Source organism: Doryrhamphus excisus, linkage group LG7 (assembly GCF_037039965.1).
Source record: "Doryrhamphus excisus strain RoL-2023G ecotype Guam linkage group LG7, RoL_Dexc_Guam_v1.1, whole genome shotgun sequence".
Taxonomy (NCBI): Eukaryota; Metazoa; Chordata; class Actinopteri; order Syngnathiformes; family Syngnathidae; genus Doryrhamphus; species Doryrhamphus excisus.
In genome coordinates, this window is record NC_136363.1 from 19516831 (window position 1) to 19978530 (window position 461700).

The 461700-nt window shown below is 40.2% G+C and overlaps 15 protein-coding genes and 3 long non-coding RNA genes across 39 annotated transcripts; 8 read left to right on the top strand and 10 right to left on the bottom strand.

Annotated features, from left to right (window-relative positions):
* Positions 1-598: 598 nt before the first annotated feature.
* eya1 (EYA transcriptional coactivator and phosphatase 1) lies at positions 599-60304 on the bottom strand. Of its 5 annotated transcripts, XM_058060169.2 has the most exons (19): positions 59780-59795; positions 53909-54059; positions 53718-53753; positions 46618-46745; positions 41070-41147; positions 38840-38906; positions 38396-38541; positions 37736-37873; positions 31839-31921; positions 31354-31540; positions 29055-29197; positions 28424-28507; positions 23365-23454; positions 9402-9460; positions 7101-7261; positions 6862-6976; positions 5521-5642; positions 5147-5247; positions 599-1688 (listed from the first exon to the last, which is right to left on the bottom strand). In XM_058060169.2, the coding sequence occupies exons 4-19, from the start codon at positions 46739-46741 to the stop codon at positions 1608-1610; spliced, it is 1779 nt and encodes a 592-aa protein (XP_057916152.2). In that variant the 5' UTR covers positions 46742-46745; positions 53718-53753; positions 53909-54059; positions 59780-59795; the 3' UTR covers positions 599-1607. The 5 variants fall into 5 exon arrangements, with proteins under 5 accessions (XP_057916152.2, XP_057916155.2, XP_078648480.1 ...); XM_058060172.2 differs by lacking the exons at positions 53718-53753; positions 53909-54059 and adding an exon at positions 44945-45010 and having other exon boundaries at positions 59780-60304; XM_078792354.1 differs by lacking the exons at positions 53718-53753; positions 53909-54059; positions 59780-59795 and adding exons at positions 44945-45010; positions 49109-49127.
* A 6201-nt stretch (positions 60305-66505) lies between these two features.
* Positions 66506-76287, bottom strand: LOC144899565 (uncharacterized). 2 transcript variants are annotated; one of them, XR_013627801.1, is made up of 3 exons: positions 76211-76287; positions 74909-75021; positions 66506-66582 (listed from the first exon to the last, which is right to left on the bottom strand). It is a non-coding gene; the product is annotated as an uncharacterized LOC144899565 (long non-coding RNA). The 2 variants fall into 2 exon arrangements; XR_013627800.1 differs by lacking the exon at positions 66506-66582 and adding an exon at positions 74507-74649.
* A 394-nt stretch (positions 76288-76681) lies between these two features.
* LOC131108830 (uncharacterized) lies at positions 76682-132742 on the top strand. 4 transcript variants are annotated; one of them, XR_013627799.1, is made up of 10 exons: positions 76682-76954; positions 80948-81212; positions 81697-82089; positions 82843-82918; positions 83164-83249; positions 95463-95610; positions 104310-104446; positions 118593-118667; positions 121035-121171; positions 132157-132337. It is a non-coding gene; the product is annotated as an uncharacterized LOC131108830 (long non-coding RNA). The 4 variants fall into 4 exon arrangements; XR_013627797.1 differs by lacking the exon at positions 82843-82918 and adding an exon at positions 132529-132742 and having other exon boundaries at positions 76690-76954; positions 132157-132344; XR_013627798.1 differs by lacking the exons at positions 82843-82918; positions 118593-118667; positions 121035-121171; positions 132157-132337 and adding an exon at positions 111571-111664 and having other exon boundaries at positions 76690-76954.
* On the bottom strand, positions 106550-108996 carry msc (musculin (activated B-cell factor-1)). The gene is made up of 2 exons (XM_058060185.2): positions 108609-108996; positions 106550-107269 (listed from the first exon to the last, which is right to left on the bottom strand). Exons 1-2 carry the CDS (start codon positions 108993-108995, stop codon positions 107186-107188), a joined length of 471 nt encoding a protein of 156 aa, XP_057916168.2. The 5' UTR covers position 108996; the 3' UTR covers positions 106550-107185.
* On the bottom strand, positions 113482-135100 carry trpa1b (transient receptor potential cation channel, subfamily A, member 1b). Its single transcript, XM_078792359.1, has 28 exons — positions 135017-135100; positions 134775-134901; positions 132904-133066; positions 132520-132695; positions 132338-132445; positions 132147-132255; positions 129041-129186; positions 128490-128626; positions 126912-126960; positions 125337-125436; positions 125154-125254; positions 124742-124917; positions 122681-122845; positions 122475-122589; positions 120985-121151; positions 120836-120926; positions 120692-120751; positions 120533-120625; positions 118860-118930; positions 118584-118740; positions 116726-116815; positions 116482-116651; positions 116282-116411; positions 116027-116209; positions 115875-115943; positions 114046-114147; positions 113856-113974; positions 113482-113768 (listed from the first exon to the last, which is right to left on the bottom strand). Exons 2-28 carry the CDS (start codon positions 134868-134870, stop codon positions 113540-113542), a joined length of 3372 nt encoding a protein of 1123 aa, XP_078648485.1. The 5' UTR covers positions 134871-134901; positions 135017-135100; the 3' UTR covers positions 113482-113539.
* A 23341-nt stretch (positions 135101-158441) lies between these two features.
* On the top strand, positions 158442-246968 carry kcnb2b (potassium voltage-gated channel subfamily B member 2b). Of its 2 annotated transcripts, XM_058060161.2 has the most exons (3): positions 158442-159173; positions 159645-160341; positions 242815-246968. In XM_058060161.2, exons 2-3 carry the CDS (start codon positions 159757-159759, stop codon positions 244699-244701), a joined length of 2472 nt encoding a protein of 823 aa, XP_057916144.2. In that variant the 5' UTR covers positions 158442-159173; positions 159645-159756; the 3' UTR covers positions 244702-246968. The 2 variants fall into 2 exon arrangements, with proteins under 2 accessions (XP_057916144.2, XP_057916145.2); XM_058060162.2 differs by lacking the exon at positions 158442-159173 and having other exon boundaries at positions 159445-160341.
* Positions 246969-248777: 1809 nt separating this feature from the next.
* Positions 248778-251941, top strand: terf1 (telomeric repeat binding factor (NIMA-interacting) 1). Of its 5 annotated transcripts, none has more exons than XM_058060177.2 (11): positions 248778-249109; positions 249189-249284; positions 249348-249475; positions 250195-250281; positions 250350-250499; positions 250846-250949; positions 251008-251078; positions 251134-251227; positions 251354-251403; positions 251508-251551; positions 251644-251941. In XM_058060177.2, the coding sequence occupies exons 1-11, from the start codon at positions 248818-248820 to the stop codon at positions 251803-251805; spliced, it is 1278 nt and encodes a 425-aa protein (XP_057916160.2). In that variant the 5' UTR covers positions 248778-248817; the 3' UTR covers positions 251806-251941. The 5 variants fall into 5 exon arrangements, with proteins under 5 accessions (XP_057916160.2, XP_057916159.2, XP_057916158.2 ...); XM_058060176.2 differs by having other exon boundaries at positions 248781-249109; positions 251351-251403; XM_058060175.2 differs by having other exon boundaries at positions 248785-249109; positions 251354-251442.
* Positions 250939-260564, bottom strand: sbspon (somatomedin B and thrombospondin type 1 domain containing). Of its 4 annotated transcripts, XM_078792358.1 has the most exons (8): positions 260440-260564; positions 259889-259921; positions 259642-259811; positions 255061-258352; positions 254180-254709; positions 253543-253737; positions 253401-253479; positions 253033-253213 (listed from the first exon to the last, which is right to left on the bottom strand). In XM_078792358.1, exons 5-8 carry the CDS (start codon positions 254406-254408, stop codon positions 253033-253035), a joined length of 684 nt encoding a protein of 227 aa, XP_078648484.1. In that variant the 5' UTR covers positions 254409-254709; positions 255061-258352; positions 259642-259811; positions 259889-259921; positions 260440-260564. The 4 variants fall into 4 exon arrangements, with proteins under 4 accessions (XP_078648482.1, XP_078648481.1, XP_078648483.1 ...); XM_078792356.1 differs by lacking the exons at positions 259642-259811; positions 259889-259921; positions 260440-260564 and adding exons at positions 250939-251757; positions 252821-252966 and having other exon boundaries at positions 253037-253213; positions 255078-257692; XM_078792355.1 differs by lacking the exons at positions 259642-259811; positions 259889-259921; positions 260440-260564 and adding exons at positions 250939-251757; positions 252821-252966 and having other exon boundaries at positions 253037-253213; positions 255061-257692.
* Positions 260565-261253: 689 nt separating this feature from the next.
* zfhx2 (zinc finger homeobox 2) lies at positions 261254-273154 on the bottom strand. Of its 3 annotated transcripts, none has more exons than XM_058060157.2 (5): positions 273014-273154; positions 270074-270232; positions 269243-269297; positions 263678-267606; positions 261254-263575 (listed from the first exon to the last, which is right to left on the bottom strand). In XM_058060157.2, exons 1-5 carry the CDS (start codon positions 273056-273058, stop codon positions 263186-263188), a joined length of 4578 nt encoding a protein of 1525 aa, XP_057916140.2. In that variant the 5' UTR covers positions 273059-273154; the 3' UTR covers positions 261254-263185. The 3 variants fall into 3 exon arrangements, with proteins under 3 accessions (XP_057916140.2, XP_057916142.2, XP_057916141.2); XM_058060159.2 differs by lacking the exon at positions 273014-273154 and adding an exon at positions 272353-272478; XM_058060158.2 differs by lacking the exon at positions 273014-273154 and adding an exon at positions 271744-271949.
* Positions 273155-273350: 196 nt separating this feature from the next.
* thtpa (thiamine triphosphatase) lies at positions 273351-275925 on the top strand. The gene is made up of 4 exons (XM_058060183.2): positions 273351-273511; positions 273939-274008; positions 274731-275234; positions 275564-275925. Exons 2-4 carry the CDS (start codon positions 273939-273941, stop codon positions 275662-275664), a joined length of 675 nt encoding a protein of 224 aa, XP_057916166.2. The 5' UTR covers positions 273351-273511; the 3' UTR covers positions 275665-275925.
* A 946-nt stretch (positions 275926-276871) lies between these two features.
* On the top strand, positions 276872-285812 carry dcaf11 (ddb1 and cul4 associated factor 11). Its single transcript, XM_058059556.2, has 15 exons — positions 276872-277074; positions 277674-277893; positions 277982-278109; positions 278187-278305; positions 278456-278520; positions 279183-279283; positions 279404-279550; positions 281643-281697; positions 281982-282050; positions 282312-282369; positions 282570-282755; positions 283359-283512; positions 283706-283858; positions 283948-284054; positions 285138-285812. Exons 2-15 carry the CDS (start codon positions 277688-277690, stop codon positions 285207-285209), a joined length of 1620 nt encoding a protein of 539 aa, XP_057915539.2. The 5' UTR covers positions 276872-277074; positions 277674-277687; the 3' UTR covers positions 285210-285812.
* Positions 285813-286673: 861 nt separating this feature from the next.
* fitm1 (fat storage inducing transmembrane protein 1) lies at positions 286674-289846 on the top strand. Of its 2 annotated transcripts, none has more exons than XM_058059561.2 (2): positions 286674-287632; positions 288717-289846. In XM_058059561.2, the coding sequence occupies exons 1-2, from the start codon at positions 287415-287417 to the stop codon at positions 289354-289356; spliced, it is 858 nt and encodes a 285-aa protein (XP_057915544.2). In that variant the 5' UTR covers positions 286674-287414; the 3' UTR covers positions 289357-289846. The 2 variants fall into 2 exon arrangements, with proteins under 2 accessions (XP_057915544.2, XP_078648488.1); XM_078792362.1 differs by lacking the exon at positions 286674-287632 and adding an exon at positions 287646-288019.
* Positions 289450-293515, bottom strand: psme1 (proteasome activator subunit 1). Its single transcript, XM_058059563.2, has 11 exons — positions 293296-293515; positions 293025-293057; positions 292084-292146; positions 291899-292009; positions 291784-291829; positions 291517-291614; positions 291204-291272; positions 291062-291129; positions 290938-290992; positions 290758-290844; positions 289450-289647 (listed from the first exon to the last, which is right to left on the bottom strand). Exons 1-11 carry the CDS (start codon positions 293332-293334, stop codon positions 289567-289569), a joined length of 750 nt encoding a protein of 249 aa, XP_057915546.2. The 5' UTR covers positions 293335-293515; the 3' UTR covers positions 289450-289566.
* Positions 292310-295187, top strand: LOC144899566 (uncharacterized). Its single transcript, XR_013627802.1, has 3 exons — positions 292310-292935; positions 293016-293067; positions 295129-295187. It is a non-coding gene; the product is annotated as an uncharacterized LOC144899566 (long non-coding RNA).
* Positions 295188-295751: 564 nt separating this feature from the next.
* On the top strand, positions 295752-306649 carry pck2 (phosphoenolpyruvate carboxykinase 2 (mitochondrial)). Its single transcript, XM_078792361.1, has 12 exons — positions 295752-295917; positions 296010-296232; positions 299393-299596; positions 299667-299851; positions 301751-301821; positions 301897-302032; positions 302304-302491; positions 302565-302727; positions 302819-303034; positions 304087-304224; positions 304410-304505; positions 305829-306649. Exons 2-12 carry the CDS (start codon positions 296201-296203, stop codon positions 306296-306298), a joined length of 1899 nt encoding a protein of 632 aa, XP_078648487.1. The 5' UTR covers positions 295752-295917; positions 296010-296200; the 3' UTR covers positions 306299-306649.
* Positions 306650-317456: 10807 nt separating this feature from the next.
* Positions 317457-453919, bottom strand: tmx3b (thioredoxin related transmembrane protein 3b). 3 transcript variants are annotated; one of them, XR_009120479.2, is made up of 18 exons: positions 453778-453918; positions 453472-453529; positions 453278-453317; positions 452607-452730; positions 452480-452525; positions 450382-450462; positions 450001-450100; positions 449819-449896; positions 448922-448988; positions 446116-446214; positions 444953-445010; positions 444710-444763; positions 443041-443097; positions 439698-439827; positions 438540-438608; positions 419653-419707; positions 416769-416923; positions 317457-317514 (listed from the first exon to the last, which is right to left on the bottom strand). XR_009120479.2 is itself a non-coding variant. In XM_058059557.2 (16 exons), the coding sequence occupies exons 1-16, from the start codon at positions 453917-453919 to the stop codon at positions 435819-435821; spliced, it is 1449 nt and encodes a 482-aa protein (XP_057915540.2). In that variant the 3' UTR covers positions 434004-435818. The 3 variants fall into 3 exon arrangements, 1 of the variants encoding a protein (XP_057915540.2); XR_009120480.2 differs by lacking the exons at positions 317457-317514; positions 419653-419707 and adding an exon at positions 327704-327836; XM_058059557.2 differs by lacking the exons at positions 317457-317514; positions 416769-416923; positions 419653-419707 and adding an exon at positions 434004-436064 and having other exon boundaries at positions 453778-453919.
* On the bottom strand, positions 339974-344205 carry dselb (dermatan sulfate epimerase like b). The gene has a single exon (XM_058059551.2). It carries the CDS (start codon positions 343560-343562, stop codon positions 339990-339992), a length of 3573 nt encoding a protein of 1190 aa, XP_057915534.2. The 5' UTR covers positions 343563-344205; the 3' UTR covers positions 339974-339989.
* Positions 453920-454156: 237 nt separating the features above from the next.
* On the bottom strand, positions 454157-460318 carry pxdc1b (PX domain containing 1b). The gene is made up of 5 exons (XM_078792363.1): positions 459738-460318; positions 456658-456749; positions 456476-456593; positions 456281-456392; positions 454157-455518 (listed from the first exon to the last, which is right to left on the bottom strand). Exons 1-5 carry the CDS (start codon positions 459991-459993, stop codon positions 455407-455409), a joined length of 690 nt encoding a protein of 229 aa, XP_078648489.1. The 5' UTR covers positions 459994-460318; the 3' UTR covers positions 454157-455406.
* Positions 460319-461700: the final 1382 nt, after the last annotated feature.

Consider the following 461700-nt stretch of genomic DNA (forward strand, 5'->3'; position numbering starts at 1 on the left):
GACGTGCTTCCTGCAGGGATTAGTTAGACCTGTGACACGGCGCGCCACTTCATATTAAAAATATAAAAAAAAAATACATGAACTAGCAAAAACCAACATTGTGTACTACTTCACAAATCAGTTTTTATTAATTTAAACACAAATAATAATGTCCAAAAAAAAAAAACATCTGTACACATATATTGCAGACACAACAATCCGTTTCACAATGAGGCCTGTGTCGCGCGACGCATTTCCAGTTTGCAACATTTCAAAAAAAAAAAAAAAAAAAAAAGTGGTGTTTCGCTATAAAATGTCCCTCGGATTTCCTATTATTTTGATCTAGCAGCAACATGTGGTTGTTTCAGATCACACAGACGGAGGGAAGGTAACATGTAAACAACATGTGCAAAAAGAAGAGATAACTGTTTTAAGAAATTCACAGTGGATAGCACATGTATGTTCACCTCACAGACGGGGGCGGGGGGCAGGGGGGGGCAGAATTATATTTATTATTACGCTACATCATACAAAAAAAGAGTGCTTCTATTAAAAAAAAAACATTTTTAAGATGTTGTTTTATTTGTTTTGCCTGATCCAGATGTTCATTTTTTTCGTGTGCAATTTTTATGTTCTGATTTTTACTAAAATAAAATTCCGGTGAGCACATCGGATATTTTTTTTGTACCATACTTAAGCAAGTGTACCAAAACCCCATCTTCAAGTGCTTGAATGAAACTGGATCGAGTCAACGGCGCTAGTAGAAAAATTGCGCCAGGTTTATGCTCGTGCATAAACATTGCTCGTTTGGTGCGCTAATGATAACAAACTGCGCTAGTGTAGAAATGGCACCTGAACATATCTTAGGCTAGATTTATGATACCGTGTTTCAACACATTCTTAGTCGATTCTATTATAGTTTGAGTTATGAAGCGGGAGGAGCGTCCATGATTGTGCTTCTGCGTTAGCAAGCACTTATTTTGGTCTTAACAAAACACACAAAAAAAAATCATTATCTACATTTTTTTTTTTTTTTTTTTACTGAACAATCCTGGAACACATCAACACTTTGCAAGCTTTTTTTTTTTTTTTTTTTTTAGTTCCGTTAAAAAAAAAGCCACCTTTGAAGAAGAGCACATGGATATAAGTCGGAAGGAATAGTCCAGTGATTACAAACTTTTACACACGCACAAAAAAAAAAAATCCTCTGTACATGATTGTCTCAGTTTAAATTATTTTGTTAAAAAAAAAAAAAAAGCCCCCGTTATTCCTCCAGCTGGAAAAGTCTTGCTGCCGTGGAGTCCATAAATAAGAAGCAATGGAGGAATCACCAGTAGTTGCCGTCAGTAGTCCAGGTGTCCATTCACAGTTAGCATGGCTGGAAAATCACCTCTTGTCGTCGACAACAACAACAAAAAAGCCTTAAGACAAAGTGTGTGCGACAAAGTCTGCCAACACATTGATTGTTCCTCGTCCTTGGGGAAGACAAGACGCAGTGGGCCTTTTGTTTTTATTTTCCGCAGAACCATCAACGGGGGGGTCGACGTCTTCAAACAAGCGTGGTGGGACGGGTTCCGGAAAAATAAGCTGGATCGGTTTTTGGGGATTTTTTTCGAATACGATGTTGGCTACAAGTACTCCAGATCCAGGGCGTGATGGAGGGCCATGAGGTCTGAATGGCTGGAGATCCTCCAAAAGGGCATGTTGTGCTGAAATCACACAGGAAACCGTGTCATTCCGACAATATAAATAAACTTCCATACGGAGTGAGGTTCCCCCGTGCATGCAAAGTTAGCGCATCAAAACATCCGCATCTTCTCCACTTCGCCGCCTCCAGAGATGCTATTTTACAGCAGAAGTACTTGTTTATGATGTTGCGTTGCACTTTAGCTCTGAGCCTCAGCTTCCTTCCTCCAGTTAGTTAGGTACATCCACAATAGAAAAACCCGAGTAGCAGCAGAATGAAAGGTGCTCGTCACAGGTGGATTGGTGATCTCAGTCCCGCCGTGGAGACCATTAAGCCCCCTAAGCTTCATGAGAGCTAAGACCTCTCTCAGGCACACGTTCCGCTTAGGAGAACCTGCATTGACCCTTAAAAGCTCCTTGGCTTTTTTTTTTCTTCTTGTTTTGTAAATTGACTTTGCTTTTAAAAGTTGAAAAGGCAGATTTTTATCTTGGCCGCCTTCGTCTCTGCTGAGTCTATTCAAATTAAATGAAGGCTTTTTTTTATTCCCATGATTTAACCAATAATAAAAATAATAACCAAAAATAAATAACAATCCACTTAGAACTACTGCTAATAAAAATTCCATACATGCATTTTTTTGCTGCTTATCCTTACTAGGGTCATGGAAAAATAAAAATAAAAAAATATATAAATATTATATATATATAAATATATATTATATATAATATATATAAAAATAAAATAATATAAATAAAATGATATATCTAATTTATATATCATCCAATATATTATCCTGACAAGGGTTGTGGAATTTTTAAAAAAAAAAGTATATATATATATATATGAATAAAATAATATAAATAAAATAATATATCTAATTTATAGATCATCTATTGTATTATCCTGACTAGGGTCATGGAAAAATGTAAATAAAAATATATATTATATATAAAAATAAAATAATATAAATAAAATTATATATCTAATTTATATATCTTCCATTATATTATCCTGACTAGGGTTGTGGAAAAATTTTAATAAAAATATATATTATATATACACAAATAAAATAATAATAAATAAAATTATTTATTATTATTATTTATATATTAGATATATAATATACAAAATAAAAAATGAATAAAAATGATCAAACCATGCATATGTTATTATTGTTATTATTAATAAATTATTATTATTATTATTATTATTATTCTGTTGGTATAAGACTGCTGCCCCCATGACCCGGATAAGCAGAGGAATAATAATAATAATAATAATAATAATTATTATTATATACTATTTACATAAATATCCCAATTTGAAACATATTTTAAATTAATATACATATATATTATATTTCATATTTATATTTATATGAAATATTTTATACTACAACTACTACTATTATTACAAATAATATGTGATTTATTATTGTTTTCTATATGATATATAGGTATATTATTACTATATAAATATGAAATAGTGTAAATATATATAAATATGAAGACATGAACCAGTTTGTCTCCATGTATGTTTTTCCTCCCAGTGATTGAAGTGTCCTTTATGTGGAGGCCTTCAGCATGACTCAAAGGGTCCGGTCTAGTGTTACATGTGCAGCTTTCACACAGCTGAGGGTACGGAGCAGGAATATATAATTATGTCACATAGCCCCCCCCCCCCCCCCACTCCTCTGTAAACCTGAGATGGCGGAGGAAGAGCGCTGATTACACACTACTTTCTCTCCTGTACTGGGATGCCCTGTAGGAGGATACGTGAAGGGGAGTCACGTTGGAGGAGGAGTGTTGGGGACAGCAATCTGACAGCAATGGCTGCCGTCTCATCCGTCATAAGAAATTCCTAATGCTGATTTTTCCACAACACGTTACAGGTTCTCCACTTTGGAACAACAATGGAGGAGAACGAGGATCTCCTCTATTTACTTTAAACATTTTATTCAAGGGGAGATTAGGGACTGTGAAGTATAAAAATGCAACAAATGGTAAGCTAACATCCTCAAATGTTACATTTTATTCAAATGGAGACTGAGGGCTGCTAGAAACTACAGCAAAAAAGAGACTGCGGAGTCTAGTACTCCAGCATCCACAATGTAAGCCAACATATTTATTTTGGGTTATTTTGGTTATCCTCAAATGTTATGGCAAATATATATACAGTGTTTTATTCAAAATGAGACTGAGGGTCGCTTAAAAAAACGCAAGAAAGGGGAGATTGTTGAGTATAAAACTACAGCATTCACAGTATAAGATAACATTTATCTTGGTTATCCTCAAACGTCTCAGCAAAGAGGGATTTTATTCAAAAGGAGACTGAGGGCAGCTAGAAAACGTAGCAAAAGAGACACTGTGAAGTCTAGTACTCTAGAAATCCACAGTTTAAGCTAAGATTTATTTTGGTCATTCACAAATGTTACAGCAAGGAGATGCATTTTATTCAAAAGGAGATTGAGGGCAGCTAGAAAACGCAGCAAAGGGAAAACTATGGAGTCTAGTACTCTAGCATCCACCGTGTAAGCTAAGATTTATTTTGGTCATTCACAAATGTTACAGCAAGGAGATGCATTTTATTCAAAAGGAGATTGAGGGCAGCTAGAAAACGCAGCAAAGGGAAAACTATGGAGTCTAGTACTCTAGCATCCACCGTGTAAGCTAAGATTTATTTTGGTCATTCACAAATTTCACAGCAAAGAGATGTATTTTATTCAAAAGGAGACTGAGGGCAGCTAGAAAACTTAGCAAAAGGGAGATTGTGGAGTCTAGTATTCTAGAATCCACCGTGTAAGCTAAAATTTATTTTGGTCATTCACAAATATTACAGCAAGGAGATGTATTTTATTCAAAAGGAGACTGAGGGCAGCTAGAAAACTTAGCAAAAGGGAGATTGTGGAGTCTAGTATTCTAGAATCCACCGTGTAAGCTAAGATTTATTTTGGTCATTCACAAATGTTACAGCAAGGAGATGCATTTTATTCAAAAGGAGACTGAGGGCAGCTAGAAAACTTAGCAAAAGGGATATTGTGAAGTCTAGTATTCTAGAATCCACCGTGTAAGCTAAGATTTATTTTGGTCATTTTTGGTCATCCACAAATGTTACAGCAAGGAGATGCATTTTATTCAAAAGGAGATTGAGGGCAGCTAGAAAATGTTGCAAAAGAGAGACTGTGGAGTCTAGTATTCTAGAATCCACCGTGTAAGCTAAGATTTATTTTGGTCATTTTTGGTCATCCACAAATGTTACAGCAAGGAGATGCATTTTATTCAAAAGGAGATTGAGGGCAGCTGGAAGTGGAGACTGCCGAGTCTAATACTGCAGCATCCCACAGTGTAAAACAACATGTTTATTCTGGTTATCCTCAAATGTTACGGCAAGGATACATTCTATCCAAAAAGAGACTGAGGGCAGTGTGAAAAAAGCAGCAAAGTGGAGACTATGGAGTCAAATACTGCAGTTATTTCTCACCTTTTTTGAGCCTTGCTCCTCCTCCACGCCGTCGCCGACCACGATGTAAACAACTTTCCTCCCGAATCGTTGAACGACTCTTTCGAAGCAGCTCTCTTTACCTGCAAGGGCAAAGCGAAAAGATGAGTTCAAGGGGTGCTGTTTATTTTGTATTTGAAACAGTGAAGCAGGGAGGATGGTGTAGGAGGGGGTGGAGGGGGTTGGGGGGGGGGGGTTGGAAGGACATAAATGTCTCCAAGTGGTTTCATATGCAGAAGAGAGGCCTGAGGAGGCCCGGCTCCAAGAAAATAATCCCAGACTGATGAGGGCGATTTTTTATGAACATAAATCCTGTCCTTAAACGGGACAACACATCATGAAAGAAACAAATGTACCTATTTTGGTGGCGCTATAAATATTCTCGATAGGAAAGACGATGCCCAGGCCGTAGAGCAGGACCTTGGCCAGGGCGGGGATGAGCTGCGTGGTGGTCACCAGGATATTCACGCAATTTGACCTGCAAAATAAGAGCGCAGACGTCAGTGCTATGGTTTCTTGGGGGACATTTTTTGGGAATATAATTTCACAAGAAACAGAAAAAAAAACAACATCAGTAATTTTACAAAAAATTAAAAAAATAATATTAGTTATTACTATTAAAGTTGAAATATTACTTTAAAAATTAATAATATTACTTTAATATTATATTATTATTTTTTTCTCATTATTATAAATATTATACTATAATATTATAATATTATTTTTTACAAGAATAAAGAAAAAAATGGCAATTTTACAAAAATAACAAAATATTAGGAGGAAAAATAGCATCATATTAGCAGCGTGAAGTTGAAAAATTAAAGAACAAAAATCGTAATATTACAAGAACCAAACAATAATTTTCTGGAAAATTACGATGGCAGAAAAGTTATAATATCAAAATATAAAGTCAAAATATTATGTCAATAAAGTTAGAATATTCAGAGAATAGTTGAAAATAGTTAAAAACAATGAACCAAACAAAACAAAATAAAGTTAAAATTACTATAGTAAAAAGGTTATAATATCACGTAAATAAAGTCAAAATATTATGTCAATAAAGTTAAAATATTCTGAGAATAGTTGAAAGATTAAAAACAATGAACCAAACAAAACAACATAAAGTTATAATTTTTTGGAAAATTACAATGGTAGAAAGGTTATAATATCACGTAAATAAAGTCAAAATATTATGTCAATAAAGTTAGAATATTCCGAGAATAGTTGAAAGATTAAAAACAAAAAAAACAGCAAAAATAGGGGGAAAAAATCAAATTTTATGAGAATAAAGTTATTGAAGTATTAAGAGAAAAAAGAGAACAATAATGTCCTTTTAGTAGCATAAAAATGACGTATTGTTTTTTTTTAAACAAACAAAACTAAATGCTTTAATTTTTTGAAAAATGTCTAAAAATACGAGAATAAAGTCAAAATATTATGGGAAGAAAATTGTTCAAAAATTACAAATATTATTGAGGAAAAAAGTAGATATATTTCAGAAAAAAAAACCCAGCGATGCAAAATACATACTGCATAACTGCTTAGCAAATGTACATGTACTGCTTTATGAAATATCGACATATCCCTTGTACCCTTTTCATGTTTAAGTATGTGGCCCACAGTGGAAAAAGTTTGGACACCCCTGATTTGTGCCACATGTATGCGTGGTATGGCTACAATTTCCCTCAGACTTTTACCTTGAGTGGATTAATGTTAGTGCTTTCAGTGCCAGTGTTAACCAGGAGTCCGTCAAGGCTTCAATTTCTGCTCGCAATTGCAACCAGGCTTCCCTCTTGGCCGGGCCCAGGAGACCTGAAACGTATGGGAACATTGTTTAGCTTGGACCGCCCCTTCAAATACCCCCAAAATGTTCAAAGTACCCACGAAATACACTGAAGGACGGCTCTTTTTCGACTTATTGCAGGGGGGGATTTACCTCCGACGTTATTTTTGTAGGTGGTGTAGATTTCTTTCACTCGTCTGTAGCGGAACGCCAGCTTTCTCATCCAATCGACTCCGCCCCTCACACCTGTGGCCAGGCAGAGGTTGGCGCTGGTCGCCGCTGCGTGGAAGCCGTCTGCGCCGAAGTTGTACGTACTTAAGTGAAAATTAGAGAGAGGGTCTGTCAGCGCATTCTGTCTTATAGCGGAGTGATATGAACACCAAAATAAAACTAAAATAAAGCAAAACTGCTCACCCTTTAGTGACACATGATACAAATTTAAGGTCAACACTTTCTTTAGATGACAATGTATATTCCAAAATCTGAGATTATACTTCTTAAATAAGAGCAGAAAAAATATTACTTAAATACTGTACAATAAAACTAAAATAAAGAAAAAACTGCTCACTTTTTAGTGACACATGATACATAATTAAGGTCAACACTTTCTTCAGATGACAATGTATATTCAAAAATCTGAGATTATACTTCTTAATTAAGAGCAGAAAAAATATTACTTAAATACTGTACAATAAAACTAAAATGAAGAAAAAACTGCTCACTCCTTAGTGACACATGATACAAAATTAAGGTCAACGCTTTCTTCAGATGACAATGTGTATTCCAAAATATGAGATTATATTTCTTAAATAAGAGCAGAAAAAAATATTACTTAAATATTGCACAATAAAACTAAAATAAAGGAAAAACTGCTCACTCTTTGAGGGCAACTGACTAAAAATACAAGTCAAACACTATGTATTTTGACCTGACAATGTATATTCTAAAATCCGAGATTATACTTCTTAAGTAAGAGCAGAAAAAATATTACTTAAATACTGTACAATAAAACTAAAATAAAAAAAAAACAGTTCACTCTTTGAGGGCAACTAACTAAAATGGAAGTAAAAACTATGTATTTTGACCTGACAATGTACATTCTAAAATCTGACATTATACTTCTTAAATAAGAGTACAAAAAATATTACTTACATACTGTACAATAAAACTAAAATAAAGAAAAAACTGCTCACTCTTTGAGGGCAACTAACTAAAAATGCAGATGAAAACTATGTATTTTGACCTAACAATGTATATTCAAAAATATGAGATTATACTTCTTAAATAAGAGCAGAAAAAATATTACTTAAATACTGTACAATAAAACTAAAATAAAGAAAAAACAGCTCACTCTTTGAGGGCAACTAACTAAAATGCAAGTAAAAACTATGTATTTTGACCTGACAATATACATTCTAAAATCTGAGATTATACTTCTTAAATAAGAGTAGAAAAAATATTACTTAAATACTGTACAATAAAACTAAAATAAAGAAAAAACTGCTCACTCTTTGAGGGCAACTAACTAAAAATGCAGGTCAAAACTATGTATTTTGACCTGACAATGTATATTCAAAAATATGAGATTATACTTTTTAAATAAGAGCAGAAACAATATTAGTTAAATACTGTACAATAAAACTAAAATAAAGTAAAACTCCTGGTCCTTTCAGGGCACCTGATTCAAAATAAAGATATAAAAAATTACATATTTTCAACTGACAGAGAGAAAAGATATGAATAAATAGATGTTAAACAGTCTACAATAAAAGTAAATGAAAGTAAAAAGAAACCTTAAAATAATATGCATTTTCAACTACTAACATAAATACTATATTAGACAAATTTGCTTATTGTAAGTCCTATGTAGTAATATGAGATGTATTACTAAAAATAAGCAAAACAATCGTTCAACAGAACCATTTTGATTATTGTAATAGTAATTATTTTGCTTATTTTACTTAACATAATCCAGATTTCCTTTATTGAAGTACAATTAGTTCACATTTTATTATATATGTACATTGTTGAAAGTACATTTTTTTACTTTTTATTTGTGTCAGGTGTCATTATTTTGACTTTATTTTAGTTTTATTTTACAGCATTTGAGTAGTTTTACTTTATTTTAGTTTTACTGAAGTGTGTTTAACTTCTGTTCTTCTTTCTTATATCACACATTTTAGATTATAACTTTGTTTCATGTTATTAAATATTAATTTTGATGACTTTTGGTATTTAATTTTGCTCGGATTTCAGTGTTTGCAGTACAGGAAAGCGACCCGTGATATGGCTAGAATCAGTGAATGCTTAGTAAAATGAGTTTATGTATGTAATAAGATGTAAACACAGCCAGAAATTCTACTACAAAGTGCTATGAAGTTCAGTTTGTGGCTCTATGGTTATCAGCACAGTATTCGAATCCCATGTGTAAACATGTGTAATGTAGTGTTTTACCTTAGATCCTGGCCGTTATCATCGGAAGAAACATCGTCGATATGTACCTGGTCACATTCCTGGAATATAATGAAAGAAAACAAAATGTTTAGTGGGACTCCCCACTTTAACCACACCCGACCGGAGAAGGGTTCTATTTAAAAAATTTGCAAAGGCTTCATTTTTTGCGTGGAAGAAAATTGGCACTCCCGAGGACACATAAGTCATTTTTCACCAGAGAAAACACAGCCTGGCATCGCTCGGACGCCTTCATGTTGAAAGGCCCCCCCATCCAAGAACGTTCTGAATCAGCACATGCCGTAATTCTTCCCATGTGCCCTCCTTACCAGCGCCGTCTAAACAAAAACTAACCTCATCATCAGTCAAGACGGTGCTGAAACGCAGCTGTCACTAGGGGGCGGTGTAGAGGGCGACCGCAACTCTTAAGAGCATTCTCCGCGTTTTAAGTGCGCCGCTGATGTATATAAATATAGAAAACCGTACGTACAAAAGGACCTTGGATGGAACGGTCCAACATGTGCGCATGCTAAGTCTTTCCCTTTTGGCTCTTCTTGGAAAGCTCCACGGATTCTTCAGCTCCTCGCTGATTCCTCGCCGGCACGCCGTAACACAATCCAGACTTTCTGGTAAATGTAACCTAGTAGAAAAATTGAACCTGATGCTAACCGCCCAATGAAATTATGACCTCTGATTGCTGCCGCACACCACACACCATCACAGCCCCCGGGGGCGGCCGGCCAGCCAGCCAGCCAGCCGGCTAAGGAGTTCAGACTAAAAAAATCTGCTATTAGTTTTCCATTTATAGGAAAGTGCTGTGCTCTGGCCTCCATTGCCCCCCCCCCCCGCCATCTTGGTATATGTCCTTGTCTGCTTTCTAGAAGTGACACAGGAAGTGAATCAGTAAGTGACTCGGAGAAATGGTAGGATTAAAAATTTAAATAAGCTCTGCTTCTTCCTACTCCTTTCGGACATGTTGAATGGTAATAGTGTAAATATGTGACAAGGTAACTTGACTAAACATGTTCAATAATAAAGTAAACCATGACCATTAATTACTGAAAATAAGCTCAGCTTCTTCCTACTCCTTTCGGACATGTTGAATGGTAATAGTGTAAATATGTGACAAGGTAACTTGACTAAACATGTTCAATAATATACTGAACCATAACCATTAATTAGTGCAAATAAGCTCTGCTTCTTCCTACTCCTTTTCGGACATGTTGAATGGTAATAGTGTAAATATGTGACAAGATAACTTGACTAAACATGTTCAATAATAAACTGAACCATAACCATTAATTAGTGCAAATAAGCTCTGCTTCTTCCTACTCCTTTTCGGACATGTTGAATGGTAATAGTGTAAATATGTGACAAGATAACTTGACTAAACATGTTCAATAATAAACTGAACCATAACCATTAATTAGTGCAAATAAGCTCTGCTTCTTCCTACTCTTTTCGGACATGTTGAATGGTAATAGTGTAAATATGTGACAAGATAACTTGACTAAACATGTTCAATAATAAACTGAACCATAACCATTAATTAGTGCAAATAAGCTCTGCTTCTTCCTACTCCTTTTCGGACATGTTGAATGGTAATAGTGTAAATATGTGACAAGATAACTTGACTAAACATGTTCAATAATAAACTGAACCATAACCATTAATTAGTGCAAATAAGCTCTGCTTCTTCCTACTCCTTTTCGGACATGTTGAATGGTAATAGTGTAAATATGTGACAAGGTAACTTTGCTCAGCATGTTCAATAATAAACTAAACCATAACCATTAATTAATGCAAATAACTTCAGCTTCTTCCTACTCCTTTCGAACATGTTGAATGCTACTAGTGTAAATATGTGACAAGGAAGCTTTATCAAGCATGTTCAACAATAAACTAAACCATGACCATTAATTACTGCAAATAAGCTCTGCTTCTTCCTACTCCTTTTCAGACATGTTGAATGGTACTAGTGTAAGTACACGACAAGGTAACTTTGCTAAACATGTTCAATAATAAACTAAACCATAACCATTAATTAGTGCAAATAAGCTCTGCTTCTTCCTACTCCTTTTCGGACATGTTGAATGGTACTAGTGTAAATATGTGACAAGGCAACTTTGCTAAGCATGTTCAACAATAAACTACACCATGGCCAATAATTACTGAAAATAAGCTCTGCTTCTTCCTACTCCTTTTCGGACATGTTGAACGCTAAGAGTGTAAATATGTGACAAGGTAACTTTGCTAAGCATGTTCAACAATAAAGTAAACCATGACCATTAATTACTGAAAATAAGCTCAGCTTCTTCCTACTCCTTTTCGGACATGTTGAATGGTACTAGTGTAAATATGTGACAAGGTAACTTTGCTAAGCATGTTCAACAATAAACTACACCATGGCCATTAATTACTGAAAATAAGCTCAGCTTCTTCCTACTCCTTTTCGGACATGTTGAATGGTAATAGTGTAAATATGTGACAAGGAAGCTTTATCAAGCATGTTCAACAATAAACTAAACCATGACCATTAATTACTGCAAATAAGCTCTGCTTCTTCCTACTCCTTTTCGGACATGTTGAATGATACTAATGTAAATATGTGGCAAGTTAACTTTGCTAAGCATGTTCAACAATAAACTAAACCATGACCATTAATTACTGCAAATAAGCTTCTTCCTACTCCTTTTCGGACATGTTGAACTTTGTTAAGCACATTCAAAAATAAACTATACCCATTCATTACTGTCGATAAGCTCAGCTTCTTCCTACTCCTTTTCGGACATGTTGAATAGTACTAGTGTAAATACGTGACAATGTAACTTTGCTACACATGTTCAACAATAAACTAAACCATTAATTAGTGCAAATAAGCTCTGCTTCTTCCTACTCCTTTCAGACATGTTGAATAGTGCTAATGTAAACACGTAATGTTCAAAAATATACCTTTGTTGAGCATGCTCAAAAATAAACTAATCCATGAGCATGAACCGCTTTAAATAAGCTCTGTTTCTTCCTACTCCTTTTCGGACATGTTGAATTGTGAAAATGTAACCATGTGATGTGCTTCAAAGTGACTTTGTGAAGCGCATTCAAAAATAAACTGAACAAATTTTCAAAACACTAATTACTGCAAATAAGCTCTGCTTCTTCCTACTCCTTTCAGACATGTTGAGTTGTGAAAATGTAACCATGTGACGTGATGTGATTCAAAGTGACTTTGTGAAGCACATTCAAAACAAAACTGAACTATTATCAAAACACTAATTACTGCAAATAAGCTCTGCTTCTTCCTACTCCTTTTTGGACATGTTCGAAGTTATGTGCAAAACGCTCATTTTGCATGTAATCCAGAAAGGAAGGGAAATCATTTCCTGCTGATTTTGTACGCTTTTTAAAAAAAATGAGTTTCATCCAGCTGTTAGGACACCCAAACACTTCCTTGTTTTAAGTCAATCTATGTGAGACCCGACGCTGACGTTATTGCATTCCTTGCTAATGCTAGAGCAGGGTAAGGGTAAAGGCTTTCGACCGTAAACCTTTTTTATTTTACTGGTTCCCCTCCGAACAAATTTTTCATCTCCCTGGATTTGTGGGGAGAAGAAGAGGGAGGGGGGGTGGCGAGGTGAGGAGAAACTCAAACCAGCTGTTCTTTAACAGAATTAAAATCTTGACCCCCACCAACCCCTGCTCTAATGCAGCAGTTCTCTCGCCAAGCCTCTCCCCGGCAAGATCCAAAGAGGAAAAGACTTTGACCCCGTGACCCCCCCCCCCTCCTCCTCCTCCTGCTCCCCTCGTCCTCTCTCTGGGGCTCCCCGCACCCCGATAAGGTATAGAGGTGGAAATGGAGGAGAGGAAACCCAAAGTGACCTCACATGGAGCCTTGCGATCCACAAGAAGGACTACCAATAGAGATGTATGACATGGACCTGTTTCACTCCACCTGGCAACTTGTGAATTATAAAATAAGGGGAATGTTTGGAATTCTGTAGTTTTCCAACAAAAATGGGAGGGTTGATTGATTCATGATTTCCTTTTTTGTTGTTGAAAGACATGCTCAAATTTAAATAATCATTGGACAAACGGTCAGTGATTCGCAAAGACATTTTGGTTCGTGGCGGCCATGTTTTTCTACCAATCTTGATCAAATTAGACAAACAAGTGCTTGTCTGTTGCCTGAATGGGTTTACCAATAATTGACATAATCGGTACTATAGTAACTGTCAATATAGTGATTGACAGTTACTATGGTACCCATTATGTCATTGTATGGTCATATCACCTTGTACTTTGGCACGCGACAAAAAAACCCCCAAAAATATAATAGGAAAGCAGGAAGTGAACAAATGTAACAGTATATTGTTACTGTTACAGTATACAGTTACTCTAGTAACTGTCAATATAGTCATTAACAGTTACTATGGTACTGATTATGTCATTGTATGGTCATATCACCTCGTACTTTGGTACGTGACAAAAAAACAAAAACAAAACTTAAACTATATTAGGAAAGCAGGAAGTGAACAAATGTAACAGTATGTTACTGTTACAGTATACAGTTACTATAGTGACTGTCAATATGGTCATTGACAGTTACTATGGTACCGATTGTGTCATTGTATGGTCATATCACTTCGTACGTGACAAAAAAACAAAAAAACTATATTAGGAAAGCAGGACGTGAACAAATGTAACAGTATACTGTTACTGTTACTGTCATTGTATGGTCATATTACCTTGTACTTTGGCACGTGACAACCCCCCCCAAAAAATATAATAGGAAAGCAGGAAGTGAACAAATGTAACAGTATATTGTTACTGTTACAGTATACAGTTACTATAGTAACTGTCAACATAGTGATTGACAGTTACTATGGGACCGATTATGTCATTGTATGGTCATATCACCTTGTACTTTGGCACGTAACAAAAAACCCCAAAAAACTATAATAGGAAAGCAGGAAGTGAACAAATGTAACAGTATACTGTTACAGTATACAGTTACTACAGTAACTGTCAATACAGTGATTGACAGTTACTATGGTACAGATTATGTCATTGTATGGTCATATCACCTTGTACTTCAGTACGTGACAACCCCCCCCCCAAAAAAAACACTTAAACTATATTAGGAAAGCAGGAAGTGAACAAATGTACAGATTATGTCATTGTATGGTCATATCACCTTGGACTTTGGTACGTGACCAAAAAAAAAACTTAAAAAACTATATTAGGAAAGCAGGAAGTGAACAAATGTAACAGTATATTGTAACTGTTACAGTATACAGTTACTATAGTAACTGTCAATATAGTGATTGACAGTTACTATGGTACCGATTATGTCATTGAATGGTCTTATCACCTTGTACTTTGGTACGTGACAAAAAAAACTTAAACTATTTTAGGAAAGCAGGAAGTGAACAAATGTAACAGTATAAAGTTACCGTAGTAACTGTCAAAATAGTGATTGACAGTTACTATGGTACCGATTATGTCATTATGGTGATATCACGTGACAAAAATGAAAAAAAAAAAAATATATATATATTTGTACAGAAGGAATGCTTCCTATGCTGGCTATGAGCGACTTAGGATCACGTTCCATGCCCACAGATACGCCTCCCTGCCGGGCCGAGCATAAACCTCTGCCCCGGCTCCCTGGGAGGAAGCAAATTCAGGAGGTGGTGTTGGGTAATGTGGTACAGTAACCCCCTCACGCATACTCATTAGGAGCCACTTCTGAAGGCCTCGTAAACACCACGCAACCTCGGGACGCATGCATGTTCTGCCGGCCAGGTTCAGCAGGCCAAGCTAAGTTGAGTCGTATGCTGGGAATTTTACTGAGTGATAGCCTCGGTGAAATGTCAGGCGGACTCTGAAGGGAGGTAAATGCCTCCCTGGGTGTAAATAAAAGTACCACATAAGCGGCCTCAACAATGGCCGATTTTCTCCAGAGTCTTTTGAACATCTCTTTTCCATCACCGAGATGATGAAATCCTACAATCACTTTTAACGTATAGCAGATGTTCCTACTGTACTCCACTACCTTGTGCTCGGTTCTTTGTGTATTAAAAAAAAAAAAACGCAAAAGGAACAAGGGGAAAAAAAAAAAAAAAAAAGGACTAATCATTGACGGCGGGATTCCGAATCCGAATGAATCAGTCAACTTCTAGTCTCGTCTCCGGCACTCTGTCTTTCCACTCGTCTGCTCAAAACTTTTCAACAAGGAGGAAGCCATCAGAGGCTTCTTTGTTCCCGTGGCGTCTGTCATCGAGCAATCAAGCGATGACGGCCCGAGTCTTCCTGGAGAGAGAGAGCTCCGAGTCGGGAACTGCGGGAGCGCCGAGACCAAAGCGAAGGTTAATCACCGATGTGTGTCAACAAAACACTGAGCCTATTTGTTTCCTGTTTCCTGTCGTTATCCCGCACAGATTTCCTAATAAATTTCCTAAGTCTTTGTCCTCGTTCGATTCCTTCGGTCAGGTGTGCGATGACCGATCCGTCAACGCAGGATTCCGACGCCATTTTAATGCCATGTGAAAAAGCCTCATCCGCGGTTCGCAGCTTCTCAATGCCGACACTTCAACGATAGAGCCTGTCATTTATACCGACCCCCACTCGGTGACCCCCAGCACCCCCCCCCCCCAAGCTCTTCGTTCCCACAGCAGGTATAGCAAGGAGGCGGGTGGAGGGGTTGTGATTATACCTAAGGGGTCAAACACAGGATGTGGGGGAACAAAGGGAGAGTTCTTCCAAGCTATTTCATTCCGATCTGTGCTTGAACAGTTACGGAATTCAAACAATGGGGCCAAACAAAGTATGGGGGCGGGTGGGATGCATGCTGGTAGGACAAATATTCACAGAATCACAGGAGAAGAATAGAAACATGGATTTTTTTTTCTGCATTTTTTTTCTCACCAGGTGAGCTCCGGACGGAAAAACTTGTTTTTTCCAAGCACCCTCGAATCTTGCTGGTGCCTAAATAAACAGTAACCGGGGGCTGAGATGAGGGGGGTGCGACGAGGTGGGGCTCCTTGTTATGAAAACCCTGTTTTGTCTCTTTGTAGCCGTTCCAGTGGTTTAATTAGACCAGGGGTCTCAAACTCCCAAATTTACTTGGGGGGCCACTGGAGCTAGGGTCTGGGTGAGACTGGGCCGCATCAGGTTTTCCGAAAAAAAACAAAATTTATTAAAAACAAATTTTTTTTTTAAAAACTTCGCTTTGGTTCTGATTTTCTACAATAAAAGCTCTGATAAAAAATTCCACTGTTCTCAAATATCTTAATTTTTATTTTTCTACACAAAATAAGATGAAAAATAAATAAACAAATCAAGAATAAAGAAAATCAATCAGTAATAAATAAATATAATAATAATAATAAAACGGCAAATAATAAAAACTTAAGAAACCACATATAGTTGGTGGGTGGACAAATTATTTTTTTCAGATTAAAATGAACAAAGCATTATTAGAGCCCTGTAGACATGACAAAACACGACTATAGTCACTTATACTTTTTTTTATTTACAACATATTGCGCAACTGCAGGGTCTTGAGACACATGCTAACTCGCAAACTAGAGAGCTAGCGACCTAAACGGTAGCCTTCAAGTTATTTCCTTTAAACTTAAATAGCCAAAAACTTACCACTTCCACACGGATAGAGAGGATAACTATTAACAGTTATTTAACCTTTAACATGAACATGAATCAAACGTAATAATTTTTTCTGGGTAAAAAAATTAGGCTGGGCCGCATCAGGTTTAAAAAAAAAAAAAAAACAAACAACGCATTTATTAAAAACAGAATAGCCAAAAACTTACCACTTCCACACGGATAGGGAGGATAACTATTAACAGTTATTTAACCTTTAACATGAACATGAATCAAACGTAATAATTTTTTCTGGGTACATGATACCATACAGCATCCATATCAAACTTTAAACTTTCATATCAAGGCGGGGCCTCAAACTAGTGTCCTGCGTCGCATGTTTGAGACCCCTGAATTAGACATGATCAATTATGATACAAAAAACTAATCTACTCCAGAACCGCTTCATATAGAAGAGTGAAAATTGGTCAAAACATGCAACTCTACTGTGTTGCATGTGCTATTATTTTTCATATTAATACACCACATGGTGGCGCTGTTATTAAACCCTATCAATCTGATCTTAGCTCAAATACGCTTCACAAAACACAGACTGTAACTTTAAGATGTTTAGTCGAATCATCTCGAAATTCGCTACACATCTTTAGGGAAGTGACAAGCACATGGATGTCGAATTTCAGTGAGATTGGTTAACAAACATGGCCGCCATGAAGAAAAATGTATCCGCAGTAGCACCTAACTTATTACCTGTAGGTTAATGTTTATTATTTAAATAATTAAAATGATATTTTTGTGTTACGCAATCGAATCAATTCACGGAAAAAATTCCCAAACAAGCCCAAAAAAAACCACAAAAAAGTTTGCTACGAGACTTCGGAGGCCAGTAGAAAAATTCCCAGCATCCGTCATTAACAAGGCAGAGCGCAGGTTTCAAGCTATAAAAAGCAGGCACTTCCACGGACGCCACCATAGGCCCCCGGGTGTGCGATGCATGTTTCGGAGAGTGTGAAGGGCTGAGGCATCGGCGGACTAATTGAAAATGTTCCCACCTTTGGAGACCTCTCCCTGCCCCCCTTTTTTTCCACTTCCCCGTGAGTGGTTTGCCCCCGTGCCCTTTTATCCTTCAGACCGGGAGTTGTTTTCTCACCCGGGGACCCGGGGAAGGAGGAAGGGGGGGGTGGCCGACCGTGTACCCCACTGAGAGGAGAGCTCTGGGGGGATTGGCTGACACGAGAGAAGCCCCCCCCCCCCCCCCCCGAGTTCCCACACAGAACACTCACACCCCAAACCAATGAGAAATCACAATATTTTTATTTTATCTTTAATTGGGCCAAAATGTTACTGATTTTAAAATTCATTTTTTGGTTTAAGTTTTTTTTTAATGACATATGGAACAGTCTAAAAATATAATTTAATAAAAAAAAACAACAGCAAAACTGGAAAAATCTGCAGTAATTTTTAAGAATAAAGTAAAAAAAATATATCATAATTTTATGTGAATAACTGTGATATTATGGATATATATTAAAGTAATAATGCATAAAAGAACAAATAAAGTTTGCAGAAAAAGTTTGTGTAATGACAATAAAGTCAAAATATTATGGTAATAAATTATGAGCAGAAATTCTACAAGAAGAATGTTGAAATAGTTGTGAAATTAAAAAAAAAATCAAAGACTAATGTCAAAATATTCAGGAAAAAGTTGTATTCCAACAAGAATATTTTACCAGAATAAACTTCTAATATTATCAGGAAAAATAAGTAGTATAAGGTTGAATTATTATTATTATTTTTTTAAGGTTGTAAGCTTGGTAATACATTGTAATATGACACGTAACAATTAAAAATATTATAAGAATAAAGTAATAATTATGACCAAAAATTCTACAAGAAGAATGTTGAAATAGTTGGGAAATAAATAAAAAAAAATCAAAGACTAATGTCAAAATATTCAGGAAAAAGTTGTATTCCAACAAGAATATTTTACCAGAATAAACTTCTAATATTATGAAGAAAAATAAGTAGTATAAGGTTGAATTATCTTTTATTTTTTAAATTATTATTATTTTTAATTATTTATTAATTTTATTTATTTTAGTTTTATTTTATTAATATTATTTTAAGTGTAATTTTCACAAAATTAAATTTGGTAATACATTGTAATATGACCAGGAACAAGTAAAAATATTATGGGAATAAAGTCATAATTATGACCAGAAATTCTACAAGAAGAATGTTGAAATAGTTGTGAAATAAAAAAAATGTAAGTTGTAAGTTTGGTAATACATTGTAATATGACACGTAACAATTAAATATATTATGGGAATAAAGTCATAATATAAAACAATCAATAAATTAATTAATAAGTGCATATAATGCAAATATTTTTTTTTTATCTGAAAAAAAATGTAAATATCAGAGTAAATTTTTTGGGTGAATCAGAATAAAAATGTGTGAAACCCCGCCCCCCCAAAAAAAAATGTTGTAGAATAGATTACCATTTTCTGAGCCACCAGTCAAACATGAAACCGCGACCAAACATGAGCGACGTCAGGCTAAAACAGATCCGTGTTCAATCCTTTGTCCCGCCCCCTTTCTTTTTATGACTTTCCTCTGCATCGCCGCTCACCAGCTCCATCAACACACACACACACACACATGAATGCACACCGGCTAAAAGTAGACTTCCGCATGCCGACTACAATGCCAGTTATGCTGTGCCCATGGCTAAAATAACACCCAAACAAGGTTTAATGGATTTGATTTGTGCACCGGCCATATTTAATGTTCCTCTACATTGGCTGGCAGGACACCGGTGTTAAGACTTAGATGGACCCCCCCCCGACCCCCCCACTTCACGCTGCACTGTTAGGCCACTAACTCTGCACCTGTGTTTCTGCATGGCCTCCGGGGTCTCCCTTTATGGCTCCGACTAAATTAGATGGACCATATGCATTTCTGCACATGCTTAAATACATAACTGCTGCTGGCCTCCGTATTTATAGTCGCACTCCGTTTAGCTTCGATGGATGACTGTAAATCAGTGGGAGAGGAAACAGAACTGGTTAGGCGTTGCTGAGAAGCGCCACTTAACACTCGGAAGGAGAGGTCCATACGACTTCCAAGGAACGTCACAGTGTTGTTGGTGACAATCGGGGTAAAAGTCCCACAAGGAAACAAGAATTAATTCATCCCCCCTCATTCATTTTCTACCGCTTTTTCCTCACGAGGGTCGCAAGGGTGCTGGAGCCTATCCCAGCTGTCTTGGGGCGAGAGGCGGGGTACACCCTGAACTGATGGCCAGCCAATCACAGGGCACATATAGACAAACAACCATTCACACTCACATTCATACCTATGGACAATTTGGAGTGGCTAATTAACCTAGCATGTTTTTGGAATGTGGGAGGAGACTTCCTTCCTTCCTTCTTTTCTTTCTTCTTTCCTTGCCTCCTTCCTTCCTTGCCTCTTTCCTTCCTTGGCTCATTGCCTCCTTGTCTTCTTCCTTCCTTGCCTCCTTTCTTCCTTCCTTCCTTCCTTCCTTGCCTCCTTCCTTGGCTAATTGCCTCCTTCCTTCCTTCCTTCCTTCCTTCCTTGCCTGCTTCCTTCCTTGCCTGCTTCCTTCCTTTGTTCCTTCCTTGTCTCCTTCCTTGCCTCCTTCCTTCCTTGCCTCCTTCCTTCCTTCGTTACTTCTTTCCTTCCTTCCTTCCTTCCTTCCTTGCCTGCTTCCTTGCCTCCTTCCTTCCTTCGTTCCTTCTTTCCTTCCTTCCTTCCATCCTTCCTTCATTCCTTCTTTCCTTCTTTGCCTCGTTCCTTCCTTGACTCATTGCCTCCTTCCTTGCCTCCTTCCTTGGCTCATTGTCTCCTTCCTTCCTTCCTTCGTCCCTTCCTTGCCTCCTTCCTTCGTTCGTTCCTTCCTTGCCTGCTTCCTTGCCTCCTTCCTTCCTTGGCTCATTGCCTGCTTCCTTCCTTCTTTCCTTCCTTCATTCCTTCGTTTCTTCTTTCCTTCCTTGCCTCGTTCCTTCCTTGACTCATTGCCTCGTTCCTTCCTTCCCTGCCTCCTTCCTTCCTTCCTTGCCTCCTTTCTTCCTTGTCTCCTTCTTTCTTTGCCTCCTTCCTTCCCTCTTTCCTTCCTTGCCTCTTTGCCTCCTTCCTTCCTAAATGCACTGGAGTTGAATATCCCAGCTGTCTTGGGGCGAGAGGCGGGGTACACCCTGGACTGGTGGCCAGCCAATCACAGGGCACATATAGACAAACAACCATTCACACTCACATTCATACCTATGGACAATTTGGAGTCGCCAATTAACCTAGCATGTTTTTGGAATGTGGGAGGAAACCGGAGTACCCGGAGAAAACCCACGCATGCATGGGGAGAACTCCACACAGAGATGGCCGAGGGTGGAATTGAACCCTGGTCTCCTAGCTGTGAGGTCTGCGCGCTAACCACTAATCACAACATTTTTTTTTTTATTTAATTTTAGTTTTATTTTACAGTAATTGTGTTTTGCTTGACTTTAGTTTTATTGAAGTGTGTTTAACTCCCAAATGGAGCCGTTTGGAAATGAGCTATTAAAGACAGGGATCAACTTAAGCATGATGTTCCGACTCTCGCGGTACACACACACCGTCGTTTGTCTTCATGTAACAACATCCCCACGCCACGCTGAGTCATGAGACCTGGCACGGCGGCCCGCACATCTCTTCGCACTTCAGTATCAAAGAAAACATTTCCTCTCCAGTGAGGTCAGCAGAATGCGGGGACGAGATCACATTCACTAACCCTCCATAAATCACACAGAGACTACTTTATTAGGTACACCTGGGTGGGATTATGCAATCCAGTGCAATCAATATTATTCATTCATTCATTCATTTTCTACTGCTTTTCCTCACGAGGGTCACAGGGGGTGCTGGAGCCTATCCCAGCTGTCTTTGGCCGAGAGGCGGGGTACACCCTGGACTGGTGGCCAGCCAATCACAGGGCACATATAGACAAACAACCATTCACACTCACATTCATACCTATGGACAATTTGGAGTCCTTTTAAGGAGTTGCTTTTTTAATATTCATATTGGTACATGTTTGTATATTTGAGTGTGAAGTTGCTGTGTGATGACTTTAGTGACTGTTATATTGTTGTATACAATATTTTTATACACTATACTGTTATATACAATCACAGGGCACATATAGACAAACAACCATTCACACTCACATTCATACCTATGGACAATTTGGAGTCGCTAATTAACCTAGCATGTTTTTTTTGGAATGTGGGAGGAAATTGGAGTACCCGGAGAAAACCCACGCATGCACGGGGAGAACGTGCAAACTTCACACAGAGATGGCCGAGGGTGGGATTGAACTTGGGTCTCCTAGCTGTGAGGTCTTCACGCTAAGCACTCATCACTAACACCACAAAATGTTAGTATAATTATGTTAGAATGCTAACATGCAAGCATTAGCATGTTCACACCTAGCATAATAGCGCAAAGATCCTATCCCTGAAAATGCTAGAAATGTTTGTATAATTATGTTAGCATGCTAACATTGACGTGCTAGCATGCTAACACCAAGCATGATGGCGCTAAGTGTCTGCATAACTTCATATTTATGAAAATTGTTTTTCATAGAACCCACGCATGCACGGGGAGAACATGCAAGCTCCACACATAGTCGAGGGTGGGATCGAACTCGGGTCTCTTAGCTGTGAGGTGTGCACGCTAACCACTCGACCACCGTGCCGCTCGCAATCAATATTAATTCTGGATTTTTATGGAGTGATTGCATGTAGAAATGTGCTGTAATGCAGTAATTTTGCACATTTTTTATATAAATATTACAGGAATTATGCCTACACTAAGCTAACAGACACATAACAAAATAAATAAGCTGGGATAGGCTCCAGCATACCATACCAATTGTATTTAGATTGATGGATTACTTCTAATGCTACTAGCATTACAATTCACTCCTAGCTCAAATTCGAGTCGGTTCCGTCTTTGCTCGTCCGCAGACGAGACATCTAACGACACACACATGCACCAAGCATGAGCGAGGCCAAGACATGTGGGAAGCAACATGTGGCGTAGGTGGACAGCAACACCAAAACACACAGCATGACATGCAGACAGACAGACGGGGCGGCCGCAGAAAACACTAAAGCCTGACAAATTGCACTGAGTGGGAAGAGAAAAGGCAGGGGGGGGGGGGGGGGGGGGGGGTCGGGAGACTGACAGCACGTGTAAAAGTCACGGTGTCCCTCGGGGGATGAAAAGGTAATGCGTCTCCAATATGAGAGGCTTATGGGCTTTCATAAAAATAAATCATCATACGTCTTACCTCTAAGTCGTTGAAGAATAAATGCGTGTCGGCCAAGTTGAAGATCATTTCTTCCATACGTAGTCCTAATGATACTGACGAAGGTGGATCCTAAGGGGGAAAAAAATACATAAGTAATCATCCCATATGTGTCTTATCACATGTTTTTTTTACATTTTTTTTCCAACACAAGCAAGTGCATACTCCTTGTAACTCATTCAAATAATTTCCCAGCAGGCCTTTCTCATAAAAGACTTGAAAGTGTGTTTACGACGCTGCAGAAACGGACCAGGAACGTCATCAGAAAGGCCACAGACTGGAATGAACGCAGTAAAAAAAAAAAAAAATCATAAAATCTTCCTCGGTATACTTCAATCATTCATTGATTTTCTGGTGCTGGAGCCTATCCCAGCTGTCTTTGGACCCTGGACTGGTTGCCAGCCAATCACAGCGCACATATAGACAAACAACCATTCACACTCACATTCATACCTATGGACAATTTGGAGTCGCTAATTAACCTAGCATGTTAGCAACTAGCATGTTTTTGGAATGGGGGAGGGAGCCTATCCCAGCTGTCTTCGGGCGAGAGATGGGGTATATACACCCTGGACTGGTTGCCAGCCAATCACAGGGCACATATAGACAAACAACCATTCACACTCACATTCATACCTATGGACAATTTGGAGTCGCTAATTAACCTAGCATGTTTTTTTGGAATGTGGGAGGAAACCGGAGTACCCGGAGAAAACCCACGCATGCACGGGGAGAACGTGCAAACGCCACACAGAGATAGCCGAGGGTGGAATTGATCTCGGGTCTCCTTGCTCCTTGCTGTAAAGCCGTGTGCTGACCACTCGGTCGCCGTGCAGCCAAAGTTAAACACACTTCAATAAAACTAAAGTAAAGCAAAACACAAATACTATTAAAATAAAAAAAATAATAAAAAATAAAAATAAAAATAAAAACAAAAATAAAATAAAAATAAAAATAAAAATAAAAATAAAAATAAAAATAAAAATAAAAATAAAAATAAAAATAAAAATAAAAATAAAAATAAAAATAAAAATAAAAATAAAAATAAAAATAAAAATAAAAATAAAAATAAAAATAAAAATAAATTTAAAAAAGTAAAATTAAAAGTAAAACATCAAATACTTCAATCACTGATTGCCAAAAATATATCAATGTATTGTAAATGGAAATATATAAAAAAAAATAACATGATTAAAAACCCCTTCAAACTCCAATTAGCACAAAATACCGAGATGCAAAAAAGTTCTCATGGACTTATTTCTTGCAGCTGCATCGGGAGTGAAACCAGGCCTGCCAGGACCAGAAGCAGGGATTACCGAGCTAAACCACCTGAAGACACACCTGAGCTTTCTACTGATTAGCCGTCGTAGCCTATAGCGCTTAGGTTTTCACTAAAGATGACAGCAGGGCAGCCACACAAGAAGCTCAATCCCCTTCCACTTCGGGGGGCTTTAGGACATGGGGTGTGCAAGGGGCGGCCCATCTGTGGCCCTCAGGTTATTGGGTTAAAAAATGAGGGGCCATACGTATATACTGGAAACTCGGTTCTTCCTGTCATATTAAATCGATAATAATACCGTAAATAAACAATAACACACACAATGCTACTTGCAGATAGTACTATTTACACATAACAATACTCACTAATACTCGCAAATAACACATTTTTTCCCCTCTAACCTAAAAAAAATTATTACATACAGTAATGCTACTAGCAAATCATGCTAACTTCAAATACTTGAATGAAAAACCCAAATGCAAAAAACTTTGGCCCCATGGCGGGTTATTTCGTCATTAATTTATTGGGCACTCCAGTTTGCGGATAGGGACGGGTTTGTTGTAGTCGATTGAGACATTGCCAACAATTTTAAATCCTCTCAATTAGCATGAATTTTTAGCGCCATTTTTTTTCCAACAAAAAAAAGAAATACTCGCTGAGATGAAATCCAAACAATCAGCGAGGAAATACAAGCCGGTGGTCCTCCGGCACCACCTGCCTCGAGATGTCAGTGCCATCCACGTAGGCCGCCGAGCTGACCCCCCCCCGTCATCGTGTCCAAACACCCCCACATCTCCACCTCCTTTAAGCTCCGGCCCAATGGCATTACAGCTGGCTTTAGCCGTCAAAAGCTTTGTGGGGGCGGGCTGCTGCCTTGATGCCAATTAAAAGAGCTGATAAGAACAGCGTGGTGTTTATGTGGCTGGAAGAGAGGCGGGGAGTTGGGGTAGAGTGGGGGGGGGGTCACCGAGTGTTAGGGAAAGTGAGGATACGCGCCTATTTATAGTGATTACAGGGAAAATGTGTTTTGTTTACGCCACTGAGACAGGGATGACACCCAGACGGGGTCAAGGGGGTGGATGTCGGGTTTATGCTTGCCTCCATTATTATTGCTGGAGTGTAATTCTGTTCAAAATGGTCAAAAATGTCAAAGCAGTGAGTGGGACTCTTGCTGCTGTCACATCCTATATACAAGCAGATGAAACGGGGCCCTTATGGAGGCGGGTGTGTTTCCTGCTTCAGACGCAGGAGACCCTCCATGTGTGTGTGCGTCCCTCATGGGCTGCTACTTGGCATAAGCTCGTTCTCTACCCAGCATGCCGGGCTTGGGAATAAAGTAAATAAACAGTGGAGGGTCGTGGGGCAGCCCCTTCTTTCACCCCCAAAACAAAACAGTGCCCCCATCATACCAGAACAAAGGCGCACAGCGATGGGGCTGCAGACGCTAAGATCTTTGACATATGGAGGAGAAATATGTCAAAAAGCAGACACCTCCATAGTCAAAACAAGCCGTGACTAAATAATGTCAATTCGTTCAGGGTAAAAAAAAATAAAAAAAAAAGTAAATGAAGGAGAGGAAGTCATGAGAATAAGATTCGGCCTTATTTCCCAAATCAAGTTTGTTTGCAAAGTTTAAATATGGAGACGCAATTTACATGGAATAATAAATATGAGACTAGAAAAGCAAACATATCATCTTATGAGAATGCATAAGGAAAATAGCTTTGCTGTATCATGAATAAATACAGGAGTTCTAATGGACAGGAGACATTTCAAAGCAACAAAGGAGGTCAGATATTGGCTTTTTGGACAAAAAACGATATTCTCTAATATATCAGTCGATACCGATATGTGTCACTTCTTTTTACCATTGGGAAAAAAACTGACATCGATATCAACCGATATTGCTTTTTTTATGATGATATCGGTAGTCTGTAATCTGTGCAATATTAAAATCACCAAATCAATATGTGGAGTCAAATACCGTATTTTCTGGACTATAAGTCGCTCCGTAATATAAGTCACACAAAGTCAAAAATGCATAATTAGGTAGAAAAAAAACATACATAAGTCGCTCTGGAGTATAAGTCGCACAAGGCCAAAAATGCATAATTGGGTAGAGAAAAACATACATAAGTCGCACTGGAGTTTAACTCGCACAAGGCAAAAAATGCATAATTAGGTAAAAAAAAACATACATAAGTCGCACAAGGTCAAAAATGCATAATTAGGTAGAAAAAAACATACATAAGTCACTCCGGAGTATAAGTCGCACAAGGCCAAAAATGCATAATTAGGGAGAAAAAACATACCTAAGTCACACTGGAGTATAAGTCGCACAAGGCAAAAAATGCATAATTGGGTAGAAAAAAACATACATAAGTCGCTCCGGAGTATAAGTCGCACAAGGCCAAAAATGCATAATTAGGGAGAAAAAACATACCTAAGTCACACTGGAGTATAAGTCGCACAAGGCAAAAAATGCATAATTGGGTAGAAAAAAACATACATAAGTCGCACCGGAGTATAAGTCGCACAAGGCCAAAAATGCATAATTAGGGAGAAAAAACATACCTAAGTCACACTGGAGTATAAGTCGCACAAGGCAAAAAATGCATAATTGGGTAGAAAAAAACATACATAAGTCGCTCCGGAGTATAAGTCGCACAAGGCCAAAAATGCATAATTAGGGAGAAAAAACATACCTAAGTCACACTGGAGTATAAGTCGCACAAGGCAAAAAATGCATAATTGGGTAGAAAAAAACATACATAAGTCGCACCGGAGTATAAGTCGCACAAGGCCAAAATTGCATAATTAGGTAAAAAAAAACATACATAAGTCGCTCCGGAGTATAAGTTGCACAAGGTCAAAAATGCATAATTAGGTAGGAAAAAAACATACATAAGTCGCTCCGGAGTATAAGTCGCACAAGGCAAAAAATGCATAATTAGGTAAAAAAAAAACATACATAAGTCACTCCGGAGTATAAGTCGCACAAGGTCAAAAATGCATAATTACATAGAAAAAAACATACATAAGCCGCTCCGGAGTATAAGTCGCATGAGGTCAAAAATGCATAATTAGGTAGAAAAAAACATACATAAGTCGCTCCGGAGTATAAGTCGCACAAGGTCAAAAATGCATAATTAGGTAGAAAAAAAACATACATAAGTCGCTCCGGAGTATAAGTCACATTTTTTGTAATTTATTTTCCAAACTACTTGACCAAAACAGACATTACGTCATCTTGGAAGGTAAGTTCTAACAATAAAAGAATAGAGAACAGGCTGAATAGGTGTAAGATATGCTAACACAATGCTAACAGCTACACAAAAAATAAACATGAACAGAAAAGGTGTCCAGTCTTTATGTAACATAAACAGTTTTTTGATTTATAAGTCGCTTGAAGTATAGGCAGTTTTACTTTCTTTTTGTTTTATTTTACTGTATTTGTGTAGTTTTACTTTACTTTAGTTTTATTGCGTTTATTGAATTGTGTGTTTAACTTCGGCTGCACGGCCGATTCAATCCCACCCTCGGCCAAATACGGTTAAAAATTTTCAGAGAAAGGCTCACTTAAATGTGTCACTAGACGCCCATGCGCAACTGGTGCAAGGCCCCCTGCAGCCGTGCCCCAAGCAGCCATGCACGGCTGCAACAGCTGCACGGACAAAGCACCGCCAAAACCCCTCCAAACGCTTTTGTGCCTTATATATATATATATATATATATATATCGTCATAAAAAACGTCCACTCACCCGTCCGTATCTGTTGGCGTAAGAGCCCGTGAGCAAGGAATGGAAAACGATGATTGTTTCATCCAGGTCCCAGATGAATACTCGCTGGAGAAGCAAGGGGGGAGTTTTCGGTGTGCAAGGAAGGAGGGAAAGAAAAACAAAAAAAAAGAGGCAAAATCAATGGTGCACTCTGTCGGGCTTGCAAGGTGATCCTCCTGGTCAATAAGGCCAGGAGCGTGTATTCGCGCACCCGCAGGGACCGTCGGTCCATTTGCTCGGCACCGCAACACTCCTCTTCCACTCCTTGCCCTTTACATTAGCGTGATCAATAATGACAAACTAATTAACTAGATATGTTAACATGCAATGATGCAATCGCTTCAAATTCATATCCTATTAATGAGGAGGAATTTTTTGACAATAAATATACATAATTCACCCCAGGGATGACTTCACTTAATGACTTATTAATGAAGCAAGAACTTATATATAAAATATATGTGAGTCATTATCCACAATGCATTCATTATTGATTCTTCCCTTTAATGAATGAGCGTCCATCATTAAAGGCAAAGTGTCAGCCATATTCTAAGTAGATTAATGTCCCCCGGTGCCTCAGCCGTCTGTCGCCAAGGTAGCCACCTCACCCTACCTCAAGGTCGGAGTCGGGCGGCGGTGATGGGTTGTTGTTTCTTCTCCCCCGGCCACGTGACTTTCCATCCGAGGCCCGGCGCAATCGATCCGAATCTGAATCTTTAATGGGGGTTGATGGACTGTGGATGGTACTGTACTCTCCTGGAAGGGGAAAAGGGAAGGGAAGACGGAAGAATGATGGCGTGCTTTTTGGCAAGGACGTTTCAATCGTCCGGAAATGCAACTTTTCATGATGTTCTAATAATAATATGTGTCACTCAAGTCTGATTATGAGCAAAAATGCATAATTATTAACTTGTTTGATTGACTTTTAGGAGACAAGATGCTCAAACGCTTGCTTTTTAAATGAACCAGGCTTCGCTACACACCTTAAAAAAAAAATTCATCTATAACATAGGATGTATGTAAAAAGTGTAGAAACGGGTACATTAATGCTTCTTGGAGGCACACACAAGCATGGATAATCACAGCTCATTAGCATTATAGCTACAGACATTTTGAAGCGTCCATTTTGAAGCATGACTGTTCTGGAAAATACTTTTTGCCCAGTAGTTAGTATGGATTAAGTATTTTTTTTCCCACGCCAACCATCCGTGACTTTATGGACCTTGCTTTGCACACCGGGGAACACAAGCTGGAAAATTAAATGCATTTTCCCCACAAAGCTGCAAGCATAGAATATAATTTTTCTTAATGCCTTGTAATAATGCTATGCTGAATAATTAAGATCCAGGTAAAGCCACTGATGTTAACTCAGTATCTGATGTACTTTTATCCATATCTTGTAATTTTGCTTGATGGCGGCCATATTTGTTATTTTACCAAAATTTCTGCCTTTTATGTGGAGCGTTTCGGGAGTAGGAGCTTTCACATGGTCAAATTAGACCCGAGGCAGAATGTTATTTGAACCTGAATTTAATTAGATGCATGTTTTGGACTCATATGAATCCATGGGAAACTAATTGTTCAATAAAGTAATAAAATGTAAAAAAAAAAAAAAATCCGCCTTAGAAGGCAGCAGCTGTACCATTACACCACCAGGGACTCAATGAGTAGGTCACTTTTGCCGACGTATTCACCTTAACATAAATTTTGTATATAAGTAATGCTCAGATTTTGCATCAAATAGGCGTCCTTTACCTTATAAGGCAGCAGCTGTACCATTACATCACCAGGGACTCAGTGAGGTCACTTTTGCTAACGTGTTTTCTATAACACCTTAACATAAACTACACAAATTAGTGCTCAGGTTTGGGGTCAAACCAGCGCCCTTTACCTTATAAGGCATCAGCTGTACCATTACACCACCAGGGACTCAATGAGTAGGTCACTTTTGCCAACGTATTCACCTTAACATAAATTTTGTATATAAGTAATGCTCAGATTTTGCATCAAATGGGCGTCCTTTACCTTATAAGGCAGCAGCTGTACCATTACATCACCAGGGACTCAGTGAGGTCACTTTTGCTAACGTGTTTTCTATAACACCTTAACATAAACTACACAAATTAGTGCTCAGGTTTGGGGTCAAACCAGCGCCCTTTACCTTATAAGGCAGCAGCTGTACCATTACACCACCAGGGACTCAATGAGTAGGTCACTTTTGCCAACGTATTCACCTTAACATAAATTTTGTATATAAGTAATGCTCAGATTTTGCATCAAATAGGCGTCCTTTACCTTATAAGGCAGCAGCTGTACCATTACATCACCAGGGACTCAGTGAGGTCACTTTTGATAACGTGTTTTCTATAACACCTTAACATAAACTACAAAAATTAGTGCGCAGGTTTGGGGTCAAACCAGCGTCTTTTACCTTATAAGGCATCAGCTGTACCATTACACAATCAGGGACCAAGAGGTGTATATGTATAGTTTGTCAGCATGTTTTCTATAACGAATTAACATAACTCAAATATACTCTCAAGGAATGGGACTGAACTAATACTTTCTACCTTAGAGGGCAGCAGCTGTACTGTTACACCCACGGGCACTGACAAGTGAGTAGGTCAATTTCGCCAACATAGTTTCTATAGCAAATTAAGTGAATTCTAAAAAGTGCTCGGGGATGGATTAAACCTGTGCTCTTTGCCTGAAAAGGCAGCAACTGTAGCATTACACCACCAATGACTAGTAGATGAGCAAATACTTTCTTTTTTGTGTTTACATGTTTTCTACAACAAATTAAGATAATTTTGCTGAAAGATGATACTGGACTTGCATCCAATGCCTTAGAAGGCAGCAGCTGTACCATTACACATCGCACATTAATGCACACAAAACGAGGGCCCTAATACCTGGAGGGTTCTCTGTGAGAGCCTGGCTGGTGATGCCGGCAGGAGGTTCCTGGAGGGTGTAGGTGGTCGTGGTGGAGGGCGTGCTGGGACTGGTGTTGTTATTCGTCATGTAGGGCGAAGTGTAGGGCGAGCTGTTGTAATACTGGGCGTACTGACCCTGGCCGAAGGCTGGGTAGCTGGGATACTCCTGTGGGAAGAGAGATTTTGATCACAGGGGTAAAAAAAAAAAAAAAATGGTGGGGTAATGTAATGTGAGATATGCCCTTCACTATAGTTGCTACTTTACAGTGAGGCTTCCAAAAAACATAAATGCAAACATATGTCAGTTCTGTCCCACATCTGGACTACCATCCCTTGTGGGTTTTGTTGCCCTCTGTGCCACTCCACATACAAAATAGGAGGTAAACTTGACTGATTTATGCTTTATGGATTAAAATATAACATTTTAGCAAACACAACAACCGATAACAAATAGTCACAAGTACCTGTTGCGTGCTGTTGAAGCCTGTAGAGTTTGTCAGGGAGTTGTTCCCTCCGTACAACCCTGACGTTGTTGTGAAATTACCACCTGGAACAGTTCATGAAGATGAAAAGTTTATTTTGCACATGCTTAAGTACTGAAAACTTATTAAATAATAGAAATAATAAAAATAACTTAATATAGATGATATTTGAAAATAAAATAAAATACAAAACAGAAGAAAGAAAGGCCTAAGGCAGGGGTCTCAAACTCAATTTACTTGGGGGCCACTGGAGCTAGGGTCTGGGTGAGACTGGGCCGCATCAGGTTTTCAAAAAAAAAAAAAGAAAAAAATTCATTTATTAAAAACAAAAATTTTTTTTAAAAACTTGGTTCCGATTTTCTACAAGAAAGCTCTGATAAAACATTCCACTGTTCTCAAATATCTTACTTTTTATTTTTGTACACAAAATAAGATAAAAAAAATAAATAAACAAATCAAGAATAAAGAAAATCAATCAGTAATAAATAAATAAATATAATAATAATAATAACACGGCAAAGAATAAAAACTTGAGAAACCACATATAGATTATTAATTATATAAATTATTTTTTTCAGATTAAAATTACCAAAGCATTATTAGAGCCCTGTAGACATGACAAAACACGACTATAGTCACATTTATACTTTAATTTACAACATATTGCGCAACTGCAGGGTCTTGAGACACATGCTAACTCGCAAACTAGAGAGCTAGCAACCTAAACGGTAGTACTTCAAGTTATTTCCTTTAAACTTAAATAGCCAAAAACTTACCACTTCCACACGGATAGGGAGGATAACTATTAACAGTTATTTAACCTTTAACATGAACATGAATCAAACAACATTCAACTTTTATATCAAGGCGGGGGCCTCAAACTAGTGTCCTGCGGGCCACATTTGGCCCGCGGGCCGCGTGTTTGAGACCCATGGCCTAAGGGGTATCCCTGAATGGTGACTTTATCTTTCCCCTCTTCCTCTCTTATCAGCGCTGATGAATGAGAGTGGGGAGAAAATGTGGCACAAGGGGCTGTTGTGTGGGGAGCCACTGGAGGGTAACGTGTGGGGAGGTTGGGGGGGGGGGTTGGGGGGGGACGGATCTGAATGCGATGAGAGGAAAAGGTGGGCAAGGCTGACATCCAGCCTGAATTCATATGTATGTTTCTCTTTTTCACTTGCTCAAAAGGATGATCCCTCCTGGGTAATTAAGTCATTCAAAGAGGGGCGACTGATAGCATCTAATGGCTTAATAATATACACGGCGTGTGTTATATAGAGTTGCTGTGGGCGCCTCCGGGCTCGAGCCTTTCAGCCGCGCTCCATCTGTACTTCAGTGGAAAAAGGAGCCGACAAAATCAAATGTCACATAAAAGGATATTTCTTGTATGTGATTTGTATTCAAGTGAAAAATTATACATTATTTGGGTTGTGGAGTTTGGATGTGGCATTTTTATACCCGGCATAAGAAATGACAACAATAACTTCTGACATATAAGACAAACACCCCTGAGTGGAAACAGTAATAAAGTTTTAATAAATAGAGCCTGTGCTTTATTTGTATTCATATCCATTTAGCAGGATTTATATGCCATATTAGTGTGATAAATAATAAAGTCATACATGAATTTTAAAAAAATTATAGTAGTTTGATTTATTATCATTTTCATTGCATGTTTAAACTTTATTTGTTGTGAATTTTGTAAATTTTTTACAAGGGGTTCTCGCAAACTGATGGTGTAATGGTACAGCTGCTGCCTTTTAAGGAAGAAGTTGCGACTTTCATCCCATGAAAAAAATGCTAGTTAGTTTGTATTTCTATAACATATAATACATATAATAGTTATATATAATAGTTTGATTTATTATCATGAAAGGGCATGAAACTCCCTCTTGTTTGTTGCCGGGTAGAAAAAAGGTGTAATTACACCCACGTGTATTATATTATTTTATTTTGAGGCCAAACTAATTATCCTTATTTTTTAGTGCCAAATACAAACTAACAGCATTTTTTTTCATGGGATGAAAGTCGCACCTTCTGCCTTAAAAGGCAGCAGCTGTACCGTTACACCATTATTTACCCCTTGTAAAAGCATGAATTTAAAAAGAAATGATAGTAGTTTGATTTATTATCATTTTCATTGCATTTTAAAACTTCATTTGTTGTGTATTTTGTAAATTTTTTTGTAAATAATGGTGTAATGGTACAGCTGCTGCCTTTTAAGGAAGAGGTGCGACATTCATCCGATGAAAAAAATGCCGCTAATTCGTATTTGGCACTAAAAATAAGGATAATTTTATTTTTAGTGTCAAAATAGTGCTAGAAATAAGGATAATTTTATTTTTAGTGCCAAATACAAATTAACAGCATTTTTTTCATCCAATGAAAAAATTAACAATTTTTACAAATTAAATTATTTTTTTTCATTGGATGAAAAAAATGCTGTTAATTTGTATTTGGCACTAAAAATAAGGATACATTTATTTTTAGTGCCAAATAAAAATTAACAGCATTTTTTTCATTGGATGAAAAATATGCTATTAATTTGTTAATTTTGCCAAAATAGTGCTAGAAATAAGGATAATTTTATTTTTAGTGCCAAACACAAATTAACAGCATTTTTTTCCATCGGATGAAAGTCGCACCTTCTGCCTTAAAAGGCAGCAGCTGTACCATTACACCATTATTACACCAGTTTGGCTTTAAAATAAAATAATCTAATACACGTGGGTTTTTTTTCTACCCGGCAACAAACAAGTGGGAGTTCCTTTCATGCTCTGACCATTGGTCCCATCAGTAGTGCCCTCCCACACCGTGACAAACATGAATCAGGTTTTCAGATGAAACAGGAAGGAAGGAAGTAAATGACGAAAAAGTAGGAAAGAGCAACGCTTTGGTTACGTTTCCAGCAATTAAAACACAGGATCTTTTCACCTTTTTTTTCCATTCTGGGCCCTTGCCGGTTATTTTGTTTTTCAAGGTCTTTCCAAGGGTTGGGGGCGGGGTGGTGTTTAAAACCGAGTTCAAAATGGAGTGAAAGTCTGACAGAACGATCAGGAAAAAAGTCAGAGAGGCTGCAAAGGACAACAAATTAGCCCCAAGCGCGGTTCAAACGGTCATAAAAGTTCTCGCTGGCAGGGTTTTGAGGCTTTCTCCGCGGAGAGCGAGGAGCCACATAAAAGCCGAGGGGGACCCCGCTCGGGCCCCGGCGAGAATGGACTCATGCTGTTCGGAGTAGTGGTGCTGGGGAGGAGAGGGGGGTATTGTGGTTCCCCCGGGGGCATGTTTTCTCTCTCTCTCTTTCTCTCTCTTTCTGTCCTGCTCCAGTTAGTTCACTCAGTCAAGACCAGACATCCACCCCTCCCCGACTGCCTTCTGGCTCCACAATTGGAAGTCCATTTGCTTTGCTTGATCAGTCCCCTTGCCATGGGCTATGTCTATCATCAGCGCACAATATTTGTAGCAGAAGTTTGTATGCCCCACTTGGGAATACCCGATCAAGTCCAGATGGGGTCTTTTTTTTTTTTTTTTTAAAGAGGCTTTGGCTTGTGGCTTGCACAGACAGAATGCAGGAATCCAATTATTCACCAAATTAGCATCTGTTCAAACCCTTCTTACATGTACACTAGACCAGTTGGGCAGAACCCCCCGACTTAAGGCGACTTTAGCACCCACCGTGGGCATCGAACATGAAAGCAAAGAGCAGAAACATGAATCTAATCGGTCAGTCGGTCGCCTTGACAGCTGGTCACAAGCTGAAAAACATATGAAAAAAAAAAAACGCTTCTTTGGTTTGGGGCACCACGGTGCCTAAGGCACCTCACTCCAGGCGGATCAATAATCAGCCAATCTGTCACGCAACATGGCAGCCAATAGTCGCAGATAGCGGCAAAAACCCAGACCAGGCAATGAGCGTAATACTTGGAAGACAAATGGGCACATAATGCTGTCAGCGGGAGTAAAACCGCTAAGAACTGCGAGCACATACCCCCCCCCCTGACCCCCCTTTCTCGGTTTGCTTGTGATCCACTGAAAAAGGACCCTACCCCCGCATCTGGTATTTACTGGAGTATCTTCAACGACCAATACAGGTGGAACTTTTGTGGTGTGGTGACTCTGAACTCCATTCCAACTGACAAAGAAGCGGGGGCTCGTCTTTATTAGCTTCAAGGCTATAAATCTCCGCAGTCCCGATGCTTAAACAAATACAAATATGATCACAGGGAGAGGAAAAACAAAGGCTGGGGAGTCGGGTTGAGTTGGGGCCGGTGCCTCCTAAGTGCCGGCCATTTTTCCATCTGTGTTGATTCTTCTAAGAGGGGAGGGATGTGAGTCTTTTGGGGCCATGTTGGGAAGGAGTGGGGTATTAAATCAAAGGCAGGGAGGTATTTTCTGTAATCGCCTACGAATGGCGCGAATTCGCCTGATATGGACGAGGCGAAAAGTTGGTCCCCGTAAACCAGAGCCAAGTCGTCCTTGATTTATATGTACAAACCAACAGGTGCCACAAAAGGTTTTCCTCCGATCCAAGTCCGAGCTTAACATTGGATGACCCTGCGAAACCTGGTTCAATCCCTGGGAGTTCGATCCCCAGGAGCTGACGATGCGGGTTACATCGGTGAGGTTTAGAGGGGTGGGTGTTACGGACTCGTAAGAGTACGTTGGTAAACCTCAAACATTGACATCTTAAGGGTCGTGCTGGACCTCGAGTTGACAATCAGTGTTTTTAGCTCATGACTCTCAAATACTGGTTCGATCCCTGGAGATACAGGTGGGTCAGGGACGGACAAGGTGGGTTACATTGTTCCCTGGACCCGGATAAGAGGTTGAGTATAACGGATGCTAGCTGTATATGTTCGTAAACCTCACTCCATGACAACTGAAGAGTTGGACTTCTAGTTGACAGTCTGCATTTTTAGTTCTTGAACCCTGGTTCGATCCCAGGGTGTGTGCAAGGACGGACAAGGTAGGTTACATTGGTCCCCGGACTCGGATAAGAGGTTAAGTGTATGTTCTAAACGTCACTCCTTGACAACTGAAGTGTTGGACTTCTAGTTGACAGTTGGTGTTTTTAGTTCTCGGACCCTGGTTCGATCCCTGGATGTGTGCAAGGACGGACAAGGTGGGTTACATTGGTCCCCGGACCCGGATAAGAGGTTCAGTATATGTTCTAAACGTCACTCCTTGACAACTGAAGTGTTGGACTTCTAGTTGACTGTCTGCGTTTTTAGTTCTCAGACCCTGGTTCGATCCCTGGATGTGTGCAGGGACAGACAAGGTGGGTTACATTGGTCCCTGGACCCGGATAAGAGGTTGAGTATCACAAATGCTAGCTGTGTATGTTCGTAAACATCACTCCTTGAAAACTGAAGAGTTGGACTTCTAATTGACAGTCTGTGTTTTTAGTTCTCTGACCCTGGTTCGATCCCTGGATGTGTGCAGGGACCCACAAGGTGGGTTACATTGGTCCCTGGACCCGGATAAGAGGTCGAGGATCACGGATGCTAGCTGTGTATGTTTGTAAACCTCACTCCTTGACAACTGAAGAGTTGGACTTCTAGTTGACTGTCTGTGTTTTTAGTTCTCAGACCCTGGTTCGATCCCTGGATGTGTGCCGAGACGGACAAGGTGGGTTACATTGGTCCCTGGACCCGGATAAGAGGTTGAATATCACAGATGCTAGCTGTGTATGTTTGTAAACGTCACTCCTTGACAACTGAAGAGTTGGACTTCTAGTTGACAGTCTGCATTTTTAGTTCTCGGACCCTGGTTCGATCCCGGGATGTGTATACCATTCGGGTTACATTGATCCGGTGATCCGGATGGGGGTAACAAATGCCAGATACAACCCAAAAAAACAGTGTCTTCACACTCCTCACCTTGCATTTGGTAGCTGTAAGGCGCCTGCCCCGTTTGCGGCGTGTTGAACCCGGAACTGTAGCTGAGAAAACCGGTCTGCCCTGGCGACTGGGACTGGCTCAGGCCACCTTCTGTCTTGATGCCTGCCCACAATGGACCTAAATCGGTTAGCGACACCAGATCGGTTTGATGCACTTATAACAGTTGTCAGTTTAAATGACACTACAGTATGTTTACATGCAGTTTTGGACCTTAACTAGATTGTGTTGGACTTTTTTACGATTAAATACAATATGCTAACATTAGGCAGCAGCTGTACCTTTACACAATGACTACGAGTCTCACAAGTCACTGGAAAAGTCATACATTTAGCAGCAAACAACGTTTCGGAGGCCAATGATCGAGTTAGTGTAGAAACATAAAAGAAATCCGATTAATCCGATTAATTTAGTGCATGTAAACGTAGTCAGTGAGCTCAATGAGGACAATGGAATCAGACTGATTCAGCATTGTTTTATTACAGCTTGTGTTTATCAAAAACGCACACGTTAGTCTCCTCAGGAGAACATCCAGGGAACTAAACAGCAACTCAGCACATTTGCAACTCAAACAGCTGAAATTACGGGAATATTGTCATGTCACTTTCAGGGGAAAAAAAAGCGGAGAGATGAGTTTCTTACCATAAGCCGAGATGCCATAAGGCTGGCCGGGCTGGGGGTAGCTAGCATACGCCGCGGCCTGCTGCATTCCTGTGGTGTACTGCGTCTGTCCGTACGCCGCCATATTTTGGGATGAAGGAGTTGGAAGAATATGCGGATATGTCCTGCTGTTTGAAACAAAAAAAAAGGAAGCAGCTGGAATTTTCTTCCCCAAAAAAACAAAAAACACTCAAACTAACTATGCTGGCTGACAAATTCGAACGATGATATCGCATAAGTTAATATACATCATAAAAAAAACAACCACTTTTGCAAGATAAAGAACATTTGGAGGTACACAAGCTGCAGACATCCCGGCAAACAAACCCGTATGAAACTTCACAATCTGGCAGAAGGATCGAATTAAATCCCCAAATGAAGTTAGACGCTGCTTATTTATTTGAGGAAAAATAAAAGAAGCCTTACTTGGAGGGGTAAATCTGCGGAGAGAACTGGTGAGTTTGTCTTGGGCTGAAGCCACTGCTTCCAATTGCTGGGGAGAGTTAAAAAAGACAAGAGCGCGTTTTAAACACTAAAGAAGCAAGGTAAATATTTTTTTTTTTTGCCAACAGGACCTCGGCTTTTTCCAAGGAACCAGTAATTACGCCGCACGGCTATTTATTTGGCTAACCTTGCTAAAGGTTGACAAGACGGAGCGTAATAATGAAGTCAAATAATCAGGTTAGGAAGAGCGGGCTTTTTTTTTTTTTTTTTTTTCTGACTCATTTTGTGGAGGAGATTGTGCTACCATGGCAACCGCTGGTGTAAACACTCACCAAGTGATCGGACCGCCCACATGGGCGTAAACTTTTGATACACAATTATAGTAATAAAAAATATAGAACTTAAAAACAACAACAACAACAACAATAATAATAATAATTCATTTTCTACTGCTTTTCCTCATGAGGGTCGCAGGGAGTGCTGGAGCCTATCCCAGCTGTCTTTGGGCGAGAGGCGGGGTACACCCTGGACTGGTGGCCAGCCAATCACAGGGCGATAATAGTAATAATAATAATAATAATAATAATACATTCATTTTCTACCGCTTTTCCTCACGAGGGTCGCAGGGAGTGCTGGAGCCTATCCCAGCTGTCTTTGGGCGAGAGGCGGGGTACACCCTGGACTGGTGGCCAGCCAATCACAGGGCGATAATAATGATAATAATAATAATACATTCATTTTCTACCGCTTTTCCTCACGAGGGTCGCAGGGAGTGCTGGAGCCTATCCCAGCTGTCTTTGGGTGAGAGGCGGGGTACACCCTGGACTGGTGGCCAGCCAATCACAGGGCGATAATAATAATAATAACAATAATAATAATAATAATAATAATAATTCATTCATTTTCTACCGCTTTTCCTCACGAGGGTCGCAGGGAGTGCTGGAGCCTATCCCAGCTGTCTTTGGGTGAGAGGCGGGGTACACCCTGGACTGTTGGCCAGCCAATCACAGGGCGATAGTAATAATAATATTAATAATAATCAAAAATGCTTCTAAGCCTGCCAGTAAATAGTTAGATTTCTCTAAATAAATTGTTTGATTAATTAATTGGGTTTTCCCAATTATTTAATTAATTAGAAATAATAAAATTATATAATAAATAAATAAAATTATTATTATAAATTAATTATTAATTAATTGTTTTTTTTTACCAATTATTTAATTAATTATAAATAATAAAATTATATAAATAAATAAAAATATTATATATTTTAATTTATAAAAAATCTTATACATATTTTTATGTATGTATTTATTATATTTGTATGTATATTTATTAGAGCATTGCTTTCTTTCAAAATTAAGAAAAGAGTATTTTCTTGTTATTTTTTATGCTAGAAAAAAATTCAAACCATTTTTTTTTGTGGAATAAAATAAATTAATTAATTTACATTACATTTTTAAGATGTCCAAATGAAAAAAAAAAAAGACAATAATAAGACTAATTCTAATATTAGAATTCTCACTTCATGTGAGAACATTTGAATGAAAAATGTAAATAAAAGTAACAATCCACATGGCAAAAATGTCTCCTTCATTTGCTGCGTTGTCAGTTTTGACTCTTGCGTGTCATCGCTTGAAACGCACAAAATAATATGGCTGTACTTAATGTAGCGTCATTAACATGGACGCCATGCAGCAACTGTCACACAGGATGCATCCCCGCTCGCCCCGGTTTCCCCCTCGCTGGTGGTGGAGGATATGGGATATAAGATTACTAAACCCTCCAACAAAGGGCTGTGTGTGTGTAAAATAGTGACAAGATGTACGCTTTTGACTTGTTATTCAGTTTTAGAGTGTGTGTGTGTGTGTGTGTGTGTGTGTGTAGCGCTTCAGTGTGGGGAAGGAAGGTGTGAAAAGTTCGCTTAACGGCCCCCGGAGAGCGAGGGGCCAATGGGAGGCCTTGTCATTCCACCGCATGTTAGAATTCAGCTCTCTGTGTTCGGCATGGGAACACACACACACACACACACACATATATACAAATATATAAAAATGCTGACGGAAGCAAGGAGCAGTGTCTTGTTCTTAAACACACATACACACACTTTATTGGCAGGGACACTTCCTGAGCTTATCAGGCAGCCATCTTTCACTAGTCGCTTCTACACAAACACACACAAACACACACACAAAATGTACACAATCCTCACCTGATCCAGAGAAGCTGTCCAGAGAGGTGTCTGCTACTGTGGCGGCTATTTCGCTGCTGCTCATTGGCTCGCTTTTAACTGCAAAAAAAGTTGGGGGGGGGGGGTTAAAAAAAAAAAAGCCACGTTGTCACAAAAAAAAAAAAAGCACAACATCTGAAAGTGATTGGAGTTGCACACACACACACACACACACAACACACAAAGTCTCACATTTTCACATTTAGCAAAGGGATTTTGGGAGAATGTAAAATAAAAACAGACCTGTCAAGGAAAAGGGGCGGGGTCAGGGGGGGTGCATTTTCCAATTAAGCGTGTACACAATACCGTTATCATTTTAATATTACTTGGTTATATTGTTATTTAGGGATGTCTGATATTGGCTTTTTTGCTGAATATGCCGATATTGCCCCGATAACGATATCACCGATATCGATATATGTGACATGACACATTTCCTTCGGTGGAATGAAGACGTATTAAATATCGGTTTTCATTATCGGGAAAAAAAAAATCCAATATCAACCGATATAGCATTTTTGTGCTGATTTCAACCCGATACCGATAATTATCAGACATAATTATCCCTATTGTTGTTGTTTTAATGTTGCAAGCTAGCTAGGTCCTATTGAAAAAAATGAAATATCGGTTTTCATGGTCGGGAAAAAAAAAATCCAATATCGACTGATATAATATTACTTGGTTATATTGTTATTTAGGGATGTCTGATATTGGCTTTTTTGCTGAATATGCCGATATTGTCCCGATAACGATATCACCAATATCGATATATGTGACATGACACATTTCCTTCAGTGGAATAAACACATGATTTTCATGATCGGGAAAAAAAAATATTATTATTATCGATGATATAACATTTTTGTGCTGATTTCGATCCGATACCGATAATTATTGGACATCCCTATTGTTGTTGTTTTAATGTTGCAAGCTAGCTAGGTCCCATTGAAAAAAATGAAATATCGGTTTTCATGGTCGGGAAAAAAAAAATCCAATATCGACTGATATAACATTTTTGTGCTGATTTCGATCCGATACCGATAATTATCAGACATCCCTATTGTTATTGTTTTAATGTTGCAAGCTAGCTAGGTCCCATTGAAAAAAATGAAATATCGGTTTACATGGTCGGGAAAAAAAAAATCCAATATCGACTGATGTAATATTACTTGGTTATATTGTTATTTAGGGATGTCTGATATTGGCTTTTTTGCTGAATATGTCGATATTGTCCCGATAACGATATCACCGATATCGATATATGTGACATGACATATTTCCTTCGGTGGAATAAACACATGATTTTCATGATCGGGAAAAAAAAAAATCCATTATCGACTGATATAACATTTTTGTGCTGATTTCGATCCGATACCAATAATTATCGGACATCCCTATTGTTGTTGTTTTAATGTTGCAAGCTAGGTCCCATTGAAAAAAACGAAATATCGGTTTTCATGATCGGGAAAAAAAAAATCCAATATCAACCAATATAACATTTTTGTTCTGATTTCGACCCGATACCGATAATTATCGAACATCCCTATTGTTGTTGTTTTAATGTTGCAAGCTAGCTAGGTCCCATTGAAAAAAATGAAATATCGGTTTTCATGATCGGGAAAAAAAAAATCCAATATCGACCGATATAACATTTTTGTGCTGATTTCAATCCGAAACTGATAATTATCGGACATCCCTAAAAACAAAATATCGGTTTTCATGATCAGGAAAAAAAAATCCAATATCACCAATATCGACCGATATAACATTTTTGTGCTGATTTCGACCCGATACCGATATTTATCGGACATCCCTAATGTTGCAAGCTAGCTAGGTCCCATTAAAAAAACAAAATATACCCGTGCTATATCAAGGAAGGCACACGATAAATTACAACCACAGCAAAATCCGTTGTCGTTTTACGTTACCAAATATAGTCTGACATAGTACTCAGGTGATTTAACGAATCTACTATAAAGATTGACACATGTCATCCATGGCTGGATTGTTGGAAAATAATAACAATTAAATTTTTTTTCAGGGTTCATTTATTTGGTTTTGTTTGAAATAACTTGAAACGTTCAGAATGGATTCGGATGAAAATTTGGAAAAAGGAACTGTCAGAAATGGGATGTAGAAGAACTTTTGAACTCAAAAATTTTGGCGGTGATCCAGATCCCCTGTCTGGATTCAGGGATTTTTTTTGAAAGGATTCTTCAACATTTTTGCTTGTAACTCCATAAAAAATTCTTAGAGCGCTTGGACAAAAGTTGACTATGCAACAGGCTATACAAAATATCATAGACTGATCCAAAAAAAAGTCTTTATGTCCCCAGACGCGTGGCTTTACATAAAATAATTGGGAACCACTGTATTTGGGATCTATATAGTCATTTGTTGCATGTAAAAGTAACACGCAACGTTTAAGTCGACCATCATTCTTAAGATTCATGTGATGATCCGTAGGATTTGTTGACAACCAAGCGTAACCGAACTGTCAAAGATTTTCCAGGGTTCATTTATTTGGTTTTGTTCGAAATAACTTGAAACGTTCAAAATGGATTCGGATGAAAATTTCAGGAACTGTCAGAAATGGGATGTGGAAGAACTCAAAAATTTTGGCGGTGATCCGGATCCCCTGTCTGGAATCATGGATTTTTTTGAAAGGATTCTTCAACATTTTTGCTTGTAACTCCATAAAAAATTGTTATAGCACTTGGACAAAAGTTGACTATGCAACAGGCTATACAAAATATCATAGACTGATCCAAAAAAAAAAGTCTTTTTGTCCCCAGAGACGTGGTATTGGGAACCACGGCATTTTTTGCTTGTAAAAGTAACATGCAACGTTTAAGTCGACCATCATTCTTAAGATTCATGTGATGATCCGTAGGATTTGTTGACAACCGAGCGTAACCGAACTGTCAAAGATTTTCCAGGGTTCATTTATTTGGTTTTGTTCGAAATAACTTGAAACGTTCAGAATGGATTCGGATGAAAATTTCAGGAACTGTCAGAAATGGGATGTGGAAGAACTCAAAAAATTTCCGGATCCCCTGTCTGGAATCATGGATTTTTTTGAAAGGATTCTTCAACATTTTTGCTTGTAAATCCATAAAAAATTGTTAGAGCGCTTGGACAAAAGTTGACTATGCAACAGGCTATACAAAATATCATAGACTGATCCAAAAAAAAGTCTTTTTGTCCCCAGAGACGTGGCATTGGGAACCACGGCATTTTTTGCTTGTAAAAGTAACATGCAACGTTTAAGTCGGCCATCATTCTTAAGATTCATGTGATGATCCGTAGGATTTGTTGACAACCGAGCGTAACCGAACTGTCAAAGATAACGCATTCGCGTGTAAATTCACTTTAAATGCGTAGCGGCCGATTTGTGACCTCGGCTGTCTGGCTGAGCTCACTGATAGATCCGTAAAGAACAATTTCACAGCTACCTGACAGCTCGGGAATCTTCCAAATCATTCCACTTTCGTTTTTCTTAGAGGCTTTGTTGACAATGTGGGCAAGGCGGTCATGCTCAACGGAATCCCGCACGGCTGAAGAAGCCATCGGCTTGTCATGTTCCGTATGTTTCCGTTGTGCTTGTTCAGCACGGAAAACATGCTGACAAGCGGAGATGCTTTTTGCAAGAAGACGCGGGTGGAAAAATAAAAAAAAAAAAAAATGGAAGTGCATGCATAAAGTAGCACACACCAAAAACAGCAACTGAAAAGCAACGCTGGCAGTTCAAACCATGCTTGCAACACCACTAAAAATACCACAGAGGTTCTGTATGAAAGGCACAACAGTCCAAGCAATGTATTGTCCTTCCATTGCGGCATCAAAAGTACACAAACCTGCGGCGGACTGCGAGTTAGAACCTAACAACCAGTCTGCTGTGGTAAGCATTGTGATGCTGTCACCTATGGGAAAGACACACCACGTGAGTCTACAACATGTCCGTCCCTCATCAAAAAGCAGCAGCATCAAGATGTTTTTCGGGACTCTTTCCCTCTGCTTTGGGACACGCATGTGAATCACCTGAGTCAATAACGAGGCCCGTGTTGGAAACCTCATGCAAACTGTGACGTCTAAGCGTGTACGGGGATTTGAATAATGACACGCCGGCTTAAATAAACGCAATGGAAAACATCAACAGCAGCAATGGTGTCCGCATACAAAGTCAGGGGTGTCCAAACTTTTGTTACATAATATATAAGAATAGTATATAATAGTATCTCAGTAAGTTATATATATATATATGTATATATACTTGAAGAAAAAAAGTGCATCTCAGATTTGTGAAAAAAATTTAAAAAAAAATTTTTAAAAATTAAATCTACAAAAATATAAAAGCTTCACTTTTTGCTTTTTTCCCATTTTTGCGATTGTTTTTAAATATTTTCCAAATATTTAAACTTTCTTTTAACATAGTCTTTGTACGTTTTCAATTCAGAATATTATGACTTTATTCTTATAATATTATAAATTTTTCCCCATTTTATTTCTTATGACTTACATTTTTTTTATGTATTACATTTTTTAAATATTATGTAATATTTAAACTCCATGCTACTAAAATTGCATTATTTTTCCTCATTTTTTCATGATATTATGAGTAAAATTTAGACATTTTTTCTCTAAATAATTAGATTTTATTCTCATAAAATTGCAGCGTTTTTTCCATTTTTGTTGTTCCAAAAAAAAATTTTAAGTTGTTTTTTTTTTACAATTTTCCAACTATTTCTTCCGATAAATTTTCTCCTCATAATTACCACATTATTTTTACTTTATTCTCATTACATCATAACTTCTTCCACCACCTAATTTGCCCTCCAAAATATAATAAAATGTGTTGTTTGTTTTCCATAATGTTACAACCTGAAAAAATAACTTATTTTTCTTGAATATCTCAACTTTATGCTACAAATATGATGTACTCATATTCATACTCATATTCATCCAACCAGTAACCGTAAACCTGAGCCATGCCACCACGTACAGGGTCAGGCAAAAATGATCTGACAGGTTTGTAGGTTAAATAAAAGGCAAATAAAGTAAAGAAACTAAAAAAAAATGTGTTTTTACATATTTTCTTTATAATGCCATAATTTTTCCTTTCTTTTTCAGTTGCTGCCATGAATTGGACCGGTGAGCATCGCTCTTTTCGTTGTGGAAATGTTTATAAAAAAAAACGAAATTGTAACTGCAACACAACGATCGTTCAATCTTGGTAGACATGACCCTCTACCAGTTGGAAACGCCATCTTGTTATGGGTTACCGACTTCAGAGCTACTGGATCTGCATTGAAACCAAAATCAACCGGTCGACCTAAAAACACTTTTTAGTATCTTTACTTTATTTGGCTTTTATTTAACCTACTGTATAAAACAAAGAAACGCAAAATACGCCATTAGTGCCATAGTCCTTGGACTAGGCTGCGACCCAACCACTACAACACCTTTCCGACTTTCCGACGAGACCGTGTTAACCGAAGTTAGAAAAAATGTCTAAGCCAAGCGTACATACCTTCAGTGCCATTGGGTGTCATGGAATTGTTATTGATGTGGGAGTTATCAAGGCTGGCACCGGTTGGAGATTCACTGCTTCCACTAACTCGGCTGTGAGGACTGGCTAGATCCTGCATTTCCATAGACCTGATTGACGAGAAAGAAAAAAAAAACAAAAAAAAAAACGGGAAAAGCAAATGATTACATATGGATGACAAGAGATGTCCGTTTGACACACAGTCTGTAAGAAAACACTACAATTGTCAGAGATGAAGTGAACAGTAAACATTTGTGACAAACAAAGCCGTTTGTCATTCCTTACGGTCACGCCGAGTCTCCACTTTGCACCCACACCAAACGGCTCGGCTGTCAGTCGCAGCCGTGATGCATCTCCAAACAAGAAACGGCCTTCGTTTTTCATGACTGCTAACAGATGTTCGCTGGTTTGAGTGGGTGCTGGTAACGGGGGAGGTGGGGGGGGGGGTGATGGTTTCAAAGTGAAGCGCTTGATTGTAAGAGGCTGCTCGCCTCGACTGACGGGCAGGCGAGGAGGCTCGGGGAGGCATGTGTTTGCTCTGGCGAGCTACTTAATTGTTGCTGTGTTTACACCAAAAGACCAACACTGCAGAAAACAAGTGTGCGCTCAAGGGATTTGATGGAAGAGAGACAATGGGAATGGTGAGTTCATGAAAACGGGACATAGTGTTGCAGATTTTGACTGCCATTTGACTTTTTATGACACGTCGAAGCACCGGAGTAACCCTGAAAGATGCCTTCAAGAAATGAATGGACTTAGCAAACTATAATGACAAGGAAGAGAACCATCCCAACCATGTATTTAGACATGTTTTACATGTTTTTTTGTGCGAAAGGCAAAAAGAGTTGATGATGCACCTCTCCACTAATGCATTGTATTTATAATGCATTAAATTAAATTAAATTAAATTAAATTAAATTAAATTAAATTAAATTAAATTAAATTAAATTAAATTAAATTAAATTAAAATTCATTGCATTATAAATACAATGCATAAATTAAATTAAATAAAAAATTGGAAATTTTTAATTTATTTATTATATTATATTTATTATATTTATTATATTTATTATATATTATTATATATTATATTATATATTATTTATAATTTTAAATTTTTTGTGTTGTTTTGCTATGCTTGAAATGTATCTTTTCACATAAAGCTCTCCCGCTTTTAGTCGGGAACTGATATTTCCCTGAAATTTACCTATGTTCTACTACTGAGAACAAAAAAATAATTTTTTTTTTTAAATGAAAGACAGAAGGGTGGGTTCCAAAAAAAAAATAAAGGCTCCAAAATGTACCACAAACGTACTACTGTACATTTAGTATGGCCCTCACCACTGGAACAAGTACTTTATAGTTACTTGGCTTAAATTGTACTCAAATGCAAGTAAAAGTGTCTGAAAATCTAATATATTAAAAGTGAAATCGGTCTCGGTAATTGACAATATTGCTATTTATTTACAATTAAATTAAATTAAATTAAATTAAATTAAATTAAATTAAATTAAATTAAATTAAATTAAATTAAATTAAATTAAATTAAATTAAATTAAAATTGCTATATCAGTTAAAAGAGCCGATATCGGACATCCGTACACACTCAGTTCAAGACCAGCTAACAAGCTAGACAAGACAAGATTTTAACTTTGCTTTGAATAAAAGTACAATGATAAATATATATGACAATAATATATTACAATTTCTACTACATGACACTCTTCTACACTCTGTGTGTATGCTAGCGGCCCCGTCTCCACCCACCGAGACAAAAAGACTGAATGACTGCTGACATGCATGCACATCGCAATAGAATGAAGCTGGCATTATTCCAGTTAATTTTAATTTACCGTGTGATTAATTAATTTATTTAACATAATCCCAGAAATTGTGTCACTGACAATTCTACTCATTTATGTCTAATATATTTTATTTTATGTTATTATGTGTACTATGTTGGGTAATGTGAGTGTAACAGTGACTATAGGGGTGTTATTTAATATAAAGGGCTCTAATAATGTTAAAACAGGTTTTCTATGCCCTAACTGTAATGTAAATATGCCATAAGAAGGTTTATTATGATGGAATTATGACACTTTGCAGCACTAGCTTGGAGATTCTAGCTTGCTGTGTCTAACTAGATACATATTTTGATTTATATGAGATTATAAACTGTTGTCAACAGTTTTGGCGTTACGTAATGCAGTACATGTCTCTACTTTTGGATTAAAGTGAACAAAGACATGCATTATCGTCTTTCTGCAGAATATACCGTACTACCCATCAAGTAAAGTACTTTAAAGGCAACATACTCAAGTAAAAGTCCAGGTGTAGATTTGAAAAATTATTTTAAAAAAGTAGAAATAGTTACATAAACATAAACATGTGTAAATGGGGGGTCTGTGGAATGATGGGAAAAAGGTTCCCCATCCTTAAAACGAGCCTTCAGGAGGTCGGTTCTCACTCTTACCTGCACTCCAAAAACCCTGTTCCTGTTCCTGCCCCCCACCCCCCCCAGGGAGAAACAATGTCACTCCTTGTTCCTGCATCTCTGTGTCACAGTCCAGAGCCATCCATGACACAAAAAAGCCCGCTCTCTGAGAAAACATTATTGTTGAATGGGAAGACAGGGGGGGGGCAAGCCAGGTCCAACAGAGGCGGACATTGTCTCCCCGAGCGAGAAGCAGCAGCCCGTTGTTTCCTCCTACAGGCCCCCCCCCCCCCCGAGCAAAGTGGGGAGTGCAGCCAAATGACGGAAAGGTGATTCATCATTGGTCTACGACAGCTGCAAACTGGATTAGCCCTCCCCCAATCAACATGCAAAGCGACTTTAGCTAAGGTAAGCGGGAGAAAAAGGTGAGGGGGGGGGGTGAAGGTAGGCAGAAGGAGATCACACAGTCCTTTTTTTTTTTTTTTTTTTTTAAGGGAAGTGAGATGGGACTTGTTGAGCGGCGACAAGTGGAGCGTGACAGCGCCGAGCATCCCCAGCACATCTTTCATGTGCAATTGACACTATCTGAAATTTATCAGCACCCCCCGCACCCCCCCCCCCCCCCCCCAACGCCGCCGGCCTACTGACAGCTCCTAATGAGCGTCAGGGCTGCTTCCCCGCGGGCCTGCCCCAGCCTGGGGCCCCGAGTTGCAGGGCACACAAATACACTTCAAAGCCCCATTCACTGTGAGCAAAGACGCAATAACATACTATATCAAGATCTCTCTCTATATGTATATATATGCATTGTAAAATCATGCTTCAGAGCCCCCTCCCTTCATAATGCACACACACACTCAAGGCACTTAAGAGGCCCCCAGATCAGCGGACAATGCAGCAAAACACATCGAGCATATGGAGCCACATATGTTTCCTATGACAACACCAATGCCTCTATTACTCTCCTTTAGCTGACAGTTAACATTCTGCCCGGTCGCCTCCACAACATCAAGCCAGGCACCGGCCATAATACTATATTAGACCTGACTTGCGCCCACCGGGGGGGGGGGGGGGGGTGAATACAGGGGGGTCTCAAAAGGGTCAAGAGCATTAAAAAGTGGGGAAAAAATACAAATGATAGATATAGATTGAGAATGATATGTTTTTAAATGTGTTAAGACTACGCCAAAACATCATCATTGATATTCATTCAGGTCATAGAAAGGGGTCAGCAACCTGTGGCACATGGGTAAGGTATGGGTGCTTGAGTGTTAGATCCGGCCTGACATTTTTTTTTTTAATAATATTTGTCTTCAAAATTGTACAACCTTTAGGGTGTTTCCACTTCATCCTTAAGTCATTTTTTTTCATTAATTGAAGCATTTTTTTAAATCATAGTAAATATGAAAAAAATAAAAAAAAATAATAATAAATCTGTGCAATTTTTAATGAATTTATTTAGATTTAGTTGATTATTTGTTTTGGAAATCGGTATCTAAATTGTCCATTTAGAGAATCGTATTATCCTTAAAACTGCAGGATCCATACAAAATGATAGTAAATATGAAATACATTAAAATGAATGTGTGGATGTGTTTATTGCAATTTTTAATGTATTTTGGGGGTTCCAAATTGTACAACGTATAATATGTGTCCATTTGGAGGTTCCACTTGATCCTTGCTTAATTTTTTTTTTTACCAGAAATTTGAGAAATAATTAAAAAAATCATTATTTTGATTAGTTTTTGACATTGTTTTTGTTTTTAACATACAACCTTTGAAGTGTGTGCATTGGGACGTGGCACTTAATCTTTGCGTCATATTTTATATTTTTTTCCATAAAGTGGAGGATACATTTTTTTTTTAAAGGAATTAATATATTTATTGCAATTTTTTATGTATTTATTTAGACTTAGCTTAATATTTTTCTTGAAAATTGGTGTCCGAAATGTTTTTTTCCCCATTAAGTGGAAACGTTTTTAATTGTTTGTGTACGTTTTTCTTGAATACGGCTGTCAAAAATTTTCTAACTTTTCATCATGGGAGGTATAACATAGAGAAAGGATGCTAAAATGTAAAACATTAATAATTAATAATGCATTTACTTTTTTTCACTGCATTATAATACATAGAATAGAAGCAATATGGGTGACAACCATCGCCATGCATTGCAAGGTGAAAGCATGCAGGTGAGGCGTGAAAAAAAAAGAAGAAGAAGGGATTAAAAAAGTCTTTCTTCTGTGCCGCTAAATATTTGTTGCTGCTGGGGGTGGAGGTGAGGGAGGGGGGGCAAAGGGGGGGGGGTTAAGAAGCATCTTTCATGTGCTTCCCACTTCAACCTGAACTGCTGGTGTGTCTTTGAAGAGAACAAAGCGGGTCCTGGATGTGTCACCATGACGGTGGGAGAAGAAGAAGAAGAAGAAGAAGAAGCCGTCACGGTTGCTTTTTTTTTTGTTTTTAAAAGCTAAACAACCACTTTCATCTTAACGTCACGACGGTGTCCACATTTTTGCACGTGTGTTTTTTAATGACCGCCTCCTTAAAGGCCGGCGGCGGCTGAATCAAAAATGGAACCTTGAAAAACAACTAATCCCCCCACTTAAGCCGGTCAGCTGAGTCCACATGGTGGCCCAGGAAAAATAAATCCGCTGGTAGAAGAATGTAGATGCGCATAACAATTGGACACAGATGTGCGTGGACGGTGACGGCGGGCACGGTTTACGTGACGCTTGGCTTGGCTGGAAACATGACGCGGAATGGCGCCTGTCGATGCAAATTCAAATCGCTGCCCAGAGTGACAGCACCTGCACACGGGGGTTTGGGGGAATCAAATAAAGCCTCACATGCATATTTCAACGTAAATAATGACTAATTAGCACATATTTGCACTTTAGGGACCTTTCGTGACTTGTGTAAATAAACGCCGGCAGCTGATTAAAGCGTGGCACGGATAAAAAAGCGTGCTCGCCCGTGCTTTCAGGGTGGCACCACGAACGGGGTCGGCGGCTTATTAAATCTGTTAATACCGTGCTCTTCAACCTTCAAAATCACTTCCAGGAGGCCCCGGCCTCGCTTTGCTTTTCAGGGACCATCAATCAAAATTTAATGTGCACGTTTTTTTTTTTAAAAATCCAATCATCACTCCGAAAATTTTAATTATATGTCAGTTTTGTTATATTTATTAATTGTAATTTTTTAAAACACTTTTAGACATAAAAAAAAAAAATCTAATTTCGGCTTCTTCCTGCTCCTTTTCGGACATGTTGAATTCCCAATGTCAGCATTATATCAGCACCACAATAAACAATATGTGCAATGTTTTTGCAGCACTTCAAGCTCATTTCCTGCTTTGTCAGCCCCAAACAGTGATGTGTTCATAAAATAACCCCCCCCCCACACTATTTAGTAAACAACCCCATCCCACTTTACAAGCAAGTAAAGTTATATTTTGTTTATATTTTTTAATATAACAAATATAACTTTAGAAATTTGAATTATGTGTCAGTTTTGTTATATTTATTAATTGTCATTTTTTAAAAACACTTTTAGACATAAAAAAAATTCTAATTTCGGCTTCTTCCTGCTCCTTTTCGGACATGTTGAATTCCCAATGTCAGCATTATATCAGCACCACAATAAACAATATGTGCAATGTTTTTGCAGCACTTCAAGCTCATTTCCTGCTTTGTCAGCCCCAAACAGTGATGTGTTCATAAAATAACACCCCCGTTCCCCCCTTCCACACTATTTAGTAAACAACCCCATCCCACTTTACAAGCAAGTACCCCGCATCCTACCTACTCCCATTCTCGGCCTCCACCTTTATCTCCATGAGCTGCAACAAACACTTTAGCACACAGCAGGCAGCATCAAACAATGGCACTCCTGCTTGTGTGCATCCAGCAGCATGAGGGCAAATACGCAATGCAAACAACCCTCCTAAATCACCCCCCCCTGCTTATTATGGCTTAATGGGATAAATAAGGTTATTGTGCGAGTGAATGGAAGCAGGCGCTCGCACACACGCCGGGCATGTTTGTCCACGCAGAAGCTCCCGGTGTGTGTTGTCGTACGGCAGCGACACACACCTTAAAGCATCCTTCAATTTAGATTTAAGTCATTTTTATTGCGGTGGACGGCGACCGGGGAAGCGGCAAGTCCGGCCTTCTGTCTCGGGGGCCCAGACGTCGAGGTCTCCTCATAGCATTCCATGGCCGCAGCAGATGGCGTAAAATGTCAACTGGGAGCTTTCAGCTAAACAGTTTTTGCCATTTAAATATTCTCTTAACTTTATTGATTGCATTTAAATTACAATTTTTGCAAATTATAATATAACAATTACATAGTATAGCATATATTGAATTTATCACGAAAATCAAATTGAGTATTTGTTTAACATTTTAAAATTCAACTATATATTTTTTTATATTTTGTGCTCATCGTTAAAATATTTTGTACTTTTATTGCAAATAATTAAAAATATTTTTAGATGACGACTGATTTTTTTTCCCTATTATTTAATTCCATGCCAAGATCATTGGTACTATTTTTCATAATTATAAATAACCATGTTGCTTTACATTTTTGCACATTTTGCACACTTTAAATACAAGCAATAACAATCAAATCATAAAAAAGTCATACTCACTGCAATTATGGTTGAATCCCGGTGTCTTTATCCCTTCTTCTGTCTTTAAAAAAAAAAAAAAACACAAAAAAAATTTTTAAAAATTAAAAATCTGCAGAAAAAGAGTGCAGTCCAGGAAATTGGACTGCAAACTTTCTTTAAAAAACTTTTTCCGGATTCTCTGTCATGGTAGTCTCAAAAAACTGCCTTACTCGCTTTCATTTTACGCCTCGGAAAAAAACCCCACTGGAGCCCCCCGTGCTGTCGTATATCTCAGGAGACCCAGTCCTATGGTGAGGAAAAGAGAGTTGTCCGATTCTGCTGCAGGCGGTGTGTTGTCTGAGAAAGTGGTGGAAAAAAAAGCTAGAGAGAGAGAGAAAGAGAGAGAGAGAAAGAGAGAGAGAGAGGGAGGGAATGGACTAAAAGGGAGGGAGAGGGAGGTAGTGGGCAAAAAAAAAAAAAAAAACCCAGAAAAGTTGCTCTCTCACTACGGGGGGAGTTTGTGGCTGATCCCTCCACCAGCTCCCTATATGTCACCCACGGCTTTAAGCTAGCAGGTCTTCTCCAGATTGTATCAGCGGACCCTAAGACCCCCGAGGGCGGCCACCACTAACACTCAACCCCAATTTCTTTACTTTTTCCCCCATGTTGGATTTCTCTTTAAACAAAGCTTTGGGATATTAACTTCTCTGGGATGGGGGAGACGGCGGCCTTTCGGTGCGTCTAGTGCAGGGGTCTCAAACATGCGGCCCGCGGGCCCCCGCCTTGATATTAAAGTTTAATGTTTGATATGGATGCTGTATGGTATCATGTACCCAGAAAAAAATTATTACGTTTGATTCATGTTCATGTTAAAGGTTAAATAACTGTTAATAGTTATCCTCCCTATCTGTGTGGAAGTGGTAATTTTTTGGCTATTTAAGTTTAAAGGAAATAACTTGAAGGCTATCGTTTAGGTCGCTAGCTCTCTAGTTTGCGAGTTAGCATGTGTCTCAAGACCCTGCAGTTGCGCAATATGTTGTAAATAAAAAAAAAAAAAAAAGAGTATAAATGTGACTATAGTCGTGTTTTGTCATGTCTACAGGGCTCTAATAATGCTTTGTTTATTTTAATCTGAAAAAAAATAATTTGTCTACCCACCAACTATATGTGGTTTCTTAAGTTTTTATTATTATTATTATATTTAGTTATATTTAAGTTCATTAATTTTTCTGTTTTTAATAATTTATTTTTTTTTTGGGAAATCCTGATGCGGCCCAGTCTTGCCCAGACCCTAGCTCCAGTGGCCCCCAAGTAAATTGAGTTTGAGACCCCTGGTCTAGTGGAAGTCTTCCCTCAACACATCTGTCGACTCCAGTGGGGGTTAGAACTCGAACTATACGTGCAAACATGGCCTCGCTGCTACTGACCAGCGCTAAACTGATGATTTCTTTGCTGTTTCTTATCAAAAAAGAGAAACATTTGCTGATTAAATCCATACATACTCATTTAACACTCATTAAAAATGCTAATGCTAAAGAGGTGGTGACAGAGGAAGAACACCAACGGCTAAAAGAATGGAACACTGTGTCGGTCGTCGGACTGATGATTGGATTCAAACTGAAGGCTTCTAACACTTTACATCAACTAAAACCGAAGAAAAAGAGTGTAAGAGGTGGTAAAAACATTTGTTCTAGGTGTGCAACGAGACAGGTAAAACATGGTACGGTCCAGACCGGGCTACACTCTGGACTGGTCGCCAGCCAGCCAATCACAGGGCACATATAGACAAACAACCATTCACACTCACATTCATACCTATGGACAATATGGAGTCGCTAATTAACCTAGCATGTATTTGGAATGTGGGAGGGAGCCTATCCCAGCTGTCTTCAGGCGAGAGGCGGGGGTACACCCTGGACTGGTCGCCAGCCAATCACAGTGCACATATAGACAAACAACCATTCACACTCACATTCATACCTCTGGACAATATGGAGTCGCTAATTAACCTAGCATGTTTTTGGAATGTGGGAGGAAACCGGAGTACCTGGAAAAAACTCACACATGCTTGGGGAGAACATGCAAGCTCCAACCACTCGACCACCGTGCAGCCGAAGTTAAACACACTATAAAATTCAATAAACTCAATAAAACTAAAGTAAAGTAAAACAACAAAAATACAGTAAAATAAAACTAAAATAAAGTAAAACAGCCTATACTTCAAGCGACTTACAAATGAAAAAACTGTTTGTTACATAAAGACTGGACACCTTTTCTGTTCATGTTTATTTTTTTGTGTAGCTGTTAGCATTGTGTTAGCATATCTTACACCTATTCAGATTGTTCTCTATTATTTTATTGTTAGAACTTGCCTTCTAAGATGACGTAATGTCTGTTTTGGCCAAGTAGTCGTAAAAAATGCGACTTGTTTGTTTTTTTTTGGTGTTTTTTTCTACCTAATTATGCATTTTAGGCCTTTTGCGACTCATAAGCGACTTATAGAAGCGACTTATAGTCCAGAAAATACGGTATACAGTCCAATACTCTTTTTGTCCACATTCAGCTACATTATGGACAGGAACAGTATAAAATCTATTGGAAAAACCGTCACATGACTCCCATAACTCAAATTCATAATTATTTGGACATGCTAGCATAAGTTTAATACAGATATCCTGAATGTTTTCGAATCATTGGACAACTGGTCATTGACTTAAACGAAACGTATACTGTATATGTTTTGCTCAGTGGTGGCCATGTTTTTTTTTTTTAGCCAATCGCAAATGTGCTTCTCCTTCTCGTAAAAGATGTTTACAAAATTTCATGACTGATCAAGTTGAGTTTTGTTGAGTCAAGTCGTCTTATAGAGTTTAACAACAGCGCCACCATGTTTTGACAAATTCCCACCCTTTTTGTCAGCGGTAGTTCAGAAATAGAAAAGTTCTCCCATGACCGGACAGACAACTGACAAAAAACCAAGTCGGGATCACACGGAAATAGATTCGAGTGACAATGTGGACTCGCTGGAAGTGCAAAGGCGCAAAACGACCCCCCCCCCCCCCTTGTTTCCGTTTCAGCAGCCGGCAGGTGAATCCATATAGGCTCCGGTTTCTGTGTGCGAGTAAATGGCGTTTATTGCGTACTGAACAGGCTCTCGATAACTCAATTGACTGATGGAAGCTCTCAAGTAACTAGGCAGCACACGAGCCAAATGAGGCGCTGGTTTTGGACTCCCCGTGTTGGAAGGGGGAGCTTGTACCAAAATCACTGCGGCGCAATTAGCCGTTTGTTTTAATGACTTACAACAGATGCTAGGAGTGCTTGGACCTTGTTAATTGAATGCTAGTTGCAAGTGTGATGAACAAAATACAGTGCTACCTCGGTTTTCATTATTAAGTCGCTCCAAAAAACCTACACAAACCAAGGCAGATTTTCCCCTAAGAAATAATAGAAACCCAATCATACTCAACCTCACTCTATTGTAATTTTTTTTAAAAATCACAAAATGTCGTTAGCTTCTAGCAAAGCAGCTAGCTGGCATAAAACTAATAAACAAACATTTAAGGTTACTTTTACCATCACTGAAGACGTGATTCTTGATGCGAGTGTTCCAAAAGACACGATACGGCAAGACGCCACACAGACACCACCTTCTTGTTTTGCCATGAGTTTTTTTTTTTAACCTTCCTTATCCAAAATACTGGCACTTTATTTGGTGTCATTTTAGTTTATTGAGCTGAGAAACATTGTATTCAAGAAATTGTATTCAATTGTATTCAAGAAAAAAAAAAAATCACGGCAAAACAAGAAGGTGGTGTGCGATTTTATTCTCATAAATGTACGAATTCTTGTAAATTTGCAACATTTTATTTTGTACATTTTGGACTTTTTTCTTGTAAATGTGCAATAGTTTTCCCGTAAATGTACGACTTTATTCTCATAAATGTACGACTTTTATTCTTGTAAATTTTGGACTTTTTTCTTGCAAATGTGCAATAGTTTTCTTGTAACTTTACAACCTTTTTTCATGTAAATTTACATCATGAATTTACAAGAATAAATGTCGTAGATTTGTGACGTTTTTTCTGTAAATGTACGACTTTATTCTCTTTTTTTTGGTAAATTTATTTTCTTGTACATGTGCAACTTTTTTCTCTGAAATTTGCGACCTCTTTTGCTAGTGTAATGGTCCAGCTGCTACCCAGACTGCACAGATTCAATCCCATCCTTAAATTGTATTAATGAGTCCTGAATGTGTTTAAATGTTGAAGTGCAATTCAAGAATTTGAAATATTAGATTGTGAAAACGAACATGTTGGCGCTGACTAGCCTTGACAGTGTTTACATAAAATGTGCAAAAACACACAAAAAAGCAAAAAACGGTGTGACAAGGGATCAAAATAGTGCGAATGAAGCGAAACGCTAACACCCGCCAGCGACACGGTTGCAATATTTTCTTATGTATATGCTGCAAATCTGTTTGCTTAGAACCACTGCTGTGTTTGTTCAGTGTCACACACATCGAGTGGGTCGGGGGTGGATTTTGCCCCCCCCCCCCGAACCAAGAGAAGCCGAACTCAGGATGAAATAATGATCTATTTACACAGACATTACCTGGTTAAGGAGAAGGCCCGAGTGAGGGTGTTCAAGTCGCGGGGACGGGCAATTTGTCTAAGTGCTCTGCAAGTGCGAGGTACTGGATATTCCCGGCGTATTTAACACGCTTCCTAATGAAAACAACGACTCCGCACGGAATGACACATCCTCGGTGAAGCAACGCAGCACTGATGACAAAGGTGAAATTCAAAACCGGTTCCAATTCGATGTCGTAGCGGTTTCGAATTCTCTCCTGCGGATCATTTTGATGACTCAGAATAAAAGGCAGCACGAGGGTATACAAGCTGTTATTAGATTCTAAAAACGTTGGAAGGGGGAAGCTTGTACAAAAATCACTGTTGCGCAATTAGCCGTTTCTTTTAATGACTTACAACAGATGCATACAAAAAGCTCAGGACCTTGGACCTTGCAAGTTAATTGAATGCTAGTTGCAAGTGTGATGAACAAAATAAGTCGCTCCAAAAAAAGTCAGTCAAAAGCCGATACCTACACAAACCAAGGCAGATTTCCCCTTAAGAAATAATGGAAATCCAATCAAACTCACTCAACCTCACTCTATTGTATTTTTTTTTTTAAATCATAAAATTTCGTTAGCTTCTAGCAAAGCAGCTAGCTGGCATAAAACTAATAAACAAACATTTAAAGTTATTTTTACCTTCAATGCACAAGCTGTTATTAGATTCTAAAGACGCTCTTTGATGATAAAATGCATACAAAAAGCTAAGAGTGCTTGGACCTTGCAAGTTCATTGAATGCTAGTTGCAAGTGTGATGAACAAAATACAATGCTACCTCGGTTTTCATTATTAAGTCGCTCCAAAAAAAGTCAGTCAGTCAAAAGCCGATACCTACACAAACCAAGGCATATATATATTTTTTTTAAATCACAAAATTTTGTTAGCTTCTAGCAAAGCAGCTAGCTGGCATAAAACTAATAAACAAACATTTAAAGTTATTTTTACCTTCACTGCACAAGCTGTTATTAGATTCTAAAGACGCTCTTTGATGATAAGCTGCATACAAAAAGCTAAGAGTGCTTGGACCTTGCAAGTTCATTGAATGCTAGTTGCAAGTGTGATGAACAAAATACAGTGCTACCTCGGTTTTCATTATTAAGTCGCTCCAAAAAAAGCCAGTCAGTCAAAAGCCGATACCTACACAAACCAAGGCATATTATTTTTTTTTAAATCACAAAATTTTGTTAGCTTCTAGCCAAGCAGCTAGCTGGCATAAAACTAATAAACAAACATTTAAAGTTATTTTTACCTTCACTGCACAAGCTGTTATTAGATTCTAAAGACGCTCTTTGATGATAAGATGTCGCCACAAAAAAAAGCAACGACAGATCATTCCGACGTCCTTCAAGGTAAATTAGAAGCAAGTCAAGTGCTTTCAAGTGGCGAATGAAAGTTCACACCGAAGCCCATATGCTCCCCCCGCCCCACCCACCACCAAAAAACATAAACATCAAGTCGGTCTACCTACCTCCCGATAAAAGTAAACATCTCTTCAGCTCCGAAGGAAATGGTTAACCTCGCACGGACGTCACAAACTCTGTTGCAGGCATTTTGCTTCCAAATAAAACAAGGAGAACATGTTCTGAATTAAATCCGTTTCAACTGAATAATGTGTCGGCAGAAGCTGACACATTTATCCAGCGATGAGGCAGGTTCTACTTTTACGACCAAGGAGAGACGCACTTAGGAAGAGTCTATCAGGGCCTTCTGACACGTGCTTTATTGCTCTCCGATGGCTCTAAAAAGGCTAAACAAGCACAGTGTGGAGAGCCATTACTCACAATGAGCCAACGCTATGACGGGAATTATCACTACAGGCACAATATTACCGCAACATATCATAACGTATCGCCTATTAGACCGGGAGTCTACAAAATTGTTACACCAAGGATGCAATTAAGGGACACAAAACCTTCTCAAGAAAAAAATAACCCATCTCAGGGGAAAAAAGCAGCATGGATTTTGGTCCCCATTTTTGCAGTTTTTCTTTATCTCAAATAATATTTGTGAATTTATTTTAATTAAATTTTAATTAAATGTTATTTTTATATTTTTATATTTTTATATTTTTATATTTTTATATTTTTATATTTTTATATTTTTATATTTTTATATTTTTATATTATACCATTTTTTATTATATTTATTTTGTATTTATATAAATTTATATGAATTATTTATATTATATTTAATTATTTATTATATATATTTGTTTTTTATGTATTTTAAATTTTGCATAAAATTAGAATTATTATTATAATAAAATACAATTCTTAATAACTAATTTTTTTCTTTTTTCTGCTGTTCTTCCTTTAAGTATTAGCTATTTAACTATTTCATTTTTTGTTAAATCTTTTTCTCACAATTATGACTTTATTCCCACAATATTTTTACCTTATTCTTATTCTCTTTTTTTTTTAAACATAATTTTCCAAAAATTACAATTGTTCAGTTTGTTTCTCACAATATTATGACTTTTAATGCATTTGTTTTATTTTCTTTAATATTTTAAGTCTGTGTTGCAACAATTTTTTCCTTCTGAATATTACAATTTCACTGTCATAAAATTGCGACTTTTTTTGGTTCAAATATTACTTTTTTATTTTAATATTTTTTTCAATTTCTGCTATTTTTTTTCAAATTTTTCAACTATTTCAACTGATGACTTTATTCCCATAATATTTTGACTTTCTTTTTGTCATATACCGCAACCTAATATTCAAAAACAACTTTTTTTGTTTGTTTGTCATAATATTACAACTTTAAAAACATCTTTAATATTTCAAATTTATGCTGCTAAAATGATGTTAATTTTTCTCATAATATTACAATGTTTTTCTTGTAAAATTGCAACTTTTTCTTGTTAGATGACAATTTTTTCTCTTAATATGTTGATTTTATTAATAACATTAATGCTGTTTTCTTGTTAAATTGTATTTTTAAAATGTGCGGTGGGCCAATAAAAAAATAGCCCTGGGTTGCAAACATGAATCACAATGTCCTGTCCCATTAATAGTGATTATAGTGCATTGCCTTTTTTGGTGTGACTTGGTTTACAACCTTTTTAGTGTGCTTCCTGATATCCCGCATTAAACATGCATGGAATTTTGGTCAGGAAAAACAGTCATCAGCTATAGGAATGCCTCTAAAACCAAATAAGCAGCACGCTAAAATACAAAATATGTCTGGTCATAAATTGTCAACACCCCTCTAATGGCAGCATATGCGACCCAACTGGCTTTTGATTTGTGCAACGAGGACGTCCAGCAATGCGCCACTCCCCGTCGTCTCGCCCACAGCTGCCTGCGCAGCAGTTGGGCCAGGGTCAGCAGAGCTCCGGGGGCCCCCCCTTCCCGAGTCTGGACATCTCCAGTAGAGTAGACTCCTCGGGGTGTCCACCCCCCCGCCCCCCGAGCCACCAAAACCCCCAGTAGTGCAGCCACTGAGTCCACACAACAAAAACACATTAGGCAAATGTCTGGGGTCAAACGTCTGTTTGAATTGGCCTGATGGAAGCCACGCACGTTGGGCTTCAGCCAGTCTGCAGTCCACTGAGGCTTTTTTTTTTTAGCAATAATTTTCTTCTTTTTATTTATTTCTTCTTCTTCTTTTCTTCTTTTACAACCTTTTTTTCTTGTAAATTTACATCACGAAAAATTGCCTGTAAATGTACGACTTTATTCTCGTTAATTTGCAGCATTTTATTTTGTAAATTGACTTTTTTCTTGCAATTGTGGAATATTTTTCTTGTAAATTTACATCATGAATTTATGAGAATAAATGTTATAGATTTATGACATTTTTTCCCGTAAACGTACAACTTTATTCTCATAAATTTACAAATTTTATTCTCATAAATTTGCAGCATTTTATTTTTTTTGTAAATTTTGGACTTTTTCTTGTAAATGTGCAACAGTTTTCTTGGAACTTTACAACCGTTTTTTTTTTCTTGTAAATTTACATCATGAATTTACGAGAATAAACGTTGATTTATGAAAATTTTCCTGTAAATGTACAACTTTATTCGCATAAATTTACAACTTTTATTGTCGTAAATTTTGCAGTATTTTATTCTGTAAATTTGAGACTTTTTTCTTGTACATGTGCAACTTTTTTTCTTGTAAATTTACGACTTACGACTTTTATTCTCGAACTACAATAACTATAAACACAAACATGACAGAACAATATGGAACAGGTAAGGTAGTCTACACTGGTCACTAGGTGTCAGTAATGTTACTGGAATGTTCAAAGAGACACACAAGCACCAGGTTTTTAGTGCTATGTAAAAGTGGGGACTTATGTGACCTTTGGCCTTGGTCAAAGGTAATATTATGACTTTTAGATGTTTAATATATTGTTATAATATATAATAATATATATATTTAATAAATTTGCAACATTTTATTTTGTACATTTTTTTTACTTTTTTCTTGGAAATGTGCGATAATTTTCTTGTAATTTTACAACCTTTTTTCTTGGAAATTTCCGTCATTAATTTATGAGAATAAATAGATTTATGATGTTTTTCCCGTAAATGTACGACTTTATTCTCATAAATTTACAACTTTTATTCTCATAAATATGGAGCATTTTATTTTGTGATTTTTTTTACTGTTTTCTTGCAAATGTGCAATAATTTTCTTGTAATTTTACAACAATTTTCTTGTACATTTACATCATGAATTTACAAAAATAAATGTCGTAGATTTATGACATTTTTCCCGTAAATGTACGACTTTATTCTCATAAATTTACAACTTTTATTCTCATAAATTTGGAGCATTTTATTTTGTAAATTTTGGACTTTTTTTTCTTGGAAATGTGCAACAGTTTTCTTGTAACTTTACAACCTTTTTTCTTGTAGATTTACGTCATGAATTTACAAGAATAAATGTTGTAGATTTATGATGTTTTTCCCGTAAATGTACGACTTTATTCTCATAAATTTACAATTTTTATCATCAAATTTGTAGCATTTTATTTTGGAAATTTTTGACTTTTTTCTTGTACATGGGCAACTTTTTTCTCTGAATTTTTTCTTGTAAATTTACGACTTTTATTCTCGTAAATTTGCCACCTCTTTTTTTGTAAATTTATGACTTCATTCTCATAACTTATTGTCAGAAATTTGTAGCTTTTTTTTCTTGTAAATGTGCTGGTAAATTTCTGACATAATTTTTTTTTTTTTTTAAGTTTATGTGTTTTTTTTGTCATTAACTTTCTACTTTTTTTCTTGTAAATTTATGACTTTATTCTCAAAATCTCCGCTTTTTGAATACTCCGTTGTAGGCTAGCTACTTAGCATATCCAATTGTATTTTTGTTTGTTACCACATGAAATACATGCATGTCATAGAAAGCTTCATGTTGTCACCTAAATGGCTTATTTACTTTTATTATGACTACTATATTGGATAATAAGAGTGTAAATGTGACTATAGGGGTGCTACTTCATGTGCAGAGGGCTCTAATAATGTTAAAAAAAAACAGTATTTAGAAGGTCGTAAACAGGATTTCTATGCTCTAGCTACAAAAATATTCCATTCATAAATAATCTTACTTCTCACGGCCAGTTCTGGAACCAATTAACCACGATGAACGAGGGTTTAAAGTACGGCCCCCAGTTAAGTCGAGTTTGGGAAGGGGTCCCAAAGCAGTTAAAGGAATCACTCCATAGCCAGAAAGGACTGAAGTGATGCAGATGAAGTCGAATAGAAGTTAGCATGTCATATGGAAGAGATCCTTGTCAATTTCGGACATGTTTTTTTTTTTTTTTTTTTTTCCAAAGTGTCATGATAAATAATCCGTTTAATACAGAAGGTTCGCTGATGGACCTTTTTGATACGGACGCCCGCTACGAGTTTGATTCGCTTTGTGCCAGAAGCTCAGTATGTCTTGTGCTTAAAAAGAAAAAAAAAAAAACACGACTAAAACCACAACAAAGAAATTCCATTTGCCCTATATTCCAACATAAATATAACATTTGGTACTTTTTTTTTACATTAATCAACTGAAATGCTTTAATGGCTTGGGGGCCATTTATGACTTTTACATTTACACTGTAAAGACATAATTTCATTAAAAAATATTTTTTTTTAATTATTGGTAATTTTACAATAATAAAATCATTTAAAAAAATTATTGTAATCTAAGTTATCTAAATTGTAATTTGCAACAATAATATAATATAATATAATATAATATAATATAATATAATATAATATAATATAATATAATATAATATAATATAATATAATATAATATAATACAAACAAAACAACAAATAAAGTTGTAATTTTAGGAAAGTTAATATTATATAATATAAAAGTTAATAATAATATTACAAGAATAAATCAAAAATATTCATAAAAAATTTAATTAAAAAAATTATTGGTAATTTTACAATAATAAAATCATTAAAAAAAGAAAAATAATCATAATGTAATTTATCTAAATTGTAATTTTGCAACAATAACATAATATATTTTAGTAGCATTAAATTCAAATATAATTTTTAGGGGAAAGTTTGCAATATTATGAGAAACAAACGAAACAACAAATAAAGTTGTAATTTTAGCAAAGTTAATATTATATAATATAAAAGTTAATAATAATATTACAAGAATAAATCCAAAATATTCATAAAAAATTTAATTAAAAAAAATTATTGGTAATTTTACAATAATAAAATCATTTAAAAAAAAAGAAAAATAATCATAATGTAATTTATCTAAATTGTAATTTTGCAACAATAACATAATATATTTTATTAGCATTAACTTGAAATATAATTTTTAGGGGAAAGTTTGCAATATTATGAGAAACAAACAAAACAAGAAATAAAGTTGTCATTTTAGGAAAGTTAATATTATATAATATAAAAGTTAATAATAATATTACAAGAATAAATCCAAAATATTCATAAAAAAATTAATTAAAAAAAATTATTGGTAATTTTACAATAATAAAATCATTTAAAAAAAAAGAAAAATAATCATAATGTAATTTATCTAAATTGTAATTTTGCAACAATAACATAATATATTTTATTAGCATTAACTTGAAATATAATTTTTAGGGGAAAGTTTGCAATATTATGAGAAACAAACAAAACAAGAAATAAAGTTGTCATTTTAGGAAAGTTAATATTATATAATATAAAAGTTAATAATAATATTACAAGAATAAATCCAAAATATTCATAAAAAAATTAATTTAAAAAATTATTGGTAATTTTACAATAATAAAATCATTTTAAAAAAAGAAAAATAATCATAATGTAATTTATCTAAATTGTAATTTTGCAACAATAACATAATATATGTTAGTAGCATTAACTTGAAATATAATTTTTAGGGGAAGTTTGTAATATAATGATAAAGTTGTAATTTTAGGAAAGTTAATATTATATAATATAAAAGTTAATAATCATATTACAAGAATAAATCCAAAATATTAACAGCTGTAATTTGACAATCATGAAGTCATTTTTTTGCATTTTCCTGCTTTCGGTTAAGTTCAGTCCAGATGAATGAATAATGAATAAATATGATGTTTTCTCTTGTATTTATATTTTATGACCGATAATAATTGAGAAGATATATTGAATGTGCCAGTCCTGTCTCTTGTTGAGCCTTAGGACATGTTAGCGTTTCTTAGAAAGTGTTTGGGTTTCCTGTATATGAGGTAATGATAGGATATATTTAGCTCCACCCCCCTTTATACCGTCTTTCCAACTCCAACTCCACTGCCGGTTTGAACTTTTCTTTTAGCGACACATAAAACTTGCAGGCAGGAGCGTGCCGGTCCGTTGCATGATGACTATGCAATTTACAAAATTACAAGCTCGCTGAAACCCGGCCCCGGCAGAATCCCCGGACTCTGTCTGAATTATTAATGGACTATTGATGAGGCCCCTGATGCACTGTGCTCGCAAACCCAATGACATTCTTGTCAGGCCGTCCTGCAGCTTTGGCTTTATGCAGCACCGAATGTCAGTTAATTACAGATTCACGCTGCGCGACAGCCCACAAACGGCGTCCATTTTGTCTAGGAAGAAGCACACACACGGGTTCCTAAGCCCATCCAAGATATATCCCTGCATGTATCTTCCCAGATTCTAATTAATCAATACCATGCAAAGTGTCAAATAACTCTCAAGGCATGCACTTCCGACTCACCTCAACCCCCCCCCCCCGCGGGGGTACGTTCCTCCGTATCTCCACCGCCATCAACTTCGCCAGACGCAGAACCACTTAATAAATTGCACCTTGAACAAAAGGAAGAGGTGATGAATTGAAAAAAAAGGCCTTCCATGCATTATTTATGCCGCCATCTCCCTCAAATTGGCCACTGGTAAATAATTAAAATTGATCTCATTATGGGAGTTTTCATTATTGGGTAATTGAATTAAATGGAAACCTAAAGGGACCTCTGAAGGCCTGGAGACTCACTAGGGCAAAACATTCATTGGGAAATTAATGTATTCATACTGCAGAAATCTAATATTTTGAAGCATTTTTAAGGAACAAATAGTCATTGTAATATTATAAAAAGCATTTGAAGTCATAATATCATGAGAGAAATATAAATTAAAGTGTCATTTTATTCAGGGATGTCCAATAATTATCGGTGCCGATAATTATCGGTATAATATCAGCATAAAAATGCAATATCGGTTGATATCGGTATCTAATTTTTTCCCGATATTTAAAAAACAAACGTGTTCATTCCACCACAGGAGATACGTCATCGACTAATATTGGTATCGTAAATTAAGAATTGGACAAAATCGGTTTTCGGCAAAAAAAAAAAAAGCCAATATTGGCCAACCCAAATTTTATTTAACAAAAGTTGTACTATTATTATTATTAGACTATTTAGTACCATGATATTATTAGCAAGTTGTAAAAGTTTAAAAGGCATTAAGTCAAATTAAAGTGTCATTTTATTCAGGGATGTCCAATAATTATCGGTGCCGATAATTATCGGCAAAATATCAGCATAAAAATGCAATATCGGTTGATATCGGTATCTAATTTTTTCCCGATATTTAAAAAACAAACGCATTCATTCCACCACAGGAGATATGTCATTGACTGATATCGGTATCGGAAATTAAGAATTGGACAAAATCGGTTTTCGGCAAAAAAAAAAAAAGCCAATATTGGACCCCACTAATTTTATTTAATGAATTTGTACTATTATTATTATTATTATTATTATTAGACCATTAAGTACCACAATATTATTAGCAAGTTGTAAAAGTTTAAAAGGCATTAAGTCAAATTAAAGTGTAATTTTATTCAGGGATGTCCAATAATTATCGGTGCCGATAATTATCGGCAAAATATCAGCATAAAAATGCAATATCGGTTGATATCGGCATCTAATTTTTTCCCGATATTTAAAAAACAAACACGTTCATTCCACCGCAGGAGTTTTGTCATCGACTAATATCGGTATCGGAAATTAAGAATTGGACAAAATCGGTTTTCGCCAAAAAAAAAGCCAATATCAGACAACCCAAATTTTATTTAACGAAGTTGTACTATTATTATTATTAGACTATTTAGTAGCATGATATTATTAGCAAGTTGTAAAAGTTTAAAAGGTATTAAGTCAAATTAAAGTGTTATTTTATTCAGGGATGTCCAATAATTATCGGTGCCGATAATTATCGGCATAATATCAGCATAAAAATGCAATATCGGTTGATATCGGTATCTAATTTTTTCCCGATATTTAAAAAACAAACACGTTCATTCCACCGCAGGAGTTTTGTCATCGACTAATATCGGTATCGGAAATTAAGAATTGGACAAAATCGGTTTTCGACAAAAAAAAAAGCCAATATCAGACAACCCAAATTTTATTTAACGAAGTTGTACTATTATTATTATTAGACTATTTAGTAGCATGATATTATTAGCAAGTTGTAAAAGTTTAAAAGGCATTAAGTCAAATTAAAGTGTCATTTTATTCAGGGATGTCCAATAATTATCGGTGCCGATAATTATCGGCAAAATATCAGCATAAAAATGCAATATCGGTTGATATCGGCATCTAATTTTTTCCCCATATTTAAAAAACAAACACGTTCATTCCACCGCAGGAGTTTTGTCATCGACTAATATCGGTATCGGAAATTAAGAATTGGACAAAATCGGTTTTCGACAAAAAAAAAGCCAATATCAGACAACCCAAATTTTATTTAACGAAGTTGTACTATTATTATTATTAGACTATTTAGTACCATGATATTATTAGCAAGTTGTAAAAGTTTAAAAGGCATTAAGTCAAATTAAAGTGTAATTTTATTCAGGGGTGTCCAATAATTATCGGTGCCGATAATTATCGGCATAATATCAGCATAAAAATGCAATATCGGTTGATATCGGTATCTAATTTTTTTCCGATATTTAAAAAACAAACGCGTTCATTCCACCGCAGGAGTTATGTCATCGACTAATATCGGTATCGGAAATTAAGAATTGGACAAAATCGGTTTTCGGCAAAAAAAAAGCCAATATTGGACAACCCTAATTTTATTTAATGAATTTGTACTATTATTATTATTATTATTAGACCATTAAGTACTACAATATTATTAGCAAGTTGTAAAAGTTTAAAAGGCATTAAGTCAAATTAAAGTGTCATTTTATTCAGGGATGTCCAATAATTATCTGTGCCGATAATTATCGGCATAATATCAGCATGAAAATGCAATATCGGTTGATATCAGTATCTAATTTTTTTCCGATATTTAAAAAACAAACGTGTTCATTCCACCACAGGAGATATGTCATCGACTGATATCGGTATCGGAAATTAAGAATTGGACAAAATCGGTTTTCGGCAAAAAAAAAAAAAAGCCAATATCGGACAACCCAATTTTATTTAACAAAGTTGTACTATTATTATTATTAGACTATTTAGTACCATAATATTATTAGCAAGTTGTAAATGTTTAAAAGGCATTAAGTCATCATATTGTGGGAAAAATAAGAAAAAAATAAGAAAAAGTTGCAAAATTATGAAAAAAAAACGAGAAAAATTGCTTAATTCTTGTATTTTTTTTAAACATTCTTGCAACTTTTATGATCAGGACATTCATATATTCATCAAACATTTTCACTGTTTATTGTGTCCAGTCAATGCACTGTTTTTTTTAATCAATATATCACTGACTTTTCTCAAAATGAGTTTCTGAGACAACTATCGTTAGTGGTTTCACCTGGTTTTGTCAGCCAATCAGCTGCTTGCATGTCGTCCACCACCCCAGTTGTGCCTGATGAGTCTATTTAGCTCCTCTGCTCTGCATGGTTTTTTTAGCGTGCATGTTTAAATAAGAGCCACATCAGCTTTGCATCTCAAAGCAGGATACCTTCAGTATAAACATTAGCATTTTGTGGAAACAAGCCGGTAATTAGTTTAAAGTGTAATAAGCTCGGGGGGTAGGCACACAATGAAAGAAAGCATTCTGCCTTTAAAATGAATAAAAATTGATTGTGTCCCAATAAAAACCGAATTGGCGGAGTGTTAACTAGATTGCGCATAAACGTCCGTAGCAGTCCCGGGCCACGTTATTGTGTGCTAATGCAATAGAGAACACTTAGCAATAAATGCTCCTCTCTGATGAGCTCACAGAGGGCTTTCCAAGATGGCCTGATGAAATTGGAAAAATTAGATTTCAGCGAGCTGCTAATGACTCCTAAAACAAAGGGAAAATCTCCAAATAGAATTAGCCTGGCCTCCTCCACTCTAAATACATCATATGTAAATTACTGTCATTTGGAGAAATATACTTGCCTGGAAGGTAAAGCCTTCATTAGAGAGCTCGGTGGGTTTGGGACTTGGACTCGAACTCCTCCAGGACGTTTCGGGAGTTTTAGTGCAGAGAAGCTAAATGTATTGTTCACTTATTGCTGCAGTGCAGACATGCTCTGTAATTTACAGCCTTACTGCATATCCAAGTAGGAGTATATATGTAGTATATATATGCACAGTATTCATTGTTTGTCATTCAGAATTATTATTTTAAAAAGTGTTCAGATATTATTCTAGATATTTTTAAAATATGTTTTAAATATCCAGATATTCAAATATTGACTCTATATATGTATATTTTTGCACAGCCCTGCTTTCAACATAATATCAGTAATTGTGTGTAATTTTGCACCACCATTCTCAGCTGATTTAATCACGATTAATTAATTGGAACACTGATTAATTTGATTACAATTTTTTAAAGCATTCGACAGTCCTACTTTCAACACAATATCAGTATTTTGGGTATTTTTGCACCACTACTCCAAATGCAATTCTCAGCTGACTTAATCATGATTAATTAATTTCAAAACTGATTATTTTGATTACAAATTTTGTAATCATTCGGCAGCACAATATCACACAATACACACAACATCAGTATTGTGTGTATTTTTTACCACCACTCCTAATGCAATTCTCAGCTGACTTAATCGTGATTAATTAATTTGAAGACTGATTAATTTGATTACACATTTTTAAAGCATTCGACAGTCCTACTTTCAACACAATATCAGTATTGTGTGTATTTTTGCACCACCACTCTAATGCAATTATTAGCTGACTTAATCATGATTAATTAATTTGTACACCGATTAATTTGACGACAATTTTTTAAAAGCATTCGACAGTCCTACTTTCAACACAATATTATCAGTATTGTGTGTATTTTTGCACCACCGCTCCTAATGCAATTCTCAGCTGACTTAATCGTGATTAATTAATTTCAGAACTGATTAATTTGATTACAAATGTTTTAATCATTCGGCAGCACAATATCACACAATACACACTATCAGTATTGTGTGTATTTTTGTACCACCACTCCAAATGCAATTCTCAGCTGACTTAATCGTGATTAATTAATTTGAACACTGATTAATTTGATTACAATTTTTTTAATAATTCGGCAGCACAATATCACACAATACACACTATTAGTATTATGTGTATTTTTGCACCACCACTCCTAATGCAATTCTCAGCTGACTTAATCATGATTAATTAATTTTAACACTGATTAATTTGATTACAATTTTTTTTAATAATTCGGCAGCACAATATCACACAATACACACTATCAGTATTGTGTGTATTTTTGCAATTCTCAGCTGACTTAATCGTGATTAATTAATTTGAACACTGATTAATTTGATTACAATTTTTTTAAATAATTCGACAGCCCTAGTTTGCACACAATATCAGTATTGTATGTTTTTGCACCACAACTCCTAATGCACTTCTCAGCTGACTTAATCACGATTAATTCATTTGAACACTGATTAATTTGATTAAAAAAATGTAAATAATTTGACAGCACTACTTTCCACATAATATCAGTTTTGTATGTTTTTGCACCACCACTCCTAATGCAATTCTCAGCTGACTTATTGGTTCATTTTAACCACATTTGTTCAACTTCTATTTTGCACCATCACCATTTTTAATTATTTAATCTATATATGTTTAACAGAAAAAACTCTCCTTTGGTTAACATTAACCACATTGTTTATTCTTCTATTTTGCACTTCCACTGTAATACAATTTTTTAGACTTAAAAGAATAAAAATGTCAAATCCAAATCTCTCCACAAGGAACAATGCCACTTTGTGGAACTAACGGTTCCAGACACAAATCCTGCAACCAATTATTTGCCCTCCTGGAGGATTCTCCACTTAACCACTGCATGACCTTTCACGCTCCCCTCCGCTGTTTGCGTAGGGCAGCAAAAACAGACATTATATGACAACTGTGTGGGAATTACACACCAATTAAACGGGGTAAGTCGCTGCGTTTGCAGGGGGGGCTGCTTCCGAATGCAAACAATGAGCCTGTCAGTTGTGTGTGGGGGGACACAAGGCCTTGTATGTTTCTAGCAGGTAGGTAATTGACTTATCTAGGCATTGTTCTGGCTTCATCCCTGTTGAATAACATGGCTTTGCTGTGAGATTTGCGGAGCTTTAGGTAAACCTCCGATAAATATATGCACAGACCTCACAGGGTTTCCCGAAATAACGCACGCAAAAGGTTCTGTTGTGTTTTTAAATGCACGTTTGCTGTACATCTGATGCCCCCCCCCCCCCCCCCGTCCTACTTTCAACACAATATCAGTATTGTGTGGATTTTTGCACCACCTCTCCTAATGCAATTCTCAGCTAACTTAATCATGATTAATTAATTTCAAAACTGATTAATTTGATTTTAAAAAAATTAATCATTGGGCAACACAATATCACACAATACACGCTATCAGTATTGTGTGTATTTTTGCACCACCACTCCTAATGCAATTCTCAGCTGACTTAATCGTGATTAATTCATTTTAACACTGATTAATTTGACGACAATTTTTTCAAGCATTCGACAGTAATACTTTCAACACAATATCAGTATTGTGTGTATTTTTGCACCACCACTCCTAATGCAATTCTCAGCTGACTTAATCGTGATTAATTAATTTTAACACTGATTAATTTGACGACAATTTTTTCAAGCATTCGACAGTCCTACTTTCAACACAATATCAGTATTGTGTGTATTTTTGCACAACCACTCTAAATGCAATTTTTAGCTGACTTAATCGTGATTAATTAATTTTAAAACTGATTAATTTGATTACAAATTTTTAAATCATTCGGCAGCACAATATCACACAATACACACTATCAGTATTGTGTGTATTTTTGCACCACCACTCCTAATGCAATTCTCAGCTGACTTAATCGTGATTAATTAATTTTAACACTGATTAATTTGACGACAATTTTTTTAAGCATTCGACAGTCCTACTTTCAACACAATATCAGTATTGTGTGTATTTTTGCACCACCACTCCAAATGCAATTCTTAGCTGACTTAATCGTGATTAATTAATTTTAAAACTGATTAATTTGATTACAAATTTTTAAATCATTCGGCAGCACAATATCACACAATACACACTATCAGTATTGTGCGTATTTTTGCACCACCACTCCTAATGCATTTCTCAGCTGACTTAATCGTGATTAATTAATTTGAACACTGATTAATTTGATTATAATTTTTAAAATAATTCGACAGCCCTAATTTCCACATGGTATCAATATTGTGCGTTTTTGCACCACCACTCCTAATGCAATTCTCAGCTGACCTAATCACAATTAATTAATTTGAACCCTGATTAATTTGACTACAATTTTTTTTTTTTAATAATTCGACAGCCCTACTTTCCACATAATATCAGTATTGTGTGTTTTTGCACCACAACTCCTAATGCTATTCTCAGTTGACTTTAACCACATTTGTTCAACTTCTATTTTGCACCATCACCAATTTTTATGCCCCCCCCCCCGCATGCATGCATGCAGGCTGGCTACTGTACGGCAACTTAGAGCTCGCTCTAAGTATTTTCTGAGCATTTGACAGGAGGCTCACATATGGAGCGACGGCTCTGCTGCAGCTGTGGGGTATTTCCACTATCCATAAGCACCTTCCTATTAATGGGCTGGGAAAAAGCCAGCATGCATTTAATTCGCTCGACAGTCACTCTGTTGTGTTTTGGCTGCCATTAAAACCGCTTCGATACATAGCAGAGATATCAATATAGATATTTAATGTCATTAAAGAAGCAAAGATGCCACATTTTGCTTCTTGAAGGCGGCGGGATTATAGTAATTGAAAGTCCATACTGCGACATAAATAACCGTTCTCCCACACCAGCTAGGCTAGACCCGCTGGTGCCGCTTGCTGTCTGTTGCCGAGAACTAAATATAATTTTCTGCATTCTGAATCGCATTCCGCTCCAACGCAATACATGCCAGTAGTTAACAGCGCATGTGAATAAATAGCTTTCCTCAGTCCGGGACCTCGAGACGTGTCAAAGTATGATGCAAGTGATTTGTTTGCGCGCAATTAAGACGTGATGTACGTTAGCAGCTGCGGTATTCTTTGAGCGTGATCTCCATTTTGGTGGCTTTATCACACGAGGGAACAGGTCGAGGGAAACACAGCGAGGGCCCGACTCCTAAGGAGCCAAACATGGAGCCAGAATTATGTCACTCCCACCACCTGTTACTGTGGAAAAAAAATAATAAATTAAAAAAAAAAAAAAAAAGAACGTCACCAAGCCGTAAGGAGTTCCGGCATGCATTGCATCCAAAATGTGAACTTCTGAACCGTAGCGCTTAACTTTCTCATTTGTGCACAAGCAGGAGGGGTAGCGGCGTGTAGCAACAGCCCATCTAATTTTGTAGGATGTCGAGACGTGCCCGTCACTCAATCTGCCTCCGACATTGTTGTCTTGTGACTATTAATTCATTGAGGAAGACGGTTTGCTGCACCCTCATTCATATGTAATCATATCAAAAATAGGCTCCAAAATTATCAATACTTAGATATTTTCAGTCATTTGAGGTAATGCATATCATTCACAGTGGAAGACAGTGGAAACTATGTACATTATTGAGTCCTTGTATAAATAATAAGCGGTTGTTTACATAAATAAATGTACTGTATATAGTTTATACTATGCTATCATTTGAAATACACTACTTTCAAAAACTTACCCTTACTTATCGGATTAGCATCCGGTCACCAGCTCATTCTTCATCAGACTTCTCCGGTTCTGCTCCCAACAGTGAACGCTATACATCATCCGGCTCGACAATACCTCACCTGTCTGTAACAGAAAAATCGATATTTATTAAAATTTTGCTTTTGTTTTCATTCATTCAGTCATTTTCCACCGTTTATCCTCACTGGAGCCTATCCCAGCTGTTTTCGGGCAAAAGAGGTGGGGTACAGTCTGGACTGGTCGCCAGCCAGCCAATCACAGGGCACATATAGACAAACAACCATTCACACTCACATTCATACCTATGGACAATTTGAAGTCGCTAATTAACCTAGCATGTTTTTGGAATGAGTACCCGGAGAAAACCCACGCATGCACGGGGAGAACATGCAAACTCCACACAAAGATGGCCGAGGGTGGAATTGAACCCTCGTCTCCTAGCTGTGAGGTCTGCGCGCTAACAACACGACCGCCATGCAGCCTTAATCACAATTAATTAATTTGTACACTGATTAAATTTGACAACAATTTTTAAAAGCATTCGACAGTCCTACTTTCAACACAATATAAGTATTGTGTGTATTTTTGCACCACCACTCCAAATGCAATTCTCAGCTGACTTAATCGTGATTAATTAATTTCAGAACTGATTAATTTGATTACAAATTTTTAAATCATTCGGCAGCACAATATCACACAATACACTCTATCAGTGTGTATTTTTGCACCACCACTCCTAATGCAATTCTCAGCGGACTTAATCACGATTAATTAATTTGAAAACTGATTAATTTGACAACAATTTTTTCAAGCATTCAACAGTCCTACTTTCAACACAATATCAGTATTGTGTATATTTTTGCACCACCACTCCTAATGCAATTCTCAGCTGACTTAATCATGATTAATTAATTTCAGAACTGATTAATTTGATTACAAATTTTTTAATCATTCGGCAGCAAAATATCACACAATACACACTATCAGTATTGTGTGTATTTTTGCACTACCACTCCTAATGCAATTCTCAGCTGACTTAATCGTGATTAATTAATTTGAACACTGATTATTTGCCGACAATTTTTTTTAATCATTTGACAGCCCTACCCACCACATAATATCAGTATTGTATGTTTTTGCACCACCACTCCTAATGCAATTCTCAGCTGACTTAATCGTTATTAATTAATTTGAACACTGATTAATTTGATTCCAATTTTTTAAATAATTCGACAGATAATATCATACAATACTTTTGTTTTTTTTCCAGTAATGAACAAGACATAGACCTCACCTGTTTTGAGAGTTGCCGTGACGATAACAATTCCTCCAAGACCCATGAAAGACTGATCCATTGTCTCCTGTAGTCTACAAACAAAGGTCAAAATTAAACAATCATAGTTTTTAGTAATCCCACAAAATGATGCATTTTGAGGTATAACGTGCCTCTGCATGCACTTTAAAATGTCTGTTGCAATACAACTACTAATACTCCTATAATAATAGTGAAAATTTGCTACTATTTTAAACCGAGGTAGCATCAGATACCCCAAACTCATAATCCAATCAAATCGGGTGAAGTGTTTGGATTAGGACGCAATAGCAGCACTGCTAAGCGGCCTGTTTCTGCACAACTTTGACTTCCTATTTGTTCAACAAATAACCCCATAAGCATAATCCTACATAACTTACAGTAGCTTGGGCATACAAGAGTGATTCAGCGAATAAAAAAATAGAAAGTCATTGGCATAGACTCACAAATGATGTAACTGGCAGCGCCACCCCACCAACAGCTGTGCGTGTGTGGTCTACAGATGCTGGCTCAGCTATTTAAGCAACGTCCAAAAGAAAAATACTGAATAATTTAGCTCTCCACACCAATAACAGGCAACGTTACACTGAGCATAGCTGTTACAGGAAAGACACCTAAATGAACAAAACACTATTGAATAGCGGTTTTGGTGGTACTAGTGTATTTATATGCTAAAAGGCTCAACACTGCGCGAATAGCGTTAGCACGTCAATGGCGAGTTCCAAGGTAAGTTACCATTATGCTAATGGTTTCAGTTGTGGCCTACACTTGTCTTGCTATCTGGCGACATATTTTACAACGAATAGCTCAATCAATCATCTGATTCTGGTGTTTATTTTTGTATCTTGACATTGTTAGCTCCGTGTTATTCCTGCGAAGTGTGTTTTTGTATGTGTAAACACGACGCTAATCGAATTAGCATGTCAATGGCGATTTCAAGGGTAAGTTAACATTATGCTAATATTTCAGTTGTGGCCTACATTGTCTTGCTATCTGGCGACATATTTTACAACGATTAGCTCAATTAATCATATGATGCTAGTGTTTGTTTTTGTATCTTGACCCTGTTAGCTCCGTGTTATTCCTGCGAAGTGTGTTTTTGTATGTGTAAACACGACGCTAATCGAATTAGCATGTCAATGGCGATTTCAAGGGTAAGTTAACATTATGCTAATATTTCAGTTCAGTTGTGGCCTAAATTGTCTTGCTATCTTGCGACATATTTTACAACGATTAGCTCAATTGATCATATGATTCTAGTGTTTGTTTTTGTATCTTGGCCCTGTTAGCTCCGTGTTATTCCAGTGAAGTGTGTTTTTTTGTATGTGTAAACACGACGCTAATCGCATTAGCATGTCAATGGCGATTTCCGGGTTAAGTTAGCATAATGCGAATGGCTTCGTTTGTGGCCTATATTTGCGTTGCTATCCGGTGACATATTGTACGTCGAATAGCTCAATAAATCATTTGATTCTAGTGTTCCTGCTATTCCTTTGACGTTAGTTATTTGGATGTTTAAGCATTATGCTACTCGAGTTAGCATATATATGTTAGATGCTAATGCGTCAATTGCGGCCGTCACTTATGTTGCTATTTGGTGAGTATCTCAACGAATTAATATTATTGTTCAATAATGAAGCCAACTATATTTGATTATAGAGTTTGTTTGTTTGTTGTATTTTTGTTTTAAAATAAGGAAAAATAACCTAGCTAGCTGCCGCCTGGTTGATGTTAGCTACCTACCGTGCAAGCCACACTTCCATTATGCTTCATATTGAGGGCAGAATATAGACTAATATATACTTTTTTTGTGTGTGTTTAAAGTTAATATAAACTGAGTCAGTTGTAAAACCAGCTAAGTTTTTCATTGGAAATATTCTTGCACTAAATGGGATAAATGTCATAGCCCTCCAGTATAATACATGGCTTCTATTTGCACCATAGGTGTCTATCATCTGCGAAACAAGCTTATTTTTCCACAGCCGTGCCTTTTTGACTCTGGTGACATAATACTAGAGAGACTCGGCAAATATTCCCTCATTTCAAGCAGCGAGTTCAGCAGGAAGACGTAGTAAAAACGAAATAGGCAAGACTGCCAATGTTTCATAAATAATAGGTAGCTGGGAGTTCGCAGTGACGTCAAAACATCAACACGGTATAAAAAGTTGATCGTTCATTCCCGGGGAGAAAAAGCCAACGCTATAAGTCACATGCCTTGCGCAAAAAAACAGAAATTAGATAAATAAGCACCGAGCTTTTTATAGTGGCTGATTGCGTTGCTTTATTTGGACCTCATTTGTGACTCAGGTGGTCTGCAGCCCACCTGCATGCATACTGTAAATTACTCGCCGGGCCTAATTGCCCGTGTTCGCTGTATTCCTATAACCCACCAGTGCAGCGTTAACTCTATTGTCAGGTACTTCATCAACGCTGCTGGATTTATTTCCTTGTAGCCCCTCTCAGTAAAAAAAAAAAAAAAAACACCAGAAGAAAGCAGAGTAACAGGATCTTTTTATTATTTTATTGAAAACCCTGCAATTAAAGACCTATTCTTAACGAGAGCCAGGCTTTTGGAAATGATAACATAACCGTGTTATCAACCAACACCATATGAGACCAAGCCTTGCATTGTGGGAGTTGCATAATGCATTATAGGCCCAGATGTTGCCCTCATGTGACCTTACCTGGGGGGTGCGGTGCCATTACGCCAATCAAACACTGTAACACTTGATCGGTCGCAGGCACGAGGAAATCAATTATTCAGTTTAGCATTACATATGCACGGCAGAGCGCAGGCTAACTTGTGGACATAAAATGTAGCTTTTTTTTTAAGTTGGTGCTAACTGCATGTGTCTCTACTGTATAGTTGTATTTTTTTTAAATTTTGAATCCCACTGGATAAGCTACGGTCATATTTTACTTTGTTGCCCTGCAGCACAATTTATTGACTTGACCTTGTACTGATTTATTTGCTATTTTCATAAATTTTTGCATAAACTATGCATTTCAACATTGTAAAATATTTGGATTCAAGATATAGACAGAGGATTAATCATTTTTAAATTGTTATATCTCAAGCAAAATGCAAAAAAATGTTTTAATGTATCTTTTTTTCTGTATATATTTTTTCTTTTTTTCTTTAATTTTTTTAATTTCATATTTTATTTTTTCAATGCAACAAAATTATCTATTTGTGGAATCTGTATATGTTTTACAAATTTTATATTTTGACTCAAGATGTATGACTTTTTTTTAGACTTCATGTCAAGCAAAAAAAATTATTTTGTGTATTAATTATGTTTTTCTTGTTTTATTTAACATTTTTAAACGTTCTCTTTTTTTACATATATTACATATATTTTTTAAAATAAAAATATATATTTTCACTCAAGATTTGAGCAAAGTACAAATAATTTTTACACTTTTATATTTCAAGGAAAATGCAAAAAATTAAAATATAAATATTTGTCTATATATTTGAGAATATACATTTTTATTTTACTCCTTTTTCTATGAAATTTTCTTAATTAAAAAAGTATTTTAATCAAATTTGGACATGATTTTCATTTAATTTCCATTTAATTTAGCAGAAGTTACACTTCACTACAATTGGAGGAGTTTGTGAGCATGACACCCAATTGTTCCTTACTGGTGCTTTCAAATAGAGATGGCCTATTTGTTGCATGATAAGCAGATTTCTTTTAAATCTTAGTACGGACATATTTACGGTCATATTTATAAAAATGAATGACTTTCTTGGTCCAGCAGAGGTGAAGTTGTTAAGTGGTGAGGGCTGACATGTGACTTCCATGGAGGGGGGGGATGAGGTCTACATGTCAGGAGCATAATGGCCAGCTGAGTCATAGGTTATAAAAAGCTGTCATTGGGGATTTCTTGTCTTCAACAGCTCATCATCACATATGACCTGCAAATTATTTATTACACTAGAAACTGAAGTGGCCTGTTACCACCTTGTGTTATGGTCTTCCTTATTAAAATATCACTTGGGGTAAATAATTAGACCACTGCATTAGCTACTAACTGTTTGGCATTAAGTTTTATCCAACAGGTTTTTCATGTTTTAGTGCCTCAGAGTCCACATTTTTGTTCGCAGACTCCGTGCAGGCATTTTTTCCCCCCATGTTGTTTTGTCCTCGCTGTATGAAAATGGTTAAAAATCCCAAGGGTCAGGGAAAACGATCCCTCCTACTTGAGTCGCCTGCTCAAAGTCAGCCAAAACATTCCAGACTTCAAACAGAGAGTTTTGCCATTTCTGTGCCCAACCTCCATGGCCCAGGAGGACTTGGTTATTTGGATAAATTAATTTCTGGAGTCTGCCCGAGTTGCAAAAACAACCTCCTGCTTGACAGCAAATTAGTCTCACTGAAAAAAAAACCTTAAAAGTGTAAAGAAACACACCTTCTGACTTAAAAAAAATATTAATCTTCTGTTTCATGTGTTTATTTTGGTAAACATAACTCTGGTCATAAAATACAGTGGAATTGGGTTTAACTACCTCCATGCAGGTGAGACTCTCAAACATAGCACAAAGCTGCCAGGTTGCAGCAGTGCGTCGTGTGAAAAAACATGACACAAAACAGAAACCATGCTAACATTTGCGTCTGCTAAAAAAAAAAAAAATCCCAGACAGCAAATCTAATAGCAAATTATCCAAGCAGATGAAGACAATCCAGATCTAATGGTCCACATCTTTTTCAGGCACTCCGAGACATCCAAGGACACCTTTTGGGGGAGACTGCTCGTGTAATTGTAGGAGCACGGAGCTTCAAAATGAGTCTGGATGCAAACATGAAGCATGTGTTTTGTACAGTAGGTGATATGTGTGAATGGAGCTGGTTGTGGTCGTAGCGGCGAATGTAGCGGCGGCTAACAAACAAAACGACAACAGCCTCTTTCACACAGCTTGGAAATGAGAATGGCAGCTGGCTGAAAATATTCCATTCCTATGAAAGGCCACACAAGGGTAGATAAATGCTGAATTTATTTGGTTTTTATTTATTATTATTATTATTATTACATATTTATTTTCTTTATTTCTTATTTTCTTATTTATATTTTATTTCTTTTTCCGCCAGCATTGTGTGTTATCATTATTATTATTACATATTTATTTTCTTTATTTCTTATTTATTTTTTATTTCTTTTTACGCCAGTGTTGAGTGTGTTATTATTATATTATGATTATTATTATTACATAATTATTTTCTTTATTTCTTATTTTCTTATTCATTATTTATTTTTTATTTCTCTTTCCGCCAGTATTGAGTGTGTTATTATTATTATTATTATTATTATTGCATATTTATTTTCTTTATTTCTAATTTATTTATTTTTTATTTCTCTTTCTGCCAGTATTGAGTGTGTTATTGTTATTGTTATTGTTATTATTATTATTATATATTTATTTTCTTTATTTCTTATTTATTTTTTATTTCTCTTTCCGCCAGTGTTGAGTGTTGCGGCATCTTCGTGTGAAATAGGCTCTTGAAAATAGAGGTAAAGACACGAAATAATTTGGCTCAATAGTCTCTATATGTAACTATATGGCAATATTTTGCAATCTTCCACTATGTTACACGCTTCTGCATTCTGCGTATGTATGTATGCTATGACCCCGCCTCTTCCCACCGAGACAAAGTACTGGACACGGGTTGGACGGCGCCATCTGCAGGGGGGAAAAAAAAGAGTACCGCTGTTGTGAATCTGGAAGACGGCGTCGTCTCAGAAGTCCATTCACTCAACATTTTCCAGCAGGAAGATGCTTTGTCAAGACGTGATGTTGAGGAACTCTAGCAGCAGCACAGAGCCATTATACAAGAATGTGCAACCACTAACCAGAGGTGAGGAGCTTCATATGATGTAACAAGGTGCTTACATATACAGTAGAAGCATCTTGAATGGACATTAAAACGGTTGATGGACTTCTATTTGACAGCCTCTTCCTCCTTTCGGACAAAGAAAACATCCAATCAGGGAGGTCCAGCATTATCCAAGCTGGACGTATTCGATGTACGACGGCAATCTTAATGGCATATCTTCAACAAAAGCAACACTTTTGCAATGCATCACTCCAGACGAGCAAAAACTAAGTGTATCACCTCAGAATGGGAAAAGCAGAATAGGGGGGAACACAATCTTTCCAAGGTTCTTTTTGGTTTAGAGCGAAGAACACCATGTGCGCTTGACTCCATCCAACATACACGCAGAAGAAAATGTTCATTTTTACCCTGTTATCCATCACTGTCAGCTTGCGGTGCACTGTAAAAAAAAAAAAGGAAATAATTAGACAGAAAAATGACGGCGGTCGCCGGCAGAATGAAAGAGCAGAAACTCCTAAGCTCCCAAATTTGTACATTCAAAGGCAAATCATATTAATAAATCACAAGTTGCGCATGTTTACACTTGCACAACTTAAGCCCTTCTCCATGACTCTCTACAGTGTCATATTTGTTATGCTGTATGTCAGATATTTATCATAACCAGATGCCTCAAGAGAGGAGAAAAACTGCATTCAATTTATTTTTGTGCCTCCATACCTCTATGGAAGTGTATATAAGACACAAAAGATGCAATAGTTTTTTTTTTTTTTTTAGGCGAGGGGGTGGTGCTCCATCTGTCGAAATGATCAAGTGCAGCCATGATAGAGAGCAACAAGATTAAATTAATCAGGTTTGTCCATTACAGGGCTGCAGGCCCTTCACAGATTGCAATTTCTCTCAGTCCATTATTGAGAGATGCGTTTAAAGGCGTGATGCGATTAAAGCGTGCCTTTAATGTAAATGCAACAACACAAAATAATAATGTTTCCGTGGAGCAACGTAGCCATTTTTAACTGCAAACAAAGAACACGTGTTATCTGATTACCATGATCAATAACTATGTTTCATGTTTTTGTGTTCCCCGGGATGTCATAGGATCTGGTTGCAGCCGACCACCCTTGTCTGGACACCGGTCGGCAGGCAAGAACACAACACCATCCACGGGGGTAATATTGGAGGAGGTGAGTTTAATGGAGACGCTATTAAGCGTGTAGGCTTATTGTTCATGAATGTCACGGCACGGCGGTCAGGCAGAATTTATTAATAATACAGAGTCGATGTGATGCGTTTCTGATTGGTTTCTTCCTTCCTGTTGGATCGGATCACTGCCAGCGAACAAAGCTGGACAGGATGTGTGGTTAGCAGGAGGGGAGCATCTTTTTAACACAGGAAACTGCTTTTTATTCATGCCGGAAAGTTGTATAATTTGGAGTTTGCACAAAAATATGCCTCAAAACTTCTTCATTATTGAGAATTAGTCAGCTAGCTTAGCACATATTCACCTACATAGGATTGGTTTTAACATTTTTAACGCACAAAATGTATCAAAATGGCGTCCTTGTATGCGATAAAGTTAAAAAAAAACAAAGTACTTTATTATGTTTGTCAGGCCTCTTCAAAAGGTGAGCAGTTTTACTTTATTTGAGTTTTATTGAGTTTTTTTGTTATACAGTTTTTATCTTCTTCTTATAGTGGAAATCTGGACATCAACCAGCGTCACATAACAGATTGTAGACTTCTGATTCATTCCATACAGTAAAACATAACAATGCACTAACGCTTCCTCCGAGTAGATCCGCTTCCCTACGCATTTCTTTTTGGTCGAGGAACCATTTTTCATGAAGCTGTCCGCAATGTCAGAGCCACATCTGTTTTTAAGTGTGCTTACAGGTTTCGACGTGGCTCGGGCTTAAATGTTCTCCCGGCACGACTGAGTGAATAAATGAGGAATTACCATAACCAATCAGACAATACTCTTTCTTGCATTTTTTCTCAGGTGTTTTGCATTAGCTTCCTATCACGTTTCAAGCGAAGTGAAAAGAAGGAATTTTCTTATCACACAATGAGATTTAATTCCAACTGCACCGCCCCTGGTAACGCGAGTCATTGTGTTTGTTGGAGGCGCTTTTCATACAAGGTGCATTCCTGCGGTCGTGACAGGCCAACGACGACGAGTCAGTCAATCAGGCTCATTTAGCAGCTCGGACAAAACACAATCGCTTTTGTTAGCCGTAGAACGCAAAAACGGCGGCAGGAAAATGAAAGGGCATTCCAATGCACTTGACCTCTATCAGCAGTTATTAGCAACGGATGCAGCTTTGTGTCAAAAGTTTTGGGATCGGTCAAGGCAAAAATACAATGGATTTTGAGCGGATGGTCAAGTCAAGATGTTCATCGATTTTTAAAATTATGCCAATCGTTGGTCAAGGCAAGAGTCGGATTGGTTAAGGCAAGATTTCCATTGATTTTTGTAAAATTGTAAGACTGATTAAGGCAAGAGTCCTATTGATTTAGGAAGGTTTTAAGATTGGTCAAGGGTAAGTTTTTTTATTTTTCAAAGATTTGCCAATTGGCAAGGCAAGATTACGACTGATTTTAGACCCACTGATTATAGGATTAGTCAAGGCTATATACATTTGGTGATTGTTTGCCAAGGCAAGGGTCCCATTGATTTTGGAAAATTTTGAGCTTGGTCAAGGCAAGATTCCCATTTTTATTAGAAGATTTTTGGGATTAGTCAAGGCAAGATTTGCTGAGATTTTTGAAAGATTTGGCGATTGTTGGTCAGGACCAGAGTCCTAATTCATGTTGGAATATTTTGAGATTGGTCAAGGCAAGAATCCAACTGTTTTTAATTACTGGTCAAGACATGATTCCAATTAATTGCACTTATTTGACTTATGTCAAGGTAAGAATCCAACTAACATTGTTTCATTGATTTTGGAAGATTGTAGGATTGTCAAGACAAGAACCAAACGGATTTTGGGATGGATCAAGGCAAGATTTGTATTGATGTTGGTATATTTTTAGATTGGTGAAGACAAGAGCAACTTTCTTTGACCTTACTTTGGAAGAATTGGGTCAAGACAAGAGTCCCACTGATTTTGAAAGGTATTGACTGAGAATTATTGGTTAAAATTAATTTAGATTTAATTTCTCAAATCGAGACCCATTTGATTTTGAAATATTGTGGACAAGACAAGGCTCACTGTCATACTGTACATAGGCATAGGTCAGCAGTAGGTGTGGCTAATGCAACAGATGAATGGCGATCATGTGGATTCAAGTGTATTCAGACACACTTGACTCCTGGGATTTTCCTCTGGCTACATGCGGGCGGACACCGAGCCAAAACCCCGGCTTGCTATTTTGACAGCGTAGCCAGAAAAAACAAAAGTGTTTTGCTTTTTCTTTAAGAAAAAAAAAAAACAGAGTGAGAGAAAGAAATGAAGATGTAGTGGAGAGAAACGGTAGTCCCTCAGCCACCGCCTCACTCGATCCATATGCAAGGCTTAGAGGCAGGAAATACCCACAATTCAGTGTAATCACGGTAGAGGCTGCATACCCCATTAGAAGAGCCCCGGTGGAACTGATTGGGCACCATTAGAAATAGCTGAAATGTTATATTTTCATACATCTATGGAATGAATCAAAGTAGCACATACAATGTTCCATCTTGAAGTTTTCCAATGTTATTTGTGAGACAATGTTGAACAAATCCCTTATCTCGGATCCTCAGTTTGGGAACCCCTACATCAGTGATGCATATTCAAGTATGTAAATGTCTGACCACCCGCAAAAGCACCAAAATCTCCCATGTGTGCTGGAAACCGCAGAGGAATAGTTATATTTGTTACCCGTTAGGATATGCTAATTCCCCGAACCCACTCATTTGGTTTGGACCGGAGCAAACAACAAACGTTGTTTGACAAGCTAGTGGCTTTGTTTCACGTCGAGAAGGAGAACTGCTGGCATGTTTGAAAACCATAATCACACTTTCCCCCCACCTTCAAAACTAGCGTGCTAGCTGTAGTCTGGTGTCACAACCAGCAAAAGGGGGATTCCCGGTTATAAAAACAGATGCCAGTTGCAGCTTCTTGGCCCCCCGAGCTTGTGGAATTTTTAGGAGTCTGCATGCTGGGTGATAGTTGGTTTTTGGTTTTGTCCCTTTTTTTGGAGAAATAATTGGAGAGGGAAAGAGGAAACAAGATGAGCGACAGCTGATGTGGTTTGGTCAAAACGGGGAATGAACATCTGAATCTCATTTACTTGTGTGGCCAAAAAGACAAAACCAATGGTGTTGTTGCAATATTTTCTTTTAATTTTTATTTTTTATTTTTTTTACATTGTATTGTTTCTATTCTGACTCAATCACTGTTTGCCACATGAGTTTGGATTCAGTGGGACAGTCATTTGAAACTTTGTCAAAGATCCTGAGGGTTTTGGTTAAGAGGTAGACCCAAAAAAAATGTCGGAGGATTCAACTGGCTGTCTTTCCAGACACAGACCATCCTCGGCCCAAATGAAGGTTGTCACTGTTCGATAACCATCTTTCCCTTTCATTCTCTGTGAGGAAAAAATATAAACTTGACTTCCAACATTACTGGCAAGGAGATCCTACCTGGACAGTGAAGGCAGCAGCATCATGATCCGGGGTGCTTTTTCTTTAATGGAACAACGGAGCTTCAAGTTCTGAAGGGGTATCAAACATCAGCTGACTGTGTGGAGATGTTACCTGGGGCAACCTTCATGACTGAAGGCTCTCGTCTGGGCGGTAATGACTGGCTTTAATCAATAGGACAACTCTGCAGTTCACAAAAACGTCTTCCAGGGGAATATCCTCAATTTTTTTATTGTCCCCCTGATCTAAATCCAACGGAGAACATTTGGGGATGGGTGGCAAGGGGCGTTTACAAAAATTGACATCACTTCCAGGCGTGCCCACGAAACTCCCGGAAACTCTACCCAAACCATTTTTGAGGTGATTAACAAAAATGGTGCATCTACTCAATAGTGAATCCGTTTTTTTTTTATTTTATTTCGGTTCTGGGGGTTCTCCAACTGTCTCCAAGAGCGCAAAATGTAAATTCTTATATTTTTCATCTGCTCTTAAATTTTTTAGTCAAGGGGATCTCGTGTCTGTTAGAACCACAGACTTATTTTGTGTAGGAGAAACCTTGCCGGAATAGTTCAAGTCCTTGATTTGTACCTTCTCCTAACTCTCACAAGTCCCCCTTTCCCTCCCCTTCGACAAGCCTCTCCGCCTCCCACACAATTCCCAGGTCAAGGGGAGCTCTCGATATGAAGCTATGAGGCATGTCTGGTCTGCTGTGACGCCATATGGTTATCCACTCAAGGTGTTCGCATACATGTCCAACAAACAATAGGCTTACAAGACGCTTGTTCACTCTCTGCTTGTAAAAAAAAAAAAAAAAAAAAAAATGTCAGACTGGTGAGTAATTTTGGATTGTTACTCTCTCTTTCTTTTTATTACTCATCCACTCCGCTTCACTCGTACACGAGCGAAGAGTAAACACACTAAATGAGATGCTGATTACATCACAGGCGTCTGGAATGGTATCGCTTGACGTTTTATGAGCACTGTCAGCTACCTTTCAAATAATACACTCGCCACGGAGATGATGTTTACTTTTGGGGCGAGTGTTGCCGTTCTTCCTTAAGTGGTCGTGCGCAGATGTTTATACTGTAAACACTGTATAAAAGCACAAAAAAATGAAATAAGGCTGCCACTCCACGGTTTTTTGTGTAATTAACCACGCTGGAGATGCTAATTTGATGACTTCATGCCGCATCCACTCCCATCAGATGTGACTGATTGTCCGCCGAGGATGGCGGACAGTTTTGTGCGGTAGGATGGATAGCATCTCAGAGAGGCAGCTCCCCAGAGTTAATGGGGGAGTTTATCCTATTAGAGGCCCTTCACTGCTCCACTCCTCCTTCATTGTTCTGTCTCTCCAGCAAGTAGTGCAGGCTAATGGCTTCTGAACACAGCAAAGCCGTTTACTCCCTTTCCCCGATTGCCACCAATTCCCTCGGATCGATAATTCTCAGCGGGGGGGTTCGTACATTTCCTCTCTCTGGACATCTTTACCTCGTAAATCACACTCATGGTTCTCCGACCGAGCCTAGAAAAGTGTCTCCAGCCAGCTCAGGTCAAGCGGAAAGGTGAGGACAGCTTTAACGGACTGTCCCAATAACATGCCATCCTCTATTGCTTTGACCAAAGACATTTTGTTCCTCAGTGCTGACTTAAAGGATGGATTGGGAGGGGATAAATTAAGAAGAGGCATTAAGCTGTCACCCCATTGCGCAGATGGACTTTTCACATGTGGTTCTCAGAGACGGGGCGCTGAGGAAGCGGGTGCATCTTGAAGCCATATTGATACAAGACAAATACAATACAATCGTGGAAGGATGCGTTTCAAGAAGTCTATCCTGTACTGTGTTTCCGCAATACAGGCCTCTTTTGCCCACACAATTAGGAAACAAATGTCATTAATATACCCAAATAAATAATAAACAACAAACAAAATCTGTAAACCCTTCATCCCTTGTGTTTCACTGCGTACCCAAATTGTACATAAATCTGGAGCTCATGACCAACATATTTTTATTGGGGTAGGCTGTGTGAACAGGACCGACACTGGTGGCAGTTTTCTGGTTTTTGGACCTGTAACCAAGGCAAAGTAGTGACTATATGAAAGTTTGGGAACCAAAACATCTTAAAAGAAGGCACAAGGGAGTAGTATTGTAGATTATTTGTAAAGAGAGGACAGACAAAGCGGAAAAAGAGAACATGGTGATAGAAAATAGGGACGGTCACATTAAGTCTTGTTGGGGGACTCTGGGGACGGACAGGAAGGAAGAGTGCAATACAGGAACAGACAGTGATAACATCGACTTCGTTGCCTGTTTGTGGAGGACTGGTTGAGCTGGTTAGGTACTGAGTGCAGGAGTAGCTGGAATCTGCGAATGAAGACCCGATTCTGACTCAGTATGAGGATCTACCAAACAATTTTCAAAATACCGTATTTTCTGGACTATAAGTCGCTCCGGAGTATAAGTCACACAAGGCCAAAAATGCATAATTATGTAGAAAAAAACATACATAAGTCGCATTTTTTGCGGGTAATTTATTTTACAAACTACTACGACCAAAACCTACATCCTCTTGGAAGGCAAGTTCCAACAATAAAATAATGGAAAACAAGCTGAATAGGTGTAAGATATGCTAACACAATGCTAACAGCTACACAAAAAATAAACATGAAAACAATTTTCGAAATACCGTATTTTCTGGATTATAAGTCGCTCCGGAGTATAAGTCTCACAAGGCCAAAAATGCAAAATTTGGTAGAAAAAAAACATACATAAGTCGCATTTTTTGCGGGTAATTTATTTTACAAACTACTACGACCAAAACCTACATCCTTTTGGAAGGCAAGTTCCAACAATAAAATAATGGAGAACAAGCTGAATAGGTGTAAGATATGCTAACACAATGCTAACAGCTACACAAAAAATAAACATGAAAACAATTTTCGAAATACCGTATTTTCTGGACTATAAGTCGCTTCGGAGTATAAGTCCCACAAGGCCAAAATTGCATAATTATGTAGAAAAAAACATACATAAGTCAAATTTTTTGCGTATAATTTATTTTACAAACTACTAGGACCAAAACCTACATCCTCTTGGAAGGCAAGTTCCAACAATAAAATAATAGAGAACAAGCTGAATAGGTGTAGGATATGCTAACACAATGCTAACAGCTACACAAAAAATAAACATGAAAACAATTTTCGAAATACCGTATTTTCTGGACTACAAGTCGCTCCGGAGTATAAGTCGCACAAGGCCAAAAATGCAAAATTTGGTAGAAAAAAAACATACATAAGTCGCATTTTTTGCGGGTAACTTATTTTACAAAGTACTACGACCAAAACCTTCATCCTCTTGGAAGGCAAGTTCCAACAATAAAATAATAGAGAACAAGCTGAATAGGTGTAAGATATGCTAACACAATGCTAAGAGCTACACAAAAAATAAACATGAAAACAATTTTCGAAATACCGAATTTTCTGGACTCTAAGTCGCTCCGGAATATAAGTTGCACAAGGCCAAAAATGCATAATTAGGTAGAAAAAAACATGAATAGGTGTAAGATATGCTAACACAATGCTAACAGCGACACAAAAAATAAACATGAACAGAAAAGGTGTCCAGTGTTTATGTAACATAAACAGTTTTTTCATTTATAAGTCGCTTGAAGTATAGACTGTTTTACTTTATTTTAGTTTTATTTTACTGTATTTGCGTAGTTTTACTTTACTTTAGTTTTATTGAGGTTACATAAACAGTTTTTTTTCCTTTATAAGTCACTCTGAAGTCTAAGTCGCAGGAACGACCAACCTATAAAAAAAAAAGTGCGACTTATAGTCCGGAAAATACGGTAATCGTCATAGCTCAAGAACAATAAAGTCCAAAATGTCACTAAAGACAATGCAACATGTGAAACGACGACTCTCTTTCCACCCCCCCCCAACAAAAATCCCCTTTAAGAAATGGCACCCTGTTGCTTTATAGCAAACCCTGCTGCAGTGTGATTTACACAAGCACAGATCTGACCAACATATAAAGCATTTTTACTGCGCATCACTTTGGTAGGGAACGTCATGGGAGGAATCTTTGAAGACCGACGAGGAGTGTCCGCATCTGGGTTCCTCTCAGATCGCCGACTCCCTCGAAGCGGAGCCGCCAGTTATTTCCCCCCCCCATGGCTCCTGAAGACGGCAGAAGACATTGACCCAGGCCTCCGTAACGGCCCCTTTGTGACCGAGCTGGCTTGCAATGTTCCGTGGACACGGACTGAAGCGCATGACAGTTTAAGCCGCTTCTTGCCTGGCGATACCATTTCAACAAGGGGGCAATAGGAAGATACTACAATAACGGACGCGAGGGGAGTGCTGTAAAGAAGTTGGAAAGATTAAAACAACGGCATACATCAGTGTATGTCAACAGGGCTCCGCTAGCGTCTGCTTTTGCAAATACTTTTTCACCATCAAAACATCGAAGGTGAACCGGGGGAGGAGAGTCACCCTACGGACATAAGAATGATGAATGTTCTGGTGAGGGGAGGGACGGACAGGGGGTTTGAGGGGGCTTCAGGCTCATTGAGGGGCTCATGTGGAGCGTTCTTGGACAAACTCTCACTGCACCGTGTTTTCCCTGGAGAGGGCCCATTCATTTCCTGATGTTTTCCTTACAGAAGATGCTCAGCCGTAGTCGGCCGTGGATCTGGCAGTGTAAACATGACAAGGCTTTTACCGCATGTTTATGAAGTTATTGTTTTCAATGGGGCGTGAGCTGTTTTGGCTTTTAAAAAAAACACCCTACTGTTGTAGTAGTACTTCATAGCTGTGGGGTTTAGTTATTGTTGAAGTTTAGTGTATTATTTTTGTTTGTCGGCAACTTCCTGGTTTGTTTGCATGCTTTGCTCCAAAACTATTTTCCCGATTTCTGTGAAACATAGGAATAAACGCCATTTTTTATGTACTTGTTCTGGTTTGCCGCAACTTTCCTGACCTTGTAGTTTATTTCAAGTCATTCTGTTATGCTAGGTGGTAGTTATCATAACATAACTAGCGGGAGGACCGATCCAACTCTGCTCTGTGTATGATTGAGTGTCCCTTGGGCTTTGACTTTTTGGATTATTTTGAGTCATTCTGTTTATATGATGCTAGGTGGCGGTTATTATTAATAACTAGTGAGCTTTACTTGTTCTTGAATACCATCACTTTGTCATACAACACTGATTTGCTGCAACTTTCCTGACCTTGTAGCTTATTTCAAGTCATTCTTTTATGCTAGGTGGCGGTTATTATTAATAACTAGTGAGCTTCATTGTTCTTGAATAGCATCACTTTATCATACAACGTTGGTTTGCTGAAACTTTATGGACCTTGTAGCTTATTTCAAGTCATTCTGTTATGTTAGGTGGCGGTTATTATTAATAACTAGTTAGCTTTACTTGTTCTTGAATATCATAATTTTATCATACAACACTGGTTTGCTGCAACTTTCCTGACTTTGTAGCTTATTTCAAGTCATTTTGTTATGCGAGGTGGCGGTTATTATTAATAACTAGTGAGCTTTGTTCTTGAATAGCATCACTTTATCATACAACGTTGGTTTGCTGCAACTTTCCTGACTTTGTAGTTTATTTCAAGTCATTCTGTTATGCTAGGTGGAAGTTATTATTAATAACTTGTGAGCTTTACTTGTTCTTGAATACCATCAGTTTATCATACAACGTTGGTTTTGCTGCAACTTTCCTGACCTTGTAGCTTATTTCAAGTCATTCTGTTATGCTAGGTGGCGGTTATTATTAATAACTAGTGAGTTTTTTGTTCTTGAATACAATCACTTTATCATACAACGTTGGTTTGCTTCAACTTTCCTGACCTTGTAGATTATTTCAAGTCACTCTGTTGTGCTAGGTGGCGGTTATTATTAATAACTAGTGAGCTTTACTTGTTCTTGAATATCATCACTTTATCATACAACACTGATTTGCTGCAACTTTCCTGACTTTGTGGCTAATTTCATTCTGTTATGCTAGGTGGCAGTTATCCCAAAATAATACATGCCGGTGCATGACTGGGCGTACCATGGGCTTTGACTTTGTGGATTATTTTGAGTCATTCTGTTTGTTTATAGTATGCAAAATGCTAGTTAGCAATAATAACTGGTGGGTGGAGAGATTGCATTTAAACAATTCTACTTCTACAGTCTGCATGGGCACCATATGCTTTATCGTTGTGGTTTATGTGGAGACTAATGGTCTAAAGGTTGTCCATTACTACAGCACAGGGAAGTGCATTATGCCCATAAAAGTGTAAGACTCCAGAGACAGTGACATTGCTACTGCATGCGTGTCTAATTGTCCCGTGAAAGGAGGCCCTGCGTTTTGGCAAATTGCACCAGATTCATCTCACTATAAGCATCCCCTTTCCTGCCCCCGTCTCGGCTTTCCTCCACCTCATCGTGAAGCCCCGTTCTCAATAGAAGCCAGGGAAGGAACCTCACAGAAGGAACAGGTGTCCCCTCTGTCCGCCTGCAGTCGAGGTCCCGCGCTGGAAGCCTGGGAAAGGGCATGAGCCACCAGTGCAGGTTCTACCCCAGCGGGCAGGTAACAGTGCGCCTTTCAGGGGAAGCTGAGTTTAGCTAAATTGTCGATGCTTTTAGGAAAAAAAGGGAAAGCAGTCGAAGGTCCGTGTTCTCACCACTGGGAAGTGTTTTGATGTGCAAATCTGCTGAGAAGGAGACCGTGGGCTGACCTTCTTCGTTGATCTGCATCCTCATGTTTAAATTAATAGCAATGCTGTTATATTTTACCTGCATGCTGCCCTCAGTCTCCTCTTGGATAAAGTTTTGTGCCAATTAAGATGGCACATGAAATACTACACACTTTTTTTTGCTACCTTTTGGATACACGTGAGGGCGGCACGGCGGTCAAGTGGTTAGCGCGCAGACCTCACAGCTAGGAGACCAGGGTTCAATTCCACCCTAGGCCATCTCTGTGTGGAGTTTGCATGTTCTCTTCGTGCACGCGTGGGTTTTCTCCGGGTACTCCGGTTTCCTCCCACAGTCCAAAAAAACATGCTAAGTTAATTAGCCAATCCAAATTGTCCATAGGTATGAATGTGAGTGTGAATGGTTGTTTGTCTATATGTGCCCTGTGATTGGCTGGCCACCAGTCCAGTGTAAACCCCGCCTCTCACGCCGAAGACAGCTGGGATAGGCTCCCTTCCACATTCCAAAAACACGCTAGGTTAATTAGCGACTCCAAATTGTCCATAGGTATGAATGTGAGTGTGAATGGTTGTTTGTCTATATGTGCCCTGTGATTGGCTGGCGACCAGTCCAGTGTAAACCCCGCCTCTCACCCCGAAGACAGCTGGGATAGGCTCCCTTCCACATTCCAAAAAACATGCTAGGTTAATTAGCGACTCCAAATTGTCCATAGGTATGAATGTGAGTGTGAATGGTTGTTTGTCTATATGTGCCCTCTGATTGGCTGGCGACCAGTCCAGGGTGTACCCCCGCCTCTCGCCCGAAGACAGCTGGGATAGGCTCTAGCACCCCCCCCACCACGACCCTTGTGAGGAAAAAGTGGTAGAAAATGAATGAATGAATACACGTGTCTCCTTTCCAACAAACACATCTGAGAAGTAAATACAGGAATCTCGGCCGACATTGTTCCTAGCTTGTGTGGTTATAACTGATGCGTTTTCCAGCGGTACTATCATAAAATGGGGAGAAAAAAAAACAAAATCCAGCTCAAACAAAGGCAAAAAAAAAAAAAAGAATCTGAGAGAATAGTCATTTTTATGATTTAAAGCAGTGAAGATGACAAAGTTGTCGGATAACGCTCAAGCACCGGGATGGATGTAGCTCCCACAGGGAAGAAGGTCATTTGGGAAAAGACATGAAAAGAGCTGAAGTGTGCGCCCCGCAGCATAAAGTGAGTGATCAATGGCGCAGGTGTGGAGGAGGAACAGTAGGGCAGGTAAATATCTCTGAGGCTAACACCCTAAACACCTCATTAGGTACAAATTTGTGCGAACCCTGACGGATGGCTGTATTATTACACCATTCCCAGCATCCATTCATAAATATGGCGGAGCAGCTAATCAGTCAACATGAAGGATTCGGTTCTACGCATGACCCCCTTCAACACGAAAAGTCCACCGAGTGATAATATATTGATGGGGAGCGCCATTAAAAACGGTTTCAAAACCCCCCTCTTGCAATCATTTGCGCTGACCCAGAATGCAGTATTTTCTTAACGCAAGCAGCAGGCCGCTTTGATGTTATCTCCCTATCCAAACAAGCGGAGGGCCGGCTGCCCCCGCCGCCTCGCCGCCCCACGCCTGTGGCCACAGAGGATGGCGTCGATTAATCACCGTGAAGCCTGCGAGGGCCCGCTCATAAATCGCATCGCCGCTCCTTAAACAGGAGAGCCCCAGGGCGCCGAGGCGTCATTCATCAACACTCCCCCTTCTGGAGGAAGGGGTAAATAAAACTGGGCGAAGCAAATCCCTCACTTGTGATTTTAGACATTTTTTACTCTGTTTTGTTTGTTTAGGCATTCATCACAATGTATACTGAATTTTGTTTTTAATTTGAGGCACTAATCTCCACAAAAATAAAAATAAAATTGAAGCAAAGTGACAATTTTTGATGTTTCGCTATGTTAAAAATTACATCCAGGCATCCGCACAATAAAGTAAATCAAATTCAATGCATTTACAGATTACCTCCATTTTGTTTCTGACCCCTTCTTTTTTTTTCTCCCTTTTTTTGAGCAGTTCAATCTCCATCATCAGGCTTGTGACCCCCCACAAAAGGCCTGCCTGGAGACACATGACAGCGCCACAAAGACAACACAGGTGGCTGCTTGAGGACCACCTGGAGCAAGACAGGGCAGGAGAGCTGCGACATCTGGGAAAATCACCCGTAAGTATTCCTGGAAGAAAAGACACGGATGCATGCACTTTTATATTCATTGATCTTAGTTGTCATAGTTTGTATTAACAATCGTCAAACTTAGTCATTTTTAAATCTCTTTATTTTAAAATCTATCATTATTTTTGAGATTATTATATATTGAATTTATATTATCTACATATCTATAATCTACATATTTAAAATCAATGTGCATGGAAGTGTCTGAATGACTTAAAAAAGGCGAACAATATTAACATGCTAACATTAGCATGCTAACACCCAGCATTCATTTATTCATTTTCTACTGCTTATCCTCACGAGGGTCGCGAGTGGTGCTGGAGCCTATCCCAGCTGTCTTCGGGCGAGAGAGGCGGGGTACACCCTGGACTGGTCGCCAGTCAATCACAGGGCACATATAGACAAACAACCATTCACACTCACATTCATACCTATGGACAATTTGGAGTCGCTAATTAACCTAGCATGTTTTTGGAATGTGGGAGGAAACCGGAGTACCCGGAAAAAACCCATGCAAACTCCACACAGAGATGGCCGAGGGTGGAATCGAACTCAGGTCTCCAAGCTGTGAGGCCGTTTGCGCTAACCACTCATGCAGCCTAACATCCTGCATAATAGTGCAAAATATTAGTATAATTATGTTAGAATGCTAACATGCACTCATTAGCATGCTCGCACCTAGCATAACAGCCTACCTCTGAAAATGCTAGAAATGTTAGTATAGTTATGTTAGCATGCTAAAATTGACATGCTAGTATGCTGACACCTAGCATGATAGCGCTAAGTGTCTATAACTTCATATTGATGAAAATTGCAAAAATGCTAGTGTGCTCATGTTAGCATGCCAGCAATGCTAACATGCAATGCTAACACCTAGCATGATAGTTAATTAATATACGTGTTTACCCATGAAAACAGCAAGAAATGCTAGTATGCTAACATTAGTATACTAACAATGTACTGGAAAGTGCTCTGACCATTTTGTAGTGGCGTTATATGCACACATTACGACAGTGGTCCTATCCCACAATGTTTTTTTTTTTAATCCTTTAAAAAAAATTCCTGGATCCAAACGGGTGAGCCAGATCGCCCCCAAAATTGTATCTTCCATTTTTTTCTTCCGTATCCCATTTCCGACAATTCCTGAAAATATCAGCCAATTTCATTCATTGAACACAGACAAACAGATAAACTTATCATTGCCTTTAGAGTTGTATAAATGTAATATAAATATTAATTTTAGATGGTTTTCAATATTACTTATGTTATTTCAGGTGGTGGATATCATCATTAAGATTCAACAATCAACCTGTATCTATCTATCTATCCATCCATCTATCAGCAACATCTAAATTTGACCTCTTTCTCCCGTTTCCTCCACTACTGCAGTTTCCCAATGAGATGCTGTGTCACGCTGCATAGTGAGATTACATGCCCTCCTTTCATGACCATGATAAATCTCTACCGTCCATGCCCACCTTTTGAACCGTCCGCTCCATCCAGGCGACACAACCCACATTTGTCATCCATGATGGAGAATTAGACTCCAAATCAGCGGAGATGTAAGGGGATTCCCAAGGAGAGCAACAGAGGGCTAGAAAATGGAATCAAAGGACATGAATCGCCTGCTTTTATCACGCAGACTTACTTGCTGGAAGAGCATAGTTGGACCACGATCAAGGAGCAGTCTCCCCATTAAGCCACTTCGCAGGAAATAAACACAATAGTAAAACTGTGGAAAATACTCCTCCCTTTCTTCTTATCAGCTCCCAACATCCTTTTTCACCTTTATTTTCATCCTTTTTGCCCTTTTTCTTGCCTTCCAGCATAAATCTTCATTGTAATATTTGCATAATTCCACATTGAAGAAGGAGGAAATAACTTAACTGGAGTGCCAGTGGTGCCAAGAAGCAACGGAAGAAGAGGTCAAAAGGTGACTTAGCTTGATGCTATCTCACTTTTTTTTTTATACTGCAAAGCTCTAAAGGGGCTAGAAACGTGCATGACTGGAATTCCAGACCGGGAATTCTATCACTACCACTACCACTGACCTATAGGATACAGCTAGTGAGAATAAAAAAAAAAAAAAAAAGACAAAATAGTACTTCTGTGGCCAACAAACAGGACGATAAGAGGAATGGACACATGACCTTTCACCCCACCTGACCCCCCCCGAGCACCTCCTCCTTCCTTCCTCGTCTGCCACCAACATCACAAAGAAACACACACATGGTGGAGGGGGTGCTTTAAGTACCCAAATCCTTCTCGGACCCCCTTCTTCTTCTTCTTCTTGTGTCCGTCACATCAAAGCTGCCCAGGGGTTGAGAGGGAGCTGACCCATGGGAGAGGTAGCAGGAGGACCCTGCTGTTTGCCTTGGCGGCCGTGTGGAAAGAGACAAACAGGCAGCTCCCAGGCAAGGCCTTCTGATGCATTAAATCCACGGAGGCTTCTCAAGGCCATGCGTGACAGAGCTGATTGTTTGTTCTCTGATCACACACACACTCGAAAGGACTTTAACTACACACACTGTAGGCACACACTTGTCATTCACTGTCAGTCTGGGCCACTGACACTGATTCATTTGCACTAGGGGCAAGTTCTGTTGTGCCCCATATTTTATTGATTATATTTAATTGTCATATTTTATGTGTAAGCAACACCATCCATTCATTTTCTACTGCTTATCCTGGAGCCTATCCCAGCTGTCACTAACACCACATAATGCATAGTTCAAAATGTTAGAATGCTAACATGCAAACATTAGCATGCTCACACCTAGCATAATAGCGCAAAGTGTTTGTAAAGATCCTATCCCTGAAAATGCTAGAAATGTTAGTATAATTATGTTAGCACGCTAACATTGACGTGCTAGCATGCTAACACCTAGCATGATAACGCTAATTGTCTGCATAACTTCATTCATTCATTCAGTGTCGCGGGGGTGCTGGAGCCTATCCCAGCTGTCTTCGGGCGAGAGGCTAATTAACCTAATTAGAGTCGCTAATTAACCTAGCATGTTTTTTGGAATGTGGGAGGAAACCGGAGTACCCGGAGAAAACCCACGCATGCACGGGGAGAACATGCAAACTCCACACAGAGATAGCCGAGGGTGTAATTGAACTCGGGTCTCCTAGCTGTGAGGCCTTCGCGCGAACCACTCATCACTAACACCACATAATGCATAGTGCAAAATGTTAGTATAATTATGTTAGAATGCTAACATGCAAGCATTAGCATGCTCACATTTTTGCAACAAAGTGTTTGTAAAGATCCTATCCCTGAAAATGCTAGAAATGTTAGTATAATTATGTTAGCACGCTAACATTGACGTGCTAGCATGCTAACACCTAGCATGATAACGCTAATTGTCTGCATAACTTCATTCATTCATTTTCTACCGCTTATCCTAACGAGGGTCGCAGGGGGTGCTGGAGCCTATCCCAGCTGTCTTCGGGCGAGAGGCTAATTAACCTAATTAGAGTCGCTAATTAACCTAGCATGTTTTTGGAACGTGGGAGGAAACCGGAGTACCCGGGGAAAACCCACGCATGCACGAGGAGAACGTACAAACTTCACACAGAGATAGCTGAGGGTGGAATTGAACCCGGGTCTCCTAGCTGTGAGGCCTTCGCGCTAACCACTCATCACTAACACCACATAATGCATAGTGCAAAATGTTAGTATAATTATGTTAGAATGCTAACATGCAAGCATTAGCATGCTCACACTTAGCATAATAATAAAGATCCTATCCCTGGAATGCTAGAAATGTTAGTATAATTATGTTAGCATGCTAACATTGATGTGCTAGCATGCTAACACCTAGCATGATAACGCTAATTGTTTGCATAACTTCATATTTATGAAAATTGTACCGGGAGAAAATCCACGCATCCACGGGGAGAACATGCAAACTCCACAGAGATGGCAGAGGGTGGAATCGAACTGGGGTCTCATAGCTGCGAGGCCTGTGTGCTAACCACTCGCCCACCGTGCAACCCTAGATCCAACATGAGTAAAAATGAATTCTCCTCCTATTCTGTGTGGAAGTGGTACATTTTACGCTTTCTTAGTTTAGATTAGAATAAGTTTAGAATAAAAGTAGTTAAAATAGGTGTTATTTGAAGCGTACTAGGCAAGTCATAAATGTTTACATATATATTCTATCTATTAACATTAAGTAAGTAAGTTGCCCCTAATGAGGGGCTACTGTACTGTATGTACAGGCTATTTATACAACTCACTACATCCTTTGCACATTTGCAGAGAATGCGCCCCCTTTATTTTACTTGCGGCTGTGCAGTTAATTCCTGTAAGTGCTAATACAGACACGGATGCGGTGTGTGTTTTCATAAAGACGTGTATTTAATTCAACTGCTGTACACACTAATGACCCATAAGGAGGAATATTGATGGGAAAACTTAACAACCGGCAGCTCCGATTTCACCGGCGAGATGGACAAAATACACCTGACGCTCGTTTGAGCTACTTCTCATACTTTTTTATGAAGTGTCTCCATCTCTAGAGTGCAACTAAAATACATCAGCGGCGTTCACAGACTCCACGCATCTTATCTTTGCTTTACAAGGTGACAAAGCTGGCTGCTGTGTCCGAGCACAGCTGGCATCCGAGCAAAGGGGGGGGGGCTTCCATGTGTTCTATCGTGTTATGTCCGGCGAGGGCATTTAAATCTCGATGCCTTTTCCACATGGCTAGTGGAATGACGATGTGGGAATCGTGCAGGGATGTAAGAAAGACGGTGTCTGATACGTCTTAATTCACCGCCTCAATGATAAATATATTGACGTGTTAGCCTCACAGAATAGCGACGGAGGCGGGGCTTAAGTGTCCATCCGCATGTCCATTATCCACCACGCCTTTCCCCCCCCCGCCTCTGACCACTAAACCCTCTCCTCCTCCTTCCCTTTTGAAGGCTGAGTAATTAACACGCCATCTGATCCATCATCCTTCCACAGAGCCTCTCTAGGGTAACACACATAAATCTATGAACTCACACACACACACACACTGACACACACTCGCATGAACAGGTGATCCATCACACGGCGTTAACTGGACCGGAGGAGCTGTCAGTCGCGTCTCTGGCGCATGGCGGTGACCCTGAGGTCAGCACGAAGACACCGTCATCACGATCCTGTTAGAAATGGGATGTATCATAAAGCCCTCGTGATTGGCTGATATTATTATTAAGGAAATCAATAACTTAACATCCAATCCTAAGACATTTGTTTTCTAAAGGGGGGAAAAAAAAAGATTTTATTAATTTGCATGCATGTGAATATTCTTTTTCAGGCTACGCAGTTATTTGGTGTTAATCTAGAGATTAACGTTTCATAATAATGCACAGCAAGAAAAGAATTAATCTTTATTGTGAATGAACAATGATGATTTCATATGTATCCACAATAAATGTAAGCATTATTAGTGCACATCATATTAATTTTGTTATTTTTTAAATATTATTTGGCATTTTTATTGCCTTGTGAAAGTATTTATATTAAAAAAAATAGAATTATTTAGAATTTATTTATGTAAAATGTAATACATTTTAAATTAATAATATTCAATGACATTATGAGTAATTGGGTTTTAATGAATGGTAATTAGAATTTTTTTTTTTTATTAAATGTTGTGTATGATTGTTGGATGTGTATCCATGATAAATGTAAACATTATCAGTGCATATGATGATATTAATTTTGTTATTTTTTAAATATTATTTAGCATTTTTATTGTTGATTTTTATTTATTTTATTGCCTTTGGAAAGTACTTATATTGAAAAAAAATATAATTAATTCTTAGATTATTTAGAATTTATTTAAGTAAAATGTAATACATTTTAAATTAATATTAATTAATATTATTAAATGATAATATGAGTAATTGGGTTTTAATGAATGGTCATTAGAACTTTGTTTGAATGAAATGTTGTATATGATTGTTGGATGTGTATCCATGATAAATGTAAGCATTATTGGTGCATATGATGATATTAATTTTGTTTTTGTTTTTTATTATTTAGCATTTTTATTGTTGATTTTTATTTATTTAATTGCCTTGTGAAAGTCCTTATATTAAAAAATATATTAATTATTCTTAGATTATTTAGAATTTATATATGTAAAATGTAATACATTTTAAATTAATATTAATATTATTAAATGATAATATGAGTAATTGGGTTTTAATGAATGGTAATTAGAACTTTGTTTGAATGAAATGTGATGTTGGATGTGTATCCATGATAAATGTAAGCATTATTAGTGCATATGATGATATTAATTGTTATTTTTTTAATATTATTTAGCATTTTTATTTATTTTATTGCCTTGGGAAAGTATTTATATTTAAAAAAATTATAATTGATTCTTAGATTGGATTTAGAATTTATTTATATAAAATGTAATGCATTTTAAATTATTATTAATTAATATTATTCAATGATAATATGAGTAATGAATGGTAATTAGAACTTTGTTTGAATGAAATGTGGTGATTGTTGGATGTGTGTGTGAAAGGTTGAATAATGTAACGTTAGAAGGAGCGATAACCTCAATAAAAGACGGAAAAGGGCGACTATTTGTTCGCCATCAAAGTGTCTATTTAGTGGCACCTGTGCCGACTCGACGCTCCCACATCTCCCGTTAGTTTTAGGACATCACGTTCTACACAAAGAGCGTGAAATCGCTTTGATTTCCGATGTGGTCAGGAAAAGTTCAAGCCTCTTAAAAGCAGCAGAAAGAGAGAAAAGGGGGAAAAAAGGTTGGGATTTAGTTGCTTGGGCCAGGTCATCAAAGATGTTTGACAGAATACTTTCTCTCTGAGGTCAAAGGTGAGGCAGGCTGTCCAAAATAAGACTGATGCACCGACTGATTTATTCTCTGACATTTATTTGGGCATGTCCTCCATTTGATACCTTTATCTGATTGGCTTGCCATCAGATACTCATGTACTCATGTGTGAGAAAGTACATTGTGAGATTTGTGCTTTCTTCTGTATTCATTTCTATGATGCAAAGTGGCGGTTATCGTAAATAACTGGCAGGAGGAGTGACCACTTTAGTTGTAAAGTTGCTTGTGCATGAGCAGGTGTACCTTGAGCTTTGTTGATTCTTTTTGTTGAGTTTTTCTATTTATTTATATTGTAGAAGGTGGCAGTTATCATTAATAACTGGCTTGGGGAGTGAGTATAATTATACAAGTTGCCTACCACGCATGCACATGTGTTGTTATAATAGCGAGTGCATTCTTATTTCAGGTCTCTGTGCTAATTTCTATTGTGGAAGGTGGCATTTATTAATAATAACTGGTAGGAGGAGACAGCAAAATAATTGCAGAACTCATCTACAGAGGACACACATGTGCTCTTGTATGAACGAGCACATCGTTATTTCAAGTCTTTTTGAAAATTTCTTTTGTGAGAGGCGGCAGTTATAATTAATAACTGGCAGGGGGAGTGATTATAATTATACAAATTGCCTACCACACATGCACATGTACTGTTATATGAGCAAGCGTATTCTTATTTCAGGTCTCTGTGCTAATTTCTATTGTGGAAGGTGCCAGTTATTAATAATAACTGGCAGGAGGAGCCAGCAAAATAACTGCAGAACTCATCTACAGAGGACAGACATGTGCTCTTGTATGAACGAGCACATTATTTCAAGTCTTTTTGTACATTTTTTTTGTGTGAGGCAGCAGTTATCATTAATAACTGGCAGGAGGAGTGAGTATAATTATACAAGTTGTCTAGTACGCACATGTACTGTTAGATGAGCGAGTGCATTATTATTTCAGGTCTCTGTGCTAATTTCTATTGTGGAAGGTGCCAGTTATTGCAAAATAATTGCAGAACTCGTCTACAGAGGACACATGTGCTCTTGTATGAGTAAGCACATTGTTATTTCAAGTCTTTTTTTAAATTTCTTTTTGTGTGAGGCGGCAGTTATCATTAATAACTGGCAGGGGGAGTGAGTATAATTATACAAGTTGTTCAGTACACACGCACATGTAGTGTTATATGAGCGAGTGCATTCTTATTTTGGGTCTCTGTGCTAATTTCTATTGTGGAAGGTGCCAGTTATTAATAACTGGCAGGAGGAGCCAGCAAATTCATTGCAGAACTCATCGACAGAGGACACATGTGCTCTTGTATGAGTAAGCACATTGTTATTTCAAGTCTTTTTTTAAATTTCTTTTTGTGAGAGACGGCAGTTATCATTAATAACTGGCAGGAGGAACAGGGAAATAATTACATGTGCTCTTGTATGAGCGCGTTGCTATTTAGAGTAATTTAGCTTATTTCTATTGCATGTGTTTCGAGCCTTTCTGTTGTATTTCTGTTGCGCAAGGTGCTCGGTATCGCGGATAACTGGCAGGGGGGGAGCATTGTGACTATCGCTATTGCGTTTGGCTGTCGCCCCACAGAGTCAGGGACTTTTGATGTGTTCCAACAGCGCCAGAGGCAAAGTGTCAGCACAGAGAAAAGAAAAGAGGTTCTAATCCATAGTTTGCAGGTGTGTTGGACTTTTGTAGGCCAGCAGAGGTTGATGCCGACAAAGAGCATTGTGGCCTGGAGAACAATGAAGGCAATGTCTAATCCCTCTGCGGCGCTGACACTTTGGGCCTTCAAGCAACCTGACCGCTCATTTCTCTTCTCTTCTCCAGGATGACACGCATGGGAAAAAAGCCACTGAGAGACTTAGCCTTCACCTCCTCCTCCTCCTCCTCCTCCTCCTCCCTCCATTATCACCTTAGAAGATGAGAGCGTGCCACTCTCTGAGGCTGTGTGATCTTGTACACAGGTATTTGTTTTATGTACATTTTAACCATGGAAAAACACATGCTATAAATGCTAATATGGCATCAAACAAAAAGTTATTTTTAAAAGGACAACTAAGCTGGCAAGAATAACATCTTGCAGGGTGAACAAAATGTTTTGGTAAAGAAAAATATGATTTATTTATGCAGTTGCAGCTCTTAGTCATAAGTCTTAAACATATATAGTCATATCTAGTTTTTCAATGAAAACATTTTAAAAGAAAAAAGGTCATTTTTGAAAAGAAAAAAAAGAAACATGGAATAAATCTGATTAAAAATCGATACAAAATTAATTCAAATTATTTTATATAATTTTTTTCCCCAAGAAAAAAATGTTAGGAGAAAAAAAAATTAATCATTAAAGAGAGAAAAAAAATCTAAACCTTGACAATCACATTTTAAAGAAATGAAAATCAATTTAATAATCATGTAAAATTAAAATATAGATTTTTTTAATTTCCAAGAAAATGTTTTTGTGAGAAATAAAAACCTTAAAAATCACTTTATATAAATATTAAAAACAGATATTTTTAAAGGATTAAAAAAATTATCTTGAGATATTTGGGGGAAATAAAATGTTTTTCAGAAACAAAATTATGAGTAAAATGTTTTATTTTTTTTAAAGGTGGCATCATAAACCTTGAATACATATAGTCATAAAAAAAATTCATGAAAAAATATTTTAAAATGAAAAAAAAAGCTTTTTTGAAAGAAAAACTCATAATTTTGCATGAATTTATCTGACTTTTTTAGTTCAAAAAACATTTTTAATTTTAAAAGAATGTCTTATTATTTTATCTTCACATTTTTTCAAGAATATATATATATATATATATATATATATATATTTTAATGGGGAACAAGGTCATTTTTCTAAAGGGGACGTAGTATGATCATGTTGTGTTTTATTTTTAAATGGTAATTTTACATGATTAAGGTCATTTTTAACCTCAGTTGCAGAACTCATTCAGCTAATTCCTGTATTTCAGACGACCGTTTCCCTCCTAACAAAGAAAGTATCTTCTATTATTATAAACAAAGCTGTGAGGAACTCATCTGACTCATAAGGGGAAGTGTATACATGAGAGAAAAAAAAGGTGATTGAAATAGTTTGGGATTCCTCATTAGCGCCATTTGAGTGAGAGGATATGGAATAACAAACATTCTCAAAGTGCTTTTGGAAAAAATCTTCAGCGTCCATCCAGTTTTCAGGGCGGTCGGTCGGTCGCAGAGGCATCCTCGCTGAACCTCCTCATGTTGGCTTTGGACCTAACAGCTCCTTTCTGTTCAAGGAATGCTGCAGTCATACCAAAAAAAGCAGGACAAATTTGCATTGTGCTGATTTTTCATAACTGATGGCTCAACTGAGCTTTATTTTTTTTTGCTACCATACATAGTACGCGTTTGAAATAACTTGCAAAAATTGATACCAGAATTATTGGCAAATTTTTCATTGTTTTTTACTCAATAGAGGAGAAAAAAAGAAACATGACAGAAAATCTTTATGTAGGGTCAAACATGTGGACACACTGCCATCTGCTGGACGTAAAGAGTTATTGCTCGTAAATATGTCACTACAGTAAAATTGTATACGTCAATTTTTATTTTGTTAAAAAAAATGAATTACCATTAGTAATTTAAAAAAATTACCATTGATATTTGTTTTTTTTGGGGGTCTATAATAATAATAATAACAATAAAAATAACAATAATAATATTATTATTTTTATTTTAGCCTTTTTTTTACAAAAAGTAATAATAATAATAACAATAAAATAACAACAATTATTATTATATTATAATTATAATAATTATTATTATCATTATCATCATTTTACCTTCCTGAAGTCTGCATTTTTCTAGAAATTTATGTTTTTTTGTAAAAAAAGGCTACAATAAAAATAATAATTATTATTATTGTTGTTTTTTGTTAAAAAAAGGCTAAAATAATAATAATAATATTATTAATAATAATATTATTATTATTGCCTTTTTTTTTTTTTACAAAAAACACACATTTCTAGAAAAATCCAGACTTCAGGAAGGTAAAATCTGTTGCTTTATTCTTGTTTTTTATCTATCTTTTTTCCTCTAAAAAAACATTTTCATTGAAGAAAAATGAACATAATTATTTTAAGAATGAGTTATGGTTATAATCTGAATATAAATGTTAATACATATTTATTTTACATCATACAAAGTGTGTATTTTAACCGGCCATACATGCGTCTGTTTTATGCGTTCCCTACACATAACAATGTAGGGCTTGCAGTTCTATTTACAACCGCTAGATGGAGCCAATGTAACACTATCAAGTGCTGCCGTTTTTTTTACCAAACGTCAACTAGCGTCAACGTACTGTATCTAATTCATATGAAAAACACAACGTCACGCCACCCACATCATCACTTCGTCCCCACGATTGATGGCCCCACTTAAATACAGGACACTTTGTCCTTGACGAGTGTGAGAAGGCAGCTCATTAGACGTCCCCAGAGAGTCCCTGAATGCATGCTCGGAATTCTGGGAAAGTCACCAACATGAACAACAGCTGCAACTTTACAACAACCTGATGAAAAGTGCTCTTTTTGTGGGATTCTCCTCTACTGTTGGTCACAATATTAGGCACACCTGTACCCTCATTTGCATGGACGCTAATTGAATAGGACATGTTTATTATTGTGACCTTGAACAATCATACATGATAAGGTCATGGCGAGGCCTCAGCAGGCGGTAGCTCCATAAAGTCTTCCAGTGGTGGACAAGTCTTGGTCCTCTGAGTGTCCTGACGTCACAAACGGCCATGTCTGTTCCAAAGACAACACATGGACATGACAGGAAGTACAAATATGGGCTCCTTCCTCCTGTACTTATCACCATATTATGGACAGTAGCACGTGACTTCCCAACAGCCAATAATAAAATATTTTATCATGAAATTAATGCATGAACATTTTTTAAAGATATGTTTTCTATAAAAACATTAAAATAAATACTAAAAATATACAAAAAAATATATAAATATGTTTGAATACTTGAATAGTAATAAAATAAAGCAAAATTAATTTAATTTAGAAAAAAATAAACGTTTTTTAAAGTATGGTTTTAAGAGCAAAAACATTGTTCAGTGATGTATTTTAATTTTAATAGAATAAATAAAATCTATATAATTAGTAAAATTAGTTAATTGGTTAAATAATTACTAAAAATATTTTAAATAAAAATGTCTTCAAACAACATGTTTAATCTTTAAAATAATAATTTGTTCAAACACACTTTTGACAAAACATATAATTTTTTTTCTTTTTCATATTTTAATATTTAAAAATATATATATATTTTACAGAAGTGGGAAATAGGGGTACATAATTTTATTTTATTTTAACACCATGTTTAATCTTAAAAGAATAATTTGTTTAAAAACACTTTTAACAAAACAGATAATGTGTTTTTATTTCTTCATATTTTAATAATATTTAAAAAAATATATATATATTTTACAGAAGTGGGAAATAGGGGTACATATTTCTCAGTGAAAAAATATATTTATTTTTATTTTATTTTAACACCATGTTTAATCTTAAAAGAATAATTTGTTTAAAAACACTTTTAACAAAACAGATAATGTTTTTTTATTTCTTCATATTTTAATAATATTTAAAAATATATATATATATTTTACAGAAGTGGGAAATAGGGGTACATAGTATTTCTCAGTAAAAAAATATATTTAATTTTATTACAATAAATAAATAATGTTTAAAAAGCCATAAACAAAAAACATGTTAATGATTTATTTGTAAATAATTGAAAAATACTTTAATTAAAAAAAACTTATTAAACTTGAAATTAAAAATTTAATAAAATTGTATTTAAATATATTTGTGAAAAGTTTTAAAACAATTTTTGTTTATTTAATTATATTTTAATATATTTATATAAACAGGAAATTGATTGTAAATTATTTAAATCATCTGTAAATATTATTTATTGTTTGTATTTATTATTAATAATATTGTAATTATTTTATGATTTAATTTGAATTATTATGGGTGAAATAATGTTATTTTTAAGCCATCCAATATATGAAGATTGTGATGGAGCCCATAACTGTATTAAGTGATGGAACTACAGTAACTGTCATACCAAAGCAGACGGCTGCACAAAGCCGTCCTCCAGTCGGTCCTTCTGCAGAAGCTGCCTCAGATGTGAGATGTAGTTGGATGCCAGACGCAGTGTGTCCAGTTTGGACAACTTGGTGTCCGCCGGCACCCACGGCAAACTGGTCTTAAGTCTGGAGAAAGCTTTGCTCAGCACCCTCATCCTCGCCCTCTCCCTGGCGTTGGCCGCGTCCCTGTTCGACTGGCGAGCATCCTTCTTGGACCTTCGTTTGTCTTTGGGTCCGCCGTTCCGGTCCGAGTAGTCCTCGGCATCGCTCGCCGACGAACCAGTGGACATGACGAGAAGTCCAACTGGCTTCACCGGGCGTCCTCTGAAGGCAAAACATGCCCATGGCCTGGAAATCCTTGTCATTTAAGACGCATTCTGGACATCTGGGCGCTCTTTCTCCATAACATTCCTCCTCCCACTTTTCCCACTTGACGTCACACAACAGTAGACTACGCTGGGATTAGGCTACAAGCCATATGACAAGTGAACGCATCACAGCATATCATAGCAAAACCACGCCGCCCCCCTTATTTATATTTTTGATTTTCAACGGAATCGATCATAGATCCGCTGGAATAGGCTCCAGCTTCCAACGGTTCTGAACTAGAGAAAACATCAATGACATCAAATGAAGGTACTGATAGTGTAGTGGTCAGTTATGGTAGGCTCCAGCTCTTTTAACAGGATGAGCGGTAGACTCTGATGGCGTAGTGGGATAGGCTCCCGCTCCCCAGGCATTTCTGAATATCGGCATTGGTCCATAAAATGTATGGATAGTATGAAGTGAAATAAAATGTACAAATCAAATGAATGCCCTGATAGTGTCGTGATCGGCTGGGGTAGGCTCCAGCTTTTTGTTGCTTTCTGCTTGAACAGAATAAGTCGTATAGGAAATAGAGGGGCTCATACATGACCACCTGGGATAGGCTCCAGCTCACTCTCTTAACAGTATGAGTGGTAGACCCAGTGTAGTGTAGTGGGATAGGCTCCAGCACCCCATGCATTACTGAATAGTATCACCAGGCCATAAAATGGATGGGTAATGTGAAGTGAAATAAAATGTAAAAATCAAATTAATGCCCTTATAGTGTAGTGATCAGCTGGGGTAGGCTCCAGCTTTCTGTTGCTTTCTGCTTGAACAGAATAAGTCGTATAGGAAATAGAGGGGCTGATACATGACCACCTGGGATAGGCTCCAGCTCACTCTCTTAACAGTATGAGTGGTAGACCCAGTGTAGTGTAGTGGGATAGGCTCCAGCTCCCCATGCATGTCTTAATAGTATCACATACCATAAAATGGATGGTTAATGTGAAGTGAAATAAAATGTAAAAATCAAATGAATGCCCTGATAGTGTCGTGATCGGCTGGGGTAGGCTCCAGCTTTCTGCTGCTTTCTGCTTGAACAGAATAAGTCATATAGAAAATAGAGGGGTTGATACATGACCACCTGGGATAGGCTCCAGCTCACTCTCTTAACAGTATGAGTGGTAGACCCAGTGTAGTGTAGTGGGATAGGCTCCAGCACCCCATGCATTACTGAATAGTATCACCAGGCCATAAAATGGATGGGTAATGTGAAGTGAAATAAAATGTAAAAATCAAATGAATGCCCTGATAGTGTCGTGATTGGCTGGGGTAGGCTCCAGCTTTCTGCTGCTTTCTGCCTGAACAGAATAAGTCATATAGAAAATGGAGGGGTTGATACATGACCACCTGGGATAAGCTCCAGCTCACTCTCTTAACAGTATGAGTGGTAGACCCAGTGTAGTGTAGTGGGATAGGCTCCAGCTCCCCATGCATGTCTTAATAGTATCACATACCATAAAATGGATGGTTAATGTGAAGTGAAATAAATTGTAAAAATCAAATGAATGCCCTGATAGTGTCGTGATCGGCTGGGGTAGGCTCCAGCTTTCTGCAGCTTTCTGCTGCTTTCTGCTTGAACAGAATAAGTCGTATAGGAAATAGAGGGGCTGATACATGACCACCTGGGATAGGCTCCAGCTCACTCTCTTAACAGTATGAGTGGTAGATCCAGTGTAGTGGGATAGGCTCCAGCACCCCATGCATTACTGAATTGTATCACCAGGCCATAAAATGGATGGATAATGTGAAGTGAAATAAAATGTAAAAATCAAATTAATGCCCTTATAGTGTAGTGATCAGCTGGGGTAGGCTCCAGCTTTCTGTTGCTTTCTGCTTGAACAGAATAAGTCGTATAGGAAATAGAGGGGCTGATACATGACCACCTGGGATAGGCTCCAGCTCACTCTCTTAACAGTATGAGTGGTAGATCCAGTGTAGTGGGATAGGCTCCAGCACCCCATGCATTACTGAATTGTATCACCAGGCCATAAAATGGATGGATAATGTGAAGTGAAATAAAATGTAAAAATCAAATTAATGCCCTTATAGTGTAGTGATCAGCTGGGGTAGGCTCCAGCTTTCTGCTGCTTTCTGCCTGAACCGAATAAGTCGTATAGAAAATAGAGGGGTTGATACATGACCACCTGGGATAGGCTCCAGCTCACTCTCTTAACAGTATGAGTGGTAGACCCAGTGTAGTGTAGTGGGATAGGCTCCAGCTCCCCATGCATGTCTTAATAGTATCACATACCATAAAATGAATGGTTAATGTGAAGTGAAATAAATTGTAAAAATCAAATGAATGCCCTGATAGTGTCGTGATCGGCTGGGGTAGGCTCCAGCTTTCTGCTGCTTTCTGCTTGAACAGAATAAGTCGTATAGGAAATAGAGGGGCTGATACATGACCACCTGGGATAGGCTCCAGCTCACTCTTAATAGGATGAGCGGTAGACTCAGTGTAGTGGGATAGGCTCCAGCTCGCCGCAACCAACTCCTATTTTGTTGTTGTTGTGTTTTTTGCTAATAGAAGTGTCTCGGGGTCCTCATCAAACGTGTGTAATCCTTTTGGAGGTTTCACAGAGGGATTGTGTTTCCGCACACGGAGCGCCTCAGCCACAGCTGTTTGCCGTTCCCATGACATCTGGCGCGTTGGCATGACGAGGGGTAATACCGCCGTTTTGCACTTTGCCGTACATCCCACCTTCTTTCACGCCAGTCCGACGTTTGTAAAACTGTCAATTTGGAGAAAGGACAAGCGTGTATCTTGTAAACCTGCAAGTCCAGCCTGAGGGAAAAGCGAAGGATGATTTAAGGTGTTGGCAGACTGTGGGAAATAGGAAGCTTTGGGCAACTTCCAATACTTGGAAAGCAGTGTGTCCTTTGTTAGGTGTTTATAAACAGCTCCCTGTTGATGTCACATGACACTGGTCTGACTTATCGAGGTTCCCGTGCATGTAAAAGCCGAAAATATTCCCCGGAACGCCGTTTGCTAATGGATGGTTAGAGGCTTGTTATGATACTTGCCTTGGGAATAATAACATTCCTGCAATAAATACCGCATGATGCTTCACTTAAAGGCATTTGTCCGTCAGCAATGACTTTTTCTGGGTCGTGACCTCTGGGTGGAAGTTGGAGGGGGTCTAACGGGGACAGGTGCAAGCCTGTGATGATGTCAGAAGCAGAAGAAGGCAGGGTACACCCCGGACTGGTCGCCAGCCAATCACAGGGCACATATAGACAAACAACCATTCACACTCACATTCATACCTATGGACAATTTGGAGTCGCTAATTAACCTAGCATGTTTTTGGAATGTGGGAGGAAACCGGAGTAAACCTCCACACAGAGATGGCCGAGGGTGGAATTGAACTCGGGTCTCCTTGCTGTGAGGCCTTCAAGCTAACCACTCATCACTAACATCACATAATGCATAGTGCAAAATGTTAGTATAATTATGTTAGAATGCTAACATGCAAGCATTAGCATGATCACACCTAGCATAATAGCGCAAAGTGTTTGTAAAGATCTTGTCCCTGAAAATGCTAGAAATGTTAGTATAATTATGTTAGCATGCTAACATTGACGTGCTAGCATGCTAACACCTAGCATGATAGCGCTAAGTGTCTGCATAACTTCATATTTATGAAAATAGTTTTTGGAAACCGGAGTACCTGGAGAAAACCCACGCATGCAAACTCCACACAGAGATAGCCGAGGGTGGAATTGAACTCGGGTCTCCTTGCTGTGAGGCCTTCACGCTAACCACTCATCACTAACACCACATAATGCATAGTTCAAAATGTTAGTATAATTATGTTAGAATGCTAACACCTAGCATAATAGCGCAAAGTGTTTGTAAAGATCCTATCCCTAAAAATGCTAGAAATGTTAGTATAATTATGTTAGCATGCTAATATTGACGTGTTAGCATGCTAACACCTAGCATGATAGCGCTAAGTGTCTGCATAACTTCATATTTATGAAAATTGTTTTTGGAAACCGGAGTACCTGGAGAAAACCCACGCATGCAAACTCCACACAGAGATAGCCGAGGGTGGAATCGAACTTGGGTCTCCTAGCTGTGAGGTGTGCACGCTAACCACTCGTCCACCGTGCAGCCCATAAAAAAACATAATTATTCTTATTAGTATTTTATTTTATACTACATTCCCTCATTCGGTGACCACATATGTTTATTTACTCAACTGCAGAGGGTACCAGGCATCATTTAAGTAAGGCATTGGAAGGGGAAACAAATATACTGTATGTCAAATTCAACTCAACTGCAGAGGGTACCAGGCGTCTATTAGCGGTCAGGTTGATTTGGACAAATGAATTTTGCTATATAATTAATTACAATCATAACACATAATTGGAATATTAAGTTGTATGAGGTGATTTACTCAACTGCAGAAGGTAGCAGGCATATATAAAAAATATAAAAAATGAATAATGATAGATGAGATGATGCCGTAAGTAACCTAGCAACCAAATTAAAGGACTAAAGGATGTGGACAAATCCAGAGAAACTACAAGCGCTTCATTTGTGCTTGGACTCGATGGCCTTCATGAGCGGCACCCAGCGAGACACTGTCCCGCCGCTGCCGCTGCTGATGGAGCGTTTGGGCGTGCACACTCGAGGCCACATGCCGCCCCGCTTGTTCACGGGACCGTCGTACTCGTCCGCCTCGGACGTGATCTCCATCTTCTGGATGATGAGCTTCAGCAGGGTGTGCTGCTTCTCCAGCATGTTGGACATATCCTTCATCCTGGGGACGCAATGATGTTGCTTAGCATAAACACTAGGGGGCACTAATGCATCACTATTAACACCTTTAGATTACAGTTATTATTACCTGCACTTCTGCTTTTTCAGCTCGTTCTCTAATACCGTGCATCTTTGTGAAGCGGCCTGCGTGCGCTTCCACGCGTCGTCGCCGTCCTCCCCGCCTGATAATAGTTGCATTATGAAGTGCTGCAATTAAAAAATAAGAAAAAAAAATAAGAAAATTAAATGTATTCCCAAAAAAGGCGTTAATATCATACCTTGGAGCACTTGCGGTTAGGATGAATGACGATGGAGCGTTTGTCGGCTCGTTTGATAAACCAGTAAGGCAGCTTGTCTTCCAGAGCGGTGTGGAGGTCGATCTACAGCGGGGCAGAAAGTGCATTTTTCACCCTAAATAAACATTCACAACAGTGGTCGCCCCACAGGGTTGTGTTTATTAAAGACTACCTCCACAAATTGGGAGTAGAAAGAACGCCATTTTGGCTTTAATCCAACACGGCTGTGGGATCGGCACCACCACGCTGTCTGAATTACTGGTTGGTGTGTTAAATGCCATCCCACAACAGTGTGTGACCAGGATGACTCATTTGAGTCGTTCGGTTTACTTGCTGTTTAGCTGTTCATTTCAAAAGGGATTGAACGAACATAGGGGAAATTTCCATTTTATTTATTTAGAATTTTCATTACTCAAATTAGCGTGATTGGCTAGCGACCAGTCCAGGGTGTACCCCGCCTCTCGCCCTCGACCCTCGTGAGGAAAAGCGGTAGAAAATGAAAGAATGAATGAATGAATGAATAAACATTCACAACAGTGGTCGCCCCACAGGGTTGTGTTTATTAAAGACTACCTCCACAAATTGGGAGTAGAAAGAACGCCATTTTGGCTTTAATCCAACACGGCTGTGGGATCGGCACCACCACGCTGTCTGAATTACTGGTTGGTGTGTTAAATGCCATCCCACAACAGTGTGTGACCAGGATGACTCATTTGAGTCGTTCGGTCTACTTGCTGTTTAGCTGTTCATTTCAAATGGATTGAATGAACATCGGGGAAATTTCCATTTTATTTATTTACAATTTTCGTGACTCAAATTAGACAAAAAGCAAGACATTTGTTCCTCATGACAATACATGACTTATTGAAAACTGTTTCTGATCCCGCATTCATCTTTAAATGTACCTTTTTCCTCTTTTGTGACCTATAAATATAGTTTAAAATGTTGTATTCTTGTGTTAAACGATGCTAAAGTTTCAGATAATGAGGTTTGGACATTCAGAAGTGAGCCCTAAAAAAAGTTTGGGATGGCTCAAAACGCTCAGTTTCAAAAGGCGTGGTAATACCGTTCCTTTTGTGATGTCACAGAGGGGCAGTGTTACTTTTTTAAAGTAACACTACAGTAATTAGTTATAGTTGCTAGTTACTTCTCAAAATAAATAACTGAGTTACTACACTACAAAAGTAACTAGTTACCAGTAGAAGTAACTATTGTGACACCCCCTCCCCCCCCCCCCACAGCAAAGACGGGTACCATTACAGAGGTTTAATCCTCATTGCTTATGTGCTCTAAACAACCACCAACTCAACTTCTCTGATTGGCTGAAAACGCAATCCTACTAAACCTTAGCCAATCCTCATTGCTTATATGCTCTAAACACCCGCCCACTCAACTTCTCTGATTGGCCGAAGACGCAATTTTACTAAGTAATTAGTTAGATCGTAACACTATTAACCGTTATAGGTTCATAGGTAGGAAGCACGTTGGGCAGGTGACCAATCACAACAGAATCCGCGTTTGTGATTAGCAGGTAGCACAAATCAAAGGAAATACAGCTGGAATAGGTGCAGATTCTGGAAAATCTAAAAGGTTTTCTGTGCAGGTTATTGTGTGTAGCTGCTCTATAGGAGACCACAACTCAATATAAAATGTAAAAACATGTAGCATAATATGTTCCCTTTAAATATCGGTATCGGCTGATATCGGAAATTGAGAGTTGGACAATATCGGAATATCGTTTTTTGGCAAAAAAGGCAACATTCCTAATAATCATAATAAGCAAATAATTGGACATTAAAAGCATGACATACCTGCATGGCTATTCTTTTCATTGCAGCGTTTTTCTGCACTTCGGCGATGTCTCCAACCGCCAATCCGATCTGCAAAGCGACACAAAGTGGCCGATAAGGTGAAAGGACGGGGGGAGGAGCCTGTTCCGTTCCCTTCATCGGGTGGCGCTCACCATCAGATTGACCAGCAAGATGGGCATGAGCAGAACGAAGGACATTAAAATGAACAACGTCAACGCATCGAAGGGAAGCTCGTTGTTCAGATAAGCATCCAGGAAGTTGTTCTGGTAGTTGAGCTCTCCCACCATCATCACAAAGGATTGCATCAGCGCCAGCGGCAGGTTCTCAAACTCTCTCTGTGGGGGGGGGGGCGAACTCACCAGTGATGTTTGAAATCAACTAAAACAATCAGTACGGCGTTTCCGTACCTGGTTGAGCATCAACGCATGGAACGCCAACGCAAACGCCAACAAGAGATAAAAGAAGAGCATTACGACTCGATACAGCGTCCGCATGATCTCGCCGAACATCACAACGTAGATGCCAATACCCTCAAACCTGCGGGAAGAACAGACCCGGTCAGACGGGCGGCCTCCATTGATGCAATCAACAGAACTCTCCAAGGTACCTCTGGAGATAGAGAAGAAATCCAACCCAGGATTGTAAAACCGCCATGGCGCCGGCTTGCCAGTGCAAAGAACCTTGCGCGTTTGCCATTAGAGGGATAACGAACAGAAGCGAGAAGATGGCGGAGAACCAGTCGTTTTGGTTGGAGGAGTCCTTGAGGTAGTTCCAACGCTGACAGGAAGAAAACGTCAGAAGGATCCACTTTGTTTGTTTGGGTTATTATTATTATTATTATTATTATTTACCTGCTGTATTATCTGCAACACTTCCTTAACTATGGCGTAGATGTTCATGACCAACACCATCACCATACAGAAGGACAGGAACAGACTCTGCTACTCACAAAAAAAAAAAAAATAGGGGGTCATGACAGAAAAGGAGAACCAACTTTGCTTAAATTTGAATTTTCAAGCATAAAAATGGTGAACGGTGGTCGAGTGGTTAGCGCGCAGACCTCACAGCTAAGAGACCCGAGTTCAATTCCACCCTCGGCCATCTCTGTGTAGAGTTTGCATGTTCTCCTCGTGCATGCGTGGGTTTTCTCCGGGTACTCCGGTTCCTCCCACATTCCAAAAACATGCTAGGTTAATTAGCGACTCCAAATTGTCCATAGGTATGAATGTGAGTGTGAATGGTTGTTTGTCTATATGTGCCCTGTGATTGGCTGGCCACCAGTCCAGTGTGAACCCCGCCTCTCACCCAAAGATAGCTGGGATAGGCTCCATCCCACATTCCAAAAACATGCTAGGTTAATTAGCGACTCCAAATTGTCCATAGGTATGAATGTGAGTGTGAATGGTTGTTTGTCTATATGTGTCCTGTGATTGGCTGGCGACCAGTCCAGTGTAAACCCCGCCTCTCACCCAAAGATAGCTGGGATAGGCTCCATCCCACATTCCAAAAACATGCTAGGTTAATTAGAGACTCCAAATTGTCCATAGGTATGAATGTGAGTGTGAATGGTTGTTTGTCTATATGTGTCCTGTGATTGGCTGGCCACGAGTCCAGTGTAAACCCCACCTCTCACCCAAAGACGACTGGGATAGGCATCCTTACACATTCCAAAAACATGCTAGGTTAATAAGCGACTCCAAATTGTCCATAGGTATGAATGTGAGTGTGAATGGTTGTTTGTCTATATGTGTCCTGTGATTGGCTGGCGACCAGTCCAGTGTAAACCCCGCCTCTCACCCAAAGACAGCTGGGATAGGCTCCCTTACACATTCCAAAAACATGGTAGGTTAATTAGCAACTCCAAATTGTCCATAGGTATGAATGTGAGTGTGAATGGTTGTTTGTCTATATGTGTCCTGTGATTGGCTGGCCACCAGTCCAGGGTGTATACCCCGCCTCTTGCCTGAAGACAGCTGGGATAGGCTCCCTCCCACATTCCAAAAACATGCTAGGTTAATTAGCGACTCCAAATTGTCCATAGGTATGAATGAGAGTGTGAATGGTTGTTTGTCTATATGTGTCCTGTGATTGGCTGGCCACCAGTCCAGGGTGTATACCCTGTCTCTCGCCCGAAGACAGCTGGGATAGGCTCCAGCATCCCCCTGCGATCCTCATGAGGATAAGAAAATGAACAAATGAAAACCCATTTAAGGACGCTGTTATGATACTACAATAACTACTGGTGTCAGTAATGACACACAAGCACCAGACTCAATCACCAGAAGAAGCATCTCACAATAATCCCTGACACAGTCTACTGTTACAGCTTATTTACTCTTAATTTAATGGGTAATAGGAATGTAAATGTGACTATAGGGGTGCTATTTCATGTCTAGAGGGCTCTAATAATGTACAATTAAAGACAATTGTAGAGTGGGTTAGGGTGTACCCTAACTCTCGCCCAAAGAAAGCTGGCATATTAGTCTTGGAGCACACGGCTTAATCAATATCTATCAAGTGGTTGGATGCCATTCAAGTGGAATTAATCCACGGCTGCTATATTTATTGAGCAAACGCTCGTTAGGGTCACTTGATGGCTTGTTTAAAAAAATCTGATGCATAAAAATGGGAGAACCAAACCCAGCTAATGTGTTTACCCGAATATAAGACAACAGGTCCTGAGTCTGTTCTAATTTCATTGTGTTTTACCTTCTTCAGGGACACGGGCACCATGATGAGTTGACGCTCGCCCGTTTCTGTGACGTTCATGGACGGCCTCAGAGCAACGATGAGGTGAGTGAGCGGCAGCAAACCAAGGAGGTACAGGAACATGTTGAGCATGTGGGCCGTGCTCCCGTACGCCTCCCTGCATAGCCACACAAAGACCAGAGAACCACTTGTGGAACCACAGGACTACAATCTAGCTGCGTCTTTGAGTACCACATGTACAGTATCTGAGGTGTCATAGTGATGGTGAGCACTCACCACTTCATGGAGAGGTACTTTTTGCAGACCGGATGGTTGAGGAGCTCAAGGCGGTTGTATTTCACCATCGCCTGCAAGGAGATGCATACTTTATGTTTTCGGGACACGATTTTCATGACTTTTGATTCAACTTGACAATAAACATAATTCAAGACTTAGGACCTGACTCGGACTTTAGTCTGATGACTTGAAAATACTTCTCAGTGATTAAAACGTGTCCCCATTCAAAGTATTCAACTTACGTGATTGTAATTATGTCATTTCCAGCAAAACAAATAAAAAGTCATAAGCAAAAAAATCTAATTGCATTGTGTAAAACCTGCAACGGTTTTTATATACAGCGCTTTAACACATAGTGTCAAATGGTGATTAATCATTATTAATTTGCACTGTGTGATTGATGAGATTTAGAAAAATGTGTCATCCCTTTGACATCCCTACTTTTGTTTTGTTTTTGCCAAATAGTGAATAAAATGGTGATTAATCATGATTAATTCATTTGAAAGCTGTGATTAGATTTTTTTTTAAATGTGTCCTTTGACATCCCTACTTTTTTTTGTTTTTGCCAAATGGTGAATAAAATGGCGATTAACATTGATTAATTAATTTAAAAGCTATGATTAATTAGATTTTGAAAAAATGTGCCCTTGACATCCCTACTTTTTTGTTTTTGCCCAAAATGGTGAATAAAATGGCGATTAACATTAATTAATTTGAAAGCTGTGATTAATTAGATTTTTTTAAATGTGTCCTTTTAATCATGATTAATTAATGTGCCCGCTGTGATTAATTAGATTTTATGTGTCTTTTGATATCCCTACTTTTGTTTTGTTTTTTGTTTTTTGATTAATCATGATTAATTAATTTGAACGCTGTGACTAATTTGATTTTTTAAAATGTGTCCTTTGACATCCCTACTTTTGTTTCGTTTTTGCCAAATGGTGAATAAAATGGTGATTAATCATGATTAATTAATGCACCCACTGTGATTAATTAGATTTTATGTGTCTTTTGATATCCCTACTTTTGTTTTGTTTTTTGCCAAATGGTGATTAATCATGATTAATTAATTTGAACACTGTGACTAATTAGATTTTTTTAAATGTGTCCTTTGACATCCCTACTTTTGTTTTGTTTTTGCCAAATGGTGAATAAAATGGTGATTAATCATGATTAATTAATTTGACCACTGTGATTAATTAGATTTTTAATGTGTCTTTTGACATCCCTACTTTTGTTTTGTTTTTGCCAAATGGTGATTAATCATGATTAATTAATTTGAACACTGTGACTAATTAGATTTTTTAAAATGTGTCCTTTGACATCCCTACTTTTGTTTCGTTTTTGCCAAATGGTGAATAAAATGGTGATTAATCATGATTAATTAATTTGACCGCTGTGATTAATGAGATTTTTAATGTGTCTTTTGACATCCCTACTTTTGTTTTGTTTTTGCCAAATGGTGATTAATCATGATTAATTAATTTGAACACTGACTAATTAGATTTTTTTAAATGTGTCCTTTGACATCCCTTCTTTTGTTTAGTTTTTGCCAAATGGTGATTAATGATTAATTAATTTGAAAGCTGTGATTAGATTTTTTTTGTTTATTTTTTGCCAAACGACAGCCTTAAAAAGGCTCATATTAGTTAAAAGAAGAAAAAGACGCTTACGTTAAGTGAAGCTAGGGGCTGAATCCGATGGGACTTGTCCACGTCCTTCTGCATTTCAAGGGGAGCTTGGAGCCATTTGAAGTCATACTCAATCTGTTGAGCACAGAGGTTGCCTTCACTTCCTTCCGTACACAACGCAATCATGTGTGGCGAGCTTACATTGTAGTTGGGGCTGTTATGGTCGTCCTCAGACTCCCTCACGCAGCAGTCCAACAGGTGCTGAAGAGCAGAGGAGGAACAGAGAGGGACTTTTAATGACTTTTGGAGGAGCCGTAGTGGCTGTGATACACCACGGAGGCAAACCTTGAAGGTCTCAGGCAGATATTCGATCATGTCGAGTATGGGGTTTCGCTGAGAGGAACCGGGTTTAAAGAGTATCAGAGCATCCTCACACCTGCCGGGACAACATAAATGATGGCGCTGCTCGGTCGTGCCGCTTCCGCTTGGCATACCTTTCGCTGTCAATGACAGAATTGACCACATCTTGTCTTCCGTTCTGCAGCGCCTCGTGGAGGAACGACGTGTTGTTCTTGTTCAGCGTGAACTCCGCGGATCGATTCACCAGCACCATGACCGCAGCCACGTGGCCCATCCTCGCCGCGATGTGGAGGGCGGTGTTCTGAGGTGGCACACATGGTCGTAAGTCAATCTTTTCATGCATATTCACACATCCATGCAAAACACTCCACCAGGGCCGTCCAAAGTGTAGCAAAAATGGAAAAATCTGCGGTAAAGTGAAAATATTCAGCAAAAAAAATTTATAAGAATAAGAAATAACATCATTTTAGTAGCATTAAATAAAAAGATTGAAGAAAGTTATTTTTGTAAAACTTTGGTTGAGGTATAAAATTTGTTAAAAATAAAAAAAATCTATTAAAATTGTAATAAAATTAAACAACAGTAAAGGACAAATTGTCGTAATTTTCCAGGAGAAAAAAAATAATATTCTAACAAGAGAAATGTCCTTTTAGTAGCATAGAGTTAAAATATTAAATACAAATATTTTTGAGAAAAAAATAAGGAAAAGAAAAGATAAGTTATAATATTTGTAAAATATGGTTAGGGTATAAGTTATATTATAGTAATAAAGTCAAAATATTACAGTAATGAATATGACTGTAATGGAATAATTTATATTATAAGAAGTTATAGCAATAAAGTCAAAATATTACAGTAATGAATATTACTGTAATGGAAAAATTTACATTATATTATATTATAAAAAGTTATATTATAGTAATAAGTCAAAATATTACAGTAATGAATATTACTGTAATGGAAAAATTTACATTATATTATATTATAAAAAGTTATATTATAGTAATAAAGTCAAAATATTACAGTAATGAATATTACTGTGATGGAAAAAATGTATATTATATTATAAAAAGTTATATTATAGTAATAAGTCAAAATATTACAGTAATGAATATTACTGTAATGGAAAATTTTTTATTATATTATAAAAAGTTATAGTAATAAAGTCAAAATATTACAGTAATTAATATTACTGTAATGAAAAAATTACATTATTATATTGTATTATAAAAAGTTATATTATAGTAATAAAGTCAAAATAATACAGAAAGGGAAAAAGTATTTTATGAGAATTTGTTTTACTTTTTTTTTTATATTATTTTTTAAAGTTGTAATATTAAGAGGAACAAAACAAAACAAATAAAATTGTAATTTTTAGAAAAATTAATGGGACTAAATGGGAATAAATATTCCATAATATTCCAAGAAGAAAATATTTTGAAAAAATAAAAAATAATAACTGAAAAAATGGCATAATAAGTTCATAATAATAGGCTTTTTTTTCCAACATCACAAATATGAGATGCAGTTTTCATGAAACATATCTACGTCATCCAAATGGCCATTGCACACACACACACCAATATGTGGCCCTCTGAAAAATTTTGGACCAATAAATGTATACCCCATCTTCATCCGTTTTATCTAGTAGCTTCATATTGGCCGATAAGATAATCTCCATGGTTTGAGTGAATCCCTCGGAGGCGGCATGGTGCAGGCAGGTCCAGCCCTTATAATCACTGCAGACAAACAAACATTAAGCATGTCCCTTTCGGTTGTGTACATAGGACTGCACATCAGCGGATGTGATTAAATGTGTTGGCGTTTTACCTGTGAAAAAGAGCACCTTTACGCAGCAGCAGCTCCACCACCTCCGTGTGCCCCCCTCTGGACGCCAAATGAAGAGGTGTCAGGCCGCGTTCGTCACCTTCGTTCAGCAAGCGCGAGTCTTTGATGGTCTCTAGTAACCTGTGACACGTATTAACACGTCCATACCTGCAAAAAAAAAAAAAAAAAAAAAAAACGATAAGCAATACCTGTCAGGGGCGCTCAGGGGTCCAGGAGCACAGGTACGGCGTCTATAACTCATAAGTGGTATTATGAGCCTCCTTGGCCTTTAAAGCAGTGCCACGCTACGACTGGAAGAGCTGTCGAAAAGATTTAAAGCATGATATCATAGCACGGCTTTTTATTCGCCCCTTAGCTCTCCTGGAATGATTGCGCCTAACGTACAAGTCAATGACAAAAAAATGGTGGATGTCCACTCATTTCACACTCTTAGTTAAAAAAAAAAAAAAAAAAAAAACTCACATATGCCTGGCTAATTGAATTCTATTCTAGTCCTTTGAGTCACTGCGTAATGGAGATGTCACGGACGATTAATCCTCAAAAAAGCTTTTTTTTTTTTTCCCGCACAAAAATTGCCGCCTGGACTGAAGCGACAGAACATTGAGGTATCTTCTAAAGAGCACTTATGTTGATAATTTGTTCTCATCACGCTGTTGTTCAATTATATAGATGAAAGATTTGGCTGGTGGAACATCGTGACTCAAGCCTCAAGTCTCCCAGGCCCCATATTTTAACGGTTATGCTTCTGCCGAGTCACTGATCGATAAGCAATCTTTTTTTTTTATTTTATCATATGGCGTTAAAGTGCCACAAAGTGATCCGCAGAGTTTTTGATTATTGATTTGCGCTTAAAAAATAGCACAGCGAGGAAACTGTAAAAAGATACATGCTGGGTCTCCTGTGTTTATATCTGAAATTTTATCCAAGGGGAGACTGAGGGCAGAAGGAAACTGGGCCTCTGCAGCTAAGAGGCTACTAAGGAGAAGCACAAAAGTAGGGCAAGAACACTTTTTTTATGTGTTGGTGATAGGGCTGTCACTTGATTAAACATTTTAATCAGATAAATCCATTTTCAAATTAATCATGATTAATCATTTGAAACGATGTCTGAAACTCATATAGAGTAAAAGTGATCCAAGGAATTTTTGAAGATTGATTTTCACTTTAAAATAGTTGAGCTGGAAACTGTTAAAAAAAAAGATGGTTCTCCTGTGTTTATTCATACAATTTTATCCAAGAGGAGACTGAGGGCAACTGCAGCTAAGAGGAGATTTTGGAGTGTAATTTTGCAGATTCTTTTTTAACATGTGTTTGAGATAGGGCTGTCACTCTATTAAACATTTTAATTGGATTAATCCGTTTTCAAATTAATCATGATTAATCACCATTTTGAATGATTCCTGAAAAAAACAAAACAAAACATTTTTTAATACTGGTTCTCTTGTGTTTATACTTAAATTTTATCCAAGAGGAGACTGAGGGCCACGGCAGCTAACAGGAGACTTTGAGTGTAATTCTGCAGAATACTTTTTTTTTTTTTTAAACATGTGTTCGAGATAGGGCTGTCACACGATTAAACATTTTAATTGGATTAATCAGTTTTCAAATTAATCATGATTAATCACCATTTTGAATGATTCCTGAAAAACAAAACAAAACGTTTTTTAATACTGGTTCTCCTGTGTTTATACTTAAATTTTATCCAAGAGGAGACTGAGGGCCACGGCAGCTAACAGGAGACTTTGGAGTGTAATTCTGCAGATTACTTTTTTTAATACATGTGTTCGAGATAGGTTTGTCACGCGATTAAACATTTTAATTGGATTAATCCGTTTTCAAATTAATCATGATTAATCACCATTTTGAATGATTCCTGAAAAACAAAACAAAAAGCAAAACAAAACATTTTTTAATACTGGTTCTCCTGTGTTTATACTTAAATTTTATCCAAGAGGAGACTGAGGGCCACGGCAGCTAACAGGAGACTTTGGAGTGTAATTCTGCAGATGCCTTGCTGAGTAGAAACGGTGCAAACCGACTCACTCTGCAGCAAAATGCAGGGCGGACTTCTTATCCTTGGACTTGCACGCGAGGCCCATCTGCCCCGAGAGTCCCAGCATGTTCCGCACCGAGTCGTGGATGCCCAGCCTGCACGCGTAGTGGAGCGGGGTGCAGCCCTCGTTATCTTCGCAGCTCAGCAAGGCCTTGACGTTGTTACGCTAACAACGACACCATAGGAACATGTATGAATAGAAGCACGGCGTGTGCTAAAGCAGTCATGCGGCTTATATAAATAAATACGATGCTATAATAAACAAGAAGATGCAGACCACAAACTATGCTATACACTATATATGATTCGCTTTAAGTGCATGAAGGTCAATATAGAAATAAGATGCTAATCTTTTAATGGCAAAAACAAACGCAGGACGGCATGCATATTTAAAAAGTATACCTGCAGAATGTCTTCTGGGAGGTTTTTCAACCCCTTAGGTTGCAGGATGGCCAAGTGGAGGAAGTTGCAACCGAATTTGTCTTTTAGATTGACGGTCGCCCCTATAGTAAAAATAAAACTGATGAGGCTATCTCGTATGAATGTCCGTTTTGGCTATGCATGTACGCACGGCGTTACCATTACCTTTTGATAGGAGCAACGCCACGGTTTTCCAGGCCCCGCAGCTTGTAGCCACCAGCAAGGGGGAGTTCCCTTTACAGTCAATGGAGTTTACCTCGGCGCCCTGAGGAGACAATTTGGCACATGACCTTAAAATATGTATCCCCACATCTCTACTTTCTGTCAACTGGCATTTTGGAGTACAATAATTAAAATAGTTGAGCTGGAAACAGTAAAAAAAGATTGTTTTCCTGTGTTTATAGATAAACTTTTATCCAAGAGGAGACTGAGGGCGACTGCAGCCAAGAGGAGTGTAATTCTGCAGATTACATTTTTTAATTTTTATTACATGTGTTTGAGATACGGCTGTCCCATAATTAAACATTTTAACCAGATAAATCCTTTTTCAAATTAATCATGATTAATCATCTTTTGGAACAATGTCTGAAACTCATAGGGAGGAAAGTGTCAAAGAGGTCCGAGGAATTTTTGATGATTTATTTTCACTTTATAGTTGAGAGAAAAACTTAAAAAAAAAAAAAAGACAGTTCTCCTGTGTTTATAGAAATATTATCCAAGAGGAGACTGAGGGCAACTGCAGCTAAGAGGAGATTTTGAATTGTAATTCTGCAGATTACTTTTTTTTACGTGTTAGAGATAGGGCCGTCACATAATTAAACATTTTAATCAGATAAATCCTTTTTCAAATTAATCATGATTAATCATCATTTGGAACAATGTCTGAAACTCGTAGGGAGTAAAAGTGTCAGAGATCAGAGGAATTTTTGATGATCGATTTTCACTAATAGTTGAGCGGAAAACTGTAAAAAAAAAAAAAGAAAAAAGATGGTTCTCCTGTGTTTATAAATGTAGTTTTATCCAAAAGGAGACTGAGGGCGACTACAGCCAAGAGGAGATTTTGAAGTGTAATTCTGCAGATTACTTTAAAAAAAAAAAAACATGTGTTAGAGATAGGGCCACATAATTAAACATTTTAATCAGATAAATCCTTTTTCAAATTAATCATGATTAATCATCATTTGGAACGATGTCTGAAACTCATTGGGAGTAAAATTTTTGACGATTGATTTGTACTTTAAAATAGTTGAGTGGAAAACTAAAGATTAAAAAAATTTTTAGATACAATTTTATCCAAGTGGAGACTGAGGGCAACTGCAGCTAAGAGGAAATTTAGAAGTGTAATTCTGCAGATTACTTTTTTTACATGTGTTAGAGGTAGAGCCGTCACATAATTAAACATTTTAATCAGAAAGCCTTTTTCAAATTAATCACGATTAATCAAGTCACCTGGCCTGTGGTGCATCATTGATTTAAGATAAACAGCCTGCAGAGCGTTATTTCCTGTTGCGCTGTTTGCTCATGTAATGACATGACAGCCCCCCCCCCCGCCCCCCCCAAACAGCAGATGGTCAAGAAATAATTAGTTGCACCCTTTAACATTTACACAGCTAATAAGTGACTAATACAATGCAAATGTATTAGTCGCTATTACCATTCATTAAAGCAGCTCGTCTTCATTTGGAATTAATGACGCCAACATTATTGCCGTGTATATTTGTACGTGTGAACCTTGTTTACCAAAGATATGAGGTAGTCTGCTAGCTCCACGTGGTCAAATATTGTAGCCCTGCAAAGGAGGAGAAACAGGCGTTGTGTAATGTAATAATATACATGAGTCATATCATTCATTTCACAAGCAGATGGTGTATTGGTTTTCATCTCATAGAGTGACGTGAGGTACAGAACGATTCCTGAATAGATGAGGACATGAACTCACCGTGAGACTCATTGGTCTCTCTTTGACCACCAACCTTTTATAAAAGTACATTGCACAACAGAACCAATGTTGGAATAGCGGTAAACCAGCATTTGGGTGGAATTGAACCTGGGTCTCCTAGCTGTGAGGTCTGCGCACTAATCACTCGAACGCCGTTCCCCTTGTTAAAGAATCCTTTAAAAAAATTCCGGAATCCAGACGGTTATGCGGACAAATCACCCCCTAAATTGAATCAGTTATTCCATATCCCATTTCCAACAATTCCTGAACATTTTGTCCAAATTTATTTAAATTTATTTTATTCCAAAGTTATTTGGAATACAAACTTCCAGACTTCCTTATATAGTTCATAACCAATTACAGTGGAGTGGGCATGCCCGAGTGGGTGGAATAAATGAAAACAGACTGTTTTGTAAGGAAGCACAAATCCACGGAAATACAGCTGGAATAGGTGCAGATTCTAGAAATACTAAAAAGTGTTCCTTGCGGGTTATTGTGTGTAGCTGCTTTATAGGAGACCACAAGTCAAAACAAAGGGTCTAAATATGAAGGGGTGTAGATTCTGGAAATTCTAAAAAGTGTTCCTTGCGGGTTATTGTGTGTAGCTGCTCTATAGGAGACCACAAGTCAATACAAAGGGTCTAAATATGAAGGGGTGCAGATTCTGGAAATTCTAATTGTGTGTAGCTGCTCTATAGGAGACCACAATTAAATACAAAGGGTCTAAATATGAAGGGGTGCAGATTCTGGAAATTCTAAAAAGTGTTCCTTGCGGGTTATTGTGTGTAGCTTCTCTATAGGAGACCACAAGTCAATACAAAGGGTCTAAATATGAAGGGGTGTAGATTCTGGAAATTCTAAAAAGTGTTCCTTGCGGGTTATTGTGTGTAGCTGCTCTATAGGAGACCACAAGTCAATACAAAGGGTCTAAATATGAAGGGGTGCAGATTCTGGAAATTCTAAAAAGTGTTCCTTGCGGGTTATTGTGTGTAGCTGCTCTATAGGAGACCACAAGTCAATACAAAGGGTCTAAATATGAAGGGGTGCAGATTCTAGAAATACTAAAAAGTGTTGCTTGCGGGTTATTGTGTGTAGCTGCTCTATAGGAGACCACAAGTCAATACAAAGGGTCTAAATATGAAGGGGTGCAGATTCTGGAAATTCTAAAAAAAGTGTTGCTTGCGGGTTATTGTGTGTAGCTGCTCTATAGGAGACCACAAGTCAAATCAAAGGGTCTAAATATGAAGGGGTGCAGATTCTGGAAATTCTAAAAAAAGTGTTGCTTGCGGGTTATTGTGTGTAGCTGCTCTATAGGAGACCACAAGTCAATATAAATATCTAAATATGAAGGACTGAAGAGGTAAATAAAGTAACCCCACCTGTGTAGAGGCGTCTGACAGGCCCCGTCCTTGAGGTTAATGATCTCCTCCACTCGGCCGTAAGAGCATAGCATCAGTTTGACCACCTCGATGGCGCCCTGGGTGCAAGCCAAATGAAGCGGCGTGGACCTGTCGTGCTGCACGCCAGCAAACATACAAACACCACAATTAGTCCGCAATACATGCGGTTATTATTCACATTACACCAGTCGCTGTGACATATTGGGTTTGACAGAGCGGAATGTAGTACACACACATACATACATTGACAAAACGTACTTAGTAAAGTATCTCCCAGACTTGCCTGGGATGTGTAACACAAGCCTTTAATGAGATAACCAGGACCGGCAGGAGGAGGCCAATGATTGTTCCACAGTGTAAGTGGAGGTCATTTGTAACAATTTAGCCAGGCCGCTACGCGCTCTATGCGACTGATCCAAACTCTGGATGCTAGCCCAGAGGATAGACGTGAACATCCCCCACCAGATGGACGCCATTATACCGCTGTGCAAAGCCAACATGTTATAAGCAAAATGGATGGATTTAGAAACCTGTCGCTGGTCCACTTTGGCTCCCATGGAGATGCAGAATCGGATGGTCTCGATGTTCCCGCCTCTCACGGCCAAGTGGAGAGGACTGCTGTTGGATTTGTCCACATAGTTAATGTGGTTGTCAGTGAAGTAGCCCAGCTCCTCCCCTATTGGCAGATAATTCAATAACATAGGATTAGAGCTTCAAAAATATTATTCCAAAACGAAAATGGTAATGGTTTTAATTTCATTTGAACATTCATCAGATTACACTTGAATGCATCACATAATCAGTTCACAGTTCCACATGTCCAAAAGGAGTAGGAAGAAGCAAAGCTAATTAAATCCTACCCCTCCATCTGGTACTTTTACAATCAGTAACTGTTACATTTGTTCACTTCCTGCTTTCCTAATATAGTTTAAGTTTTTTTTTTTTTTTTTTTAATTTATTTTTGTCACGTAACTTAGTACGATAAGACCATACAATGACATAATGGGTACCATAGTAACTTCCTGCTTTCCTAATTAGTATTTTTTAAATTCATTTTAATTTTATTTAATTTTATTTAATTTTATTTAATTTTATTTAATTTTATTTAATTTTATTTTTTGTCACATGCCGGTGTACGAGGTGATATGACCATACAATGGCATAATGGGTACCATAGTAACTTGTTGCTTTCCTAATTAGTATTTTTTTATTTTGTTTTAATGTCATTTAATGTCATTTAATGTCATTTAATGTCATTTAATGTCATTTAATGTCATTTAATGTCATTTAATGTCATTTAATGTCATTTAATGTCATTTAATGTCATTTAATGTCATTTAATGTCATTTAATGTCATTTAATGTCATTTAATGTCATTTAATGTCATTTAATGTCATTTAATGTCATTTAATGTCATTTAATGTCATTTAATGTCATTTAATGTCATTTAATGTCATTTAATGTCATTTAATGTCATTTAATGTCATTTGCTGGTGTAAGAGGTGATATGACCATACAATGACATAATGGGTACCGTAGTAACTTCCTGCTTTCCTAATTAGTATTTTTTATTCATTTTAATTGTATTTAATTGTATTTAATTGTATTTAATTGTATTTAATTGTATTTAATTGTATTTAATTGTATTTAATTGTATTTAATTGTATTTAATTGTATTTAATTGTATTTAATTGTATTTAATTGTATTTAATTGTATTTAATTGTATTTAATTGTATTTAATTGTATTTAATTGTATTTAATTGTATTTAATTGTATTTAATTGTATTTAATTGTATTTAATTGTATTTAATTGTATTTAATTGTATTTAATTGTATTTAATTGTATTTAATTGTATTTAATTGTATTTAATTGTATTTAATTGTATTTTATTTAATTTTATTTAATTTTATTTAATTTTATTTAATTTTATTTAATTTTATTTAATTTTATTTAATTTTATTTAATTTTATTTAATTTTATTGTTGTCACATGCCGGTGTACAAGGTGATATGACCATACAATGACATAATGGGTACCATAGTAACTTGTTGCTTTCCTAATTAGTTTTTTTATTTATTTATTTATTTTTTATTTTATTTTGATTTAGCAAACATCAACTGCTTGTATTGTTTCTTGAATTGGCTCATCGTTGTGCATTGTTTGAGGGTCTTACTCAATCCATCCCATAGTTTGATTCCACATACTGAAATGCTATGGCTTTTTAACATAGTCCTAGCATATAAGTGTTTCAAATTTAGATCATATTTCTCCTCTCTTGTAGAGAAGTATTGGATGACATTTTTAGGTGTGACAAAGTTAGAATTCATCACTTGTTCCTATTATTATTATTATTATTATTGTATTATTGTATTCAGTGGAGTAATGTCATTGATAATAGTGCTATATTAATCCAAGCTAAATTGGGATTCAAACAGGTGTACAGAGTTCGTCTTACCTGGGAATACTTACCAACGGAGTCACCTGCAGGAATGTTTGAGGAGGAGCCGCCATGAGTCTCTGGGTTTTATAGGTTTGGTGATGTCATTAGTGACATCATCAGACCATACCATGTAAGTGGGGATGGGGGTAGGGGATTGTAAGGTTGGATGGGTTTTTAATCTTGGGTTCGGATAGGGAAATATGTGTATGGGTTAATGTTTTATGGAGAGTTGTGGTAGCGGCGGGGTCGCATCGGATGATGGTGTTGAAATCCAGTTTTAAGAGTTTCATGATTAGATGGGTTTTGTAGACTAACCTATGGATGAAAGTGGGACATTCTGAGCAGATTGGGAGCCCTATAAGAGGAGCAGCTGGTGATGTGTGGCAGCAGAATACATTTTTTTTGTTGTTGTTTTGGGAAGTCAAGTCTTTTTTTTTTTTTTTTTTTTTCAATTTATTTTTTTTCATTTTTAGTGTTTTTCTCTGCAAAGCTAAATAAGTGTGCGAACTGCAAGTCTTCCTCCTGAATTGTTTGGCCTTCGGACGCCACATTACAACATGAGGTAATTGGTTATTTTTAGCCTTATGCATTATTTTAGCTGTTTGAGTATGAACTATATCAGCAAGTTGAAGTATTTGTGATTTTTTTTTTTTTTTTTTAGAAATAAGGAGTTAGTATGTTCTCTGTAGGCGCCATTATGAATTATCCTTACTGGCCTTTTTTGCAGTACATTTAGAGAGTGACGATTGCTTTAGTAGCTATTACTTCATATTTCCACACAATAAGTAAGATATGGTAGAACCAGAGAGCAATATGCGCATATATATAATATATATATATATATATATATATAAATATGAGCATATAAGTGTTTCAAATGTACTTCTTCCCTGAGATCATATTTCTTCTCACATTACAACATGAAGTAATTGGTTATTTTTTGCCTTATACATTATTTTAGCTTTTTGAAGATGAACTATATCAGCAAGTTGAAGTATTTGTAATTTTAGAAATAAGGAGTTAGTATGTTCTCTGTAGGCGCCATTATGAATTATCCTTACTGGCCTTTTTTGCAGTACATTTAGCGAGTGACGATTGCTTTAATAGTTATTACTTCATATTTCCACAAAATAAGTAAGATATGGTAGAACCAGAGAACAATATGTCATTGTAGATCTCGTTTTTCTGTCCTACCGGCTTTCAGGATGACTTCCATGGCCTTCCTTGCGCCCGCGAAGGCAGCAGCGTGCACAGCAAAATGGCCGAGTTTGTTCTGCTGGCAGAGCCGAGCTCCGTGTTTTATCTTCGACAAACAAAACAAAGACGCTTCTTTGTCAGAAGATAACTGCGATGGACGTGCAGGGGCCCGACTCTCGGATGCTCACCAGCAAGGTGAGAGCGTCGCAGTTGTTGAGGGAGCAGGCCATCATGCAAGGGGTGTTTCCGAGATCTCCTGACAGGTTGTAGTCTACCGTGCTGTAGGAGAGCAGGAGCTGTGAAGGTCCAAACAGTTAACGTCAGTAACGTGAGGGGGGGTCAGTCATGGCGTGTTCTGTCTTCTGCTCACCTCCACCAGGTTGTTGTGTCCGAGACTGATGGCCAAGTGCAGAGGACACAGCAAGGCTTTGTTAAGGATGTTGGGGTCGGCTTTCAGGTCCAGAAGAGCCCTGCAGCTCCCCGCCTGGTTCTTGTCCACAGCCAAGTGAAGGGGCACGTTTCCGTGGTCGTCGCAGACGTTGAGAACTGCAGAAGGCAGATGTGAACGTTACACAAACACCGCCGCCATGAAGGTAAACACACTGAAGAGGTTTTCATGATCAATGAAGGCCAGTGAAGGGGCACGTTTCCGTGGTCGTCGCAGAAGGCAGATGTGAACGTTACACAAACACCGCCGCCATGAAGGTAAACACACTGAAGAGGTTTTCATGATCAATGAAGGCCAGTGAAGTACCACGAGAGCCCATGACGGCGCTGATGAAGTGGATGAGGCCGACATGGCCGCCGGCGGCGGCGTGATGGACGGGGCTGGCTCCGCTCTCATCTTTCTCACTTAGGACCTCAGGGTTCTTCCTCACCAGGTTCTCCAGCAGAGCCTGGTCACCCTTCTCGGCCAACTGACACATAGAATACAATTAGTTAGTATTGCTCAATTACTATTTTTATATTGTAGTTTTTTTGTTTTTTATTCTGATAAAATTTCAACTTTTTCGCATTCGAATACACATTTTTTCTTTTAATATTTCAACTTTATATTCAGAAAATTATGACTTTTTCTGATTAGAATATCCCTTTTTTCTCGTAATAAATTGGCTTTTTGCCGATTTTGTCCAACTCTCAATTTCCGATACCGATATATATGTAACATGACATATCTGTTGTATACAACATTTTTATGCTAATATCAGGCCGAGAAATATCAGTATAAATAATTATCTGACATCCCCATTTTTAACTTTATTCTCAGAAAATTTCTGCAATTTTTATTTATTTTCCACTTGTTAAAATTTTTTTTCCTGTAAAAATTACAACTTTATGGCCATAATATTTTGCCTTTATATTCTTATCTTAACTTTTCTTCCCATTTATTGTTTCTCATATTAGGATTTTAATTGTTTTTTTGAATACTAAAAAAATACTAAAATTACTTTTTTTACAAGTTTATTCATTACAGGTTTATGCTCGTAAAATTGCAATTTTTTTCTCAATATTTTGATTTTCTTATTATTGATGCCGATTTATGTGTATACAGCAGTTTTATGCTAATATCAGGCCGGGAAATATTGGAACCAATAATTATGACATCCCTATTTTTAACTTTATTCTCAAAACATTTCTGCTATTTTAATTTAATTTTCCACTTGTTAAAATTTTTTTGCAAAAACAAAACAACTTTATGGCCATAATATTTTGCCTTTATTCTTATAATCTTAACTTTTCTTCCCATTGATTTTGTTTCTCCTATTAGGATTTTAATTGTTTTTTGAATACTAAAAAAAATACTAAAATTACATTTTTTTACAAGTTTATTCATTACAGGTTTATGCTCGTAAAATTGCAATTTTTTCTCAATATTTAGATTTTTTTTATTATTGATGCCGATATATGTGTATACAGCATTTTTATGCTAATATCAGGCCGAGAAATATTGGTATTAATAATTATCAGACATCCCTATTTTTAACTATCCTCAGAAAATTTCTGCTATTTTTATTTATTAATTTTCCATTTGTTTAAATTTTTTCTTGTAAATTTTTTTGTAAAAAATACAACTTTATAGCCATAATATTTTGCCTTTATTCTTATATTTTTACTTTTCTCCTCATTGATTTTGTTTCTCATATTAGGATTTTAAATTTTTTGAATACTCTGATACTAAAATTACATTTTTTTTACGCTCGTAAAATTGCAATTTTTTTTCTCAATATTTTGATTTTCTTATAAAATTACTGCTTTTTTTCATATATTTTCTTGTAAATTCTCTTCTGGTGATTATGACTTTATTCCCAAAATAACCTTTTTTCTTGTAATATTACAACTTTTTTCATGTGTATTTTCCCTTATATTATTACGATGTTTTTTTTGCTAGCTTACAACATTTTCTCTTAATATTTTGACTTTATACTTGCAACGTTATTACTGATATTTCTATTTTTTCCTGTTTTTTTATTACAAGGTGCCAGGGACCAATGATTACAAAATATACCCAATTGTAAATAATCCGTATTGACGTTGTATCCGATCGATACCGAAAATTGTCTGTATCACATACCTCTTGTAGAAATATCCTTCCGATGACAAAAAAAATGTGGATATCAGTCTCACCTCAAACACATTTAGACACGCCAGGGTTGGATCCTCATCTCCTACGACGTACGTATAGCAACTGGTCTGTCGAGCCACCTCCCTGCCAAAGTTCATCACTCAGCTGCCGATCAGCGCCGTCGGGGCCCTGCGTGTACACAAATAGAAAAACAAATCAGGATGTATAGCGCAGTATCTCCAGAACAGATAAGGCCTTAAGCCCATCCTTGAGGGGAAATTGGCCCATATGACATTGTATCTACCAGGAAGGGCATTCAGATCCAGGAGTCAGGGTGTGGGGGGTGGTTGCTAGAGAAAAGCAATTATGTCCCCTGCAACTCCTGTCCTTGAGTGGTCCTGGGTGGGCGACATGGAAGTAGGATATGGTATTATTTATAATAATTGATATTTCACTCTTTTGCAATGTGTAGTAATGATATGATATATGAGTGATATGTAATCAGATACATTGTTTTCCAGGACGCTCCATCAATATTTTAACACTTAGCATTTTATCAGCTTCCACGCTTAAGACCGCAAAGCGGAAACGCCCACTAAGAACTTCATGCTTTCGTGATAAGCCGGGAAATGTGCGGTCATTTTTTATTCAAATTAAATGGCGTGATGATGCTCATGATGATGGCGGCGGTGGTGGAGTGGTCGTTTTTCCAGGCAGCGTCTACAAATGACTCCCATTTGCGGTGTTGCTGTTGTAGTATTAATAATAATAATCATGTTATATTGGCATCAGGATGTATAGCAAAAGAGTGCTGCTGTAATGCTATTAGGGTTTTTTTTTGTTTTTTGCAAGCAGTGCTCATTGAATCCATATGCTAACCAGACAAAAAATCTTTGTATTTAATTTTTAAAAATATACATATATATAAAATAATATTATACAATATAATATGGAGTTATTATTTTTTCTGCTATTATTATTACCATGATACAATAAAATATAAAGTCAATATATTACATGAATAAAGTCACAATTTTATCAAAATATATTTGTAATAATAGAACAAAAAAATGTGAGTATACACAAGTATACTCACAAATAAATATTACAAGAAAAAATATAATTTTCAGGAAAATAAATTGCCTATTTGAAAATTGTAACATTACAAAATAAATGTAAAAAAATTATAAAAATTATAAATTGTGAGAATAGGAAAAATGTGACAAAAGTTCAAATATTGGATATATATATAATATAATATTTATAATAATATATAATATTTAAAAAAGGCATCATTTTCCAAGAAAAGGTTAATAATATAACCTGATGAATACTGTATGTATCAGGGATTTTAACTGTATCCAAAAATTTATAAAAATTATAAATTCCGAGAATAAAATGGTGATATTACTAGGAAAAATTTGACAAAAGTTCAAATATTGGATATATATATATTATTGAAAAAAGGCGCCTTTTTCCAAGAAAAGGTTAATAATATAACCCGATGAATACTGTATGCATCAGGGGTTTTAACTGTATCCAAAAATTTATAAAAAAATATAAATTGTGAGAATAAAATGGTGATATTACTAGAAAAAATGTGACAAAAGTTCAGATATTGGATATATATATATAATATAATATATATAATATTATATAATATTGAAAAAAGGCATAATTTTCCAAGAAAAGGTTAATAACCTGATGAATACTGTATGTATCAGGGGTTTTAACTGTATCCAAAAAATTATAAAAAATATAAATTGTGAGAATAAAATGGTGATATTACTAGGAAAAATTGACAAAAGTTCAAATATTCTATATATATATATAATATATAATATATATATAATATATAAAATTGAAAAAAGGCGCCATTTTCCAAGAAAAGGTTAATAATATAACCTGATGAATACTGTATGTATCAGGGGTTTTAACTGTATCCAAAAAATTATAAAAAATATAAATTGTGAGAATAAAATGGTGATATTACTAGGAAAAATTGACAAAAGTTCAAATATTCAATATATATATATAATATAATATATATAATATTATATAATATATAAAATTGAAAAAAGGCGCCATTTTCCAAGAAAAGGTTAATAATATAACCTGATGAATACTGTATGTATCAGGGGTTTTAACTGTATCCAAAAAATTATAAAAAATATAAATTGTGAGAATAAAATGGTGATATTACTAGGAAAAATTGACAAAAGTTCAAATATTCAATATATATATATAATATAATATATATATAATATTATATAATATATAACATTGAAAAAAGACGTCATTTTCCAAGAAAAGGTTAATAATATAACCTGATGAATACTGTATGTATCAGGGGTTTTAACTGTATCCAAAAAATTATAAAAAATATAAATTGTGAGAATAAAATGGTGATATTACTAGGAAAAATTGACAAAAGTTCAAATATTCAATATATATATATAATATAATATATATATAATATTATATAATATATAAAATTGAAAAAAGGCGCCATTTTCCAAGAAAAGGTTAATAATATAACCTGATGAATACTGTATGTATCAGGGGTTTTAACTGTATCCAAAAAATTATAAAAAATATAAATTGTGAGAATAAAATGGTGATATTACTAGGAAAAATTGACAAAAGTTCAAATATTCAATATATATATATAATATAATATATATATATGTTATATAATATATAAAATTGAAAAAAGGCGCCTTTTTCTAAGAAAAGGTTAATAATATAACCTGATGAATACTGTATGTATCAGGGGTTTTAACTGTATCCAAAAAATTATAAAAAATATAAATTGTGAGAATAAAATGGTGATATTACTAGGAAAAATTGACAAAAGTTCAAATATTCTATATATATATATAATATATAATATATAAAATTGAAAAAAGGCGCCATTTTCCAAGAAAAGGTTAATAATATAACCTGATGAATACTGTATGTATCAGGGCTTTTAACTGTATCCAAAAAATTATAAAAAATATAAATTGTGAGAATAAAATGGTGATATTACTAGGAAAAATTGACAAAAGTTCAAATATTCAATATATATATATAATATAATATATATATTATATAATATATAACATTGAAAAAAGGCGTCATTTTCCAAGAAAAGGTTAATAATATAACCTGATGAATACTGTATGTATCAGGGCTTTTAACTGTATCTAAAAAATTATAAAAAATATAAATTGTGAGAATAAAATGGTGATATTACTAGGAAAAATTGACAAAAGTTCAAATATTCAATATATATATATATAATATAATATATATATAATAATATATAATATATAAAATTGAAAAAAGGCGTAATTTTCCAAGAAAAGGTTAATAATATAACCTGATGAATACTGTATGTATCAGGGGTTTTAACTGTATCCAAAAAATTATAAAAAATATAAATTGTGAGAATAAAATGGTGATATTACTAGGAAAAATTGACAAAAGTTCAATTATTCAATATATATATATAATATAATATATATAATATTATATAATATATAAAATTGAAAAAAGGCATCATTTTCCATGAAAAGGTTAATAATATAACCTGATGAATACTGTATGTATCAGGGGTTTTAACTGTATCCAAAAAATTATAAAAAATATAAATTGTGAGAATAAAATGGTGATATTACTAGGAAAAATTTACAAAAGTTCAAATATTCTATATATATATATAATATAATATATATATAATATTATATAATATATAAAATTGAAAAAAGGCGCCATTTTCCAAGAAAAGGTTAATAATATAACCTGATGAATACTGTATGTATCAGGGGTTTTAACTGTATCCAAAAAATTATAAAAAATATAAATTGTGAGAATAAAATGGTGATATTACTAGGAAAAATTGACAAAAGTTCAAATATTCAATATATATATAATATAATATATATATAATATTATATAATATATAAAATTGAAAAAAGGCGCCATTTTCCAAGAAAAGGTTAATAATATAACCTGATGAATACTGTATGTATCAGTACTAATATATATATATATATATATTTATAAAAATAGTACTTACTCTATGAAGAGGGTTGCAGACGGTGTCGCTCAGCCTTGCAAAGCTTCCTCCTTTCTTCTTCCCTCCTCCAGCAGACAAGACGCCGTCCCCCTGCGACCCAATCCCTTTCATTATGTTGCAGTGGGCCATGCCCATTTTGGAATGGGAGGAAATACGAGGGAATTCGATACCCCAAGTAATCTCACTGACACTTCTCGTCAAGCACGGCCACAGCAAAGGGAACGTGGCGTGATTCCGGACTTTGTTGTTGCGCCGGAGTGGAGGGTGGGTTGGGTGTCTGACATTTGAACAAAGGCGACCACCTGGCGTATTACACCGTTGTACTGTATATATTGTATACACTGTATACATTGTATACACTGTATACATTGGCATCCATCAAAGCATGAATCCACTCATGGAAGAAAGCAATTTCCTTCTTCATTCTGCTTTTTTTCTCCCATCATGTCTGAAAACAGAAAGAAGCATGACCTTTAAGACCTCCGTGTTGACGGTGGGATTAAGGAATTCTCTTCTGGGGAATCTTTATCAGGCTGGATTATCAGATAAGGTATATCATTAACAAAGGATTATTCAAGTATTCCCGCCGGTATCATCAGCGGAATTAGTATCATCTGGGATCACCGCATTGTCAAACATTGCAATTACTCAATCCCCAGTCAGTCAGTTATTTTTTTACTTTACCTCTCAAACATGACAATAAAGCCAATATATTAATCAATAAACATGACAAAATATATTATCTTTTATGAAAATATATCAGGGCACATATAACCTTAAATATTACATAAATAAATGTGAAATATTACAAGAAAAACTCATCAGAATGATTATAAATAATACAAATAATATAATTCAGAAAAATACGTTACATGTTACAAAACAAAACAAAACAAAATGGTAGAAAATGAATAAAATAAAATAAAATAAAAAACAAAATAAAACAAAAATAAAATAAATAAACACTAGAAATTATTCTGAAACCAAAGCTGTGTTATTATGATGGGAAAAGAAGTCTAAATATTCATGAATTTACAAGAAAACCTGTAAAACAATAGAAAATGAATAAAATAAAATAAAATTCATAATTCAGAAAAATATGTTACAAAACAAAATAAAATAAACACTAGAAATTATTCTCAAACCAAAACCGTGTTATTATGATGGGAAAAGAAGTCTAAATATTCATGAATTTACAAGAAAACCTGTAAAACGGTAGAAATTTAATTTAATTTAATTTAATTTAATTTAATTTAATTTAATTTAAACAAAACTAGAAATTATTCTGAAACCAAAGCTGTGTTATTATGATGGGAAAAGAAGTCTAAATATTCATGAATTTACAAGAAAACCTGTAAAACGGTAGACAATTTAATTTAATTTAATTTAATTTAATTTAATTTAATTTAATTTAATTTAATTTAATTTAATTTAATTTAATTTAATTTAATTTAAACTAGAAATTATTCTGAAACCAAAGCTGTGTTATTATGAATGAAAATAAAGTCAAAATATTGCATGAATTTACAAGAAAACCTGTAAAACAGTAGAAAATGAATAAAATAAAATTAAATAAAAATTAAAAAAATAAATAAAACATAAATTAAATTAAATAAATAAAATAAAATAAACACTAGAAATTATTCTGAAACCAAAGCTGTATTATTATGATAGGAAAAAGAAGTCTAAATATTGCATGAATTTGTTATTACAGCAATGGCCGCTGGTCTCACACTGTTGTGTTTATTTGCGTGGGAATATTTAGCTTCTCTTTTGAAAACATGTCTTTTTTTTATGTTTATTCCGCCATTTCTTTCTTTGTAGTACATGGAACTCATATTCCTTTGTAGGCTTCAGTCGTCAGATGTTGTGTGTGTGTGTGTACATTTTTTTTTCATTTTTTTTGTGTGTGTGTACATTTAACCACTATAAACTAATATTTGCCCGGTTATTGTTCTCCAACCTCACATGCTGCAGAAGCCAAGCAGCATGACAAAGCAAACATGCTCATGTAGGATGAATAAGCACGGCTGCTACGTGTGTGTGTGTGTGTGTGTGTGTGTGTGTGTGTATGGCGGGGGCCACGTTTTCGGCAAATGAGTGTTGCTGTTTGTGTAGGTAATGGCTACGTAAACATAACACCATTTGAATATTGCCCCATTCACTGCCATGCGTGTGTATTGTCTTGCAGGGCTCCGCTGCACCTGTCGACGGCTTCATCCTGCGTGCAGAATCCGAACCCAACGCCATTGTCCATCCATGCGTATTTCCACTTATTTGCACATTTACAGGTGAAGTACTACCTCAAAACTTCTTCCTTGCTCGACAAACTTGTGTAAATGTTACATAAAAGAGGCTGACGGCAGCAATATGCCAGGGCTGTCAATCAAAAGCCTAAGTGATGTGTACCGTATGTCCCATCACTTATGAATGAGATTTGCACTTAGGAGCAATGCGGCGTTCCTCAGGGGACCGTGCACTTTTTTTTTTTTTTTCACATCGGTACATTCGCCAGGTACAACTTCTTTCCCCGACACTGCGGAGATCCTATAATACGAGTACATGTATTAATTCTCCCACGGCAATTAAACACACCACGGTGTCATTACTGTATAATGAGAACACATTATGATATATATGACGACATGTAATGAGCACAGTCGCTTTTTTTTATGCGCTACATAAAATCATAACTCACACATCTATTCTTTACATACAGGCAGGGGGAAATAATATTCTTAAATAATATTAATAATTGTTGTAGAGCGTAGAAAACCTGTTTCGAACCTTCTAAATACAGTTTTACAGACATTATTAGAGCCCTGTAGACATGAAATAACACCCCTACAGTCACCTTAACACTTTTGTGACTCAATATAGTAGACATAATGTGTGTCAGAGGCGGACAGGAAGTGACATCACAGGGTTCAGAGTTGAGTTTTAGCCCTGTTTAGCCGGTCATTCATTCACATCTAACACTACAGTAGCACCGCTGACACCTAGTGACCAAAGTGGAATACTACATTGTAATTAATGTCTCAATGCATAATTGTTAATTGACATTTTTATGCTTGAAAATTTTAATTTAGGCCTGTCATTGGCTGGGATAGGCTCCAGCACCCCCGCGACCCTTGTGAGGAAAAGCGGTAGAAAATGAATGAATGAAAATAAAATAAAATAAAATAAAATAAAATAAAATAAAATAAAATAAAATAAAATAAAATAAAATAAAATAAAATAAAATAAAATGTTTAATTTAGGCCTACCATTGGCTTGCCCGAAAACAGCTGGGATAGGTTCCCGCACCCCCACAACCCTTGTGAGGATAAGCGGTAGAAAATGAATGAATGAAAAATTTAATTTAATTTAATTTAATTTAATTTAATTTAATTTAATTTAATTTAATTTAATTTAATTTAATTTAATTAAAAAAATAAAATAAAATGGGGGGCCTATTTTCTCCACATGACCCTTGTGAGGATAACAGGTAGAAAATGAATGAATGAAAAATAAAATAAAATAAAATAAAATAAAATAAAATAAAATAAAATAAAATATTTGAAAATGTTTAATTTAGGCCTACTATTGGCTTAAAGGGGGCCTATTTTCACCCCTTTCTATTGTGTCGTCTCATATTGCATATAAAGCTGTCTAGATCTTCCAGATTCTGCACCTATTTGTGCAGCGTTTCCATGGATTTCCTGCTTCCGACCCAAATGGTCTATTTTCATTTATTCCACCCACGGCCCGCCTCCAGGCACGCCCACTCTGCTGTGATTGGTCACACTTCCGAATACATAGGTCTGCGTAAACTTGACTTGACTTCCAAATATATATATAAAGTAAACAGTTCTCTGTTTGGAGTGTTTCACCCACTCGTCCACCGTGCCAAACAGAAAGAAAAGAGCAAATAGAGACGAGCGTGACCTTTTTTTTCTTGGCCCTATTTAGCGGCAGAGGACGTATGAGATTGTGGACGGGTAATGAACTGTCTCCACTCCATTGCAGCTATTATTTTGAAGGTCAACAGACGGGTCCAGACTGCCGTGATGACCGTTTGGCTTCCTGGTCTCGCTTCAGCGGGTCGCTCTCTCGCTCACTTTGGGATCACAAGAATTCAGTCATTCATTTTCTTATCACCGCTTATCCTCACGAGGGTCGCTTGGGGATGCTGGAGCCTATCCCAGCTATCTACACCCTGGACTGGTTGCCAGCCAATCACAGAGCACATATATGTATACAGCATTATTTAAAAATATCGCATTGTATTGCATTTTTATGCTAATATCAGGCTAAGAAATATCAGAATCAATAATTATTGGACATTCCTATTTTTAATTTTATTCTCAGAAAATTACAGCTGTTTTTATTTATTAAATTTCCACATGTTTAAATTTTTTTCTTGTACATTTCTTATAAAATTACAACTTTATTGCTATAATATTTTGCCTTTATTCTTATAATATTATACCTTTTCCCCCTCCATCAAATTTTTGAATTTTATTTGGTTTTGTTTCTCATATTAGGAGTACAAAAATGACAATTTTTTCCATGACATTACAAGTTTATGCTTGGAAAATTGTGACTTTTTTCTCATTAGAATATGACTTTTTTCTCAATATTTTGACTTTATTATCATAAAATTATTGCCGTTTTTTAAATTGTATTGCATTTTTATGCTCATTTCAGGCCGAGAAATGTCAGTATCAATAATTATTGGACATTCCTATTACAGCTGTTTTTATTTGTTAATTTTCCACATGTTTAAATTTTTTTTTTAAATAAAAAAATATTTTATAAAAAAATTATATATAAAAAATTTGTATTAAAAAATAAAATTACAACTTTATCGCCATAATACTTTGCCTTTATTCTTATAATATTATACCTTTCCCCCGCATCAAATTTTCTAATTTTATTGATTTTGTTTCTCATATTAGGAGTACAAAAACGACATTTTTTTCAATGACATTACAAGTTTATGCTTGGAAAATTTTGACATTTTTTTCATTAGAATATGACTTTCTCAATATTTTGACTTTATTATCATAAAATTATTGCCGTTTTTTAAATTGTATAGCATTTTTATGCTCATTTCAAGCCGAGAAATGTCAGTATCAATAATTATCGGACATTCCTATTACAGCTGTTTTTATTTATTAATTTTCCACATGTTTAAATTTTTTTTTTTAATAAAAAATTATTTTATAAAAAAATTATATATAAAAAATTTGTATTAAAAAATAAAATTACAACTTTATCGCCATAATACTTTGCCTTTATTCTTATAATTTTATACCTTTCACCCCCCATCAAATTTTCCAATTTTATTGATTTTGTTTCTCATATTAGGACTAATAAAATGACATTTTTTTCCATGACATTACAAGTTTATGCTTGGAAAATTGTGACCTTTTTATCATTAGAATATGATTTTTTTCTTAATATTTTGACTTTATTATCATAAAATTATTGCCGTTTTTTCTAAGTATTTGAGCTATCTTCTTGTAAATCCTCTTTTGGTGATTATGACTTTATTTGCATAATAATAACTTTTTTTTTGTAATATTACAACTTTTTTGTGTGTATTTTCCCTCATATTATTACTACGTTTTCTTGCTAGCTTACATCTTCTCTTAATATTTTGACTCAATCGGTGCAATGTTATTGCTCATTCATTCATTTATTAATTTTCTACCACTTATCCTCAAGGGTCGCTTGGGGATGCTGGAGCCTATCCCAGCTGTCTTCGGAGCGAGAGGCGGGGTACACCCTGGACTGGTGGGCAGCCAATCACAGGGCACATATAGAAAAAAATGCAAACTCCACACAGAGATGGCCGAGGGTGAAGATTACAAGAATTACATGAGCAAAATATGACATATTAAATATTTATACATACATACATACATACACACAGGCTGTAACTAATGAGAATGACACCCCCTTGTGGCGAAAACAAACTCTTGCCATACAAGATATAGAACATCAGCAGCATTTCTTTTTCCATCACAACCCACTTTGAACATGAATTTGATTTTGGTTGTAAATCTTTACAGCGTAAAAGAAGCGAGGAGCGGTGTCAGTCGTTTCCAGATTTATCGCCGCTCCTTCTTGTTCGGGCTGCTGAAAACAGCCTCGTAAATGTTTTTGATGCTCTGAAAATAAATTCCACGCCGTGCGTCTGCTCAGCAAACGATAAATTATTCTCAAAAGTTCCATCATTCTTAGTCGTTTAGATGTATTTATGGCTTGGTGGTAGAAACTAAGCTTGTAGTACAGGTGTGTATACTTCCTTATGGGCGTGGCTGTAGGCCTGCTACACTCTTCAGTGACGCTAACCAAGGTTCCGCAGTCAAAGACCGCCCACAAGCTCATTGATTGGCTGTGCCGTGACTCCATGAGACTTCCTCGCCGTTGTTTTATTAGTTGGTCCGTGTTCATCTGCCAAATGTAAGATGATAACATGTCGGGTGTTTGTTCTGCTTGGGTCACCTCAGCTGAAGTGATTTTAATACCACAGGTTTGATTTCCATTGACATTTGAATCTGTGTGTGCGCGTGTGTTTAGTGGAAAAAAAAGTGGAGGTATCACTAAATGGTTCGGAACGCTTGTTTAACAGCCTTGTGAACTTTATCCAAAATAATACATACGGTGTGTACAAATTCTGTATTATGCAGATGTATTGTCTATACATTATGTTGGTTTATGTGTTTGTATGTGCATCAATGGGGCGAACCAAAACATCCAGGGCTGAAAGCACCCTACATGTTGCTGGCTCACTGTCCACACATTTTGTATTGAGTGTGACTGTTAAATAACCCGCCATGGGGCCAAAAAACTGCCGAAAAATAATTTATAATTATTGCAGAGCTAGAAAAACAGTTTAGAACCTTCTAAATACAGTTTTTGACATTATTAGAGCCCCGTAGACATGACATAACACCCCTATAGTCACCTTTACACTCATGTGACACGATATAGTAGACATAATAATTATAATCATAATTATTTATCATCGGTTAGCACACAAGCCACACAGCTAGGAGACCCGAGTTCAATTCCACCCTCGGCCATCTCTGTGTGGAGTTTGCATGTTCTCCCCGTGCATGCTAGGTTAATTAGCGACTCCAAATTTTCCATAGGTATGAATGTGAGTGTGAATGGTTGTTTGTCTATATGTGCCCTGTGATTGGTTTCTTCACCTCCTTTTCATAATCTCCATTGTTTTGTTCGGAACTGCTGACCCCAAGTAGTTAAGATTATCCACCTTTTGTATCTCTTTTCCCTGTAACCTCACTCTTCATTTTCGCTGAAACTCTTCTATCACATGTTTCTTCACCTTCTTTTCATAATCTCCATTGTTTTGTTCGGAACTGCTGACCCCAAGTACTTAAGATTATCCACCTTCTGTATCTCTTTTGCCTGTAACCTCACTCTTCATTTTCGCTGAAACTCTTCTATCACATGTTTCTTCACCTCCTTTTCATAATCTCCATTGTTTTGTTCTGAACTGCTGACCCCAAGTACTTAAGATTATCCACCTTCTGTATCTCTTTTGCCTGTAACCTCACTCTTCATTTTCGCTGAAACTCTTCTATCACATGTTTCTTCACCTCCTTTTCACAATCTCCATTGTTTTGTTCTGAACTGCTGACCCCAAGTACTTAAGATTATCCACCTTTTGTATCTCTTTTCCCTGTAACCTCACTCTTCATTTTCGCTGAAACTCTTCTATCACATGTTTCTTCACCTCCTTTTCACAATCTCCATTGTTTTGTTCTGAACTGCTGACCCCAAGTAGTTAAAGATTATCCACCTTCTGTATCTCTTTTGCCTGTAACCTCACTCTTCATTTTCGCTGAAACTCTTCTATCACATGTTTCTTCACCTCCTTTTCGCAATCTCCATTGTTTTGTTCTGAACTGCTGACCCCAAGTAGTTAAGATTATCCACCTTTTGTATCTCTTTTCCCTGTAACCTCACTCTTCATTTTCGCTGAAACTCTTCTATCCCATGTTTCTTCACCTCCTTTTCATAATCTCCATTGTTTTGTTCTGAACTGCTGACCCCAAGTAGTTAAGATTATCCACCTTTTGTATCTCTTTTCCCTGTAACCTCACTCTTCATTTTCGCTGAAACTCTTCTATCACATGTTTCTTCACCTCCTTTTCACAATCTCCATTGTTTTGTTCTGAACTGCTGACCCCAAGTAGTTAAAGATTATCCACCTTTTGTATCTCTTTTCCCTGTAACCTCACTCTTCATTTTCGCTGAAACTCTTCTATCCCATGTTTCTTCACCTCCTTTTCGCAATCTCCATTGTTTTGTTCGGAACTGCTGACCCCAAGTACTTAAGATTATCCACCTTCTGTATCTCTTTTCCCTGTAACCTCACTCTTCATTTTCGCTGAAACTCTTCTATCACATGTTTCTTCACCTCCTTTTCACAATCTCCATTGTTTTGTTCGGAACTGCTGACCCCAAGTAGTTAAGATTATCCACCTTTTGTATCTCTTTTCCCTGTAACCTCACTCTTCATTTTTGCTGAAACTCTTCTATCACATGTTTCTTCACCTCCTTTTCACAATCTCCATTGTTTTGTTCTGAACTGCTGACCCCAAGTAGTTAAAGATTATCCACCTTTTGTATCTCTTTTCCCTGTAACCTCACTCTTCATTTTTGCTGAAACTCTTCTATCACATGTTTCTTCACCTCCTTTTCACAATCTCCATTGTTTTGTTCTGAACTGCTGACCCCAAGTAGTTAAAGATTATCCACCTTTTGTATCTCTTTTCCCTGTAACCTCACTCTTCTTTTTACACTTGTATAACTGTTAATCATGTTAAAATAGTCTCTAAAATTGCCTTTGAAGTTCAGCAATTTGCAGTTTATTTGAACGAATCAAACCTCGACTCCCGAAGCGGTTGTCACGGTAACAACAAAGATGCTATTATTACAAGCCATATGATGATTTTGAAGACAGAACGACTTCCTGTGTGTGCATGATGCTTAATACTGCTCTTTTGTGTGGGGAAAAAAAAAATCACTCACGGAACTCCCACAGAACACTGCAGCCCACATGCACAGGTCAGTGTAAAAAGTACCTTTGTACAACTCACTACTCATTATAAACACGCTTGTCTTATGAAAAGGACACGGCGTTAATGCATTCACACATGGCTAAACTCGCCTTTGTCTGTTTCTGTGTGTGTGTGTGTGTGTGTGTGTGTGTGCAGTCGTGCGGGAAGCTGAGCTGCATTTAAATGTTTGTGTTGGTGGAAGGTTTTCCCCCCCTGGAGAAAAGACCATGAAGTGAAAACAACATAAAACGAAGCAATTTGTTCCTGGGCATTGTAGGAAACCATCTATATTAAGCATCTGTATTGATTCATTGCTTTTTATGTCTTTTATCAAACATAACAACGTCTTAAATTAACAAGCTTTGTACATAGCATCAGTATATAGACCAGTGGTTCTCAACGAGCGGGTCGGGGCCCAAAAAAAAGTGGGTGGGCTTCTTTTGGCTTTCACCACAGGAAATCAATCTCCTGTCTTCTCACACCAACTTACCCTCATGTCCTCCTTAACTACATCCGTAAACCTCTTCTTTGGTCTTCTTCTACGCCTCCTACCTGGCAACCATCCTCTGGACAACCATCCCAAACATCTAAGTCTGGTCTCTCAGACTTTATCTCCGAGGCCTCTAACATGTAATATCATGTATCATGTACTCGTTCCTGATCCTATCCATCCCGGTCACTCCCAATGAGAACCTCAGCATCTGTATCTCTGCTACCTGTACTTCTACTTCCTGTCTTTTCCTCAGTGGCACTGTCTCTAGACCAAAACAGCATGGCCAGTTTTGTATACTATGATATACTTCTTCCTGATCCTGTCCATCCCGGTCACTCCCAATGGGAACCTCAGCATCCGCATCTCTGCTACCTCTAGTTCTACTTCCTGTCTTTTTGTCAGCGGCACTGTCTCTCGACCAAAACAACATGGCCAGTTTTGTATACTATGATGTACTCCTTCCTGATCCTATCCATCCCGGTCACTCCCAATGAGAACCTCAGCATCCGCATCTCTGCTACCTCTAGTTCTACTTCCTGTCTTTTTGTCAGCGGCACTGTCTCTTGACCAAAACAACATGGCCAGTTTTGTATACGTACTATGATGTACTCCTTCCTGATCCTATCCATCCCGGTCACTCCCAATGGGAACCTCAGCATCCGCATCTCTGCTACCTCTAGTTCTACTTCCTGTCTTTTCCTGAACTCTTCCATCACATGTTTCTTCACCTCCTTTTCACAATCTCCATTGTTTTGTTCGGAACTGCTGACCCCAAGTAGTTAAGATTATCCACCTTCTGTATCTCTTTTCCCTGTAACCTCACTCTTCATTTTTGCTGAAACTCTTCTATCACATGTTTCTTCACCTCCTTTTCGCAATCTCCATTGTTTTGTTCTGAACTGCTGACCCCAAGTACTTAAGATTATCCACCTTCTGTATCTCTTCTCCCTGTAACCTCACTCTTCGTTTTCGCTGAAACTCTTCTATCACACGTTTCTTCACCTCCTTTTCACAATCTCCATTGTTTTGTTCTGAACTGCTGACCCCAAGTACTTAAGATTATCCACCTTCTGTATCTCTTTTCCCTGTAACCTCACTCTTCATTTTCGCTGAAACTCTTCTAGCACATGTTTCTTCACCTCCTTTTCACAATCTCCATTGTTTTGTTCTGAACTGCTGACCCCAAGTACTTAAGATTATCCACCTTCTGTATCTCTTTTCCCTGTAACCTCACTCTTCATTTTCGCTGAAACTCTTCTAGCACATGTTTCTTCACCTCCTTTTCACAATCTCCATTGTTTTGTTCTGAACTGCTGACCCCAAGTACTTAAGATTATCCACCTTCTGTACCTCTTCTCCCTGTAACCTCACTCTTCCACTCGGGTCCCTCTCATTCACACACATATACTCTGTGTTGCTGCGGCTAATCTTTATTTTTCTCCTTTTCCAGGGCAAACCTTCACTCTTGTAGCATCTCCTCCACCTGTTCCCTACTGGGTTAGGGGAGGGGGGGGGTCAGAGTCAGCGACAAACTAAAAACGACCAATGTCTGACTTTTTTTTACAGTAAAAGGGCCAAAAATGTTCAATAATGTTGAATCCAAGTGCTCTAAAAATGTTTTTTGTGGTTTTACTGTGGGCGGGGGGGGATTGTGAGGTATCTGTGAGGTACAAGAACATTACACCCAGATCCAATATCAAACAGGCCTCTCCAGTGAGCTCCATACTGGTACGTACTTGTGTCAGGGATCCCGTTGAAAGATTCATTGAATCCTACTCCCCGTAATTAAACTGTACTGCTTTAATTACCTCTACGCCTGACAGGGTAATCAAACAGATCGGGTTCAGCTCAGACGCTAGCTAACCTTTCCCTCAGGTGTCCCTTACAGTACGCAGTCTTCAGTCAGGGATAACGTTACCCCCCTACCCCCCGCGTCTGTCATTTCTGTCGCTTGCGTCATGGCTTTTTTTGTTTCGGATGGGATTTGCTGGCCGTACTGATTGTACTTCTCCACCGGAGTCAACCAAAAAGCTACAAAGTTATTTTTAGAACCATGACCCAAGCTCAGTCCCTGGTAAAAGTAAGCTCGTGATCCCTCTGCTGGAAGGTTAATATGGCTGCAATGATCCAAGGACCGCCATCTGCCCGCATGGGTTGTCCTTTATGTTGACAGCAATAAGTTATTGTGATGCGTCTCAACATGATTTTCCCTTTTGAACCCGCGCCGCGTAGAGGGCACGCTGCAACCGAGGAGCGGCTGCCAGGAACATCCTCATGATCGATGGCAGGACGGTACGCCTCAATTCGGCCTTTGCGTCGTCCGCCGGGGACTCGCAAGAGCGAGATGCTTTGTTAGAGTCTTTCAGGGCATTAATTCATTTACGCCCTTGTTCCCCTTCCCTCCCCCCCTGAGTTGATCTCAGCTTCTCCCTCACCAATTTTGTGTTCGGATTTGTTGGATCAACTGAGCTCGGACACGAGCACAAAAATGTATCCACTGGGACTTTAACTGGCTTAGAGTGGATTTACACTTTTGCATTAGCGGGGGTAAGCTTCTATTATGCTGCCTGTGTGTCTCGGGAAAGGTAGAATTCTTTATTCTTGTGTTCATTCGGGATCGGGATCGGGACACCCCTAAGTCCAGTTGTCGCATCATTGGCTTTATGATGCTCAAAGGTAAAAGACATCCTAACGAGCCAGATGGAGCGAGAAGGCCAAAAAAAAAAAAAAAAAAGAGCAAAGCCTTAAGGCTAGTCTGCTGTCCTAAATGTACAGATGTTGCTGAAGACCCTGTTGACTTTCCTGCGAAGTTGTGGACCAGAAATAGAAACAGTATTTTTATTTTTATTTTTTTTTTGTTTCAGACTTTCATCCACATGGAAACGGCGATCTCAGTTGCTGGCCCCAGCATCTTTTAAAATAAATACAAGCACAGTCAGCAAAACACGTTAATATTTTTTTTTCCAGTTCATTTCTCGGTGGATGACAATTATCCCCCCACCCCGCCCCACCCACCTCACCATGGCCGAACTCCTACGAGGGTGTCAGTTCTGGCTTTTCTGCCCATATGATGAATCGTTGGCTGTGTGAAAACCCATTCTACTCGAACAAAGAATTTGATTTATATCTTTTATAGTATTTGATGTGGAATTATAATTTTATAGGCTTTGTTTATTAGAAGAAAAAAACAGTAACAAGTGCAATGTTTTTTTTATTATTTTTTAATTATTTTTTTAATAATTATTTTTATTTTTATTAATTATTTCCTGAATTTAAACTGATAAATAATCTAAAATAAAACCACATTTCAGATTGATTCAAATTGATAATGCGTCCAACTATTTAAAAGTATCTTATCTATATCGCCGAATCCGGCGTTGTATTTACTTGGTATCGAATCGATACCAAATCTAGCTGTATCGCACACCACTAGCAAAGATGGCTACTCTTACATTGTTTTGCCTGTCGTCTTCTCACTGTTTTCTACCACTAAACAATTAAATCTAGGCTAAAATCATTATTAGTATATAAAATAATAACATTCCACGAAGTAATGTGAATTACTAAATGTGAAAAAAATACGTTTTGTAATTTTTTTAAAACAAGTTTTAGTCAGGCGTATGTATAGACGACCTGTTTTTGCTGGGGTCCTGTTTGCTAGCAAGAGGACGCTAACCGGTAAGTGCTAAAAATAACAGCTAAAGTACTACTTTCCCGTGCCTTTATAGAATATTTAACTATTATATGAGGAGTTGAAACTCACTATATACATCTTTATTCCTAATTTAGCAAGTCTTTTCACAATGTTAAGTGCTAAATGTGTTCTTTTATTTCATTCAAGGTAGCGTTACCCAGCGAGCAGTTTCAGTAGGGATCCAAATAAATACCGGACTTTTTCCAATTAGGCATCTGAGGCTTGTATGCATTATTCAAACCCAAGCAGCAGGACTGAGCAGTGATCAATCATGTGTGTTTGTCCCCCTGTTAGCGCTGAGAAAACACTGAAGCCTAAGCACCATGCACACACGTAGAAAAAAAATGTTTTTTTTAAATGGCTGCAGCTACCTTGCTTTGATTGATGGCACTAGGGAGATGACATCATCAAAAAAGGTCCTTGGTGCAAGCGGGATTCTGTGGTTGTGTGATTACTAAGTTAGACCGCTAAGAGTGTATATTTGTTGTGTTGTGTGTGTATTTTTGACATCTAAGGTGCTGTTGGCAGTGTCAGAGGTGAACAGGTGTTTGTTGCTGGATGAATGAAGAGATGACATGGATTTATGACCGTGGGGCTGTGTTGGACCATTATATTGAAGGCCTCTGCTGCCCACTGTGGGTGGATGGGTGCGTTGTGTGAACCTTGACATGGCCGCCACCTATAAATAGCCATAAGGAAGAAGGAAAAAAAAAACATGAACACACTGGTGCAATCATGTGTTTCCTCCATTTTATTGACCACACTTGAGTCCCTACGCTCACACTTGGTGGGTTCTGCACCTTCCCCAAATTTGAATATAACAAATGACACCTTTTTAAAATTGCATTATCATAACATAGAAGGAGAAAAGTTCATTAGTATTTTGCACATCTTGTATAGGAGTTTTCTTTTTATACAAAAGCATCCCCGCGTGTATCGCTACATCAGTATTCAGCAATACTGTCCAATATCAAAGTACAATAATGATGCCTTTTTAATTGGTTGTGTTGACAAGCAATATAATGCCTCTGCAATAATTGAGTCCTTGACGCTCTGTTCATTTTGTTTTTTGTGCAGAGTGAAGACACCGCAATGAAGGGCACCAGTCATCGCTTCTTTGCTTTTATAAAGTGCTGACAACTTTGGGTAAGGAATGTAATTTTAAGTGAATTTTAAGTTTTAAAGAGACTGACTGTTTTTCACGTGACATTGTAATCTAAGAAAAGGGAATGTAGTTGCAAAATTATTCACATTTTACAGTCCACGTTGTAATATTTTGTAGATATCATGACATCATCGCCATAAAGATGTAATAAATTTGTTGGCAATTAAAAAAAACATGCACTTCATCCTATTCAGCAGAGCCAGCCCATTAGATAACTGCTAAGAATGTCATGGCCTCCAGGGGGCACCAAAAATTCGCAAAAAATTGTTTATTCATTAATTCATTTTCTACCGCATATCCTCACCAGGGTCACTAGGGCTGGAGCCTATCCCAGCTGTCTTCAGGCGAGAGGCGGGGTATACACCCTGGACTGGTGGCCAGCCAATCACAGTTCACATATAGACAAACAACCATTCACACTCACATTCATACCTATGGACAATTTGAAGTCGCCAATTAGCATGTTAGCAACCTAGCATATTTTTTGAATGTGGGAGGGAGCCTATCCCAGCTGTCTTCAGGCGTGAGGCGGGGTACACCCCGGACTGGTGGCCAGCCAATCACAGTGCACATATAGACAAACAACCATTCACACTCACATTCATACCTATGGACAATTTGGAGTCGCTAATTAAGCTAGCATGTTTTTGGAATGTGGGAGGAAACCAGAGTCGGAAAAACTGTTGTGGAATTGGCGTTTGTGACTTGTATTTCCTTCTAGGCAATTTTTACTGTCTGTGAAACATTTGGAGCGTTTCTTGAAATGCTGCCTTATCAACCCCATTATAGAGCAGCATTTTTTTGCGTGTTTTTTTTTTTCTAAGTGGAAAAATAAGCGTGCTGGATTCGTTCGTTTTGTTGCCACTACTTTCGATCAAATTCGGTAAGAAAGCTAAGAAAGCGACTACATGACTGTCATGAGGTCTCACGCCACGCAGTACAGTTATATACAACCACAACAATAAACATATTGTTAAAGTAATACCCTTATGAGAGTACAATGTTCGATAAATGAAGACTACCACAAGTGCCCTTTGGTGGCGAACGGCGTGGTGTACTTTCTACGAAAAGGTGACACCGATAATGATGTGTCTCTCTGATGTGCTGACAGCGTCAGAAGGAAGGAGCTGCCGGGGCCTCAGACTATGTCCACGCTGTTGTTGGGATGATTGAGCGGACATGTTTTGTGACAAATTGGAAAAGGGAAAATACAGCAGCAGGCAGTGACAGCTCAGGGATGAGGCAGCTGCTCGAGTCAATCAGCTCGCTAACTGTCGGGACTGGGTGACAGTAGTACAGCGCTGGAATACTTAAGGACTCTTAAGTGCAAAGCATAGGATTGATATATAAAAGTACTTTGTAGGACTAAATCCTTCATACACTCACTGGCTACACCCATTGTATCTGTACCGAGCAATGGCGTGGTCTGTTTATGTACTTCACTGGAAAGGCTCAAACCCGGATTATACTTCTGTGTAGTCACCAGGCCGTCCCCTCGGATGCCGTTTTGACGCTTTTACAGCTCTTTGTCCGGGTTGAGTGCAACTATTGTCGACCGTTTAGCTTGTTAGCTTCCTCCATCACAAGCAATTGTCACGTTTACTGCAAATGTTGAACTGAAATCGGTTGTAGAAGCATTCGGAAAAGTGGGTGGGGTGACAACAACCGGATATGACGTCACATGAAACCTTTTGAAAGGGTACCAGAAGCTACCCAGCATGCCTTGTGGCATGGGTATTGCACGTAGATACTTAGTCAAGACTTATGACTTGAAAATACTTTTCAGTGAACATGTCAAGTAAAATGCGTCACCTATTCAAAGTATTCCGCTAAGGTGATTAACTTAAAATAGTTTTTTCCTAATGCCCGCAAGGCATGCTGGGTAGTCCAACCGCAACAACACTATGAACAATAGTAATTATAATAATAAAAACAATAATAATCCAGACAAACATGGCAAAATGTTGGGAGAAGGGGTACCGGAAGCTACCCCGCATGCCTTGTGGCATGGGTATTGCACGTAGATACTTGGTCAAGACTTATGACTTGACTTGAAAATACTTTTCAGTGAACGTGTCGAGTAAAATGTGTCGCCTAGTCAAAGTATTCCGCTAAGGTGATTAACTTAAAATTATTTCCTAATGCCCGCAAGGCATGCTGGGTAGTCCAACTGCAACAACACTATGAACAATAATAATAATAACAATAGTAATCCAGACAAACACTGCAAAATGTTGGGAGAAATGGTACCGGAAGCTACCCAGCATGCCCTGTGGCATGGGTATTGCACTTGGATACTTAGTCAAGACTTATGACTTGACTTGAAAATACTTTTCAGTGAACGTGTCGTCTACTCAAAGTAGTCTGCTTAGGTGATTAGCTTAAAACTGTTATTTCCTAATGCTGCAAGGCATGCTGGGTAGTCCAACTGCAACAACACTATGAACAATAATAATAACAATAATAATCCAGAGAAACACAGCAAAATGTTGGGAGAAAGGGTACCAGAAGCTACCCAGCATGCCTTGTGGCATGGGTATTGCACTTAGATATTTAGTCAAGACTTATGACTTGACTTGAAAATACTTTTCAGTGAATGTGTCGACTATTCAAAGTATTCCGCTAATTTGATTAGCTTGAAATTATTTCCTAATGCCCGCAAGGCATGCTGGGTAGTCCAACTGCAACAACACTATGAACAAAAATAATAATAACAATAATAATCCAGACAAACACTGCAAAATATTGGGAGAAATGGCACCGGATGCTACCCAGCATGCCTTGTGGCATTGGTATTGCATGTAGCTACTTAGTCAAGACTTAGGACTTGACTTGACTATGACAAAGTGAGTATTGGTGATGCAAACTGATACCACACAACAATTCCAGCTACCATATAAATGTTTTCTTTTAAATATCACCCAGGCTTGATGACTTGCTGTATGCCACTCATGATGATAATCGACCCCCCCCCCCACATCGCTCCTGTGTACCGTAAGTCATCAACTTTCAGGTCAGTCAGTTCATCATCTTTGCATAAAAAAAACCCTTTTAAAAAAGAACATTTCACACAGCTTCCTGCCACTTTCAAATCAAATTTGCATGTCCAAGCCCACATGCTGGACGCGGTGCAAATAATTCATCATCTCCATATGCGATTGCCATTAAAGGTGCATGCGTATGTACACGCATAACCATACGCGACACCTGCGTATGAAGTAGTGCGGCTTTTTAACCTTCACGCAGTATTGCCTCCGCACAGGTTTAAAGCCCGGTATTTGTGCGGCAAAGCCTCCCTTTAAATCAATGCGCCGCTATTGATCACTCGTCCCTGGGAGGAAGGGACATGGCAGGGAAATCAATTACACATATGCAGTGCATAATCAAATTTCTGAAAAACGCTTGGCTAAGGGGAAATGTTCAACCGACACACACACACACACACACATGCTCTACGGGGAAATATCATTGCTCTCATTGCTCTTTGAACAATATTCACTACAAGCAAGAGCTTAGTGAGAGTGAGAGAGAAACTAGTACATCAGTGTAGGTAATGATCTGGGAGATAATAAGGGATACATAATTTAATATCTCTATTTATTCATGTAAGACCAGGGAGTGGGTAGATCATTACATATTGATAACGGATGACTAAGATGGGTTTTGATTACTTGGAGGCATGCAGGTGTGTCAGGTGGTTTTAGCGCTCTCTATCTCGCAAGTGGTCCAGAAAAAGGGTCAAGGTGTCTTGGTTTCGAACCGGGATCAGGTTGCATAAAAGCGGGTCGGATTATATGTTATATGTGTGTGAATGGACAAAACAATGTACACTGACTTATTTGCTGCCCACCATTGTAATGTTAAACAGAACTACGGTGGCCCTTAAGGTTCATACTGGGTCAATACTTCAGTACTGGTGGACTGAGATGGAGATTGATGAATTAATTTGATTAATTAATAACTTATTAATTCATTTTTTTACCGCTTATCCTCACAAGGGTCGCGGGGAGGGGTGCTGGAGCCTATCCCAGTTGGTACACCCTGGACTTGGTCGCCAACCAATCACAGGGCACATATGTGTTGTGTACAGCATATTTTGATTGTATATTGCAATTTTTATTTCGAGAAATAATTGTCGGACATCCCTATTTTTAACTTTATTCTCAGAAAATTACAGCTGTTTTTATTTATTAATTTTCCACGTTTCAAATTTTTTCTTGTACATTTTCTTCTTATAAAATTACAACTTTATCGCCATATTTTGCCTTTTTTTCTTATAATATTATACCTTCTCCCCCCCCATCAAATTTTATTTGGTTTTGTTTCTCATATTAGGACTACTAAAATGGCTTCTCGCCCCAGCTGTCTTCAGGGCGAGAAGCGGGGTACACTCTGGACTGGGTCGCCAGCCAGCCAATCACAGGGCACATATAGACAAACAACCATTCACACTCACATTCATACCTATGGACAATTTGGAGTCGCTAATTAACCTAGCATGTTTTTGGAATGTGGGAGGAAACCGGAATACCCATGCAAACTCCACACAGAGATGGCCGAGGGTGGAATTGAACTCGGGTCTCCTAGCTGTGAGGCCTGCACTCTAAACACTCGTCCACTGTGCAGCCTAATTAATGAGTTAATTAGTAACATTTTATGTTGTGTATAAAACAGTCACATCACATGGTTGTTTTTGACGTGTATACTAGGTGCAAAGACGGCGTGCTAGCATGAATTAACTTGAGGTTATGCACCGCTCGAACTCAGCACAGGCGTAAACGCCATCAAACCTCGCTTTTATGCGTTAACACACACACACACATAGCATCAGCATTTGGAAACAACAATGAGGTGAAAGAAGAATAGAGGGGAAAATAGCCTGTTTGCGGGAGATTGAGAAAGCTATACAGAGCACACAAGTATGGTGCGTTCAAGGACGCCGAACAACATGGGAGAATGCTTGGAGAACAATGAAACTAAACAACATAATCATATAATTGCGAGATATTCAATAGCCAGGTTTTTCACTTCTGGATGTTTATTTTTAAAATTAAAAAAATATTTAAAATTATTAAAAATTGGTAAAAAAATATATATTAAAAAAATCATTAAAAATAAAAAATATTTTAATAAATATTTTTTAAATTATGCATATATATAAAATTATAGCTAAGTTACTTAGTTATGGGATCTATACCCATATTTGCATATATTTGTTTGCAGTGCAGGTGTGTGGCGTCTTCCTAGTTACAAAAAGTGAAATATTCTGTGGTTATCATCACACTTTTCAACTTGACCAACACTGGCACCTGTCCATAAACTCCAACAAAAGGATCTTTTGGTGTGTGTGTGTGTGTGTGTGTGTGTGTGTGTCCTGCAGCTTTCACTACCCACACAAATCAGTGTTTACGCAATGGAGCAAGCCGCTTGCATTCTCCAGCCTGTAGCAGCAATAAGACCGCCGGTGGCCACTTCACCTCTCCTCCCCTCTCCTCTGCTCTCGTCGGGAGGTGCCGCAGCCCGAGTGCGCCCCTCTGCTCCTTATGTAGTGTGCAGCGGGACGCTCCGTCCACGCACTTGCCTTTTACGCGCACGACGCGATCGCAACAAGCGAGCACTTTGGATGGAGGCGGGACTCTCTTTATTTCCCCCCCCCCCCCTTCTCTATCTCTCTCTCCGTGTTCCTGAATGATGCCTTGACTCCACTCCGGTGATTATTTGAAGGAATGACATTTTTCTGAACCCCCCCACCACGACACCACCAACCCCTCCCCGATACTTCCTCACTCGACTCGACAACATGAGGAGAGCGCGTTTTTTGCGCGGCGTCCGTGGATCGCTCTCGGTCGTGGCCGCTTGACTACACTGGATTTTTTTTTTTTTTGGGGGGGGGGGGATCCCGGGTCGCTTCCTGCTTGGAAGAAGACGACTTTTCATGAACAAATGTGAATTATATCGGCAAGGTAGGACTACACTTTGTTTACATTTAATATTGCATGTGCAGGTTGCTTTTAATAAAGGTGTTATTGACAGCTAAAATGCAGAATGATAGTGTAATGTAACAGGTTTGCATTTTATACTATTACTATTATACTATATTTTTTTACAGAAATGTCACTTTTATGCTAATTATCAGTCATCTTAGTGAAACTGTTTACACTTTATTATAGCATGTAATTTATAAAGAAAACCAGGAACTCATTTAGTTCCTGTTTATTTTTTGAGCATGTATACACCATAAATTGTCTTTTAATGTGTGTGATTATTCGTTGCAAAGCAGCATATTGACTTTTAAAACAAAATGATTGATTCCGACCAACACCTTCCCACAGAGGTGATGAAGAGGGGCCATTAACAGTAGAGTGAATTTGTAATACCTGAAATGATGTTTCATGTTTCCGTCATCAACACAACTCTTTGCTCTATTTCCTCAGCCATGGAGGGACTTGCCTTAAGAGGACCGAACGACCATTTTTAGATTTTTTTATTTTTATTTTTTCACCATCGTAACATCAACGTCTGCTCCCTTTTGGCCTTTCCATCGCCATGGCTGAGAAGCTGGGATCCGCAGGGGTCAAGCCCACCAACATCCGCTCCACTTCCACAATACCCCCAGAACCTATCGACATCATCCGCACCAAAGCCCGCTCCCGCCGTGTCCGCCTTAACGTCGGGGGTCTGAACCATGAGGTCCTGTGGCGGACTCTGGATCGGTTACCCAGGACTCGGCTCGGCAAGCTGAGAGACTGCAACACTCACGAGTCCCTGATGGAAGTGTGCGACGACTACAGCCTGAACGAGAATGAGTATTTCTTTGACAGGCACCCGGGGGCCTTCACTTCCATCTTGAATTTTTACCGCACGGGTAAATTACACATGATGGAGGAGATGTGCGCCCTTTCATTTGGCCAGGAGTTAGACTACTGGGGGATTGATGAGATCTACCTGGAGTCCTGCTGCCAGGCCCGTTACCACCAGAAAAAAGAGCAGATGAACGAGGAGCTGCGCAGGGAAGCGGAGACCATGAGGGAGCGGGAGGGAGAGGGAGAGTTTGATAACACCTGCTGTCCGGACAAGAGGAAGAAGCTGTGGGATCTCCTGGAGAAGCCCAGCTCCTCTGTGGCTGCCAAGGTAGGGCAACAAAACCGGGAGTGTGATCACACCACTACATCTCCCGAGTTCACAGTTTTTCCCGTGGGAATCATGAAACTGGATCTGGTTCTTCATCTGTTTGGAGGTCAAGCTTATTATTATTATTATTATCAGGCGATAATTAGGACTAATAAAATCAATAGCCATGTATAGATGGACCCAAATAGTCCAATTGCATTCAGTTTATTTGCTCAAACAGAAAGAATCGAACCTTTGTATACACCTCATTCCGAAAGAAAAGTGCCAATCCGAATGACCACACAATCGGATTCACAAGGGTGGAATATTCCTTTCCGATATCCGATCGAGGTATCTTGTACCCGCTCAAACGGAAAATTGACAGGGTGCGTTCTTCTTCTGTTGTTTATTGGCGGTTGTTTTTGTTTTTTGGTGTTTTTGATCCTAACTAAAATTCAAGACTGGACGAACGGGAAAAACTAGCAATACGGAGTTATTCCAACAAGGGAAAGAAAAACTCGGGGAAACCGGTATCACGTGATGTTGATGTTTACGTTTTACTGCGCATACGCCATTGACTATTCCGTTTGATTATACAAGATATTGGAATATTCCTTTCTTTGTATACCATTGTTTTCGGAAAAGTCATTCGGAAAGAGGAAAAACTCCTCATGTAAACGTATTTATATCTGCCACGGAGGTGTTTTCGCTCCCAGTATGATTCCCTAAGTCGCCAGTCTCCGCAAACATGAACTGTCGCATTTATAGCTAGCTCGTGGGTCATTGTGTAGCAGCTACCATTTATCGTACATAGGATATTCCTATGAACCGCTACCATATCCTAATGTTTATAATGGGTGAATCCCTTAGATATCAACAACTGCCACTCAAAGCATTGAAAATGTTGTTGATCGAATATGCAAAAAAATAAAAATACTCAAAAAAATACTCAAAAAATGTCTGCAATCTCAACAAAGTTTTGAGTATGCTCTTTAAAAGCTCATGGAGAGTCTGTATGACTCTGCAGACAGATTTAACACCTATTCATTCCGAGGATCAAATGAGTGTGCAGCAATGTCAAGGCTACCCCCCCCACACCCTCCAACCCCCCCATCCTGATAAAAACAGTGACATCTCCTTCAACTCCTTCCTCCGACTCATTCCATCCGTGCTCTGACTCACTTCTCAATTAGGTAGGTCAGCCTCGATGAAATCCAATCACTGGTCATTTACGTTGGGTCTCCAGTGTCCCGATCTCATCAGGGCAGGGCAGGGCAATGCCGGACGGGATTATATTCCATGTCGGTGGATCATAAAGGCAGGGTCACACGCGCGGTATAGTGTGTTTGTTTATGTAACTAAAAGGGACACGCCGTGTTGGTGCCGTGTTCTATTGTGGTGTTGGGTTTTGTACATAGAACATGGGTTATGTTATGTTCACTGTACCACTCATCCTGCATGTGATATCCCTGCACACACTATTTCTCTTCTCGGTAATGCTAACAGGAAAGGGAAGCTAAGGGAAGCCCATGCTAGCCTCTGAAAGGGAAATCCCACCCTAATTCAAATTGCATTGACATTGTTCTGAGTGCTTTGGGAGGAGGAATCGGAACGTGACTTCAATGGCTCGGTCATGTGGGCGCACAGTGGAGAGTTTCAAAATAGACTGCGATGGCTGAGGTCAGGGAAGCCTTTTTGGGGACACGGGTTGAACCCTTGGAAAGCTGTTGATGGAAACCCACCAGTGATATGCTCAGGAGAAATGGTTCTGATGTAGAACCGTATATTGGATGTGACTATAAGTTCAACGATTCTTGAACATAATAGTACATGGAGAGATGCATTGGTGGTAGCTGTACCCCAGGATACGGAATTGGATCTTTGCAAGTCATTCTTGATGAACTGGTCATAGAAAGAGACACAGGCTTTGAGCATCCAGTCATGTCTTAGCTTGTCATCTTAGTAGCAGATGGAGCCAGTCCTAGACATCCAGGGGCCCCCAAAGCAGGATAAGCTCAGGGGTTGGGGGGGTCTGCTGTCGAGAATAATTTAAGTATTTCTAAAATCAGATACAGTTACCAGGTTCTGGTAACTCTTTATTGACAGCTTAACCGATAACGGATTTGGGTAACGATGATGTTCTGTTTGGTGGTATCCCAATTCGGATGGTTTGGCTTTGCAGTGATCTGCACCGCCGATCCCAGTTCAAGTTCCAACCACATTACTGGAGTCGCAGGTTACGGTCACATAATAATAAAATCGATTTTGTAGTTCAAGGTGATTCGGTGTTGACCACTGACTTTGATCTTCGTTCGGAATTTCTACCAATTCCTGTATGATTCAAAACATTGTTTTGAATTCCCTCAGCCAAGCCAGGAAAAACCTCTTGTAATCAGTCAATATCCCGGAGCGTTTTTAAAGAGATTATTGTTTATACTTGACATTTCAGCTTGTTGCTTTTGAATTAATTACAATTATTCGTTCACGCGAGGTATAAAAATGGAAGAAATGTAATTTAGCAGCTGGATTGTTCCCCTGCGGGGCTTTTTACTCCACTGAATAAAATATTTGGGATGTCATTCCCGAGCTAAATATGAAATATGAACGCAAAACGAGGTGCCGTTTTTCATCCCAGTCAGGCTTGTCATCGTGTCGTCAGCCTTTTCAACTCTGCGGGAATTGCGGTCGTTCTTCAGAAGATTAAATCAATAGATGGTGATATTTTAGGGAGGAATTGTGTATTTTTTTTTTGGTTTTGTTGGTCAGACATACGAGTTTATAGACCGCTCGCCGTTTGCTGACCTTGGACATCAGACTCATTGAAATCAGATTAATCAAATCAGTTATTTGTCTCATCCCTAACCTTGCAAGAGTTATGGTTGATTCACACATCTGCTTTGGCCTTCAGCATCAACCATCGGGATGTGTTGCAGTGCTACAATTTTAGGTGGAGGCGCAACTTCTATTCCCCCCTGCAGCCTCCCGCAGTTGCATAAGCCTTCCGACAGGCCTCTAATCACTGCAGCCTTGCATTTAGGCACCGGCACCTAAATCCTCTTTATCCCACAATCATAATCAGATCAGAGAGAACCTTCTAGATTGTTGGTGACATGTAGTTCTTGTAGAAGGCTGCGTGAGCGCCGGCGCTAACATTGATCATAGAGGTGTCCGACATTGTCTAGTTTCTGTGAAGTTTGAAATGCTTCCGTTCAATCAGGGCCATGCATCTTTCAGCGTTTTGCAATAATGGGAAAAGTTTCATTAGCCCATGTATACATGAGGAATGGAATCTTTCCGAAAACAATGGTATACATGGGAAGGAATAATCCAATCTCTTGTCTACATGCGGCGCTTTAATCAAACAGAATAGTCAATGGGGTAGCTGCTATACAATGATCCACAAGCTAGCTATAAAGGCGACAGTTCACGTTAGCAAAGACTGGCGACTTAGGGAATCATACTGGGAGCAAAAACACCTCAGTGGCAGATGTAAACTACACCATTAGCCACGTTTACATGAGTTTTTCCTCTTTCCGAATGGAATCTTTCTGAATGACTTTCCCGAAAACAATGGTATACATGGAAAGGAATAATCCAATCTCTTGTCTACATGCAATCAAACAGAATAGTCAATGGAGCATGCGCAGTGAAGTGTAAACATCAACATCACGTGATACCGACTTCCTCCAGTTTTTCTTTCACTTGTTGGAATAACTCCGTATTGCCAGTTTTCCATTCGTCCAGTCCAAAAAACGAACGTTTTGCAGCACTCCAATGCCGATTGCTCGCCTCCATTTTTAAAACCGAACAACGTCTCGAGCTGCGTGTTACGTCATATCTGAGCATGCGCTGAAAGAACTCACCCGGGATAAATTTAAACAGGAAAAGATCAAATTAAATCTTGCTAGTAGCAAATAAACCGAATGCAATTGGAATATTTGGGTCCATGTATACGTGGATATTGATAAAGCCTTTCAGCACTTAATATACATCACTTGTGCTACGTTTTAGGCTGGTAAATTCAAGCTATGCAGAAACTCCAGTAGCTTGCGTTACCTCTCAGAATGAGGTACTGTGTCAGTACGCCGGAAAAGTAGTTCTTTGGTGTTAGCTTCTACAATAACGTTGTTGTTGTAGCTTGGTTGCTAAGCAGGTCTGTTATGCTAGTGGACATTGTTGCCGTTTTTTGGGCCCTTTTGACATCTCACCGCGCCCCCCACTGTATTTAGGGGATGGGAATAACTTCGGAAAAATGATAAATAACATTCATTCACAAGGGTCGTGGACGGTGCTGGAGCCTATCCCAGCTGTCTTCAGGCGAGAGGCGGGGTAAACCCTGGATTGGTCTCCAGCCAATCACAGGGCACTTTTAGACAAACAACCATTCACACTCACATTCATACCTATGGACAATTTAGTGTCGCTAATTAACCTAGCATGTTTTTGGAATGTGGGAGGAAACTGGAGTACCCGGAGAAAACCCACGCATGCACAGGGAGAACATCAGAGATGGCCGAGGGTGGGATTGAACCCGGGTCTCCTAGCTGTGAGGTCTAACGCTAACCACTCGACCACCGTGCAGCCTATAAATAACATAATTCATCAAAATGAAGGCGGGCCAAATGAAGTCAAGTGCCCTTCCCTACAAACCGTTAGATGTGTTATGCTGATAATGTTCCCCCCGTGTGATGTTATCATCCATGCTTGCCGGATCTCATTTGGGTTTTGCCAAGAGAATCATCCCAAGGTCATATTCAAAACGAGCCGGCTCGGGCCACGGCAACCTGGTATCGATCCCACTAAAGCCGTGTTTCTAGTAAATAAAGGAGCATCTTCCGCACCCGGAGTTGAAAGGGAACTTGTAGAGTGCACAGGAGGGTTATTTAGAGAGAAAGCTACTGATGCAGCTCATTCTCCGGGAGTGCTCTTTGTCGATGTCAATTAGCCGCCTGCAATAAAAACACCATTTCCTGAAAGAGGACTATAACAATGATATCAAATACCATATTTCATGATTGTAATTGTAGAGAATGACAGCTGTCATGACGTTGCATTCATGCTCATTTACTTAGAATGACGTTACGTGCCGTTTTTTTTTGTTTTACAGCAGAGTGTGTGTATCCTCTCTTTTTTTTTTTTTTTTTTTTGCTTTGCTTTGCTAAATTGACCCTCTGCTGGGCCCGCTTTAATTTGCTTGATTACCACAGAGAAATGCATGTGGAAGAGTTACAGCTCGGTGGAGATGGCGTCGCAGTGCTTCAACAGTGATTCATAAATTAAGATGGATGGAAAATTGTGTGCTATAAGATGTTTGTAGTGTTTAGGGAACAGGGAGAATCCATTCAGCAAGTTTTTTTTAGCGTCAGCAATATTACATTGCAATTCAAATTGATATAAATGTGCCTAAAACAGACCAGCATCCCACCAGGTCGTCTAGTCTAGTCTAGTCTAGTCTAGTCTAGCCATTGTGAATTAGCTTTGAACATGATATCTGCTAAGGAAATGTGGTGACATAGACTTTCGGCATTTTTTTTTTACTACATATATCATTGTCCTGGCTGCTCAGTGCAATGTGCAGGAAAATTTTGGAAGTAAAAATAAGCATTGCACACCAGAATGTAGGCTGCAGCAGCAATAATTTGTCAATATTAAATCACAGCAAAGTTTGCAAGGTGATAAAATGCTATGCTATGCTATGCTATGCTATGCTATGCTATGCTATGCTATGCTATGCTAAGTATTGCCTGTACAGTTACTAAATGTTTTATGATGGCAGGATTGACTATAGAATACGTAGATTACAGTCATTTTCCAAATTATACGCCACTACTTTTTTCATGTTTTGAACCCTGCGGCTTAAACAATGATGTGGCTAATTAATGGCTTAAAAGAACTACAATTCCCTTGAGTGCTGAAACAGGAAGTGTATGTCTGCCATAGAAGCAAATATTAAACGTTTTATGCAGTGATTTTGTTTTGATCTGACAAATCTTAAGTAGGTTTGATCAAGTGTAGTGTTACTATGGAGGGTGGGGGGGGCGAAGCATCTCATCGGAGCTAATCAGTTTTCCTTCAATTTGATGGGTACAGCTTATATTCAGGTTTGCGTAATAGTACGGGATTTACGGTAATTTAATTAAAGAAAAAAATCCCATTGACTCAATATTTTGCAAGATTAATGTATTATTTCATAAAAAAAACAGTGAAAGCTGTACTTCTACTCAGATCTGCACCAAAATTTTGTAGTTTTGCCTAGTTCACCATAGTAGGTATTTCATGCATGTACAAGTGGTCCTCATTTTACAATGTTCTGTGTTACAAAAGTAAGGAGATCACTTTTGTTCTTTTTTGAAACTTTAGCCTTCATTCTGTCTGACAGGCTCTTATGGCGGCAACGTGTACAAGAAAAGGAATGCAAAGTCAAATATAGTGAACATCAAGTAGAATTGAACATAGTGTCTCTCCCTTTTTTGCAACGCCCTTTATAGTGTGCAAGACATCCACAGGGATAAAAGTCTTTTTTATTATAGTTTTCTTTCAATTCTTTGCTATAATTATTTTAGTACTGTATTTTGTATGTCGGTCATGTGTCCCGTGTCCAGTATGATTAGCTTAGTAGGCGTTAGCTTAGGTATTGTTTTTATTATTATTAAGTACCGCCTTACTTATAGATAGATAGATAATTAAATACTAATAATAAATATAATAATTATAATAATTAATAATAAATATAATAAATATAAATATTATAAAATATAATAAATATAAATATTATAAAATATAATAAATATAAATATTATAAAATATAATAAATATAATAATAAAATAATACTAATAATAAAATAATAATTTTGAATAAATAATAATAATTTAAACAAATTAAAAAACTAAACAAATTAAAAAATAATATCTGGACTGAATTCTGCACAGATGTATTATAGTGTCAAAAAAAAAAAGCCCCATTGAGGGGGGGGGCGTGGCTTTGGTGCAGTACAGCGAGAGACTGCATCACCCGCCTGAGTGGCAGTCGGGGTAAGAGGCTAATGTGTTCCCTCTTCGTCCTGCCTTCCTCATTTCCTCCCTATCCTCCTTGTCGGTGCCTCCTCGTTAGCCTCTGGGGTCTCCTTGTCGTTTGCTGTGTCCCCCCCACCCCACCAATCCTAAATTGTGTGGAAAAGACAGCAAGACTGCAGGATCATTCACATGGACACTGGGTGTCTATTACATGCTCCAGTGATCGCACATCAGAGGTTCATGCATGCTGTAACGCACACTTCTGCTTGGCAGGCTTGCCCTTGTGTAGACTTTATTAGAAAACAAAAAGCTGAGCCAGCTTTTTTTTGTTGTTGCAAGTTATTGCAACTGTGACGTCTCCCTTTTGGAACCCTTCAACACCCTCCCCACCCCCCCCACCCCTCCCTCGCTCTCTGTGCTTTCATGGCCTCACTTGAAATACACATTCATGTTGTTTTAAAGCTTTCCCACTGCTTTAAGGCGGGGGGAAGCTGAATTTCCTTCCCGGAGCACGATTGCTATTTACCGCGCCGTTATTACATTTATCACCCCATCGATCAACTTTAGCATTGTTGACCCCCCCCTCTGATCCACATCAGACCGCTCGGCAGCGCATTGGCGTGCAATCATTTGACTTCATTTGTGTTTTTGCGCTGTTGCCCCGGCGACCGCAGCGTGCACCCATGATGACTTATCGACACTGAGGGAGCATTTCATCTCTGTACAGACGATGTGAGAAGACAGAGCAGCTGGTCCACGCCACACACACACACACACACACACACATAGTCGACCTCCAATCCACTGCAAATCTACAGCTTCAGTCTGCTTCCTGTTTGGGTTTTTTGACACTTTGGAAGTGTCGGGTCAAGACGATAAAAGTCTGGTTTAAAAGAAAAAATCTCCCATGTATTCACTATATGTGTGTGATAGCCACATTCTGAGATGTAATAATTTTTCCCCTCTTTTTGTCTGAAAAGAACCAGGCAGACCGAGTTTGTGTTTATGTGCAAGAAGAAAGAATCCCTCTTCCAAGTTTATCAGACGCTTTTATAGGCCTTCAGCAGACACACTTGGATAGAAGTGATTATTTAAAAAAACAAAAGCAGTGCATATGGGAGAAGTGCAAATTAGTGAGGTTAAAAAGGTTGCAGCCACTGCCTGGTGCGTTGACAAGGCCATTTTTATCTCCTATATTGGCCTCCGTTGTTTTTTTTTTTTGAATGCAATACATTTGTCTATCATGTTTCACCCTATGATACTGGTATTGAATTGTTTAGTAGCGTTGCCTACTAAAAATGTTGTATTTCTACTCACCTCTTTTATTGTCAGTCAACTAGAAGCTTGGATACAGTGGTTTAGTAGCACAGTTGATTATAATCAGCTTACTGCCATTTGAAGCAATGACCTGGCTGGCCAGAGGGCACACAGGGACGACCGGGACAGTCCTGGACAGTCCTGGACAGTCCTGGACCAGGGTGACGTTTGGAGTCAAAGCAGCACACCTAAAATCCACACAGGTTGTCAGGTGTGTTCCTTATGTGTTCTTATGGTAGTGTATTAAAGGGATGTGACATTCATTTGTTTAAAGCCTTGCCTACTATTGATTGGATGACTCGGGTATTGATTCGTATGGTGAAAGACCCGTTCGTCTTGTTTTATGGATCCGTGTTGTATGTGCAGTGCAGGTGTCCATTCACAAGCAGACACTTCAACACATTATTTTTCATGAAAAGTACAGTCCCTACTTCCTGTCACTCCTGTCCTTCCTTCCTTCCTTCCTTCCTTCCTTCCTTCCTTCCTTCCTTCCTTCCTTCCTTCCTTCCTTCCTTGCCTCCTTCCTTCCTTCCTTCCTTGCCTCCTTCCTTCCTTCCTTCCTTGCCTCCTTCCTTCCTTCCTTCCTTGCCTCCTTGCCTCCTTCCTTGCCTCCTTCCTTCGTTCCTTGCCTCCTCGCCTTCTTCCTTGCCGCCTTCCTTCGTTGCCTCCTTCCTTCCTTGCCTCCTTCCTTCCTTCCTCATCTCCTTCCCTCCTTCCTTGTCTCCTTGCCTCCTTCCTTGCCTCCTTCCTTCCTTGCCTCCTTCCCTCCTTCCTTCCTTCCTTCCTTCCTTCCTTTCCTCCTTCCTTCCTTCCTTGCCATCTTCCTTCGTTGCCTCCTTCCTTCCTTGCCTCCTTCCTTCCTTTCTTGTCTCCTTGCCTCCTTCTTTGCCTCCTTCCTTTCTTGCATCCTTCCTTCCTTACTTCATTCCTTACCTCCTTCCTTCCTTCCTTCCTTGCCTCTTTGCCTCCTTCCTTGCCTCCTTGCCTCCTTCCTTGCCTCCTTCCTTGCCTCCTTCCTTGCCTCCTTCCTTGCCTCCTTCCTTGCCTCCTTCCTTGCCTCCTTGCCTCATTCCTTGCCTCCTTCCTTGCCTCCTTGCCTCATTCCTTGCCTCCTTCCTTGCCTCCTTCCTTTGTTCCTTCCTTCGTTCCTTACCTCCTTCCTTTGTTCCTTCCTTCGTTCCTTGCCTCCTTCCTTTCTTGCCGCCCTCCTTCGTTTCTTGCCTCCTTTCCTCCTTTCTTGCCTCCTTTCCTCCTTCCTTGCCTCCTTTCCTCCTTCCTTGCCTCCTTCCTTTGTTCCTTCCTTCATTCCTTGCCTCCTTCCTTTCTTGCCGCCCTCCTTCCTTTCTTGCCACCCTCCTTCGTTCCTTGCCTCCTTCCTTTGTTCCTTCCTTCGTTCCTTGCCTCCTTCCTTTGTTCCTTCCTTCGTTCCTTGCCTCCTTCCTTTGTTCCTTCCTTTGTTCCTTGCCTCCTTCCTTTCTTGCCGCCCTCCTTCGTTCCTTGCCTCCTTCCTTTCTTGCCTCCTTTCCTCCTTTCTTGCCTCCTTCCTTGCCTCCTTCCTTTCTTGCCGCCCTCCTTCCTTCCTTGCCTCCTTTCTTTCTATCCAGACAGGTGCCTGCCAAACCCCTAAAGGTATGTGCCACATTTGGTGGCATTTTGGCTAAAGTTCCACTGTGTTTTTGTAGACTGCTTTGGAGAAATTTCAAGCGGATCTGACTTATGGGGTCGAACGTTGGGTTTTGGTAACAGAGCCACGGATGATAACACAATAGGGGTGCATGTTATGTCAAATTTTCCACCCTTTACGAGCAGAGTTGGCTTACAGAAACGGGTACATACATTTATTTTTGTATCTTTGTCGCTAATTGTGACCCCAAATCCGTCTTCCTTTCCCGGCCAGTCATAATGTGTATACGTGTGTGAGACCGTACAGTATATTAACCATAAATACAACACTCTCACTGTGCCCTCCAAGCTTCCTCTTGTGTGAAATTTGCTTTGCTCACTTCATTCAGCGCTTAAGTGTCCTTCAGTCGTTCACCTTTGCTCCAAAATCACTCATCGCCTCTTCAGCCGCCACCCTTTCCTTCTCTCCTTCGCAACTCCTTCCTCACGGGGGCACCCCAGTGAACCGCAATCTCGCTGCCGTTTTCTGGCAGCGCACCAGCTAGCGATTTTTCAAGTATACTTGTTTTGCAATAAATTCCTCCTTAAAGCAGCGTGACAGTATCTAAAGGCCACCTCCTTAGTCTTAAGTAGCCGGGCTTCTTCTTCTGTTCCAAAGTCATGAATAAAGTGTGGCCAAGCAAATAACGATGTTAATTGTGATGGATGAGTGTCGATGCGATGCAAAGTATCGCCGGTGTTGTCCCGTTTCCAGCATTGTTGTTGCCGTTTTGAGCGATGGCGCTCCCACAATAAGCGTTCAGATAGTCTTGCTTTCGCTGAAACCAATTTAAAAGTCTATTCAATTCGTCAGAGAAGTCATCTTAAGCCACGAATAGACCGTAAAGCAGGTAGATATAACGCTCACCTCTTAATAACACAGCGGTCGGTCTTAACGACGCAAAACAACAATGTGCAATTATGCCAACTATTAAACGGGAAAATACGGAATCTCCTTGTTTCTGGAAATACTGACAGAGATTAGATTGTTTTCTTTTAAATGGGTAGAGTGGACAAAGGCTAATGCGGATTATAATGTCATGTATTAAATCAGGTTGAGGCAGTAATTCATCCACCTCGACATGTGAGTCATCCCTTCTGTTGTGGCTGCAATATGGATTTTCCCCTTCTTTATTCACATGGGATTTGTTGCCTCATCGTGCTATTCAGCACCAAAAGACGTATTTAAGAAGCGGTTTCACCAGTCAAGACCTACAAAGTTGCATTCAAGTACCTCATACGTTCACACTTGAACAATTTAACATGTTTCCATTACTTTCTGTGTCTCTCTTTAGCATGTGCCAGATTGTTATCCTTTTCTATTATAGAAAATAAGTGATTAATTAATCAAATAATTGATTAATTAGTAAATATTCTGATTCCAAATTTTCTCAGTCATCCATTAAAGCCGACCCATTATCTTTGTCTTTTAGGGCAAACAAAATATTCACACACCTCAGCTTTGAGTTAACTGAAACAACAAACTTCAGATTAATCGACTAAGAAAATAATGATTAATTGCAGCGTTTGTAGATGGATAATTAAAGCCGACCTATTATGTTTGTGTTTTAGGGCAAACAAAATATTCACACACATCAGCTTTGAGTTAACTGAAACAACAAACTTCAGATTAATCGACTAAGAAAATAATGATTAATTGCAGCGTTTGTAGATGGATAATTAAAGCCGACCCATTATGTTTGTGTTTTAGGGCAAACAAAATATTCACACACATCAGCTTTGAGTTAACTGAAACAACAAACTTCAGATTAATCGACTAAGAAAATAATGATTAATTGCAGCGTTTGTAGATGGATAATTAAAGCCGACCTATTATGTTTGTGTTTTAGGGCAAACAAAATATTCACACACATCAGCTTTGAGTTAACTGAAACAACAAACTTCAGATTAATCGACTAAGAAAATAATGATTAATTGCAGCGTTTGTAGATGGATAATTAAAGCCGACCTATTATGTTTGTGTTTTAGGGCAAACAAAATATTCACACACCTCAGCTTTGAGTTAACTGAAACAACAAACTTCAGATTAATCGACTAAGCAAATAATGATTAATTGCAGCGTTTGTAGATGGATAATTAAAGCCGACCTATTATGTTTGTGTTTTAGGGCAAACAAAATATTCACACACATCAGCTTTGAGTTAACTGAAACAACAAACTTCAGATTAATCCACTAAGACAATAATGATTAATTGCAGCGTTTGTAGATGGATCATTCGGCAATAAAGAATCCAGTCGTCCCTCGACACACCGCGGTCCAAACGTCAGTCTGTTGTGTAATGAATAAACAGAGTGATATGTATGTCGGTAATGTTCCGTTGAGTAGACATTACATTACCGCCACACTGCATGGAGTCAGGCATGCCATGTCCGACATAGTTATCCTCCCATTCCGTGTGGAAGTGGTATATATTTGCCTTTTTACTTTGTCCACTCTGTTTGAAACACTTTTATGACTTTAGAACAAATAAGATGGTAACTATTGAGCTCGGTAGTTTGATATAGGGGTGTTATTTCATGTCTACAGTGCTCTAATAATTCTTAAAACTGTATTTAGAAAGTTATAAAAAGTTCTTCTGTTATCCTAACTCAGAAAATCTTAAATTCATGAATATTGAATCGTACTCGGAGGAAAATCATCGATGTCGGTTGGGTCTGGAACCAATTAACCACGATAAACAAGCGGCGACTTTCTATAAATAAATAATGAAGAGCAATCGACAGATTATTGGCGACCAATAAACCATTATGCTTACCTATTTGTTTTGTATTAAATAGGTCAGTATTTTAAAGCTACTTGTACAAAAAATGGCCAGGATATGTTTTATAATATTATTAAAAATATTTAATTTAGCAAGTATTTTTTTGCCAATTATTGTTAGTTTTTTCCCCATAAAAAATGTAAATATATTATTTTAAAATATGATTATATATATTTTTATTATATATTTTATTTTATTATTTATTAAAATATTATTATGTCACTTATATTATATATAGTGTAATATAATATTATTACACTTTTATGTGAGGGGCCTCAACTTATAGTTTTAATCTTTTTTTTTTCCTGAGAGTTTGCTTGTTGGTTTCAATGGAATGTTGTTTATATTTAATAGTTTAAAGGTTCAATAAATATTCATTTAAACATATTTACCACTTTGGCGCCTTGAAGATGTCGCAGATTTCAGGAGCCGAGGGAGGGGGGAGGGGGGGTGCGCTTTTTCCTAATTGCGAGTCGGGACTTCTTGCGGGGATTAAAAGTAGCGTGGGGCGGTGTAAATCCAACCTCCTGTCAGTCTGACTCACAGGCGCAGGGCACAGACACACCCTCACCAATGACTAACCCCCCCCCCCCCCCCCCCCCCCACACACACCCACACCCCACCCCCACGGGCTGCTGCCACCTTAATCCCGCTGTGACGACACCACCAGCGAGCATAAGGACGAATCTTGACGAATCAATTAGCGGTGCTGCCGTACGAGGGCCAAAGTAAAGTCATAGTAGGGGGGGTCGCGATGCACTGATTTTTCAGGGGTTCAAGGCTAATCAGCGACTCTGAGAAACACATCTCAAGTGGATGCCTACATGCTAACTGCGTCCGACCCCTACCGATGGTATGATATTAGATTAGAAGTATTCAAGAACGATACCGGGCGGCACGGCGGTCTAGTGGTTAGCGCGCAGACCTCACAGCTAGGAGACCAGGGTTCAATTCCACCCTTGGCCATCTCTGTGTATAGTTTGCATGTTCTCCCCGTGCATGCGTGGGTTTTCTCCAGGTACTCCGGTTTCCTCCCACATTCTAAAAACATGCTAGGTTAATTAGCGACTCCAAATTGTCCATAGGTATGAATGTGAGTGTGAATGGTTGTTTGTCTATATGTGCCCTGTGATTGGCTGGCCACCAGTCCAGGGTGTACCCCGCCTCTCGCCTGAAGACAGCTGGGATAGGCTCCCTCCCACATTCCAAAAACATGCTAGGTTAATTAGCGACTCCAAATTGTCCATAGTTATGAATGTGAGTGTGAATGGTTGTTTGTCTATATGTGCCCTGTGATTGGCTGGCCACCAGTCCAGGGTGTACCCCGCCTCTCGTCTGAAGACAGCTGGGATAGGCTCCCTCCCACATTCCAAAAACATGCTAGGTTAATTAGCGACTCCAAATTGTCCATAGGTATGAATGTGAGTGTGAATGGTTGTTTGTCTATATGTGCCCTGTGATTGGCTGGCCACCAGTCCAGGGTGTATACCCCGCCTCTCGCCTGAAGACAGCTGGGATAGGCTCCCTCCCACATTCCAAAAACATGCTAGGTTAATTAGCGACTCCAAATTGTCCATAGTTATGAATGTGAGTGTGAATGGTTGTTTGTCTATATGTGCCCTGTGATTGGCTGGCCACCAGTCCAGGGTGTACCCCGCCTCTCGCCTGAAGACAGCTGGGATAGGCTCCCTCCCACATTCCAAAAACATGCTAGGTTAATTAGCGACTCCAAATTGTCCATAGTTATGAATGTGAGTGTGAATGGTTGTTTGTCTATATGTGCCCTGTGATTGGCTGGCCACCAGTCCAGGGTGTATACCCCGCCTCTCGCCTGAAGACAGCTGGGATAGGTTCAAGCACCCCCACGACTCTCATGAGGAAAAACGGTATAAAATGAATGTTTCTTTTTTTTTAGTTGGGAACTGATATTTTCCCAAAACCTCCGGATGTTCTACTACTGATTACTAAAGAATGGAAAAAAAGGTAGAAACAAACTTTTTGTTTGTGATGAAACATAGAGGGGCTGCACGGCAAACAAGTAGGTTGTTAGATGTCTTGCAGGCCTCACAGCGACTAGACCCGAGTTCAATTCCACCCTCGGCTATCTCTGTGTGGAGTTTGCATGTTCTCCCCGTGCATGAGTGGGTTTTCTCCCACATTCCAAAAACATGCTAGGTTAATTAGCGACTTCAAATTGTCCATAGACCATTGCCAATGCATGGACGACATCATGTATTTTATCATTTGAATTTAACTCTGTATGACTTATCAGAGGTCGATACTACATCTGCTCTTTTGTTTCGTAGTGGTAGCGTTCTAACAGAGGAACACACTGTGATAGTTTGACATGAAATATTAATGTCCGGGCTTGACTTGAAACAAGGAGCTGTCAGACACACACACACATGGAAAAAGTAAAACAAGAAGTCCCATAGGTTGTTCCTGCAAGTATTAACATTGCCCACGATATTTCACTTTACTCACCTCCAGGACAAAACATGGCTGCCTTGGTCAAATCAATACTTTGTAAACATGTGACAAGTTTTCACGGTGGCTTCCATCCATTAGTGTTGCTTGTGTATGTTAGTACGCCCCGCCATCTTTCCTATTTTGCTGCCTGTTAGACGGGAGTAAATCTTTAATGAGCGTGTTTGTCCAACCCTTGCAATGCTTGTACTGCAGTATCAAACCTTTAAAAAAAATCATATACCAACACTTTTTGGCATGAAATAGTCTTCATGCTTAAAAACAGCTTATTTTGCTTATATATGTGTATATAATATATGTTTATGTCCCCTAAATCATCACATGTAGTTATTATAATATACCGTATTTACCGGACTATATATTTTTCATAGGTTGGCTGTTCCTGCGACTTATACTCCAGAGCGACTTTCATTCATTCATTCATTTTCTACCGCTAATCCTTAGCGGGGGGTGCTGGAGCCTATCCCAGCTGTCTTCTGGCGAGAGGCAGGGTACACCCCTGGACTGGTGGCCAGCCAATCACAGGGCACATATAGTCAAACAACCATTCACACTCACATTCATACCTATGCACAATTTGGAGTCGACAATTAACCTAGCATGTTTTTGGAATGTGGGAGGAAAACCCACAAGAACATGCAAACTCCACACAAAGATGGCAGAGGGTGGAATTGAACTCGGGTCTGCTAGTGTGTGAGGTCTGCGCGCTAACCACTAGACCACTGTGCATCCCTCCAGAGCGACTTATAAATGAAAAAACTGTTTATGTTACATAAACACTGGACACTTTTTCTGTTGATGTTTATTTTTTGTGTAGCTGTTAGCATTGTGTTAGCATATCTTACACCTATATTGAGACTATTCTCTATTCTTTTATTGTTAGAACTTGCCTTCCAAGAGGACGTAATGTCTGTTTTGGTCAAGTAGTTTGGAAAATAAATTACCCGCAAAAAATGCGACTTATATTCCAGAGCGTTTGTGTTTATTTTTTGTGTAGCTGTTAGCATTGTGTTAGCATATCTTACATCTATTCAGCCTGTTCTCTATTCTTTTATTGTTAGAACTTGCCTTCCAAGAGGACGTAATGTCTGTTTTGGTCAAGTAGTTTGGAAAATAAATTACCCGCAAAAAATGCGACTTATATTCCAGAGCGTTTGTGTTTATTTTTTGTGTAGCTGTTAGCATTGTGTTAGCATATCTTACATCTATTCAGCCTGTTCTCTATTCTTTTATTGTTAGAACTTGCCTTCCAAGAGGACGTAATGTCTGTTTTGGTCAAGTAGTTTGGAAAATAAATTACCCGCAAAAAATGCGACTTGTACTCCAGAGCGTTCATGTATATTTTTGTGTAGCTGTTAGCATTGTGTTAGCATATCTTACACCTATATTGAGACTATTCTCTATTCTTTTATTGTTAGAACTTGCCTTCCAAGAGGACGTAATGTCTGTTTTGGTCAAATGGTTTGGAAAATAAATTACCTGCAAAAAAATGCGACTTATACTCCAAAGCGTTCATGTTTATTTTTTGTGTAGCTGTTAGCATTGTGTTAGCATATCTTACACCTATATTGAGACTATTCTCTATTCTTTTATTGTTAGAACTTGCCTTCCAAGAGGACATAATGTCTGTTTTGGTCAAGTAGTTTGGAAAATAAATTACCCGCAAAAACTGCGACTTATATTCCAGAGCGTTCGTGTTTATTTTTTGTGTAGCTGTTAGCACTGTGTTAGCATATCTTACACCTATATTGAGACTATTCTCTATTCTTTTATTGTTAGAACTTGCCTTCCAAGAGGACGTAATGTCTGTTTTGGTCAAGTAGTTTGGAAAATAAATTACCCGCAAAAACTGCGACTTATATTCCAGAGCGTTCATGTATATTTTTGTGTAGTTGTTAGCATTGTGTTAGCATATCTTACACCTATTCAGCCTGTTCTCTAGTCTTTTATTGTTAGAACTTGCCTTCCAAGAGGACGTAATGTCTGTTTTGGTCAAGTAGTTTGGAAAATAAATTACCCGCAAAAACTGCGACTTATATTCCAGAGCGTTCATGTTTATTTTTTTGTGTAGCTGTTAGCATTGTGTTAGCATATCTTACACCTATTCAGACTGTTCTTTATTCTTTTATTGTTAGAACTTGCCTTCCAAGAGGACGTAACGTCTGTTTTGGTCAAGTAGTTAAAATAAATTACCTGCAAAAAATGCGACTTATACTCCAGTGCGACTTATGTATGCTAATGATGCGTTTTCGGCATTGTGCGACTTATAGTCCAGAAAATACGGTATGTAATAAAAGTTCTGTGTCAATATATTTTTTATATATATTTGAATACATTTTATTGTAAGCCTATTCTTATGGGAAACATGACTTGTCTTTTGTGCTTGTTATTAGGAGAAAAAAACAGCTAGCATGTGGGAGCTAAAAAAAAAAAAAAAAAAAAAAAAATTAAAAACCCTTTCATGTCATGTGCTAGTTTTTCAATGAATTATTGTAGATGATGGTAATGATAGTGATAAAAATTGTCTGAACCACCGCTTATGAAGCTGTTGTACTGTTCTTGAGTCCCCGGGCCACGCAGGGGCGTTACTCCGTCCTGAGTGGATCAGTGACTGTGACTTTATCTGAATCTAACCCACTCAAGCTTGTGTCAATGAAGGCTGTACGTTCAACTAACAGTGCAGTCATTGTTTCATTCTGCAGTACTTACTTATGTACTTACTTATAGTGTCTAATTGTAGTTTTGTGCAGTTTTCCTTTGTTTGTCGTTTGCCTACTACCAACAGGATGCTTAGGTGTCTCTGTTCTCGGATGCCAGTCAGTGTCTTATTTCCGACCTCTTCTGGTTGCAGCATGACGCCTCATCTAGCAGAGCAAAGTACCCCCCCGCAAGTTAACCATCCCCTATGAAGGACACTCCATGTAACGACTATCATCACATCCTTTTCCGCTTCGTATCGCTCCAGTTTTCCTGGCGGGAGTAACCGTTGCATGAATGCGAGTGCATCCTCTACCCCTTCTTGAACTCCTTAATGCTCCGCTCCCTCTTCGGCACACCTTATCTCACTTACCTGACGCCAGCGCCGCTAAGACAATTTGGGAAAATTAGCAAGGGAACTGCTCGTGCGTCTGTGCTAATCTGGCGTCCAGAGTGGGCTATTTAAAGTCCCGTTTCCACTGCGGCGTGTCAAATTTAGCGACGGGCCCGCCGAGGTGCGCGGACGTCACTTTATCATCCTGATAACTTCATCTCGTCTCTGTGTGGTAACGCTACAGAGAAAGAACGGGTGGATTTGGAGGTTGGAGTTGAGTGAGTGTGGACTTCATGGAGATGCAGCCTCATCCCAAAAATCAGGATGCAGTTCTCAGTGCTCTCTGCCGTGGCTAATCCTTAAACTCAAGTCACATCACAATTAATTATTAACAAAAACATCATCCATACATCCAATGCGTCACACTGAGATGTGAAGTGGTTGTTGCTTGTTGTTCAGTGAAGAGTAAATGGTTTATTCCACTTATCCTCGGTTCCTGTGTCGTTCTGAATCACATTTGGTGACCCTCAACCCTCATGAGTCCTATGTAGACCTTCTATGGTGTTCGAGCGGCGCCACTCAATGGTAACGAGGCAGCTAACGGCGGTGCTATGTATGCCTGACTTTATAAACGCATTGACAGGGCACATATAGACAAACAACCATTCACACTCACATTCATACCTATGGACAATTTGGAGTCGCTAATTCACCTAGCATGTTTTTTTTGGAATGTGGGAGGAAACCGGAGTACCCGGAGAAAACCCACGCATGCACGGGGAGAACATGCAAACTCCACACAGAGACGGCTGAGGGTGGAATTGAACTTGGGTGTACTAGCTGTGAGGCCTGCGCGCTAACCACTTGTTGTTCGCAGTGCAGCCCCTCTATCTTTCATCACAAACAAAAAGTTTGTTTCTACCTTTTTTTCCATTCTTTAGTAATCAGTAGTAGAACATCCGGATGTTTTGGGAAAATATCAGTTCCCAACTAAAAAAAGAAACATTCATTTTATACCATTTTTGCTCATGAGAGTCGCGGGGGTTGCTTGAGCCTATCCCAGCTGTCTTCGGGCGAGAGGCAGGGTACACCCTGGACTGGTGGCCAGCCAATCACAGGGCACATATAGACAAACAACCATTCACACTCACATTCATACCTATGGACAATTTGGAGTCGCTAATTAACCTCGCATGTTTTTGGAATGTGGGAGGGAGCCTATGCCAGCTGTCTTTGGGCAAGAGGCGGGGTACACCCTGGACTGGTGGCCAGCCAATCACAGGGCACATATAGACAAACAACCATTCACACTCACATTCATACCTATGGACAATTTGGAGTCGCTAATTAACCTAGCATGTTTTTGGAATGTGGGAAGAAACCGGAGTACCCGGAGAAAACCATGCAGATATAGCTGATGGTGGAATTGAACTCCGGTCTCCTAGCTGTGAGTAACCACTCGACCACCGTGAAGCCACTTTTCAACAATATAACAAAGATTTTTATGGAATTGTCATATCGTTGCTTTACCTTGCCACAGGTAACCGACCCATGTCTTATTTGTAATCAGCTTTTTTTTTGGTAGGGAACATTTGGTACGGTACAGAGGCGTCTTGTATTGAGCAGATTAAAGCTGTCAGCTTTCTGGATGGAGCTCAGCCTCCCATAGCAGATGTCTTGTTGTGCTTCTTGAGACAGACAAGTAGTTGAGACGGAAATAATAGTGCCGATGCTGCTCGGAAACATTTCGGATCCCATTGGATTGCACCCAATACCTAATAGTGCCCTGCAACTAGTGTCTTTCTGGAGGTCTTGGATTGGCTTTGATAGTTATGAATGGCAATGTGTGTTTTTTTTTTGTTTTGTTTTGTTTTTTTTTTTTAAGGTGAAACGGCGTTTTAAAAAATGTTCAAAGGTAAACTAAAACATGCCTGAGATAGTAGAGTATTTTAAAGTCAACACACTCCCACACGACTGCTTCCAAGAAACCGCTCTGCCCAAAAGCAATGGATGTTTACCTCCAGTAAATCAACAGGCTACATAGTGCATAGCTCGACACTCTGCTGCCTCTTCGCTACATTGCAGGGAGCTGAAATGGAAAAACCTCCAACAAACCATAGTACACGTTGAGATGATATATAGAGGTATCATGTGGAACGTGAAAAAAAGAACAGAGATGGGTGGTACAGATGCTAATGTGGCCTCTGTGAAGTGGAGGCTAGACTAAAATGGCCCGGTCGTATATAGCTAAATTGACTCCATTTACACGAGCAGCGCACCGGAAAGCATCAGTGACATCACCCGGTCCATCCCCGCATCCCAGACGGGCGGTTTCAATTCTCCGGAGGCAGCAGTAGAAGCAGCCTATCTCCAGGATGTGGGGAAAAACATTGCGGTTTAGGCGTGCCAAATGCTGTTTTGCATGTGCCCTCTCGGTGCAATCACTTCATTCATGCTTCATAAATTATTTGGATGTGTGCTGTTTGTTTGATAGTTTGTGCGGGAGCCAAAAAACATTGCATTTTTTCACATGACCAGAAATGAAGAGATAAATACGCCATTTTGGTGCCTCTTATGGGGTTGGCGTTTTGGACGGCATGCTGGCACATAGTAATATGGGTGTATAATACAGTTTTATAATCATCAATGACTTACGTCAAGGGTTGGGAACATGAGAGAACTCGTATAACTAATATACAGTATAAAAAAAATTCTCATGCATTTGAAGTTTAAGTTTGTTTCTACCTTTTTTCCGTTCTTTAGTAATCAGTAGTAGAACATCCGGAAGTTTTGGGAAAATATCAGTTCCCGACTAAAAAAAGAAACATTCATTCATTTTATACCGCTTTTCCTCACAAGAGTCGTGGGGGGTGCTGGAGCCTATCCCAGCTATCTGGGATAGGCGGGGTACACCGTGGAATGGTTGCCAGCCAATCACAGGGCACATATAGACAAACAACCATTCACACTCACAGAGAACATGCAAACTCCACACAGAGATGGCCCGAGGGTGGAATTTAACTCGGGTCTCCTGCGCGCTAACCACTTGTTCGCCGTGCAGGCCCTCTGTCTTTCATCACAAACAAAAAGTTTGTTTCTACCTTTTTTCCGTTCTTTAGTAATCAGAACATCCGGAAGTTTTGGGAAAATATCAGTTCCCGACTAAAAAAGAAACATTCATTAATTCATTTTATACCGCTTTTCCTCATGAAAGTCGCGGGGGTGCTGGAGCCTATCCCAGCTGTCTTTGGACAAGAGGCGGGATACACCCTGGACTGGTGGCCAGCCAATCACAGGGCACATATAGACAAACAACCATTCACACTCACATTCATACCTATGGACAATTTGGAGTCGCTAATTAACCTAGCATGTTTTTGGAACGTGGGAGGGAGCCTATCCCAGCCGTGTTCGGGCAAGAGACGGGGTATACCCCCTTGACTGGTCGCCAGCCAATCACAGGGCACATATAGACAAACAACCATTCACACTCACATTCATACGTATGGACAATTTGGAGTTGCTAATTAACCTAGCATGTTTTTTTGTAATGTGGGAGGAAACCGGAGAAAACCTGGAGAGAACATGGGATTGAATTCAGGTCTCCTAGCAGTGAGGCCTGCACGCTAACCACTCCCCCACCGTGCAGCCCTAGGAGTAGCCAGTACTAACAAATGTTAATAATGTCGTTTTTGTCGTCATTTTTCGAAACTTCTCATTGAATAAAGCATATTAGTCTTGACTATGAAATTTGGTACTGTATTGACTACAGTTGTAGTTTTCATGTTAGATTCATCTGTCGATTATTTCTATTAAAATACGTATGTACTACCCAATACCCTTCATGTTTCAAGACAAACGAGGCTGACTGTTGATGTTGTTGTGGTAATATTACCCTCACTGACAATAACGCTTTTATTACGCCATCGAACAGGTGTGTTTATTGCCACCGAGACTGAGAGTATACATTTCTGGACTAAATCCTACCTTGCAGCCAGGATGGAGAGTCGCACAACGCGATCCATATCGTCAGTGTCGGATTGCTTGGCTTTAGAGAAAGGTCACGCAGTCACATGCCTTTTTGAGTCGTGTTGATTTGTGTCCTCTTACAATGATGTCTGTAGCCTAATCCTCATTACTGATATGGTGACAACCCTTTGTGGTTCATGTCACTCACATCCCTTAGTCCCGCCTTAGTCCATGCACCCATTTTTAATTCATTCATTCATTCATTTTTTACCGCTTTTTCCTCATGAGGGTCGCGGGTGTACTGGAGCCTATCTAAGCTGTCTTTGGGCGAGAGACGGGGTACACCCTGGACTGGTCGCCAGCCAATCACAGGGCACATATAGACAAACAACCATTCACACTCACATTCATACCTATGGACAATTTGGAGTCGCTAATTAACTTAGCATGTTTTTTTTGGAATGTGGGAGGAAACCGGAGTACCCGGAGAAAACCCACGCATGCGCGGGGAGAACATGCAAACTCCACACAGAGATGGCCGAGGGTGGGGAAAGACAAAATAAGAAGCCAAAAGTTACCACTTCCACACAAAATAGGAGGAAAACTCATTCATACATTCATTCATTTTCTACTGCTTATCCTCACGAGGATATTGCTGGAGCCTATCCCACCTGTCTTCAGGCGAGAGGCGGGGTACACCCTGGACTGGTCGCCAGCCAATCACAGGGCACATATAGACAAACAACCATTCACACTCACATTCATACCTATGGACAATTTGGAGTCGCTAATTAACCTAGCATGTTTTTTTTTGGAATGTGGGAGGAAACCGGAGTACCCGGAGAAAACCCACGCATGCACGGGGAGAACATGCAAACTCCACACAGAGATGGTCGAGGATGGAATTGAACCCTGGTCTCCTAGCTGTGAGGTCTGCGCGCTAACCACTCGACCGCCATGTCGCCCTCACTCAATACAAAGGGTAGAAAAATCAGTTTACCTGTAGAAAACCCACGCATGCCCGGGGAAAACATGCAAACTCCACACAGAAATGGTCGAGGATGGAATTGAACCCTGGTCTCCTAGCTGTGAGGTCTGCGCGCTAACCACTCGACCGCCGTGCCGCCCTCACTCAATACAAAGGGTAGAACAATTTGCATAATATTTCCCCTTTTAACCTGATCTGCCACCTGAAACGACAACACCACTTCAACGCCCGGAGCTTGTTCCTATCGCAAAAAGTTTGCCAAAGATTTTAAATATTTTGAAATTTTCTTACCGCCGTTACGGGCCACCACGAGCCAGTTTGAGCCACTGCACGCCACCTTATTGGCGGACACTAGGCGCCATAGCAAATTGCATTGCCGCAAAATGGCACCAACTGGCACCAACTGGCGCCGGCCCAGTGGACTCCTAGCATTACACCACCAAATATAGAATACATACTTACATACATGACTCCTAGTCCTAGTTTAATTTCTAAACAGTTTTTTGAACTGGTCTAGTCCTTATTGGCGGACACTAGGCGCAATAACAAATTGCATTGGCGCCAACTGGCACCAACTGACACCACCAGTGGACTCCTCGCATTACACCCCCAAATACAGAGTCCTAGTTTAAGTGCTGCCCCCATTTTTTTTAATTATTCTTTCAAATTTGCTTCTTGGATGCTTGAGTCTTTTTCCAACTGTTGACTCATACCATCAGGGGCTTCCTCCGAGTTCAGCTTCCCTCCGCGTTATTTATAGAGGCAGAAAAGACAAGACGGAAAAAAGATGTAACCAAGACAACAGCGGATACTTTCACACTTCACATAGCGCAAGGCAAAATGGAAAAGAAAGCATGTAATTATGTCTCTTTCTTTACCGGGACACAGCTGCCTGATTATATAGAAAGAAGACACGCACAAGGCGGTGATTACATTCAGAACAAACAAATCGGGATAATAACATTGTGTTTTTCCTGTTTTTTTCCGCGTATTGGCAAACTGCACTCCAAAAACTCAACCTGAGTCATCTCCTCCGGGATGAGTCGTGGTCATGTGAGGTCAGAATAATATGGCACGCAGCAGCGAGACACTGATTAGGGAGGTTAGAGGAGTAATTATGGAGCTGCGTGGATGAGTTAATTAAAAGTAGAACTCCGCTACATGGATCACACGGAGCAAAAAGATTGAAGCGGGTGGCCGTGGTTCCGTACATTGGGAACAGTGGGGAGCAGCTGCCTCCTGTCTGGACGCTGGCCCGGTGCTCGCTTTAGCGCCCCGTGGACCGCTCGCATTCATTTCCAGCATCAATGGCCAGCGTTTCTTGGAAGCCCCAGCACCTGCTGTTGTTTGATACTGGGATTCATTGCCCAGTGGGTAGACATTGTTGTTAGTCAGGCAGGCAAAGGGAGACAAAACAGAGTTCCGGTCATTGTTTTTGGAAATACTGGTTTCTTTTCTGGACTGTTCCAACATTGGTTGGGACTCGTGCCTCCATAGCAAGAAGGTTCAGTCTTGGGGGGGTTTTGTATGGAGTTGAATGGTCCGGTTTCTACTACAAGCAACATCAATTCATCCTTTATTTACGTTTACTTCCAATACTGAGGTATTCCCTAGCCAGGTGAGGTTGAGCCAAAACGGTGAAAATTTTGTCCAGGAAGTTGTATTGACGTCTGCACGGTGCACAAGTTCAATTCCACCCTCGGCCATCTCTGTGTGGAGTAGCTTAGCTAGCTTAATTAGCCACTCCAAATTGTCCATAGGTATGAATGTGAGTGTGAATGGTTGTTTGTCTATATGTGCCCTGTGATTGGCTTGCCACCAATCCATTGTGAACCCCGCCTCTTGCCCCAAGACGGCTGGGATAGGCTCCCTCCCACATTCCAAAAACATGCTAGCTTAATTAGCGACTCCAAATTGTCCATAGGTATGAATGTGAGTGTGAATGGTTGTTTGTCTATATGTGCCCTGTGATTGGCTGGCGACCAATCCATTGTGAACCCCGCCTCTCGCCCCAAGACGGCTGGGATAGGCTCCCTCCCACATTCCAAAAACATGCTAGCTTAATTAGCGACTCCAAATTGTCCATAGGTATGAATGTGAGTGTGAATGGTTGTTTGTCTATATGTGCCCTGTGATTGGCTGGCGACCAATCCATTGTGAACCCCGCCTCTCGCCCCAAGACGGCTGGGATAGGCTCCCTCCCACATTCCAAAAACATGCTAGGTTAATTAGCGACTCCAAATTGTCCATAGGTATGAATGTGAGTGTGAATGGTTGTTTGTCTATATGTGCCCTGTGATTGGCTGGCCACCAGTCCAGGGTGTATACCCCGCCTCTCGCCTGAAGACAGCTGGGATAGGCTCCAGCACCCCCGTGACCCTTGTGAGGAAACCGGTATAAAATGAATGTTTCTTTTTTAGTTGGGAACTGATATTTTCCCTAAATTTCCGGATGTTCTACTACTGATTACTAAAAAACGGAAAAAAGGTAGAAACAAACATTTTGTTTTGTGATTAAAGATAGAGGGGCTGCACTGCGAACGAGTGGTTAGCGCGCAGGCCTCACAGCTAGGAGACCTGAGTTCAATTCCACCCTCGGCCATCTCTGTGTCGAGTTTGCATGTTTTCTGTGAGTGTGAATGGTTGTTTGTTTACATGTGCTCTGTGATTGGCTGGCAACCAGTCCAGGGTGTATACCCCGCCTCTTGCCCGAAGACAGCTGGGATAGGCTCCAGCACCACTGCGACCCTTGTGAGGATAAGCGGTAGAAAATGAATGAATGAATAATCTGACATTAGCATGTGCAGGTTAGCAGCAACTATGTAGTGTGACTTCTGCACAACAGGTCATACAAAGTGAATTAGCGGCAGTGTAAATGTACCCCGCCTCTTGCCGGATGACGGCTGGGATAGGCTCCAGCACCCCCGCAACCGTAATAACGGTAAGTGGTAGAAAATGAACGAAAGAATGAATTTTGTCCCTTGAGAAGATTGGTTGCTAAAAAGTGAGGGTTGTACCCACTTTTGTCAGATTGTGTATTAATGCTTTTTGGTTGAAGCACTTGCAAAATAAATAAACCTATCATGTGTAACACGTGCATGTATGTATGCAGAGTACAGTTATTCATAAGATCCACCAGGCTAAATATATCATGAGATTCTCAGAGGAACATGCTGTGGGAGTTTTCTACTTGGAGGTGGTGGATGTATTGCAAGCGCATTGCACAGTTTAGAGCCGTGTGTGCGCAGGAGCGCAGGTCAGGTCATTTAATATAGAGTTATTGTTCAAGGGGAAGTAAATACAAAGGGAAAAAAAAACCACACAGTCATCGAAGAGGGATTGCTGCTTGAACCGCCGCACTAAAAGTCGATTAATGCTCCCTGTCAGAAGCATTGTTCCTCTTTTTGGTAGCTAGATCCTATTCTGTTATTTGCCAGAAAGGGAGCTATATGAAAAAATGGCGTCAATGTCCAAGAGTCAGCATAGCGGTCGGGCACACAGACGTCCATTAACCGACTCCCCACAGTCATTCAGCTTTTGCACATGGCCCCGGCGTGCAGCAGCTTGCATTGCATGAATAACAATATCTGACTATTCAGACAGTAGCCAAGTGACTCAGCTGTCTCCATTGTATCATCTCAGCTCTTCTCCCCCCACCAATTGTTGTCTCTTTTGCCTCGAGCGTGCGCCTTTTATCCTGTGGAAGGTTTCTGGTACATCATTTCTGCAGCGTCCTTTCGCTTTCAATACTCCTTTGTATGCATTTTTCCCTCACTTATAGATGTGGAGAACCAGTGGTCATGTCTGCTGGGAGCTTACCCGGGACAGGTAGAGCATAGAAAAAGTCAGTCCGTTTATCAGGACAGGAAAATAAAGCAAAGGACAGGAGCGCCCAGAGGGATATAGCGCGCCTTGTCAGTTCCTACTTTCGACTATATTTAACCTCCAGGTGGTTATATTTAAAAAAACAGACTTTCGTTCATGCGTTCAAATACAGTAGACCTTGAGCTGAGCACACATTGGGGAGTTACTCTAATCCACAGTTTTGGATAGTCCGTAGTGAATATCATCAATCGGAGAACAGAATGTCTGACCAAAACAAAATGCTTTGGAATACACAAGACTATATTTAGCCAGATGAAGTATCCAGCCATCAAATCCAAAGCCAGGATAAATCTCCCATCGTATGAGGCTGGGTGTATTTGATTACAATGAAGATTATTGTGCTATTTTAATGAAGAACTCTGTCAATTGTTGGTATTTTTACCAGGAAAACAACTGCGGTTTAATTTCCTGCATGACATTATGCTATGGGTTAGCGATGGGAGGCTCGATACTTGTATTGATACTTCCGATACCAGCACTTCATGCTGTAAAATCAAATGAAAATATACTTTTTATACTAGGTAATGTTTGTCTGAAAGGTTGTCTGTTGAAATGACCTTCGGTTTCTCAGCTCATATCATGCTATCAGGGTGTTTTTTGGGATGAAAAATGCCTTGTTGGAAAGTTTTCTGTTATTTGGGGCTTAACAGTGAAAGCACATATTGTTCTGCGTTTTTTTTTTTTTTGGAATTAATGTTAAAATCCTGTCTCGACTACTGACAAATGTAGAAATCTAGTGACTTTTTTTGGCCTTGTTGGAAAGTTTTCTGTTATTTGGGGCTTAACAGTGACAGCACATACTGTTCTGCGTTTTTTTTTTTTTTTTTTGGAATTAATGTTAAAACCCTGTCTCGACTACTGACAAATAAATCTAGAAACCTAGTGACTTTTTTTGGCCTTGTTGGAAAGTTTTCTGTTATTTGGGGCTTAACAGTGAAAGCACATACTGTTCTGCGGTTTTGTTTTGTTTTGTTGGAATTCATGTTAAAATTCTGTCTCGACTACTGACAAATACATTTAGAAATCTAGTGACTTTTTTTTGGTCTTGTTGGAAAGTTTTCTGTTATTTGGGGCTTAACAGTGAAAGCACATAGTGTTCTGCGTTTTTTTTTTTTGAATTAATGTTAAAATCCTGTCTCGACTACTGACAAATAAATGTAGAAATCTAGTGACTTTTTTGGCCTTGTTGGAAAGTTTTCTGTTATTTGGGGCTTAACAGTGAAAGCACATACTGTTCTGCGTTTTTTTTTTTTTTGGAATTAATGTTAAAATCCTGTCTCGACTACTGACAAATAAATGTAGAAATCTAGTGACTTTTTTTGGCCTTGTTGGAAAGTTTTCTGTTATTTGGGGCTTAACAGTGACAGCACATACTGTTCTGCGTTTTTTTTTGTTGTTGTTGGAATTAATGTTAAAACCCTGTCTCGACTACTGACAAATAAATCTAGAAACCTAGTGACTTTTTTTGGCCTTGTTGGAAAGTTTTCTGTTATTTGGGGCTTAACAGTGAAAGCACATACTGTTCTGCGGTTTTGTTTTGTTGGAATTCATGTTAAAATTCTGTCTCGACTACTGACAAATACATTTAGAAATCTAGTGACTTTTTTTTGGCCTTGTTGGAAAGTTTTCTGTTATTTGGGGCTTAACAGTGACAGCACATACTCTTCTGCATTTTTTTTTTTTGAATTAATGTTAAAATCCTGTCTCGACTACTGACAAATCTAGAAACCTAGTGACTTTTTTTGGCCTTGTTGGAAAGTTTTCTGTTATTTGGGGCTTAACAGTGAAAGCACATACTGTTCTGCGTTTTTTTTTTTTGGTTGGAATTAATGTTAAAATCCTGTCTCGGCTACTGACAAATAAATCTAGAAATCTAGTGATTTTTTTTTTGGCCTTGTTGGAAAGTTTTCTGTTTTTTGGGCTTAACAGTGAAAGCACATACTGTTCTGCGTTGTTTTGTTTTTTTTGTTAAAATCCTGTCTCGACTACTGAAAAATAAATGTAGAAATCTAGTCACTTTTTTGGGCCTTTTTGGAAAGTTTTCTGTTATTTAGGGCTTAACAGTGAAAGCACATGCTGTTCTGTGGTTTTGTTTTTGTTGGAATTAATGTTAAAATCCTGTCTCAACTACTGACAAATAAATGTAGAAATCTAGTCACTTTTTTCGGCCTTTTTGGAAAGTTTTCTGTTATTTAGGGCTTAACAGTGAAAGCACATGCTGTTCTGTGGTTTTGTTTTGTTGGAATTAATGTAAAAATCTTGTCTGGTCTTGTGAGTTGGGGGCAGTCATAGAACTGAAAATGCATGCTAGCAAAAAAAACCTTAAAAAAAACACAAGTCAGGGAAAAAGCACGGAAAGGAAGTGAGCCCGTGCGGTCAAGGTATCAATGGGTAGCTTCCTCGGATAAGAGGATAAACCGCACACATTTCCAAGGATCCACCTGAGTCAGCCAGTTTCACATATTTGAAACCCTTCTTTTCCGTCCTCAGCCATTTCATTCTTTTCCGTCCAACGCTGTAACGCAGGAGACTTATCCTCTTGCACAAACGCAAGGACAGACAGTTCCACAAAGTCTTTTAATGTTCTGCATCCTATGAGTGTCTTTCATTTCACCTCCTTCAGAGCAGGAGACCTCGCGACCCGAACCATAAAAGCTTTAATTGTGGTGATGGAGCGCTGCCCTGCGATGATGGGGATGGAGAAGAGGGGTCATGGGAATCACTCCTGCAGCAGGGTCGCGATGTTATTTAGCAAATGAGGACTTGAGGTGGCCGTCATGGCGACCGTGACGATGCAGGTGTGCATGAGCCGTCACACAACATCGGCGCTGTTAAACGCGGGGGTAAGGATAATTAATAGTGGTATGATAACAAGGCCGCTCTGCTGCAGCGTTTGGCGCTGCCTTGAGGCTTTGATTGATAATTACCCTTCTAATGAGAGTTAGGGGGAGGCTACATCGTATCAGGGCAGATAATAGCATTATGTTACTGTTAAAAAAAATAACAGTTTTCTTCCCATGCGCTAATTAGCGCTCATCAGGACTAGCTTAATCGTCAAACCACAAATGTGATATTATTTAATACAGACAGTGTTACAGTGCAGATTAAATTGGGAAATTAATCCGTAAAAGTCATCAATTAAGGCACATTTTGGACAATTTTACACTTCAAACCATTAGGGAAGGGATCGGGGATTGTTTAGGGACCAGACCAGTTCAAAAAACTGTTTAGAAATTAAACTAGGACACAGTCATGTATGTGAGTATGTACTCTGTATTTGGTGGTGTAATGCTAGGAGTCCGCTAGGCCGGCGCCAGTTGGTACCAGTTGGTGCCAGTTGGTGCCAACGCAATTTGCTATGGCGCCTAGAGTCTGCTCAAACTGCCTCCTGGCAAATTGGTTTGCGGTGGCCTGTAACGGCGGTAAGAAAATTTCAAAATGTTTCAAATCTTTGGAAAACTTTTTGCGATAGGAACAAGCTCCGGGCGTTGAAGCGGTGTTGTCGTTTCAGGTGGCAGATATTAAAAAATGGCACATATTATGCTAATTTTTCTACCCTTTGTATTGAGTGAGGGCGGCACGGCGGACCTCACAGCTAGGAGACCAAGGTTCAATTCCACCCTCTGTTCAATTCCTCTCTGTGTGGAGTTTGCACGTTTTCCCCCGGCATGTGTGGGTTTTCTCCGGGTACTCCGGTTTCCTCCCACATTCCAAAAACATGCTAGGTTAATTAGCAACTCCAAATTGTCCATAGGTATGAATGTGAGTGTGAATGGTTGTTTGTCTATATGTGCCCTGTGATTGGCTGGCGACCAGTCCAGGGTGTACCCCGTCTCTCGCCTGAAGACAAGTGGGATAGGCTCCAGCAATATCCTCGTGAGGATAAGCAGTAGAAAATGAATGAATGAATGAGTTTTCCTCCTATTTTGTGTGGAAGTGGTAACTTTTTGGCTTCTTATTTTGTCTTTCCCCACCCTCGGCCATCTCTGTGTGGAGTTTGCATGTTCTCTCTGTGCATGCGTGGGTTTTCTCCGGGTACTCCGGTTTCCTCCCACATTAGCGACTCCAAATTGTCCATAGGTATGAATGTGAGTGTGAATGGTTGTTTGTCTATATGTGCCCTGTGATTGGCTGGCGACCAGTCCAGGGTGTACCCTGTCTCTCGCCTGAAGACAAGTGGGATAGGCTCCAGCAATATCCTTGTGAGGATAAGCAGTAGAAAATGAATGAATGAATGAGTTTTCCTCCTATTTTGTGTGGAAGTGGTAACTTTTTGGCTTCTTATTTTGTCTTTCCCCACCCTCGGCCATCTCTGTGTGGAGTTTGCATGTTCTCTCTGTGCATGCGTGGGTTTTCTCCGGGTACTCCGGTTTCCTCCCACATTAGCGACTCCAAATTGTCCATAGGTATGAATGTGAGTGTGAATGGTTGTTTGTCTATATGTGCCCTGTGATTGGCTGGCTGGCCACCACTCCAGTGTGGAATTGAACCCTGGTCTCCTAGCTGTGAGGTCTGCGCGCTAACCACTAGACCACCGTGCCACCCCAATATGGCGGACAAAGCAGTACAAATCCAGTATATTATTCAATAGACGAGATTCATTTAGCACCAAAGTACATTTCATTTTAGTTAGCATTGCTGTCGACGCATATGAAAAACATGTACAGTACAATGCCGAGTACTCCTATTATTAGTTGAGTTTAGTTATGGAGGACAAGTGAAGGGAGCCAGCGCGGCATGACGACAATTCCATCCCGTCTTTTCACGCTCGCGGAAGCCATCATTGTGATTCATTTATCACTGGAGGTGTGTGGGACAGCGCTGTGATTAATAGGAGCTTCATGTTGGTGTGCACATCTTCTCCCTTTTACCTCCCCTGTCCTTGTTTCATCCCTGCTGTCTCTCCCCTCGACCCACCATGTCCTTTTCCATGTCGCCTACTCAATTTTTTTTTTTTTTTTCCGTTTTGACAGAAACACCAGAGCATTTGGTGAATGATGCGTCCTAACCCCCTCTTGCACCCCTTCTACAACCCTTTTTTAAGGGGGGGTAGTCATAATGATAGCAATTGTGAGTGGGTGTGAACAGACGGCCCGGATGCACCTTATGGAGTGTGAGGGGTGCGTATGACACATTTAGGGCTTGTAGTGTCGGTTGCATTCATCGCTTTCAAATGTGTTGTCATTCCATGCAGCTCAATAATAAAAACCAAATACTTCAAATTTAATGTGTGAATGTACAGACATAACAATAAATACTGTATTGTTCAGTTTGTTCAGGAAGAAAATGGCCTAATTTTATCAAAATTGAAGAAAAACATACCATTTAAATCAGTCACGTCTGTAGCTGACTCATGGTTAGTTTGCAGACGTCTGTATTCTCCGGCTTTGTTTTGAGACATGTAGAGAAGCTGAATTGGTGACATTCAGTTTACAATTCAATTTTATTACACTTATTTTGCCAGCACCACCCTCTGCCATCTTTGTGTTGAGTTTGGGAATGGTAATGGTTTAATTTCATTTGAACATGCATCAGATTACAATTGAATGCATCACATAATCAGTTCACAGTTCCACATGTCCAAAAGGAGTTGGAAGAAGCAAAGCTTATTAAATCCTACCACTCCATCTGGTACTTTTACAATCACTAACTGTTACATTTGTTCACTTCCTGCTTTCCTAATATGATTAATAATAAATAAATAAAATTATAAAATAAAAAATTTAATTCAATTGAATAATAATGAATAATTCGGTTAGAGTACGTTTTGGTTTGAGTCGGACCTTCTGAAAGGGAATCATGACACTAACCAAGGAGGATTAAATCAACTTAAATAATGTCAGAGGCTGCACAACACACGAGTGGTTAGTGCGCAGGCCTCACAGCTAGGAGACCGGAGTTCAATTCCACCCTCTCCGGGTACTCTGGAAACACTCCAAAAACATGCTAGGCTAATTAGCGACTCCAAATTGTCCATAGGTATGAATGTGAGTGTGAATGGTTGTTTGTCTATACATATGTGCCCTGTGATTGGATGGCGACCAATCCAGGGTGTACAATGCTTCTCGCCCGAAGACAGCTGGGATAGGCTCCAGTATCCCCCGCCCGCACCCCTTGTAAGGATAAGCGGTAGAAAATGAATGAATAATTTGGTTAGAGTACGTTTTGGTTTGAGTCGGACCTTCTGAAAGGGAATCATGACACTAACCAAGGAGGATTAAATCAACTTAAATAATGTCAGAGGCTGCACAACACACGAGTGGTTAGTGCACAGGCCTCACAGCTAGGAGACCGGACTTCAATTCCACGCTCTCCGGGTACTCTGGAAACACTCCAAAAACATGCTAGGTTAATTAGCGACTCCAAATTGTCCATAGGTATGAATGTGAGTGTGAATGGTTGTTTGTCTATATGTGCCCTGTGATTGGATGGCGACCAGTTTAGGGTGTACAAAGCTTCTGGGACAGCTGGGATGGGCTCCAGCACCCCCGCGACCCTCGTGAGGATAATCGGTAGAAAATGAATGAATTTTGCCAGCATAGCTTGTGTGCTTTTTGTGTTAGTGAGTAAAAATGTCCATCAATTTCAGGAGTGTTCCTCCCAATTTCTGTAAGATTCCTCATTTAACAGTAAATTCCGTTTTTTATTGTCCAGTTCCGCGATTCCGTCCTCGATTCCATTAACACGGAAATCTGAGATTCCAGTTTATTTTTATTGAAATCTCCTTGGAGGACCACCAATGACAACCATGTCACTGGCTGGGTCCCATCCTCCCCCGTGTGACCTCGCATCGCCAGATGGGTGATGGGTGACGGTCATGAGCAAGCAGGCTTATTAGCCTGCTTCTAATTTAACGCATGCTGATTATATGACACTGTGACACACCTGAAGGGTTTTCATTGCCCATTGATAAAGAAACGTGGGCAGAATTCCCGATGAACGATTCGATTTGACTCATGTATCGGGTAGCGTTGAGCGTCCTCCACACCCGGCTTTTCAGTCTTTAGTTTGTTTCACGAGCAAGCATGCGTACATGTAAGAAATATTACTACTAATAATACTTTATCTGTACATTATCGATTGCTCTTAACCACTAAAAGCCATCAGCTGCATCAGTTCTTCATCTTGAATGCGTTTCACTTCATTAATGAGGCCATTAACGCAGATGACGCCTATATAAAGATGAGATGGACGCAGTAGCGTGATTGCGCGTTGCCTAGAACGCCTTCAAGGTGATTTCCTCACATCGACGTCTCTCTTTTTTTCCCCGCCCGACGTGAGGTACAGGTAACGCTAACCCATCTCGCAGCAGGTGTGACAGCACAGCTAAGTGAGACGGAACCTTTTCCCCGCATTCTATGATGAGATCCATTTCAAGAGAGTTACAGAAGCAAGCCATCATCGTAACGTTGCGCCATTATCCATCTCTGTCGCAATTTACCGATCCCGGTCTGGTGGCTCGCAGTGACTCAATGCTAGCCAATTGTGATTTATCCATGGCTTTTGACATGGGGGAAAAAATGATTCATGGCGCCACTTTGGCGAAACGCATGCACTCTTCTCAACCGCCCATCTTCCATAAATCACCCCCTTAAATATGTATTGATTTGCTTTAAAGCGACAATAAATTGTCAGTGTTCCTTAAAATAACTGCTTCAAAGTCATTATGGTGGCACGCGGGCGTCTAATAAGAAGAAGCAGCACTTTATTTTATTAGTAGACCACACTTACAGTTGTTAGCATGCTAGTGATGATGAGTCGTAGCCATTATGCATGTGCATGTCATTTTGAATCCCATAATAGTGTGTTTGGTGGCCAGCCAATCACAGGGCACATATAGACAAACAACCATTCACACTCACATTCATACCTATGGACAATTTGGAGTCGCTAATTAACCTGGCATGTTTTTGGAATGTGGGAGAGGTTGGAATTGAACTCGGGTCTCCCAGCTGTGAGGCCTTCGCGCTAACCACTCGATTGTTGTGCAGCCTCTGACATTCATTCAAGTTTATTTAATCCTCCTTGGTTAGTGTCATGATTCCCTTTTCAGAAGGTCCGACTCAAACCAAAACGTACTCTAACCGAATTATTCATTCATTTATTTTCTACCACTTATCCTCACGAGGGTCGTTGGGGGTGCTGGAGCCTATCCCAGCTGTCTTCAGACGAGAAGCGTTGTACACCCTGGACTGGTGGCCAGCCAATCACAGGGCACATATAGACAAACAACCATTCACACTCACATTCATACCTATGGACAATTTGGAGTCGCTAATTAACCTAGCATGTTTTTGGAATGTGGGAGAGGTTGGAATTGAACTTTGGTCTCCTAGCTGTGAGGTCTTCGCGCTAACCACTCGATTGTTGTGCAGCCTCTGACATTCATTCAAGTTTATTTAAGCCTCCTTGGTTAGTGTCATGATTCCCTTTTCAGAAGGTCCGACTCAAACCAAAACGTACTCTAACCGAATTATTCATTCATTCATTCATTTTCTACCGCTTATCCTCACGAGGGTCGCTGGGGGGTGCTGGAGGCGCAAGAGGCGGGGTACACCCTGGACTGGTGGCCAGCCAATCACAGGGCACATATAGACAAACAACCATTCACACTCACATTCATACCTATGGACAATTTAGAGACGCTAATTAACCTAGAATGTGGGAGAGGGTGGAATTGAACTCGGGTCTCCTATCTGTGTAGCCTGTGTGCTAACCACTCGGTCGCCGTGCATGTAAACTGAATTTTAATGAACTTGCATCTAATATGTGAAACTAATCTGACATTATGGTTGCATGGCGCAGGCCTCACAGCAAGGAGACCCAAGTTCAATTCCACCCTCGGCCATATCTGTGTGGAGTTTGCATGTTCTCCCTGTGCATGCGTGGGTTTTTTCCAGGTACTCCAGTTTCCTCCCACATTCCAAAAACATGCTAGGTTAATTAGCGACTCCAAATTGTCCATAGGTATGAATGTGAGTGTGAATGGTTGTTTGTCTATATGTGCCCTGTGATTGGCTGGCTGGCGACCAGTCCAGTGTGAACCCCCGCCTCTTGCCTGAAAACAACTGTGCTAACACCCCTGCGACCCTCGTAAGGATAAGTGGTAGAAAATGAATGAATAAATCTGACATTAGCATGTGCAGGTTAGCGTGACTTGTGCACAATAGGTCATACAAAGTGAATTAGCGACTGCAACACACATAAAGCGGCAAATCCGATTTGTGGTGGTCAAAAATAAAATAAATGAATGCATGGGAATGAGATACATGTTATTCTTCTAAAGGTGTCTACTAAATGCTGCGGTGGTTCATCCTAAGACCCTGAAGGCATCATGGGTTTTGTGTTTTATTTCTTAAGTCAGATACAAAATATGCTAAGTCATCAGGTTGAAAATGTGTTTTTTGGTTTTTTTTGTGGACATTAATGATACACTTTGTTATTCCTGTGAGGCGGCAGCTAATTATTGGATATGTGAAGGTGCCTAAAGTCTGTTCTGGGAAATAGATATGCTAAAAGCTCTTAGAGCACTTTCACTTCCATCACGACCAAATGCTTTCCTCACCCTCTCTAACGCTAAATACACTTGTTGGAAGACGCACACAATGGCTGAGAGAGCGCAAGCGTAAGAGTTTTTTGAGGGAATTCATTTCCAGTCGTGCATACGCGATGAGTAGAAATGGACCGGAAAAATCAAAACGGACGATTTAAAGTAGTTGTTGCCTCTTTTTAAATATGTATTTGTCTCTTGATCAGTTGTTCTTGATCTCTTATGGATATTTCCGAGTTGTAGTGCACATCCATCTTTTTGCCTTTGTCATATCCAGTCACAAAGATGTGACTTTTCCATTTTAAGGTTTGATCCCCTGGTTGTTATCTTCGGTCCCTCATGTCTTTTTATTGTGTGCTGTCACGGAACAGACATTTATTAGAATGCTGCTGACATGCGACCTGCATGTCTTTTTTTTTTTTTTTTTTTTTCTTTGCTGCCGTTTGACTCAAAGTGACACCCTACGTGAGCGCACTGCTTAATAAGTCACCTTAAGTAAACCCCGACCGTGTAGGCAAAGGCACGTATATATATGTATGTATGCGCCCTGGTTTGCGTATCCGGCACTCATGTATGGAAATGACTGAAACACTCTGCAGGCGCATATCAATAATAATCAGTTGGCGGTCAAGACAATAAGCACATGGCATTCATAATTCATAACCCACTTCTGGAGCGTCCCAACGAGAACTGCCTGAGTCATTGGTGCAGGTTCATGGAGCGTTTTGACGGGGGTTAATCTATAATCTATAATATTGGCTGTACGGATTTAACAAGCTGAAAAGTATGAATAATAACATTGATTTATCTCGGATTTTACCGTTTTTTTTAGGGATTACCCTAAAATTGACACCCAGACACCAGCATTTATGTGACAAAATTTAGACCGAGTGTCCTATATGGTTTATCATAACAGTCCTCCCCAAAAAGCTAATCCAATTAAACGGTTGTAATTGCAGTCTTAATTGGTATTACATCAGCGGCTTGTTGGCAGAGTCACTAAAATGTCGAGATGTGTGTCTTTTTCCGGAAAGCATAACAGGGAGAGAGCTAGGACCGGAAGTTTTGAGTGGATAGAGGAAGACCGACTGGGATAGAATTACTTTGCCATTACAGACCACTTAAAAGCCGAAGACCCTCACACACACACATATATATACACACACAAATATGCACACACACACAGTCACATCCAGGTTCTGAAAGTCTCGATGTAAACACTTCAGACGCTTTTTTCGAATTTCATCTGCTGGAAGTTTTAAGCCGGAGGAAACTTTTCGAATGGAAGAATAGAGGTCGTGTATTTGGATTTGAACTTGTGCTTGATTGACAGATAAAAGTTCAGGGACTGACGTTCTTTTAGCTGTATAGTGATTTTTCCCGATTTTTGAAGGATTTGCACAGAGGTGACATCTACAAAGCTTTTGTGTCCAAGCCAGGCCTACTTTTTTTTTTTTTGGACTATTGCCCGATGAAATTGCTACACTTGTCAAATCCTTGAAAAGAATGAAAGTCAGTTGACAGTTAAAGACATTTAGGTGCGTCTACGGATAATACTAGTTACTATGGTCATAAAATAAAAAAGTATGAAAATATATGTCTTAAGGTGTAAAAAAAAAAAAAAACACTGTTAATTTCGGACTTTACATAAGCAAGGCCAATACGAGTTGGTGTCAGAAGTAGCATCTAACCAATTGGAATGCCCCAACAGACCTGTGTTCCAAACTGGTTGAGGGTCCTCAGACAATTTTCCTGACACTGAGGGCATTGCTGGGTTGGAATAACCCTTGGATCCATGTTTTCTAGAACCTAGAGAAGGTTGGGGCACAGATGATTTGAATTATGGGTGCGAGACAAGACCAGGATTGACAAAATCGTGTTCCAACCTCAAGAGTCGAGAGCGTTAGCCGTTGAGTCAAAAGGCTCATCCGGGTTAAGGCACCAATGTAGCCATCTGGTTGAACCAGGGTTGAACCATTGTCAAGAGCTCTAGCCCGGACCGTCAACTCAACATCTAGCGTAACTCTTACGGTGCCAGGGAGTACCATTCATTCATTTTCGACCACGTTGCGGGGGTGCTGGAGCCTATCCCAGCTGTCTTCGAACGAGAGGCGGGGTAAACACCTGGAGCCAATCACAGGGCACATATAGACAAACAACCATTCACACTCACATTCATACCTATGGACAATTTGGAGTCGCTAATTAACCTAGCATTTTTTTGGAATGTGGGAATGAGCCTATCCCAGCTGTCTTTGGGCGAGAGGCGTGGTTAACACTGGACTGGTCGCCAGCCAATCACAGGGTGTATATAGACAAACAACCATTCACACTCACATTCATACCTATGTACAATTTGGAGTCGCTAATTAACCTAGCATGTTTTTGGAATGTGGGAGGGAGCCTATCCCAGCTGTCTTTAGGCGAGAGGCGGGGTACACCCTGGACTGCCCTTCCATCTTCCATCACAAACAAAAAGTTTGTTTCTACTCTTTGTTTTTCTTTTCTTTAGTAATCAGTAGTAGAACATCTGGAAGTTTTGGGAAAATATCAGTTCCCGACTAAAAAAGGAACATTCATTCATTCATTTTCTACCGCTTGAAGGGTTGCAGGGGGTGCTGGAGCCTATCCCAACTGTCTTCGGGGCGAGAGGCGCCAGCCAATCACGGGGCACATATAGACAAACAACCATTCACACTCACATTCATACCTATGGACAATTTGGAGTCGCTAATTAACCTGGCATGTTTTTGGAATGTGGGAGGAAACCGGAGTAAACCTCCACACAGAGATGGCCGAGGGTGGGATTGAACTCCGGTCTCCTAGCTGCGACGTCTGCGCGCTAACCACTCGTCCACCGTGCAGCCCTGAGGTCTACCAATGTACTGTATACTGTACATTGGGATATATAACCATTGGGTTCTGCCCTGGGTCGAACCATTATCGAGAGCTGTAGCCCAGACCGTTAACTCAACATCCAGGTTGAGGATACTATCCTATTCTGAATAAATACAGGGAAAATACTTTGAAATACTCGGTATGGGGGTTGTTGCTCTGAAAACAAATAAAAGTTAGTGTACTTGAGCTCCACTGTTTCCCCTCGTCCGTACTTCACCTCAAAGTGATTTATTCATTAATTAGCTGCATCAGAGCGCTCCGGAGGCAGAATATCATCTTCTCTGAGTGGGCCAGCGCCGTTGACCCTTCGCTTGCCCCCCCCTCCCCTCCCCTCGCTGTAAAACACATTGTTCTATTCAAGCGAGGTCAGCGTGGAGAAAACGTTTGTTGTATCGGTTATGTAAGTGGCGCTTTTTGGGAGAATGAATATTTGATTGGGGCTCTTAATGCAGAGTGAGCGTTCAGATGAGGAGGCGGCCGGTGGGCGGAGAGCAGCGAGCCGCATCGCTGTCCGGGGTGCTGGCAGCAGGCCAACACAGAGGAGAGCTTTTACTGTACCCACTCTTCTACTCGTCTATCTACTCTCCAATGTGCTTTTTTTCCCACTTCTTCTCTCCTTTCTACCTCCTCTCCCTTTTTTTTTTTTCTATTCCATTTCATGGCTCCGCATATTTTTCCCAGTAAGCTGTCAGATTTTACTGCTCGCAAACTGCAGTGTAGTCAACAGGAAGTCAGGGAACAGTTTGAAAAGGAGAGACTTCTCCGTATGAGGAAGGTGTGACAAGTCTGTAAAGCGTTATTCCAGACTGTCAACGAGACCCCTTAAGGGTTTAGTTGGAAGTACGAAAAACTCCACTAATTTTTATTGTAATCTCAAAATAGTTAATTAATAGAAAATTCTCATTTTGTAACATTGAAAACAAGTTAAGTCAGGGGTCAGCAAACCACGGCTCCAGAGCCGCATGTGGCTCTTCGGCCTTGTTGTTGTGGCTCCCTTTTTAATATGAGTTTTTTAAAAATCTGACTTTCTGCGAGACCCTGAATGAATCCTGACTGAGTTCTGACTAGTGATTGGATGAGCTTGAGGAATGGATTAATCAAATGGATTAATCGAATTAAGAAAGATTCTTTCAAATTGTTCTTAAATTATGTTTTGCACGGTGGTCAAGTGGTTAGCGCGCTGACCTCACAGCTAGGAGACCGGGGTTCAATTCCACACTCAGCCATCTCTGTGTGGAGTTTGCATGTTCTTCCCGTGCATGCGTGGGGTTTCTCCGGGTACTCCGGTTTCCTCCCACATTCCAAAAACATGCTAGGTTAATTAGCGACTCCAAATTGTCCATAGGTATGAATGTGAGTGTGAATGGTTGTTTGTCTATATGTGCCCTGTGATTGGCTGGCGACCAGTCCAGGGGTGCACCCCGCCTCTCGCCCGAAGACAGCTGGGATAGGCTCTCTCCCACATTCCAAAAACATGCTAGGTTAATTAGCGACTCCAAATTGTCCATAGGTATGAATGTGAGTGTGAATGGTTGTTTGTCTATATGTGCTCTGTGATTGGCTGGCGACCAGTCCAGGGTGTACCCCGCCTCTCGCCCAAAGACGGCTGGGATAGGCTCCCTCCCACATTCCAAAAACATGCTAGGTTAGTTAGCGACTCCAAATTGTCCATAGGTATGAATGTGAGTGTGAATGGTTGTTTGTCTATATGTGCTCTGTGATTGGCTGGCGACCAGTCCAGGGTGTACCCCGCCTCTCGCTTGAAGACAGCTGGGATAGGCTCCAGCACCCCCGCGACCCCAGTCTATTTTTCTTTAGTGAGCTTGGGGGTAAAATGGCTTTTTTGATAGTAAAGGTTGCCGACCCCCTGAGTACGTAAACACACTAGTATGGTACTTAAGAGTGTAGTTTTGTATAAAATGGTGGGATTCTGCGGCCTGCCAGATTCAATTCATGGCACAGGTGACCCCTGACCCCAATAGCTATGTATAGAAATCCCATGATTCATCATGGGTGTTATATCCCATATGTCATTTTTAATAGCTTTTTCCATGTACAGTATAAGCATTAATTCAGTGCACGTCGGGCCAATCCGAAACAATGAAGCAGGATGTTTCTCCCTTCCCTTCTTTCTTCAATGGCTGGTCGCTCCAGGCTTGCGGCTTTTAACGTGTCCTTTCTCCACCGTCTCCCAGCGTGACCACTTCCCCCAGTCGGGGGAGGTCACGCAGAAAGGCGCCGGCCTCCCTAATTGTGGCTCCCAGCTGGCTGAGAGCAAATGATAGTGATGCAGAGAGGTCGGCCTAATGATAGAGAAGCAAGGGCGACCAAGGAAAACCTGGTTTACAGCAGTTTGGCACATTAGGGTTGGAAAATTAGGGACATTTTTGAAACTCGTGGAAATGAACAAGAATTAACCGGACATTTGAAGCAGCACCCTCCCCCAAACTGAAAAAGACGGGAGGTGAAATGAAGAGAAACGTTTGGATGGTGACAGGTGAAGAGCATCAGTCCTTGCGTGGTATCCATGACTCAGCGGTTTACAAGGTTGCTGCTGATGTTGTTGTAAATACCTCACATCTGCAACGTCACCGCCTACAGTACAAATAGTCCGGCCTCTTCTCCTCATGTGACCTCCGGTTGATTTTTAATCAATTGCTTTATTCAACTTCACAAAACGACTATAGTCACATTTATACTCTTTTTATTTACAACATATTGCGCAACTGCAGGGTCTTGAGACACATGCTAACTAGCAAACTAGAGAGCTAGCGACCTAAACGGTAGCCTCCAAGTTATTTCCTTTCAACTTAAATCGGCAAAAACTTACCACTTCCACACGGATAGGGAGGATAACTATTAACAGTTATTTAACCTTTATTATGAACATTAATCAAACGTAATATTTTTTTCTGGGTACATGATACCATACAGCAGGGGTCTCAAACTCAATTTACTTGGGGGCCACTGGAGCTCAGGTCTGGGTGAGACTGGGCCGCATCAGGTTTCCCCCCCCCCAAAAAAAACGCATTTATTAAAAACAAAAAAATGTAAAAAACTTTGCTTTGGTTCCAATTTTCTATAAGTAAAGCTCTGATAAAACATTCCACTGTTCTCAAATATCTTACTTTTTATTTTTCTACACAAAATAAGATGAAAAAAATAAACAAATCAAGAATAAAGAAAATCAATCAGTAATAAATAAATATAATAATAATAAAACGGCAAATAATTAAAAATTAAGAAACCACATATAGTTGGTGGGTAGACAAATATTTTTTTTCAGATTAAAATGAACAAAGCATTATTAGAGCCCTGTAGACATGACAAAACACGACTATAGTCACATTTATACTCTTTTTATTTCCAACATATTGCGCAACTGCAGGGTCTTGAGACACCTGCTAACTCGCAAACTAGAGAGCTAGCGACCTAAACGGTAGCCTTCAAATTATTTCCTTTAAACTTAAAAAAGCCAAAAACTTACCACTTCCACACGGATAGGGAGGATAACTATTAACAGTTATTTAACCTTGAACATGAACATGAATCAAACGTAATAATTTTTTTCTGGGTACATGATACCATACAGCATCCATATCAAACTTACATTAAACTTTCATATCAAGGCGGGGGCCGTGTGTTTGAGACCCCTGCCTTAGAGGATTCAACAGTGTAATGCAAATTTTTATATGATTTTGTGTACTTCCTACTCTTTTCCCCAACGTGACCGTGCCCCGCATAAACAAGCCACATTTACATAAAGCCAAAATTACTTGTTGATATCATAATTAGCTATGATTGATTCCCTCCGCTAGTTGTATGTCGGAGATCATTATGCAAATTGACGGGACTGTATTTCATTAAAATGAACTGTCAGAGTGAGAATACAAACTCATTAATGGGTTCCGCAAAAGGTTTTCTCGTGAATGATTTTCCTTCAGACCTTGATCCCCCAAACCTGAGTTATTCTTAGCTTCAGTAGCTCTTGGCAACACTGTTGCCATGCATACATATCCATAGATACGCTCGGTGGGTTTTCCTCCCGCGGCGGGGAAGCTCGGCAGCAAAGGATGGAAGGTGATTGGTGGAATAAACCCGACGGATAATTGATTGAAGAGCGGAAACAAAGCGTGAAAGCTCCATTGTATTACTTTAATGCTTAATTTGTCAATAAGTCGATGACCTGTCGGGGTCCAATGAATGGCGGCAAATAAAGTAAACATGTGATCAAGATACCGACCCGATGCGGGCAGATGTTTGCTTCCCCGGAAAAGCTCCCATGTAAACATTCCGCCAATACCTTAAGCTTCTTACTGAGTTATTTATCATGGTTGCATTTGATCCATTCTATTTATTTACAGCGCAAAGCTAACCACCTCAAGAGTCGCTTGTGTGACGTTTCCTGTAATTGAACGTGGTGCGGTGACCTGCAGTCGGATCGCTTTCGATTTGCTACCCGACCCCGTGACATACGAGACTAAACCGGACTTGCAAGATTCCGATACGTTACTATTGTGTTTCATGTCATCACTATTATCACATTTCCAGTTTAACCCAGTTAAATCAATCCCATATTAATGGATAGTACGCAGTTTTACCCAGAAGACATCTTGCGTTGTGGTCTTGGTTGCACACAAAACGGAAACCTGCGTGTTAGCATGTGCGGCGAAGGTAACGACAGATTGAATTTCCTCAGCTCGGCTTCATCTCTTGGATGGATGGATTTATCCCTAAGCTGGCATCTTACCTTATTAATTCTATCCTGGAAATGTGTGCACGGGATGTAAACTTTTAGCTCACCATGTTGCCGACTTTGTTTACCTTGTTAGACAAAGATGAGGCGTTCATGGAATAAAGTAGTGAATAGTACACATACTGTTCAATTAGCTGGAGTATGGTGTTTCACGGCTGCACGGAGGTCGAGTGGTTAGCGCGCAGCTAGGAGACCTGAGTTCAATCCCACCCTCCCACCCATCTCTGTGTGGAGTTTTCTCCGGGTACTCCGGTTTCCTCCCACATTCCAAAAAAAAAAACATGCTAGGTTAATTAGCGACTCCAAATTGTCCATAGGCATGAATGTGAGTGTGAATGGTTGTTTGTCTATATGTGCCCTGTGATTGGCTGGCGACCAGTCCAGGGTGTACCCTGCCTCTCGCCTGAAGACAGCTGGGATAGGCTCCCTCCCACATTCCAAAAACATGCTAGGTTAATTAGCGACTCCAAATTGTCCATAGGTATGAATGTGAGTGTGAATGGTTGTTTGTCTATTATGTGCCCTGTGATTGGCTGGCAACCAGTCCAGGGTGTACGCCCGAAAACAGCTGGGATAGGCTCCAGCACCCCTGTGACCCTTGTGAATGAATGAGCAATAACTTTGCACAGATAAATTCAAAATATTAAGAGAAAAACTTTGTAAACTAACAAGAAAACATTGTAATAATATGAGGGAAAATACACACAAAAAAAGTTGTAATATTACAAGAAAAAAAGTTATTATTATGGGAATAAAGTCATAATCACCAGAAGAGGATTTAAAAGAAGATAGTTGAAATACTTGGAAAAAAAGACAATCATTTTATAATTATAAAGTCAAAATATCGAGAAAAAAGTCATATTCTAATTAGAAAAAGGTTGCAATTTTCCAAGCATAAACTTGTAATGTCATGGAAAAAAATGTCATTTTATTAGTCCTAATATGAGAAACAAAACCAAATAAAATTCAAAAATTTGATGGGTAAAAAAAGGTATAATATTATAAGAATAAAGGCAAAATATTATGGCAATAAAGTTGTAATTTTATAAGAAAAAAAATGTAAAAAAAATTGAAATGTGTGGCAAATTAATAAATAAAAACAGCTGTAATTTTCTGAGAATAAAGTTAAAAATAGGAACGTCCGATAATTATTGATACTGATATTTCTTGACCTGATATTAGCATAAAAATGCAATATACAAGCCGATATTTAAAAAATGCTGTTTTCAACACATATGTGCCTTGTGATTGGCTGGCGACCAGTCCAGGGTATACCCCGCCTCTCGCCCGAAGACGCCATGTTTTGTTTTTGAGTCGATAGATTTTTAAGCTCCATTTTACCAAATCCGACTTCATTATTATACGTCCTTCCATGTACGTTCTTCAACTTTCCATAATCCTTTTCTCATTTCCATACCGTACCTCCCTATCACCTCTACCCCCTGCCTTGGCGTCGAAAGAAAGGGGGGCTGTCGTCCCCACTTCACTAACCCCGCAACTAACTCCTATACAGCAGGTCAATGCAGCATCTTTATTCTATTTATGTTGCCAGGTTGTCTTTGCAATATTTATCACCTTTCACATTTGAGTTGAAGCTTCAGTTGGCAGAAAAGTGCCAGATTGCATTTAGAGGCGAGTCTTTCCTGTGATCTGCCTTGCCAAGTGCTGCATTGATGGTGGCGTCCCGAGTTCAGAAGGTGTGTTTGTTGGTTTCAATCGGTGATGTTGAAAGCTGCGTTAAGCCTTCAGCGTAAAATCAAGTCAAACACCTCAATGTAAAAAGTAATGCTTGGGGTGGGAATCAATCACACAAAACTGTAGATTTGTAGATTCATCCTAACCAAGTATTAGGTCATCACTACTGACGTAAAATCGTGGCGCCATAAATGTCAGTAAAATATAAAATAATGGTAAAAAATTTCCATGACTGTGGTCGTCTCCGGCATAGGTTTTTGCACTTTTCATGATGATAGGAACAAGCCCTGGGTCACGGGTGTTGTGGCTGATTTTTTTTTTTTTTTTTCCGCCTCACCGACGAAATGTCTTCTTCTGAAGCGCTGAAGTTTGTTTACAAGGGCGGTCAGGGGAAGCTATGACAAACCGTTTGCCGCATGTAACAGAAAAGGTGTGCTTGATTTCCTCAGCTTAACATACCTACAGCACAGTACGGGTACCGGATTTAGCAGTATGATGTCATAATTCCCCATATTGACCTGATATATACTGTACATGAGATAATGCGCTAAATCAGTGGTCTCAAACTTGCGGCCCGTGGGCCAAATGCGGTACGCTAGCGAGCGAGCCCGTCTGTTTTGCTTTTTTTCCTCATCATCCATGACTGCATTGAAGACTTGATTTCTTTATTTTCTTTATTTTTTCTGTTTTTAATAAATGCGTTTTTTGTTTTTTTTTTTTTTACGTGATGTGGCCCACCCTCACGCACACCCTAGCTCCGGTGGCCCCCAGGTAAATTGAGTTTAAGACCACTGCTTCAAATTTTAAACGGGATAACAGGGTTGGGACTAGCTAATGCGATGTTAGCATGATCCCCAGATTAATGTCATCATTCATTCATTCATTCATTTTCTACCGCTTTTCCTCACGAGGGTCGTGGAGGGTGCTGGAGCCTATCCCAGCTGCCTTCGGGCGAGAGGCAGGGTACACCCTGGACTGGTGGCCAGCCAATCACAGGGCACATATAGACAAACAACCATTCACACTCACATTCATACCTATGGACAATTTGAATTTGCTAATTAACCTAGCATGGTTTTTTTTTTTGAATGTGGGAGGAAACCGGAGTACTTGGAGAAAACCTACGCATGCAGTGGTGGAATTGAACCCTGGTCTCCTAGCTGTGAGGTCCGCGCGCTAACCACTCCTCCGCCGTGCAGCCCTGTTAAATCAAATTGAATAAAAAATGTCTAGTACCATTCTAATGAGCATCAATTTTCCTATATATTATGTAAATTTGCATCCATTTTATTGAAATTGTTATATAAAAGCAAAGAATCTGATGTCACCCTTTTGGCAAACCCGACTAATATTGAATATGTGTGAGAGATAAAGCTTAAAAGAGGCGTTTGTGAGCAAATGCAGCTTGGCCGGAGGACGCTCAAAGCGATGGATACTATTATTTCATAAGAATATGAGAGCAGGGAAAGTGCAGAACCTTTCAGACTAATAGACTGCCTCATATCCCCTCATGCCTTGCCAACTGCGTAATGTCAGGAAAAAAAAAAAACTGCAAAGAAACCCTTTATAGAAATATGACTGCCATTGCGAATATTCTCGTTCCTCCTGACGGGCAGTAATGTGTGACTCAAGGAAAGCGCTTTATTAGCTACGACAGATTATATTGCTCCGCGATGGACACCTTATCCATCCTCCTGCACTGCAACTTTAACTGTCATCACCTCATTACAGGAGCCCAGAGCACGGCCGAGTAGAATGATGGCAGAAGAGACAGGCTTATAGCGCTACAAAACACAACACCTGCTCAAGCACACCGCCGCGCTAGCTCATCAGCGGGCCGCCGTCGATGCCTTTGCATGACTGTCATTTCAAGTACTTCGCTGCAGAGGTGCCGAAGTGGCCGTGTCAGCATCGTTTCAAAACCACAAGAGTCACTCTCGGTTATTGGAGTCATTTGTGGAAATAGATTATTATGGCATAGGCTAGCGAGGCTAGCGTTACCAAAATATGCTACGTCATTTCACTCAGTTTGTCTTATAGAAACGACAGATTGGTTGATTACATTGAAGGGAAATACTTTGGATTGTTGATGTTGATGTTGATGCCTCACACAAGTATAAAACACATTTTAAGTGTAAAAATGTATACATATGTATACACTCTAATACCACTAATTAATTATAACGTAAGATGTTCGATAAACAGACATTACGTCTTCTTGGAAGGCAAGTTCTAACAATAAAATAATAGAGCAGGCTGAATAGGTGTAAGATATGCTAACACAATGCTAACACAATGGTTATTCAGCTACACAAAAAATATAAGTCGCTCTGGAGTATAAGTCCCAGGAACAGCCAACCTATGAAAAAAAAGTGTGAAAAATGTGACTTTTTTTAATTGTCTATGCTCAAACAAAGTTCAAGTCTCATAGCACACAACTATGGTGCGTTCAAGGACTGACAAAGTGCAAAGTCACAAAAAAAAAAAAGCAGTGAAGTGTATTTTAACCCTGTTGCACACCTTCTCATGATCACACCATCATGTTGTTTAGTGGTTAGCGCGCAGGCCACACAGCTAGGAGACCCGAGTTCAATTCCACCGATTTTCTCCGGGTTTCCTCCCATATTCCAAAAACATGTTAGGTTAATTAGCGACTCCAAATTGTCCATAGGTATGAATGTGAGTTTGAATGGTTGTTTGTCTATATGTGCCCTGTGATTGGCTGGCCACCAGTCCAGTGTGAACCCCGCCTCTCACCCGAAGACGGCTGTGATAGGCTCCCTCCCACATTCCAAATACATGCTAGGTTAATTAGCGACTCCAAATTGTCCATAGGTATGAATGTGAGTGTGAATGGTGGTTTGTCTATATGTGCCCTGTGATTGGCTGGCTGGCGACCAGTCCAGGGTGTACCCCGCCTCTCGCCTGCAGACAGCTGGGATAGGCTCAAGTACCCCACCGCCACCCTTGTGAGGATAAGCGATAGAAAATGAATGAATGAATGAATGATGAACTCTCGCAGCACGGTGTCCTAGTGGTTAGCATGTTGGCATCACATCAATTTGCCGCTCTGTGTGGAGTTGGCATGTTCTCCCCGTGCGTGCGTGGGTTCTCTCCGGGTACTCCGGCTTCCGCCGACTTCCAAAAATATGCATTGTCGGTTATTTGGAGACTCTGAATTGTGAATGGTTGTTTTATTGGCTGGCGACCAGTCCAGGGTGACAGCTCGCATAGGCCTCCATAATGTATAATAATTACATATTTTCAGATATCTCTTTTTGTAATTTATACTACTCCTTTTGACATTGAATCACACCAAGAAATCCACACACTTGCACCCATGCGACTAATTGTAACAGGCGGAACCACGCAGCAGTAAAGTGAAGGTCACCTTGTGTTTGGCCCCAGCTGATAAGCCATAATGTCGTCTTTTATGTGATGCCACGTTCTCCAAGGACCCTCTGCAGCTTACAAAGGCTGATCAATACACTAAATCAGACTCGTCTCATTATAGCACTCTGTAGTTTATTTGTGTGTGTGTGTTGGGGGGGGGGTTATGTTACATTTTATGAGGTGTTTTGCATAATATCACATTCATTCCTGTGCATATTTTATGTAGATATCATCAAATTTGGTAAATTTGTCTCCACTGACATTTCCACACCTCTGCTGACACGCTGTGAAATTTAGCTTTTAATGTCTTTTTTTTTTTTTTTTTTTTTTTTTGTTAGGTTTGCAAGCGACTTGACCTTTTCACGCCAAGTGGCAGCTTTTGTGTGGGAGCTTTGGTTTGTTTTTCCCCACATGTGCATGCATGAATGCACATGCATGAACTGGCAACGTTCGGTACAATTTCATAAGAAAAAGAGAGAGAGACGCTTTGAATAAAAGTATATTATTGTGGTTGTAGTTTAAAATGATTGAACACGTACCATGTGCATGCAATCTTCAAAAAATAAAAATAAAAATATAGTTTATTTATTATAGCAATGTCCATTTTCACATCAGAGCAGCTCCGTATCACAAAGCAATGATACTCATAGCAGAAGCAGAAGGTTTGAGCGAAAATAAAGTCTTAAGAATGAGGAGAAAATCCAAATCTCTCCATTAATCTGCTTTGGCTCCCCTGTGGGCAGATGTTTGCGAGAGTCTGCTGGGGTCATAGGTCAGCAAAACAGGCAAGGAGGGGGAAATAAACAGAAATGGAACCTGCAACGCTTTACATAATCTTTTTTGCCCTTCCCACCACCTTGTCTAAATCATCCCGTCTTCAATCCGCACAAACCATCTGGGCTGTGGGATGGTACAAAGTGACCCGCGGACTAGGATGGAGATATGATGGACAGCGTCATAAACGCTGATCTTCTGGGAGGTTTATGAATTTACTCAAGATGTCTCGGTTCTATCGGAGAAACTCTGAAACATGACTCTGGGTTCTACCAGGACTCTTTTGAGGACACATTTTGGACAGAGATGGTTAGAAAGGGGACTGAGGAAAACGGGGGTCCATCTGCATTGAATGCTAGCAAAGGTGATACCTCCCAAAGGGCCATTGTTAGCGGACAAGGGGCAACCTCACTCCATTGTATCCCAGAGAAACCATTCCCTGTCTGGACATGCCTCTTGCACCGAGTTCTCAGAGTCTGATTAGTGTCTGTCCATGAACCGATGAACCCTACTTGGTAGAACTTCTTCTATGGTAACTCAAAACAGTTCAGTAACGATCGAGTCAATGCCCTGAGAATACCGTGAACGATAGAACTTGTCCTATAAAGACATACGAGCTATCTGGACATGCTTCTTGCACCGAGTTCTCAGACTCGAGCTGTCCTATTGAGTCTGATTAGTGTCTGTCCATTAACCCTGCTTGGCAGAACGTCTTCTATGGTAACTCAAAACAGTTCAGTTACGATCGAGTCAATGCCCTGAGAATACCGTGAACGATAGAACTTGTCCTATAAAGACATACGAGCTATCTGAACATGCTTCTTGCACCGAGTTCTCAGACTCGAGCTGTCCTATTGAGTCTGATTAGTGTCTGTCATGAACCAATGAACCCTGCTTGGCAGAACGTCTTCGAAGGCAACTCAAAACAGTCCAGTTGCGATCGAGTCAATGCCCTGAACGATAGAACTTGTCCTGTAAAGACAGCCAAGCTATCTGGACATGACTCTTGCACCGAGTTCTCAGACTAGAGCTGTCCTATCGAGTCTGATTAGTGTCTGTCCATGAACCGATGAACCCTGCTTGGCAGAACGTCTTCGAAGGCAACTCAAAACAGTCCAGTTGCGATCGAGTCAATGCCCTGAACGATAGAACTTGTCCTGTAAAGACAGCCAAGCTATCTGGACATGACTCTTGCACCGAGTTCTCAGACTAGAGCTGTCCTATCGAGTCTGATTAGTGTCTGTCCATGAACCGATGAACCCTGCTTGGCAGAACGTCTTCGAAGGCAACTCAAAACAGTCCAGTTGCGATCGAGTCAATGCCCTGAACGATAGAACTTGTCCTGTAAAGACAGCCGAGCTATCTAGACATGCCTCTTGCACCGAGTTCTCGGACTATAGCTGTCCTATCGAGTCTGATTAGTGTCTGTCCATGAACCCTGCTTGGCAGAACGTCTTCAAAGGCAACTCAAAACAGTCCAGTTATGATCGAGTCCATGCCCTGAGTATACCGTGAACGATAGAACTTGTCCTATAAAGACCGCCGAACTAGCTTGACCAATCATCGCAGGGTTTTAGTCGTGATTTTTACACTTTAATACACTGGAAAATATCCGATGATTTGTCATACTGTGCATCAAAATGGAGGGGAAGTCCTGTCAGCGTGTAATTTAGCAAACAGCAGTGGTCTATGGTGTGTTTAAGGAACCTCCCCTTTGTTCAATTTGCGATTAAGTCGAGATTAGATTATTCCACCGAGCTTTAATCAGCGTCGGCACATGTGATAAACAAGGTGCTCGCCACGCCGACGGGGGGGGGGGGGACATCAGATAGTAAGACAATACGCAATCACAAATGCAAAAAGCACTGTTGTTCTGTCCAGTGGCGAATTCTAATCAGGCTATTTCCAGCGATAAGCTTCCTTTTGTGAAGATCTTACCCCCCCCCTTGCATCTCACATATAAATGATGCTCATCTAAGTGAAAGCCCGAGCTAGCGCTGTTTATTCTGCTCAATCGAGCCCACAGGAGCTCTACCGCGATTCCGCCGCCTGCAGTAAAGGATTCAAGTTATTTTATCATATGCAATAAAAACTGATAGGTGCATGAAATGGCTTTTTTCTTAAGGCATATATATAGTATATATATATGTATATATATATACGGCTGATCTCTTTTCTTTTTGATAATGTAGCGCTGCAAGACGGCCGAGGTGTGACATTTTCCGTTTCTTTTTCACCGTACAGAATCAAATCAGCTGATGACTCGACATAGAGACAGATTAAGCCTGTGGTTTTCATACCGATTGCTATTGTAAATGATTGAGTTGGCTATTATATCACATATAATAAGATTTTTCTACACCGGACTATGAAGAACGATGCTGTTTAAAGTTTTCCGGTGGTGGTTTTCTCAGCAGTGGGATTAGCAGATATCACTAAATCACAGTCTTATTACATCATGCATGATGTCATTGTATTTATGATGATTGGAACATACCAGCTGGTTTGCGTGCGTTGGCTTAAATGACATGAATAAGGACGGATAGGAGATGAATGATACCATGTTCCGTCACTCACCCTTCATGAGTTTGTATAACGAGTTTGTATAACGACAATCTGTCATTCATTCATTTTCTACCGCTTTTCCTCACAAGGGTCACAGGGGGTGCTGGAGCCTATCCCAGCTGTCTTCGGGCGAGAGGCGGGGTACACCCTGGACTGGTCGCCAGCCAATCACAGGGCACATATACTGTAGACAAACAACCATTCACACTCACATTCATACCTATGGACAATTTGGAGTCGCCAATTAACCTAGAATGTGGGAGAGGGTGGAATTGAACTCGAGCCTCCTATATGTGTGGCCTGTGTGCTAACCACTCGGTCGCCGTGCATGTAAACTGAATTTTAATAAACTTGCATCTACTATGACAAACAACCATTCACACTCACATTCATACCTATGGACAATTTGGAGTCGCTAATTAACCTAGCATGTTTTTGGAATGCGGGAGAAAACCCACGCATGCACGAGGAGTACATGCAAACTCCACACAGAGATTCCCGAGGATAGAATTGAACCCTGGTCTCTTAGCTGTGAGGTCTGCATGCTAACCACTAGACCGCCGTGCCGCCCATAACGACAATCAAAACAAAAAAAACGGATTGAACCACTCGATTCTTTTCATTGACAATTGGATCAATCCATACACAATATAGCCATGTTTACATGAGTTTTTCTTTTTCCGAATGACCTTTCCGAAAGCAATGGAAAATACATGGAAAGGAATATTCCAAACGCGTGTCTACATGCGGTGCTATAATCAACCGGAATAGTCAACGGGGCATTCGCAGTAAAACGTAAACAACATCACGTGATACTGACTTCCTTGAGTTTTTCCTTTCACTTGTTGGAATAACTCCGTATTCCCAGTTTTTCCTTCGTCCAGTCAAAAACAAACTCCAGTGCCGATTGCTTGCCTCCATTTTTTTTTTTAATCGAAGAACGTTACGTCATATCTCAGCATTCGCTGAAAGAACGCACCCGAATCAATCAGTTCAATCTTGCTAATATTTTATAATTAATCTCGTCACATGTTTTATATCGATATGTATTTTCTTTTTTAAATAAAACCGGACTTGTGATTGGCGTATAGAAGGGTTTAGATTCTGTTCTACAGATGGCGCTAATGCACACGAAAGCTGCTTGCCAACCACCAATAAACAACAGAAGAAGAAGAACGTACCCTGACAACTGTCCGATTTTAGCGGGTACAAGATACCTCAATCGGATTGGGGAAAGGAATATTCCACTCCTGGGAATCCGATTATATATTCACGGATTGGCACTATTCTTTCGGAAGTGTTACATTCTTTCCGTTTGAGCAAATAACCCGAATTGAATTGGAATATTTGTGTCCGTGTATACATGGCTTATGAAACTCCATTCTATTAAGCTGTGGTACAGATACATGCGGTTCTGTTTGTGGTACCCGCTATAGTACATCCTTGCGCCGCAGTTTGAAGCCCTATTAGCGCCAACACATTTCATCTTGACACTAATTACAGCGTCACAGTAAGCCGTGCAACAGTTTAGACAATGAAAGGCGGCAATCTCGCCATCAGTCGCTTTTGTATACGGCATTGTTGACAGGTGTGGGGGAAGACGGGGGGGGCGGACTGCAACAGTGACACTGTGTCTTTTGTAAGATGTTGAAGGGGAGATATATGATGTTCATAATGTGGCACATCAGGAAGTAACTTAGGACCCATTGTGAAAAATGGTATCACCCATACTTCATTCAGTCATTCATTTTCTACCGCTTATCCTCACGAGGGTCGCTGGGGGTGCTGGAGCCTATCCCAGCAGTCTTTATGCGAGAGGCGGGGTACACCCTGGACTGGTCGCCAGCCAATCACAGGGCACATATAGACAAACAACCATTCACACTCACATTCATACCTATGGACAATTTGGAGTCGCTAATTAACCTAGCATGTTTTTGGAATGTGGGAGGAAACCGGAGTACCCGGAAAAAATGTTGTGGAATTGGCGTTTGTGACTTGTATTTCCTTACAGGCAATTTATACTGTCTGTTAAACATTTGGAGCGTTTCTTGAAATGCTGCCTTATCAACCCTATTAAAGTGAAGCATTTTTATGCGTTTTTTTTTTTCCAGGTGTAAAAATAAAAACAATCATTGCCTGGTTAGTACGCAGGCATCACAGCGAGGAGACCCGAGTTCAATTCCACTCTCGGCTATCTCTGTGTGGAGTTTGCTTGTTCTCCCCGTGCATGCGTGGGTTTTCTCCGGGTACTCCGGTTTCCTCCCACATTCCAAAAAAAAAAACATGCTAGGTTAATTAGCGACTCCAAATTGTCCATAGGTATGAATGTGAGTGTGAATGGTTGTTTGTCTATAGTATGTGCCATGTGATTGGCTAGCGCTGTATCCCGCCTCTTGCCCGAAGACAGCTGGGATAGACTCCAGCACCCCCCTCATCACCCTCATGAGTATAAGCAGTAGAAAAAGATTGAATGAATTGATCCTTTAACATGTTCAAGGACACTGAAGCAACCTGGTTGTGTTAAAAGTTAACGGTTTCCGACCGCCTGAGGAAGATGCCTGCATGTAAAGAGTCCAGTTGAGTTTGCTGATGTTGTTTTGGGGCGGTAGTGTTGATCGACGACCTCCTAGATTTTCTCGCTAGATTTTCGTCAACAAAGTTGAAGCACTATTGGTCGGTAGTCGGTAGCTAAAAGTGTCTCCATTCTGGCATCGCTAATTGGCTCACAAGCAGCACTTTTTTCGAGGATGCAACTGGTGATGATGAAGGTGTGTGTGTGTGTGTGGGCGGTCCCACCAACATTGCCGCAGATCAGAAGAAGGGAGCGCATACACACACACACCGAATAGATAAACAGTGAGAGACATAGGGTGGGAGTTTGTTTATAGTTAGGGTGTAGCTCATAACACAGATACCAGGGATTGCACTTGTTTCTACCACAGTACACTTGAAATATATATATATATATACACAGTAAGCAGCTGGGTGTCCAACCCGGCTTGGACACTGTCTGGAGGTAGTTCAATACCCTACAGAAGGATTTATCATAGCCACCCTTTCCTGGGATCATCTGTACGGATAGTAAGTCACAGTGAGTGCCAGTCCAAACAAGAGGCTTTGAGTCCCACATGGTCTTCATCTCCAAAAAGCACCAAACATGGAGCGTAAGCAACACAGTAAATTCTGTCATTTTCGCCCTCCCACGTCTCCTCCCGACTTATTTCTAGTAATGCACAGCTCTGTACTCTACTCCTAATGTGCATACACGCAAAAATCTAGTCGGTTATTATTTTCTCACCAACGTGAAACATGAAATGAGACGGCGTAGAGCCAAATGTGCTGACTTGTCTTTGTGGATGTTTGTGTGTGCGAAACAGGAAGCTCATTTCCTCACACGGTCATGCATGTTTCCTCACATCCTCCTTTTTTTATTGTGTGTCTCCGAGATGAATCCGCTCCCTACACAAAAAGGAATCAGAGAAATTAAGTCATTGGCAGTCAATATGGCAACTCTTACTCGACCGAGGCAGGATATTAACATATTCAGCAGGATTAATACACCTTCATAGCGTGCAATATACTGAAATAAAGGGATCAAATAAAGGGTAAGCCTGGTGTTTTTGGAATTTATGGGAGGAAACCGGAGTACCCGGAGAAAACACACACACATGCAACATGCAAGAACAATCAAATTCCACACAGAGATGCCGAGATGGGGAATCAAACCCAGGTATTCCCGATCTCCTGCATATCAACCACTTGTCCACCATGCGGCCAAGTAGCATTCAATATTAATAAATGGAATAGTTGTAATATAGAAAACCTGTTTACATTATTAGAGTCCTCTAGACATGAAATAGCACCCCTATAGTCACCTCTACAGTCTTATTACCCAATATATTAGATATGATGAGACATATTAGACACACAGAGATGCCGAGATGGAGAATCGAACTCGGGTATTCCCAATCTCCTACATGTGAACCACTCATCCACCATGCGCCCAAGTAGCATGCGATACTAATCAATGGAATAGTTGTGGTATAGAAAACCTGTTTATAATATTAGAGTCCTCTAGACATGAAATAGCACCCCTATAGTCACCTCTACAGTCTTATTAACCAATATATTAGATATGATGAGACAAAATAAGACATATTAGACACATAGATGCCGAGATGGGGAATCGAACCCAGGTATTCCCGATCTACATATGAACCAATCGCTTACCATGCGGCCAAGTAGCATTCAATATTAATAAATGGAATAGTTGTAATATAGAAACCCTGTTTACATTATTAGAGTTATCTAGACATGAAATAGCACCCCTATAGTCACCACTACCGTCTTATTACCCAATATATTAGATATGATGAGACATATTAGACACACAGAGATGCCTTGATGGAGAATCGAACCCAGGTATTCCTGATCTACATATGAACCACTCGTCCACCATGCGACCAAGTAGCATTCAATATTAATAAATGGAATAGTTGTAACATAGAAACCCTGTTTACATTATTAGAGTCCTCTAGACATGAAATAGCACCCCTATAGTCACCTCTACAGTCTTATTACCCAATATATTAGATATATGAACTGGTTCTTTTTTGTGAACGGAATGAACGAGATCACCGCCCCTAAAATACCCGTTCAGTTCGTTCAATTGCAAATGCTTTTTTTGTTGAGTCAGTTCCTTCTGCAGGGCGGGACTATCGGGTTTTATCCTATGGTCGCGCCTCGCTCTGTGGGTGGGTGGAGTTAGCTTACTGAAAGACCGAAAGATTGACCGACATTGTCGGTGAACTCGTTCATTCCATTAAAAAGAAGTTCCTTTGACCCGTTCGTTCATGAATGACACACCACTAGTAATCACTTGTTGTTGCACTGTTGAGTCGGAACAAACGACACAGCTATCCGGGTCTTTGCACAGGGAGATCACAGACTAACGACCAATTGACCGAAATGAACGGATCTTTTTACTGAATCAACCAGAATTATCCGGTTTTGCCCACCACTAATGACCCCAACATTAGCGTATATTGTTTTTTTTGTTTTTTTTACTAATAGGCCATATTCAACTATGTTTTGTATATAGTAGTCCACCATAGTCCAAATATGTATTTATATAGATAATATCTGAGCATAGTAATGACACACGTGGGAAACCAAGACAATGCATTTCTTTTAATGCTAATTAAAATGAATTGATTGCACACTAATGAATATCTGATGTAGTGTATATTCTACTTTAATTGGTGGTTTGTCTATGATGAGCGTCCTTTGGGTTCACAGGGGTTACAGCGTTGGTAATTATACAATATGGAGGGAAAAGTTGCCTTCATTAAGAAGTGAGAAAATGAATGTTTCAGCGTATTTATTTTTGGCATTGGAATGGTATACATGCGAGCACGCTTGAGAGGTTATTTGTGTGTTGGATATCACGTGGTGAGTGCTTTAAATGCTGCAACCCCCCCCCCCCACACACACACACACTTCCATTTTTGCCCCAAAGGCATCCACATGTTCCATGTTCCATCTCTTTGCCTCATTTCCCAGCGCGGCCTCACGCCGACATCAGACATAAGGAAAGAGAATATTGCTTGTTTATGCAGCAGCCCGCAGTCCGACCACATGCTCGGCGCATTGCAGCATATGAGTGATGCCGTGCGTTGCCATCAATATTGTCCTCATTTGTGTTCATAAACGAGAGTCTTGACAACGAGACTCATTAAGAAGAGGCGGGATTACTCTCAATCCTCCCCCTCCGCCCCTCGCAGATGGCCTCTGAAACTTTGCTTATTGTCCCGATCCCCGACAAAGACATCCGTCCAATTGTGCTGATGCTACATCTCTTCATGTCAGCCCCAACTGATTATGGATTTAGGAGTAATGAGCCTTCGCTTTCTTCATTCAACAACCTCATTCAAAACGTGTACGACGGAAAGGATGCAAAGTCAATGGTTGGTTATTATTATTAGCATTCTGCTAATGCTGAGTTTTACATTCATTTTAGTTCAATTTTAATTAGTGTCATTTTATTATTGTGTATGTTTTATTTATTATTTATTATTTATTATTTATTATTTATTATTTATTATTTATTATTTATTATTTATTATTTATTATTTATTATTTATTATTTATTATTTATTATTTATTATTTATTATTTATTATTTAGGTAATTTGTAATTTTTTTTTTTACATTTTTTTGTATTATTGCCCGGGTGCCAAATGAACAAAAAATAATGTTGTTTTTTGCAGAACAATGTAAAAATACAATTAAAACAACAATAATTGAAAAAAATAGGCTACACGGTGGATGAGTGGTTAGCGCGCAGGCCACACAGCTAGGAGACCTGAGTTCGATGCCCGGCTTGGTCATGCCCGTGCATTGTGTGGGTTTCCTCCCACATTCCAAAAACATGCTAGGTTAATTAGCGACTCCAAATTATCCATAGGTATTAATGTGAGTGTGAATGGTTGTTTGACTATATGTGCACTGTGATTGGCTGGCTGGCCACCAGTCCAGGGTGTACCCCGCCTCTCGCCCCAAGACAGCTGGGATAGGTTCCCTCCCACATTCCAAAAACATGCTAGGTTAATTAGCGACTCCAAATTATCCATAGGTATTAATGTGAGTGTGAATGGTTGTTTGACTATATGTGCACTGTGATTGGCTGGCTGGCCACCAGTCCAGGGTGTACCCCGCCTCTCGCCCCAAGACAGCTGGGATAGGTTCCCTCCCACATTCCAAAAACATGCTAGGTTAATTAGCGACTCCAAATTATCCATAGGTATTAATGTGAGTGTGAATGGTTGTTTGTCTATATGTGCACTGTGATTGGCTGGCTGGCCACCAGTCCAGGGTGTACCCCGCCTCTCGCCCCAAGACTGCGGGGATGGGTTCCCTCCCACATTCCAAAAAAAAAACATGCTAGGTTAATTAGCGACTCCAAATTATCCATAGGTATGAATGTGAGTGTGAATGGTTGTTTGTCTATATGTGCCCTGTGATTGGCTGGCTGGCGACCAGTCCAGGGTGTACCCTGCCTCTCGCCCCAAGACAGCTGGGATAGGTTCCCTCCCACATTCCAAAAACATGCTAGGTTAATTAGCGACTCCAAATTATCCATAGGTATGAATGTGAGTGTGAATGGTTGTTTGTCTATATGTGCACTGTGATTGGCTGGCTGGCCACCAGTCCAGGGTGTACCCCGCCTCTCGCCCCAAGACAGCTGGGATAGGCTTCCTCCCACATTCCAAAAACATGCTAGGTTAATTAGCGACTCCAAATTATCCATAGGTATTAATGTGAGTGTGAATGGTTGTTTGACTATATGTGCCCTGTGATTGGCTGGCTGGCCACCAGTCCAGGGTGTACCCCGCCTCTCGCCCCAAGACAGCTGGGATAGGTTCCCTCCTACATTCCAAAAACATGCTAGGTTAATTAGCGACTCCAAATTGTCCATAGGTATGAATGTGAGTGTGAATGGTTGTTTGTCTATATGTGGCCTGTGATTGGCTGGCAACCAATAAAGTTGGTAGAAAATGAATGTTGTGGTTTATAAAAATGTCTGACTTCATCTTTGCTATTGAATGAGTTATTAATATATTATTATGACTTGTATGAATTGTAATTTTTCCGGTCTTTTATTGGTGCAACATCCAGCAGACAAACAAGGGTGTGTTTTATCACAGCGTCAATGAAACAGGAGCTGGTGCGCGGCGTGCGATGTCATGTCGACGCCAAGGTTAAAATCACTGCCGCTCATGTGACAACTGTTTGTAAAAAACCCAACCCTCCAACCCCCGATGACATCAGAAAGCGGTCCGCAGCCTAATTTAGACACTGGCAGCCTGGACCTCCACACTGTTGCCGTTTGTCATGCTGGAATGACATCATCTCCTTCTCACACACACACACATATATAAAAGCATTCCCTACAGGAATATCATCTTCACATGCTACAAATGCGGTCCGTGTTATTTGTGTTCCATCGGTGTCGTATGTCACAGTGCAGCACAGTCATTGTGGTGCAGGCAGGAAGAAAGCAGGAAGTTGTAATAATTTAATAATCATGTCGTTTCCTGCAAAGCTGTCTGTGTCTGACTTTAAAAAAAAAATGGATTTTTCCAAGTCCATTAGAAGTCACCCACTGTGAGAACCTGTGACTGGACTTAATGAAAGGGGATCAATATTTGACATTGATTAGGGGATTTTTCTGACACGGTGGTGTGTAAATTTAGAGTTTGGGAATAAAAATATCAACAGATGCTTGAAGTATCACGTAGCTTAAACTATTTCCTGTGTGTGTGTGTGTGTTTTAGTATCGCCGCAAACGCATCCATCACGCCCAGTGAGGAATCACTTTACAAGACATTACGCCTAATGTGCATCACTTGTGGCAACTAATGCTCTTTAAACTCCAAATGTGCGGTTGTAGATAACCATAATGTATACCACTTGGGGTTGGGGGGGGCAATCTCTGGGATTTCTCATGATCTGCTGCGCCACCTAGTGGCAAATTTGACCAAAATTAACCCTTCACAATAAATCATCAGTATAAGTGATATTCCCTGGATTTCATAGTAAAATGCATTTTTTAAGCAAATGTTACGTTTTTTTTTTTTTTTTGCCTAAATTATGTATTTTCAAGTATAAAAAATGGCCGAGGCGGCACGGGTGTCGAGTGGATAAGCGCACAGACCTCACAGCTTAGGAGACCAGGGTTCAATTCCACCCTCGGCCATCTCTGTGTGCAGTTTACATGTTGTCCCCGTGATTAGCATTCAGATTAGCATTTGGTTAGCATTAGTTTTGGTTAGAGTCAGACCTTCAAAAACATATTAAGGTTCTGCTATATAATTCTCCTGTAAGTTTGGAGGACTTGGACGAGGTAGCCTTAGACTCGGATAAGCAGTAGAAGATGGATGGATGGATTAATCCAGATTAGCATTTGGTTAGCATTAGTTTTGGTTAGAGTCAGACCTTCAAAAACGTATTAAGGTTCTGCTATATAATTCTCCTGTAAGTTTGGAGGACTTGGACGAAGTGGCCTTAGACTCGGATAAGCAGTAGAAGATGCATGGATAGATTAATTCAGATTAGCATTTGGTTAGCATTAGTTTTGGTTAAAGTCAGACCTTCAAAAACATATTAAGGTTCTGCTATATAATTCTCCTGTAAGTTTGGAGGACTTGAACGAGGTGGCCTTAGACTCGGATAAGCAGTAGAAGATGGATGGATGGATTAATCCAGATTAGCATTTGGTTAGCATTATTTTTGGTTAGAGTCAGACCTTCAAAAACATATTAAGGTTCTGCTATATAATTCTCCTGTCCGTTTGGAGGACTTGGACGAAGTGGCCTTAGACTCGGATAAGCAGTAGAAGATGCATGGATAGATTAATTCAGATTAGCATTTGGTTAGCATTAGTTTTGGTTAAAGTCAGACCTTCAAAAACATATTAAGGTTCTGCTATATAATTCTCCTGTAAGTTTGGAGGACTTGGACGAAGTGGCCTTAGACTCGGATAAGCAGTAGAAGATGGATGGATGGATTAATCCAGATTAGCATTTGGTTAGCATTAGTTTTGGTTAAAGTCAGACCTTCAAAAACATATTAAGGTTCTGCTATATAATTCTCCTGTAAGTTTGGAGGACTTGGACGAAGTGGCCTTAGACTCGGATAAGCAGTAGAAGATGGATGGATTGATTAATCCTGAATAATTAATTTGAAAACTGTGATTAAGCTGATTAAAAATGTGAATTGTTTTGACAGTCCTAGCTGTCATACAAGTATAAGGACGAGTTAACCACTGTGAAATAGAAGTAAAATGAAGTAGAACTACGATAAATACTTTTTGGTTGCAATAATCTTTGGTTTTCTTGTAATAGGATTGACGTCTATATTTACAAAGGATGGAAGCAGTTACTGATAACAACACACCTAGCTTTTCTTCTAACCCCCCGCCCCCCCCTGAGTGGAAACCTCCCTGGTGTTTGCGGAAATGTTGTGGGAGATTATTGTCTTATACGCACAGATTTGTTAATCCAATACCTGCTCCGACGCAGCAGCACTAATTACCTGATTTGACTGGACCTTAAGCCGGATGACCACGATTCTTCCAAGTCGGCCCATGTTGCTTTTTCAGGCGTCTGGCTGGACCAGTTTAGATTTTTGTACATGAACCAGTGTATAGTTTTCCTGAATGCAACATTTACCAACAATGCAAATGAGAGCTAATACATAGCAGTCATCAAATTGTTAATATTATATGAATGTGTGTTAATGACAGAATTATATTATATTTTTGACGGTGCTGAAGATGGTTTTTTTCTACCGAATTATGCATTTTTGGCCTTATGCGGCTTATACTCCAGTGCAACTTATGTATGTTTTTTTTACCTAATTATGCATTTTTGGCCGTGTGCGACTTACGTATATTTTTTACTACCTAATTATGCATTTTTTGCCTTGTGCGACTTATACTGCAGTGCAGCTTATGTATGTTTTTTCTACCAAATTATTCATTTTTGTCCTTGTGCGACTTATACTGCAGTGCAACTTATGTATGTTTTTTTCTACCTAATTATGCATTTTTGGCCTTGTGCAACTTGGACCCCAGTCAGACTTATGTATGCTTTTTCTACCTAATTATGCATTTTTGGCCTTGTGCGACTTATACTCTGGAGTGACTTATGTATGTTTTTTTCTACCTTAATTATGCATTTTTGGCCTTGTGCGACTTATGTATGTTTTTTTCGACCTGATTATGCATTTTTGGCCTTGTGCGACTTATACTCCAGTGCATCTTATGTATGTTTTTTTCTACCAAATTATGCATTTTTGGCCTTGTGCGACTTATACTCCAGTGCTACTTATTTATGTTTTTTGCTACCTAATTATGCATTTTTGGCCTTGTGTGACTTATACTCCAGTGCAACTTATGTATGTTTTTTTCTACCTAATTATGCATTTTTGGCCTTGTGCGACTTATACTCCAGTGCAACTTATGTATGTTTTTTTTCTACTTAATTATGCATTTTTGGCCTTGTGCGACATACTCCGGAGCGACTTATGTATGTTTTCTTTTACCTAATTATGCATTTTTGGCCTTGTGTGACTTACGTATGTTTTTTTTTTTACTTATGTGTGTTTTATGTGTGGTTTTTTTTTACCTAATTATGCATTTTTGGCCTTGTGGGACTTATACTCCAGTGCAGCTTATGTATGTATTTTTCTACCTAATTATGCATTTTTGGCCTTGTGCGACTTATACTCCAGTGCTACTTATTTATGTTTTTTGCTACCTAATTATGCATTTTTGGCCTTGTGTGACTTATACTCCAGTGCATCTTATGTATGTTTTTTTCTACCAAATTATGCATTTTTGGCCTTGTGCGACTTATACTCCAGTGCTACTTATTTATGTTTTTTGCTACCTAATTATGCATTTTTGGCCTTGTGTGACTTATACTCCAGTGCAACTTATGTATGTTTTTTTCTACCTAATTATGCATTTTTGGCCTTGTGCGACTTATACTCCAGTGCAACTTATGTATGTTTTTTTTCTACTTAATTATGCATTTTTGGCCTTGTGCGACATACTCCGGAGCGACTTATGTATGTTTTCTTTTACCTAATTATGCATTTTTGGCCCTGTGTGACTTACGTATGTTTTTTTTTTTTTTACTTATGTGTGTTTTATGTGTGGTTTTTTTTTTACCTAATTATGCATTTTTGACCTTGTGGGACTTATACTCCAGTGCAGCTTATGTATGTATTTTTCTACCTAATTATGCATTTTTGGCCTTGTGCGACTTATACTCCAGTGCTACTTATTTATGTTTTTTGCTACCTAATTATGCATTTTTGGCCTTGTGTGACTTATACTCCAGTGCAACTTATGTATGTTTTTTTCTACCTAATTATGCATTTTTGGCCTTGTGCGACTTATACTCCAGTGCAACTTATGTATGTTTTTTTTCTACTTAATTATGCATTTTTGGCCTTGTGCGACTTATACTCCGGAGCGACTTATGTATGTTTTTTTTTTACCTAATTACGCATTTTTGGCCTTGTGCGACTTATACTGCAGTGCGACTTATGTATGTTTTTTTTTTACCTAATTATGCATTTTTGGCCTTGTGCGACTTATACTCCGGAGCGACTTATGTATGTTTTTTTCTACCTAATTATGCATTTTTGGCCTTGTGCGACTTATACTCCGGAGCGACTTATGTATGTTTTTTTCTACCTAATTATGCATTTTTGGCCTTGTGTGACTTATACTCCGGAGCGACTTATGTATGTTTTTTCTACCTAATGATGCATTTTTGGCCTTGTGCGACTTATACTCCGGAGCGACTTATGTATGTTTTTTTCTACCTAATTATGCATTTTTGGCCTTGTACGACTTATACTCCAGTACAGCTTATGTATGTTTTTTTTTAACAAATTATGCATTTTTGGCCTTGTGCGACTTATACTCCAGTGCGACTTATGTATGTTTTTTTTCTAGCTAATTATGCATTTTTGGCCTTGTGCGACCTATACTCCGGAGCGACTTATAGTCCAGAAAATCCGGTATGTTGATTACCTTTCCAAGGACTCCAGAAGATGTCTGATTGGATACGGTGTTGTATCCTTGCAGGAGATTGAACCATTTACAAATGAGAGCTATTCTTCACCCTAGTGGCCGCAGTAGTGCACGTAGATTTGTGTGTGTGTGTATGTGTGTGTGTGTGTGCATTTCAAGTGTGTCCTCATTTGGATTAATTAAAGGAAATCCCCCATGAAGAGCGTGGGCGTCCCAATCGGATCTCTCAAAGACAGGCGTCCTGTCAATAATGCTTTCCCTTGGCCTCTATTGGTGCACCCCACCCACGCAAGGTGTGCACACACACACACACACACACAAGTCTGATCGGAACACCATGGAAACGGTTACCTGGTTGGTGTTGCACCCGAACCTCGCCATCGTCAGTTTCCCCGGCTGTGAAATGTGCTCTTTCATTGCGGCTGCCTTATCAGCTCGCCCTGCTTGCCGTAAAAAAGCCACTCGGCTCAATTGCTCATTCATATCAGCCTCTTTCTTTTTTTTTTTTTTTCCCCTCTCACTCATTCATTTTTTTTCACAGTCACATTGTGGTCTGTTGGCTGTTCCTTTGTTCCCAAACGACCACTGAGTATGATCCAGCATGAGTCACAGCACGTGTTGTTGTTGTTGTTAAAGGTTGAAGCTAAGATAACCGCTTGCATCCTTGTCACTTGTTACTTGTTAAAAGTCGTGTCGTCAGCGTAGGAAAAGGCGTTTTTTCTCTATATAGCTCTTTCTGTATATTCTGAACTCCTTTTTCCACTGTTGAACTACTTATTTTTGTGTAGAACAGCAACACAAGGCTCAACCATATCATAAAACTTGGATGACAAAACACTATTACTGCTGTTTTTAGGAATGTGGTGCTAAAAAACACGAGTCAAATATCATCAATGATAGAACGGTCTGCTGTTTTTAAGGACCTAGTGAAAAAAACATGTCAACGTTGATGACTCAGTATTGGTACTGTGAAGATCCTCTCAGTGACAGGAGTGTTCTGCTGTTTTTGTGGATCTATTTAGAAAAATGCTCGTAAAGATCTTCTATATAAAGAGGGTGTTGTGCTGTTTTTAAGTATCTACTGCAAAAAAACTAGTCAAAGATCCTCCTGTTTTTAAAGATATTTTGCAAAAGCAAAGATTTTCTGCTGTTTTTAAGGCTCTACTACAAAAATGTTCATAAAGATCGTCAATATAACAGGGGTGTTATGCTGTTTTTAAGGATCTAGTGAAAAAAACATGTCAACGTTGATGACTCTTTGTATCACAGTATTGGTACTGTGAAGATCCGCTCTGTGACGGGAGTGTTCTGCTGTTTTTTAGGATCTATTTAAAAAATGCTCGTAAAGATCTTCTATATAAAGAGGGTGTTGTGCTGTTTTTAAGTATCTACTGCAAAAAAACTAGTCAAAGATCCTCCTGTTTTTAAAGATATTTTGCAAAAGCAAAGATTTTCTGCTGTTTTTAAGGCTCTACTACAGAAATGTTCATAAAGATCGTCAATATAACGGGGGTGTTATGCTGTTTTTAAGGATCACGTGAGAAAAACATGTCAACGTTGATAACTCTTTGTATCACAGTATTGGTACTGTGAAGATCCTCTCTGTGACAGGAGTGTTCTGCTGTTTTTGTGGATCTATTTAAAAAATGCTTGTAAAGATCTTCTATATAAAGAGGGTGTTGTGCTGTTTTTAAGTATCTACTGCAAAAAAACTAGTCAAAGATCCTCCTGTTTTTAAAGATATTTTGCAAAAGCAAAGATTTTCTGCTGTTTTTAAGGCTCTACTACAAAAATTTTCATAAAGATCGTCAATATAACGGGGGTGTTATGCTGTTTTTAAGGATCACGTGAGAAAAACATGTCAACGTTGATGACTCTTTGTATCACAGTATCGGTACTGTGAAGATCCGCTCTGTGACGGGGGTGTTCTGCTGTTTTTGAGGATCTATTTAAAAAATGCTCGTAAAGATCTTCTATATAAAGAGGGTGTTGTGCTGTTTTTAAGTATCTACTGCAAAAAAACTAGTCAAAGATCCTCCTGTTTTTAAAGATATTTTGCAAAAGCAAAGATTTTCTGCTGTTTTTAAGGCTCTACTACAAAAATGTTCATAAAGATCGTCAATATAACAGGGGTGTTATGCTGTTTTTAAGGATCTAGTGAAAAAAACATGTCAACGTTGATGACTCTTTGTATCACAGTATTGGTACTGTGAAGATCCTCTCTGGGACGGGAGTGTTCTGCTGTTTTTGAGGATCTATTTAAAAAATGCTTGTAAAGATCTTCTATATAAAGAGGGTGTTGTGCTGTTTTTAAGTATCTACTGCAAAAAAACTGGTCGAAGATCCTCCTTTTTTAAGGATATTTTGCAAAAGCAAACATTTTCTGCTGTTTTTAAGGCTCTACTACAAAAATGCTCGTAAAGACCTTCAATATAACAGGAGTGTTCTGCTGTTTTTGAGGATCTACTCCAAAAACATTGGAGATTTTCAACTTGACAGACGTGTTCTGCTGCTGCTGTTTTTAAGGATCTAGTGAAAATGTCCTCGTCAAATATTTTCTATATGAGATGAGCCACCTGCTGTTTGTATGGATCTTTAAAAATAGACGTTCTATACAACTGGAGGATCCAATCCAGCAAAAACTTTACATAGTATGCTTTATATGACAGGAGTGCTCTGCTGTTTTTAAGGATCTATTTAAAAAATGCTTGTCAAGATCTTCTATATAAAGAGGGTGTTATGCTGTTTTTAAGGACCGAGTGAGAAAAATGTGTCAACAACGATTAGCTGTTTTTAGCTGATTTGCTGTTTTTAAGGATCTATTACAAAATTTTGAGTTGAAGTGGTTTGATAAAATGCCGTATATGATTGGAGCGTTCTGCTGTTTTTGAGGACCTAATGCAAAAACTTAAGATATTATCTACATGACTGGTTTTGCCGTTTTTTTAGGAGCTCCTGAAAATGTGCTAGTCAGATATTTTCTATGTGACTGCTATTTTTAAGAAGCCACAGCAAAAACGCTATAAATTTTATATATGACGGGAAAGTTCGACTGTTTTTGTGGACCTACTGCAAAAAAAAACCTGTATGTCTTAGCTGTTTTGAAGGATCGATACCGTAAATATCAGTCAGTAGTGCCATCCACTGCCACAAGAGGGCATGTTTACGTTTCCCTTGACAGCACGTCTCTATAAATGTCTTTACAGGCCATTTTTGTTTATCGACAGCCTCTTTTTTTTATGTTGTTGTTGTTTTGTGTCTGTTGCAGCTGCCATGCGTATCTTACCAGTGTCACTCATGCATATATTCATGCACACAACAGGAGGGTGCATCTCATTAGCAAAGAAACCTTGTTGTCAGTCGCCGCTGTCTCTGGCGGTAAACAGACTTTGGTTCATATTTCTATAGATCTCTTACCCCATTTTTTTTTTTTTCCCAGAAGGAGACGCATGAAAAGCTCAGAGCACGGAATAGATCGTGAAGCGGCGGTGAAGTTTTTAAAAAGTCATATTGTATGTAGTTATAGTAAGTCCTGCGATTCATCATCCCTTGTCTGCATATACATATTTAAATGATACAATGAGTAAAATCCGTATTTCCCACCCAAAGAGAAGCCCTCGAAGTACCTTCCAAGTCTCTTGCTTGTGATGGATACAATGTGTCAGTTCCGTTACAAAGGAGCGACTCTGCCCTTGGAAGTGATGCTGAATAACAATCAATCCGCCCTGATTGAGATTTGCAAGTCTGGCACATAACATGAAAGGAACGTGAGACGTGTGTGTGTGTGTGTGTGTGTGTGTGTGAGGCAGCATTGAGGTTGACAACAGACAATGTTCGGGTAGAGTAGTCGAGGAAGAGGAGGTGCTGTTCATCATCGGCCTGACTCCTTAGTGACCACCAAAAAGTTGGAGGTGTTACTTCATGAAATATACCATCCCAATGCTTAGTTTCACTACTCGGCTGCACGGCGGTCGAGTGGTTAGCGCGCAGACCTCACAGCTAGGAGACCTGTGTTCAATCCCACCCTCGGCCATCTCTGTGTGGAGTTTGCATGGGTTTTTTTCCAGGTACTCCGACTTCCTCCCACATTCCAAAAACATGCTAGGTTAATTAGCGACTCCAAATTGTCCATAGGTATGAATGTGAGTGTGAATGGTTGTTTGTCTATATGTGCCCTGTGATTGGCTGGCTGGCGACCAGTCCAGGGTGTACCCCGCCTCTCACCCCAAGAGAGCTGGGATAGGCTCCAGCACCCCCGCGACCCTCATGAGGATAAGCGGTAGAAAATTAATGAATGAATGAATAATTCGGGCGGCACGGCGGTCTAGTGGTTAGTGCGCTGACCTCACAGCTAGGAGACCAGGGTTCAATTCCCACCCTTGGCCATCTCTGTGTGGAGTTTGCATGTTCTCCCCGTGCATGCGTGGGTTTTCTCCGGGTACTCCGGTTTCCTCCCACATTCCAAAAACATGCTAGGTTAATTAGCGACTCCAAATTGTCCATAGGTATGAATGTGAGTGTGAATGGTTGTTTGTCTATATGTGCCCTGTGATTGGCTGGCTGGCGACCAGTCCAGGGTGTACCCCACCTCTCGTCTGAAGACAGCTGGGATAGGCTCCAGCACCCCTGCAACCCACGTTATGATAAGCGGTAGAAAATGAATCAATGAATGAATAATTCGGTTAGAGTACGTTTTGGTTTGAGTCAGACCTTCTGAAAGGGAATCATGACGCTAACCAAGGAGGATTAAATAAACTTGAATAATGTCAGAGGCTGCACAGTGTTCGAGTGGTTAGCTCGAGTTCAATTCCACCCTCTCCGGGTACTCCGGAAACACTCCAAAAACATGCTAAGTAAATTAGCGACTCCAAATTGTCCATAGGTATGAATGTGAGTGTGAATGGTTGTTTGTCTATATGTGCCCTGTGATTGGCTGGCGACCAATCCAGGGTGAAAATGAATGAATGAGTTGTGCCCCCATGTATTTATATAGCTTCCATATAGTGTATGGAAGTGTATTTTTTGTTATTGAGTTATGTTTTGAAGAAAAGTAATGGAGTTAGAATCTAAGACTAAAGAAAAATAATTGCACCCCTGCATTAGTATGGATGCTGGGATCTCCACACACTTTCCCCTGAAATGTCACGTTATCACATATGGTTGGAATTCATCATGGTAATCTCTCGGACTGATATCTTGAAATTGAATCCCCCCCCCTTCCCAAGGGACCTCTCAAGCTTCTTCTTCTTTACGGTTAAAATCCTTGTCCATCATCCAGCAGCTCACTGGTAAAGGCTGTGGATCACAGAAGAAAGAAAGTTAAAGCTGCTGCTTTTTGTTGTTTGACGTCCCATGATGCAGCAGACTGTACTTGAAGATGACGGCGGAAATTCTCTTCAGATTTTTTTGGCAGTTTTTTTTTTTCAGAAAGGCGAGGTGAAAGATGTTGTGTTTGCGTTCCCCTCTTCACTCTTGAGGTTTTACTGGTTTTTATCTGTGAAAGTCGAGGTGACGGCAGAGTCATTCTTATTCCGAGTAAATTCCTGGAAAGCACCGCACACGTATGCCTTTCGTCGGTGCTCCATCTTCCCCAGCCTCCTTCTGCCGCTGAGCTCAGATGGATGATGTTATCAGGAGACTCCAGGGGTGGGAGGGTTTTAAGAAGCAGGGACCGTGTAAGCTATTCTATGTTTTTGCAGTTATTAGCATGCATGCATGCATGCAGGCGAGCACATTATGAACTCTTGCGTTAGTGTGTTTGTTTCCTCCATGTAAACGTCGTTGCGCAATGATAAACACAGTGGTCGCTCCCGAGCCACAGGGGCCATTGTGTTCTTAGCAGCAATTATTCTTACCCCTGCTGACTGCTCCATCTTCTTCACAAACCCCTGCAGGTCCTCAGGACTGCTTAGAATTGAATATTGTGAAACTATTCTATGTATGTCGCAATAATACATGCATGAAAAATACATTTACAAAACATGGACAGTGGAGGTGCTGGAGCCTATCCCAGCTGTCTTTGGGCGAAAGGCGGGGTATACACCCAGGACTGGTCGCCAGCCAGCCAATCACTGGGCACATATAGACAAACAACCATTCACACTCACAATTTGGAGTCGCTAATTAGCATGTTAGCAACCTAGCATGTTTTTGGAATGTGGGAGGGAGCCTATCCCAACCGTCTTTGGGCGAGAGGCGGGGTATACCCTGGACTGGTCGCCAGCCAATCACAGGGCACATATAGACAAACAACCATTCACACTCACATTCATACCTATGGACAATTTGGAGTTGCTAATTAGCATGTTAGCAACCTAGCATGTTTTTGGAATGTGGGAGGGAGCCTATCCCAGCTATTTTCGGGCGAGAGGCGGGGTACACCCTGGACTGGTGGCCAGCCAATCACAGGGCACATATAGACAAACAACCATTCACACTCATTCATACCTATGGACAATTTGGAGTCGCTAATTAGCATGTTAGCAACCTAGCATGTTTTTGGAATGTGGGAGGGAGCCTATCCTAGCTGTCTTCGGGTGAGAGGCTTTGTATACCCTGGACTGGTCGCCAGCCAATCACAAGGCACATATAGACAAACAACCATTCACACTCACATTCATACCTATGGACAATTTGGAGTCGCTAATTAGCATGTTAGCAACCTAGCATGTTTTTGGAATGTGGGAGGGAGCCTATCCCAGCTATTTTCGGGCGAGAGGCGGGGTACACCCTGGACTGGTGGCCAGCCAATCACAGGGCACATATAGACAAACAACCATTCACACTCACATTCATACCTATGGACAATTTGGAGTCGCTAATTAGCATGTTAGCAACCTAGCATGTTTTTGGAATGTGGGAGGGAGCCTATCCCAACCGTCTTCGGGCGAGAGGCGGGGTATACCCTGGACTGGTGGCCAGCCAATCACAGGGCACATATAGACAAACAACCATTCACACTCACATTCATACCTATGGACAATTTGGAGTCGCTAATTAGCATGTTAGCAACCTAGCATGTTTTTGGAATGTGGGAGGGAGCCTATCCTAGCTGTCTTCGGGTGAGAGGCTTTGTATACCCTGGACTGGTCGCCAGCCAATCACAAGGCACATATAGACAAACAACCATTCACACTCACATTCATACCTATGGACAATTTGGAGTCGCTAATTAGCATGTTAGCAACCTAGCATGTTTTTGGAATGTGGGAGGGAGCCTATCCCAGCTATTTTCGGGCGAGAGGCGGGGTACACCCTGGACTGGTGGCCAGCCAATCACAGGGCACATATAGACAAACAACCATTCACACTCACATTCATACCTATGGACAATTTGGAGTCGCTAATTAGCATGTTAGCAACCTAGCATGTTTTTGGAATGTGGGAAGGAGACTATCCCAGCTGTTTTCAGGCAAGAGGTGGGGTACACCCTGCACACATTCATACCTATGGACAATGTGGAGTTGCTAATTAACCTAGCATGTTTTTCGGAGAAAAAACTGTGGAGAATCGAACCAAGGTTTTCCCGAAAATAGATGTTGAGACTCACTTCACGGTGATTGAACGAAACAACCTAAACTCACAGCGAATGTTTTTATAGCTTTTACATCAATCCCGCGTTAAAAAAACAGCGCTACCATGTTTTGTATTGTCCACAAATAAAAGCATAGGCAACACAGCAGGGGCGCGTGTACCGTATTGGCAATTTTTCACTCTTTTTGTGTGCAGCAAAAAAAACCGAAGCATCCACAAAGAAATACAAATAAGGAGTATACTCTTAAATGGACGACACCGCCGCGAATCAATTACTACTCCTCATTTTCATTCTTCACAGCTCATTGGAAAACTACATCTGGTTTCTTTTCACACTCTTGTAAACATATTGTTCAACGCCACCCCCGCATATATGCCATATTTTTGCATTTCTTTATTGAAATGATACTGGAGAAATATTTTGTTTGGTGCTCAGAAGCGGGACTGTGCTGTGTATGAAATATTTATGGACTTCTTTTCCTTTGCTGCATGGATCAGGCAACACAGCCGTGTCAGCAAACCGCGTTTTTTTTTTTTTTTTTTTTTTTTTTTTTTTTTGATAGATTGATGTGTCTTCCATAAAATATGAAATTAGCCTGACGTGCTGCATGGACAATTCATCAGCGTTAACTGCTTCAAAGTGTGACATTTCACCTTTAACAAGACACGTTCAATCATTTTTTTTTTTTTTATTTTTTTTTTTACAGTCGCAAAAAAAAAAATAATTTATGCAAATGCAAGTCACACACATTCTGACCGGGTGTTGCTAAGCAGTTAACGTAGCAAAAAAAACAGTTCCTGCTGTCACCCTTGGAGAGAAATTTAGCAATGCGGTTATCGATAAATCTATTTAAAGCCACTCCTCGGCTGAAATAAATCGCTATATCCACCGTTCGCTACTCCGTCTCACGTTCCTCGGATTATATTCAGGACAGATGTGGCGGCACATGAACTGTCAGTCATATTTGTGCACATTTCCTGACTAAGCACTTTTCCGAAAAAACAGAAAGGACAGTGAGGAATGTCACGTTAAAGAAGGATAAATAAGGATTTGGACAATGTCCTGATTATTCCAGGTGTTGCTGGAACCTAATCAAGGCGACTTTCAGACCCCTTTTTTTTTTTTTTTTCCATGTTTGGCAAAACTTCTAATCTCACTGATCTTTGTTGCGCTCTTTTATCTCGCTCTCTGCGCCCTTCCTCTGTAATCTGTCCATCACCACTGCCCTCGACGTCACCTTGCGGCCACTTACTGGTGACTTTCACATCAACATCAGCAGCAGCGGCTGAAAACAAAGAGAGCGAGGTGGTTGCTGGTGTTGGTCATTGCAGGGAAAATGCGGAAAAATATTTTTACCTTCGCCAACAAGGTGAAGTTCTCACCAGCGTGGGACTATTTGTTTATTTGTGTGCTACTTCCTGGCTACAGAGATATGGTCCAGGGTGGAATCGAACTCGGGTCTCCTAGCTGTGAAGCCTGAGTGCTAACCACTCAGTCATTTAGACCAGAAATATGGTAATGGTAATGGTTTCATTTCATTTGAACATGCATCAGATTACAATTGAATGCATCACATCATCAGTTCACGGTTCCACATGTCCAAAAGGAGTAGGAAGAAGCAAAGCTTATTAAATCCTACCCCTCCATCTGGTACTTTTACAATCAGTAACTGTTACATTTGTTCACTTCCTGCTTTCCTAATTAAATTAAATTAAATTAAAACAAATTGAATTAAAACAAATTGAATTAAAACAAATTAAAACAAATTAAATTAAATTCAAACAAATCAAATTAAATTCAAACAAATTAAATTCAAACAAATTCAATTCAAACAAATAAAATTAAAAAAAATTAAATTCAAACAAATTAAAACAAATTGAATTAAATTCAAACAAATTAAAACAAATTGAATTAAATTCAAACAAATTAAAACAAATTGAATTAAATTCAAATAAATTAAAACAAATTGAATTAAATTCAAACAAATTAAATTAAATCAAACAAATTAATTTAAAACAAATTAAATTAAAACAATTTTTTTTATTTTCTTTTTTGACCATACAATGCATGCGTGGGTTTTACCTCCCACATTCCAAAAACATGCTAGGTTGCTAACATGCTCATTGGCGACTCCAAATTGTCCATAGGTATGAATGTGAGTGTGAATGGTTGTTTGTCTTTCAAATGTAGTTCTTCCCTGATATCATATTTATCATTTCTTGTAGAGAAGTATTACGTGACATTTTTACATAATTGGTTCTTTTTAGCCTTATGCATTATTTTAGCTGTTTTGAAGATGAACTATATCAGCAAGTTGAAGTATTTATGATTTTTAGAAATAAGAAGTTAGTATGTTCTCTGTAGGCGGCGTTATGAATTATAACCATGCTTGAAATTTTGAGCACGGAACAGCGCTGTTTTAATAACATCTGTGGCGAGGGAGGACTACATTTGTATGCATGCGGGCATCTTGTTCCTGAACTGCTTTCATCGTTACTTTAAAATGCACTTTTGGGCAAGTAATTATGTGTTTTAATGTTAAAAAAGATGAAAAACAAATACATTAGCTTGGTTTAGACTTAAATTTAAAAAAAAGTGAGTTGCGACGTGGGTCCCGGTTTGAGACCGTTATTCTGACCTCAGTCCACAGAGGGTTATTCCACACCTTCTGTTGATAAACATACCCAATGGAGATTTAGCACTTTTAGCCGCTATTACCATCAGCAAGGACAGTCGGAATCACAAATGTGGAGCCACTTTGAGTGGAAAATGCTTAATATGCAAAGCGTGCCCCCACATGCTGATTGGGAGGCCCCTCACTGAGAGACAGAGCCATGCAATTTACACTCGCGCTGTGCCTGAACTTAAAACACAGAGGACCGCTACGTATAAACTTGCTGACTGATGACGAGGCAAATTACTCGTAGCGATGCAGCAGGGTTTCTGATTCACCGCCGTTGTTGACCCCCCCCCCCCCCCCCCCCCCCCGTGGAGGCTTTTTAAAAGATACATGCACAGCTTAGTTTAGGCTTTGTTGAAATAATAAGCCTTCATTATCATGCAGCCTTGCCAAAGATAGTTAGCCTGCTGGATTTGGAATTAACTCAGATGGATCAATTTTTGCTCTTTTTTCATCTTGAGAACGTAATTATCTCATCCAAAGACGACAGCTTCCAAATTGAGGTGCAGTTCCGAAAAGAACTGGCGTTCTTCCATACCGCTCGGAACCTGAGAGGAACTACAAGGAAAAAAAAGTGGGTGGCTACTAAATATCTAAATCATATCCTGTTTTTTTTGGGGGTTTTTTGTGAAGTTTCTGGAAGTTTTCCAGAGATGACTCTTTAAAAGTAAAAGCTTCATGTTCAGCTCTGCGATATTTAGCAACAACTCCAATTAATACCTTTTCCATTAAACGCAACGTCTCCCGAAGATGTATTTGCACATGCAAATAATCGCCCGGGACTCTAAAATTAGCATTAACATCTGTTACTCCAAGAAACTTCTGGATGTATTTTTTTTAATTAACTTCACAAGATGACAGTAGCTTCATTTGCATAAACTCAATATTCATTGCCCTGAAAATTAATACATTTTTGAGCCTAAAAATTTGTAAATATATCTCATTCGGTCCGCAATTATTTATTAGTAGGTAATAAAACATGTAACTGTACAATGTACATAAAATGCAGTTGATGCTTCACTGATGATTTTTTTTTAACTCAAGCGCCGAGATTTCGCACTTTGTTTGGCAGCCATTGAACAGACCATATTTTGTATGTGCCGCAAATCGACTCCTATTTCGTCTGTTCCATCGATCATGTTACTTTTTGTTTACTTTTGTTTTCGTAGGGTAGAAAATGAATGAATGAATTAACTTCACAAGCTTCATTTGCATAAACTCAATATTCATGGCCCTGCAAATTAATACATTTTTGTGCCCAAAAATTGGTAAATATATCTGCAATTATTTATTAGTCAGTAATAAAACATATAACTGTACAATGTACATATAATACAGTTGAAAAAAAAGGCATGTTTATGCTTCACTGATGATTTTTTTAACTCAAGCGCCGAGATTTCGCACTTTGTTTGGAAGCCATTGAACAGACCATACTTTTGTATGTGCCGCGAATCGACTCCTATTTCGTCTGTTCCATCGATCATGTTACTTTTTTTGGTTTTTTTGTAACCCCGCCTCTCGCCCAAAGACAGCTGGGATAGGCTCCAGCACCCCCCCCCCCCCCCCCGCGTAGGTTAGAAAATGAATGAATGAATGAACTTCACAAGATGACAGTAGCTTCATTTGCATAGACTCAATATTCATGGCCCTGCAAATTAATACATTTTTGTGCCCAAAAATTGTTAAATATATCTGCAATTATTTATTAGTCAGTAATAAAACATATAACTGTACAATGTACATATAATACAGTTGAAAAAAAGGCATGTTTATGCTTCACAGATGATTTTTTTAACTCAAGCGCCGAGATTTCGCACTTTGTTAGGAAGCCATTGAACAGACCATATTTTGTATGTGCCGCGAAACGACTCCTATTTCGTCTGTTCCATCGATCATGTTACTTTTTTTTTTTTTTGTAACCCCGCCTCTCGCCCAAAGACAGCTGGGATAGGCTCCAGCTCACCCCCCCGCCCCGCGACCCCCCTGAAAAGCGGTAGAAAATGAATGAATGAATAAGTGTATGCAATGTATTTAGCTTGTTAGCTTCTGTCACTGGTAATTTGGGGCTACAACAGTCCTTTTTATTGCAAATGTTGATACAAAATTAGAGGCGATCGTCAACAAACTCACTACCGACAATATTGGAGTGGAACGGTCTAAGCAGTCATCAGCGTATTCCCCCGTTTAAATTTAGCCATAAACACGTGTCGGAATTAATGAAGGCAACTTGATCCGGTCGATGAACTTATTACAGTAAATCATTCATTTAACACTTGGTTGTTAATGGGGTCGTCACACCGCCGGTAGATGATGAAATACCACGCACAAGTCCCCGGGATCAATGCCCATTACCATACCCTAATCACCTGGATTGATTCTGCTGCAAAAAATATATATAATCCCTGAGAGAGAGCTCAATTTATCCACCCACAAATTGAGAACATAAATGAGATGAAGGGACTGGAAGGGCGCCAGCCAGCCAATCACAGGGCACATATAGACAAACAACCATTCACACTCACATTCATACCTATTGACAATTTGGAGTCGCTAATTAACCTAGCATGTTTTTGGAATGTTTACAGAGTACCCGGAGAGGGTGGAATTGAACTCGGGTCTCCTAGCTGTGAGGCCTGCGCGCTAACCACTCATGCGCTGTGCAGCCCCTGACATTATTAAAGTTTATTTAATCCTCCTTGGTTAGCGTCATGATTTGGTCTGACTCAAACCAAAACGTACTCTAACCAAATTATTCATTCATTCATTCATTTTCTATTGCTTATCCTCCTTATGAGGGTTGCGGGGGGGGGGTGCCAGAGTCTATGGGGCGAGAGGCGGGGTACACCCTGGACTGGTGGCCAGCCAATCACAGGTCACATATAGACAAACAACCATTCACACTCACATTCATAACTATGGACAATTTGGAGTCGCTAATTAACCTAGCATGTTTTTGTGAGGAAAACGGTGCGGAGAATCGAACCCAGGTCCTCCCTGATAATAGATGTTGAGACTCACTCACTCGCTTGTCAGTTTCATGGTGATTGGGCGAAACAACCATTTACACTCACAATTCATACCTATGGACAATTTGGAGACGCCAATTAGCATGTTAGCAACCTAGCATGTACCCGGAGAAAACCCACACATGCACGGGGAGAACATGCAAACTCCACACAGAGATGGCCGCTTGTGGAATTGAACCCTTATCTCCTAGCTGTGAGGTCTGCACGCTAACCACTCATCCACCGTGCAGCCCAATTTCGGATTATTGTTAGCTAAATAAACCCCATAGACAATAGTCTGAAAGAGCCTTGTCATGCTAAAGTAGACATTAGCACCAGTCAGCTGTCCAAAGGCTACTTTCCGACTCTGAGTCACAAGTCGCCTAATCATCTGTAGACGTTACCCTTTCGTCTAAGCCAATCAGATCCCATGACTGGCCCGACCGTGACCCTGCCGGGCCGTCTTTAGGTCAAATCCGTCTTAGGAGAGATCCTGGCGCATCGACTGTTTTGGCTTAAAGTAAATAATAAGTAAATAATGTTTGATTTGGGCTGCATAGTGGACGAGTGGTTAGCGTGCAACCAGGGTTCAATTCCACCCTCGGCCATCTCTGTGTGGAGTTTGCATGTTCTCTCCGTGCATGCATGGGTTTACCCACATTCCAAAAACATGCTAGGTTAATTAGCAACTCCATATTGTCCATAGGTATGAATGTGAGTGTGAATGGTTGTTTGTCTATATGTGCCCTGTGATTGGCTGGCTGGCGACCAGTCCAGGGTGTACCCCGCCTCTCGCACGAAGACAGCTGGGATAGGCTCCAGCACCCCCGCGACCCTGAGGATAAGCGGTAGAAAATGAATGAATGAATGAATAATTCGGTTAGAGTACGTTTTGGTTTGAGTCAGACCTTCTGAAAGGGAATCATTACGCTAACCAAGGAGGATTAAATAAACTTGAATAATGTCAGGGGCTGCACGGCACTCGAGTGGTTAGCGGCCTCACAGTTAGGAGACCCGAGTTCAATTCCACCCTCTCCGGGTACTCGGTAAACATTCTAAAAACATGCCGAGGATAAGTGGTAGAAAATGAATGAATGAATGGATCCTTTAACATGCTCAAGGATCCCACTTTAGTTGTTAAATCCAAGACATTTTGGTTGATGGCAGCCATGTTTTTCGACCAATTTTTGTAAAATTTTTCTTCCATGTGTTTGTCAGTCTCTTAAACATGCATGCTAATTTTCACGGTGATTCAACTTAGCGCACTAAATTTTCAGTGGGTTGTTTTGCAGTGCCACTTTGTAGCTTAGTGTAGCGGTCAGAAAAAATGAACACAGTGAGGGTGCTTTTTTTTTTTTTTTTTTGCCAAGTTTTCACTCCCTTTTGTGTGCAGCGAGCGCTTCAGGAGAAGAGACATAACGGGGCGAGGCCCTGGTTTGCCCCGCTTATCTGATAAATGGTTTAACCCAATAAGTAGCAGCAGTGACATTCATTTAGTGACAACACTTCCTCATGTGAGCCGTGACACCCCTCTCGGTTGCTTTGCATGGTTTTTATTACGAGGTTCTAAAGATGACTCCTCATGAACCAATTTAATAAGGAGGACAAGAACTTGGGTTTTCGTGGGAAAAGATTTACAGCTAACCCGGACAGGATTATGAATTTTTATCACAGGATTTTGTCGGCCCTGCAGAACAATAGCGTCTTAATGTGACATTCAGTATGAGTAAAACCTCTAATGATCTCACATAATGGTGATTGCTTTAATGTCACCAGCAGGTGGCGCTGCCTCTCAAAAACACACACACACACATAGACGCCGCATCGTGCCAAAATTTGTGGCCTCGTTATACGTTGTAATTGTAGATTGTGTTGCTATAGGCTGCACTTATTCAACGTCTTAATGACTTATTTAGTTCCTGCTTGACTCTTTACTTTAACGGGCGCATGAATCCACTTTATACACAATGCTTGGCCCGTGTTTTATATTCCTTTTGCACACCGCGAGGCTCATTTTTTATTCCGAGGCATGCACACGGTGTCGTTCCTGCACGCGCTTTTTTTGATTCGCGTCGTTTATTTCGTTCCTTTAAGCTTCTATTTATGCATATCTATTGCACTCGATGAAATTCACTCTAGTCATTTCCGTACCTGAGCTATAATGGGCAATTTGAAACAAACATTATATCATTTTTTATTTATTTTTATTTAGCTATTCTTTAGCTGTGAATATTCATCCTGTTTTTAAAAACAATGATAACCCTCTGTTTGGCAAGGGTTAAAAGTAAACGTTGCATGATTCACTAATTAGCATTATGGTCAAGAACTGCAGTAGTATGTTAGTATGCTAACGGTTTGTTTGTGTGAATACTTTCAATGCTGATGCCGAACTGCAGTACTGTAGCTAGTATGCTAACAGATCGTTTATGTGAATGCTGTCAATGCTGATACCGAACTGTAGTACTGTAGCTAGTATGCTAACAGTTAATTTGCTTGAATGCTGTCAATGCTGATACCAAACTGTAGTACTGTAGCTAGTATGCTAACAGTTAATTTGCTTGAATGCTGTGAATGCTGAAGCCGAACTGCAGTACTGTAGCTAGTATGCTAACAGTTAATTTGCTTGAATGCTGTCAATGCTGATGCCGAACTGTAGTACTCTCGCTAGTATGCTAACAGTTCGTTTATGTGAATGCTGTCAATGTTGATACCAAACTGCAGTACTGTAGGTAGTATGCTAACAGTTCATTTGCGTGACTGCTGTCAATGCTGATGCCGAACTGTAGTAGTATGTTAGTATGCTAACAGTTCGTTTGCGTGAATGTTGATACCGAACTGTAGTACTGTAGCTAGTATGCTAACAGTTTGTTTGCCTGAATGTTGTCAATGCTGAAGCCGAACTGCAGTACTGTAGCTAGTATGCTAACAGTTCGTTTGCATGAATGCTGTCAATGCTGATGCGGAACTGCAGTAGTATGTTAGTATGCTAACAGTTCGTTTGCCTGAGTGTTGTCAATGCTGATACCGAACTGTAGTACTGTAGCTAGTATGCTAACAGTTAATTTGCTTGAATGCTGTGAATGCTGAAGCCGAACTGCAGTGCTGTAGCTAGTATGCTAACGGTTTGTTTGCGTGAATGCTTTCAATGCTGATGTCGAACTGCAGTAGTATGTTAGTATGCTAACATTTCGTTTGCGTGAATGTTGATACCGAACTGTAGTACTGTAGCTAGTATGCTAACAGTTCGCTTGCATGAATGCTGTCAAAGCTGATGCGGAACTGCAGTAGTATGTTAGTATGCTAACAGTTTGTTTGCCTGAATGTTGTCAATGCTGATACCGAACTGTTGTACTGTAGCTAGTATGCTAACAGTTAGTTTGCGTAAATGCTGTCAATGCTGATGCGGAACTGCAGTAGTATGTTAGTATGCTAACAGTTTGTTTGCCTGATTGTTGTCAATGCTGATACCGAACTGCAGTACTGTAGCTAGTATGCTAACAGTTTGTTTGTGTGAATGCTGTCAGTGTTGATGCCGAACTGTAGTAGTATGTTAGTATGCTAACAGTTCGTTTGCGTGAATGTTGCCAATGCTGATGGCGAACTGCAGTACTGTAGCTACTATGCTAACAGTTTGCATGCTAACAGCGCTAAGTGTGTATTTAATGCTAGCAATATACCTGGTAGCATGCTAACACATACCAAGATCTTTGTAAGGTTATGACCCATTAGAGTGGTTAAAATGTTTTACCCTAAAATTTGTACCCTATAATCTTTATCCTATATAGCAACATGTATTGTTTTTCAAGGCCAAATACCCAAATAGAGTACTAGCACAAAAGTACTTTTTTATATTGGGGTCAATATAATAACATTATTTTCCCTTCTTTCTGTTGACAGATTCTGGCCATCATATCAATCTTGTTCATCGTCCTCTCCACCATCGCTCTGTCTCTCAACACCTTACCGGAGCTCCAGGTCTCGGACGAGTTCGGCCACGCCAACGACAACCCCCAGCTGGCGCACGTAGAGGCGGTGTGCATCGCCTGGTTCACCATGGAGTACCTGCTCCGCTTCCTCTCCTCTCCCAACAAGTGGAAGTTCTTCAAAGGACCCCTGAACGTCATCGACCTGTTGGCCATCCTTCCTTACTACGTCACCATCTTCCTAACCGAGTCCAACAAGAGCGTACTGCAGTTCCAAAACGTGCGCCGCGTGGTGCAGATCTTCCGCATCATGAGGATACTGAGGATCCTGAAGTTAGCCAGGCACTCCACGGGACTCCAGTCTTTAGGGTTCACCTTAAGGCGGAGCTACAACGAACTCGGTTTGCTTATTTTATTCCTCGCTATGGGCATCATGATATTCTCCAGCTTGGTCTTCTTCGCTGAGAAGGACGAAGATGCCACCAAATTCACCAGTATCCCTGCCTCGTTCTGGTGGGCCACCATTACCATGACGACGGTGGGGTACGGCGACATTTACCCGCAGACTTTGCTGGGAAAGATCGTCGGCGGTCTTTGCTGCATCGCCGGAGTACTGGTCATCGCTTTGCCTATTCCTATTATCGTCAACAACTTCTCTGAGTTCTACAAGGAGCAGAAGAGGCAGGAGAAGGCCATCAAAAGACGAGAAGCTCTTGAGCGAGCCAAAAGGAATGGAAGTATCGTATCCATGAACCTTAAAGACGCCTTCGCTCGTAGTATGGAACTAGTTGATGTCGTAGTGGAGAAAGGAGACGATAAAACCTCACTGGACAACCACCTGACACCGAACCGATGGGGCGGCTCCACCAGATCAGCCACCTCGGAAACCAACCTTAAATCGCCGGATAAAAGAACCCAGGATTCCGTAGCGCAGAGCTCACCCCAACGTATCACCATCACGACCACCGGGAGTCCGCAATGGACCAGCAGAACTCCTCAGCATCTGAACGTGCAAAAACTGGAGGAGATGTACAACCACATGACCAAGTCCCAGTCCTTCACTAATATTAACACGGCAAGTTCAGCGAGTACGCTAAGCACCACCATGACCGCCCCCGGTTCGCCCAAGAGATCTCAAAGTCCAGAAACCACATTAAAGGAAGAGGTGGAAATGAAAGAAGTCCGGTCTTCTTTGGAAGCAGGTCCATGCGAGATCAGACACCCACGTGTACCACCGACTTTGGATCTGAGGCCCCATCCGGATCAGATTCCTGAAGACAACATCCTCAAAGATGGCTTCTACGAATCAGGTGACGGTTCAGAACTCCACATAAGGGAAGGCGAGAGTTTTAGCAGCGCCGTAGAGAACATACAAAAATCTCTCCGAGGGAACAACCCTCTTAAAATAAAAGTCACCCGGACATCCACGGAGGGACCTCCGACGCCGCCCAGTACCACGTCTCCGGGGGACATCAGCTCCAGCAACCTTGAGGAGGAGTCACCAGAAGGGGAGACCTCGCCGCTTATCACAAGTTCCGAGCCACTGCTCCCACCTAATGAGGAAGAAGAAGACGACGACGATGGGGGCCCGTTGTCCCCGAAGCGGTTGGTAGTCGACACCCCACCCGGCGATGAAGACCCATCCTCTGAGAAGCACCTAATGGAGGTAGCGGGCGCTTCCGGTGCGCCCTCGTCGCCTAAGTCAGGCGCACAGAACTGCAGCCAAGGCGGGGTCGGAGCCCCCGAGGGGGCGGACACCAACCAAAGCGGACATAAAGTAGAGAACCACATGTTTACCTCCGACATCCACCTGATACCAGGCGACGGTAGCCTGTCACCTACTTGTGAAACCAGCATGTGACTGCTCGGAGGGACCCTTTTGAGGGGCGGCAACCTCTTGGGGGAGATGTGGGGGGGGGGGCGGCTCACGGATATCGATACACTGCAAGATATTTTTGCATGGCATGGCAAGTTCCTTTTACTTGTGTTGTTGTGAAATCCTGAACAATCGCTGCACCGCGTCGGGACGGGACAGGACAGGACGGAATCCATCACAGGAGTGCAGACCCCCCGCCCCCACGCCCCCACACCCCCACCCTTTGTACATAAAAGACTTAAAAAATGAAACTTATATGTATAAAAAAAAAGCATGCATTTTAAAAGACTATTTTCCGGTGCTTAGTTTGCTGTAAATAAACGGAAGGTACCATTATTAGCAATGTGAAAAGGGGGCGGGGGCAAACCCACAAACTGGGTGTTACATTGTAGCGATCTATTTAAAACCAACAAAAAAAAAACATATCACCTGTTGTGTAAATGTGTTCCCCTTTCTGTGTGTGTGTGTGTGTGTTTGGTTTCAGTTTCAATTCAGCATCACATGACAAAAAGTAATTAACATTTTTAAGCTAGTTTTTTCCTCCTTGTTCTTCACCTAAACTGCTAAAAATGTACTCTCCCGCGTATATACCTTTAAAAAGTAGTCCTTTATTAAGTGATAAAGTAGTTAAAGTAGATTAATACAATAAAAAAAATAAGTAGATTGAGATCCATAATATGGAATTAGGAGTATTTATACATAATCTGGTTATTATATATGCTTTACGGTTATCTATTAATTCGCATATGAATGGACCAAATCAAGCACACAGATAAGCTTCGGCTATAATAATAATAATAATACACTATATGGTCATGATAGTTATTACTTTTGTGTTCATTTGATTTTGTTGTATTTATTATTATTATTTATTCAGTCCAACTTAAACCCAAATGATTTTTATTATTATTATGATGATTTCTTGTGTTTGACTGGGAGTATCTTTTCTGTATGTTGCCTTTTGATTCCAATTTATTGCTGGAATTTTTCATCGTCGACACATGATACATTTTTCTTATTTGTTGTGTTTTCTCACAGAGAAGTGTGGAATGTGCAATACCGCTTACTGCAAATCTATGCAGGCCAAGAATTGTGGCACTTTATTTTCCTCTGTCTGTCTTTGGGATTTGTAATGTACAGACAGAAATGTATTTTTCATATCTTTTCATAATATGAGGCAAAACAGTATTACCGACACCGTACTCTCACAACAGTGCAATTTAATACGATTAATCTAATTTGTGAGATGGGAGGGGTAAAAGGGGGGTGGCGGGGATCCAAATTGACCACTTTGGGCCTTTTATATATTGCTAGAAATCCGACCAACGAAACCTAAAAAAAAAAATCCAAAACGGGCCACACACACACATGATTTTTTTTTTGTTCTGTGACTTTAATGTGAAGAATGAGTCTATTTTTTGTAAAAAAGAAAAAACAAAAAACCACGAAAACGAGCACGACCACAGTTTCCTGCCGCGCGGTGGTTGAAAATGATGCGTGCCTTTTCATAGCGCGATGAGAAGGCAGCGACGTCATTCGGCTTTGTTCATATACGATAGCGCTGTACAGAAAACTCTAATTTTATAGCAGAAATCAGGTCTTTATGTAATAGATATTGAGTTCTCAGGTTTTCTACAACTACTCTCTGATGTCTTGTCCCCACCCCCCCCCTCACACAAAAAAAGATTTGCGTCCAATCCACATTGGTCTTGTCTTGTTAACGGGAAGAGTTTCCTCCTCAGTAGCGAAGTCCTCAGTGATGGATTTAAGTTTTAAGGGTCTGTGTTTCCTTTGGGAATCCCTGGTCCCGGCATCAAGAGCCCCCTCCCCCCTGTATCCCTACAGTTCACCGCTTTCTGCGGAGATGTCGAGATTTTTTCCGGCTTTCATTTTGTTTACATATCTCCCTTTTGTTGTAATGCAGTGTCCATGTTACCACTGATGAAGCCTTCGTTTGGACCCCCTGAGCAGGATGTGTGACTTACACTACTGATATTACCATAGGTCAAAGGTCAGGGCTATTCAACTACCTTGTTCCGTGTGAGGGAGGGGGGCATTTTCATAACAACGGTATTTTTATTTTCTATATGACGTTGCTGCAAGGCTCTGTCATAGGCTGCTTTCTTTGCAGGTTCTCTGATAGGAGCTACTGTAAACACACCAGTCAAAGATTGTGTATTTGACGTGACCACTCGGATGCTTTTAAAAACGTGAAAAGATTCTCTAAGGCCTTACTGCAAAAAATGAAAAAAAAACAACAATCAAAAGATCCTTGATCCAGAAAAGCATTAAGCTGTTTTTTAATGCAAAAATGCTTGTCAAAGATCCTCAAAATGATAAGAGCATTATGCTGTTTTTGGGGATCTACTGCAAAAATGATCATCTCCAGATGATAGGAGTGTTCTGCTGTTTTTTTTTTAACTCCCGTGCAGAAATGCATGTCAAAGTCCTCCAAACTATAGGAACATTCTGCTGTTTTTGAGGATCTACTGCAAAAAAATTTGCCACAGAGTCTCAAAATGATAGGAGCTTTCTGCTGTTTTTGAGGATTGACTGCAAAAAAGCCAGTTGAAGATCCTCAATATGACAGGAGTGTTCTGCTGTTTTTTAACACATGTGCAGAAATGCATGTCAAAATCCTCCAAACAATAGGAACATTCTGCTGTTTTTGAGGATCTGTGGCAACCATTTTTGCAGTACATCCTCAAAATTCTGTTGTTTTTGAGGACCTTCTGCAAAAATGTTTGTCAAATATCCTCAAAGTGATAGTAGCTTCCTGCTGTTTTTGAGGATCTACTGCAAAAATGGTTGCCACAGATCCTCACAATGATAGAAGAATGCTGCTGTTTTTGAGGACCTTCTGCAAAAATGTTTCTCAAATATCATGTCCAAATCCTCCAAACAATAGGAACATTCTGCTGTTTTTGAGGATCTATTTCAAAAATGGTTGCCACAGATCCTCAAAATGATAGAATTCTGCTGTTTTTGAGGACCTTCTGCAAAAATGTTTGTCAAATATCATGTCCAAATCCTCCAAACAATAGGAACATTCTGCTGTTTTTGAGGATTTACTGCAAAATGGTCGCCGCAAATCCTCAAAATGATAGAATTCTGCTGTTTTTGAGGACCTTCTGCAAAAATGTTTCTCAAATATCATGTCCAAATCCTCCAAACAATAGGAACATTCTGCTGTTTTTGAGGATCTACTGCAAAAATGGTCGCCACAGATCCTCAAAATTATAGAATTCTGCTGTTTTTGATGACCTGCAAAAATATTTGTCAAATATCATGTAAAAATCCTCCAAACAATAGGAACATTCTGCTGTTTTTGAAGATCTGCTGCAAAGATGATCTTCAAAGATCCTTAAAATGATAGAATTTGGCAAAAAAAAAATTCTCAAAGATCCTCAAAATGATAGAAGCTTTCTGCAGTTTTTGAGGACCTGTCACAAAAATGCTAGTCAAAGATCATTTATATGACAGGAGCGCGCTGTTTGTAATGACCTATGACACGAACACTAGACAAAGATCCTCTCTTTGACAGGTGCGGTTTGCTGTTTTGACGAAACGGCTGTAAATGCAGCATTCAAAGATGCCGTATATATGACAAGAGCATCCTGCTGTTTTTAGGTCATGTGACGGTTTTAGTTGAATAGCCCTCACCATGCTAGCGGATGAGTGTACCGGGTTGAAAGGTTGTGTTTATTTTCTCTGCGAGAATGCTCCCGATCGTTCATAAGCTGTCTTTGTGCATTCTGCCACTAACCAACATGTCCTGGCTGAAGAGATCGTCACCGTTTCTGAGACTGTTTCAAGCCACATCTTTGTATGCATGTCGTCGTCCATTATGATCATGTGGCCACGGACAACACTTTGTCATGGTACAAAATGTATGTCAACGTTTCTGTAGAGCATCTTTTTTTTCCCATGACGTCTATTAGCATATGCAGAATAACAAATAAATGTATATATAACTCAAACTTGCTGTGTATTCTCCATTTTACTGTACTGTATTGTCCAAAATTGATAATTGATTGACACATTTTATTTGCGTATAATTTACCGTAATACATTGCCAAACAACCAGTAGTTCAGTGTAAGATGGTGCAGTTACCCTCCCAGACTGTGGAGGGCGCTCTTGTGTTTTTACTCAATATAGTATATGTATATGAACGCAGCTGTTGGTCGCGGCAATTCAAACAAGGAAAAGCCAACATGGACCCACAAGTTCGAAACAGAAAGCGTGCATTAATGAGTGAGGACGACGAATGCTTCAACCAGGCCTCCCTTGTCGCGTCAAAGTGGATTCTGGACTTCCTTTTTGTCAATGTATGTCGTCGTTTTAAGGCGGGAAACTATGAAGCATTCAAAGACGCCGTTTCTACCTACCAGTGTAAGTTTCCGTTCGCTCAATAAAGTTGATACAAGTTTACTCGCGCGTTTAGCTCATTTTTGTGCGTTTCATTCCTCAGCCGTTTCTCAGCAAGCCTCGCTGAAAGGAGGAAAATCGAAGGAGAAAACGAACATATGTGCTTTCCTCAACAGAGTCATGCACGGGAAGAAGATAGGTAAGCGAAAGCATCACTTTTGTCGGTTTTCATTGTGCTTCATCGCTTTGTGTTCGGATATAGACACTCATTTTGAGGAGGACGACAAGTTGATGCCTCTCATGTCTGCGTACAAAGTGTGGTTTCAACTCAAAGAGACTGTGAGAGATGACAATTTATTTGGGACCGTCACCGTTCTCTTGATGATTCAGGTATGGTACATCCGGGCACTTTGTGGTGTGGGCAAACAATCACAGTATTCAATTATGTTACATCCGGGGACTTTGACTGGTGTAAACATATTCAGATATTTTTACATCCGGGCACTGACGTGGTGTGCGCTAACAAACACATTATTCAAGTATGTTACATCCGGGCACTTTGACAGGTGTAAACATATTCAGATATTTTTACATCCGGGCACTGACGTGGTGTGCGATAACAAACACATTATTCAAGTATGTTACATCCGGGCACTTTGACAGGTGTAAACATATTCAGATATTTTTACATCCGGGCACTGACGTGGTGTGCGCTAACAATCACATTATTCAAGTATCTTACATCCGGGCACTTTGGTGGGTGTAAACATCCGGGCACTTTGACGGGTGTAAAACAATGACATTATTCAGATATGTTACATCCGGGCACTGTCGTGTAAAAAACATAACATCGCCGCCATATTGTGATTTGTTTTTTTTTTTCAATTAGTTTTTATATTACACAAGTGTTAAAGTATTTAAATGTAGTCAGAAGAAAGTCACTAGTTACTTTTTAAGGAGTGGGTCGCCTGCTTACAACAGAAAGCAAATATAAACGTCTCAGTATAGGTGTTGTTTAATGATTGATTTTAATTATTCATTGGGGCTTGTTAAAGTTGTTGAAATCCTAATTCAAATACTGCGGCTTTACTAAATTGGTCTTTTCACAGACTGTAGTCATGTGCTTGGAAAAAGGTGATAAAACTTCAGCCTCCTTCGCCCTCAAGTGGTTTCAAGAGCATGCCAGCATCAACAAGGTGGCCATTTTAATTATTGTCCTGCGTTCATTGAAATAGAATAGTAAGTTTCGTCTTCCTACACACAGACAGTGCTAGAAAAGCTTTCCACCATAGTGGCCGAGACGGACACCTACAACCTGTTCCTCACCGGTTTCACCTTCAGCAGACTACTGGAGATGGTGCGGTCATATTTGGACACCTACCTGGCCCAGAATCCATCAGACTATCTTGTTAAGGTACGGGAATTCAACAGCGCCTCTGATGGTTGGGGTAGGTTCCAGCATACCGCTGCAGTATAGAAAATGGATGATTCTTTTTTTTATTCATGATGAATTAACAATCACTTAATTGACTATTTGGCCTCACAATGTTTTGGAAGGGCACACGACCACACCCAGCATGGCCGCCCTCTGGGTGCGTGTCAAAAGAATGTTTTTACATAATTGAGAAGGACCTTGAAGACCGTTTTAATGGCGTGCCTCATTGGTTTAGCCTCATTTGGCACGACTTCAACACCCTTTTGATGTAAAAGTTAATTGTGTTGGAAAGGTATGAGGGAAGATCATTTATACCATCATTCAGGAAGCCATAAAGACGGTCCAGAGTGTGGATGCTAAGGACGCCATGGCAACAGAGGACACATCTCGCCCAGAGAAGGTCGACGACTCGCAGAAGGAGGAGACAAAGTAGGAAATAAGTGTTTTATGTGACCGGTGTAGTTGTTGATGTATTGCACTGTCCCAGCAGAACAAAACACAATCTTCAGGCCGCCTTGAAGAACGTGTACATCTGTCTTCCGAGTACATCAGCGCAAGGTAGTACATTTCACTCAAGTCTGAACTTGAATGAGGGTAAACATTTTGCTAACAGGGTTGCTGGAAAGAAACACCAGGACCACCAGCAAGGAAAAGCCCAATGTCGACGCTCCAGAGGACGAGCCGCTCTCACAGACAGATGATACCCGGTATGAATAATGACACTCTTATCAGGCAGGAACGGGCTGAAGGACAGAGTATTTGTACACTGTTTTACATTTAATGTCCACTAGATGGCGTGCACTTTCAATTCTTTGTTTTTTTTTCCCCAGCAGGTCTAAACGTAAACTTCTCTCCACAAAAGCAGATGTGTGGGAAGGACAAGGTGAGAGTAAAATGTGCACCAGACCAGCGACTTTAAAAGGTAGACGTTGCATCTCGTTGTCCTGTTTGGTTGTCGTCTAAAGCGTCTTATTTCTCCGATTCCAGACAGCACAAATACTTCAGTTCTCAAAAAAAGGAAGACACATACGGTGAGTTTGGAAGGCAGCCCCATAACCTGCATTTACAAATACACTGCTCTATTTTGGTATTTATCCTTTTTGGGTTTTTTTTTTTTTTTAAGAAATGGACCTATGAATTGGACAAGAAACTCAAAGATGGCGTCAAGCATCACGGCGTGGGGAAGTGGTCTCGAATTCTGTTGGACGACGACTTCGAGGGCCGCACCGGCACCATGCTGAAAGACAGATGGAGGATCCTGGTGAAGGATAATAAAGTCGACTGAAGACGTTTTGAACGCAGTACGTATTCGGGGTATAAGGCACCCTCCTGTTTTTGGGACGTACCTTACTGTTAACGTCATGGTTGGGTTCTTTTTTTTTTTTTACACACTCCAAACCTTAAACTACCTGGACAATAAATACCCAATTAATAATGTTCAGGAAAGGGAAAGTAAGAGTTTGGACAGAACAGTGTTATATATTGTATGTATATATTTGTTACCATTTATTTTGTTATAAAAGGCTTAACCATGTAAAGACAAATTTGTTATTTAGTACCGACAGCTTTTTATAAGTACTTTTTACTGTTTGCAACAGTGTGCAACAGACCCATAAATATACTTTTGAATATGTTACTTGGAAAAAAAAGAATCAGAATACTTATTGCTGTATAAAGTTTAATTTTGTCAATCATACATTTTCCATACAAGGGAGCCTATAGTGACCCTAACATGCTAGTTTAGAGAAGAAAGTAAGAAACATTAGCTTAGACATCATTGCATCATCTTTCCTCACCTTTCTGCAAGAGAACAAATATGTGCAGCGTTCCAAAAAAAAAAAAAAGCAGATGATACATTCACATTCTTACATCATTCGCTAAAAATGGCACTTTGTTGATGATTTGGCCTCTCGGGTAAAAATGACCACAGCCAGCATGGCCGCCCTTGGGGGTGCATGTGACTCTTTTTCATTTAGCTGTCAAAAGACCGTTTTTACCTAATGGAGGGACCTTTTTTTTTAGTGGCGTTGCCGCATTTGGCACGGATTCAACATCTTTAATGTACAAAGTTTGGAGACATTATGTAAGTATGTGAAATCATTAGCTCATCCCTTCTACTCTATTGTATTGCTGTAATAGGCTTACTCACCACCAGAGGGCGTGTGATTGTATATATTCCATATTTTGTTTGAGTGAATAAAAAGTGAAAAGCAGCTGCATCCTTTACAAAGATGATAATATCAGTACGGTGTATAAGCTGCACTGCTTCGTAAGAGATCCATCCCTGAATATGTTCTTACCCAATGAGAGTAGAGAAGTGCTTGTTGATCAGATGAAGACGAAACTGTGCTGCGGCGGGCAGTTGCAGCGTTGCGTTTTCCGGATCCTCCTCCACGTGCCGCTGCATCGAGGGTTCCCCACCGCCTGCCAGCGCAGCACCGCATCGCTGCAACACAAAAGTGTGACACGTGTTTAACTGGACCGCACACACGCCACACAAGGTTGAGCTTCCCTACCTGTCCGTTTCCTGCCCGTCTCCTTGGCAACCGCCGCTGCTGTTGCTCAGGGCGGGGGGGCTGCACGCCACACACACCGTAAAGCCTTCTGTAAAGTAGCGCATCCAGTATGTGTGGGGCCTGTTCTCCACTGTGCAGTGGGGGGAGCGCGACTCCAGGGAGAATTCCACACAGAAACTGCCAGAAGACACAAAGTTGTTTATATGCACATCCAGCATGGGTGGTGTAATTCTTAGTTTCAACACTGGGTGGTGCTGTTGTGACAAGTCAATACTTTAAACAACTTTTACCCCTGCAGGGGCTCCACTACAAATCAGTGTAATATCTTAGTAATTGATTTAAGAAAGTTAATATGGAAACCAACCCAGGATGAAGAGGACGTCCATAGTTGTCTTGCTTAGGCCTCCCTTTGCCAAACTCCATGCTAGTGATGAATGCAGGACCTAATAATAATAATAATAAGTCCATCAGTACAGTACATATAGACACTAGTAACCTGTGCTTACCCGAGCTGATTCCACATGCAAGGCCCTGGTGGTCTCTGTAGTCCATGCACCCGGCCCTTTCCTCCAGGGTGGGGCAGGGCTCTCCATTGTTGCTGGGCCGCTCCTCCACGTGACGGATTCTGAGCCGTAAGGAAGGCCGGCACGCCTCGGCACAGCCGCTCCAGAAGCTCCAAGGGCTCACTGTGCAGGCCTGAGCTGGGGGGGAGGGGGGTAAATACTGTATTACCACAAAATGGTAATTCCGAGGACAATGTATCATAACAAATCATAACAATCCTCATGCTATGAAAATATTAATGTTGCTTAGAATGGTCCTATATAGTCATACAAGTGTAAAAAGAAGTTAAGTGCTAGACTCTGAGTTGTTGTCCCAGTAGTGTTCATTCCTAGCTCAGTGGTTATACTGGTACCCTCCACAGCGCCTCATGGCTGAACCTGGACTCGGGTCCCCTTGTGGGTGCTTTGCCTCGCCTGAAAAGCCGAGTGTGTTTTCCATGGATGACGTAAGCAGATTTAACATTCTCTTAAACTGATTGACTTAATGGCATTCTTCAAATATTTGCAATGATTTGAAACGCTCGTTCTCAGCCTTGTCATGTGATGCGGCAGGTGATGGCGTGTGTTTGTTTGCGTTCACCTGGGCAGAGCGTGAAGTAGTCCAAGCAGCAGTCTTTGGTCCCGGCGCAGCCCTCGTCGCAGTAACACGTCCCGTAGCCACGGTCCATCCTCCAGTCCGTGGAGGTGCACCTCATGTCTCTGGCGCCGCCGCCGCAGCATTTGCCCAAACAGCCTGCGGTGATCACGTGATTGGTTCCCAGGCTGCAAAGCAGCAGCAGCGAGTAGGCAAACTCCACAGTGGAAGCCATCGTGAAGCTTAATCACCACCACGGGAAGATCCCGCAGCCCCTCCGGACCTCAAATTCCTCCATGGCACCACCTTAGATCAGGTCTTCTCCTGCCGCACCTCTTGGAGTGTGTGTGTTGTGTGTGTGTGTGTGTGTGTTGCCTCAAGAGGAGACAATGCAGCCACAGAAAAGGGAGGAGTGTGTTTTTCTTCCCTCCTCCGTGCTTAGTGGGCCCGCTTGGCTTCCTTGCATCACGCCCGCATGTTTCACAATCACTGTGACCCCCGATGGCACTTTGGGCCACCACAGGCCACTCAAAGTCCTGGAAGAAAGGGAGGAATGTGAGCATTAGGATGTTCTCCGGTAGAACCGTGCTAGGATTGCTTTTGTAGGAAGTCTCCAAAGAGACAGACTCGGGTAATCTCGCATGCACCTCTTATCATTACGACTGCTGATATGACATGAACTATCATGTCATGCAAACCCGCAGACAATAAACATAATAAAAGTTGTGCGCACAGAGGGGGGTTCCCTTTGAATGTCGGTCAAGCGACAATAACAGCCTTCATCTTCGCCGCCATCTTGTGAGGCGCGTGTGAATGACCGGAATTCCTAATACTTTTGTCCGTAAGTGTCAGGTGCACATCAAAGAGTGTTGTTCATGTGACCTCACCGTGCACCGCGCCTTACATGGAGATCTCGCCGTGTGCTCGTCCACGTGGATGTATCCGTGGAGGTGGCGATGCATCGTAGACTCAATGGGTCGTTGGTTGGATTTAAGCGCTTTGCGTCCTGGTCGTCAAGGCGACGGCTGGTAGGGAATCCCCGCCTCCATCTCGTCTATATGAGGAATGTAAACTGTGGCTGTCGCCATGGGCGACGCCTGACCCCTGTTGCCATGGGTTACAGAGATTTGTTGACAAACATGCGGGGAGTTTTTCCTTGCCTCTGTCGCCAAAGTGCTTGGGTTGGTTTTCTTTAATAATAATAAATGTATGTGTCTGTAGCTTTAATGCTAATCAGCCTTATCTGTAATTGGCAGTCCATTTGTCGTATACTTTTGTATAAACACACTTCATTTATGATTAATTCAATTTATGATTACATTTTAAAAATATCCTAAAAATAAAAAATGTCACAGAAAATTTTAATGTGAACCCAGATTGTGATTATTTTTAATACAGATTAAATTTATGTATCTTCAATTTGATAACATTTTTAAAAATACCCTAAAAATAAAAAATGTCACAGAATATTTTAATATGACCCCAGATTGTGAGAAAAGACGATTATTTATTTTTAATACAGATTAAATTTGTATCTTTAGTACTAATTACATGAATTTTTTTTGCACAAAATCTACTAAAGTTCTACTAAAAATTAATTATTTTATCTTATCTGAAAGTGACACCCAGGCAGTGACCTGCTTCATGCCCCCCCGTCCCCCTCTCATATTCATATTAAGTATGAATTTCTGACTGGAAAGTTTTGAAAGTGACATTTAGGAAAAGTAGTTACTTAACTGGGTGCCTCGCTGGCTCCCCAGCATGCTTTGCGGCACTAACTAAAGTTAATGTAGTCGTTTTAGTTTCCCCAAGCAGCGCACGCCTTCGACGTGAACGCAGCGGACCAATCGAATCCCAAGCACTTTGAGCAGAGAGGCAAGGAAGTGGCAGTGACGCGAGTGCATCATCTATTTCTGCACAGTTCGAAGCCAGCGTCCTCCCATCCACCCAAACAACATGTGACCTAAACAAGGCCCGCTAATTGCTCCGACTGGGCCGAGCTTCCCCCAGTCCTCCCTAATGAGGACCTCTGTGGCGGGCATGAATCAAGGCTTTTGTCTGCGAGCGCCCATTCATTTTCATTCATTCATTCATTCCGCTGGTTTGTAGTCATCTCCATGTTGACACGTGTGCACTTGAAGGCCTCTCTGCGTGAAGGCATTCAGGGAGGGGAGCGCCGGGACGCAGCAGACCGTGACCCGGGTTCTTACTTACGGACGTTTGACTTGGCTTCTGTCTACAGAACGCCGTTAGAAAGCCAGTTGAGCCAGAAGTTAGCGGACAAACCCGGGAGTCACCTGTACGCTCATAAGGGCGTGTTATGATGACACGTTTAGTGGCGCCCGCTAATGATGGCCATCATTTCATCTTTATGGATGATAAGACAGCACAGAGGACTGGCAGTCTGCTGCTCTTGGAGAGACTCCAGTGGAGCAACAACACAGGGTTTTTTTTAGCCAAGGATAATTGCCCCCACACATCCCTCTCTACGTATATGCATGTAAATGGCACTGGGGGGTGGGGGTGAGGTCTGACCCCTGAGAGATAAGATGGAACTGCAGGTAATGATGGGGACAAGGAGAGAGGCCACGTCTCTCATGAATCACACCAAGGGCCGTGTGGATTTCACATCCTGTGGGAACACTGTAGGGAATGCAGGGCCGTGTGGATGCATTTTTTCCAACAGTGTAGTCTTGTGGGAACAGTTAAGGAAAGGGGTGTGTGGATGCAGTTTACATAACACAGTAGGTATGTGGGAACGGTTTACGGAACTAATGGCAGTGTGGATGCCATTCACTTTGCAGTGTAGGCATGGGGAACAGTCAGTTTAGGGAACTAATGGCAGTGTGGATGCCATTCACTTTGCAGTGTAGGCATGGGGGGACAGTTTAGGGAACTAAAGGCGGTGTGGATGCCATTCACTTTGCAGTGTAGGCATGTGGGAACGGTTTAGGGAACTAATGGCAGTGTGGATGCCATTCACTTTGAAGTGTAGGCATGGGGAACAGTCAGTTTAGGGAACTAAAGGCAGTGTGGATGCCATTCACTTTGCAGTGTAGGCATGGGGAACAGTCAGTTTAGGGAACTAAAGGCGGTGTGGATGCCATTCACTTTACAGTGTAGGCATGTGGGAACGGTTTAGGGAATTAATGGCAGTGTGGATGCCATTCACTTTGCAGTGTAGGCATGGGGAACAGTCAGTTTAGGGAATTAAAGGTGGTGTGGATGCCATTCACTTTGTAGTGTAGGCATGGGGGAACAGTTTAGGGAACTAAAGGCGGTGTGGATGCCATTCACTTTGTAGTGTAGGCATGGGGGAACAGTTTAGGGAACTAAAGGCGGTGTGGATGCCATTCACTTTGTAGTGTAGGCATGGGGGAACAGTTTAGGGAACTAAAAGGTGGTGTGGATGCCATTCACTTTGCAGTGTAGGCATGGGGGAACAGTTTAGGGAACTAAAGGCGGTGTGGATGCCATTCACTTTGCAGTGTAGGCATGGGGGAACAGTTTAGGGAACTAAAGGCGGTGTGGATGCCATTCACTTTGTAGTGTAGGCATGGGGGAACAGTTTAGGGAACTAAAGGCGGTGTGGATGCCATTCACTTTGTAGTGTAGGCATGGGGGAACAGTTTAGGGAACTAAAGGCGGTGTGGATGCCATTCACTTTGTAGTGTAGGCATGGGGGAACAGTTTAGGGAACTAAAAGGTGGTGTGGATGCCATTCACTTTGCAGTGTAGGCATGGGGGAACAGTTTAGGGAACTAAAGGCGGTGTGGATGCCATTCACTTTGCAGTGTAGGCATGGGGGAACAGTTTAGGGAACTAAAGGCGGTGTGGATGCCATTCACTTTGTAGTGTAGGCATGGGGGAACAGTTTAGGGACCTAAAGGCGGTGTGGATGCCATTCACTGTACAGTGTAGGGATCAGTTTAGGGAACTTGACTTAACAACCCTGGTAGCTCCAATATGACCAATATGGTAGGTTCCAAGTTGTTTCCAATTCAAAGCAATTATCCCTAAAGCATCCACAGTAAGGTAAATGAATTTGTTGAATAAAACTAAAGTAAAAGTACTCACCTAATACAATGCAATTTTCTGCCACATCCAAGTCTGAATTAGTCCGTTGTCCCTGGTGCTGATAAGACTTCACGGTTAGGAATTTACGGTTGGAGCTGGAAGCTGTAAAAAAATATAAAAAAGGTGTAAGCAAACATTGTCATGTGATAAAGTCCCGGCAAACAGAGCAGTAAACACCTGTGGCACACACACAAAAAGCTCTGTTGCCATAGATTCAACATCAGCTGTACTGCATGAAAAAGACAAAAGCATCGACCCCCGGGTGACCCCCCACCCCCTTGCTTGAGTACACGCAATTTCTATTGAAGCAGGAGTTTCTGTTGACATGCGCCTTGTTTGCTCTATCATTGCTTTCTGATCACTGTGTAACCATCTCGCTGAGAGCTTTGTCGGTCGGTCTTTTGTTTCGGAATCGAAACCGGCCACACAATGGAGCGGAGCTCTGTGTGGTGACCACCGTGGATTACTTTCTTGGCACAAAAGTTAAGCACTCAAATGCAAATAGTAGCAGTTAAATGTGTCTGATAGCTTTTTTTTTTACTTTTGTAAATGTATTTTTATTTATTAATTATTATTATTATTATTATGATGAAGGCTCCAGCATACCTATGACCCCAATAGCATAATTAGGGATCGACCGATATGTTTTTTTGGGGGCCGATGTCGATACCGATTTTTTTTACCATCAGCCTTAGCCGATGGCCGATTTTTCTTGCTTTTACTCCCTCAATTTACATGAAAAAATGACAATAATAACAAATATTACAGGTCTCAAATTTAAACAAATTTATTGAAATGTAAACACTGAACACACATTTAAACGGGATTATCAACTTTAAAATGAATAAATATTCAACCTTGTGCAAAACATTTCTGTCATAGTTTAAGCACAAAGCTGCCCGACGGATGCCTGTCTGAAAATAATAATGCGGCGGAAAAATACATCGGCGAACCCACGCGTGTAATCGGCCGATACCGATTCAAGTAAAGAACGCAAATATCGGCCGGCTGATGTATCGGTCGATCTTTAATCATAACGCTACTTTTAAGATGAAGCAAGATGGCCTTCAGGCAGAAATAAGGCATAACACACACCTATGCACACAAGGAGAGGCAGGGATGCAAACAGAAGTTTGTGTGTATGTGTGTGTGTGTGTGTGTGTGTAGGCGCCAGTGATAGATAATACTGTATACTCCCTGAATGGAAGCACTGTTTGGGTTTTAATGGAGGTGAAGTCATTCAAAGCCTCTCCTTTACTGAAAAGTACACTCAAGAGCAGTTTCCGCCTTTTTTCTACTGTATATTTACAACGCACACACACACACTCTTCAATGCCATCCCTGTGGCCCGATTGTGCAATCAAGTGTCAAGAGCGTAATAAAACAGCAACCTTGATCTCCCCCGCTTTGCAAGGTTCCCAGCTCAGCAGGCCTTGATGCGTCACTTCCAAGTTCGTCGGCTGGCCTCCATGCTAAATTGATTTGATTGACAGGCTTTGCAGGGGCTTTTAGCATCCTTCAAAAACGACATGCGACGAGTCACGTTGCCTTTGGCCTCAGCCTGGAGGGAAACAGACACGTGACACAAAAACAGAATAAATAATTTAATTTACACTAAAATAACTACTATATACTGACCTTTGATCTGAGCTGGCCTTTTATCACAGATTACTTCTCGTTGCCATAAGGGGGAGACAAATCACACATTTAAGATATGCCTTTATTCGTCCCTCAGTAGGGAAATTTACTCCATATATATCTTCTTTTTTTATTCAACCCAAGTTACTTAACCGTATTAATACTTTTAAAATATCACAGGATAAAATACAAGAAAAATATTTCCGAAAGCCTGTGATTATTCCTAATATTAGGAAATAAGTGCTCTATTAGGACTCGTGAATGACAATACAAGAGCAATACCGCCATCAAGTGGTCACCAGCGGTAGTGACAAATATTCTGTGTGTATTGCATTCAGGTGTGCAATTAGCTGCCATTAGTTGACTATACAATGCTATTGTTTAATTTTAACAACAAAAATGTTTTGGAATAATATAGCTTTTTGCAATATACCTTAAGCCGTCTGAGAGACCATAAAGAAAGCAAATATAAGAGGCAGTCAAAAGCAAAAGTGGGTCAAAAGTTCGCAGTGCTAAGCTTTTTTACAGAGATTAGACAGAAGAATACATACCTAAGCGAACGTAGAAACATTGGTCAAACGTCGTCCATGCAACCGCTCAAATTATCGACTACTTTTTTGTTAATTAACTGAGCAGAAATGACGAAAACATGGCGTGTGCGACTACGGCGGCGACGTACTTCCGGTTAAGAGTAGCGTGTCACCAAACACAATGCGTCACTCTCATTGGTCGTTGAATAATTCGGTCCCACCCATTTGTACAAGTACAAACCGATTGGTTAACAAGAAAAACACTATTGATTGGCTTAGGCTTCTGCTTGTCAATTTTTTTAAAGAGCCCATTTATCAGCGTTCTCTTCTTAATTTCCTGTTTATAGCAGATTATAAAATATTTATGTGTGCATTTAAGACAAGTAAAAAACAGTCCCCACGCTATTTTTTTTTACCATGTTGAACTGATTTTATTTTTCTGTATATCAAAGAAAGCATAATGGAGACCAAACACAAAAAAGCAAGGTACAGTGAGGAGGGGAAGAGGGGGGGGGGAACAAACTTAATCAGGCGTCTAACAAATACATAACAACACTGCCACTATTATTGTTCAATATTCAGAGGAATACCATACTCGGTCTGAGCAGAGAGGTGGCATAAAAATAATAATGAACGGGTAAATCAAAACAGCATGAGTAGTTAATGGTAATAAGTAGAAGAGTTATAACAATAGTGATAATTAAAAGTGACAATGAAATGTAAGATAATAAAAAGCAGATCTCCATTTAAAAACGCTAGTCTAATTTGGACAGTGCAACACCGTGTTTGTGTTTGTGTGTGTTATCCCAGTCTTGAGGTTCAAGCACTCATACCCTTGTTTTGTTTGTTTTTGTTTTTTTTTTTTTACATACAAGATAGTTTCCAACAGACAAAACATCGTAGAACTCACGAAAGAACACCGGTCTTTGTTTGAAAGACACACCAAGTAACTTTTTCGGTTTGCATTTATGATGGCTGTGTTCGATTTTTTTTTTTTGATTTTTTTTTTTTTTTTTTTTTTGAAATGTCTGTAGCTTGTGCAAATATAGTGGACTTAGTGCAAGTGTCAAGCCGTGGGATGTTCTTTACAGTTTGCATTTGTGAACACATCTCCTGCTCCAACCGCCACCTCAAGATTGCTTTTTGGTTTTCTTTTTCTTTTTTTTGTAATAATGACAGAAAGCGGAAAAAAAAAAAAAGATTACTTTGGAATATCAGTTATTTTTTAATATATTTCATTTACAAAAAAGATCATTTTAGGTTTGCATTTTTGTTAAAACTATCAATAGTAACATGAATATACAAACTGAAGGAAAAAACATCTTTAGTAAGTTGTGTGTCCTTCAACACAGCACCATCTTATTTAGCTCTCAGTCAAAATGATAAAAATGTTCCCCAAATGTACTTCCAACAATGGAGTATCCATATTTAGTGCCTTAAGGATATTTAGTAATAGCCAACTTCCTCCCTTGTTTGGTTTGAACAGATCATGTCGATTTCACAGCACGTGCATGACCAGAATTGGCAACTAGGGGGTGGGGGGTGGGGGGGGTATGGTTGGTTTGTAGAGCAATTTATACTATTTGCAAAATCGGTTTCAATTGAGAAAAACCTATGAGGATCCTCGTTAAGGCGGTCAAAATGAGACATATACATAACACAATACATCATTTGGGTGGGGAAATAGAATAGAAATCCACAGGATCAGAAATTTGAAAGATTTTTTTTTTTTTTATCCTTGGCTGAGAGAGAGAGGGTGGGGGGAGAAAAAAGCTGGCGACATGTTTACAGGCAGAATTTGCTATGTTCTATAAAAAAAAAAAATGACATTCAGATCTCCTCTCCCTGCACCCAAAAGTGTAAAAGCCATTGTGGGAGGGGAGGGGGGGGGGGGGGGGGCAGAGCTCTTTTCCATGTTTATACCCTCTTGCACAATACTATGCTTACATGTTTCAAGAGACTAGCAAAAAAAAAAAAAAAGAATCAATTTATTTCACAATTTATATTAAGGCATCCAACATGCATGAATGCATCTTTCCATAAAAAGACACTTGCATTAGAATGCTTTAAAAACATTTCAATCTATGTAAAATGTGTCAAAGTGCGGTATGCCAAGATTTTTTTTTGTCTTTTCTACAACCTGTGTTTGGATTGTCATGAAAACTATACATGGGGGGGGAGGAAAGTTAAAAGCCCTCGTCTATCTCTCTAAAGTACCTCTAGTATTCCCAAATGAGTACACACGCAAACACTCCCCAGACCACATTAGCCCGTAGCAAATTAAAAAGGGTGACAAGTCACATTTGTTCAGTCCATTCATGTTATAACCAAGCAATATTTCCTCTGGAGATTTAAAAAAAAAAAAAATTCCACAGGCGCAAAGTGAAAGTTATTACTGCGACTACTTCCTGTAATCCCAAATAGTGACTTGTTGGGCCTGCAGGCCGCATCCAAAAGCGCATTTGCAGTCTCAAGCATGACAAGTTTGAATACCTTCGCCATTTGTAAAGGAAGGTCTTGAGAAGAAGAAAGGGGGGGGGGGGGGAGATTAAAATAGGTATTGTCCATCACTCAGAAGCTCTGTTTGATTCCGGAGTCCATTTGAGTCGTCAGAAAAAGGATATGGAGGTGCAGAAAAAGCCAAAAAAAAAAAAAAAAGCAAGTTAGGTTGTGAGGAATAGTGCTCAAACTCGTTTATTAAAATTTGAGGAGCCCAAACGGGTCCAATAGTCAGTGTGCAGACCAATCCTGATCTGAGTTTTTTTTTTTAGCTGTTGCTGGTGGCCGCAGACGGAGGACACTCGATGACCACTTCGATTCCGGAACTGGCGCCGGAGCTGGCTAGGGCGCTGCCGGTTCCGTTCTTGTTGACGAGCGTCGTGGGCTGGCCAAAGTCAGTGGTTCGCAGCATGGCGAGGTGATGCGGGGAAAAGACGTGGGCCCTGGCGGCCGCCCCGGATTTGAACGAGACTTTGCAGGCATTGCAGCAGCCAGTCAGGGTCTCGCTCGGCGTCGACTGGCCGCTCGCCGGGGAGGTTGGAGATTCGGTGACTGTCATCTGAACGGGTCTGGGCAGGATGGGACGGTTGGCTTTGAGAGCGTTGTAATGCAGGTAACTTCCTGAGCTCATGTCCACTTTTCCACCGCTTGATAGAGACTGAAGCGCAGATGTGGGGCGGGGGGGCAGACAAAAACAAACGGAAAAAAATGAATATCATCGCACCTTTTATGACCGTATATCAATTCTGAAATGCCTTACCAGTTTCTCTTGCTGCAGCCTCCATCGCTTCTCCTTAGCTCTGGTGTTTTGGAACCAAATCTGGACCACCTTGAGGGGCAGGTTGAGGGCGGTGCCGAGGGCCTCGCACTCTATGGCGTTGGGGTGGGCGCAAGTCTCGTAGCAGGACTGCAGGATGTAAAGCTGCAAGCAGGACAAGTGCGTGCGTGGCCTGCGGCTGGAAGAGTGGCTGAGGAAGCGGTTTTCCGATTTACTCAAAACCGGGATGGCCACTTTGGCCGGGTTCGGGATGTTCGGGCTGACGGGTGCGATGCTGGGAGTGGGAGGGGGAGGGATGGTGCGAGTGTGTGTCGGAAGACCCAGTTGCTCCCGGGAAAGAGTGTTGATCTTGATGGGGACTTTAGTGGTCCAGTAGTTCAGGCCGTTCTGTTTCTGGGGCGGCGGCCGTCTACTGTTGACAGACGTCATCACCATTTTGGGTACCATACGGTTTGTCACCGGGGGACCCTTCTCGTTTTCGTCTTCCTCCTCATCGGTTTTTTCCTCCTCGCTCGCCTCTAATCGCTTCTGTTCAGCAGGTCTCGGGGCGATGGGGACGGGGTCCTTTAGGGGTGCTACAACTTTGACCATGGTGACGTTGCTGGTGGTTTCGAGCTTGGTCTTTGGCATTGCAGAGGCGCCACCGCTCGCCACGGATCCGCCGGAGGAAGAAACCACTTCCTTGGGCTTGATCGGAACCGGCGTGGATTTTTTCGGCGCGGCCGCAGGTTTGGACTCGGTCTTGAGAGTGCGCACAATCGGGGCGGCGGTGATGCTCGCCGCGTTGTTGGTGACCGGCTTGTTGGAAAAAATGGGTTTGGAAAGCGGCCAGGTGAATTTGATGAGGGGTTTACCGACGGCCGCCAGGGTTCCGTCGCTGATGAATCGGACCTCGCCCTTGCGTTCCCTCGCCCTCATGTTCTGGAACCAAATCTGGACAACTTTCTTCGGAAGGTGAACCCATTCCGCGATCTGTTCAAACTCATTTTTCCCAGGGTTCGGATCTTTGAAGTAGCATCCGTAGAGCACGTCGAGTTGGTCCGCTTGAATGATGGTCCTCGAGCGCCGCATATCGTGGTATCGTTTCCCTTTGGCCCGCCGCTGCTGTTGCTGCCCACGTTCCTTGTCCTCGTCTTTAACTAAAAGCGCTGCATTCGGTTTCTCGACCGGCCTCGTGTAATGACCAGACTTTGTCAGGTTATTGCTGTTGACCAGAGTCATGCAAGTGTTCGAAGCGGTCATGGTGGTGAGAGACTCCGGTTTAACCTGAACCACGACCAGACCTTGGGATGTGGGCCTCAGGCCGAGCCCGTCCAGCAACTGCCCTTTCTGTACGGAGATTTTATCGGCCTGAGAGGAAGAGGAATTGTTCTTTCCCATACTGAGGTCCAGCGCGGTCTCGCAGTCGCCGCCATTTGACAAATATTGAGAAGTTTGGCTGATGGAAGAGAGCGACTGCGAGAGAAGGGAACTGGAGAAACTGGTGACGGTGGGCGTGTTCGTGAAGACCGGCACTTTGCTCCCGACTCCGACTAATGACGGAGGGAGTGAGAGGACGTAAGGGCTCAGGAATGGCGTGGAAAAAGGAGTTAGAGACAGAGGGAGCGAGTGAAGAGCGGCACTTGGAATCCGGTCAATGGAGAAGGCCTGTGAACTTGGAGGATCCGCTTGGGCTTCTAACTCGAGGTCCACATCCGGGTCCTGTCTCTCTCGCTTCACCTCCACTTCATGTTCGAAGTCCCCCTTTCGTTTTTTCTTCCTGGATCTGTGTGTGTTTCCGCTTTCTTCGTCGTCGTCGTCGTCCTCTGCGTCCGAGAGGAAGACTGTTGTGGAGCGCAGGACTTTTCCTCCGATGGCCCCCTTCTCACACTGGACCTCACGTTTCACTTCTTTAACGGGGCTTTCTGGAGCCTCTTGAAGACCTTCATTCTGACTTTCCTCGTCCGTCACAATCACGGAGGTATAGACCTCATTTTCCGAGTCAGAAGTCAAGCAGGCATCTCCCTGGCCTTCCTTTCCTGAACTTTTCTGTTGGCGATGCCAACTTGAACTCGACAAATCCACCGCCTGACTCCCTGACACATCATCAGCGTCCTCCTCGTCCTCGTCCAGTTCTTCTTCCGCTATAATCAGCGAGTTTTCTTCATCGTCGTAGTCGTTGTCGCTGCCTTGAGCGGCCCTCGCCGATCCCAACAATCCTTGCTGGTGTGCGAGCTCCGCCCTCTGTCTCTGTTTGGTATATCTGGCCTGGCAAAGCCATTTGCGCACCTCCTCCTCGGAAAGCCCCACCTCTCGCGCCAGCGCCTCGCAGTCCTCGCGGGGAGGACTCGCCGCATCCGCCTCGCTTCGCGATTCAAAGAAAGCCCAAAGAACCTCGGATTGAAACTCGGACAACGCCGGAAGTTCTGGGTAAATTGCTCCCAAGTTACTGCAACGGAGGCGGGACTGGTTGGTTAAGGCGACGGGGCTGGACTTTGGGGTACCGACGGAACCACCCGGACTGGCGGTTGCGTGTGATTTTTGAGGGGTGGAATCGGGGCTGAGCGTAAGGTTTAAATGTACAGGGCTGTAGCTCGGGTTGCTAGGCATTGACGGAGAGGGTGAGGGGTTGTTGTTGTTATGGACGCTCTTTGTCATGGCGACCGGGGAGGGACCTGGACTTGCCGGTTTGTCAACTTCCATGTCCTCGTGGTCGGTCGGGGTTTTGCTATCGGTCGGCGCCTTCCAAACATCGTCGTTACTCTCATCCTTGTCTTTGCTTTGTGTATTAGGACAAATCTCTTCATCGGTTTCCTCGGTCTTGATGCTAACCCCGTCCAGCAGCTTCGCTTCACCCGGGGCTGCTGGTGTGTTAGCTGGAACAGCAACAGGGGGCCACTGGTGCTGTAGCATGCTAAGTCTTTGGGTCAGGAGGGCTTGCTGCGCTGCGTTGAGACCCACAAATGGCACACACGGGGTAAGGAGCTGTCCTTGCTGGTTCTCGGGGCATTGCTGGGCTTGCTGGGCTTGGAGGCCGTTCAGGATCAAGGGCATGACCATGTGAGGCTGAGGCACAATCTGAGCTGCGTCTGCACCGGCGCCAGGCGCATACAGGGACGGGATGAGGGGGTGCGAGAGAGCGCTCGGGCTGGACGTGAGGAGGGTGAGAAAGGCTGAGACCGCCTGAGCTGAGGCCACGGGTGGGGTGATGAGCGAGGGGGCCGCTTGTGAAGTTTGGGTCTGCTCCGCATCTCCGGCTGAGGGCGCCATTATTGTTCCGGGAGTAGCGCAGTTAGCGGTGGCGGCGGCCAGCTGACTGCTTCCACTTGCAGCAGTACTCACTGCAGTGTTTGGAGTACTGGTACTGCTTCCACTACTACCGAGTGTGACTGCGTTGTTTGCAGCACTTCTACTGCGGGTTTGATGCAAGACCGACTTCAGATGGCTCTCGAGCGTGATGGAATGATTGTACGAGACTCGACACACGGCACACTGGTACGGTTTGTTTGAGACATACGGCCGAGAAAGGGCAGCGGCGGAAGGGGATTGGGGGTCGGCGTCGCCACTTTGCATCGTCGTCATTTTCTGAATGTGCGATGCCGAGTAATAATGAACGCTCAGGGCAGTTCTGCTGGGAAACGTTTCCAGGCAGGCGCTGCATTTGAACGAGAGAGCGTTATTCTCGCCGGGCACGCCGTTTTTACCAGCCGACTTTGGACTGCCGCCGTCTTCGTTTTCAGCCGCATTTTGCTGTTGTTTGGCTTCTGGGATTTCATTGGCCTCATCTTCTGGCTGCGGTTCAGCTTCACCTCCCTCCTCGTCCAACATTCTGTCTTCCTCCATCTCCTTATCGCGATGGGTGGCGTCGGAACTAGTTTGGCAGGGTTCTGAGGCGATGCTTTCAGATGGCCTCTCTTGTGTCCAAACTGCAGCTGGAAAAAAAACAGAAACATGGAATAAAGACAATAAATGTCACATATTATTCAGTCAAAACAAGACGCCCAGATAAAAAACTTACTACGCGGTTCAAATTAACATATGTTTTGCCATTTATAATCGCTTTCAATCTTTCTACATGGACGTCTAACAAAATTAACATAAGCACATCATTGCTAGTGTCTATTAGTCCTAAAATATTCATATTGAAGCAAATGTTATATATATTTAACTAAATTAAGCATTTTCAAGCATAAAAATGGCTGAATTAATTAAAAAGTTACTGTGAATTATACACAGTATCAGTAATGTTACTGTGAGACACACAAGCACCAGACTAGGTCACCACAACCACAAGTTTAAATGATCTCAACTGCCAAAAATAAAAATCCCTTTTAAAAAACACGGCTACTACCAGTAATCCAGTCCAAGCTAAACCTGAACTATACATACTCAATGTCACTTCCTGTTTGCCCGCCACTTAGCTCCCCTGGAGAACACATTTATAGCAAGCCTTATTGATGTCTTAAATGGCTTATTTGCTCTTCATATGCCCACTATTGCTGTAAGTGTAATGACTATAGGGGTGTTAGTCTATGCCTAGAGAGCTCTAAAAATGTTTTTAAAAAAAAAGTTTTCTATGCTTGAAATAAATTAACTTCGGTTCAGGTCTGGAACTAATTAACCGTGACCAATGAGGGATTACTATAACGGCTGGTTGATTAAGACATAGCCAATTAAAACGACACTACATTTCATTAGCTAAAATGTTAAGTATAATATCTTTAAATTTTTCCTTAAACATATTTATTTAGGCTCTCTGCAAAGTATCTTAATAAGTCAATCTCACAGTAACATTTGTGTTATATTATTTTACCTGATATTGATAATATTAATATACGTATTAAAATAACTCTGCGTAGTGCCCTAGACATCTATAATTCAACCCTGTTCTGTCTCAGCAATAAAAATCAACATATGAAAATAAGAAATTGTCGTGCAGACTGACACGCCCGTTGACGTTAGTTAATTGCGTCTTTAGTGGCGATAATTGCTCGACATGGTTTACACAACGTCTTGTTCTCCGAGCTGTCGCCGTGGAACTTGCAATTACAATATTGCGGCACACAAACTGCCCCACCTCGTAAAGACGGTAGTTATGATTGGATCTCCTCTGTAACTCATCCCGACACCCGTCCCCCCCCCAGACACGCAGCTAAAATAGCTGTGATTGGATATATCCTTAGCTTGTCTCTCTCTGCAACTTGGTCTAGACCGAATTAGGTGCAGGGTCTCTACTGGTTTCAACAAGTCTAATGTAATGTAATGTAAGAAAATTTAAACATTTGCTTTAAATAAAAAGAGTTAAAAATGGCGTCTTCAGTATGGAAGCACCCGACGCTGCTTCAACAGTTTGATGTGAAAGGCAAGAACATACATGTGACGTGTACGTTATGTCCCAAAGCAAATAATTTCTTGGTGTCCGTTGTAACTCTAATCTCATAAAACATTAACGGCTACTACAAAGATAATCCAAATTCTTTCTAAAAAGTAACTAATTACTTTGCAAACACTGCTCATTACTTCATGTTGATGTTAAGAGTACTACATGTTCATGACTCGGGTACTTACCTGAAGATAAAGCGCCTTTTCCCTCTTCCTGCCTCGCCTCTTGTGTGAGAACAGACTGTTAAAAGGAAAAATTTTAAAAAGTCAGCAAGTCCTACAACTGCTGTTAAGATGCAAAATAGTTCTTCAATGGCGCTGATCTTGGGTGTGACTCATTGCTGTGCGGGCTGTATTACACATAGCAGGCATGCTACGTCTTTCATTTTCAAAATTACCCCTAAAGGCACGCATATAGTACGTAAGAAGACTGCTTTCATCCTGACGCGCAACCGGCGAGCTTGTGTGTAAGGATGGAAAATGACGGCTAATGGTGGCATCGTACGCAAACTGTACTTTGTCACCGCTGTCAAACTCTCAATAGTCCGCTAATGCTGGATGACAGTAAACATTAAATTTTGCGGGTTCCTCCAATTGCCTAGAGGGCACCGATCTTTGAATGCATTATGTCCCGCCTCTTCCTGCTTTGAGCGTGCGCTATTAAACTTAAACTAATAAATCATGCACAATATTCTTATTTTGTAGCATTTAAACAACAAGCAATTGTTTGTACAACTAATTCTAGTGGATATAGACTACAAATTAAAGGTTTTAGAACACCCCAATGCTAAAAAATTTAAATTAATTGCTCATTTAAATGAATTTCAGATTAGTCTAGGTCAACATAAATGCAATTTCATTAAAAAAAAAATATTATTACTGTGTTGTTGCAACGGAATAGGCTTTTTGATGTTTTCTATTTTACTATGTATACCAATAGAACTGGCTAAACCGCGATGATATTAGATATGAGTTATGACAATGTCAGTCAGGTTTGTCAGGCAGTGTCATACTTACGATGTCTAGCAGTTTGTCAATACACGTCCGGAGCACGCTGTGTTGGCCGGTGAGGTGTTGAGACAGGGAGGCTCTGTCCGCTTGCCCTTTTTGGCACAAAGGGCACAGCCACTCCGCTGTCCCATTGCTGTTGCTGCTCGCCTTCTCCCCAGACTCCTCCTAAAAATAAAAAAAAAAATTATTAAAACAAATTCAAACTCAGGGTTCCTTATAAAGGAACAAATTACGCATTCCCCAACAAATTTTGACGTTAAAATGATAATTTTTGACCATCTTGTGCATCTTTAATGTGTTATTATGTACAGACAGGCTTTAATAGTTTTAATTTATTTGCGTGTAGTTAAACTATTGTTACTTTGAAGCACTTTTAGTAACAATGGTTGTGCAATTAGTGCTATATAATACTGGGGCCAATCAAGGTCAAGAATATTAAGTACAGTAATGGCAGATATTACTAACTCATAACATGATGGAGTACTTCAAACGGCAAATATTCTTACCATATTTAGTCTTAGTATGACTTCATACTTATGACAAGGAATGTTATTCAGGCCTACACCATTAATTACGATTTCAGGCTTTCTTTTGTTGGGTAAGTGTTTATGTAGGAATTCAACTAGTGTCATGGAACAAAGTGTGTTCAACTGCCACATACAATACTCCTTTCTATGTATTATTTAATAGATTATTTAAAGTATCTAAGTACAGTGTGGCATTTCATATAGAATAGGAAAAGGCTTGTTATTACACATTAGGTACACCTGCATAATCTAATAACAATCAATACAGTATAAAATCTCACAATGTTAGTCATCAGTGTAACAATAGAGTTGTATTACTACGGAATATCAATAATACAAAGCACAAACTCCATTGCCAAACAGCGTGTCCATTTTAATACTGTATATCCCACTTATGCTTTCCAAAAACACGATCAAGTAACTTTTGTGTCGTCTTTATTTTAAAACATATACTCCTACACATTTACCACACCGCACAGATGCATTTTAAAGGCTCCAAAATGCGACAAAGACAGCACAAAACTTGCCCATGAGGCGAACTCTCTCCACTGCAATCCTCACTTCCTCGTCACGCCAATTAGCAAGCTAGCAGGGTCGAATATGAACACACAACATTCGCACATCAATTTGAGATTTGTTTCCAAAGAAGCCTACCAGTGTTGCAAACGAACAACAGACACAGTTTGATTGTCGTTCCGTGCGCTTAAATGAGCTAATTAGCGAGCAGTCTAATTAGCTGTGCCTAGCAGACGTGAATCAATTAGCTAGCTAGCAAGCCCCAAGTACTAACGTCGCGGTACTGAGGTGTCTCCGGGTCGGTTTATCGACAATTAACCAAGTATTGAAGCGGATACCTTTGCGAAAGGGGTGATTTATTTTTAAAAAGAGGTTAAAAAGTGCGGCTAAAAAAGCCGATCGCTCGTAAACACAAACACGGGAGTTCGAGTCGTGTCACTTTGCTAGCTATAGCTTGTTAGCTAGCCTGGGATAATTAAGCTCAGACGGGCGAGTCTCGTCTCTCTTTTGCTTGAGATCTCCAGGTTGGTAACAACTGCCACACAAAACACACACCCACACGCACCCACGACAAGACAACACGCTCCCCTTGGCTCCGGATTCAAACACCTCGGCCTCGAGTTGTCGCCTTACCCCGCTGATTGTGCCTCGCCGAGCGGGCATGTAGCGCTTGCACCGCCCGCCGCTTCCTGCTCTTCCTGCTGCTGCTGCTGCTGCTGCTCAACAGCGCAAATTGAGGCCTAGCTTGACTAAAGCCATTTAATTAATGAGCTTGGGCTCCGTTTACAGATGTGTTAGAAAACACTCCTCACCCCTCCTCCCCCTTTGCAGACCTCCTTTTTGACGCGTCCTTGCTAACCCACCCCCCCTTCCAGAAAAACCCTTGTAATCCCCCATGCCGTGCAACACATGCTCATCTAAAATGTAAAAATAAAAAAGCTTATAGTAATTAAAACGCATCGACGGTGGTTGTGGTGGGGGCTAATAACAGCAAAGCATAGCGAAACAGCACACAGCTAAACAGAGATAGGTGGGTGTACGAAGAGGGGGGGGGGGAGAAAAGTTTGGAATTTAATGTTATATTTCTATAAAAGGTTAGTCAACGAAACAATCCGTCGATCGTCTATCGGTTGCAGGCCACTCTCTAGCTCGACACCCCCGCCACCCCCCCCTGCATCGGCAGCAGTTATCCGATCCGCGTTTAATGAAGTTGCCAGCAATTAGCTAATAATGCCTTTTTACCTGCATGGTCGCCCTCTCTCCAGCACACACACACACACTCTCTCTCTCTCCCTCACACACACATACACACACGCATTCGTCCTCTGTGGATCCTCACAAGTGAAAAGTTTTCGAGCCTGCCCCCCCACTCTCTCTCTCCCTCTCTTTCGCTCTCTCTTTCCCCTCCCTCCATTCGCCCTCTCTCCTTCTCTCTAGTAAACACTAAAGGCGGGTGATACAGTACTTTTTAGTGTCGATTGCCAAGTTAATTCAGTGATACAGTTTTCGATACCGCTTACCTTTTAACTACATTCGTTGAATTAGTTAGCATTTCTGTCTTTTAACGATTTTTTTTGGTAGAAAATTGTTGCCACGATTAAAAAATCAAAGACAAAATCACCACAGCATTCAAAACAGCTTGACAATTTTATTATTGATTTCCATTATTAATTTGTTTAGCATTGGGTCGTAATTACACAACTCTAAAAACGATTGTTTCTCGTTTTTTTGTCGTTTTTCTCCTAAATCCCTCCTGTGTCCAACTCCTTATTCTTCAAAGTAATACCACAAACTACAAAACACATATTTCAACGAAAATATCGATTTTCTCGAGTTTAGTATCGATCCAATAGTGATACTACCTCGGATATGGATATTTGTATCGAAACCCAAGTTAACTCACCACAGCTCCCCCACAAGGCTGATTGCTGACATTCAGAAGCGACATTAACTTCCTTATGTAACCCCGCAGGATATATATATTTACTTAATTAACAACAAAGTATCTAATTGCAGTATCTATGTCATATTCAACATTTTGTTACTTCAAATAAACACAAAGCGACGTAATCAGCGATGTATTCTAAACATACAATTCCCGACTCGACTCTACCTGCATTAATTATGTACCGTTTTTTTATAGTAAATATATATTTATCTATTTTACATGCAGTATATATTACTCCAACTCATAATATTGTATAAAACGGTTCCATCTGCATGCTTCTACGCTACTGGGACAGGAAGTGATGGTGGTGATCCTGAAGGGCCTAATAGGTGTCCCTAATTGCGCCTGAGTAAAATTGACTTTGCTGACGTGGGGTGGACGAGAGACCTGACAACCGGAAATTAACCGAAGCTGATATTTTTAGTTTTTGCGTTCTGGACGTCAACTTTAAAGGTGTGTGTGAGCATATATGTAATAAATGGAGACGAAAGGTGGTTTTGGTTGGTAAAAGCAGGTGCAGCAGCGTGAGCTACGACTTAAATTGTGTTCGACATATGTTGTTGTTGCTTGTAGCTTTATTACTAATGTGTGTGATGAGTTCAAGTCAAGTTCGAAACGAGATGATCCACAAACACTGTGATGCTAAGCTAAGTGGCAAATGTTTCGTTTGTGGTTGTAAATGTCTGTTGTATTCTAAATGTATACACACTTGTACCCAATATCATTTCTCTCGTTGTTGGGCGATGGAATAGTTTCTATTTAGTTCCTTTATTGCATACTACTGAACATATTAGTATTATGTATAACATTCTATCACATTGAAACGATATGGGGTTCGAACTGTATTAATGTGTTTTTAATGTTAATATGTTTTTTTCAGATGAGTATAGAAGTGGAGAGGAAGTTTATATGCAGTGCAAACACACTGAAAACCCTGCAAGAAATTGGAGGTACAGTATGTTGTTATTTCCTCCATATATTTCCGCCAAAATGGGTAGTCAAATAGTATAAGATTATCAAAGGCCCTCAATAGGCGGCCAGCGGGCCCCATTCGGCCCGCCAAAGCTTTTCATTTGGCCTGCCAAACATTCATTCATTCATTCATTCATTTTTTACTGCTTTTTCCTCACGAGGGTCGCGGGGGTGCTGGAGCCTATCCCAGCTGTCTTCGGGCGAGAGGCGGGGTACACCCTGGACTGGTCGCCAGCCAATCACAGGGCACATATAGACAAACAACCATTCACACTCACATTCATACCTATGGACAATTTGGAGTCGCTAATTAACCTAGCATGTTTTTTGGAATGTGGGAGGAAACCGGAGTACCCGGAGAAAACCCACGCATGCACGGGGAGAACATGCAAACTCCACACAGAGATGGCCGAGGGTGGGAATTGAACCTCTCCTAGCTGTGAAGTCTGCGCGCTAACCACTAGTGCCGCCCTGCCTGCCAAACATGAATCACCCAAATAATGTAAACCATTCAATCTTACTTTAGAAGTACTCAATATGCAATACCTGCTCCTGTCTGCAGGGGGCAACAGTGAGGCATATGCATCACAATGAAGCAGCAGTCGAAGAAGACAGCTTGCATCAAAACAATTATGCCACATATACCATATACATTTTAAATCTCATTTAATCTTTCTGTTTTATATGACTTTATTTACAGTTTGTGCCGGTCAGAGCAAGTTTCACGACCAGTACTTTGACACGCCACAATTTCACCTCACTTTAAGAGACATGTGGCTGCGTAAACGCAAAGGATGCTGGGAGCTCAAGTGTCCGACCACAAGAGTAAAAGAAGCGGAGGAGTCTGAGATGTCTGCGCTGTGTAGTCGCTACAAAGAGATAACCAATTTAAGCGATATTAAGCTGAAGCTGCAAGAGGTTCTAAAGGATATTGGAGAACATGTGACCAGCACAAAACAGTCATCCTCTGTGACTGAGATGGACTCTGCACAAGACCAGTGTTGGACGAGGAGCATGAATCTGGTCATCTTTGCAGAGTTTACAACAATGAGGCAGACATTTACTTTAGAAGAATATGGCGTGCAAGTGGATCTCGACGAAGCAGACTTTGGCTACTGTGTGGGAGAGATAGAGGCCCTCATACCAGAGGGAGGAGATATGCAGGCCGCCATGGACAAGATTGAAAGAACAGCAAAGAAACTTGGTGAGCTCACTACTAAAACATCTGATATTGAGTGTAATACCAGAGTTGTTGCACTGTGTAAATACAGCAAAAAAGAACACTGCTATTCCCATAGGAAATCATGGAACTATTTATAATATTAAAGTATTTTATTTTATTCTTTAGTATACATGAACTAAATATCAGTAATCTGGAGACATTCTTTTCATGCATGTTGAATTGTGCAAGTGTAAACATATGATTCACTTCAATCCAACTTGTTAACATTTCTATTACAGGCAATACTGTTAATATTAAGATTTAAAAACAATACAACACTTAACGTGGACTCACACTGCGCTTCTTCACAGGTTTGACAGGCAATCAGCGAGTTGATGGGAAAATGTCCGTTTATCTTCAAGAACACTACCCAGAGCACTACGCAAGACTACTGAGCGAACACATTATTTGAACGACTCACCACAGATTCAAACTGGCTGTCATCCATGTGAGTCCTTGTCCAATACGGCGCAGATGAGGGAGGAGCGATGCTGTTCAGAGGAGTCAGGGGGTCATCGTATTGTCCCCATTGCCAGTCAACGCCAGCACTGGCTGGGAGTATCCTGATGGGCACACCTTTGATAGTGCAGGTAATACAACAACATAGTCATCAGCAGGGGAATTATTTATTGTATTATTTATGAATAAATTAAGAGTAAGTCAATAAATGTACACCGACTTTGCTTTCTCTTGTTTGGCTGGTATGGGTTCCTGCAGAACTGTTGTTGTTCAAATAAGGTTGACACTAAAGAAAAGTGTCATAATGTAAGCATAATCCTTATTCCATATTATGCTAGCATTTCAATGCAAATACTTTTATTTATCTTATTGACCCAATTCTAAAAATGTATTTTTCATGAGAAAAAAGTCTCAAAAAGACTCGTCTTATAGTCAGGATCTAGCATTTTATTTTTGCAAACGCAACAGGTGGCATCTCCAAGCGAGTCTGAGCTTTTCCTCCTGTCACACACAGCAGTCACTTGGAGTCATGCAGCTGACTAGCCTTTCTGCAATAGGTCTTTAAAAACAGCACAGCGCTCCTATTGTAAAAGAAAATAATCTTTAGTCAAGTGAGCGCTACATACTTTGATGTTATAGGTTTTGAGTGGGAGGCTTGGTTGATTCCTACAAATTAAATCCAACCATTTTCTCCGAAGCTCTGGCAAGAAGCGTCAGGGTGTGGGTTGCAGCCATCAATGACACATTTCCTTGTCATATTTTATCTTAAAATACCTTAACTGTGTTTTTCAAACATCACCACCACTGTTTTTTTGAAGGCATGCGCCAGTTTTCATTCTCAACCGCCATTTGACAGTTCCTCAACTAATACTGTACAAAGTTATACTCCTTCTCCGCAAGGTAGAAGGGCAGGTACGTCATAAGGCCGCCATATTGGAGCGGTACTGAGTGGCTTCAGGTGAGTGACGTACATATTGAAGTCCCCGTGAGTTGGCACAGGAAAATGCCTACACGTTCCCTTTGTGAACGTTTCATAAAATATACATTCATAATGTATGGTTTTATCCAGAAATTGTGAATTTTAATTGTATTCGACCGGGGTGTTTTTTTCGACAAGGAAGTCTCACAGTCACGTGACGGTAAAAGGGCACGGGAGGGGGCACGCGCAGGCTTTTTTCACACTTTTGTAAACAACATGGCGAATTACGGATTGGCCAACCGATGAACCGCCGTGCTCACCAGCAAGAAACCTTCGGATTTTTTAAAATAACCACACAGTGGTTTATGTCGTACCCAAACGCAGCAACACGACGGGACTAGAAGCCACGGAGAGGTGGAAAGAAGACCGTTTGACAACCAAACGGTAATGTCAACTCGTTAGCATTGTGGCTAGCTCACCAAAATCATGTCGCTTCCAGTTTTCAAGTGATATGTCATTAGAATTTGATGAAAGAGCACACCTACACTCTATCACGGTTTTCGGTCTTACAGTGTATCCTCAAGTACTATATTTTTTACATGATAAAGGGCATTGTTTTCTGTGTAAAGATAAAGCTGTAGATTAGATTAGGTTGTATTGTTTTCAGGCTAGCTCAGTGATAGTCAACTGGCGGCCCACGGGCCAAATTCAGCCCATGAAGGACATCCGACCGGTCCACAAGTTCATTAACATTTTTAACAGCAGGTCCCCAGGATGGTATTTTCCTACAGAGGATCTTGGCTAGTATTTTTTTAGCATGTGCTGAAAACAGCATGGATCTGCTGCCATATAGAGGATGTTTGGCTAGCATTTTTTCAGTCGGTCCTTCAAAACAGTACAGCGTTCCTATCTTTTGCTTGACTAGCCTTGAGCTCATTTGTTTACCCATTCCCAGTCTGATTATCCATGTATTGGACCCATTTTTTAACAGGTAAATGCTCATACGTTATGTTAATATGTCCTTGTATCTATCTTCCGACCAGGCCGTCTTCAGTCTATGGGCTCTCAGTCTAGCTCTGGGATGTCTGGTGGAAGGGGCTCTTCCAGTGGCAACCCAGTTGATCAGTCCGACTCAGCAGAACCGAACCAGAGCAGCAACAGCAACCAAGGCCGCAGGACGGCTGATAGGCAGCAAGGAGACAGACAGTCAACATCAGAGGAGGACCTTGACTTAGCTGAAGTGCTGGCTTACCTACTGAGGAGGTGAATTTTATTATTGTTTGTTAAATATGTCTTGTGAAAAATATATATTTTGTCCTCTATTAGTATTATTTTTTGTCTGTATGTGCAGGGGCCAGGTCAGGCTGGTCCATGGCAGCGGAGCCACCGGGCTGCAGCTGGTCCAGTCGTACGCGGACTCGGATGAGGACAGCGATGAAGCCTGGGAGGGTCGGCTGGGTGACCGCTACAATCCACCGGGTATAATAATAACATGCGGTGATCTTTTCTGCATGAGCGGCGTGATTGTTGAGAATTATGACCGTTTGTATTGTCAGTGGACAACCAGCCTGACACACATGACGTGGACCGCAGTGAGATCCGAACCCAGATCCTTCTGGCCACGGCTTCTGGTGCCCTGAGAGGGAAAAAAAGTTTCGCCCACATGCTAACAGAGGTGAGGCATGAATCACGCATAATGAACTAAGGAACTTGTCATATTGATTACAGAACATATTTACTGAAGTAGTACGGTAAATATTATTTCAGGCTCATAAATGTGTAATTGGTGGTAAATGTCGTGTGTGTGTGTGTGTGTGTCAACTAGAGGGAGCAAGGAAGATGTAGAGGCTCGAGTTTTTCCCATGGAGAGTGCAGTCGCATCCGTTCGCAGTAAGTGCTATTTATTCACAATCTTTATGTGAAACATGAACACATATATCTTATGTATATATCCTGTTCTATGCTCTTGTTTTGGTAGCATTTCCTGTTTTGTCTGCCTGCTTTGCTTTTCCCTTTTCACTCCCTATTTGTGTTCCTTTCCTATTTAGTTCAGGTGCGTGCGCCATTGTTTGTTGTAGCTCCCCACGCTACTCCAGCTGTCTTCGCTCGTATCCTGCTGCTGTATATCAGCTATCTTTATTAAAATAGATTTTTTATCTGCTGCATACTGGGGTCCTGTCACAATGCCGAAGCCAAGACGTAACATATCTATTATTTTTCTGTGCATTATAACGCAAGAAAAGTACTTATGAGCTAGCTAACAATAAACTTTTCAATGCCCACACTATTTAATATTTTTCAGATTTGGTTGACTGATTTCTATGCTAAAATCAATGCAATATAGTTCACAATATGCTATGTACCTAAATATATTTAACCCAGCTTTGCATTAGAAGCAACAAAGCAAATGGTTTGTAATTGTTCTCATGTGATTATGTAGGCCAATGAAAAATGAGCTCTGGTCATCAAATGGAGGGTCCACCGTACATATTTTTAATCAAATGAAGTCTTTCTAGTGTGCTTATATCTTCTCCCTTGCGTTCCTGTCCTAGTTTCCTGCCAAACTACGTCTCTCACAAGGATACGTACCAGCAGAAAGCCTTCTGTGGCGTCTACAGCGAGGATGGCAACATGTTTCTCTCTGCCTGCCAGGGTATATTACCTAAGATCTATTTTTTTAATGCTCAAACATAACTGGTTTATAATTAAATATAAATTATTAAATGTATGGATAATGCACAGTACGTTTTTTTTCTCCTGTATCTCGTTTCAGATCAGAACATCCGCTTGTATGACACAAGCAGAGGACGTTTTCTACTACGGCAAACGGTGAAGGCTCGGGATGTTGGCTGGAGCGTGCTGGACGTCTGCTTCACTCCAGATGCGCAGCACGTGCTCTACTCCAGCTGGTCGGACTACAGTAAGGAGGGGGTTGGGGGGGTGGGACAGTCACTCACTCTATTATAGCTATGTGTACATTCATCCGTCACCACCATCACGGTTTATAAAAATGTGTCGTGGTTGAACATATTTAAGCTAATGTAACATTTTTTCAAGCATAAAAGGGGCTAAATATACTAAAATACAACTAACTAGAAGGCATTCAAAAGATGCATTCAAAGACGCTGATGATACGTAGTAGTCTACACTGGTCGCCAGGTGTCAGTTATGTTAACTGTAATGCTCGGTGAGACACACAAGCACCAGACTTGATCGTCAGAACCACAGACCAATGATCCCTAATAAAAACAAACAATAATAAAATAAAATGTAGCTTTTTTTTCTTCCACGGCAAAATGAAACTCAACTCTGTACATGACATCACTTCCTGTCCGCCACTTATTTTTTTTTCCCCAAAGGAACACATCTATAGCAAGAACAATGTATTAAAGAGCTTATTTATTCTTATTATGCCTACTATATTGGGTAATATGAGTGTAAAGGTGGCTGTAGGGCTGTTATTTCATGTCTAGAGGGCTCTAATAATGTTTAAAACCATATTTATTTAATATATAAAAATTAAGTGTTGTGGTTGAACATATTTAAGCTAATGTACCATTTTTTCTAAATTAAGCATTTTCAAGCATAAAAAGGGCTAAATGTACTAAAATACTAACTAGAAGGCATTCAAAAGATGCATTCAAAGACGCTGATAATACGTAGTAGTCTACACTGGTCGCCAGGTGTCAGTTATTTTACTGTAATGTTCGGTGAGACACACAAGCACCAGACTTGATCGTCAGAACCACAGACCAATGATCCTTAATAAAAACACCGGCTTCTGTAGCTTTTTTTTCGCACGGCAAAATGAAACTCAACTCTGTACATGACATCACTTCCTGTCCGCCACTTATTTTTTTCCCCAAAGGAACACATCTATAGCAAGAACAATGTATTAAAGAGCTTATTTATTCTTATTATGCCTACTATATTGGGTAATATGAGTGTAAAGGTGGCTGTAGGGCTGTTATTTCATGTCTAGAGGGCTCTAATAATGTTTAAAACCATATTTATTAAATATATAAAAATTATGTGTTGTGGTTGAACATATTTAAGCTAATGTACCATTTTTTCTTAATGAAGCATTTTCAAGCATAAAAAGGGCTAAATGTACTAAAATACTAACTAGAAGGCATTGAAAAGATGCATTCAAAGACGCTGATGATACATAGTAGTCTACACTGGTCACAAGGTGTCAGTTATGTTAACTGTAATGTTCGGTGAGACACACAAGCACCAGACTTGATCGTCAGAACCACAGACCAATGATCCCTAATAAAAACACCGGCTTCTGTAGCTTTTTTACCACGGCAAAATTAAATTCAACTCTATACCTGACATCACTTCCTGTCCGCCACTTATTTTTTTCCCCCAAAGGAACACATCTATAGCAAGAGCAATATATTAAAGGGCTTATTTATTCTGATTATCCCTACTATATTGGGTAATTGAGTGTAAAGGTGGCTGTAGGGCTGTTATTTCTTGTCTAGAGGGCTCTAATAATGTTTAAAACCATATTTAGAAGCTTGTAGAAGTTTTCTATGCAAAAACTATGAAAATGTTTCATAATCTCACTTAATTTATCAAGGTAGGGCATGGAAAAAAAATTAACCACAATAAATGAGGGATTATTATACATAATAGTAAAGCGAAGCACACATCGACATGATCTAACATCTGTGTAGCAAGCGCAGACTTGAATTGTGTCGGTTTTTCTATTAGACCGTATGACGCGGTGCAGGCTCAAACGTAGGCGGCAACTAATTATTTCAGCTATCCATGCTATCGATAGGTGCCAAAAGCACAGTGACGCATTCGGTTCTAATTGCACCATGGAAATATAAATAATTACCCTTACTCGGTCAACTGTGACACAAGCATTTGAGGTCTCATACCTTCTGCAGTTGAGCATATAAACACAACAGAGCACCGGCATTATATTTTTATTGATTAAAAACCGATTAAAAATATCACCCGCTTATTGTGACCTGTGTGCGATGTCGTCCCTGCAGTTCACCTGTGCAGTATCGACGGGGACAGTGAAAACCACACAGCATTGGACCTCAAGTTAGTGTTTCCTGTTATAGTAACTTATACCTTTGCAGAACAGGTAATCCATCATTCCCCACCACGCAACGCAGACTCCCCACTCTCCCCTCCATTACCATCTGGATGAATGATGATGTCCCATCCTGTCATCCTTTCTCTGTGTGTGTCTTGGCTAATTGCGCCAAATGACTGCAGTCCATTCGGGTTTCACACCACCATTAGCATATAGCTTTTTTTTAGGTGAAGTGTCAAGTGTTGGTAACCAAAATGTGTTTTTTTTTTTTATTTTTATTTTTTTTCAGTCCAGATGAGAGGAGGTTCTGTGTGTTCTCACTGGCTGCGTCCACAGATGGAAAAGAGATCCTGGGAGGGTGAGCGACATTATCGTCCATTTAAGTTGACATTCTAGGAGCTCTTCAGACTCTGATGTTCACGCTATAGAAGCTCAGGATGCTCTGTCTTGAATAGAGAGAACCTGCATAAGGAGCTTCTCAAAGGCAACTTTCGGACAAACCTAAATCCTTATCATGATATCACATTTATGTTTTTTCGTACATGTATGTACATACATTGTACATCGGATGGTGTCTTGTTCATTTGTTCAGTCTCTTTTTCTCCTCCTCTCCATTCAGAGCAAATGACGGCTGCCTTTACGTTTTTGATCTCGACCAGAATAAAAGAACACTGAAGGTGAGTGTTTACAGTTGCGAGCGTCATTTGTGTATTTTACCCCCTGCCCATAAAGAGTGTCTTTTGTGTCAACAAACATCACTGTTACCATCTTCTGCACAATTCGCCCTTAGTGTAAACCTACGTCACACACAAGCAGATAAAATCGTCCCATCGTCCTTGTCTGACACCTGCATCTTCTCTTCCCCCGCCTGCGCCAGATTGATGCTCACGAGGATGATGTGAACGCGGTGGCGTTTGCTGACAGCTCGTCCCAGCTGCTGTTCTCCGGCAGCGACGACGCGCTATGCAAAGTGTGGGACAGGAGGACGCTGCGGGAGGATCGACCGCAGCCTGTCGGACAGCTGGCGGGCCACCGAGACGGCATCACCTTCATCCACAGCAAGGTGTGGGCGGAGGGAGTGGCGTTGTACGGTAGCTACATGCAGGCAGTGTTGCAAAGAAGCTGAATGTGATGGAGTGGCCAAGTATGTCTTCTCCGTGCCGAAAGCCGATCCTGGCACAGATGGAAGGAAGGTGGACTGCATGGTGTCCCTAACATCCACCAGCTCCACCAGTGATGCCATCATGGAGGAGTGGAAGAGGATTCCAGTTGCAACCTTCTCAGCCCTGCTCAATTCCATGCCCGAAAATATGAAGGCAGTGCTAGCTAACGATGTTGTTGACACTAAGGACAAAATCAGGTCACTGTGAGCTGTACTCACTAGTTTTGATAGCTATTTAGACTATAATTATTGTGTATTGACTCATTTTCAGTGGATAAGCTATGCTAAGACTATGCTAGGTATTTCTATTACAATGTAACATGTAATAAAATGTTGAAACGTGAGAGGTTTGCGCAGACGCCGCTAAGCGGCACTTCTCAATTTGAGCAGTAAATCCCAGATTAGCCATCAGCCGCCATACCTGTTCCGCTACTCTCTTCCATTGTCGCTTTGTTTTCACCTCTCTATTGTTTCATATCACGTAACTTTCATATCTCGGCACAGGGCGACGCACGCTATCTGATCAGCAACTCGAAGGACCAGTCCATCAAGCTCTGGGACATTAGGAAGTTCTCGCCCAAAGAGGGATTGGCAGCCTCCCGCCTGGCTGTCATTCAGCAGAATTGGGATTACCGCTGGCAGCAGGTTCCTCAGAGAGGTAGGCTGGGGCGAATCTGACAGATGCAAGACAAAAGACGTGGAATAAAGTAGACAGGAGACAATAAGTAAATAAAATACAGTGAAAATGTAAATATTTCAGACCAATAGTGATTAATCTGATTAGGAGTTTTAATCATGTAAAAACCTAAACAAGATAAGCTTCACTGCACTTTCTATCTTCTCCATCTCAGCCCTGAAGCGACACAAGCTGGCCGGCGACACCTCCGTGATGACGTACCGCGGCCACGGCGTTCTGCACACCCTCATCCGCTGCCGCTTCTCGCCCGAGTTCAGCACAGGCCAGAGGTTCATCTACTCGGGTTGCTCCACCGGCAAGATCGTCGGTGAGTCTCCAATTTTTCAATGCCAAGCAGCGGCTCTCCCATCAAGCATAACATCACTTCACTATTTTATTTATTTCTTTTTCTCACAGTTTACGACGTGCTGACGGGCAATGTGGTTACCAGATTGTCGGGACATGACGCCTGCGTGAGGGACATCACTTGGCATCCGTACGAAGACAACATCATCAGTACCTCTGTGAGTGTCATATTGTCCCAAGAACCATACAATAATGGCACGTGATTCCTTCCCTGGTACTCAAAATACATCATCCTTTACTATAACATTGACCTAAACCTTGTTTATCGCCATTAATTGGCTAAATGAATTTCTGCAAAGTAAGATTTATTTATGAATGGAAGTCTTATGTAGTTAGAGCATGGAAAAACATTTTTTTTTACATTATTAGAGCCCTCTAGACATGAAATAACACCCCTAAAGTCATCTTTACACTTGTATTACTCAATATGGTCGAGATTCATTCATTCATTTTCTATTGCTTATCCTCACAAGAAGTGCTGGAGCCTATCCCAGCCGTCATCGGACGAGAGGCGGGGTACACCCTGGACTGGTGGCCAGCCAATCACAGGGCACATATAAACAAACAACCATTCACACTCACATTCATACCTATGGACAATTTGGAGTCGCTAATTAACCTAGCATGTTTTTGGAATGTGGGAGGGAGCCTATCCCAGCCGTCATCCACAAGAGGCGGGGTACACCCTGGACTGGTGGCCAGCCAATCACAGGGAACATATAAACAAACAACCATTCACACTCACATTCATACCTATGGACAATTTGGAGTCGCTAATTAACCTAGCATGTTTTTGGAATGTGGGAGGAAACCGGAGAAAACCCACGCATACACGGGGAGAACACACAGAGATGGCTGAGGGTGGAATTGAACTCCGGTCTCCTAGGTGTGAGGTCTGCCCGCTAACCACTCGCCCACCGTGCAGCCCTATGGTAGAGATAATAAGAGTAAATAAACCAGTTAAGACTTGTTGCTATAAATGTGTTCCCTTATGTGAGAGAGCTGAGGGTGGAATTGAACTCCGGTCTCCTAGCTGTGAGGTCTGCCCGCTAACCACTTGAGCGCCGTGCAGCCTTATGGTAGAGATAAGAGTAAATACACCAGTTAAGACAGAAATAAGCTATAAATGTGTTCCCTTATGTAAGCTAGTACACTGTATCTATATAATACAGTATATTTCATTTACCATTTATCGGCATGGTTGTCATTCACATGTAATAACATCACTTGCGTGTCCACAGTGGGACGGAGGCGTGCGAATGTGGGAGCACAGACAAACTCACCCACTGGAGGAGGAGCGGGAGAGAGATTGACGTCTCAGAGGCTGCAAGAGACTGAGAGACGTGCCGGCGACGTCGCAGAAGCCGCCAGAGCTCGGCCCCAAACAGAGGGAAGTCCACTCACTCAGGCCTTTAGAAGAGACTTAAAACATCTTACAAATTCACTGCTGGGTGTACTGATTACAAATTGTAGACAGAATGGCTATAAGTGGGGCGCTACCGAGAGACACAAAGCAATTCTTGCAGCAAACTGAACTCGACCAAGTATTCTACATTTGGTCCTGAAATCTAAGCACTGCGTTTTACTTCACAAGCTTTTGAACATGGCAGGGAGGCGGTGACAGGCAATTGTGTATAAATGTATAGTATTTTAATGGTACAGTACGTGCTTTCCGGGAGTGTTTAGATAGTTTGTTGAAAGGACTTCAGCTTTTTCTGCTTTCAGGGGCCAAAACACGCAAAAAAACAACAACAAAAAACCCATAAACTGTCCTCACCAGTCATGTCATCCCCTAAATGGATTTCTCTGAGTGCATAGATTGTGTTGTGATGCGGAGATGACTCAAAATTAGGAGTTAATTATAAAGGACACTTTATTATAATAACGCAATTTAATAAATGGAATGTGTGTAATAATTCTGTCAAAGTATGATGAACTGTGTGTATGCGCGCACGCGTGTGTGTGTGTGAAAACCTACAATCTGATCTGCTTTTGCAATTTTCTGGCACTTGTATCACAGCCCATATTTCACTATCAAACAATTTCACAGTAACATTAAAACCTTTAAACGTGTCCCTGCACTTGATTAATAGGCTTTCTTGATAATTGAATGACATGCAGCCTGCATGAAGTGGTCTTTCTGCACAATATGTTCAAAATGTCCTACAGTATAAGTATTTTTTTAAACAATTTTAAGACCAAAATGTGTCTTGTAGATCAGGGGTGATCAAACTTTATGGTAAAATTAAAAAAATAGAAGGGCCACTTTGATATTTTGCATTTTGTAAACCAACCCATGTAGATATATGCTCACAAATTATGTATTTTTAAAGACAAAATGGCCTCCATTTCAGCTTTGTGTTATAGGTGACAGTATATTATTACTTTTTCTCCACTGCTCATTTTTTCTATTTAAAATTTTAACAGGGCAGCACGGTGGTCTAGTGGTTAGCGCGCAGACCTCACAGCTAGGAGACCAGGGTTCAATTCCACCCTCGGCCATCTCTGTGTGGAGTTTGCATGTTCTCCCCGTGCATGCGTGGGTTTTCTCCGGGTACTCCGGTTTCCTCCCACATTCCAAAAACATGCTAGGTTAATTGGTGACTCCAAATTGTCCATAAGGTATGAATGTGAGTGTGAATGGTTGTTTGTCTATATGTGCCCTGTGATTGGCTGGTGACCAGTCCAGGGTGTACCCCGCCTCTCGCCCGAAGGCAGCTGGGATAGGCTCCAGCACCCCCCGCGACCCTCGTGAGGAAAAAGCGATAGAAAATGAATGAATGAATTTTTTAGCTTTTTTCCCATAATTTTTTTCCGGAAGTCATGTGCATCATGGAACTTGTAGTTGTCAGCCCACTACCATAACAAACTCTTTATTATACCACAAAAAAAACATATAATTATCTTAACAAAGCCTGACACAGATCTATGTTTACTTCTTCAACAACTAGCACCAACTTCCCAAAGTCATGTGAAAGTCATTTTAATGGCAGCGACACCATTAAAGCGCGCTAAAATTACACAGCTATTCCTCCGTAGTAATCAATCCCCTTTCATACAGAGGAGGCGTAACCAATGAATGGCATTTTTTTTGCAAATGAAAACAAGTTAATGGTGAAGAAGTTGCGCTAATGACTATTTTGTGCATGAGCGTCGGCGAGAAACGACAGCTGACAAAAAAAAAAAGCGTCGGTGACAAAACGCAGCTGCCGGCGGCGCCAAATGCATCTCCTAAATTAGCTTTTAACAGCTGACTCCAGAAGAAAGTGAAGTGAGTTGATGTGAATTAAGATGCATCGCGGGGATTCTTTTAAACTGCAGTTTAATGTCATGAAGGAGTTAAAGCAGGGCTGCACTCAAGGTTTAAGGGAGGAGGCGGGGCGGGCTTTAAGGGCAAAGGGGATGATGGGGGGGTGTATTTTTATAAACCATGTGCTCTCCTTCACACCTGTCGGTCTCATAGCACACAGTTCAAATCCATTCACACACACGCCACATTCAAGAAGAAGACTCCCAAGATGGTTTCAGGGCTCATCGTTCTGGCAAATTTTCTTCTCGGGCTCCTGAACGCCTCCCTGGTGTTCGTAACTAACCTCACAGGCAGAGTTGTGGGCAGCGAGGCGTTCAGGAGGCATTTCCACTTATTGTTGTCCACTTTGGTTCTGGTCGGGCCCGTGCTGAGTTTGTGGGTGTCCAAGTACAGCATCTTTGCAAACAGCAACCACTATCTTTACAGGTAAATCATATTATGTTACTATTTGAATATCACTATTTGTTGGCATTGTTATGAATGGAAGCTTAGCCTAGCTGCATGACTTATATATATGTATACAGTATATTGTGCATTTTTCACATCCATGTAAAAAAAATCTCTGTAAATACAGTATAATATAATTTGTTTTAAAGTTTGAAAAAAATGTGCTATTGGCTCATTTTAGTAGAAATGTAATAAAAATACATTACGTTTTTATGCACGTATAGTTTAATTTGGCGATAGGCTTATGTCTGTGCTGACTGGCTGGGAGGAGTCACGTGGTTTTTGCTACCAAGTCGCGAGCTACTGTTGCCAAATATGGTGCCATCCTTCCATGCGTGTATTGCTGTGTTTTGGGCCGCCGGGAAGGTGAAGCCAATCTTAATTGACTGTGTAGAATGTTTAACTTCTAGCCTACAGTGTACTGTTACTTGAAAATTACTGAAAATTATTTTTTATGTATAAACTTGCCTTTTCGCGCTCGCCCTTCTGATACTACGAGTCCCATAATGCATCGGAACAGCTAGTCGTTACCTAGCTGTCCGCGGTAACACTTATAAATGTTAATATAGCTCGTTTGAAATAGCCTGAAGTGGTAATTGTATGACAGAACTATAAATTTTCAACTACTAATTTAAGAAAATGACAGCGTTTATATTTGTTTTATTGTAATTGTGTCGGCTAGCTTCCGTTGCCACTCACTCGCCCTTCTGATACTACGAGTCCCATAATGCATCGGAACAGCTAGTCGTTACGGAGCTGTCCGCGGTAACACTTATAAATGTTAATATAGCTCGTTTGAAATAGCCTGAAGTGGTAATTGTATGACAGAACTATAAATGTTCAACTACCAATTTAAGAAAATGTCAGTTTATATTTGTTTTATTGTAATTGTGTCGGCTAGCTTCCGTTGCCACTCACTTCCTTATGTATGGCGGCGTTTGAGGGTCAAAAAGGGTGTAGTGAACCCGTGTCAATAAATAGACTATTCGTTTTCTTAAATAAATTTTGTGGTTTCAAAGCACTTAATAAAGAACATTAACATGTACTCATGTCTACCAAACAGGAAGTTCCTCAGTTCAACTTGGGGTTGGACTTGTACCCTAACAAGTTCTTTCATCATCCTCCTGTCCCTCTCAGCCCATCACTCAGCCTCCCTCTGCCTCCGCCACCTCTCTCGACTCGGCCTCTCAGGCCTGCTTTGGTTGGGATGCCAGCGTCTCCTCACATTGCTGGAGGACGCCGCCGGGACCTGCTATGAGCCCGTCCTCCATGGCCAGGAGAGCTCTGCAAACTCTGCACAGCCTTTGCTGCTCCTCCACGAAGACCAGACTAAAGCCTCCTGCCTTAACGCCAAAATGCTTTGGAGAGGATATGAAGTATCCCAGGATGTTCTCATTCTCTGCTTGTGCTGCCTCTTGCTTGTGGAGGAGCTGTCAGTTTTTGGACATCACCTCAAACAAAAGTTCCCCCACGGAGGCCCGCTGAGGTTCATTTTCCTCCTCTGTGTGCTTCTTCTCGCCGTCTGGGTGTTCCTGCTACTGTGTGTGCTGGCACACTTCCCAAATTTCCCCGCACAGCAGCTGGGAGGAGCTCTGGGCTACCTAGGATGGAGAGGCCTCTATCAAGGATGGTTCCGACTCAAACCAAACTGGCACTGTCCCGGTCTGCCTGGAGTCGAGATTTCACCCAGCACAGCTAATTAGGATGCTCGCTTGCAACCGCAGAATTACTGTCATGAAATCATGGAGTTCGATTCCCAACGTATCCCACCAGACAACTGATTATGACGGACAGAATGCAAGAAATCCTCTTTTATTTTGTCATGTGTTGGAAAAGATAAAGAAGAAAAGCGAAGATACACAATGGCAGTGCGGCCCGTTTTGTACTTCCTTCACCTGGCACGGTTACTCATGTTAGTAGATGAGCGCTTTGCAGTCTCCCCGAGGCCTCTTAATTTTGGCGTAGTTCTTGGTGATGATGTCATAGAGTGCCGCCTAAAAGAGGAACACAGGCGTCAGAGTCACAGATCTTTTTTGCACTCTGTCTTAGTAGTGCACTCCTGTTATATAGAGGATCTTTGGCTAGCCTTTTCGCAGCAGAGCACTCCTGTCGTATAAAAGGCGGGACAAAAATGATGCCTTACAATGAAATTATTTTTTTTTCGTTTGGTTGGTGGCCACCACAGAGGGAAGGTGATGATAACCATTGAACAGTAAATTTAACTTATTGAAATAGGCTCAGTGCAGTTAAGATTACTTCATTACATAAACAAATGAATGACACAAATGTAAATACAATAATCCCTCGTTTATCACTTTTAACTGGTTCGATCCTAAGTAGAATGCCTTATTTAAAAATGCAATATTTGTGTAGTTATACCATAGAAAATCAGTTTATGACCTTCTATGTATATTTTTTAAATATTAGAGCACTCTGAACTTGATATAGCACCCCTATTGTCACCTTTACACACATATTACTAATCTGTGAAAATAAGCCATTAAAGAGATAAATACGACCCGTGCTGGTGTGTGTTTCAATAAATGTCTTACAGATATGTGGACAGGAAGTGACATCAGCGATTCAGAATTGGGTTTTAGCTGGAGTAAGACTGGCACTGTCTGCCAGCACAGCTAATTAGGATTCTCACTTGCAACAGATAATTATTATGTTGTTATTTTTGTGTGATAAAAGCCTGTCGTTAGCGATTAATTCTAGTGCATGTTACTAGTGACACCTAGTGGCAGCCCATCAGTATTGATATGCCTGAAACTGGTTTAATTAAAGTGGGGTACACCAATTGTAATGGGAGTGAATGATGTGAAAGAGAAACAATTTGCGTCTAACACTCACAATTACGAGTGTGAATTTTTATTTTTGCATTATTTCCTATGGGAAACATTGTTTTGAAGAATGCAGTGCATCATACTGAAAGATCATTTTATGTTGCTAAATAAGGTAACATCTCTGAGTGTGATGCAGCAGACAGTAGCGCCATCATCTCCCTACCTCTAAAAGTGGATCTAATGCAAGAGCACGCAGTTTTAATGGTGTGTGTGCATGAACGCGGCGGTTAATAGAAGGCAGCTGTAGCGCTTACTTACATATGTGGCGCAGATGTCCAGCACCGTGAGGCGGAGCTCAAAATACTGAGTCTGGTCCAATTCGTGAACAAGCTCCCTGTAGTCTCCCTGGAGAACACGACACGATGCTTTCATGGTATGGTTTAACTTGAACTAATACAAAATAGCACATCCAGTAATTCCACGACATAAGGTACTGACCACGTGGGGTGTTTTAGATGCTTTGGCAACTGCATCCCCTCTCTCGCTGTAATACCTGCAAACAATGTGTTGTGATACACTGGTAAGCATAATATAGCAATTATGCTAGTAGAGGCGCCCTTACTTTGAAATCTGAGTCTGGAATCCCTCGATTTTGGTGCGTGAGCTTGTCAATATCTCAAACACTTTTTCCTTTGAATGAAGAAAAAAAATAATTGTTAAAAAAAAAAAAAAGGAATTTAAAAGAAATATGAACTGTAACGAACCTGCACTGCTACTCCGAAGTTGTTGCCGTCTTCAATTTTGGGGATTTGGAGTTGTATCCACATAGAAACCTGCAATTCATTGTGGGAGTGAATGGTTGTGTACGCTTTCATACGTTGCTGGAAGTACCAACAATCATGTGCTATGGCTATCATCACGCTTTTTCATTCCTGGTACCCGTCACAAAATAACACAGGAAAGCTAACAAACAATGATGTAGCTCTTTTAGTTGCCTTTCAAAATAATGCTTACTATGTTAGTGTTGATTGAAGGGTTATTTTTTTTTTCCATCCACAACTAAATGTCAGGACTAACCGTGTTGAGCTTCTCTTTCAGCGTCTGGATCTGAGGCTTGACTTCTTGTAGGAGTTTCTCCACTCGTTCGTTGCAGCAAATGGGACCACAAGGAGGGCCTGGTGCAAGAAAACATCCCCCATGTTGATTAACGTAAGGTAATCAAGAGCTTATTTAAAATAGAATATGTTCATGGTTACTAATAATGACAACAACAACTGAGTCATATCGTTATTGGAATCCTGTGGTCGTGCTTGATTTGTAAATTTCCAGCTTGACATTACTCACCTGAATCCTCCTCCTCTTCCTCCTTCTTGTCTTTCTTCCCCTCCTTCTATAACAAAAAGACAACACATCAAAATGTACATTTAATGATGCAATTATCCAAACATGAACTCCTTACCTTTTCCTTCTCCTCCTTCTTTTTGCGTTTGGCTTCCTCCTTCGCCGGATCCGGCATCGGGATATCCAGCGGTGCCTTCAGGGACGTCACGTCATTGCCGCTAAAAGAGGACTGAATTCGAAAAAGCCTCATTTTTGGGTATTCGGTGTCATATTCATACGTCTAGCAATCATGTAAACACAAACCTGCAGCAGCATCTGCAGCTCTTCAATCTTCTGGGGGAAAAATGTTGAGACCAGTTCTTCCGCCTTTATTTACCACGAAAAGAAGAAAAATGTTTTACAATTATTAATTTTTATTTTTTTGACAGCTTTGGACATTTTGTCAAATCTAAAAAAAATATATTAAAAAGCCACAATATACTTTTTTTTTACATTTTTACACACTGGATTATGTCAGTAGCTATTTGAAAAGAATAGGAATAAATGTAAAACTTTATGGTAAATCTTAAATGAATATAGTGATTTAAATTAGAAATACTAATGACTTATATTACTAATAATAGCTCTAATGTTTCTTCATCACCTCTTTTTGGAGCAGGTGCGCCCTCTAGTGGCATATATCCCCTACTGCTTTCTCTTTCTCTTAGTGTATCTACAGGATGGGTGAGTATACTGCAATTTTTTATATCGTCCTGATAGCAAGTACTATATACAAGGCCAGTATTGCCAATAGCGATATTAGTTTTACTTGAAAATGTTCATGATTATTGAATGATTTAATGATATTGCCTTTAATTTGTTTAAACATATTTTAGGCACTACAAATGTATATTGTAAAAGATCGTGGTAGATACTAAAATCATCTAAAATCAACATTAAATTTAGGGAATTACATTTTTAAACTATATTAATTAATTTTTTGATTTATGTATTAATAGTTTAAATGTTAGGAATATTTTTAGGGTTTAGTTAAAAAAAAACAACTAAAAACAATACGTGTTTCTTCTTCTGTTTTTCGTCTCTTCCTGCTTTGGCAGCGAGTGCGCCCCCTAGTGGCCGTCTATCCGCTACTACTGTCCGTTTCTTTATCTGCAGGTTAAGTTTAGTTGTGGAATCCCAGTAGCATAAAAACATACAACAGCAAAAAGTAATATAACAAATATGTTTTCCAACAGGTCTGTTACCTCCTTGGTGAGCTTCTTGGAGAAGTCATCCACCTGCAACGAGGTAAGATCATGTCATGTAAAAGTATCTTTATTGTGTCACTGCGTGGCTACCATTACACAACTCAAACGGCTCGCATTACATGACCCCTGCTGTGTAGCTGTATAAACATTTAGCAACAAGTTGTCTCAAATGAGGTGCAGTTTTACAGTATTTCAAAACATCCAAATCACATTAATAATAATAAAAATATATATATATATATATACGGCATTTATAGGTATAACTCACCTGTTGCTTCGCCTCGATGCTAATATCCATAGCAGCCATGGCGCTTCCAAACTCAGACCCACTGAACACGAAATTTTAAATTAGTCGATATTTAAAGTGAGTGTTATTAGAGAGAAGGAAAATCCCGACCCTTCTCGGAAATTCAACGCCACACAAAAGGAAAGCCTCAATTACTCAGCAGTAAAACTGAAAACGAAAGTTTTACGAAAATAACTTCCGCACTCCACCCCCCGGTGCATTCTGGGACTTGAAGTTCTAGCGCCTGTAATCGCTTTTTTACGACGTTGGTGTCGGTTTTCCCAGGGGGAATTATTCAAAAATGACCTTTTACCTGTTTATAGAAAATACTAAAACCAAACCAATGTAGTTTATTGATAAACACACATTTATTTGGTGAATATTTTGTCAACTACAAAGAGGACTACAGTCAGAGTATGTTAATAGATTATTTAATAGATTATATATATATATAAGTTTTTATAATTATTTATTTATAATTATTATAACTAAAATATATGAATATATATTATTATATTATATATTATTTAATATATATTTAATATATTCATAGATTATATATATTTAATTATTTATAATATAATTAAAATATATTAATATATGATTTAATATATTATTAGATATTATTTAATATATATAATATATATTTAATAGATTATTTCAAACACATTGTTTACAGCTTCATAATTTAGCATGTTTTTGTACTAAGTACTAATAGTTTCTTCACTTCCTGTGTACAAAATCTAGCAGTTTATTTATTACCCTTCTTATTTTATATATTTATATGCTCTGTAGCTGTGTAGAAGGTACTTAAAGATGCATAAAGACAAATATACACACAATGTTATGCTTAAACTCATTCACATGTGAGCTATCAGGCGCTGTCACATGGTGTCTTTCACCTGGGGGTCTGCTGCTGCTTTAAACAAACAAACGAACAAAAAAAAAGCTGTCGGCACCTCCCGCTGACAACAGTTATTGAACGTATCACATGCAGATTATTTAAATGGTAACATCACTCATAAATCCTGTACTGAATATCACAAATTGTAGTATTTGTAATAATATTGAGGTGAATAATAGAGCATAGTTTCTATGATTGAGTAGAAGACTAACTTAACTTGAAATAACATGTTTGCATGCACACACGCGACACATCAATAAGTCACTCATTAAACGTGTGTTATTATTCATGTAGGGACCCAAAGGGCAAAGGTACCGTGCTTGTTTGCACTGCAGCAAGAGGACCATTTTTTGTTGATTCTTTGATTTGATTAAGCTGTGTATTCAAACTCTGTAGCCGATAGTTAGTCCCGCGTGTCACTGTCGCCGCTTAGCCCAAAGGTCGCACACACTGGGTTGTTTTTCCTCCTCGCTTGCAAGTAACAAAGACATGCAAAAGTGGCTCGACGTGATTTGGTTAAGCACATGCCGAGCGGGTAGTCATGTGCATTTTATGCTGTGACAAACCAGTTATGCACGTCTTTATTGCATTTATTTTTAATTGATAATTACTACTTAAAACAGTCATTGGTCAGTCTACATTGCAGACAAGCACATGTCAGTTTACATGCTAGTCATCGATAAAAGTACAAAGTAAACTTAATTTACTGGTTTCTGCCAAAGATGCGAAAGAAAGAGTTTTTTACATTATTTGTGAACTGGAAGCCATTTTAGCACCATCTTCTGACCAGACATGCTGCGTGCTTATCTCTCATGTGCTGTATAAATTCTTCTGTCTGCCCCCCCCACCCCCACCCCATGCATTTCCTCTCGCTCTCTTAACAACACTTTTTTGGGATTTTAATTCAGCAGCTCCAGGCCCCCTTGTTTTAGCAGCAGCTTAAACAACATGACTTTACAGTAGCACAACACCACAAGTAAATCAAGATCATATTATTAGGCCTAAATATGCAACAGGTATGAATATGATTATTACTATGGCATTGCTACTATGAATGATAATACAGTAATATAGAAGTATAAGTAGGGGTGGCCTTTTAAGCGTCTATTGCATTAAATATAAGTTATCAACAAGCTAAAGTCTCTGCTGAGCATTACAGTAGAGATACAGCAGAAAAATATTAAATAGCAAAAAAAATGGGGTCATATAAATCATCCATTTATTGTTTTAAAGCAATTGAGACAAAATTGAGTGCACTACTTTTTCTCACCAGCGGAGGCGCTGTTGATTCGACTTCAGCTTCCCATTTAAAAACGTCTTTCTAAACAAACACACACAAAACAGCAACACACCTAAATACCAATGCAATTACTTGCATGCTTGGAATGTAATCAACTATTTAAAAGTTTATTTCGTTTTCTTTTTTTCCACTTTGCGTCTTGTTTTTCAACACGTCATGCATCTATTTCCGGGTTCTGCCTCCATGCTATTTGCAGGCTCCTTCTGTACATCTGTACTGCTGCTGTTCCTTCTCCTGCTGCTGCTGTTGTAGGAACTCTGGAGACTTGCGTCAGCCGCACCGCTGCTTTGGAGAACAATAAGAGCACAACTTGCATGGAAGTCAACTTTTTGAGTATTTTTTTTTGTCCCCCTGCGGAGGAAACCCAGCTGTACGTCATCCGGGTGAATGAAAACAGCCGGTGCGTTTAAATGTTTGAAGCTCCGGTCTGACTTTCCCCAAGTTATTTATCTACCTATCTATCTATCTGTCTGTCTATCTATCTACCCACAGGGTTGACTTTAACATCCACCGTGCTGCTGACATCAAGGTGTCCGTGTGAATGTCCACGCTGAGCAAAGTGCAAGGTCCTCTCTCCGAGCACAGATATGAAGAGTGACTAGCTCGAAGCCGCTGCCTTTCGATAGCTTCCATGCGCCTTCACTTCGTTTGACTCATTTTTGTCGACTTTTCTGCCGCCGAGGATGTCTTGTCTTATTCTGGGAGCTATACGAAGGTAAGCGAATTCGACTTTTTTTTTTATGACGTTCTGTCTAACTTTTTTTTTTTTGCGAACCTTTTGATGCATTTAACAGACTCAGAATATTACCCTGAACGCCTCATTCGCTTCAATATAGTCTCACTCAGCATATTCGCTTTTAAGGACCCACTAAAGTAGTGCGTCCTTTTAAGGACCCACTAAAAGTAGTTGGGTCCTTAAAAGCGCTGTTTTCCAGTCGAAAAGGATTAATGATCGCGTTTTCCCAGCATATTCGTAAGAAAGGCAGGTTTTGCCCGTTATATAGAGGATCTTTGACTAGTGTTTTTACAGTAGGTGCTTAAAAACAGCAGCACTTTCCTTTCATGGTGTATAAATAATCTTTGACCTTTTAGTAGGTCCTCTTTGACGAGTTTTCTTGTTATATAGAGGATCTTTGACTTGTGTTTCTGCACAGTCTTTAAAAAGAGCAGAACTTTGTCATACTGTATACATGATCTTTGACTAGCAATTTTTAGTCGGTCCTTAGAGAATTTTTAATCATGTGTCCTAAACACGGCAAGGTTCTCCTGTTATATAGAGGATCTTTGACTAGTGTTTTTACAGTAAGTGCTTATCTATAGATGCTCTATATGACAGATTTTTGGTGTTTTTAAAGAGGTTTTAAACCTCTGATGTCATTTCCGTGGCCATATTTAACCCTTTACTGTGAAATAGTGTATTCCCCATCCAATGTCGTCGTTGTTGTGAAGTGTTGAGGACAAAGTGTTTTGACATCTTACTTGGCAGTGAGCTACAATGCAGCTTGAAACTTGTTAAACCAGAGAGAAGGTCTTTTGAATGCCAAATAACAGCAGTTGGTTGCTCCCAGAGAAGGTGATATGAGGACATTATTATTTCTCTTTACTGCTTCCTCCCTGCAAGCTTTGTGATGAAAGTAAATGTTAGCCTTGTGTGTGTGTGTGTGTGTGTGTGTTTAATGACAGGAAACTCCTGATGTTCCTGTCATTTTTGTGGTTTGTTTTTCTGCATGTCTATTTGCTCTGTGAAGTGAACATTGTGCCCCATTGATAAGAGTACCTTATTTCCTTGCCTGATTTGGTGATGCGTTTAAGGTCGGTGCATGGCGAGGTTTAGATTTTCTCTTTGGGTCATCTCCCACACTTGCGTAATATAATGCACACATTGTCACAGCATGTATCGTTTCTGGCTCTATGGTTATCATCAAATAATAATAATAATAAGTATTATTATGGCTGCACGGTGGTTACAAGTGGTTAGCACACAGGCCGCACAGCTAGGAGACCCAAGTTTGATTCCACCCTCGGCCATCTCTGTGTGGATCTGTGCATGCGTGGGTTTCTTCTCGCATTCCAAAAAAAACATGCTAGGTTAATTAGCGACTCCAAATTGTCCATAGGTATGAATGTGAGTGTGAATGGTTGTTTGTCTAGATGTGCCCTGTGATTGGCTGGCCACCAGTGTACCAGGGTGTACCCCGCCTCTCGCTCAAAGACAGCTGGGATAGGCTCCAGCACCCCTGCGACCCGAATGAGAATAAGCGGTAGAAAATGAGTATTAAGTATTATTATTATTATTATTATGTGGTATGCAGTTAATTAAATCACTCCACAATGACTTATGTGATTTATAAATAGAATGTGGCTAAATGATAATGAATATTTGGTTGAAGAGTTGTGTAAAAAAAAAAAACAAAACAAAGATCGCCCTACTCCAAGTGCTAGGCGTGGCCATTGACAGGAAACCACAAGCATTAACACAGAACAACCTGCTTTGCAACCTGTAGACAAAACAAGCGCTGGAATAAACACGACAGGCTTCTCCTTTAGTCTCTCATTGTTTTGCTGTACAGGGTTCACCAGCAAATGCACGCTCATCATTTTTTTTTTTAAACAAGCGGCATGTCGCCCATCATCACCTGTTCAGGGCTAGTTTGAACCCTGAGGGCTGCCACTGGGATGCTTTTTTTCCTCTCACAGCCTCTGTTTTTGTTATGGAATATATATATTAATATGAACCGGTATTTTTAGGGTTACATTTTTCTTGTAAATTCATGAATTTATTCTCATAATATTCCATTTTTTTTGTATTATTATGATTGTTTATTTAATTCTTAGGGTTTTTTTTCTTGCAATTTTACAACATGAATAATACAAGAAAAAAATCCTAATACAAAATCGTACAACATTTTTCTCCTAAATTTACAATTTTATTGTTGTAATTTTTACAGGTTTTTTTTAATTGTAAATTTACAAGTTTATTTTCATAATATTCCGATTTTTTCCGACTTTTCTCTTGTAATTTTTATGAGTTTTTCTTGTTAATTTTGACTTTATTCTAGAAATATTACGACAGTACAGTCTGAAATAATACCAGAAATAACATGACATGATACAGATGACACGTTGTCATAAATGTCAGACTATTTTTTTAGTGTTTATCGTGACCTCATCATAATATTATGAGAATAAAGTAATGAATACGACTGAGAAAAAAAAAAATCATAATACATGACACGTAATCTTACTAAGTTTTTTTGTAAATTTTAATTAAATAAAAATATGACTTGTCTCGTAATATTCCGATTTTTGTCTTGTAATTTTTAGACTTTATTCTTGTAATAATACAAGAATAAAATTGTAATTAATATGAGAAAAAAAACTGTTATACATGACACAATATTGCAAGTTTTTTGGAGTGGTGTGTATACACCGTACATTACAAGGATTATAGTACAGATTAATTCATACTCTGCACAGCACTATGTAGATGTGTCATTTATGTATGGAGCCTGACCCGCTTTGTTATGTGTATTAATCACAAACACACACACACACACACACACACACACACATAAACAGCCATTTGGCCAGCTTTGGATGTTATCTCAATGTACTTTATTCTTCTAATGTGTCTTTATTAGCTCAGCCCAGAAGCTTCTTTAATTAACATACATATGAATATTTATGCGACTCATTCATTTTTAAATAATATTTATTTGATCATTTTCCACATTAATTTAAATTAATTTAAATTAAGCGCCATCCTTTCTCATTTAATCAGACTGGCCTGAAGAACTGTACAGTACATAGATTGTCTATTTAACAGATTGTCCTGCCCTCTAACACTCAAAGATCTACTGTATTTCTCATTTCAGAAAGGGGACCAGTGTCGGGGTCCGGTCCCTAGCCTCCATCCCCTCGCTGCCCCCCGCGGTGGCAGAGTTTGTCAAGGGCGCGGTGGACGAGTGCAAGCCCAGCGGCGTGCATGTAGTGACGGGGACGCCGCAGGAGACGGCCGCCATCCTGGCAGGCCTGGAGAAGGAAGGGATGGTGAAGCGTCTCCCCAAATATGACAACTGGTAATGAACGTAGATCCCGTCAATAGACTTGATTGACATCACACGGCTCATTTGCTGGCGTCTTTGACAGTTGGCTGGCGCGTACGGACCCAAAGGACGTGGCCCGGGTGGAGAGCAAGACGGTGATCGTGACCAAGAACCAAAGGGACACCATCCCCATCCCTGCTGGGGGGGTGAAGAGCCAGCTGGGCAGCTGGATGAGCGAGTCGGACTGGCAGAAGGCGAGAGAGGACCGCTTCCCTGGATGCATGGCAGGTAAGTTGGCCAACTTGTGTCAAGAAAACCTGAGTACTTTTACACAGTACTTTCATTTGATGTGATTACCATATGCAGTATACAAGAATAGCAACAAAGAACGCACATGTAAAAAAGTCACCAAAGCCCCTTTCACACAGTTTTGGGTAAGTAAGTAAGGACACAATACAGTGTCAACAATGTCAGCCGGCAATTTTCAGACTCGGGGTAGTCTAGTATCTGAACCGCTTGTGTAAAACTGTTTTGGTAATCCGTTGCTAGGTTCTGTGTAAAAGGCTAAGGAACTCTGTGAGTACCGTTAGTAAGTAAGGACACAATACAGTGTCAACAATGTCAGCCGGCAATTTTCAGGCTTGGGTAGTCTAGTATCTGAACCGCTTGTGTAAAACTGTTTTGGTAATCCGTCGCCATGTTGCTAGGTTCTGTGTAAAAGGCTAAGGAACTCTGTGAGTACCGTTAGTAAGTAAGGACACAATACAGTGTCAACAATGTCAGCCGGCAATTTTCAGGCTCGGGGTAGTCTAGTATCTGAACCGCTTGTGTAAAACTGTTTTGGTAATCCGTCGCCATGTTGCTAGGTTCTGTGTAAAAGGCTAAGGAACTCTGAGTACCGTTAGTAAGTAAGGACACAATACAGTGTCAACAATGTCAGCCGGCAATTTTCAGGCTTGGGTAGTCTAGTATCTGAACCGCTTGTGTAAAACTGTTTTGGTAATCCGTCGCCATGTTGCTAGGTTCTGTGTAAAAGGCTAAGGAACTCTGTGAGTACCGTTAGTAAGTAAGGACACAATACAGTGTCAACAATGTCAGCCGGCAATTTTCAGGCTCGGGGTAGTCTAGTATCTGAACCGCTTGTGTAAAACTGTTTTGGTAATCCGTCGCCATGTTGCTAGGTTCTGTGTAAAAGGCTAAGGAACTCTGAGTACCGTTAGTAAGTAAGGACACAATACAGTGTCAACAATGTCAGCCGGCAATTTTCAGGCTTGGGTAGTCTAGTATCTGAACCGCTTGTGTAAAACTGTTTTGGTAATCCGTCGCCATGTTGCTAGGTTCTGTGTAAAAGGCTAAGGAACTCTGTGAGTACCGTTAGTAAGTAAGGACACAATACAGTGTCAACAATGTCAGCCAGCAATTTTCAGGCTCGGGGTAGTCTAGTATCTGAACCGCTTGTGTAAAACTGTTTTGGTAATCCGTCGCCATGTTGCTAGGTTCTGTGTAAAAGGCTAAGGAACTCTGAGTACCGTTAGTAAGTAAGGACACAATACAGTGTCAACAATGTCAGCCGGCAATTTTCAGGCTTGGGTAGTCTAGTATCTGAACCGCTTGTGTAAAACTGTTTTGGTAATCCGTCGCCATGTTGCTACGTTCTGTGTAAAAGGCTAAGGAACTCTGTGAGTACCGTTATTTCCAGCGTGTTAGCAACCACTTTTTACTTTGAACTTTGAACCTTACGGCTAATTTATGGCTACATTCTAATCTTATGACATCTCCTGTACTTCGGAAGTACTACTAATTATATCAATACGCTTGCGAGTCAGTGAGGAAACGGTAGCCAATCATGATGAGCTTGAGAAACATGAGAAATGTACAGTTTAATGTCTGAGCAATGCATTTATTGGCGAATGCGGGCACTGCGATGACATCAGCCTCTTTCTGGCAGGCTTTTTTTATGCAGCTTATCTATTATCTTGACAGATGATAATGAGTTCTAAAATGTTAAAACTTGTATTGGTACTTGTATTGTGTATTTATCATGTATGTATATATGAGTGTTAAGTTGCTATGTGATGAATTTAATGGATATAATATATGTACAAATGTGTTTTTTTTTCTCAAAATGTAGCGGGTTCTGCTTGTACACTGAAATTTACAGAATTGTTGTTTTCCTCCACTCTCCAGGCCGCACCATGTACGTGATTCCTTTCAGTATGGGTCCAGTGGGTTCCACTCTTGCCAAATATGGCGTCCAGGTACATATTTTACATTTTTTTTCAAGGTAAAATTGCTGTCAAATGAATAAAAATGTTGGTATCCTTCCTTTTAAGGTGACGGACTCGCCGTATGTTGTAGCCAGTATGGGCATCATGACTCGTATGGGCACGCCTGTTCTCAATAAGCTGGCGGAGGGAGTGGAGTTTGTTCGTTGTCAGCACTCTTTAGGACGACCGCTTCCACTGAAAGGTACGCAACACAACACAACACGGGACATACCTGAAGTGTGTATTGTAGTAATTTGTAGGATGTTCCTCAATGTAGAGATAATGGACATGTGTACTTCTAGCTCAATGCATAGAAATAAGTCAAGTATCGGTGAATTATTATGCATGTTTCTGATTTAAACGTTGAACTTTGCACACATTACATAAGACACGTATCCAAATTTGTGGCTTTATTTATTGTTGCTAATGTCCAAGATTGTTTTGAATGGTATTGATTCTCTTCCTGGTGTCAGCCCCTCTGGTGAACGCGTGGCCCTGCAACCCAGACAAGGTGCTGATCTCCCACCTGCCGGACACCAGGCAGATCCTGTCGTTCGGCAGCGGCTACGGAGGAAACTCCCTGCTGGGGAAGAAGTGTTTCGCCCTACGCATCGCCTCCCGCATCGCCAAGGATGAAGGCTGGCTGGCGGAGCATATGCTGGTAAGGATGGACACAAAAGTGAGGTAAACAATAAGAGATGGGGGGGATGACTTTTGAAATGTTCCCTCCTCAGATCCTGGGCATCACCAACCCTCAGGGAGTGAAGCGTTACGTCGCGGCGGCGTTCCCCAGCGCCTGCGGGAAAACCAACCTGGCCATGATGAAGCCGTCTCTGCCAGGCTGGAAGGTGGAGTGTGTGGGGGACGACATCGCTTGGATGAAATTCGACAACCAAGGTGAGAAGATTTGAACCTCTTCGCCTGGCTCTATTTCATTTCACTTTTAATTTCTCTCTTTCTCCCCCCACCCCCTCCCCCCCAACTGCAGGGAAGCTGAGAGCAATCAACCCCGAGAATGGTTTCTTCGGCGTGGCTCCGGGAACCTCGGACAAGACCAACCCTTACGCCATGAGCACCATCGCCAAAAACACCGTGTTTACCAACGTTGGTGAGACCAGTGATGGCGGCGTGTGGTGGGAGGGCTTGGACCCCCCTGCTCGTGACGTCGCTTTGACCGACTGGCACGGCAAACCCTGGAACCAAGGTGTTATCTCTCTCTGACGTTCATTCTCCTCAAAACACTAAACTTAAATTAACTTATCTTAGATTATATTAACTTATCTTAACTTTGATTAGATTAACTTAGATTATTTTAGATTAAATTAACTTAGATTAACTTAACTTAAATGAACTTAACTTAGATTATCTTAGATTATATTAACTTATCTCAGATTATCTTAGATTAACTTAGATTATCTTAAATTACCTTAGATTAACTTAACTTAGATTATATTAACTTATCTTAACTTAGATTATCTTATATTAACTTATCTTAACTTAGATTATCTTATATTAAATTAACTTAGATTAACTTAGATTATCTTAACTTAGATTATCTTATATTAGATTAACTTAACTTAGATTATCTTAGATTAACTTAGATTATATTAACTTATCTTAACTTAGATTATCTTATATTAACTTAGATTAACTTAAATTAACTTAGATTAACTTAAATTAACTTAATTTAGATTAACTTATATTAAATTATCTTAACTTAGATTATCTTATCTTAGATTATATTATCTTATCTTAATTTAGATTATCTTAGATTAACTTAGATTATCTTATATTAAATTAACTTAACTTAGATTATCTTATCTTAGATTATCTTATATTAACTTATATTAACTTAACTTATATTAAATTAAAGTTAAACTTTCATCACCTCAGGCCAAACCATTGAGACTTTGGAACCTTTATCAGGGTTTTCTGAATGACGCAGATTTGATGTTTGCTCAAGATCAACGTCCACCTGTTGAAATGACAAACATACAAACACGCTATGAACACGGGTCCATAGGCTGTAAGCAGTGGGGTGGCCAACCATGACCAAGAGATCAGAGTAGAGCCGATGCTCCTTCACATCGACAGGAGCCATAGACGACATGTCCTTGAACACCTCCCAAACCAGGTGGCCAAGACATATCACCTGGCTCCTCTCGATGTGAAGGAGTGGCGGTTCCACCCTGAAGAAACCCCCTCCCCAGTTACCTCACAGTTGTCTTCCGCTTTTCCTTTCCTGGTTGTCAACAGGAAGTGGCACTCCTTGCGCCCACCCAAACTCCCGCTTCTGTGCGCCGGCTGCTCAGTGCCCCATCATCGACCCGCTGTGGGAGAGCGAAGAGGGCGTCCCCATCGACGCCATCATCTTCGGCGGTCGCAGGCCGCAGGGTGGGTGCCCGCTCGTTGTTGACGTCACGTCTGTGACACTTCAGTGTCCGCAGATCTGCAACACATACACGAGAGCATAATATTAATAAAGTTGTCATAATATTATGAAAAACAAAGTTGCAATTTTAATGAAAATTACTGCAGATATGGGTGAAGATAAAAAATATTTTTTTGGATCTCACCAGGAGTTCCTTTGGTGTACGAGTCGTTCAGCTGGCAGCACGGCGTGTTTGTTGGCGCCGCCATGAGGTCAGAGGCCACAGCAGCTGCTGAGCATAAAGGTACACTAGCGCTATTTTTTTGGGGGGGGGGTTGCAATCTTTATTTTGCCCATCATTCTCAATCCTTATGTGAAATATGAATATATATTTATTTCCCTTTTCTTAGTATTATAACGTGAGAAAGTAAGTTACAATGCATGTCGTTGGGACATGATGTATAGGAAGGCATTTTTTTGCATGTTTTCGAACTTAATATCATGTCCAAAAATGCCTTAATACAGTAAGGCTTTTTTGTGCATGTTTTTGGACGATATTAAGTCCAAAAACATGCAAAAAAAAAAGCCTTACTATAGTAAGGCATTTTTGGACATGATGTATAGTAAGGCTTTTTTTTGCATGTTTTTGGGCATAATAATATTATGTCTGAAAACATGCAAAAAAAAAGGCCTTACTATAGTAAGGCATTTTTGGACATGCAAAAATAAATGAAAAAAAAAGCCCAAAATCATGCAAAAAAAGGCCTGGACATGATGTATAGTACAACATTTTTTTTTTCATTTTTTGGACATGATTTTGGGCTTTTTTCCAATTTATTTTTGCATGTTCAAAAATGCCTTACTATAGTAAGGCTTTTTTTTTTTTGCACGTTTTTGGACATGATATTATTAAGTCCAAAAACAAAATGCCTTACTATAGTAAGGCATTTTTTTTGCATGTTTTGGACATGATTTTGGGCTTTTTTTCCAATTTATTTTTGCATGTCCAAAAAATGCCTTACTATAATAAGGCTTTTTTTTTTGCATGTTTTTGGACATGATATTATTAAGTCCAAAAACATGCAAAAAAAAAGGCCTTACTATAGGAAGGCATTTTTGGACATGCAAAAATAAATGAAAAAAAAGCCCAAAATCATGTCCAAAACATGCAAAAAAAATGCCTTACTATAGTAAGGCATTTTTTTTGGACTAAATATCATGTCCAAAAACATGCAAAAAAAAAAGGCCTGGACATGATGTATAGTAAGGCATTTTTTAAAAATTTTTTGGACATAATTTTGGGCTTTTTTTCAATTTATTTTTGCAAAAAATGCCTTACTATAGTAAGGCTTTTTTTTGCATGTTTTTGGAATAATATAATGTCCAAAAAAAATGCCTTACCATACATCATGTAAAAAAAAAAGCCTTACTATACATAATGTCAAAAAAATGCTTAATATAAAAAAATGCCTTACTATAGTACGTCCAAAAACATGCATAAAAAAAGCCCAACTATGCATGATGTCCTGAAAAAGCCTTACTCTACATTTACAAGGATTGTGAATGATGGGCAAAAAAGTGTACTTTCCCTTTAAGGCCAGCCATACTTAGCAGATGTTCTTACCAGGCAAGGTGATTATGCACGACCCGTTCGCCATGCGACCCTTCTTCGGCTACAACTTCGGCGACTACCTCTCTCACTGGCTGAGCATGGAGAACAGAAAGGCCCCCACTCACCTGCCCAAGATCTTCCACGTCAACTGGTTCCGCAAGGACCCGGCGAGCGGCGCCTTCCTCTGGCCGGGCTTCGGCGAGAACGCCCGCGTGCTGGAGTGGATCTTCAAGCGCTGCGGCCGAGGGCGGGACGACGAGGCGGCCAAGAAGAGCGCCATCGGCTGGCTGCCGCAGGATGGCGCCATCGACACCCGGGGCCTGGGTGGCGGTGTGGACATGGGCGCCCTCTTCGACGTGCCGCGGGACTTCTGGCAGAACGAGACCAAGGAGCTGAGGGCGTACTTCAGCCAGCAGGTCGGGGCCGACCTTCCTACCAAGGTGGAGGCTGAGCTGAAGGCTCTGGAGGACAGGGTGCACAATTAATAGCCTGCATGACGCCGCCGCCGGGTGGGACTTCTCACACTAAACACTACGTCGACCACAACTACCATTGCTTACTTTTCATGGGTGGAAAGCTTAGCAACACCCCTGGCCGAGTGTCTGTGTGTGAAACCCCACCCAGCGGCACTTGAGGAGGAGAAGACAGGAAAAGCTAATAATCAACAATGCAATACCTCTCTTGTGTACTTGATAGTAATTCCAACGTGGCTGCGTAGTGCTCCACGTTAGCACCGAGGATGCTAACGTTTACAAGCTGTACCCCAGAAGGCATCTGCAGGATTTGTAAAAAAAAAAAAACACCAAAGTAAACCTTTAGGTCCAAATATTTTTCATCGACTATAAAACAGCAGCAATGTCAGAGTGCATTCCTTTTTTTGTCTTTTTTAAGTAATTTCAGGTGATGTTTCTATGCAAATATGTGAAAATGTTGGACCGAAAAGAGTTTCTTCAGGTATTTTTAATATTTGTATTTCATTTGTATTGCAATGAATGAATAACTTAAGTGCCTTTTATCAACTTGTTCATGTAAAACTAATGGGTCACACAATAAAAAAATCATTTTTAAAGAATCAATTGTCGGTGTCTTTCCTAAAAATGTCCAAAAAATTATTAAAATGCGTTACTATGCCCTTACTATTTATTTTATTTTTTTCAACTTGCTGAAATTTTTTTAGAAAAAAACGTAAGGGGTTAGTATGGCGTTTTTTTCAATTTTTTCAACTTGCTGAAAATGCACTTTTCTGGTCAAAAAGACACCGGAAACCTCACACACACTCAACAGGGGGCCCAGAAGGGAACAAAAATGGCATAAAATGCCAAAGTTTGAGGGTGTTGATTTTTGAAAAAAACGTAAGGGGTTAGTATGGCGTTTTTTTCAATTTTTTCAACTTGCTTCTAAAGCACTTTTCTGGTCAAAAAGACACCGGAAACCTCACACACACTCAACAGGGGGCCCAAAAGAGCCCAAAAATGGCATAAAATGCCAAAGTTTCAGGGTGTCAATTTTTGAAAAAAACGTAAGGGGTTAGTATGGCGTTTTTTTCAATTTTTTCAACTTGCTGAAAATGCACTTTTCTGGTCAAAAAGACACTGGAAACCTCACACACACTCAACAGGGGGCCCAGAAGGGGAAAAAAATGGCATAAAATGCCAAAGTTTGAGGGTGTCGATTTTTGAAAAAAACGTAAGGGGTTAGTATGGCGTTTTTTTCAATTTTTTCAACTTGCTGAAAATGCACTTTTCTGGTCAAAAAGACACTGGAAACCTCACACACACTCAACAGGGGGCCCAGAAGGGGAAAAAAATGGCATAAAATGCCAAAGTTTGAGGGTGTCGATTTTTGAAAAAAACGTAAGGGGTTAGTATGGCGTTTTTTTCAATTTTTTCAACTTGCTGAAAATGCACTTTTCTGGTCAAAAAGACACCGGAAACCTCACACACACTCAACAGGGGGCCCAGAAGAGCCCAGAAATGGCATAAAATGCCAAAGTTTGAGGGTGTCAATTTTTGAAAAAAACGTAAGGGGTTAGTATGGCGTTTTTTTCAATTTTTTCAACTTGCTTCTAAAGCACTTTTCTGGTCAAAAAGACACCGGAAACCTCACACACACTCAACAGGGGGCCCAAAAGAGCCCAGAAATGGCATAAAATGCCAAAGTTTGAGGGTGTCAATTTTTGAAAAAAACGTAAGGGGTTAGTATGGCGTTTTTTTCAATTTTTTCAACTTGCTGAAAATGCACTTTTCTGGTCAAAAAGACACCGGAAATCTCACACACACTCAACAGGGGGCCCAAAAGAGCCCAAAAATGGCATAAAATGCCAAAGTTTCAGGGTGTCAATTTTTGAAAAAAACGTAAGGGGTTAGTATGGCGTTTTTTTCAATTTTTTCAACTTGCTTCTAAAGCACTTTTCTGGTCAAAAAGACACCGGAAACCTCACACACACTCAACAGGGGGCCCAGAAGGGAACAAAAATGGCATAAAATGCCAAAGTTTGAGGGTGTCAATTTTTGAAAAAAACGTAAGGGGTTAGTATGGCGTTTTTTTCAATTTTTTCAACTTGCTTCTAAAGCACTTTTCTGGTCAAAAAGACACCGGAAACCTCACACACACTCAACAGGGGGCCCAAAAGAGCCCAGAAATGGCATAAAATGCCAAAGTTTGAGGGTGTCAATTTTTGAAAAAAACGTAAGGGGTTAGTATGGCGTTTTTTTCAATTTTTTCAACTTGCTGAAAATGCACTTTTCTGGTCAAAAAGACACCGGAAATCTCACACACTCAACAGGGGGCCCAAAAGAGCCCAAAAATGGCATAAAATGCCAAAGTTTCAGGGTGTCAATTTTTGAAAAAAACGTAAGGGGTTAGTATGCCGTTTTTTTCAATTTTTTCAACTTGCTGAAAATGCACTTTTCTGGTCAAAAAGACACCGGAAACCTCGCACACACTCAACAGGGGGCCCAGAAGGGAACAAAAATGGCATAAAATGCCAAAGTTTGAGGGTGTTGATTTTTGAAAAAAACGTAAGGGGTTAGTATGGCGTTTTTTTCAATTTTTTCAACTTGCTGAAAATGCACTTTTCTGGTCAAAAAGACACCGGAAACCACACACACACTCAACAGGGGGCCCAGAAAAGAACAAAAATGGCATAAAATGCCAAAGTATGAGGGTGTCAATTTTTGAAAAAAACGTAAGGGGTTAGTATGGCGTTTTTTTCCATTTTTTCAACTTGCTTCTAAAGCACTTTTCTGGTCAAAAAGACACCGGAAACCTCACACACACTCAACAGGGGGCCCAGAAGGGAACAAAAATGGCATAAAATGCCAAAGTTTGAGGGTGTCGATTTTTGAAAAAAACGTAAGGGGTTAGTATGGCGTTTTTTTCAATTTTTTCAACTTGCTGAAAATGCACTTTTCTGGTCAAAAAGACACCGGAAATCTCACACACACTCAACAGGGGGCCCAAAAGAGCCCAAAAATGGCATAAAATGCCAAAGTTTCAGGGTGTCAATTTTTGAAAAAAACGTAAGGGGTTAATATGGCGTTTTTTTCAATTTTTTCAACTTGCTTCTAAAGCACTTTTCTGGTCAAAAAGACACCGGAAACCTCACACACACTCAACAGGGGGCCCAAAAGAGCCCAAAAATGGCATAAAATGCCAAAGTTTGAGGGTGTTGATTTTTGAAAAAAACGTAAGGGGTTAGTATGGCGTTTTTTTCAATTTTTTCAACTTGCTTCTAAAGCACTTTTCTGGTCAAAAAGACACCGGAAACCTCACACACACTCAACAGGGGGCCCAAAAGAGCCCAAAAATGGCATAAAATGCCAAAGTTTGAGGGTGTCAATTTTTGAAAAAAACGTAAGGGGTTAGTATGGCGTTTTTTTCCATTTTTTCAACTTGCTTCTAAAGCACTTTTCTGGTCAAAAAGACACCGGAAACCTCACACACACTCAACAGGGGGCCCAGAAGGGAACAAAAATGGCATAAAATGCCAAAGTTTGAGGGTGTCAATTTTTGAAAAAAACGTAAGGGGTTAGTATGGCGTTTTTTTCAATTTTTTCAACTTGCTTCTAAAGCACTTTTCTGGTCAAAAAGACACCGGAAACCTCACACACACTCAACAGGGGGCCCAAAAGAGCCCAAAAATGGCATAAAATGCCAAAGTTTGAGGGTGTCAATTTTTGAAAAAAACGTAAGGGGTTAGTATGGCGTTTTTTTCCATTTTTTCAACTTGCTTCTAAAGCACTTTTCTGGTCAAAAAGACACCGGAAACCTCACACACACTCAACAGGGGGCCCAGAAGGGAACAAAAATGGCATAAAATGCCAAAGTTTGAGGGTGTCAATTTTTGAAAAAAACGTAAGGGGTTAGTATGGCGTTTTTTTCAATTTTTTCAACTTGCTTCTAAAGCACTTTTCTGGTCAAAAAGACACCGGAAACCTCACACACACTCAACAGGGGGCCCAAAAGAGCCCAGAAATGGCATAAAATGCCAAAGTTTGAGGGTGTCAATTTTTGAAAAAAACGTAAGGGGTTAGTATGGCGTTTTTTTCAATTTTTTCAACTTGCTGAAAATGCACTTTTCTGGTCAAAAAGACACCGGAAATCTCACACACACTCAACAGGGGGCCCAAAAGAGCCCAAAAATGGCATAAAATGCCAAAGTTTCAGGGTGTCAATTTTTGAAAAAAACGTAAGGGGTTAGTATGCCGTTTTTTTCAATTTTTTCAACTTGCTGAAAATGCACTTTTCTGGTCAAAAAGACACCGGAAACCTCGCACACACTCAACAGGGGGCCCAGAAGGGAACAAAAATGGCATAAAATGCCAAAGTTTGAGGGTGTTGATTTTTGAAAAAAACGTAAGGGGTTTGTATGGCGTTTTTTTCAATTTTTTCAACTTGCTGAAAATGCACTTTTCTGGTCAAAAAGACACCGGAAACCACACACACACTCAACAGGGGGCCCAGAAAAGAACAAAAATGGCATAAAATGCCAAAGTATGAGGGTGTCAATTTTTGAAAAAAACGTAAGGGGTTAGTATGGCGTTTTTTTCCATTTTTTCAACTTGCTTCTAAAGCACTTTTCTGGTCAAAAAGACACCGGAAACCTCACACACACTCAACAGGGGGCCCAGAAGGGAACAAAAATGGCATAAAATGCCAAAGTTTGAGGGTGTCGATTTTTGAAAAAAACGTAAGGGGTTAGTATGGCGTTTTTTTCAATTTTTTCAACTTGCTGAAAATGCACTTTTCTGGTCAAAAAGACACCGGAAATCTCACACACACTCAACAGGGGGCCCAAAAGAGCCCAAAAATGGCATAAAATGCCAAAGTTTCAGGGTGTCAATTTTTGAAAAAAACGTAAGGGGTTAATATGGCGTTTTTTTCAATTTTTTCAACTTGCTTCTAAAGCACTTTTCTGGTCAAAAAGACACCGGAAACCTCACACACACTCAACAGGGGGCCCAAAAGAGCCCAAAAATGGCATAAAATGCCAAAGTTTGAGGGTGTCAATTTTTGAAAAAAACGTAAGGGGTTAGTATGGCGTTTTTTTCCATTTTTTCAACTTGCTTCTAAAGCACTTTTCTGGTCAAAAAGACACCGGAAACCTCACACACACTCAACAGGGGGCCCAGAAGGGAACAAAAATGGCATAAAATGCCAAAGTTTGAGGGTGTCAATTTTTGAAAAAAACGTAAGGGGTTAGTATGCCGTTTTTTTCAATTTTTTCAACTTGCTTCTAAAGCACTTTTCTGGTCAAAAAGACACCGGAAACCTCACACACACTCAACAGGGGGCCCAGAAGGGAACAAAAATGGCATAAAATGCCAAAGTTTGAGGGTGTCAATTTTTGAAAAAAACGTAAGGGGTTAGTATGGCGTTTTTTTTCAATTTTTTCAACTTGCTTCTAAAGCACTTTTCTGGTCAAAAAGACACCGGAAACCTCACACACACTCAACAGGGGGCCCAAAAGAGCCCAGAAATGGCATAAAATGCCAAAGTTTGAGGGTGTTGATTTTTGAAAAAAACGTAAGGGGTTAGTATGGCGTTTTTTTCAATTTTTTCAACTTGCTTCTAAAGCACTTTTCTGGTCAAAAAGACACCGGAAACCTCACACACACTCAACAGGGGGCCCAAAAGAGCCCAAAAATGGCATAAAATGCCAAAGTTTGAGGGTGTCAATTTTTGAAAAAAACGTAAGGGGTTAGTATGGCGTTTTTTTCCATTTTTTCAACTTGCTTCTAAAGCACTTTTCTGGTCAAAAAGACACCGGAAACCTCACACACACTCAACAGGGGGCCCAGAAGGGAACAAAAATGGCATAAAATGCCAAAGTTTGAGGGTGTCAATTTTTGAAAAAAACGTAAGGGGTTAGTATGGCGTTTTTTTCAATTTTTTCAACTTGCTTCTAAAGCCCTTTTCTGGTCAAAAAGACACCGGAAACCTCACACACACTCAACAGGGGGCCCAAAAGAGCCCAGAAATGGCATAAAATGCCAAAGTTTGAGGGTGTCAATTTTTGAAAAAAACGTAAGGGGTTAGTATGGCGTTTTTTTCAATTTTTTCAACTTGCTGAAAATGCACTTTTCTGGTCAAAAAGACACCGGAAATCTCACACACACTCAACAGGGGGCCCAAAAGAGCCCAAAAATGGCATAAAATGCCAAAGTTTCAGGGTGTCAATTTTTGAAAAAAACGTAAGGGGTTAGTATGGCGTTTTTTTCCATTTTTTCAACTTGCTTCTAAAGCACTTTTCTGGTCAAAAAGACACCGGAAACCTCACACACACTCAACAGGGGGCCCAGAAGGGAACAAAAATGGCATAAAATGCCAAAGTTTGAGGGTGTCGATTTTTGAAAAAAACGTAAGGGGTTAGTATGGCGTTTTTTTCAATTTTTTCAACTTGCTGAAAATGCACTTTTCTGGTCAAAAAGACACCGGAAATCTCACACACACTCAACAGGGGGCCCAAAAGAGCCCAAAAATGGCATAAAATGCCAAAGTTTCAGGGTGTCAATTTTTGAAAAAAACGTAAGGGGTTAGTATGGCGTTTTTTTCCATTTTTTCAACTTGCTTCTAAAGCACTTTTCTGGTCAAAAAGACACCGGAAACCTCACACACACTCAACAGGGGGCCCAGAAGGGAACAAAAATGGCATAAAATGCCAAAGTTTGAGGGTGTTGATTTTTGAAAAAAACGTAAGGGGTTAGTATGGCGTTTTTTTTCAATTTTTTCAACTTGCTTCTAAAGCACTTTTCTGGTCAAAAAGACACCGGAAACCTCACACACACTCAACAGGGGGCCCAAAAGAGCCCAAAAATGGCATAAAATGCCAAAGTTTGAGGGTGTCAATTTTTGAAAAAAACGTAAGGGGTTAGTATGGCGTTTTTTTCCATTTTTTCAACTTGCTTCTAAAGCACTTTTCTGGTCAAAAAGACACCGGAAACCTCACACACACTCAACAGGGGGCCCAGAAGGGAACAAAAATGGCATAAAATGCCAAAGTTTGAGGGTGTCAATTTTTGAAAAAAACGTAAGGGGTTAGTATGCCGTTTTTTTCAATTTTTTCAACTTGCTTCTAAAGCACTTTTCTGGTCAAAAAGACACCGGAAACCTCACACACACTCAACAGGGGGCCCAGAAGGGAACAAAAATGGCATAAAATGCCAAAGTTTGAGGGTGTCAATTTTTGAAAAAAACGTAAGGGGTTAGTATGGCGTTTTTTTTCAATTTTTTCAACTTGCTTCTAAAGCACTTTTCTGGTCAAAAAGACACCGGAAACCTCACACACACTCAACAGGGGGCCCAAAAGAGCCCAGAAATGGCATAAAATGCCAAAGTTTGAGGGTGTTGATTTTTGAAAAAAACGTAAGGGGTTAGTATGGCGTTTTTTTCAATTTTTTCAACTTGCTTCTAAAGCACTTTTCTGGTCAAAAAGACACCGGAAACCTCACACACACTCAACAGGGGGCCCAAAAGAGCCCAAAAATGGCATAAAATGCCAAAGTTTGAGGGTGTCAATTTTTGAAAAAAACGTAAGGGGTTAGTATGGCGTTTTTTTCCATTTTTTCAACTTGCTTCTAAAGCACTTTTCTGGTCAAAAAGACACCGGAAACCTCACACACACTCAACAGGGGGCCCAGAAGGGAACAAAAATGGCATAAAATGCCAAAGTTTGAGGGTGTCAATTTTTGAAAAAAACGTAAGGGGTTAGTATGGCGTTTTTTTCAATTTTTTCAACTTGCTTCTAAAGCCCTTTTCTGGTCAAAAAGACACCGGAAACCTCACACACACTCAACAGGGGGCCCAAAAGAGCCCAGAAATGGCATAAAATGCCAAAGTTTGAGGGTGTCAATTTTTGAAAAAAACGTAAGGGGTTAGTATGGCGTTTTTTTCAATTTTTTCAACTTGCTGAAAATGCACTTTTCTGGTCAAAAAGACACCGGAAATCTCACACACACTCAACAGGGGGCCCAAAAGAGCCCAAAAATGGCATAAAATGCCAAAGTTTCAGGGTGTCAATTTTTGAAAAAAACGTAAGGGGTTAGTATGGCGTTTTTTTCCATTTTTTCAACTTGCTTCTAAAGCACTTTTCTGGTCAAAAAGACACCGGAAACCTCACACACACTCAACAGGGGGCCCAGAAGGGAACAAAAATGGCATAAAATGCCAAAGTTTGAGGGTGTCGATTTTTGAAAAAAACGTAAGGGGTTAGTATGGCGTTTTTTTCAATTTTTTCAACTTGCTGAAAATGCACTTTTCTGGTCAAAAAGACACCGGAAATCTCACACACACTCAACAGGGGGCCCAAAAGAGCCCAAAAATGGCATAAAATGCCAAAGTTTCAGGGTGTCAATTTTTGAAAAAAACGTAAGGGGTTAGTATGGCGTTTTTTTCCATTTTTTCAACTTGCTTCTAAAGCACTTTTCTGGTCAAAAAGACACCGGAAACCTCACACACACTCAACAGGGGGCCCAGAAGGGAACAAAAATGGCATAAAATGCCAAAGTTTGAGGGTGTTGATTTTTGAAAAAAACGTAAGGGGTTAGTATGGCGTTTTTTTTCAATTTTTTCAACTTGCTTCTAAAGCACTTTTCTGGTCAAAAAGACACCGGAAACCTCACACACACTCAACAGGGGACCCAGAAGCACCCAAAAAGGGCATATTCAAAAAATGCCCCATCATGAATGCATCATGAATGCAGTAAACATGTTTAAAATAGTCCAAATCCATCATGTCTAAATTGTGCTCTTTCTGTTCCCGACCACAAGGTGGTGCTCATTCTCCTCTTAAACACAGCAGAGCAATTTGATCTCTTGCAAGCGGACTGAAAGGTTGAGGCTGCTCTGCTGACCGGAGTGTTAGCATGAAGGCTATAACAACACATTTAATTGCAAAATGGTTATGTTTTGACTTGTAACATAACTTTTTCTGCAGCCTAAATTTCCCAAAACGTCCAATTTGATTTATTGTTTAGTTTGTTTTTCATAATATTATTATGAAATTATGATTAACCAATATGGATGCTTCTCTCAGCAAGTCAACAATGCACTGCAATTATTATTTGTATTTTCCTCTCCAAAACCACAATGACGCGCTAATTAATGAGATGATTGTTCTGGCGGTAAAGCCAACGTCTCCTGAGGCTGATGATCGTCTTTGTGTTCCATCAATGCTCTGCATATTTCCACTGAAGATGAGTAGTCAGAGCAGGTGCACGGGAATAACAGACTGCTTCTCATGTTTTTACTGGCTTCTACATGAAGGGGATCTGATTGGCTGGGGCTTAACTGCTGGTCCATAATACAACTGTTTGGAAATGATCAGAGAACACTAAAAAAACACACACAAAAAAATGGAGGGAAATGTGTGCTATTTCATGTCTAGAGGGCTCTAACACTAAAAGGTGTATTTATTTTCTATTATTATGTCCATTATATTGGGTAATGCAAGTGTAAAGGTGACTATAGGGGTGTTATGTCATACATAGAGGGCTCTAATAATGTAAAAAAATATTTATTTTGTGTTATTATGTCCGTTATATTGGGTAATGCAAGTGTAAAGGTGACTATAGGGGTGTTATGTCATACATAGAGGGCTCTAATAATGTTAAACTATTTACTTTTTGTTATTATGTCTATTAGATTGGGTAATACAAGTGTAAAGGTTACTATAGGGGTGCTACTTCACGTCAAGAGGGCTCTAATATTTAAAAGTGTATTTATTTTGTGTTATTATCTCTATTATAATGGGTAATACAAGTGTTAATGTGACTATAGGGGTGCTATTTCATGTCAAGAAGGCTCTAATATTTAAAAGTGTAATTATTTTGTGTTATTATGTCTATTATATTGGGTAATACAAGTGTTAATGTGACTATAGGGGTGCTATTTTATGCCAAGAAGGCTCTAATATTTAAAAGTGTAATTATTTTGTGTTATTATGTCTATTATAATGGGTATATACAAGTGTTAATGTGACTATAGGGGTGCTATTTCATGTCAAGAAGGCTCTAATATTTAAAAGTGTAATTATTTTGTGTTATTATGTCTATTATATTGGGTAATACAAGTGTTAATGTGACTATAGGGGTGCTATTTTATGTCAAGAAGGCTTTAATATTTAAAAGTGTATTTATTTTGTGTTATTGTGTCTACTATATTGGGTAATACAAGTATTAATGTTACTATAGGGGTGCTATTTTATGTCAAGAAGGCTCTAATATTTAAAAGTGTAATTATTTTGTGTTATTATGTCTATTATATTGGGTAATACAAGTGTTAATGTGACTATAGGGGTGCTATTTCATGGCAAGAGGGCTCTAATGTTAAAAACTATTTAGTTTGTGTTATTATGTCTATTATATTGGGTAATGGAAGTGTAAATGTGACTATAGGGGTGCTATTTCATGTCAAGAGGGCTCTAATGTTAAAAACTGTATTTATTTTGTGTTATGTCTATTATATTGGGTAATACAAGTGTTAATGTTACTATAGGGGTGCTATTTTATGTCAAGAAGGCTTTAATATTTAAAAGTGTATTTATTTTGTGTTATTGTGTCTATTATATTGGGTAATACAAGTGTAAATGTGACTATAGGGGTGCTATTTTGTCAAGAAGGCTTTAATATTTAAAAGTGTATTTATTTTGTGTTATTATGTCTATTATATTGGGTAATACAAGTGTTAATGTGACTATAGGGGTGCTATTTCATGTCAAGAGGGCTCTAATGTTAAAAACTATCTATTTTGTGTTATTATGTCTATTATATTGGGTAATACAAGTGTAACTGTGACAATAGGGGTGCTATTTTATGTCAAGAAGGCTCTAATATTTAAAAGTGTATTATTTTGTGTTATTATGTCTATTATATTGGGTAATGCAAGTGTAAATGTGACTATAGGGGTGCTATTTTATGTCAAGAAAGCTCTGATATTTAAAACTATTTATTTTGTGTTATGTCTATTGGGTAATACAAGTATAAATGTGACTATAGGGGTGCTATTTCATGTCAAGGTGGCTCTAATAATGTTTGAAAGTGTATTATTTTCTGTTATGTCTACTATATGGACCAATATGAGTGAAAAGGTGACTATAGGGATGTTATTTCATGTGTAGAGGGCTCTAAGAATGTTCACAAATACTCACTTTGGAGTCTGGAACCAATTAACCGCCGTCAGCCATGTCTTTGTTGACAATAAACTGAAACACAAAACAGGAAGAATGTAAACAAAACATATTTAGAAGGTTGCAAAAAGGTTTTCTGTGCTCCAACTACAACAATATTTCCTTTATAAATATGGAATCCTACATAGATTCCATACAGGGCTTCAAGTATTGTCAAGAGTTACAGCTTTTTGCTTTTGGCAGGGCGGAACATCTTTTTATGAAAGTGACAACACTTGTCAAATTTGCGCCGGGTTCTCCGAAGCGACGAGTGCAATCTAAAAGGTGACATAGAAGACAAGCAATGATGGATTTATTTATTCTTCTGGTGTTGAGCTGCGAGAGAAATATTGAATCATGTCGAGCCGAGGCGCACAAAAACTAATTCAAACACGGGACCAGTCAAAGCCGACAGGAGAGCGCCGTTCGGTTTAATTGGGACGACTCGAGGCAGAGCGATGCAGACAAGATCATCAGATGCCATCTGGCCGACATTAATAACTCAATTCTTCATGTGACGTGCTCAAATTAGCATCAACACGCTCCAAAAACAAAAACCCCCGGATACGTGAGTGGCGCGCTGCCTCTACTTCCTTTTGATGTCACGTTCTTGTCGAGGGGGGGGACGTTACATATTTTAGAGGATGCTACTTGTGACTTGTACGCTTCAACTACCCGGGTCTGCTTCAGAAGCAAAGCTGACATCTCACGGGGACGATTAGACGACAGGTGGAATAAGCTTTTTTGGCACCTTCACTGCTGGGAGATGAATCATGTGTGCTGACAGAAAAAAGCATCACTTGCCAGCTCCTGTTTGTCTAATGTATGGGGGGGGCGGGGGGGTACCCTCCAAGACACCCACAAAATACCCAAAAGGTCATACCACGTCTTGCAAAGCATCTTCCTGCTGGAAAATGTTGACTGAATTGTTGATACAATATTTCACTTGAGTTGTATCATTCATTCATTTTCTACCGTGCGTGCTGGAGCCTATCCCAGCTGTCTTTGCTTAATTTTACAGTGAAAATGAAAAAAAATCTGCAGTAAAATTACAAGAATAAAGTCAAAATATTACAAAAAATAAGCTGTAATCTAAGGAAAAATGTCACTTTAGGAAGATGCTAGGAGAAAAAATATTTAAATATTAAATTTAAAAAAGGACATATGACAAACAAAACAAAATATGCTAGGGAAAGTTGTAATACTATAGGAATAAGGTCAAAATATGATGTATTATATATAAAATATAACTGTTATAATAATAATAAAAACATTAGATTTTAAATTATATTATTAATATTATATATTATATATAATATTAATAATATATTGTTAAATATGATAATATTAAATAATGTTAGAGAGAGGCTGATGTCATTGCAGCACCCTAATAAAATATTAGAAAAGAAGGTAGTATACAAAAGAAAATAAAAACAGCAGAAATTAAAAAACCTATTGTAATTATAAGAGAATAATCGCAAAATATTAAGCAAAAAAAAAGTACTTATAAAAGTATTTTACAAGAATAAATGTAATAGTATAATGGCATTTTAGCAGCACAAAAAGTTGCAATTTATGGAAAATTAAGTTGGGGAAAAAGTTTTAATATTATGGGAATAAAGTCAGAATATTGCATAATATTACTTTTTATATAATATTAATATATTACATAATATTACTTTCTACAAAAAAGACGACTTGTACAGTGTCTGGTCTTAGTACCTTGAATTTACATGTAAACAGGAGAAAAGTAAACGTACCCTAGTGTCCTACCTACCTCCCTACCAGCAACAGCTGTAGGGTACTAAAGCCACAAGACACACTGCACTCAATCTACATCGCCACACGTTCAATTCCCTTTTACTGGCCCACATGTTCCAACGTGAAGGTTTATGACTTGCCGGAAAACTGCTTATTCAGGCTGGTATTGCAACATCAAAGCCGATCTGCTTGCTCAATGTGGTGATCTTTATGTAGCTGCAGTTACCACAACTATCCAGCAGAGGGCAGCGTTGTATTCAGTGTAATGCAGAGACCCCTATGACTAGTTCATTAATACTGTGCCTCAGTCACATTCTCTTGGGGAAGTGAAGATCTTAAACATGGAGGTGGAGGGTGGGGGGGGTAGATGCTCGTTGTGAGTCATCATGTCCACCCCGTTGCGGTTCATAAGTGACTTCCTGTTTAACAAGCGCAGTGATTCATGGGTCGGCCACAATCTGTGTAAATTGTTTGCAATGTTGAAGCAGAAGCTAAGGAGAAGAATCGAACACGCAGCTGTAGAGTCACGCTAAAGAAGTTTTACAAGCACTTACTGGTGCTACAAATCACTGGATGGAGTGAAAAAAAAAAACCAAAAAAAAAACACAGTGCAGAGGCTTCCATTAGCGGCAATGTAAAACAAGGGAAATGGTGTCAAGTGTGTTCTTTTTATCATCCACTTGCTTCTTAACAGTCAGGGGGGACCAGGGTGTGAAAATCAAAGGCAGTAAGAGTCCTTTCACAGACTCTAATGTGCTATTAATTCAACCTGTGGACGCCTGAAGATCCCAAGAAGCAATCTTGATAGTGTCCAAAAAAATCGAACTAATATGCTGCTCCTTAGTATCCTACCTACTTGTGTCAAAAGAGCAATCTCCTGGTCTTCTATGGAGTCCTAACAATCTGGACTTCCTTAGTCACCTACCCAACTGTGTCTAAGATACTTATATATGTGTCCTGGTGTCCTATCCAACTATGTCAACCAGTCGTGGGCCCGATCCTGGTATCCTACCCACCTGTATCAACTGATTATCTCTGCTTAGTCACCTACCCAACTGTGTCTAAGATATTAGTTCCTGGTGCCCTATCCAACTATGTCAATCAGTCGTTCATGGACTTATCCTGGTATCCTACCCACCTGTATCAACCGATTAGCTCTGATTCTTAGTGACTTACCCAACTGTGTCTAAGATATGAGCTCCTGGTGTCCTATCCAACTATGTCAACCAGTCATTCATGGACTTATCCTGGTATCCTACCCACCTGTATCAACCGATTACCTCTGATTCTTAGTGACTTACCCAACTGTGTCTAAGATATTAGCTCCAACTATGTCAACCAGTCATCCGTGGGCCCGATCCTGGTATCCTACCCACCTGTATCAACCGATTACCTCTGATTCTTAGTGACTTACCCAACTGTGTCTAAGATATTAGCTCCAACTATGTCAACCAGTCATTCGTGGCCCGATCCTGGTATCCTACCCACCTGTATCAACCAATTAGCTTTGATTCTTCGTGACTTACCCAACTGTGTCTAAGATATTAGCTCCTGGTGTCCTATCCAACTATGTCTACTAGTCATTAGTGCCCCTATCCTGGTATCCTACCCACCTGTATCAACCGATTAACTCTGATTCTTAGTGACTTACCCAACTGTGTCTAAGATATTAGCTCCTGGTGTCCTATCCAACTATGTCAACCAGTAATTCATGGACTTATCCTGGTATCCTAACCACCTGTATCAACCGATTAGCTCTGATTCTTAGTGACTTACCCAACTGTGTCTAAGATATTAGCTCCAACTATGTCAACCAGTCATCCGTGGGCCCGATCCTGGTATCCTACCCACCTGTATCAACCGATTAGCTCTGATTCTTAGTGACTTACCCAACTGTGTCTAAGATATTAGCTCCTGGTGTCCTATCCAACTATGTCAATCAGTCGTTCATGGACTTATCCTGGTATCCTACCCACCTGTATCAACCGATTACCTTTGCTTAGTGACTTACCCAAATGTGTCTAAGATATTAGCTCCAACTATGTCAACCAGTCATTCGTGGCCCGATCCTGGTATCCTACTCACCTGTATCAACCGATTAGCTCTGATTCTTAGTGACTTACCCAACTGTGTCTAAGATATTAGCTCCTGGTGTCCTATCCAACTATGTCTACCAGTCATTAGTGCCCCTATCCTGGTATCCTACCCACCTGTATCAACCGATTAGCTCTGATTCTTAGTGACTTACCCAACTGTGTCTAAGATATTAGCTCCAACTATGTCAACCAGTCATCCGTGGGCCCGATCCTGGTATCCGACCCATCTGCATCAACCGATTATCTCTGCTTAGTCACCTACCCAACTGTGTCTAAGATATTAGTTCCTGGTGTCCTATCCAACTACGTCAATCAGTCATTCATGGACTTATCCTGGTATCCTAACCACCTGTATCAACCGATTAGCTCTGATTCTTAGTGACTTACCCAACTGTGTCTAAGATATTAGCTCCAACTATGTCAACCAGTCATCCGTGGGCCCGATCCTGGTATCCTACCCACCTGTATCAACCGATTAGCTCTGATTCTTAGTGACTTACCCAACTGTGTCTAAGATATTAGCTCCTGGTGTCCTATCCAACTATGTCTACCAGTCATTAGTGCCCCTATCCTGGTATCCTACCCACCTGTATCAACCGATTACCTCTGATTCTTAGTGACTTACCCAATTGTGTCTAAGATACCAGATACTTATGTGCCCTGGTGTCCTACCCAACAATATCAATCAGTCATTTATGGACTTATCCTGGTATCCTACACACCTGTATCAATTGATTATCTCTGATTCCCAGTGACTTACCCAACTGTGTCTAAGGTACCAGATACTTATGTGCCCTGATGTCCTATTAGCCTATATCAACCAATCATTTGTGACCCTATCCTGGTATCCTACCCAACCTGTATCAACCGATTACCTCTGATTCTTAGTGACTTACCCAACTGTGTCTAAGATACCAGATACTTATGTGCCACCTATGTCAACCAGTCTTTCGTGACCCTATCGTGGTATCCTACCCACCTGTATCAACTGATTATCTCTGCTTAGTGACTTACCCAACTGTGTCTAAGATATTAGCTCCTGGTGTCTTATCCAACTATGTCAACCAGTCATTCGTGACCCTATCCTGGTATCCTACCAACCTGTATCAACCGATTACCTCTGATTCTTAATGACTTACCTAACTGTCTCTAAGATACCAGCTACTTATGTGTCCTGGTGTCCTATCCAACTATGTCAATCAGTCGTTCAAGGACTCAAGGACGGTTCAAGGACTCAAGGACGGTGTACCCACCATAGGTGGGTCTATGTCAACCAATAATCCTCTCCACTGCCCTGGTGTCCTACACCCATCCAAGTCCTAGCCTTCTCTAGAGTCATCACCACATGTGTCTTCCGTTCCTGGGATCCAATGCCAACCGGTTCTATTGACCAGTGTTACTTCAGTCCCTTTGCTGCTGTTCCAGGCCTCACCCTCACCCTGTATCGTGATCCAGTCCGCCGGATGTGCAAATCAGGAGAAAATTAACAGCCCTTGTTGACAAGGTGTCTTTTAATGGGGACGCTATCCTAACAGCAACGCTCTCCGGTTGCACTGCCACAGTGCTTTTAAATATTTAATGGGGGGGGGGCTGTCACGGGAGCTGGCTTCTGACATTGACGCCAACCTCTTGGCAACGTCTTTCTCAAGCGCCTGACTGAAAATCATCAGGGAGAGTCATAAAGTTGGGACTGAAAGGCTGCTGGGAGGCGCCGTCTGAGGATTCTTGGACGTGTCAAGCCGGTTGACAGTCCCGGTGACAAAACTTGACGCCAAGCATGAGCGGCTTTGGCAGCGTGACTGTAAATAGCGAGAATTAGTCCCTCGCGTCCCCCCGGCCTGTCACGTCTCTACTTTGACAAAATCCACAAAGTCCTGGGAGAAAATAAATCCAAAGTATGTGTTTATCTTTAAAAAGCACCAAAATTATTTTTTTTAATCTATTTTTACTCCTCGATCTTATCTTTTATTCAGTAAATCCATTGTTTTTTGTTGAGGGAAAAAGTCATTTGCAATGTAAATGAGGAATGTGACGATCCCAGCTTCGGAATACCGCAAGCGCTTAATTCCTGCTCCATTTTTAATTACAAGCCAAGCAGTTCAATATCACAGCCTGATTAAAAACTTCACACATTGGCTGGCTGCCTGGCGTCGTCAATTCTTTTATTTGTGGAGATTACATCTGCAAAAATGCTTCACAATGAGCGATTTTACAGCACCCTTCGGTCCGGGAAGCCGACTTTTAATGGGTCTTTCGGGCGAGTCCCTGCCCCCCCCGTCCCCCCCGGACGTTATATTGACTTGGAATGAGTGCACGCTGAAGGCTGCTTTTGCTGGCTGAATAAGCAATGGGGGACACTTGTGGCCTTTGCATCAATCTATACAGCTAAAGGCCACACGCCATCTTTAAGATGGAGAGATCATTCACATGCCGTTTGCTGTATCTTCCCATTTTGCCAGGAATAAGCTCAAACACGGCGGACATGTTAATAGCAGAGAGGAAATAGGACGTTATTTGAATATTTGTTTCTCCATTGTCACCAGAGCCAATTATGTTCATTTTGCATGATTCAGGAAAAAGGAATATTTACGCACTTAAAGCACTAAATTATTTGTAGTTATTAAAAAATAAGTATCATTGTAATTTACTTTTAATTTTTTGTATTTTATTTTAATAATTTTTTGTATTTGTGTTAATTTATTAATTAACTTATTTATGTTAATAAAATAATTGTATTTAATGTTTAATAAATGAAAATAAATTTGGGTTAATTTTTAGAAGACACATTTTCATGCTAAATTACAATAATAACAATAAACAATAAATAATAATACATAATAATACTACTATTAATAATAGTAATTAACAATAAATAATAAACAAATTCACAATAATAACTGAATACTTTTTGCAGCGCTGTCAAACGATTAAAATGTATTAGATTAATTTGCTGCAGATTGTGATTAATCACAATTAAATATCATCCTTTTCATGTTAACAAAAACCTTTTGTTTTTTTTTTTAGGAATGTCCAATTATCGATACAGATTATTACAGTAATTATCAGCAAAATATCAGTCGATATCGGAATTTTTTTTCTCGATCATGAAAAGTGATATTTACAAAATTCTGTATATAACATACTATAATATAATGTATATAAAGGTGACTATAGGGGTGTTATTTCATGTCTACAAGGCTCTAATAATGTTCAGAAATACTCACTTTGGAGTCGATTAAAACGTATTAGATTAATTTGCTGCAGATTGTGATTAATCACAATTAAATATTCTTTTGATGTTAAGAAAACACTTTTTTTTTTTTTTTTTTTTAGGAATGTCCCATTATCGGCACCATAATCAGTCGATATCGGATTTTTTCTTTTTTTCCACTATATGTGATCATTCCACCACAGGAGATATGTCATGTTACACATATCGGTATCGGAAAGTAAGGGTTGGACAATATCGGATAGCCAAACATTAACGTGGACCTGTAATTTATTTTTATATTCATAAATGTGTTTGATTTAAAAAAAAATTGCTGTTATTTTATGTATTTTTTTTGTACATACAGTACATGTCTTTTTATTTTATGTCCCTTCTTGAATCACCAATCAACTTTTACACATAAGTGGAAGTGCTGAGACAAAGGAGAAAGGGTAAGATGAAATAAGGTTCTTCCTACTCCTTTTCGGATGTGTTGAATTATGCTTTCTTACCAGCGTGTGACCTGTATAAGGTGACAATTTAACAATTTGAAAAATGATAGGGAGGAGATGAAGCACATTTAGTGCAAGTGTAAGACAAAAAAAACGGTCCCGTCTCAGCAGCGGTGCAGCGAGCGAAGCCCCCGAAATAGCCTCTATTGATTGCTCATCAGCCATCAGGGAGGCCGTTTGAGAGAAAGATGACTAAATTATATGAGAGGACGTTAGCAAGGTGCACCCGCTAGCTGACATCCATAAAGATAACGTCTTTCACATGAGAGATGCCTGGAAGAAAAACAACACACAAAACAGCGAGCCAGAGGTCGTATCGGTGACTCGGCAACATGTTCTCGTAAAAGCGTTCCAATTAGAGCCGTTAAAGCATTCATGGGAGTCGTCTTGAAGCCAAAGCAGAAGCTCAAGCTTTCAGCTGGATTTGTGCTGCAAAAAGATTTTTTTTTTAATAAATCAAATGATTGACATTGACTAAAAATAAGCCGGAACTGGTGGTTGGGACTGATAAAGTCCAAAAAGCATCTTCAAAGTTTTAACTGTGATATTCGTGTAAATTAATGAGCAGATTCTACATTTATTTTATTTTTTCACGTGGAGTTTAGGATTTAAAAAAAAAAAATAATATTGACAACATGAAAATCCTTTTCCCCCCCAACTTTACATATAATTACTTTCATAAACATTTTTTTTTAAACCTACAATACCTTAAATGTCATAAAATGGCATATTGTCCCATGTACGAGTCCGTAAGGGCAGCTCTTGATTGACAGGAGTCAATCATGAAAAATATTTTTTTATTAAAAAAAACTCATGTCCAACTTGTCAACCAATTAGAAATTGCACCTCATTACTCGTAATGTCACCTTACATAGAACACTAAACTCATCACACAGCAACTTAACACTCAAAAGGTATACCTAATAAATATGCAAACATGTACCAATACAAAATGAAAAGTTATCCCATAATGCATTTGAGCGACGCATTACATTGGATGACAAGCAGCATAGAAAAAAAAGGATGGATGGCAGTCTCCAGAGGGAGGCTGATGTCATTGCAGCGCCCCTACGAAGGCATTGCTCAGACACAAAGCATTATGGGAAAACATTAAGAGTTTTTTTCCATTCTAAACTTGCATCGGTACATGTTTGTATATATATATATATATATATATATATATATATATATATATATATACATATACCTTTTGAGTGTTAAGTTGCTGTGTGATGAGTTTAGTGTTTGTTTGGCCTCATGCAATTTTAAGCTTGTCGTGAGAGCACTGATAGCTTGTGATTGGAAATATGTATTTTTTTTGGAAAAACCACGATAAATATAAAACGTTTCTGTACACCGTAATTGACTCGCACGATTGATTATTTAAAAGTCTACTTGTCCGTCACCGTCAAGATATTGGCTCCCGCTAATGAGAATGCGGCTCCGAACAGGCAAATGACCTCCTTTTCTTGTTTCCTTTTCCCTCCAGCCCCCCCCCCCTCCCCCAACCCCCCCCTTTAAATATTAGCGCGGCGTGTCTGCCAATAACCCTGATGAGAGTCTACACTAAATTGGCATGGCGAGCAGAGAAAACAGCTAACTGGGTTGATATTGACGTTCCGTCTGCCAAGAGCTGGCGTCGTGATCAGCCGGCTGGGATAAAGATATTAAAAAAAAGAAAAAAAAGAAAGAAAAACTTGATCAAAGATGACATTCAATCAAGAAATGTAACTATGAGATATTTAAGTATCGGCTGTGATAGAGAAATTCAAATGAGGCATCTTTGTTTGGTGACTTAGACCTTATTGAATGATTTCCATCAGCAGCCTCATAAGGACTAACTTGGGAAGGTTTTTTTTTTTTTTTTTTCTTCATTCCCTCGTCCTTGAGAGAAAATACTTGAAATGTCAATAAAGGAGAACACGCGTGCACGCGGCCTTTATCGAGCCGGCGGCTGCTCAAAGCGCTGGTAAATGAAAATCTCAATGAAGTTTCCAGCGGAAGGCCACGACTTCATATAGCGATGCTTGGGAGCTGTGAGCAAACAGTCTTTAAGGGGGGGTGGGGGGGAGTAAAAACATATTTGATGAGCTACGCCGGCTTGTAACAGATTTTGCTGGAGAAATACTTCATTTGGAACACGTTAATAATGTTAATTCTAACTGGATACACTGAATAATTGTCACCCATTCATTGTCATATGCATGCCAGGCCAGTAGGTGGCAGCGTCCAGTACGCTTTTCCAGAAAACTGTCTCTTTATATCAGCTATATCGGGTCATTTGTTTTGTATTTATGTTAATAAAATAATTGTATTTAATGATTAATAAAATAAAATAAATTAGGGTAAATTTTTAGAATTTTTTTCACGTTTTGTGTCACGCAAAATTACAATAATAATAATTAACAATAAATAATAATAATACTACTACTACTACTAATAATAATAAACAATAAAAAATCAACAAATTCACAATAATAATTGTGTAATAATAATAAATACTTTTTGCAGCGCTGTCAAACAGTTAAAACGTATTAGATTAATTTGCTGCAGATTGTGATTAATCACAATTAAATGTCATCCTTTTCATGTTAACAAAAACAGTGATATTTACAAAATGCTGTATATAACATTCTAAAATATAATGTATATCATGTATATAAAGGTGCCTATAGGGGTGTTATTTCATGTCTACAAGGCTCTAATAATGTTCAGAAATACTCACGTTGGAGTCCGGAACCAATTAACCGCCGTCAGCCACATGGCTTTGTTGATAATAATCTGAAACAAAACAGGAACAATGTAGTCGGCCATTGTTGTTTTTGGCTGATTATTATCATTACAAAAAATGTTCAAACCAAGCATTCATTCATTTTCTACCGTGTGTGGGAGCCTATCCCAGCTGTCTCTACACCCTGGACTGGTCGCCAGCCAATCACAGGGCACATATAGACAAACAACCATTCACACTCACATTCATACCTATGGACAGTTTGGAGTCGCTAATTAACCTAGCATGTTTTTGGAATGTGGGAGGAAACCGGAGTACCCGGAGAAAATGCAAACTCCACACGGAGATGGCCGAGGGTGGGATTGAACTTGGGTCTCCTAGCGGTAAGGCCTATGTGCTAACCACTCGATCACCGTGCAACCAAGACTTTCTCATAATATTACAATTTAAGACCGAAAAACCGCAGTACCCAGAGAAAACACACGCAAACTCCACACAGAGATGTCCGAGGGTGGGATTGAACTCTCCTAGCTGTGAGGCACTAACCACTAGTCCACCGTGCATCCCTTCAAACCAAGCATTTATTCTATATTTTAGCCAAGACTAAATTTACCATCCTTGTAGTTCACTAAAATGTTACAAGATCATTAAAAAGGCAAGTTTTTTGTTTTTTTTTTGGACTCAGCGAGGCTCCCGGAGCTTCGACATTTTAATGATCACACATTTTGAAACAAAAAAAAATCATACATAAAATACAAAAGCAGCGGAGTGAAGGCACCGAATAATAACGTTGATAATAACGAACGGCGTTATTGAGTTCAAACAGAGCGGCGTTCAAAAGAAGGAAGCTGGTGTATGAAAAGGTGCAAATGAGTGGTGCCACAACATGTTAAAAGTTGAGGGGGGGGGGGGGGGGGGGGCAAACGTCACACAATCAAGACCAAGACCAATAATATCAATAACAACACTGACAGTGATGATGATATTGATCATGATGAACGTTGCCATGTATTTGGGACATGTTTACGTCTGGCATCTCCAGAGAGCATAAACGAGAGCGCAAACAGCAACAGCGAAGGCGGGTGTGAGCTCGGGGACTCGTTAATGCGACACTTGGTGTGACTCGTCCGATTCCCGAGTGTTCTGCTTTGAAATCTCTGACACGTTTCGAGGCAACCGCACTGCAATTTTTTTTTGTTTATCAAAAATAATTGATTGAGACTCGCCTCGGGATTTTCAAACGTGAGCTGATCTAAAAAGCTGAATTATGCTCCAGCGTCTTACAAAAAAAAACTGGTGATTGGTCAGCTGCAATTTTATAAGAATCAAATCAAAATATTAAGAAAAAAAAGATCTAATTTGAATATATTTTTAAGTCATATTATCTTGGGAGCAAACAAAACAAATATTCAATAAACATTTTTTTAATTGTAATATTATGAGAAAGACTTGGTTGCACGATGATCCAGTGGTTAGCACACAGGCCTCACAGCTAGGAGACCAGAGTTTAATCCCACCCTATGTGTGGAGTTTGCGTGGGTTTTCTCCGGGTACTCCAGTTTTCTGGTCTTAAATTGTAATATTATATGAAAGACTTGGTTGCACGGTGATCGAGTGGTTAGCACACAGGCCTCACAGCTAGGACACCCGAGTTCAATTCCACCCTCGGCAATCTCTGTGTGTAGTTTGTGGGTTTACCCCGGGTACTCCGGTTTCCTCCCACATTCCAAAAACATGCTAGGCTAATTAGCGACTCCAAATTGTCCATAGGTATGAATGTGAGTGTGAATGGTTGTTTGTCTATATGTGCCCTGTGATTGGTTGGCAAACCAGTCCAGGGTGTACCCCGCCTCTCGCCCGAAGACAGCTAGGATAAGCTCCGTCCCACATTCCAAAAACATGCTAGGCTAATTAGCAAATCCAAATTGTCCATAGGTATGAATGTGAGTGTGAATGGTTGTTTGCCTATATGTGCCCTGTGATTGGCTGGCGACCAGACCAGGGTGTACCCCGCTTCTCGCCGGAAGACAACTGGGATAGGCTCCAGCACTCACCTTATGAGGATAAGCAGTACAAAATGAATTAGTTATAAAAGTATAAAAGTTATAATATTATGTAAACAAAGTCAAAATGTCTGACAAGTTACTTTTGCTTGTCGGTGGCCATGTTTTTTCCAACCAATTTTGCTCAAATTCGACACACATTCTTGTCAGTGCCCTAAAGGTGTGTACCAAATTTCATGGCGATTCGGCTACGTTAGCATGCTAGCGCATATTGAGCAAGAGTTAATGGAGTTAAAAAACAGCACCACCTTGTGGTGTATTTGTCCTAAAAAGAATAGCACAGGCAACACAGTAGGGGTGTATATTTTGCAGCATTTTCCCCACTTTTGTGTCTAGCGGTTCAGGAGTAGAATAGTAATCATGTGACAAATTAATAATTTTTCATACATACGGTTATATAAAAATACATATATATATATAAATACATAGAGTCAATCCGCCGTAAGTGTGTGTGGAATAACAATGAAGAAAAGTGATTAAGTTGTTCCCACAATCCTGAGCCACTTAAATACACACACCCACTGCCCCCCCCTCCGCTGCCCAGGATATTTTCAATTAATCAAGCACGCCTCATCAATAATGCATCGCCCCCGCAGCCAGTCACTCTTCGGCAGCCATTTAATGAGGCAGCTCGGACCGGAGGGACAAACCGACGTTTGTCACCGCTCAGCTCACCAGCGGGGCGACGGGTCGTTAAGGTAACGCGTCTAACGATTTGTGGGGATGTACTTTTCGTTTGTCACGTTCACTTGTTGCTAGGCGGACATCAGAAGCCAAATGATTCCAAAGACGAGAGGAAAGAATTATAATGCACTGAGAAACCTCGGTTAGCGTGTTTCGGTTAAGGTCAAACTTACGTCTCGGTTTACATACACTCTCCCGTAAACGTACAATACAGTTTTATTAATACACCGGCTGAGTCCATCTGAGTTCTTAAGCTTCTAAACAAAGAAGCTAGCTTGCTAATGCTATCTATTAATAGTTAGTTAACTGAAAATTAAAAAAAAAAAAAACAAAAACACGATTAGCGTGTTTTCAGTTAACGTCAAACTTACGTCTCGGTTTAAGTACACTCTCCCGTTAGCGTACAATACAGTTTTATTAATACACCGGTTGAGTCCATCTGAGTTCTTAAGCTTCTAAACAAAGAAGCTAGCTTGCTAATGCTATCTATTAATAGTTAGTTAACTGAAAATTGTAAAAAAAAACAAAAACACGGTTAGCGTGTTTCAGTTAACGTCAAACTTACGTCTCGGTTTAAGTACGCTCTCCCGTAAACGTACAATACAGTTTTATTAATACACCGGTTGAGTCCATCTGAGTTCTTAAGCTTCTAAACAAAGAAGCTAGCTTGCTAATGCTATCTATTAATAGTTAGTTAACTGAAAATTGTAAAAAAAAAAACAAAACACGGTTAGCGTGTTTCAGTTAACGTCAAGCTTATGTCTCGGTTTAAGTACGCTCTCCCGTAAACGTACAATACAGTTTTATTAATACACCGGTTGAGTCCATCTGAGTTCTTAAGCTTCTAAACAAAGAAGCTAGCTTGCTAATGCTATCTATTAAAAGTTAGTTAACTGAAAATTGTAAAAAAAAAAAAAAAACACGGTTAGCGTGTTTCAGTTAACGTCAAACTTACGTCTCGGTTTAAGTACGCTCTCCCGTAAACGTACAATACAGTTTTATTAATACACCGGCTGAGTCCATCTGAGTTCCTAAGCTTCTAAACAAAGAAGCTAGCTTGCTAATGCTATCTATTAATAGTTAGTTAACTGAAAATTGTAAAAACAAAAACACGGTTAGCGTGTTTCAGTTAACGTCAAACTTACGTCTCGGTTTAAGTACACTCTCCCGTTAGCGTACAATACAGCTTTATTAATACACCGGCTGAGTCCATCTGAGTTCCTAAGCTTCTAAACAAAGAAGCTAGCTTGCTAATGCTATCTATTAATAGTTAGTTAACTGAAAATTGTGAAAAAAAAAAACAAAAACACGATTAGCGTGTTTTCAGTTAACGTCAAACTTACGTCTCGGTTTAAGTACACTCTCCCGTTAGCGTACAATACAGCTTTATTAATACACCGGTTGAGTCCATCTGAGTTCCTAAGCTTCTAAACAAAGAAGCTAGCTTGCTAATGCTATCTATTAATAGTTAGTTAACTGAAAATTAAAAAAAAAAAAAACAAAAACACGATTAGAGTGTTTTCAGTTAACGTCAAACTTACGTCTCGGTTTAAGTACACTCTCCCGTTAGCGTACAATACAGTTTTATTAATACACCGGCTGAGTCCATCTGAGTTCTTAAGCTTCTAAACAAAGAAGCTAGCTTGCTAATGCTATCTATTAATAGTTAGTTAACTGAAAATTGTAAAAAAAAAAAAAAACACGGTTAGCGTGTTTCAGTTAACGTCAAGCTTATGTCTCGGTTTAAGTACGCTCTCCCGTAAACGTACAATACAGTTTTATTAATACACCGGCTGAGTCCATCTGAGTTCCTAAGCTTCTAAACAAAGAAGCTAGCTTGCTAATGCTATCTATTAATAGTTAGTTAACTGAAAATTGTAAAAAAAAAAACAAAAACACGATTAGCGTGTTTTCAGTTAACGTCAAACTTACGTCTCGGTTTAAGTACACTCTCCCGTTAGCGTACAATACAGCTTTATTAATACACCGGCTGAGTCCATCTGAGTTCCTAAGCTTCTAAACAAAGAAGCTAGCTTGCTAATGCTATCTATTAATAGTTAGTTAACTGAAAATTGTTAAAAAAAAAAACAAAAACACGATTAGCGTGTTTTCAGTTAACGTCAAACTTACGTCTCGGTTTACGTACACTCTCCTGTTAGCGTACAATACAGCTTTATTATTATATAGCTTTGCTTATGCTATCTATTAATAGTTAGTTAACTGAAAATTGTAAAAAATTGCATAATAATAAAGGGATCCCCTGAAGCTAACATTTTCTCACGTACCACAACACAACACTTATATTTATTCTTCTTCCCTTTAGCGCTAACTCTTAATGCTAAACACATCAGTGTCCCGTGCTTGGGTATTAATACGTTGTGAAAAGCCGCGCTGTTTGCATGCATGTGTGCTCAGCTGCCGCCTTACATAATAAAACGCTGAGCCGGCGCGAGCAGCAAATGTAAACAGGAAGTGAACTGTGCTAACGCCTTGAAAAAATGTTGCATATATTTCCTCAGGCCTTTTTTTTTTTTTTTTTTTGCTGATGATTGATTCCGGACATAAAAATGTGAAAAACACAGTCCGGAATCAAGCATCAAGCAAGTTAGCCAACTAGCTTAACTAAACACTTAAGTGACTGGAGCGCTTGCTGCAAAACATGCTGGGAGGCAACATCACTCCCAATACAAACCACACTCCTGAGCTGATCTAAAAAGCGGAATTATGCGCCAGCGTCCTACAAAAAAACTGATTATTGGTCAGCTGCAATTTTATAAGAATGAAACCAAAATATTAAGAAAAAAAAAGCTCTAATTTGAATATTTTTTAAAGTCATAACATCATGGGAGCAAACAAAACAAAAATCCAAGAAACATTTTTTTAATTGTAATATTATGAGAAAGACAACTAGCTTAACTAAACACTTGCTTGCTGCAAAACAAGTACCGCAAAGCATGCTGGGAGGCAGCATCACTTCCATCACTTCAGCTGCACACAGACTACTCTAAAGTATATTTCTATTGTCACTGCCCGATGAAAAGCTAATATTTCCTTACTTTTGACAGCGACTTTGAAGTAGACTTAAGTAAACAGAGAAGTAGGTGAGTTGACTTAATACACTTTTGGTGTGTGTGTGTGTGTGTGTGTGTGTGTGTGTGAGGAGTCAGTGTGCACGGGCGGTCAAGTTCCTGCATTAATTTCCTGTCTGGGAGCTGTTGTTGTGTTGTAATCTTCCACATTTAAAGCAGCAGTTCCTCCTCCTCCAGACACGAGTTCCACTAATTAGCCATCAACGCTCGGAACTGCTAAAACACAGAAAAACATTTGTCGTGTTTAAAAAAAAAAATAAATGTAGGACATCTTAGGCCGGGCTACAGCTTGTAAGATTTTAGGGTTCTGGTATCTGGCAGAGCCGTAATGAAGGTCTGTGTCATTGCGGGGGAAAAAAAAACGGGCCGCTCCCCTGCTCGCCTGCCAGCTTGGACCAGCTGGATTTCATCTTACGCCCTCGGAACAACACACAACTTCACATGTTGGAGTCTCGACTGGCAACCGGAGCTCATAAAAGCAGAGCAGAGCTAACGGCTAAACCTCACTTTGTTGTTTTTTTTCTTACTTAAGCTAATTTATTTGGTCGGGAGGTGATCCCGGAAGTCCGTGCTTTTGCTTTAATATTCAGAATTCAGCGTGTTTCGGTTAAGGTCAAACTTACGTCTCGGTTTAAGTACGCTTTCCCATTAGCGTACAATGCAGCTTTATTAATACACCATTAATAGTCCATCTGAGTTCCTAAGCTTCTTAACAAAGAAGCTAGCTTGCTAATGCTATCTATTAATAGTTAACTGAAAATTGTAAAAAAAAAAACAAACAAACACAGTTAGCGTTTTTTTAGTTAACGTCAAACTTACGTCTCGGTTTAAGTACGCTCTCAGAATCCCTTGCTTCATCTCGCTTATTATATTCCCGGTTGATTATTATTACCGATGGCGCTAGCTGCATCCGAACACACCACGAAAAGACCCGAAGACCTCGTTTTTGTTTTTTTTTTTTTTGCGTTTAACGATTTGTGGGGATGTACTTTTCGTTTGTCACGTTCACTTGTTGCTAGGCGGACATCAGAAGCCAAATGATACCAAAGATGAGGGGGAAAGGATTATAATGCACTGAGAAACCTCGGTTAGCGTGTTTCGGTTAAGGTCAAACTTACGTCTCGGTTTAAGTACGCTCTCCCACTAGCGTACAATACAGCTTTATTAATACACCGGCTGAGTTCATCTGAGTTCCTAAGCTTCTAAACAAAGAAGCTAGCTTGCTAATGCTATCTATTAATAGTTAGTTAACTGAAAATTGTAAAAAAAAACAAACAAACACGGTTAGCGTTTTTTCAGTTAACGTCAAACTTACGTCTCGGTTTAAGTACGCTCTCAGAATCCCTTGCTTCATCTCGCTTATTATATTCCCGGTTGATTATTATTACCGATGGCGCTAGCTGCATCCGAACACACCACGAGATGACCCGAATACCTCGTTTTTGTTTTTTTTTTTTGCGTTTAACGATTTGTGGGGATGTACTTTTCGTTTGTCACGTTCACTTGTTGCTAGGCGGACATCAGAAGCCAAATGATACCAAAGATGAGGGGGAAAGGATTATAATGCACTGAGAAACCTCGGTTAGCGTGTTTCGGTTAAGGTCAAACTTACGTCTCGGTTTAAGTACGCTCTCCCACTAGCGTACAATACAGCTTTATTAATACACCGGCTGAGTCCATCTGAGTTCCTAAGCTACTAAACAAAGAAGCTAGCTTGCTAATGCTATCTATTAATAGTTAGTTAACTGAAAATTGTAAAAAAAAAACCAAACAAACACGGTTAGCGTTTTTTCAGTTAACATCAAACTTACGTCTCGGTTTAAGTACGCTCTCAGAATCCCTTGCTTCATCTCGCTTATTATATTCCCGGTTGATTATTATTACCGATGGCGCTCGCTGCATCCGAACACACCACGAGATGACCCGAAGACCTCGTTTTTTTTTTTTTTTGCCAGCTTCACGGTGGCTCAGGGTGAAGGGCTGATGGATGGCGACTGCAGCAAAGGTTAATTAATGAGCTGACGGCGATGGAGCGGCTCTCCCGGGGACAGACGGATACACGGAAAGAGGAAGTCTCATTTTTAATGTGGCTCACCTGCGGCTACCTCGGAGACACAGAAGCACGATCCCAACCGGTTATGTCTAACTCGCACAATAAACGATTACATCCAATTAGCTAGAAATCTATAAATCAGTTCCTGTGATGCATTTTTACGGATTCGGTATGCAAATTTGTGTCGAAATTTTTATGTTTTTTTTTTTTACTATCAGGTGGAGACTTGTTACATTGTTCTATTACCAAAAAGGTCAAGCGACATTATTCCTGTTTGAAATGTCTGCAGGCAAAGTAAATGAATAACTAAAACTACACACAGAATAGGAGAAAGTTAAGGTGCGGCCTCATGATAAAAAAAAAAAAGTCCACAACAAGTCGAGATTCGTCAAGGGAAATATTCGCCTCAGGTGTTTCCAACAAGAGCTTACATACGAGAGACAAAGAAGAATTTTTTTTTAATTATTACACATAGCAGGATTTTTTGTGTTTTCTGTAGTTTTAGAAATATATTTTTAAATATAATTATACATATGATATGATTATTCTGCCTCATAGTCAGAGCCGACTGCCCCATAAAGCAATATAGATGAATGCTAAGGGCCCCATAGCCTGCAGGGGGCGCTATAAAACTTAAACATTAATAATAATATACAATAACATATAATATACGATATATAGATAATAATAAAATTAAATAAATAATAACCTTAAATAAATAAATAATACATTTAAATGAATAAATAATAATAAATATTACTACTAATAATAAATAATAGTAATAATAAATAATAATATTTAAATAATAAAATAAATAATACATGTAATTGAATATGATTCTATAAAAACTAATTATGTATATTCTGGACTATTATTTTTATTAAGATTTTTATGTTGGGAAAAGGTAATTACTGCATATTGTATGTTGAATTTTTGTTTTAATAAATAATAATAATTTTTAATAAATAATAATTATATTTAAATAATATTTAAATAATAAAATAAATAATAAAATAAATTATAAATGTAATTGAATATGATTCTATGAAAACTAATTATGTACATTCTGGACTATTATTATTTTTATTAAGATTTTTATGTTGGTAAAAGGTATTTACTGCATATTGTATGATGATTTTTTGTTTTAATAAATAATAAATTTTAGTAAATAATAATAATTAAATAATAATATTTAAATAATAAAATAAATAATAAATGTAATTGAATATTATTCTATAAAAAATAATTATGTATATTCTGGACTTATTATTTTTACAAAATTTTTATGTTGGTAAAAAGTATTTACTGCATATTGTATGTTGAATTTTTGTTTACATTCATTATGAAATTTATTAAGCATGTATTTAGAAATTCAAAGCAATGGCACAAATGCTACCAAGAGTACAGGAAGTGTACCAAACCTGCGGCGCACAAGCCATAAACGACCAATGTGAGCATTAACCTGCCAGAAAAAGACCCAAACTACACAGTAAACTGTACAAAACATTAGGTACACCTGCACAACGGAATGCCATCCAACACTAAATATCCATCTGGAAATATAATAACGCATTTTCACCCTCTGAAGCCTAAATATCAAGAAACACCGGCAGTGTTTGGACCTCATTAAGTTGTGCAGGTGGCCAATGCTAATGAGCGCAACAGCAAAAACGCACACAAGCTAATGAAAAGCCATGCACAAACCAAACGGAGGGGTTGGCTCACATATTGAATGAATTTATTTCCTCTTACATCATCTCGGCACCTTGCAGGACAACCTTTGCGATAAATCAAGGCCACAGAAGCGGGAGGTGATGCCCCAGACGTAATAGCTAAGCGAGGTGTGGCGGACGGAATCCCCCCCCCCACACACACACAAAAATAAAACACCTCTCTAAGAATACAAAAAATAGATCATTAGAAGTCTGATTGAGCGAGACAGGAAATGGAAACTGTTTGCGTTTCCTCCACGCCTCAGCCGCCAAACGCCTCATTTGTGACATTTTGCAGATTAATACGAGCCGCTGAAGGGGCGGGGGGTGGATTGAGGGGGGGGGGGTGGTTTGGAAATTGCTTTGACTGGAAATGTGTCACAGCTAACAGAGCCTCTCCTTTTCTTTCCAGTTTGATCCCCGTTAAGCACTTCCCTCTGATCTAATTCAATAAATGCCAAAGGGAGTTTGAATAATCATATTCATGCACGCTCCTTTGGGATACGTAGAAATACTTCATACTTCTATCTTTACGAGGTGTGTGTGTACTTCCGCTGACATGACGGTGGACGTATGAACATGACTGGCTTACGACTCAAAATGGAGGCAAAAGTACATTTAGAAATAAGATTTCTCTGTTTAAAAAAAAAAAAGGCTGCACGGTGGACGAGTGGTTAGCGCGCAGACCTCACAGCTACCAAAATGAAAACAAAATATTAAGAAAAAAAAGCTCTAATTTTTAAATATTTTTTTAAAGTCATAACATTATGGGAGACAAACAAAAAAAATACCCAAGAAACATTTTTTAAATTGTAATATTATGAGAAAGACTTGGTTGCATGGTGATGGAGTGGTTAGCGCGCTGACCTCACAGCTACCAAAATGAAACCAAAATATTAAGAAAAAAAATCTCTAATTTTTAAATATTTTTTTAAAGTCATAACATTATGGGAGACAAACAAAAAAAATACCCAAGAAACATTTTTTAAATTGTAATATTATGAGACTTGGTTGCACGGTGATCAAGTGGTTAGCATGCAGATCTCACAGCTAGGAGACCAGGGTCCAATCCACCCTCGGCCATCTCTGTGTGGAGTTTGCATGTTCTCCCCGTGCATGAAAAGCTGAATTATGCTCCAGCATCTTACAAAAAAACTAGTGATTGGTCAGCTGCAATTTTATAAGAATGAAACCAAAATATTAAGAAAAAAAAGCTCTAATTTTTGAATATTTTTTTAAGTCATCAAATTATGGGAGACAAACAAAACATATATCCAATAAACATTTTTTAAAATTGTATTATTAGAAGAAAGACTTGGTTGCACGGTGATCAAGTGGTTAGCACACAGGCCTCACAGCAAGGAGACCTCAGTTCAATCCCACCCTCGGCCATCTCTGTGTGGCGTTTGTGGGTTTTCTCCAGGTACTCCGGTTTTCCGGTCTTAAATTGCAATATTATGTGAAAGACTTGGTTGCACGGTGATCGAGTGGTTAGCACACAGGCCTCACAGCTAGGAGACCCGAGTTCAATACCACCCTCACCATCTCTGTGTGAAGTTTGTGTGAGTACTCCGGTTTCCTCCCACATTCCAAAAACATGCTAGGTTAATTAGCCACTCCAAATTGTCCATAGGTATGAATGTGAGTGTGAATGGTTGTTTGTCTATATGTGCCCTGTGATTGGCTGGCCATCAGTCCAGGGTGTACCCCGCCTCTCGCCTGAAGACAGCTGGGATAGGCTCCAGCACCCCCCTGCAACCTTGTGAGAATAAGCGGTAGAAAATGAATGAATGAATGAGAAAGACTTGGTTGCACGGTGATCGAGTGGTTAGCACACAGGCCTCATAGCTAGGAGACCCGAGTTCAATACCACCCTCACCATCTCTGTGTGAAGTTTGTGTGAGTACTCCGGTTTCCTTCCATATTCCAAAAACATGCTAGGTTAATTAGCGACTCCAAATTGTCCATAGGTAAGAATGTGAGTGTGAATGGTTGTTTGTCTATATGTGCCCTGTGATTGGCTGGCCACCAGTCCAGGGTGTACCCCGCCTCTCGCCCCAAGACAACTGGGATAAGCTCCAGCACCCCCCCCGCAACCTTGTGAGAATAAGCGGTAGAAAATGAATGAATGAATGAGAAAGACTTGGTTGCACGGTGATCGAGTGGTTAGCACACAGGCCTCACAGTTCAATCCCACCCTCGGCCATCTCTGTGCGCGAAGACAGCTTGGATAGGCTCCAGCCCCCCCCCCCCCCCCCCCCCCCCGCAAGGAAAAATTGTAGCAAATGAATGAATGTTTTAAAGGGAAGCAGCATGACAGCGCGCGTCAAAATAAAAAAATGGCCAATAAATATATGATAATTTGATATTGACATATTAATACATCCCTCAGCAGTGCTCAAACACAATCTTTGCAAATGACATCACAGATTAAGGACAAAAAAAGACTCACAGATATCATAATTCAACACACATTTCAGACAGAATGAATCCATAAGCGCCCGCACGTCCATTTTAATATAAAATGGAGCCTTGAAGTAAACACAGCATACATCCCCAGTCGCCCCCCCGTCCCCCATGTCAAGTTTCAAATCAGTGCAAATCATTTAGCGTAACCCACCCTCTTCATCACGCCCCCGCATATGTCCTCCACTAGCTTCACGTCCCTTTGCTGCATCTTCTGCCGCCACATATCGATGTTGGCGGGGGAAATGTCCCCCTCGTAGAGGAGGTTGAACAAGTTAGTGGAAGTGGTAAACTGCAGCTGGTTGAGGGCGGCGGGGGACAGCGGCACCCCCAGGAAAGCGTGAATGCTCTCGGCCGTCTCTCGAGGGAAGTTGACCGTGTCCTCAAAGCGCACTTGGAGGTACGAGTCCTCGGGGAGGTTCTGGCTGATCCTCAGCACGGCGGAGGTGTGAGCCAACCACAAGTGAGCCAGTATCACCACCGGGTCGCTTTCCGAATGAGCCAGCAGATTCCTGAGGGCGGTAAATTCTGGCGCCACGCTCGGGCAGCCATCCCCGACGGCGTCCTTCTTGAATATCAAGGAAAGGTGCTGAGGGATGTTCTTCAGGGAGTACAAGCTGGGCTGGTTCTTATACAACATGAGATAAATCCATGCTCGAGGGTCCCTCAGCACATAGATGGTCTTCAGGGGGGGTCCAACAACCTCCTGAATAAAAGGCAGTTTAAGCGCCCAGCTCCCACTGCGCATGTTCAGCACAACACGACTGTTTGGGTACTCGGCAAGGTGGCGCCTCATCGCCCTGATGTACTCCGCGTCTCTGTCGAGGCTGCCTCGCAACGACTCCCGCCGTTTGGTACTTTTTTTTGTGTTGCGGGGGGAGCCGCCCTTCTGGGTCAGGCCGCCCCAGCCACCGTCTGCTAGCTGAATGTTCTGCAAATGCAGCTTAGTGTTGCGGGACAGAGAATGCAACCATCCTTGGATCATCTTAAAACGTCCTCGCTCGGCGTCCACCCGGGACCACTCACAGGCATCCACAAAGGAATCAAACTCAAACTCCGTCTCCGGAATATCCATGTGCTCAGTGGGAACTCTAATGTAAACAAAGTCGGTGCTGTTGTAAAAAAGGTGCTTAAGGATGTCCGACCCTGAACCGGGCAAGGTTGTTATGAGGACGGTGGGAAGAACGAGCTGGCGCCGGTCTTGCGGTCCGCCCCGGCTTTTCCATTTCACGCCACATAGGAGCTGATCGCAGCTATTGGACACGAAAAGCAGCTCGACTAGCCACAGTATGAGCACGGTGAGAAGTGCGTACCGCATCAGGCGCCGTAGCCTGAAGCAAATGTCGTAAAACTTCCTATGCACGGCGAGGAAAACGGCGGCGACGCATAGGAGTAAACCCGCCATCAAATTGAGCGTGAACGCAAAGTCAAACAACTGATTAGCGTTGTTGGATTGTTTGGGTAGAACTTGCGTTCCGAGACCGAATCGAGTGATTTGATATCGATCCTCCATTTTACAGTGACCGCCGTATCCTAAATAATCAAACCTGGCGCCGATATCTTTATAATTTGTCGCTATGGACACCAACCGTTCGGTGTTATTGATCGTTAAAGACAACGTCACGCCGTTTTTGCTAGCATCGACAAATTTACAGTTAGACACTTTGACATACGGTCCGTGAAAGACATACGCCGCTCTGCTAACCGCGCCCGTCATCGGGAACGTCACATTAACATACTGAGTCCATCTTTTTTTAAACTCCGCCGACTGTTCCGCTTCCTGAATTCGAGTATCAGGACTGCGACCGTGGGTGTCGAACCAAAACATTTTATAATGGGCGTCCCACACGTCCATCATTGCGCCATTGTACCTGTCCATGAAGCGGAACGGGACGTATTTAAAGTCGATATCGAGGTTATGGAAAAACGCGCTGAACGACGTCAAAGGTGAATCGGTTTCCTTTTCCACATGGTCAAGCACCACAAGCGTTTGGGTGTCCATCAGAACCAGAGCTCTGTAAACGCTTTTCAGTCTCATGGCCGACGAGTACGCCGACGCCGCTTCGCCGCTCACAAACATCGTATCCCCATGCGACGCGGCGGTGATCACTTCCCCCTTGGTGTCGCCCACTCCTTTATCGGTCCAGTGCAGCCATTTTCCGCATTCGCCCAACTGGCCCTCCCACGGAGCGTTACATTGACTGCTAGGAGACGGACCGAACACCAAAACGTTGTTGAGGTAGGTGAACTTTGGCCCGTAAAGCGCCTCGGCGACAAAAACCTGTCCGTTGGGGGCGAATGTGAACGAATTCTGGTCCGGGTGTTCGTGACCTGGGTTGAAACTGTTCCACCCGTCCAACCAAGTGTAGGGTCTCTCGTGGACTATGTCGTAAACCGCACGCCCACCAAGATTTCCAGACTTAAAAGACACAAACGTGTTTCCTTGACCGCTGGGTAGACCAGCTCCGTAGGTGACCACGCCCCAATTCGAGAAAATATGCATCTTTGCTTTGCCAAAGTCTTGCGGCGGTTGCGGGATGAGTCGGGCGTCGTACCATATGTACTCGGTGTGTAGCGTGACCCAACGCTGTGACGACGACTGCCCCATGGGGCCGTCCTTCGGTCGGTGTTTCCGAATTTGCTGAGCTAGCCAGTTTCCCGTACCGTTCCTCATGACGAACGAGTCCAGGAACACCAACTGACTCTCAGGCCCGTAGAACCAGTTGTAGTTGGAGTCGGCGATACCGACTGTTCTTTGAAAACCGGGTAAAATGGTAGCGTAGTAGAACCAGAAGTGTTTCCGCAGCCAGTTGTTCTGAGTGCTCTCGATGCTGAAGTGCCGTTGAGCCAAGAAGATGTACTGCATAACGGACTTGGCGGTGTAGCTCCCGTAAGCGACCCCCTCGTCCAACGTGCCATCCACGATGTGATTTAACAGAAACATGGTTTTCTCCATATAGTTCACCGCCACTTGCTTCCACATCATCGACTCCTGGTCGTCATGTGAACCCACCACGATGGCGCCGATCAGTATGGCGAGTATATTCGTGGTCTGATGATTGTGTAGGTACTGTTTACCCCACGCGCGGTACTTTGAGAGCTCAAACATCTCCTCTGTCACGGATCGGATTTTTTTGAGGTAAATATCCTTCCGCGGATTGTCCAAGTAGGAATAAACAAAGTCATAAGCGGTGGCGAATCCGGTGAGAGAATGCGCCACAGGAACTTCATCGTTAGGCGCCGGGGTCACCTTCCAGTCCGGGTATTCCGCCATCCTGTCCATGAACTTGATAAGAAACTGCATGGCGGAAGAGTCCTCCGGTACTAGGACGCAGTACAGAGCCAACGGAGGTAGGTTATTCCCGTAAATCTCATTCCACTTGCTCTTGAACGCCTCGTGTTTGGCGGGCGGAATATAATAAGCGGCGTTGGATAACATGGTGAAAACGGCCGCACGGATGACTTTAAATATGTGGCTGTGGGTGGTGGAAGATCTCTGCCTCATAAGCGACAGGTCCCCGTGGCTAAAATACAGGTTAGGGTGGGACGACGCCGCATGTTTGGGAACTCGGTCGGGGGCCGGCTTGACCTGTAGTAAGTCATCCTGGAAAAAGTCATTGTCTGTGGCGTTTAGAAGCCCTGAAAATGCCGCAGACGCTATCCAGAGTGGGAATAAAAAGAAAACATATAGAGTCCACTTCACTGCCATGATTTTGTTTGGGATTTCAAGAAATTAGTCCTGTTAAACAAACTTCAGTGCACTTTGCAAAAAAATACATGTTCTTCAAACGTGTCCTTCACTTCCAATAGTGCACACAAAAAAAAAGCAAAACTTAATATCCTTCTTAATATTGGCGCAAACAGTCAGCCCCAATCAGTGTCTGGTCCCGTCAGTGGCGCCCAAAGGCACCGCGAGCAACCGGACCGAACCGCAGCATCTGTGGAGCGGATCCCCGGCGAGCGACGCTCCTCCGCGGGCGACATCGCTCCCTTTCCCCGGGGCTGCAGAGCACCGCGAGTATGCGCCGTATGGGCTCACCCAGTCGCGGCTTTTGAATCTTTCTTGTACCGCTGCTTAGTTCTTATGCCTCGGAAAGGCAAGGAAAGTTGTCGTCACTCCTCAAGTATTCCCTTTTTTCCACATTGTGCGCAGGAAACAGTAAATCAGCTTCCCAGATGAGGATGAAGAGGAGGATGATGAATATTCCAGATTCCACGCAGCAGTAAAGGTGTTGGGTCGACGTGTGCTGGCGTGTATGAATACACACACGCACACGCACACACACACACACACTGACGCCGTACATGTGTGTAATCTGCGTCGTCGTCAGCTTCGCTGTTCAACACTTTGATTGTTTTCCAGGCGAGTGGAACCGCTGGAAAATGTTACACCAAATGTCCGCCAGAGGGCGCTGTGGTTCCAAAGAGCTCTCTCTCTCTCTCTCTCTCTCTTTGCTGAGCATGAAGGCCAGCAAGCAAAGCTGGGAATCAAACAAGTGGTGCCACTACATAACCTTTTTGATACCCACGTCACTCATACCCATGTAAATATACTGTGTAAACATTGAAAGAGTGAAAGAAAAATTTCTGGGGATCACAAAAAATATCATATTACCTCATATTACAAATATACAACAAAATGTGGCCAGAAATCAATCACACTCTTTATTGTGCTCTGGTTCAACCATATCTTACTTATTGTGTGGAAATATGATGTAATAACTAGAAAAGCAATCTTCACTCGCTAAATGTACTGCAAAAAAAGGCCAGTAAGGATAATTCATAATGCCGCCCACAGAGAACATACTAACTCCTTATTTCTAAAATCACACATACTTAAAATTGCTGATATAGTTCATCTTCAAACAGCTAAAATAACGCATAAGGCTAAAAATAACCAATTAGCTAAAAATGTCATCCAATACTTTTCTACAAGAGAGGAGAAATATGATGTCAAGGAAGAAGTACATTTGAAACACTAGGAATTTAATTTAATTTAATTTAATTTAATTTAATTTAATTTAATTTAATTTAATTTAATTTAATTTAATTTAATTTAATTTAATTTAATTTAATTTAATTTAATTTAATTTAATTTAATTTAATTTAATTTAATTTAATTTAATTCAATTCAATTTTTAAATATATTAGGAAAGCAGGAAGTGAACAAATGTAACAGTTACTGATTGTAAAAGTACCAGATGGAGGGGTAGGATTTAATAAGCTTTGCTTCTTCCTACTCCTTTTGGACATGTGGAACTGTGAACTGATTATGGGATGCATTCATTCTGTTTGTCAGTCGTGCCCAAAACACGGAAGACAGAGCCTGGCACAATTCCATGCACACGCACAAACATAGCAGAGTCACGCAATGACAATAATGCAACACAATTCCTTATGGAAATAAAATACAGACTCCAAATGATCCAACAGTGCCCGAGTCCAGCACGATACAAATGGCTTCCTGTGAGTACGCCGTTAGCATCAAGACATTAAAAACACTCTTAATTTCTTTCCTTTCAGCCGTTTGGCACGCTATTTGCAAACGGATTGCATTTCCATCTTATTTGCACATTTAAAAAAGCATGCTAGCAAGGTTGTTACGCTTCTGCGCACAAGTTCCTTCCGGCAATGTGAACTTTAAAAAAACGACACTGCAGAACCTTCAAAATATGTCAATGTCGGGGTAATGTGACAACAACCGTCACAGCCAACGTTTGTACGGTGTGGTGGTTTGGTCGAGATAAAAGCAGCACAGGCGTACTGTTCAATCAATATGGTTATGTTGGTAAAATTGCAATAGAGTTTAAGATTTCTTGTTATTATATTAGTTATTGTATGTTATGTTATTGTATTATATTTCTTGCCCCCCCTCCCGGAGTCACACTTTGAGCACTGCTGGATTACAGTAAACAGTAAATAAGTGATTGTGGTACAAGTACCACAGCTGGTCTATCTAAATATACATATTTTTGAAATATTACAAAATATCATTGGTAATAAAATATGAAGTTATCAAAACTTTTTCCTCGCAAGGGGGCGCATTCTCGGCAAATGCGCAAATAATAAACATGGCTGCCATGGGGAAGAGCATGGAGTGCTAAATCTGTTCAAAGCAGGAGAGGGTTAGCGGAAAGATACGTAGTTTCTGGTGGTGTAAAGGTACAGCTGCTGCCTTTTAAGGTGGTTTTTATTCTGTTAATTTGTTATTTTGCACTAAAAAAATCTTAAATAAATATATGAAATACGACAAATACAAAATTCATTTTTTCCCATGTACAGTTGTCCCTCACATAATCACGGTTCGATTATCGTTCCCTCGCTGTATCACTGTTTTTCGAAAATTAACAAATGAGGTCGACTAGTCAAAAATATTAAAAGACAAAAGGTACATTATCAAGTATTGAGACATGATGTTAGATGAGAGTGAATAAAAGTACTCCTCCCATCCAGTGTGGAAGTGGTACATTTTGGGCTTCTTTCAATTTAGCGTCTGTACAAGCTAAAATGGTGGAACATACCATCCTAGTAGGCATTAATTGAGTCCTAATATAAGAATGTGCAATATAAGCATGGCTGCCATGGGGAAGAGCATGGAGTGCTAAATCTGCTCCAAGCAGGAGAGGGTTAGCGGAAAGATACGTAGTTTCTGGTGGTGTAAAGGTACAGCTGCTGCCTTTTAAGGTGGTTTTTATTCTGTTAATATGTTTTTTTTGCACAAAAAAAATCTTGAATAAATATCTGAAATATGACAAATACAATTTTTTTCCCCATGTACAGTTGTCCCTCACATAATCACGGTTCGATTATCGTTCCCTCGCTGTATCACTGTTTTTCGAAAATTAACAAATGAGGTCGACTAGTCAAAAATATTAAAAGACAAAAGGTACATTATCAAGTATTGAGACGTGACGTTAGATGAGAGTGAATAAAAGTACTCCTCCCATCCAGTGTGGAAGTGGTACTTTTTGGGCTTCTTCCAATTTAGCGTCTGTACAAGCTAAAATGGTGGAACATACCATCCAAGTAGGCAATAATTGAGTCCTAATATAAGAATGTGCACTATAAGCTCATGGTTAAGTTATTAAAATACATACTTAGTAGGGGTTTGACCTTGGAACTGACTATTTCTATTCCTATTGTTGAAGAATAATGATGTATGCGTTATCTCTCCCTGTGTTTGTTGTTGTTCACGTGGGCGTGACTCCTAACACGAGCCGCCATCGACTCATTGATCACCTCCTACTGTGTATATTAGCTTAGTGTGCAGCACCGTTTCATGATGGATCACTTGTTCTGTCTTTTGGTTCTGGAGCATGCTCCCCCGCTGGGACCCACTGTAGCATGATGCACCCCCCCTCATCCTTCTCCGCCTGCACACATGGCCTTATCAGCGTCACTGCAGGGAAGGCATCTCTCGAAGGACGCAACTCTTCCATATGGAGAGACGATTCTTTTTTATTTAAAAAAAAGGAAATTGCAAGTTCCTTCCTGGGCTGCACCTGCATCGCTTTTGCAGAGGATGCTATTGGCAAGTGAACTATTTCTGTCCGACATGAATATGCAACGGTGTAAGCGTTAGATTGTGCATCAGCAGGTACTATCACCCCCTGATGTTTTCCACACGCCGCATCAGATGGAAAAGCGGCACTTTAGAGTCGTTCGGCGTGTTCACACGCTCAGACGTGTACGCAGGGCATCCCGTTTTACAGCAGAGGAGGGATTTTTCAAAACGCGCAACGACGACAACGGCGGCGGTGGCGGCGGCGGCGGGACAGCTGTCAGGCGGTGCGTCGGGAGCACTGTTTGAAGTCCCGCTTCAGAACGTCACGGCTCCTTAAGGCGGCCGCCAGGAGTGAAAGTTGAGCTCGAGTTCAGCGGGCATCCCAATTAGTAACATGTCCTGGTTGCCTGGCGACAGAGCGCACCGAGAAGAGATGGTACTCTCAAAAAGTTATCAGGTGGGATGACACTATAATGCAGGGGTCTCAAACCCATGGGGCCCCCTTATCTACTATGGTGAACTTTAATGGTCAGAGATTTTAAGCAATAATCAACCCAACTACAATAATCATGACTTCACAAATATGACTGCAAAACATGCAACAGGTAAGTAAGTAACTCGAACGCAACCGTTTACAAAACAAGTGCTGCAAGGCATGCTGGGAACTAGCATTGGTCCAATCACGTCAAGGACAAAAACAGAGCTAAGCTAGTATACACAACCCAAAGTACTTCACAATGAAGCGAACCCATTATTCACACACATACATGTGGTGGTAAACTATGTCTGTAGTCACAAGTGTTGTGCCCAGCAATCACTGGGTTGAGAAGCTAGCTAGCTAATAATAATTATTAAGTTATTAAATTATTAAATTATTGTTACATAATCATTCATTTTCAATATAATAATGACATAAATAAATAATAAGTGTATTATTATTATATATTTAGATTTAAAATAAATTCATTAATTATTTATGTAATAAATTAAATAAATATAATAAATACATAAATAATAATAAAATATAAATTTATAAAAATAAATCATAAATGTGTTATTATTATATCTATTGATTTTATTTTAAAATAAGTTTATTTATTAATAATAATTTATCATTATTATATTATATATAAATTTAGATTTATATTATTTAAATATTTTTAATAAATTATTATAGTATTAAAGTATTATATTAAATATATTATATATATATATAAAAGTACAGTATTAAAGTATTATTATCTATTTAGATATAATAAATAAATAAATTCAATGAGCTTTAGTGCATTTTTAGCGCATTTTAGCTTCATCCCAACACGTCAACCTAAAGCTTGGATGTGAGGATGATTGGCAGTTGTGAAGCACGGAACAATGTCACGGAGGCCGTTGGAGGCGTGCGCGGACACTCAATGCCCTTATTAAAAATATGACATGCTGGGAGCAAAGAGGGCGACAAACCTTGCTCTTGAAAGACCCCCGCCCACTCCTCCACCCCCACCGCCACCATCACCACCACCGACTTCTGCCTGCAGAGAATTTCAACCCCTCCCCGAAGGGGTATCTGATGTTATGTCGCCAGTTTGTCCCTGTGGCCAAAATGGCAGCTTCAATCATCTGAAAGGCTTCAAGGCTCCTCCCTTGCAGGAGGTGGCCTGTCAATCATACAACTTCCTTGTGTTGATTTAAAGGAGAAAACAAACACCGGAATGTTCCATGTGACGCCCAACTTTAAACAATTTTTTTTTACACTTGCATGATGTTTTAACACATGAATATTAAGAGTGGTTAGCTTATTTTTACACTTACATGTTACGTGAATAGAGCTTTTATTTATTTGACATAATAATTATTTCCAACAACAACATAATGTGGACTTGGATTCTCCACATATAAATTCCACTAATTTCACTAAAAGGTTCTGCCAGATGCAAAGCCGTTTGTTTTGTTTTCTTTTATGATGGCCGCATTTTTTTTTTTTTTTTTTTTACGATCGCTTCGCCGCTTGTGAATGAATCCATTTAAGCATTTCTCCGCCCGGTGTCCTTAATACCTGCTGCTAAATGTGGATCATCTGCACCTGCTCACAATAGCGGCTTTTCCATACACTCCTTCCCAACATGGCACCCGAAGCGAGGTTTTTTAGGACACCTACTCCATCGGTGATTTACATGGATTTCATTTGTAAGGTAACATTTTTTTCCCATTGTTCATGAATTACACACAAATGCCAAGAAAATCTAAAATTTTAGCTAAAATGTTGTATTCTCGAGTTAAACGATGCCAAAGTTCCAAATAATGAGGTTTGCGCGTTTAGAAGTGAGCCCTGAAAAAAAGTTTAGAATGGCTAAAAACGTTCGGTTTCAAAAGGCGTGGTAATATTGTTCCTTTGTGACATCACAGACGGACTTCCTTATATGGTTAATGGTTATTAACTGTTAATGTGACTGTAATGTTCGAGGAGATGCACTAGCATCAGACATATAAGGCTTTTATGGCAGGTTTCAATGACCTCAGGTACAATAAACAAACACTCACGGCAACCTGGAACTCAAGTCTGAACCCCCGACGTCACTTCCTGTTCACCCACCAATCATCTCCCCTAACATCACACGGCAACATTACTCCGATTATGTCAACTATATTGGTTAATATGAGTGTAAATATTACTGTAGGGGTGTTATTTCATGTGTAGAGGTCTCTAATAATGTTAAAAACCCGTATTAAATTATTAAGGTTGTAACTACAAAAATATTTCTAAATGTATAAATAAGAAGTACTACTTTGTGGAAATCTTCGTGGCAACCTGGAACTCAGCTCTGAACCCCCGACGTCACTTCCTGTTCACCCACCAATCATCTCCCCTTACATCGGACAGCAATATTACTCTGACTATGTCAACTATATTGGTTAATATGAGTGTAAATGTGACTGTAGGGGTGTTATTTCATGTGTTGAGGTCTCTAATAATGTTAAAACCTGTATTAAATTATTAAGGTTTTCTTAGCTGTAACTACAAAAATATTTATACATGTATAAATAAGGAGTCCTACTTTGTGGAAATCTTCGTGGCAACCTGGAACTCAGCTCTGAACCCCCGACGTCACTTCCTGTTCACCCACCAATCATCTCCCTTAACATCGGACAGCAATATTACTCTGATTATGTCAACTATATTGGTTAATATGAGTGTAATTGTTACTGTAGGGGTGTTATTTCATGTGTAGAGGTCTCTAATAATGTTAAAACCTGTATTAAATTATTAGGTTTTCTAAGCTGTAACTACACAAATATTTATAAATGTATAAATAAGGAGTCCTACTTTGTGAAAATGCACTAATCTCGGTCGGGTCTGGACATAACTCACCCGAGACAACCTGTCAATCAACGAATGCCAAGGTTTACACTAATTTTGCATGTGTAATTAAAGGTAATTTGCATGCTATGGCTCAGTGGGAGCATACAAACACAACATGAATGACAAGTTAGATATCAATTCCTTCTTTATAGCTGCGCTAACACAATGCTAACACACCCTATCGGGAATGTTTATTTAAATAAAACCAAGCCTTTGATACCCAAAGACAAAAAAAAAAAAAGAGTCCAATATGTGAGTACCTTGGAGTATTCCCTCCCGTGACTTTTACGAGGCAGCTCGCATAAAAAATTAAGCAACGCTTGGGCCCAGGTTGAAACGCTACCTGTACACCCCCCACCCCCCCTCTCATAACCACTCTCCACTTCCCCCCTCTGCCCTCTCTGAGGTAAACCCTACAAGCTCTCCATGAATATTTCAAGCGGCTAAATTTGGCGTCCCAGAGGGTAATTTGAATTCGAAAAAGGTGACTGCAAAACGGCGGGACTCGAGGGCGGGAAAAACGGCAAATGCCACGAAATGCTGAACGCATTAGTCGGAAAGGAAAAAAAAAAAGACGACAATGAAGCATCTGATTTCTTCAAGATGTTCTCCTTTGCCTTATCCCACCTTATGCCCAAAATGAAATGCATGTTGTGGGTTATGACTGTGCTTAAACAGGCAAGGAGAAAGATTAGGAATATTAGGAATTAATTAGGCACAGTAAGTACCGTTTGCTCGGAGGGAATCCATCCAAGTTTTAAATTGCTCAGGCAACACCAGGAGGGACTAAAATCAACGATAAGGACAAGTGGATTCCCAGGCAAGATGAGAGAACGTGGAGATTAAAACACACACTTTGATGAAAAATGGAATTATGAGTGAGAGACGAGTCGTCGCCACAAAGTGGGCTGCCTCCACAAAGCCTTTCAGTGAATCCCCAGACATCTCTTCCTTGTGTGATTTTTTTTTTTTTTTGTTTAAGTTTCTTGCAAAAATCTGAAAACTTTTCCCACCTCAAAGGGAGCGAGGGGGCGTCCTTTTTGATGGCGGGATGTGACTTCAAAATTTTCCATCAGATCTGAACTGCGATCATGATAAGCAGCAATTATTTTTTTCCCCCCGTGTTTGGCCTAATTATCATCACACTGTACCGATCCAAAGCTTCTTGAATTGCATATTCAAAATTAATATGATTCATGATCTGACAATCATTTCCTCAATTAGAAAAAATGGGGAAAAAATTGTGACTGTAGTCAAATTTAATTGTAAATTTAAATAATAAATTTAATTGCAATTAGGTGTAGTTTTCTATTTCGATTAAGTGATTTTTGATGGGCGACCTCTTCGGAAAAATCTACAGTATTTTAGATCAACACAAAATGTTACAATGTAACATGGAAGAGTTTGCAGCTGTGGATTGGTCACATTTCCCAGCATGCTTTGCGACAGTTAAAATAATGACTTGTCCTCACAAGGGATACACACAAAGGGGTGCTGGAGCCTATCCCAGCTGTCTTGGGGCGAGAGGCCACTGGTCGCTAGCCAATCACAGGGCACATATGGACAAACAACCATTCACACTCACATTCATACCTATGGACAATTTGGAGTCGCTAATTAACCTAGCATATTTTTTTTGGAATGTGGGAGGAAACTGGAGTACCCGGTGAAAACCCACGCAGGCACAGGGAGAACGTGCAAACTCCATACAGAGATAGCCAAAAATGGAATCAAACTCGGGTCTCCAAGCTGTGTAGCATGCATGCTAACCACTCAACTATCGTGCAACCACACCATCTTTCATCACAAACAAAAAGTTTGTTTCTACCTTTTTTCCATTCTTTAGTAGTAGAACATCTGGAAGTTTGGGGAAAATATCAGTTCCCGACTAAAAAAGAAACATTCATTCATTCATTTTCCACCGCTTTTCCTCACAAGAGTCGCGGGGAGTGCTGGAGCCGATACCAGCTGTCTTCAGGCAAGAGGCTTGGTACACCCTGGTCTGGTCGCCAGCCAGCCAATCACAGGGCACATATAGACAAACAACCATTCACACTCACATTCATACCTATGGACAATTTGGAGTCGCTAATTAACCTAGCATGTTTTTTTTGGAATGTGGGAGGAAACCGGAGTACGTGGAGAAAACATGCAAACTCCACACAGGTGGAATTGAACTCGGGTCTCCTAGCTGTGAGGCCTGCGTGCTAACCACTCGACCCACCCTGTTGATACTTGTGTGTATTTATTATTATTACTGAGTCAAAACAGTCCTTAAAAATGTATGAACAACACTCCGACACTTCACCTGCACACAACAAAAGTTCCTCCTGCACATGCAAGTATCGACCGATATCGATACCGTCTTTTTTCATATCATCGATATCAGTCGATTGATCGAAGAATCCTTATTACCATCAAATACAGGTTAGCCTTGTTGGCAATGATACAATTTTGAAAGTTGCACATTTCTATGTGTCCCTCTTGTGAAAGGCTTGCCCATATTCGAAAATGGGAGCGCCTGTCATCTATTTTCCACATGCTACGCTATCCATAGATATGAAGGCTGCATTCAACAACCATCACTTGTAATTGTTCCGAGCAGGAAAAACAAAAAAAAAGCAGGATTATTGCCGCTATATCAGGCATATCATTGTGTTGATAATACGCCGCCCTTTAAACTAAGGTTGTAAAACTGTAAAATACCACAGTGACGCCAAGAGGGGAGCGAATCCAAGCGTTAAAAATATAATCATGATTACATCACGGGCCCGCGTGCATTGATTAGCTTCAGGCTTCCCAACCCGCTTGATTGACAGGCTCAATTCTCCTGCAGCGCTGGGCCGGCTAACGCGCTATCATGTGTCCGATTGTTCCCAAGACCACAGTCAGGATGCGGACAAAACGATATGCGGCGAGGTGGGAATGGCTCTGAGCGTCTCCATATCATCGCCGCTGCAGCTCCCGTGGAGGTCGGCGGGGTCGCGTCTTGTCTATTTCTTTCTCTCGCAGGAAATTCCGACGCGCGCTCGACTGCGGCACTACACATTTTCTTTTTCTAAAGCCACATAGGACTCAAAATTGGAAATAACAGGCTGAAAGGGAAGGTGTATGAACGCATTTACAGCAGGAGCAAGGCCGATAGAAAGCGCTTTGTGCTGGAATTCACTTTTTCTTCTTGCAAAGGCCCTCAAATCAAACCAATTCTACATTGTTATGGGAAAGATTGATGCTCAAGATAAACAACAATTCAAAATGAAAACCGCTTAACTTAGCATATTCATATGCAAACAAGAAATCTTTGTTCCACATGCTAAAATTAATCTTTTCTCTCTTGTTAGGTCCGCTAATCAAACTAATTCTACATTTCTATGTGAAAAGAATCCTAAAATAACCATTTAGGGTAAGCAAGTAAAGTAATCACCGCTTAGCTTAGCATATTAGCATGCTAACCAGAAGCCCTTAAGTTCTTAAGTTAATTATGTGAAAATAAAACAAGTGTCCAAAAAATTCATTAAACTATATTTAGTTTAGCGTATGAGCGTGCTAGCAAGAAGCCTGTCGACGGGAAAAGCTCTTTGTTCCATATGGCACGATCACCGCTTAGCTTAGCGTATTAGCATGCTAACCAGAAGCCCTTAAGCTTTTAAATTAATTTTTACTTTGTGAAAATAACTAAGACAAGTGTCCATGATGTCTACATACAGAAATGCATTAAAATGTATTTAGTTTAGCGTATCAGCATGCTAACAAGAAGCCTGGCGGCAGGAAAAGCTCTTTGTTCCACATGCTAAAATTCATCTTAGCATGAAAATTCATCTTTTCTTCCAGTTAGGTCCACTAATCAAACAAATTCTACATTTCTATGTGAAAAGAATCCTAAAATAACCATTAAAAGGTAAGCAGGTAAAGTGATCACCGCTTAGCTTAGCATATTAGCATGCTAACCAGAAGCCTTTAAGCTCTTAAGTTAATGTTATTGTGAAAATAACTAAGACAAGTGTCCAAGATGTCTACATACAGAAATTCATTCAAATATATTTTGTTTAGCGTATCAGCATGCTAACAAGAAGCCTGTCGGCGGGAAAAGCTCTTTGTTCCACATGCTAAAGTTCATCTTAGCATGAAAATTCATCTTTTCTTCCAGTTAAGTCCGCCAATCAAACTAATTTTACATTTCTATGTGAAAAGAATCCTAAAATAACCATTTAGGGTAAGCAGGTAAAGTGATCACCGCTTAGCTTAGCGTATTAGCATGCTAACCAGAAGCTAGAATCCTGCTAGAATTCGCTTTGCTTGGTGTTATGCATCTAACACATTCTATATTTCTATGTCAAAACAACCTTGAGACAAGTGTTCGAACATTTTAAGAATATATTTAGTTTAGCATGTTAGCATGCTAACAAGAACTCAGTATTACAGTATGTTCCACATTCTAGTATTTACTTTTTCTCCAAATTAAGCCAGCTAATCAAATTATACATTTTAATCTTTTTAAAGATTACTGTTTAAGACTTCAGAGCAAGCAGGTAAAATGCCCCCCCCCCCTTTGCTTAGCATATTAACACGCTAACAAGTTGTTCCAAATACTAGAATTGACTTTTTCATCTTGTTAAAGATTTCTAAATCCAACTAATACTGTATTTTTATGTGGAAAAAGGACTTAAAGTATGACTATAACAACGCAAACAATCACAATAATATATCTAGTTAGCATATTAGCATGCCGACAAAAAACTTTCAGGAGTAAGCTCTTTGTTCCGCATGCTAGAATTCACTTTACATCGTGTTATGCATCTAACAAAATCTATATTTCTATGTCAAAACAACTTTAAGAGAATTGTTCTAACATTTTTAGGAATATACTTTATTTAGCATGTTAGCATGCTAACAAGAACTCTTTCAGGGGAAAGCTCCATGTAAATACAGTATGTTCCACATGCTAGTATTTACTTTTTCTTCAAGTTAAGCCAGCTAATCAAATTATACGTTTTTATCTTTCAAGATTAATGTTTAAAAATTCAGAGCAAGCAGATAAAAATTCTTAGCATATGAACATGCTAACAGGAAGCTCTTCAGATGAAGCTCTTTGTTCCAGATACTAGAATTGACTTTTTACTGTATGCTAATGTGGAAAAGGAACTCAAAGTATAACTACAACAACGCAAACAATCACAAGAATATATCTAGTTAGCATATTTACAACTTCTCAACTAGTAACTGCGATGCAATTAGCATCCATTATCGCCTTTGCCTCAACGTGACCGAGCGCATAGCGTGCTTCGCCGCCACCGTCTTTTCTTATTCATCAGGAAGCTCGCTACCACAGAGGTCACGCCGCCTAGCTGATAAGGTCATCCTTCTCTGCACTGCGCCACTGATTTGATTAATCGACATCAATTAGTGGAAGCTTAAAGAGGCCTGCAGGGAAGGAGGAGTAAACGGCGTTCTCCCGACACGAGCGCACTGTTCAAGTTCCTCGTTTATACGGTAGACGCTGCAACATCACAATAAAAAAAATCACATTTATATGAATGAATGGCTTCAAATTGTTTATTGTAAAAGTATGAATGCCAGTTAGCCGCTCAGCTACACAGGAAGTCTCTCTCCAATCAAGCCGCCGCCCCTATTTGTTGAAATAAATAATGAAATAGTCACAAGACTCGACGGGTGGTAATTGCTGCATTTAAAGGCAGCATCAGATGTGCGCCGTGGGAGGCCTGCTCGGCTCCACCGCGACCTTGGGTGAGTTTGTCTTTTTTACACCAGCTTAAGTGGCGCAGCGGCGTAATCGGGCACCTCTGATTGGTGGGCCGTATGCCGCTGGGGAAGCTGGCGACCCGCGGCGAACGACAAGGCTCACGGAGCGACGGCGCCTTAAGTTGTGCATTGATGCATTGTGACTGTCGCAACGCAACATGGAGGGCGTCTCTGCAGATTAACCTCAACAACAGACGCTCATGTTTGACTGCTGTTGTTTACCCCCACACGGGCTTGACATTTCATCCCGTTATTATCCCTTTGAGGATTCTATTTTTGGATCTTTATGATCTTCCTGCGTGCTTTCAACAATGCAGCATCCATGAAGACATATTTGGATGCGTTTGGTGTGGAAGGTACCCACAAAGATGGCGGTATAGCCATATAGGTTTTTACCTCGCAAATGAACATAAAACATGCAGAACATTCATTCATTTTCTACTGCTTATCCTCATGGGGGTTGCAAGGGTGCTGGAGCCTATCCCAGAAAGGCGGGGTACACACTGGACTGGTCGCCAGCCAGTCAATCAGAGGGTGCATATAGACAAACAACCATTCACACTCACATTCATACCTATGGACAATTTGGAGTCGCTAATTAGCATGTTAGCAACCTAGCATGTTTTTGGAATATGGGAGGGAGCCTATCCCAGCCGTCTTCGGGCGAGAGGTGGGGTTCACACTGGACTGGTGGCCAGCCAATCACAGGGCACATATAGACAAACAACCATTCACACTCACATTCATACCTATGGACAATTTGGAGTTGCTAATTAGCATGTTAGCAACCTAGCATGTTATTAGAATGTGGGAGGGAGACTATCCCAGCTGTCTTTGGGTGAGAGGTGGGGTTCACACTGGACTGGTGGCCAGCCAATCACAGGGCACATATAGACAAACAACCATTCACACTCATATTCATACCTATGGACAATTTGGAGTCGCTAATTAGCATGTTAGCAACCTAGCAGGTTTTTGGAATATGGGAGGGAGCCTATCCCAGCCGTCTTCGGGCGAGAGGTGGGGTTCACACTGGACTGGTGGCCAGCCAATCACAGGGCACAAATAGACAAACAACCATTCACACTCATATTCATACCTATGGACAATTTGGAGTTGCTAATTAGCATGTTAGCAACCTGGCATGTTTTTGGAATGTGGGAGGGAGAATATCCCAGCTGTCTTTGGGTGAGAGGTGGGGTTCACACTGGACTGGTGGCCAGCCAATCACAGGGCACATATAGACAAACAACCATTCACACTCACATTCATACCTATGGACAATTTGGAGTTGCTAATTAGCATGTTAGCAACCTAGCATGTTATTAGAATGTGGGAGGGAGACTATCCCAGCTGTCTTTGGGTGAGAGGTGGGGTTCACACTGGACTGGTGGCCAGCCAATCACAGGGCACATATAGACAAACAACCATTCACACTCATATTCATACCTATGGACAATTTGGAGTTGCTAATTAGCATGTTAGCAACCTAGCATGTTATTGGAATGTGAGAGGGAGACTATCCCAGCTGTCTTTGGGTGAGAGGTGGGGTTCACACTGGACTGGTGGCCAGCCAATCACAGGGCGCATATAGACAAACAACCATTCACACTCACATTCATACCTATGGACAATTTGGAGTCGCTAATTAACCTAGCATGTTTTTTTGGAATGTGGGAGGAAACCGGAGTACCCGGAGAAATGCATGCACGGGGAGAACGTGCAAACTCTACACAGAGATAGCTGAAGGTGGAATTAAACTCGGGTCTCCGAGCTGTGAGGCCTGAATGCTAACCACTTTTCCACCGTATAGCCAAATGTTTTGTGAGCCTTAAGCACTAAAGTCCAATCGAATAATCCCAGCAATGTAAACAATGTCTCAGATGGAGACGCTGGTCTTTCCCCTCCCCGACCGCCTCCTATGAACCACTTCCTGTCAGCGCGGCGCAGCCTGGATGCTTATCTGCTTCCTCGCAGCATGCACACAAAGCAGCCGTGCACGCCACTCACAGCTGGCTCCGAAAAAAAAAACCTCCGCTCGCGGTTGCCAGCCGCTGAGCCGTGCACGGCTCAAGCGACCGCACACGTTTACACTCTTGCCAGAGAGCTGCAGTGAGGCCTGGGAGGCTGGGCTCGAACACGTGTCAGCACACGGCTCACTGCATGGCGAGGCTGTGATTTGCTGCTTGGACGCCGTCCTCGCGCTTAGCGGCCATGCCGGTGCTCATCGCATTGTCTCTGCCGTGTTTTTAGGACTTTGCTAGTCTTCTTTGTGAGAGATGCACAAAGAGGTGATGATGCAACTCCACAATAAAAGTGAGCATGTTTGGTGCAATTTTAAGCTGAAAAAAAATAGACTCCAAATTTTATTTAATTTCTTGTTTGTTTTTGTAGCGTTAAAGTTGTCTTTACACGTGCGTGGCATCGACTCCACAAACCAGCATCCACCGCGCGAGGCTACAAGGTTATATTAAGTTTCTGATGGTTAAATTATTCCGCATCGAGCTTGACATTTGGGCTGCGAGGCTAGCGGAGGTCCGGGCCCTGGGAGCACTTGGTGGTGGGGGGGGGGCGACGTGGGCAGAGCGATGAATGATGGATGATGGCGGATGAAAGGCGAGCTGGAAGAGGAATGAGGCGATAAAAGGCGGCCATGAATCAAAGATTGCGGCTCGTGACCTGTGGGGGGGGCGAGTGTCGATCTCGTATTGTTGTGGAAAGGTTTCGCTTTTTGACGAGAAGTAGGCGACCCCCGCAATATGCGCCCCCCCCCATCATTTTGAATGCAAAATATGGAGCTGTGTACATGTGACCCATGAAGTGTTTGTGATAGAACTCTTCTAGTCCTCAAACGCAGCACACGAAAGAGTGAAGATTTGTCAAAACATGCTAATGCAGGGGTGTCCAAACTGTAGCCTGGGGGAAATTTGCGGACCACAGCACATTCTTAAAAAAATGTAACAAATCAAATTAAAATGTTCTGCATGTTGGGGCTGCACGGCGGATGAGTGGTTAGTGGACAGGTCACACAGCTAGGAGACCCGAGTTCAATTCCATTCTGGGCTATCTCTGTGTTCTTCTCAAATGCAGCACACTCAAAAGGGTGAAAATTTGTCAAAACATGCTAATGCAGAGGGGTGTCCAAAGTGTGGCCTGGGGGACATTTGCGGACCACGGCACATTCGTATAAAAAATAAGGTTAAAAAAAAAGTTCTGAATGTTGGGGCTGGACGAGTGGTTAGCGTGCAGGCCACACAGCTAGGAGACCCGAGTTCGATTCCACCCTCGACCATCTCTGTATGGAGTTTGCACGTTCTCTTCGTGCATGCGTGGGTTTTCTCCCGGGTACTCCGGTTTCCTCCCACATTCCAAAAACATGCTAACATGCTAGGTTAGTGCGCAGTCCTCACAGCTAGGGGACCCGAGTTCGATTCCACCCTGGACTATCTCTGTGTGGAGTTTGCACGTTCTCCCCGTGCATGCGTAGGTTTTCTCCAGGTACTCTGGTTTCCGCCCACATTCCAAAAACATGCTAACATGCTAGGTTAGTGTGCAGGCCTCACAGCTAGGAGACCCGAGTTCAATTCCATTCTGGGCTATCTCTGTGTTCTTCTCAAATGCAGCACACTCAAAAGGGTGAAAATTTGTCAAAACATGCTAATGCAGAGGGGTGTCCAAAGTGTGGCCTGGGGGACATTTGCGGACCACGGCACATTCTTATAAAAAATAAGGTTAAAAAAAAAGTTCTGCATGTTGTGGCTGGACGAGTGGTTAGCGTGCAGGCCACACAGCTAGGAGACCCGAGTTCGATTCCACCCTCGACCATCTCTGTATGGAGTTTGCACGTTCTCTTCGTGCATGCGTGGGTTTTCTCCCGGGTACTCCGGTTTCCTCCCACATTCCAAAAACATGCTAACATGCTAGGTTAGTGTGCAGTCCTCACAGCTAGGGGACCCGAGTTCGATTCCACCCTGGACTATCTCTGTGTGGAGTTTGCACGTTCTCCCCGTGCATGCGTAGGTTTTCTCCAGGTACTCTGGTTTCCTCCCACATTCCAAAAACATGCTAACATGCTAGGTTAGTGCGCAGTCCTCACAGCTAGGGGACCCGAGTTCGATTCCACCCTCAACCATCTCTGTATGGAGTTTGCACATCCTCCACGTGCATGCGTGGGTTTTCTCCCGGGGACTCCGGTTTCCTCCCACATTCCAAAAAACATGCTAGGTTAATTAGCGACTCCAAATTGTCCATAGGTATGAATGTGAGTGTGAATGGTTGTTTGTCTATATGTGCCCTGTGATTGGCTGGCGACCAGTCCAGCCCGAAGACAGCTGGGGTAGGCTCCAGCACCCACTTTGTGAGGATAAGCAGTAGAAAATGAATGAATAAACACAAACATCTCTTAACAACATAAGCCAATAAAACCATGTGATCCCACTCAGCCAATCAGAGAAAACAGAAGGTTTTTTTCTAAGTTCTAATGTCAGTCAGACATTAGAAATCATTGGCGTTTGGGTTCTGAGCTGTGTAGGCGTGCCCATTGTGTTGTTGTCACCTGCGCTTGAAGTGCGCATTGTGTTCCTGCTGCTGCATGCTGATCAACGCCAGACAGCGACAACAAGAGAAACAGGAGCAGGAAGGTGCTAGAGGGCTGCCGACGCCACACTATGTGCTCCCTTGATATTTCCAACACTGTAATCACGCGCCAACGCCGACAGTGCTCGTTTAGGCGGGGGCCCGAAATGAAATGATGACCGTTTCTGTTGAAGGAAGACGCCGCCCGTGAAGTGACACAACAACAACAACAGCAATAAGGACAAAGGAGGGATGACGATAAGATGATAAATGATGAATGAAACTGGAGCACTTAGCCTCGTTATTGCAGCGTCATCAGAAAGGAAAAAGTGTAACGAAAAAAAAAAAAAGTCTCTGGCGGCACTTTGAAAAGGAAAACAGAGTGAATGCATTTGTCTTTTGGCCTTAAGTGGAGCCGGGATGAAAGAATCATGAGATAAACAACCGACGGTCTCGAACTCGGGGAGCCACACCGCATCATAAGTCACTTTACATTGTTTCCTATGGGACTTCTTTACAATGATGATCATTTTTGGACTTGAAAAACAAATACAACAACACAACGTTTAGAAAACTATAAGTATAACTATATAGTATAGTATACTATATAGTTATGCTATATAGTATAACTACAAGTACTATAAGTACGCTAAAGTTTAGTCATACTATTTATACCAATATTTAATTTATATTTCATTTAGATTTACAGATTTGTTCATATTGATTAAAAAATTAATTACAAATTAATCTGTATATTAGAATAAATACACACACTATATATATATATATATATATATATATATATATAATATGAAATATTTGATTTGTAATATCTATTAAATATGGTTATATATTTAAAATTTATAAAACTATAAGTATAACTATATAGTATAGTATACTATATATACTATATAGTACTATATAGTTATGCTATATAGTATAACTACAAGTACTATAAGTACACTAAAGTTTAGTCATACTATTTATACCAATATTTAATTTATATTTCATTTAGATTTTTTTGTTAAATCGGATTTACAGATTTGTTCATATTGATTAAAAAATTAATTATAAATTAATCTGTATATTAGAATAAATACACACACACTATACAAATATATAAAAAATGAAATATTTGATTTGTAATATCTATTAAATATGGTTATATATTTAAAATGTATAAAACTATAAGTATAACTATATAGTATACTATATAGTACTACATAGTTATGCTATATAGTATAACTTTAAATACTATAAGTACGCTAAAGTTTAGTCATACTATTTATACCAATATTTAATTTAGATTTTTTTTGTTAATTCGGATTTAGAGATTTGTTCATATTGATTAAAAAATTAATTAGAAATTAATCTGTATATTAGAATAAATACACACACTATATATATATATAAAATATGAAATATTTGATTTGTAATATCTATTAAATATGGTTATATATTTAAAATTTATAAAACTATAAGTATAACTATATAGTATAGTATACTATATATACTATATAGTACTATATAGTTATGCTATATAGTATAACTACAAGTACTATAAGTACGCTAAAGTTTAGTCATACTATTTATACCAATATTTAATTTATATTTCATTTAGATTTTTTTGTTAAATCGGATTTACAGATTTGTTCATATTGATTAAAAAATTAATTATAAATTAATCTGTATATTAGAATAAATACATACACACTATACAAATATATAAAAAAATGAAATATTTGATTTGTAATATCTATTAAATATGGTTATATATTTAAAATGTATAAAACTATAAGTATAACTATATAGTATACTATATATACTATATAGTACTACATAGTTATGCTATATAGTATAACTTTAAATACTATAAGTACGCTAAAGTTTAGTCATACTATTTATACCAATATTTAATTTAGATTTTTTTTGTTAATTCGGATTTAGAGATTTGTTCATATTGATTAAAAAATTAATTATAAATTAATCTGTATATTAGAATAAATACACACCCACTATATAAATATATATAAATTGAAATATTTGATATGTAATATCTATTAAATATGGTTATATATTTAAAATTTATAAAACTATAAGTATAACTATATAGTATAGTATACTATATATACTATATAGTACTATATAGTTATGCTATATAGTATAACTACAAGTACTATAAGTACGCTAAAGTTTAGTTATACTATTTATACCAATATTTAATTTATATTTCATTTAGATTTTTTTTGTTAATTCGGATTTAGAGATTTGTTCATATTGATTAAAAAATTAATTATAAATTAATCTGTATATTAGAATAAATACACAAAAATTAAGATATTTGGAACATCAGCATTTACGTCATTTCCAGTCATACATAAGTACTGTATATGCTAGACTCCATATTGTTTTCAACAGATATAAAGTCGAGTATGTAACCGAGTCCATGACAGCAAGCAGACCGAAGTGGTCTAGAGTGTATCAGGTCCCAATCGCCGTCATCCACCGCCCCCGACTTGGAAGAGGAGGTGTAAAAGTATACACCCGTAATGTAAGAGATTGACTTCCATGTTGGCCTATTCATCGGAACACCACAGCACAGATAGGGAAGACGCTCGCTCGGCCCGGCTGCATCGATCCACGTCTCCCGCTCTAATTCCATCCCGTCTCCGATATCTCCCAGATTGGTGGCCGGCACGGCCGAGCTGATCCATCACACAAGGCAAACGTATATCGCCGCGCATCAAACAATTGTTTTTCGCGGCTTAACTCGCTTCCTGATGAAGTTCATTGATCGTCGAGGCTCTGCGGCGTCCTCCGCGGGAATGATTGGTTTGATCCGAGGTGCGGCATCAGCTCTAATCTCCGAGATGGGATTTCAAAATGTCAGTGTGGAAAAATGGCCTTTGGACTTTATTGGTCTGCCGTTGGCCGGAGGTGCTAGCTGCCATATTTATTATCCACATTTTTCTGTTATTTACACGGATAGCGATGCCCTCACACCCAAAGACTATTTGACCAATGAGGGATCACATGACTTGGAACTTCCTGTCTGCTTTGTTTACCTGCTTATTCAGAACACAATTACACAAAAGACAATTTTACTTTCTACTTGGATTCTAACAAACTAATATTTACATTTGATTTTTTTAATAGGATATAAAAATATATACATTTTTATTATTACTATATAATACAAAGATTGATTGATAATAGATTTATTATAATAGATGGTAGATTGCCTGCCTCTTATTTATACCAATATTTTATTTATATTTTATTTACAATTTTTTTTATTTAATCGGATTTGCAGATTTGTTCATATTGATTAAAAAAATAATTATAAATTAATCTGTATTTTAGAATTAATACACACACAGTATATTTATAAAAAATTAAATATTTGATTTGTAATATCTTTTAAATATGGTTATATATTTAAAATTTATAAAACTATAAGTATAACTTTATAGTATAGTATACTACTTATAGTACTATATAGCTATAATATATAGTATAACTATAAGTACTATAAGTACGCTAAAGTTTAGTCATACTATTTATACCAATATTTAATTTATATTTAATTTTTTTGTTAAATCGGATTTACAGACTTATTGATTAAAAAATTAATTATAAATTAATCTATATATTAGAATAAATACACACACACACTATATATTTATAAAATGAAATATTTGATATGGTTATATATTTACAATATATAAAACTATAAGTACGCTAAAGTTTATTCATACTATTTCTACCAATATTTAATTTATAATTGTTTAGAATTTTTATTAATTTATTAATTTTATTTAATTTAGAATTTTTTTTTTTTTAAATCGGATTTGAAGATTTGTTCATATTGATTTAAAAAATTATTATAAATTAATCTGTATATTATAATTAATACACACACACAGTATATATATATATATAAAATGAAATATTCAATTTGTAATATCTATTAAATGATACTATGTTTAAAATATATAAAACTATAAGTACACTAAAGTTTATCACATTAATACTGTATTATTATGACATTATATAATGAATGCATATCAGGATAAAGCTGCTTTTTTTTCAACATTTTCTTACATTTTCCTGATTTCTGCCAAGAATATTCATGATACAATGTTCCTGTCGGACGTGCATTGTAACTGGTGAGGTACTTCAATGTCGCCGCGTGCGCACATGCAAAATAAAGTCAACCGTATATTTGCCTCGGTTTGCAGCCATCCCAAGCCTAACAATAGCAGTTATTGTAATACTCCATGAAAGGAAGGTGAGCACACAAATCAAATGGAGCACAAAACTGGATGCCATATGGAAATGTTTGTCATTTCCACAATGGACTTGAATGCATCTCACAGCATGCACACACCTATTCAAACCGTACCATATTCTTATCCTGGTCACATATTTAGATGTTTTTATATTTTTTACCAAGAAAACAACAAGCCGTCAAAGAACTTTTTTCCTGCCCAGGTCCTCGGAACGCCGCATTTGTGCGTGGCAGCGCTCTTTCCAGATCAATTATTCCCACTCAAATAAGTAAGAAGGCTCCATGAAATATTTACGCAGAGGCAGAGCAGGGGTTGAAAGCCTTCCCCAACGCGGGGGTGTTGTATCTCTTTTATATTTCATGACCACAGAGGGACTGTGGAGGCGCGCTCGCTGCTTTGGGACGGTTTTTTTTTTTCTTACTCGTTTTGCGGCGGTGGCTGATTTAGTCAACCGCTGCAGCGAAAGGGAAGGTCAAAGCTCACGTTTCAAAACAACAGCTGGCTTTTACTCAAGAACGCTCCAATTTGGCTGCATTTACAATGCAAACTAGTGTTTAAAAAAAAAAAAAGGTAAACATACAAAAAAATACGGAGGATGCCATGCAAAAAATATTTGGCTCGCTGGTGCCTGTCACACAGCTCATTTTTCGAAATTTTTTAAACACTGTCACACAAGTGTAAAAAGAAGTCGACCATAGTAAAACTTATTGGGGTATATTTTTGTAGCACATTTGACCCTAGCTCTATCACAGTTCTCCATTAAGTGATTAATCAATAAATGGCCGCCGTTTAGTGGTTGAATACGGCCTATTATTTGTAAAAAAATATACGCATATTGAAGAAAATTGTACCTATTATTGTGACACGTACACATGGAGTTTTGTTTACGTCTTATTATGTAAATTATATTGGGGAATACAAGTGTAAAGACATTTAAAGACAGCATTAGAACACACTGATGATGCAATATTATTATTTTATTATTATACAATTTATAATAATTATTTAATTAATTAATATAATTATTATTTTATTTTTTAAATATTTTTAAATATTTTATTTATTTTATTATTAATTATAAAATAAAAATTATTTATTAATATTATTTTCTCTGATTATATGTACTAGATCGGGTAATACAAATGTACAAGTGACTATAGGGGTGTTATCTTGTGCCTCGAGGGCTCTAATATGCTATAGTTAGGGCTCTACTTCTCTGTGGTGTTATTGGGAATGTTTTAATGCGTCTTTAAATGAATCTGATTTGGTTCCAGTGGCTGGTGTGATCACCATGATGGTGGATTGCATGCCTCGGACTCGGACTCGCCGATTGTCGTCCACAACGCCATACTATCAATATCCAAACTGGGCCACACAGGAGACAAAAACACTCCAACTGGGTCACTTCCTGCGTTGACACTGCTTTCGTCTTTAAGCTGGTGTGCATGCAGCAGCACTTTATCTCTCTAAATAATGAGGTTACATGAAAGCTTCCCCGTTGTTATGTACGCCGCCGGCGTACAGCGAAGAATGGCGTAGGTCAAAAAGGCGTGTCCCGACGTGTTCGCGGACATCCAAATATTAAACATTTAGTGACTCTTGTCGCTGGATATTTGCATGAATTACTGGACTGGCAGGAATATGTGAGACTACGCCAACCCCACCCCCGCCCCCCCCCGTCACCTTGTTGAAGTTGTAGCATTAAAAAGTCATGGCCTCGGTGTGACTGCTGGGGTAGCGCCACTATTACAACGTCTGCACAATGGAAATGTGCTGTTGGCCACGCGGATACAACACAATGGAAAGAGGAGCAGAACGCCCATCAAGTATTCATTCATTTTCTACTGCTTATCCACACCAGGGGGGTGCTGGAGCCTATCCCAGCCGTCTTCAGGCTGGACTGGTCGCCAGCCAATCACAGGGCACATATAGACAAACAACCATTCACACTCACATTCATACCTATGGACAATTTGGAGTCAATAATTAACCTAGCATGTTTTTGGAATGTGGGAGGAAATCCACACATGCACGGGGAGAACGTGCAAACTCCACACAGATAGCTGAGGGTGGAATCGAACTCATGTCTCCAAGCTGTGAGGCCTGCACGCTAACCTAGCCTGTTAGCATGTTTTTGGAATGTGGGAGGAAACAGGAGTACCCGGGAAAAAACCCAAGCATGCACGGGGAAAATGTGCAAACTCCATATAGAGATGGTCGAGGGTGGAATCGAACTCGGGTCTCCGAGCTGTGAGGCTTTTGTGCTAACCTAGCATGTTAGCATGTTTTTAGAATGTGGGAGGAAACCGGAGTCCCCGGGAGAAAACCCACGCATGCACGGGGAGAACGTGCAAACTCCACACAGATAGCTAAGGGTGGAATCGAACTCGGGTCTCCTAGCTGTGAGGATTGCGTGCTAACCTAGAATTTTAGCATGTTAGCATGTTTTTGGAATGTGGGAGGAAACCAGAGTACACGGGAGAAAACCCACACATGCACGGGGAGAATGTGCAAACTCCATATAGAGATGGGCGAGGGTGGAATCAAACTCGGGTCTCCGAGCTGTGAGGCTTTTGTACTAACCTAGCATGTTAGCATGTTTTTAGAATGTGGGAGGAAACCGGAGTCCCCGGGAGAAAACCCACGCATGCACGGGGAGAACGTGCAAACTCCACACAGATAGCTAAGGGTGGAATCGAACTCGGGTCTCCTAGCTGTGAGGACTGCGTGCTAACCTAGAATTTTAGCATGTTAGCATGTTTTTGGAATGTGGGAGGAAACCAGAGTACACGGGAGAAAACCCACACATGCACGGGGAGAATGTGCAAACTCCATATAGAGATGGGCGAGGGTGGAATCGAACTCGGGTCTCCGAGCTGTGAGGCTTTTGTACTAACCTAGCATGTTAGCATGTTTTTAGAATGTGGGAGGAAACCGGAATACCCGGGAAAAAACCCACGCATGCACGGGGAGAAGGTGCAAACGCCACAAAGATAGCAGAGAGTGGAATCGAACTAGGGTCTCCTAGCTGTGAGGCCTGCATGCTCCTGTGTGCTAACCTAGCATGTTAGCATGTTTTTGGAATGTGGGAGGAAACCGGAGTCCCCGGGAGAAAACCCACGCATGCACGGGGAGAACGTGCAAACTCCATACAGAGATAGCCGAGGGTGGAATCGAACTGGGGTCTCCTAGCTGTGAGGCCTGCACACTAACCTACCATTTTAGCATGTTTTTGGAATGTGAGAGACATCGGAGTACCCGGGAGAAAACCCACACATGCACGGGGAGAACGTGCAAACTCCATACAGAGATAGCCGAGCGTGGAATCGAACGGGGGTCTCCTAACTGTGAGGCCTACGTGCTAACCATTCGAATGCCCATGAATAAAGACGTGGTCGATGTAAGCTACCTTAGCATGATGTTGTGTACGTTTGTGTATGTGATATACAGCATCTATTCCATTGCACCATAGTTACAATGTTTATGTACAAAGATGGATGAATTTTAATGACAAAACCGGTGCTGCAAATCAGGACAGGTGAGCCTCGGTAGACGTCTGAAGCTCTGTCGAGTGATGGATGAAGGCGTCAGCGATTCAAGTGACTTTCCCCTCCACGGTACAAAGAGAGTGGACTTTTTCTTCTTTTGACTATAACGACTTTAGGAGGAGTCAAGAATTATGGCTTTAAATGTGCAGCCTCCACCAGGTGTTATGATTTATGGCTCTACTTAATAATAATATATCACCTTCGCCCTGACAAAGCAAGCACAAAGGGAATTGGAGGTCGGCTGCTACTTTGACCGTGAAAAAAAGAAAGTGAAAAATCTGATGTTATTGTTTGTCGTTTGTCATGTCGGGGGAACGCATTTTGAATTTGACTTTATTTTCGGTTGCCCGTGACGGTATAAACACCTCAGTTTTTGTTCTTTTACTTCCTCCTTTTAGGGAATGTACCGTTCCAGCGTGCTACGTAGTACTTTTTGACTCATTAGTAGTCAAGAAAAACATCGAAAGAGAAGATGCTGGAGATGAATGTGACTCGGATCTCCTGCTCGAGGGCCATTCTCAGACCTCATTCACGAGTGTTGACTTTGAGCCTCCCACTCCGAGCGGGTCACTCGAGAGTGAAGTGGCGAGACGCGTCGCCTCTTCACTGCCTGTCCGTAAAAAACGAGATGATGTGACTTTTGTTTTGGTTTGACTTGTTTGACGTTTTGGACGTGTCCTCATATTAGTACTTTTGTTTCCGGTTAAGTCCCGCCTTCCTGCGCTGCCATTGGCTGGCTCCTTTTTAGTAATACATATATCGTTTATCACGGTTATGATAAGTGGATTTCCTCAAAGTAGGATTCCTTATCCACATCCTATGAGTATGTGGAATCAAACTATGGGATGGATTGAGTAAGGAACTCAAACAACGCCCAACGATGAGCCAATTCAAGAAACAATACAAGCAGTTGATGGTGATATTGACAGTTACTATGGCACCCATTATGTCATTGTATGGTCATATCACCTCGTACTATGGTATGTGTCAAAATTAATAAATAAATACAAATAAAACAAAAAAATACAAAAAAATTACAAAAAATTACAAAAAAATATTAGAAATTTTATCAGAAAGCAGGAAGTGAACAAATATAACAGTTACTGATTGTAAAAGTACCAGATGAAGGGGTAGGATTTCATAAGCTTTGCTTCTTCCTACTCCTTTTGGACATGTGGAACCGTGAACTGATTATGGGATGCATTCAATTGCAACCTGATGCATGTTTAAATGAAATTAAACCATTATATACTCATTTATAGTTAATACAGCATATAAAAACCAGTTTAAATACGGTTTAACATTATTAGAGCCCTCTAGACAAGAACTAACAACCCTATAGTCATCCTTATGCACATATTAGCCAATATAGGTGAGTGAAGCTCGTCCCTTTTAGCAGGGGGACGTCCACCCAGATTATTATTAATACTACCAGTCTCAAGTCAGGTTTAAAAGTTAATATCAAAAAGAGTCGATAAAAGCAATTATTGAGAAAATCAGACAAAAGACATAATTACAGGACCAGAAATATGAATGGAGGAAGCCAAACGGTTGTACTTAGTGATATATAAAAAAAAGAGCAGCCATGTCACGGAGGCGACCTGTATTGTTTCTGTGCAAATTGGTAGCCATGCGGGTCAAGATGCTTGTCATAAATTTAAAAAGGGGGGGGGGGCTACATCCGTGTCAGGCGGGTGAATGTTTTGCATAATCACTTCAACGGAGACACTTATAATATAAGAATAAGTCTTTCTCATGCTTAAAGGTGTTGCAGGGAAGTTGGGAATATTTTATATTTATATTGAAATTGTTATTGATATTTAAATTTAAATTTATAGAAATTATTGATATAAATATAATATTTTATTATCATATATTTATTATTAATAATAATAATATCAATATTAATATTATCAATACCAATATCCATATTAATATCCATATCAACAATATTACTAATATAATATCCATTAATATCAATATTAATATTGATATTATTATGATTAATAATACTAATATTATCATTATCTATATGTCTATATTTATATCAATATGTATATTAATATTGATATAAATATAAATATTAATATCAATATTCATTAACTTATTCTTAATATTATCAATATCCATATTAATATCAACATAAATATTAATGTTGATAATGTTATTAATATAACAGTATTTATTAATATCAATATTATTAATATTTATATTATTAATAGCAATATCAATATTAATATTATTATCTATATTTATATGAATATATATGAATTGATTTATATTAATATTGATATTAATATTCATATTCAACTCACTAGCAAGATCTCAAGTGTATCGTCTGGTCATATATTTCATCTCATATTTCATATTTTGCAAACTGTATTTGTATATAACTCTGGATAAAATTGTTAATACTCTAATATTTTGATATTGTGTATTTTGTACTGCTTAACTGATTCTGTTCTCTTGCTGCTGTGCAATGCAAATTTCATTATTATTTCATCATTATTTCAAAATGACATTATTGCAGTAAGAGTAAGAACGTGCATTGATTACAAAAACATATTAAACAAACTAGTACATACTTAATTAGGAAATTTTAAAATGTGTTATTTTGAGGTTTTCCCAGCGTTTTCATTGACTAAAGCCCGAATCCCTTTAGTGGCTCCAGTCAGGCTGGTAATCCCATGCTTACAAAGTTAATACCTGCACCACAAACAAGATTAGGTCAGCATTAAATGTGTATAATCCCAGATTCATATCCAATTGTGTGTTATATTATGCAGTATGTGAGGATGTGAATTGCATAAAAATGGATTCTGCTTTTAAAAAAAAAAATAATGCTTATCTTTGGCGGCGTTGGTTGAAGAGTGTGTTTATTGTTGTGGTGGCAGAGCTGCACGGCGTGATGCGAAGCGTCACAGGGGTCTTACACGTTGTTGCAGTGCACTCGGCTACAGGTTTAAACGCAGGCGAGGCTCCACAAAAAAGGAGCCTGTAATTATTTCGCAGGCCAGCAAATGAGGCTGGAGGGGGGGGCGCAAGGAGCGATGATGGCTGAATTGTTGATTTTCTCATTTTACTGTCAACGCCAACACGTACACGTTGGAATTTGTGTTTTTTCCTACAGGGACCGCAGTTCCCCAGTGCCAGGAGCACTCGTGCAGCCTGCAAAGCATGACACTAACAGCACCATTCTTGACTGTAGGCAATTTTTTAATCATTTTCCGATATCCATGCTAGCAATTCACATTAGCAAAATACCGTATTTTCCGGACTATAAGTCGCACTTTTTTTCATAGGTTGGCTGTTCCTGCGACTTATACTCCAGAGCGACTTATAAATGAAAAAACTGTTTATGTTACATAAACACTGGACACCTTTTCTGTTCATGTTTATTTTTTTGCGTAGCTGTTAGCATTGTGTTAGCATATCTTACACCTATTCAGCCTATTCTCTATTCTTTAATTGTTAGAACTTGCTTTCCAAGAGGACATAATGCCGGTTTTACTTTGTAAAATAAAATGCGACTTATACTCCAGTGCGACTTATGTATGTTTTTTTTCTACTTAATTATGCATTTTTGACCTTGTATCACTTATACTCCAGTGCAACTTATGTATGTTTTTTTTTCCTACCTAATTATGCATTTTTGGCCTTGTGCGACTTATACTCCAGTGCGACTTATGTATGTTTTTTTCTACCTAATTATGCATTTTTGGCCTTGTACGACTTATACTCCAGTGCGACTTATGTATGTTTTTTTTTCTACCTAATTATGCATTTTTGGCCTTGTGCGACTTATACTCCAGTGCGACTTATGTATGTTTTTTTTCCTACCTAATTATGCATTTTTGGCCTTGTGCGACTTATACTCCAGTGCGACTTATGTATGTTTTTTTTTCTACCTAATTATGCATTTTTGACCTTGTATCACTTATACTCCAGTGCAACTTATGTATGTTTTTTTTTCCTACCTAATTATGCATTTTTGGCCTTGTGCGACTTATACTCCAGTGCGACTTATGTATGTTTTTTTCTACCTAATTATGCATTTTTGGCCTTGTACGACTTATACTCCAGTGCGACTTATGTATGTTTTTTTCTACCTAATTATGCATTTTTGGCCTTGTGCGAATTATACTCCAGTGCGACTTATGTATGTTTTTTTTTCTACCTAATTATGCATTCTTGGCCTTGTGCGACTTATACTCCAGTGCGACTTACGTATGCTTTTTTTCTACTTAATTATGCATTTTTGGCCTTGTGCGACTCATACTCCAGTGCGACTTATGTATGTTTTTTTCCCTACCTAATTATGCATTTTTGGCCTTGTGCGACTTATACTCCAGTGCGACTTATGTATGCTTTTTTTCTACTTAATTATGCATTTTTGGCCTTGTGCGACTTATACTCCAGTGCGACTTATGTATGTTTTTTTCCTACTTATTTATGCATTTTTGGCCTTGTGCGACTTATACTCCAGGGTGACTTATAGTCCAGAAAATACGGTAACATGTCGATATTCAAACCCTTCCAAATATGACAATGACGTAAATAACAAAGATGCACATTTCGCTTCAATAGCTAATATTAAAAAATATACCTGTTGTCGCCACCTATATGAGTATTCATAGACGCCAAAACAAATCCCTCCATATCAGGACATGTGACCTCCCAAATTGAGAATCACAGCTTTAATGTATTGAAAAGACCAAATAATTAGTATTGTGTCTAATTAGTAGAACAAGCCCAATAATACAAGAGGTTGAAAGCAGGCATAGTGCCCCCCTATGGTGACAAGCCTGCATGAATATGAGCCGTGTATTTACGACATGATTACATCCCGCCAAGGACGTGTTTTCTCGAGCATATTCGACAAGAGCGCGTTCCCAAATGAACATTATGTTTGTGATTGTTTATTTGCCACGATGACACAATGACAATAAAGCAATGTTCCAGGGAAGAAGGAAGAGGAGGAGGAGGGGGTGGGGGGGGGCTTGGAAGTATTTCTCGTCGGCGCTCCCCCCCAGGGTTTATTCTCCATAAAGCGTACAAAGCCTATAAATGTGTCATGCGAGCAGCAGGAGGTAGAACTGCTGCTCTGTCTTGATTTCCCAGCTTCGGAAGAGTACCTTTGATTTGGCGGGGCTATCAGCTTCCCATTGATACCATCTGGCAGGAGGGGGAGCGCTCGGAAGCAGAGGAAGGGATGGAGGGGGGGGGGCGCTGTCTGACTAATCATGCTAATATCTGCGGAGGGGTTAGAAGTCCATTAACCCGTTTCCCCTCAAACGCTGCAGATTGTCGTGCGGACTCGGCGGACTGCCAGCCACAGATGGGAAAAGGGGGGGGGGGGCTAAAACTGGAAGAGGTGCATAGAAGTATGCCCATGACGGGTCATGGCGGGTCTACAAAACCCAACCAGTACAAAAAATATGATCTCATGTGTGGGCTAAGCGCCATGTTTTCCGTGTTAATAAGCTGTGAGATTAACCAGGCCGCTCAGTTCACTGTGGGACACACAAGCACCAAACCAGGCCGCCCAATTCGCTTCCAGAAAACATAAGCACATCATTGCTAGTGTCTGTTCACTACGGTCTATTAGTCCAAAAATATTCATCTTGAAGCAAATGTTACATATATTTTTTAAAAATTAAGCATTTTCAATAATAAAAATGGCTAAATTAATTAAAAAAGATACTGTGAATTATTTGCAGTATTCTACACTGGCCAGTACCAGTATCAGTAATGTTACTGTGAGACACACAAGCACCAAAACAGGCCGCCCAGCTTGCTTCCACATCATTGCTAGTGTCCCTGTTCACTATGGTCTATTAGTCCAAAAAAAAAATTCATATTGAAGCAAATATTTTTAACTAAATTAAGCATAAAAATGGCTACATTAATTAAAAAGATACTGTGAATTATTTGCAGTATTCTACACTGGCCAGTACGTATCAGTAATGTTACTGTGAGACACACAAGCACCAGACTAGATCACCACCCGGGCTTCAAGCAAACACCTGACTCTCCAACATCACGATATTGATTTTTATTCAGTGTCATATTTTTATTCTTTATATAATCATACAGACTGCTAGGTAAGGTCAAGTTCAAGGTCAATGATGCTGTATACTGAATGAGAAAAATGAAAGAAGGGCAGCACTTGGGTCGACGCTCTTGTCGAAATTGAATTCTTCCCGACAAAAGCAGAGCGGAGGAGTTTTTCTTCACACCGCGGGCATGTATGTATTTTGTGCGGAGATTCAAAGAAAATCCTTGGAAATTTACTGAAAAAGTACACAAGGTCGCTAAAGAATCTCTGATCCCCCCCCCCCGCCGCCGAGTCCCTCGGTATTGATTAGCTCATAAAAAAAAAAAAATATGTCAAGAAAATAAATCCTGCATTGTCCTTGCAATATGTTCCGTGTTTACTTCACAGCCCACCTTGTAGTACGTTGGTTCCAACTTTGGCTCAATTGATTGATGAAACGTGCGAGATTCCATGTAAGCAGCCGCCGTCTGAATAATAATCATCATCGCTGGGAACAAACAAAGCGGTGGAGTTTATTGTGATTAATGGAGCAGGTGCCGACGCTTTTAGTCATCTTTTCAAGATAGCAGCTCGTGCTTGACGTTGCTTAGTCCAATCATTTATAATAATAATAATAATAATAATAATAATAACGCTAGGACCAGGTATTCAGTGCACGGACGGAAATGGAACTTGCAAAAAAAGAATCGACCAAAGTTCTTGTCCGATATCGTAAAAAATGTTCTTAGTGGCGTATATTATATGCGCCCTATCCTTTTGCAGGAAAAGCTCCGATAATTTGTTGTAATATACCGTATTTTCAATGTATTGATATATGAATGTTGTATTTTAACGTATCTTTTACTTTGTTTACTTTTGATTCAACTCCATTTTTCGGTAAAGTGTCTTTGAGTACTTAGAAAAGCGCTATACAAATAAAATTTATTATTATTATTATATTTAAGTCATTTTCCCATATCCATGCTAGCAATTCGCATTAGCAATATACCGTATTTTCCGGACTATAAGTCGCACTTTTTTTCATAGGTTGGCTGTTCCTGCAACTTATACTCCAGAGCGACAAAACTGTTTATGTTAGATAAACACTGGACAGCTTATTTTGTTCATGTTTAGTTTTTGTGTAGCTGTTAGCATTGTGTTAGCATATGTTACATCTATTCAGCCTGTTCTATATTATTTTATTATTAGAACTTGCCTTCCAAGAAGACGTAAAATCTGTTTTGGTCAAGTAGTTTGTAAAATTAATTACCCGCAAAAAATGCAACATACTCCAGAGTGTTCATGTTTATTTTTTGTGTAGCTGTTAGCATTGTGTTAGCATATCTTACACCCATTCAGCCTGTTCTATATTATTTTATTGTTAGAACTTGTCTTCCAAAAGGACGTAATGTCTGTTTTGGTCAAGTAGTTTGGAAAATAAATTACCCACAAAAAATGCGATATACTCCAGAGCGTTCATGTTTATTTTTTGTGTAGCTGTTAGCATTGTGTTAGCATATGTTACACCCATTCAGCCTGTTCTATATTATTTTATTGTTAGAACTTGTCTTCCAAGAAGACGTAAAGTATGTTTTGGTCAAGTAGTTTATAAAATAAATTACCCGCAAAAAATGCGACTTATACACCAGAGCGTTTGTTTATTTTTTGTGTAGCTGTTAGCATTGTGTTAGCATATGTTACATCTATTCAGCCTGTTCTATATTATTTTATTGTTAGAACTTGCCTTCCAAGAAGACGTAATGTCTGTTTTGGTCAAGTTTATAAAATAAATTACCCGCAAAAAATGCAACTTATACTCCAGTGCGACTTATAAATGAAAAAACTGTTTATGGTACATAAACACTGGACACCTTATTTTGTTCATGTTTATTTTTTTGTAGCTGTTAGCATTGTGTTAGCATATCTTACACCTATTAGCCTGTTCTCTATTATTTTATTGTTAGAACTTGCCTTCCAAGATGACGTAATGTCTGTTTTGGTCAAGTTTATAAAATAAATTACCCGCAAAAAATGCGACTTATAGTCCAGAAAATACGGTACATACAGTCGACTGATCATTAAACTATCTTGCATTTGACTGGCTAGAAACCAACCACTGGAAATTCATGGTGGTTAGCCAAAACATCACAAAATTTTGTGTATACCTAATTTGGGCAAAATTGGTTGAAAAACATGACCGCAGTCCAGCAAAATGGCCCCAAGTCATTAACCAGTTTTTCTAATGACTACAAACTGAGGATATCTGTAGTCCACATACTCTATCTTTTATTAAGAAATGTTAGCCATTTCATCATATTTATTTAAACCCCCCCTCCGAGTAATGATCTCACTCGGACTGGTCGGGGCTCCAGCACTGTCGGGGTCCAATGCAGGAACAAAGTTTCCTTTGAATTTCAGAGAAATGCCCAGGGAGTAAAAGTACTCTGCTGGATCGTCTCTAAGTCCGACTACAGCTGACAGAAAGCAACGTTGGGGAAAACTTCTTTTTTTCAGTGGCGTCGGCTTTGATGCAGATCCATCTCATTTCACCCAGTTCCCAAGATTTGTTTTTTTTAGGCAAATTCAGTTCTGCGCTCCGTGCTGTGCGCGGCTGCGATGATATCAGCACACTCAGAAAGCAAACTTTTCCCCCCCCTCTGTTCGTTTGATAAGAAACAAAACACTTCCCAGCTCAAACAGACTTGATGTCGGCACAGATGAAGCGAGGCTTCCCGGTGACTCATTTTGTACACACACGCCTATGAATAGAACGGAATCGAACAGAATAGAATAGCCTGCCTGTGAACCGACTGCAGCATAGTCGAGATTTTCTGGTCTGAACAAAAGCCTCGAACCGTAATGGTTACTATTCGTCTTTTGTGTCGACTAATCACTTAGTCCAACGCCCACTCTTATCTCGCCTACGCAGATCTTCCAAGTGACCCCACCCCCCACCCCCTTAAGGCCGTGAAGGGTGCTTGACTTGAACCACATTACAAGAGCGGAACCTTTCAAAATATAAGACACATGCCATGCTTATCTCCGTGGAAAAACACAGGCTCTTCTCCCATCAGGCGGTCCTCCCACCGAGTCAAATTTCACACTAGTATGACTTCTACCGTCCATTTTTTTTTAAACATTTCCCCCCACTTGACACAAGCATCCAATTTACCGGGCTCCAGACCTGCACAGGACACCCCCACTGGCCAGGAACCACTGGGGTTTGACTAATGTCTGGCAAAATGGACAGGAAAACCGAGCTCTCTCTCTCTATGGTTCATGAACAGGTACAGGTGGTACACAGGATCCATTCTTAGACTGGGACCCAACTGGAATGATTGGGGGGGGCAGCTCTTAGAACATTCACAACTACACGTTTTTACAGCTTCAAGGGGGCCCTATTATGCGCATTTCCGGCCCTTTCAGAGTCCTATAGAGCAGCTACACACAATAACCACCAATGAAAGCTTTCCAGAGCTTCCAGATTCTGCACCTCTGTCTGCAGCGTTTACACGGATGTCCTGCTTCCCACCGAAACAGTCTTTAAAAAGGTGTTTAATTGATACCACCCACGGCACGTCCAATACAAAGCGCTCCCGAGGACTTCCATTTCATTTGAACATGCATCAGATTACAATTGAGTGCATCACATAATCAGTTCACAGTTCCACATGTCCAAAAGGAGTAGGAAGAAGCAAAGCTTATTAAATCCTACCCCTCCATCTGGTACTTTTACAAGCAGTAACTGTTACATTTGTTCACTTCCTGCTTTCTTAATATAGTTGAAGTTTTTTTTATTTATTATTTTTTTTATTTTTGTCACGTACCGAAGTACGAGGTGATATAATAAATTACATAATACATGCTTAATAAATGTCAAATAAATGTAAACACCTTTTACCAACATAAAAATCTTATAAAAATAATAGTCCAGAATATACATATTTTGTTTTTTATAGAATCATATAAGCGGTAGAAAATGAATGATTGAACGAATATTCAATTAAATGTATTATGATTATTATTATATTTATGATTTATTATATTTATTCATAATATTATATTTATTATTATTATATTATCATAGTCGGCTCTGACTATGAGGCAGAATAACTTTCCTAATATAGTTTACATTTTTTTTATTATTATTATAATTATTTTTTTGTCACTTACGAGGTGATTATTATTATTATTATACGATATTTGTAGGTCGGAAAAGTAGAATAAGCATAATAAGTCCCCTTTAAAACTGCACAACACATGATCGCTTCTATTGTGTACTTCCATCATCATCTCTATTTGCCTCTCGTGTAAATGTGCAAATATAAAATACATAAATACGTATTTGGATTGGGCGTTCTGATTGAAAAGAACGTGTAAATACGCAAATTTACAGTACAATCCTGTATCTTATCATGTGTAGTCAAGGAGCAGCCATGAGGTATTAAACAAGCACTATGCGCCAAGTGGGGGCGCGGCGCTAGTAACACAAGACCAACATGCTCCACAGATCACTCACAGCATTATGTTTCTGGTGCCACCCCGGATGGGATGGAGACCGGAGCTTCGATTCATCACCACGAGCGTTAAACACGGAGGGAGGGAGGGTCACGAGTGCGGAGAGGGTGGGAGTCGCCATATTAGCGAGCAAGACGGCCGCGTCTCAGTGTGGGGATGATTGATGGGGAGGAGGAATGAGTCCTGTCACGGTGCAATTACAGCGGCCTGACGGGATGCGTTTGAAGGACAAGAGTCGCAGAGGAGAATGAAGGGATTCAAGCGGAAGGAGAGAAAGTGTCACAGTCATGACTTTGGAAGCAGAGTCTGCGACAAATATCCTGCGTGACGCCATTTGTTTGTTCTCTTCATTACAACTCAGCAGACAGCTCCCGGCCACTGGTGTTCGTGTTCGTTACATATTAATAGGATGCGCACAAAGCGCCAAATGTATATACTCTCCGGCAACTCACTGGCAGGATGTCTTTGACCCGACTCTGAGCTCCGTTCTCTTTGTTGTCTTTTGATTGACTACAAAACAACTTCAGCAATACAAGCTAGACAACAGAATAATAATAATAAAACATAAAAAGACATAGTGGAACATATGACATGAATACAGGAAGCTGAAGATCATAAACCATCTGCTTTTGGATGATGTCATACAAGTGTAAAAAGAAGTTAAAGGGACCCTATCCTATAATGTATATCCCTAATTAATTTTTTTACTCCAGTTTCCTCCCACATTCCAAAAACATGCTAGGTTAATTAGCGACTCCAAATTGTCCATAGGTATGAATGTGAGTGTGAATGGTTGTTTGTCTATATGTGCCCTGTGATTGGCTGACCACCAGTCCAGGGTGTACCCCACCTCTAACCCCGAAGACAGCTGGGATAGGCTCCAGCATCTTCTTTGAGCACCCATGAGTCAGAGAACCTTGAATCGTTGTAGTCTACCCGTGAGTCATTAAAACCCGCATAGCTGTTCAGTACGTGTGAGTCAAAGAAACCCGAGTCTTCTTCGAGTACCCGTGAGTCAAGCAAACTCGAGTCTTCTCCCAGCACCCATGAGTCGTTGAAACTCGTGTTGTCGAGCACCTCTGAGTCAAAATAAATCTTTGCCGAGCACCCATTAGGAAACAAACACCCGTGAGTCAGTGAAACATTCATTATCAAGCACCTGTGATTCAGAGAAACTTGAATCTTTGTAGAGTACCCATGAATCAGTGATTTTTTATCCTCCTGCACCCTTGAGTCAGTGAAAATCGTGTCTTCTTTGAGCACCAATGAGTCAGAGAACCTTGAATCTTTGTAGTGAGTCAAAGAAACCCGAGTCTTCGTCGAGTACCCGTGAGTCAAGCAAACTCGAATCTTCTCCCAGCACCCATGAGTTGTTGAAACTCGTGTTGTGGAGCACTTGTGAGTCAAAATAAATAGGAGTCTTTGCCGAGCACCCATTAGGAAACAAACACCCGTGAGTCAGTGAAACATTCATTATCAAGCATCTGTGATTCAGTGACACTTGAATCTTGAATCTTTGTAGAGTACCCATGAATCAGTGATTTTTTTTTCCTCCTGCACCCTTGAGTCAGTGAAAATCGTGTCTTCTTTGAGTACCCATGAGTCAGAGAACCTTGAATCTTTGTAGTCGACTCATGAGTCAAAGAAACCTGAGTCTTTGTCGAGTACCCGTGAGTCAAGCAAACTCGAGTCTTCTCCCAGCACCCATGAGTCGTTGAAACTTGCGTTGTGGAGCACTTGTGAGTCAAAATAAATAGGAGTCTTTGCCGAGCACCCATTAGGAAACAAACACCCGTGAGCACCGTGAGTCAGTGAAACATTCATTATCAAGCATTTGTGATTCAGTGAAATTTGAATCTTTGTAGAGTACCCATGAATCAGTGATTTTTTTCCTCCTTCACCCTTGAGTCTTCTTTGAGCACCTATGAGTCAGAGAACCTTGAATCGTAGTAGACTACTCGTGAGTCAAAGAAACCCGAGTCTTCTTCGAGTACCCGTGAGTCAAGCAAACTCGAGTCTTCTCCCAGCACCCATGAGTCATTGAAACTTGTGTTGTCGAGCACCCGTGAGTCAAAATAAATAGGAGTCTTTGCCGAGCACCCATTAGGAAACAAACACCCGTGAGCACCGTGAGTCAGTGGAACATTCATTATCAAGCATCTGTGATCCAGTGAAATTTGAATCTTGAATCTTTGTAGAGTACCCATGAATCAGTGATTTTTTTTCCCTCCTTCACCCTTGAGTCAGTGTCTTCTTTGAGCACCCATGAGTCAAAGAACCTTGAATCTTTGGAGTCTACTTGTGAGTCAAAGAAACCTGAGTCTTTGTCGAGTACCCGTGAGTCGTTGAAACGCGCGTTGTGGAGCACTTGTGAGTCAAAATAAATAGGAGTCTTTGCCGAGTACCCATTAGGAAACAAACATCCGTGAGTCAGTAAAACCAGAGTATTCGCCAAGCACACTTAAGGCAGCGAAACTCCGGTTTCCGTCAAGTACCCATCAGTCCAGAGTAAGTGAACGAGTCCCTGGACGAGTACCTGTAAGTCCTGATATCAGTAAAAAAAAAAACTGACACATCTCTACCAAGAAGCTGGCATCGTGACTCCTGCCAAGACATCCCGTTGTTAATTATTCCTGGGGGAGGTCGCTGAAGGACAGCTATCACTCAGCTTTACGGCTCAATGGTCATTAATATGCGGCACTCTTAACTTCCATGATTAGCCTGTAGGCAAGACGCCATTGTGAGTGACACGAGCAAGAAAATCCAATAGTGAGCAGTTTAATAAGTCCTCCATTGTGCGCCACCTTCACGCAAAGGCCACGAGTGTCTGTCACAAGCCATTTTTGTTTTCATAGAGTGGCCTAATCCCGGCTTTTCCATAGCCGTCTGCTTCCCTGCTCCTTCCGTAGAACCGCGCGGCTATCTGATTATCTACAGCGTAACAAGTGTCCGGAGCAATAGCGCCTCTTTGTTAGGAGTATAAAACGCGTGAAGCACATCTGACTTTTCACAAAGATGGACTTTGAATTGCTTGAGCCGGCAGCATCCGGTCTGTCGAAGACGGTAATGATATTCATAACCTTTCCTGCGTCCTGTGGCAGCATATTTCCCCATCGGCTTGACGGTATTAGCAGCACTAAGATAAGTCAAAAAAAAAAAAAAAAACATGGAGGGGAAGCCAACGTGTTTCATTAGCGCTGCTTGTGGCTGAACCTTAAATAACTCGCATGAGTGGAAGTGACGTTCCCGTCGCCCCCCCCCCCCAGGAGAGACGACATTTGACCTGCTGTGTTTGGAAAATACTCTGGCTGTTATTAAGCTTCGGGCCTGAGGTGAATCCGAAGACTGTCGTTAAACAAACCCAGCTCGGCCAATTACATTGATAACAACCCCTGGCGGGCTCCAGTCATGCTTCCGCCCGGCCCTCGGATAACTCTTAGGCTGCGGTCACACTGCAGTGTATGATGCCCCAATTGGATTTTTAAAAAAAGAAAATTTTATCCTTTAATGTAGTTGTTTACGTTACCCCCTCCAATAAACAACTTTTACGCACAAAGCTCTTTACGGAAGTAAACATCGATTTTATGCAACATATTCCGACCCAAATTATTTCAGAGGGATGTTTGTGGGTAAGAATTCGGGATTCCGAAATGTTGGGACAGTTGTGCGAGTAATCCGATCTACTTTTAACCGCTTCTTGGTTCGTCATTTCGACCAATTGTGATATTAGGCAAACATCAATAATTGGTGTTTCAGTGATTTTACTTTGAAGCACTATACGGGAAATAAAGTATTTTTCCGGAACTGTCAAATCGCCAATATGTGCTAGTTTTTTAGCAATTTCAAAACACCTACAAATATAACAACTAAATACGCATTAAACGTGCTGTGTCAGTCAAAATGATCTGATACATTTGTAGGTTAAATAAAAGGAAAATAAAGCAAAATGATCTGACACATTCCTAGGTTAAATAAAAGGAAAATAAAGCAAAATGATCTGACACGTTCATAGGTTAAATAAAAGGAAAATAAAGCAAAATGATCTGACACGGTCCTAGGTTAAATAAAAGGAAAATAAAGCAAAATGATCTGACACGTTCCTAGGTTCAATAAAAGGAAAATAAAGCAAAATGATCTGACACGTTCCTAGGTTAAATAAAAGGAAAATAAAGCAAAATGATCTGGCACGTTCCTAGGTTAAATAAAAGGAAAATAAAGCAAAATGATCTGACACGGTCCTAGGTTAAATAAAAGGAAAATAAAGCAAAATGATCTGACACATTCCTAGGTTAAATAAAAGGAAAATAAAGCAAAATGATCTGACACATTCATAGGTTAAATAAAAGGAAAATAAAGCAAAATGATCTGACACGTTCCTAGGTTCAATAAAAGGAAAATAAAGCAAAATGATCTGACACGTTCCTAGGTTAAATAAAAGGAAAATAAAGCAAAATGATCTGACACGTTCCTAGGTTAAATAAAAGGAAAATAAAGCAAAATGATCTGACACGTTCCTAGGTTAAATAAAAGGAAAATAAAGCAAAATGATCTGACACATTCATAGGTTAAATAAAAGGAAAATAAAGCAAAATGATCTGACACGTTCGTAGGTTAAATAAAAGGAAAATAAAGCAAAATGATCTGACACGTTCGTAGGTTAAATAAAAGGAAAATAAAGCAAAATGATCTGACATTCCTAGGTTAAATAAAAGGAAAATAAAGCAAAATGATCTGGCACGTTCCTAGGTTAAATAAAAGGAAAATAAAGCAAAATGATCTGACACGTTCCTAGGTTCAATAAAAGGAAAATAAAGCAAAATGATCTGACACGTTCCTAGGTTAAATAAAAGGAAAATAAAGCAAAATGATCTGACACGTTCCTAGGTTAAATAAAAGGAAAATAAAGTAAAGAAACAAAAAAGAGTTTTTATTTTTGAAAAGTACATATAATGCCATTTTTTTTTCATATAATGCCATTGTTTTTTGTTTCTTTTTGTGTTTCTTACATAAAGAATGGACACCTTTTCTGTTCATGTTTATTTTTTGTGTAGTTGAATAACCATAGCCTGTTATTGTTATTATTAGAACTTGCCTTCCAAGAGGACGTAATGTCAGTTTTGGTCAAGTAGTTAAAATAAATTACCTGCAAAAAATGCAACTTATGTATGTTTTTTTCTACCTAATTATGCATTTTACTGCATAGCGACTTATAGTACAGAAAATACGGTAATCCTACCATAACACAACCAGGCTCAACAAGACATGGGACCTGCACACATCATGACTAAATAGGAGTAGCTACTTCCTGACTACGGGAATTCTATCCCCTATGGCAGGCATGACAGAAAATAATTGGGAACCACTGTGCCGTGCTAATCATTACAGCAAAAAAAAAAAAAAAAAAAAATCCCAACCAGATTTCATCACCATAACAACCCAGGTTATTCATCCCGTTCGGCACTGAGCACACAATGGGTCCCGGGCATCAAACGGGCGCACAAGAACATCCCAGTGCAATCAGACCTTTCACTGCACAAGTCTCTTATCGAGGCCGCCCGCACTGACAGGGCCTGGAGCGCAATCAGATCCGGTAAAGAGCAACACCAGACGCCGACTGCCACTTTGAATCTGATTGGGCGAAGCGATGGGAGCACGGAAGGGAGGAAAAGCCTCGCATTAAAGTGTATAATGAAGGACGGCTTAAAGGCGGTCATTAAGAGGACGTAATCGGGAAATATTGCGAGTCAAGAAGCATTAGCAGCAACAATTTGCCTATGCTGCACAAGCTAATACCCTAGCATGCATTTTTTTTTTTAATGTCACTTTCAAACTGCACCAAAGGTATATTTGTCATTCTTGAGATGTCTCCATTATGTCATCTGTTTTGCGCACGCTTTTTGAATTATTAAAAGTATTTACTTGCATCGGCTGCATAATTGAGTTGCATCAAAGGCCTGTGTGTGGGGGGGGTTCAACTTTGAGGCTGTGGAGCATAGTTAACTATGACTGCAGTGGGGAAAAAGCGGGATTTCTATCATCATAATCGGGAAAAGTAGCCAGCAAAGATAGGAAAAATGCAGTATGGTTCTTTTATTCTCTATGTAAACACAAGCATTAATATCTTCTGCTACGCAACACTTTTTGGCATTTGTTTTGTATCAATTCGTTTTTCCTTCCTCATCAAAATTCCACGGCTTCTTCCACGGCCCATGCGCTACCTCATCACAAAGTTTCATGAAAATCGCTTTTGTACTTTCGGAGTACTGTGCCAACGATCAAAACAACAAAGTTAGCGGTGCACGGCAGCGTATATTTCCGTAATAACATGTTGTGCTCGGAATTTAAATGTCCGCATGTGACCCCGCGCACGCCAAAAGCTCGACAAAAGATGCTTCCGGCTTCCTGTTGCGGTTGTCTGCTCTGCCCTTGTGAATTCTAATTCCTCAGGTCGTCTCTCCTGCGCGAGCGCGCCGAGCTACATATTCATCACGGCCGATACATTGGGGCTGCATCGATCGTATCAAACTGACTTCCTGTGCGCTTTTCCTGCGGCGATGATCATGCAAATGTGATATACTTTGTTGCCCTGCAGCTGCCTCTTCACAGCGCACCAAAGATGCTTTAACATATCGCACGTTGTTGCTCTGTAAAATACGCTGGGGGGGGGAAAATGGAAGACACAACACTAAAGTGGAACTTTGCACATAAAAACAGCACTAGCTCCTATTGTATCTGACCTGCAAATTAGATTGCCTTCCATCCGCTAAGAGTGAGCACTGTCCTGTCTACGGTCAAGCATGGTGGTGATAAAATCTACATCTGAGGCTGCATGAGTGATGCCTACACTGGGGAGCTGCGGTTCATTGAGGAGAAACGTAAATTCCAACAAATAAATTGTGTCCCGTCTACAATTAAGCATGGAAGTGATAACAACTTGGTCTGAGGCTGCATGAGTGCTGCTGGTACTGGCGAGCTGCGGTTCATTGAGAAGAAACTTAAATTCCAACATAAAAAATTGTGTCCTGTCTACAGTCAAGCATGGAGGTGATAACTTGGTCTGAGGCTGCATGAGTGCTGCTGGTACTGGCGAGCTGCGGTTCATTGGGGGGAATTCTGAATTCCAACAAAAATAGTTGCAAAATAATTGTATCCTGTCATCCTACAGTCCTGTCTACAGTCAAGCACGGTGACAGTAACATCTTGGTCCAAGGCTGCATGAGTGCTGCCGACCTTGGCAAGCTGAGGTTTATTGAGGAGAAACCAATATTTCAACCAGTCAAGAATGGAGGTTGGTAAGACAGTCAAGAATGGAGGTTGTAACAACTTGGTCTGAGGCTGCATGAGTGCTGCTGGTACTGGGGAGCTGCGGTTCAGAGAAGAAACTTAAATTCCAACATAAAAAATCGTGTCCTGTCTGCAGTCACGCATGGAGGTGATAACAACTTGGTCTGAGGCTGCATGAGTGCTGCTGGTACTGGCGAGTTGCGGTTCATTGACGGGAATTCTGAATTCCAACAAAAATAGTTGCAAAATAATTGTATCCTGTCTACAGTCAAGCACGGTGGCAGTAACATCTTGGTCTAAGGCTGCATGAGTGCTGCCAACCTTGGCAAGCTGAGGCTCATTGAGGAGAAACCAATATTTCAACCAAAAAATTTGTGTCCCGTCGACAGTCAAGAATGGAGGTCGTAACAACTTGGTCTGAGGCTGCATGAGTGCTGCTGGTATTGGCAAGCTGCGGTTCATTGAGGAGAAACTTAAATTCCAACATAAAAATTGTGTCCTGTCTACAGTCAAGCATGGAGGTGATAACTTGGTCTGAGGCTGCATGAGTGCTGCTGGTACTGGAGAGCTGCGGTTCATTGAGGGGAATTCTGAATTCCAACAAAAAATAGTTGCAAAATAATTGTATCCTGTCTACAGTTAACCACGGTGGCGGTAACATCTTGCTCTAAGGCTGCATGAGTGCTGCTGACCCAGGCGAGCTGCAGTTCATTGAAGGGAAACCTACATTTCGAACAAAAACTTTTGTCCCGTCTACAGTCATGCATGGTGGTAATAACAGCTTGTTCTGAGGTCGCACGAGTGCCACTGGAACTGGGGAGCTGTGGTTCAATGCGAGGAAACCTGAATTCAAACATAAGCCAGTTGCAAGATAATGGTGTCCTGTCTACAGTCAAGCACAGTAGTGGTAACATCTTGATATAAGACTGCATGAGTGCTGCCGACACTGGCGAGCTGCGGTTCTTTGAAGAGAAACTTAAATTTCAACATAAAAATCGTGTCCTGTCTAGAGTCAAGCACGGTGGCGGTAACAACTTGGTCTAAGGCTGCATGAGTGCTGCCGACACTGGCGAGCTGCGGTTCATTGAGGAGAAACCTACATTTCGACCCAAAAAAAATTGTGTCCCGTCTACAACCAAGCGCGGTGGTGGTAGCATCATAGTCTGAAGCTGCACGAGTGCTGCCAGCATGAGAAAACTGCAGTTCAAACCTGATTTCCAACATGTACTGCGCCCCTGTAAAGCAGGAACTGGGTTGCAGTCGTCCATCACGATAAGCAAGACTCGTAGAAGACAAGTACTACTAACTACTAGTGTACTTTGTCTAATCATCATCCCTTGACAAGATAACAACATCTGCTGAAATACGAGTGCAGTACTTACTACTTTTGCGGTTGTACATTAACTTTGTGTCCTCTCCATTGGTGAACATCCTTGTTTGATCTAAAAGCAATGGTTACATATTTAAAGAGAGCAGCTAATATATCAGAGCCGTGTGAAAAATTCATGCGGTGCTACTATTTTTGGCTGAATGACTAAGCGGGCCGAGCCTTGAAGGACTCGGAGCGGCTGGGATTAATTGCGGCAGCGTGGGTTATTGAGCACCTACGGGGAAACTCCAGTGCAATTTCAGGTCTGCACCTGTATTTTTTTTTTTTTTTTTTTTTTTTTTTTTAGGCCCAAAAGGAATGGAAAATAAATGGATGTTGGCGTACTTTTATTTATGTGGGCCACATTAATAGGAATTTGTACGGTGAGAGTCTTTCAGAGAGGAATCTCAATTTAAAAAAGTGCAAAAGTTTGCCAGTTATGTTTGACTCGGAGTGTGTGTTTGGTTTTTCTTTAGCGCTGAAAAAAAATATGAAAAAAAAACCAAACAGGAGTCAGTGAACGCTTTCAAAGTTATGATTATTAAGAACACTACTTACTATATTGGATTTACTTACTGTGTTTCTTATGGGAAAATTGTTTTGTTTTTGGCAGACTTTTTAGAATGAATTATTATTCTATTGTATTTCTATTATATACTATTATATTTGAACACACACACATATATATATATACACTATATATATACTATTATATTTCAACAACTGTTGCATATTTTTGCAGAATTTAGGGATTATTCAAGCATAAAAACAGCTAAACCATTCAAAAGATGCATTCAAAGACATAGCGATGATAGGTACTGTGAACACTCAGTAATGTTACGATAATGTGCCAGTGTGACACACAAGCACCAGACCAGATCAGCGGAACAGCGGCACAGCAAGCTCAAGTGTAAGGGTGACTATAGGGGTGTTATGTCACGTCCAGAGGGCTCTAATAATAGCTAAGCCATTCAAAAGATGCATTCAAAGACGAGGCGATGATAGGTAGCAGTCAGTGTTCATGATGTTGCGATAATGTGCCTGTGTGACACACACAAGCACCAGACCAGATCAGTGGAACAACGGCACAGCAAGCTCAACTCCGAACCACTGACATCACTTCCTGTCAGCGCCACCAAAACACTTTTACAAGAACACACAAGTGCAAATCTTATTTATGTATTAAGTGGCTTATTACCTCTTATTATGTCTATTATATTGTGTAATGTGAGTGTAAAGGTGACTGTAGGAGTGTTATGTCACGTCTAGAGGGCTCTAATGATATTAAAAATGGATTTCTATGCTCTAAAAACAGAAAATATTCAATGTATAAATAAATAAGGCCGACTATAGGGGTGTTATGTCACGTCTAGAGGGCTCTAATGATATTAAAAATGGATTTCTATGCTCTAAAAACAGAAAATATTCAATGTATAAATAAATAAGGCCGACTATAGGGGTGTTATGTCACGTCTAGAGGGCTCTAATGATATTAAAAATGGATTTCTATGCTCTAACCACAGAAAATATTCAATGTATAAATAAATAAGGGTGACTATAGGGGTGTTATATCACGTCTAGAGGGCTCTAATAATGTTAAAAATTTATTTCTATGCTCTAACCACAGAAAATATTCAATGTATAAGTAATTAAGGGTGACTATAGGGGTGTTATGTCACGTCTAGAGGGCTCTAATAATGTTAAAAATGTATTTCTATGCTCTAACCACAGAAAATATTCAATGTATAAATAAATAAGGGTGACTATAGGGGTGTTATGTCACGTCTAGAGGGCTCTAATAGTGTTAAAAATGTATTTCTATGCTCTAACCACAGAAAATATTCAATGTATAAATAAATAAGAGTGACTATAGGGGTGTTATATCACGTTAGAGGGCTCTAATAATGTTGAAAAATTATTTCAATGTTCTAACTACAGAAAATATTCAATGTATAAATAAATAAGGGTGACTATAGGGGTGTTATGTCACATCTAGGGGGCTCTAATAATGTCAAAAATGTATTTCTATGCTCTAACCACAGAAAATATTCAATGTATAAATAAATAAGAGTGACTATAGGGGTGTTATATCACGTTAGAGGGCTCTAATAATGTTGAAAAATTATTTCAATGTTCTAACTACAGAAAATATTCAATGTATAAATAAATAAGGGTGACTATAGGGGTGTTATGTCACATCTAGGGGGCTCTAATAATGTCAAAAATGTATTTCTATGCTCTAAAAACAGAAAATATTCAATGTATAAGTAATTAAGGGTGACTATAGGGGTGTTATGTCACGTCTAGAGGGCTCTAATAGTGTTAAAAATGTATTTCTATGCTCTAACCACAGAAAATATTCAATGTATAAATAAATAAGGGTGACTATAGGGGTGTTATGTCACGTCTAGAGGGCTCTAATAATGTTAAAAATGTATTTCTATGCTCTAACCACAGAAAATATTCAATGTATAAATAAATAAGGGTGACTATAGGGGTGTTATATCACGTCTAGAGGGCTCTAATAATGTTAAAAATGTATTTCTATGCTCTAACCACATAAAATATTCAATGTATAAATAAATAAGGGTGACTATAGGGGTGTTATATCACGTCTAGAGGGCTCTAATAATGTTAAAAATGTATTTCTATGCTCTAAAAACAGAAAATATTCAATGTATAAATAAATAAGAGTGACTATAGGGGTGTTATATCACGTCTAGAGGGCTCTAATAATGTTAAAAATGTATTTCTATGCTCTAACCACAGAAAATATTCAATGTATAAATAAATAAGAGTGACTATAGGGGTGTTATATCACGTCTAGAGGGCTCTAATAATGTTAAAAATGTATTTCTATGCTCTAAAAACAGAAAATATTCAATGTATAAATAAGGCAATTGACTGATCACAGTCGGGTCTGGAACCAAGAGACAGGAATAAATGGGTAGTCATAACTTTTCATGAGTAGTGTGCCTGCTACTTGGCAGAATACATTTTTTTTATACCTGGTCGGCCATGTATTATATTTGGCAAAGCATGGAGATGTTGTGTTTGGAGCAATCTCATCCTATGTAATAGCCGCCATTGGGTGGCCGAGGCCACTCAATCACACCACCGTCCTTCCTTGGCCGTGTGACAAATAGACGAGCTCCTGCCAAGCCTCTCTTACAAAATGAATGTATTTTCCAAAAAAGGTGGGCCGCCACGCCAGACTTTTTTTTTTTTTTTTCTTGTCACTGAAACAAGAAAAACACTTGATGTCGTTAGTCACTCGAGTGGCGATGTGTGGTGTTTTCCAGGCTGGCAGATACATCAGTTACCCAGTCAGGCGGTCTGCCTGCACCTTGACATTCCGTGTTACGTTGCCTTTTTTGGGAGATAAACAGCTCCCGCTGACATTGAACTATTTGTCATCTCATCATTTCTAAAATATTACACCTACGGTAAAAACACCTGCGTCTCTATGCATGACCATGTCTATCTATATATCTATCTATCTATATGTTGGGTGAGACAGACGTGATTGAAGGGACAACAGGCACAATAATCTTGAATAAACACACCACCACACCCAGCTCAAACTCTGACCCTATTACATCACTTCCTGTCAGTCCCTCATTCAGCTCCTCTGGCAGCAAAACAATAATATGAGTGTAAAGATGACTATAGGGGTGTTATTTCATGTCTAGAGGGCTCTAATAATGTAAAAAAAGCACAATAACCTTGAATAAATACACCAACACATCGAGCTGAAACTCAACTCTAAACCTATGACTATAGGGGTGTTATTTCATGTCTAGAGGGCTCTAATAATCTAAAAAAAGGCACAATAATCTTAAACACACCAACACACTGAGCTGAAACTCAACTCTGAACCTATTACATCACTTCCTGTTAGTCCCTCACTCGGCTCCCCCAGATGCAAAACAATAATAAGTATAAAAATGACCATAGGGGTGTTATTTTATGTCTACAGGGCTCTAATAATGTAAAAAAAAGCACAATAACCTTGAATAAATACACCAACACACCGAGCTGAAACTCAACTCTGAACCTATGACTATAGGGGTGTTATTTCATGTCTAGAGGGCTCTAATAATCTAAAAAAAAGACAATAATCTTGAATAAATACACCAACACACCGAGCTGAAACTCAACTCTGAACCTATGACTATAGGGGTGTTATTTCATGTCTAGAGGGCTCTAATAATCTAAAAAAAAAAACAATAATCTTGAATAAATACACCAACACACCAAGCTGAAACTCAACTCTGAACCTATGACTATAGGGGTGTTATTTCATGTCTAGAGGGCTCTAATGTAAAAAAAGGCACAATAACCTTCAATTAATACGCCGAGCTGAAACTCAACTCTGAACCTATGACTATAGGGGTGTTATTTCATGTCTACAGGGCTCTAATCTAAAAAAAGGCACAGTAATCTTAAACACACCAACACACTGAGCTGAAACTCAACTCTGAACCTATTACATCACTTCCTGTCAGTCCCTCACTCGGCTCCTCCAGCTGCAAAACAATAATATAAGTATAAAAATGACTATAGGGGTGTTATTTCATGTCAAGAGGGCTCTAATAATGTAAAAAAAAGCACAATAACCTTGAATTAATACACCGATCTGAAACTCAACTCTGACTATAGGGGTGTTATTTCATGTCTAGAGGGCTCTAATAATCCAAAAAAGGCACAATAATCTTAAACACACCAACACACTGAGCTGAAACTCAACTCTGAACCTGTTATATCAGACTCCTGTCAGTCCCTCACTCGGCTCCTCCAGCTGCAATATAGATGCAAAATAATAATATAAGTATAAACATGACTATAGGGGTGTTATTTCATGTCTAGAAGGCTCTAATGTAAAAAAATTATGAAAATATTCCATTTGTAAATAAGGAGTCCTACTTCACAGAAATTCACTTATCACGACCAGGTCTGGCACCAATAAACAAGGGATTACTGCATACCTGTAGGAAAAAACTAACAGGAGCCAGTAATATTTTCTTGGGTGAGAAAAAAATATATCATCTTGAGGTAGATGCAATCAGTGACAGCCTCTATTGCATTTTAACTATGGAACTATGGGTAATTTACACATTAGGAGTTAAACCATTGTTAAAAAGCTTGAAAATCTCCGCTCCCCACCTGAATTATCACAGGTTGTCCTCCAAAGCGACGACAAAAAACAGCATATTGGTTTCTTTTTAAATGGCAACGCATCATCGCCTTTTCACGCGTTAAGCAGACCTTGAAATTGTATTTTCGGCGGGAGATCTTATTGATATCACGGGGGTTTTGAATGTGTTTACGTGGCAAAAGAGGAGGGCATCCTGCGTCCCGTTGTAAAAAAAAAAAAAAAAAAAAAAAACTCAGCCGGGGTGTTCTTCTGTGCTGCTGCACAACAGAATGCTTATTTTTGCATCAGGGTTCACGCTTCAACACACTAATGACTAAACAAACAAGCCAAAAAAAGCTTGTGCTAAAAAAAATAAATAAAAATGACACTCTTTATACATTTTCCATTGTGAAGGAATCATCACGACAAACAACAAAAGTGCATTGTTTTTCCGCTTTTGAGTTAAAAGCCTCTAAGCCACTCCAGTTGTCACTTTGTAATGAGGACCTCATTTATGTGTCAAGTGTTTTGTTGATGTCTGGCAGCTTGGAAAGAAAGAAAAAAAAGAGGGGCCGTTGTTTAATAAATGACTTGTTCTCCTCAATTACAGCCAAAAATCTGTCTCGCTTCTTGGCATCGCTCCCTCCATCAAATAATGGGGGTCCTTCTTGTTTTTGTTGTTGTTAACAGCTGCCAAATTTACACTTCTTTCAAGTGTAGTCTTTTTAGGAAAAGTACACGAGTACAAGGTGTGAACTATCGACAAATGGAGGAAAGCGGAGTAACTGATCAAAGCTTTTTACTTCATGGATCTCATCAGGGTCACTGACACATACTTCATACTGAATTCTTCAATGCTTTAGTCTAAAAATTCCATTCACTCGTATAGTTTTAAAACTTAGTGTTCATGTTTTTTTCCCTCACAGAGGGCCATGCATGCTAGCAATGCTAACATGCTAACAAGGCATGCAAACATAGCATAGCGCCACATGTTCATGGATGCGTCTGAAAATGTCTAAAAATGCTGCTATGCTAATCTTAACATGATAGCAATGCTAACATTAGCATGCTAACACCGATAGTCCTAAGTACATTTGTATACCTATGAAAATGAATTAAAGAAATGCTACTATGCTAATGTTAGCATGCTAGCATGGCTAACATGCATTAATCCAGAAATTCTATTCACTCGTATAAGTTTTAAACCTGTCCAAGCTTTTTCCCCACAGAGGGCCATGCATGCTAGCAATGCTAACATGCAAAGAAGGGCATGCAAACACATAGCAAAGTGCAAAGTGTTCATGTATGCGTCAGCTATGGAAATGCCGCTATGCTAATCTTAACAAGATAGCAGTGCTAACATTAGCATGCTAACACCGAGCCCTAGGTCTTTATATGTGTATACCTATGAAAATGGATGAAAGAAATGCTCCTATTCTAATGTTAGCATGCTAGCAATGCTAACATTAGCATGCAAACACAGCATAATAATGCCATGTGTTTATATGCCTATCTTTGAAAATGGCTAAAAATGCTACTATGCTCATGCTAAGAATGATAACATTAGCATGCTAACACAGATAATCCCAAGTGTTTATATATATATCATAAAATTAAAGTTAAAATTAGTTTTTTCTTTAATATTTCTAGCTTTAGACCTTTCATTAAAAAACAAAATACGGTCAGACACCCATAAAGGTCACACCCCGAACTTTTAAATTCACCTCACTCCATGACCGTGAATCCACACAAACACCACTCCCTTATCAGAGCAGTGGGGAGATCCAAACAGGATGCTTCCATTCCTCCATTTGTGCCCCGTATCGCGGGGGCGCAGCCCGCCCAGGCGGACGTTTTATCTTCCAGCTCTGTTGGGGCTGCGTCTTGTTGACAAATGCTTCCATTTCTTACAGATAAACTGAAGCATCTACACAGGAAAATAGGGAAGGGGGGCCCGCATAGAAAAACTGAAGGCGCCGTCTAATCAGAGCGGAAGGGTCCACCAAGCCGGGACCACCACATGTGACAAAGGATGCAGGCCATAATTGGAGGGATCGCATGGGAAAATATATCTATTGCTCAACACTGCCACAACAGAACCAATGTTGGAATGGCGGTACGGACCAAACTGCTCAGCCAGCATTAATACAATAAATGTGCGAGTCAAGACGAGTCATTCCATGCTAGCATGGCTAACATGCTTTAGTCCAAAAATTCCATTCACTTTTTCCCCACAGAGGGTCATGCATGCTAGCAATGCTAACATGCTAACAATGACATGTAAACGCATAGTGCCACATGTTCATGTATGCGTCTAGCTATGAAAATGTCTAAAAATGCCGCTATGCTAATCTTAACATGATAACAATGCTAACATTAGCATGCTAACACCAAGCATGATAATCCTACGTCTTTATATAAAATGTCTACCTATGAAAATGGATTAATGAAATGCTACTATGCTATGTCTAATGTCTAAAAATACTGCTATGCTAATCTTAACATGATAGCATGCTAGCATGCTTTAATCCAAAAAATCCATTCACTCGTATAAGTTTTAAAACTTAGTGTCCAAGCTTTTTCCCCACAGAGGGCCATGCATGCTATCAATGCTAACATGCTAACAAGGGCATGCAAACATTGCATAGTGCCACATGTTCATGTATTCGTCTAGCTATGAAAATGTCTAAAAAAATGCCGCTCTGCTAATCTTAACATGATAGCAATGCTAACATTAGCATGCTAACACCAAGCATGATAGTCCTAAGTCTTTATATGTGTATACCTATGAAAATGGATGAAAGAAATGCTACTATGTTAATGTTAGCATGCTAGCATGGCTAACATGCATTAGTGCCACGTGTTCATGTATGCGTCTAGCTATGAAAATGTCTAAAAAAATGCCGCTCTGCTAATCTTAACATGATAGCAATGCTAACATTAGCATGCTAACACCAAGCATGATAGTCCTAAGTCTTTATATGTGTATACCTATGAAAATGGATGAAAGAAATGCTACTATGTTAATGTTAGCATGCTAGCATGGCTAACATGCATTAGTGCCACGTGTTCATGTATTCGTCTAGCTATGAAAATGTCTAAAAAAATGCCGCTATGCTAATCTTAACATGATAGCAATGCTAACATTAGCATGCTAACACCAAGCATGATAGTCCTAAGTCTTTATATGTGTATACCTATGAAAATGGATGAAAGAAATGCTACTATGCTAATGTTAGCATGCTAGCATGGCTAACATGCTTTAGTCCAAAAATTCCATTCACTTGTATAAGTTTTACACCTTAGTGTCCAAGCTTTTTCCCCACGGCCATGCATGCCAGCAATGCTAACATGCTAACATGCTAACAAGGGCATGCAAACATTGCATAGAGCCACGTGTTCATGTATGCGTCTAGCTATAAAAATGTCTCAAAAAATGCCGCTATGCTAATCTTAACATGCTAGCAATGCTAACATTAGCATGCTAACACCGAGCATTAATAATTAATAAAGGTTGCCAACGTTTTTTGACCCAGCGTTCCTTAAGAGAAGACCCAGCAGGTGATTGGAACGTTTACTGCATTCTCCAGCTCCCGCTAAGGAAGTTGATAGCTTTCTTAAAACAATAAAACATAAAGATAAATTAGTATAGCCACTCGCTAGCAAAGATATTGGCTACCCAACTGATAGATGGATAGATATATATGCTATAGATGAGACACTGTAGATGTGCCACTGCATAGAGTTGACTTAGTGGCCCATTCAGACACACCAACAGATCGCTTGTGTGATTGTACCCCCCCCCCCAACCCCCCTTCCCATCATGATGCAATAGCCATGAAACATCACCAGTTGCAGCAGTGGTGGGCGGCTGACAGTTATGTCCGCCTTGACGTATTGCGCCATTAAGAACAAAAGCTCCATCGTGCCCGAGGAGACAGCACGGGACGCTATCGCCGCACATCTGACGCCAGTGCACATCTCTGACCTCCGTATCGCTTTAGCTGAAGATAGATGCATGGAGTGGGGGGGGGGGGGCTCCAGGCGCTAATCGTCAATTGATTCGGTCGCAATATGGCCCAGACTCAGCCTGGTGTCTCATTATTTGCCTTCCTCCTCAAAGCTTCGCTTTACTCTCTCATCTGTCTTATTAAAACGTGACTGCAAAGAATCCCCCCCCCCCACCTCTTCCCTTGTCTGTCTCGATCTGCCGATGCCGAGAAAAACAATTGGAAAAAGGATTCCTGATGGCTCCATGAGGAGAAAACACTCTAAGGTCTTGGATGAGATAGACCTCCCAATCAATCAGCACCGTGTTGCTCTGTTACTCTGATGCTGACTGACGGTCCTTGCTTGGCGCCTACGAGCGCTGCGTTGGTCCTATTCAACATCAGGAGTCACGAAGAGGATTTCTGTCCACAAAAGTTTAAGTTCCACCAACAGGCTTTGGAGTTTTCGAATAAGGAACCGGCTGCAGCAGCCTGGTAAATGGGCCATGGAGTGGTTCAATGCCAAGGTCGATGGAGCCCTTCGCCAAGCAGTGCTACTTCTATACTAATTCATATTTCACTGGCATGCCGTCTGATATCTGTACACATAGATGTTTGCTCCAGATGCCTGCTCATTGCGGCTGCCAGAGATGTTTGGAGATGTTCTCTGCATTGGAGATGGGGTGCCGAGATATCACAACCCGAAATGACAAGACCTGCATCCCTACTGGCCATCTATCTATCATTAGACAAGTTTACATGAGGAGTTTTTTTCCTCTTTCTGAATGGAATCTTTCCAAAAACAATGGTATTCATGGAAAGGACTATTCCAATATCTTGTCTACATGCGGCGCTATAATCAAACGGAATAGTCAATGGAGCATGGGCAGTAAAACGTAAACATCAACATGACGTGATACTGGCTTCCCCGAGTTTTTCTTCCGTATTGCCAGCTTTTCATTCATCCGGTCTTGAAATTTAGTTTGAATCTAAAAACAAACCTTCGCATCAGTCCAGTGCCGATTGATATTAGATTCTGTTTATATTCTGTTCCACAGATGGCGCTAATGTACGCAAAAAGCTGCTTGCCAACCGCCAATAAACAACAGAAGAAGAACGCACCCTGACAAGTTTCCGTTTGAGCGGGTACAAGATACCTCAGTCGGATTGGGGAAAGGAATATTCCATCCCTGTGAATTATATGATCATTCGGATTCGATCAATGTGAATCCGAATGTATGTTCATTCGGATTGACACTTATTTTTATCGGAATCAGTTGTATACAAAGGTTAAATTCTTTCCGTTTGAGCAAATAAACCGAATGCAATTAGAATATTTGGGTCCATGTATACATGGCTAATCAGATTGGGGAAAGGACTATTCCACCAATGTGAATCCGATTATATGTTCATTCGGTTTGGCACTTTTCTTTCGGAATGAGATGTATACAAAGGTTCGATTCTTTCCGTTTGATCAAATAAACCAAATGCAATTGGAATACTGGGGTCCATGTATACGAGGCTAGTGAGGGTAGACGACTGGAGTTAATTGAAAAGAAGCTAAGATGATACGATGTTGCCTTCAGTTTCTGTATGTAAGCTAATTCACCCGAGTAAGTCATTCAGACCGAAACAAAAAATGTTTCGACAAAGCGAAAAATCCCATGTTAGCAACACCATGATCTTTTCCATAGCTAATCTAAGGCACTCTTTAATACAGAATTATGTCATTTCACCTTGAAATAATAGATTCTAGAAGTAGTAATTGGGAGGATGCTCCCGGAAACCAGAGTGACAATTAGCGACGTTGGAAACCCGCCTCGGAATTCTCTCGCCACTGCTTTTTGAAAATCTTTCCTGTGATTTATTGCAACCAGAGGATTTGTTTCCCCGATGCAGAAAATTCATGGGCGGGATTGCATGCCAAGGATGAAATCCACATGTAATAAATCCAATCTGGCTGGAGCTAAATAATACACAAGAAGGCACGAACGTCTCAGCGTCGGACGTTTTTTGACATGATGACGGTTGCCAGTGGCAACCCGCAGCTGAGGAGCGTAGAATACATTTCATAGGACAGCTTTATGTCTCCTCTAACAATAAAAGTATGATAATTGTCAAGCGAGTCACAATAAATCTATTCCACGGTCTTTTCCTTGTTGAACATGTACGTGCATCAAAGTGTAGCCTGCAGCTAGTGAGATGTATCACATGTGACAATTTCTCTGCTGCTGATCAGTTGTATTAAAAAGCATGGATTGACCGATTAAATTACAGGAAATGCATGTGCTGCCTTCTTCCTGCCTCGTCTTTGACCTCGTGTGGCAGCAAAGGTTAATTGCTGTTCCCGCAAACAAGTCAAAGCATGTTAAGATGGGCAAACAGGATCTTCCCGGAAGTTAATTAGAAACGACCAAAACAACAACAAAGTGCTGTCAGACAGGCAGGAAGCGGCGTATGGTGAATGCTGTTAAGCAGTTAGCCGCTCGGTTGTCGCCGCCTTAAGACTGGCTTCCATGAAACTTTGGAGAGGGGTGGTGCCAAACAAGACCCCCGACACAACATAACCCACGCAGAAAGCTTTTTAGATCTTCCAGATTCTGCAAATGTTTTGGTAGCGTCACCATGGATTTCCTACCGCCCATACGGTCTATTTAATTTACTCCTCTCACCGAGCGCCCACTCCGCTGTGATTGGTCTCAGTCCTAAGAGCTCCGGAGAACTTCCTTACAGCTGCCGAAACCCCTTTTCTTCGATTACAGGAGAAATATGATCTCAGGGAAGAACTAAATTTGCTAGGACTACGTTATAAAGCCATAGCATTTCAGTATGTGGAATCAAACTATGGGATGGATTGAGTAAGACCCTCAAACAATGCACAACGATGAGAGAATTCAAGAAACAATACAAGCAGTTGATGTTTGCTAAATACAAGGATGAAGAGTCTTGAACCAGTCATGATGTGCTATACATATCACTATATTGACACTTACTATGGTACCCATTATGTCATTGGATGGTCATATCACCTTGTACTTTGGTATGTTTAATTTAATTTAATTTAATTTAATTTAATTTAATTTAATTTAATTTAATTTAATTTAATTTAATTTAATTTAATTTAATTTAATTTAATTTAATTTAATTTAATTTAACATACCAAAGTACAAGGTGATATGACCATCCAATGACATAATGGGTACCATAGTAAGTGTCAATATAGTGATATTTAATTTAATTGTTGAAAAAAGCTTGGGAATTATATTACGAAAGCAGGAAGTGAACAAATGTAACAGTTACTGATTGTAAAAGCACCAGATAAGCTTGTATACTAATAAGCTTTGCTTCTTCCTACTCCTTTTGGACATGTGGAACTGTGAACTGATTATGGGATGCATTCAATTGTAATCTGATGCATGTTCAAATGAAATTCAACCATTACCATTACTTTATATAACCTAATAAGCAATTAGGACAATGATCAACTGTTTGTTGAACAGCTTGTAACAACTCAAAAGGCTGTAAAGGCTTCAAACTTCATCGACAGTTTGGCGGATGACTGACTGGGAATCAGTAACTCCAACCACTTCTGCCTGATGCTTACCTAAAATTACAGTATTTCCATATAAGGAAGTTAAAGGCAGTTAAACTTAGAGCATTATGAAGTAGCTTTTTTTATTGTGGCAAAGCACAGATTTACACAGATTTGTGAATAATATTTCAGCAAAATAGTCCTTTTCAGGTCAGTTCTACAAAAATGCGTTGAGAATAGAATTGCAAAAACAACCCACCCAATTCCACACTTGCTAATATGACTTTGGCTGCAGATAACCACTGGAAACATTCCCATCCCGTAATGGGAGTCAAAGTGGCACAGCCAGTGGCACTTTCTGGCCTAAATCCATTTCCGTAAATACTCAGGTGGGCAACAACTAGGGTAGAACTTTCCCCAGGCCTACTACGTCTTAGCAAAGTTACTTTACCTTGGGGATACTTTATTTGTGTACAGTAAAAAGAAGAGCGCAGTAACATTTTAAAGGGGACCGTATATCACAAGGGCCAATTTACTGCTCTGCCAAACCTGCTAATAGCGTTAGCCTGAAGCTCTGTCCTGTCAAGGATATTACCCGCATGTCCAGCCCTAACATTGTTTCACTTTTGGAACCTTGCTGAGGGTTCTAATTACCGAGGTATCATCGGGACGTGGGCTTAATGGGAAGTGGCAGCAGGTTAAATGGTTTACCACACAAAAGTGCCTCAGCTAACTCGACTACAAAATGCTAAAGATACCCCAATCACGTTGAGTTGTATCATGGAAAGGTTTTTTTTTTTTTTTTTTTTTTTTGGGGGGGGGGGGTATTCATCTCGCTGTTCAAGCGGCTAACTGGGAACATCATGTGTAAACACCATCCAACACACAAAAGCACAGCATGTCCCCGGAATATGTGGCCCCGGATGCAACAAAGCAGCGTAATTGCGGCTGCAAAACATCCAAAAGCACGTTAATTAAAGTGTTCCGTTTCATGGAACTCACTGTTCCCGATACACCCCCCCCCCCTTAAATTTATTCGCAGTGGCCCCACTTTCAAACGCTCGCTGCTTCGATATGCGACCAAAAAAAAAAAAAATGCATGTTGGGGCAGTAAAAAGCGCACAAGCGAGCGGACAGACTAGCCGAGTGTTAAAAAGACGGCGTTTCCGCCCGCGGCAGCTGTTGCAAAAACCACCCGTTCACACCCACACGCAAAAAGTAGTACTTCGTTTGTTCACTGTAAAGCGATAAAGTGGCCTGGAACATCAAGCATCACAAAACGTTGAAAAGCAAACATGGTATGTAGAGTCCATATTGTTTTATCAGGAGCATGATATTCATGTCGCGTAAAAAAAAAAAAAAGATAATAAGATGATGGCCATACAAACAAGAGGACTTCATGAATACTAATGAAGGTGTGGGCTGGAGTGGTGGGAGGGTTCAACCCACAGAGGGATCATTGATGCATAAATAAATACTGTACAGTATATCGTGCATGCGTGGGTTTTCTCCGGGTACTCCGGTTTCCAAAAACTATTTTCATAAATATGAAGTTATGCAGACACTTAGCGCTATCATGCAATGTGTTAGCATGTTAGCACGTCAATGTTAGCATGCTAACATAATTATACTAACATTTCTAGAATTTTTTAAAGGGATAGGATCTTTGCAAACACTTTGCGCTATTATGCTAGGTGTTAGCATGCTAGCACATCAATGTTAGCATGCTAACATAATTATACTAACATTTCTGGCATTTTCCGGGATAGGATCTTTACAAACACTTTGCGCTATTATGCTAGGTGTTAGCATGTTAGCACATCAATGTTAGCATGCTAACATAATTATATTAACATTTCTAGCATTTTCAGGGATAGGATCTTTACAAACACTTTGCGCTATTATGCTAGGTGTTAGCATGCTAGCATGTCAATGTTAGCATGCTAACATAATTATACTAACATTTCTAGCATTTTTTGAAGGGATAGGATCTTTACAAACACTTTGCGGTATTATGCTAGGTGTTAGCATGCTAGCATGTCAATGTTAGCATGCTAACATAATTATACTAACATTTCTAGCCTTTTCAGGGATAGGATCTTTACAGCGCTATCATGCAAGGCGTTAGCATGCTAGCACGTCAATGTTAGCATGCTAACATAATTATACTAACATTTCTAGCATTTTTTAAAGGGATAGGATCTTTGCAAACACTTTGCGCTATTATGCTAGGTGTTAGCCTGCTAGCACGTCAATGTTAGCATGCTAACATAATTATACTAACATTTCTGGCATTTTCAGGGATAAGATCTTTACAAACACTTTGCGCTATTATGCTAGGTGTTAGCATGCTAGCATGTCAATGTTAGCATGCTAACATAATTATACTAACATTTCTAGCATTTTTTGAAGGGATAGGATCTTTACAAACACTTTGCGGTATTATGCTAGGTGTTAGCATGCTAGCATGTCAATGTTAGCATGCTAACATAATTATACTAACATTTCTAGCCTTTTCAGGGATAGGATCTTTACAGCGCTATCATGCAAGGCGTTAGCATGTTAGCACGTCAATGTTAATATGCTAACATAATTATACTAACATTTCTAGCATTTTCAGGGATAAGATCTTTACAAACACTTTGCGCTATTATGTTAGGTGTTAGCATGTTAGCACGTCAATGTTAGCATGCTAATATAATTATATTAACATTTCTAGCATTTTCAGGGATAGGATCTTTACAAACACTTTGCGCTATTATGCTAGGTGTTAGCATGTTAGCACGTCAATGATAGCATGCTAACATAATTATACTAACATTTCTAGCATTTTTTGAAGGGATAGGATCTTTACAAAGACTTTGCGCTATTATGCTAGGTGTTAGCATGCTAGCACATCAATGTTAGCATGCTAACATAATTATACTAACATTTCTAGCATTTTTTGAAGGGATAGGATCTTTACAAACACTTTGCGCTATTATGCTAGGTGTTAGCATGCTAGCACATCAATGTTAGCATGCTAACATAATTATACTAACATTTCTAGCATTTTTTGAAGGGATAGGATCTTTACAAACACTTTGCGCTATTATGCTAGGTGTTAGCATGCTAGCATGTCAATGTTAGCATGCTAACATAATTATACTAACATTTCTAGCATTTTTTGAAGTGATAGGATCTTTACAAACACTTTGCGCTATTATGCTAGGTGTTAGCATGCTAGCACGTCAATGTTAGCATGCTAACATAATTATACTAACATTTCTAGCATTTTTTGAAGTGATAGGATCTTTACAAACACTTTGCGCTATTATGCTAGGTGTTAGCATGCTAGCACGTCAATGTTAGCATGCTAACATAATTATACTAACATTTCTAGCATTTTCAGGGATAGGATCTTTACAAACACTTACAGAGTACAGACTCTCCAGTAAAATTTCGGATTTAGGACTTTAGCAAGCCACAGCAAGAGCGTTAGTCGGTTAAGTCTGGGGATGGACAAAATCATATTTGAAATATGTATTTATATAATATATATACTACATAATAATATTATAATATATTCATATTTATTTAATATATTTAATATTTATTTATATAAAATATATGTTTTTATAATATATAAAATATTAAAATCGCCATTTAAATCCCAGACAATAGGCAAAAAATGTCAAAAATAATAATAATTGAGAACCAGAATCAAGCAGAAATTATATTAAAACACCGCCCCCCCCCCCAATAATAGCATTCCTGAAAAGTCAGACTGGGAGGTGTTCTGACACGTCAAATCAAACGTGTGCTTTTTTTTTTTTTGGAGAACATTCCTGCCAAGAAAAATACAATTCCAATGATAACAGCACTGTAAGAGATAGCGGTTAAACGGGGCCCTTTGGGTGGGTGCCGCTGTGCCCGCCGACACTTTTTGATGGCGAGAAATGTGTGTGGACCTTAAACGCACCTTAAACATATTCCGCTTGTTTTGGTCTGCCGATAAATGCATACGGATGTTGGACCGGTCTGTTCAAAGCGGTTATGGTCTTATGGAGGATAAAACTAAAAATTACAGGTCACGCCAAGTTCGAATTTATTTGTCAACCGATATGACGACTATTCTACCGGCGATAATCGCTGTGTGGTTTCGGGATTCTTAGTAGCGATAAAACAAGAATTTCAAGCTCTGTTTCACAGAAGGCGGCGATTCATCCCACTGATTGATATAAGACTCATTACAAACGTGTTACGGCATCGAACACGGGTAATTGGATATTATTTATGATACGAGATTGATTGCGGGACAGCGGGAATGATTTGTGCCCTCCTCCCTCCAGTCTAAACGTCCCTGATGGCCAAAAGTCTTGTTTTCCTCCGCTTTTAAAAAAAAAAAAGAGTCGTTTGGGGTCGTCTGTGAGTCAGTTCAATCAAGAACCCTCCCCTCCTCCTTCTCTTCACTTTGTGCAGCGGTTCGAGCATCATTGGTATGAGCGAGGGATTCTGCCACGCGGCGCTCAATCGATGTGGCCACACAGCTTCCCGCGGCTACTCGATGAATATCTCCCGTGGCGACGCGGGCCGGGGGCGGCGTTTCAAGCAACATCAATGGAAGGCAAAGCAGAAGAGAGCGCTTTGTGCAATTTAAATTAAATCATTGTCTATCGCTGGTGCAATCACCAAAGACTATCTGCAATTGATAGATTCTCACAACACACACACACGCCGCGACAAAAAGGACGCCCAATCTAATTTGTTTTTTTCCATTTTGAAAAACGCCATAGTCGAGAATTTAGGGACTTGCGCGGCATCACTCATCCGCCCGCCTTGCGATGTCACGGATCTCATTTTTATGCAGCAATCGTTTTCGCTTGGGCTAATTTAAGTACGCGTTTGTCACACTTGATTTGGAGCAAAGTTAAAACGTCTTAATTGGATCCTAATTGGAAGTCATTTAAAGCCATGAATTAGGAATGAGGCTCCCGCCCGGGACACTAACTGCCACAAATACATCATGTATCGCTGTCGCATTGACGCCTGTGATTGGCTGGCTGGCAACCAGTCCAGGGTGTACCCCGCCTCTCGCCCGAAGACAGCCGGGATAGGCTCCATACGAGCTGAGATCATGCTAACAAAGCACAGACTCTTCAGTAAAATCTCAGATTTAGGACTTTAGCAAGCCACAGCAAGAGCGTTAAGTCGGTTAAGTCTGAGGATGGACAAAATCAGAATACCGTCAACATCGTACGTCAACATAATTATACTAACATTTCTAGCATTTTCAGGGATAGGATCTTTACAAAAACTTTGCGCTATTATGCTAGGCGTTAGCATGCTAGCACGTCAATGTTAGCATGCTAACATAATTATACTAACATTTCTAGCATTTTCAGGGATAGGATCTTTACAAACACTTTGGGCTATTATGCTAGGTGTTAGCATGCCAGCACATGTCATGTACAGTTGTCCCTCGCCACCACAGTTCAAATTCCAAAATAAATTTATGAATAAATTATGCTCGTTAAAGGTTAATTACGGCCTATTAGTCAGAAAATATATTCATTCATTTTCTACCGCTTATCCTCACGAGGGTCGCTTGGGGTGCTGGAGCCTATCCCAGCTGTCTTGATATATATATATATATATATATATATATATATATATATATATGTTGTGATATATATTAGTCACTAGGTGAGACACACAAGCACCAGACACCTGCCAACAAGATTCTTCAATAAATAAAAGGTCAAAGTAATATTAAATCGCTATTTATCCATCACTATTTTGCATTGTTTTCTGCATGTAAAATGTTTAATTATCTCTATAAAGTGCATTTTCATAGTATACACTGGTGGCCAGCCAATCACAGGGCACATATAGACAAACAACCATTCACACTCACATTCATACCTATGGACAATTTGGAGTCGCTAATTAGCCTAGCATGTTTTTTTAGAATGTGGGAGGAAACCGGAGTACATGCAAACTCCACACAGAGATGGATGGATTGAACTCGGGTCTCCTAGCCTGTGAAGTCTGCGCGCTAACCACTCGACCACCGTGCAGCCTTAAAATATATACATATCTAAGCTATTTTTGGGGCCTAAATTCAGCATTTACAAGCATAAAAATGTCAATATTTACAATAATACACATCTAGAGGTTCTGAATTCTGGTTCCAGGTTTGATTTCTCACCAGAAGCAACATCACTTCCAGTCTTATTTATGTGTTACATGGCTCATTTACCCGATTTTGTCCCACTTGAGTCTACAAGAAGAAGACAAGACCTGATTTTAACTTCACTTTCAGAAAAAAGCACAATAAAAATGGATAGGACTCTACTGTGTGTATGCCTGCGGCCCCGCCTCCGCCCACAGAAACAAAGAGACTTTATGACAAACTGGCTAAATCCGTTCATGCCGTTGTTGTATGGAACAAACGCAACAAGTTGCTGAAATGCACAGAGTGAAGCCTCTTCCTGTCTAGATAAGGAAAACAGGTATGAGGTAGGTGTGTAAAGGTGACTATAGGGGTGTTAGTTCATGTTTTGAGGGCTCTAATGTTTTAAAAAGAAGATTTTAAACAGGGTTTCTACGTTCTAAATACAAAAATATTCAATTTATGAATGAGGAATTCTACTTTGCGGTAATTCACTTATCACAGTCTGTTGTGGAACCAATTACCAGCAATACATGAGGGATTAGAGTCTATTCATTGGACTCCTAATGGGACTCCATCTTCTCTAAACTGTTCTCGGTGTTTTGGTGCTGTGACTCAGGAATTCTGATCGTTCTTCCAGCAATACCAGGAAAATCTACCCCAAATCCGTCTTTTCTTTGCACTTGATGGTTGCTGTCATCCCTGTGATTGCCTCGCTCCGTGGGTACTTCAAAAACAAAACGTTCTCCGGGTGAATTTTCTCAAAGCTCAGATAACACATCATGAGTGGAAAATCCAGCCCCCGACCCCCAAAGCCGTTGTTTCAGCATCGGAATCCAGTTTACTTGGAGAGCCTTCCCATCTTCCATGCAATATCTATTGGAAGCTTGCACACACACACACACACACACACACACACGCGAAGCTTTTAGCCCCCATTTTGCAGGGAACACAATAGGCCCGAGACCCTCTTCTCTTAACAGGAGCGAGCCGGCGCACGGAGTGCAATATCAAACCAGCGCCTAGCTTATGTTGCCATGGCGATAATGGCAGAACCCAATGTCTCCTTATTTTCCACCCACCTCGTGTCGGTAATTCTGTTATTTCAGCATCAGAGGTGGACCTCGTCAGTGAGAGAGCCCACAAAGAACTTGGAACTTCAGGCTTTTTTCCCCCTCATGACCGATGGAGCCATCGGTCAAGATGGCTTCGGAATTGTTCGTCATGTTTCTGCTATCAAGACTGAGGTTCTGAAACCTGATTGGTTCAAGAAACATCCCCATTTGTGACACTGGGGCCTGCATCATTAACTCTGAAGGCCGTGGGAAGATTACATTGACATATAGAAGCCAAAATCCAACATACATGTATTAAAAGCAGTGCCACCAAGATATGTTATACTAAATTAATATATTTGAAATATAATTTCATGGAACAAATACTACAAAAATGGTATTATTATTGTAGATCAGTGCTTGAGACTCTGCCGACCTTGACTTCACCACATCGCAAGATAACCGCCTATTATCTCCATGGTGAACAATTACAAGCAGTTACTACACCTACACTCCAATAATACCAAATAATAATCAGGCCGTGACATAATACACACACTTCAAACATCAATTATTCCAACAACGCCAGGGTCGTGGCTGCTTTGATGCGTGGGTGATGGGAATGTTGTTCAATCACCCACACAACCCCGACAACGTTAAACTGTCGGTGCTCCTCCGTTTCCCTGGCATACGCGATGAGGCTCCCCCGGTGGAGCAACATATGCTCGGGAAAAACAAGGCGCGCTCATAAATATTGAAGCAGTCAACAGACATATTCCATCCAGCAAACAAGAACGCTTCTTGTTTTTTTTTTTTATGGACGCTCCCTAAATCAACTAGAAGAAACGTCACGTTGAAGGGCTTCGGCGCATTTGATGAAATGTTTCAGCCACACCGACACGTCCAGAGCGTTGCTTTTGAAAAAAAGGCTTTCAATTTAATTTGGCACCCCTCCGTGGTAATAATAATTAACCAAATCGCTTTTTCTAAAGCCAACAAGCGTTTCGGCGCCGCTCTCACCATTGACGAGCTTCATTAATCATCCTTCCTGTCTCCAAATTGCCTGGATAACTTTAATAGAGACTGACGGCAAATATTACGACAGACTGGATTAGCATTCAGACACGTATTTGGTGGCGCGGTGGCATTTCATAGGCGTTCGAAATCTGATGCCCTGACTGTGACCGTGACCACGGAATAGCAGCCTGTTGTACTGATAAAAAAAAAAAAGTGACGAATCAAAGATAAGAGTCAACAAAACACGGATCATGTGATGTTTACCATTCAGCTACTCGGGTAGAGAACAGCAAGTTGTGTAAAAAACTACAAAACAGAACAATTTCATTCAAAAGTCAAAGTCGTCCCTCGTTTATCGCTGTTAATTCACTCAAGACCCGGCTTCAAAAAGTGAAGTAGATTTCAATATGAATGAATGAAACATTTTAAATACAGCATAGAAAACCAATTAGAGCCTTGCGGATATTAAATAACACCCCTATAGTCACCTTATACACTTTGCCGCTTTAAACACGGCATGCTACTGAAGCAACCGTTTCAAATGGAGTGGGGGAGGAACAACAAAACAAGAAGCCAAACCACTTCCACACTATATGGGAGAACTTTTCACTATGTCATGGAGGTAATCTTATCTAATGTGTCTCAATGTAACATTACTGATGCCTAGGGACTAGAAGACTACACATAAGATGGCCTTCAAAATTATTTAGCTAATAAAAGTTGATAATCAATCACAAAACTAATAAGCATTTATTCATAAATTTTTAAAAACTGCAATACAAGTAAGGGAGTGATATTTGAAATGTGATGTAACACAAAAATCCCCCCAAAAAACATCAAAATTGAAACCAAAACATGACTTACTGTCTGCCGTTTACTCTAGCTTAAAAAAGTACAAAACGGAACAATTTAATTCAAAAGTCCGAATATCAAAGTTCACCTCTAAAGGTTACATAGTCGTCCCTCGTTTATCGCTGTTAATTCACTCAAGACCCGGCTTCAAAAAGTGAAGTAGATTTCAATATTAACGAATGAAACATTTTAATACAGCATAGAAAACCAATTAGAGCCCTACGGATATTAAATAACACCCCTATAGTCACCTATACACTTTGCCGCTTTAAACACAGCATGCTACTTAAGCAACCATTTCAAATGGAGTGCGGGAGGAACAACAAAACAAGAAGCCAAACCACTTCCACACTAAATGGGAGAACTTTTCACTATGTCATGAAGGTAATCTTATCTAATGTGTCTCAATGTAACATTACTGATGCCTAGGGACTAGAAGACTACACATAAGATGGCCTTCAAAATTATTTAGCTAATAAAAGTTGATAATCAATCACAAAACTAATAAGCATTTATTCATAAATTTTTAAAAACTGCAATACAAGTAAGGGAGTGATATTTGAAATGTGATGTAACACAAAAATCCCCCCAAAAACATCAAAATTGAAACCAAAACATGACTTACTGTCTGCCGTTTAAAACCAATTAGAGCCCTACGGATATTAAATAACACCCCTATAGTCACCTATACACTTTGCCGCTTTAAACACGGCATGCTACTGAAGCAACCGTTTCAAATGGAGTGGGGGAGGAACAACAAAACAAGAAGCCAAACCACTTCCACACTAAATGGGAGAACTTTTCACTATGTCATGGAGGTAATCTTATCTAATGTGTCTCAACGATGTAACATTACTGATGCCTAGGGACTAGAAGACTACACATAAGATGGCCTTCAATATTATTTGGCTAATAAAAGTTGATAATCACAAAACTAATAAGCATTTATTCATAAATTTTTAAAAACTGCAATACAAGTAAGGGAGTGATATTTGAAATGTGATGTAACACAAAAATCCCCCCAAAAACATCAAAATTGAAACCAAAACATGACTTACTGTCTGCCGTTTAAAACCAATTAGAGCCCTGCGGATATTAAATAACACCCCTATAGTCACCTATACACTTTGCCGCTTTAAACCCGGCATGCTACTGAAGCAACAGTTTCAAATGGAGTGGGGGAGGAACGACAAAACAAGAAGGCAAACCACTTCCACACTAAACTTTTCACTATGTCATTAAGGTAATCTGATCTAATGTGTCTCAATGATGTAACATTACTGTAGCCTAGAGACTAGAAGACTAACGTAACATGGCCTTCGAAATTATTTGGCTAATAAAAGTTGATAATCAACCACAAAACTAATAAGTAAAATTCATTAATTTTTTAAAACTGCGATACAAGTAAGGGAGTGATATTTGAAATGTGATGTAACACAAAAATCCCAAATAAAACCATAAATATTGCAACCAAAACATCACTTACTGTCCATTGTTTACTTTTGTTAAATGGCTTATTTTCTGTTATGATAATTATTATATTGCGTAATACGAGCGTTGTAAAAAGTTCTTTTTAATGCTCTATAATTAAGAAAATATTCAATTCATAAAAAAGGAATCACACTTTATGGAAATTCACTTATCACAGTCGGGTCTGGAACCACTTACACGTGATAAACGAGGGATTCCTGTCGTGTATTTTTGATCAAAAATGTCAACTGACGGCAACAAAAAGCAACCGCAAGCAAGGGATGAGGATTACGGTGCTCATCTGTGAGGAAATGAGTCTCACAAAACACAAAAACAATTACACACGACTGCCGGCGTCGCTGTTGTTCGAACGACAACTCTCAGCGGGCCTTTCCCCCCCCGCCCGTGTTCGCCTCGAGCCAAGCGATGCTATCAGTGCCACGAGGCTGCTGTTGTCTAGCTAGAAAATGTCAGACATGCAGACACGAGTGCGGCGGTCCCGTCCTTAATGATGTGAGACACCAATCAAGCGGGCCCCCGCTACCTGCCAACGTCCCGTGACAGCACACAATGAGAAGAGGGGGGGATAAAAGCGGCGAGAGACATCAAATATCCAGGAAATTGCGACCATCGCAGTCGTACGTGGAGCTAGAAAGGGCAGATGCAAAATAAAAATTCTGGTATGTCGGCCCGGCACGCGGGACGTCATGCTTTCATATATCATCGGTCTTTTTAATGTGCTTTGTATAAATGTGAAAATGAGTCAATAAATTACCTCAGAGAAGGCGGTTTAGGTACAGTATAAGGCGTGGCATTTGGGCGACTTCCTGTTACCAGTAGGTGGCACTGTGACTAAATGAGAAAACTACACATGGGTCTATTTTGGGTTAAAAGCTTCTGGAACCAAAGTAATGACATTTTTCTTGGTTTAGGTCACTCAAGGAAAAAGTAGCTTAGCTATAGTTTGCAGGATTGGGTCAAAATAGTAAATCTATGCAAAATAAGGCAAAAACTGTAGTTTATCAGAATGTACAATGTGTCTACAAGACTTTTTATGCATGTTAAGGTCCTCAAAAATGCAAAGAAATTGCTGGTTTTCTTTGCTAAGGCTCTAATAAACATCATAGTTTCGCACCGCTAACGCTTATATATAATATATAAAGAGCACTGTTGTGTGTTTAGCATAATAACTAGACAGCCTGAAATGGAAGTTGAGGTGCAGAGCTGCTGATATGACCGGCGTGTAGGACGCCCGCATGATAACACGCCATTGGCAGCGATGCTGTCACAGGCTGACGGAACCCAGAGGAGGAAAAGGTAGCCTTCTTGATGCTTTATTCATTCTGTTCTGTCAGGAAACAGGCGCAATCCTGCATTGCAATCCCGCGTCGTCGCTTTGCCTGATGTCTAAATCTGTCCGCTTGAACCGCGCACGCTGTTGGATGCTATTTCCGGCACTCTCGGTTTTTATTTTCCCCCCATCATAGCGCGAAAAATCGCTAATGTGGTGCTTTAAATCTTCTAAGATGTTTACTTTATTTGCAACTGTAGTCCTTAAGGATGTTAAACAGTCAAGAGTCAACAATCAGTCAACAAATAGTCGACATTCGGTCTACATTCAGTCAACAAATAGTCGACATTCGGTCTACATTCAGTCTACATTCAGTCTACATTCAGTCTACATTCAGTCTACATTCAGTCTACATTCAGTCTACATTCAGTCTACATTCAGTCTACATTCAGTCTACATTCAGTCTACATTCAGTCTACATTCAGTCTACATTCAGTCTACATTCAGTCTACATTCAGTCTACATTCAGTCTACATTCAGTCTACATTCAGTCTACAAGTAGCCAACATTCAGTCAACATTCAGTCAACAATCAGTCAACAATCAGTCAACATTCAGTCAACATTCAGTCAACATTCAGTCAACAATCAGTCAACATTCAGTCAACATTCAGTCAACATTCAGTCAACATTCAGTCAACATTCAGTCAACATTCAGTCAACATTCAGTCAACATTCAGTCAACATTCAGTCAACATTCAGTCACCAAGTCGTCACCAAGTCGTCACCAAGTCGTCAACATTCAGTCTACATTCAGTCTACATTCAGTCAACAATCAGTCAACAATCAGTCAACAATCAGTCAACAATCAGTCAACAATCAGTCAACAATCAGTCAACAATCAGTCAACAATCAGTCAACAATCAGTCAACAATCAGTCAACATTCAGTCAACATTCAGTCAACATTCAGTCAACAATCAGTCAACATTCAGTCAACATTCAGTCAAGTCAACAAGTAGTCAACATTCAGTCAACATTCAGTCACCAAGTCGTCACCAAATCGTCAACATTCAGTCTACATTCAGTCAACATTCAGTCAACATTCAGTCACCAAGTCGTCACCAAATCGTCAACATTCAGTCAACATTCAGTCAACATTCAGTCACCAAGTCGTCACCAAGTCGTCACCAAATCGTCAACATTCAGTCAACATTCAGTCACCAAGTCGTCACCAAGTCGTCACCAAATCGTCAACATTCAGTCTACATTCAGTCAACATTCAGTCAACATTCAGTCAACATTCAGTCACCAAGTCGTCACCAAATCGTCAACATTCAGTCTACATTCAGTCTACATTCAGTCAACAAGTCGTCAACAAGTCGTCAACAAGTCGTCAACAAGTCGTCAACAAGTCGTCAACAAGTCGTCAACAAGTCGTCAACAAGTCGTCAACATTCAGTCTACAAGTCGCCAACAAGTCGCCAACAAGTCGCCAACAAGTCGCCAACAAGTCGCCAACAAGTCGCCAACAAGTCTACATTTCAGTCCACATTCAGTCCACATTCAGTCCACATTCAGTCCACATTCAGTCCACATTCAACAGTCAAGCTGGGAGTCCATGTGACCCTTGAACTACCAGAATGCTTTATTTTCTTCCTGTTGCTCGGACAAGGGAATGATTTAATCATACAGCTCATAACATCCCGCCCAAGACAAGTAAAGACAAGACAAGTCATAAATGTAAGACAACCTATATTTACACCAAAGATGCGCTCTGACCTGAGTAGTCATTACCAGCAGTGCAAAAGGAGGAAATTGGATGATATCCGATGGAAAAGGTGGTAGGTAATGAGGGTTGGGTTCAAAATAAAAACAAAAGACCTCCATCTAAGGAAAAGAGCGGTATGTTTTATTTTCCCTCCTAACCTTAACAGCGTGCTTATTACTGCAACCAGCTAAAGATAACCTCCCACAGAAATACTTCAATATGTGTCTTACATGAAGAAGAAAAAAATTAGCTACCACATTGGAATCCCAAAAACTCCTCCTACTCCTTCCTCCCATCATTAAAAATCCCAGATTATACATTTCACAAGTTGAACTACGTATATTCTTAGCATGCTGCCCTGTGGAGGGATTCCATTTTGGACATTATCACGCATGAGCGTTTGGCCTGGGATTGGCTCGCATCCATGGGTCCGCCTCTTTTTAATCAGGTTTTCACCGAGCAGTACAAAAAAAAAAAGTGAAAATGAGCACATAGAAGGTCGGAAAAGTTCAACTAGCAGACAGGAAGACATCCATGACCGAAAAGGAGGCCTGGGGGGAGGCAATAAACCCGAGTGCTTCTCCGAACTCAACCACGACCTCAACCTAAACTTGAGATGACCTTCAAATTCTTGGTTGACAGAACCAACACGGGGAAGCCAGTTCAGCAGTAAGTTTGAATATGTTCAAAGTTGCAACCGAGTCGAAACGCGGATAGAAAGTGACTTCGGCAACCTCAAAAATGAGCTCAGTTTTTGCCCTGACAGATGATTCCACAGTAAAAACCAACTAGAGAACTGCAAAGAAAACACTTGGAGGATCCGGTATGTGAAGTTTTCAACCCTCAAACAAAGTAGTCTTACTTTCACGCATCCAAATACTGACGTTGAATCGTGATTGTGTTGGGTTCTGTTGGTTCTACTTTTGGATGGTACCAACAATAGAACCGAAGACCGTCAGTTCATGTACTGGTTCTGTTCCTACAATGAGTTTTATTGTACCATCATCCCGACCATGACACTCCTAAATTACAGTAGTTTACAGTAGTCAATACTAGTACATGGAATAGTACATGGACTTTCTAAATACAATTGTTACCATTAATATAACCCTGCAGACATTAAATAACAGCCCTTTATACTCTTATTATTCTTTATTTACATCATATTGCTCAACTGTAATGCGCAGGCAAGCTAGCAAGCTAACTAGTTAGCATGCAATTTATTTACAGTATTCTAAACTTAAGAATGGGTTTAAAACCAAGTGGGCTTATCCTTACAAGGGGGTGCTAGAGCCTATCCCAGCTGTCTTGGGGCGAGAGGCGGGCTGATCACAGGGCAAATATAGACAAACAACCATTCACACTCACATTCATACCAATGGACAATTTGGAGTCGCTAATTAACCTAGCATGTTTTTTTTGGAATGTGGGAGGAAATCGGAGTACCCGGACAAAACGTGCAAACTCCACACAGAGATGGCCGAGGGTGGGGGGGAGGGGGGGGGCGACAAAGAAGCCAAAAAATTACCACTGCCACACTGAATGGGAGAACTTCTTTACACGCTATCATGTCAGACATATGGCTGACACTAATGGCATGGCTCACTAATGGAACAATACTGACACCTAGTGGTCAGAATACTGCATAGTATTCCTTTGTCCAACATTTTTCAACTGATAATACGCCATAGTAAACCACAAAGCAGCAATCATTCATTCATTCATTGATTTTTTGAAAACCCACAATAGAGGAAGTAATGCTAAGAGTCCACAATTGGTGCCAGTTGGCGCCAAAGATTATGTGATTGTCGCGTAGTGGTTGATACTTTTGCATGCAAGTGAAGGCCACAGCTCGTTTCATGCTAAAAGGGACACCAAACGAAACATGAAGGCAAGCCAATCAGAAGCTTTGAGCACAAGATCCAGAAATACGCCGGACTATTTTTGGAGGGCGCCTTCTTCCTCGTGTCACCCCTTTCAGGTGCCCTCAGACACGTACTTGTGAAAGTCAAAAGGTAGTACAAAGTGCTGCGTGGAAATGTCAGATGTTTGTTGAGGAGGAGCGCAGCGGGAGCGGCAAATTTTTCCACGTCCCGGTTCTGAGGAGGCGCGGCGCATCTCGGCGGGGGCGGGGGGGGATCAGACGGAAGCGACGTTTTAACGTGCATTGTGAGACGCTTTTCCAGCCAACGCTTTTTCTCACGTGCGTCGGCGACAAGCGCAATCATTGCCACACTTTTACCCGACATAACAAGGTCTGCGGTGTGTTCACTGTCGCTGTGTTTGGGATATATGCATACTACTGACACAGTAGACACTTTTGAACCTTTTTTTTTCTTCTTCAGCATTTTAAGAATTTTAAACGAGAACTCCCTCTCTTTAGACGCTTTAAAGGTTTGTGTTGCATACCTTTATAATTCCCACGTCGCACTTTCTTTTAAGATGTGTAGCGAAGCCTGGAGATGAGGTGTTTTCCCTTTATGACGTCATCAGAACCCAGAGGGTTTGAATCCTGGACACCAGGGGCGTCCAAACGTGCGGTTTTAATTGGTCCACAGCGTGTTCTAGAAATAGAATTTAAGAAGAACATTTAACATTAAAGACAGAACCATCCATTCATCCATCTTCTACCGATTATCCGAGATCGGATCACGGGGGCGGCAGACGCCCAGCTCCTCCCGGCGGATCCCGAGGCGTTCCCAGGCCAGTTGGGAGACACAGTCTTTCCAACGTGTCCTGGGTCTTCCCCGGGGTCTTCTACCGGTTGGACGTTCAGGGGGCATCTGCCACCACAGCTGGCTCCTCTCAATGCGGAGGAGCAGGGGTTCTACTCCGAGTCCAGTCTCCGCCCTGAACTACCACCTTATCCTGGTAGAGGAGTTTGAGTGTCCCAATATTCCTAGGGGGGCTTTTATGCCCCCTTTTAGGGTCACCCATGACAAACAGGTCCTAGGTGAGAGTTCAGACAAAGAGTAGCTCTAAATGACCCTTATGATGAGATCAAACTTTGGACCAGGTCTTCCCTTGCCCGGACACGGGTCACCGCTGCCCCCTTCTGGAGCCGGGCCTGGAAGAGAGGCGTATACCTATGGGGCCCGGCCGGGCACAGCCCGAAGAGGTTACATGGGTCCCCCCCAAAAAGAGTCGGGGGCAGAGTGAGTTGGGTGGCAGCCGGAGCGGGAAACCTTGGCGGTCCGATATTGCCCGGACACTGGTCACCGGGGGCCCCTTCTGGAGCCAGGCCCGGAGGAGGGGCCTATACCTATGGGGCCCGACCTGAAGAGGTTACATGGACCACCCCCCCCCCAAAAGTGTCAGAATGAGTTAGGTGGCGGCCGGAGCGGGAAACCTTGGCGGTCCGATATTGCCCGGACACTGGTCACTGGGGCCCCCTTCTGGAGCCAGGCCTGGGGCTATACCTTTGGGGCCTGTCCGGGCACAGCCCGAAGAGATTACATTGATCCCCCCCAAAGGGGTCGGGGACAGAGTGAGTTGGGTGGCACCCGGAGCGGGAAACCTTGGCGGTCCGATCCCCGGCTACAGAAGCTAGCTCTTGGAACGTGCAAAGACAGAACGTGAATAGAAATAAAGTTGTACTCCAAGAAGACAAAGTCATGTAATCAGGAACAGTAACAGTAAATGTAATGTAAACAGAAGCTAGCCTGGCTAGTTTGTTGGTAGCATTTACTGTCAGCGTAGCCTTCCCCTTTAATTGTCTGGTCATTAAAATGAATGTAATTAGCCTCTACTGTGATTAGTCATCCGTAAGCCGCAGCAATTATGGCACTGAACGCACCGTCGACTACTGACCACCATGATTCTTTTCTTACGGCTGAAGCCAATGACAGTACGGACTCGCGGGAAAAGAGGATTTGGAATCTGATCCGAGCCAAGTTTAGAGTGGAAATAAATCCGAGTAAATATGGAGGAGAATAAGTTAGCTAAATTAGCTGGGTTGACTCCACAGTTTGACCCTCTAATTTCCACCAGACTGTTTAAAGTGACTTTCCTGGCTACGACGCTCCGTCGTGCTTCCCACAAATCCGCTACTTGGCCTGAAAAAGACAACCAACCAGCGAATCAGCCTGCCGGCCAATTGGAGCGGGAGCCCCCCCCCCTCCGTGAGTAATGCCGCTAATGAGCGCAAGGAGGCTCTCGGTGGCAGCGATCGATGATGCAAGCAGAGTCGGAGCCGAGTGACGGCCCGGGCGGCTTTGGGGTCGTCGATGTATCCATAATCACCTGTTATCTCTTCCCACAACAACACCTGAGCCACTGGTGCTCGGTTCCCCATGCATACTTTTTCCCTTTTTTGGATCAAACTATGGGCTGCACGGAATAAATAATTCGGTTAGAGTACGTTTTGGTTTGAGTCGGACCTTCTGAAAGGGAATCATGACGCTAACCAAGGAGGATTAAATAAACTTGAATGTCAGAGACTGCGCGGCATTGGAGTGGTTAGCGTGCAGGCCTCACAGCTAGGAGACCAGAATTCCGGAGACATTCCAAAAATATGCTAGGTTAATTAGCGACTCCAAATTGTCCATAGGTATGAATGTGAGTGTGAATGGTTGTTTGTCTATATGTGCCCTGTGATTGGCTGGCCACCAGTCCAGGGTGTACCCCGCCTCTCGCCCCAAGACAGCTGGGATAGGCTCCAGCACCCCTCGTGAGGATAAGCAGTAGAAAATGAATGAATGAATGAATAATTTGGTTAGAGTATGTTTTGGTTTAAGTCGGACCTTCTGAAAGGGAATCATGACACTAACCAAGGAGGATTAAATAAACTTGAATAATGTCAGAGGCTGCACGGCGTTCAAGTGGTTAGCACGCAGGCCTCACAGCTAGGAGAACTGAGTTCAATTCCACCCTCTCCAGGTACTCTGGAAACATTCCAAAAACATGCTAGGTTAATTAGCGACTCCAAATTGTCCATAGATATGAATGTGAGTGTGAATGGTTGTTTGTCTATATGTGCCCTGTGATTGGCTGGCCACCAGTCCAGGGTGTACCTCGCCTCTCGCCCGAAGACAGCTGGGATAGGCTCCAGCACCCCCTGCGACCCTCGTGAGGATAAGCGGTAGAAAATGAATGTATCAAAGTACACTTCTATGGTAATTGCGTTATTCATTTCTTGATGAAATCTGACACTTATGTAGGAATCCAATTAATCTATGCCAGGCATCCAATAATATTTACAAAAAATACACTTTATAGAGATAATTAAACATTATACATGCAGAAAACAATGCAAAAATAGTGATGATAAATGACAATTTAATATTACTTTTACCTTTTCATTTATTGAAGAATCTGGTTGGCGGACGTCTGGTGCTTGTGTGTCTCACCTAGGGACCAATATATATTACAACATATCATCACAGTGTCCATAAACAAGTCCAAATATTTAAAAAAAATTATTATCTTAGCTCAATTTGCTGTTATTGTGCTTGAAAATTAGGGATGTCTGATATTGGGATTTTTTTTGCTGAATATTTGCTGAATATTTGCGGTATTAGCCGCTACCGATATGTGTAATGTATCGACATAACATATATACAGTATGTGTTGTATACAGAATTTTTCCTAATATCGTTTTTTCAGGATCGGGGAAAAAAATCTCATACCGATATCAGGCTGATCGGACAGTTTATATAAATTATATATAATCATATTTTTTCATTGATTTTTGAAAAACCCACAAAAGTTTGCCAAAAACGGTGTGCGAAAATAGCGAAAATAGAGGCCTTAATTTTGCAACCGTTTATCGAAAAAAAAAAAACAATCATACAAAAACCGATGTCTTGAAAGACGAGGTTAGACTGCATTTTTATGCTTGTAGGCGTCGTCAAGTGTGCGACATGACCTTATGTGACATTTCCAGTCCATCGAGTCCCCCATCAATGCGTCGACCTTTTCGAGGGAGCTTTAGTCTGACCTACGCCGGCTCCTCCGCAGGGAGCCATCAAACCTCTTATAGATCCACGTGCTAATCAATGGTTAGCAGTGAATGTAATCAAATGTCGCCTAGAGTGCTTGCAAATAAATATGCGAGCTACTTCCGCCGTTAGATTCTTAAGACATGAAGCGTTCTTTCAAATTTCATTCGGTCTTTTGCCCGCACGTCTCTCGCAGCGGGAGTCCGGCTTTGCTCCGGGCAAGACGTCCTCTTCCACGGTTCTCTTTGGTGAATTAGCTCGTATCTCGCCTTTCAAGGATCACTTTCATACGGAAAAGAAGCGGTCGTGTCCTGCGGTCGTTTTTTCGGGCCTTGCAGCGAAAATAAATATCCGTTTCAAAAGGAGGCGACAATCTGTTTGCACATAAACAGCCTTCGACCCCCCAGATTGTGGGTTATTCATTTTCATCATCAAGAGGTAGTAGGGGGGTTGGGGGGCAGGGGGGCGGGGGTAGCCTCATGAAAAAGGCATGGCATCCAACTGTGGGAGAAAGCCACTGGGGTTGGTGTCCACATAAATAGACTGAGAAACTGTGTCTTCTCCTATCCCATCCCACCCCAGCCTTCCCGAAATTCCCAACAGTCCCAAAATTCCAGAGTTAGCGGCTCGCATTTGCGGTCAGTGACTTCCTCCTGGTTTGCATCACACGGATTTATCTCTCCTGAAGCTCCGTCTGCGGACTCAACCTTTTTTGCAGATAGTAGTGTGGGGGGGGGTCCGAATGGGGGGGGGTAGCCTCATGAAAAAGGCATGGCATCCAACTGTGGGAGAAAGCCACTGGGGTTGGTGTCCACATAGATAGACTGAGAAACTGTGTCTTCTCCTATCCCATCCCACCCCAACCTTCCCGAAATTCCCAACAGTCCCAAAATTCCAGAGTTAGCGGCTCGCATTAGCGGTCAGTGACTTCCTCCTGGTTTGCATCACACGGATTTATCTCTCCTGAAGCTCCGTCTGCGGACTCAACCTTTTTTGCAGATAGTAGTGTGGGGGGGGGGGGTCCGAATGGGGGGGTAGCCTCATGAAAAAGGCATGGCATCCAACTGTGGGAGAAAGCCACTGGGGTTGGTGTCCACATAGATAGACTGAGAAACTGTGTCTTCTCCTATCCCATCCCACCCCAACCTTCCCGAAATTCCCAACAGTCCCAAAATTCCAGAGTTAGCGGCTCGCATTTGCGGTCAGTGACTTCCTCCTGGTTTGCATCACACGGATTTATCTCTCCTGAAGCTCCGTCTGCGGACTCAACCTTTTTTGCAGATAGTAGTGTGTGGGGGGGGGGGGTCTGAATGGGGGGGGGGTAGCCTCATGAAAAAGGCATGGCATCCAACTGTGGGAGAAAGCCACTGGGGTTGGTGTCCACATAAATAGACTGAGAAACTGTGTCTTCTCCTATCCCATCCCACCCCAGCCTTCCCGAAATTCCCAACAGTCCCAAAATTCCAGAGTTAGCGGCTCGCATTTGCGGTCATTGACTTCCTCCTGGTTTGCATCACACGGATTTATCTCTCCTGAAGCTCCGTCTGCGGACTCCACCACAGTCACAATTCCAATTCAACCTTGCAGTGTGGGGGGCGGGGGGGGGGGGGGGGGGGGGGTGAATGGGGGGGGGGGTAACCTCATGAAAAAGGCATGGCATCCAACTGTGGGAGAAAGCCACTGGGGTTGGTGTCCACATACTAGACTGAAAAACTGCGTCTTCTCCTATCCCATCCCACCCCACCCCGACCTGGAAGTCCCAAAATTCCAAGAGTTAGCAACTCGCATTAGCGGTCAGTGACTTCCTCCTGGTTTGCATCACACAGATTTATCTCTCCTGAAGCTCCGTCTGCGGACTCCACCACGGTCACAATTCCAATTCAACCTTTTTTTTTTTTTGCAGATAGCAGTGGAAAGGGAGGGGGGCCTGAATGGAGTTGGGGAGTCGGTTAAAATGCGATAACGGCCAGTGATTACGGAATAATGAGCAAAAAAAAGGGAGAAATGAAAAAAAAAAAAAAAGAAATCTCAAGAGCGATCGGAGGCATATTCATGCAGTAATATTTAAATCCAATATATATGCCGTGTCGCAAATGTTTTATTCATTGCTTATGTTCTCAGCAGAGGAGCAGAAAATAGGCAATAACTTGCATTTGGAAAATGGCTCGCCCCCCCCCCCAGCACTCATTGACTTTGACACCAACCGCACAAATCACAAAGTGATGTGTCAAGACTAAGAACGGACCGGATCAGGGATTATAGATCATCATATTGGTATTCCTCCGATGAATGAACGCAGCGGGGTTAGCGGCGTCTGCTAGCCGTCGTACCTCACTGCTCGTCGGACATTCTGCTGCAGGCAAGTCTCTTTTAACCGGGAATAATCTTTGATGATTTTGGTATGACGCTCCTGGGTTGGTCAAAACCTCCGTTTTTATCCTTTTCCAATTGGGAATGCATTCAAAAATGTCACTTTACAAAAGACGACTAGCCAAAAGGGTCTTCAACAGACGGTGGCTACTACGCAAGGAATCCTGTGGTGGGTACTCCGGGAATAACGGACCAGTTGGGGGAGACGGTCAGATCTCGGATGTGATTCCGCTAGCTTCATCGTGACCGTGACCTTCATCTCACACTGGATGAGAATCACAGCTCGGAAAAGGGCGTAATGTAAAGGGGTGGGCAAACTACGGCACAGGGGCCACACGCGGCCCACAAAGCGTTTGAATCGGTCCCGCTAGTTGGTTTCGAAGTATTTCAACTTTTAACGTACAAGCTGGCAACACGGCTTGCAACAAGTCGGATGTCTTATTCGGAAAAATTAATAAATAAATAAATAAAAACTGTAAAATTAAATTTTCGGAATTTAAAGTGCTCCCGAAAAAAGGGACATCAGGACATATAGCTGATAGCATAACACTTTTACAGATAAAATTACACAAATAATTCAATGCAGACTGTTTTATTGAATTATTATTATAATAAAAAAAATATATATATAATATAATTATTGAATTATAAGTGTAAAATAGTGTGTGTTAACTATATACTCTGGTCTCCCACGTTAACCATCCATCCATCCAATTTCCTCCGCTTACCCGGGTCCGGGTCACGGGGGCAGCAGTCTAAGTAGGGAAGCCCATTCTTCCCGGTCCCCAGCCACCTCCTCCAGCTCCACCAAGAGGACACCAAGGTGTTCCCAGTCCAGCTGTGAGACATAATCCCTTCAGCGTGCCCTAGGTCTGCCCCGGGGCCTTTTCCAGGCTGGGCATGCCCAGAACACCTCACCAGGGAGGTGTCCAGGAGGAATCCGGACTAGATGCCCCAAGCCACCTCAACTGACTCCTCTCGATGTGAAGGAGAACACCCCCCCGTTTTGTTAACTGAACGGGGCCCACAAGTCAAAAAGTTTGCCCACCCTTGGTGTAATGCCATGTCCGGGTCAGGGAAGAGACCTATGACCGGGGAAGACCCAGGACATGTTGGAGAGACTATGTCTCTCAACTGGTCTGGGCATGCCTCCTGATCCTCTGGGGGGGGGGGGGGGGGGGGGGGGCTGGAAGAAGTAAGTGGGCTACTGACCACGTCCCATTCTCACCCAGACTCCACCTCCAGCACCTAAAATGCCATTCCTAGTCCTGCCAACAAAACTATTAATGTATAACCCCCCCCCAAAAAAAATACACAGAGAACGTTACTTTTAGTTCGACTACAACTGTCTTCAGTGAGCACTCCTAAAAACGAATGTGAAAATGTGAAAAGAATGAGGAAGTTCAGCGCTCCCTGCCCCGACTATTGCAGCATCTCTCATTTAGCACCGCGTCGGCACATTCAGCCTCTTCTTATTTCAGCCCTTTTTATTGCGAGGAAAAAAAAAAAAAAAAAAAAAACGATGTGCGATAGCTCATTATTACACGCAGCGAGTGATTTCACAGCTCGCAGCTCCATTTGGTCCGGCGAGCGATGCGGCGGCGCCGCTGCAGTCCCGCCAACAAAAGTCCTGCAGAGGCAACACAAAAATAAGTAGCACTACGCTAATGTCGTGTGTGTGTGTGTGTGTGTGAAAGACTAATAGTGTGCGTGTCCCTGCCATGATTGGCGTCACACCAAAGAGTCATTATCGAGATAACACGGCGGGAACCTTGTGATCATGTGCTGTTTGGGATCTCAATGAAATGCGGCGTGGGCGAACCGACTGTTCGCCAAGACAATGCGTCTTCATTACGGTTGCTTCAGACATTCCAGACGCGGTGGTGTTTATCTCTCACCGACACACACATGTCTGGGTTTTTTTTTTTTTTTTTACAATTCGGGAGTGGCGGTTCATATTGAGCCATCCTGACTTCAGGATGCCGCTTCAATCATGAACTGCAGCTTTTTTTGACACGGCGCCATCAAAAAAGCTTTTGGCGGCTGATGAGTCACTGTCGCCTTCAACTGCAACTTCAGCTAAATGTCACCGTGACACACAAGACTCCGTTTCCTGGACGTATCCATGCCTCAACAAGTATCACCAGACTTGTACTTCCATGTCATGGATCTTCAAGGAGGCCATGGAGTCTTGTCCCAGTTGGAGGTGAAGACTAGGACTGGGATGACGTGTCGACGTCATCGATGACATCGACACAAAAAATACGTCGACCGCTTTTCCTCACGAGGGTCAAGGGGGTGCTGGAGCCTATCCCAGTTGTCTTCAGGCAAGAGGCAGGGTACACCCTAGACTGATCGCCAGCCAGCCAATCACAGTGCACATATAGACAAACAACCATTCACACTCACATTCATACCTATGGACAATTTGGAGTCGCTAATTAACCTAGCATGTTTTTGGAATGTGGGAAGAAACCGGAGTACCCGGAGAGAACCCACGCAAGCACAGGGAGAACATGCAAACTCCACACAGAGATGGCCGAGGGTGGAATTGAACTGGGGTCTCTCGCGCTAACCAATCATCACTAACACCACATAATGCATAGTGCAAAATGTTACTATAATTATGTTAGAATGCTAACATGCAAGCATGAGCATGCTCACACCTAGCATAATAGCGCAAAGTGTTTGTAAAGATCCTATCCCTGAAAATGCTAGAAATGTTAGTATAATTATGTTAGCATGCTAACATTGACGTGATAGCATGCTAACACCTAGCATAATAGCGCAAAGTGTTTGTAAAGATCCTATCCCTGAAAATGCTAGAAATGTTAGTATAATTATGTTAGCATGCTAACATTGACGTGCTAGCATGCTAACACCTAGCATAATAGCGCAAAGTTTTTGTAAAGATCCTATCCCTGAAAATGCTAGAAATGTTAGTATAATTATGTTGACGTACGATGTTGACGGTATTCTGATTTTGTCCATCCTCAGACTTAACCGACTTAACGCTCTTGCTGTGGCTTGCTAAAGTCCTAAATCCGAGATTTTACTCAAGGGTCTGTGCTTTGTTAGCATGATCTCAGCTCGTATGGAGCCTATCCCAGCTGCTAACATTGATATGCTAGCATGCTAACACCTTGCATGATAGCGTTAAGTGTCTGCAATTAGCATGTTAGCAACCTAGCATGTTTTTGGAATGTGGGAGGAAACCGTAGTGCCCGGAGAAAACCCACACGGTAAACCCGAATGTTCAAAGTACTTAAATAAATGAAGTTATGCATACTCAAAGTTCTTAAAAGAGTTCTAATAACTTAATTATGTCAAGTTTATTTAACATGTTTCATTTTGAGTACTTTTAACTAATATTCATTCATTCATTTTCGACCGCTTTTCCTCAAGGGTCGCGGGGGTGCTGGAGCCTATCCCAGCTATCTTTGGGCGAGAGGCGGGGTATACACCTAGGACTGGTCACCAGCCAGCCAATCACAGGGCACATATAAACAAACAACCATTCACACTCACATTCATACCTATGGACAATTTGGAGTCGCTAATTAGCATGTTAGCAACCTAGCATGTTTTTTGGAATGTGGGCGTAAAACCGAAGAAAACCCACACTGTAAACCCGAATGTTCAAAAGTACTTAAATACGGACTGAACGGGTATTTTATGCAAAAAAAAAACTAGTTCTTTTGACCAGTTCGTTCGTGAACGCAACACCACTACTCAGAATCAAAACATGGCGGCGTTTCAGTTTCAGTGAGTCTAAACTGACAGACACACACTCCTCAAATACACACTATAGTTAGTTTTATTTCTATTATTAGTAGTAGTAGTAGTATTTATGTTATTATACTTTATTGATATGGGCAGATCATTTAGAAATATATATTTTATTAACCTGTGCATGTGTTTGTGGTTTATGTTTTCAGGGACTAATCAGGGACTTTCAGGGATTAATCGATGCATCAAAAAACTATTTTTTAGATTAATCGATTACAGAAATAATGGTTTAACCCAACCCCAACCCACCAAATGAATCTTCCCTAGAGTTCACAAGGAAGCCGGGAAGGTGTGTTAGGCTCCAGGGTGATGACTTCAGGGATTGGACTTGAAATATTTGTTTTGTCACACCGGTCCTGGAACTTTTCCGACACACCTCGTATAATGTGATGTTTCTCGCCCTTCAAATTGGCTGACATCTTTCTCTTCCTGTCATGAAGCTGACAGGTACAAAGCGGAGCATGGAAGGCTGCCACGGTGTGACAAATTCAGTCTGTGATTGGCTTTGGCAGGCTGCGATCCGGCAAGGTGCCTCCGCGTCGCACGGGAAGGTTTTCTTCATTAAAGTCCTGGTGCTAGCTATACTGTATGTTGACCATGTAACATACTGTCAATGTCTACTGATATTCCACATTTATGGGGTTGGGTTTTGTTTAACTTATAATACCGAACTACTAGTTTTTCAGGTTGAGGCATTTTTTTTTTTACTGAAACTGCGAAATGTGGGGTCAGATAGTGGTGGGCAAAACCGTTCATTTCGGTCAATTGGTCGTTAGCATGTCGGGTCAGTCCGTTCACGTTCGTTCCGACTCAATAGCGCAACTACAAGTGATGACTAGTGGAGTTCATGAACGAACTGGTCAAAAAAAACTAGTTCTTTTTTGTGAACGGAATGAACGAATTCACAGACAGTTTCGGTCAATTTCTCGAGCTGTGTTCGAAACCGCATACTTACCTACTACTCTAACTCTTTGAGTATGTAGTGTGTCTACACTGGCAGTATGTGATTTCAGAGTATGCGAGAAGTACCCATTGGCTGAACACCGAGCAGCAGGATGGACCAAATGTCGGTGTCAAGCAGGATATATTGCGAGTTAGTTCGCTTCTTGTTTTCAAAGTAAAAGCAGTGCTTTATCACTATGTTTTTTTTTTTGAGAAAAGTAAGGTGTTTTATTTTGTGAAAATAACCGGAAGTGCGTTGCTCACTTCGGCTAGCTTAAATTTTGCCGAACAGTTGGTATTTGGACAAATAAATGGCACATTCGGGATCTAAACGGCCACTTTTGCCTGATTTAAAAAAAAAAATCTCAATAAAGTGATTAAAAAAAAAAAAAAAAACTACATTAGGAAAGCAGGAAGTGAACAAATGTAACAGTTACTGATTGTAAAAGTACCAGATGGAGGGGTAGGATATAATAAGCTTTGCTTCTTCCTACTCCTTTTGGACATGTGGAACTGTGAACTGATTATGTGATGCATTCAATTGTCATCTGATGCATGTTCAAATGAAATTTAACCATTAAGATTACCATGTATTTAAAGAGTTTAGAGCTAAAGTGAAATCAGCTCGGGTAGGAGTGCAATGCATTGTGGGTCATCATGTAGTACGCTGTAGTGTAAACACTTTGCATACTGTCTGATGGATTGGGTATTCAGTATGGGGTGTGGATAGTATGGGCATGGAAGTATGGAGTAGTTAGTATGCGGATTCGAACACAGCCTCGGCTAACCCCACCCACCCAATCACAGAGCGAGACGGGACGATAGGATAAGAACGGAGATAGTCCCGCCCTGCAAAAGGAACGATGAACTGACTCGTCAGCCAATCAAAAAAAAAACCAAAACATTTGTAACTGAACGGACTGAACGGGTATTTTAGCGACGGTGACCTAAAATAAAACAGTTCGTTTGACCCGTTCGTTCATGACCACTCGTGTCAGAAGTGGGAGGGCCAGTTGAAGTACTCTGCAAAAGGGAGTGTACATCCAGTACATCATGTACCGGACAAGTAATACTACAAAATAAGAACCATGTAGGCAACAATAAGTACAAAATGAGCAACCAGTGTTGTCTATCGAGCGCAGCAAGCCTTTTTGTTTCGTGACAAGCGATAAGGTTTATATTATGAGAGAGCCCACAGGGGCTAAAACACAAACAATAGGCTCCCCTCCACCCACCCAGCCTTGCTTGGTCTAAATCCACACTTAAGCCACCCATTGGCAACGTACACGTATCTTAAGGAGATAAATATGCTCTTTTTTTTATGCTCTCAAACAATGTTTACCTAATTATGATTGTTTCATGATTACAGTGTACTTGCAGGGGGAAAACACAACATGGTCTAGAGGTGACGGTGACAATGGAAGCAATTAAAAAGCTTTCAGGGGGACGCTGGGGGAAAAAAACACTTCCAATTGGATAGATTGTAAACATAGCAACCTGAGCGCTGACCGAGGGCGGTGATACACCCCGCGGGGGCACTGCCTGGTGTGGCTGCTGCGCTTTTCCCCCCAGAGAAATACACACCAGGTGTGGTGAAACCTTCCTGATTCCTGGCTGAGACGTCGGGGCCACCTAGCCAGGATTGGTTGAAAGCAGATCAGACCAATAACGGATCTGGCTAGGCTAGGTGGCTGACCGTTCTCACCAATGCCGATGTCGTCATTGCTTGTATTAACTCTAAATTTGGCCGAGGTAGCCATTTCACAGTCGGACTAAAGACCCTGGGTGGTTCCCGCTCTGGAAAATGGGCCGAACCAAACGGTAGCAACTGCCGTGAGAGCATATAAAACCGAACGCCGAACTATGGTCTTGATAGAGGTTGTAGGGTACTTACAATTACATACCTGCTAATAGCTAGCATACGTTTGTACAAGCTTCTGGCTAGCAATTGCAGTTAAAACATCCTAAGAGTCACACAGTTGATAAGCTCTAATGTAGGGGTGTCCAAACTGCGGCCCGTCATCCATTTTTAACTGGTCCATATCAAAGTCCAAAATTCTAATTGCCTACTTGTTTTGTACTTCTTAGTTTACATTAGTTTAGCCGATAGCTACCAATAGTTAGTACAGGTTGCTAGCTAGCAATCGCAGTTAAAGAAGAAGTAGCAGTTGCGGTTTTTGGAAGCTAATGCCAAGCTAACGACTTCCAGGTGATGAAAGCTTTTTGTGGAAATATTTGCCGATAGCTAGCATCAGATCGTAAAAGTTGCTAGCTAGCAAACGCAGTTAAGAACAAGTAGTTGCGGTTTTTGGAAGCTAATGCCTAGCTAACGACTTCCAGGTGATGAAAGCTTTTCGTGGAAATATTTGCCGATAGCTAGCATCAGATCGTAAAAGTTGCTAGCTAGCAATCGCAGTTAAGAACAAGTAGTTGCATTTTTTGGAAGCTAATGCCTAGTTAACAACTTCCAGGTGATGAAAGCTTTTTGTGGAAATATTTGCCGATAGCTAGCATCAGATCGTAAAAGTTGCTAGCTAGCAATCGCAGTTAAGAACAAGTAGTTGCGGTTGATGGAAGCTAATGCCTAGCTAACGACTTCCAGGTGATGAAAGCTTTTTGTGGAAATATTTGCCGATAGCTAGCATCAGATCGTAAAAGTTGCTAGCTAGCAATCGCAGTTAAGAACAAGTAGTTGCATTTTTTGGAAGCTAATGCCTAGCTAACAACTTCCAGGTGATGAAAGCTTTTCGTGGAAATATTTGCCGATAGCTAGCAATCGCAGTTAAGAACAAGTAGTTGCATTTTTTGGAAGCTAATGCCTAGTTAACAACTTCCAGGTGATGAAAGCTTTTTGTGGAAATATTTGCCGATAGCTAGCATCAGATCGTAAAAGTTGCTAGCTAGCAATCGCAGTTAAGAACAAGTAGTTGCATTTTTTGGAAGCTAATGCCTAGCTAACAACTTCCAGGTGATGAAAGCTTTTCGTGGAAATATTTGCCGATAGCTAGCAATCGCAGTTAAGAACAAGTAGTTGCGGTTTTTGGAAGCTAATGCCTAGCTAACGACTTCCAGGTGACGAAAGCTTTTCGTGGAAATATTTGCCGATAGCTAGCATCAGATCGTAAAAGTTGCTAGCTAGCAATCGCAGTTAAGAACAAGTAGTTGCATTTTTTGGAAGCTAATGCCTAGCTAACAACTTCCAGGTGACGAAAGCTTTTCGTGGAAATATTTGCCGATAGCTAGCATCAGATCGTAAAAGTTGCTAGCTAGCAATCGCAGTTAAGAACAAGTAGTTGCGGTTGATGGAAGCTAATGCCTAGCTAACGACTTCCAGGTGATGAAAGCTTTTTGTGGAAATATTTGCCGATAGCTAGCATCAGATCGTAAAAGTTGCTAGCTAGCAATCGCAGTTAAGAACAAGTAGTTGCGGTTGATGGAAGCTAATGCCTAGCTAACGACTTCCAGGTGATGAAAGCTTTTTCGTGGAAATATTTGCCGATAGCTAGCATCAGATCGTAAAAGTTGCTAGCTAGCAATCGCAGTTAAGAACAAGTAGTTGCGGTTTTTGGAAGCTAATGCCTAGCTAACAACTTCCAGGTGATGAAAGCTTTTTCGTGGAAATATTTGCCGATAGCTAGCATCAGATTGTAAAAGTTGCTAGCCAGCAATTGCAGTTAGAGTCTCATAGGCTACGTTCACACTGCGCAATTCTGATTTTTTTACGTGGTCGCTCGCATTTACCTTAAAAATGCGACTAATCAATCGAACGCAAGTGACGTGCACGGGCAAAAGCACGACATCACACGCATTTCCATGAGCATTTCACGAGCTAGCAAAGGCAGTTCGCCTTGCCAATGCTAATGGTACAGGGATAAGGTCAGTGGAAATGTTCTTTAAAAAGGTTCAAGACCCTAAGCGTTTAAGTTGGATAAATCCCACTTACGTTTTAAGAGTATAAAACTCAGCTGTTCTGTAGTATCGTTTTTAGGGCTTAAAAGTGTTTTTCCCGTGCACGCAGAGTGTGTACATTAGTGCGTGTATATGTAAATAGAGTGGAGCGTAGTTAATTCCCAGCTGGCTGCCGTCACCCAGGGTGCTTGGAAGTAAGCTGTGCACCCAGCGGGTGGGAGGTGGAGGGGGGGAGGGGGGGGGGGGGGAGTCACGGCACATCCCGGCACATCTGCGCCAGTGAGGCGACCGAGGACAGGATTAAACTCAGGCCCTCTTCCACACACAACACCGGACCGGTTTCCTTGCCCGTGCAAGACCTGATTTAGGAATAGCGCTTAGGAATAAATCAGGTCGCGTGACGGAAATCACCTCGGGCAACAGTTGCAGAGACAACATTAGCAAAAGAGCGAGTCTCAGGTAGTGGAAGCCTCAACCGGCCGAGCCCTGAGGGGATGACGGTTATGTTCGGAATATGATGACGACCCCGGCAACATCATTAGGCTGCGGTTGAGAGCCAGATCGTCTCCGCGGAGGGAAATGCTTACCACGCACTTGTGAGGTGACACGCATAATGCCGGGCAGGCTGCCATCATTGTTATTCTTTTGCTGAGTTGTATTTGTAAACTTACACCACAAAGAATGTGTGCAACATTAAAAATCGACCGCAGTACTTTTTGTTTTGTTTGGTTAAGCTTTGATCAAAGATGTTGGCTAATAATAGCAATTCGAGCCTACAGCGGATAAAACGCTAATTGTATGCTTGATACATTCTTAAAAAAAAACAACAACAACAACTGCTACGAATCAACTGGAAATGGCGGTGAAAGGTCGCTAGCGGCTTTAGCTAACGGTTGATAAAGGTGGCTAGCAAGCTCGTTTCATCGTAAGCTACGGTAAACGTTGATGTGCTAGCAATAGTCATTATCTGAGCAATTTGTTTCCATTACTATTTCATCAAAGCTAACGGCTAATGGCTGTTAAACAGCTAACCAAGAGCCACTACCGTTGATAAAAGCTAATAAAGCTAGTTATTTGGTTGTTGATATTAGCTAGCCTAATTGTGGCCCGGGAACATAAAAAAAAATATTACTAAACTTAAAAAATTAAATATTTTCGGTTGATTAAGGTGGCTAGCAAGGCGAAAGAAGCTCGTTTCATCGTGAGCTACGGTAAACGTTGATGTGCTAGCAATAGTCATCATCTGAGCAATTTGTTTCCATTACTACTGTCACTTAGCTTAATCAATGCTAACGGCTAACGGCTGTTAAACAGCTAACCAAGAGCCACAACCGTTGATAAAAGCTAATAAAGCTAGTTATTTGGTTGTTGATATTAGCTAGCCTAATTGCGGCCCGGGAACATTCAAAAAATATTACTAAACTTAAAAAACTTTAAAATTAAATATTTTCGGTTGATTAAGGTGGCTAGCAAGGCGAAAGAAGCTCGTTTCATCGTGAGCTACGGTAAAAGTTGATGTGCTAGCAATAGTCATCATCTGAGCAATTTGTTTCCATTACTACTGTCACTTAGCTTCATCAAAGCTAACGGCTAATGGCTGTTAAACAGCTAACCAAGAGCCACTACCGTTGATAAAAGCTAATAAAGCTAGTTACTTGGTTGTTGATATTAGCTAGCCTAATTGCGGCCCGGGAACATTCAAAAAAAATATTACTAAACTTAAAAAATTTAAAAAATTTAATATTTTGTTCTTTTGACAATTTTGTCCTACCAAAAAAATATCAGGATACTCGATAATCAACCAAAATACGAATATGAGTTATGGTCCATATCACCCAGTCCAAATAAATATTCAGTTTTTCAATGGCTACTCCATTTCAAATTAAGCCTAATGGCTAAAAACAGCAGATAAAAGCATCACAAGATAAGCTAGTTAGCACGAGTGCCAACTACAACGCATAATACAATAACAACGTAAAAAAAAAAACCACGGCACAAATTACAGCTTGCCGCGACGCTGGCTAGCCGTTCCACGGTGCTTCAAAGCTCCGTTTGAATTGCATCCTTGTCCGCCTCGCGCGGGTTTTTTTTTTTTTTTTTTTTTTTTTACGAGGATGTAAGTGCTCTTTGAAGACTTTGCTGCATGACCTCAAAAAAAAAAAGACGCGATAAAAGCAGAGGATGTATTCGCTCGCAGAAGGCAGGAAGAAAATGTTTTCAAAAAAAAAAAGGAGAGCAGAAGGAAATGGCGGCGGCGGCGGCGGCGACATGCATGCAGCAGCCTCCACGGTGACTGACAAGCGCCAAAAATAGCCAGAGAACGAGGGTCCATAACACAGGAAACAGACTGCGACGTCCGCGTGTGGAATTATTTGACAGATGGATCGCATGCACCCCATCATCCACTCAGGCAAAAAGGTACCATTTTTTTAAACAGTATCGGTAATTCGAGCGCAGGTCTGTTGCCATGGCAACCCCAATGGCATCACGCTCAATGTCAAAAGGCTGACTCCTTTTGGACACAGCAACAGTTGGTTCCAATATTCCACCATTGTGGAATTGGCCAATTAGAAAGCTGAAGAAAGTCACCAGCAGAAAAGGCGCAACATCTAGAAATTATTACAACTTTTAAAAGGATTTATCAAAATGGCTGAGACCCAAAAAAAATCAAATAAAAGGTTCATTCACCAAGAAAAAAAGGGAACAATCTTTATTTCGGTCCAATATGAAGAGGAGGCGTGGCAAAACTACAAAGACCACAAGGCAAAGCGAGGGTTTTGCTTCACAGTAGTAATAAGATGCCCCCGTTTGGAAGCGCAGTCAATTCGGGATGAGCAGGATCGACTAAACCGGATTCATTTTTCATAATATAATAAGTGGAGCTAAAATGGTTCAAATGATGTTTTGTGCTTATTTGCTTACATATAAAGACAATTTGCATTCAAAACATACCTGGAATTGTTGTTTCTTTAACCCAAAAACGTCTGGGATGAGAAGAAAAATGCTCCTATGTCATACAGTCGTCCCGCTCACAACCACAAGGGGGCACATTTTATATGGCATCTGGGGATGCTATGATATGCTGCCATGTGTCACACTCAAGATTCCCTGTTTGAATGCAAAAAAAAAACGTCTCACAAAGTCTTGGCACACACGGTAATGAAATTAGAAGTTGGCCGAGCTAAATGAAGACTTTAGCTTTAGCATGCATGTAGCGTGACTTGGAGGGTGGCGGGGGGGGGGCAACACGGACTGATGGGAGATTTATGTTCAAAGCATAAATGATGCTCACACAAATAGGTGGCCCCACTGACTTGCATCGCCGCCTGGCAACGGAAGCTAACCAGTTCCGTTGCCAGGCGGCGATGCAAGTCAGTCGGATGGCTAAATTAGCCGCCTAAGTCACTCGCACTGTACACACGTACACAAACATAACCCGGAACAGTAGGAAGATGAAATACAAGAATAAGACAAAGCTTGAAATAGTCCCTTGTAACAGCGCTTAGAATCCATGACCCTGTAGCATTCATAACCATTTATGGTCCTGGTAGTTGAGCAGTTCGGACTGCAAGGGCAACTAATATCCCATCGATTTTAGGTCAATTATTATTTGGCCGGAATTTGGGTTATGAAACAATCTGAAAAATCAAAAAATTTAAATTTCAGATTTTTTGGAGGCCAACCAGAGCCCCAGCTGCCAAACATCAGCTTGTGTATGTGACATCATTGCATAAAATGGGCATTTATAGGGTTAAAATAATAGAAGTCAAGTTGATTGACAGGTCTAAGCCAAAAAAGTAGGAAAATCTAATTGTTTAAAATAGTTTTGGGAGTAGACTTTTTGTCCCGTCAGGGCTTCAACACGTACTAAATTAAAAAAAGGACCCCAGAGGGTTTTTTGTTTTGTTTTTTTTAAAACCATGTTCATTTCCATTCCCATTACCATAATGATGGCTTTCCTTTTCTTTGGCGCACTGCTGCATAATGATGCGGCACACATTCCTCAGCCAGCGTGTTATCAAAATGACGTTTTTAATTCATTAAATGGGAGCCATAAATGCCATAAACCGAGGACCACCTGGAACCCCCCTGAAAAAGGAAACATTCCCGTGCAACAACATGGAAAACTAAAGAAAAAAAAAAAAAAAAAGCGCAACTCATTTATGGCAGCGTTTCCGTTTCGGGCACTTTCACGTTTGGATGATCAACCGACACGTTTGAAGGCAACATTGACTTGTGTTCTACGGGAGGCTAGAGCAGGAAAACCGAGGTCTGGTTCGTCGAGGGTTTGGGTCCCAGACTCCGGTGTTTTTGTGGTGAAGGCCGTTTTAAATAAAGATTCAGAAATACGGGAAAAAGGCTTGGAAGTGTGGGGGGGGGTGAGTGAGATGGAAAACTAAGACCATCGCCACAGATGATGCGTCATGGATGAGTCTTGGAGTTCCACGCCAACCGCAGCCGACTCGGCCCATCATCCGCCATCCATCCATCCATCCAGCAAGCCCCAGCGTTAATCCGTTTTCTTCTCTTCGGGGTCCTTCTCCGCTTCATCGTCCGGGCCCTCCAGCCCGCCAGTCTCCTCCCCCTCATCCTCATCATCATCCTCCTCCTCCTCGTCCGTGAGGCCCTCCCGCTTGAAGTCGTCGGAGCCGTCGTCCGTCTCGGCCGTGCAGATGCCGTAGCACATGAGGCTGATGACGCCCAGCGGGAGCCCGAATAGGAAGCAGCCCAGTAGCGGAGAGCTGCGGAACACCGACTAACAGGTGCAAAAAGAAAAGGGGCGGGGTGGGGGGGTTGGGAAGGGATTGTTGGGATAGGGGCGGGGCAAGGGGAGAGAGTTACGTTCACCTGGACCTTTGAGAAAACGGGATGGTGCCAAACTTCCTGTTGGGAAATCTACGCAAAAAAACCCGCACGAGGTTCGCTCGGCTGAGGAATAAAGCCCGCGACTCTTCAGCAGCAGGCCGTATCCTTAACCACATGGCCACGGCGTCCCCGCAGCGGCGGCAATAAACGTCAAGAGCGTGTATCTAATTCTTCTTTAAAAGCTCCCTGCGGCTAATAAGTTAGCACGCGCTAATATAGACCAACAGAGACGGGAAGGAAGCAAGGAGAGAGTCTTAAATCACGGCCAAGCTGACAAGAGAAATACCCCCCACCCCCCCGCTGCCGCCGCCGCCGCTCCAGTCATCGCCACGGGAACAGCGATGTTAACTGCCAGCGTTGCCAGATGTGACAGAGATGGGGCATGCTACGCTAACACAGCGAGGCCGTGATGCGGCGGCTGTCAAGGTGTGCAGTTAGATCTCCACAGGGGGGGGGGGCTTCTTTATCTGCGCCGCATTCCCGCCATGTCACCATGTTAGCGAGACAAGCGGGGGGGGGGGGGCGACATGTTAGGATACAATCCCTCCAAATGTTGCATTGTTTTCCCTCTTTCGGAGACTTTCGGAAAAGAGGCTAAAAATTCCACGCCAGATGTGTTAGCGTTCCTGTCATAGCCGTGGTAAGTCCACACACACACACACGCCCCCAAAAGAATAAGAGGGAAGAAAAGGGAGCGGGTGGCAGTGACACCCACCTGCCGCCCCCCCCCTCCCGTTACACCATCTCCACATCCTCTCCGCACGTTTACTGCTTGCCTTGCATATTCTCCTGCTGCATGCGGCCCTGTGAAACTTGTTTATCTCCCGGAGGGGGAAGTGAACGCATCGGGGACATTTGTTCCACTTCTGTCGGCGCCGTCGGAGCAGCTCGCTGCGGCGTGGTTTCAACAGAGATGTGCGACAACGCGGTCGATACCAGCGTCCCTCAAGTACTGCAATCTAACAACTACCCTAACCACAATAGTAACTATAGGATGATATAGCATAATAGCAAATAAACATGAGTACAGGAGTAATGGCCCCACCCCTTCCACTACCTCCTGGCAAATCAACTTTACATTTTTCTGCAGGGGTGGAGCCACCAACAGGTACAGATGACGGCGCTCAAACATGTACTGAACGCCGCGCGTTGTATTCGCTCAGAAATGTGCTTCGAGGGCACTAAAACGTCACTGATGAAAATGAAAATGGCGCCATCTTTATTCTTGGCAGGCGTACAAATGTTTGCCATTTAACTGATGAGCGCAGGGATGCTAGCCCTTGATGGATTTACAGCAAATAATACGAGGAAAATGTTGTCATGCTTAGGAAGATATGTCATGCTGACACGACTCATCACTTTTCTAGGTATTAATAATCGCATACGGAATACAGGAAGTGAACGAATGTACTGCATACATTCAAATCTTTTGATATGAATAATGCGATGGACTCAATTATGACAAATAAAATTAAATAATTACCACAGGAAGTGTCATACTTAAGAGTAACCGTTTAAGGCAATAGCGTGTAATAATAATAGCGTGCATCATTTCACAACCTTACCTTGTTCAGGAACTATTACAGATAAACAGAGAATATGTATAGTATCACACAGCACATGGGTGTGCAAACTACGGCCCGGGGTCCACATGCCCGCCAGTTGCTTTCTAAGTATTTCAACTTTTAGCATACAAACTGGCAACATGACTTGCAAGTCGGATGTCTTATTTAGTAAAAAAATAAATAAAAATAAAATAAAATAAAATTACATAATTTGAGATGTTCTAATGTTTAAAGTGCTCCTAATAAAAGGAACACTAGAACATACAGCTGACAGTATAACACTTCTACAAATAAAATTAGACAAATAATTTAAGGAAAATTATAAGCATAAAATGGTGTGCGTGTTAAAAAAAAAAAATATATATATATATACGTATATTATAATTAATATAAAACAAGTCAAAATATTTTCCCACCTCTGAGATAGTATATGAAATATTTAGAAAATATTTTATTTATAAATAATAAATGTATATATATATATATATATATATATATATATATAAATTTATAAATATTTATACATATATACACACACACACACGCAATAAGATCTATCAAGTATATCATGTAATAACATGTAATAAAGTGTATATTGCTATATAATAATAAAATAATGATTATAGTGTAAACTCCTGTACTGCAAACCCAGAGCCTTTAATTGGTCCTCCTGGAATCAATGTATTGAGATGCCCCCCCCCCCCCCCCCCCCCCCCGTAAATGAATATGTCGGAAAGATGAAACCTTGCATCTCTTTGTCGGAATACCGTCTAATACCGCACCGAGTGAGCTCGACTTACCATAACGGTGGATCTGGCGTCGAACGCCACACGCTTGATCCTCTGAATGAAGCCGTCACCCCCGTGCGCCTGCAGCGAGAAACACACACACATGCACACACACACGTCACTTTAATGGAGTCGCAGTGGAGGAAACAGTTTATATGCTAATTTTACGCCGCCGCCGCTCGCCGTCAGCCATTTGTCGCAATTACTCGAGGACGACTCGGCACTTCCGTAAAGAGGACAATTATCGGCGTGTTTAGAAAAGAACACAATTAACATTGAGGTGCTCTTTAGAAGCCTTAAAGCCGGAGTTTGCGCTCGGTGATTGAAAAGCTTCACCTGAGCAAGCTGTCCCACTCTCCAGGATGGGCCAATTAGCGCGCTCAGACAAGTTTGTTAGCCGGGTAGTTAAGAGCCTGCTTGGGATCTGTTTATGCCGCGCAAGTGTGCCGGGCAGGCTTGCTCTCCGCGCGTAATTGCATCAGATCCTGGAATGGCAAGCAGCCAGTTGGGCGCCAAGATAAAAACAAAAACACAAGAATCCCCACTATGCACCGAGAGGAGAAAAAAAAAAAAAAAAAACACTTCATAACCGTCATAAAACCTGCCAATGAGGCCTGGCTTCCTGTCGGTGATGATTCTGCTAACTATGCCGTGGTTTATGCTTCAGCAGGTGGACTCTCAGGCCACACACACGCAGCAAAACTAGACACAAAGATGGCTGCCGCAGGCTGCTGTTGACCACCACGTCATCTTCTAGGAACGAAGCTGGCGACCTTCAGACGTCTCGCAAACACGACCGCTCTGGAGACTTTCCAGGCCTTCAAGACGGAGCTTGAGGTTTCTACTGTTTACAAGCCTGACCGTGCGTTTGTTTGTTATGCGAGGCAAACAGGGGATTGGGTACATGTGGCGACACGCGGATTACAATACATAGCGGTGTACTAATCTCGCCGTTTGAATTATTTGGGGATAATCTACTCAGGAAGGATGGCGATGTGAAATCAAAACATGCAAAAAGGAGATTGCGGCAGCTACCTATTAGAAATGCGAGGCAACGTTCTTGATTAATAAAACTACTGGTGTGATTACGCTGGTAAATACCAGGAGCTGAGCTGAATGCATAAACACATGGAGGTATGAGGAAGAGGAGGAGGAGGAGGGAATTTGGACCTGTGCGGAACCGTTCAAAACGCTGCTGATGAACTGGACCAGCTGCTCCGTGGTCTCTGTGGGCTGGCTGGGCAGGAAGTACTGCTCGTTGGATGTGTTGAGGATGATAACCGAAGGCACCGTCACCTCTCTGAGAGGAGATAGACAAAAAAAATAAAAAAAACACAGCTTTTAATCCGCTCAACACCTCGGACCGCCATCATCAAAGGGCATCATTTGGTAGGAACAAATTGTGGTTTCTCCAGGAACAAATTGCCACATTGAAGAGCACAATGGCGTGATAAACAAAGCCTTTGTAAGAAGCAGCCTCACTTGTCTCATGGGAATTCTTTCAGGAAAAAAAAAAAAAAAAAAAAAAAAAAGGAAGTGTGGTACATACAGGATTCATTCTTTATAAATTACATATTTTCATAGTTATGGCGTGGAAAACGACGTGTTTTAACATTACAGACATGACATCACCTTTGGATTCATGCTACCCAATATAGTAGACATAACCAGGGAAAATAAGCAATTTAACGTAGTTACAATGTTGCAGTCTCGTGTTAAACCATGCCAACATTTCCGATAATGGGGTTTGCAAATTTGGAAGTGAGCCCTGAAAGTTTGACCAATGGCGTATGACCAATCGCTGCGTAGTGGGAGTGCCTGGAGGCGGGCCGTGGGTGGCATAAATTAAAAGAGATCATTTTGGCAGGAAGCATAAATCAAAAAGAAATACAGCTGGGATAGGTGCAGATTCTGGAAAATCTAAAAAGCTGTGTGTAGCTGCTTTAAAAAGGAGACTGCAACTCAATAAAAAAGGGTCGAAAAATGAGCATAATAATAGGTCAAGTGGCTAGCGCGCATGCCGCACAGCTAGGAGACCCGAGTTCAATTCCACCCTCGGCCATCTCTGTGTGGAGTTTGCACGTTAGCCCCGTGGATGCGTGGGTTTTCTCCGGGTACTACAGAGTATACTTTTCCCTTTTTTGTATCAAACTAGGGGCTGCAGGGGGGTCAAGTGGTTAGCGCGCAGACATCTAGTAGACCCGAGGTGAATCCCATCCTCTGTGTGGAGTTTGCATGGAGTTTCCATGGTTTCCTCCCACATTCCAAAAACATGCTAGGTTAATTAGCAACTCCAAATTGTCCATAGGTATGAATGTGAGTGTGAATGGTTGTTTGTCTATATGTGCCCTGTGATTGGCTGGCCACCAGTCCAGGTGGGATAGGCTCCAGCACCCCCGCGACCCTGGTGAGGATAAGCAGCAGAAAATGAATGAATGAATATTGTGCCTGCTGTGAGGTATATAAAGCTGCAATAAAACCCGGTTGCAATTACTGACACCTAGTGGTCAATGTGGAACACGACATTCACAGGTTGGTGGTCCTAATGGCTTACACTGTATTTGTATTTTACTTCATTTAGCATTTTTTATGCTTGATTTGGACGACGACATTCATTTTCTACCGCTTATCCTCACGAAGGTCGCGGGGGTGCTGGAGCCTATCCCAGCTGTCTTCGGGCGAGAGGCGGTCGCCAGCCAATCACAGGGCACATATAGACAAACAACCATTCACACTCACATTCATACCTATGGACAATTTGAAACTGGAGTCCCCGGAGAACATGCAAACTCCACACAGAGCTGGTTGAGGGTGGAATCGAACACGGGTCTCCTAGCTGTGAGGCCTGCATACTCACCACTTACTACCGTGCAGCCACATTTTAGGTTCGTCCAGGAAATTTCCCCAAAACTTTTTAGTGAGTATTGTATACACAAGACGCATATCCGTGTTTAACCTTGCAAACTGCACAAAAACAAACTGCAGGGTTTTGTGGAAACGAGGTTTAAGATGCAGACACTCCCTCGGTGCACTCTAAAGCTGCCTCCTTAGACAAATCAGCAGAGGAATTACACAATTCCACCACATAACAAGGTCATGCAAACACGCAATCCCTCTTTTCTCGCAGCGAGGAGGAACCGCGCCGCGGATAACCCGTCCTCCCGCCCGAGCGCGCACACTCCGTCGTGCCGCTGTGCATCCCCGCGGTGATACTCCAACTGGCAACCAACTGCGCACATCCATCACTGCCCCCGCTGACCCGCACGGAGTCATCAAGGGCTCGCCGCGCTGACCAGCTGAGGTGTGCAGTCAGGCGCACACACACACACACACGGGCATTCCACCTGATGTGCTGCCTCCAACAGATGGCCCCCATTTTAAATAAATATGGATTAGCTTTTTCACCTCACACAGGAGAGAACAATGAACAGTCATATACCCTAAATGGCTTTGAGTCACACAGTCTAACGATTAAAAATAAAACTTCAAAAGTTGACGGAACCCAAATGGTGGGGGAGGGGTGAATAACTCACCAGCCACAACAATATCTCCACCCGTTTCCAATATTTAAAAAAAAAATGCCAAACACGTTGTAGGGGTAGAATTCTTAACGCCACGCCGCTGTTGCTTCTCATTATTGTGCAGGTGCGCCCACCGTTGTGGCTGGCGAGTGTGTATTAAGATCAATTCTCATCTCATATAAATGCTAATTACGGCAACGGTGCCAGGAGACGGTGAGGCTTAATGATTTGAAAAGTGACTGAATCATTTAAGAGCCAGAAATCAGCACATACTCTCTTGCTGTACTGTCAAGTAGAACGGGAATGCCTTCTAAATATATATCATTAGAGCCCTCTTGGGATGAAATAACAACCCTATAGTCACCTTTACAACTAATAAAGTGGACATAACGGAAAATACGATATACGCCGAGTGATTTCAGGCACAAACTAACCTAAATGCGTACCTGGTGAGCGGGGAAGCGTATTTAAGGGTTAAATGCCGGCATGTGTGTGTGTGTATCGCGCTCGGGGTGAAAGTGGTGGCAGCCTGATGCCAGACAGACTGCTGCCAGGACACAGTAATCGCTGTGATGACAGAAAGCGGGATAAAAAGCCATCAGATTTATTTCCCCGGCCCTCCTGAGGGAGAGGATTAGCGGACATTGACAGGCCAGGATTTCATCCCTCAAAAGGAGGGCAATTAAAGCCTGTGCCGCTGCATCCAAAAATGTCAGTCCTGGAAAACTGAGCGGCGTGCTCGAGGGGGAACGGGGGGAAAAAAAAAAAAAGAAAAAAAAAACACAGGAGAGGCCAATGACGACCTTTTATCCTTGGAGTTGTAAACACAGAGTACGACTGATGTTATTCTTCTTCACCCATAGCATAGCATCACCTAGCATAACATTTCATAGCTTTAGCGGTATAAAGTGACCATAGAGCCAATATTCCATCTCTGTGTGAGACAAAGCGACACAGGAAGTGAGCGAAGAGGCGGGGGGGGGGGGGCTTACCCCATGATGAGGCTGTTGATGTAGTCGTTCCCGTCCATGTGTCCAAACTGGAAGTCTCTGTGGACAAAAGGCAGCATTAATTAAGTGTTGAAGCTTAAGTACACAAAAAGAGAGTCGAGTAAACTTCCTGTCTCGGTGGAATGCAAACAAAGTTTTCCGTAAGAGAGGGATTTGGGATATAATCATTGCATTGTGGGTAGCTCAGGTAGGAAGGACTGTAGTCATCGTTTAAGTCTGGGTTTAATAACGCATTTCTGGTGAATGAGTCACATTCTAACAGTTGCGAGGGACGAGTGAGGGGAAGGGGGGGGACTTGGGCTGCTTGCTTGAACTCACCCCCCCCCCTCCCCAAGGAAATGAATCCATAAACCGGGATATCCATTGGAGGCGTATTTATTATCAGATAGGCTCAGTGGTTACCGTGGTGAAGGGTTCTAAAATTGAATCTCATGGCTTTTCAAGAGTGTGTGGGGTCGGGATGGGTGGAGGGGAGGGGGGGGGTGCTATCTGGAAGCTACAGAAGCAGTCATATTTAAAAAAAAGGTAAAGAACGACCAAACAGAAATAGCTCGACTCCCACATTCCCAACCATTCCTGACCTCCATTTCTCAAAAACCTTACTTCTTATTCCAAACAAACAAAGTCATCCCGTCTTGATGTTGGACTGCAAACACAGATGAAGCGGGATCTTTTAACTCATTCCATAACAAAGATGCTGGAGCCTGTCCCAGCTGTGTTCGGGATGGACTGGTGGCCAGCCAATCACAGGGCACTTATAGACAAACAACCATTCACACTCACATTCATACCTATAGACAATTTGGAGTCGCTATTTAACCTAGCATGTTTTTGGAATGTGGGAGGAAACCGGAGTACCCGGGAAAAAAAAACACAAACTCCACACAGATGGCCGAGGGTGGAATTTAACTCGGGTCTCCTAGCTCCTGCCATTACTCACTAAAAAGTTTAGGTGAAATTTCTTGGGTGAACCTAAAATGTGGCTGCACAGTGGACGAGTGGTTAGTGCGCTAGGAGACCCCAGTTCGATTCCACCCTCGGCCAGCTCTGTGTGGAGTTTGCATGTTCTCCGGGTACTCCGGTTTCCTCCCCCACATTCCAAAAACATGCTAGGTTAATTAGCGACTCCAAATTGTCCATAGGTATGAATGTGAGTGTGAATGGTTGTTTGTCTATATGTGCCCTGTGATTGGCTGGCCACCAGTCCAGGGTGTACCCCGCCTCTCGCCCAAAGACCCTCGTGAGGATAAGCAGTAGAAAATGAATGAATAATTCGGTTAGAGTACGTTTTGGTTTGAGTCGGACCTTCTGAAGGGGAATAATGACGCTAACCAAGGAGGATTAAATAAACTTGAATAATGTCAGGGGCTGCGCGGCGTTTGAGTGGTTAGTGTGCAGGCCTCACAGCTAGGAGACCCGAGTTCAATTCCACCCTCACTCCGGAAACATTCCAATACATGCTAGCTTAATTAGCGACTCCAAATTGTCCACAGGTATGAATGTGAGTGTGAATGGTTGTTTGTCTATATGTGCCCTGTGATTGGCTGGCCACCAGTCCGGGGTGTACCACGCCTCTCGCCTGAAGACAGCTGGGATAGGCTCCAGCACTACTAAAGCATATATGGCTAACTCGGCAAATGCTTGTGCGTACCTGTTAAGGTGCTCTCTGTATTCCCTGGCCACCGTCTGAATCATGGCTTTTAATCTGAAAGGAAAAAAAAAAAAAAACAAATCCAAATGTCACATGCAAACTTTTTTCTCAAGTGTAGCAATTGGGTGGCGAGATGCAAAAGAAGCGCGGCGGGTCTTATCTTGATTTGACAGCGCCGCACTCAAAAGCGGCGGCTGTGCTTTTTTCCACCCCCATTTCCGCGCCCCGCCTTTTTCGCCGTACCTGTCACTCTCCTCTGTGGGGTCCTTCTCGTCGATGACTGCAATCGCCACCAGTTTGCCTAAAGGGTGCAGACGAGGGGAGGGGGGATTACGAGTGGCAATCGCAAGCAGCATGTGAGAGGACAACGGCGGGGAAGATAAGCGGCTCTGGAGGAGCTCAAGGGGGACGCACGGCGGCAGCCATCTTACTTATTACTCATTAATGTTAACTTGGATTGGGACAGGAATGATAGACGGTGTTGAGAAACATGACAAACACTTGACATTTCTTTCCTCTACTGTATGCGCCGGCCTCCATAAGTGTGTTGTGACACCAGTGCCCCCTGGTGGTGAAGTCTGGTGGAGACGCTGTCATTTTTACTACTAATGAGAGATTTCAGTATCTTAAATACTGAAAAAAAAAACAATTGCAAAATGATTGTTCTACATTAAGTCCTTATTTGGTCTTAATAATTTAATTATTTACATTTATGTGCTTCTTAGCTCCTTTCCTAGAGAGTAGTTCGAGTGTCGCCTTTCCCTTAAACAGACCCATCCGCGCGGTCAAACTACTCAGCGAGTACGAGTACACGGGCACTTAGACACGGACGCGACGCTTTGTGTCAGCGGGAGTTACGGCGCGTGTCTGACGAAGCCGCGGGAGCGTAAAATCGTATTCCGCCGGCTGCGTTTTTTTGGAGGCCGCGCGACTCGAGTGCCACACGTTGACAACACGTCTCCGATAGCCAATCTTTGCCAAGTACCAGTCGCCATCTTTAATCAGCAAGCGCCTGCGTCTAATTAAAATGCATTTTCGTGTGGCAGCAGTGCTTGTTAGGTGGGGTTGAAGGGGGGGGGGGGGGGGGGGAATCAAAGCAGTCATCACGGGAACGTGCACATTAAGGGCTAAAATACAGCATCTAATATTAGAAAGAGCAGCAATGCCAGGGCTGAGCATCAGTTTCAATTTCTCTTTAAGACTTTGTCCTTAACCCCCCCCACACACACACAACCTTTCTGCAGGGGGTGGGCAGGCAGGCGGTATAGAATTGAGTAAACAGGAAAGTCCTTGAACAACCCTAGTGGCTATTTGAGGGTGTGATGATTGCTGACAAGTCATCGAAAAAAAAAAGCAGCAATAATGACAGGAAGTGAAGGGGCGGGGGGGGGGGGGGTTGATCTCACCTGTCTCTCCAAGCTCGTACAGCGTGAAGCCATCGATCGGCAGGTACCCTTGGAAGCGCTCCCTGTTCACCCACCCAGACAAACCGCCGTCCTCGTACTCTGCCAACACACACACACATTTTTAGGTGTTGATGCCCTCCACATAACCTGAAGCCATTTTCAATGCATCCAGCTAAAGTAAAGAAGTAAAAGTGGTCATGGTAATAGTTTCATTTCATTTGAACATGCATCAGATTACACTTGAATGCATCACATAATCAGTTCACAGTTCCACATGTCCAAAAGGAGTAGGAAGAAGCAAAGCTTATTAAATCCTACCCCTCCATCTGGTACTTTTACAATCAGTAACTGTTACATTTGTTCACTTCCTGCTTTCCCAATATAGTTGAAGTTTTTATTTATTTGAATTTTTTTTTGTCACATACCAAAGTATGAGGCGATATGACCATTCAATGACATAATGGGAACCATACAAACTTTTACAATCAGTAACTGTTACATTTGTTCACTTCCTGCTTTCCTAATATAGTTTAAGTTGGTTTTTTTTTTTTTTTTTGTCACAAACCGAAATACGAGGTGATATGACCATTAATGTCATACTGGGTACCATAGAAACTTTTACAATCAGTAACTGTTACATTTGTTCACTTCCTGCTTTCCTAATATAATTTAAGTCATTATTATTTTTTTATTTATTTTTTGTCACATACCAAAGTATGAGGTGATATGACCATTCAATGACATAATGGGAACCATAGAAACTTTTACAATCAGCAACTGTTACATTTGTTCACTTCCTGCTTTCTTAATATAATTTAAATTTTTGTTTTTGTTTTTTTATTTTATTTTTGTCACATACCGGAAGTATGAGGTGATATGACCATACAATGACATGATGTAGAAAAGTGAAGTGTGTAGAAGAAGTGAAGAAAAGAGGGAGTGTGTAGCAAAGTAAAGCCACATGTTTCCACATCTGGAGGCCACATGCAGAACAGGACCAACTCCTCAGCGTTAAAAATAGGACAAAGAGAGACGACGAGGGCCTCATGATGGTACGTTAATACGTTATCATGACCTTACAGCCGCCGTGAGAGTAATTACAAATCACCAAATGACTTTGACGTGCTTAAACCACGTGCCCCCCCTCCTCCAAAGGGCCCGAGGACCCGATGTTGTACACGACACCAGAAAACCTGGAGAGATTTGTTTAAAGCGCAAGGTCACGCCGTCTCGGTATTATTGGCAGAGATATTAATGCTGCGCCGCGCACGGAAAAAGCTGCTGAGTCGACTCCAGCGCATTCTTTCCACAGATGTTTGGGATTTATGGGGCCGCATGCAGACGCTCTTCCCCCCCTCGGGGGCGAGCTGAAGGCCTCGATGCAGGCTGCTTAATAGACTCCGCCCCAACACACGCTGAGCGCATCTGCTTCACCTTGGAGCAAATTAGAGATGCCCTCATCCCGGGTGCCGGTTTCGGACGGCGGTGCAAACGGCGGCAGGTGGGGCGGGGCGGGAGGATCCAATGTCGAGAGCGGGGAGGAAAGGGGAAGGTTAACGGAAGACGAGACGGGAGAGTCAAGTTATGATCAATATATTTTCAAAGTTCATGTTTACGTCTGCCGTTCTAATTACCGCCACCCGCTCCACGTCTCGTCTTTGCTGATGTCGTCGTCATCATCGGCGTGGCGTCTTGTCATCGCCGTCATGGCGCGTTAAGAGGCCTGTCGCTTCAACGCCGCCGGTAAATGTATGCAAAGTAATTCTGCCTCACAGCTGGCTGCTTTTTGTACGCTCCCCGGGGAGGAGCGCCGCAGTCGAAACTACGAGCACGAGGAGAGATTAGCAGGGAGACTTTAAGCCGGGCATTAACTAGGACGGCCTAATGCTCAGAGAGATGCTTTAAAAGCAGACTCCGAAACGAGACGCACGTGGACGTTACGTCGACCTTCCTGCTAATTACGCTCTTCCGCTTCATCAAAACCTGAAACGCGGTGACGAGAGAGAGAGAGAAAGAGAGACCGGCGAATGTTGCGCAACAGCTTCTGTGGCGTGACAGCGAGGATTCTGGGAATTAAATATGCATGAGCCGCGGTGCAGTGCTCTTTAGTTTAAAAAAAATAAAAAAATGAAAATAAATAAAGATGACGAGGCTGCGGCTTGTGATGTGCGCTAAAGCAATCAAAGATAAACAACAAGGCGCCAAGGAATTATTCATGCGCAAACGAGACGCTGGATTTCTCTCTTCGTAGGCACAAGAATGAGGAGCAGGAAATGTGCTTGGGATCCAAGTTAGGGAGGGGGGGGTAAGATTTAGGTTTTCTAGGAACTGCGAGCTCGCAGGCAACAACAATGCAGTCCATAGAAAATAAAAGTGTGTTGTCAAGCGTGAGGAATTTGCGCGATCTACGCTTTTTGTATCAACAACAATGTTTTTATAGCGGCCGTATCTTCAGAAACACAAGCAGAAAGGATTTCGCTACTCGCCAGAGCGCCTCCTATTCTGGTCCGCTGCCTAAGCAGGCTGCCGTGGAAAAAAATAGATAAGGAAGAAAAGTTAATGCTACTAATTGTACATTGATAATACAGACTGTTTGTGTCTATGGAGTACTAAAAGGACAGCAATATTATAACCATGCACCCATTCGCTCTCAGCTGCCGAGCGTACGCTACAAGCGCTGCGGTCTCCCACGCCCCACAAAACCGCCACGACATCGACGGGCAACACCGCAAGCGTGGCGGCAGCCAGGCAGGCAGAAGGGCTAGGAATGGAACATGGCGAGGAGAAAAGAAGGAGCAGGACTCACCGTCGTATGTGAAGTAGGCGTCATCTTTAAAGACGATGACCGCAGGGACCTCTGGCAAGGTGACGGACTGAAAAGCAAAAACAAACGTCCTTCAATAGCGAGTGGTGTTGTACGTACTTTGAGAACTACAAACAAGACAGGGTACTTGTAATAACTGCATGTGGAGCCCAGGTATACATTTCATATTTACGCATTTTTTTCTGTTTTTAATCATTAAGTTAATCTTTTTCCAACATTAAATGTACATTTTATTCTATTCTATTCTATAATGTATAAATTTCTACATTTTTATATTTTGTGACGTACTTTTACCGCTTTACCATTTATTTTTAATCACAAAAAAATATTTTCGTTTACAATTTCTTTTCATTATCATTTTTGCTTTTTTATTAAAATAATTTAAAACATATTTAATGTAAATTTACATTTTTATTATAATTTTTGAATTATATTTTTCGAATTTTATTTTAATTTTTAGTTAAATAAATCATGTTAAATAAACAGCCCTGTGATTGGCGGGCGACCAGTCCAAGGTGTACCCTGCCTCTCGCCCAAAGACAGCTGGGATAGGCTCCAGCACCCCCTGCGACCCTCGTGAGGAAAAAGCAGTAGAAAATGAATGAATGTTAAATAAACAAAAGATTTTTCATTTTAATTTACAATTAATTGTAATTTGTCTGTTATTTTTATAAATAATTTAAAAGGCAAAAAATAAAAAATAAATAAATAAAAATAATAAAAATGTAAAAAAAATACATAAATTAAAATTTGTATTAAAATTTTTTTGTAATTGTTTTATATTTGTTATAATTTTATTTTTTAGTTAAACAAAAATCACCCCAAAAATGTAGTGGAAGTGTACACCACAGATAAGCAGCAGCACCAGTGAAGGGTTACCTCCGGCAAGACGTCCTCAGAGGCGGAGAAGAAGTACGTATAGACAATGAGCTCGGTGGCGACGTCGTTATACTTCTCCTGTGGTGACAGAATGTATTCTTTCAAGTTACTGCGCAGCTTGAACGTCGTCGACAGTGGCGGCGGCGGCGGCGTCTGTCATTTCAAGCAGGTGATGTGCTTACTTTGAGGGGAGACTCGCCGCCCACGTAGACAAAGAGCACGTCGTGTCTCTTCATCATGTGCTGAAACATCTGCTTACTGGGGAGGGCTCGAACAGCTGGCCTGCAGGGGATTGAAAAGATTTAAACAAGGCGACAAAATGGGAGAAACGTGTTGAACTTCTCATGTTGTCTCAGTGAAAGCTGAGGGTTTAACATTGGGGCTGGTGAAGGGGATGGGAGGAGACTTGTGAGGCTTTGGCGCCACCCAGTGGTGAGTCGCTGTATTTGCAGCCAGAGAAGCCAAGAGAGTGTGCCAAAACAGTCATGTAGACAATAAATTTTTTTTTTTTTTTTTTTTTTTTTTTTTTTTACATCATTCTACATGGAGGCATCAACGCTTACCCTGCTACCCTGTTGGCAAACTCCACAATGTCGTCTTTTGTTCTCGGACCCTTGTAATTATAGGCAAGGTCTCCCTTTAACCTGCAAGGAAGACGGCAGAAATTGGATAGAAAATATTATGTCTGTCTGTACTTTATTCTTAATTTTCATACACATTAGGACTTTATTCCCATATGTTTTTCCACAAGGTAATCTAGACATTTCAACTTCTGTTTTGCATTTTGTTCTTTAAAAAAAAAATGTATGACTTAATTCCCATAATATTCTGACTTTTTTAAAAATATTTAATCTTTATTCTGCTGATTTTTCTTTGGTTTCCTGTTAAATTCTATTTTTAGAATAATTTAATTTTATTACATTTGTATTCTTTTTATTATCATTGAATTAAATGCCATTTGACTATATTGCTATATGAATTTACAGTAATTACAATGCAGAGTGTTAAGTGTGCTGTGGTTGATTCAGTGCAGTTGCATCACCCCCACAAGGCTTTAAAAGCCTCGGGGGTGGGTGGTGGTGGTGTGGGGGGTGGGGGTCTAAATGAAGTGGCCGCCACATGGGATGGTCTGATGTCCTTTGATGGATGTTTCATCAGCCGCCTGCTTTAAAACGTTACCAACCTGCGGCCATCTCCCCAATGAGCTTGATGAAACTACACTGGGATCCCATTACGGCAGCAGAGGAAAATGTCTTCCACTGTACCTCCCACGTCAACAGTGGCTGAGCTTTCATGGAGGACTCCAGCCCACAGAGCTCAATTTATGTGAGAGCTGTCGCATTTGATGAAGACATCTGGATATGGCGGCGTAGTCGAACTAAAGGTAAATGTAGCAAGCCAGGTGTGTCACGCTATTAGACCCCGGGGACCGTACGACAACAACAACAACATTGTTGCCTCCTGAAGGGCGCATCTCTCCAGGCTCAAACCTCCACAGCAAGGCACTCGCGGTGGAGAGGACCAGCTGGGAGGAGACACTGCTTCGCTTTTAAGGAATGAAATCTAATGAAGCAAGACACGGCGGCGTGAAGCAAGAGGATGAAAGTTGCAACCGCCCATGCTGGGTACCCCAGCAGGAACTCCTCTCAAAATCAGCGCACGTGTATGCTGAATTAAATGAGATGACTTCTGTACTTAGTGCTATCTTGCTATGGGGTAGCATGCTAACCGTTAGCATGTTACCAGTTTTTCCATTACGGTCAAATTGCCTATATTTACATGACATGATGTAACTCACTGTAGTACATTCCGTACTTTGTGCTGTCTTGCTATGGGGTAGCATGCTAACTGTTAGCATGTTAACAGTTTAGCCGTTGTGTTCATTAAAACTGTATACATTTACACGACATGTACGTTCGACACTTAGTGCTACCTTGCTATGGGGTAGCATGCTAACTGTTAGCATGTTAACAGTTTAGCCGTTATGTTCATTAAAAATGTATACATTATCACGACATGATGTAAATCACTATAGTACTTTCCACACTTCGTGCCATCTTGCTATGCGGTAGCATGCTAACTGTTAGCATGTTCACAGTTTAGCCATTATGTTCAATAATATTGTATACATTTACACGACATGATGTAAATCACTGTGGTACTTTTCACACTTTGTGCTATCTTACTATGGAGGAGCATGCTAACTGTTAGCATGTTAACAGTTTATCCATTATGTTCATTAAAATTGTATACACTTACACGACATTATGTAAATCATTATAGTACTTTCGACATTTAGTGCCATCTTGCTATTGGGTAGCATGCTAATTGTTAGCATGTTAAGAGTTTAGCCATTATGTTCATTAAAATTGTGTACATTTACACAACATGATGTAACTCACTATAGTACTTTCAACACTTAGTGGTACCTTGCTATGGGGTAGCATGCTAACTGTTAGCATGTTAACAGTTTAGTCATTAGGTTCATTAAAATTGTGTACACTTACACAACATGATGTAAATCACTATAGTACTTTTAACAGTGATATCTTGCTATGGGATAGCATGCTAACTGTTAGCATGTCATGTCTATCCATTATGCTCATTAAAATTGTATACATGTACATGGCATGATGCAAACAATACAAAGGTGACACTTACAGTTTTATCGTAGGATAGCCTCGCACGCCAAACTCTGACGCCATTCCTAACAGTCACAAAATCATCCAATCAGAAGACAGCTTTTTTTTGTATTTTAAGTATTTTGTAAGAAAAATCGCACACTCACCAGAGTAAGCAGTGGCATCCATCTTCCCCACTCGGACCGGCGAACCGGAGCTCCTCAGCTCGGCGCCCACTTGGTGCCACACGGGCTCCAGTTTCTTACAGTAGCCACACCATGGCGCGTAGAACTGAAGGTGAGATGCGGAACATTATTATTATTATATACAACATAAATATTTACATTTCATCAGCAGCCAAGCATTGTGACTCAAATGTTTTAAGGACATGTTTGTAGTAACGCTAAAATGCAGTTTTTCCTTCAAATCTATAACTTCTTAGCCTATTAATCATTAAAGTGGCCTTTTTATTTTCACGTTTGTGCCCCTCGGTGGACAAAATTTGGACAAGACATGAATAACCCCCCCCAAAATAGAGATAAATAGCAACAAACTAACACGTCTCTACTTCACTAATTATGCATAAATGGGTTTTTTTTGGTTGTGCAATGCATGGAAATGAATAAGAAACAGTTTACAATGTGTACCCCACACACCCCCCCTTACCAAAAACATGCATGGCTTGTCATTGAAGTCATCACAATCACAATGTACCCCTCCACTGACCCCTACCACGCCCGTTTAGAACCACAGACTGCTTCCGCAAAGGATGAGCCCAATGGCATCAAGTGTGTGTGTGTGTGTGTGTGTGTGTGTGTGTGTGTGTGTTCCAACTTACATCAACCAGCCAAATATCATTCACTCTGCTTTCTTTAAACCTATTAAAAAACACACACTTTACTCAAAACGACTCCGACGATACAAGAAAAACAATTATAGAACAAAACAGTGATTATAACGAGTGTACTTAATGGCTGACCCCGGGTTCTAATTATGAATTATGAATTACAGCTGTGTTGAATTTATACTTACGTGTCATCCAGATCTTCCACAAAGACCTGCACGGTTGAGCTTACCAAAGCTGCAATGACTACAAAGAAATATAACAAACGGAGTAAAAGAATTAGAAGGTTTTTCTGTGACAATTAGCAGCCCATCCTAGCTAACTGACTGAAGCATCACTAGGCTAAAAGCTAGCATCAATTTAGCCCTCGTACTCCGCCATAGTTTTTGTACTTACTGCTGCTTTAAGAGCGACTGGGAACTGACACGTAGGAAAAATGGGTTTCATGTCTGAGAGGGAATAATAAGTTTAAAAAGAGAGGGGGAAGAACGTACCTCCGTAAAGCAGGGACACCCGAAGTGCTGCCATTGCTTCGGCTGGAAACAGCAGCAAGCAGGAAATACGGCAGTGGCTCAATGGAGCACGTGTGCGCATGCGTGATGTGACGTCACGCCAGATCTCTTTCTGAAATGACATTATTTTAGAATATGGCGTCAAATTTCAAAAAATCTCTGCTTGGATTTATTACATTATTTATCTTAATATTAAGTAATAATTGCATATGATTACATTAATGCATAGTTTGATGGTATTTACTGTATTGGATTTGTTAGCAAAATAAGAAACAAATATAAACACTACCAGTCTTTACCACAAGATGGCGCTTTTAGATCATTACACTGGCTCTCCAGCCACCTGCAAACAAAAACAACACGTTAAATAAATTAACACTCATTTTATTAAACATTTGTTTTAAGGTAATAAGTGCATATGATTACATTAATGCACATTTCTATGGCATTTACTGTATACGATTTGTTAGCAAAATAAGACAAAAAAATGTAAACACTACCAGTGTTTACCACAAGATGGCGGTAAAAGAATATTTTCTGGGTTTCCAGCCACTTACATACAAAAACACGTTAAATAAATTAACACTCATTTTATTAAACATTTGTTTTAAGAATTAATACTGTCTGAATAGTTAAACACACAAGAATTATGGTGCCAGTTCATTATGATTTTACAATGTTATTCACATTAGGTAGAGAAATCATATATTTCATAATTATCAGCTAAAATGACACTGAATTTAAAATGACTGCAAAAGGTTTGGTGCACCATTTGATGCGTTATTGCATAAGTGGAAGGCGTGTTTACCGCTAGGAAGGGAATTTAACCTGTAAATAGCAACTCTCCAAAGGAAAGTGACGGACGGGACCCAAAAGTGCACCCAGACAACGCGCTGTCCTTTCTCAGCGGGGAATCGTGATCATGACTGTGTTACTAAACAGACTCATGCCGAAGCCTTGTGTGCCAACTTTGTGAGGGTTGAATGCCTTGGTATTTGTTGGGTGTGTGTGTGTGTGTAGGGGGGGGGCAGAATACTGCACATAAGCTGTCGTGGGCCTGCATTGTGTCTTCTGCATTCATTCAAGTGGCAAAAGGGAGTTTGGTCACACGCAAAAAAAAGAACAACAACACAAGTTTAGAATTTTGCAAGGAAGCTGTTAGCTAACGGCTCGTTAGCAGAAGGACCCATAAAACACCAGAAGTGAATTCTGAAAATTCCCCCCAAAATATGTGAGTTTCTTTACAATATGATATCTTAAAGGGGCTAAGAAAGGATCCAAGAGGTACACCAGAACCAAAATTTCATTTCACCGCTTCCATTGTGAAATAATAATCCCCTGCTTTAGGCCGCAAAGCTTCAAAATCCGCCTAAGAGATTGCTTTGGTGCTCCAAAAAAAAGCACAATAAACAAAGATGGCAGACAACCAAAATTGAGGAAAAACCTCCTTTGGGAGCAGCTTGCAGAAGTCCACATTCTGGATGAGGTTACCACCACGCATGTCAAACTACTTTCCACAGGCAAAAAAAAAAACTGGTTCTTCTTCTTCTTGCTGCTTCTTGGGAACGCCGCACAACAGCAGCGGGAAGTCGTGTTCCTCACATGAGCTCCTCATTCCAGGATGTCCGTTTCAAAGGGCACCAGGTGGTAGTAGGACAGGTTGGTGACGTACGCCTCCTCGTCACACGCTTCCATCGGCAAGAACTCGTGTTGGTCCTCATACCTGGCAGAAAAATCGGTATTGGTGTGTTTGTCAGGAGCTGTGTTATGGAAAACATCAACGATATAGGAATGGGAAGGGAAGGAAGGAAGGAAGAGGCGTGAAGGACAACTTCCTGTTGTATGAAGGAGTGGAGGGGTCTTGACTTCAGACATGGAGCTTAGCTAAACGAATAGTGGCCATAGCGGTCAAAATACCCTGCTATTGCGTAAAAGTGATGTACGACGCTCTTGTGAACCTCCATTTTTACCCAGGCTTCGCTACACATCTTAAATCAAACCAGGAGCTCTGCCAACTAGTCAGCGACAGAGGAGTTGTCATTCGTTTTTCTTCGGCGAATAGGCTAACCTGTGAAAATGTTAGCTCACATTGCTAACCTCGATGCTAGTACATTGTAGTGTGCAATATATGGCATCTATTATAGAGCTAATTATTATTATAATTATTAATTTCACTTTTTTAATTATTACATTACACTGATGACACAATAACATGCCCAGGAAGTAGGCTTTCCGGAACAAAACAATATATATAATAATACAAATGTAAAGGTGACTATAGGGGTGTTATTTTAGGTCTATGGGGCTCTAATGATGTGTTTAGAAGGTTGTAAACATGTTTTGTATGCCATAACAACTAAAATATCCCATTTATTATAGCGTATATTATATATATAATAATAATATATACTGGAAATAGTGAATAAAGTGCACAATAATTGGAGACAGCACAGGTACAAATTGTTCCGTGCTGGGCTACACTCACGTTTGCTCCACAGAGTCGGGAGATGAAGGTCTCTCCTTGTCTTCCGGGAGTTTGTGATCAAACACGATCGTTTCAGTATTTGCCAGACAGAAGCCGTTGGAGCGCATGATCTCTGAAACGTACGGAAACACACAGACTCACATGAAGGCAACACAGACGGAAAATGACAGACACAAAACCCGACGCCGCTATTACCCGAGATCTTGACCGGACTATCGAAGCAGGGCTGGATTCTGTGGACCTTGTCGTTGCGGAGCACCTGGTCCAGCGGCGACCTCTCGAAGAAAGTCAGCATGACCTCTGACCTGGAGTACTGTCGGAGGCAAGGACTCAGTATACAGGTTGAGGGGCGCTGAAGTGCGTTGAAGCGGACGCACCTTGCAGGGCATGTTGATGGCGTTCTTCAGCAGTCTCTCCACCTCGTTCAGTTTCTCCTCGGTGTCGTTGGCGTCTTTGATTTTCACCAAGCCTGGAATGACAACACAAGGACTTGTTTGGTACACTTCTGGGAGGTGTCCCGATACTTTTGTCCACAGACTGGCTGTCATTTTACAAGAATAGCATCGTAATATTAGAAGGAAAAGTAGCATCATTTTAGTAGCATAAAGTTGAAAGATTAACAGAATAAAGATCACTTTGGGATTTTTTTAAAAATAAAAAACAGCATAAATGAAAAAAAGCAGTATATGAATATACTCTAAATATTCAGAGAAAATAATTGTATTCAAAAATCATAATTTTACACAAATAAACTAAATAAAGTTCAGCATTATAATAGCGCAAGTGGTGAAAAAAGTTAAACAATATGGGAATAAAGTCAAAATACATGAAAACATTTGGCAAATTTTACTCCGAAAAAATTGCAGAAATTGAAAAAAAAGCTGAAAAAAGCTGTAAAAAAAGTGTCAGTAATAATAAACAATATTAACAAATTGTAATGAGAAAAATAATGTAAACAAAATAAAATAAAAAATAAGAAAATAAAATAATTAATGAAATAAAAAAACAAGAAAATAAAATAATTAATGTATCATTTACTAGCATAAAGTCAAAATATAAAAAAATATATTTGTTAATTTGTTATTGTCTCAAAGTCATAATATTATGAGAAGCACACAACAAAATAAAGTTGTAATTTTTAAAAAATTAGGTTGAAGAAAAAGCTAAACATTGTGGGATGAAAGTCTAAATATTCCAAGCCTCTCGCCCCAAATTAGCTGGGATAGGCTCCAGCATTAGCGGCATAGAAAATGTATGTATGGATGTCAAAAGTTACAATATTATGGGAGTAAGATTCAGAGTGGCGTACACGCTAACCGTAAACTAACCAGCATGATGATGTAAGTCCAGTTTACGCTGACGTTTTAGGGGAAGTGTGGGTGTGACATCGGCACATTTGGCAACACCAGACGAGTGAGAGAGAGAGAGAGACGCCTCGTGTGGTCAACAAAACGTCATTCTTAGCGACAATAACATCCAAGCAAGGAGTGAGTAAGAGGGCCTGAAGCCGACATGTGTCTCTGTTTGGACCGATCTGTGCCTTTAGTGGATTTGTGCACTAAAGTTCCCCCTGATAGTCTAATGATCCAGGAAGTGGTGTGATTGTATCGTTAGACTTATCTTGTCTGCCTTCCTGCTGTCAAAGCACACTCTTAAACATCAGTGCAGTAGCATGAAGGCCACCGAAACAACCAGCAAACACGACATCATCTCCAAGTAGGAGGTCACAGGAAGTAACAATTAGCGACACCGTCGTCTAACGGCTAAGTATGTGTCAACATGGAACCATCGGCGCTTTCAACAGGAAGTACAAAACTTTTGAGAGTGACCTTCCACGGCTAAAGACGATGAATATTAATGGAGGATCGATCAGAGCAGGAAGAGGAACGTGAGGGTTTTTTAAGGTTTTTCCTCCTGTGAGCAATGGCTTCCCGTCTGTGGGATCACATGGAAGGTATGTGTTATGCAGCAGTCAAGAGGACTAAATATAGGAAGTCCACCCCTCTCGGTCTCTCGGTCTCTCGGTCTCTGTCATCGTGAGATCACTGTGACGCGGGACAGGGACAGGAACAGGAAAACAAGATCCAAACGACGGAGAAGTAACAGAACCTGTCAACAACTTCAGTCCGCAGGAAGTCACAACATTCCAGTCGCACCCTATGACCCCTATGGATCATTTTACACTCTCCAATTAAATTAACCTGACATGGAAGTAAACCCTCCCATGCACGAGAAGGACGTGCCCTGACAGGGTTCGAACTCAGCTCTTCCAACAGTCTAATCACCAGCTGAGGTCAGGTCATGATATTAGTAAACACCGGTCCACGCGGAGTGGACTTTGCTCATTATTGACCCCCCCCGACCCCCCCGAAAAACCTCCACATGTCAAAGTGACTCATATAAAACAGTACAAATGATTGGTTTTAGTCTGGAACTGGGGCTGCACGGTGGTATAGTGGTTAGCGCAAAAACCTCACAGCTAGTAGACCCGAGTTCAATTCCACTCTCGGCCATCTTTGTGTGGAGTATGCATGTTCTCCCCGTGCATGCGTGGGTTTTCTCCCGGTACTCCGGTTTCCTCCCACATTCCAAAAACATGCTAGGTTAATTAGCGACTCCAAATTGTCCATAGGTATGAATGTGAGTGTGAATGGTTGTTTGTCTATATGTGCCCTGTGATTGGCTGGCGACCTGTCCAGGCTGTACCCCGCCTCTCGCTCGAAGACAGCTGGGATAGGCTCCAGCACCCCTGCCACCCTCGTGAGGAGAAGCGGTAGAAAATGAATGACTGAATGAATAATTCGGTTAGAGTACGTTTTGGTTTGAGTCGGACCTTCTGAAAGGGAATCATGACGCTAACCAAGGAGGATTAAATAAACTTGAATAATGTCAGAGGCTGCACAACGGATGAGTGGTTAGCGTGCAGCTAGGAGACCCGAGTTCAATTCCACCCTCCCCGGGTACTCTGGAAACATTCCAAAAACATGCTAGGTTAATTAGCGACTCCAAATTGTCCATAGGTATGAATGTGAGTGTGAATGGTTGTTTGTCTATATGTGCCCTGTGATTGGCTGGCTGGCAACCAGTCCAGGGTGTATACCCCGCCTCTCGCCGGAAGATAGCTGGGATAGGCTCCAGCACCCCCGCGACCCTTGTGAGGATAAGCGGTAGTAAATGAATGAATGAATAGTCTGCATAAAGTGTGGAACTTGAAGAGAAGTGTGGATAGTTCCTCGCTAAAATCATAAAAGAGGAACTACAGTGATGAATAGATAAGTTATTATATAGGAAATTGTTTCTTCTCTAAAATGTCTATAGTATTTTAGTATTTTTTTTTTACATATTTACATTTGAGACAGAAAGAAAAAGGAAATTGGTAGCATTCCGAGGATTAAAGTGACAGCACCTAAGATCCTTCGCTACGCCCCTGGAGGAGCCCATGAGTGTTTTTTCCAACCTTCATGGAGCGGAGAGGAGGTCAGGTCTCCGGCGTCCTCCGGGAAGGAGTCGTTGAGACGTTTCAACAGGCGACCCAAGTCCGAGTAACTCCTGTGTAAGTAGAGAACATTCCTATCCGACCACTCGGTCCGGATCTCGAAGAAGTCCTCCTCCTCTCCCCGCTGGCTGATGACGAGTCTCCGGACCCCGTTGACCCAGCAGTCCCGCACGAACATGTTGACCAGCGACGTGCCCTCGAACACGGCCGAAGCCATGCCTCTCAGTCCGGCATGCTGCTCTGGAAGTGGCGATCCGACAATTCAATACAACTTTACTAACTTTTTTTTTCTCCCACTCTCTTTCTCTTTCTGTGTCAAAGCTCAGCCCCTGCAGATCAAGTCAAACGTGGCGTGATTGTTGCTGGAGGAGGAAAGAAAAAAGTGAGAGATAACGCCCATTTGGAAAATACTCCCGGTCTGGTTTCCATGCAAGAAAAAGACAATCGGTACATCTCCTAAAAGTGCTGCTGGGTCTCTGCCTGTTTGCACTATTTTCTTCACTTTTTTTTTTTTTTAGCAGTTTCCTCCCCTTTGCTTCCTCCCTACCTCCTACCTCCTACCTCCTTTCTTGACTACAGGACTTTATTATGCAAAGGACCATCTTCTTATTTATATCCATTATATTACAAGTAGCCACTGGTTTCTCAGCTGTTTACAGTGTAGATCCCTGCTATTCAAAGGTACCAAAAATATATAAAAAATAATCATAATAATAAAATAATAATATAAAATAATAATAACAAATAATATACTCCGGTTTCCTCCCACATTCCAAAAACATGCTAGGTTAATTAGCGACTCCAAATTGTCCATAGATATGAATGTGAGTGTGAATGGTTGTTTGTCTATATGTGCCCTGTGATTGGCTGGCTGGCGACCAGTCCAGGGTGTACCCCGCCTCTCGCCCCAAGACAGCTGGGATAGGCTCCAGCACCCCCCGCGACCCTCGTGAGGAAAAAGCGGTAGAAAATGAATGAATGAATGTTAAATAAAAGATTTTTCATTTTAATTTACAATTAATTTTAATTTGTCTGTTATTTTTATAAATAATTTAAAAGGCAAAACTAAAAAATAAATAAATAAAAATAATAAAAATGTAAAAAAATACATAAATTAAAATTTGTATTACAATTTTTTTGTCATTGTTATAATAATAATAATAATAATAATAATAATAATAATAATAATAATAATAATAATAATAATAATAATAATAATAATAATAATAATAATAATAATAATAATAAATAAAGCACCTATAGAAATGCCTATTTTTTAAGGCTCTAAACCAGGGGTGTCCAAAGTCTGGCCCAGGGGCCGTTATTGGCCCATGGCACATTCTAAAAATATTATTTAACAGCAAAACTCTGGAAAAAAATTAGCAGAAAGGGAGGAAACCAGCTGAGAATAAAGTCAAAATATTATAAGAAAAAAGTAGAAATTTTAGGACAATAAAATCATATTATTATTATTACGAGGAAAACAAAGTAGCATAGACAGTAAATATTTAAGACGTTACATTTTTTTAAGTCAGAAAAAAGAAACAAAACAAATACCTCAAGAATATAGTCAAAATATTACATGAATAAATAAAGGAAATATATTAAATGTAGATTTTTAAGTTGGAATATTATGTAAAAGGAGCAAAACTAAATAAATACACATAAATATTAATATTATTATTACTTCCAAATGCAGTACTAACTCAATATTTTTCCAGAAATAATACAAATTATGTAAAATTACTTAAGTATTTTAATTCTTTTTTAAGGTTTATTTATGTATCACTTTAAACATAACAGGCGATAAACACATAAACGTTTTAACAAACACATAAAACTGATTCAGATTGTACTTTCCGAGCAAAAAAAAAAATTGGCAAGCTTTTCCAGCATCTAATATTTGTGCTAGACAATGAATTGG

Coding starts and splice junctions, on each gene's coding strand:
- zfhx2 (XM_058060157.2), bottom strand. CDS start 273,058: ATGTCGCTTCTGAATGTCAGCAATCAGCCTTGTGGGGGAGCTGTG. Junction 269,298..270,073: donor TTGACAAACTGCTAGACATC/GTAAGTATGACA, acceptor TCCTTTTAACAG/TCTGTTCTCACACAAGAGGC. Junction 267,607..269,242: donor AAAAGGCGCTTTATCTTCAG/GTAAGTACCCGA, acceptor TTTTTTTTCCAG/CTGCAGTTTGGACACAAGAG.
- tmx3b (XM_058059557.2), bottom strand. CDS start 453,919: ATGTCATTTCAGAAAGAGATCTGGCGTGACGTCACATCACGCATGCGC. Junction 452,731..453,277: donor ATGATATTTGGCTGGTTGAT/GTAAGTTGGAAC, acceptor TCTCACCTTCAG/TTCTACGCGCCATGGTGTGG. Junction 448,989..449,818: donor CTGAGGACGTCTTGCCGGAG/GTAACCCTTCAC, acceptor TTTGCTTTTCAG/TCCGTCACCTTGCCAGAGGT.
- pxdc1b (XM_078792363.1), bottom strand. CDS start 459,993: ATGGCTTCGGCCGTGTTCGAGGGCACGTCGCTGGTCAACATGTTCGTG. Junction 456,594..456,657: donor CCATCAACATGCCCTGCAAG/GTGCGTCCGCTT, acceptor TGCCTCCGACAG/TACTCCAGGTCAGAGGTCAT. Junction 455,519..456,280: donor CCCGACTCTGTGGAGCAAAC/GTGAGTGTAGCC, acceptor TTTTTCTGCCAG/GTATGAGGACCAACACGAGT.
- kcnb2b (XM_058060161.2), top strand. CDS start 159,757: ATGGCTGAGAAGCTGGGATCCGCAGGGGTCAAGCCCACCAACATCCGC. Junction 160,342..242,814: donor GCTCCTCTGTGGCTGCCAAG/GTAGGGCAACAA, acceptor TTCTGTTGACAG/ATTCTGGCCATCATATCAAT.
- thtpa (XM_058060183.2), top strand. CDS start 273,939: ATGAGTATAGAAGTGGAGAGGAAGTTTATATGCAGTGCAAACACACTG. Junction 274,009..274,730: donor AACCCTGCAAGAAATTGGAG/GTACAGTATGTT, acceptor CTTTATTTACAG/TTTGTGCCGGTCAGAGCAAG. Junction 275,235..275,563: donor AAGAACAGCAAAGAAACTTG/GTGAGCTCACTA, acceptor GCTTCTTCACAG/GTTTGACAGGCAATCAGCGA.
- fitm1 (XM_058059561.2), top strand. CDS start 287,415: ATGGTTTCAGGGCTCATCGTTCTGGCAAATTTTCTTCTCGGGCTCCTG. Junction 287,633..288,716: donor AGCAACCACTATCTTTACAG/GTAAATCATATT, acceptor TCTACCAAACAG/GAAGTTCCTCAGTTCAACTT.
- dcaf11 (XM_058059556.2), top strand. CDS start 277,688: ATGGGCTCTCAGTCTAGCTCTGGGATGTCTGGTGGAAGGGGCTCTTCC. Junction 282,370..282,569: donor AGAATAAAAGAACACTGAAG/GTGAGTGTTTAC, acceptor CGCCTGCGCCAG/ATTGATGCTCACGAGGATGA. Junction 284,055..285,137: donor ACAACATCATCAGTACCTCT/GTGAGTGTCATA, acceptor GCGTGTCCACAG/TGGGACGGAGGCGTGCGAAT.
- pck2 (XM_078792361.1), top strand. CDS start 296,201: ATGTCTTGTCTTATTCTGGGAGCTATACGAAG. Junction 299,597..299,666: donor CTCCCCAAATATGACAACTG/GTAATGAACGTA, acceptor CGTCTTTGACAG/TTGGCTGGCGCGTACGGACC. Junction 304,506..305,828: donor AGCAGCTGCTGAGCATAAAG/GTACACTAGCGC, acceptor TGTTCTTACCAG/GCAAGGTGATTATGCACGAC.
- eya1 (XM_058060172.2), bottom strand. CDS start 59,799: ATGTTTACTTTTATCGGGAG. Junction 37,874..38,395: donor TTATGGCATCTCGGCTTATG/GTAAGAAACTCA, acceptor TAACCGATTTAG/GTCCATTGTGGGCAGGCATC. Junction 5,248..5,520: donor TTATAGCGCCACCAAAATAG/GTACATTTGTTT, acceptor TTGCCCTTGCAG/GTAAAGAGAGCTGCTTCGAA.
- trpa1b (XM_078792359.1), bottom strand. CDS start 134,870: ATGAACTTTGGCAGGGAGGTGGCTCGACAGACCAGTTGCTATACGTAC. Junction 122,590..122,680: donor AAAGGTGCTCTTTTTCACAG/GTAAAACGCCAA, acceptor GTTTGTCTGCAG/TGATTATAAGGGCTGGACCT. Junction 116,210..116,281: donor ATGCGTTGATGCTCAACCAG/GTACGGAAACGC, acceptor CCCCCCCCACAG/AGAGAGTTTGAGAACCTGCC.
- sbspon (XM_078792356.1), bottom strand. CDS start 254,408: ATGGCTTCCACTGTGGAGTTTGCCTACTCGCTGCTGCTGCTTTGCAGC. Junction 253,738..254,179: donor CTACTTCACGCTCTGCCCAG/GTGAACGCAAAC, acceptor CCTCCCCCCCAG/CTCAGGCCTGCACAGTGAGC. Junction 252,967..253,036: donor GACGGGCAGGAAACGGACAG/GTAGGGAAGCTC, acceptor TTTGTGTTGCAG/CGATGCGGTGCTGCGCTGGC.
- psme1 (XM_058059563.2), bottom strand. CDS start 293,334: ATGGCTGCTATGGATATTAGCATCGAGGCGAAGCAACAG. Junction 291,615..291,783: donor GGAAGAGGAGGAGGATTCAG/GTGAGTAATGTC, acceptor TTCTTGCACCAG/GCCCTCCTTGTGGTCCCATT. Junction 290,845..290,937: donor CATCTAAAACACCCCACGTG/GTCAGTACCTTA, acceptor CGTGTTCTCCAG/GGAGACTACAGGGAGCTTGT.
- terf1 (XM_058060173.2), top strand. CDS start 248,818: ATGGTGCAGTTACCCTCCCAGACTGTGGAGGGCGCTCTTGTGTTTTTA. Junction 249,476..250,194: donor CCGTTCTCTTGATGATTCAG/GTATGGTACATC, acceptor GTCTTTTCACAG/ACTGTAGTCATGTGCTTGGA. Junction 251,079..251,133: donor TCCGAGTACATCAGCGCAAG/GTAGTACATTTC, acceptor TTTTGCTAACAG/GGTTGCTGGAAAGAAACACC.
- dselb (XM_058059551.2), bottom strand. CDS start 343,562: ATGGCAGTGAAGTGGACTCTATATGTTTTCTTTTTATTCCCACTCTGG.
- msc (XM_058060185.2), bottom strand. CDS start 108,995: ATGACAAGGATTTCCAGGCCATGGGCATGTTTTGCCTTCAGAGGACGC. Junction 107,270..108,608: donor TTGTGCAGCCGTCTGCTTTG/GTATGACAGTTA, acceptor TCTTTGGAACAG/ACATGGCCGTTTGTGACGTC.